The sequence below is a fragment of the Microcaecilia unicolor genome, chromosome 4 (assembly GCF_901765095.1).
Source record: "Microcaecilia unicolor chromosome 4, aMicUni1.1, whole genome shotgun sequence".
Classification (NCBI taxonomy): Eukaryota; Metazoa; Chordata; class Amphibia; order Gymnophiona; family Siphonopidae; genus Microcaecilia; species Microcaecilia unicolor.
Window position 1 is genome coordinate 272,751,873 of NC_044034.1, and position 576,716 is coordinate 273,328,588.

At 42.2% G+C, this 576,716-nt stretch overlaps 1 protein-coding gene across 1 annotated transcript; it reads right to left on the reverse strand.

Moving 5' to 3' along the window:
- Positions 1-5,354: 5,354 nt before the first annotated feature.
- MYO16 (myosin XVI) lies at positions 5,355-487,249 on the reverse strand. The gene is made up of 34 exons (XM_030202479.1): positions 486,994-487,249; positions 465,270-465,340; positions 459,773-459,916; positions 430,402-430,510; positions 421,244-421,368; positions 413,915-414,040; positions 405,751-405,826; positions 401,974-402,127; positions 391,567-391,717; positions 370,149-370,259; positions 368,311-368,376; positions 361,816-361,943; positions 353,770-353,875; positions 344,841-344,958; positions 324,603-324,750; positions 277,638-277,749; positions 258,673-258,790; positions 250,189-250,260; positions 245,661-245,802; positions 235,841-235,913; positions 224,584-224,736; positions 204,454-204,654; positions 181,144-181,219; positions 172,829-173,004; positions 154,683-154,763; positions 154,251-154,456; positions 124,559-124,661; positions 88,500-88,596; positions 79,740-79,986; positions 70,391-70,698; positions 60,949-62,100; positions 49,910-50,068; positions 25,120-25,211; positions 5,355-5,591 (listed from the first exon to the last, which is right to left on the reverse strand). The coding sequence occupies exons 1-34, from the start codon at positions 487,217-487,219 to the stop codon at positions 5,355-5,357; spliced, it is 5,664 nt and encodes a 1,887-aa protein (XP_030058339.1). The 5' UTR covers positions 487,220-487,249.
- Between the last annotated feature and the right edge of the window lie 89,467 nt (positions 487,250-576,716).

Here is a 576,716-nt window from a genome sequence, read left to right on the forward strand (position 1 = left end):
ACTATGCAACTTAGAATTTACAAGCATTATGTTACAGAATACGCTTAGCAAGTAGCGCACATAAATTCTAATTAATGACAATTAGTGCTGATAATTCCTTGTTAAATCCAATTATCAGCGCTGATTAGGTTGTTAACTCATTAAGGGCCCTGTTTACTTAGCAATGTTATAGGCACGTTAACATTTTTAACACGTGTTAACCATGTGTGTGCGTTAACCATGTGCATGCCTACATTATCCCTATAGGCACCTACATGGTTAGCGCACACGCTAAATGTAGGCACGCTAAAAACACTAGTGCACCTTAGTAAACAGGGCCCTAAGCTATGTGTTTTGTTATAGAATACACTTAAATTTCCATGCGGAAATCTTGACGCGATATATAGAATCCTGGGGTGGGTAAATATGCGTACAACAGGATTCTAATGTGGGCAAATTTATCTCATACCTATTTGTTGAGGTTTGCTACCGGTGCTACTTCCAAAACTACTGCTCTGTATTCTTCTGGCTCTGCAGGGCTCTCAGTAAGTTTGAGCCCTGTGCTGTTCAAACTCCTGTGCTGTTCTAGCAAGACTGCGAGAACAGTGCAGAAATTCAGGAGCTGCATGGCTGAAACTCAAGGAGAGTCATGCTGTACCAGAAGAAAACAGAATAGCTGTTCCAGAACAGTGCCAACAGTAAGCCTCCCGAGAACAAAGAATAAGCAAACTGGGAGGAGAACTGGACTGGAAGGAATGAAAGTGAAGACAGGATGGTAGAAGCTGCTTGGTGCAAGAGGCAGGTGGGGGGTTATAACTGGCTAGGATGGGATTAGAGGAGCATATGGGGGAAACATTTGAGGGAGAGGAAATGAGATGAGAGAACATTGGCGTAGAGAGTATGTTGCTACAGGCAATTGGGAAAAGTATGAGGGAGTGGGAGCTAGCATAAGAAGCAAACTTTGTTTTAATTGTACTAGTCACTCCAGACCAGCTTTGTCATTGGAGATAATCCCTCACCCTCCGCAGAGCGCTGGACTCTTTGTCCTACAATGGTCCTAGTTCTAAGATTACAGAATTCCCATACTCCCCCTTTTTAAACAAAGTAGCCCAAGTTTGAAAAATAATGAAGATCATTGGTTCACCCTGAAATAGCTTAAAAAAACATTCCCATACTGAAACAATATGGTACTTTGAAAACAAACTATGAAAACAAATACCAGCATTGATTTACCACCTGTATTGGTGGAGAGAACAGCACCATTGCTAGATATGTACAAACATTTTCCCCCCAAAATCTTTGCAAACTAGTTACATGAACCTGCAGTAATGATTATTGGTTTACTGAAATCACACTGTAACTTTTAAAAAATATAGTGCCAAGTTCAACCCCTTGAATTGGCAAATCTGCATCAGCAAACTGTACCTGATTTAAGATGTTTGAACTGGGCAGACTTCATGTGGATCCATCTAAATTAGACCAGATACGCACTGAATTTAGTCAAATTTTCTCTGGATCCACTGAGGAAACTTTGATACAACTTCCCTAACAAATATAGGGATGCAGACAAAAATAATCTCTTGATTTAAAACTTGGGCTCTTAAGTCACTCCTTGGAACGCTCCTAGATAGCCAAGGGCACTGTTTACTAAGATGCACTAGTGTTTTTAGAGTGTGCTAAAATTACCATGCGCTAAATGCTCGAGACACCCATTTATTCCTATGGGTGTTTCTAGGTTAGCACATGCAAAGTTTTATAGTGCAGCTTAGTAAACAGGGCCCTGAGTTTTCAGGATATCCACAAAGTATATGCATGAGATATATTTGCATGCACTACCTTCATTCTATGCAAATCTATCTCATGCATATTCATTGACTATTACTATAACTGAGCTCCCATTGATTCTGTTGCAGAATTTATATTATATTATACCCTTTTATAATAATTCAACTTTATTATATCCAAATTCAAATACAACATATGCCCATTGGATGTGTAGAAGTAAAGAGTGAAAGCCAATGGCCATATGTTGTATTTGAATTTGGATATAATAAAGTTGAATTATTATAAAAGCGGGTTACAGATATTTTGTAGGTACATATTGCGTATTCATTGTGGATATCATGAAAACCTGGCTTGCTAGGCGTGTCCCAAAGACTGGGTTGAGAACCCTTCATTTAAAATAAGGCTGAAATTCACCTGGACTGAATTTGACCTTGATCATAAAATTTCTGCACATCTTTACTGATTGCATAAAGTTATAAAATTCCAGTAATAAACAGGTTAATAGTTTTGTTTGCAGTGTCAATAAAACACAAATCTCTACATAGAAATATGCATTATATATTTATATATATGGATAGATATTTAATATAATAATCCATTCATAATGATACAATAAACATAAAATTATTGACTATAAAACAAATGTACATAGAATTTATTTTCCTTTTCTAGAGCTTGTCATAATGTTTGCTGACTTGCGGGGCCTTTTATTAAATTACTAGTAAAAAAGGCCCATTTCTGAAGGAAACGGGCCCTAGGCAGGCAATTTCTCCCCCCCCCCCCTTCATGCTACAGCCCCTCGACCCTCCGTGCCAGCGAAAACCGCCCCCCGCCGTTGTTGTGGACTACCTGTGCTGACGGGGGACCCAAACCCCCGACAGCCGAAGTGCTGTTGTGCCCTTCGCGTTGCTTCCTCAATCATCTTCTTTGGAAGTTTCTCTGCGTGCGTCTGACGTCAGACGCACGTAGAGGAACTTCCACAGAAGATGATTGAGGAAGCAATGCGAAGGGCACAACAGCACTTCGGCTGTCGGGGGTTTGGGTCCCCCGTCAGCACAGGTAGTCCACAACGGCGGCGGGGGCGGCTTTCGGCGGGCCGGGGAGGTCGAGGGGGTCATAGCGCAGGGGGTGACAGATGATTCCGAGGCAGGGGAGGAGTAGGGAAGCACGCTGTGCGTGTTTCCCTACTCCTCCCCTTGCCTTGGAATCAGCTGTCATGACGTCAGTGCGTGTCTGCCTAGCAGATCACCTCCAGGAACCACGGTCCCAAGCACAGAACGTTGGAGGTGAGAATTATTACATAGGATGCTAAACAGTTAGGTGGAGATTCCATATATGGTGCCTAGATTTGCATGCCGAAATCCAGATGCATTCTAAAACTATGCGCATAACTTAATTCGCTCAACAAGCCAATCAGAATTTTTAAAAGCACTTAACAAGCAAAAATGAGCACTAATTGACAATAATTGCAAGTTAGGTGCACAGCTTGGTAAGTGTATTCTATAATGAACTGCACCTAAATGGTGAAGCGTGCAGTTCAAAATAAATGTGCGCAGTTGAAAAGAGGCGTGTTTATGGGTGTTTTATGGGCATTCCAAAATTTACATGCATAGTTATAGAATATGGCACAGTCTACCTAAATCTATGCGTTGGGATTTACGCCAGGTTTTCATTGGTGTAAATAGGCGCATGCAGATTTAGGTGCGATGATATCGACTAAGCGTATTCTATATACTGTGCATAAATCTTATAGAATACACATAGACAAAACTGAGTTCCATGCAGATTTTTAGGCGCCGTATATTGAATCTGGTGGTTAACGTGTGAATTAAAGCAAGTTAACTGCTTACTCATAAGTGCAGCAACTGTTATCTTGTGTGCACTAATTCATGTGTTAGGGGGAGGGAACTAGGTGGGTCGTAGGAGGAGAATGGGTGCTGTACTATTGTACTTACCGCATGGGTCATTTTTTTAGCTGTTGACATTAGAGACTTCCTGATATCCTCCTTGAGCTGTCCTCACTTTTTTGTCCATTGCTTACCGCATGCTAAACATCACTCTCACAGTTAGTGCAGGTTCACTTATGTGCCTCTTCAACAGGAGGTGCTAACCCCTGGATTCCATAAAAGGTGTCTACATTTCGGTATGATCCTGAGAAACACATGCAGCTAAATTGGGTAACCGGTCAATTAACAGCAATAATTGGGTATTAACAATTATTGATGTCAATTGGCACTAATTTGGAACTGCACCCGCATCTTGCCTCAGACTATTCTATAACATTGCATGCCCAAATCCCATACCCCCAAATTCTATATATGTGGCCTTAAGTTCTGCTTGCTAATTTGGCTGCATGGCCAAATTATGTGCACAACTTAACTGATTAACAAGCCAATCAGTGCTGGTAATTGGTACTTAGCAACCAAGTAGCAGCAGTAATTGGCTTTAATTAGAATTAATGCACACAATTTTCTAGGTGTATTCTATAAATCGGTATGCATAAATTCTCATGTGCAAAGTCAAAAAGGGGGCATGGCTATGGGTATGGAATGGGTAGGCTGTGAGCATTTCAAAAAGCTATGCGCACTATTATGGAATGCACCCAATCTGCGCCTAACTTAGCCACAGGTATTTAAGCCTGGTTTTAGGTGATCTAAATGGGTGTGCCTAAATTTTAGTCACAAGAACGGCATGTGAGCATATTCTATAAACTACTAACTTTATGCATAGTTTATAGAATCACACTAACCACACAAATAGGTGTGGTTTTACGGCACCAATTTTTAAGGCATCACATATAGAATTTCCCTCATAGTGTGTAACCCAAAAGGGAATGTGGCAATGAGAGACGTGCACAGTGTTACTGAATTAGGGGGATCCATCTCCAACCTGAACATTGGGACTTACACCAGGGTTCAGTTAGTGCAACCCTTTGCATCCAAAGTTGGGTGTGGAAATCTGAGCTAAACATGATTCTACTAAGGGCAAGCATCCTTTATAGAATTGTGCTTAGCACAGATTTTTTTATAGCACCCAAATTTTGGCGCCATTTACTGAATTCGTTCCTAAGTGCGTTTGCACTAACCGCTACCAGATTTACATGCGCAAGAGCAGTATTCAGTGTGGTAATTGCAGAGGACCTGCTGGGCATGCTCAGAACAATTACGGCAGTCTTTGCACTTGGTGCATTTTAATATTTGCTGTTAAGGCATGTGAACTGCAAATACTTAGCACACCTTAGAAAAAGACCCCCTTAATCTTTCTTCACAGGCACTCACCCAACAGGAATTCATTTTTGACAGGAAAAATGTGTGCTTACTGTGCAGAGTTTGTCTCTGTTTCAAAATAAGCTTGGGAAAAACAGAGAGCAGGTACACATGCATACATGCAAAACAATTACAATGTATCTGTTTTCTGTGCTCCTTCAATTAATCAATTCTGTGGTCACAGAGACCTTCACGGCAACTTTGATTTAACAGTCCTCCATTCTTCTTCCCAAAGAGTTTTTGCACAAAAAAAAAAAAAAATCTTTGTGTCTTTCTGGAAGGCATAAATTGCTGACCCCAAAAACCAATGAATGCTGTTGTAGATCACATTGTAGTGTTCCATATGCTTGAAGAAAGTCTGGTGTCGCAAGAGACATCCTCTGCTTTCTTCAGCAAGGTTGGCTTTTTATACAGAGGAGGGGGAGAGGCCATGTTCCTCGCTTCTGTTTGGTGTGCAGTGTTCTGCACGTCTCCCCGCTCCTCACAAAGTTTTCGTCTCCAGTCCAGCAGTTCCTTCAGAGCAGCGCTTTCATTCTCCGAGAGTCGTAAATGATGTATAACCTGTTTATAGAAAATGTTAGAAACATGTTATTATTTTGACTTTTGTAACTACATTCAGGGCTTCCTCTTATTTGTAGGTATGACTGAAAAATCTTTCTGTTCAGTACTATTTCTCGTGCTAACTCACCACCACATCTCATATACTTTTGCAGACATGCCAGAATGGATTTAAAGTATATCCTTGCATTCTGGAAAAACCCCAGAAAGAGAGGTGGCAAGTCTGGTGGCAAAATTATTCATAAATACAAGCTAACAATAACATTCATTTCATCATTCTATGTAGATCCAACAATACAAGTTGACCAGAGCAGCATTAACAGTTAATGCATGTTAACTATTAGCCTATGTTAATTCTCTTATTAAACACCTAGCGTAGAAATTCCTATTAGGAGATGTAGAATGGGTATGGAACATACAGGTTGTTACTGTACGTTAACTGTTAATATGGCTGATGATACAGAGCAGTTGATTATACTCAGAGATACAACTAACTGTATTTTGCATTATCAGCCATGCCATTAATGTGCATTGTGATAATTTCTCTGCATCAAAAGGGTAATTTTATAACAGTGCACATTGTTTAAGAGGCTATGTAGGTTTTATAAAGACACGTGGAAGGGCATTTTCGATATGAAGTCTGTCTGACTTTGGATGTTTTGCTCAAAACGTCCAGAAACTAAGTGGTGAATATAGCGATTTTTGAAACAGCAAAATGTCTATCTTTTTTTCCCCTGAAAATAGTCACTTGCTAGATGTTTTTGTGCTCTGTGTGTTTTTTTGACAAAAAAAAAAATGTCCAAGTGAAAAATGCACAAAATGAAGCCATTCGGATGTAGGAGAAGCCAGCATTCATAGTAGACTGGCCACACAGACATCCCAGCAGAGAAGTAGGGCACCCTAGGGGGCGCTGCAGTGGACTTCAAATAAAAGGTCCCAGGTACACATCTCACCATTACCATCTCATATTGTATAGTGAGCCCTCCAAAACCCACCAAAAACCTACTGTACCCAACTGTACTCCACCATAACTGCCCTTATGACTGTAGGTGTCACCTATATGTGGGTACAGTAGGTTTTTGGTGTGCTTGGGAGGGCTAAGCCTTTTTACCACAAGTGTAACAGCTAGAGTGGGATATGAGCCTGGATCCCTTTCTCTACAGTGCATTGCACTGACCACTAGACTACTCCAGGGACCTGATTGATGCTCTAATAGGCCTGGCCATAACATCCAAAGCTGTCACAGAAGCTGGTATGTACTGTTTCTGTTACATCTTTGGGAGTGGGAGGTGTTAGGGGGTCAGTGACTACTGTGGGAGTACGGGGGGCATTTCTTTATTCTTCCAGTTGTCATGTGGTCATTTAGGGCACTTTTTTGTGGCTTAGTCGTTATTAAAACAGTTCTAGCTCAAAATGTCTTTGTTTTAGTCCTGGACATTTTGGTTTTGTTCCATTATGGCAGACAAATAGCCTATTCCCGCCCCCAACACACCCCCTTGTGATTTGGAAGAACTGCATAGTTAAACGTCTGCAACATAGGTTTTGAAAATAGCGATTTGAACATTTTGGTGAGCAAAATATCCAAATATGCCAATTTTTAAACATTTTTATCTTTTGAAAATGAGCCCCAGAGACTCCGACATGTCATGATATAACACAAATGTAAATGGCAAAAATCAGGCCAGGACACTTAAACCTGCTCTTGATCATGTGTAAATCTGCATACCTGTATTGTGCCAAGTACGTGCATAGATCAGTTCATTTTCTTTCTTATAATTAACATAAACACAAGTACAATCAAATCTTTCTGAAAGAAAACATTCTAGTCCACATCATGGGATCAGGAAAGAAGAATGCATAAAACAATACAAATAAAGAAAAACATCAAATAAAGAAACCAAGACTAGTCACTACAACCTGAAAAGCAAATGAGCATTTTTTTTCTCATAATAACTTACTTAGGGGTCCTTTTACTAAGGTGCACTGAAAAAATGGCTTCTGGCAGTGTAGGCACGGGTTTTGGGTGCGTGCAGAATCATTTTTCAGTGCACCTGTAAAAGTTTTTGCCTACGTGGCAAAATCAAAATTGCGCATCTATTTTGGGCCTGCGATCTTACCACCAGCCATTGATCTCGCGGTAAAGACTCACACGGTAACTGGGTGAGCGTCCGTTATTCACGGCTGAAAATAACAATGATTTTGCAGACATTGGACGTGCGCCAAAAATAAAATTACTGCAAGAGCCATGTGGTAGCCATGCGGTAACTCCATTTTGGCACATGTTGGGCTCATATAGAGCCTTACGTGGCTTAGTAAAAGGGCCCCTTAGCTTCCCTAATATCAGTGTTTCCAAGTGCTCAGGTTCAAAGAAGACATATTTAAAGTACTTAAACACTTGGACGGAAATTTCAGATTAGTTCATTTTGTTATCTACACATATACTTGTGAACTCCACCTATGCTCTGCTCATCTCCTCTCCTGTATACACGTACCAGCAATGAATATGACATCATCATGGCACATACTTTCACACTGGTGTTAATCAATTGTTTTACGAGCAAAAATGGTCTATATAACTGCAGGTCTGCCTTTTCCAAAGTGTTGGGAGTGCCCCCTACAGTTAACTCAGATGCTTTGCACTTAACATGCTTGCGATGTTAGCATATGATAAGTTGATAAAATCTTAATGCACCTTAGTAAATAAGCACTTTAATATTTCTAAGAAAGCAGAACACATTAAAGAAAGGTCCAAAACAGCGCCAGACTAGTAGATATACAAACATTTCAAATATAATGCATTTTGGAAGTAAATTTCTTTTGTGGGGTTGCGGCAGGGGCAGAGAGAGGCAGGGAGGTGGTTCAAAATGTCCCCCCCCCACACACACTTTGGGCTCAGACCCTCTCCCAAAATCGAGGTCTGGCTATTTGTCTGATGATAACCATATAGTTTCATGTGCTCATATGTGTAATTGAATCCAGTTTTTAGTAACTGACACTAGAAATGTCATTCATCTGAGCAGAATTGTATTTGTCATTATAGCTAGGCAGTTACCAACAGATTCTGGGTTTGCAGTGTTACTGGAACAATTGCACCTTGGCATGTTCTTGAAGTCTTATTATGTATCGTTGCTCTTATTTAACCCTATGTATTATTTTTATTCCCTACACAAAAGGCACCATATGTTTCAAAATAACTCATGTGTAATCTAATTATCGAACAGTGCAATTTGATAATTACCAAGGTATAAAATAAACAGAATGGAAATAACTCTGCAGAGAGTCATATTAGACATTAAAAGCAGGTGTGTGAAGATATATGTCATGTGCTTACGTTCCTGAGGCACAGGAGTATGGCTTGTCATAGACAGAAAGCACTGCATTTATTGTGTCTATAAATAATATGAGAAATTTTAATTATAGCTAACTAATAGTTTTATAGGCAACAAAAATAATTTTTATAAAGTTTGCCCAGACAATTAACTTTTAATAGTCAGAGTTGCCTGGCATGTAGTTTACAAGTAAAGCCATAGCAATAAAACACAATAGAAGTGATTTTTCTTACTCAGTTCCAAAGTCAGCATAGCTTTCCAACATGCAAGCCTGGTGTAACCAGTAGGCAGATTAGACAATTGCCTAGGATGACAACTTTTAGTGAGCGGCAAAGAACAGCTGCAATCAAAGCAAAACAATAGGTCCTGATACCACACTTATTCAAAATACTGGAAGACTTGGCATCCAAATGGCAGATGACGTTTAATGTGAACAAGAGCAAAGTGATGCATGTGGGAAAGAGGAACCCGAACTATAGTTACGTGATGCAAGGTTCCACATCAGGAGTCACTGACCAGGAAAGGGATCTAGGTGTCATTGTTGATACGTTGAAACCCTCTGCTCAGGTATTATTAGGAAAGGCATGGAAAACAAAAATGAGGACATTATAATGCCTTTGTATTGCTGCATGGTGAAAAACGCACCCGAATACTGTGTGCAATTCTAGTCATCACAGTTCAAAAAAGATATGGTGGAATTAGAAAAGGTACAGAGAAGGGTGACAAAAATGATAAAGGAGATGAGAAGAATTCCTTCTTAGGAAAGGCTAAAGTAGCTAGGGCTCTTCAGCTTGGAGACAAGACAGCTGAGGGGAAATATGTTAGAGGTCTATAAAATAATGAGTGAGGTGGAACGGGTAGATGTGAATCCCTTGTTTATTCTTTCCAAAAATACTAACACTAGGGGGCATGCAATGAAGCTATTAAGTAGTATATTTAAAACAAATCAGAGAAAATATTTCTTCACTCAATGTTTAATTAAACTCTGGAATTGGTTGTCAGAGAATGTGGTAAAAGCAGTTAGCTTAGTGGGGTTTAAAAAAGGTTTGGATAGTTTCCTAAAAGAAAAATCCATAAGCCATTATTAAGATGAATTTGGGGAAAATCCACTGCTTATTTCTAGGACAAACAGTATAAAATGTATTGTACTGTTTTGGGATCTTGCCAGGTACTTGTAATCTGGATTGGTCACTGTTGGAAACAGGATGCTGGACCTGATGGACCTTCGATCTGTCCTAGTATATGATAAATCTGGTCGATCTTCCAGCAAGAAACATGTCTGTATCCTCACGAAAGTACCTCAACCTGCACTACCCTAGCTGTAAAGGTCTCAAGTACAAAACTTATTATGGATCCAATTTCTCCTTCCTGGGCAGCTGTCTATGGAACGTTCTCCCTAGACCTATCCGAGCAATCCATGACCACCTATCATTCAGAAAAGCACTAAAAACCCATCTATTCAAACAAGCCTACCCAAAAGACCCAGATTAATCTCATGAACCCATCTACCTTACATATACTGAAGAGAAAACGACATTGACCCAGAATCTATCTCCCACCTTACCCTCCTCTCTCTATCACCTGTCTCTACCTACCTACCCATCCATTTACTACCTACCCATCCATCCTTCTATTATGTTATACTTAATTTCCTACTTTACATAACAAAATTCTGTGTTACCTATTACTATGTAAGCCGCATTGAGCCTGCTTTTAGTGGGAAAGTGCGGGATACAAATATAATAAATAAATAATAAATAGTATGGCGACTCTTATGTATTTATGTACCAGTGCATCCCTTTACCTGCAGGAAAGATGGGCAGTTTTCAAATAGACCATTTTTCTTGGCAAATGTCTTTTGAAAATTGCCCTCATGATCCATATACTATATAATTGAAGCATAGTTTAAGTTTACTGTTTAAAAGTTGATGTCCAATTAAGCATTTTTACAAGTTAAGAACATAACATAATAACATAAGAATAGCCATACTGGGTCAGACCAATGGTCCATCTAGCCCAGTATCCAGCTTCCAACATTGGTCAATCCAGGTCACAAGTACCTGGCAAAAACCCATTTAGTAGCAACATTCTATGCTACCAATCATGGGGCAAGCAGTGGCTTCCCCCCATGTCCATCTCACTAACAGACTATGGACTTTTCCTCCTGAACTTGCCCAAACTTTTTTTTTTAAACCCAGGTATGCTAATCACTGTTACCACATCCTCTGGCTTAACTATTCTTTGAGTGAAAAAATATTTCCTCTTATTTGTTTTAAAAGTATTTCTACATAATTTCATTCAGTGTCCCCTGGTATTTGTACCTTTTGAAAAATATTGCCCCATTGTATTCATACCATGTAGATTTTGTACATCTTTGCATCAAATATTTGACTAACCATGTCACAATTCATGTGATAATACTGATTGGGGCCCTTTTACTAAGCAGCATAAGCATCTACGTGCACCCAATGCATGCCAAAATGGAGTTATTGCACAGCTACTGCGTGGCCCTTGCGGTAATTTCATTTTTGGCACGCGTCCACTACGTGCGCCCAAAAAATATTTTTTATTTTCTGGGATGCGTCTGCTACACGTGCCAAGTGGCATTTGGTGCGCGTAGGTCATTACCGCCCGGTTACCGCATGAGACTTTACCGCTAGGTCAATGGCTGGGGGTAAGGTCTCAGACCTAAAATGGACGCGTGGCAATTTTCATTTTGCCACATGTCCATTTTTGGCACGTCCATTTTTGGCAAAAATAAAAAGGGGCTTTTTTACAGGTGTGCTGAAAAATGGATTGGTGTGCGCCCCAAACCCATGCCTACACTACCGCAAGCCATTTTTCAGTGCACCTTTGTAAAAGGACCGCATTGTGTTCTAGCAATTATCAGGCAATCACCTTCTAACTCACATACACTGTTGAAAAATTCTTTACATATAGTGGGTGCTGATTCAGTATTGAGCACAGCAAAGCATTTCGTACAGCTAGCAAACAGGCCATAAGTGAGTATTCCAACTAGATATATTATCCCAGTCTTTAGGATAGATAAGGAAATTGTTAACTATCCAGCTTATTTTCGAAAGAGAAAGACGCCCATATTTCGACCCAAATCGGGAGATGGGTGCCTTTCTCTCATGGGCGCCCAAATCGGTATAATCAAAAGCCGATTTTGGGCGCCTCCAACTGCAATCTGTTGCGGGAATAGACAAAGGTGATGGGGTGTGTCAGAGGCGTGGTGAAGGCGGGACTGGGGCGTGTTTATCGGCTGAGGAGAGAAGTGCGCGCTCAGCCGATAATGGAAAAAGAAGGGCGCCAGAAGCGAGAATTTGAGTCAATTTTTTTGGACTCTTTTTTTTTGCGAACAAGTCCCAAAAAGTGCCCCAACTGCCCAGATGACCACTGGAGGGAATCGGGGATGACCTCCCCTGACTTCCCCAGTGGTCACTAACCCCCTCCCATGAAAAAAAGAGAACTTTAAAAACTTTTTTTCCAGCCTGTATGCCAGCCTCAAATGTCATACCCAGCTCCATCACAGCAGTATGCAGGTCCCTGGAGTAGTTGTTAGTGGGTGCAGTGGACTTCAGGCAGGTGGACCCAGGCCCATCCCCCACTACCTGTTACACTTGTGCTGCTAAATGGGAGCGCTCCAAACCGCCCCCAAAACCCACTGTACCCACATCTAGATGCCCCCCTGCAGCCATAAGTGCTATGGTAATGGTGTAGAGTTGTGGGGAGTGGGTTTTGGGGGGGATTTGGGGGGTCAGCACCCAAGGTAAGGCAGCTATGGACTTGGGAGGTATTTTAAATTTTTTTTAATTGTTACAAGTGCCCCCTAGGGTGCCCGGTTGGTGTCCTGGCATGTGAGGGGGACCAGTGCACTACGAATCTTGGCCCCTCCCACGACCAAATGCCTTGGATTTGTTCGGTTTCCATTATCGCTAAAAACCAGACCACCCAGCTCTGATCCGCACAAATCCGATGCATTTGCCCGGCACAAACCGTATTATCGAAACAAAAGATGGACACCCATCTTTTTCAAAAATACAGTCTGTCCCGCTCCTTCGTGGATCTGTCCTCGGAGATAAACGCCCATTGGAGATGGGCGTTCGCGTTCGATTATGCCCCTCTATGTAAATTAAGTGGTTGATCATTTGTCACAGCATCAATCTTTCTATTGACTATGCACCTAAAAGGAGAAACATACATTAAGGTGTCTTTTACTAAGGTGCTCTAACATTATTAGCATGCAGTACAAATCAGCTGGCGCTAAATGTTGAGATGACCATTATATTCTATGGAGATCTCAGCGTTTAGTGCCAGCTGATTTTTAGCACGAGCTAAAAATGCTAGTTCACCTTAGTCAAAGACCCCCTAAATGACTTTTAAAGAAATCAAATGAACAAGCATCTTTTCCAGGCAAATAAGGTTCCACTATTCTTAACAGCAAATGTATCTGAACAGATTGGAAAGTATAAAAATGTGTGAAACTACAAGTAATATAACTGGACATTTTTTAATGCAATGTGGTTCCATTATAAATACATCTGATGCAAACAACTACTTATTTTTCAGGGGATTTCCAGAAAATAAATCCTTGTCGCTTTATTGTAAATTCAGCACACTACGAACTAATTTAATTTCAAAGCAATATTTGCTATTGGTGTTATTTTAAATTGTATTCACTGGTTATAAGTGTATTTAAACTTTGAGGCCTTATGGAGAAATAAGGCAGATTTCTCTGGTGAAAGCCTGAGGGAGATTTAAGAGGACTGAAGAAGGAAACACTTTCTGGCAATCCTAGCCTGAAGCATTTTAAAAAAATTAAATTAAAACACAAGGCAAGCAATCATAATTAAGTAATGAAGATCACATTTGAGACAAAAGATGAGATATAAAACCCTCAGGTTTATTAGGAATCAAGTTAAACATTCACCATAAATAAAATCAGCATGGTGATTTATGTTCAATAGGGATACCATAATTGGACACTTAAAACCATAGCAGGGATTAAAGGTTATCTATGATAGATGAGTTTACATGTTTCTAAATTCCACATGAATTTCTTTTCTGATACATATATACCTCTGTGGTTCCTCTCTGAGGGCCTCTTTTACTAAGCTGCGTAAGCATCTATGTGCACCTAATGTGCACCAAAATGGACTTACCACCTGACTACCACATGGATCTTGCGGTACTTTCATTTTTGGCGCAAATCTATGCGCATCTGAAAAATATTTTTTATTTTCTGGTGTGCATAGTGTATGTGTGCCAAGTGGCATCTGATATGCGTAGGTCATTACTTCACAGCTTCTTTACTGCTAGGTCTATGGCTGGCAGTAAGGTCTGAGACCCAAAATGAATGCGCAACAATTTTGATTTTGCCGCACGTCCATTTTCAGGGGAAGAAAAAGAGGCCTTTTTTTTACAGGCGCGCTGAAAAATAATTCTGCGCTCACCCATAATCTGTGCGTACACTACCGCAGGCCACTTAGTAAAAGGACCCCTGAATCATGTGATACTTGGTGCATAAATATACATAAGCATTAGATCAAAGGACTCAATAAGATAGCATTCAGTTTAAAAATTGAAGTATATTTTTGGCAATCATTGTCAGCCACTGCTAACTAATGTTTGATACCATGTAACATAATTATGTATGGTGCAAGATGCAAAGCAGCATTGTCAAATCTTCCTAAGACGCAAATTATTTGAAATTGTTAATCCAGTGGTATTTTTTTTATCTGTCTGGGAATTGGATGCATTCAATATATATTGGCATAATTTCTGAACATGATTAATATGTCCGTATACCAAAGCATTACACTTCCTTCATGGTAACTGCCTATGTAGTAAGTATTGGGGCCATTCCCAGCATCTTACTATACAGTTAGAGCACAGATTTAAAAAAAAAAACTGTACCACATGGTAAGTGCAGTTGCATACAGTACGGATGTACTTTACTGTCTGCTATTTAGGAGGGAGTAAGAGCATTGGTAACAGCACACATGGGCCCTTTTACAAAGCTCTGGAACGAGGGGCATAGGATGAAGATGAAAGGGGATAGACTCAGAAGTAACCTGAGGAAATACTTCTTCATGGAAAGGGAGGTGAATTTGTGGAGCGACCTTCTGGTGGAGAAGAAAACAGTATCTGAATTCAAGAGAGTGATAGGGAGAGTAGATGGCATGGATGGACAGGCTGGATAGGCGGAGATGGGGGGGCGGGAGGGGGGTCGAAAGTGGCGGGGGAGAGTCGGCGGTGGCGATGGGTGGGCGGCCTAAAATGTGCCCCCCTCCTCGGGCTCTGGACCCCCCTTCCGCCAAGGTCTAGCCACGCCCATGGCCTTTGCTAGCATAAGTGCATGTTTTTGACGTTCGCTCAGGCCCTCTTTTACCGCAGCGGGTAAAAGGCTTTCTTTTTTTCTCAAAAAGAAATGCCATGTGGTAAGTGAACCACTTGCTGTGGAGTCGTTTTGGAAGGAAACACTTGCGGCCACTCATTGATGCTGCTTTTAATACGTAACCCTTACTCACTTGTTCAGTACCCATGTTTTATCACTCCCACCTTAGTAATTCCCTTATCCCTTATTTGTCTCTTTGTCTGCCCTAATTAGACTGTAAGCTGTGTCAAGCAAGGACTGTCTTTTCATGTCCAGTGTACAGCGCTGCATACATCTAGTGGTGCTATAGAAATGCTAAGTAGTAGTAGTAGTAATAGACTCTATATTCTTTTGTATCAGCTTCTAAGTTAGTCCTATTTATTTTCTGTCATAACATCAGCATTTGCACCAAACCTTTTTTCATCATCTGTGAAAAGATCACAGAATAAAACACATAAGCCCCAAATCCACATTGGCCACAGTTTTATTATTACAACATAACCAGAACTTCATTAATTTACAACTTTTCAAGTAAAGTTCAATGAGTAGCTACACTTTTTTTTCCCAGTGTGACCTTATCCAACCCACAGCAGCTAGTTGGTAATGATCTAGCCTCATCAGAATACACATACAGTATTCAATACATCGATCATAGTGAGACCTGCAGTGACTACGAGTATGCCTCCACTGAAGATGGTGTCACCCAGGAGTGAGCCATTTCATTCTCACTTATTCTTTAATATCCTCCATATAGATTTCCAGCTGCATCTGGGCCCAATATCCCTTTCTCTCGCCACTACCCAAAGCTATGACTGCCCACTCTTACCCACAAGCATCAACTCTCGAAGAAAACATAATAACACTCAAGCACATCCTCCAGTCTACTACAACCAAACTTACCCCCATCAAAAAGGGGAAAAGTGTGAGATGGAATTAAATTTCATCAATCACGCTCTCCAACTTCTCACTCCCTCCCCACCACCTCCCAGACCAAACAATACCCTAAGTCCATGAAATTCCTGACAGAAAATTTAAAACTCATGCTTCCAAGCTTCACCCCCTGGTCTAATAATCCTATACTGCTCATCTCCTTCTCCTGTGCTGCCAGTAATTCCTCCCACTTCTAAAACTTGGGGCTCAGTAGATCAGGGCTGCCGAGAGGGGAGGCAGGAGGGGCAAAATTCCATGGGCCAGGCCTCCCAAGGGGAGGGGCCTAGCCATGGCACTGGCAAGCTTCTTCCTGCCTGCTTCTGTGTCTGTCCTCTCTTGCTCCTGTGTACCGCCCAGAACCCGGATGAGTGCATTAATGCGATATTGCGTTAGTGCAATCACCTGGTTCCCAACTCCTAGCATGGACAGGGGCAGCACAGGAGAGGACAGAGTAAGGGAACAGACAGAAAGGTGAAGTGGTGGTTGCATGAGTGTGGGGGGGCTGGTGGCATGGCACAGTGACAATGGTGGCAGCCCAGGTGGGTCAGATGGTCCAGTCCTGCCCTGGGCCTGGCTGTGTCTCTCAGTGGCCCTGCAGTAGATAATCATGCATGAACAATTTTAAGCTTAGCATGCAAATATATGCGCACATTATAAAATATCTACAGTTGTTTGCATAACATAATTGACAAATTAACTAATTGGCACTAGCAACCAGTTATTGGTGATAATTGGTGTTAATTGGCACCTATTTGTGCAAATTAGCAATTATGCATGTAACTGAACTTAGGCAGTATTCTAAATTCAATGGTGCATAGGGGGGTGTAGATGCAGTGCTTTTTTTGTGCCGGTACACACCGGTACCGGCACCTCCCCCCCCCCCCCCCCACTGCGAATCCTGCACCCTTCTTCTCACTCCCCTACTTACTACTACGTCAGACTCAGCAGCGCGAACGGTGCAGGCAGCAATTTAGAGAGGCTGGCAGTGTTGGAGCATCCCTCTGCGAATCCCACCTACATTGTTTCAACTTCCTGTTTCCGCATAGGTGGGACTCGCAGAGGGAAGCTCCAACGCTGCCAGCCTCTCTCAATCACTGCCTGCACCGTTCACGCTGCTGAGTCCAATGCTGGCAACCTTTCTATTGCTTCGCTGGTAGGCAGTGGAGAAGGAGGATGGGCTGGGAGGAGGATGGGCTGGGGGAAGAAGAATCGCTGGATATCAATGGGAGGGGAGGGCAGGGGAGAGAGGAGAATCGCTGGACATCATGGGAGGGGAGGGCAGGGAAGAGAGAATTGCTGGACTATGGACAACTTCCTTATGTCACAAATGTAATACAATAATGTAACTCCATGCGAATGTAAATTGTAAGCCACTTTGAACCAAAACTTGACATTTCGTCCTTTAGATTGTAAGCTCCTTTGAGCAGGGACTGTCCTTCTTTGTTAAACTGTACAGCGCTGCGTAACCCTAGTAGCGCTATAGAAATGTTAAGTAGTAGTAGTAGTAGTAGTAGTAAAACTTGTTTTTGGATAACAGTGGGATACAAGAATGCATAAATAAATGTAATTGCCAATATAGAATTCAGGTTTAACAAACAGCATTCTGGTACCTAACCTTTGGCTCCTTTAGAGAATTACCCCCTAACTGTGCAAGTGACAGCGCACAGTAGGTACCATGTGGTAACGCTGATGTGCAGTCCACGCCCATTCTCCACCCATAACCCTCCTAGCTCCTGCCCTCTAACACAGCATGCAGTTTGTGTGGGATTTTTAGCTTGCCGGCTATTTTTAGAGCTCAACAGCTGTTACTGCAAGCCTGTGCTAAATCCCACCCTAACTGCTTATTTCACTTAGGGGACCTTTTACTAACACGCGTAAGTGTCTACACGCGCCAAACACGGCCAAAATAGAGTTACTGCCCGACTACTGCATAGCTCTTGCAGTAATTTCATTTTTGGCGCACGTCTGCACTTAGCCACTCTTCCCCAGGAGTTGAGCCCCAGGGTGCAGGTGGCCGGCAGGACTTGCCAGACAGGGCTGGAACAGGATACCAGCAGGATACACACAGGGGCCAGAACACACAGGGAGGCTAGGCAGAATACTAGACTAGGACTCTCAGACAGACAAGGGAATGAACTGTAAGCTGCAAGCAGCCACTGAAACAGGGAACAAACACTGATAGATAAGGGACAGGACTGAAAGCTGCCAGGCAGCCACTGAACAAGAAACACAGACAACCTAAGAACTACAAACAAGAAACAGGACTGGGAAACAAGCAATACAGTAAACAAACAATACAGAACACAAAGCTACACAAAGACTAAACTAGAATCAGGCAAGAATACAGACTATAAACTGGACTAGGCAGAAGTGCAGCAAACACCAACAAACCAGGGCCTTAGGCGATGCAAAGGCAAAGCAGAGAGTTTCCAAATGGCTAATAAGCCCAGCAGCAGCTGAGACTCAGCTACAGCAATCACCAGGCAGCTACGGGTGCTGTGCTGGCTCAAACAAGCCAAGCAAGTCTGGCAGGCCGGAAGATCCGGACTGGACTGGGCTGAAGTCTGGAACGGGAAACAGCACACAGACAATCCAATGCAGCCAGCACACAGAGACAGAGACAGAACTAACTCAGGAAGAACAGACAGGAGCCAGCTCAGAAGCTGACTGCCGGAAATAAGGCGAATCTGAGAGGGGTCACGGCCACAGACGTGACAAGGGGGGACCCATATGTGGGTACAGTGGGTTTCTGGTGGGTTTTTAAGGGCTCACATTTACCACCACAAGTGTAACAGGTGGGGGGGGGGGGGGCCTGGGTCCGCCTGCCTGAAGTGCACTGCAGTACCCACTAAAACTGCTCCAGGGACCTGCATACTACTGTCATGGAGCTGGGTATGACATTTAAGGTTGGCAAAAAATATTTTAAAAGTTTTTTTTAGGGTGGGAGAGGGTTGGTGACCACTGGGGGAGTAAGGGGAGGTCATCCCCGATTCTCTCCGGTGGTCATCTGGTCAGTTCAGGCACCTTTTTGAGGCTTGGTCGTAAGAAAAAATGGACCAAGTAAAGTCGCCCAAGTGCTCGTCAGGGACGCTCTTCTTTTTTCCATTATCATTCAAGGACGCCCAAGTCCCGCCTTCGCTATGCTTCCGACACGCCCCTGTGAACTTTGATCGTCCCCGTGATGGAAAGCAGTTGAGGACTCCCAAAATCAGCTTTCGATTATGCAGATTTGGGCGACCCTGGGAGAAGGACGCCCATCTCCCGATTTGTGTCAAAAGATGGGCGCCCTTCTCTTTCGAAAATAAGCCTGTCTGTGTCTCAGGAACTGATGTGGTCTTCTGCGGCACTGGAGAATCAAAGATCTTGGACACACTGCAGAGGCAAAACACTGAAGTTCCAGGAAGGAGAGAGTCATCCCTCTTCTACCTTAGAGATAAAGGTCAGTCTCAAAGAAATTTTCCTCCAGTCTTCAAGGCTGGGCTCAATGTCACCTGGATATTATTTTCTTCTGGTATAAGGTTATTACAAGAGAAAACGGAGTACAAAAATGTTTCTTCAATATAACACATTTAATATTTATTTTTTTTTACTGTCTTCCCCAAAGGTTACACAGTATAACTTAATCTTGCAGCTATGCTGAACTGCAGCATGAATACATTATTTATACATTCTGTAAATGTATCTTCAGGGAACAATTTGGCAGTCTCTGGTTGCATATGTTTGCAGAGAAATAGTAACTTAAGGTTACTAAACTTGATTCACAGCTCTGAACAGCTTTGGACCTGCTCCTGTATTTCAGTATTTGTTAGCACATACAGTTTATTGTTAAGCTCTCTATCTGGTATTGCTTTTCAGTTATAAAGGCACATGCTTGAATAATGTAAAAAGCAAATCCAAGTTTCGACAATAAGTACAACACACATCTCTTGAATTCCACCTCCATCTTTCTGAACAGCATCTAACGAGACCATACAGGAGGAAATTCTATGTGTCTTTCCTACTGTATTGCTACACTGCTGTGCAGAATTCACTCTGAGCCGGGAAATGACCACACAGAAGCCCAATGATCTATTATTATATAGCTAAGTACAGAAGTAGCTCTGCTGTAAAAATATCGGTACCCATTACAAGTAAGACGTCCTCGTGAATTTATCCTATATAAAGCATTGGTAGTAAAGATAAGTAGCTACTCTTTAGGGAATGCAAAGAGATGGATTTGACAAATCGGTTGCAAGCAATTATACTTTCCTTTCTTGTTGATAATTTTCTCTGTACATTATCATGACTTCTAGAGAAATTCCACTTCAGCTGTAAATGGTTTTATAGTTCCTTTTTTCAAGCAATGGAACTCATTGATTTCTGTGATCTTTATTACTAGTCAGTCTAGAAATCAGGTACCTGTTTATTTAAGCTGTAAGGAAACACAACTTCTATGACCCTGTTTACTAAGCTGCGCTGTAGGCGTACTAGTGTTTTTAGTGCACACAAAAAATTAGTGCGCACTAACGCTGGAGACACCCATATATTCCTATGGGTGTCTCTAGCGTTAGTGTGCACTAAAAACACCAGCACACCTTAGTAAACAGGGCCCCCATCTATAAGTGTGACTGCTGAGCGAAAAGGTACCAAAAGTGTAGTATGTGACTTATTTATACTACAAGACAGAACAATATCAACCGCATAATCCTGCAAAATTTCAGCCTCAGGTATGTACTAATTACGGGGTGTTATGGCACTGTCCATGCATTGCAGCCACACCCCTCTCCGCCTGCACATGCTCAGTTCGGTTTTTGTGTATGCCTGAAAACAGAGCATGTGCAGGAGGGAAGAGGCCAGTGCAGCAGCAACAGCAGCAGCATGTGGATAGTGCCACTGACTGCAGCAACTAGGGGACTGACATCTTCTGGCTGCTGGAGAAACACTTCCTGCTTGTGGGGGCTTGGGGATCCCCGCCAGTTCAGTTATTTTATTTGTTAGGGGTTGATGGTGTAGAGGCAGGGGTGGGGGCTGAAAGTGCAGGGGGAGGGGAAATTGTGTACCCACCCACTTTGGGCCCATGCCCACCCACAATACCATGTCTGGCTACGCCTCTGATCCAAAACATGCGGTAGAAAATATATTCTATTTTTTTACTGTGGGGCACTTATATGGCAGTACTCGGCAGTTGGTGCATGCTGCACACTTACCACCTGGTTAGCATGTGAGACCTTACTGCTAAGTCAATGGGTGGCATTAAGGTCTCACACCAAAAATGGATGCATGTTGGTTTTCATTTTGCAGCACATCCATTTTCCGATACAATAAAAAATATCCCTTTTTTCCAGACGCGCTGAGGAAATGGACCAGCACGCTTCCAAAACACGCACCTACACCAGCACAGGCTACTTTTGGGCGCACCTTAGTAAAAGGGCCCCACGTCTTTAAATATTTTTCAATAAAAGAAGTAATTAACCCCAGAAATCACATACCCCACTTTAGGTACCTGCAGTTTTTAGGAGGTAGAACATGAAAAATATCAAAGTTGTGAATAAAAATTGCATAGTCCCATTCTACTGACTCTATAGTACACAAAACTTTCCAAAATGAAAGTTGCCTCTCCTAGGGGTCCTTTTACTAAGGTGCGCTGAAAAATGGCCTGCAGTAGTGTAGATGCGTGTTTTGGGTGCACGCAGATCCATTTTTCAGCGCGCCTACAAAAAACGCCTTTTTAAAATTTTTGCCGAAAATGAATGTGTGGCAAAATCAAAATTGGTGAGCATCCATTTTGGATCTGAGACCTTACCGCCAGCCATTGACCTAGTGGTAAAGTCGCAAGCGGTAACCAGGCGGTTATGACCTACACATGTCAAATGTCACTTGGCGCGCATAGCGGACGCACGTCAGAAAATAAAAATTATTTTTCAGACAAGCGTTTCAGACATGCGCCAAAAAATGAAATTACCACAAGAGCCATGTGGTAATTTCCAGGTCCCTGGAGCAGTTTTAGTGGGTACTGCAGTGCACTTCAGGCAGGCGGACCCAGGCCCCCCCACCTTTTACACTTGTGGTGGTAAATGTGAGCCCTTAAAACCCCACCAGAAACCCACTGTACCCACATGTGGGTCCCCCCTTGTCACGTCTGTGGCCGTGACCCCTCTCAGACTTGCAGGTGGTAACTCCATTTAGGTGCACGTTGGGCACGCATAGATGCTTACACAGCTTAGTAAAAGGGCCCCCAAACTTTTACAGCCTTTATATCTGTTATTTGTAACCCCATTTTTGGTACCTTTTTGCTTAAAGGTCACAAATAATTTAACATAATTATCATAATTATCATATGAGCCAAGCATGTTTCAGAGGCAGTACCACAATCCTCATTGATCCCAATATTTGTTGTCATTCGCTGTACGCTGTTTCAAGGTAGTCTCCTGCTTTCTCAAAGTGGTTTTCTAAAAAGAAATGGTTTAGAAACCCGCTTTGAGAAAACAGGAGACTACCTTGAAACAGCATACAGCGAAACATGGATCTATGTCGGTGATACCGAGTCTCCATTATGCATGTTCACTGAAGCTGAAAAGCTAAGCATTAAATTGAAAATCGATAATGAGTGTGATAAAACAAAATAAATGATAAATGATATAAAAAAAGAAAAAAAGCTAACAACAAATATTGGGATCAATGAGGATTGCGGTACTGCCTCTGAAACATGCTTGGCTCATATTAGCCATTATAGAGGCAGACACGCTGGTCTGATGATCCTATTAAAGTATGTTTGTCTAACTAGACCATGATGGTTTGAATAAGGATGTATCTAATGTGACGTTGAAGCTGAGTATAATGAGATAGATGATTTAAGCACTCCCTTCACTGTTAAAAAGTAATGTTTGCCTAGTGAATACTTTAGGGGTGTGTAGATTTAGGCACACTGGGGCATATTCTACAACAGTGCATGCAAATTTTGGAACTCCCCTGAAATGCCCATTTCCCCACCCGTAACCATGCCCTTTTTGGCTGCACACATTAGAATTTAGGCACAGTGCACTACAGAATATGCTTAGTACGTTATGTGCATAAATTCTACTTATTGCCAATTAGTGCTCATTAAGACCTGTTATCAATGCTGATTAGCTTGTTAAGCCAATTAAATTATGTGCATTGTTATAGAATATGCTTGGATTTTGGCGCAGAATGTTAGGCATGCTACATAAAACCTGAGGGTACACATGTATTCTTAATTTTGCTATGGAAATAGTTGTATACTTCAAAATTTCCCCGATGTTAATATTTACAACTACTCTAAAACGTACATTTGGAACTAGGGTATGCAGAAGTTATTGAGGGGGGACTGCACTTACCTCTCTGGTGTTCACAACAATCTGAAATAAGAAAAATGATCGGCTTCTTTTGTAAATGCTGACACGTGAGGAGGTAACACATTCGGTTAGTGCCGACAATTACATGCACAAAGCCCAAGCAATGCCACTGGATGTTTTTTTTCTTTTAGTACATTTTGTAAGTCACTTAACCCTCCATTGCCCCACGTACAAAATAAATACCTGCACAGAATATGTAAACAGCTTTGACTGTAACCACAGAAAAGCGATATATCAAATCCCATCCCCTTTCCCTTTACCCGATGTACTTTTCACAAAGGACTCCACTTTCAACAATCCGTTTCTAACATGTGCTGTAAACTGTGGATGAAATGGTTTGGATGTCCTTTTTCTGACATAGACGATCTATACAAAATTGGGTTTTGTGTATTCTTATATATCATTATTTTGGAAATATATAATGACCCCTGGATTCCATATGTAGCACCTAACTAAATTGGGTAATTAGTCAAATAGTTCCAATATTTGGGACCTAATAAGAATTAATTGGTACCAATTTGGATTTGTGCATACATCTTCCTATTCTATAACAATGTGTGCCCAAATCCCATCATACACAACTCAGAAGTGGGCATGATCATGGGAGATACATGGACAGATTAGGGGCATTCCTAACATTTGTACGCAGTGTTATAGAATACTGGAGAAGAGTGCCTAATTGGGCACCGGGAATTATACCTGATTGCAGATGGCATAGGGGTGCTCATCTTTCAGTGCCCATAATAGAACAGTGTTGAGCACTGATTTTTATCGGAGCCAGTTTTTCAGTGTCATATACTGAGGGCCCCTTTTACAAAGTGGCGGTAAGCCCAACACGGGCTTACCGCTTGCTAAAAAGGAACTACCACCGGGCTACCATAGCAGCCCAGCAGTAGTTCCCACCCCTAGCATGCTGTCATATCCGGCACTACAAAAATATTTTTTCATTTTTGTAGTGCCATTGTGTACCCGGCGGTAATCGAGCAGTGCCACGCGCTGCCTGGTTACTGCTGGGTTAACGCAGGAGCCCTTACCGCTGCCTCAATACGTGGCAGTAGGGCCCCCCCCCAAAAAAATGACCATGTGGCAAGGGCTTCACTTGCCACATGGCTATTTCCTGAAAAAAAGAAAGACCTACCTTTTACCCACTGTGGTAAAAGGGGGCCTTGGAGTGTGTCAGAAACAAGCACCAACATCAGCAAAGGCCCCCTTATGCTGCAGCTTGGTAAAAGGGCCCTATATCTGGAACTGACTGTATGATTTTCAATAAAAGAGAGGTAAGAAAACAAGAAGGCCATCGGTCCAAAATATCCACCATGGAACAAAAAACATAGAGCAGACCTCGATGTAGAAAATGCAGTCTTTAATAAGTAATATTGATACTCCCAGGATTCACACTCTCAAATGCCCGACATGGCCATGTCTCGCCTAGAACACAGGCTCCACCAACATAGATCAGTGTGTATCCTCTTGTGTCCGTATGGGTCTGCTCTTTGTCTTTAATTTTCAATAAAAGCATGATACATTCTGGAGGAGTTTACCTGACTGGTTTGATTCTCCCTTTGCCGGTGAGATGATGAATTTGTTGTTGTACAGGATGATAACCTGGAATTTCCATCATCTTCTGGTAATCCTATGCAAAATGATAAAATGAAAGTGTACAAAAAGAAAACATATTCTCACCAAGGACTTGCTTTTCTTTAGAAAATTTGAGCTGCTTCTACTTACAGAAAAGTGGGGTGGTTTGGAGCAGAGCAAGGGAAGGGGAAAAACATGCTTTGGCAGTGAAATTCAGCTGCTAAACATACAAGTGCTCATTGGTAAATATCAGCTTTCATTTTAAATGGATAATGAATCCATTTAAAGTTATGTGTGAATTTTCACCAGTGGCACTTATTATGCATTTTAACTGGCCGAACAGGGATGTGAACACAGTCAAAATATTTTGGTTCATTTTCAGTTCATTTTGGGCTTTCCTCCTGATTTTCAGATTTTGTTTCTTGGTTTATTTAACAAAAATGTTTAACATTAGAAAGTTTTAATGCACTTTAATTGACCTAACATGCTAATTTGTAGGTGAAATCAATTTAGCATACACAATTTCTTTAAGGAACACTGCTCAACTAACAAATGTACAAACCTATTGCTGAAACGATATGCAGCTTTAAATGTATATAATATAGAATACAGTGTAGCTATCTTTTATTAAGCCACAGTAAAATTTGCAGTTACCACAGCTTAACAAAAGACTTCACTGCATGGTAGCTGCAAATGTAATGCAACACCTATTGGGGGCATTCTCAATATTTTGTATTACAGGTTGTGCATTAACATTCACATTAGCGCATGGTACTTTCTCCTGGTTAATGTGGAAGAACTTTAGTGCCTCCTGTTTAGGAGGCCGTAAGTGGTCCCACATTAACTCTACATTAGTCAGTGTTTGGGAAATGCACCGAGTTAACTGCCTAATGCCTTCCATACTCTCTCTGCCCACACCATGCTTCCTGACATCAAAAGCACTGAAAATATAGTTTAGTGCAATGGCTCCCAAACCTGGTCCTGGAGGCACCCCAGGCAGTCAGGTTTTCAGGATATCGACAACAAACATTCATGAGATAGATTTGCATGCAGTGGAGGCAATGTATGCAAATGTCTCTCATGAATATACAGTGGTATAGCTACAGGTGGGCCCAGGTGGGCAGTGGCCCACCCACGTAGAGTTCAGGCCCACCCAACAGTAGCACATGTTTAGCAGTAGCTAGTGGGGATCCCAAGCTCTGCCAGCTGAAAACTTCCCCCTGATGGTAACAAAAACACTGCTCTGCACGATTCTGGCACCTGCGCATGCTCAGTTTTCAGCACATGCCTGCTGCAGACTGCCGAAGTGGAGAGAAGCATTTTCCCACCAGCTGAGAAATTTTTTTGGTGGGAGGGGAAGAACGCTTGGTGCCCACCCACTTCTTGCCTAGGCCCACCCAAAATCTGCTGTCTGGCTACGTCCCTGTTGTAGATATCCTGAAAACCTGACTGGCTGAGGTGTCTCAAGAACCAGGTTTGGGAACCACTGGTTTAGTGCAATTAGCTACTAAGGGGCTGTTTTACTAAGCTGCAGTAAAAGGGGCCCTGTGCTAGCAGCAGTGGCCGTTTTTACCACCAACCAGGGCCTCTTTTACTGCAGTGGGTAAAAAGTTCAGAAAAAGAAACGTCTGTTGTTTTAAGTTTGTACTTGCTGTGCAGCCAGCAATTACCTCTACCCATTGAGGTGGCAGTAAGGGCTCCAGCGCTAACCCGGCAGTAACCAGGCAGCATGCAGCACTATCTGACTACTGCCGGGTAACCCCTATGCTAGAAAATCAGGTCTGATTTTCTGTAGCACTGGGCCGGCTTTCGTTCCAGGTTGCCATGTGGCAACCCTTTATTAAAAGGGCCCCTAAATTACCAAAAAAACCCCCTTTACACAGCTCTGCACTACCAGGTTACCGCACATTACACTGCATGTTACCCCCCAGATTCTATATATGGCATCCAGATTTGGGCGCCCAACACTGCACGTACTTTGACATTTGCAAGCAACTTAATTGGACAATGAGCCAATCAACATCAATAGTTGGAAGCCAAGAACTAATTACGTACATTAATTGGCACCAATTAGAATTTGCGCACGCAACTGGTTGCACTCTAGTCTACAATGCTGGGTGCTCAGCTCCCATAGTACATATCTCAAAAGGGGGCACAGCCATGGGAAGGGTATGAGTGGATCAGGGGTGAACCTACAAGTTGTGTGCACTGTCATGGTATAGTGGGTTAGTGCGCCCAACTTTGACACCAGTATTTACACCAGGTTTCAGCAGGTGTAAGTCTGGTGCCCAAAGTTAGGGTGCAGGAATTGGTGCTAAGCGCTATTCTATAGAGGGAGCACACCCTTTATAGAATAGTGCTTAGCAGCAATCTTTTTCAATGCCCATTTTTGTGTGCCATTTATAGAATCCATCCCTAAGTGCTTACCCCCAAATTCTATACATGGTGCCTTAAGTTGTGCGCACTAATTTGTCCACATGGCCAAATTGTGTGTAAAATGTAACTGATTAATAAGCCAATCAGCGCCAATAATTGTTACTTAACTACCAATTAGCGACACTAATTGGATTTAATCAGAATTTATGTGTACAACCTTATAGACATATTCTATGACATGGTAGGCATAAATTCTAATGCCCACAGCCAAAAAGGGGGCATGGAATGGGCAGATTATGGGTGTTCCAAAAAAAACAACAACTATGCACACTATTATGGAATACACCCAATCTGCGCCTAAGTTAGGTGCAGGTATTTAGACCTGGTTTTAGGGAGCGCCTAAATTTTAGGCACAAGAATGGCACATGTACATATTCTATTAAGTGAGCCTAATTTTAAGTGTAGTTTATAGAATCACACTAACCACGTGGTTTTATGGCGCTGATTTTTAAGGCGCCATATATAGAATTTCTCCTTTAGCACATTATAGTACAGAGGCCCCTATATGAAATAAATACACATACACAAAAATACACCTCATGGTTATTTTTAGGGGTTTATATGCAGAAATGTTTCAGTTCATTTCATTTTGATTCCTTTTCTCCTTTCTTTTTCTTTTTGCTTTTCGTCCCTTCATTCTATTTCAATTACATAATAGCGTGCGCTATTACTGAGTGGCATGTGCTGTTCCTAGTAATGGTGTGTGCTATTAATACTGCACATTATAGACAAGAGTGCATGCCAAAACAAAACAATGCAGATGTGCACATGCCTAATTAATTTTCCTTATCCAAAAAATTGCAAGTAATTATTTTCCCTGACAGGAGAACACCAGCAAAATTATATGACAACCAGCCACAAAGCACAAAACAGAAGTGCAGTTTGAGACACAGTATCTTATCACTGAAATACTTCCTTGAGGAAAAGAATTATGTTCTTTTCTATGCTAACCTTGTTCAGGTGCAGTGGATCTATATTTTATAGTACTATATGTAGACAGATTCTCCAACACTGGGGCCTGTTTACTAAGGTGGAGGGAGGGAGTGGCCTGTGACCTCAAGTTTGGAGAAGGAGGAGGATGGGATGTGACACATCTGGGGCTGGGGAGGGGACTTCAATTACCCCCCCCCCTCCCACTGTACCCACATATATTTGCCCCCTTCACCCATAAGCAGGGCCGCCGAGAGACTAGGCTGGGTTTGGGGCAAGGCTGCCCCGCCTCCTCCGCCCCCCCCCCCCCGCCGCTGCTGCCCCCCGTTGCTCCCCCTGTCACTCCCTCAACCTCTGCCACCCCCCCCATCGCTCCCCCCCACCGCTGCAGTCCCTGGTCTCACCTGCCTGCCTCCACAGCTCTGGGCCCTCTGCACTCAAAGCGGCAGTCGCAGATCGCCTCTCTTCTGGCCTTCCCTCCCTGTGTCCCGCCCTCATCTAATGTAACTTCTGGTTTCCGCAGGGGCGGGACACAGGGAGGGAAGGCCCGAATGGAGGCAATCTGTAACTGCTGCTTCGAATGCAGGGGGCCCGGAGCCCAGGAGGCAGGCAGGCAGGTGAGACCGGGGACTGCAGCACCGGCGGCCCGGGCCCAGTGAATTTTGCCCCCCCTCAAGGCAGCCCTGCCCTTAAGGGCTATTGTAGTTGTGAACAGTTGGGGGAAGTGGGATTTGGGTGGGTTTTCAAGTGCTCAGCAGTAAAGATAAGGGAGCAATAGTTAGATGTGTACCTGGGAGCATTTATATGACATCCGTAGTAGTACCCCCCAAGGATGCCCCATTGCTCTCCTGGGATGTCTGGGAGAACAGTCTGCTAAAAATGCTGGCTCGTCCTACATTTTAATAGCTTGATTTTCTACATTTTTCACTTGTATGCTTTTTTTTGTTTTTAAAGTGGCCTGAAAAAAATAAATGCACAGAGCACAAAACCTTTTTAAAAACAATATTTTTGAAAAACCTATATGTTTTGTGGTTTTTAAAATGGTCACATGTCCTATTTGGATTTGGGTCATTTAACACAAAATGTCCAAAGTCTAACTTAGACGTCATATCGAAAATGCTTCTCCACATATTGTCCATCTTCTACTTTTCAAAATTCATCTCCATTTTGCCTGGAAGAGAAAGCGCACACTTACCTTGTTCAATTTAATAGTTGTAATCCACTGTTTTTGAGATTTGAGTGATTTGCTATTGAAAAATACCATCCTGGAAGCCCAGACCAGATATATTCCATATATTAAAAAAGGAGGAGGAAGGCAAAACAACAGCCAGCATGCCCCCGACCCACCCTAAAATCTGCACCCTCTCTTTTGGGCTGTGCGTATATTTTAGGCACGTAAGTCCCAATTAAATCTAATTAGTGCCTTCTTGCTAACAAGCCAATTATTGGCATTAATTGGCTCATAATTCTATTAAATTGTGCATGGAAATTGGGAACATGCCTACATTTGTTTGTTCAATTTTTGACAACTTTTATAGAATTGGGGGTAAATGTCAATTCTGTAACCACATTTCCACGTAGAACTGCGGTTACAAAATACCAGCTGAAGTCTCCATTGAGGCACCTAACTTTAGGTACAAGCACTTATGCCAGCTCAAAGGCTGGTGCAACTGTGGGTATGTTAAGTAAAGACAGCATGGCTGACATCTGTATTCCCCCCCCCCCCCCCAAAAAAAAAAAAAAAACACTCAATAGGGAGGTTCCCTTTCATAATGAGTTTTCAAGGTTGTTGGGGCAAAGTACCTATGAGCACACAAGCAGCTCGTGAGGTTTCAAATTTGCCCTATAAACAGGTGAATTGAGATTAAGGCAGGCTTCAAAATTTGTATAATTAGTGTAATAAAATGTTAATGATTTAAATAATGTAAATAGGTGCTGTACATAATATGAATGACTAAGTTAAGGGTTAGAGCAGTGGACTGTGAACAGGGAAGCAAGGGCTCAAATCCCACTAACATTCCTTGTGACCTTGACCATGTCAACTCATACCCAATTACCTCAGTTACAAACTTAACTAGCATGCATTAACAGACATTAAATAACACAAGTCCTATTAGTGGTGCAATGGCTATTATAGAATCTGCACTTTGCATGCTGTATCTTGACGCCTAACTGTAGGTGCTCTTTCTTGAATCTGCCCTTTAGCATATTTATTTTATTTATTTATTACATTTGTATCCCACATTTTCCTGCATAGCAGTGGGCTCAATGTGGCTTACTGGTTCTGGAGAGGAGAATACCAACTCTGGGAATATATACAGAGTGGAAAATAGAGTAACAGTAGGTGCAAGGAAGCTGATAAGGTTATGGAAAAGAGAAAACAACTCTGGGACGAATATATAGTAGCATATGGAGAGAAATAATCCCAATGAGGCTGATAAGTCTCCGGGGATGGGACTACAGCTTCTAGTGAGCAATACAGAGTAGGATAAGAGTAGAAGTCCACTTAAATATAACTGGAGTGGTAAAATTCATACAGTTTGAAGTAATAGGATTATGTGGAAGGGGTATTGTTCATTTCTTAGTTCGAGAGATGTGATGCATTGTTCTTGAATTAGTTCGGGTCTGCTGGGTAGGCTTTCCGGAAGAGGTGAGTCTTGAGGTCTTTTCAGAATTTTAGATGGGTATTCACAGTTCTAATGTTTCTAGGTAATGCATTCCAGAACTGGGTGCAAATGTAGGAAAAGCTGGATGCATATGTTGATTTGTATTTTAGTCCTTTACAGTTTGGGTAATGCAGTTTTAGAAATGTTCTTGCTGATTCGATGATGCTTCTAGTTGGTAAGTCGATAAGTTCGGTCATGTAGGATGGGGCCAGACCATGGATTATTTTGTGGACCAGAGTGCAAATTTTGAAGGCTATTCGTTCCTTGATTGGTAGCCAGTGCAGTATTTCACGTAGGGGTTTAGCACTTTCGAATCTTGTCTTTCCGAAAATGAGTCTAGCTGCAGTGTTCTGCATGGTCTGGAGTTTCCTTAAGATCTGTTCTTTTCATCCCGCATATATGGCGTTACAGTAGTCAACATGTGATAGTACCATTGTTTGAATTATGTTAGGGAAAGTTTCCCTTGGGAAGAATTGTTCGATCTGTTTGAGTTTCCACATTGCATAGAACATTTTCTTCATGGTGGCAGAGGCTTGGCTCTCTAGGGTTAGGTTGGTGTCAATAGTAATTCCAAGGATCTTCAGTTTGTCTGATATTGGGAGAGTATGTTCTGGGGTTTTTATGGATGAAGGGAGGTTTGTTTTATGGTGAGAAGAGAGAATAAGGCAGTGAGTTTTTTCCTTGTTGAGTCTGAGTTTGAATGTTGATGCCCAGGCATCCATTAAGCTTAAACTAGTCTTTATTGCAACAGTGATTTCTGTTGGATTAGAGTTGAACGGTAGGTAAAGGGTGACATCATCTGCATACAGAAAAGGATTAAGATTATGCTTGTATAGGGCATGAGTAAAGGGGATCATTATCAGATTATATAATATGGGTGAGAGAGGTGAACCCTGGGGTACTCCGCAATCGGTACTCCATGATGGTGATATGTTTGAGTTTGCTTTTACTTGATAAGATCTCGTGGTTAGGAAACCCTTGATCCATTTGAGCATAGTCCCTCCTATGCCTATTTTGTTGAGTATTCTTAATAGTATATAGTGGTCAACCATATCGAATGCGCTTGATAAGTCGAATTGCAAGAGGAGTATGTTTTTACCTAATGCAATTTCCTTTTTGAACTTGGCTAGGAGAGTTACCAGGACGGTTTCCATACTGTGGAGAGATCTGAAGCCCAACTGTGATTCATGAAGGATTGAGAAATTGTCGATGTATTCAGTAAGTTGTTTAGCTACAATGCTTTCTATCAGTTTGTTTGTAAGTGGGATGGATGCCACAGGTCGGTAGTTGGTGATATCGTTATTTTTCTTTTTGGTGTCTTTTGGTAATGGTGTGAATAGTATATTACCTTTGTCTTTGGTGTGAATAGTATATTACCTTTCCATGCTGGAATAAGAAGTTGAGATGGGAGGTAAGTACAGTGATGAATCGAGCGGGGGGTGGGGGGGTCATTAGATAATTGGGGCAGGTGCCCAATTGACAGTAGGCTGTAGAGATCTTATTGGTTGCTAGTGCTAATGTTTCTTGTGTGATCTGGGTGAAATTTGTCCAAGTTTGTTTGGCTGGGTATTCTTCTTAGTGTGGGTATAGCTCATTAAGGAAGGTATCAAGGTTTGTGTAGCATATGCTAACTCACCTACTAACTGCATTGTATGGGGTAGGAAATAGGCAGGCTAGGGTGCAAAATGGGTGTGGAGTGCACAATTTATGGTACTTTATCAAAGCATTGAGGGGCGTTTTTGATATGACATCTAAGTCAAAAATCCAAGTGGGGAATACAGCCATTTTCAAACAGAAAATGTTTTTGTTTCAAAAATGGTTATTGCTAGATGTTTTTGTACTCTGTGCATTTATCTTTTTGGTCCATTTCAAAAAAAAAAAAAATGTCCAAGTCAAAAACACAAAAAATCAAGCCATTGGAATGTAGGAGGAGCCAGCATTCTTAGCAGACTAGCCACACAGACATCCCAGAAGAGCAATGGGACACCCTAGGGGGCACTGCAGTCGACTTCAAATCATGCTCCCAGGTACACATCTAACTGTTGCTCCGTTATCTTGTCTGCTGAGTCCCCAAAACCCACTACCCCCCAACTGTGCACCACTATAATAGCTCTTATTGGTGAAGGGGGCACCTATATGTGGGTATAGTGGGTTGCTGGTGAGTTTTGGAGGGATCATAGTTTCCACCACAAGTGTAACAGGTAGTGGGAGGTTTGGGTCTGGGTCTATCTGTCTGCACTGCACCCACTACTAGACTACTCCAGGGACCTGCATGTGCTCTAATAGACCTGAGTATTACATCTGAGGCTGGCAAGTAATATTTTTAATCACATTTTTGGTGGGTGGGAAGGAGTTAGTGACCAATGGGGGAGTAAGGGAAGGTCATCCCTGATTCTCTCCAGTGGTCATCTGTTCATTTGGGCACTTTTTGTGGCTTTATTCATTAATAAAATAGGTCTAGACCAAAATGTCCAACTTTTAACCCTGGATGTTTTTCTTTTGTTTCATTATGGCAGAAAAATGTCCAAGTGTTGGGAATCCCCAGATCCTGCCCTTAACATACACCTGGCATGCCCCCTTGTGATATGAATGCATTTAAAATGTCTAAAAACTGGTTTCAAAAATACAGATTTGGACGTTTTTGTGAGAAAAACATCTAAATGCAGATTTATGCCACTTTTTGGACATTTGTTTTCTCTTTTGAAAATGAACCCCATTGTCACTTATACAGTTAGTGTGGGTACATATAAGGGGATATTCTATAAGTGTGAGTCTCCTTTCAGCTGCCCCAAAGCCATGTGGTATGAGCCTATTAATTTGTAGAATTTTGCATAACCCAGCATCAGTGTACCATATTTTTACGAGCCCGTACCTGGGATAACTGTGGGCACCTAAATGTAGCAAGGATGCATTCAACTTCCTTATTCTGTAAGCTGCATGTCTAAGTGGAAGAACCGACCACACCCTCCCATGTTCTACAACTAAGAGCCTCCGAGGACTCATGGTAGGAGCCTTTTCTATAAGAAATACTAGTGTACCCTGGTATTGGTGTGCCAAGCATTTATGCGGCTGCAGTTATACCAGCCATAGAGTGGGCATGAATGGGGGCACCTAGATGAAATAGGGACACATATAACTTACAGTATGACCCCATCTGTCTTCCACCCCTCACATTTATGCACTATTGGGAGAATTCTATATATGGTGCCTAATGGTAGGTGCTACTTTGGTGCTGAACTTTTGGCGCAGAAAAGCATTCTAATGAATGCTAGGTGCTGAAACGGGGCAGAAACGGCAGATCTGTGTGACAACACACTTACGTGCTCATGTATAGAATAGTGCCTAACTGTTTCTGTGAGGATCTGCAACAGGGGCAGGGAAATGTGTGGGTCAGGGGTGTTCCCTTAAGATGTGCACAGTGTTATAGAATAGTGCAGATCTGTGCTCAACTTGTGCACCGGGATTTACACTTGGCTTCAGTTGGTGTAAATCCTTGTGCCCAGAGTTGAACATAGATCCCAGTGCTACATGCTATTCTATAAAGGGCGCTGGCGCTCATCCTGGAACTCCCTTTATAGAATACCGCTCAGCGCTGATTTTTTGGCACTGAATTTTGAGTGCCATTTACTGAATCCAGCCATATGTAAGTTCAATGACCTATTACAGAATAACATTTAGGCGACCTGTTGGCATTTTCACAGGTCAGTGTACACTTAAGCGCAGTGGCGTAGCTACGGGGGGAGGGAACTTCTGGTTCAGGCCACCTTCAAAATTGTGGCAGCCAACACATGGCTGCAGGGGGTGCTCAAGCCCTGCCAGCAGAAGAGTTTCACCGCAGGAGCCAAATTCGTGATGCCTGAGCAGCAGGAAGTTGGCAGGGTGCTCTAGCCACTTATGCTGGCACTTCCGTGCATGCTCAGTTCATGTATTTGAACTGAGCATGCATGGAAGTGCTGGTATCGGAGGCTGAAACAGCATGCCTGTTTCCCAGACTGCACTGCAGGGCTCCAGTGGTGAAACTTCAGCTAGCGGGGCTTGAGCACCCCGCCAAAGGTGTGATCCGGGGGGAGGGGCATGGCAACACAAAAGTGGAGGGTGAGATGAAATGTTAGCCTCCCCCAGTCCAACCCCCCCCCCCCCCCAAATCAGCTTCTGGCTACTCTCATGCTTACACATTTAATTTCTCATATTCTAGACATTTATGCATCCACGTGGCTCATACATGCATGTTGGTAGAGTATAACTTTACTGTACTTCATTCTCAAACTGTTCCTGAAGTGCTCTTTGGTTTACTGTATTTTTATATCACACTCTTGTAATACTTTTCTTGTACTCAAATGAAACTATGTGGAAAACTGCTCTTTTACCAGTTTCACATAGGAGAACATTATTAGTGGGCTTGGAATATTTAAAAAAAAAAAGTGAAAAAAAAAGAGAAAATATCTTACTTTTATAACACTTTTATCAATTTTGGCATGCACATCACAAGAAAACCTTGATCTAAGTCCAGGGTATAGGCGATTCATCTGTTCATTTCCCTTCAAGGCATGCAGATAAGATGTCTTATCAAAAAAAGTAAAGTTTCTGTATACGTTAAAGTTCACAGAAGTACGTCAGCACTGTGACAAGACTGTAACAGGGAGCCACTAGAGTTTGGAAAGATAAATTTAATTGTGGATTATAGTCTAGAAACTTTCCTTTGCATGCATTGTGTAAACAGTATAATGTCACAGCTGCATACGTAGTAGGCCTTTAACGCCATCCAAAACAAACTTTAGATCTTCCAGTTTGCTTTCAAACTATTGCTGTGCTACCTTATTTGCCTGATATACTTTGCAGTATTAACACTCTATATTCCTGCATTTTCCTATTTCATATAATAATGCTCACGGGTAATCATCAAAATGTGTCATGCAGCTTTCAGTGCTTGGTACAGTAACACCACTCATGCTTCTGTTGTAATCGGACAGCCTTCTCTACAGTGGTCAACTGATTTCTATAGGATCTTTTTTTTCAAGCTCTACAATAAAAGGAATGCTGCTGTGACAATTGCTACTTCTTGTGGACTCTACTTCAAGGAAAAGCTGCAGTAATAGGCTATATTAAGACTTTGAAAAGGAAAGCTGTGGTAATGTGTGGGAGCGTTAGAGGCCTGTGCCTTTAAACACGCAGCTAGAGAATTTATTTCCTCTAAAGAGTAATGCTGTAGTAGGTCTTGATTACTAGGCGATTACGTCCCGGCTGCGACTTCTCAGCTCTCTCTGCTCTAGCTCTAATTTTTTCTTATTCAACATAACTGATTTAGTTCCTAGATCTTGGATCAATTAATTGTGGACTAAAAAGTATGAAGATAATTTGCCTAGTTGAATTGATTTTCTTCTTTTTCTTTTGTCTGGAATTCATATTTATGTTGAATTGCATACATGTAAATGTGAATAATTCATAAATAAAAAATTTAAAAAAAAAAAAAAAACACGCAGCTAGATAACAGTTCACAGACAAACAAAAGTATTTCTTAATTGTAAAAGGCAAAAAAAAGAGAGAGAGAGAAAGATAGTAGTTTGGACTTTCTTTGGGTTTTGGAGTTAGGTGTAAGAAGTCTCAGAGACAGACATAACCACATTACCTTTTGCATTGTGTCTACATAAGTACATAAGTAATGCCACACTGGGAAAAGACCAAGGGTCCATCGAGCCCAGCATCCAGTCCACGACAGCGGCCAATCCAGGCCAAGGGCACCTGGCAAGCTTCCCAAACGTACAAACATTCTATACATGTTATTCCTGGAATTGTGGATTTTCCCAAGTCCATTTAGTAGCGGTTTATGGACTTGTCCTTTAGGAAACCGTCCAACCCCTTTTTAAATTCTGCTAAGCTAACCACCTTCACCACTTTCTCCGGCAACGAATTCCAGAGTTTAATTATACGTTGGGTGAGGAAACATTTTCTCCGATTTGTTTTAAATTTACTACACTGTAGTTTCATCGCATGCCCCCTAGTCCTAGTATTTTTGGAAAGCGTGAACAGATGCTTCACATCCACCTGTTCCACTCCACTCATTATTTTATATACCTCTATCATGTCTCCCCTCAGCCTTCTCTTCTCCAAGCTGAATAGCCCTAGCCTCCTTAATCTTTCTTCATAGGGAAGTCGTCCCATCCCCGCTATCATTTTAGTTGCCCTTCGCTGCACCTTTTCCAATTCTACTATATCTTTCTTGAGATGCGGCGACCAGAATTGAACACAATACTCAAGGTGCGGTCGCACCATGGAGCGATACAACGGCATTATAACATCCTCACACCTGTTTTCCATACCTTTCCTAATAATACCCAACATTCTATTCGCTTTCCTAGCCGCAGCAGCACACTGAGCAGAAGGTTTCAGCATATTATCGACGACGACACCCAGATCCCTTTCTTGGTCCGTAACTCCGAATGTGGAACCTTGCATGACGTAGGTATAATTCGGGTTCTTTTTTCCCACATGCATCACCTTGCACTTGCTCACATTAAACGTCATCTGCCATTTAGCCACCCAGTCTCCCAGTCTCGTAAGGTCCTCTTGTAATTTTTCACAATCCTGTCGCGATTTAACAACTTTGAATAACTTTGTGTCATCAGCAAATTTAATTACCTCGCTAGTTACTCCCATCTCTAAATCATTTATAAATATATTAAAAAGCAGCGGTCCTAGCACAGAGCCTGGAGGAACCCCACTAACTACCCTTCTCCATTGTGAATACTACCCATTTAACCCCACTCTCTGTTTCCTATCCTTCAACCAGTTTTTAATCCACAATAGGACATTTCCTCCTATCCCATGACCCTCCAATTTCCTCTGTAGCCTTTCATGAGGTACCTTGTCTACCTCTGCCATGTTGTTTTCTTTCCTGAAAAGACTTGAGTTCAATAAACAATTGGTTCAGAACAACAGCCTTTGGAGTGGACTGACTTACTGAGAGGATAAAGCTACTTGCGACCTCCTGGAGGATTCCAGTCCCGGCCCTGGTCCCAAACAAATGACTTTATGTGCAGGGATTATCCAGATTCCAGATATAATATAGGCAATCACCTACTATATAATAAGAACACCACACTACATCAGTGGCGTAGGAAGGGGGGGGGGGGGCGGGGGGGGCGGTCCGCCCCGGGTGCACCCCGCTGGGGGGTGTCAGCTCCATGCTGGTGCACTGCCCTCTCTGCCCCGGAACAGGTTACTTCCTGTTCCGGGACAGAGAGAGCAGTGAATCAGCGCGGAGCCGACACACCCCAGCAATGTGCAATCGGGGCGGATCGGCCCTCCCGCCCGTCCCTCGCCGCAGGTATGCGCTCCGGGGGGGGGGGGGTGCGCTCCAGTAGGAGGAAGGTGCGCAGTGCTGCACCCGGGGGGGGGGGTGCGCAGCGGCGACCCGCCCCGGGTGTCAGCTCCTCTCGCTACGGCTCTGCACTACATATACAAAATACAAACTTTAGCTTGCTCTACCTTGCAGGTTTCACAGCTGCAAACCTCTCCTTAGGTCCTTTGTAGTCCTCTCCTTAGATCCTTAGCAATTCTCTCTTGAAAGGCACCAACTTAGTTTCCTACCTTGCAGGATACCAGCTGTAAACCTCTTCTTAAATCCTTGCAGTTCTAGAGTCAGTCTTGGAGGTTCTTCCTTTTCCCCCTGAACCTCCCTTTTTTTCACAAGCCCTGGGCTGTTTCCCCTAGATGAACCACGCCCTCTTGGTTGAGCTCCTCAGCTCTAGTCCTCATATGATGGCTAAGTAAGGAGTGTGCTTAAGGTGAATCAAGGTTATTCTGTATGCTTTCTCACATACACTTCCTCTTAGCTCAGCCTTCCCAAGCGGAGTGCTTGCCTCTACTGTACAAGGGCCACCTTTTTCAAAGGAAAAGGATTAACTTCTACCCAGGTACTATTTCCCCACCTGTCATCTGGAGCTTGCTATCTCTCCTCAGCTGAAATACAGTGAACAAATTACTCTGACACATACAGAAAACCCAATCACAGATATATTATAAACAGAGTAGAATTTTGGTAACAAAAATCCAAATTCTCTACACTGGTTGCAAACATCTAAGCTCTGACACTCATTAAAATCTTCCATTGTCTCTTGTAGATGGACTAGAACATCTCTCTCCACTTTTAACTCTGTAGTAAGACCACCTTAGTGGCCTCTTTTGTACCACCTCCAGGAAGCTGGTGTCTTGTTCAGAAAATTTCGCTTTCCACTCGAGAACTCTTGTATCCAGTCCTTTGTAGATCATTCTTTAATTGAATAGCTGTCCAGTTCCATCCCTAAAGGCTTCTGTTTCAAGGACAGAAGCATCTGACTGCTCAGAAGTCTGTATCATCAGTCCTGTTGCACTGATCCATCTCATACCTAAACTCACTATCGTTGAGGCATTAATGACTCAATCTTCATCTGTAATCTGAGAACAGCCATACTAGTAGTTCCCTATAAAAAGCCTCCATCAGTTCAATAAAGCACAACACCACTGTAGCTGAAGCCAAATTTCTGATTTCAAAACCCCCTCTTGGGTATGTTTCACATCCACTGCCATGTATTTCATCAGGGCCAACTCTATAGAGCTACCACAGCTGCATGCTTTTACCCATCAGTGTCTTTCACTATATCCACCAGAACATGAATTTGTTTTTCCCCTTGCTTGTCAGAAAGTCTACTATTTTTGGAGCTTCTTTATTTAGTAACAGAGTGATGTCAGCTAGCCATTTACAGGTTGCAGGTGAGGTCTTACTTCTAAGGGTCCTGATTGCCCTGTCTAGAAGGTAGGTCCATTGCATAATTTATTCAACGCACACCTCAACAATTCCAGTTTCTCCTACTTTGATCTCTCTCTCTCTCACCAGAGTGTAATCCATTTAACAAATTCTGAATCCTCCTGAAACTTGATACTGGAGGGACCAGTTTCTTGTAGCCATCTTGGTATCCTCTATTGGGTGAACCCTTCTGTCCTAGTTGTTTCAACAGGCTAGATTGGATCAAGATCTGGGAGTCTCTGTCCCCCACAAAGATCCAAGTAGGAAGAAGAGCTTATATCTGCTAAGCATCCCCAGGCTGTTAATTATCCTCTATGGTGTTCTCCATCTTGGAACCTTCCAGCTACTCCTGTCCCATTTCGTTGATTTATCTTTTCTGTTTAGTTTAGCCATTCTGATGTCCTGGATCTCCTTAATTGCTATTGCCTTCTGTTCCACAGATGACAATAACAGCCTGTTTAAAGGCTCCTCTTGGCTACTCGAGAAGGCTCGCTGGCAGGTATCACATCGTACAATTTTCCTTGATGAGGGGACAGATAGCGATGATCCTTGAGAGGATCTTAGAGGCTTCAAAAGTGTGTACAGGGCTAATTTATTCTTTAAGTACCCTGGCCCATTTTGTCTGAGGGCCTTGCAAATTAATCACAGAGTTTTAAAATTAGCCCTGTGAGGTTCTGGTAGCCAGTGTAGTTTTTGCAGGAAGGGTGTGATATAGTCATGCCATTTGTACACTTTCATCAAGGACACCTCTGGTAAGTGCAGTGCGTTGGGACTGGGGGTGGGAGGTGAGTTGTAATGCTGATGGAGGTTTGAGAGCTGAGTGCCAAGGTTAATCAAGGGGGACTGTCAGCGGATATCCAAGATCAGAAGGAGCAGCACATGATTCTCATACAACACGATGGGAAAAGTTTTCTCATTTTTATTGAATAAAAATAGCAGTTAATTTGCTTAAGGGGAAAACACTTGTCATCATATTTAACCTTCAAATACCTCTTGTGACTTTGATTGTCCAAATTAAATGTCATCTGTCATTCGTCTTTCCATTTTCTGAAGATATCCATACCTATTCTTAGAAAGATAGTATTCTAAATATTGATGATAACCTTCATTTCCTCACAAAAAAAATGGCTATATTGTTTTTAATTCCATCTTCCTGATGATCTATGGATGGATTACACAGAAGAAAATGTAGCTCAAAGCCTTGTAGTACATCACTGATAATTTTACATTCAGGAATTATACAGCTCTATGCCAAAAGGAACAGGTTGAATGAGTTCAGTATTTTTTTCTTTGCAGTCATACAACTGTGGTTCAATTTGAAGTTAAGAAATTCAATGGAAGTAAATCCAGTGCTGCCTTTTGTCATAGAACTATATGGATAGCCCATCCTCACTGCTCTGAATAGTTTTCATCAAGCTTCTAGAATTTTTTCTTTAGTTAGTTTTGTTCCAAAGGCAAAGACAAGACCTTGAAGGCATACGGTGGCAAGGGGGTTATTTTAAAAGCCTTTTTCATTTCTCTGTGGAAATACTGGCATTTACACATGCATATCATAGCATGTGTACAAACTGATTTCAGAAAGCCACTTTTTTACATATGGAGATCCACACTACATACAGGTTCCAAGGGATGTGGTTTGGGTGCAGTCTGGGAGGGGCCTGGGGAAGAGTACAATTTACATATCCATTCCCCATTTTACAAGGGAAAGACAGGTGCATGGGAAAAAAGTTTCCATGGTAGCTTTTACTCCTGCTCAATGGCACATGTAGTTAAACAAGTTCTCATTTCAGTCAGGGCTTTACATGGGGAATTAAAGGAGTCATTCTCCTTAATCCCATGTAGTTATCTCCAAAATGAAACCAAGTTAAAACTGCAGTCTCACTACTTAATTGGTGGCACTTACATATGTAGTTTTGTAAAATGGTGCAGCTCTTTACTTACCCAAACTTCCACGTGGAAGCTGCCAAGTCTGTGCCATTCAATTTTTTTCAATATGCATATTTATGAAATGGCTGTACCTGCTGTACATACTGGCAAATACACATGCTTTAAATGTGTGTGTGTGTGTGGGGGGGGGGGGGGGGTTGAGGGAGATTGGGGGATTGTCCAATTCTCATTTGTATATGGAGACATTTATCGGTAATTCAAAAAAATTGTTTTTCAATAAAAAAAAGAAGAAGATGAAAAAAAAAAGAAGAAAAGCCACTGCATCGGCAAATTCTTTCCCGGAATTGAACACGTTCTGATCTGGATGTTTCAAGCCTCATCTCTAAGGGGCTCTTTTATAAAGCAAGCAGTAAGCTGAAGTTTAACTTAAATGCCCCCTCCCCAAGGAAGAAATGGAGAGCACTTCACTTTTTACATTGTTTGTATTTCACCAATAGTATCGTAATATTACACAACTGTTGTTTCTGAATCATCAGGTACTTTTCCTTGAGCAAAAAGATTTTGGTTTACCTGAACCTTTGTAACGTGCACACAGGAGAGGAGAAAGATATATTTGACAATGCGCCAGGAGGTCCAACCTCTTGGCACTAATCTCCTATTGTGTTTTACTTGTAAATGTCTGATTAAATGTCAGATGTATCATAAGTATTCTTTGAACCTGCTGAGTTAATATATTTCTTAGATCCTGAAAAACCTGAAGGTTAGCGAGAAGGGGTCAATTAATAAAACACACTCTTTTTTGCCAGGCTTATGAAATATGAAGGGTCTATTATTTCATAATGTTTGTTAAATTCCCTTATTTGCCTTTTGTTATCTGTACTTCAAAATTTCTAATCTTGGATCTACTTTATTGTGGACTAGGAACTAAATGTTATTATAATATGCTTGGATGTAAGACAATGCATCTTTTCATCTAAGAAATGAACTAAGACATATCTTCTCAAGAAACCCAATGACTATTTCATATGCACTAATAGTTATCTTGCCAACCACTGTAAAACACAGCATCATACAACCTTGTAAATGTAATTGAATTAATGCAATCTCTAACAACTGTTAAATGTAAGACACATTGAACTGAAACTCATTTTTTGATAACTGTGGGATACAAGTACAAACAAATAAATAAATAAGACGGAGTGATTTCCCAGTGTATTTTTGGGAGTTTTTTTTATCTTGATGATTCTGATTTAAGGGCAAAAACTAGCGTGCAGTAAGTACAAATATTTTGCGGTATGTGCAGGGGCTGTGGTCAGCATCTGCCCTGCATTTACTGCACCAGCACTGCATTACATGTAATGACAGAGAGCACAGGAGCAACCTCCACCCTGATATTCCCCCCCCCCCTAGCTTGATCACCTCCACCCAGTGTCAAAACCCTTTTCCAATCCAACCACTGCACTCCAAATTACCACTGATATCCCCCTGTTCCGGTCCCCCCTGATGTCACTCTCCTCGTCTGATCTTCTTCAGTGAAAATTCAACCCCCCCTCTGATCCCCTCTTCTCCAGGTAAAAAAACCAGAGCCCCTGAGCACAAGCCCTACATGACACAGAACTTCGCCTTCTCCCCATCTCCTTATCCCCCTCCCCTGGAACCTACCCAGGTATCTGTCTGGTGGACAGTAGCCCCGAACAGGAGAGACCTCACTCCACTCTTGCTCCAGGACTGTGCTTGGTCCGAAATGGCACCAATGATCCCTAGTGTTTATCTTGCAATACTGCTGCTAGGGGGAATCATTTCCTATAAAGGATGTGAGGTGTAGGTGCATCACTTCAGCATTGCTAACTACAGTCATGCTACTGGCCTGCTGATAACAGGGCTGCATTTAACATCACCTCTTGGCATACTATTAGCAGTCATGACAGCTAGAGCATGGTACTGATCCAGATGCTAGCTATCACTACTGTCTATTCCTTCACTCTGTTCCATCATGATCTTGTACTGCGTTTATCCATGTAACCAGCTGGTGTGGGGTTCTTACCACATTGGATGTCAATACAATCCAGTTCTATAAGGCAAATTAAAATAGCAGGCTAACAGACTAAAAACTCAAGTACGTTTCATGGAACAACTACATCCCTGGCCACCATAGGATCTACAGCAACAGAAATCAATGGCTGGTTTGCAGCTACGAAAGAGGTCAGTTATGCAGGTTCAAACAAAATATACTAGAATGGGTTGTACTGCGCAATAGACATTAATGTGGATCCATGCTATTGTATGTTAAAACATCCAGTATGGTAAGAACCCCATGTTTTAACATATAATAGCATGGATCCACACTAATGTCTAATACACAGTAAAACCCATGCTAGTATATTTAGTTTGAACCTGCACAACTGACCTGTTTCTTAGCTGCAAACCAGCCACTGATTTCTGTTGCTCTAGATCCTCTGATGGCCATAGATGTAGTTGTTCTTATGAAACGTACTTCAGGGTTGCCAGATGGGCGGTTTTCCCGCCCAATTGGGCTGTTTTCCGCAACCCGCCGCGGGAAACTTTTGCCCGCGGCGGGTTGCGGTTTTTTTGGGCTTGTTTTTTTTTTCTGTGCGGCTTTTGGGCGGTTTTTTCGGCCGGCGGGGGGTGGGGCTAATGGCGACAGAGGTGGAGTTTGGTGACGTATTGGGCGGGGCGATGACGGTGGGGGCGGGGCTGATGACGGTGGGGGCGGGGTGATGACGGAAGGGGCGGGGTGATGTGGGGGGGGGTGGGGTGTGTGCGGTTTTGGGTGGGTTTTGGGTGGGAATTTTTTTTTTTATATGGCAACACTGACGTACTTGAGTTTTTAGTCTGTCAGCCTGCTATTTTATTTTGCCTTATAGAACTGGATTGTATTGACCCACTCCCAATAATTTATTTTATTACTTTTGTTACATTTGTACCCTGTGCTTTCCCACTCATGGCAGGCTCAATGCGGCTTACATATTGTATACAGGTACTTATTTGTACCTGGGGCAATGGAGGGTTAAGTGACTTGCCCAGAGTCACAAGGAGCTGCCTGTGCCTGAAGTGGGAATCAAACTCAGTTCCTCAGTTCCCCAGGACCAAAGTCCACCACCCTAACCACTAGGCCACTCCTCCACTAGGCAGACTTTAGTGCATTGATATTACCATGTGCTCCTGTATTATTTCTAAATGTTTGTTTTCTATTCATGACACTTATCTGTACAAGTGTCTAGGTTGATCACTGTTCTGTTACAATTTTCAGGAAAAAAAAGGCTAGCTCAACATAGTTTAGTGGAGATACCCCTTAGAAAATTGAAATACCTAATAAAACAAAGACAATGGCAGAGAAGGGCGTTGGGTGTGATCTAAATGAGAGATGTTGTACGCTAATCTATTGTACCTAAGAAAGTGAAGTACAAAGGGGAAATGACAAATATCTTACGAACATATGTACTCCATGACTCACAGACAGGGCAGATCCTAGGTAGTGTGAACTGGAATAACTGTGCAGAATAGATGGACTCATTAGGCTTTTTCTGTTCTTATCTACTATTAACACATATTAATAGGTAAATTTGCAAAACTTTTGTTTTGAACAGTGATTTTCATGCTATACTCTGTCAAGCAATAGCAGATATGTCATTTCAAGTTGATTAATGTATTGGATTCAGGCACTTCACATCCCTTTTTCAAAGGAAGGAGGTAGAAAGAAATGTGATACATAAAAAACATCATCTTACCTTCTGCTGCCTTTTCAAACTGCACGTTTACACCACTTTGCCATTTACTGTGTGTCTGTGTCCACTCTGGCTTCTCCTCGTCTCCCTGGGGTTATACCCTTACCATGGAGGATACAGATTTTGTCTTTTCTCAGATCTACTAAGACTTCCAATGAATTCCACAGCCGTTATTTGCTTTTCTTCTAGACATTCCCTTTTGTTCACCTGGCTTATTCCTTTCAATGCTTTAGATTGGTGACACCAATTGGATGGGGCTCTGGTCCTTCTTTTTTCAAAGATTCACCTCAGGAACTGCCCTCCACTTTAAAGCACAATTGACCTCTTCCTACAATGCAGAGAACCTCAAGCTACAGGCTCCCGAGGTCAACAGCCACTGGGAGTATTGTCTGAGACAGGAGGACTGACAAACTCCCTTGGCATGGATGTAACTTTAAGCTCAGAGAAGAGGACACCACCCGTTCATTTGCAAGCATTGTCCCCAGAGACTGCCATTGCCCTGCCATAGCCATGGAGTTTTGTTTGGGCAGTTGGAGCCAGGGGCGTAGGCAGACACTCAATTTTGGGTGGGCCTGGGCCCAAGATGGGTGGGCAGAAGAACTCCACCCTATCCCACAGTGATTTGGTCTCTCCCTCTCTTGCCTGCATGCCATATGGTCTCGCAAACATCTCCCTCCCTCGCATACCTTTTAAATAGCAGATTTTCACCGGAGCGAGCAGAAACTAATACACATTGCTCATGTTGGCCCCATAGCCTTCCCTCTGATGCAACTTCCTGTTTCTGCATAGGTGGGAATACATCAGAGGGAAGGCTGAGGGGCAAGTGCACAGTATGTATCAGTCGCTGCTCGATGCAGGCAAAGATCTGCTATTTCCAAGGTATGCAGGAGGGACAGTTGTTGGGAGTTTTCAGATGCTGTGGCTTGGGGATCCCTGCCTGCCAAATCATAGGTGTGCTGCTACTGGGTGGGCCTAAGCCCAAAGAGGGTGGGCCTGGGCCCACCTGAGCCCACCCTTGGCTACGCCACTGGTTGGAGCACTCCCAAGGTGGAAAGGTTTGAGTTGATCTCCCTCTGAGTGGGGATCAGTGAATGGCAGTAGGAGAAGCAATGTCAGTACTGTAAAAGTGGAAGAGACCTGTTCCACAGCTTTGAGGATAGTGTTTGCAATAGGAATGGAGCAAAGCCCTACTGAAAACCTAGGGCAGTCTGCCGTACCTTGGGTTGTTTTCCTTGCCCTGTCCAGAGCAATTTACATTGGAATCTAATTGGCAAGCAATCTTACAGTTAGGACAAGCATTAATCCTGCATATAAGTAGTTTGACTGCTAGATTTCAGAAACTGGAAAGTAAGATGGAAACTTGTATTTCTGAGATCAAGGGATTGAAAAAGTCATTTGAAGGCTCTAAATCTGTTTTTAACAGTTCTTTAGACCTGTTAATTTTCATTGATTATGGATAATACATCTCTAAAGCTCAAGACTGAGGCTTTGGAAAATGAGGTAAGATCTTCCAATCTACATTAATCAATCTTCCTCGTTTCCCTTTGAGATCTCTAAGGGAAATTTTTCTTAAATATTTAATTGAAGTTCTAAAGGTGGTGCCCGAAACAGTACTTTTATCTACCTGTTGCTGAGAAAAGATCTAAGGATATCCCACCTAAAAATAATTTACCTGCTATATTTGATATTTTGGATATTTTTAAGACATCAGATTCTGATCAATAGAATCTTTTACTAAGCCCCAACGTGGGTTTACCACTCGCTAAACCAGAAGTACCGCTGGTGCTAGTTCCCACCCCCAGCACACCATTTCCGGTGCTACAAAAATATGTAGCACCGGAAGTGCTGGTGAGGGACGTTATGGTACTGGTGCCGCTTGATAACAGTGATCATAATATGATCAGTTTTGATATCAACCTTGAAGTAACTGTACACAGAAAGTCAAATACGTTAGCGTTTAACTTTAAAAAAGGAGACTATGATAAAATGAGAAGAACGGTAAAAAACAACTTAGGGGGGCAACTGAGAGAGTAAAAACTGTACAACAGGTGTGGACGCTGTTCAAAAATACCATCCTGGAGGCCCAGGCCATACATATTCCGCGAATTAGAAAAGAAAGACGGAAGTCCAAAAGACAGCCGGCCTGGTTGAAAAGTGAGGTGAAGGAAGCTATTAGGGCTAAAAGAAACGCCTTCAGAAAATGGAAGAAGGAACCGTCTGAAAATAACAAGAAGCAGCATAAGGAGTGTCAATGCAAATGCAAGGCGCAGATAAAGAAGGCCAAGAGGGATTACGAAAAAAAGATAGCATTAGAGGCAAAAAACATAGTAAAAAATTTTTCAGTATATTAAAAGCAGGAAGCCGGCAAAAGAATCGGTTGGGCCGCTGGATGACCGAGGGGTAAAAGGGGCGATCAAGGAAGACAAAGACGTAGTGGAGAGACTGAATGAATTCTTTGCTTCGGTCTTCACCGAGGAAGATTTGGGTGGGATACCGGTGTCGGAAATGGTATTTCAAGCGAACGAGTCGGAGAAACTTACTGACTTCATGGTAAACCTGGAGGACCTAATGGGGCAGTTCAGCAAACTGAAGAGTAGCAAATCTCCTGGACCGGATGGTATTCATCCTAGAGTACTGATAGAACTGAAAAATGAGCTTGCGGAGCTACTGCTAGTGATATGCAACTTATCCTTAAAATCGAGCATGGTACCAGAAGATTGAAGGGTGGCCAATGTAACACCGATTTTTAAAAAAGGCTCCAGGGGAGATCCGGGAAATTATAGACCGGTGAGTCTGACGTCAGTGCTGGGGAAAATGGTAGAGGCTATTATTAAAAACAAAATTACAGAGCACATCCGAGGACATGGATTACTGAGACCGAGTCAGCACGGCTTTTGTGTGGGGAAATCTTGCCTGACCAATTTACTTCAATTCTTTGAAGGAGTAAACAAACATGTGGACAAAGGGGAACCGGTTGATATTGTGTATCTGGATTTCCAAAATTTGTATAATTAGTGTAATAAAATGTTAATGATTTAAATAATGTAAATAGGTGCTGTACATAATATGAATGACTAAGTTAAGGGTTAGAGCAGTGGACACACACATCCAAAAATTACCAAGGGACACCTCAATGCGCCGTGTGGTAAGCCATTTTTTGCTGCAGTACACATGTGGTAGTGCTTACCGCAGCTTGGATAAAAGGGCCCTATATATGTCGCCAACATACGTGCACTGAAATTTGCGCACAGATTGAAAATGTGTGTACAAATTAGCAAGCAAGCCTTTAACTAGCATAAATTGATACTAGTTATTGCAGCTAATTAACAGTAATTGAAATGTGCCTGCTTAACTTCCTGTGTGCTATTTTGTAACACCAGGCGCTTAACTCCCATGCTCAAAAGTCAAGACTTAGGCGCTGGCATTTACAACAGATTTTAGCTGGCATAAATACCAGCACTCAACTTTGGGAGTGGGAATCAGCTCTAAGTGCTATTAAACAAATGGTACTCAATTTGGCACTCTGTTTATACAATAGTGCACTGCACTGATTTTTTCCGGTGCCAATTTTTCAGCGCCGTATATAGAATTCCCTCCTAACTGGGCATTAAGAGGCTCTTTCACTAAAGATTAGTGCACAATAATAGACACTAACGTGTACTAAGTGCCACGTGGTCTATAGGTAGAAAATGGAATTTAGCACACACTAATGTTCATTAGTATGTTTTATGCTTTAGTAAAAAAGCCTCCAAGTGCTTAATGCACTTTACTAAAAGATTTCCCTAAATCTACTAAGTACAGTTGACTTCATTTCTAGCTTCTAACCATCCTTTGGTTTCAGGGACTTTAGACTCTCTGACAGCTGTAGATGTGACTACTTAATGGGATACTCGGGTTATTAGTATACCAGTCTATCTTTTGCTTTCTTGAATTGGCATCAGAAAGTTGTTCTCTAGGTTTTTCTTGCTGATTATCTTTATTGATTTCTTCCTGATCTATTGTGGATTTGAAGTGTTTTGATGTGGAGATATAGATAGATAGATAGATAGATAGATAGATAGATAGATAGATAGATAGATAGATAGATAGATAGATAGATAGATAGATAGATAGATATAGGATTCCTTGGTTATTGTTATGTTACAGTTTTCAAATTAAAAAGAAAAAAGAGTTATTTGCTTCACCTGTCTATGGACATGGGAATTCATAAACGAAAGGTGATCCAAAAATTCTTCTAGCTCTGCTTATTTAAAAAACACATAAACATTTTTATTTTTTAAGAGCTCCTGGAATAAGAATAGCTTACCATTTGAAACTGAATTTCCATTTTCAGCTGCCACAGAACTGAAAAGTGAAACACATAGTGGACTTCCTTGATTATTTGCATTTTTATCTTGGTTCTCCAATCCCATGTCTGATATGGTGAGGTCCTCTCTACTAGTCAGGTTCATGTTGGTTTCAATACCTGATAGAAGAAATAAAGAAGAAGGTTAGCTTTAAGGCATTATCCCCCCCCCCCCCCCGATTCTATATAGTGTGACTTAAGTTGCAAGCACAAATCCAGTTGTAGTCAGTATTTGCATGCACAACTTAATTAATCAATTAACAAGCAATTATTGACACTAATTAGCATTAATTAAAAATTATGTGCACAACTGTCTAAGTGTATTCTATAAGATGATGTGCATACATTCTAAGTTGCATAGTTGAAAAGAGGGTGTGGTCTTGGGGGTTGGAATGGGCTGATTGTGGGTGTTTCTAAAATCTATGTGCATTGTTATAGAATACACCCGGTCTGCGCCTAATTTAGGCATCAGCATTTACACCAAGTTTAGCTTGGCGTAACAGCCCGTGACTAAATGTAGTTGCACGAATGGGTTCTTGGCATAGTTTATAAACTGCATGGAAATTTAGGCTTATTCTATAAAGTATGCCTAAATTAAGGCGTATTTGATAGAATACGCTTAGGCGTATTTCAATTCAGTGCCAATTTTTAGGCATGCTGTATAGAATCTAGTCCTATAGGCACAATCTGTAAAAACTGTGGGAGCTTGGAGCTCTGCAGATACAAACTTCAAGGTCGATATTCAAAACAATTTAATGATCCAGAAACAGCTCTGGGATGGTTAAATTGTTTGTTCGTGACTAGTGGATAGTGCCACTGAAAATGCCCGCTTAACACCTAATTCGAAACAAGCTAATTTGGGGGCATTCAGGGGCAGAGTCAGCACTTGGCCAGTTAAGTGCCAATATTCAGCACTTACCCAGCCAAGGTAACCACATAAATAGGACTAAATGCCCAATGCGCGCCAAATTGGAGTTACTGCCCGGTTACCACATGGCCCTTGTGGTAATTTCAATTTTGGCGCACGTCCGCTATGCACGTCTGAAAAATATTTGATATTTTCTGGTGCACAGCAGCTATGCATGTCAAGTGGCATTTGACGTGTGTAGACCATTACCACCCGGTTACCACGTGAGACCTTACCGCTAGGTCAGTGGCTTGCAGTAAGGTCTCAGACCCAAAATGGATGCTCGGCAATTTTCATTTTGCCACACGTCCATTTTTGGCAAAAATAAAAAAAGGCATTTTTTGTAGGTGCGCAAAAAAAATAATTCTGCGTGCATCCAAAACATGTGTCTACACTACCGCTGACCATTTTTCAACACACCTTAGTGAAAGAACCCCTATGTTTTCCCCTGAAAATTCAATGCCAGAGCCCGAGCATGCCCTGAGATTGAATTTACAAGGATAATGCCGGTGGCGGTCAGGAAAACACAGATGCCACTGGATGAATATCAGGCCCTTCAAGTCAGTGGATGGAAACCCTCACTATTAGAGTGCAAAATTCCCTGTCCCATTGACTTTAATGGAAACAAACAAAACGAATCATTCAGAATCTGAACATGATCCGAAAAGGTGAATGATCTGAAAATGAACCAAACCAAACCAAGACATTTTCTCTTGGACATCCCTATCCTCTATCCTTTCCTTCTCTCTGATGTCACCCTTCTCCCCCCTATCGCCTTTCTTTCTTTCTTCCCCTTCCTCTCTTCTCTCTATGGAAATCAGAAATTTTCAGTTGAGCATGGAATCAAGGATGATAATAAGCTTCCCTGCAGGAAATAAACTGAGCCCGGAAGTATCTGGTCTGTTCTTCACTGGGTTGAGCCCCCTCTCTCTGCACTTCAGTATCGGGTCCTTTCTAGTAGTATGTGATCTGCACTGATTACTCTGTTCTGTGGTACCAAGCAGCAGCCGCTACAGCTCAACCTCAGGAGTCTGTCTGTTGGATGAGTGAATCCAGAGGGTTGAGTGATAGTGGAGGGAACCTGTAAGCTCTAGTACCTTTAGTGAATCTGAAGGAGTCCTGAAGATCTGTTTGTGGGAAGAGGGGACATGAGGATCTGACTATGGAGGTGTTATTTGCCTGCAAGTGGAGAAGGATGTCCACAGTTCCATGCTGTGGAAGGAGAGAGCTTGTGTTGCTATGGGTCTGCGTTAAGAAGGAAGAAGCTTGCTGGCTAATGAAACATTCCTGTACTGAGAGGGGTTGAGATGCTCTGCAGCTTCAACTTTGATAATATATCATATTTTTTTTTTTACATTTGTACCCCGCACTTTCCCACTCATGGCAGGCTCAATGCGGCTTACATGGGGCAATGGAGGGTTAAGTGACTTGCCCAGAGTCACAAGGAGCTGCCTGTGCCTGAAGTGGGAATCAAACTCAGTTCCTCAGTTCCCCAGGACCAAAGTCCACCACCCTAACCACTAGGCCACTCCTCCACTCCTATACATCATATTCTCGTCTGGAGTGAACCATGCCTATACCATCTTCTCATCTGGGCCACATTGACTGTGTTTCTGCGAATCTACCCACCAATGATGTCACTTGTCAGCGTCATAGTGTTTATAAGCAAGGGGTGATCACTGGATAAACAAAACCTGCTCCTTAGCTATACCATCTTGGCATCTGGAGCACATTGACTGTGTTTCTGCTTGTCTTGAGAAGTATGCACTCCTTGGAACATTGCTGAAGCCCCTACCTGTGTGTCACCTTGCTTCATCCACCAGTGGCATCTCTGATAAGTGCTTTAATGCTTATAAGCCAGGGGTGAACTCAAGAGGTGCATCGAACCAGAAGTCAGAGTGCCTCCTCCATTGTGCTTGCAAAGGTGCATGACAAAGGAGCACTCCTTTATGAACTCCTTTGTGTGGACTTCGGAGAACAAGGAAAACCCTATGTGTTTTTGGGATTCAAGTTTGTTTTTAGATATGTTAGGTCAAACTATCCCTGTTCTCATTGGACATGGAAGGTATGGGGATTTATCTTCTCCCATTAAGATAGAGAGGCCTCCTCAGATTCAGAAAACTACTTGAATTAATTTAAAAAGAAGGGAATTCACTCTTGTTTTATTAAATGCTCATTTCATTAATAACATATTATTTCTAATTCATGATTGAATTTGTAATTTTTAAGATTGATTTTTTTGTGTGTGTTGGGAAGGGAAAAGGGGATGTGGGATTGATATTTTCATAATGAAGATAATCTGGCCAATATTCAGGTGGTGGCAGACAGTGTTTTTTTTGTCCGCCATTGGCACTAAAACCGGAAATTCAATGTCAGACCCTGTGCAGGTTCAGCATTGAATTTCCGTATTTTTAAAAGCCTGCTAGCGCATGCCCGGTTAGGTCAATATTAAGACTTAACCAGCCATAAGCTAGCGCACTGTTTCCCAAGTCTAGTTCTGGAGTATCCCTTTGACAGTCAGGTTTTCAGGAAACCTGGGTTCGGGTTTCTGCCATTGCATATTCACAGAAACTGAAACTCCCCCCTCCCGCACCCTTCTCACAATAACTCTCCACTAACCGCCTGCCCCCCCCCCCCTGCAGAAAATGGATTGTTCTGCCACTCCCTCGGCAGAGACTTGGCTCCCTGGGCTGTAGGCCCTCCCTGGGACTACCTTAACAAACCCTAGTGGCCTCTTTAGAGGCAGGAATGGAGCCCACTTGTTCCTGCCCACTGTGACTGCTGAATCATATTAAAGTTAAAATACATTTTGCTTAAAATAGCTGGATCCTAACAAAATAACAGTTTTGAAGATTCATATTCATGTACCTCTGCTTCTGACATATTTCTAATCTTAATTTTATTTTGGTAGCTGTTTTTCTTTTATTCTTTCTCTTTACTGGCAGCTGTCACTGCTGGGTCTTTTTAACAATTAACAGGATGTGTGACACCTGAACAATGAGCTCACACTTCACCAGCCAAGGATTCTTAGATCTCACATCTATTCATATATGCCACTCAGATAGCTATCTTTTTTTTTTTTTTTTGAACAGCACTGTCATATCAAAAATCAAACCCCACATGGCTCTGTTTTCTGAGGAAAAGCAGTACAGCAGGAAATGTTTGCATTTTTCTAAATAACATGGATCAAAATATATTTGTTGAAAAGCTTAACTATAGTCAATGACAACCTCTCAAAACTATGAAGCTGCCATACGAGACATAGTCTCCATGAACACCTCTTTCTATGATATCGTATCCTGACCCCTGCAGGGCTAGCCATAAGCAGGGGTAACAGGGATGACTGCACAGGGCCCTGCACTTAACTGAGTCAGCTTTGCAACTGGCAGCTGACCAAAAGTTAAAGCTTCTTTTCCTTTTCTATCTTCATCTCCTTTTCTGTCTCCTTATCTCTCTCTCCCCCTCCCCTTTGGTAATCCTGTTCCTCAGCACTGGTGCTCTATATTTCTTCTCCCACTACACCACAACCCTTACAGCTCCTCCCTCTCAATCTCCCTCAACTTTTGGTATTGCACTTCTGAGAGCAGTCAATAGAAATAGAATAAAATAAAACATAGAAAAGAAAATAAGATGATACCTTTCTTATTGGACTAACTTAATATGTTTTTTTGATTAGCTGTTTTTGATTAGCTTTTGAAGGTAGCCCTTCTTCGTCAGATCAGAAATAAGCAAATTTTGATAAATAACAGCATATATAAGTGAAACATCAAAATTTGCTTATTTCTGATCTGATGAAGAAGGAAAAAGCTAATAAAAAAATGTATTGTTAGTCCAATAAAATGGTATCATCTTATTTTCTTTTCTATGTTTTATTTTATTCTATTTCTATTGACTGCTTTTAGAAGTGGACTAACACGGCTACCACATCTCTCTACGCACTTCTGAGAGAGAGAGAGAGAGAGAGAGATATCTTATTGCTTTTCAGTCTAGGTTATCCCACGTTTGTAAATCACTAAGATTACAATAATAGTAGTCAATGATGAAAGAATTCTGTTTAAACAAATAAATGAATCCATGACATTTCATTAGAATCTGGGCTGGGGGGGGGGGGGGGGTGGAGGAGGACAGAAAACTTGTCTGCACAGGGCTTCAAAATTGCTAAGGCCAGCCCTAGCCCCCTTAACCTTCTTAAAGTAATAAACCTAAATGTGGCCACACCACTGAATACCTTTGAGATGAATATATTTACTCCTGTTTGGGGCAAGAGGAAGAAGAACTGTGACTTGGGTGACCTCTTGCACCACACGACTCTAGTAATTTCAACACAAGTTTTTTTATTCTTCCGTTTTGATTTCATTATTAATATGCTTTCATTTTTATCTATCCTTTCAAAAAAAGTTGAAAGTAGAAAAGTTGTCACTTAATATAATACTTTTTGAGTAAAAAGTAAAAGTATTAGAACTACAGTGAATGCAACCATTGTTAACGTTTTTATCCCAATAACTTTATTGCTCTAAAATTTAATCCACTTGGCGTTTAATAAAACTTGCACTTTCACTTCTGAGTCATTAATCCAGTGTAGCTAAAAAGGTGATCAGCAACTGCACTGGCAGGAAGTGATGTATTCAGCCTGATAAACAGTTCCTTCAAATCAGGCCAGGCTGAAATATCACTGATATCTTCTGACTGGGTCTGCAGGTATTGTTCAAGGGAATCTCTGTCTGAAACACTTGACTTCCATATAGCAAAGAACATTTTATCATCATCATTATCATCATCTGCATTAGAAGTACTGCTGTCTGATTCATCAGTTGCATCTTCATCATCGTCATGCTGTCCAGTTAAAGAGAAGAGTTCACAAAGTTGGAATCATTGCGGTAGTGTTCTAACAATTTTTCATCTGATGGCAAACTGTTTGAATATCTTTGAGAACTGATGCAAGGATGTCATTTATGGGAACCCTTAAGGCTAGAGAAGCAGACTTCACCTCTAGAGACTATCAATCCAGTAGACAGTCAGCCCAACGTAAATTTTCCATGGGATGACCAGCAGTCTGTTGTAGTAGAGACATATGGTTCACCAAGAATTGCAATGAGGTTCAGCTTCATCTTTGCTTGAAAGTGAGCCAGCTCATCACTGTTCGGTTTGGCTGGAGACCAGTAACCAGTTCAACAAACACAGGCAGCTCCACTGTTCTCATAGGCTACATTCACTGAATAACAGAATTAAAAAATGAGATGATCCACTGTGTGCATGATGAGGTCTGCAATGGCAAAACCCTATTCCAGTTTTTGCTGCTTCATTTGGTTTACCAAGGAATTGTCATTTGTGTCTTGCTTCCACTTGTACTTTTTACTTTTAATTGCAAGCATCAGATGTAACTGAGTAAAAGCAATACAACTGGGTGAAATAAATACTTTGGTAAAAGTAAAAGTAACACAATTTTCCTGTACTTCTTTATAAGTAAAAGTGACCTTTACCCAAGAACAGTAATTAGTTACATTTACTTAGTTATTATACAACACTGTCTATCTTACTGAGTCTCATTTGAACTTACGTACCATCCCTGGCAGGGCCAGATTAAAGTGTTGTAACACTGGAACCAACTTTTTACTTTACCAGTCTTTGGGTCAATATTGTGCAGAAAGGAGTAAATTTTCAGTCAGCACAGTCTCCAGCATTTACCTAATCCATATCTTCCACACCACTATGAAAGAGTGTGCATCCCCAAAATTGTTGTGTCAAGGGATTTTTTTTTGTTTAGGTTTTCCCTCTATTCTTTTCATTATGGGAGCAATATCATTAAGAGTATGTATTATTTGTGAAGAGGCACTACTGCCCCTGGTTAGGCCCTGATTCCTTATGTTTTTTTCTCTCATCTGCTGTCCTGTCAATTATTGTAGTTCTACCCCTTTCTCCTTTAAACTGACGTCTTTGTCCTTATCTCTGGTTTTCCTGCTGTCTCTCCTTCCTTTTTTGTTTTAGTGTGTAAGCCACTCTGAAGGGCATCCCATAGGGCGGGTTAGCAAATCTTGAATAAACTTGGAAGAGTGTGCACTTTTCACAAAGTGTGCATTATTTGCAATGAGGGCACACTATTTCCTGAAACTGTGTGCATGTGTGCAATATTCATGCATACACATTGCTTCATGCATGCGTACACTATTGCGAAAAAGTGCACACTCTTCTTGAAAAGTGCACACTCTTTCAAAAGAGTGTGCGCTATTAAAAGCATACACCCCCCCCCCCCCCCCCCCCCAAGGTTTGGTTAGCAGGCCTAAACTAAATGCATGGTGCATTAAATTGATATCAAGCCAATAGTTATTAATTCAGTAATTAATTCAGGTTACACAATAAAATTAGGCTTGTGCTACTAAGTTCAAGAATGAATAGTACAATATAAGGGCCTATTTACTAAGCTCTGTTAGCTGTTAACATGGCATTTACCCCTAATTCTATAAGAGTCACCAAAAATTGTACACACAGATTTGGGCACATGCCCAATTTACACATGCAATTTAATTGGATAACGAACTAATTAGCAACAATAATTGACTTTTGAATAAGTAATTATTGGCACTAATTAGATTTCATTTGCATTTACACATGATCTGAAAAAGGGGGTGTGAAAATGGGAGGGTCAAGGATGTAGCGAGGACATTCCTAAAATTAACGTACATTGCTATAGAATAATGGGGATATGCATTTAATGTAGGCACATGAATTTGTACCACATTTCAGTTGGTGCAAACGTCCATGCCTAAAGTTAGGCACGATTTCCAGGTGTATCTACTATTCTATATAACTTTAAGCGTGGCTTATACAATAGCACTTTTTTCAGCACCGATTATTTTGGCATCATATATAGAATCTAGCCCTTCATGCACACTAGCAGATAATGTTTTGTTAATAGCCACTTGGTATGGAAGTGGGCATGAAGGACTAGATTCTATAAATGGTGCCTGAAAAATCAATGCCAAATATATTTCTGTCTAGGCGTATTCTGTAAATCACACCTAGATTTAGGAATTGTTTACAGAATACACCTAGTGGCCATCAGGGGCATAGCCAGACTTCGGCGGGAGGGGGTCCAGAGCCTGAGGTGAGGGGGCAAATTTTAGCCCCCCCCCCCGGCGCCGCCAACCCCCCCTGCCATTGCTGCCACCACCACCACCAACAACAACTTTGACCCCCCCCCTGCCGACGACCCTCTCGACCCCCCCTCCCGCTGCCAACCCTCCCCCCACCGTCGCCGTCACCTACCTTTGTTGGCGGGGGACCCCAACCCTCGCCAGCCTAGGTCCTCTTCTTCCTTCGTTCTGTTTTTGAGTCTGACATCCAGCAGGATGTCAGACTCAGAAACAGAACGAAGGAAGAAGAGGACCTCGGCTGGCGGGGGTTGGGGTCCCCCGCCAGCAAAGGTAGGCTACAGCAGGTTGACGGCGGGAGGGGAGGTCGAGAGGGTCATCGGCATGGGGTCCAGGGCCAAATCTATGGGGGCCAAGGCCCCCATGGCCCCACGTAGCTACGTCCCTGGTGGCCATGCCTGTGCCTGACTCTAGGGGCGTCCATTTACACCAAGTAAAACTTGCTGTAAATATCGGCACCTAAGTTAGGCATTCTAAAAACCTGCGTGCAGATTTTTGGAATGCCCACAGCCTGCCCATTCCACACACATGGCCACACCCCATTTTGGCAGCACACATTAGAATTAAATGCAGCACTTTACAGAATATGCCTAGCAAGCTGTGTGCGTAAATTCTAATTAATGCAAACTAGTGTCAATAATTGCTTAAGTGGCAATTATCAATGCTGATTGGTTTGTTAAGTAATTCAATTGCATGCTCAAATCCAGAGTATAACTAAATTTGCATGCACAATTTTGGTCATGTTATATAGAATTTGGGGAGAAATAGGTAAGGACCACACTTTACATTTAATGGAGGTAGCTTAACTGTTAACATGATTCCCAATACAAAAACCTCTAACACGAGGGGTCAAATACAAGACATCAGTATTAGAAGCCCACCCAATCCAACAAAATAAACATAGAATAAACAAATAATATACTTCCACTGTGTATCAATAAGATGCACAAATAATATACTATAAATATTATAATTTACATGTGTTATTTAACAATTTAGGCACAAGCATTTCCACCATGCATATACTTTAGTTTTCAAAGTGAATGTATGCACAATGTTTTGCAGATATTTTTCCCAGCTAAAATGATGTACAGAGTTTTGAAAATACAAACTCACATGCGGTGTCACAATATGCAGTCTAGCCCCACTCCTGGGAGCTCTTCCACTTAATATGTTTCCAAGTTTATTTAAAATTTGATCAGTAAAAGCAAGCACATCATGGTACAATGTATATACTTCTAAGCATACGCAGGGAGGGCACTTTTCCAATACCCCATTTCTGCAGTTGGGGGGGGGGGGAGGGAGGCAAACAGGGCAGCTGTCCTGGGCCCCACAGCTCCAGGGGGCCCCGCAGTCCAGGCATCTCTTCCCCTTCTCCCCACCACAGTCCGTCTCTTCCTCCCTTCCCCTCACCTTCCCGGTCTTCTTTAAAAATTTATTTTCTCTGCCCCAAAGCTTTCCCTCTCTGCTGTGATCTGTCCCCCTCTGATGTAATTTCCTGTTTCCACCTGGTGAATCGTAGCAGCTTGTGAGAATGGCTGCTGCGCCAGGGCCCTTCTGAGAAGGGAAATACATTTTTAAAGAAGACTGCATGGTGAGGGGAAGAGAGGGAGACAGATCATGGTAGGGAGAAGGGTAAGAGATGCCCGGACCGCGTAGTAGCAATGCAGGTGGGGAGATTGGGGGAGGGAATGAGAGGGGATCAGGAGCCCCCTCCTTAATTTCAGGCCTGGGCCCACCAGGTCTAAAACCATTCCTGTCTGCAGTCAAAATATTGTTTTATTTGTGAAAACGGCTTTGAAATTTCTTCCCATGGATAATTTTGCAGATGTATGGAAGAAAGTGGGGTGTTTGACCACAGAAATACAAAACCTGGAGAGATGGATCTTGAAAATACTTGTTTATTGATGAATAAAAGGCACACATGAAATGACACTTTGTTTATATTTTTATCTGCATAGAGGGTGGACAATTTTATGTATGCTCATTTCTGTGGGTAATGCATGGCTTTACTAAAGAACTAGCTTTAAAGATTGCCCTTCCTGTATACAAAAATTATTTTTTCTGGACTAAAATATGTATATTCTAATGAAAAGAAATATTAGTAGCAAGCTATACACATGATGTCTCATTGTACAAGGTTAAGCTTTTTCAGAAGTAGGACTTAATTACTAATTTAGATATGAGAAAGGAGTTGCTTGTGTTCCCTTTTCAACATACCTACATGTGTATATGTATGACTACTACTAGCATGCAAATATATAAATATTTCCTTTGATTAAGTAGAACCAGAACCGCTGAGAGACTGAGCCAGGCCCAGGGCAAGGCCGCGCCCTCTCCAGGATCGCCACGGCCCCCCCAGGATCACCACGGCCCTCTTCCCCAAGGATTGCCCCCCCCACCCCTCAATCGCAACTTCTGTTGCCTCCCTCTCCTGCTCCCAGGCCGCCCATCTACCTACCCTCTGCTCCCTTCTGCCTGCTATCCGACCCCCTTCATTTAAATAAAAAAAATCTTTAAAGCAGCAGGCACAGCACCTTCTGTGCTAAAGCAGCAGATCGCCTCGGGCGAGCCTTCCCTCACTGTCCCGCCTTCGCGAAAATAGGAAGTTACATCAGAGGAGGGCGAGACACAGTGAGGGAAGGCCCGCCTGAGGCGATCTGCCGCTTTCACAGAGAAGGTGCTGCGCTGCTGCTTTACAGATTTTTTTTTTAATGCAGGGTGTCAGATGACAGACAGAAGGGAGATGAGGGTAGGCAGGTGGAGAAGGGACTGCGGCACCAGCGGCCTGGGAGCAGGAGAATGCGAGAGACTCCGGCGCCGGGCCCTCCTTGGTGGCCCGGGCCCTGGGAATTTTGCCCGCCCTGCCCCCCCATTTTGGCAGCCCTGAGTAGAACCCCTCCCCACACTCCTCATGGTTACAAAATAAAAATGGCTACCCTTACCTTCAGGTTCCCTTATTCTTCTTCCTGCAGCAGACTTTCGAAGAAGGCTCTGCCCTGAGTTAAACAAGCTAGTTAACTCATCCAAGGGGCTGTTCACGTGCCTTGAGTTGGTGGGGCTGTATGACAGGGTAGTAGCTGAAACGGAGTGTGATTTTTTATAATCTGTTTTTGTAGTCTTCACCAGTGAGGAAGGAGATGGCTTGCCCAAAGAGGTAGATAAACTGGCAGCTCGAACCAAAGATTTCTGAGATACTTTCAACAAATCTGCATTTTTAGATAACAATGTAGCAGGTGTTTCTGGTGTGAAACCAAAGTGTGTTGATGGGCGATACACTGTAGGAGATGGCACCGAAGGCAGAAGTGGTGGAGTGCAAGGGGGAGACACTTTGCTAGAAACAGTAAGTGCAGTCAAACTTGGAGAAGCTGGCCTTTCATGTCCCCCTTTTTGGTTTTTGGAATATTGGGGGCTAACTTCTGTCTGCATAGCATAATTCAGGTTAGTTTCCATGACAGGGATTTTTTTAACTTCCAGTGGTGTTAAAGGTGATTCATCAGAAGCAGGAGAGCAGGTTACTGGGGTTGGAGGAAACACCAAAAGTGGAGGTCTGTGGGGCAGTAGATTTGGAAAAGGGGGTGGAATGTCACAAGCATCTTTACAACTCATATTAACTTGGTTACTTTTATCAAAGTCCTCTCCTAATGCAGGCTTTGCATTCTCAAAAAGTTGAGAAGATCCAGTTACCATAGCTGCTATACCACCACCAGTGATGCTTTCTTCTGATAGAAAATGTTTCATCTCCTCATAAACTGACTCCTCTTGATCTGGACTTTCTGATTCATTGGAACCTGCCTTCCTAGGATGTCCTGTCATTTCAATGTATACTGGTTCCACTTCTTCTTCATCTTGTGACATATAAAGACTTAGCATGTAGTGGTGGGGTCCATCTGCTGAAACTGCTCTTTGTATAACTTTAATGTCTCGAAGAGCTTTTTTAGTTCTTGAATTAGCGTTTTTTGCTCCTCCAGGTTTCAGGACAGATATCTCTTCATAAGAACCAGTAAGCTTTGTCTCAGGACTTCTTTTTGGCTTTGGTGGAGGAATCTTTTTCATTGTGCTGTAGTCATCACTATGCGGTCTTGGTCTGGTAAGAACTAAGCAAAAACATTCTGTGTTACTAGGAGATAAATTAGATTTCATTTTGTCACTTGCATGGCTATAATGTTCTGCCACTTTCAATTAAGTCTTATACAATACTAAACTCTGATTATAAAGATCTAACTGCCAAAGAGAAGGATACAGACAACTAGATATTCTTCAATGAAAACTCCTCCCCTTCTCAGTACTTACATTTAGAACCTATTTTTTGTCAAAAAAAGACCTTACTTCATCATTGGCAAAAACCTTCCCATAAGAAGAGTAGAAACATTCAAAATGCAAAACATAATAACTTATCTCTTGAGAAATGTGTAGCTTTCAAAATGTGTCTGGTAGAAATCTAAAGATGCAGGAATGCCCCCGGCCCAACATTTCATAAAAACTGCTTCAGGGTCCCTGAAGACACAAATATTCCACAACTTTCTGTTGCATTAACCCATGTAAAGTTTATGTAACTAAAGGCATACAGTTAAAGAATTGTCTTTTAAGTCCATGATTTTCACTCCTAGTCCTTGAGGTTCATCAACAGGTCCAGCCATTTCTCTCATGTTTATTTATTAGGGGTATCATGAAAACTTGACCTGTTGGCAGCCCTTGGAATGAATTTTACTACTCAAAGTCATTCTTTCAAACAGTGGCATAGATACGTGGAGCCTGGACCCCCCTGCCGATGACCCGCCCGACCCCCCTGCCGCCGCCAACCCGCCGTCGCCTGCCTTTGCTGCTGGGGGACCCCAACCCCCGCCAGCCGAGGTCCTCTTCTTCTCACATAAGTACATAAGTAATACCATACTGGGAAAAGACCAAGGGTCCATCGAGCCCAGCATCTTGTCCACGACAGCGGCCAATCCAGGCCAAGGGCACCTGGCAAGCTTCCCAAACGTACAAACATTCTATACATGTTATTCCCGGAATTTTGGATTTTTCCAAGTCCGTTTAGTAGCGGTTTATGGACTTGTCCTTTAGGAAACCGTCCAACCCCCTTTTAAACTCTGCTAAGCTAACCGCCTTCACCACATTTTCCGGCAATGAATTCCAGAATTTAATTACACGTTGGGTGAAGAAAAATTTTCTCCGATTTGTTTTAAATTTACTACACTGTAGTTTTATCGCATGCCCCCTAGTTCTAGTATTTTTGGAAAGCGTGAACAGACGCTTCACATCCACCTGTTCCACTCCACTCATTATTTTATATACCTCTATCATGTCTCCCCTCAGCCGTCTCTTCTCCAAGCTGAATAGCCCTAGCCTCCTTAGTCTTTCTTCATAGGGAAGTCGTCCCATCCCCGCTATCATTTTAGTCGCCCTTCGCTGCACCTTTTCCAATTCTACTATATCTTTCTTGAGATGCGGCGACCAGAATTGAACACAATACTCAAGGTGCGGTCGCACCATGGAGCGATACAACGGTATTATAACATCCTCACACCTGTTTTCCATACCTTTCCTAATAATACCCAACATTCTATTCACTTTCCTAGCCGCAGCAGCACACTGAGCAGAAGGTTTCAGTGTGTTATCGACGACGACACCCAGATCCCTTTCTTGGTCCGTAACTCCTAACGTGGAACCTTGCATGACGTAGCTATAATTCGGGTTCTTTTTTCCCACATGCATCACCTTGCAGTTGCTCACATTAAACATCATCTGCCATTTAGCCGCCCAGTCTCCCAGTCTCGTAAGGTCCTCTTGTAATTTTTCACAATCCTGTCGCGAGTTAACGACTTTGAATAACTTTGTGTCATCAGCAAATTTAATTACCTCGCTAGTTACTCCCATCTCTAAATAATTTATAAATATATTAAAAAGCAGCGGTCCTAGCACAGACCCCTGAGGAACCCCACTAACTATCCTTCTCCATTGTGAATACTGCCCATTTAACCCCACTCTCTGTTTCCTATCGTTTAACCAGTGTTTAATCCACAATAGGACATTTCCTCCTATCCCATGACCCTCCAATTTCCTCTGTAGCCTTTCATGAGGTACCTTGTCAAACGCCTTTTGAAAATCCAGATACACAATATCAACTGGCTCCCCTTTGTCCACATGTTTGTTTACTCCTTCAAAGAATTGAAGTAAATTGGTCAGGCAAGATTTCCCCACACAAAAGCCGTGCTGACTCGGTCTCAGTAATCCATGTCCTCGGATGTGCTCTGTAATTTTGTTTTTAATAATAGCCTCTACCATTTTCCCCGGCACCGAAGGCTTTCTTCTGTTTCTGACATCAGAAACAGAAGGAAGCCTTTTGTGGGGTTTGGGGTTCCCAGCCAGCAAAGGTAGGCGACGGCAGGTTGGCGGCAGGAGGGGTGTCGAGAGGGTCGGCGGCAGGGGGGGCAAAGTTGGCAATGGCGGGGGGGGGGGGGGGGGGCCGGCGGCCCCGGGGGGGGGGGGCTAAAATGTGCCCCCTCACCTCGGGCTCTGGACCTCCCTCCCACCGAAGTCTGGCTACGCCCCTGCTTTCAAATGGGGATCAAGTCTGTTGCAAAAAAAGTCATTATCACCTAAAAGCAATGTTTGGTGCCTCGTGTGAAATAAGTTGATGGTCTCAGTTTAATTCCAAATGGACAAATGTCTGCTTCCATATAAAACAACAAAACCTTAAGCAGCATTGCAATGTGGACTAGTTGGCAGAACTGTTGCCAGTCTCAGTAGGGAGAACAAATACTGACCAGGTAAGGAAACTGAATTATTCTCTATCCCTTAGAGCAGTGCTTCTCAACCCAGTCCTTGAGGCACACCTAGTCCCATCAGGCTTTCGGGATATCCACAACGAATACACATGTGATAGATTTACATACCAAGAAGGCAGTGCATGCAAATCTATCTCATGCATATTCATTGTGGATATCCTGAAACCCTGATGGGGCTAGGTGTGTCTCAAATATTGGGAATGAGAAGCACTGACTTAGAGGCAGTCCCCTACAGAACAGTGTTCAAGCACACTAACAGGATAACACTGGGGAGTGTGTACTTGTCATGCCTGTGCTAAATCTTTTGTAGATAAATGGAGAATTTTACTTGTCAAAAAAGTTTGATTAATTTGTTTTATTTCTCCCAATTATTAGGCATTTTTTTCAGTTCATTTTATACATTCATTTTAATAGCTTTTCCAACTGCATTAGAACTTTTTAACACATGCAAACTGACTGTATGCATGGTAATTTGGAGAACAAGATGTTCAGTAAAATGTTAAAAGTGTTTTAACAAATTATGCACTCTAACAAATTCAAATCCCTGCTTGTCTGTATTGGTCAATCTGGCACCATTATAAGTACTAATTTATATAGAAAAAGAACTAAAAAGATATTTTATAAAGTGTACTTATTGCATGCTCAATGGACATGCTGTTCCAAACTCTATGACCTACTCTTTTAAAAGTGCCCTTACATTTCAACATTTCAATACATTTCCTTCATTATTAGTTACTCAGCTCAGTAGATGTCAGCATAGCTCATCCATCAAGGAAACGAGCAACTCCTAGAGATGTCTACAACTACCAAGTGGGATAAGCACAAAGCAAGAAATCTAGGAAAACATTTCTGGTAGTAATGAGACCATCTTAATTATTTTTTAACCAGTTGTCTACCTGAAACCTCCTGCTCAAATTTATACTTTCTTTGAGGCACATGTACCTTCTCTGCCTACATTGTCACAGATGAGCATATTTTATAACATATACATCCATATACCTTGCACCGCAGCCCAGTTTCTACTAACATCTGCTGCAAGGAATGACAATTAAAAGGTAAATCTACTATTGGGCATCTCCATTTAGGTGGCCTAATACTTTGAGTAGTGAGCTTATTCTATTCTACAGAATACTAGTGTAAACCCAGCACTAGAGTGCATAAATGTAAGCATGAACATTTACTATAGGTCTATGGCTTGTGTAAAGGTTCTCACCTAAATGTGTAAGTTGCCCATGTAAATGTTGGTTCTGTCTATGGCCCACCAATGTTCCTCCCTTGTGAATACCCCCTGTTATGCATTATCTATATCTCTATAGCTATATCTAGAAATAATTCTTTCTACCCAGCCATTATCGTTTCCCTCCCTCTTCTTTAACAACAACAAAAAAAGATGATAGAGATGCCCCAGGATCTCCCTCTTATACAGAAAAAGAGGGGACTAGACATATTCTCTCATTCTCACTCTCTCATGTCCAAAAAGGATCCATGTAAATGAAGGAGGATGGAGCCTCCTCGGCCCTGCTGTTATTTAGGAGGGAGGTGAGTGCCAACTGCACTATTTTATTTTTTACTTCAGGCTTGAACTGGGGTCAGCCCAGAAGTTCAGAATGAGTGTCATAATCATCAAGTCAGCTAGTGACCTGTAGCAAGCAAAGGCAGACCTGAAAAAAGACTGTCTATAGCCATCAAGGCCACACTGCTACATATAATTGATTGACTGATGCACAGTTCAAGGAGGTTGCTTGGAGGCAGGAAATTGTTCACAGTGATGTGAAGGCTAACTGTCTTCCTTGGTATCCAGCCTCAGTCTTGGCCTTATTGCTGACTATCTCTGCTCTGGGCTGATTTGTGACCTGCTTGCTGACTCCAGTTCTAGGCCTGGCATTCTGGTTTACTTTCAGCCATTGTTCCAGCTTTTTGACCTGTTTACTGAATCTAGTTCAAAGTCTACAGTCCATTTCACTTCAGAATTGTTACATCTTTGTGACTTACTTGCTGATTCCTGTTCCAGAACTACAGTTCTGATTCTGCTTCACAGCAAGATTCAAGAGTAGTTTCTGCTTCAGCTCTTGCTATTGGTGAATTTCGGATCTAGAGCTCTGTCTGAGTGCAGGGCCTGACTTCTGGATGTTTTTCTGCCTCTACAAAGGACACTTTCCCCTCAATTCTATAAATTGTGCATCCAAATTTGTGTGCGATCCTGAGACCCTCACACAAATAAATTAGTTTATGAGCCATTAACAAATCCATAATTGGCTGCTAACAATCAATTATTGATAGTTGGAACTATCTGTTTTAGAGAGAGCGGTTGAGAACAAATATGTTGGAATTATCATCCTTAATGCTGAGTCTGCTGTGGATTTGTGGAGCAATGCTTCTTTAAATGCACTGGATAAAGCTATATTGTTCAAACATCAAAAATCAGCTCCTTGGTTGAACAGTGATATGACACATAGGAAAAGTTCTGGAGGAAGGACCCTTGTTTGCCTAATCTTAAGAAATATCCCCCCCCCCCCCCCCCCCCCCCGATTCTATATAGCGTGCCTAGAGATTGGTGCCAAAATCGGTGTGGATTCTATAACAATGTAATTTAACAAGTTTAACAAGCTAATGAGCGCTAACAGCTCTTAACAAGCAATGATGAGCACTAATTGACACTGATTGGGCACACAACTCTCTGTAACTATGTGCACCAAACTTCTAATACGTGCAGGCAAAAAGGGGTGTGGTTATAGGCGGTGCCTAGTAATAGAATATGGCCTAGTGCACCTAAATCTATGCACAGAGATTTACGTCATGTTTTCATTGGTGTAAATGGGTGCGTGTAGATTTAGGCACTGAAATATCATCTAAGTGTATTCTATGATTGGCGCCTAGGGGCTGAAAGTGGGCTTTTCTGTGGTAATCAGTTAACACAGCTACATTGCTGTGCGGTAACTGATTAGGGCTTGATTAACAGGTGAGCCCTTTCTGCCTACAAAATAGGTGGCTCTAAGGGCTCATGAGCTAATCTTTAATGGCTACACAGTAACCATGTCAGATTTAAAATTCCCCCGGAGCCGACAAATTGAAGATAAGTAAAAGAATCTCAATTGGAACAATCATTGTTTTTGAAATGTTTTGAAAGTCATACACTGGGAGCTACTCACATGTATTGATAAAAAGAAAGAGGGTGATTACTATAAAAAAGAAAAAATCATAAAAACAAAAACTAATGAAGACCGGTAACGATGGGAGATGGGTTGATGGAATAATTATGGGCTTCATCAACCCTCCTGACTGAAGTCTTCAGAACACAATTACTAATTGAGTTTACACATAAGCATTTAGTGTTTTGGTTGATCTTTTCAAGCTTGTGCTAATAGTTGGGCTTATACTATAGTTCAGTACACAGTAACAGCAGCATTAGCGAGTGGCCATTAATACAAAAATTGACCATTTGACTGCTGTTCAAAACATGGTGTTAGCACACAGGAAAGATACACATAAGGGTATGCTATGGCCACTTTTTAGTGCAGCTTTGTAAAAGGGTCCCTAACTCTCCTGCACCTCAATAACTAACTCTGCCCCAGAGGTCATCCACTTATTGACTGACTTTTAAAGGGTGTAAATAACTCCTAAAATTAGATAGCTTGCCTCTTTGGAAATTCACTTCTATATAAAACTGTTTAGTAAAAGAGTCACAAATAATGACCATTTCTGATAGAACAGTTCAAAGAGATTTTTCCTCTGATCAGTTCAAACAGATTTTTCCTTTGATCAGGAATAATATAATCAAATGACTTACTACATTTATTTGAAGTGGTGAATCAACATGTGGATAAAGGTGAGCTGGTTGATATTGTATATCTGGATTTTCAAAAGGCATTTGACAAAGTATCTAATGAAAGACTCCTGAGGAAATTAGAAAGTCATGGGATAAGAGGCAATGTCCTATTGTGGATTAAAAACTGGTTAAAAGATAGAAAACAGAGAGTAGGGTTAAATGGTCAGTATTATCAATGGAGAAGGGTAGATAGTAGGGATCCCCAGGGGTCTGTGCTGGGACCGCTGTTTTTTTTAAACATATTTATAAATGATCTGGAGAAGATAAAAACTAGTGAGTGACTACATTTGCTGATGATACAAAGTTATTCAAAATTATTAAATTTCAAGAAGATTGTGAAAAATTGCAAGAGGACCTTACAAGACTGGGAGACTGGACATCCATATGGTACATAATGTTTAATATGAACAAGTGCAAAGTGATGCATGTGGGAAAGAGAAATCCAAACTACAGCAATGTGATGCAAGCTTCCACATTAGGAGTCACTGCCCAAGAAAAGGATCTAGGTGTCATTGTTGATGATACATTGAAACCCTCTGCTCAGTGTGCAGTGGCAGCTATGAAAGCAAATGGAATGTCAGGAATTTTTAGGAAAGCAATGGAAAAAATGAAAATGTTATAATGCCTTTGTATCACTCTATGATGCGACCACACCTTGAATACTGTATGCAGTTGGGGTCACTGCATCTCACCACGTATCACTCCATGGTACGACTGCACCTCGAATACTGTGTGCAATTGTTGTCACTGTATCTCAGTCTACAGATTTATTAAATTTAATATACCACATTACATAATACTATATCAAAGCGGTTTACAATAAAATTATTATAAAAGAACACAGAAAAGGAACTACAGTAGTATAGGAAAGCTCACGGCACTCAAGACTCACACTTCAAGAATGGACTATAATAGAGCAGAATTAGAAAAGGTACAGAGAAGGGTGATGAAAATGATAAAGAGGATGGGATGACTTTCCTATGAGGAAAGGCCAAATTGGCTAGGGCTCTTTAGCTTGAAGAAGTGATGACTAAGGTGAGATATGATAGAGATCTATAAAATACTGAGTGGAGTGGAACGGGTTGACGTGAATTGCTTGTTTACTCTTTCCAAAAATTCTAGGACTAGAGGGCATGCAATGAAGCTACTAGATAGTAAATTTAAAATAAACCAGAGAAGATATTTGTTCACTCAGAGTATAAATAAACTCTGGAATTTGTTGCCATATTTAAAAAAGGTTTGGACACTTTCCTAAAAGAAAAGTCCACAAGCTTTCTCCAGTGGAGGAGTAGCCTAGTGGTTAGTGCAGTGGACTTTAATCCTGGGAAACTGAGTTCAATTCCCACTGCAGCTCCTTGTGACTCTGGACAAGTTACTTAACCCTCCATTGTCTCTGGTACAAAATAAGTACCTGAATATATGTAAACCACTTTGAACATAGTTGCAAAAACCTCACAAAAGGTGGTATATAAATCCCATTTCCCCAAAAGGTGGTATATAATTTCCATTTCCCTTTATTAATATGGACTTGGGAAAATCCACTGCTTATTTCTAGAGTAAGCAGCATAAAATCTGTTTTACTGTCTTGGGATTTTGACAAGTACTTGTGACCTGGATTGGCCACTGTTGGAAACAGGATGAAGGGCTTGATGGACATTCAGTGTGTCCCACTATGGCAAGGCTTACTACTTTACAGTTTGAAAAGCATGTAAAGTACTGAAGTCAAATTGCCTATTTTAACCTAGCCAGTGTAATTTTATTTTTCCTGACCTTCATCGGTTGTTTCTTTACATGCTGCTGACAAACAAGCGCTAACAGCCTCATAGGATGCGCTCAGTCGTGTGTTGGGATCCCTTTTTGGTTTAGGAGGAGGCTGTTTCCGTGGTGATGACAGGCAATTACTATCATCCATGCTGAACACCGAATGCATGGAAGGGGATCTGATGGATGATCCAGTCACAGAGTGCACCAAGCCATCCACTGCCATGGGAACGGGCATGGAACTGGAATGCAAGTGCTTAAGCATTCGACAGCCCACAAAACTGTTTTCCGGGATTTTAGCACCCTGCTCTTCAGTTCTGCAAAAACAACAAGAAGAAAAAAAAGATACATTATTCACATATTAACAATAAAGCTGTTCCTGCAAACATAATAGCTGTTCTTTGGTAAACAATTACTAAACATCCCTGCTGTGCTTGGAGGATGTTTGCAGTAATCTAACAAACACATTCAGATAAATCAGCTATCGTGCTCTCTTTTCTTGCTTTCAGATTCAACAGGACACTAGACCTTTCCCACAGAAATGCAACTTGATTCAAGCAGGCCAAACATTTTTAGTGCCAATATTCAAAGCAATTTAACTGGCCAGAAACGGGTCCTGCTGGTTAAATCGTATGTTCAGGGCTCACTGCTAATTTTCAGGAGCACTTAACCAGTTAGTGCCAAAGTGAAAACCGGCTATTTTGGGGGTGTTCCAGGGGCAGATTCAACACTTGGCCAGTTACTGCCGATATCTAGCACTTAACCAGCCAGGTTAACCATACAAATAAGACTACATAAAAGTCATTCCTATCTTTGTGGCCCTTTTACTAAGCAGCGGTAGGGATAAAGCCTGGGTAGCATGCGCCAAATCAGCACTACCGAAGGGGTAGCACGGGTGCCCTGTAGTAGTTTTGAAGTTGGTGTGCACTGTTTCCCTTGGTAGAAAATAATTTTCTATCTTCTACAATGAGAGCATTCCTGGTGAATCGGAAGGGTGGCCATATTGGCATGCGGTGCCTGATTACAGCACAAGTAGCATGTGAACCCTTACCACTAGGTCAATGGGTAGCGGTAAGGGCTCAGGCAGTAAACAGCCACACTCTACTTTTAATTTTAGCACATGGCCATTTACTGCCCCATTAAAAAATGCCTTTTTTCCCAGCCACAGTAAAAAATGACCCAGCGTGTGTTAAAAACACGTGCCCACACTTCCGCAGGCCAATTTTTACTGTGGATTAGTAAAAGGACCCCTTTATGCGGTAGCCCATAGCTAATTAAGGGGCCCTTTTACTAAGGAATGCCAAAAAATGGCCTGTGCTGGTGTAGGCACATGTATTGGATGCAATTTTGAGCCTGAGACTTTAAAATTATTTTTCAGACGTGCATCTAAAATGAAATTACCACAAGAGCCAAGTGGTAGCCGGGTGGTAACCCCATTTTGGTGCACATTGGGCGCATGCAGACGTTTACGCGGCTTAGTAAAAGGGCCCCAGAATGTCCAAAAAACTAGAGAAGATGCGTAGGACAACCACACCAGGCAAACTTACAGAGGTAGATGATAAATAAAAAATTATACATATTTATTTATTAAAAATACCAGATACAATACACTCAAAGGCCAGATAAAATGGACTCAACATAGTCCCGTTTTTCGGCAGATGTATGTCTGCTACAGGAGTCTATACTACAGCTCATGATTACCGCTCAAATAGCATGGGAAAAAGAAGAAGGATACATTGGCTTTGTGTCATATTTCAATCATTTTTTGTGAAACGATGGCCATTGTATACACTGATACTCTGACTCCTGAAGCAGGCATACATCTGCCAAAACACAGGACCGTGTTGAGCCCATTGTATCTGGCCTTTGAGTCTATTTTATCAGATATTTTTAATAAATAATTACAGTGCACTCCATTTAAGTGCACGTCGGATAAGCGCATGCTCTGTTTAACTGCATGCCATACTTCGGTCCCATTTTTGGCGCCATCAATTTCTATGGGGACAAACTTCGGTTTAGCGCATGGTTTAAGACTGCTCCTCTGCAGGAAACACTCCGCATAAAGTGCATGCGCGGAATATGGAAGCTGATTGGTGCGTGACAAAGGGGCGGTAAATTTGAAATCTCGATGGTTATCTGCCACAGAAAGAAGCAAAAGAATATTGTTAGAGTGTACACTGGAGTCGTCGTCGTCGTGCAACTGTAAGACTTTAACACTGGCTGAACGAATAGAAGTTCTTAAAAAATTAGAAAACAAACAAAGTCAAACATCTATTGCTAAAGAATATGGTGTCAATCCCAGTCAAATTTCACGTATCTTGAAGCAGAAAGACCAGCTTCTGGAAGACTGGCAAAACAATACAAATCCACACTGGAAACGAAAATGGGCAGGAAAAGCTGAGGAGGTAGAAGATAATCTTCTTCGGTGGTTTTCTCAAGTCAGGAGCAGACAGTTTCCTGTCAGTGGTCCACTGCTTATGGAGAAAGCTAATCAACTAGCTGAAAGTCTTGGACTAACTGAATTCAAAGCCACTGTTGGATGGTTGGAAAGATGGAAGGAGAGGAGCAACATAAAATTCAAGAAACAGCATGGTGAAAAACTGGACGCTGATGACTTTGGTGCTGAAAATCGGGTTGTTTCAGTTCTTCCTACTATCTTGAACGAGTTTGCACCTCGTGACATTTTCAGGCAACCATTGTGAACTGCTACAAATGGGCAAGCTTTGTTAGGGATGTGGAGAGAAACGAAACAGATGCAGCTGTTGCAAACACGTCAGATGAACAGGCTATTGACATCCCAGCAAGTGTTACTGAAGAGGAGTTTCATCACTACGTAGCTGTTGATTACGATCTACAAACAGCTGACGACAGCACTGATGTCCAGATATGTGCTTAAACGCAGGCAATGGCTGATGATGAAACAGATGATGAAATGAGCAGCGAGGCACATGCTGACGAAATTCAACAACCTCCTGTCACTTTTGCAAGAGCGCTGGAGAGTCTCAACAACATGCGGGCCTATATGGAGGCCACTGGATGTCAGTGATATGACAGTTTTTACCATATGGCAGACGTGGTCTATAGAACTCACAGACACAAGAGTGTACAGAGGACTATGACTGAGTACTTCAAGTAAGCCTAACGTCAGTTAATGGAGACTGTATACTGTACATATAATAAACAGTACTGAACATATGTTTATCAGATGTGAAGCTTCTTTGGGTCACAACGGTTAAGTGCACGCTCCAGTTAACTGCATGTATTTCTTTGGTCCCAGACCCTTGCACTTAAACGGATTGCACTGTATATATAATTTTTATTTATCATCTACCTCTGAAGTTTTGCCTGGTGTGGTTGTCCTACATCCCTTCCCTACTTTTTTGAAAATACAGCCTAACTGTGGGCGCCATATACTGAATTCGGCCCTATAGCTCAATAGTGCAGAATACTGAAGCATAGAACACATTATTGATTCATAGTGCACACTATTTTTTTCAGTGGCACGCACTATGGACGACATGGGATCAAATACAACATTTTGGATTTTTTCCTGTCATTTCAGGTTAAAAATGGCACCAAACAACATGGGAAATGTGATTGGCATTTCCCATATTGTTTTAAATAAGTACACATGATTATTATACGTTGAATCATATAGTTCATTGTGGGTTTGATTCATTCAGGGATCTTTTAACTAAGCTGCGGTAAAAGGGGGGTCTGTGTTAGTATCAGCACGTGTTTTTGATGCATGCTGAGGCCCCCTTTTATCACAGCAGGTAAAAGGCTGTCTTTTTTGGTCAAAAAGAAATGGCCGTGCGGTAAGTGAACCACTTGCCACTTGGCCATTTTGGGGGAGAGCACTTATCACCAACCATTTAGGAGGCAGTAAAGGCTCTTGTGCTAACCCAGTGGTAACTGGGAAGCAAACGGTGCTGCCTAATTACTTCCGGATAAGCACCGGTGCTACACAAATAGAACATGTTTTGTAGCACGAGAAATGGTGTGCGCAGGGGTGGGAACTACCGCTTGGCTCCTGTGGTATCCTGGTGGTAGTTACGGAATAGCAAGCGGTAAGCCTGCGTTGGGCTTACCGACACTTAGTAAAAGGGCCCCTCAATATCTTTTTGGCCTCTGGAGGGTGAATACTTGAAAGAATAAGAACTGTTATAAAAGCAGATCTTTGAGAAATGTTTGGAAAAAACAAATTGGCCCAAAAAAGATAATCAGAGTAGAAGGGAGCAAAGTCATAAGAGGACCATATCCATGATATGTGAATGTTCTACTACATCTGTTTCATTTCTATTATGTTGATATACTGAGTTTCGTACATGAATGTTCTTACATGCTGCCTATTATGGTATATCATTTGTATTCTGCCAACAGTTATTATATTACTGTTAAATGAATGCCTTACTGTGCTATTTTAATATGTATATTTCTGATTCTATATCATGTCATTGCTATTAGTAGGATTTAATTTGCCTGTTTCCAGTTTACCTCATAGATTATATTTTATGTTTATCCTTGGTCAGTTTGCTACACCGCTAAAACAATGCAAGTTGTTGATGTCAAGCTATATTTGTTGTGCATCGCCTTGGGTGACCTCTTCATTAAGGCAGTTAATAAAACCCAATAAATAAAACAAACATAGCAAAGCATAACATAAAATAAAATAAATAACTGGCTGCATTAGGTGCTGCATTAACTACTAGCATATCATAGTTCCCATGTTCAATAGCTAATACAGCCTATTAATAGGCTTCTAAGGGAACTAAGGGCCTCTTTTACTAAGCTGTGCTAGTGATTCCCGCTCGGCAAATGAGAGGAAGCTCATAGGAATTTAATCAGCCCTTAGCTAGCTAAAATTCGTTTTTTATTTTGTAGACCTTTAATGAAAATTTGTGAACTGATATGCAGGTACATTTATTTTTCAAGCAATTTCATAAACCTTTAATTTACAGTATAAATCTTTTTCTATGCCTGGTAAACCATCAGCACAACAGAAGTTCCACTACAGTAGGCATCCAGATGCCAGGCAATAAATGAAATAGTTAAGATGAAAGCTTTGTACTCAGTGGGTAATTTCTTTTTATTGTAGTATTTAATTACATGGAAGGTATTTCTCCAGTATGAAATTGCAGGCACATCAAACTAATTAACCAATGATGTACAGTCGTTTCTACATTAATAAAAGTCTGTTAGAAGAAATAATATATTTATTTGGCGTGTAAACACAGTAAAGTTAGAGGAACTATTTCCAAGGAAATACAATGAGATATGTATCTACTGTTATTTCTATGGAAAAATAAAAGTTAATGAAGGAGTTCATTATAGTGAGTAATAGGCTTCACCCATTACTGCAATTTTCATCTTTTTGCTTGAGCGAGTTTGATTGTAAGATCTGAAATGGGCTGGACAGTGCAGACAGAATAGAATTAACTAAACTTTTTTAAATTTTTATTGAAATAACAATAATACAAGCAAACAAGATTACTCTTAGGAATTTCCCCCCACCCACCCCCCCAAAAAAGAAAAAAAAATCTACATAAGATTACAGAAACCTACCTCTTCAAAAAATTCTATAGCTAATCACAAAGGGAAGTCTCTCTTTCCTGCAGAAAATGGCCGTGTGGCAAGTAAAGCACTTGCCACATGGCCATTTCGGGGGAGCCCTTACCACCACCCATTGAGGTGGTATTGGGGTTCCCACACTAACCCAGCGGAAGCCGGACAGCGTGCAGCACTGCTAGATTACCGTTGGGTACATTCTGGCGCTACAAAAATACAGTGGGGGAAATAAGTATTTGATCCCTTGCTGATTTTGTAAGTTTGCCCACTGACAAAGACATGAGCAGCCCATAATTGAAGGGTAGGTTATTGGTAACAGTGAGAGATAGCACATCACAAATTAAATCCGGAAAATCACATTGTGGAAAGTATATGAATTTATTTGCATTCTGCAGAGGGAAATAAGTATTTAATCCCTCTGGCAAACAAGACCTAATACTTGGTGGCAAAACCCTTGTTGGCAAGCACAGCGGTCAGACGTCTTCTGTAGTTGATGATGAGGTTTGCACACATGTCAGGAGGAATTTTGGTCCACTCCTCTTTGCAGATCATCTCTAAATCATTAAGAGTTCTGGGCTGTCGCTTGGCAACTCGCATCTTCAGCTCCCTCCATAAGTTTTCAATGGGATTAAGGTCTGGTGACTGGCTAGGCCACTCCATGACCCTAATGTGCTTCTTCCTGAGCCACTCCTTTGTTGCCTTGGCTGTATGTTTTGGGTCATTGTCGTGCTGGAAGACCCAGCCACGACCCATTTTTAAGGCCCTGGCGGAGGGAAGGAGGTTGTCACTCAGAATTGTACGGTACATGGCCCCATCCATTCTCCCATTGATGCGGTGAAGTAGTCCTGTGCCCTTAGCAGAGAAACACCCCCAAAACATAACATTTCCACCTCCATGCTTGACAGTGGGGACGGTGTTCTTTGGGTCATAGGCAGCATTTCTCTTCCTCCAAACACGGCGAGTTGAGTTCATGCCAAAGAGCTCAATTTTTGTCTCATCTGACCACAGCACCTTCTCCCAATCACTCTCGGCATCATCCAGGTGTTCACTGGCAAACTTCAGACGGGCCGTCACATGTGCCTTCCGGAGCAGGGGGACCTTGCGGGCACTGCAGGATTGCAATCCGTTATGTCGTAATGTGTTACCAATGGTTTTCGTGGTGACAGTGGTCCCAGCTGCCTTGAGATCATTGACAAGTTCCCCCCTTGTAGTTGTAGGCTGATTTCTAACCTTCCTCATGATCAAGGATACCCCACGAGGTGAGATTTTGCGTGGAGCCCCAGATCTTTGTCGATTGACAGTCATTTTGTACTTCTTCCATTTTCTTACTATGGCACCAACAGTTGTCTCCTTCTCGCCCAGCGTCTTACTGATGGTTTTGTAGCCCATTCCAGCCTTGTGCAGGTGTATGATCTTGTCCCTGACATCCTTAGACAGCTCCTTGCTCTTGGCCATTTTGTAGAGGTTAGAGTCTGACTGATTCACTGAGTCTGTGGACAGGTGTCTTTCATACAGGTGACCATTGCCGACAGCTGTCTGTCATGCAGGTAACGAGTTGATTTGGAGCATCTACCTGGTCTGTAGGGGCCAGATCTCTTACTGGTTGGTGGGGGATCAAATACTTATTTCCCTCTGCAGAATGCAAATAAATTCATATACTTTCCACAATGTGATTTTCCGGATTTAATTTGTGATGTGCTATCTCTCACTGTTACCAATAACCTACCCTTCAATTATGGGCTGCTCATGTCTTTGTCAGTGGGCAAACTTACAAAATCAGCAAGGGATCAAATACTTATTTCCCCCACTGTAGATATATTTTTGTAGTGCAGGATATGTCGGCACATTAGGGTTGAGAAGTACCATTGGGCTGCTGTGGTAGCCCAGCGGTACTTCCTGTTTAGTGAGTGGTAAGCCCGCATTGGGCTTAACAACGTTTAGTAAAAGGGGCCCTAAATGAATAAATATCACCAGAACTCTACAGTTGAACACAAAAGCTACCACTACTTTTCCACTTTAAATCTATCTCTTCAAAAACCCTATGAATAACCACACGAACTATAGGTGCCCTCTCAACATTGCACAACACTATTCTAACTCTACCAAAACGTAAAATGTAAGCCACTTTGAACTGAAACTTGTTGTTTGGCTTTTTTTTTCTTGGTCCCCTATTTATTGAATAATATTTCTCCTTACATTTGGGAGGAACTTTTTTTGAAAAGGTTTAAGGCTGAACTTAAGGCCTATTTTTTCGAGCAGGTATGTGATGGTGAGCCCTATGGGTTTGATGTATGAGCACTTCTTCTGACTGAACAAGTCAGCTACTCTTTCTTGGAATGTGCTTTCTTTGTGTGTTTGTTCTGTCCTATTTTAATTTGGAATTCCTTATTTCCCCTTTCTTTGAGAATTGTAACCTATTTTTTGAGAATTGATTTCTGATTAGTAGAAGCACTATATAAAGTTTAAATAAACATAATAGATAAAGGGGAGAGGTACTGATGTACTTCCAAAAGGACAATCTGATCATTTGAGATGTATTAATTTCCACTAGATCCAAAACCCTGTGACAAGGGATTGGCAAGAATCAGATTAATGCAAGGGTGTTATTACTTGGAAAAAAAGAGGAAGTAAGGATATCTTTTTACAGGCTATCACATCTGGAGTCCCCTAATTCTGGAGTCTCCTCTTCCAAAGGGTTATAGCTGGAATAAAGTCAGACAAGAGAAAGGCAACCGTGTGTAAAACCTGACCCATAAACTCTATGAAACTACAAAAACAATAGGAGTCCAAACACACTAGAGCCCAGATATTACACCAAGAGACAGAGTTATTGAATGCTAGAAAAGAGTGGAGAGTGTGGAATAATTTTTTTTGTTACATTTGTACCCCGTGCTTTCCCACTCATGGCAGGCTCAATGTGGCTTACATGGGGCAATGGAGGGTTAAGTGACTTGCCCAGAGTCACAAGGAGCTGCCTGTATCTGAAGTGGGAATCAAACTCAGTTCCTCAGGACCAAAGTCCACCACCCTAACCACTAGGCCACTCCTCCATTTATACTGGTTCCAATCTGGACCCAAGTACTACATCTGGGGAGAATAACCTCCATGAAGGTGTGCCCCCAGTCGGCCAAGCAACACATCATAGCTCTGTGAGAACCACTCCAGACTTGCAAGTGTTACACTTGAATCAATAGAGAATATTGCAGATTACGCTTGAGTTTTTGTTTTAATTAAGGTAATCAATAGAAATAAAAGAAAAGAAAACATGAAAAAGAAAATAAGATGATACCTTTTTTTATTGGACAGAACTTAATGCATTTCTTGATTAGCTTTCAAAGGTTGCCCTTCTTCGTCAGATCGGAAATCTGATCTGACGAAGAAGGGCAACCTTCGAAAGCTAATCAAGAAATGTATTAAATTATGTCCAATAAAAAAAAGTATCATCTTATTTTATTTTTCATGTTTTCTTTTTGTTTTATTTCTATTGATTACCTTTGAAAGTGGACTAACATGGCTACCACACCTCTCTACTGTTTTAATTAAAAAATCATACATTTGTAAGAGAGTTAAACAATTTTGAACAACAAAGTATTGAACCAATGTATACCGCAATGGAATTAATTCTTAATCTAGAAATATAATACTCAGTTTATACACATATAATTCTTATCTTAAAAGAACTCTTTACATAGCATATATGAAAGATCAATGAAAGGCAAAAGAAAGGAAAAGCACATAAGAAATGCAAGCATTTTCTCAGGTCTCTACTCACAGATGCTGCAGTTCATACCTTTTTTGGATTTCTTCCTGTTCTTTCCTCGTTTCTGGTTTGTCCTTGTAATGAGATGTGTTCATTTCATTGCGGAGTCGGTCATTTTCTCGGGCAATGTCAGAGGCATTCTGGATGACCAGTGCGTCATAAGCCTGTAAACCCTTATCCTCTGCGTTCTTCAGAAAGCCTTTTATGGAGGTAACCTCTTGCTGTTTGACATTCATTTTATGCATCAAATGCTGGCGGGCTAGGAATCCTCTTATAACTGCCGTAGTGCAACAGAATTATGGGCCGATAACAAAGAAGCAGAGAAAAAGTATAGTTATAAACTGATAATGAAAAACTAAAAATTAGCAAGCATTCAAGCTTGTAAAGAGAACAAATAGCACCCAGAAAGAGAAAAACAAATGTAAGGAAGTGAGTGATGATTACTGGTGTAGAGACCTTGGAATTTCTCTCTTAGGAAATCCCAGAGCAAACTCAGGTGGATCTACTAAAGTAATATATTTATATTTTACTATCACATCACTAATTAAGTTGCTTGTCCAAGATTATCTGCAAATTTTCAGCAGCATTAAATCGGATATCGCTGCTGAAAATTAACAGCGCCCAATTGAAAACCAACAATTTGGGGGGTGTTTCGGGGAGCAGACTCAGCAGTTGGCCAGTTAAGTGTTCATATTCAACCTTTACCTGGCCAGAGTAACCACATAAAGGGGATCGCACAAATCACAGTCCTATCTTTATGTGCTAAACCATAGCCACTTAAGTTCTGAATATCGGCTTAACAAGCTATACATTAGCCAGGTCCACATAAGCCAGAAATTCAATGCCGAAGCCTGCGCGTGGCCCAGCATTGAATATCTGGGAATAACGCCAACAGCATTCAGCCAAATGCTCACCGCTTCCAGCTGAATATTGACCCCCCCCCCCCTTTAGTGTATAGTTCAAATACTTGTCTTTGATTTTTTTTTTTTTGCTTTCCTAGATATGTTAGCTGCATCTAAGGTGTAATTTAATAGCCCACAGGTCCTAGCCATCTAAAACCATTAAATTATAGGAGATAGGGACACCTGGCTACCCTACTCAGGACCAGGGGCGTATCTGCTTGGGGCCTCAGGGGCCTGGGCCCCCGCAGATTTCGCCCTGGACCCCCCTACCGCTGCCAACCCTCCCCCTCCGTTGCTGTCGCCTACCTTTGCTGGCGGGGGACCCCAACCCCCGCCAGCCGAGGTCCGCGTCCTCCTGCCACTGCCGGCTGCCTGTAAAAGAATTCCGTCAGCTGGCGGGGGACCCCCAACCCCCGCCAGCCAAGCCGAGGTCCTTTCATTTCTTCCACTAAAGCTGGCGCCGAAAGTTTCTTCTGAGTCTGACGTTGCTGCACGTTGTACGTGCAGGACGTCAGACTCAGAAACAGCAGTGGTGGGGCGGTCTATGGGCAAAGTCAGGGAGGAGCCAGGAGTTATGTGAGTGCCAGTGGTGCACACGCCAAAGGCTACTGAACGTGCTTACCAAGAGAATGAAATTGTTGGTTTGTTTTTATTTATATCCCATTTATTTTGCGCTATTTTGTTTAGAAGTCGGCGATGTTGTTTGACATGCATTCAGGCTTATTTTCGAAAGGGATCACCGGCGATTTTCCGACACAAATCAGGTGATCGCCGGTGATCTCTCAATCCCGGCCAAATTGGTATTATCGAAAGCCGATTTTGGTCGGCCCCAATTGCTTTTTCGTTGCAGCACTGGCCAACCTTCAAGGGGACGTGTTGGTAGGGTAGCGAAGGCGGGAAGGGGGGGTTACGAGATGGCCGGCTTCACCTTATTATGGAAAAAAAAAGGCCGGCTCGAACGAGCACTTCGCCGGCTGCACTTGGTCCATGTATTTTTAGGACCAAGTCCCAAAAAAGAGCCCCAACTGATCAGATGACCACCAGAGGGAAGCAGTGATCACCTCCCCTTACTCCCCCAGTGGTCACCAAACCCCTCCCACAAAAAAAAAAACAATTGAAACATTTTTTGCCAGCCTGTATGCCAGCCTCAAATGTCATACCCAGCTCCTTGACAGCAGTATGCAGGTCCCTGGAGCAGTTTTTAGTGAGTGCACTGCACTTCAGACAGGTGGACCCAGGCCCACCCCCACCCCCACCTGTTACACTTGTGGTGGTTAATGTTGAGCCCTAAAAAAAAACCCAAACCCACTGTACCGCATATAGGTGCCCCCCTTCACCCCTTAGGTCTATGGCAATGGTGTAGACTTGTGGGCAGTGGATTTTGGAGGGGATTTGGGGGGCTCAGCACACAAGGGAAGAGTGCTATGCACCTGGAAGCTAATTTTTTTTTTTAAAGATTTTTTAAGTGCCCCCTAGGGTGCCCGGTTGGTGTCCTGGCATGTCAGGGGGGCCAGTGCACTACAAATGCTGGCTCCTCCCAGCATTTCACCGGGTTTGAGATGGCCGGGTCCGGTTTCCATTATGGCTGAAAATCGGAGCCGGCCATCTCATCTAAACCCGGCAATCCTATTCTAAACCCGGTAAGTGATTTGGCCGGCACCAAGCATATTTCGAAAATACGCTTGGCTCTGCCTGCTTACGGCGCCGGCCCCGAAGATGGCTGGCCATCAATTTCACCAGCGCCATTCAATTACGCCCCTCATTATCACGTAGAGAGGGTTATTGCCAGCGTTCTTTCACTGAACACACAGTTTTGCACATACTATCATTTGTTTTTTTATTATTTAGCTTCCAACAATTATTTTATAGTTTTCTATAATAGTTTTTACATACAACTTCACTGATGCACTGTCACATACGGTTCATAGTTCATCAATTTAAAAGTGCAATATCTACATTATCCTTTTATTCCATGATAGAACATTGTGTACTACACATTGAGGGGCATAATCGATCGCGAACACCCATCTCCATGGGCGTCTATCTCCGAGGACGGGTACGTGAAGGGGTGGGACAGACCGTATTTTCGAAAAAAAATGGGTGTCCATCTTTTTTTTCGATAATACGGTTTGTGCTGGGCAAATGCATCAGATTTGGGCAGATTTGAGCTGGGCAGTTTCATTTTTCAGCGATAATGGAAACTGAAGGCGCCCAGCTCAAAAATGAACAAATCCAAGGCATTTGGTCGTGGGAGGGGCCAGGATTCGTAGTGCACTGGTCCCCCTCACATGGCAGGACACCAACCTGGCACCCTAGGGGGCACTTGTAACAATTAAAAAAAATATTAAAATACCTCCCAAGTCTACAGCTCCCTTCTCTTGGGTGCTGGACCCCCCAAATCCCCGCCAAAACCCACTGCCCACAACTCTACACCATTATCATAGCACTTATGTGGGTACAGTGGGTTTTGGGGGCGGTTTGGAGGGCTCCCATTTACCAGCACAAGTGTAACAGGTAGGGGGAGATGGGCCTGGATCCAGCTGGCTGAAGTCCACTGCATCCACTAACAACTGCTCTAGGGACCTGCATACTGCTGTGATGGAACTGGGTATGACATTTGAGGCTGGCATACAGGCTGGAAAAAAAAGGTTTTAAAGTTGTTTTTTTTGGGTGGGAGGGGGTTAGTGACCACTGGGGGAGTCAGGGGAGGTCATTCCCAATTCACTCCGGTGGTCATCTAGGCAGTTGGGGCACTTTTTGGGGACTTGTTCATGAGAAAAAAGGGTCCAGAAAAAGTGATCCAAATTCTTGCTTCTGGCGCTCTTCTTTTTTCGATTATCGGCCGAGTGCGCCCATTTCTCCTCGGCTGATAAACACGCCCCAGTCCCACCTTCACCACGCCTCCGACACCCCCCCGTCAACTTTGTCCGTTCCCGTGACAGATTGCAGTTGGAGATGCCCAAAACCGGCTTTCGATTATACCGATTTGGGCGCCCATGAGAGAAAGACGCCCATCTCCCGATTTGGGTCGAAATATGGGCGTCTTTCTCTTTTGAAAATAAGCTGGATTGTGTCCATTACAACCTAACATACAAGATTGCACTTTAGTTTTTCAAAGTTTGCTAGGTGATGATATATTTTTAAATGTCCAATTTTATCTCTTTTTTTTTTTAGAAGCCACACAGCTATACCCCTCTTGGTTAAGCTATTAGCCACAACACAAGAGGTACATATATTTTGAATACATATTTAATCAAGTTAATGATAAGTTGTCAATTAATGTTTGTATATAATTATTACATCTTTACAATTTTTCTAATATATTTTATGTCATAAATTTGTAAACACATGCCTTATTTAATATTTATTCTTTTAATCAATAATGTAATTTTTATAATTATCATTCATCCATCATCAGTTATTTCATTTTTATCTCATTTTCATCTGCTTGTTTCATTTATTTATATCAATGTTACAATTATTTCAAACTTATGTATGTTTACAATACAAAATTCTTTTTATGTATGTCACTATTGTTTATTCAATTCATTTAATTTGTTATTTATCTTGCTTTTGTATGTAGATTCAATAGACCCCCTGATGCAGGCCTATGTGCCAAAACACGGCTGTGTCGGGTCGTTTTTTTAGCTGTTGATATTAAAGACTTCCTGAGATCCTTTTTGCACAGTCCTCACTTTCTTACCCAGTGCCAGTGGTATTCCAGGCCAGTGCCCACATAACTAAGCGACCAAATAGGTCTACATAAAAAGGTTGTGCTAACTTTGATCACTTAGCTATGTGGGTGGTGGCTCTGAATATCAGCCAACACCTGCAGAATCTCTGGTGGGAGCCTAAATATTCCTGTTCTCTCCTCCCTCCCCCTAGAAGAAGAGTGTACCCTTCATGGTACTACTGCTAGGGGGGAGTCAGCCTTCCATATAAGGACAATTTGCTCTTAGAAGAAGACTGACCCCTAGTTATAGTACCATAAAATTACCTCTAGAGGTTGCATGGAGCCAGTATGGGTAGGAGTGATTGGGGTTTGCTCCTGCCTGGTCTACCCCCCTAGACCATTAGGACACTAAGGTAAGCTAAGATGGTCTATAGGGGTGTGGTAGGATAGGGGGCTTCATAAGGGAGGAGGCACATAGGGGGTCAAGAAGGGGACTTCTTTTGAGCAAGTTTTAGAGGAAGCCAGGCTCTTGTTGGAGGTTCAATAGGGGGGATATGATCTTGTTAGGAGGGGGTATATTCTTATAAGTGGTCCTCAGGAAAGACCTAATGCTTTTGGGGGAGGGGTTAGGAGGGGAAACAAAATCAGTAGAGGGTAGGGGAATGGTCTGATCGATCCCCACAAATGGGTCCTGGCTGATATTCAGCTCTGACAAACTAATGTTACCTGGATACTAGCTGTCCTAAAGTTAGCTGAATAATTTTATTCAGATAATTTTATCCCATTATTTACAAGTGTACTTTTAGATGGGGATGACCATCTCTAAGGGCACCCATCTTTAAGGACATCCCGGTGAAGGGGCGGGGAAATCTGTATTATCGAAACAAGATGGGTGTCCATCTTTTGTTTTGATTATACGATCAGGGATGTCCAAAGCTCAACATTTAGGTTGTCCTTAGAGATGGTCGCCCCGGTTTTCAGCGATAATGGAAACTGAGGACGCCCATCTCAGAAACGACCAAATACAAGCCATTTGGAGGCATATTTTCAAAGCACTTTGGGAGGCTAAGTTCCATAGGTTTCTATGGAACTTTGGGAGGCTAAGTGCTTTGAAAATGAGCCTGTTGGTCATGGGAGGAGCCAGCATTCGTAGTGCACTGGTCCCCCTCACATGCCAGGATACCAACAGGGCACCCTAGGGGTACTGCAGTGGACTTCACAAATTGCTGCCAGGTTCATATCTCCCTTACCTTGGGTGCTGAGTCCCCCAACCCCCCCAAAAAACCCACTCCCCACAACTGTACAACACTACCATAGCCCTAAGGGGTGAAGGGGGGCACCTGCATGTGGGTACAGTGGGTTTTGGGTGGGTTTTGAAGGGCTCCCATTTACTACCACAAGTGTAACAGGTGGGGGGGATGGGCCTGGGTCCACCTGCCTGAAGTGCACTGCACCCATTAAAACTGCTCCATGGAGCTGCATACTGCTGTCAGGGAGCTGGGTATGACATTTGAGGATGGCATACAGGCTGGCAAAAAATATTTTTAAAGTTTTTTTTAAGGGTGGGAGGAGATTAGTGACCACTAGGGGAGTAAGGGAGTAAGCAAATTAGGCGCAGAGTTGTGAAGTACGTGTTATTTAAGGGCCCTTTTACTAAACTGCACTAAGAACTGAGCATAGCAATTCCTTACGCAAGACTTTCCCTATGCGCTAAGCCCATTTTTAGTGAGGCCGCCAAGAAGGGCTTTTTTCCATTTGATGAATGTTAGCATTAGTGCGGCCATTGAAAAAAAATTACCCAGGGAGCACTTACCACCTTCTATTTAGAAGGTACTAATGGTTCCTACGTTATGGATACACTAACCAGTAAGCGTGGTGGTATGAGTGCACTAGCTAATTAGCACATCCATGCCCTTCTCTGTCCCTGAGATGTTCTCTCATCCCCCCCCCCAAAATAATTGCCATATAATTAGTATGTGCAGATGGCAAATATAGGGGCCCTTTTACTGTGCGGTGGTAAGCCCAACTTGGGCTTATGGCACGCACCATTTTCCAAGCTACAGAAAATAGCTAGATATTTTCCAGCACGGCATAAACCCAGCAGTAATCGGGTAGCACCAAGAACTACCTGGTTACCGTCAGGTTAGCACAGGAGTTCTTAACACCACCTCAGTGGGTGGCGTTAAGTGCTCCCCCTCATGGCCACACAGTAACTGAAATCTTACCACATGGCCATGCCATCTTTTGGCCTTTTTACCCGCTGTGGTAAACAGGGCTGCAGCACATGGCAAAAAAGGGGCCCCGCCTCTAGTGCAGGGCCCTTTTTACCGCAGCTTAGTAAAAGAACCACCCTAGTGCGGAATGCTTTAGCACATCTTGCATAAGGTCGTTTCTGCAGCATTTGGCGTGTGTTAGCACCTAATATAACTTAATAAAAGTCCCCCGTAATCAAACATACATGTCATGAATAGTGTACACACAGACATTAATATGGTCTTCAGAGAAGATGTGTGAGAGAATTTGTAGGCTGCTGGTGGTCAGTTTAAACTCTTCTTTTGTTATATTATATCATGCCTTCTATTCTGCTACTACCTCCACAGTTCAGGATGGAATACAAGAAGCTGAACCACTATGTCCAGGAATTATACCACAAAATAGATGAAAAAACCCAACTATATTATGATACAATAGGACACTTTTACAAAGCTGCGTTAAGCCCAACGCGGGCTTACCGCTCGCTAAAAAGGAAGTACCGCCGGGCTTCTACATTCGATTATGCCCCTCTAAGTGTGCCTTCAAATCTTTCAGACCAGGAAATGGAGTGAGACCTGGTGCAGTTACAAATCGGAAGCATTTGGAAAACAAAACAATTCCTTGCTGCATTAAGGTAATCCTAGAAGATTGCCATTTATTAACAATTTAGAAGTTGGTTAATAGGGTTGCCAACTGGTTTCATATTATAATAGGTTAATCTGGTTTTGGCTTTATTCCTATACTTGAATGGACTTGTAATTCTGATTTATTATCGGTTTCCCTAAGTAAAGCAGAACAACTTTTATATATCAGAACTTTCCAAAACTAACCAGGGAACCCTACAACCCAGTGGCGTACCTACTTTGGCTGCCACCCAGGGCGGAACACCCCCTTGTCTCCAGGTGCATTCCCCCTGCCCTTCATCCTCTGAACAAGCGGTGCCCCTTGCTGCCTGCACCCAGGGCAGACCGCTCCTACCGCTCCACCCTTGGTACACCAGATTTATGTCCTAGATACATGATTTATATGCACTGTTGACTCAGTATGTACGAATATGTCTGATGTGTATTCATTGAAGAAATCCTGAAAACCTAAGTAGGGGTAGGGTTATTAGCACAGGTCTAGGAAGCATTGCCATTCATGCAACAGAGTAAAACTAGAGCAGAATTATCTTGTTGTTTAGGACATGAAGGGAATTATTATTAAGCTATGTTAGCTGTTAATGTGACAGTTAATGTGCACTGTTAGTTAATATGGCACCTTTGCAGTTAAAATGTGATCATTTCCATGTTAATGGCTAACACAGAGCATGGTAGAGAGTGGTCAGAGACTGGGTTGGGCCTATACCTTACAGCCAATGCAGAGGTATTTATCAATGCTTTATTAATACAGCAGAGAATGTAGTACAGTTAATATCATGTGAATCAGTGTGTCCCTTTGGCCTTATGATCCCTTCCCAAATGTTCAATGCCCTGGACTTTCAATTTCCCTCCTGCGTCCCCTGCTTGCTTATTGGAACGCCCCCTCCAATTTCGATTCCTCCCTCCAGACACAGTTTTCCCCCAGTAGCCACAGTCTGCCCCCCTCCAAACAGCCAAGGCCCGCCCCCTGACATGAAAGCCCAATCCTCTACAACCAAAGCCATCCCTAACATAAAACCCTATCCCACCTCAGACCCCTACCTTCCTCCACCCCTGACTTCCAAGAAGCTACTGCACGGACGGCAGCGTTCTCTATTGCGGCTTGGGTCAGCACTTGCCTCCTAAATGGTGCCTCTTTCCCCTAGTGGTAGTATTGTGGTACTGCCTTAATGCACCTTAGTAACTACCCCTAAATGAAACTAATACAATAATAAAGAATAAATAAATATATGTTAAAAGTTTCTAATAGTTGAAAGCAAAATGTTCTAGTATCAAAGCTCCATAAATTCAATTTTAGAGATATTTTTTCTGTACTTGTTACCTTTTTGGCAGGTTAGAATTTTCCTTTGCAGCTGAAGGCACATGATGTTGAGATGGTCAGCCTGTCCATACTTCAGAAACACTTTTCGAACTCCCATCTGAAAAACACAGAACAGACAAAAGAGATCGAAATTGTAGTGGAGTATATGAGCAAGGCAATAGGAATGGATGTTCATTAGTATTTAATTATTTTTAAAATCTATAGACCACCTACAATCTAAGCAGTTTCCAAATCAACCTACACAAAATTAAATCAGCAAAGCACAACAGTACAAATACCACACAAATTAAAAATGTAACAGTGCTACTTCATCCATCCCTTCTGAGCATTCCCAACAAGACTTCCATTATGACAAAAAAGCTTCCACAAAAAAACTTTGTCTTCAGTAGTTTCTTAAATTGCAGCACACCGGCACATAAACGTAACCGACCTGAAAGTGCATTCCACATCTGAACTCCTGCTATAGAAAAAGTTGAAACACGATTGTAGGGGACTAATCAGAATAATGCATTTTTGCAACAAGATCCAAACAAAGTCATATGTATTCGGGAGGCAAGTCTATATATGGGTGCATGCAGTTAAATACATGTTGAGTGGATAAGTGCTGCCATAATTGGCAGTTAAGTGCCATACAGGTCCTTACTAAGCAGCGGTAAAAAAGTGGCTTGTGGTAGTTTGGATGCATAAAATTGGCATGTGCTGGTCAACTTTTTACCATGGTTGGGAAAAAGGGCTTTTTAAAAAATGGGGGAATAAATGACCATACACTAAAATTAAAAGTAGCTTGTGGCTATTTACTGCCTGAGCACTTACCACCACCCATTAACCTAGAGGTAAGGGCTCATGCGCTACTCGTATGGTAATCAGGCAGTGCAAGCCAATCTGGATGCTCTGCTGATTACCACTGGGAACGCCATACATGGTAGATAATAGAAAAATATTTTCTACCATGGGAAACAGCATGCACCAACTTTGAAACTACTTCAGGATGCCTGTGGTACCCCCTGCTGTAGGTTCGATTAGCCCTACCGCTGCTTAGCAATAGGGTCCCATAATGCACTACATTCTATGGTACAAAGAAACATGTAAGTGCTATGGTGCATAACTGCAAGCGGCTGTTCATATGGGCAGAGAATGGCAAGCCATGGGCGTGATGCCAAGCAATTTGTACACACTTAGGCATGACCACTTACAAAAGCCATTAATCTGGCATAAGTGACTGCACCTAACGTTTGGCACACTAACGTGGGTTAACACTATTATTCTATAATGTATTAGGTATTGTGGCACCTAATTTTACTGGGACAGACCGAAGGTCCATCAAGCCCAGCATCCTGTTTACAACAGTGGGCAATCCAGGTCACAAGTACCTGGCTAGATCCCAAAACAGTACAATACATTCTATGCTGCTTATTCTAGAAATAAGAAGTGGATTTTCCCCAAGTCCAATTTAATAATGGTCTATGGCCTTTTCCTTTAGGAAGCCATCCAAACCTTTTTTAAACCCCGCTAAGTTAACCAATTTTACTACATTCTCTGGCAACAAATTCCAGTGTTTAATTACACATTGAGTGAAAAAATATTTTCTACGATTCGTTTTAAATGTACTACTTTCTTATTTCATTGTGTGCCCTCTAGTCCTAGTATTTTTGGAAAGAGTAAACAAGATTTTAAGGATTTTATGTTTTTATTGTATGTAAATTGTTTGTTACTAATTATGTGTTTCTTATGTAACCCACCCAGAACTGTGGATGGAGCAGGATATAAATCTCTTAATAAATAAATAAATGGGGAAGCAGTGAGGGTAGAGAGTAGGAGAGAAAGGATCCACAAAGGGGGAGCAGAGAGCTGCTAAACTCTCATGTGAGTAGTGAAAGAGACAGAAAAACAGAGAGGAAAAGAGATGCTGGACCTGTGGGGAAGTGGACAAAAGTCAGAGAGCAAGAGAGAGAGAGAGAGAGAGAGAGAGAGAGAGAGAGAGAGAGAGAAAGAGAGAGAGAGAGAGAGAGAGAAAGGAAGGAAGGGAAGGAGGCATGTTGGCCCTGGGATGCTGGGTACAGGAGGAAAGGAATTAAGAAGCTGGACATGGGAGGGACAAGGACATAGAGAAGAGATGCTGAGCACGTAAGGAGGTACAAGAAGACAAAAAGCATTGCTAGATACAGAAAGAGAATAGGTACAGAAACACAGACTCTAGATAGGATGGATAAGGAATGCAGAAAGAAGATAGATTTTTGAAATAGAGAGATGAAATATTAAAAGAAAAGAAGACCCCAGAAAGAAAGTTAAGAAAAAAAAACAGAAAAGCAGAAGAGAGACACTGGGACCAAAGCAATGCTCAAACAACAGGTATAAAAATATGGGGTTTTTTTCTAGGCCGGCAGTGCACTACCACTGCTTTGTAAAAGGGCCCGTAAAAATGACAAAAACAAAGCAAAACAAAAACATGAGAAAAAGAGCTGGGAAGATGCAAAGAAAAAAATGCAAACATAATAGAAGATGAAAACAAGAGAAGTAAAAATAAGAGAGGTCAGAACAATCTAGAAATAGAAGGAGCACAGGAAAAAAAGTTAACCCAAAGTGAAAGAAACATGAAACAAAATATTGAATAAAATTGTGGCAAATAAAATAAAGAAATTAAAAAAAGGAAAGATAAAAGATTTAAAAAGGTATTAGGGAATAAAGAGATGAAGAAAAACATAAAGTAATACAGTGGCAGGAAAACATTTGTATTTAAAGTTGCTAGCAGGCTCATCATAGTAACAATCATTAAATTAAACAAACAAAAGGCAGGATTTGCATGAGAAGTACATTCATTTTTAGGCTCCTACGTGTCTCAAGTGAATATAATATGGAAATGAAAATGAATTGCTTTGCAGGAAAACAAATCAAGCGTGGATATCAACGTGAGATCCCATCATTCAAATCAATCAAACTCATGTAAGTGTGTCAAATAATTATTAAACCATAGTTTCCTGATTAAAACAATCTGACATTCTGTTGTGTGTATTTGAAAACAATATAACAGAGAGGTCAATATTCAGCAGGACTTATCTGGGTAGGAATGTCTGCTACCCAGGTAAGTCTCACTCACTGGATCCATACCTGGATTTTCAATGGCATTATCCAGATAGTCGATAATTGTATAAAAGATGCACACCATCCCTCAGATTCTATATAGGTGGTCTCTAGGGCACATGTGCATGTAAATTAATTAGTTAACAAGATATTAACAATCAATAATTGGGGTTAATTGGCAACAATTTGCATTTGTGCTCACATCTGCCCTTGTTGTTATTCAATAACATCTGCACCAAACTTTTCTAGCATGGAATTCAAAAGGGCATGGCCATGGGAGGGGGATGGGCAGATCAAGGGGTATTCATAGAAGTTAGGTGCAATGCTATAGACTAATGTGATTTGTGCACCCAATTCCCAAAAATTAGGTGCCAGTATTTATGGTTTCTATATATCAAAACATGCTACTTGAGCTAAAAGCTGAATTACGTGTGGGAGATAATCAGCCTAGAAGATGTTACAGCTGATTTGAAGGAAACCTACAAGGATGTTTTCGCTGTTACCAGAGGAAGGTGGAAGTTCTATGTGGACTGTGCTCATTAAGGATTGATTGACTTGACTACTATCCAGCTTATAATCGAAAGAGAAAAACACCTATATTTCGACCCAAATCGGGAGATGGGCGTTTTTCTCGCAAAGGCGCCCAAATCAGTATAATCGAAAGCCGATTTTGGGCGTTTCCAACTGCACTCCGTCACGGAAACGAATAAAGTTGATGGGGCGTGTCGGAGGCGTGTCGGAGGCGGGACTGGGGTGTGGTTATCAGCCGAGGAGAGATGGGCGTCTGTAACTGATAATCGAAAAAAAAAAAAAGGCGTTTTTACCGCAATTTTGGGTCACTTTTTTTGGACCCTTTTTTTTCATGAACAAGTCCCAAAAAAGTGCCCCAACTGCCCTGATGACCACTGGAGGGAATCGGGGATGAGGTCCCCGGATTCCCCCAGTGGTCACTAACCCCCTCCCACCCAAAAAAAAAAACACTTTAAAAACTTTTTTCCCAGCCTGTATGCCAGCCTCAAATGCCGTACCCACCTCCATGACAGCAGAATGTGTTCGATCCTCTCACAGCCTTTCCCTGGGTCAGATGTGGCTCTCGGGTGCACTACAGGGTCACATCAGCATTGCATTGTGGTAGGTGTAGGGTATTGGGCTCCGTGATCTCATTAGCTTGTGTTACAGTCTCACGATGTTGGTAGTTGGTAGGCTCTTCTCCCATGGTGCTTTTCCCCCTGCCTACTGGGTCAGAGTGTGCCCTGTTGTATTTCCTGTTGTAGTCCATGCGGTAGTGACCATTTTTGTAAGCTAGTTTTAGTTCCCTTTCCTGTGTTAGCCACGTTAGACAACTTAGTTCTTACTTTGAATGGGGCTGAAAGAGGGCATTGTACAGCATTCTGCCAGCTCTGACCTACTGCTAATCTCAGTATCAGGGAGACTCATTGCCAGTGGGGCACAACCTCTGTTCTGCAGTTAACTGTGAGTAAATGTGCTTATTCCAATAAAGGACGTTTTCAGAGAGATTAGTCTTCAGATGTCAACTGGTGTGCCAATGTTATACAGCAGCAACAAGTCTTAGAGGCCTGCGTGTATGCAGGTCCCTGGAGCTCTTTTAGTGGGTACCGCAGTGCACTTCAGCCAGATGGACCCAGGCCCATCCCCCCCACCCATAACACTTGTGGTGGTAAATGAGAGGCCTCCAAAACCCACTGTACCCACATGTAGGTGCCCCCTTCACCCCTAAGAGCTATGGTAGTGTTGTACATTTGTGGGTAGTGGGCTTTGGGGGAGTGGGGTTGGGAGCTCAGCACCCGTGGTAAGGGAGCTATGCATGTGGGAGCTTTTACTGAAGTCCACCGCACTGACCTAGGGTGCCCAGTTGGTGTCCTGGCATATCAGGGGGGCCAGAGTACTACCAATCCTGGCCCTTCCCACGACCAAATGGCGCGGATTAGGACGTTATTGAGCTCTGCGTTTTTAGTTTCCATTATCGCTAAAAAAATCAAACGCCCAGCTCAAAAACGTCCATTTTTTCGAAAATACGGTTTGGCCCGCCCCTTCACGGACCTGTTCTCGGAGATAAACGCCCATGGAGATAGGCGTTTGTGTTCGATTATGCCCCTCCACATACGCTAAGTGCCTATTTTTTTTTTTTTATAAAATTCTTTGATTTTTGAAGATTGTGTGAATAACACCTAGAGGTGCATTATTAGTAGATATATCATATAGATTAGCACATTCATTAAAACATTAGTTTTTGAAATTTAGAGCATATTGGTAATATTTTGATGTGCATGAGGTTTTTATAGGAGTTAGTGTTAAGACTGACTTATTTGGTTCTGAGATTTGTGAATATTTATTAATAGATAGATGTTAAGTTAAAACTTGGGTGTTAAGCTTTTGAAAAATTTTTTTGATATATATAAAAATACATAAGAGAGAAGACCTATGATTGAGAAACCCATCCACCCTTAATGGTGCTTTTTTAAGTACCTTGCTTGGGTAAGTTTATTATCTCTGAGGACATCTCTCTATATAAAATTGGAGTTATTAAAGTAAAGGTATCACCCAGAACCGTAATAGATCAGTCTTTCTACTATAGCAGCTCCAGTAGTATGCTTTGATATATAGCTAATTAGAGTTTGCATACTTACTAATATTAGAGTTTGGGATATTTTGATTTAGTATTTATGGTTTCAGTAGGCATAAATGCTGGTGCCCAAAGTTAGACGCAAAACCTGTGCTAAGCTGGTATTACTTAGACGCTTAGTACAGAGGGTCTTTTATACAAGTACTAGTTTAGAGTGGATATTTCCAGTGCTTATCTTTCAGCACCATTTCCTGAATCTGGCCCCATATGTGCACACAAATACAGCATTCAGCAAAAAGTGCATATGCATTGGGTGGTCCTGGAAACCACATGTGCTTCCTATCAGACCCCTATCAGACTTCACCCATTACAAATTCATGCTATCCTCCTTCCAGTCCTCTCTATTCCTTGCCAAACAGGAATATTATTCCCAATTAACCAATTCTCTTGGCTCCAACCCTCGTCGCCTCTTTGCCACCCTCAACTCCCTACTTAAAGTACCCTCTGCTCCCACCCCTCCCTCACTCTCTCCTCAATCACTAGCTGACCACTTCCGCGATAAAGTGCAGAAGATCAACCTTGAATTCACTTCCAAGCCTTCTCCTCCCTGTGACTTCTTAACCCACTCCCTCAACCAACCTAACCCGGCCTCTTTTTCCTCCTTCCCTGAGATCACCGAAGAGGAAACTGCTCGCCTTCTTTCTTCCTCCAAGTGCACCACCTGTTCCTCGGATCCCATTCCCACCAATCTGCTTACCAACATCTCTCCTACAGTTATCCCCTCAATCTGTCACATCCTCAACCTCTCTCTCTCCACTGCTACTGTCCCTGACACCTTCAAGCACGCAGTAGTCACACCACTTCTCAAAAAACCATCACTTGACCCCACCTGTCCCTCCAACTACCGCCCCATCTCTCTTCTACCCTTCCTCTCCAAATTACTTGAACGTGCTGTCCACAGCCATTGCTTTGACTTCCTCTCCTCTCAGGCTGTCCTCGACCCGCTTCAATCTGGCTTTCGCCCACTACACTCGACAGAAACAGCACTCTCTAAAGTCTGCAATGACCTGTTCCTCGCCAAATCTAAAGGCCATTACTCCATCCTCATCCTCCTCGACCTATCTGCCGCCTTTGACACCGTCAATCATAATTTACTTCTTGACACACTGTCCTCATTTGGGTTCCAGGGCTCCGTCCTCTCCTGGTTCTCCTCGTATCTTTCCCAACGCACCTTCAGAGTATCTTCTAATGGCTCCTCTTCCACCCCCATCCCGCTCTCTGTTGGGGTTCCCCAAGGATCTGTCCTTGGACCGCTTCTCTTCTCGATATACACCTCTTCCCTTGGCTCGTTGATCTCATGTCATGGTTTCCAGTACCATCTCTATGCCGATGACACCCAGCTTTACCTCTCCACTCCCGACATCACAGTTGAAACCCAGGCCAAAGTTTCAGCCTGCCTTTCCGACATCGCTGCCTGGATGTCCAACCGGCATCTGAAACTGAACATGGCAAAGACTGAGCTCCTTATCTTTCCACCCAAACCCTCTTCTCCTCTTCCCCCCACTTTCCGTCTCTGTTGACAACACCCTCATCCTCCCCGTCTCTTCAGCACGCAATCTCGGAGTCATCTTCGATTCCTCCCTCTCCTTCTCTGCCCATATCCAACAGACAGCTAAGACCTGTCGCTTCTTCCTCTATAATATTAGCAAAATTCGCCCTTTCTCTCTGAACAGACCACCCGCACCCTCGTCCACTCGCTCGTTACCTCTCGTCTTGACTATTGCAACCTTCTCCTCGCTGGCCTCCCGCTTAGCCACCTATCCCCCCTTCAATCTGTCCAAAATTCCGCCGCACGTCTTATCTACCGCGTGAACCGATACTCTCATATCACCCCCTCCTCAAGTCGCTTCACTGGCTCCCAATCCACTACCGTATACAGTTCAAGCTTCTTCTATTGACCTTCAAGTGCACTCAATCTGCTGCCCCCCATTACCTCTCTACCCTCCTCTCCCCGTATGTTCCCACCCGTAACCTCCGCTCTCAGGACAAATCACTCCTATCTGTACCCTTCTCCACCACCGCTAACTCCAGACTCCGCCCCTTCTGCCTCGCAGCACCTTATGCCTGGAACAGACTTCCTGAGCCCATACGCCATGCGCCCTCCCTGCCCATCTTCAAGTCCTTACTCAAGGCCCATCTCTTCTCCCTTGCTTTTGGCGCCTAACCACCTTCCCCATTCCTGTTACCTACACTGACTACGTAGTCTGTTACCGTTAGATTGTAAGCTCTCTTGAGCAGGGTAGTAGTAGTAGCAAAAGCGATGCGCATGTGAATTTTGGCAAAAAAGATATGCTCATATGTACAATTGCTATTAATAGAACCTAGAAGGGAAAGAAGATGTTTCTTTCAACTTGGAACATTGGTGTTTTGCTGCTGGTTAGTGTCTCAGTGCTGCTTGATGTGTCAGTCCCAGACTATCCACCCATCTGACCTCATTTGACTCTCTACTGTTCCTTACCATTCACTCCTATCTCCTATACACCTTTCCTACCACATAAACTACCTGTACCCCTCCCCCTCAGCCTTCCTACCTGCACCCTCCAAAGTACTCTTTCTCCAGCAATCTATGTGGTATTGGCTGTGTGTGTGTTTGTGTGTGTGTTTGTTTGTGTGTCTGAGAGAGAAAGAAAGAGAGAGTATGTATGTATGTATGTATGTATGTATGTATGTGAGAGAGGGTAAATGAGTATGTGCATGTGTGTGTGAGTGTGTTTGTGTGTGTTGTGTTCCCTTGGGTGCCTCTGCTACTGTCTCTCTGAGGGCACTGGGTTGTGTTCCTGCATCTCTGATTGACTGTATAAGAAGCTGACTAAGGTTAGGCAGCAATTCTTAGATTCTATAATATGGCACCTAGTTTGTGTGCCAAAATTTGGGTGCATTTCCAAGATGCATGCGCAAATTAATTGGCTAATGGGCCAATTAATGTCACTTGGGTGCTAACAACAAATTAATTGGTACCCATTAAAATTTGTGCACACATCTGGCTGTGCACTATTCTATATGGTACATAACTCTAATAGAATGTAACTCAAAAGGAGACATGGCCATGGGAGGGGCATGGGAATGCCAGGGGCATTCCACAAATTTAGGTATGTTCTTACAGAATACTGCCTCAGTGCGTCTAACTTGGACACCAGCATTTACACCAGGTTTCAGCAAGTGTATGTCTGGTACCAAAAGTTGGGTGTGGGAATCAGTATTAAGCATAATTCTATAAAGGGTATGTGACCTTTATAGACTCACGTGTAGTTGTAATGAAATATATATATATATATATATATATATATATATATATATATATATAATTCTTCACCAATTACCTATAAGGTAATACGATAAGGATATGTAAGAAAAAGGGGAATTAAATATTATATTTGTTAAATTACATTAACCTGCACTGCAAGGCTTAAGGACATGCAGAGCCGTAGCGAGGGGAGCTGACACCTGGGGTGGGTCGCCGCTGCGCACCCCCCCCCCCCCGGGTGCAGCACGACACACCCTCCTCCCGCTGGAGCGCACCCCCCCAGAGCGCATACCTCCCCCCCCGGAGCGCATACCTGCGGCGAGGGACGGGCGGGAGGGCCGATCCGCCCCGACTGCAGGTTGCTGGGGTGTGTTGGCTCCGCGCTGGTTCACTGCTCTCACTGTCCCGGAACAGGAAGTAACCTGTTCCGGGGCAGAAAGGGCAGTGCACCAGCACGGAGCTGACACCCCCCAGCGGCGTGCACCCAAGGCGGACTGCCCCCCACACCCCCCCTTCCTAAGCCACTGAGGACATGTGCTATGAAAGGACATGTGCTCTGAACATAAATAGCATACATTTTACTTTTTAAAAAAGTTTATTTACACTACAGGTAATGTAATAATGTTACAAGAGAGAGGTAGTTTTTAAGAATCTTATCACAAGCGGAAATGTGCTTCAAGATATCAAGTCTGAATTATAAATTATGCTGGATATTGTAACTCACTTGGCTAGAAGTTGGTGGCTGGTTGGAGTGAAGAAGGAATCCTTGCTGGAACAGAAGTTTTTTTCTGCAAAGTTGGTTGCTGGAGCCTGGAGAGGAGTCTTGTCAAGATGAGTGTGTTGTCCAGCAGCAGGCAGAGCGAAGAGAGCGACCGGTCAGGAATCCATTGAGCCCAATGTCCAGAGGAAGAGAGAGCCAGCCCAGAGCAGCAATTCCAGCTCCTTTTCTAGTAAAATGGTCTCATCTATTTTTAGTAACTGGCTTTTTATATAGGCTGAGGTCAGGTGGGGTGTGCTTGATCCAATGGAAACTGAGGGATAGCTGAAACCTGGTTTCATCTAGTTTTGAGATGGAGCATGGTAACAGGTCACATGTTCAATGACATCATAAGACTTTCTGCCTGGACATCTGCTGGTCCATTGTCTGAGAGTGATTGAGCATAGATGGGCTTAGTCTTTGTCTGAGAATAGGTGGAGGTATAGACTTTTGTTAGTTGCTGCTGTCTTTGGAGAGGTGTTGATAGCCTTAGGTATCCACCCAGCTAGTTCATGTTCTCAGTAGTTTTCCAGAGGGAAGGGGGGAAGTAAAGTCTTTGCAGCTGCATCTTATATATATATATATATATATATATATATATATATATATATATATATATATATATATATATATATATATATAATTGTATCTGATCCAGCAAAATCAATAATTCTGATAATTAACCTCATATCATGCTACATAGTGACAATTTTTACCAGTGATGATATTTGAGAGCAATGTATAGAATCCCTCTCCCAAGTAGACATGGTGGTATTCTACTCATTTGCATATGTATGTAAAGACACATCTGCATAAATTACAATGATATGGCTAAGCACTATTCTGTAAGTAAACAGATATCACATGGTTTTCAGCTCAATAAGGATAGATCAAATGGGCAACTCTGGTTGGATCAAATGGGCAAGAATATACTTTCAGATTTAACATTCCCTGATATCTCCATATTAAAGGATGGCAGGGGGCATGCGATGAAGCTACAATGTAGTAAATTTAAAACGAATCGGAGAAAATCTTTCTTCACTCAACGTGAAATTAAACTCTGGAATTTGTTGCCAGAGAATGTGGTAAAGGTGGTTAGCTTAGCAGAGCTTAAAAAAGGTTTGGACAGCTTCCTAAAGGAAAAGTCCATAGACCGTTATTAAATGGACTTGGGGAAAATCCACTATTTCTGGGATAAGCAGTATAAAATGTTTTGTACATTTTTGGGATCTTGCCGGTTATTTGTGACCTGGATTGGCCACTGTTGGAAACAGGATGCTGGGCTCAATGAACCTTTGGTCTTTCCCAGTATGGCAATACTTATGTACTTATATTAGGTGTATATTTAGATACTTTATTATCTTTAAAGTCTCTTGTTGATGCAGTTGTAAAATCTTGCTTTGAGATGAAACATTTTTTGATTTTGGTTCAAGCAGTGATCCTCTCTAAATTAAATTATCATGATGATCATGGGGCAAAAGAGATCGGATCACATTATATCTACATTGATCAACTTCCATTGGTTAACCATTGAAGCCCGAATTATTTTTAAGTTTGCATGTTAGGTATATAAGATGTTCAATGGTATACATGCAGAATACTTATTTCCTTTCTTTTCATTTCCATTATCTCCTATTTCATTACGTTCTATAGATTCACGCCTTCTTTATTTTCCATCATTTGTAAAAGTAAGATTTAAGAAATCTCTATCGACATAATTTCCGTATAAGGCAGTTTCAACATGGTGTTCATTCCCACTTGCTATTAGAAAGATTAATTCTTTGCTACTGTTTCGAAAACAATTGAACACTTATCTGTTTAAAATATTTCTGCGTCAGTGATAACAACTTTTTTGGTATCTGTTTCTTTTCATTGTTGTGTAATTGTTAATTCTTGTGTTATTCGCTTTGAATCTTTGACTGGGAGTTGGAAGACAACAAGTACTGTTACCATTACCAGTACCATTCTTCAATAGCATGTTTTTTTGTAGATGAGCATTCACATGGGCATCCTCTTGAATCTAGATGTGAGCATTTACTCCAATTCTATGGTTGGTGTGTCTTTGCACCTAAACATATATGTGAATATATAGCAGGTTAGATAGTATTCTGTAAAGAACTCAGGCTCCCACTTTCCTTTAGAAAATAGACACCAAATAGGCAGCTATATGTGAGGTATCCTTTTATAAAATCGTCCCTCACATGACCAAGAATGGAAATGGATAAATGATTGAATTTATTAGGCAATGCTACTCTGAGGAGCGGTTAGGGAGTTTTGGATACAGCAGTTATTCACTTTGACAGGATTCTGCAAAACCTTTCATTTACTATTTTGTCAGATTATGTCCCTTGTTCTTTTCCATTGTTGACTCATTAGCCCCACCTCCCTGTGATGTCACTGACAATGAGGTGAAGAAGCAGAGTATATTTTGTAAGTAATTTAGTTAGTGCGGACAGTGGTTGTAGAGTGGGTAGATATGCAAAGGAAAGGATTAGGTCAAGGAGGAGGCCAAGTAGTTTCACTTCACAATCAAGGGTTTGACAGCTGACTGCAGGGATTTAGGCCTACTGAGCAATGAATGTATGTAAATGCAAGGTAAGTTTGGAATAAAGTGCCTGCTGTTTATATTATGATAGTTGAAAAGTCTTACAAAGGGCTGTGTTTACTAAGCCACGCTATAGACTTGTTAGCGTTTTTAGCACATTCTAAAAATTAGTGTGCACTAATGCTAGAGTCACCCTTAAGAATATATGGGTGTCTCTAGCGTTAGCGCGTGCTAATTTTTAGTAAACAGAGCCCTAAATAGTTACCTGGAAACCCTAAATAGTTAATAAAAAACTTTCTCTGAAAGAAAGAAATTCAAGGACCAAAGGGATCTGTAGTGGTGGTGACTGGTCAGGTATTCTCAAGCATTTCCAGACCTCTCTATGAAATATTCCATTGGCAATACTGGAGAGAGTCTCTCATTTGTGTGGTTGATTAATCCTACTTGTCTTCAGATATACAAATATAGCGGTTAAAATGTGTTGTTTTTTTATCAACACACTGCATCATTTTAGATAGAACATATCTAATTCTGGTAGTATTTTAGAAAAGGGTCTACTTTCATAGATACGTTTCTAGAATACATGCAAGAATGCAAGTGAATGCACCAGTTGCATGCAGCAGGAGCAACCATTTTACATATGTTAACGTTTAAAACATCAAGACATGCAATTTGGCAACATACATTTCTAAGGGAGATAGTTATCAACATGGGTTACCATTAAGACCTGTTATTCTACTGTTAACCAGTAACAAGGTTTCACTGTATGACATCTGTGGTAAAATAGCACATTAGTGGTAAAATAACACATTTTAGTGGTAGCCCACATTGATAACAATGCACTTAAGTGTTGGCATTAACATGGGTAAGTTGGCTTTCAGAACCTTAAAGTTAAGTGCAAACACACAGACATGCAAGGCTGCTGAGAGGGGGGGGCGGGGTGGGGGCAAAATTCTCCGATCCCGGGCATCCTAGGGGAGCCTGGTTCTGGGGTCAGGCCGCCAGTGCTGCAGTCCCCAGTCTCACCTGCCTGCCTCCACGGCTCTGGGCCCCCTTCATTCAAAGTGGCAGTCGCAGATCGCGTCTGTTCTGGTCTTCCCTCCTTGTGCCCCGCCCTCACAGAAACCGGAAGTTACATCAGACGAGGGCGGGACACAGGGAGGGAAGGCCAGAAGAGACGCGATCTGCAACTGTCGCTTTGAATGAAGGGGGCCCAGAGCCGTGGAGGCAGGCAGGTGAGACTGCGGACTGAAGCAGCGGGGGGAGCGACGGGGGCGGCAGTGGTGGCGGCAGTGGGGGGGGGGGCGGAGGCGGGGCGGCAGCGGTGGGGGGGGGCGGAGGTGGGGTGGCTTTGCACCGGGCCTGGCCTAGTCTCTCGGCGGCCCTGCAGACATGTATGTTTGCTATTTTGGAAACTGACACATGTAAATGCTCACAATAAACTACAGAGGATACACTCAATCGGCACTATCAATTTAAAAAAAAGGGGGGGCAACTCCCCTCCCCCAATCCCTCCTGTAAAGCACTGTTCGAAGTGATCACTTTCACAAAACCTATAGGTACACAGGAGGAACTGTAAATCTTGGCATTGATCTCAGTGATCACAGACATGCATTCCATTTCTGAAATGAAGAATACACGTCTTTTTTGGTTCCACTCAGTCCTTTGCAAACCTGCTCTCTTGCCTTAAGTATGTAGTTCAGATTTATACTCGTAAATTCTGGCTTTCTAAGATTGGGTTTTCCACATTTATTTGGGGTATACTTTTCAATGCTGATTATTTACATGTGTAAATTATGACTAGAGCTTCTACAGTAAGGGTCATAGTTGTTTCAAGTATGAAATAATTGGAGAATCCAATGTTATTGTTATTCTAATTCCTGTAAAGGCAAACCAAATGCGAATTACAGTCATGACTATTTTGTACTCAACCAGCTTCACATACATCTGCCTCAAGATATGGAACACTTTACCGGAAGCTCTCAAATGACTGGACAACTACTTAGCATTCCAAAAACACATGAAAGCCCACTTCTTCAAACAATCCTTCTCTGAAGACCTCCCTATAAACAAATCAACCAACACACAATGGCACCAGATCTCAAACAGGAACTGTACCAGACAAGTGCCAACACATAACAACTCTGAAATTTGCATAACCAAAGTAACTGGTAAGCCATACTGAACTGATTTCCTATTGGAAAATGTGGGGTATAAATGCAGAAATAGATAAATAAAATTATGAAATCATCATGAATTTAAATATTACATTTAATTGTAATCAGTTTTAAGCTTTAAAACTTTAGATACATCATTAATCATTTGCAAGACTTCAATCCTACCTAGCTTTTTTCTTCTCCTCTCTCCATATTTTTAAAGGTATAGCATGTGGAATTCATATGACTTATTACATTGTGGAACTATCAACATAAAGTGTAGGTGGGATGTAGGCAGTATTAGTTTATTCTCAGTAGGCGTCAGGGGGATTCTGTGAAATAGTTCTGCATTTACAAATGGCAATTTGTTGGTGTGCTGGCAGCAAAAATAGCTTCCCACAGAAGACAGAAGTTATGCATTTTCACTTTTTATTAATCCTGCTAGTTCCAAGGGTGTTTATCGTATCTAAGAGTAAACTTATCTGGGGGGGGGGGGGGGGGGGGGTAACTTCGAAAGGTTTATGCAGGGCAGGGCATAGGCACATAAAAGGTGCCTATTTAATAAGGGTTATACATAGGAAGCTGTTTTAAAAATGACATAAATATTTATTAGGATGAGGAGTTCATAAGTATACATGGATAAGCTGATACGTAGATTTTCACCCTAGCTATGCTTTCAAGTCTAAATGCCGAATATGTGGCACAACTTTATTCTCTTGATTCTATTTATGGTGCGAAAATTTCTGCGTGCACAATTGCGCATTATCATGAGATGCATGGGTAACTAAATTGGCTAATGAGCCAATTAGTGCCAATAATTGGGCATGCAAAATCATTTATTGGTGTTAATTGTCAACAATTTGGATTTGTGCATGCATCTCGCTAAGAGCTATTCTATAAAGTTCCACACATAAATTTTATAGCACGCAACTCAAATGAGGTGGCCATGGAGGGTCATGGGAGGGTCAAGGGCATTCGCTAAAGATGTGTGCAGTATTACTATATACCAGGGACCTGTGCCTAAATTATGCACCAGGATTGAGATACTGTTTAAGCAATACCTCAAAGAAGTCCTAGTTATATCAGAGTCTGACAAAATATTGCTATATTCTTATTATTATTTACCAAAAAATGTTCAAGTTTCACAGAGAGATGGCGAGAGCCAGATAAATTGGCCCCATTAGAATCTTTTGATTTAATTAAGTTTTTAGAAACATCTCAGGGTCAATTTTTTGAATGAGGCACCCTTCTGGTTTCTTTTGTGAGTGAAATGGATAAGATTGAAGTAATGCAGTCTTTTTTTTAAGGACTATTTATTTTGTGGTAGAAAGATACAGATATTTCCTGATGTGGCATGAGCTACACAATGACGGAGGAAGTCCTCTTTGAGTTTAAAGTCTCGTGTACTTGCAGTAGGGGCAACATTTTTTTGAAGTTCCCCCCCAAGTGCATTTGAAGTTATCTGATTCAATCTATATATTTTTTGAATCTGATCAGTTAGAGTTTTTTGTTAGGAAAAAATGTTGAATAATTTTCTTTTATATTGTCAGTTAGACTTGGCTTTGTATTTGAAAGGGTCTTACTTAATTTAGGTGCTAATGAGTGTGAAGATGGTTTAATCTTTGCAGATTCCCTTTTAGATATTTTTCCTTAAATGCATATCTCTACCCTTCCCCTGATGTGGACTTGATTTTTTTTTTTCTTGTTTACATTTACTGGATGTAAACTATTGCTATTTGAAAAATAAAAATAAATAAATAAACACTTATGCAGTCAGCATCTGATGCAAGAATCTGTAAACAATACACAGGCCCACTGCCCAGTTCCTGAACTTCTCAGTGACACACTATCTACTGATGCTTAGGTTTGATAAGAGGATCACTGCCCATTGATGCCAAATGTTACAGAATGAGATGAAGCCTTCTTCTAGGGGAGGACATGTCATGCTTGTACACTTGAAGGTCATCACAGCCATTTTTTTCACCATAAGTACATAAGTAATGCCACACTGAGAAAAGACCAAGGGTCCATCGAGCCCAGCATCCGTCTAACCCCTGGAAACTACCAGACCACTCTGGTGATAAGCTAGTCTGCCATCTCACTCTGCATTGCTATGTGCTTTATTTGGGAGAACCAATCAATAGTTTACCATTCGATTATCATTGTTGAACATCCTACATTTGAGCCTTCCCTATTCCCGTCCTAAACACGCTCCCTTGCTATTTGGACAAACTGCAGTCTAGAAAGTCCACATTCTGCCTTTCAAAAATTGAGGTTTGGATGTTTGGCTGATGGACTTTTTGGGGGCATTTTGGGATGTCCATCTGCTTTGAAAATAAGCGATATAGTGTATTTTATCTTTGAAATAGGCTTTGTCCCTATAGTGCATGTCTGAATTCAGTCATGGTAATGTGACTGCATTGGCTAAGTTTGAGAATAATTCTCCATTTGGGAATTGAAAAATCTAATGCATACCTGCTCAGGCTGCACATAAGCACACATTTTCAAAAGAAACAACTGCAATGAAGAGACAAAAATGTAATGGATTATATGATTCCATGAGCATTTTTACAATTTGTGTTGGCTGCTGATTTATGGAGAAATTAAAGCTCTGCTGGACCAATAAAATGCAGGCCATCAGGTCTTAATTTATTACTCTAATAAGAGCAGATAGTCCTGGAAATACTCCCTTTTCTAGAAGGTGCAATGGGCAAAGAATTTTCAGAAAACTCACCTAAGCTTTTATCAAAGCAACTTGTCTTTAGCTTTGCAGAATCTGTGAAATCTGCAGCAAATACTAAGGAGATTAGTAAAGGTATTTCATGCACTTATCCAACTGAAATATGCTCGCTGAATATGAAAGCTATAAAGCTTTGATTGTGGAACTACCACGTAAGGATCTGGCTCAGATTTTGTATCGAAAGTGTTTCCTTAGAACAGGAAGAATACATGCTGCAATTCCTGGATAGCAAGTTGGCCCTTTCAGATGCTCTGGTCTTGGTAAAACATGCCCATCTCCCACAAAATGTTAATAAAATTACTATCTTACAAACAAAAGAATAGTATGTCATGTAACAAAGCATTACAGTAGGATGTTGAAACATGGTGCAAATGTATATGCCTAAATTAGGTGCATAGTCCAGTTATTCTATAACAACGCGTGTAAATTTTAGGAATGTCCCTGTTACGCCCATGACCTACCCATTTCTGCACCCATTTTCAGATTGCATATAAAGTTTAGGCGCAGATCTCATGCCTAAACTTATGCACATAAATGCCAATCAAATCTAATTAGTGTCAATAATTGCTTGTTAAAAAGCCAATTATTGGCACTAATTAGCTCGTTATTCAATTAAAGTGTGTGCAATTTTTGACAAGTTTTATAGAATTAGGTGGATAACAGCTAACTGGCTATATCGTGCAATATGGCTGGATATCTGTGAATATTCAAGTGCTGGCTGGCCATGTTTAGCGGGCTAATCGGACTGCATAAATAACAGTCCTATCTTTGCCCACTATTAACTTAACCGGCCAATGCTGAATATTCACATAGCCGGTTAAGATAGAGCCAGCAAAAAACGACCCTCAGATATCAATGCCAGTCACCGGAAACAGCCCAGCATTGAATATCCGGGTTTAGCGCCAGCAGCAGAAGCTAACCATGTTCCCAGCTGAATATTGGGAGGTCTGTTTGATTTTATTTTTTTAACCTTGTTTGTCTTCTTCTGTTAGATGAATGTGTACTATCCTATTGGATTTTTTGGTGTTCTATTTTCCTGTTTTATGTTATATGTTTTTAGTACATTGTAACCATGCATTGGATTTTGCAGTATATCACGTCTTTTTAAACATTGAATATTTCAGAGCACTTTAGTGAACCAGATCCTTAATTCAGTTAAAGCTAGAAAATTAACTATATCATGAGGATTAGTAGTTTATACCATGAGGTGCTGAAGAAGGCTCCATCTCATGTTTTCAATCATCTTCCCAACAAGACAAATAAAAGTCTCAAGGCCCAAGCCCTCATTTGGATCCACCAAAGGTCTTAACCCTTACCACTTGGGTGTACTTGTACTTTTCCACCCCTTCAAGATCAGAAAAGGAACAGAAGGAAAGTGGCTTCATTGCTCATAGCATTTGAACAATCCTTTCTAGAGTACTGGCTTGAAATGTGAATTGTGCATATATGAAGTTCAAAGTCAGGAAAGCCTGGGGAGTGACAAAGCTGCAGAAGTAAAGTAGGTTGCTTACCTCCTATGCTGCTTCCTTGCTCCTAGCAGTCATGGAGAAAGGGGAAGGACCATGGTGGATGCTTGTGAGGAGGGGGGTCAAGTGCTGAGGAATGGATATTTCAATGTGACCCCCCAACCCCTCCACAAACAACAGAAACACATACAATTATGTGGAACAACGGTACCCTCCCCCTGACAAACCCCCAACACCAAAATGGCAGCACTGATTGCTCATGCAACTCACATACTCCCCAACAAAACAATAACTAAGCCACACTCAAAATCCACCTTCTGCTACAGAGGGGAAGAGGGGTTCCTCAGACCTGAGAGGGGGGAGGGAATCCTGAGACCAGAGGAGGGGGTGCTAAGGCCTAGCACACTTGGAGCTGAGAAATACTATGAAGGGGAGGCTTCCTCCACCCAAGCCCCAAGCATGCAACCAGGAGAACCAGGAGAGCCCAGGCCTGTGGACGGAGGAAGGACCAGAGCCCAGCAGCGCTTGCTGAGGAGCCAGCTCACCCTGACTGTAAGTCCTGGCCATAACATTCCTAAGCTGGGTGAAGAACAGGGGGCAAGAAGGCAGGGCCCGGGTTCCAGAGCAGGGTTCTCTGCATCCAGTATCAGAGGAGAGGTGGTGGAAGAGAATAGCGGAGAGTCTGAAGAGGACGTTAGTGAGGAAGAAGAGGAGGAGAAGGAATCCAGGCCTAGGGCCTGGCAGAAGAAAGAGGCCCAGCATATGACTCCTGAAGAGGTAATTAGATCAGTGAAGAAAATGAATCGAGTAGAAGGTGAAATAGAGGTACTGAGGAAGCGGCTGAAGCTAGCAAAAACTATGTGTAACCTGGCTTCCACTGGCCCACGAGACAAGTATGTTAAGGGAGTTGAAGCACTCCAGAAGCGGCTTACAGCAAAACAAAGGCAGCTGCAAAAACTAAAGAACTGCAGAGATAATCCCCTTCGTGAGGTTTTCCTGAACAGGGAACGCATGCAGCAGACCCAGACGCAGTCCCAGATCCAGCAGGAAGCAGAACCCAGAGACACACAGGACTCCGTGGTTCCAGACACCCCAGAGGCTATGCTGGAAGGGACAGCAGGGGAAGAGAAACAGCAGCAGCCAGAAGGAGGGAAAGACAAGACTGACACAAATAATTCCCAGTTATCACCAGTATTTTATTTCCTACAGGATTCCCAAGAGCTAGGTGCTCCATCCACTTACCAGCCTTGTAGAACAGAGGCTCCTAGTCCAGTTGTGGCAGGTACTGTGGATAAGGAGGGGCTCCAGCACTGCATGCAGCAAGAGAGCCTGGCAAGTTTGGAACACAAAAGAGCTATGAAACTGAAAAAAATTCAAAAACGTCCCTTATACTTAGAGAGCTGGCAGGGCATAGCCGAACCCACAGAGAAGAGCTCAGGTTTGCTGGGAGAGACAGAGAAGAAAGACAGCCTGGAGAATCAGAACAGTTTGAATGCTGAGGAGAATCAGAACAGTTTGAATGCTGAGGTAGGAGAAGAATCACTACACACTGAGCAAGTACAGAAGTTACCAGGAACAACGGGAGGGAAAGTAGAGCAAAAACAAGGGGTTTTGCAGATGGAGACAGAGACTAAAGAGGATGGGAAAGTACAGGAATGGAGTAGTGGAGTACTACAAGAGATGGAAGAAGCTGAGAGCAAATATGGTGGACAGAGGGCGGGAACATCGTGGGAACACCACAGTCACTCATGGACAGAATTGATAGGGCAGACCTCTGAGCAGGGCTGTCCAAGAGCTGCCATCCAATCTCAATCAGAAGTGCTGATGACATCATGGGGGAAGCTCAGTGACAGGCAGGGGCTCCCAATAGATTCTGCCACTCAGAAACAAGAAGAAAGAGCAGAAGGGAGCTTCTCAGAAACTCATGCCCATCAAAGCAGGAGTCCCAGAAAGGAGAGAGAGAATTGTGGAGAGTGTCAGCTGCACCAGGAGGCGGAGCCAAGACCCAGATCGAGTGAGACAGGGCATGGAGGAGAGTGTCAGCTGCACCAGGAGGTGGAGCCAAGACCCAGACTGAGTAAGACATTGCCAGATACAGAGAGAGTACATGAAGGAGAGTGTCAGTTGCACCAGGGGGCGGAGCCAAGTCCCAGACCCAGTAAGACAGAGCATGGAGGAGAGTGTCAGCTGCACCAGGAGGCAGAGCCAAGACCCAGACTGAGTAAGACAGTGCCAGATACAGAGAGAGTACATGAAGGAGAGTGTCAGCTGCACCAGGAGGCGGAGCCAAGACTCAGACTGAGTATGACAGTGTCAGAAACAGAGAAAGTGCATGGAGGAGAGTGTCAGCTACAAGAGGAGACAGATCCCAGACCTGGTCTGAGTGGGACAGTTGCAGAGCAAGGGAACGAGTGCTGGTTGGGAACAGCAGCAACTGGCAAAGGACTGGAAGTAGAATATTGCAGAGGGGGAAGAGACAGAAACAGCACAAGTGAACTGAACATAGTGGGGTTAGTGGACATGGGAGAGGAGGGAGGGGAAGAGAGGGGGAGGGGAGGAAGGCAGGAAGGGAGTGGGGAAGGGGGGAGCATACTGGTATCAGCCCCTTTATCCTTTGCAGCAGTAGTACGGGGAGGAGGGGCAGAGACAGGGAAGGAGGAGAGGAGGCAGGAGTCAGACATGGAGACAAGGGGAAATCCATTTTCTGGTCCGTTGCGGGGTCCCGGGAGCGGTGTTACCCCAAAACGTCGAAATGTTGTCCAGCTGCGTTGGGTGGGCACAGGGGTAGCACCACCTAGAGAGGTTGTTTTAAGAATGGTATTCTCCCTTGGCTTTATCCCTGAAGATTTGTATGCATGCATACACCCTGTGGGAATCCCTGAATATGATATTAGTTTCTTAACAGGGCGAGGTTTGGACCTGTTTTGGGAAAAGTACACAGAGGTGCAGCATCAGGGTAGATGGGTGGATTTTAAGGCTGTCCCCATCAGTAGACAGGACGCAGTCCAGATTACCATTTTGGTACGTAATGAATCTCTTATGGCTGCAGACCTGTCATACTGGTTGGGACGGTATGCCGAAATTAGGACCCCATTAAGCAAAATACCAGACCAGAGTCGTGTGTGGGCGGGGGGGTGGAGTGCCCTTGTAAAATTAAAACAGGCAGGCTATGTCACCCAACATATACCTTCAGCCGCATACATTGGAAGGGATCGAATTCAATGCTTTTATGCAGGACAACCCAGACAGTGCTACAGGTGCGGATCTTTCCGTCACTTAAGCATGTCATGTACAGTGTTAAAGTGCTCGCGATGTGGTAGTACAGATCATGACACCAGCGACTGCACTACCATACGCTGTAACCTGTGTGGAGGCTTGGGGCACCCTTTTAGCAAGTGCCCACAAGCATCGCACAATCAGGTAGAGGAAGAGAGGAGGGGGGAGGAAGGGGCACAAGCAGAAACTACAAGGATACAAGGACAGAAGCGGGAAGCATTAAAGGGATTAATGGATAAATCAAATACCACTATTCATACAGAGGCAGGCACTAAGGGAAAGGGAAAGGGGGAGAAAAGGGCATCAGGTTTGGATCACATTCAAAGAAGGGGTATTTGTGAAAGGATGGAAGAAGGAGGTGGGGAGAAGGGGGGAGAAGAAGGGGAAGCATGGACCCTGGTAGGGAAACATGGAGGGAAGGGGGGTCGGAGGAAGGAGGGGAGGGGGCTAGCCCGAGCGGGGAGAACAGATATTCTGGAGAAGAGCCAGAGTAATCGATATGCAGTGTTTCAGGTTTCAGGTGAAGGAGAGGGTGATCTTGAGATGAATCCACCCCAAAGGGAGGTTTTGGAGGAGAAGAGGAGGGAGGGGAGGGGAGCAAGGAATGAATCATCTGAAAGACTTAACAGAGAGGAGCCAGCAGTGTTACCCCCCAGTCTAACATCACATCCTACTAGTTTAACGAAGGGCCTCATGCAGGAAATAGAGGAGGGTAAGGAAGGGATGAAAGGGGAAAGGGCTGGTCCAGAGGAAACCAAGAAAAAAAAGGGTAGAAAGAAAGCCGGGGAAGATGACTCAGAGTGGGAGGATTTGGAATTAGAAGAAATTATAGAGGATCCTGAAGAAATGATGGGGGCAGGAATATCTGTGAAGAGGGATTGCGGTGAAGAGATGAGGAGGGGTAAGAAATTTAAGAAATAAACCATGGCTGCCTTGTCCTTAATCTTTGCAACTCTGAATGTAGCCAGCATAAAGGCAGAGAGAACTAGATTTGTCGCCTTTAGCGATTTGACCCAGTGCAAGGTAGACTGCATCCTGTTGCAGGAGACTCATTTGGATTCTTTGCAGCTCCTGCACCGGGCCAAGAGAGATTGGAAAGGGGGGCCCTCATTCTGGTCTCTGGCCAAAGAAAGATGCGCAGGGGTGGCTATTCTTTTTGCCACCCGAGAAGTGGAGATTACGAGGGAAATAGAGGTGGAGATAGGGAGGTGTGTTGTCTTAGACGTTTTCATTAGAGGGGTAGCAGTGCGAATCATTAACTTTTATGGGCCCCAGATTAGTTGGGAACGCAAGCAGCTGTTGCTCCGGGTGAAACCGTATTTATATACAAGCAAATTGGTGGTATTTGGAGGAGACTTTAATATGGTCTTACAGCAAGCAGATAGAAAGGGGTCCAGGCGTCAGGTGGGTTATGACAGCCTCCAGCTGGCAGCAATTGTAAAACAGGCAAGACTGGAGGTGGCGGGAGGGAAGGGGTTCACTTTTAGAAGGGGAGACACGGAGAGCCGTATTGACTGGCTCTTTGTAGGCGGGTTGGCTAAGTTTCAGGGGCAGCCGAATAGATGGACGGAATATTCAGATCATGCCTTAGTTTCCACAGTCTTAACAATATGCGAAGGGGCGCAGAAAGGCCCAGGATTTTGGAAACTGAGTGCAAAGTTATTAGAAGTAGAGGAAAACAGACAAATATTTGAGGGTTTTTTAGCAGACCAAGAAACACTATGGGAGGTGATGGATGATAAGGGAGCCTGGTGGGACATGGTAAAGGGGCGAGTCAAGGCCCTTTTCCGGTCCCTAGCCAGGAAGCAGAGTCTGGGGTTACAGGCACAGTGCTGTCGTCTTCGTAAGCAATTGGACCACGCGGTCTCCAACCATCTAGAGAAGGGAGAGATAGAAGCTTTGCAGGCCCAGTTGAGGCTGTTGCAATATGATCGATACGCTGCTTTGCTTCTGGAAAGGGAATATGGGCATCGGTATTCCCCGGATCCTTTCCAGAATTGCAAGGTAGCAGTAGGACACAAGGTCATTTATGCTATGAGAGATGAAGCAGGGCAGCGATTGACGAACCAACGTTCAATCGAGGCCAGGGTCATTCGGTTTTACACCCAATTGTGGGGGAAAGAGAGCTTGGTTTCTAACTTCATGCTATCATACGTGCAGAGTGCCCCAGGCTTGGAAAAGGTTTCGGAGGGGGAGATGGAACAACTGCTTAGGCCCATTACCACAGGAGAGGTAGATGATGCTATTGATACGCTATCAGCACGTACAACTCCGGGTCCCGATGGGCTGACCCCAGAGTTCTACAAAAAATTCCGTGTGGTCCTGATTCCAGTGTTAGCTGCAATTTTTAATAATTGTTTGCAGAACGGGCGTTTGGCCCCTTCACAGCAGTGTTCTATTTTGGTTCTCCTCGCAAAGAAGGGAAATCTGGAACTTATCGAGAACTGGAGACCCATAAGTCTTCTGAATGTAGATAGGAAAATAATGGCCAGGATTATTTACAACCGCCTGGCTGGGGCAGTGGGTGGTCTCTTGTCCTCAGCACAGTTTTGCTCGGTGAAGGGGAAAGGGGCAGTGGAAGCAGTTTGTACCATCCGTGAAATAGTGGAAAGGAGTCAAGGTGGGACAAAGGGAAAGTATTTGCTGACCCTTGATCAGTCTAAGGCTTTTGACAGGGTGTCCCAGGAGTACCTATGGCTAGTGCTTCGGTGCTATGGGATACCCGACCAGTTTATAGGGTGGATCCAGACTTTGTATCGCAATGCAAGGAGTAGCACTCTAATAAATGGTTGGGTGGGCAAGAGCTTTGCAGTGAGGTCAGGGGTACGGCAGGGGTGTCCCCTCAGCCCCTTGCTGTACGTCCTTTCCTTAGATCCTTTCCTCAGAAGGTTGAGTGGAGGGTTTAGCGGTCAACTAGAGGGCATCTCTTTGGGTTCACACACATGGCGATGTGTCGCCTACGCAGATGATGTCACAGTAGTAATCAGTAGCAAGGAGGAAGCCGAGCGAGTTCAGACCTGGATGGCAGAATACACACAGGCTGCGGGGGCCCAGATAAACCAGGATAAGAGCTCCGCAATTTGGGTAGGACAGGGCAGACCAGCTTTCAAACTTCCCAGTCAGTACCCAGTAGCAAGGGATGAAGTACGGATCCTGGGTCTCTGGGTAGGCAGACAGGACTATGATATGATCAACTGGGAGAAGGGGCTGGGGAGAGTCGAGGAAAGGGTGGCCCAGTGGAAATCATATAAGTTGCGGTTTGTGGAAAAACTGCATGTCATTAAGACCTATCTGATACCCCTTCTCCTGTTCATATCCAAGGTCTGTTTACTGCCTATATCGTTACATGCCAGAGTATACAGCTTGTTTTTCCAACAGCTATGGGGGAACAGGATGAATATTATCCGGAGGGAGGTGACCTATTTGCCCAAAAGGGAGGGGGGGTTGGGAATGGTCAACCCTGTGGTACATTTTAGTTGTTTCTTTTTCCAACAAAATCTGGGAGGGGTCTTGCGGGAAGGGAGGCCGGCTTGGGCAGACTGCATGGCCTCCTGGCTTCAGCGGTACTTGAGGGATTGGGTGAGGGGAGGTCAGGCAATGCCCCTGCGAGGGAAGGCGGGATACTTGCCACAGTACATCTCACCTCTGTTGAGATTGGTGAAGAGATGGGGTATCACAGTACAGGAAATCCAGAAGGAGGACAGGAGGCAGCTACAACACCGCATTATTCAGACACACTTTTCAACACGTCTAGCCTTGAGGGACTGCCCAGGTCCACTACAGGAGGAAGGTCTGGCTTTCCTCAATTCATCACGCCTCCCCCGGAAGATTGCGGACATGGCCTGGCTGACTTTCCACAGCCGGCTTTATGTTCGAGCTAACATGAAAAATAGAAACAGCAATGATCGTAAGTGCCCGAGGGGGGAGTGCGTGACGGAGGATGAAACAATGGACCACTTCCTCCTCAAGTGCCCGTTCAATCAACAAGTCTGTCAGGCAGTAGCCCGCCAATTAGGGATTCCTTTCTTCCACCAGCTATCTTATGCAGAATGGGCCTATGGAGGGTTTCCAAAAGGAAAGGGGTGGTGTAGGGAGACACTGTATATCATCGCTGCAGCCCTTTGTTACTTCCTGTGGCAGGCACGCTGCCAAGCTTCATTATATCGGAAGTGGCTGTCTGTACAGGAGGTGGCAGGGGATGTGGTACATTTTGTCCAGCAGCTGGCAGTGAGGGAGAAGGAGCATTGTTCTGGACTACAGTGGGCAAGGCATTGGAGGGGTTTTTCGTTTCAGCCTCCCTGAGTGGGAGGGTTTGTTGAGGGGCGGGGGTATTGGCCAGTAAGGTTTTATTTATGTATTAGTTAGCGGGTTTTATTGCTTGTTTTATCGCTTGTTTGTATGCTTGGTTTGTCTTGTTGCAAGTTTCAATAAAGACAATATGACACACACACACACAGTCAGTGTCTTTCTGTCTCTCACTCTCATACAGTCACACTATGTCTCACACTGTAACACATTCACTCTCTATCTGTCACACAGTCACTCTCACACACTCTCGATTTCACACACACTCTCGGTCTCACACACTCGGCACCCAGACTCACTCTCTCTCTGTCACACACACACACTTGCACATTCACTCTCTCTCTCTCTCTCTCTCTCTCTCACACACACACACACACACACACACACACAGTCACTCTCACACACTCTCTCTCAAACATACACACTCCGAGGAAAACCTTGCTAGCGCCCGTTTCATTTGTGTCAGAAACGGGCCTTATTTACTAGTGAAATAAATAAAAGGACCTGTCCTGTTTTTGAAGGCTCTTGGTACTTTTTGAGTTGAAGAGAGCCATTTTCTTTGTTAGTAACCATAAGGGAGCAAACAGAGTCCTCGGTTGAGAGGTCAAGAAGGCACTGAGTTCTAGCCTACTTTATAACAACACATAGATGCTCATGATCTCCTGGAAGATGTTAAAATATGATGCTTTGAGACAGAAGGTTTGCCTCCAGGGAGAGTTATTTTAATGCAGGGATGGAACCTCTTCAATGGGGTGGGGTTTCTAGATCCCTTATTTAAAATACTGTGTTACACCTGGACTATCTGGGTACTACTAAGGGGTGTTCCATTGGGTTGACAAAGTGGGTGGAGTTCTGCCTTGGGTGTTTTTTTCCCTTGTATTATTGGCAGTGATGTAGCCAGAAGGGAATTTATGGGTGAGCCACTAGGTGAAATCAATGGACCTGATGCATTTCTTCCTTGCCCCCTGCTCCCTCCCCTCCCCTCCCCCACCACCACCATCAAACTTAAAAATGACTACTTTTACTGTCAGGGATCCCCAAGCAGTACCAGACATCCACAGCTCAATGAACCCTGGACCGTCAGAACACAGTTGTAATGAGTAGCAGGGCTCCCATTGACTGACCTTTCATGTGTATGAACCAAGGATGTCTTCAGCTGTTGAGGCTTGGGGATCCCGGATCCAGCTACACCAATGATGTGCACTCTTGCTGGATGGGCCTGAGGTGGAAGTGGATGTACCAAATCCCTCCCAGGTAACCCATGGCTATACTCCTGAGAAGTGGGAGCTTGCTTGTGAGTTATCTTTGTCATGAACTGGGGAATTTTGATGCACTGCTAATGCTAAGTGCTTTAAGCGTATTCTCAGAAGCACCAGTTCACACATTGGCAAGCTGATAGATACCAGGGGAAAACTTAAATACATTTCTGGAGCTTATTAACTTTCCTCGAATAATATGGCTGATATCACTGTGCATATTATAGAGATGCTTTGCATATATTGGCATGCGATTCAGCTCATTATTTCTACCACATATTAAATCTGAGTTTTGGGCATCAAAAACTGTGCTAACATAGAACATAGACTAATGTGCATTAGAGCCAATTAAAATGAATTAATTAGCCAATCATGAGCATTGACACATTAACACAGCTTATTACATACATTCTAAAATATGCATTCAATTGCCATCTTTAATATGACACAGTTGAAAGTCCTTTCAATTGGATTGAGTCTTAACAATTTTTGTGGTAATTGCCTAACCTTCAGCTGATTCAATACATGGCATTTTATAATTTATATTAGGATATAGCTATGTTATGCAAGGTACCACTTTAGGAGTTACGGACCGAGAAAAGGATCTGGGAGTCATTGTAGATAGGACGTTGAAATCTTCAGCTCAATGTGCTGCGACGGCTAAGAAGATGAACAGAATGTTGAGTATTTTTAGAAAAGGGATGGAAAACAAGCATGAGGATGTTATAATGCCGTTATAACGCTCCATGGTGCGACCACACCTGGAGTATTGTGTTCAGTTCTGGTTGCCTCATCTCAAAAAAGATATAAAGGAATTGGAGAAGGTGCAAAGAAGGGCGACAAAAATGATAAAAGAGATGGGACGACTACCCTATGAGGAGAGTTAAGACGGCTAGGACTCTTTAGCCTGGAGAAAAGGCGGCTGAGGGGTGATATGATAGAGGTTTACAAGATAATGAGTGGGGTAGAGCGGACAGATGTGAAGCGTTTGTTTACAGTTTCTAATAATAATAGAACCAGGGGACACAAGATGAAATTAGAATGTGGTAGGTTTAAAACAAATCGGAGAAAGCTTTTCTTTACTCAGCATGTAGTTAGACTCTGGAAATCATTGCCAGAGAAGGTAGTGATGGCAGCTTGCCCTGAGTTTAAAGGGGGTCTGGATAGATTCTTGAAGGAAAAGTCCATTGATCGTTATTAAATTTTGGGGTTTTGTCAGGTTCTTGGGGCCTGGATTGGTCGCTGTTGGAGACAGAGTGCTGGGCTTGATGGACCTTTGGTCTTTTCCCAGCGTGACGGTGCTTATGTGCTCTAGAATTGTGATTAGTAGTGTATTTACTAACCCAATGAAATACAGAGCACACATGTCAAAATCTCCCATGTTAAGAGATCCAAAGTGATTACCACGGGGAAGCTATCTTCCCACTTTCTTCACATATAAAATAGGGTCTTCAGCTATGCACTCATCTGCCATCCCTTTGAAAGAATCATAGCCCTCAAGGACACCCCCTGACTACCCCGAAAAGAATTACCTCCTTCCTGAAACTATAAATACTCTCTGAGATACCCCTCTTACTTCTCAACTTAAATATACCTTCTAGTCTTCCTCAAAGTACCCATCTGATTGGTATAGCCCCTGAAATCTTTACAGGCAAAAGGTAAGCCAGTGACTAGTTTTAGTTCGTAGTGTATTAAGCAATCTGAGGAAAAAGTAGCTTGTCAGGGAATCCCTCATAAAGAATTAAAGGGGATGGTAAGTATTGTACTAATATTGATCATATTTCTGTTACATGGTTGTTCTGCAGTGCTGTTAAATGTGTATATTTTTTATATCATTTTATGGTAGTCCTATTAGTTTTTGATTTGCTGTTTTCAAGTTTACCTCATTCAGGGCCCTGTTTACTAAGCAGCAAATGCCAATGATTAGCATTCACTAAACGCTATCAGGCTTATTTTTGAAAGAGAATGGCGCCCATCTTTCAACACAAATCGGGAGATGGGCGTCCTTCTCCCAGGATCGCCCAAATTGGCATAATCGAAAGCCGATTTTGGGCGTCCTCAGCTGCTTTCCATCGCGGGGATGACCAAAGTTCATGGGGGCGTGTTGGAAGCATAGCGAAGGCGGGACTGGGGTGTGTTTAACACATGGGCGTCCTCGGCTGATAATGGAAAAAAAAGGGTGTCCCTGACGAAAAAGGACCAAGTAAAGTCGGCCAAGTGCCCTAAATGACCAGATGACCACAGGAGGGAATTGGGGATGACCTCCCCTTACTCACCCAGTGGTCACTAGCCCCCTCCCACCCTAAAAAAATTAAAATATTTTTCCAGCCACTATGCCAGCCTCAAATATCATGCCCAGCTCCATGACAGTAGTATGCAGGTCCCTGGAGCAGTTTTAGTGGGTACTGCAGTGCACTTCAGGCAGGTGGACCCAGGCCCATCCCCTCTACCTGTTAAACTTTTGGTGGTAAATGTGAGCCCTCCAAAACCCACCACAAACCCACTGTACCCACATCTAGGTGCCCCCTTCATCCCTAAGGGATATGGTAGTGGTGTACAGTTGTGGGGAGTGGGTTTTGGGGGTCTCAGCACACAAGGTAAGGGAGCTATGCACCTGGGAGCTTTTTCTGAAGTCCACTGCAGTCCCCCTATGGTGCCTGGTTGGTGTCCTGGGATGTCAAGGGGACCAGTGCACTATGAATGCTGGTTCCTCCCACAACCAAATGGCTTGGATTTGGTCGTTTCTTAGATGGGCGTCCTCGGTTTCCATTATTGCTGAAAATCAGGGACAACCATCTCTAGGGACGACCATCTCTAAGGTCTACCTAAATGTTGAGATTTGAGCATCCCCGACCGTATTATCAAAACGAAAGATGGACGCCCATCTTGTTTCGATAATTTGGGTTTCCCCGCCCCTTCGTGGGGACATCCTGCGAGGATGCCCTCAGGAAAACTTGGGTGCCCCGTTCAATTATGCCCCTCCACGTCAACCATAGGATCATATAGGTGACTCTAGCGTTTAGTGCGAGCTAAAAACACTAGCACAGCTTAGTAAACAGGGCCCTTATTGTATTTATATTTATATTTGGTCATTTTTACTATTGTTATGCTGTTAACAAAAATTGTATAAAGGATAAGCCTCAACACGCCGTGTTTCGGCTAATATGTGTTTTAATCATGTTAAAAATCATTGCTGAAGGTTCAAATGCTGATGTGCTTCTCAATGTTTGTGGTATTTTGATTTACAACTAATAGAAGCTCATTAATAAATTTGTGTGACATGACCACTGGATTATATGACTCCTGACACAGGCATATTTGCTGAAACACGGCCGTGTCGAGTCTTATTCTTTATGCCACCTCCATCTGTAGTTGAGTTATCATAGCAGCAGAAAAAAAAGTAAAAAATTGACCATGGACTCCAGAAATGGAAAGGACCACCTTGCTGCTTTAGAGAAGATTTATTGATTAAAAAGACTCAACGCAGCACTGTGTTTCGGCCTGAGGCCTGCTTCGGGAGTCTAAAAAAATAAATACAGTGCAGTCCGCTTAAGTGCAAGGGTCTGGGACCAAAGAAATACATGCAGTTAACCGGAGCGTGCACTTAACCGTTGTGACCCAAAGAAGCTTGACATCTGATAAACATATGTACAGTACTGTTTATTATATGTACAGTATACAGTCTCCGTTAACTGACATTATACAGTCTCCGTTAACTGACGTTAGGCTTACTTGAAGTAATCAGTCACAGTCCTCTGTACACTCTTGTGTCTGTGAGTTCCATAGACTACGTCTGCCAGACGGTAAAAACTGTCATAGCACCAATATCCAGTGGCCTCCAGATAGGCCTGCACGGTGTTGAGACTCCCCAGTGCTCTTGCAAAAGTGACAGGAGGTTGTTGAATTTCATCAGCATGTGGCTCGCTGCTCATTTCATCATCTGTTTCATCATCAGCCGTTGCCTGTGTGTAGGCGCATATCTCGACATCAGTGCTGTCGTCAGCTGTTTGTAGATCGTAATCAACAGCTACGTAGTGATGAAACTCCTGTTCAGTAACACCGGCTAGTTGTGTATGTATATATAAATATATAAATCAGGTCAGATTTTTCCTGCTGGTCAAGGCCCTCCTCTGGATCCATTGCCAACTATATTTCTCCTTGGTATTCAAAAGTTAGGACAAACGGAAACTTCCATTTGTACTTAATACCCTTGTCTCTTTGCAATTGAGTTAAAAGGTGAAGAGATCTACGTTTCTGAAACATCGGCTGTGAGAAATACATATATATTTGTATATGGTTACACTGGCTTTCTATAAAGAAAAATAGGCACCTACTTTCCCTTTTTAATTTATTTATTTGGGGGGATTTATTAACTGCCTTTATGAAGAGATTCACCCAAGGCGTGTACAGCAGGTACAATTTAACATAAAACTTACAATTTTGTTAACAGCATAACAATGGTAAAAATGACCAAATATAAATATAAATACAATAAGGACCTTGTATACTAAGCTGAGCTAGTGTTTTGAGCACACGCTAAACGCTATAGTCGCCAATATGTTTTTATGGGTGACTAGTGTTTAGCTCGTGCTAATCATTAGAGTGCACTGCTTAGTAAACAGGGCCCTAAATGAGGTATTTTCTTGTTGGAACTATGAAAGGACATTTAAAATATAAGGTTCTTTTTTGTTGCCATCTTTTTGTTTTTTTCCTCACTACTCTACCTCTTTGGAGATTCTGTGAGACTCGTATCCCTTTTTTGTGGTCTTCATTTCATTTCTAAGGTTTGGAGGAGTAGGACAACAATTGGGATAGAAATGGGACCTAGAAATGGGTTACTTTAATAGAGATATCTAGATGTGCTTTATATCAAGAATTTAGATATAACTATTAAGTTTATCTTATGGAATGCGCAGGGTCTGAATCAAGCAATAAATAGGAAAATGATTTTGACTCATCTCTATAAATCACATCCCTCAATTGCTTGTCTGTAGGAAACACATCTCACTGCCACTGAACATGAGAAATTACAGAATGGATGGGTCAGTAAGGTTTTATATTCCTATATTAAGAAATCTAGAAGAGGTACAGCTATCTTGATTTTCATGTCCCTTGGTGATAAATAGCACTCTCACAGAGATGTAGGATGTTTTTAAATTGTAACCGATCCTTTATATAATTCTTCTATTACAGTGGAAAGCTTATATGCTCCTCAAGAAGAAACCCCCTCCTTTTGTCTTTTTTTTTTTTTTTTTTAGAATATAGAAATTGAAAACAAAAGGTATAGCCTATATGTGAGGGGACTTCAATTGCACGCTATTTGAGCTAGATAGAATGGGAGGGAAAATGTTATGAGACTTGTTTTTTTCTAATATTAGCGAAACAAGTGAGAGAACTTGGCATTTGTGATGTATGACGTAGACTGCATAATAAAAGAATTACACTTTTTTTCTCTAGTTCATAAATCATATTCCAGGATATACTATTGGTTTTTGTCACAGGAGGCTATGGGTATTGTAATGGATGGTTAAATTATAAATATTGTAATTTCTGATCATGCCGTAGTCAGCTTAGAACTATGTAATATGGAGGCGACTAGATAGGCCATGAATAGGCAACTTCTTGCCCACCCCGAGTTTGAGGAAGGAATATATCACTTTTAACCATTTCCCAGAGATTTCTAGCAGGAAAAGCTGTGTTTAGGGGTCACATTTCCTCATTTATCTTACATTTTAAATGTGTAAAATTGCAAAAGATAAGAGGTTTACAAATGGGGTCCTTTTACAAAGCCGCAGTAAAAAGTGGCCTGCGGTAGTGTGGGTGCATCTTTTGGGTGCGCACTGGGCCACTTTTTATTGTGGCTGTGGAAAAGGCCATTTTTTAATGGCCTGGAAAATGGGAGTGTGCAAAAATTAAAACTAGCGCATGTGTATTTACGGCCTAAGCCCTTACCACCAGCCACTGACTTAGTGGTAAGGGCTCAAACGCTACCAGCGTGGTAACCATATAGCACGCACCAATGTGGTCACAGTGTCAATTACCACCGGGAATGCTCCCGTGGCAGAAAATAGAAAAATATTTCCTACCATGGGATTCAGCGAGTGCCAAACTCAGAATTACCACTGGGCGCACGCACTACCCCGGTGATAGTGCCAATTTGATATATGCTACCCGTATGTTAGCCTTCCTGCAGCTTTTTAAAAGGGCCCCAAGTGTTCTTGAGACCCATTTCAAAGCTATACCATCGGATAAATTATTACAGTTAACCGAATTAAAAGGGGACCTGAATATGTTGGAGAATATTTGCATAGCGTACCAGATGTCTTTAACTAGAAATCAGGTAAGATGCTGAACTGGAAGCTCAAATGGCAGAAACTTAAATACAATCTAGTTGATATTCAAAATGATTTAAGTAGGCAGGAGAGGCTCCTTCCTCCTTAAATTACACAATGCAAGCCAGCCACCAATATTCATCAACACTTAACTGGGCAGTGCCACTGAATATTGGCTCTGATCAGCCTTTTTTGAAGTGGTCCAGAGAGGGGTTTTCCAAGACTACAGCTGGGGGGATGCTGACAGCTATATGGGTGCCGGCAATATTCAGTGCTGGTGCCCACATGGAGGAGTGGCCTAGTGGTTAGAGTGGTGGACTTTGGTCCTGGGGAACTGGGTTTGAGTCTCACTGCAGGCACAGGCAGCTCCTTGTGACTCTGGGCAAGTCACTTAACCCTCCATTGCCCCAGGTACAAATAAGTACCTGTATATAATATGTAAGCCACATTGAACCTGCTATGAGTGGTAAAGCGCGGGGTACAAATGCAATTAAAAAAAACCCCTTTGTTTACTAAGCCGCACAGCAATGAGACACAACCCATTCAAGTAAATGGGCTGTGTCGGCATTAGTGCATGGCATTCGCTAGTGCAGCTTTGTAAACAGGGGGGTCAGTGACCACATAGGACTGCATAAATAGCAGTCTTAACTATGGCCATTTATTTAGCTATGCAGGCACCAACACTACACATCAGATGGCACCCATATAACTGGCCTAAAGTGTGCTAATATCCCCTCCCTTCCTTCTCCCCCTTGGAGAACAACCCCCTTTTTCTAATCCCTTCTCCCTCCCTCCACCCCCCTGGAAGATCCAGAGCCCCCTTTTGATCCCCCCGAACATCCAGAACCATCCCCCTAGGATCTCTGCAAGCCTACCTGCCCAATTTCTGGTGGTCTAGTGGGAAAGACAGCAGTAATGCCCACTTGCTCCTGCCCATTGTGGCTGCACCTACAAAACCGCTGTCCACTTGCTCCTGCCCATCGCGGGCCACCTCTGCCACCTCTGTGGCAGACTCGTGATACTTTGGTAGTACTGCGAGGCTGCAGCTAGAACTCATGGCAGCCTGCTTAACTTACAGAGTAGGTATTTGCAAGGTGGTGTATACAGAAGTGGAGCAAGGGTCGTAAATAGGCAGGGCTCCCACTTACACACTTTAAGTAGTGTGTGTCCCTGCCACATTTAGCTGCCCCAATTACGCCAGCTCTTTGGGTGCCTAAATGTTAGGTGCACTGATACCAGGTTACACTTGTATTCTGCAATAGACCCTAGGAACCAATGCATGAGACTTACAGCTGAAGCTAGAGGAGATGATAGGGAAGCTTAGGTAGATATCCTATGGCAAGTATAGTGTGTATCCTTGATTAGGAAACACATGCTGATCCAATGGGCTCTTCCAGGGGCTTGTCTTCCCTTCTGCTGCCCAGAGGATAACTATTCACTGGCTTGTAACTCATAAGTTTAGTGCCTGTGGTTTCAGCTGGATGTCTTTAGCCTCTACTCCAAATGCTCATGGTTTTGATCCCCAGTGGACTTCATGCGTTCTATGCAAACTTAAGTGCTGTTTTTCTGGTCTCTATAAAATGTAATCAGTGCCAGAAAAAGCAAATGGATTTTTATTTTATTTAGTTTGTTCAGAGGTGTAGGAATATAAAGTGGCTTCAATTGTTGCATTTAAGCATTCATCTTGAAAAAAGAATACACATGGTTAAGGTTTGGTTCAGATATGATATTATTATGAATTAATTGTGAAGTCACAAGTCATAATGCTGCCAGTCAACATAGCATTGTGAAGTTTGCTGAGTAAGCTTGGGAAGCACTTATGTAAGGTGGTTGTATGACTACTTTTAGGGGTTCACTTTGCTTTTTACCCCTATTAGTTTTTTTACCCCTGACGCAGCCTGAGGGCGAAACGTGGCCACGTCGGTCCCACCAGAGTTTGCTCTCATCATACAGACAATTTGCATTGACTATAGAGGAGAAGAAAATTAGCTGATGGCGGAACAATGACCCTTAATTACCTAAAGTGTGCATGCAGGAAACATCTCCAGTCTTCAATCATCAGGTTTTAAAGACCCCTGAGGCAGGCCTTTGGGCCGAAACATGGCCGTGTCGGGTCATTTTTAATGTGAATTACGTCATTTTTTATGTGAATAAACAAATTAATTGGTATCCTCATTCATTCTCCTCACTTTTTGGTTTTATATCTCACGGTTCCGTGAGGATTTTACCTCCTTTTCGTTTTATCTTTGAAGTCACAAACCTGCCATCCTTGTAGTTTACAGTACTGAAGAACAAGGCGACACTTCTCCTCAGCAGTCAGCTTTTTTCTCTCTCCTATTACTGTATCAGTCAGATCTTTGTATCTGCAAAATTAAAAATAACACATGATATCACACAGTCACATTAAATTAAGACTGACTTGGGAATAGAGTTTGGTACACTTTCAGGCTTATTTTCGAAAGAGAAAGACGCCCATATTTTGACCCAAATCAGGAGATGGGCACCTTTCTCTCTTGGGCACCCAAATTGGTATAATCAAAAGCCGATTTTGGGCGCCTCCAATTGCAATCTGTCGCGGGAACGGACAAAGTTGACGGGGGCATGTCAGAGGCGTGGTGAAGGCGGGACTGGGGCGTGTTTATCGGCTGAGGAGAGACGGGCGCGTTCGGCCGATAATGGAAAAAAGAAGGGCAGCAGAAGCGAGAATTTGGGCCACTTTTTTTGGACCCTTTTTTTTCACGAACAAGTCCCCCAAAAGTGCCCCAACTGCCCAGATGACCACCGGAGGGAATCAGGGATGACCTCCCCTGACTTCCCCAGTGGTCACTAACCCCCTCCCACCAAAAAAAAAGAACTTTAAAAACTTTTTTTTCCAGCCTGTATGTGCCAGCCTCAAATGTCATACCCAGCTCCATCACAGCAGTATACAGGTCCTTGGAGCAGTTGTTAGTGGGTGCAGTGGACTTCAGGCAGGTGGACCCAGGCCCATCCCCCCCACCTGTTACACTTGTGCTGGTAAATGGGAGCTCTCCAAACCACCCCCAAAACCCACTGTACCCACATCTAGGTGCCCACCTTCACCCATAAGTGCTATGGTAATGGTGTAGAGTTCTGGGGAGTGGGTTTTGGGGGGGGGGGATTTGGGGGGCTCAGCACCCAAGGTAAGGGAGCTATGGACTTGGGATGCATTTTCAATTTTTTTTAATTGTTACAAGTGCCCCTTAGGGTGCCCGGTTGGTGTCCTGGCATGTGAGGGGGACCAGTGCACTACGAATCCTGGCCCCTTCCATGACCAAATGCCTTGGAGTTGCTCGTTTTTGAGCTAGGCACCTTCGGTTTCCATTATTGCTGAAAACCGATACCGCCCAGCTCAAATCCGCCCAAATCCGATGCATTTGCCCGGCACCAACTGTATTATCGAAACAAAAGATGGACGCCCATCTTTCTTGAAAATACAGTCTGTCCCGCCCCTTCGCAGACCTGTCCTCCGAGATAGATGCCCATGGAGATGGGCGTTCGCGTTCGATTATGCCCTTCTTTGTAGTTTCTGACTTCATAAAATATGCAAAAATCTCAATCTTCTATCCCTTCTTCCATCTATTGACATCTCAACTTCACGCTCACCCACTAACCCTCAACTTCAAAGACAGATTACTACAGAAATACCATACTCTAGTACTATTTTTATTGGCATTCAATGAAAAGTTGTCAATATTTTAAAGTCTAGAAGAGTAATTTTAAAACATTCCTAAGTGTAAAGGTTTACTTCAAATCCTGCAAATGGATAGAGATCCATTTCTAGTACTGTTTATTTCTAACAATACTGCTGTGAGAAAATAAAGACACAAATGGTCATGTGATAAATAGGACCGGTTACAACAGAATTTCACAGCCACTGTGCACAAAATGTATTCTCAAAGATAAATTTTCTGGGATCAGTCTGAATTACTTTACCGGTGACCCTCTGAATACATTTACGATCTGTAATCGTTAAATTCTGACAATCCATGTGTAGTGCCTGATTGGCAAAGAATGAGACTATCGCTAATGTATGTCTTTCCTAACCAACTTAATGTAACTCTATGCAAGTTTTAAAAAAGTTTTATATATTGAAAAACAGTTTTTTAAAAGGTATTTAAGCATCTACCCCTCTAATGAGTCTGTACACACATCACATGCAATCATTTAAAAATGTTTTTTTTCTTTATAAAAATTTGAGAAAGCAATTTCTAAATATCAGCAGGTAGTTTAAAACTCCAGAGGTACTTTTATCCATGGTCTAGCTGTTATTTTTTTCAACAGATTTACAGGTTAAAGTCTCTACCTCTCTTTCCTATCCTGAACTCTTAGTGGGCAAACTTTCAGCATCTAGGACTCTTCATATTCTCCTTTTTTATTGTCCTCCATCACTTTCTATGGATAGCTCAGATCGCTGTCTTCTGTCAATTTCAGTGGCAACAGTTTTGTTTCCTAATTTATTGATCTTGGATGACTTAGCATTCATGTTGATATCCCTCATCACCATTGTGGTACACAGTTCTTAACATTTTATAGTGAATTCAATCTTCAACAGTGGGTGAACTTTCCCACTCATCAGGTAAGTCACACTCTTGACTTAGTCCTTTCCCCTCTCGTCTCGACCATTTTCCTCTCTGCTTTCTCAGCAACTCCTCTCCCTTGGACAGATAATTTTGTAGTCTATTTTCAAATTAACATCTCTTGTCCTATTGGCTTCTCACTCATTCGGGTTTCTGAACCAGATAATTTCATCATATTGCCATACTCTCTCACCTGTGATCTATTTGTTCTCCCATCAGATTTGATGGAAAAATCTTTAGATGATCATGCAACATCCTGGCAGACATCTTTGTCTCATTTTTTTACTCTCTTGCTCCACTTAAATTTATCACTTTATTGACTTTTTTTCGTAGGCCTTGGTATCACACGGACTTGGTTCATTGACGCATCAGGCACCTTTAGAGGAAAACAGTCTGCATTGGATTTACTAGCATGTTGTTTATGGCACAGAGAGTTTATCACCTTAAAAAGCCAAAGCATCTTACTTTGCTCATAGATTGTCTAACGCTACCACTCCTTCCAAAGAATTATATGCCATCTACCATTCTCTTACATTTCCATCTTCTCAGCCTGGAAGTATGGTGCGCCCTTCAGCTGATGACTTGGATCTCATTTCAGTTTGAAAATTAACATTTTGCAGAACAAGTTTGTGACTTCTAGCTCTACAGTTGATCAGGCTTCGTCCTTATGGTCTTCCTTTCAATTACAATCAGTCTCTTCTCTTTCAAATGTTTTGACACACATGAAACCATTTACTTGTACACCTGATCCTCTACCTTCTTCTTGGTTGTGTTTAGCTCATCTCATACTGCTTCCTTCTATCCTTTGTTTGGTGAATCACAGTTTGTCTTTGGGTCAAGTACCCTCCTTGTGGTGTATCCTATCCTCAAGAAACCTTCACTTGATTCTTCTAATCTTGCTCCTTATTGCCCTATTTCTAATTTATGTTTTATCTCCAACGTGGAAAAAGTTGTTTTTGATCAGCTTTTAGTTTTTGCAGAAAACATGTCAGCATTTCATCCATGAAAATCTGGTTACAGACCTCACTGTAGCACAGAGACTGTGTTAACTAGTATCTTGAGCAAAATCCATTTCAGTCTCAACAAACGTAAAAGTGCATTGGCCATTTCACTGGATTTATCCACAGTGTTTGATCTAGTAGACCATGATCTTTTATTATCACATCTTTCTGCTCTTGGTTTGGTTTGTCCAGTACTATTTTATATTGGTTTTCCTCTTTCTTTCTGGATGTTCTTTCAAGGTTCATTTGTCTTCTACACTCTCTTCCCCTTCTGATTTGTGACTACTTTATTGTGGGGTGTCCGGTGTCTCAAGAATCTATTCTTTCTCCCCTGTTCTTCAATCTGATTCTTAATCCATTAGCAACAATAATCCAAGAATTTGTGATGTCAGTCTATATCCATGCAAATGACATTTTGCTTATTAATTATACTGACCCAGGTGCTCCTTCTCTGAAGGTTCTTCAGTCCTGTCTAGCTTCTGTAGCCAGTTGGCTGTCTTCTCACTATCTCATTTTAAATGTGGAAAAAAACTGTTGCTTGTTGGTATACCAATCGTTAGTTATTTCTTCCCAACCACTTTTTCTTCTGGGTTCTTCTATCTCCTTAGTTGACTCCTTTCATTATCTCAGTGTCACAAACTGGGAAGGCGGCACTTAAGCACTCTCCTTCCATACCACACCAAACATGACATATATCGATGTTTTACAAGTTGTTTGAGAAAGAGTGGAATTTATTATGGCCGCAGCATTGTACAACTTAATAAATGTAAACACATTACAGTAATAATCAATTTCATTCAAGTATACATTTTACAGTAATAAACAATTACCTTTATGCATCAAATTTTTATCTATAGCATTTAGGGCAAGTGGCCTAGCCTTTTGAGTCACACAGCTCACTTTACTTCTGCCTCAGTCACAAATGCACATTTTCCAGTCTGCCTGGGGCATATACTGCTGACATGCCCAGGGGCCAAAATAGTAACATAGTAACATAGTAGATGACGGCATAAAAAGACCTGCACGGTCCATCCAGTCTGCCCAACAAGACAACTCATATGTGCTACTTTTTGTGTATACCCCACTTTGATTTGTACCTGTGCTCTTCAGGGCACAGACCGTATAAGTCTGCCCAGCACTATCCCTGCCTCCCAACCACCAGCCCTGCCTCCCACCACCGGCTCTGGCACAGACCGTATAAGTCTGCCCAGCACTATCCCTGCCTCCCACCACTGGCTCTGGCACAGACCGTATAAGTCTGCCCAGCACTATCCCCGCCTCCCAACCACCAGTCCTGCCTCCCAATCTCGACTAAGCTCCTGAGGATCCATTCCTTCTGCACAGGAGTCCTTTATGCTTATCCCACTCATGTTTGAATTCTGTTACTGTTTTCATTTCCAACCACCGCAAAAAAGGTCCAAAAATTTCCACAAAAATCCAACACAGAAAAGAAACAGGTGGAAAAAAACAACTTCAAGAGATCAATCCAAGGCAAGAGGTGAGATGCTCCAGAAAAACTTTATTAAGGACCCAACACGGTCCGTGTTTCGGTTTTTAAAAAAACCTTCATCAGGGGTCAATCAGTAGTTGTCCAACACAGAAAAGAAACAGGTGGAAAAAACAACTTCAAGAGATCAATCCAAGGCAAGAGGTGAGATGCTCCAGAAAAACTTTATTAAGGACCCAACACGGTCCGTGTTTCGGTTTTTAAAAAAACCTTCATCAGGGGTCAATCAGTAGTTGTCCATTGTTTTCATTTCCACCACCTCCCGCGGGAGGGCATTCGAAGCATCCACTACTCTCTCCGTGAAAAAATACTTCCTGACATTTTTCTTGAGTCTGCCCCCCTTCAATCTCATTTCATGTCCTCTAGTTCTACTGCCTTCCCCTCTCCAGAAAAGGTTCGTTTGCGGATTAATACCTTTCAAATATTTGAAAGTCTGTATCATATCACCCCTGTTTCTCCTTTCCTCCAGGGTATACATGTTCAGGTCAACAAGTCTCTCCTCATACGTCTTGTAACGCAAATCCCATACAATTCTCGTAGCTTTTCTTTGCACCGCTTCAATTCTTTTTACATTCTTAGCAAGATACGGCCTCCAAAATTGAACACAATACTCCAGGTGGGTCCTCACCAACGACTTATACAGGGGCATCAACACCCCCTTTCTTCTGCTGGTCACACCTCTCTCTATACAGCCTAACAACCTTCTAGCTATGGCCACCGCCTTGTCAGACTGTTTCATCGCCTTCAAATCCTCAGATACTATCACCTCAAGATCCCTCTCCCCGTCCGTACCTATCAGACACTCCCCGCCTAACACATACATCTCCCGTGGATTTCTATTCCCTAAGTGCATCACTTTGCATTTCTTCGCATTGAATTTTAATTGCCAAACCTTAGACCATTCTTCTAGCTTCCTCAGATCCTTTTTCATGTTTTCCACTCCCTCCCGGGTGTCCACTCTGTTACAGATTTTAGTATCATCCGCAAATAGGCAAACTTTACCTTCTATCTCTTCGGCAATGACACTCACAAATATATTGAACAGAATCGGCCCCAGCACCGATCCCTGAGGCACTCCACTACTCACAGCTTTTGATCAGGAGATTGCTGTACAAGCATCATCACCTTCTCAACCACTGACTCTCTTTCTTGAAGCCTTCAGCCCCCCCATTCCGTCCAAGTCTGAGGAAGGCCCGGTGAATCAGCTGTTACTCAGGCACTGGCCCCTCTCCTGGTCTTAGTCATCATCCCAGCCACTGCTAGTATAGGCCCACAACCACTTGACATTTGACCTTAATTTGGTCTGCAACATACTGCTGTGTACTCTATGAGGTTAGGACCTACCACCATAGATTGAGACAACGACACCTCGCTTGCCTTGGTCTTCTCACCAACTAGGTCCTAGCTGCAGCCATTTCCAACTCTGACATTTGTGTTTGTACCATAAAAACACCTCCCCCCCCCAGGTAGGCATCGGTGACTCTCACCCTGTATCCATAGATGCAATGTGTGAATATGCTTGCTTGACTATCCATGCCTTTCTGGACACCCATGAGTGGTAGGGTGTAGCGTGACCCTTTTTGCTCCCAGGATTTATGCCCAATTTCCAATCATGGAAAATGATTCAGGACGGCTTGTGAAGCTGCCTGCTAGGTAACTGTTGCGCACACCGCTTCCTTGTGTCTCTTGCCTTACATGTCTAACTGGCAAATGTGTCTCTTGTATTGCATATCTGGTTGCCAATCATGGTAACGCCACTAGCTAGTAGACTATTCTGCTCTCCGTCCTTGAAGACTTTCATGGCTTTTCTACTTCTTCCTTCTCTACAGAGTAGGCCTTCACCAATTTCTCAGCCTGCTTCTAGCTAGGATGCCCAGGAGTTAGAATTTGTAATTTACATTACATTACGTTATTATAATTCTCATAACCCGCACATCAGGTTCTGTGTAGGTTACAAACTAAGAAGGCAGTGAGAAAACCAGGAAATTAAAATACATCAGCATCAGATAATAACATTTAAAAACTACCAGGAAAGTACAATATCAGGCTCATTTTTGAAAGAGAAGGATGCCCATCTTTCGACACAAATCGGAAGATGGGTGTCCTTCCCTCAGGGTCGCCCAAATCAGTGTAATCGAAAGCCGATTTTGGGCGTCCCCAACTGCTTTCCATCATGAGGGTGACCAAAGTTCACGGGGGCGTGTCGGAGGCGTAGCAAAGGCGGGACCTGGGCATGTGTAACACATGGACGTCCTCGACCCATAATGGATAAAAGAAGGGCATCCCTGACGAGCACTTGGATGACTTTACCTGGTCCTGTTTTTTTTTACGACCAAGGCACAAAAAGGTGCCTGAACTGACCAGATGACCACCGGAGAGAATCGGGGATGACCTCCCCTTACTCCCCTAGTGGTCACTAACCCCTTTGCACCCTAAAAAACACCTTTAAAAATATTTTTGCCAGCCTCTACGCCAGCCTCAAATGTCATACCCAGCTCCATCACAGCAGTATGCAGATCCCTTGAGCAGTTTTAGTGGGTACAGTGCACTTCAGGCAGGTGGACCCAGGTCCATCCCCCACTACCTGTTACACTTGTGATGGTAAATGGGAGCCCTCCAAAATCCACCACAAACCCACTGTACCCACATCTAGGTGCTCCCCTCACCTGTAAGGGCTATGGTAGTGGTGTACAGTTGTGGGTAGTGGGTTTGGGGGGAGGGGATTGGGGGGGGGGGCTCAGCACCCAAGGTAAGGGAGCTATGCACCTGGGAGCAATTTATGAAGTCCACTGCAGTGCCCCCTAGGGTGCCCGGTTGGTGTCCTGGCATGTCAGGGGACCAGTGCACTACGAATGCTGGCTCCTCCCATAACCAAAGGGCTTGCATTTGGTTGTTTCTGAGATGGGCGTCCTTAGTTTCCATTATCGCTGAAAATCAGAAATGACCAAGTCTAGGGATGACCATCTCTAAGGACGACCTAAATTTCAGGATTTGGGCGTCCCCGACCGTATTATTGAAACAAAAGATGGACGTCCATCTTGTTTCAATAATATGGGTTTTCCCGCCCCTCCACCGGGATGTTTTGCGAGGACGTCCTCAGCAAAACTTGGGTGTCCCTTTCAATTATGCCCCTCCACGTGTCTCTTGTATTGCATACCTGGTAGCCAAACATGGTTATGCCACTAAATAGCAGATGATTCTGCATGTATACTACATGCTTATTAATTGTATACTTTCACGGCTATACTACTTCCTGCATCTCATCTCAGCCTTCTTCTATTTAGAATGCCCAAGAGTTAGAATTTGGAAAATAACGTTATATTACGTTATTATAATTCTTATAGCCAGCGCATCCCTAACCAGGTTCTGTGCGGGTTACAAACCAAGGAGGCATGGACAAATACCAGGGAAACAAAATGCATCAGCATCAGATAAGAAAATTTAGAAACTACCAGGAAAATACAATAATATCTGCATGCACAACAAAGCTTAAGCACGGATCATTTAACAGAGAGATTTATCCCTAGGTTAACACAATTAGCTTTGGCTTTCTGTTTCAACAGCATAGTATGCCGTGTGCTCTGTGAGAGCTGCTAGGCAGGTGGACTACTGTAATCTAATTTATTTAGCATGCACCAAAAATTTGTTGAAGAAACTACAAATCATACAAAATACGTTTGTAATGTTAATTTTCTCTTAAAACTACTAGTATTAATATCAAAAATTGTATTGGTTATCTATGGAGAGGAGAATTATTTTTTTAATTTCTATCAGGCTTATTTTCGAAAGAGAAGGGCGCCCATCTTTTGACACAAATCGGGAGATTTTTATTTATTTTGTACCCTGCGCTTTCCCACTCATGGCAGGCTCAATGTGGCAGGCAATGGAGGGTTAAGTGACTTGCCTAGAGTCACAAGAAGCTGCCTGTGCCAGGAATTGAACTCAGCTCCCCAGGACCAAAGTCCATCACCCTAACCACTAGGCCACTCCTCCACTCATCCTTCTTCCAGGGCTGCCCAAATTGGCATAATCGAAAGCCCAACTGCTTTCCATTGCGAAGACGAAAAGTTCCCGGGGGGGGGGGGGGGTGTCGGAAGCATAGCGAAGGCGGGACTAGGGCGTGCTTAACACATGGGCATCCTCGGCCGATAATGGAAAAAAGAAGGGTGTCCCTGACGAGCACTTGGCCAACTTTACTTGGTCCTTTTTTTCTTCCGACCAAGCCTCAAAAATGTGCCCGAACTGACCAGATGACCACCGGAGGGAATCGGGGATCACCTCCCCTTACTCCCCCAGTGGTCACTAACCCCCTCCCACCCTAAAAAAATATATATTTTCCAGCCTCTATGCCAGCCTCAAATGTCATACCCAGCTCCATGACAGCAGTATGCAGGTCCCTGGAGCAGTTTTAATGGGTGCAGTACATTTCAGGCAGGCGGATCCAGGCCCACCCCCCCTACCTGTTACATGTGGTGGTAAATGGGAGTCCTCCAAAACCCACCACAAACCCACTGTACCCACATGTAGGTGCCCCCCTTCACCTGTACGGGCTATGGTAGTGTTGTACAGTTGTGGTAAGTGGGTTTTGGGGGGCTCAACACCCAAGGTAAGGGAGCTATGCACCTGGGAGCAATTTATGAGGTCCACTGTATGCCCCTAGGGTGCCCGAATGGTGTCCTGGCATGTCAGGGGGACCAGTGCACTACGAATGCTGGCTCCTCCCACGACCAAAGGGCTTGCATTTGGTCGTTTCTGAGATGGGCGTCCTCGGTTTCCATTATCGCCGAAAACTGGGGACGACCATCTCTAATAAGTACGACCATCTCTAAGGTCGACCTAAATGTTGAGATTTGGGCGTCCCGACCATATTATCAAACTGAAAGATGGATGCCCATCTTGTTTCGATAATACAGGTTTCCCCGCCCCTTCGCCGGGACGTCCTACGAGGACATCCTCAGGAAAACTTGGGCACCCCATTCGATTATGCCCCTCCACGTATCCTCCATAAAGCTTTACATGGTATTTTACCACCATATATGTATATTCTCTCTTGCTTTGTTAAATCCACTATGGATCGTAGAAGTTACAATAATTCTATTTTTTCCCTCCCAATGCCTAAAGGAAAAACTTCATTAATATTATTCCACAATTCTCTTGACTACCAAGCAGCCAAAATCTGGAAATATTTACCAAAGGATTTACACTATTATATCTTTCACAAATCTGTGAAAACTTTTTTTTAATTAATGTTTGTTTATAATTATTATAATTATATTATTAGTAGTAGTATTATAATTCCTGGAGGTTTTCCAGTTGATTATTATTATTGTGATCTGCTTATTGGTGTAAGCGGAATATAAATTTTAATGTTATGTTATGGTATCTTATGCTAATTTAGCACTGTAAGTAATCAGTGGTTGTGAGTAGTCTGGACTATTGCAATGTTATTTATAAGTGTCTGGCTAATTTTACTTAGTAGGACCCAGTGGCATAGCTAGGTGGGGGCCTGGGCCCCCAAACTTTCTTCTGGGCCCATGGTTTTGCTGGTGGGCGTCCCCAACCCTTGCCAGCTGAAGCCTTCATCCAGTGGCGGTCTCCGGCGCCACCGTGTTGCCTTCCATGCTCTCACTTCCCCTCACATCCGGCACGCTCCTTTTAGTGAAACTGTGCTCAATTTCACTAAAAGGAGCATGCAGGACATGAGGGGAGGAGAAAGCAGGGCAGGCAATATGGCAGCACCGGAGACTGGCGCTGGACTAAGGCTTCAGCTGGCGGGGGTTGGGGACCACCACCAGCCAAGGTATTTGCTGTGGTGAGGCGGCAGAGAGCAACAGGGAGCGGCGGGGAGCAGAGAGGAGTGGCAGGGCAGTGGCGGAGGGGGGATGTGAGGTGGCGGGGCAGCGGCAGAGTGGCACACCAAAATGTGCCCCTCCCACCTCGGGCACTGGCCCTCTCCCACCGTGAGAACTGGCTATGCCCCTGGTAGGACTTGCAATTAGTACACAATGGGGCTCATTTTTGACACAGAAAAACATCCAAAAAATGGTACAAAGTGGCAGATGGATGTTTTCTTGTGCAAAACTGTCCAAATTGCTATTTTTGAAACTTGATATGAAAACATTTTTCTATGCAGCTTGTCTAAATCTCAAGGGTGTGTTTTGGAAATGTGTTTTGGCAGGACTAGGGCGACCTTATCATTTGGACATTTTTCTGTGATCATGAAACATTGTAAAAATATCCATGGCTAAAAATAGAACATTTTTAACTAGACCTGTTTCAATAATGACTAAGTGCCAAAAAGGTAACCAAACTGATTAGATGACCACTGGAAGGATAAAGACATGACCCCCCCCCTTTAATCTCCCAGTGGTCACTGACCCCTCCTCCTACCCCTCTAAGAGGTGAAAGTGACAGTACATACCAGGCTTTATGACAGCTGCAGATATAATGGCCATTCCTCTTAGAGCAGCAAGTAGGTCCCTGGAGTAGCTTAGTGGTCGATGCAGTGAACTGTAGAGAATGGAACCCAGGTCCATATTCCTCTCTAACTGATACACTTGTGGTGGAAAGTGTGAGTGTCCCAAAAACCACAACATACCTACTGAACCCACATATAGGTGATACCTTCATGTATAAGGACTACTGTAAAGGTGTACAGTTGGGTACAGTATATTGTTTTGCTATTCCTGGAGGGCTCACCGTACAATGTAAAAGGGTTATGATGTGATGTGTACCTGGGATCTTTTATGTGAAGTTCACTGCAGTGCCTTCTAGTCTGCCCTACTGCTCTGCTGACATGTCTCTTGCTGGCCCCAGGCATCCCATTGGCTTGTTTTTGTTTGAAAATGGCCCTTAAAAAACCCCGCACATAGCACAAAAATGTCTAAAATAGGGTGATTTTAGAACAAAAAAGATAGACTAGAAAATGACTAGGTTTGGCACTGGATTTGGACGTCATATCGAAAATGCCCCTCAATACTACTACGTTTATTAATTGGATCAAAGCAGAATGACTACATTACCTAATCTTGAAATTCTGCACTGTCTGCTTGTGGATGTCTGTTCTAAGTTTAAGATTTTATGTTTGGGTATAAAATCATTTATAGAGATGGGTTGGGTTACCTTGCAACTTGCCTTACAGGTATTAGTCCAACAAAATGACTACTCTTTTCACAAAAAGAACTTCTATAATTAATTGTTGGAACTATCAGAGGTCCACCTGTCTATTACCCAACAAGCTGCTTTTTTGGTACATGGGGCCTCCTCTACAGAATGATTGGCACAAGAACTATTTTGAGCGAATCCTTTGGACCACCCAGCCTCAGACATGAGTGGTGTAATAAGTAAATTGTATTATCATAGTAAACTGAAATTTTGTTTCCTATTGTATTCATCATTGTAACTACACTGATATTTAGCTATAAACAGTATAAGTGATATACATCATGTTGTGCCTGGATCTTTATAAAAGTGTGATCTAGTTTGTTGATTTATATGTAAAAAAAAAAAAGGAAAACAAAAATAAAGATAAAGATACATACATCTAAGAAATCAATTAGTTTTGGGGCAGGAAGAAGGCAGGTCCAAGCTAAGAGGAGATTAGTCTTATAATTACTGCCTTGTATTGGAACATGGGGCCTACCTTTAGAGGGTAGTAACAGATGCCACTGTGGAGATTACTATTTGCCACAATACGAAATTTTTGAATAGGATGTGATAACATATTCTACAGTTTCTGCAAGGGTTAAGCTTTAGGCTTCTGTATAGTGTCTTCAGCGTGAAACACACTATATAGAACTACTACTACTATTTAGCATTTCTATAGCGCTACAAGGCGTACGCAGCGCTGCACAAACATAGAAGAAAGACAGTCCCTGCTCAAAGAGCTTATAATCTAATAGACAAAAAATAAATAAAGTAAGCAAATCAAATCAATTAATGTGAACGGGAAGGAAGAGAGGAGGGTAGGTGGAGGCGAGTGGTTACAAGTGGTTACGAGTCAAAAGCAATGCTAAAGAGGTGGGCTTTCAGTCTAGATTTAAAGGTGGCCAAGGATGGGGCAAGACGTAGGGGCTCAGGAAGTTTATTCCAGGCGTAGGGTGCAGCGAGACAGAAGGCGCGAAGTCTGGAGTTGGCAGTAGTGGAGAAGGGAACAGATAAGAAGGATTTATCCATGGAGCGGAGTGCACGGGAAGGGGTGTAGGGAAGGACGAGTGTGGAGAGATACTGGGGAGCAGCAGAGTGAGTACATTTATAGGTTAGTAGAAGAAGTTTGAACAGGATGCGAAAACGGATAGGGAGCCAGTGAAGGGACTTGAGGAGAGGGGTAGTATGAGTAAAGCGACCCTGGCGGAAGATGAGACGGGCAGCAGAGTTTTGAACCGACTGGAGGGGGGAGAGGTGACTAAGTGGGAGGCCAGCAAGAAGCAGATTGCAGTAGTCTAAACGAGAGGTGACAAGGGTGTGGATGAGGGTTTTGGTAGAGTGCTCGGAAAGAAAGGGGCGGATTTTACGGATGTATAGAAGCCTGTATTGTGTGTTTGGAGTAGGGGTTTCATTTTTTTTAAAAAGATTTTTGGATCTTAACTTTTGATTTGATTTTACTCTGTTTTATAAGATGATGCTTTGCTATTATTGTATTAAAATTATTGCAGAGTACAGGAGTGGCCTTGTGGTTGGAGCATCATGCTGGCAAACAGGAAAGCCAAATTCAAATCCCACAATTGCTCCTTGAGTTCCTGGGCAGGTCACTTAGGGGATTTTTTACTAAGTGGTGGTAAGCACTATCGGGTGTTTACCTCATACTAAAAGGCACTACTGAGGGATGCTCTCAGGAGTCCCGCGGTAGTTCTGAGATTGGCGTGTGTCAATTCCATGCTAAAAATATTAAATATTTTTTACTGCAGTGGGTGTGTTTGGGGGCAGAGAGTAGGCGTGCCCTGTGCTATCCGGCGAATCATCACACGTTGTCAATTAGTGGGGGAACCCTTACTGGCTAGTAAATAGGTGACAGTAAGGGCTCTCTCGCAAATGGCCATGCGCTAATTGGGAAATTAGCATGTGGCCAGGAATGGAAAAATAGAAATTGCAGCCATTTTACTGCCATGCTAAAAGTGGCCTTAGCACATGGGAAACCCATGCGCTAAAAATAGCGCAGGCCACTTTTTAGTGCGGCTTCACAAAAAGGCCTCTTAACCTTCCATTGTCTCAAGTGCGAAATTAGATTTTAAGCACTCTGGAGACAGAAAAATACCTGAATGTAACTTGCCTTGAGCTACTACTGAAAAAGGTATGAGCTAAATCCAAATTACTGTATAAATTCCTTTGTAGAACTCATAGTTTGAAAAAAATATGACACAATATTTGAATTAAATTAAAATATACAACCATTATACTCCTCAACTTAATTGTTCTTTTCTCTTATTCTCTGATATCATTGCTGTTCTCTTTTTATTTTCCCTCTCTCTCTCCCTCTTGTGTCATTCTCATTACTTTTTCTTGTCACCTTCAGTTTTATCTTTCCCTCCATTCTTCCTTCCTTCAGTAGTGGATACTTTAATATTACTTTATCTTCCCTTTCTCTTTTTGCCACTTCTCTAGCTTTCTTCCTGCTCTTTCTCTGTTATTTCTATAATGTTTCCTTCCTTCTCATTTTCCTTAATTCCCTGGACTTCTTTTCTTTCCAAATGTAGGACTATCTTTTTCTATCCTTCCTTTTCTATCCTGGTTTTGCCTCCCTATTCCCTCGTCTTTCCTTTCTCTCTCTGGTCCCTATCACAGTTGCCCCCTCTTCTCGCCGCACAATACCTGATTGTTTTTCTATCCTTCACTCCCAGTATTCTATGTTATACTCTCCCCAATATGGCCTCTCTTTCCAGATCCTTACCCTCCCATCTAGCAAGAGAATAAGCACCCAAGTCAGCTTATTCTGCTGCACAGGGTCAGTCCTTCAGTATAAATGGCAAGATTTATAGAAGATCCATTTGGCTCATAGCATGAGACTGGCCTATGCAGTAGATGAGACCAGCATGATATTAAGTGCCACTCCTCCTATGAGCTCGGAATGGAGGGGCAGTATAGCCCTGGCTTTACTGAGAATCATGGGTGCAAGGTGGACAGGCTATATCAAGGATTGTTGAGAGAAATCCTGTATATCTGGGACCACTGGAATTATGGATGAACTGTGATGAAGGAGGTCAAGGAGTCTACACATAAAGCTCACACTACAGGGCCCATAGTGATTTCCCTACTCTGCAGAAGTCATTTTCCAACTAAATGTTTCCAGTCTTGGTTCTAGCTTGTTAAATTCCTGTATGCAAATCAACATTTTGTCAGCTTAAACCTGAATGCCAGAAATATGGTGTTCTGTCCTATTAAAGTACTTAGGTAGGAGTCTCTTGAATTAACACAATATAAAAATAATCAGGATATATTTAAATTATGTTAGCAATTCAGTTATGAATCACTTCAGATTAGTCATGTTGAGCATATTTAGAGACTGTGAATAAAAACAGTACTATCCATAATAAGTTGTACTTGTACAATATTTAGAACAAACAGACAATTTATCTGCAAATCATTGAACTGAACTTTCTAGACTTACCTTCATTGTAATACTTAGGCAACTTACAGACAGAAGTGACAAACTATCAGCTAACAAGAATGAATGCTTTCTGTCCCCTTGTCATCCCTATTTCCTTCCTGTTATAGAATCCAATTTCTTAAACTCCAATACAAAAAGACGTTTCTTTGGCGGGAGATATGACTTGTTTATATTAAACAACTTGAAAAGGCTGTACAACTCTGCTGGCACTCACACAGAATTTCCATCATTGAGCCCTACATGTGTATGCTTACATTAGGAGATAATTATTAATGAATTATAGAGGACAATAACAATGCCAATATATTAAATGGTCAATATTAGGCAGGAGTGGTCAGCATTTTATAAAAGCCAGTTGGAAACAGCAACAAAAACCAAGAATCAGAGGAGGTGCAGTGGACCTATATGGGAACAAAAGGAACAAGCAAAGCCTCAAACTGGAGGAAGCAAGATTTATTGATGGACCCAACAATGCCCGTGTTTCGGCTAATTGCCTGCGTCAGGGGTCAAGTTATGTTAGCTTCCTTAAGAACTCAATAAGGAGATATGAACATAAAAGAACAAGTTTGTAGTTTTTTATTTGGATGTCTTCTGAGTTCTTAAGAAAGCTAATATGACATGACTTTTCATGCAGGCAATTAGCTGAAACATGAGTCGTGTCGGGTCCATCAATAAACCTTGCTTCCTCCAGTTTAAGACTGTGCTTGATCCTTTTGTTCTCATCTGGGCCCACTTCACTTCAACTCCTCTGCTAAAAAAAACCCAGTTGCCATGGCTAAATTAAATCATGATATGCACTGCTGATATCCAGATGGTGGTGAAGGAATTTAGATTAGACATTCAAAAAAGTGGCATCACTCAGGGCATTATAGATGTAAGTAGTACCATTTAAGTGCATGCAGGCAAAACATTTTTGTTTCATATCATTTTCCATGTTGTTTCCAAGAATGTTTGATTTTTCTTTTTAATTTTTAAAACTTTTTTTGTCATGAGAGCAATGCCATTAAGCGATCCTTTTGCTAAGGTGTGTAGGTGCCTACGCAAGTCCAATGTGCATCAAATTGGCACTGCCGCCCAGCTACCACATGCCCCAAGTGGTAATTCCATTTTTGGTATACGCCAAAAACACACAGTAAAGAATATTTTCTATTTACTGCGTGGTACTTACCCAGCAGTAATCGGCAGTTGACACGCATTGAATGCTTACTGCGCAGTTTGTGTGTGAGACCTTACCGCTAAGCCAATGGGTGGTGGTAAGGCCTCAGGCCAAAAATGGACGTGCTGGTTTTAATTTTGCCGCACATCCATTTTCCGGCACAAAAAAAATGCCTTTTTTCCAGGCGCGCTGAGGAAATGGATCAGCGTGTGACACGCGCCTACACCAGCACAGGCCACATTTAGGCATGCCTTAGTAAAAGGGCCCCTAAGTGTGCATTCTTTCAAAAGAGAGCACGGTATTCATGGAGTTTACACTATTCAGAAGAGTGCACACTCCGCACACTTCTCACAAATGTGTAACGGTTCATATATGCCCACACTATCAAGACAGTGCTTATTCTTCCCGAATAGTGCACACTCTTTGCGAATAGTGCGTGATCTTTTTAAGTGTGCACTAGTGATGGCACATGAAAAAAGCACAAAACATCATGTTTTTATCTCCTCATTTTCATTTGCCAATGACATGAAACAACATGGGATATGTTGCTGATATTTCCTATAAGAAAGAAAGTAGGGTAGGGCAATGGCAAATCCAAAAGGGAGGTCCAAAACAAGAAGTTTATTGATTAAGAACCACAATTGAACAGACCTGACATGTTTTGGCGAAGGTTACCTGCCTCAGGGGTCACAGAATCTAATGAAGTGCTGTCAAATTGTTCAGTGCTGAGCTATCAGAACAGCTCTGTGTATAATTCCAAAAGTTACCCACCACCAGTGGCGTAGCCAAGGGTGGGCCCGGGTGGGCCCAGGCCCATCCACTTTGGGCTTAGGCCCACCCAGTAGCAACATACCTATGATGTGGCTGGCAGGGATCCCCAAGCCCCACTAGCCGAAAACTCCCAGCAACTGTCCTGCTTGCATACCTTTTAAGTAGCAGATCTTAGCCTGCAGTGAGCAGCGACTGATACATACTGCTTGCACTGGCCCCACAGCCTTCCCTCTGATGTATTCCCACCAGGTTGCATCAGAGGGAAGGCTGTGGGGCCAACATGAGCAGTGTGTATTAGCTGCTGCTTGCTGCAGGAGAAAATCTGCTATTTACAAGGTATATAGGTGAGGGGGATATTTGAGAGACCATATGGCATGCAGGTGAGCAAGGGAGAGACCAAATCACTTGTTGGACAAGGCAGAGTGCTTCTGCCCACCCATCTTGGGCCCAGGCCCTCCCAAAATTGGGTGTCTGGCTACGCCCCTGCCCACCAGGAAGAAAAAGCTACCTTACTGAAGGTACCAACGTTTCAAAATGCAATTAATAGCACAGCACTGAACAAGCATTTCATAAGATTCTGTGACCCCTGAGGTAGGTGATCTTCGCTGAAACATGGCTCTATGTCAGGTCTGTTGAATTGTGGTGCTTTGTCAATAAACCTTTTGTTTTCTTGTGTGAGACATTATTTAAAAAACCATTTATCCCCCAAACTTTTAAGTGCTTGCAGCTGATATGTCTAACGTGCCCAATAAAAACGTGCATCTCATGATTTTCCAATCTCCACAGTCCACACTTGCAATTGCATTCAAAAGAAGGCCGCTAGCAGGAATCTCAACTTCAGAAATGCTGAGATAGAGCTCCTAGTGAAGGAGATAGTGGCACATCATGCCAATCTGTTTGCTCCCAAAGGGCAAACTATCTGTGCTTTCACCAAGAAGAATGAATGGGTGGCAACAGCCCATAAGTTTAATGTGGTCCACCACACAAATTGAGATACAGAGGACATCAAAAGAAAATGAAGACAGTCGAAGAGGTTTCTCAAGCACAAGACTGGAGCCAACCCGCCAGATGTGGACTCCGTGAACCTTATCCCTATGGAGCACATGGTGTACAGACCCTTCCAAGGAGAGCATCCATGGCCTGGAAACCCAAGACATCTCTGCACAGGCTAGGGAATCAGGTAACGTTTGGGGAATAAAAATGTGCTGACTGGTCTCTCTATTTGACCCTCCCTCCATCAAGCTTGGACAGTGTGGGGGTCTGATAGGAAAGACGAAACACACAGTGGATCCAAAAAAGTCCTCTCACAATGAGTGTCTTCCTGAACAAGGTCTTTATTAATAATAGCAGAATCGACCCGACACGTGACGTGTTTCGGCCGTAAGGCCTGCGTCAGGGGTCTAGTAATATCTGTAGAAAAAAGTACCTTGTAGATCAGATGAACAAAATATATAGCACTAAAGCTGCTGACAACGATATCGTGCATAAGACAACGCTGTGCTGCTTTGTAATACGCGATGTATAGCAAAACGATAGGAAACCCATCTGTACTAGAGGTTCTCAGAGAGGTAGGGGTGGGGGTGAGGGAAAGAAGGCATACCTGACTACAGGCATAAACACTGGTCGTCAGGGGCCATGACCTAACAAATCAGCATGGGGTGGTGGTTAGTGCCTAGATCTGGAAGCACTCAGATCACTGGTTTGAGTCTTGCAGTGTCTCTCATTTTTATGGCCTCCCCCTCAGTCCGTCACCAACCAGTGGCTATTCCTGCTTTCAAGGCATCTGTGGCCCTCTCACTGTGCACTCCAGACCATTCCCACTATCTTTTCTTCTTTTCCCAGCTATGTGGCTGTCTGGCATCATGGTTTCTGAGGTCCACAGTGCATCATACTCCTTGGCTCCTGCAGTGTGGAATGTTGAGACATGCTTCATATGGTGGCATGACAGTGGCAGTCATCATCACCTGTGGTATACGAGTGCATATGGAGTGATAGGTTTGGGAAGGCTGTAACAGCCTGACAGGTTAGCTAGTGCAACAGACACATTTATTCTACTTTCCCTATGTAGGTGAGATTCTGAGTCATAGGCAGAGGGGCTAAGAGCAGACAACACACATTGCAGGTGCCTCAGGTAGAGGAGGGGAGTCAGTGGCAGCAGGGGAGTCACAGGAGAGCACTATGCCAACAGATGAGCCCGCTGAAGACACCAGCCAGGATTTGCTTGCAGGGGAGGAAGAGGAGGACTAATTACTAGTTGACCCCCCCCACCCCCACCCAGATATGCCAGATTCCCTATAGAAGTTGAGAAGCCAGAAAATGAGCCACAGCTGGCACAAAGGGGACTCTCCTGCCACAGGCAGCAGATTGTGTGGGTGGCCAACAAACTCCTGGCAGTTAGCTGACAACCAATGCCAGAAGCTACAGCTGCTACGTGAGTGGGTTCAGGTTCGGCAGCAGAGGCTCCAAGCCCAAGAGGACTGCTTGCAGCAGCAGAGCAGGGATAAGGTTCACGGAGTTCACATCTGGCGGGTTGGCTCCAGTCTTGTGCTTGAGAAACCTCTTCAGCTGTCTTCATTTTCTTTTGATGTCCTCTGTATCTCAATATATGACTGCAGTTTCTGAGGATCTGCAAGATCTACAGCATTATACAGAGGCCTTATCCAGCACATTGCCCACCCAGCAAGTGCCTGATCCTACCATGGGAAACAGTAAGGCAAGCATTCCAGCAGCACCACCCTCCACCACCCAGCCTAGCTTTACAGCAACCTCCTCAGCTCCAGCCAAGCACCTGGCATCCAAGAGAGCGTGGATGGGACTTACAGGACCCTAGGCCAGTGGGTCTACCTGGAAGCTAGGTCCCTCTGAAGCAGTACACACTGCCTTGCTGGGTGCTGGGCCCAGGAGCAACTCAGTCACATGGCCAACTAGGTGGCCTGATTTCCATGGGGCAGCAGAAGCAACTGCATCTCCTGATTTCTCTGGGGTTTTGGTGGGGGGAGGGATTGAGATACAGAACAAGGGACAGGTATGGCTGGGGGGCTGGCAAGTGTGGGCAAGGACTTGAGGAGATAAGACACAGAGGAGGCAAGGCAGGAAATATGAGGATCAAAAGGTTCAGACAGGGGCAAACAAAGATAGCAGACCACTCAGCAACTCTGAACTCTTTTTTTCACAAACCAACAATTCTATCTCTCCACTCTCCAACTCATCAAAATCACAAATGGGTCCAAAGACAAGTTTGGTCTTGAGCTAGTCACTTTTAAAGCAGGTCTAATTCACAACATTTTTTTTTTTGAAAATCATTTTGCTATCTGTTATCACAAAAAAAAAAAAGTACATCATGTAACACCACTCATCTCACACCAACGGCCCCTTCCCAAAATGCACATTCTCAAAATGCTTTTCTCTGGGTGAATATTGGGGGGGGGGGGGGGGGGGGGGAGGGGGTTGAATATATGAGTTAAACATTTTTGTGTGAGAAACACATCCATCTGCCCCTTGTGCCATTTTCCCATGTTTTCTTTTGAAAATGAGCCCCTTATTGTCAGATTTGATATTCCACATCAAATTTAAAAACAAAAGCCTGAACTTTTTAGTGTTTAGAAAACCTTAATGCCAAATTATAGCACCAACATAAGACAGCTAAATTCTACTCTTGGTAGAAAAGAAAGACAATAAGAGAGATGTTTGTCTTAATCTTTCCAGTGTTCAGCCATGCACCTTATGTAATTAAGCAAGGCTTCCCTTTTCTCAGACAGAATTGTGGCAGAATAATAAACAGAGCACTACATTATAGGTCAGCTCTTGGGATTAGTCAATACAGCTATGCAAATTGAATTGAATTTACAGCATCTGCTGAGAGTTTACATTACAACGCTTCTGCTGCCTCTCACAGTGAACGAGTATCGCCATTTCATTTTCATTATGTAACATGAAAACACTAATATTTACTTTGCAAATAGGAAAACAGAAAGCAATAAATCAAAACTATCTCAGCATAAACAGCACACCAGAATCTCTCTCACACATGAGTCTGAAGTATACCAGCACCATCTATAGCCTGCTGAAAGTCACAAAAAAAATAAAATAAGTCTAGATTTATAATGAATTAGAGTCTCTTTCTAAGATATTTTTGCCCTTTGAAGTATTAGAGATGAGATGGAAACACTTACAGAATGAAGATACTCATGAATGTCCCAGGACATTGAAAATATTTAGAGATCCCTGGTCCAATATACCCATAATGGACAATTTAGGGAAAGGGAAATGATATACTGCCTTTCTGAGGTTTTTGCAACTACATTCAAAGCAGTTTACATATATTCAGGTACTTATTTTGTACCAGGAGCAATGGAGAGTTAAGGGGCTTGCCCTGAGTCACAAGGCGCTGCAGTGGGAATTGAACTCAGTTCCCTAGGATCAAAGTCCACTGCATTAACCACTAGGCTACTCCTCCACTCGTTTCCCCCTTAGGTACAGTGAATCATACCTGGGGTCTTGAAGTAGACAAGATGAGCTCCTTTCCATCATTGTCTTTCAATAAGCTTATAATTCCTTGATACGTTGAGGTTAATATTCAGAAGCTATGGTCAGCATTCTTTTTAAATGCCAGCCACGGTATCTAAATAAGGCATGGATATTCAAGGCCTCTATCTAGAAAGAGAGCGGTGCTGAATATCCAGGGAGCATGGTGAATTCCACTGCTATCCGAATAGCGAGCGGCAAAATTCAAACCTCTATCTGGAGAGCTGTGCAGATAAAGAGAGAACAGCATGTTTTTTGGTTCTAACTTTATCTGGGTAGTTATCTGGACTTTCAGCTTTCTCCTAGCCCCACTCATGCACTGCCTAATTTTATGTGCATAAATCCTACATATGCATAACTTCATCTGAGATGGTTGTAGACATTCCCAGGGACAGGGTTTGGGTGTGATTTGGACTATTCGGTATGCACATATTTTATTAAATATAAACAAGAAAACAGATTTTCTTATATAATTACAATCAATTAAAAAAATGTATATAATTTTATGAAATTGTGGTCATAAAAGTAGAGATGGCTACTGGAAAAAACAATCACATCTCATTTAAATACTGCACCTAACTATTGATGATACCTGCAAGCATGAAAGCTATAGAGGTGCTGTACAGCCAGGTACAATAGGTTTTTCCCTTTTCCTGGAGGGCTCAACATTTAAAATAAAAGAGTTGAAGGGGGAAATGAACCTGGGTGCCCTGGTTTACAGTCCACTGCACTGACCACTATACTGCTCCTCTGCTCTGCAAAGATGTCTGTGTGGCCATTTTTGGAAAAAATGCTGCTAGACAGACATCCTTGTCCCTGGTTTTTTGGTGTCCATTATTTGAACATGTCAGTTGTAAAATGGCTGTTCATTTTGGATGGTCACTTATTTTCAAATAGGAAACCCTGATGTATTATGAGCAGGATGTCCTAATTCTGATTTGGATGTCCTTCTGAAAATGCCTCTCCACCTTACTATGTAGATGTCCATGATCACACATGGATTTAAGTGGCACTGTTTTCTGTCGGTACTGTCTCAGAAATTATTCAAGCAACAAGGGCTCCACTTGAAATCCTAATGCATGACCATATATACTGCACTGCAGAGGAATTTAAGATATCTTTTACCATCTATTGAACTGATATTGATTATGGGATGATAGTAATAACCAGGGACGGGCTGACCATTCAGGCAACCGGGCAGTGCCCGAGGGCCCAGAGGCTCTAGGGGGCCCAGAGGTTCTGCCCGGTTGCCTACTGCCGCACACTACAGCCCCTATGGGGCCCTGGTGGTCTAGTGGCTGCTGCCGCTATTCTCCCTGGTTGGTCCGCTGTGTTTACAAAATGGTTGCCGAGACTACCGTGGGAAGTCTCAGTAGCCATTTTGTAAACAAGGCACCGCACCAGGCAGAGTAGAGGCAGTGGTTGGGCAGGAACGAGGGGATTTATTTTCTGCCCCTGATGAAGCCACAGCCACTAGACCACCAGGGCCCTTCAAGGTAGAGGAGGGGGACAATGGCAACATGGTGGGAGGGAGACAGCACAGCGGGGCTGGGGGGCACTGGTGGCTGTGGCAGCAGGAGGGCAGCAGCAGCATGGCGGGGGCAGCAGAAGCATGGCGGGAAGGGGGCCCACAGTAGTTTCAGTGCCCAGGGGCTCAGAGTACTCTCAGTCTACCCCTAGTAAGAACAGAGGATATGATCTAACTGGTCTGTTTCACTACTTGAGACTTTGGGCCCTAATTACTAAAGTGTACTAAGCAGCTAGCTTGAGAATTAGCACATTAACTGTTATCACAAGCTTATGCTAATAGTTAGCACAGAACCTTGACAGTAGTCACTAATTTCCATGCTAACTGCCAAACATGAAATGGGGCAAGGAATGGGTGGGGACTGGCCATTACAATTTGGCCAAAATTCTATATATGGCAACTAAAAATCGACACTGATACAAATTTTACACTATAAATGGTGCTCAGAGTTGGGTGTCATTTACAGAACTGCATTTGGTGCCAGGATATGTGTCCAATTTTAGGCGTGAGGATTTATACCAAGAAAAACCTGATGCAAAGTCTCATGTCTAAATTACGCAGATCTCCTTATTCTATAAAACTGCGCGTAAATTCCAGAAACACCCCCGATCTGCTCATGCCCCTCCGGTGGCCGCATCTCTATTTTGGATCCACATGTAAATGTGCAAGTAAATTTTAATTGATGCCAGTTAGCTTATTGATAAAGTGATAATTGATAAAGTGCCCAAGTATCAGTGCAAATTAGCTTATCATTTAATTAAATTGCAAGTGGAAATTGGGTTCATGCCCAAATTTCCGCACGCAATTTTTAGTGACTGGTAAGAAGATTGAGGAATTTATTGAAACCACAAAATTTGAATGGTAGTATAGAGTTTAATTACTCCATGTTTTGACTATGCAAATGTACTGTTACTGAAGCTTCAGAGGACTCCGATTAAAGCCTTGAAAACAGCGCAGAATTCAGTGGCCAGGATTTTGACTGATATTGCTAGGTTTCAGCATATTACGCCAGTATTAAAAAGCTTGCACTGGCTGCTTATTGAGTATAGGGTTCAATTGAAAGTTGCTTGTTTAATTTTTAAGATCTTAACACGACAAGTATCAGAGATATTAGCAACGAGGCTCTGTATATATAAGCCGAATCGAGCGTTGAGATCAATAACTCAGAAATTACTGGACATTCCATCTCATCATGTTATACGTTCTGATGAGTAAAGAAATTTTTTTTATATTGCAGGTCCAGCTTATTGGAATAAGTTGCCATTGAGAATAAGAAATATTATGGATTTCAAGGAATTAACAAAAAAAAGTGCTTAAGACATTGTTATTAATGCAGGCACACAGGTGGGGTGATGGATAATGATTTAACATCTGTATCAGGATTTTGATTTTTGAGATGATTTGTGTTATTATTTATATGTCTAGTTTGTTTTTAAAAGTATGCATGTGATTATGTAATCCGCTGAGAACTATGGATCAAGCGGAATAAAAGGGCACACTCAAAGACCATCTTTCCAAATCGGAGACAAATCAGTAATACACTCTCTCTTTATTCCCTAAACACTCAGTGTAGATAACAGCAACTGAATACTAACAGAATCAAAAGACCCTGATATATTAAGGGACACCAAACACTGGGCCCTGTTTACTAAGCCATGTTGTAGGCAGGCAAATGTCTTAAACACCCAGTGGGGGTCTGTATCATTAGTACATGCTAAAACGTTAGTGAACCTACAGCACGGCTTAGTATACAAGTCCCAGAAACACATATTCTGATCAAAGCCCTTCCTTAACAGAAGCGATTCGACCTCATGGGTAGTGCTATTTTGCCGTGCGCTATCCATGCGGTAGCCTTACTGTGGCTTAGTAAAAGGGCCCCGTAATGCAGTAATCAATAGCCAGTTAAGTGCTGAATATAAAATTTAATCAGTTATGCATTAGCCAGCTCTGCAAACCTATAAATTCAGTGCCGGTTCCCCAACATAACCCAGCATTGACTTTCCAGGTTTAATGCCAGCAGCAGTAATTAAACTGCCGGCAAATGAATATTGGGCCCAAAATATCTATTTTAGTAATGCATGTATATATTTTTTTAATTAAGAGAGAAAATTTAAAAGGCACTTCCACAAGTAAATCAGTGTTTTATGTACACAAATCGTCTTTCATAAAATTGGCAAGAGTATTCATGCATAAACTTAGATGCATACAGTTTTATTTTTTGCCACTCAGCCAAACTGACATGGAACAAAGCTTTTCCAGTAAACCCTCTAATTATTTCTCTTTATGGCTTTATTTATTGCTCAAAAGAATAAAGACACTATGAAGGTATTTTACTACTCTGCCTTGCAATGGTGACTATCTTCCCCCCCTGTTTACTAAGCCACACTAGCGGCTGCTGTGTGGCAATGCCGACATAACCAATTTAAAATGCATGGGCTGTGTCCACATTAGCACATGGCAGCTGCTAGTGCATCTTAGTAAACTAGGGGGGGGGGGGGGGTTATTATTGATTAGCATATGTTATCTGCAGCAGACCCGATAGGAACAAAACATCCTGTGGCAGATAATTTGCATAAAACGTTGGCAAAAGATCCCTTATATTGATAAAGTCTGGATTTTGTCCATGCCTGAAGTGTGGCAGATATATCCAAATTTTGATATGCATACAAAATGCTTCTTATGTCTAGGTCCTAAGCAAAACCAAAATGACTGTAAGCATTGTGTTCAAATGTCGCCATGAGCAAAATTCCTCTGTTAGCATTTTGAAGCCAAGGAAAGGTTCCTTCTAGAAAAATCTCTCAAGAACTCTCCTGCACAGAAGCCATTTACTCCTGGACAAGAATCTTCCATGGAGATACCATAAACCTCTAGACACAATAACCTTAAGAGTTCAGTGTCCCAAAAGGGAGATCCCCTTGGGGTTTCCAGACTCGCAGTGTAGCCGGTTTTAGAGTGTCTGCAGAAATCTGAACAGAGGCTGTTTGCATTAACTCTAGCCAAAATGCTCCTGAAGCAAAAGCAATCCAGTTTAGATATGGCAACCAAACTCAAAAGAACTTAAGAATAGCCATACCAGGTCAGACCAATGGTCCAGCAGTGGCCAATCTAGATCATAAGTACCTGGTAGAATCCCAAATAGTACTTTCTTTCCCAGGGAAATCACTGGTTACTACAGCTTAAAATATACATGTTGTGAGGAAAGAAGCATACCCAGAGATTCAAAATCCATTTAGGAAGATTCATTCATTATACCTATTTAACCCCTGTTTATACCCACATGGGTCCTGATTAAGGCTTTGAAAACATACTCAACTCATATTTTATGAGCTGTCATTTATTACTTTTGTATGAATCTTAATAGAGCATGATAAAGTGCATCAAGTCACCCGAATGCATAACTTTATTAACAAAGGACTGGTCCACACCAGGATTGCAATTTAAGGCTAACCTTGACTTCTAAATAGTATGAACTTGACAGCTTTATCTCCCACCTATTTAACTACATCATACCCTGGTGCCATTTGTCATTTTGGCAGATGCTCTGCTCCAGACAATGTTAGAATGGAGACTGAGTTAGTTTTTACCTCCTGAATAGGAAGCTTCTTCAAGGTCAAAGAAATAAGGTGAGAAGTGATGGTGGAGCATGAAGGGGCTGGATATTACACAAAAAGAAACTTACATGTTCAAAAGAAACATATAAAAAATAAGCATTTGCTTAGCAAAGTATAAGTCAAAAAATAATTATATTAACATATCACTTTTTTTATATGTAAGTACATTTGTTAGAATTTTTCCATTTTTTGCCAACAAATTCGCTTTCAATGTTTCTGACATACTAGAAACTTCTGATACCACTATGGCCTCTCCAACTACTTTGATAGTGTTTTTGCTTAAAAATCTGACAGAGATTGGCTGTTGTGGATTTTCTTTAAACGTTGTGAGGAACTGTTCTTTAAATCTGAAAATTAGAATGTGTTCTGTCATAACAAAAGATACTCTGAGATAACAGAGAAGATTTATTTTGTCAAGACCAGGAGTGGTACAATTGGGTGCTCTTTTCTTTCTAAAATGTCCAAGTAAATGTATAGTGAAATATAGAACTCTTAAGCAGGGGCGTAGCCAGACACCAGATTTTGGGTGGGCCTAGGCAAGAATTGGGTGGGCACCAAGTGTTCTCCCCCCCCCCCCCCCCAAATAAAATCTCAGCTGGTGGAAAAATGCTTATTTCCACCTTGGCAGCAGGAATGCACTGAAAACTGAGCATGCGCAGGTACCGGTGTTGAGGAGAGTAGCGTTTTTATTACCATCAGGGGGAAATCTTCAGCTGGCGGAGCTTGGGATTCCCACCAGTACCACTAAACATGTGCTACTGTTAGGTGGGCCTGAGCCATAAATGGGTGGGCCCTGGCCCACCCAAGCCCACCTGTGGCTACGCCACTGCTCTTAAGTATTTTTTGGTCCAGCCCAGCTAACTTCCTTTTTGAGTGCTAGGAAATTGAAGGCTCCAGTAGGCCCTACTTTCTTTTAAAGCAAGTTAAGATGTACATAGTATATTTAAATTTGTGTCCCTCCCCCCCCCCCCCACCACATACACACATGCTGCATGCTTTCTTCTGTTTCTGCTGTATCCTATTAGTTTAAGTAAGCGTTTTGCTAATTATTTGGACTTAGTTCTTTTCCTATATATTGAACTTTAGTGATGCAACATAATTAGTGTGCTTGAAATTTGTCCTCTTGAGTTGTTTTATAGCATTGTACCACTTTTATTTTACAACTGGGATTTATGCATACACTGGAAAAATACTATTTCCTCTACTACTTTCTCACCTCTTTCTTTGCTTGTCAGACCTTCTACTCAGTTTTGTGCCTTTTCTGTGCTGTTGACTTTTGTATGAAACAGGTATACATATTTGATTCAACTGGGAAAAGTACCCAGCATCACTGTTTAAATAATGGGACTTATAATATATTAAAAAAATAAATATTAAAATGTCCATTCTAGACATATTTTTCAAGTTTGAGGCCAGTATTTTGAGTTAATCTGATTTATTATAAAACTATATTGAAAGTATTCTGACTAAGTCTAAAAACTCATATCAGTGTTTCTTTAAAACACTGGGTCCTGGCAGCATATGTTATTAGCGTGGTTTATATGATGAGGAAAGCCAGAATGAATATGCATGAGGTAGATTTGTATATACCTTAGCTCCATAAGCCAGACTGGTTAGGTGTGTCAACAAGACAGAATATGGAACTACTAGATAGATAGATAGATAGATAGATAGATAGATAGATAGATAGATAGATAGATAGATAGATAGATAGATAGATAGATAGATAGATAGATAGATAGATAGATAGATAGATAGATAGATAGATAGGGTGAGGCCAAAAAAAATAACCCCCTAGATTTTTTTTCCTGTTCTTTCAGCAACTGCTTCGAATTTCAACATGATATTTTACAGCTTTACTTGTTGCTACTATCTATGTCTATGTGCCAAGTGGAATGAGATTATCTTTAAACAAGGCAAAGTTACAGACTTTTTAGTGTGACCAACCAGTGATGCTTGCACGTTCAAAAATGTCTGTACTGAAAATCTACCATTGTTTGGAAAAAAAGGGGGGCACCAGCTTACTGTTAATGATGTCACAGTGACATAAACATTTGTCTGAGGAACAGTGTTTGAGGCCTATCACAATCTCAACACAAAGCCACAAGCAATTGCTGAACTCAAGAAAGTACTGTAGATGATTTGGGACAACCTGCCATAGGGACAGATCAACAAGGCTGTTAAGAAATTTCCAAAGTGACTGAAAGTCTGTGTTAAGACAGGGGGTGGACACTTTGTGCAGTCACAGTGACTGTGAAATTCTGACACATCGTTAATTTTATCAATTGAATGACACTGTTTTACTGTGTTTTAGCTCAAACATTTTTAACACGCAAAAATTGCTAGGTAATAATGCCAAAATGTCAGTAGTATCAACATAGCTTAAGATAATTAAATGCTGTTTAATAGTAATAAGTAAGTTTGATGACTAAATAAGTATGTAAAATGTCTCACTGAAATTCAAAGCAATTGCTGAGAAAATGGCAAAAAAACTCTAGGAGATCCTGTGTCTGTCTGTCTATCTATCTATCTATCTATCTATCTATCTATCTATCTATCTATCTATCTATCTATCTATCTATCTATCATGACTGAGAGCATGGCATTGCGCTACCCGATATCAAAAACATTTTTCATGTTCAAGAGGTTTTACCTGGATAAGAAGTCAGTGAAGGAAGGACGTACAGGATAGCCATGCCGTATGATTTTGACCATTTCTAGGACACCAATGTACTGGAGCTGAGCCGACACATAGAAATTATCAAAGGTATCTGGCAACCCAGAGCTATTAGACTTGATGCAGTGAAGAAAATGAGGTGTGCAGTTCTGAAGTTTCCCAATAATGTCTGTGAGTGATTTCTGTGAACAAAAAACCCAGCATATTCTCATAATCTTCATCAGTACTAACCCAAAACACCATTTATTTTGAACAGACACAGATTAAAAGTACTATCCATTTCTCTAATAGAATATGTTTGCATACAGTATACCAAGCATGCTGCAACTTGCCCTAGGAATTTTGTAGAGGGCCACTCTGTGTTCCTTTCTTCTGTTATAAATCTTTGTGTAGAAAAGGCTCACTAACCCTGAGTTGTGTAGCTACAGTGATAGGACCACTGCGTTCCAGTCTTTGAAGAAATGTTGAAGCTCCTTTCTTTTTCAACAGCTGTGGGAAAGAAAAGGGTGAATGACATAAATATATTCTATACCAATCAAGATTAAGGTCTTGTGCCAAGATATTTTTTCACTTTTATGCAAATACAGATGAAAAGTAGCAACATTTCTCTCATTTAAATGTAACTTCCCAAGGATATACATGTATGTATGTGTGTTTATTATTTTGTGCCATTTCCTGTGTAGTTTAAGTGAATTTTTATTTTATTAATTTTTATTTGGACATTTTCCCTCGGATTCTATATAGCACGCCTATAGATCCGTGCCAAAATCTAGGCATATTCTACAACAATGCGCATAACTTAATTGGCGTAACAAGCTAATCAGCATTGATAACAGCACTTAATGAGCAATAATGAGCACTAACTGGCAATAATTAGAATTTAAGTGCACAACTCGCTAAGTGTATTCTGTAATAAACTGCGCCTAAATTCTAATGTGTGCAGTTCAAAAGGGGCATGGCTATGGGCGGGGAAATCGGCATTTCATGGGCTTTCCAAAATTTACTTGTGCAGTTATAGAATATGGCCCAGTACACCTAAATCTATGCACAGGGATTTAGGCCACATTTTAATTGGCCTAAATGGAAGGGCATAATTTTAGGCACTAGGATTTCCAACTAAGGGTCCCTTTTACTAAGCCGCATAGGCACGTACGCATTCCCAATATGCATCAGTTTGGAATTACTAACCGGCAACTGCGTGGCCCGGGTGGTAATTTCATTTTTTACGCGTGTCCACTACGCACACTGGGAAATTATTTTCATTTTCCGGCACGTGGCGCTAACCGGGCAGTAAAAGGCATTGTATGTGCATAGACCATTACCGCCCAGTTAAGTACATAAGTACATAAGTAATGCCATACTGGGAAAAGACCAAGGGTCCATCGAGCCCAGCATCCTGTCCACGACAGCGGCCAATCCAGGCCAAGGGCACCTGGCAAGCTTCCCAAACGTACAAACATTCTATACATGTTATTCCTGGAATTTTGGATTTATCCAAGTCCGTTTAGTAGCGGTTTATGGACTTGTCCTTTAGGAAACCGTCCAACCCCTTTTTAAACTCTGCTAAGCTAACCGCCTTCACCACTTTCTCCGGCAACGAATTCCAGAGTTTAATTACACGTTGGGTGAAGAAAACTTTTCTCCGATTTGTTTTAAATTTACTACACTGTAGTTTCATCGCATGCCCCCTAGTCCTAGTATTTTTGGAAAGCGTGAACAGAAGCTTCACATCCACCTGTTCCACTCCACTCATTATTTTATATACCTCTATCATGTCTCCCCTCAGCCGTCTCTTCTCCAAGCTGTATAGCCCTAGCCTCCTTAGTCTTTCTTCATAGGGAAGTCGTCCCATCCCCGCTATCATTTTAGTCGCCCTTCGCTGCACCTTTTCCAATTCTACTATATCTTTCTTGAGATGCGGCGACCAGAATTGAACACAATACTCAAGGTGCGGTCGCACCATGGAGTGAGACAACGGCATTATAACATCCTCACACCTGTTTTCCATACCTTTCCTAATAATACCCAACATTCTATTCGCTTTCTTAGCTGCAGCAGCACACTGAGCAGAAGGTTTCAGTGTGTTATCGACGACGACACCCAGATCCCTTTCTTGGTCCGTATCTCCTAACGTGGAACCTTGCATGACATAGCTATAATTCGGGTTCTTTTTTCCCACATGCATCACCTTGCACTTGCTCACATTAAACATCATCTGCCATTTAGCCGCCCAGTCTCCCAGTCTCGTAAGGTCCTCTTGTAATTTTTCACAATCCTGTCGTGATTTAACGACTTTGAATAACTTTGTGTCATCAGCAAATTTAATTACCTCGCTAGTTACTCCCATCTCTAAATCATTTATAAATATATTAAAAAGCAGCGGTCCTAGCACGGACCCCTGAGGAACCCCACTAACTACCCTTCTCCATTGTGAATACTGCCCATTTAACCCCACTCTCTGTTTCCTATCCTTCAACCAGTTTTTAATCCACAATAGGACATTTCCTCGTATCCCATGACCCTCCAATTTCCTCTGTAGCCTTTAATGAGGTACCTTGTCAAACGCCTTTTGAAAATCCAGATACACAATATCAACCGACTCCCCTTTGTCCACATGTTTGTTCACTCCTTCAAAGAATTGAAGTAAATTGGTCAGGCAAGATTTCCCCACACAAAAGCCATGCTGACTTGGTCTCAGTAATCCATGTCCTTGGATGTGCTCTGTAATTTTGTTTTTAATAATAGCCTCTACCATTTTCCCAGGCACCGACGTCAGACTCACCGGTCTATAATTTCCCGGATCTCCCCTGGAGCCTTTTTTAAAAATGGGCGTTACATTGGCCACCCTCCAATCTTCCGGTACCATGCTCGATTTTAAGGATAAGTTGCATATCACTAGCAGTAGCTCCGCAAGCTCGTTTTTCAGTTCTATCAGTACTCTAGGATGAATACCATCCGGTCCAGGAGATTTGCTACTCTTCAGTTTGCCGAACTGCCCCATTACGTCCTCCAGGTTTACCGTGAAGTCAGTAAGTTTCTCCGACTCGTCCGCTTGAAATACCATTTCCGACACCGGTAACCCACCCAAATCTTCCTCGGTGAAGACCGAAGCAAAGAATTCATTCAGTCTCTCCGCTACGTCTTTGTCTTCCTTGATCGCCCCTTTTACCCCTCGGTCATCCAGCGGCCCAACCGATTCTTTTGCCGGCTTCCTGCTTTTAATATACCGAAAAAAATTTTTACTATGTTTTTTTGCCTCTAATGCTATCTTTTTTTCATACTCCCTCTTGGCCTTCTTAATCTGCGCCTTGCATTTGCTTTGACACTCCTTATGCTGTTTCTTGTTATTTTCAGACGGTTCCTTCTTCCATTTTCTGAAGGCGTTTCTTTTAGCCCTAATAGCTTCCTTCACCTCACTTTTCAACCAGGCCGGGTGTCTTTTGGACTTCCGTCTTTCTTTTCTAATTTGCGGAATATGTATGGCCTGGGCCTCCAGGATGGTATTTTTGAACAGCGTCCACGCCTGTTGTACAGTTTTTACTCTCTCAGTTGCCCCCCTAAGTTTTTTTTTTACCGTTCTTCTCATTTTATCATAGTCTCCTTTTTTAAAGTTAACACATGAGATCTTACCGCTAAGTGAATGGGTGGTGGTAAGGTCTCAGAACAAAAATGGACGCACACCAATTTTAATTTTTCCGCACATCCATTTTCGGCCAAAGAAATTACATTTTTTACAGATCTGTGTGCATCTAAAACATGTGTCTACGCTAGCGCAGGCCATTTTTTGGTGCACCTTAGTAAAAGGACCCCTAAGCATATTCTATATATCATGCCTAAATCTGGGCAACGGTTACAGAATACATTTAGGCAGGAATCTTTACTGCGTGGATTTTTTAGGCATCATATATAGAATCTGGCCCTTTGTCCTTTTGCTAATAATAGTTCAAGTTCAGTTTATTTGATATACCACAAATATAAAGAAATGCTAAGCAGTTAAAAATAATAGGGGAAAATGTAGGCAATCAAAGACTAAAAATCAATAGAACAAGCAATAAAAACTAACAAACCACAAAAAGGAAAAAGGGGAAGGAAGATACAATCAACAACCAGGAAAAGTGGGGGAGGAAAAAACATAGCGTTAGCAGCACATAACAACCAATAATGAGCACTAATTGTCAATAATTAAAAGTTATGCGCATAACTCACTAACCACCTCATAATCGAAAGTGAAAGACGCCCATATTTCGACCCAAATCGGGAGATGGGCGTCTTTCTCCCGTGGGCGCCCAAATCGGTATAATTGAAAGCCGATTTTGGTCGTCTTCATCTGCAATCTGTCGCGGAAACGGCCAAACTTGACGGGGGCATGTTGGAGGTGTGGTGAAGGCGGCACTGGGGCGAGGTTATTGGCCGAGGAGAGATGGGCGTCCTCGGCTGATAATCAAAAAAAGAAAGGCGTTTTTAGCGCGAATTTGGGTCACTTTTGTTGGACCCTGTTTTCTCACAAACAAGTCCCAAAAAGGTGTCCTAAATGACCAGATGACCACCGGAGGGAATCAGGGTTGACCAGTCCTGACTCGCCAATGGTCACTAACCCCCTCCCACAAAAAAAAAACACTTTACAAAGTTTTATTTCCCAGCCTCTATGCCAGCCTCAAATGCCGTACCCACCTCAATGACAGCAGAATGTGTTCTATCCTGTAACAGCCTTTCCCTGGTTCTGATGTGGCTCTCGGATGAGTGTGATACATTTTCTGTTATGCGCACTGCAGAGTCACATCAGCAATGCATTGTGGTGGGTGTAGGGTAGTGGGCTCCGTGATTCCACTAGCTTGTGTTCAATGCTCACGATGTTGGTAGTTGGTAAGCTCTACTCCCATGGTGCTTTTCCCCCTGCTTACTGGGTCAGAGTGTGCCCTGTTGTGTTTCCGGTAGTCCATGCGGTAGTGGCCATTTTTGTAAGCCAGTTTTAGCTCCCTTTCATGTGTTACCCACGTTACTGAAAGTGGGCATTCTACACCATTCTGCCAGCTCTGACCTACTGCTAATCTCAGTACCAGGGAGACTCGTTGCCAGTGGGGCACAACCTCTGTTCTGCAGTTAACTGTGAGTAAACGTGCTTATTCAAATAAAGGACTTTTTCTGAGAGATTAGTCTTCAGGTGTGAACTGCTGTGCCAAGGTTATACAGCAGCAACAAGTCCTGTCCCTGGAGCACTTTTAGTAGGTACTGCAGTGCACTTCAGGCAGGCAGACCCAGGCCCATCCCCCCCACCTGTAACACTTGTGGTGGTAAATGGGAGGCCTCTAAAACCCACTGTACCCACATGTAGTTGCCCCCTTCACCCCTAAGAGCTATGGTACTGTTGTACAGTTGTCCCTCCCATGACCAAATGGCTTGGATTAGGACGTTTCTGAGCTGGGCGTTTTTAGTCTCCATTATCGCAAAAAAAAAAAAAAAAAACGCACATCTCAGAAAGGACCAAATTTATGGCATTTGGTCCGTACAAAACCCATATTTTCGAAACGAAGGATGGACGCCCATCTTTTTCAAAAATACGGTTCAAACCGCCCCTTCACGTACCCGTTTGCGAACATAGATGCCCATGGAGATGGGCGTTCGCGTTCGATTATGCCCCTCTAAGCGTATGCTGTAATGAACATAGGAATCAAACACAAATGAGAATCAGAAATACAAAGTTTGAAATTTTAGTTAAAAATAAAAAGCAATTTTATACCTTTAACGAAGTTTAGCGATGTCCACATGTATGTAATAATATAAATATCCTATTTTATCTTTGTTATACACTTGGACCAGATTAAGTAAATGTTGCTCAAAAATGGGCAGCAGGCAAGTCAGAGGGAATGCACAACACAAATAGTTATCAGGTAGAAGAGTGTATCAGGCTGCACATGGCCAAACAGGCGGATGCAGAAGTCAAAGGAAGCAACATGATGTATTTTGAATGTTATATGGGGGCCCTTTTACTAAGACATGTAGTTACTGCTCGGTTACCACATGGATCTTGTGGTAATTTCAATTTTGGCATGCATCCACTACACATGTCTGAAAAATATTTTTTATTTTCTGACGCACGGCAGCTATGCGTGTCAAGTGGAATTTGACACGCGTAGACCATTACCGCCCAGTTACCACGTGAGACCTTACTGCTAGGTGAATGGCTTGCGGTAAGGTCTCAGACCCAAAATGGACAAGCAGCAATTTTCATTTTGCTGCACGTCCATTTTTGGCAAAAAAGGCATTTTTTGTAGGTGCACTAAAAAATAATTCTGCGTGCGCCCAAAACACACATCTACACTACCGCAGGCCATTTTCAGCACACCTTAGTAAAAGGACCCCATGATTTATCTCTTACACTATCCTCGGGATTCTATATATCATGCTTTAATTTATTCTATAACAATGTGTGTAATATAATTGTTTAGCTAATCAATGCTATTAATTTGATGTTAAGAAGCAATTATCAGCACTAATTGGCATTAATTAAGATTTACATGCAAAACTTGCTAGATGTATTCTGTAATATGGTACGTGTAAATTTTCTGTCGCATAGTTGAAAAGGGGGTATGGCCATGGGTGGGGCATGGACATTTCAAAAATCTATGCATGTTGTTATAGAATACACCTGCTCTGCACCTAATTTAGGTGTTGGGATTTACATCAAATAAAACATGGCGCAAATGGCGCAAATTTGGTCATGTGGAGAGTTGCTCGGTGTAATTCTATATACTGCTCAGAAATTTAAGCCTATTCTATAAAATGCAGACTATTATAGAGAATATGCCTATGCATATTTTTTTCTGCATGGAATTTTCAGGTGTAACTAAAGGTGGAAACTAAAAAGAATCAGACATCTCTTCCTTAATAGTATGTTTAGAACCTTAGTACAAACATTAGTATTATCACCCATTATTGGTGTTAATTGGCTTTACTTACGTTCACATCTCAGGACCGCACGCAATTTAGTGCATGTAAATTTGAGTGCTATTTATAGAATTGCTCTTCACACTCAAATTTAAAGCAGCACATATGGAAGGGGGTTAAATGTCTTAATGCAGGTCGTGCACTATTGTTGTCATTTAACATGTGGTATCTGCATACAATTAATATGGGAGCACTTACTGCCATGTCCATGACACACCCCCTCAAGAATATTTTTTATAAACAGCTAACACGTAGGTGTAATCCGTTGGGTTGGTCGTGAGCCCTTGGGCCCTGGCCGAGGCCAGCAGGGCGCCGACCCAGGCCAAGGGGAGACCGACCCACCACCGCACACCCCAGCTACACAATACCCCCTGCTACCCCTCCCCCCAGTCCCTCAGGAAGAAGGGAAATAGGCATACAGGCGGGCCTCGCGGCCGAACCGGAACCCACGCAGACAGAGCCACTCGTGCGAGCCTCACGGCTGAACTGGAACCCAATCACACACAGGGAGGGGTGAAAGAACCCAGAGGGCCCCAAGATGCCAGACACGCGCTGAACACCAGCAATAGGGCAGAGGGGGAAACAAAGGACCAGAGCGGGCCACGCCCACGCAGGGACTAGCGCAGGACAGGGGAACTAACACAGCAACCCCCTCCCCACCAGGGTAGGAGCCCCAGGCAGAAGCCAGAGGAACCAAACACAAAGGAAGGCAGAAAGCCTTTGCCTCAAACCCACTGTAGACAGAGGCACACAGAACATAAAGGGTTAAGCTTGTAGAGCCAGCAGAGAGTGCCATAAATCAACAAACACTCAGAGAGAATGCTTCCCCTCCCGAGAGGGAGTGGGGCCCACCCAAACAAACACACTGGCAGAGGCAAGAATACAATACACACAGTACACAAAGGGTTAAACTCACTGAGCCAGCAGGCCAGGACACTGGAAAGAGAAATCCTTAAAACAAACAAACAAAGGAGAACGCTCTCACTCAGCCCAGAGCCCCCCAGGCTGAGCAAAGCCCAGCCCCCACTAAACAAACGAGCAGCTGACCCTGATTACAGAGCTACGCGCACACACACACACACACACACAGCAGCAGCTAACCCAGAGGGAAGGAAAAGAATACTCTAAATCAACACAGATCCCTGTCAGAACCTAGAGCACGTTCTGAGAGAAACCTATCAGGCTTTCCTGTTACCACCAGATAAGTAACGCAAAAGCAGAGAAACTCTTCAGCTGCAGGCTAAAGTACTATCCCCTGACGTCAGCACAACCCCTGGCAGCCAATCAGAAGAGACGTCCCCCCTCCCCCTCAGCCAAACCTGCAGAATCATAACATCAGGTTAGTGTATGTGCAAACAGGGCAAATGACTGCAAAATGCTATAACATGTTCTGAAATGTTTAATTATCTGAATTTTGCTCACATCTTTTTCAGTACTAGCTCAAGCTGAATTACATTCAAGTACACTGGATATTTCTCTGTCTATGGAAGGTTCACAATCTAAGTTTGTACCTGAAGCAATGGATTGTTAAGTGACTTGCCTAGGATCACAAGGAGTAGTAGTGGGATTTGAACCAGCTGCCTCTGCATTTCAAGAGTGGTGCTCTAACCACTCATCTATCCTCCCCTCATGTGCTAACTGTGCATTAAGGGTTTAATAACCTTTAGTAAAAAGACCTCTAAGTGTGCACAAAATAGATTTATATGTGCATCAACCTATGAATTGACAGGTACACAATTAAAGTGCATAACTTAAAAAAAATTTTTAATTGAAATGAATGCCTGAAATGAACAGGAAAAAATGCCTACAAATTGGGCCTTTTTCTTTATACAATATTATTAAAGCCCTGTGTCCTGCACATTGCAAGACCCCCCTAATATTAGAACACACTGTGTAATATGTTATCCTTTTGACTGAGAAGACATATTTGTGGTGTACATCTATGTGCATTAGCATGTGAATCACCCCAAAAGTATGTTATTTGGCCACATGGTTTGCAGTGTGCAGTGGGTACGATATATTTAGCTTCAGTGTCTTGTGTTTGAAGTTGTACAGTGTCATCTCCTATACCTGTTCATCACTGAGCTACAATGTTCTGTTAACAATGCTTACTGAGTATCGATAAATACCTTGGAAGGAAGCCATGGTTGGGCCTCATTTATGATTGTCTATAAGGCACCATTCAGTGGTGAATAGGCTTCATTATCCTTAATTAATGTTATCTTAGCCTTAATTAATGTTTCTAAGAGGACCTTAACTCGCCCATTAACATTTACTGTATGGCTCTTTCATCTTGCACTCACTCTCTCACGAGCAACATTGCACATTAAAAAGGGCAATTCTGTTCACAATCAACATGGTTCTGTAGCTGCTATGAAGTTTCATTTTAATCTATATCTTGCTTAAGATAGCATACACTAATAATACTACACAGCATAACACTGAGCAAATACATGGCTGGCTAGGACTATATATGTAGAATTAAATGTGGAATGCTTTACCCAAATCAGTAAAAACAACTCAGAACTACCTAAATTTTAGAAAATTATTGAAGTCCATCCTGTTCAAGAAGGCTTATTCTCCAGGTTCAACATAATCTGATTAACTCCTGGTTTCAACAAGATTCATGGACACTAATCATCTTATACTAGTAAAAAAGGCCTGTTTCTGACACAATTGAAACGGGCGCTAGCAAGGTTTTCCTCAGAGTGTGTATGTTTGAGAGAGTGTGTGAGAGAGTGACTGTGTGAGAGAGAGTGAATCTGCGAGTGTGTGTATGTGACAGAGAGAGTGAGACTGGGTGCGAGTGTGTCTGTGAGAGAGAGTGTGTGTGCCTGGGACCCCTCCCTCTCACCCAGTTCCAGTGTTCCCCCTTCCTCCATGTTCCAGGGTCGTCGTTTGTCCTCCCTCCCTCTGAGTTCCAGGGTCGTCCCCCCATTTTCTTTTTAGTTTTGTACAGGTGGTGCATTCCCCCCTCCTCCCCTCTTGTCCCCTCTTCCAAGTTCCAGGACCCCCCTCCCTCCCTCCCTCCAAATTTCCAGACCCCCTCCCTCCCCCCTCCGAATTCCAGACCCCCCTCCGAGTTCCAGACCCCTCCCTCTCTCCGAGTTCTAGACCCCAGCTCCCTGCCTCCCTCCCTCCGATTTGCAGACCCCCTCCCTCTCTCAGAGTTCCAGACCACACCGCCCTGCCTCCCTCCCTCCGATCCCGACCCCCCCCCTCCGAATTCCTGACTCCCCCTCAGAGTTCCTGACCCCTGGACCCCCCTGCCATGACCCGCTCAAGCCCCCTTCCTGCTGCCAACCCTCGGGACTTCGGAGCCCATCTGTGAAGAAAGTTACGGACACAGGCAGGCAGACGCATAGAACGTTGGGGGTGAGAATTATATAGGACGCGTCATAATAGGTCTAGTGACATCAGCTAGGGCTTTGGAGCCCATCTGTGAAGAAAGTTACGGACACAGGCAGGCAGACGCATAGAATGTTGGAGGTGAGAATTATTATATAGAATTATCTTTTACATATTGTAGTTTAAATGATGCCTATATGTTTATTATCTTACTTTTACACCGTTTAATTGTACTTTTCTGTACTGTAGCCTTCCCTACAGTTTTGTGTAAGCCACATTGAGCCTGCAACTAGCGGGAAAATGTGAGGTATGAATGTAATAAATAAATAAATACATGTTAATGAGGTATGAATTCGTGAATATCTCAAACCAGCATATTTGTTTTTCATTCTACACTTTAGGTCCCTTTTGCCAAACTGTGGTAAAATGTGGCCTTAGCGCGTGCATATGTAGGTCATTCTCATGTGCTAAGGCCATTTTTTCTACATGGGTAAAATGACTGTGTGCTAATTTTTCTATTAGCGTGTGGCCATTAGCGCATGAGTTCCTTGCTGCCACCTATTTTGTAGGTGGTAAGGGCTCATGTGCTAGTCACTTGCTAATCAGTTAGTGTACAGGATTGTAGCTTCACTATCACAGAACACACCTAGTTTCTGCCCCTGACCCAGTAGCGGCCCTACCATTAGGCTACCTAAGGCAGGGGCCTCAGGCGGAACTCTGCAGGGAGTGGCACTCTCCCCTTCTATCCGCAATCCTTTTCCCCACTTTTACCATATTTCTTTCTTTTCCAAAAGGCAGCAGTGGCAGCGACAGCAATTCCCATAGGCTGCCCTGCCTCTGGCATTGGCCTCTTCTCCCTACTGCGGCCCGCTTCTTGACATAACTTCCTGTTTCCTCAGAGGCAGGACGTGCAGTAGAGCGAAGAGGCCAGTACTGGTGGCATCATGGTAGGGAAGCCAATGGGAATCGCTGCTGCTGCTGCCTTTTGAGAAAGTAAAAAAAAAAAAAAGGTAAACGCAGGAAACTGGGAAGAGGGTTGAGGAGGGAAGGGGGAGATGCCAGGCCGGGTTCAGGCAGAGGTGGCAGATTGCCTTAGGCCGCCCCTGCCCTGATTTGCCCCCAGTTCTAAAAAAACAAATCTACATTTTAGTGCGTGGGAAGTCAAAATTACCACAGGACGCCTGAGTGCGCCCCATGGTAAAGCATTTTAAGCTGCAGCAAGCACGTGTTACTGCTTACCGCAGCTTAGTAAAAGGACTCCTTTATTTATTTCTCTTCAAGAAAGCTTACCCTAATGACCCAACTTAACTTTTTAAGCCCACCCACATGATTCCTGCCCCGACGATTATTGTACCTTTGACCAAGTCTCACAATCTCCTTATGCTCATTCCTCAATCTCTTCCTCTCCATCCTTCCTACTCCTTACCCCTCCCAATCTCTTCTCCTTTTGCTCATCCTATCTTTGTTTACCTCTCCATGCTCAATTTACATATCCTCAAAACCCCACTACTACGTTTACTACAACTTGTAACATTCTCCTTCAAGACTTTGTAATTCTTTTTACTATTTAAGCCGCATTGAACTTGCTTTGTGTGGGAAAGCGCGGGGTACAAATGTAATTAATAATAATAATAATAATATTTAATGTGAGATACTACTATGGTATTATAGACTTTCATGCAGTAAGTGCACGTGAGATGTGCGTGAAGGCAGGGGAGATGTGAACGTATACTTGTGAATATCAAGAAATATTTTTAGACTTCAATCATATAGATGGTGTGGATATTACAGATGAGATCCATCAGTCCAAAGAAAAATATTTGTTTATTTACAAAATGTAGAGTTCACTCCTTAGAGGAGGAAATGGTTGACTTTATGGGAAACTTTAGCCTGTATATTTTCAGGCAAAAGCTTGTTGTATTTGACAGTGTTATGTGATTTTTACTAAGCTGCATGCCTAATGTAGCAAAAAAACGGAGTTTTGTGAGATGCACTCAGGCATCCTGCTGTAGCTTGGAAATCTGTGTGCATAAACCAGGTGATAAATCCATTTTCAAATTTTTTGAAGGAACTGTGTCATGGACAGAAAGTCGGCATTCCAGTGTTAACCAGTTAACGTATCTACATTCCTGCATGCTAACTGGTTAGCACAAGGATACCGCATAAGAGCTTACTGCCTACAGAATGGGTGGCATTAAGTGCTCACGCAGTCATTTTTAAAAATGGCTGTGTGCTAGTGTCAACATTAGTGCATGGCCATTAATACAAAATATGTAAAAAAAAACATTTTTACGGTTGTGGTAAAAATGGCTTTAGTATGTGGAGAAGATTCACATAAAGGCATGCTAACACCCCTTTTTACTGCAGCTTACTAAAAGGACCCTCTAGAAAGAGAATAAGATTTATTGCATCTAGTCCCCCTCCCCCTTTTTTTAACAAAACAATCTCTAAATTGTCTCATTGAAGAATAAAGGGATCTGAATTTTTAACACCTTCAGAAAGTAGTAAATATATTCAAGTGTGAAAGATGATGGAGCCTTACAAAAGACATGTATGTGTAACCCTGGTCTCACCACAAATTCTGGGCACCAGCTAACTCTTCAGGTCAGTGCCACAGACAATAGTTCTGTTATCATGAGATGGGCGTTGGCTGGGACCGGGCTTGATCCCAGTAGACTGAAAGGTTTTAATTCACACTCTTTCTTATTTCTTTAACAGTCTTTGAGCAAATTGACTTCACTCACACTCCAAAGAAACTCTGCAACAGTTAGATATCCAAACTTCATACTTTTCATTAACAAACAGTTCACTTTACTGAAAGAGGTTGTGCCAATCCAAGACTTGTGGTGAAAGTTCTAACTGCTAAATTAATAGTCTCTTGAAAATCTTATTTACATATTTACAGTATCCACCAGTCTTTCAATACCCATCCTTTCTGGCAGAACAATCCAAGGCTCTGACTTCCCATTCCTTACACAGCAAACTGTCCCAATGGCTTTTACCTAGTTGCTAGACCCACATAGGATTGGACCTCCTTGTCCGCCCTACCTCTCCTGAGATGCATTCCTTCAAACTGCTGCCTCTGACACCAAACAGGCTTCTTCATGCTCTTCTCCTGGGGGAGGAGGGGGGAGTGTTAACACTTTCTACCCACCCGGAGCTGTCCTCCAAGTTACTGCTTTATTAAAAGGAACTACTCTTTAGTTCAGCCTTAAATTATTGGGCCTGACCAGGATACCCCCTCTCCTTATGGGTCCTCACAGGGGTGAAGGAAACTAAAGACCATGTGCTCTGTAATTCCATAAATGTTATGACATGCAAACTTCACCCCAACTATGACATCCCTCATAGGCGCCCCATATAAGAGGCTTGGGGAGGCTAAGACTCCCCAGCCCAAACCACTACCTTCCCCTCCCTGTGGCCACTTACTCTTCTTGAAAGGCAATAATAAATCACAACCTTCCCCTCCATATGTTCCACCCGCTCACTCACTCTGCCTGCCAGCCGCAGACTCTTCAACTTCGTATCTGCAAACAATGTGAAACCGTGGGACCATAGCTCTCTAAGCGACAGTCGCAGCAGCTCTTGATCCCGCCCTCCAATACAGGAAGTTATATCATAAGGGGGTGCGTGCAACCTACTGAGCTGCTAGTGTTGCACAGAGAGCTATGGTCCCACGGTTTCTCATTATTTGGAACTATGAAGTTTGAGAGTCAGCAGCCGGCAGGCAGAGTGAGCAAGTGAGGAAACGGGTGGGATGCATGGAGGGGAAGGTATTTCTTGTTGAGTTGTAGTCCGGCAGAGCTGCCGGTGAAGGACTGAATATTGGAGGGGGGGGGGGGGTAATGGTGCTGGTTGATATTGGGAGGGACGGGGGACACAGAGAAAGATGAGGTTTTGCTGGATGGTAGGGTAAGGGGAAATGAAATGAGGAAGTACTTGATAGAGGGTTGGAGGAAAGAGATTGGACGATGGTGGGAGGGGAAAGAGACAGGGGTGATGCTGGATTTTCAGGGGAGGAGAGAGATGAGGCAATATTTTTGGGGCAGATAATTCTCTTGAGTGTATTTAGCTTGCATGTTACAATTATTAACAGAGATATGGGGGGGGGGGAGGGACAAGGGCAGAGGGACATAGTGAAGGGGTCCTTCCTTGCTATGTTCAGAACTGCTGACACAGGTGTTGCCACTGCAAGGATTGAAACTTGCTGTGCCACATTCTATCCCATTCCCACCCTGCCCTAGCCCCTCCCATTCTGCTCTATCCCCTCCCCACCCCACTCCGCCCTAGCCTCCCCAATCTGGAGAGTTCTACAAGCCAGTTCTAGTAATCCCCTGGAGAAATTTACAAACACAGTTTACCAGGGGATTGCATATGCTTTCAGGAAAATAGGTGACTGTGGGCATTTTGTCGGCTAATTCAAGGCTATATCTATAGCAGCTCTTTCGCCTATGTTTTCCAATTAGATTTAATAGGCATCTCAGAGACTCTAAATGATGAGGTAGATATAATAGGTTCTCAGAGACTTGGTGGAAAGAGGAGAATCAATGGGACACTGTGTTAACAGGGTACAAATTGTATTGCAATGATAGAGAGGATCAAATTGGAAAGGGGTTTGTGCTATATGTGAAAGAGGGAATTGAGTCAAATAAAATAAACATTCCACATGAAACAGATTGCACCGTGGAATCATTATGGATAGAAATTCCATGTGTGAAGTGAAGGAGTATTCTTGTATGGCTGTACTACTGTCCACTGGGATAGAACAAACAGACAGATGAAAAAATGTTTACAGATTAGGAAAGCAGGCAAATTGGGCAACACTATAATAATGGGTGATTGTAATTACCCTGAAATTGACTAGATAAATGTTATATCAAGGAGTGCCAGGGAGATGGGTTCCCTGGGAAACAATGAACATAACTTGATCAAGTTTGAGCTACTATCTGGGATGAACCTGCAAAGGAAAGCTACTGCAGCTGCATTTAATTTTTGAAAGGGCAACTATAATAAAATGAGGAATAGGCTGCTAATGTTAGGATACTAAATCAGGCATGGATGTTATTCAAAAACTAGTAAAAAAGGCCCGTTTCCGAAACCAATGAAACGGGCGCTAGCATGTGGTTTTTTTTTTGTGTGTGTGTGTGTATGTATGTGTCACAGAGTTATTTTTGTGTGTGTGTGTGTGTGAGTGTGTGAGGGTGGGGTGTGTGTAAAGGTTGTTGATGTGTGTCTTTTTTTTTTGTTTTGTTTTTTTGCTTGGGGGATTGGGGGATGTGCTGTGCTATGCTGGCAAAGTGGGATGGATTGGTGTGTGGCTTTGAGGGTGTGTGTCTGTTGTATTGTGTGTGTGTGGTTTTGTCTGTCAAGGAGGTTTGTGGAGGGGGGTCTTTCTGTTGGTGAAATGTAAATGTGGTTGTAGGGGGGTCAGCCTTTGCTGAGTGGTGGATTGTTTTTTCCGGGGGGTTTTTTTTGTGTTGTGCTGAGGCAGCAGTGTTGTTTTAGATGGGCGGAAGGTAGAGGAGCACATTCTTGGTCTGTCGGTATTTTTTGGCCGTTTCAGGGCTGCTGTAGGGGAACACTGGAAGAGACATGTGCTGTGGGAAGCAGCACCGTCTTTTTCCGTTGGGCTGGGGTTCTGGGCATCCTGGAGATGGGAGACGGCTTGCCTGAGGACGGGGATGGTTGTTTTAAGTTGGCGGAAGGGAGAGGAGCACGGTCTCGGGCCATCGGGTGGTGATCCGGTATGTTCGGTCCATTTCAGGCCAGCTGCAGGGAAATGCTGGAACATGTGCTGCGGGAAGTTGCGCCTTCTTTTTCCGGGTGCTCGGGGAATCCCTGAGGTGGGAGACGGCTTGCCTGAGGCTGGGGATGGTTGGGCACGGCCGCTTTGGCAAAAGGGGAGGAGGAAGGGGGTGGGGAGTTACCTGTAGCTGCGTGAGAAAACGGGTATTCTTTGTTTTGTATTATTAGTTTGCATTTCTATTGAAGAAAGAGTGGATGCCTTTTGAATGATAGAGGTGGTGCGTCGGTGTGCGGTTGTTTCGTTAGTTTGGCAGCCAGTCTCCAGCGATTCCTAGGCAGGGAAGGAGTAGGGAAACATGCTCCGCGTGTTTCCCTACTCCTCCCCTTTCCTTGGTCGCTGTTTGCTGCTGGCTGGGTCGCGGGTAATCCTTCCAGCTGGGCCGCAGCTTGTCCTGTTTGCCCACGTCCCAGATGGTGACGGGCACGTTGTTTTCTGGCTCCTCTGACTCCATGTCAAGCGATCCCAAATATAGTCTTTGCTATGGGCCCTCTGGCATTCTTCAGTACTGGCATTAGGCATTTAAAAATTTCTCCCCCCCCCCCCCCGGTCTATTTTTGCACATACCCACAGCAGGAATATTCTTCTCTCGTTCCAGCAGTGGTTCTGTGCTCTCTGTGCTGCACAGATAATGAGCCATTCTGCTGGGGAATGCTCCTCCCTTATTGTCACGTAGTTTCCTCTGATTGGTCCGTCTTACGTTGCCTAATGTTGCCTGGGAACGGTGTTGTGATGGTCCTTTGTGTTTCAGAATGTTGAGGGTGTTTTTTCTGATTGGTCCGTCCTGCGAGGGCGGGGCAGAGAGACATGGTCAGTGTTGTGGCTTCACCACCATGAATCCATGAACCCTTCAGGGAGTGACTGAGTGACTTCAGAACGTTGTCTTCAGAACGTTGAGGGTGAGTTTTATTATAGTAGATACCATTTTGGAAGCCCAGTCCAGATGCATTCCACTTATTTGCAAAGCTGGAATGAAGAGAAAACGACAGCCAGCATGGTTAAAAAGTGAAGTAAAAGAGGCTATTAAAGCCAAAAGATTGTCCTTCAAAGAATGGAAAAAGGATCCAAATGAAGAAAATAAGAAGCAACATAAGCACTGGCAAGTCAGATGCAAAGCATTAATAAAGAAGGCTAAAAAAGAATATGAAGAGAAGGCGGGACTGACCCATTGTTGGATAAGTAAAAAGTCAGATAATACAGAAAACACTCAAGCAATGTATAACCAAAGCCATAGAGTTCCCGATTTAATTGTTTTAAAACAAAGATTTTTAATAGAAATAAATGTGAAGATGTCACCGGGGGGGGGGGGGGGGGGGGGGGGGGGGGGGGGAGAGGGGGGTCAGTCAGATATGCCAGATGGTCAGATTAGCAAAGGTCAGATAATCGAGAATGTACTACATATCAAATCCATGACCCTCTATAGACCTGTATTCCCCCTCTGAAATGGGGAATACACATTGTAGTCCCACCTAAAACACACCGTGACAACACCCCCATGACAGATGCACATTTTTCAGTTTTATTGCAAATAAAGTACAATTGGTGTTTATTGGAGAAGCACCAGAAACTCCCCACTTTTCCTAGCACTCTCTCACCTTCCTCCTGCCTGTCTTGGATTTTTCACTCTATTTTTGTGCCTTTCCACAGCGGTGACTCCTCAGCTGTATTTGAATATCCAGCAATGGTATCTGAGCTGTTAAAACACTGGTATGCACTGATTTTGTTGTACTCTCATACAGGGGCGTATCTGCGTGGGGCCACAGGGGCCTGGGCCCCCGCAGATTTCGCTCTGGACCCCCCTACCGCCGTTAACCCTCCCCCGCCTACCGCCAACCCTTTCCCCGCCTACCGCGGTCACCTACCCCCGAGGTCCGCTCCTGCCAGTTTGTTAAAATATTACTTCAGCTGGCGGGGGACCCCAAACCCCGCCAGCCCAGCCAAGGTCTTTAATTTCTTCATCCTCGTGCTGTTCCTGCAATGCATCCTTCCAGTTGGACGGAGTTTGACGTTGCAGCACGTTGTACGTGCAGGACGTCAACATGCTGCGACGTCAAACTCCGTCCAACTGGAAGGATGCATTGCAGGAACAGCACGAGGATGAAGAAGTTAAAGACCTCGGCTGGGCTGGCGGGGGTTGGGGTCCCCCGCCAGCTGAAGTAATATTTTAAAAAACCAGCAGGAGCGGACCTCGGGGGTAGGTGACCGTGGTAGGCGGGGGAGGGTTAACGGCGGTGGGGGAGGGTTAACGGCGGTAGGGGGGGGGGGCGTTATAATGTGCCCCCTCACTTTAGCCCCTGCCCCCCCTACCGCCAAACCTCAGATACGCCCCTGCTCTCATATTACATATAATAAACATAATATAAAATAAACATCTAAGAAAAGAAGCCCTATATATATTTGAGAGGCTGAAGCCTTTTCTTTGATCCTTGAAACCAATGTGCTATACTTAAATTCCTACCTTACTGATCTCCAGGAATTTCTTTGTTTCTCCCTTTGTAGATGCTGTAGATGGTTTCTTGAAGAACAAAGCTGCTCTTGACCCTCTGAGCTTATAAGGAGGAAATGGTGGGACAAGAGACCCTGTTTGGGTCAGTTTGGACTGAAACAACTGATTGATGACAACGTTTTCACTTGCTGGAGAAAAAAAAACATAACACACAGACGGTAAAATACATATCATGTAATTTTCTGTGATTTTGCAGAGTTGGCAATTGAAAGAGAAGCTGCATGCTGCTGCAGATTCTGCTATGCTGATAAGTATTAATTTTCTAACATTTTCATATTGAAAAACAAGTATCAATCTTACATTCTTACAGTACTGAAAAGAAACAGTCTTTTTGAAAACTGAGATAAATCAAATGGATAAGGTCCCTATCTGTCAATTTTCTGTGACATTATCTGGAGAGTACTGATGAAAATTCTTGCAGATAACCCAGGATAGATTGAGGGCAGAGTATTGATGCGCCCCCTAATTCAGCATATAGGGATCTTTTTACTAAGCTGTGGCAAAAACTGGCCTTAGGGTTCCTTTTACTAAGCCGCGTAACATCTACGCGCACCCAATGCATGCCAAAATAGTTACCGCCTGACTACCACATGGATCTTGCAATAATTTAATCTTTGGCATGCTTCCAATATGCGTGTCTGAAAAAATATTTTTTATTTTTGGATGCAGGTAACGGATGTGCGCCAAGTGACATTTGACATGAGTAGGTCATTACCGCACAGATTCTTTACCGCTAGGTCAATGGCTGGTGGTAAGGTCTCAGACCCAAAATGGACGCGTGACAATTTAAATTTTGCCACATGTCCATTTTTGGCAAAAAAAAGAGGCCTTTTTCACATGCGCGCTGAAAAATGGACTGGTGCACACCCAAAACCTGCGCCTTCACTACTGCAAGGCATTTTTCAGTGCGCTTTTGTAAAAGGCCCCCTTAGTGCGCTGTTACTATGTGCTAAGACCATTTTTAACGTAGCTATAAAATGTTGAGAAATTATCAGAAAACCTGCTCAAACGTGAACTTAGGGATGCCTGGAGCCATTTTGAAACACTAATCCAGCAGGATAGGAGCTAATGGGTATTTATTCCCTCCCATTTGTACACTGGAAGCCCCACAGATGGGATAAGATACATGGGGGAGGGGAAGAGGAGGAGGTTGAGGTCAGGCCTTTAGAGTCTATCTAGCCCAGTATCCTGTTTCCAACAGTGGTCAATTCAGGTCACAAGTACCTGGCAGAAACTCAAATAGTAGCAAGATTTGATGCTACCAATCCCAGGGCAAGCAATGGCTTCTCCATATCTGTCTCAATAGCGGACTATGGACTTTTCTTCCAGGAGCTTGTCCAAACCTTTTTTTAAAACCCATATATGTTAACCGCTGTTGCTGTTACCACATCCTCTGGCAACAAATTCCAGAGCTTAACTATTCATTGAGTGAAAAAAAATATTTCATTGAATGTCCCTAGTCTTTATACTTTTGAAAGAGTAAAAAAATCAATTCACTTCTACTTATTCTACCCCACTCAGGCTTTTGTAGACCTCAATCTCAGCCATCTCTTTTTCAAGATGATGAGCCCTAACCTCTTTAGCTTTTCCTCATATGAGAGTAGTTCCATTCTCTTTATCATTTTGGTTGCTCTTCTTTGAACCTTTTCTAATTCCGCTATTTTTTTTTTTGAGATGTACTGACCAGAACTGAACTCAGTACTCAAGGTGAGGTTGCACCATGGAGCGATACAGAGGCACTATAGTATTCTTGGTCTTATTTACTATCCCTTTCCTATTAATTCCTAGCATCCTGTTTCCTTTTTTGGCCACCGCCGCACACTGGGGAGAAGATTTCAGCGTATTGTCTACAACATGTGCTCGAAGGATAAGGCATTTCTCAGTAGATGAAGAGAATGTAATTGGAAATGCCCAACTCCTTGAGGATATGTCCAAAACACAAGTTAGAAGGTAAACTAGTGGGGTGGATGTCACTGACACACACTGGTCAGCAATGTGGTGGCCTCACATGGGAATATATCTGGTGGCTCTCCTTCAGCTCATTTAGATAAAAGTGACACCAAGTTAAAAATTATTGAAGACCACTGCATTAAGGCATACTTAGATTTAAAATATTCTCATAATTAAATCTTTCATGTGTTTTAAGAGGAAATCATATTGCCCAGTCTCATTGCAGAAAGTATAAGTCATAAACAGTTAAAATAAATCTCTTCTCTTTTATATGTGTGCTTTTCTCTCTCTTTTCTGAAAATGTTTCCTTAGGAAGATGTGTCAGGGTGTCTTGACCGAAAGATGTTATCATCTTTCCATGAACAATCATAGTGTATTGTAGTCAAGATACAGTACAGATTGGTAAAATGCTCCAGAAAGACAGAGGCTGCTGTGAAATTAAGTTTCTTGGTATGATTTTCATGACTCCAATGACTCATGGGTTTTCTAATTAAGTGAAAACTGCACATCTTCAAGAGTCCTGACAGAAAGACAGACTAACAGTGTTCTAGATATGGAAGCAAAACCTAAACCAAATGTGTTCACAACAGCTTCTAATTCTTTCTTATTTAATCTAGTATTCTATGTTTATCCACTAGAGCTATATTAACATTTTTGCAGTCATGTATCAAGCTATTGGGTTTTTTTTTTTTTTTAAACCCCCACTGACTCATTTCAGCCTTCAAACTGAATGACTGTTGAAATAAAATGTTTAATTTGAAGAGGTAAAGCAACAATAGTGAAGTGGGTTGCAGATGAAACAACAAGGTCACAAAAGATGGAATAACATTCCGCAATTATACTGTGCATGTTGTACAGAACATAACTTTGTCTACTGGATGTTTTAAATGTGTGACTGATGCAGACATTTGCCAAAATATGGGTTGCATCGAGTCCTTCAATAAAATCTTTTTTTTTTTTTTTTTTTCAATTTTTGGTTCTGTCTTGTTGTTCCATCTGTGACCCACTTCTCTGTTGTTGTTCTATGTTTGGTTTATGTTGCTGTTTCTCTCTGGTTTGTATTAATTTGAGGATGTAAACAACAAATATCATCCAGCTGATATTCAGCCAGTGATGGTCAGCTGACTGTTGCAGGCAGAGTTAGCCCCATATAGTCAAGCCAGGGCATATCAGTGGTATTACCCTCTGGAATTTATATGTGTCCTGAATGAATATCATGTCAAAACACACATTTAAAAAATGCCAGGTCAGGCACCCCCATCCCAACCCCCCACCCTCTAGTATTTAAAATACCTCCCATAATCCCCCTCCCATCCCCCAAAGGAAACAAAGACTGCCCCAGTCTCCTACCCTGTCCCATCCCCAGACCTGCCAATTCTCCTACATTCAGCGAGAGACTCCTGCTTTGGCGGGTTATTTCCCATACTCCCGCCAAAGCGAGAAAGTCTCCCGCTAAGACACACTGCCACTCTTCCCACACTGTCTCCACCACTGCTGTTTCTCCAAATGTCAGCAGCAGCGGCAAAACAACAGAAAAAACAAGTGCGGGGCCGCAGCAGCCTTCAGGCATGTGTTTTTGGCTCTGCAGGTCCTCACCTCCCGGAACGGGAAGTTGACATAAGCGGGGGCAGAGGTCCAGCAAAGCTGACAGCGCATGCCTGAAGGCTGCTGTGGCCCTGTGCTGTTTTCTTGCTGTTTTGCCATTGCCGCTGCTGCTGACATTGGGAGAAGCAGCAGTGGCCAGGAAAAAGATACCAGGTAGAAGTGGAAGGCAGGCAGTGCTAATGGAAAGAGCAGAAGGGGAGAAATGACAGAAGAGTGGGAACGCTGGATGGAAGAGGGGTACAGAAAGTGAGATGAGTGGAAAAATGGGGAGAGAAAGAGGGGACATGGCAGGAGAGGTAGAAGCTACTGGGGAGAAGGATGGGGAGAAAAGGGGAGACTCTGGCTGGACGGATGGAGAGAGAAAGAGGGGAGATGATGGAAGGATGAATGGAGTTAGAAAGACGGAAGATGCTGGATGGAAGGGTAGGGAGAAAGAGGAAAGACACTGGAAGGATGAGGAGAGAGAGGGGACATGCTGAATGGAAAAGGGTGGAGAGAGAAATAGAGAGAGACACACACTGGATGGAAGGATTGGGAGAGAGGGTAGATGTTGGATGGACGGATGAGGAGAGAAAGAGGGAAGACACTGGATGGAAGGGTTGGGAGAGAGAGGGGGGATGCTGGATAGAAGGATACAGAGAGAAAGGGGAAGACACTGGAAGGATGGAGAGAGAGGGGGGGGGACACTGAATGGAAAAGGGTAGAGAGAGACACTGGCTAGAAGGAAGAGGGGGCTTTTTCCTGCCCCAAAGAGGTCACTAGACCACCAGGGCAGTACAGTAAGTAAGGGAAGGGGAGGACAGGACACTCCTAAGCTCGCCAGCCTGCCCGTTTATCCGCAAATCCAGACAAACTCGCCTGGTTGCCCAGCTGTGTGCCCAAAAAGAGGACATGTCCGGATAAAACCGGATGTATGGTAGCCCTACTCAGAACCTAACAAACAGATCCCTATTCAGATACTTGGCCTTGCAGTCACACATGCAGAACAGAGATATAGCCCCTCTTCAAATTCTTCAAAAATTAACCTGAAATCCTAAGAAGTTAGACTCTGAATGCAGCACAATATCTGAAAAACAGAAACACATTTCTATACATTGCAAAATAAGACAGCAAATGTAAATTCTCAAATTGGACATATTCCAAACACTAAAATAAAAATAAAATGATATTTTTCTACCTTTGTTGTCTGGTGGCTTTGCTTTTCTGATCATGTTGGTCCCACTCTCTGATTCTGCTGCTATCTGTTCTCTTAACTTCATTTCCATGGCTTCCTTTCCATTTATTTCTTTACTTTCCTCCTTTCTTCTTCATTTCTTGCCCTACATCCATAGGTAAAAGCTGGGTTCTCCGTGGACTTGACAGGAGGAGGTATAGAGTGGATCCAGCTTTTCCCTATTTTCTCCATCCATGTGTAGTTTTTCTCCTCTTTTCCCTTTCTCTCATCTCCGTCAGTACGCATCTCCTTCCTCTTTTTTCCATCCCTTCCATCCATATGCATCTCCTTCCTCTCTCTTTCCTCTCCTCCATCCATGTCCAGCACATTTCCTCTCCCCTCTCCATCCATGTCCAACATTTCTCCTCTCTCCCCTCCATCCATGTGCATCTCCTTCCTCTGTCTTCTCGCCGCCCACCCATGACCAGAATTTCTCCTTTCTCCCCTCCATATGCAGTTTTTCTTCTCTTTTTCCTTTCTTTCATGTCCATCAGTATGCATCTCCTTCCTCTTTCTTCTCTACCCTCCATCCATATGCATCTCCTTCCTATCTCATCCCTCTCCTTCATCCATGTCCAGCATTTTTCCTCGACTCCCCTCCATCCATGTGCATCTCCTTCCCTCCCCTCCATCCATGTCCAGAATTTCTCCTCTCTCCCCTCCATCCATGTGCATCTCCTCCTCTGTCTTCCCTTCCCTCCATCCATGTCCAGAATTTCTCCTCTCCCCTCCCTCATTTCCATCTACTTCCTATCTTTCCTCTCCTCCATCTATGTCCAGCATTTCTCCTCTCTCCACTGCCTTCCATTCATGTACATAACTTTCCTCTATCTTCCCTCCCCTCCATCCAGCATTTCTCTTCTCTCTCCTCCATCTATGTGGATCTCCTTCCTCTGTCTTCCTTCCCCTTCATCCATGTCCAGCATTTCTCCTCTCCCCTCTCCTCATTTGCATCTACTTCCTGTCTTTCTTCCACTCCATCCATGTCCAGCATTTCTCCTCTCTCTCCTCCATCCATGTGCATTTCCTTCCTCTGTCTTCCCTGCCCTCCATCCATGTCCAGCATTTCTCCTCACTCCTCTCCCCTCCATCCATGTGCATCTTGTCATCTGTCTTCCCACCCCTCCATCAATGTCCAGCATTTCTCCTCTCTCCTCTCCCCTCCACCCATGTGCATCTGCTTCCTCTGTCTTCCCTCCCCTCCATCCATGTCCAGCATTTATCCTCTCTCCCTTCCCCTCCATCCATGTACAACTCTCCTCTCTCCCCTGCCCTCTCCTCCATCCATATCCCGAAGGTGCCCTCAAAAAGAGGACATGTCTGGGGAAACCTAGGCATACAGTAACCCTAACTGCAGGTGCCTAAATGTTAGGCATCCCAATACCAGCATTCAAGCTCTTCTGAATTCAGATATTGTTTTTGTCTCCACCACTTCCACCAGAAAGCAGTTCCATGAATATCCTATCTTATCCTATCCATGAAGAAGTATTTCCTCAGGTTACTTCTGAGTCTATCCCCTTTCACTTTCATCCTATGCTCCTTCATTCCAGAGCTTCCTTTTAATTGAAAGAGACTCGCTTCCTATGCATTTATGCTGCATAGGTATTTAAACATCTCTATCATCTCTCTTGCCTTTATTCCAAAGAATACATATTGAGATCTTTAAGTCTGTCCCCATACGATTTGTGACAAAGTCCATTGACCATTTTATACCTGGTTTCTGTCGGTGTAGATCCTTGTACCCAAAGTTGAGACTCATCCTGTTTATATCTTTTTGAAGATATGGTCTCCAAAACTGTATACAATATTCTAAATAAGATCTCACCAGAGTTTTGTACAGGGGTATCATTACCTCCTTTTTCCTACTGGCCATTCTTCTCCTTTTGCACACAAGCATCCTTCTAGCTTTTGTCGTCACCTTTTCTACCTGTTTGGTCACCTTAAGATCATGACATACGATCACACCCAAGTCCCGCTCCTCTTTTATGCGCAAACGTTCTTCACCCTCTAAACTAGAATCGGCTTATACCACGCATCCTCTGGATGTTTTAATGGAGGCATCCTGTTGTAAAATTGCCCCCTTACTACGCAAATATAGATTTTTTTTCTGTGTAGAAACTATGTGAGAAGATTCTGGGAATGCCTTCTACAGTAAACACACAGACTTTGAAGCTACTGTACGTTAATTTGGGCATGTGGAAGGAACTCACATTTCCACAGACATTACATGGGTAAACATTTAGAATATTAGAATTTACTTGCACGTGTAAATACTAATTTACCTAATTAATATTTACATAGTATTTACTATGTAGTAAACACATAGTGTTAGTGTTTGCCTAAGCACCATTTTTCCAGTACCAGTTTAACTTACATGGTATGTATTTGCAATGGGGGGGGGGGGGGTTCTATAGAGGGACATGGGTAGGTCTCCCGCTTGTGCACATAATTACAGAATACTGTAAGTTACATGCATTCCTGCCACACTTAGGCATGCACACTTATACTATCACTATGGCTGATGTAAAGGTGTGCGGATAGCTAGTTACACTAGTATTCTATAATGGAACTTAGATGCCTAGGTTCTGTCATAGAACAAGCTCCAACTGAGCGAGCACCCTCCAAGTGCCTAATTGGAGCACCACTTTTATATTTACTTAGATTTGGGTCCTCCTGTGACATTAGGCACATCAGACAGTAAGATCTTGCCAAAGCTTTCAGTCAGCAGCAATGTCCTTAGCGTATTCCTATGTAATGCCAACATGGTGTAGATCTTCTCTGAAGGACTGTCGCCAGGTCTTCCTCAGTTTTCCTTTCTTTCGCTTCCTATTAGATGTGTGTCCATCACATTGCAATCTTTCTAATCCTTTGGAAGACATGGCCAGTCAAGCACAACTTACGCTCTACTACAATGACTTGTATTCTACGTGATTGGACTGTTTGTAGTATCTCTTCATGAGTAATATGGTCTCGGTATATGACATGTACATGTAAAATTTCACTTAAACACTGGTGGTACAGTACATTTAATTTTGGGGCTATGTCTTCTATATTTCCCACATTTCACTAGCATATCCTGCAGTGGGTAGGATGATGGTGTTTTACAGACAAATTGTCATTGCTGTTATGGAATTGCCCCCTTACGGCATGACATTTTGCCAAAACTAAAATGAAGAAAGTTCTAGGGGATTCTAAATGATATGCAGAATACGTTTACTCAACCTGTGTTTACTTTTAAAATGTACGGATAGTAGGTTTGTAGGAGTTTTTATTATGAAAAATCAACGTCAAAACTGATTAAAGGACAAATAGATGCTGCCATGAAACAATGTATAGTAGGGCTATATTATTTTCTCTCTTTCAGGAAATGGCCTCATTTAAACCAGATTTTAAGTTCTATGATTTTTAATTATAAAATAATAATAATAATTTATGCATTAGAATTCTGTTGTAAAGTGCAAAGATAAAGTTCATTATTATTTTCCTGTGGTTAACTTACTTTTCATTACAAACAGGAGGTTCTGTGAAAGGGAGTCTTTATTTTTTTCAACTGCTCCAACAATTTCATAATTCACCTGGAATTAAATAAAATAGAAGAATTAATTACATGTAGTTTGATAAAAGTGTATCATTTTTTACTTGCTTTCATCACAACTCAAGCTATGGAATGCAGAAGAATAAAAGAGCTGCTCTTATGAATGGAAATGAAGCAAGCTGTGGGGCCATTGGGAACTTTAACATTAAACTTCCATTTCAGAGCTGATGCTGGGGCCATTTTGAGGCCCTTTTACTAAGCCACGATAAATGTGGCCTGCAGTGGTGCGACCGTGTCTTTTGGGCTAATGCTGGGCCACTTTTTACCGCATCTAGAAAAAAGAGCCTTTTTTTAAGGGGCCAGAAAATGGACATGCGCTACAACTGAAACCAGTGTGCATCTAGTTTTGGCCTGAGACCTTACCACCACCAATTCATCTAGCGGTAAGGTCTCACATGCTACCCGGGCAGTAAGCATGCAGTGTGCGCCAATTGCCATTTACCACTGGGTAGGCGGCCCTGTGGTAGAAAATAGAAAATATTTTCTACCTTGTGTTTTTGGCACACCAAATTTGGAATTACCACCTAGGGCACACGGTAGCTGGGCAGTAATGCTGATTTGGCACATGCTGGATGCGCATAGGCCCTTACGTGCCTTCGCAAAAGTGCTCCTTTTTGAGATGAGAGGTGCTAGAGGGTGGGGCATGGGACTGTAACATTTGGATGAGGGCGTGTTTGTTTGGATTTGAATTTTCAAAGCTGTGCTGCTTGCTGATTGGCATGGAGGACTGGGAGGTCATGGGAAGTAAGGTGAGGTCTAAGAAAGTTCTGGAACATTTACATGAAGGCAGAATTTAATTAGGGGTCTTCTGTTGGTTTGCTACTTACTCAGTTTATTTGTAAATAAATACATATTATGTGTGTGTAGGGCAAATATTTTTGTAGTGTTTAGGACTTTTTTTTAATTTTTAATTTTTGTTTCCAGAAGGCAATGTCATTGCATACTTTTCATGCACAATGTGTGTACTATGTGTGTGAGGGGGGGGGGGAGTAACTCTATAAATTGGACACTAATATTTGTGCTCTGAATCCATTCATAATTGATTAGAATACTAACATATATACATGTGTCTGAAAAGTTAGTGGCAGATGGGGCTCTGGGGAGAATTGTAGGTCTTTATGCAGAGATATTTTTATCTCCTTTAAATACAGTTATGAAGAAGGACACAGAAGTATCACCTGATTTACAATTTATTTTACCCTCTAGGTAATTCAGTTAACAATTATTTATCTCAGGAGTTCTGTCTGATTCAGTATGCATTTGTTGATAGTGTTCTGGAATTGGTTAGTAGGTGTAGTGCTGATGCTTTGATAGCTAAGGTAGATATTGAATCAGCCTTCTGCCTAAGCTGATTCATCCTTCCTCTTTTCATTTATTAGGATTTACTTTTGGAGACCAGATTCACTTTAATTAATGTATGTCAATGTGTTGCTTGGATAATATCATTCATTATTTGGATGATTTTTTATTCGTGAGCCTTACTGACACTGATTCTTGCTTAAGTTTAATGAAGGGTTGGCGAGAGCTTTGGGGATTTCTTTGGCAAGTCATAAGAGGGCTCTGTTTCAGTGTTGACCTTTCTTGGAACTGAGATTGACACATTAGCTATGATGTCATCTCCAAGTAGGGACTGCAAAGTTGGATACATTAGGGCCTTTTACCAAGCTGTTGCAAAAGGGGGCCAGCACTGGCATCAGAGTGTGTTTTACATGCACTGAGGCCTCCTTTTACCGCAGCTGGTAAAAGGGAAGTCTCTCCTTATTGCAGGAAATGGCCATGCAGCAAGTAAAGCACTTTCCGCGTGGCCATTTCGGGGGGGGGGGGCCTTACCGCCACCGATTTCGTTGGCGATAATGGCTCCTGTGTTAACCCGGCGATAACAAGGCAGCGTGCAGCACTGCCTGATTACTGCCGAGTACAATCCAGTGCTACAAAAATAAATAAATTTTTGCAGCGCCAAAAATGACGACGTGTTCGGGGTGGGTAGTACCGCCGGGGTGCTGAATGTGATCAATTATAAAACTAGTTAAACATTTGTTTACTATCTAAATAGTACCTGCGGAATTCAGGACATATAGCTGCTCACAGGTTATCAAATATAACTGTTCATAGGGCTTCAGCAAAGAGATCATTCTCTCTCTTCTCCATGGCTACGAATGGAGAAAAAACCAGTACATCCTAGCTGAATTTGAGCTCATAGGCCAATCAGAGACAAAAACAACAACATGTGACAATTTAGATTTTGCTGTATGTCCATTTTGGGCAAAAAAAAGGCCTTTTTTACAGGCACGCTAAAAAATGGATTGACGTGCACCCAAAACCCACGCCTACACTACCACAGCCAATTTTTCAGCACACCTTTGTAAAAGGACACCTTAGTGTGATTTATTGCAACCAGAATGTGATAAAATCGCTAACATTTCTGATACACATTTCATCATCATATTGAAGTCTTCCAATCACATATAAACTCTAAAATATCAGATCAACCTGTTTGGCTGTTTATTCTAGTCCACAGATAAATAGATGGCTAAATATGACCTCTATATCATACATATGACCTCTTTATACATAGAGGGGCATAACTGAACGGGGCGCCCAAGTTTTCCTGGGTCCATCCTCGCAGGACGACTCCGTGAAGGGGCGGGGAAACCCGTATTATCGAAACAAGATGGGCATCCAACTTTCGTTTCGATAATATGGTCGGGAACGCCCAAATCTCAACATTTAGGTTGACATTAGAGATGGTCGTCCCTGGTTTTCGGCGATAATGGAAACCGAGGACGCCCATCTCAGAAATGACCAAATCCAAGCCAACATTCGTAGTGCACTGGCCCCCCTCACATGCCAGGACACCAACTGGGCACCCTAGTGGACTTCAGAAATTGCTCCCAGGTGCATAGATCCCTTACCTTGTATACTGAGCCCCCCAAACCCCCCATTCCCTATAACTGTACACCACTACCATAGCCCTAAGGGGTGAAGGGGGGCACCTACACGTGGGTACAGTGGGTTTCTGGTGGGTTTTGAAGGGCTCACATTTACCACCACAAGTGTAACAGGTAGGGGGGGATGGGCCTGGGTCCACCTGCCTGAAGTGCACTGCACCCACTAAAATTGCTCTATGGACCTGCATACTGCTGTCATGGAGCTGGGTATGATATTTCAGGCTGGCAAAAAAACAATTAAAAGTTTTTTTTAGGGTGCGAGGGGGTTAGTGACCACTGGGGGAGTAAGGGGAGGTCATCCCCAATTCCCTCCTGTGGTCATCTGGTTATTTCGGGCACCTTTTTGAGGCTTGGTAGCAAGAAGAAATGGACCAAGTAAAGTCATTCACGTGCTTCTTTTTTCCATTATTGGCCGAGGACGCCCATCTCTTAAGCACACCCCAGTCCCGCCTTCGGTACGCTGGCGACACCCCCCCCCCCCCCCCGTGAACTTTGGTCATCCCCACGATGGAAAGCAGTTGAGGGCGCCCAAAATTGGCTTTTGATTATGCCGATTTGGCCGACCCTGAGAGAAGGGCGCCCATCTCCCAATTTGTGTCGGAAGATGGGCGCCCTTCTCTTTCAAAAATAAGCCTGATAGACATCTAAAATGCTGAACTCTCAGTTTGTCACTGGGTGACCTGTTTTCAGTTAATTGATGCTGAATTGTTGCAACTAGATTGACATGGGGGAAGTCAATGCTTGCCCCGGGATTGGTAGCATGGAATGTTGCTATTGTTTGGGATTCTGAATGGATTGTTGCTTCTCTTTGAGATTCTGAATGGAATTTTGCTATTCTTTGGGGTTCTACATGGAATGTTGCTACTAATTGGGTTTCTGTAACCTGGATTGGCCACTGTTGGAAGCAGGATACCGGGCTAGATGGATCATTGGTCTGACCCAGTATGGCTATTCTTATGTTCTTAGATCTTTTTGCTTACTCTGCAATAAAAATGCACCAAATCATTTTGAAAGGAGCACTGACACACTAAGGTCTCTGTGGTGTTTTATTTAATGTGTTACACTCAGGACATAAAGGTGGAGATTACAGAAGCCATTAAGTCTTTGATGAAACAGTGAAATCACTTAAAAGCTTGGCTCTATCCACTTTTTTCTTCTTTCTTCAAGAAGAAGAAACATAAGTGAATATTCATCATATATTCTGTGAAGTGCTCCATTAGAAATAATACAATAGTCAAGGTAGGGTTAATAACACAATCTCTTTTCTTTCTTTAATTTTTTTCAGTTGCTACCCATAAATGAACTTCCACAAAATAGATGGATGTAAAGCTGATAAGCCTTCTAGATGGGAAAGACAATTTCTTTGTCAAGTAACCTCCTGTGGCTGTTCTGTGCTTATATTAGATTGATTTGATTATTATGTTTAGGGATTCGGTGTAAAGAAAAAAGAAAATGAAAGCTTTCTTATTGATTAATCCTCCACTTTTGTCTTTTGATCTAAAGGCTTAGTTTCAGTCAGCCTGGACTTCAAACTGTTTCCCACAAGAGTCCCAGTGATGAAGGAGAGTTGATCATTGAGGAATGGTAATTTTGACGTAAGTAGAGTTGGATCATTGAAAATAAATTGATGTGCACTTAAAGGGCATAAGCCGGCCCTTTGTAATTGATCTGTTGATTTATATTTTTATGTAAAATAGTGGTATAAAAAGTACACTGTGATAAAGCTCTTGCTTTCATGACATAAGTTCTGTGATAATGAACATACTATTGAAACAAGCAATAAGTTGTTCAGATAGAGTGAACGCTATCAATTAACATCATTACCATACTTGTGTTGTTATTACTCAGATTTGGATGTTAATTTTATAAAGCATGCTTCATGTGTAAAGCACACAGGTGCACCCAATGTAATCAAACATAAAAAAGGTGCTCAAAAAACATAGGGCAGTAAATGGTTTGTAAGCTACTCACAAGTGAAAACTTACCGCGTGGCCATTTCATTTTTTCCAATTTTCACCCACTGTGGGGCACTGAATGAAATTACATGGAAATACTTAGAATAAAAGGAAATATTTTTTCACTCAAAGAATAGTTAAGCTCTGGAACTCATTGTCAGATGATGTAGTAACAGTAGTTTTCATATCTGGGTTTAAAAAGGTTTGCACAAGTTCCTGGAGGAAAAGTCCATAGAGGGACATTTTCCATATGATGGCTAAGTTGAACTTTGGATGTTTTGCGTTAAACGTCCAAAATCTGAATAGGAAATATGGCCATTTTTGAAACTGCAAAATGTCTATTTTTTTCCAAAAATACTGTTTGTAACAAGATTTTGTGCTCTTTGCGTTTATATTTTCAGGCTATTTTTGAAAAAAAAAAAAAGGAAACGTGAAAAACAGAGAAAATCAAGTCGTTGCGATGTAGGAGGGGACCAGCATTTTTAGCAGACTGGTCCACCAGATATCCCAGAAGAACAATGGGGAACCCTAGGAGGTACTGCTGTGGACTTCATATAATTTTTCCCAGATATTTATTTATTTGCACATTTATATCCCACTTTTATCCACAGGGATGCGGACTCACCATTGCTCCCTTATCTTGTTTGCTAAACCCCCAAAACCACTACCCCCAACTGTACACCACAACAATAGCCCTTATGAGTGAAGGGGCACCTATATGTAGGTTTCTGGTGAGTTTTGGAGGATTCACAGTTTCCACCACAAGTGTAATAGGTAGGAGGAGGTGTGGGCCTGGATCCAGTCTACAGTGCACTGTACCCACCACTAGACTACTCCAGGGACCTGCATGCTACTCTACTGGACCTAGCTATAACAAAAAATGAACTTAAAAAACATTTTTTGACAGCCTGTATGTGAGCCTCAAATGTCATGCCCAGCTCCCTGACAGCAGTATGCAGGTCCCTTGGAGCAGTTGTTAGTGGGTGCAGTGGACGTCAGGCAGGCGGACCCAGGCCCATCCCACCCTACCTGTTCCACTTGTGCTGGTTAATGTTGAGCCCTCCAAAAAAACCTAAAACCCACTGTACCCACATGTAGGTGCCCCCCTGCACCCCTTAGGGCTATGGTAATGGTGTAGACTTGTGGGCAGTGGGTTTTGGGGGCGATTTTGGGGGGCTCAGCACACAAGGGAAGGGTACTATGCACCTGGGAGCTATTTTAATTTTTTTTTAATTTGTAAAAGTGCCCCCTAGGGTGCCCAGTTGGTGTCCTGGCATGTGAGGGGGACCAGTGCACTACGAATCCTGGCCCCTCCCACAACCCAATGCCTTGGATGTGTTCGTTTTTGAGCTGGGCGCCTTCGGTTTCCATTATCACTGAAAACTGATAACGCCCAGCTCAAAAACGAACAAATCCTAGGCATTTGCCCCGCACAACCCGTATTGTCCCGCCCCTTTGCATGGCTGCCCATGGAGATGGGCACCCATGGAGATGGGCACCCACTTTCGATTATGCCCCTCTTTGAGTTGTTGACTGGTTCTGCTGTACTTCATACTCAAGCACAATTTGTTATTAATTCACTACAACCATCATTTAGTCACAGTAAATTTCAATGCCATAGAAAATTAGGGACTGGTACCACAACACGTAATAAGTTTAACCTTAGATATATTAATTGTGAAAGTTCTGAAACTAACCACTCTTATGCCTCTCTTTCCTGCTATTATATAAATATTTGTTTGGTTGGCAACAGTGGCTTAGCCAAGGGTGGGCCTAAGCCCACCCACTTAGGGTTCAGACCCAACCTAGTAGTACAACACCTATGATGTGGCTGGCAGGGATTTCCAAGCCCCACCAACTGAAAACTCCCAACAATTGTCCCTCCTGCATATATCTTGTAAATAGCAGATCTTCGCCCGCAGCAAGAAGTGACTGATACATACTGCTTGCTTCGGCCCCACAGCCTTCCCTCTGATGTATTCCCAGCTATGCAGAAACAGGAAGTTGCATCAGAGGGAAGGTTGAGGGGGGCAACATAAGCAGTGTGTATTAGTTGCTGCTCACTGACAGTGAAAATCTGCTATTTAAAAGGTATGCGGTGGGGGGGGGGGGGGGGGGGGTGGATGTTTGAGAGACCATATGGCATGCAATTGAGTGTCTGGCTACGCCCCTAGATAGCAATAAAATCTGCTTACTTAAAGACTGGATTAGCAACCATCAACCTGAATGCCTAATTTTAACTGAGACTTTTTTTTTTTTCAGAGGAAGATCCTCGTATTAAAGAAATCTGCCCAGCGGGCTACAAAGTATTATCTTTATCAAGAAGTGGGAAGAAAGGAAGTGGAATAGCTTTGTTATATAAAACCACACTAGAAGTGGCTTTAGCTGATGCATTTACTTCTTCTGATCTTGACATTTTTTCTTGTCAGCTGAAAGGTTCTACACTAACTAATACCTTAGGTTGTATTCTATGCTGTTGCCTTCCTGGTAATTGGACTAAAGCTCGACCTCTCTTCTGCGATTTTGTAGCTAAGAATTCTATCACTAACTCCTACTATTTGCTATTAGGCGATCTTAACCTACATTTAAAATAAGTTAAAGATAAAACAAATTATTGATCTTTACTCATTTCTGTCTTAACTAAATTATTCCAAACCTGTCACTTTAGCAACAAATGAGAAGGGTCATCAGTTGGCCATTATTTCCTTTTCTAATACAATTTTAAATTTATCAAAACATATTAGATTAATAGATATAGATTGGAAGCAATCGTTGTGGTCAGATCATTATCTTGGTACATTCAAAATCCACTGAGCAATCGTGCTACCATAATGCTCTCAGAATATTCATATTTTTATTAATGATTGGACTCAGGTTAGCAGCAACATCTACTATAATAAAACACACCCTCAACGTTCTGAGGACAAAGGTTCTGAACTCAGAGCACAACGATAAAGGGTTCGTAACTTCATGGTGGTGAAGCCATCCCACTATGACATTGTGCCCCGCCCTCGCATTAAACGTCATGACGACAAACAAACCCTTTAACGTTGTCTTGTGACTTCAGAAACTTTTCCCACAGAACGTTAAGGGTGACAACGAACGAATCGCAAACAAGCAGGGGGAGGAGTAGGGAAACACGCGGAGTGTGTTTCCCTACTCCTCCCCCTGGATGTCCAACACCCACCTCCCGCGCCGCCACCCACCCAAAGCCAACCACCAAAAACAACAAAAAACAAGAAGCCCTGCTCCAACATGCTGGAGGGGCAACACCCACCCCCACGCCGCCCCTCCACCAACCCACCCACGAAAAACAAGGCAACAAAATAAGCAAAGCAACACCCACCCCCACCCCTACCCACCCACCGACGCGTAGCTTTGCCGCCGGGGAACCCGAAACCCCACAAGAACAAGTCCTGTCTTCTGACTCCAGCGTGATCTTCAGCATTACTAGCCTCTGCAGGCAGGGCTTCTGTGCGTCTGACGTCCTGCACGTGCAGGATGTCAGACGCACAGAACCCCGCCCTGTACAGGCTAGTAATGCTGAAGATCACGTCGGAGTCAGCACAGCACACAACAGAGGACTTCTGCTGGCGGGAATTCGGGTCCCCTGCCAGCAAAACAACGAGACGGTAGGGTGGGATGGCGGTGGCGGCGGCAGCTGGGGGGTGCTGCATCGCGCGGCGGCGGGTGCCTCGCGCGGAGAACACTCCGACGAAAACCTTGCTAGGGCCCGTTTCATATGTGTCAGAAACGGGCCTTTTTTACTAGTTCTAGATAATATAGTTCCTTTTCGTATGAAAACAAGTTTAGTAAGGCAAAGTGATAAATAGTATACCCCAGAACTAAGGAAATTAAAAAATATATGTAGAAAATGGGAGCATAAATGGCATAAGGAAAACAACTGCCCAATCAAAGGAAAACTGGAGGAAAAGCATTCACCATTATAAATTGGCTTTAAAAGTGGCAAAGAAAAAATTGTACTGTAGCCTAACTGATAAAGATCACTCTAATACAAGGCAGCTATTTCAAGTAATTAACTCCCTTATTAAGGTACTTTTTCAAAATGATGATCTATTACCACCTGCAAATGAATTAGCTGATTATTTTCAAAGTAAGATTAAAAAGTTTCAAGTAGGATTCCCTGATCATCAATCTGAATTATATGATAAAACCATATTGTCCATCACTGAAGGGATCCGAGGTAATAGAATCTGGAGCGATTTTCTCCCTATACATTGGGATGATTTTAACAGTTTGTTCAATCAATATAATGCTTCCTATTGTTTTCTGGATAGCTGCCATCCTTATCTGATGAAAGCATCACCACCTTTCTTTAAATTAGCTTTATATGATTGGATTCAAGAACAATTGTCCCTGGGCATCTTTCCCAAAACTTTATATGAAATAATTATTACACTAATATGGAAAGATTTGAAATTGCCTGCTAATAGTCATACAAATTATAGAGCTGTAACCACAATTCCATTTTTGGCTAAATTGATGGAAGGTCTTGTTACTCGACAACTAACACAGTATCTGGAAAATAATTTGATACTGTCTTCCTTTTAATCGGGACTTCGATCTTTCCGTAGTACAGAATTGGTAGTGGGTTCAATGATAGATAAAGTTAGATGTTTACTGAGTGAGGGGAAGTGTGCCGTATTGTTGCAATTCGATCTTTAGGTGGCATTTGACCTGGTGGACCATGAAATTCTGCTGCAGTTGCGTGAAAATATTGGAATTATTGGAAAAGTGCAGGGCTGATTTAAGACTTCTTTAAACAAAGGCTGGCTTATCTTCTTCTTGGAACAATACTTGTGTAGTCCCACAGGGTTCTCCACTGTCTCCGTTGCTTTTCAATGTTTTTCTATGATCTTTAAGTTTCTTGCTACATAATAATAAATTCTCACATTATATTTACATAGATGATATTTTCAGTCTTTATATCATTTGATTCCATTTTAGTAACTGATCCCATATTAATTCAACAATGCATGGCATTAATAAATAATTGGATGTTTGATCATAAGTTAAAATTGAATACTGATAAAACAAAATTTATATGTTTTGATATGCAGCCAGAGAATATTCCAAATTCAATTATTATTAACCTAGTTACCTTTGAATTTTCTGCAGTTATTAAAATACTAGGGGTGTTTATTGAAAGTGCTCTAACCATGGAAAAACAGATTTCTTCATTAGTGAAGAAATGTTTTTTTTTTCCTGATGAAAAAAATGAGATACGTGTGTACCTATTTTGAACAAGATCAGTTTAGAATTCTGATTCAGTCTCTTCTAACTTCTCAACTGGACTGTTATAATCTGGTATACTTAGGATATAATAGAAGATTGGTAAGGAGACTGCAGACAATACAGAACATGGCAGTTTGACTGATTTCTGGATTGTCCAATTTTGATAGAATTATTTCTAGCTATTTAGCATTACACTGGCTGCCTATTGAGGCCAGAATATATTTCAAGCTGTTGTGTTTTCTTTTTAAACTTGTACATGGCTTGGCACCAGATTACTTATATCCACATTTTATATTTATTTATGCTTTGAGAACAGGATGCACTGGTACTGTAGGTTATTCTTTCCCATCACCAAAAGGGAACAAGAGATGACATCTCTTTGAATTAGGTTTGGCATTTCAAGTGGCAAGATTATGGACTATGATCACATCTATTTTCCAGTCTTCTCAGTCTTATATTGTTTTTAGAAAAAAATTTGAAAACTCTTTTGTTTCAGAAATATGTACCTGAACCTAACTGTTGACATCATTAATTATTCTTCACTCTAGCTAATATGTATCTTTTTTAATTGTTGAATTTATTCTTCTTCCCAGTTAAATGAAACTAGCTTCTTAAAAATTGTAACCTGCTTAGAACTGTGAGGTAATAGCGGGATAGAAAGCTGATTTACCATTACCATTTACCATTCTGTTATGATAAATAGTTTGGTTGGCAACCCCCCCCCCCCCCCCCCCCCACCACACACACACACACAAAAGTAATAGTATATTACATAGGTTACAAAAGTGTTTCCTTTCTTTTAGCAGGCTGCTATATAGTCAGGGCCTCTGGTCTACCATAGTTTCAGAGACACAAATTTTGGACCTTACCATGGAATAGGCTGCTTCTTGAGGGATTAGCATGACAGAATCGGACCAGGATAAAGATGCAATGATGGTGTCAGGCAGTTATAACAAAGGAAGTCCTTCTTCTCTGTTTCCATGCTGGCTTCACCCTGACCCTCTTATTCTGCCTAGAGGCTTGGAGGACAACAGCAGCAATATAACTTCTTTTGTTTAGGGCCTATATTTTTGATGTTTCATTTGGTTGTTATTCACATACTATCCCCAAAGCAGCCCCATGTTCTGTCCAGATGTCTTGTGAAAATTGATCTTTCCACTATAACCTTGCACTCATCCACCTTTTTCCAGTTAACTTTAGCACTTGTTGATTACATGATTTCAATTTGGAATGCACATTTATCAGTGGCCTTGGATGCCATTGCTCCATTGAAATTTGTCAGGGCTTATACTTCTTCACATTGCTCTTGGTATCATAAGGGATTATGTCTTTTCAGGCAACAGGCTAGAAAGGGAGAAAGGATTCGCAGGTATAAACATTAAGACTTTGTAATGAGTGCCACCGTGACTACCATGAGGCTGTGAGAAAAGCTAAGAGGTTTTATTTTAGCTCTTTGATTAATTCATCTGCAAATCACTCAAGCAACTGTTTCACTAATTTCCCGACTTCAGAGTAAAAAAAATCACACGAGCTGGTTCAATTTCCTTGCCATCTGTAGAAGCTTTGGCAATTTTTTTGATAGTAAGATCTCTTTCTTAATGACAACACTACCCTCGAGATCTGGTTCTTATAGTCCTTTTTTAATACATTACTATTTCTTCTGTCACAAAGACTATTTCAAACTCAAGAGCTACTATGTGCTCTTTAGATAACTTCCCTTCAACTTGGATTAAGAATTTACAAAGTCTTGCCACATAATCTTGAAAAATCTGCCACAAGAAAACAGGGTTATAGCTAAAGTCAATTATTCTCATTATATTAAACCTTTTCTCAAAGACACAAGATGAAAAACAGCAGCAGTTAAAAAGCCCCCAAAAAATGGCCATGCAGTAAAAGTACTCTTGCCATGTGGGGGGAGCACTTACCACCACCCATTGAGTTAGCAGTAAGGGCTCCCTCAGTAACCAAGCGATAACCAGGCAGCGTACGGTGATGCCCAATTACCACCGGGTTAGCGCCATGTTATTACATTTAAAAATATTTTCCAGCACACTGGAAATGGCGCATGATCGAGCCGGTACTACTGCCGGCAGCCAAGTTGGGCTGGCGATAGTTCCGGGATAGCATGCCTTTGGCCCGCATTGAGCTTACCGATGCTTTGTAAAAGGGCCCTCCAGTTTCTAATTTTGTCAAACAAGACATCGAAAAAAGTATTAAAAATACAGAAGACACCTAAAGCTAAGAGTAGGGATTTGTACTTTCTGGTGTGCAGGCTATGACACCTACTGCATAAAACCATGTTTATCATTAATTACTGGCATTACTGTCGAGCACTAACAAGATGTGTCATTAAAAGGAAACACTTTTATAAGAGCAGAGTAAATGATCATTTACGAGATGAAGAGTCAGAACAATGACTTCTTAATGCACATAAATAGAAATGTGTTCACAAAATGCACCTAAAATTAGGTTGTAAATTCTATTTCTCGGTTCTAGTGACATTTATAAACCACTTGGGCTTCAGTCGTCTGGTTCATACTGTCACCAGAAGGCCTCAGCAAAATTTACAGCTTTATTATGTGCACTTGGATATATTTTATCCTTACGTAAAACTATCAGTGTGCAAATGGTTATTGGTATAGAATATCTTATCCTGTCGCATATTCCCAAGTCCTGTTACAAACGTCCTTTTCCGTCTGTTTTATGAAAGGTAGAGTAAGTAGGAAAGCAAAATCCTTGTTAATTTTTAATGTGTAAAATATTTGCTGCTGCATTTTTCTGTATCTTTTACTATTTCATTTAATAAACGAGCACCCCGTCCATATATGGAGAAACACATTTATGTAGGAGCATAAGAATAGCCATACTGGGTCAGACCAATGGTCCATCTAGCCAGTATCTTGTTTCCAACAGAGGCCAATCCAGGGCACAACTACCCGGCAGAATCCCAAACAGTAGCAAGATTCCATGCTACCAATACCAGGGCAAGCAGTGGCTTCCCCGTGTCTATCTAAATAAGAACAGATACCCTCTAATTCTATAAACTTGTAGGCCCGGTATTATAAGTAGTGTGCAAAGTTGTGCACCCAAGTTAAAGCATTGTGTTACTTGTGCTTGTAACTTAGAGGTCCTTTTACTAAGGCATATTAACAGATTTAGTGCATTAAAAAAGATCAACATGCACTAAATGCCATGCATCACAAGGGAATAAAATGAGTATACAACATTTAGTGTGCACTAATCATTAGCGTGCACTAAGGGCCCCTTTTACCAAGCTGCTTCCAAAGGGGGCCGGTGCTGGCATCAGTGCGTGTTTTACACATGCACCTATGCACCTTTTTACTGCAGCTGGTAAACGGAAAGTCTCGCTTTCTTAAAGGAAATGGCCTGGCGGCAAGTAAAGCACTTGCCGCATGGCCATTTTGGGGAGAGCTCTTACCGCCACCCATTGAAGTGGCAGAACGGCCCCCACGTTAACCCGGTGGTAACTGGGCAGTGCATGGCACTGCCCGATTACCGCCAGATACACTCCAGTGCTACAAAAAGTAATGCATTTTTGTAGCGCTGGAAATGGCAGCCCGCGGTATTTCCTGTATACAGGTACTTCCTGTATAGCCCACCGCTTAGTAAAAGGAGCCCTCAATCTTTTAGCATTCCTTAGTAAAAGGACCTCTTAATAATTAGCTGCCAATTGGCATTAACAATCAATTATTGGCTATAATTAGTGTTAAATAGAACTAATTGGCATTAATTAGCAGTTACACATGCAACCGCCCTTAGTCAGGATTCTGTAAATTATGCACACAAAATCTATTGCACACAACTGTAAGATAGAGGAGCCACAATGAGGCGTGTTTAGTGCAATTCTAAAATGGCTTTAGGGCAGTCCTAAGTCATTATGGAATACTAGCATAAAGCTACTATGGTGCACTGAAATTAAAGTGCACCCGCTTATGAAATGGCTGGTGTAATGGCATTCCTAAGTGTGCCATGCAACACGCATGACTGATAGTATTCTATAAACTGTATGCATCACTTAGTGACATGCCCAAGGCCTTCCCATGCTCCACACCCATGTATGCTCCCCTTTCAGGTATGCACTACATACGTTATAGAATAACACCTAGCACTTATGGCCTCAATCCTATAAATGGCTCTGAAAAATCGGCGCCAACAAATAATAATAATAACAAAACTTTATTTCTAACCCACTATTGGGGGCATAATCGAACCGGGCGCTCATCTTTAAGGGCGTCCCGGTGAAGGGGCAGGGCATCCCGTATTATCGAAACAAGATGGGCGTCCATCTTTCATTTCGATAATATGGTCGGGGACACCCAAATCTTGACATTTAGGTCGACCTTAGAGATGGCTGACCTCGGTTTTCGCTGATAATGAAAACCGAGGATGGCCATCTCAAAAACGAACAAATCCAAGCCATTGGGTCGTGGGAGGAGCCAGCATTCATAGTGCACTGTTTCCCTCTCAAATGCTAGGACACCAACCTGGCACCCTAGGGGGCGCTGCAGTGGACTTCACAAATTGATCCCAGGTGCATAGCTTCCTTACCTTGGGTGCTGAGCCCCCCCAAACCTCCCCAAAACCCACTACCCACAACTGTACAACACTACCATAGCCCTTAAAGGCAGTGGCGTAGCCAGACCTGAGATTTTGGGTGGGCCCAGAGCTAATATGGGTGGGCACTGTGTGTATAGTAGAGTTTCTTGTGATACAACAAAATAATGCCTTAGAATTCCCTTGATAATGGATTTCTAAGTAGTCTGTCCAACAGCTGCCCTAAATCAACATAACCACATACATATTTAATGGAAAAATTGATATTTTTAAATATGATTACATTATCCCATATCTTAAAATTGACCATGCGTAAATCTACTACAACGGCAAACTTCTCAACACACACGGCAGGATCCTGCAATATAATTACATAGGAGAAATGTATTCAAATTCTGGTGGCACCTCAATAATAACAATACAAAATCCCTTCACTGCCAGGTACTTTGTGAAGTAACACTAAAGGCTGCAAAGAAGCTCCTTAACACCAATTCTGAACATGTTTACCAACAACAGTACTTTTATAAAGGCAGGTGAATATACATAGCAGCAATACACATTCCATTGGAAAATTCAGACATCAGATTCATACCATACAAACCACATGCCAGCAGAATCTCTCACCTCAATCACATGCAGAACACATACCAACCCTCATCAATTACAGAAAAGAGGACCATGGCATCAGCCCTTCTCTGCCCTTCCCTACCCCCCAATCCATCCCCATAGCCCAGCATCAGCCCTACCCTTCCCTTCTATTTTCCCCCCATCCATCCTCATAGCCCAGCATTAGCTCTATCCTTCCCTTTCCCACCATCTAACCCTGCATTTTTTCTAGCAAAATAGGTGCCAGTACTCAAATGCCAGGCCACCCTTCAGGGGTGAGGTGATCACTGAGGGACCCACCCCACACTAGCCAGGCCCCCTGCAACCAGTCACAGAACCTATGACAAGGCAGAATTGGTGTGTAGAGCCTGAGCTCTTTCATTAAAACTTGGGGATCATGGGTCAATTTTAGCAGACAATGAAAAAGGTGCTGGTATTCAGTACTTCTAAGTACTCCCTCAAAAAAAGCCCTGATATATTCCATCATCTTTATAACACCAGGCTTCCCAAGGTAGATTACAACAACAGTTAAAATGAACCCATCAGGAAACAGGATATCCTCATTGAAAGTTGACCATCTTCCTTTAGATTGTAAGCTCTCCAGAGCAGGGACTGTCCTTCCCCTTGTGAAACTTGTACAGCGCTGCGTAACCCTGGCAGCGCTATAGAAATGCTAAGTAGTAGTAGTAGTGTATTGTATACAGTGTATTTATTTATTTTATTTTTTAGTGTACAAAAATGAGCACAAAATACAGAGTTTAAAATTGCAGTTTCTACCAGCTATAATAATTTTAAAGATGTTTTAGTGATATTCAATTGTTGTTTCATGATATTTATACCTATATGGGAAGCTTTCAAATAAATTAAAAAGCTATCCAATAAGTAAAAAAAAACAAAAACTTTTGACCTCTACCTTTTAAGGCACTACCTATCCAATTGAAACAGCTTTAGACTTGTTACATTACAAATGGACAAACAGTAAAGAACGACAACGTGGATCATCTCATAGGTTTGCTTCCTTTGGTTTGAGTGTACTAGAGGAGATCTCAGATGACAACTATGCTGGTGAGTGAAAACAGAGATTAACCAAATTGGCTTCCTTGCTTACCGTGGATTAGATCACTTCAAACCGCTTGGTCCCGACTCCCGAGTCTCCCAACGGTCACGGACGTCCTTTGACTGCCGCGTCCTGCCTACACGGAAACAGCAAGTTGAATCAGAGTAGGCGGAACGTGGCAGGCAGCAGAAGGACCCCTACGCCCGGATGCCGGCATCCTCTCCAAACCACTGCCTGCAGGTACAACGGTAACGGTTCAGGCCACAGGACTGCGGAGGGGGGGAACGAGGTGGAGGGAGGAAGGAGCGGATGCGAGAGGGAAACTGAAAGCGGACAAAAAGTTCAACAGATGGAGCAGCGCGGGAAGGGCAGCAACAATTCTTACCAGAAGCCGAGGGTGCGCTTCTAGCAAGTTCAGCCCAGCAGTCCTGCCTCTTCTAAGGTAAACTTCCGGGCCAGCACAGGAAGCAGTAGCGGCAGACAGAGAGACATGGTCCTGCACCTCTGCCTTGTTTGTTTATTAGCGAGGTGCAACAGGAGGGATCTTCTGCTGCATGGCAGGTGGATAAAAAGGGTCACAAAAGACTGGGTGGGCCTGAGCCAAGATTGGGTGGGCGTGTGCCCACCCAGGCCCACCCGTAGCTATGCCCCTGCTTAAAGGGTAACAGGGGGCACCTAGATGTGGGTACAGTGGGTTTCAGAGGGCTCCCATTTATCATCACAAGTGTAACAGGTTGGGGGGGGGGGGGTGGCCCTGGGTCCGCCTGCCTGAAGTGCACTGCAGTATCCACTAAAAACTGCTCCAGGGACCTGCATACTGCTGTGATGGAGCTGGGTATGACATTTGAGGCTGGCATAGAGGCTGGGAAAAATGTTTTTTAATTTGATTTTTTGGGTGGGAGGGGGTTGGTGACCACTGGGAGAGTAAGGGGAGGTGATCCTCAATTCCCTCCGGTGGTCATCTGGTCAGTTTGGGCACCTTTTCAAGGCTTGGTCGTGAACAAAAAGGGACCAAGTAAAGTCGGCCAAATGCTCGTCAGGGACGCCCTTCTTTTTTCATTATCGGCCGAGGACGCCCATCTCTTAACCACGCCTCCGTCCCGCCTTCAGTACACTACCGACACGCCCCCTTGAACTTTGGTCGTCCCTGCATCGGAAAGCAGTTGAGGATGCCCAAAATTGGCTTTCAATTATGCCGATTTGGGCGCCCTTAGGAGAAGGACACCCATCTCCCGATTTGTGACGGAAGATGGGCACCCTTTTCCTTCGAAAATAAGATGGTATATCTAAAATATTCTAAGCGGGGAACAAAAGTACATACAAAATAAAGTATAACAGTACAAATCAGACAACATAAAATAAAATAAAATAAATCAATCAAAACTAGTACACAATCATTCATTACTAAAAAGCAAAGCAGCAACACTAGTCTCATGATCCATATGCTTCCACAAACATAGAGGGTTTTAATTCTTTCTTGAACTGAGCAATATTCAAGACAAAACAAAGCTCCACAGTTAAAGCATTCCATAATTAGGACCCTTAACATGGACCCTTAACATAAAAAATAGAAGATCTATTATCCTCCAAATGAACCTGTCGAAATGATGGATCTTCAAGCAACTGTCTTTGGGAGGATCTCAAGAGAGCGTAAAGGTTGATAGCATCTTAGAGTTAGGCGCCATTTATAGAATAGCGCTTAGCATTGGGATCCACGCTTAACTTTAGGTGTGAGATTTATACCAACTAAACCCTGGTGTAAATCTTTATGCCTAAATTAGGCACTGATCCCCCTTATTCTATAACACTGCACACAAATTGGAGGAGAGCCCTCAATCTGCCCATGACTCTCCCATTGTTAAGCCCCCTTTTGGGAATCACACCTAAGCCCTCTTTTGGGAATCACACATAAAATTTATGCACAGATCCCGACACTTAAAAATGTGTGGATAAATTTTAATTGAAGAAAATTAGCACCAATAATTGATTATTAGCACCCAATTAACAGTGCTAATGGGCTTGTTGTTCAATTAAATTGTGCGTGGAAATTCGGCAGGCGCCCAAATTTCCACACACACAATGTATAGCATCAGTTATAGAATTAAGGCGTTCATGTAGAGCCTAAGAGAAGCCGGTAGTTAACCAGTTAGCGGTGATATTCAGAAAGTTAACTGGTTAAGGAAGCAGTTAAAGTTACAATAGCAAAAAGGCTGTTTTAACTTTAGCCATGGAGCTAACTGGGCACCAGTCTGAATATTGGCCGATGCCTGGTTAACATCTGAATAGTGGCAAGAGGGGTTTTGTGTGCCACCCCCATCTCAATCCCTCCCCCCCCCCCCCAAAGACAAATAATGCAAGACTACAGACAGGTGGCAGTGGCCGATTTGAGGCCAGACCCATGACAAACAGGATCAAGTGGCAACATTCCTGCCAGTACAACCCCCCAGACCACCAGGGAGATTCCAGGTAGGTCCAGGGGTGGGGGTGCTATGGGGATAGGAAAGTAGTGGCTTGGATCTGGACTATCTTGGTTTGGGGGAGGGGGAGAGGTTGTCAGACCACATAGGAGAAGGGGGAGATCAGAAAGGTCAAGGCACTTTATGCAGGTCCTGGATGAATATCCAGGGCTAATTCTGCCTGTGGCAATCAACGTTTAAAAAACGCTGTCCTCCATGAATAGAATATTGACTGGAGTTGTCTCATGCACTGAAACCCTAATACAAAGTGTGCCTCAGTTCTACATTTGTTTAAAATACTAAGAGTGTGGAATCTACACAAATAAGGTCATTTTATAAAGCATTTCCATGTTTAAAGCATTTACTTACAGAAAAAAAAGTTTTATTAACTTGCACTGGGGCATACATGTATAAAAAGTGAGTGATAGTGCCTATTTTTAAGGAGATTGTACTAAAGATTTCCCAGGGGTATAGATGGCCAAGCTGTGACGGCATGCTCCAGGAGCAGCATTCTTCCTTCCCTCCTCAACCCTTTGCATTATTTGTTTCTTTTCTCTACAAGGTGGCAGTGGCAGCGGCAGCGATTCCCATAGGTTGCCCTGCTTCTGGACCCAGCTTCTAATCCCACTGTGACACACCTCTTAACGTAACTTTCTGTTTCCTCAGAGACAGGACGCAGTAGCGAAGAGGCTGGAGCTGGCGGCACTGAGGCAGTGCAGCCTATGGAAATTGCTGCCATTTCCGCTTTTTGAAAAAAAAAAAGTAAAACACGGGGAAGAGGGTTGAGAAGAAAAGGGGGGGGGATGATTCATTGGGCATGGGGGCAGGGGTGACATCTACCCCTGCCTCGGGTGGCAGATTGCATTGGACTGCCTCTGGAGATATAAGTGCATATTTTATAAAATATGTGAATAGATGCAGTGGACATGCACAGATTTACATCTTTTTCTGAGCAGGTGTACATTTTGCTTGAGGTTTTATGCACTACTGAGGCTGGTTCTGGGTGCCTATTTTATAAAAGCACCTTGGTAGCTAGGCTGCTCTTATAAATTAGGCACAATATCAGTGTCTTTCTGGAACACTGATATAAATCTATTATGTAACTAGTAAAAAAGGCCCGTTTCTGACACAAATGAAACGGGCGCTAGCAAGGTTTTCCTCGGATTGTGTATGTTTGAGAGAGTGTATGTGAGAGTGACTGTGTGTGAGAGAGAGTGTGAGTCTGGGTGCGAGTGTGTATGTGAGAATGAGAATGTGTGCAAGTGCGTATGTGAGACACAGTGTGAGAGAGAGAGTGTGTGTTTCACACAGATACAGTGTGTGCGAGAGAGGGAGTGTGTGTGAGACACAGACTCTCTGTGAGACTATGAGACCAAGAGAGTGTGTGACTGACTGTGTGACACATAGAGAGTGAATGTGATACAGTGTGAGACATAGAGTGTGTGAGAGACAGTGTGTGAGAGTGAGAGAGGGAAAGACATTGACTGTGAGAGAGAGAGAGTGTGTGTGTGACAGAGATACAGTACCTTCCTCCCCCTCTCTGGTGACAGGTCCCCCCTCCCTCCCTTTCTCTGTTGTCAGGCCCCACCCCCTCTCTCTCTGGTGTCCAAGTGGGACGCTGAGCTCGGCTGTGCTTCAAGGAACTGACCAATCCTATTTAATAGAATGCACCTCCAACATTCTGAAGCCGAGAAACCTCGTGTGGTTGGTTACTTTTGCTTGTGACGAACCCGGAAGTACGTGATGTCAATTCAGGAGATGGATACAGAGAGCAGGAATGCCTCAGCCATGCAGTCAGCTTCAGAATGTTGGAGGTGCGTTTTATTATATAGGATTATCCTCCACAGTGCACAGGTGCTATACTGGGCAAATCCAGTCCCCTTCTCTATAATGTTCTTCCTCTTTGCTTTAAAATGATATAAAATAGAGATCCAAGCTGATGTAAGCTGGATGTACTGACCTGAAAGAAATTTTGTCAGAATACTCAGCCTGCCTCTTGTGAAAAGATCTTTGTAAGGGCTACACTGAGTTAAGAGAAATGGTGGGTAAATATATCTTTCCCTTTCTTCTCGCACTCTGAACTGTACTGATTGCAATGTACTTTGCCTGATGCTTTTGTGCCTTGTGTGGCTCTCAGTGCCTGTCCCTGTATTACTGTGGTGAATCATACACACCACCACTGGGCACAGTATCTGCCAGTCCCTTAAGCACAACTATAAAGGCAGAGACAACTCATACTACTGTGTCTGCCTCTTCTCCCTAAGCTTCTCACACTTCAGTTTGTCAAAGAAAAGATTCTAGCTTTCAAGTCTCTCTGTGCTTTGCTGTTCCTATCTTCCTTTCTTCCTCCAAAAACAGATGGCAGATATCCCTGCTCCTCATATAGTGTTTGTTAGTTTACAGAAAAACAACAACAGCAATAAAACCCCACACACTAATTGGCAGATTCAGTTTTGAAGTTAGAAGCATGCACTGTGAACCATTCCCTTACAAACACCTCAGAAACAGAATTTCCAGCATCAGCACTTGCACCTACACTTACAAAAAAACCCACCAACATAGCACAGCCAATGTTCTTCCCCCTTGTCAAAGAATGTAACAGAAAAAGAGCCATATTAGCGTAAATAAATACACAACTACAAGCAACTGATCAAGATGCAACGGGAGCAAGCTGCCCTAGGAATAACCCTGCAAGTGTTAAATTGTCAGCAAGGGTGGAAAAGTGCCCTATAATGACCCCACAGTTACAATTGTGCATACTATCCCCATATCCTATAAAGGCTACCTAAATTTGAGCGCAATCCAGAGAAGTATGTGAAATCTAATTGGTTAACAAACCATTAGCACTCAACAATTGGGTGCTAACAACCAATTACTGATGTTAATTCACACCAATTAGGGTTTATCTGCCTGTGTGCTATTCTATAACAATGGATGCCCAACTTTCATAACATGTAACTCAAAAGGGAGCATGGAAATCGGAGGGGCATGGGTGGGTCAGAGGCATTTCAAACATTTTGGTGCAGTATTATGTAATACAGGGGATTCACATCCAGCTTGCACACCAGAATTTACACCAGGTTTTGGATGAGCACAGGAATCTGTGCTAAGCACCATTCTATAAAGAGCGCCCAGTCCACAGCGCTCTTTATATTAGAGCACTGAGCACAGATTATCCACAGCACCTATTTGTCAGCACCATTTACTGAATCCATCCCTATGTGATAAGTGTGTGCACTGTTTGAGATGAGTGTGCATTACTGAAAAATAGTGCAAGCATATATGCACAATTTTCCAATAGCTTGCACATTTGTGCACTATTTTTCAATACTGCACACTTGTCTAAAAGAGTACACATGCTTATCACTTACTACACACTTTTTTCTGAAGATGACATGGGACAAATCTTTCGATTTCTCCCAGCCATTTTTGAGTTTTAACAACATGGGTTAGGTTGTTGACATTTCCTATGTTGTTCCAAATGACAGTCCATCTCTATAGTTTATGCTAAACCAAAAAACAGCAATTTCATAAAAGCTTGCTATAAAATGTATATTATGCAAAATAAAACCATGGGGACATTTGTTAAATGTATTTAGGGCCTGAAGGCCTTTGAGTGAATTTTCAAAGAAAAACATGTTGTAGACTTTGTTTGAAAATTCAGGTGCTGGCATTGCTGCAAGTACTTCCTTACTCCTTGACCTTCAGATCTGTTTTACAGCAGATGAAAGTGTGCAACAAAAATGTGCAGGGAGGGGGCAAATAATTTTCAACCTCAATTTTATCCATGTAGATGCTTAGTCACCTAAGTAAAATCTCTTCTATACTACCTTCCTGTGTTTGCTGTCAAATCCATATAGGGAAACGTGTTTACTGTAAATTCCAATGAACACTTTAAATAGCTTTGATTGGAAATCAGGTACTGTATTGACCTCCTGATGGGTGACATTCAGAAGAGAATTAGCATTACCACAACACAATGCCAATCAGATGAATGGAAGAATATCGTCATGGGATTTATGCTTTGTCAAGAGAAAAGACAGTATGAATTAAAAATATTTATTTGAATAGTCTGATTATTGTACCAGGCTCTTTTATGGATGAAAGACATCATTAAATATTATTTAGGCTTTTTTCCTCTCTAGGTTTGATCACAGAAAAACTATCAATCGTTGTGCCACAGCTAGGTGATACAGACTCAGAGATGGAATAAAACATTCAACTCTGTGAAGTCAAACAATTTGTTGGTTGTTATTTTTGCTTTTATCAATTAGAAAGAGGCATTTGGGAGTGGTGAGGAAGCTCATAATATCTGTGTTCATTAACCATATGTGACTAATTACTCATTTCTGCCAACTTACCCTGCCTGCGTAATGTATAATTGTGAAGGCTGGCCCTGGATCCTTTGGTGCAACATTTCCATTCCCATCTTTTGTGGAGGAGTACACAGCATTTGTGTTTGAAGTTTCCAGAACAGACTGAAGGCGTTTGGAGAGGTTTTGCTCCATTGAGCGGATTGACTGGCTCTCTTCATTTAGCACGGATAAAAAACCTGACGGTTTCTGAAATGCAAAATAGGATGACTTTATTGTTGTCTTCAGTTTTTAAAGATAGGATCATTCCTAACTTGCATTTTAGTTGGCAAAATTGGCTTTAGCTCTCTTCAGAGATAGCTATTTTTAAATGAAGCAAATGGGAAAACTCCAGTTCTCAGCTTTTCAAATCAACAGAAATACTATCAAGTGAATGCAAATGGACTGTTATCTTTAGGATTATCCAGTTTTCAGTAGTTGACCTCTATGCTTACCTGGCACCTCTGGGAAGTGAATCACACAATCTAGAAGATATTTTCCATTTCAATACTAATATCACTATGAGAGAAATAGGGCTAGACCCTATATATCACACCTAAAAAATCGGCACAGAAATGAAAAAAGTCAAAGCGTATTCAATAAAATGTGCCTTAATTTAGGCGTACTTTATACAGAATAAGCCTAAATTTCCACACCGTGTATAGAATACACTGAGCACCCATCGACATGACAACTTGGTGTAAATGACGATGCCTAAATTATGCATGGACCAGGCGTATTCTATAACGAGCATAAATTTTAGACATGCCAATGACCCACCCATGGCTATGCCCCCTTTTCAACCATGCGACTTAGAGTTTATGTGCATCACATTATAGAATACACTTAGACAGTTGTGCACATAGATTCAAATTAATGCCAATTAGTGTTAATAATTACTTGTTAATTGGCAATTATCAGCACTGATTGACTTGTTAACTAATTAAGTTACGCACACAAGTACAGAATATGACTATATTTGTACATGCAACTTAAGTTGCGCTATTTAGAATCCGGAGAAATCTATCGTGCTCTGTCCTGATATTGTTTCTGTAAACCTCACTGCACTATTTTCTTTCCTATACACTTTTAGAAATACAGTGGTAGGTCAAAAGAGGGTAGGGTCAGCTGGTGTCATTTTAGGAATTTTGGTAACAGTACAGTGGGGGGAACTTGGAATTGCTCCTGCCCGTTTTCGACATAGGGTGAGAAGTCAGTATATGGGAGGCAGCCTAAAGGCATACTTTGAATGGAGGGAGTCAAGGATAGGGTTACTCACTAGAGTAGGGCTTGGCAATGATACACAACTATGCTTATGGAATGAGGTTAACCAAGGAGACTAACTGCCGCAGAAATAGTTTAAATGATGCGTTTTATTCACTCAGAATCATCATTTAAAATATTGCAGTTGGTCTCCTTGGCTGCCTCCACTCCTGTTTCTGCTATTTTGTGATCTTCTTCTTTTTCTGTTGGTCCACAACTATGCTTACCCATATGTCAGGTTGGAGGGCTAGGTAAATGGACTTCATTATTTCAGCAGAAATTGGGATGCTTCCTATATGGGTCTGCATCTTTTTCTTTTTTTTATCATGGTGGGATGAAATCATCACCAAGCAATGTAGACTGGCACTGCTCCCAAGAGGGGTAGCTACTTTTCCTGTAGTAGGGCAGCATCCAAAGAATTTTCAAGCTTAATTCCCTATAGATGGTATAAATGCCCATGTCTGAATGTTAGCACAAATGCATGCAAATGATAGAATTCTATGATATACACACATGATTGTACACTCAACCCACACTCCGCACAAGCACACACCCACCAGCAAAGTAAGCATCATCAAATCATATTTACTTTTCTTGTAGTCGGCAATCTATAAGAGGACACGTGGAGGGGCATAATCGAATGAAAACGTCTATCTCCATGGGCGTTTATCTCCGAGAATGGGTCCGTGAAGGGGCGGACCGTACCGTATTTTCACAAAAAATAGACGTCCATGTTTTATTCGACAATTTGTGAGCTGGGCGTTTTTGTTTTTCAGCGATAATGGAAAATGAAAGCGCCCAGCTCAAAAATGAATAAATCCAAGGCATTTGTTCGTGGGAGGGGCCAGGATTCGTAGTGCACTGGTCCCCCTCACATGCCAGGACACCAACCGGGCACCCTAGGGGGCACTTTAACAAAAAAAAAAAAAAAAAGGTAAAAGAGCTCCCAGGTGCATAGCACCCTTCCCTTGTGTGTTGAGCCCCCCAAATCCCCCTCAAAACCCACTGCCCACAAGTCTACACCATTACTATAGCCCTAAGGGGTGAAGGGGGGCACCTACATGTGGGTACAGTGGGTTGGGGGGGGGAGGCTGGATGACTAAGCATTAAGCAGCACAATTGTAACAGGTAGGGGGGGATGGGTCTGGGTCCACCTGCCTGAAGTCCACTGCACCCCCTAACAACTGCTTCAGGGATCTGCATACTGCTGCCAGGGAAGTGGGTATGACATATGAGGGTGAAAATAAAAAGTTGTGAAACATCATTTTTTGTGGTGGGAGGGGGTTAGTGACCACTGGGGGAGTCAGGGGAGGTCATCCCCGATTCCCTCTGGGGGTAATCTGGTCATTTAGGGCAATTTTGGGGCCTTATTCGTGAAAAAACAGGGTCCAGGAAAAGTGCCCTAAATTCTAGCTACAAACACATACTTTTTTTCCATTATCGGCGAAAGGCGCCCATCTCTGTTCGGGTGATAACCATGCCCCAGTCCCGTCTTCACCACACCTCCGACACGCCCCCGTCAACTTTGTACGCTTCCGCGATGGAGTGCAGTTGAAAACGTCCAAGTTCGGCTTTCGATTATACCGCATTATTTGTTTTTGTGAGATAAACGTCCATCTTCCGATTTAGGTCGGAACTTGGGCGTTTTTCTCGTTCGATTATAAGCAGGTTTACCACCTTAGGAGTAAATTCAATAAATGGCGCCAACAATTTAGGTGCCTGGGGTGATGCACACTGAGTGTTAACTCTATAATGGCAGTTTGCAATTTTATGCCTAAATGGCAAACACTATTATAAAGGACAAAATTACAGAGCATATACATAAGCATGGATTAATGAGACAAGGTCAACATGGATTTAGTCAAGGGAAATCTTGCCTCACCAATCTAAGACATCTCTTTGAAGGGGTGAAGAAGCATGTGGATAAAGATGAGCCAGTCAATATTGTGTATCTGGATTTTCAAAATGCATTTGACAAAGTACCTCATGAAAGACTTCTAAAGAAATTAGAAACTCATAGGAAAAGACTCACCTTGTCTTCTGGTGGTTAGCTTCAGAGGTGGCTCCAGAGGTGCATTTGACAAAGTACCTCATGAAAGACTTCTAAAGAAATTAGAAACTCATAGGAAAAGACTCACCTTGTCTTCTGGTGGTTAGCTCCAGAGGTGGCATTGTTGCCTCTGCTACCACTTCTGTGTTTCAAGCCTCACTCTGGTGTTCAGTATGTTTCAAGCCTCTTTCCTGTAGTCATGACATCCTCAGTGTAGGCCTTCATAAGGAAGGTGAGGGCATTCAATCAGGGCCTTTGCATCGCCAAAGGTCTCTAGGTTTATCGGTGTGAGTGTGTAGCACTTCTGCCTTGTTTCCTAGTTGGTGTGCTTTTGTAGCACTTCTGTCTTCTTTCCTAGCTAGTGTGCCTGTGTGGCACTTCTGCCTTGGTTCTTATCTGTTTGCCTGTGTGCTAGCACTTCTGTCTTGTTTATTGCCTGTTTGATCTGTTGTTTGAATCTGAGTGGCTGTGTGGCACAGCCTTGCTCCTCTGTGTGGCTTCCCTCTACCCTTGTGGTTGTGTGGCCCAGCCTAGTGTTCTGCCTAAGACTTGCCTTGAGTTCTGCCTAGTCTGCCTTGCCTTGTGTTCTGTCTAGTCTGCCTTGCCCTGAGTTTCGCCTTGTCTGCTTCTGCCTGTATGTATGTGCCTTCTCTTTTGCTTTCTGCCATTGTGCTTGGGTTCCAGTTCGGCCTTGCGACCCATATGAGAGGGCTCTGGTATGCATGGTTCTAGTTCGGCCTTGCAGCCTGTTTGAGTCCCTTTCTTCTAGCTTTACTTGGCTCTGCTCTGTTCTTGCCTAGCCAAGCTCAGTTCCTGTGTACCTCATTCCTGCCTGTGTGCTTCTTGCACTTCTAGTCTGTTTCAGTCCTGCCTAATCAAGCTCAGTTCCTGTGTACCCCATTCCTGCCTGTGTGCTTCTTGCACTTCTAGTCTGTTACAGTCCTGCCTGTTTAGTCCAGTCCTGGTTGGAAAGTTCACCTGTTGCTGCCGTTTGTCAGCAGTGGCCCAAGAGCTCATGTTTCCCTGAGTCCGTTACAGTTTGCAAATGCTCCTGGGGCCGTGACAGTTTGCAGAGGCTCCAAGGTCATAACCGTGACATAAGAATGCAAATATAATATTAGGAATTATTAGGAAAGGAATGGAAAACCAAAATGAGAATGTTATAATGACTTTGTTTCACTCTATGGTGCAACTGCACCTTGAATACTGTGTGCAATTCTGGTTATCACATCTCAAAAAAGATATCTCAAATCTGGTCACCGCATCTAAAAAAAGACACACTTTGGATACAGCAACAGGCTATGTTCATATCAGGCTTGAATTGATTTTGCACTTTTCTGCTTACTGACAGGCATGACCCATGACCTACATAGCCAAAACCTCAAACTTCATCTTTGTGTATTTTTGCTGAGAGCTGTAAATTCAAGGTCACACTGTACCAGCAAAGAGTGCTCTTCCCCCTCCCCTTACAGAAATGGTGCCACTTACTCTAGCTCGGAAGAATATGTTTACAGTTTGTGAAGGATGAAATGTTGAGGATTTAGATAACACCGTGATAAGACCCGGGTGTTAGGCAAATTCCTGTACGAAGTGGCGACTGAAAGTCTTCAGTAAAATAGCTTTGGACTTATTTTAAGATGCTGTGTTCTGTAAACATTCAGATAGTATGTTCCATATAATGTAAACAATAACATAAGACAGAATTTAGCTGATGTTACAATACAAGTGGCTGACATTGCAAGTTGTACACTGGTTGGGAGGGGGATTAATGCTCCAGCTACTGTATATAAGTGGCTGTTGTATTCCATCTAGTCAGAGGGCTGAGATGGCCAACAGAGAGTAAGTTTTTGTAGCTGTGGTTTCACTCCCTCTCAATAAGAAATGGCTATTTGTTATTACTTCATTTTCTAATTGCTTTATTGTCTAATTGCTCTGTCTCTAACTAATTACTCTGTCCAATTACTTGACCTAATTCTGTCTAATTATCTAATTCCCTACTTAATTCCCCACCTAACTCCCTAATTCCTTCACCTAATTCCCTAATTACTTTACCTAAAATCCCTAATTACATACGTTCCAAGACTTATGAAGAGAGGCTTGCCGACCTGAACATGTACACCCTGGAGGAAAGGAGGAACAGGGGTGATATGATACAGACGTTCAAATATTTGAAAGGTATTAATCCGCAAACGAATCTTTTCCGGAGATGGGAAGGGGTAGAACGAGAGGACATGAAATGAGATTGAAGGGGGGCAGACTCAGGAAAGATGTCAGGAAGTATTTTTTCACGGAGAGGGTGGTGGACGCTTGGAATGCCCTCCCGCGGGAGGTGGTGGAGATGAAAACGGTAACGGAGTTCAAACATGCGTGGGATATGCATAGAGGAATCCTGTGCAGAAGGAATGGATCCTCAGAAGCTTAGCTGAAATTGGGTGGTGGAGCAGTTGGGGGGAAGAGGGGGGTGGTTGGGAGGCGAGGATAGGGGAGGGCAGACTTATACGGTCTGTACCAGAGCCGGTGATGGGAGGCGGGACTGGTGGTTGGGAGGCGGGTAATACTGCTGGGCAGACTTATATGGTCTGTGCCCTGAAAAGGACAGGTACAAATTCAAGGTAATGTATACACATATGAGTTTGTCTTGGGCAGACTGGATGGACCATGCAGGTCTTTTTCTGCCGTCATCTACTATGTTACTATGTTACTATGTTACTAATCACTTTGCCTAATTGTTTATTGCCTAATTAGATTATTGTCTAATTACTTTATCATCTTATTGCCTTGTTATTATCTGTACTGGAATAAAGACTATCCCTTTGGAAGGAAAATAGCTTCTGTTCTTTCTATCACCCCTTACCTCGGGGGTGGTTGGTCCATCATATCTGGGGTGGGTGTGAGGAGGTAGAAAAACCTTATTTGCCCCATACTTCCAAATTGTATATTTCTTATGGTACGTACATATATCAGAGAAATAATTCCCACATAATCACGGTCCTCACTGATACTAGGCTGTCAGAGACCCTAACAGACTCCACTATAAACAGGCTCCCACAATTCAGGCTAAATAATACACTATTTGTTTATTTACTGTTCAAATTCTTACATAATTCTGCTCAGTATATGTTGAGTTACCAGTCCTGTTTTTTTTTTGTTTTTTTAGTTTTCTGTCCTTCACTTAGTTTAATTTCATTGTTTTGACTGAATAAAAGCAAATTTTTGTCTCCCTGCACTTTACAAGCAAGCAACCTCTCTCTTACCTTGTGATTGAGATGGATCTACAACAACAATAAAAGAAAAAGCCTCAAGTGATCTGCATCTACATCAACTGGATCATCAAACAACATCAGGATTCAGGAACTGCATAATGATGAAACCATAACTGCAATTCTGTGAGTTGAAGTTCATATCTTTAACCTATATTATCTCTGAATTTCTGATATCCTGCTGAAGCACCCCTCAATTAAACTGCTGAATAACCTCACAGAAGTGAATTACAGCCTTTAAATCATTTCTCTAGTGAACAGAACAGATAATGGACTTTAAAATTATTTTACCTTGTTTCAAGATATAAAAGTACAAAATATAACTAGAATAAGCAGTTCTACTGAATGACTACATATCTATCAGAGAATCTCAACTTTACTACTTCAAAGGGATTCAGACCCTCATCAAGCACTACCTGCAAAATTAACGCTCCCCTGTTAATTGCTACAAAAAACTAACTGGCTTTTTGTTACACTGAATAGCTAGAAAGTTCTATAATTTTACCTATTTTAATACAAAATCTGCTGTGGCCTAACAAAGATCTTCATACACCCTAGTAATCTGGACAAGAAGATACAATAGTCTTAAGAAAAGCAATGTTTCTGACTTATATAAGACTGTTTAAGTGCATTTAGAAACAGAGCTAATCAGTAAATTGAAGAAACACTCTGAGATGAATATAAAGATATCTAAATGTATCTATTAAGTTTTGTGGAGATTTAAAACAAGCATTGTGGTAGCTTTTCTTCTAGCTGCATTCCAAGAAGTGCTTAAGATCAAGTACTCTTCTTTGTCTCACAAATACCTGTCCTACTCAGCTCACTTCCCCCTCCCTCTCCATTGCCTGCAGTAATTCCAAACCAGCAACTTGAAAAGGAGAAATGTCTGCATTTGTAACCTTCCTTCAAACAGCAAACTAAGGAAATTGTCATATCTATGAACAATGAGAGTTACACTGTGGCCTGTTGCCCACTATGGAAGAATGGCACCTTGAAAGGGAAATCCTACCTAATAACAGGGAGACAAATACTCTTTTTTCATGGTCTATGTGTCCAGCTCTGATTGACTGCGGAGCCCCTAGATACAATAGACTGGATTCCTGTCACAAGCTTTTTTATGCCTGTTCTGACTCAGTCTTTATAATATACAATTTTAACCATTGTGCATTAGGGAGAAACTGTGGAATAAAGTCAAACTTACTAAATGACTTGGGTAGACCACTGGTGGCTCTTGCAATTAACCCTTAATTACCACCACTCTACCGCAAGTCCCACAACATATCCCATTATGGCCAATATTACATCATGGTTCTTCTACTGCATGATAATACTATGGATAACAGGGTTACAAACTGCCTCAATCTACAAATGGAACAAAATCCCCGTACTTATCACAGCAAGATGACATCTTCCCCCACCACCAACTGGAAAGACCACATTTTAAAACCCAAAACAAAGCAGAGATCAACATCCTAAATAGTACCAAAAAGTACTAAATCGCAATGGCCACATCAAAAAAGACAGAATGCACAGACATTTATAGACTCTTAAGAACACCACATCAACAATGATACATATGTACCCATTCCTATAGGTTACATAAATATGAGATCAGCGGTGAACAAGTCAACCTTAAATAGAGACTGGATTGAAAAGGAGCAATTAGGTATACTATTCATAACAGAAACATGGCTGCAAATGCGAGATGACCCAGTTCTTGACTTATGTCCACCAGGATATAAAATAACATACATCAACAGAACTAAAAAAAAAGGAGGTGGGGTCATCTTAATATATAAATCCTTCTTTAGGGTAGAAACCATAGCTGAACATATATCCCCTGTGATTGAAATCAAGGCATGCAAAATCACAGACTCAACGTTAACTGATCAAGTATGTGCTATACTTTTCTACAGCCTGCCTGGAAGATGGTTCAGCTCCCAAGATGATTTCATGGACTTCATATCGAACATTTGCACAAACTTCTCGAAAGTCCTTCTACTAGGTGATATCAATCTACACCTAGACAAGCAACATGGCGCCAACACCAGGCTTCTAACAAACTTCCTGATCCAAAGAAACTTCAAAATGGCACCAGCCACCTCATCTCATGTAAAAGGTCATCAGTTAGACACACTAGCTTACAGGTTATCTAATAGCAACTATATTCATAACTGGGCAGAGGTGCCATGGCCAGGCTCAAGCCATAACAAACTCACATTCACACTTCAATGGAAAGACAATGTCAAAAACAGAGAACTGAGGACACCACACCCTGTCCTAACCACAGGAAAAGTGGACAACCATAGGTTCTGGTCAACAGTGATGAATGACCAAACAAGCATAATATCCACTAACATTCACTTCATGAGAAACTGGGATGAACTAAATGGAAACAAACTAAACAAAATAGTACCGCTCAAAATGAAAACAAAGAAGCAACAACAACCGCACTCAGAATACTACAGCACATACATGCGCCTAGAAGAGATAAACACACAAAAAATATACGAACTAATGAAAAATGTACTGAACACACAAGCTCTGCTAATGTCAAATGAAAAACCACCAACAGCAGTCGAGCTCACACAATATTTCAAGGAAAAAATAATAAAAATAAGATCAAACCTAAAACAACACTCATAGGTTTCCCACACAAATGTGAAATCAACAAGGATCACATTAAGGCTGACAGAATCTGGTCCTCCTTCAAGATACCAACAACCAGCTCAGTTAAAGTACTACTGACAAAATATGGACACGCCAATTGCCTACTAGATAACTGCCCAAACTACATGATGGAAAACCCACCAGATTGGCTTATCAAATGCTTAACTGAACACACAGAATACTGTTCTCGAAAGGCCATTTCCCCTCTGACAAGGGCAGTAGCCATATTCACTCTAATCCCTAAAGACGCCACCAGAAAGATCAGTGAACTCATTAATTACAGACCAGTGGCATCAATACCACTGCTGACCAAAACAAAGGAGGGACTAGTAGCACAACAGTTAATGGAATACCTAACGCACTACTCGGTCCCTCACAGCTCTCAGTCAGGCTTCAGACCATACTATAGCACTGAAACAGTCATAACCATCTTGATCACAAAATTCAGAAAGCCAAGGCCAGTCAATACTACTACAACAATTTGATATGTCACGCACCTTCGACCTAGTAGATCACACAATACTAATGACCCTGCTTGACAACATAGGAATAACTGGAGCAGTAGCAGCCTGGTTCAATGGTTTTCTAAGAACTAGATCCTATCTTGTCAAGATGTCCAATGAGTTTCAGCCTCCTGGATCTCTGAATGCAGGTCCCTCAGAATTTACTAATTTCACCAATATTATTCAATGTCCTGATGGCTCCAATTGATAAAAAACTGGAAAAAATGGGTTTATATCCATTCATATACTCAAACAATGTCACTATCTACATACCTTTTAACAACAGCATCACAGAGATACTGGATAAGGCCAAAAAAGAATTCAACCTCATGGAAAACTAGGTCACAACTGTCAACTTAAACTGAACCAAGACAAAACCAAACTCCTGGTTCTATCCAACCAGCATAATCCCACCACATTCCAAAACCTTATAACAGATCAAAATCTTAAACAATTGAAACACAAATAAAAATACTAGGAATCATTCTTGACAAACATCTGACCCTTGAAGACCAAGTTGCTGCAATCACATCAAAAAGCTTCAAAATATTATGGAAACTGAGAAGAATCAGAGACTATTTCCCCAGAAAATCATTCTGTCTTATAGTACAGATGCTGATATTGTCCCAACTAGACTACTGTAATGCAGCATACATAGGCTGCAAAGAAAACCTACTAAGATCATTGCAGATCATATAAAACACAGTGGCGAGATTGTGTTCAAAAAGTCAAAATATGATAGAGCAATCCCACTACTCATAATGCTACATTGGCTCCCGATTAAGGCCAGACAATTTTTCAAAACTAGTACAATCATATTCATATTCAAAATATTGTTTGGCATAGACTACATGGTACACATAATCAAACTATCATCAAGAAACGCAAACCCAGGAACCAACTGCCCAACTGCAAAACATACTATACAAGTCCACCTACACAGCAGGATTTAGCTACCTGAGCTCAAAATGGTGGAATTCAATTCCCATGGACAGAACTACTTCCAGTTCAGAAAAAACCTAAAGACCTACCTCTTCAGGAAATTCTATGAATAAAATATGCACAAATCATTCTAGAACAACAATACACAACACAACCTCTAACTGTAATGCATCTTTTCATTTAAGAAAAGAACTAAGACATACCTTCTCAAGTAACTCAATGAGTATTCCATACGCACTAATAGTTATCTTGCCAACCACCGTAAAAGAAAGCATCATATAACCTTGTAAATGTAATTGAATCAATGTAATATCTAACAATTGTTAAATGTAATTCACATTCAACCAAAACTCATTTTTGGATAATTGTGGGATACAAATATGAATAAATAAAAATAAATAAATAAATACAGCAGAATTAGAGAAGATACAGAATAGGGCAATGAGAATGATAAAGGGGATGGGATGACTACCCTATGAGGAAAGGCTAAAGCGGCTAGGGCTCTTCAGATTGGAGAAGAGACAGCTGAGGGGAGATATGATACAGGTCTATACAATACTGAGTGGAGTAGAACGGGTAAAGGTGAATCGCTTGTTTACCCTTTCCAAAAATACTAGGACTAGGGGGCATGCAATGAAGCTACTAAGTAGTAAATTTAAAACAAACCAGACAAAATATTCCTTCAATCGATGTGTAATTAAACTCTGGAACTTGTTGCCAGAGAATGTGGTAAAAGCAGTTAGTTTAGCAGGGTTTAAAAACGGTTTGGATAATTTCCTAAAAGAAAAGTCCATCAGCTATTATTAAGATGAACTTTGGAACATCCACTGCTTATTTCTAGGATAAGCAACATAAAATCTGTTTTACTGTTCTGGGATCTTGCCAGGTACTTGTGACCTCAATTGGCCATATTTGGAAACAGGATACTGGACTTGATGGACCTTTGGTCTGTCCCAGAAATGATGGTGTGCTAGGGATAGGAAGTACTGCTGGGCTGCTGCGGTAGCCCGGTGGTACTTCCTGTAAAGCAAGCAGTAAGCCCGCATTGGGCTTACCGATGCTTACTAAAAGGAGCCCTAAATGACTAAGTTAGGGGTAATCTGGGGACAGAACATGAACAGACCCAGCACTTAACTGGTTAGCGGTGATATTCAATCCACTAACCGGTGAAATGAGTGGATAAAGTTAGAGCAGCTAACAGACTATCCTAACTTTATCAGCCAACTTAACAATGTACCAGTTTGAAAATTGTGCTGTGCCTCTGGGTCACTGCATTAACCAGGCATTCAGAGGTCAATATTCAGTCTGCTGGATGCAGGCCGGCTAAGTGCCATGATTGGCACTGAGCCTGGATATTCAATGCCAGGCTGTTTCTGGTGACTGGCATTGAATATTTGGCTGGTTAAGTTTATAACAGCCAAAGATAGGACTGTTATTTATGTGGTCTGATTTGGTTGCAGCAATGTGCCAAATATTTATGGCTTGCCGGTTATACTGTGTGATATAGCTGGTTACCCGCTAACCGGCTATTAGCCGGCTAAGTGCCATTTAAACAACCAGGAGCCAATCCTGGATGGTTAAATGGCTTTGAATATTGGGGGGGGGGGGGGGGGGGGGTCAATGCCTGAGGTCATACATGCCCTGTCACTGAATATCTAGGGCTATGGGTTGCCTTACAAGCTGCATACAGCTGTCTTAACTCTATCCACTAAGCTAACCGTGTACCAATCTGAATATCATGAGACCAGACAGAGCCTGGCATTGAATATCCAGGGTTATGAGTGGCTTACAAGCCGCTTATCACCACAGACTGAATTTGGACCCCACAGTTGACAAAAAAAATTATTCACAGCAGATTGTGAGGCATGCAGATGAACCTTGTGAGACTAGGGGACAGGGCATTTAAATTTCTATACTTGCTGTTGCCTGGTTTTGCTTTCTAATAATGCTTTACCAATTTACTCAAACATACAGTTGAAATTTACATAACTGATAATAGATTAAATGTTCTTGTCTGTGAGGCTTAGTTTAATGCTGATAGCTTCTCTACAGGCAGCTTGGTCATCATATCTTTTGAATCAAGTTCTATGTCCAAAAATGACACTTACTGTTTAGAGCCAAAATTTTGTCTTATTTTTAGTCAGTGAAATTTCCAATTCTTCAGCCCTGTTTTGCAATATCCTTAGAATGAATTTCTTCATAAAAGTGGTTAATAAAATCCCAATAAATAAATAAATATTGCTATGTATAAATCAGATTACAAAGGTCTGAAAAACAAAAGAATCACCCAAGTAATTGATGATCTTCTCTGAACAGTCACCTGCTCCATTGCCCACTGTAGGAACATGATAAGGACTGGGTTTAAAAGGACAACTAACTGACTCACCTTCTGGATATGATAAATGATGTATTCATTTATATTCTCATAGTTTCTTTTTTCCCAGAGGGCAGAATTTATAACTGAAAAAAATAGTTTCACCTTGAGTGGGTCTGCAAATCTCTTCCATGTTAAATTCTCTGTAATTGTTTCCCTTACCACTTCCAGTTTCTTAGTGACAGACTTTAGATTTCTTAAAGGCTGATGAAAGGTTCAAGTAATCAGTATGTATCATCTCTTCTACAGTTCATTGGGTTTCTTTTCAACCTATCTAGGTGAATAGGTTTTGGCACCAAATTCCACCAGGCTGCTCTGTCTCCCTTGAAATTAGTGATGGTATTCTCCTTCCATTTTAAAGCATCAGGTGTTTGGATGAATTTTGCACATATACCAGGAGCCATGGTGGGAGGCTTCCCCCCAAACCTGCACTGCACTTGTTAAATGGCTCTCCACAAAAATCAGGAATAAATTCTTTGCACTGTGCGGGAGACTCAAACAGTATAGTCCCTTCACTCTCACCACATAGTATATATAAACAATCTTGTTAGCAAACAAATGCTGATATACAAATCCCTCATTAATATATTTTCAAATAATGATTTTTCAATAAATTTGGTGACCTCAGCGGTGCAACATGCTTGTGTCTTCACTCTATTGTAAGGAAAAATCTGCACCCACCTCCTCATCGGTACACCCAGCTAACAAGCTTGAGTTAAATTTAAATTTAAAGTATTTAAATTATTTAGTACTCATCTTTAGAAATTGTCAGATGGCGGACACGATGTCCGACATGCATATTTCACCTCCACAGGTTGTCTTAAGGACAGTCCCCTATAGTCGTCACTAGTGCTAGCTGAGCTTCAATTCATGGGAAACCCCTGCTGTCGCTAGTGGTAGCCCTGCTGTAGTTCCGGATTGGCACACGGCAATTATGTTGCTGCACGCCAACCCTTTAGTAAAAGGGCCCCTTAATGTGAATAAACTCTGGTGATTGGAATTCTTCTTTGTTCTGCTGTTGCTTGGTGTCGGATATCTTGTATCGATCTGCTTCATTTTGCTACCATTCTGGATCTTGCAGATCATCCGCCTTGCTGTTTTGGGGGGCATTTCTCTACTCTATACAGTCCCTAATGACCAAAGATTGGAGAAGGGAAGGGGAAGGGAAATGGGACTTGATATACTGCCTTTCTGGGGTTTTTGCAACAACATTCAAAGCGGTTTACATATATTCAGGTACTTATTTTTGTACCAGGGGCAATGGAGGGTTAGTTAAGTGACTTGCCCAGAGTCACAAGATGCTGCAGTGGGAATCAAACTCAGTTCCCCAGGATCAAGGTCCACTGCACTAACCACTAGGCTACTCCTCTGCTAGTTTTCTAAAATAGGCATCAACACAAAAATGTCATCTGCATATGACATATTAAGGTATAGTCCAGCATTAAGTGATCGGACCAAAGCATCGAAGTCCAAAATGAATTAGATACTATTCTAAAAGTCTCTATGAAAAAGTAGCAATATAATTAAGGACATGGATCTTTTCCTGAGTGAGATCAGTAGTTTCTAATTTTAAATGCAAGGAGTGCAATAATGATAGAAAGTTCATAACTACGATATCTGAGCTGTTGCCAGAAATCTCTAGAGCAGTGGTTCTCAACCTTTTTTCAATCGGGACACACCTGATGGATAAAGCTCGCATTCACATGGGACACACTGCATACATGACCCTCACAGATCTTTGGTCTGATACAGTATGGCAGTTCTTATGAATTAAATGTAAACATGCTCTGCCAAGGTGTGGTCCATCTGTAAAAAGTCAAAAGCTGTTCCGGTTAGATAGGCAGTGACTTAACAGTGGAGGACAAAAGGATTTTTTTAAAACTTATTTGACAGATTTTTAATTTTTTTGAAAGCTTCCCATATGTAGATACAAATATCATGAAATACAATTTATTATCACTATAACAGCTTAAATAATTATTGTAGCTGGTAGAAACAGGACTAATAAAGGCTATGTGTTGTGCTCATTTTTCTACACTGTTCTATACAATACAGTAATACATGGCCAAATTGCAGTGAGGATATCCTGTTTATTGATGTTGTAATCTGCCTTGGGAAGTCTGATGTTAAAAAGATTGGAAGTACAATTTTATTTATTTATTGGGCCACTGGAAATAATTAACTGTCATTCAGCAACAACTGTACTACTGCTGCTTTCCCTTAGCAATCATTATTCCTAAGACAAATCTATATACAAACACACAGCCAGGAGAGAAATACTACCCCCCCCCTTGCAAAAAATGCCTTTTACAACCAAAGAGGCTTGAAGAAGAAATAAATATATACCACAGAAATAGAAAATGATGGCACATTTAGACTGACTCTGGACTTCTGTATGAAGGTAGCTCTGCCCTCATTCAATATCTCTCTTTTAAATAGTAGTAATACACTATATTAAGTGTATTTTATAAACAAAAGGGGCAAGTTCCCACAAACCATCGTTCTCTTTTGATCTAGGCACAAGAAAAAAAAAGATTTTAAATGATCCCAGGTTTCAACCTAATTTATTTATTTATTACATTTGTATCCCACATTTTCCCGCATAGCAGTAGGCTCAATGTGGCTTACTGCTCAATGTGGCTTCTGGAGAGGATAGTACCAACTCCGGGAATATATACAGAGTGGAAAATAGAGTAACAGTAGGTGCAAGGAAGCTGATAAGGTTCCAGAAAAGAGAATACAACTCTGGGACGAGTATATAGTAGCATATAGAGAGAAGTAATCCCAATGAGGCTCCAGGGATGAGACTACAGCTTCTAGTGAGCAATACAGAGTAGGATAAGGGTAGAAATATACTTAATTATAACTGGAGTGGTACAATTCGTACAGTTTGAAGTAATAGGATTATGTGGAAGGGGTATTGTTCATTTCTTAGTTCGATAGATGTGATGCATTGTTCATGAATTAGTTCGGGTCTGCTGGGTAGGCTTTCCGGAAGAGGTAAGTCTTGAGATCTTTTCGGAATTTTAGATGGGTGTTCACAGTTCTAATGTTTCTAGGTAATGCATTCCAGAGCTGTGTGCAAATATAGGAAAAGCTGGATGCATATGTTGATTTGCATTTTAGTCCTTTACAGTTTGGGTATGCAGGTTTAGAAATGTTCTTGATGATTCGATGATGTTTCTAGTTGGTAAGTCGATAAGTTCAGTCATGTAGGTTAGGGCCAGATCATGGATTATTTTGTGGAGCAGAGTGCAAATTTTGAATGCTATTCGTTCCTTGATTGGTAGCCAGTGCAGTATTTCGCGTAGGGGTTTAGCACTTTTGAATCTTGCCTTTCCGAAAATGAGTCTAGCTGCCGTGTTCTGCACGGTCTGGAGTTTCCTTAAGATCTGTTCTTTGCATCCAGCATATACGGTGTTACAGTGGTCAACATGTGATAATACCATTGTTTGAATTATGTTACGGAAAGTTTCCCTTGAGATGAATTGTTTGATCCGTTTCAGTTTCCACATTGCATGGAACATTTTCTTCGTGGTGGCAGAGGCTTGGGTCTACAGGGTTAGGTTGGTGTCAATAGTAATTCCAAGGATCTTCAGTTTGTCCGATATTGGGAGAGTATGTTCTGGGGTTTTTATGGATGAAGGGAGGTTTGTTTTGTGGTAAGAAGAGAGAATAAGGCAATGGGTTTTTTTCCTTGTTGAGTTTGAGTTTGAATGCTGATGCCCAGGCATCCATTAAGCTTAAACTAGTCTTTATTGCAACAGTGATTTCTGTTGGATTAGAGTTGAACGGTATGTAAATGGTGACATCATCTGCATACAGAAAAGGATTAAGATTATGCTTGTATAGGGCATGAGCAAGGGGGATCATCATCAGATTAAATAATATGTGTGAGAGGTGAACCCTGGGGTACTCTGCAATCGGTACTCCATGATGGTGATATATTTGAGTTTGCTTTTACTTGATAAGATCCCGTGGGTAGGAAACCCTTGAACCATTTGAGTATATTCCCTCCTATGCCTATATTGTCAAGCATTCTTAACAGTATATTAAGTGGAGGAGTGGCCTAGTGGTTAGGGTGGTGGACTTTGGTCCTGAGGAACTGAGTTCGATTCCTACTTCAGGCACAGGCAGCTCCTTGTGACTCTGGGTAAGTCACTTAACCCTCCATTGCCTCATGTGAGCCGCATTGAGCCTGCCATTAGTGGGAAAGTGCTGGGTACAAATGTAACAAAAATAAAAAATAGTGGTCAACCATACTGAATGTGCTTGACAAGTTGAATTGTAGAGGGGTATGTTTTTACCTAATGTGATTTCCTTTTTGAGCTTGGCTACGAGAGTTACCAGGACATTTCATGTTTGATGTGGGATATAAATGTCATAAATAAATAAATAGAAACTCTGAATATTGAGCACTTCATTCTCATAACATGATGTCTGTGTTAGTGGTCCTTTACCTGAAGAAAAGAATTTCTGCACGACTATAACAATGCTAGGATGTCCCTATAACCAGCCACTTCAAATGATACACCGATTATGATTTACAACAAATTACTACTCTACCTATGAAAAGTTATTCCATTATTACACTTCCTCTATGTACATTTGTATGCTGCACAAGTGGGCACATTTGAAAATATAAGAGAGATTAAATAACAATGCTACCAACAATAGAGAATGACAACGGATTGTTTTTGAGTGTATGGCAGCTGCATGGAGAAGGGGAAACAGATTGGCTTCAACTTTTCTACTTCAAGCCATCTCCTGTTGTCAATCAAACCTCCTTGCCTAGAGATAATAGCATCATCATCTCCACCCCACCCCCCCATGAGTATAGCATACCTCTCAACTTCCCACTTCATATCCTCCGTCAGATGATCCATTTCCCTCACCGGCCATCCTTTAAGCCCAAGGAGGTTTCTCAATCTAACCTCCTTGTTCAAACCACACTACTCTTCCAGCAGCTCTAGCAGTAACATGCTGCTTGGCCGACCTGGAGCCTTTTCTCTGCCATATCCTGTACCTGCTGATGCAACTTCCTGCTCCTACAAGGGTGGGATCAGGCAAAGAAAAGGCTCTGGGTTGGCCAGGCAGCGTGCTATCACTAGTGCTGCTGGAAAAGTAGTGATGTTTGACCAAATCCAATCTCCTTGAGTTGACAGATGGTGGTGAGGGGGATGAACCTGAGGAAAGATATGAGGTGGGAAGCTGAGAGATGTATGCTGGCTCGTGGGTGAGTGGGGAGGAGGGCGAGATGATGATACTATTAACTCTAGGGAAAGAGGGGAAAATAATCCAGATGTGTGCTGAATCTATTCAACAACCGGCTCGCAAAACTCTGCAAAATTGTGGCTACATAAAAATGTTCAATAAAAAGTTAAATATTAAAAAAAAACCAAAAAAAATGCTAAATCCAAAAGGAAAGTAATCACTACAAGCAGAAGATCATCCTGCTTATAATCGAAAGAGAAAAACGCCTATATTCCGACCTAATTCGGGACATGGACGTCTTTCTCACGCGGGTGCCCAAATCGGTATAATCGAAAGCCGATTTTGGGCGTTTCCAACTGCACTCCGTTGCGGGAACAAATAAAGTTGATGGGGGCATGTCGGAGGCGTGGTGAAGGCGGGACTGAGGCGTGGTTATCGGCTGAGCAGAGATGTGCGTGCTTGGCCGATAATGGAAAAAAGAAAGGCGTTTTTAGAGAGAATTTAGGTCACTTTTGTTGGACCCGTTTTTTTTCACGAACAGGTCCCAAAAAAGTGCCCTAAATGACCACCAGAGGGAACCGGGGATGACCTCCCCTGACTCCCCCAGTGGTCACTAACCCCCTCCCACAAAAAAAAAAACGAACTTTAAACACTTTTTTTCCAACTTGTAAGCCAGCCTCAAATGTCATCCCCAGCTCCATGACAGCAGTATGCAGGTCCCCGAAGTAATTTTAGTTTAGTTGGTGCTGCGCGGGACCCATGCAGAGAGGAAAAATCTGAAGAAAAAAAAAAAAACAAGCAAGTGCAGTCAGGGACGTCTAAATTACCAGGATAGTAAAAAAGGGGAATCAAACCAGCAACCTTCTGATTATATGCTCAGTGCTCTAGCCAGTGCACCACTGCTTAGACATCCTTGCCTTCCCATTAAGTTCCTCCAAGTTTCTGTCAGCCAATCACAGCTGTTTAGCTGACACCAATGTCAGCTAAATGAGCTGTGATTGGCTGACAGAAACTTGGAGGGACTTAATGGAACAGCAAGGATGTCTAAGCAGTGGTGCACTGGCTAGAGCACTGAGCTTGTAATCAGAAAGTTGCTGGTTTGATTCCCCCTTTTACTATCGGTTTAATTTGGACGTCCCTGACTGCACTTGCTTGGTTGGTTTTTTTTTTCTTCCAATTTTTCCTCTCTGCATGGGTCCTGCGCAGCCCCAACTAAACTAAAATTGCTCTGGGGACCTGCATACTGCTGTCATGGAGCTAGGTATGATATTTGAGGCTGGCATAGAGGCATCTCAGGGGGACCAGTGCACTATGAATGCTGGCCCCTCCCACGACCAAATGCCTTGGATTTGGTCGTTTTTGAGCTGGGACGCTTCGGTTTTGATAATCGCTAAAAAACAAAAACGCTCAGCTCAAAAAACGCCCTAATCCAATGTATTTTCGAAAAAAAAGATGGACGTCCATTTTTTTCGAAAATACAGTTCGGCCCGCCCCTTCACAGACCCGTTCTCAGAGATGGACGTTCTTACACAAAGGCATTCGCGTTTGATTATGCCCCTCCATGTCTACTTCTCCTGGGCCCATATGTGTTAAATCCAGTGAGTATTTTTGTCCATGGATCTCAGCCTGCTCTCTTTCTCGATGTCCTCTTACTAACATGATTTATTGCACCACCAAGGTTTCAGCTTTAGCACTTGCTTTTTCTTGGATCTCTCATATCTTCAGAAATACAGTAAAAAAAAGTCTGTCCCAGTATGGCAACACTTATGTTCTTGTCAGAACATGACTCAATATCAATAGAATTTTGTTAGCAATAAGAATGTTGGTGTATTTGTTGAATGATATAAATGTGAACAAAAATACCTGAAAGAAAAAATCCAGGACAGTGGTCTGGTTACTGGGAGAGTATATGGTTTCCATAGTAACACCTTCTTGTATACATTCTTCTTGTTCTTGCAGGAAAAGCACTTCATTGATATACTGATGCAACTTCTCATTGATCATGTTGATGCACAGCTATTATAAAAGAAAAACCACTTCAGATTAATTTACATAAACACTGCAAGAAAACTTGAATGGAAAAACCCCCCACTGATCTTAAGCCTACCAGTTAGTTCCATCTTTTCCAAGAGAGCAAATTCAGTACTAGTTTCACTCCATTCCATACATGTTTTTCTTATTAAACTCAGAAGTACAAGTACACGCATACAATGGAGCAAAATTAGGATTGGAACAACTTCCTTTGGAAAAAAATTGAGCCGGTTGGTAACTCTGACTGACCTGCAAATAGTAAACAATCAATAAATCACATCATAACAGATTTTGGGCCCTGTTTACTAAGCAGCATTACAGGCATGTTAACATTTTTAATGCACGTTAATCATGTATGTGCATTAATCTTGTATGTGCCTACAATATCTCTATAGGCGCCTACATGGCTAGTGAGCGTGTTAAGTGTAGGCATGCTAAAAACACTAACGCACCTTAGTAAACAGGGCCTTTAAAGTTGTTCCAGGCAATATTCCGCCCATAGTGATCAGTGCTTTTTTTAAACACTGGCCGCTGTGGGCTGATTAGACCCAGATAATTAACGCCGGGACATATCCAGCTACCAGCGTTGAATATTTGGGTTATTGGTGGCTTTAGGAAGTTATCCTGGTATATTGATATTTGGTGCTGATTCTCAGATAATTCTCTGGACAGGTTAGGTCTGCTATTTATACAGTCCATATTACCCAGATAACTATCTGAGCACCAGCACCCAATATCAGTGGTACCCAGATAACCCCAGCTCTGTCTTTGCTCCACCCCTAGACTGCTCTGCACTAATTGGAGAAACACTATCAATCACATTATCCTCAAATATCTTATAAGAAGTATCATTTGTGTATCTGTTTTCCTGAAGGAAGCTAGATAAGTGCACAATTATTTTGTTTTTGAACTTTAAATGAAGTGATTGCACTCTTGTTTTGGGGGGACTGCACTGATGGCTAAATGAAAGTTCAATTGTGAGCTTTTTTTTTGTTGCTGATGAAGAATTGACCTGGAGCTCATTGAGGCTTTTTCTTCCCATTATTCATATATTGTGTTTTAGATACACATATGATACTTATACGATATTTGAGGATAATTTTCTAAGTGATTTATAATGTTAATCCTGTCCTCAACCCATTTTGAATAATATAGATATTAATTGGAGAGAGCCATGGTGGCTGTGCAGACATTCTCCAGTTAAATGCTGCTGAGTAACAGCGGTGGACCCAGTCACCAGGAATTAACCAGGTAGGAGTTTCAAATTTATTAAAAACTTTCTATCCCACCTAACAGAGCAAACCATCTAGGTGGTGTACAATCTAAAAATAACAATGAGTAGGAGAAGGAAAATAGGAGATAAATGAATGTCCACAAATTACATGAAACAAAAGGAACCTGGGTAGAACTACAATATTAATAGGAAAGATGGGGCAGAAGGAGAAAATGAGAAGGATGGGGGGAAAACTGTAACCAGGTAAAGTGACGGGATCTGGAAAGAAAAAGTTATGAACATGCATAACAAAATGAAAAAGTTCTGTTTTAAAGAGTGATAGCGAGGTGGTTTGGTGAAAGTGAGATGGGTGTTCCATAGCTTGGGCCCTTGAAAGGCAAACATTGAGTGTCTGCTGTGCTCATGAAAAATTTCTCTGTGTGATGGAATGGAGAAGAGATTAAGTTGTGATAGTCTTAGAGCACGAGTTTGAATATATGGGGTAAGGTATCTCCAAAGGTAAAGAGGTTCAGTGTCGGCAAGAGCTTTGTAAATAAGTAGGAGAATTTTATAAGTAATGTGGTGAGAAATGGGGAGCCAGTGCAAAGATTTGAGATGCAAAGTAATATGGTCAAATTTCTTAAGGTGATAGAGGACTCTTATGGCAGTATTTTGCACTAATTGAAGACGATGTTGATCCTACTGAGTTAACTCATGCTGAATATTGACCCGGTTATGGTTACTGCAAATTTTTTCAAGTGTTTATTCCCTTCTATGTTTTAGGAGCACCCATGAAAGAAAATAGTTTGGTTAGTTTTTCTTTTAAACAAAGATTCAGCGATTTTCATGTATTTTCATCATGTATTTCCTCACATTTGTGGTTTTTGCACACATTCTATGCATGCAAATCAATTGTATGCACGTTAATTTGCAGGTGTAGGCATGCACAAGCAACTAGTGTACTTTTTACTCACTATATAATTAACTCTTCTCTCCCTTACTTTATCTTGGACCTCAGCAGTGTCACTCAAAGGTTAAATACTTCATTGCCCTTAAGCTTTACATACTCATCTCATCACAGGTCCCCTATATTCCTTAATTGTCAATTATTTCTTATTTCCACTAGAATTTTTCATACACAAATAAAACATTTACTTGATATTTCTCCTTATCATGAAGATTTTTAACATCTTTCTCTGTCGGTCAGGGGAACACATTCAACATGTTACGCCCACCAGGCTGCGTCAAGGAAATCCCCTTAAGTTGCCAACTGTACCCTCCTGACTGGATCCCTAAATCACTCCAAGATCACTTTAAACTTTAAGTACCCATACAAACCAAATGTGTGTTCATGAATGCACATCCATATTCTCTATGATATAAACATAAGCTTGCCAGGGTGGTTGTAGCTCTGATCTGCCACTTCTCCTCTCTGCTGCAATTCTAATTTGCAAAACTTTTGCCAGAAGGGAACTCTTTGAATTTTACAATGTACTTCTAGCCTGCCAACACTCTGGCACACTCTGTAGCAATAATAGGGGAGCACAGTGTTTACTGGGGATTTGGTTTCTGCATCTGTGTGAAGCCCTCCAAAGCACAGGTAGTGCGGACAATTTGCCTTACCTGTATCTCGTTGTTTCCACAACCAGGTTACCCCTGATCTGGTTCTTTGTACTACCTTTTAAAAATTTTTTTGGCCTCTTCTCTTTGGACCCCAAAGCCAAGGACCCAGGGCAATTACCCTGATTTTCTTGGTTTTCAATAAGTTATTACACTATACCTCTGTAGACACCTCCATAGTTGCCATCTGCCATTCTCTTCCACTGTCTTCAAGTCACCAATGCCAAACATTGAGCCCCTCAGTATGATTCTGGATGTATTCTTGCAGGAGAGCATCTGTCTCTCATATTCAACCTCTTTTAAAATAACTGAATTGGAATTGGTTTGGAGAAATTCTAGCAGTTCCACAGTCTGTCCTTTGAGTTATAAGTGATTCTGAGGACTGGAAAAGGGTAGATCTGCTTCATAAGAACACAAGAATAGCCATACTGTGTTAGGCCAATGATCCATCTAGCCTAGTATCCTGCTTCCAACAGTGGCCAGTCCAGGTCACAAGTACCTGGTAGAAGGCCAAACAGTAGCAAGATTCCATGCTACCAATCCCAAGGTAAGCAGTGGCTTCCCCAAGTCTATCTACAATCAATGTCTATCTACAATCAATGGTACTAAGCCATCTAGACTATTGTAATACCATCTATGCCGGATGCAAAGAACAAATCATCAAGAAGCTTCAAACCGCTCAAAATACAGCAGCCAGACTCATATTCGGGAAAACGAGATATGAAAGCACCAAACCCCTAAGAGAAAAACTGCACTGGTTACCATTAAAAGAATGCATTGCGTTCAAAGTTTGCACCCTGGTCCACAAAATCGTTCATGGGGAAGCACCGACCTATATGTCAGATCTTATAGACTTGCCTACTAGGAATACAAAAAGATCAGCACGCTCATTCCTCAATCTCCACTATCCCAACTGTAAGGGATTAAAATATAAATCCACATACGCAACCAGTTTCTCCTACATTTGCACACAGCTTTGGAACACACTACCGAAGGCCATAAAAACAACGCAAGACTTAACTATCTTCAGAAGGCTACTGAAAATTGATCTATTCAAGAAAGCATACCATTAACATTCATCCTCAACACTAAATAATAAAACTACACATGATCTAGAAAAATCGAACTCGTATCACCTGACTGACTAACCTCTTTCACTTTAACCCTATGTTGAATATGGCTTCTCTACAGCCAATGATCTAATGTATATTACAATCCTATCTATCACGCAGGAACCAAAACACACTACCATAAGATACCCTTCTTTACCATGTATGTATACACCTTAATGCAATGCCTTTTCTACTCAGTTACTCGGAAATGGCAACCGCCATTACGGCAAATGTAAGCCACATTGAGCCTGCAAATCTGCGGGAAAATGTGGTATACAAATGCTACAAATAAATAAATAAATAAATAAATAAAATAAATTTCAGCTTTGGGGGAGGGGAAAAGGAAACACATTCTAGTGATTTACCTTAGCAGACGGCCCAGGGCAGAAATTCAGGCTTTTTGGAGAGGTAGTTCTAGACCTCTTTCCTGTACATTTGGGCTGCTAGCCTCATTAACTCTTAGGATCCAGTGCTCGAAGCTTACCGAGCTTGCCAAGTTTGATTTAGATTGGTTGTAGCCAGTCTAGCTCACACGTTATTTAGTGTTTAATGCACAATGGGGTTCTGCATCGTTTTTACTGTTTGCGGTAGTAGCCATTGATAATCCTATGGAAATGTAATACAATGAGCTCATTAGTATTAAAATGAACATTAAATGCAATGCACAGATGTATCCGTGCAATGCACAGAAAGAAGTGCCTACCTTTAATGTTCAAAATGTTCTAGCAGGTTTGGAGCTTTAGTTGTATGAGGGTGACTTCTCGGTGGAGCAGTCTGCTTGTATTTTAAAATAGTATTTGCACATGAGCGTTAAATGTGCTATGTGTGTGTATTATTTGTCTGTGTTCTGCATGTAGCAGTAGTGTGAAAAGTTGTTGTGGAACATTTGTTAATAGAATCTGCCTGTGTGTGTGAAATATTCCATGTGCATGTACATGGGTGGTGGACTTTGTTCCTGGGGAACCCAGGAACTGAGTTCGATTCCCACTTCAGGCACAGGCAGCTCCTTGTAATTCTGGGCAAGTCACTTAACCCTCCATTGCCCCATGTAAGCCGCATTGAGCCCACCATGAGTGGGAAAGTGCAGGGTACAAATGTAATAAAAATAAATAAATAAATATGCGAGTGTGTGTGTGTCCCACCCGTAAATGTACTATGTGCATCTATTATATGTGTATGTGTGTCCCGCATGTAACAGCACTGCTGCAGTCATGGAACCCTATGACATGGTTGTCACTTTTTTTCCCTGATCATGTGTACAACATTGACGCTTACCATGAGACAGTTCTATGCATGTGCTAGGAGCTTTGCTTACCGAGCCGCTTGCAGAATTTCTGCACATTTCATTTGAATCTGATTTCCTTTGAGCATCGATCACTAATTCAAAATCCATAAGTTCAACCATGGATATAGATGCATGTGGTATTTAACGGTGACTTTTGAGCCTCAGGCCCTTAAGACAGCTATAACAAAGGGGTGTGGCTGCCAGCCCTTGCAAGGGAGCAGGCTGTATATTAGAAGCCTGCAAACAGAGAGGATAGCCTGGTGTACAAATGCTAGTAGGCCTGTCAGTGGGAGGCTAGAAGCACACTGTTCCTTGGAGTACATAAGTACATAAGTACATAAGTACATAAGTAGTGCCATACTGGGAAAGACCAAAGGTCCATCTAGCCCAGCATCCTGTCACCGACAGTGGCCAATCCAGGTCAAGGGCACCTGGCACGCTCCCCAAACGTAAAAACATTCCAGACAAGCTGCTCATCCTAGAGAAAGGGGGAGACTCTGAAGCCAGTCAGGCCCTTTGGAAGTGTGAAATGAGATCCATACAGAGGGGGAGGCACTTAGAAAATAAAGGGAATTTGGGTAGTTCTGTTGAGAGGTGAGCAAGCTGTCTGATAAAGGGAAGACTGTAAAGAGAAAGTTTAGCCCTGGTGAAGGAAGAACTGACTGCCTCCAGACAAGGAAGATCCCTTTCTAAGTAAGTGAAATTTGGTTAATTCCTTTGAGGGGATGCAAGTACGTTACCCTAAGCAGGGGGAGACAAGAGAAAAGGTCCACACACACTGGGAAAAGAGGGTGTGCATCCAGGAAAGGAAATCAGTGTTTAAAGTGTGAGGGCTCAAGGAAAAGAATGATGTTCTTATTGGGCAAGAGGAATCGGCTAGAACAGGCAGAACCAGAAAGCTAAGGGCTGGGCAAGAAGTTCTAAGTGGCAGAAAGCTTTGGCTCAGGAGTGGTTCTCTATTGCTCAGCAGGAATATCTGGGAATACTGTGAGGCAAGTAAACAAGAGGGACCATAGCCAGAGGGAAGGGAGTGACAGTTTTTGTGTTACAACACCTGGGGAGAGGGAGGTTGTATGAAACTGCTATACCAAGGAGGCCCAGAAAGTAAAGGGCACAGAGGTTTACACATTAGCTTTTGCATCTACAAAGAGCATAGTAGTCCCTGTATTAGAAGCATAGTGAGATAGAAAACCTGTAAGGGAAGGTGCTGTGTTTGAGAAAGCTTTTTGGAATGGAATTGTTTCTCTAGAACAAGCTTGTTAGAAACCTCTGGTTTTGGTTTGTTTTTGATTGTTATGTAAGATAAAAACCGGTATCCTGAACATGAGAAAAGCACTGGAACTCTTTGCTGGAGGATGTGGTAACAGTGATTAGCGTACCTGGGTTTAAAAAAGGTTTCGACAAGTTCCTGGAGGAAAAGTCCATATTCTGCTATTGGGTCAGACATGGAAAAGTCACTGCTTGCCTCGGGATTGGTAACATGGAATGTTGCTACTAAATGGATTGGTCACTGTTGGACGCAGGATACTGGACTAGATGAACCATCGGTCTGCCACAGTATCGCTATTTTTATGTTCTTATGTACATGCATAAATGGCCTTTTACAAAATACTGACCAGTTGTAAAGTAGGCTCTTTGGCATGATGGCACATACTTTGCCAGTAGCTTGTTTATTCAATTGCACAGTTTTGTTCTCCTTAATAAAATATTACTTGAAGCACTAGCAGCTTTTCTATTGTGATCTTAAGGGGTTCCGCACTAGAAAAAGAGGCGTAGCTAGAGGGGGTGCAAGGGGAGCAACTGATCCCTCAAACAGATTTGGATAAAAACAGCACCTACTTCTGCTGCTAGGCCCACTCTCTTCACCAGTCTCTCTTTTCCTCCCATCTCTCATGATCAAACTCTTACACCAGTACTTATCCACAGTGAATATGCATGAAAAAAGATTTGCATATAATGGGGGCAGTGTATGCAAATCAAGTTTATGCATATTCATTGTGGATATCCTGAAAACCTGACTGGCAAGGGGTACTCCAGGCCTGGACTTGGGAACCACTATCTTACACCATTTCAAGTTTGATGGCAGAGCAGCAGCAGTATCAGCTGTAAAAATAAAGTGAAAGCACACAGGACCATTTTCCTGTACATGCCATTGTTGCTGTGCCAGTTCCATATCCTCTGATGCAAAGTTTCTTGGTCAGAGGGAGCGTGACTGGCAGAGCAGCGGTGCATGCACACACACACAGGAAAATCGTCCTGTGCATACTTTTACTTTGTTTTAATGCTAATATGGCACTGCTCTCCCGCCGAACTTGAAAGCTGTAAGATGATGATCGAGAGATGATCGAGAGAGAAAGGGGAAGATGCTGGATGTTAGGGTGAAGAGACAGAGGCAAAGGGGGCCATGCTGAATGAGGGGGAAGGAATAAGAAGGTTCAGAAATGAGAGATAGGGTGATGCTTGATAGGGAGGGGGCAGAGACAGCATGATTCTGGATGGGGTAGCAGAGGGAAAGAGAGAGAGAGAGAGACCGAGTAATGCTAGATGAGAGAGAGAGAGAAAGAGAGAGAGAGAAAGAGAGAGATGCTGGGCGGAGAGGAATAGTGATGATGGATAAGGAAGGAGACAGGCAGGATAATGATGGAAGCGGAGAAGAGAGAGAGATGGGGTGATGCTAGATGGGGACGAAGATTGAGAGATGCTGGATGGGGGAAGAGAAAAAAGGTGATGGTAGATGGGAAGAGAGATAGATTGGGGAGGATGAAAGGGAGACAGAACGATGCTGGGTGGGGACTGGGAAGAGAAACAGATAAGGTGATGCTGTATGGGGGAGAAGAGAGAGAGAGGGGTGATTCTTGATAAGTAGGAAGGAGAGATACTGGATTGGGAAAGAGAAAGAAACTAGAAGATGGTGGATGGGATGAGAGATAGATGGGGTGATGCTGAATTGGGTGGAAGAGAGACAGAACAATGATGGATGGGGGAAGATGGACAGAACAATGATGGATGGGGGAAGATGGACAGACATCATGATGCTGGATGGGGAAGAAAAGAAAGAGATATGGTATCATGTTGAATGGGGAAGGAGAGAGAAAGATGGGGTGATGCTGGATATGGGGAAGAGAGAGAAAGAGACAAGATGATGCTGGTTGGTAGGGGGAGAAAGAGATAAAAACAGTGGAGATGCTGCATGGCAGTCAGGTGGGGGAAAGAGAGATATACTAAGAAGAGATGCTGCAGGAGATACTGCATAGTGGGGAGGGGAGGGGGAGAGAAAGAAACAGAGAGATGTTATATGACAAAGGGAAAGAGCAAAGAGCTAATGGAAGGGGGAATAAGAGAAAGGGGAATGGATGGGCCTGGGTGAGGGAAACATATGGAAAACTGTACACAGATTCAATGAAAAGTAGGGAGCTTAAAGACTGGAAAGTAATATTGAATCAGTGGCATAGCTACGTGGGGCCTGGGCCCCCATAGATTGGGCCCTGGACCCCCCTGCCAATGACCCACTTGACCCCCCTCCCGCCACCAACCTGCCTACCTTTGCTGGCGGGAGACCCCAGCCCCCCCCCCCCCATGCCAGCCGAGGTCCTCCTCGCAAAAGGCTTCCTATTCCTTCTGTTTCTGACATCCTGCACGTTGTATGTGCAGGCCTTCAGACTCACAGAACGAAGCCTTGCAAAAGAGTTAGGAGAATACAGAAGCAAGCAGAAACCAGAGAAACTAAATGGCCAGAAAAGAAAGGTAAAATTATTTTTCTTTTTGTAGTGCAGGATAAATCAGTGTGTTAGCCATGTAAGTCCACTCCAAAGGTTAATTAAAAAAAAAAAGGAAAATTAGGTGATACTTTTTTATTGGACCAACTCAATACATTTTTTTTTACTAGCTTTCAGAGGCTAAAACCACCTTTCTCAGGTCAGGACAGTATATTATAAACATATTATACTACCCTGGCCTGAGAAAAGAGGTTTTGGTCTTTGAAAGGTAATCAAAAATATAGCCATAGGAAGATGCTGGACTGGGGAGCTAGGGCTAGGGCTGAGTGGGAATCCAGTGCTAAGGTTACTCCATATATTTCCAGAACACTGCAAATACAATTCTGTTTAATAATTTTCATTATTGTGGTATATTATTTCGATGTTTTTGGCATATAATTCTCTGGAGTGTATTCAGTGTGTATAATACCATCAGTAATAGAGATACTAGGGGGAAATAGATGGTACATATACACCAGAGACACAGTGAAAGGGTCCTTCACTGCTGTGTTCAAAACTACCTCTATTGTCCCTTTACTGCTGACAAGGGTATTGCCCCACCCTAAGGATTATAACTAGCACATACCTATTTATGGTCTGCGCCCTTACCGCTACCCATTTATTTAGTGGTAAGGGCTCACACTCTACCCACGTGGTACCTATGCAGCATACGCCAATGTGGGTACACTGCCGTTTACCACTGGGATCGCCTCACAGTAGAAAATAGAAAATGTCATACCCAGCTCCATCACAGCACTATGCAGGTCCCTGGAGCAGTTTTTAGTGAGTACTGCAGTGCACTTCAGGCAGGCGGACCGAGGCCCATCTCCCCCTACCTGTTACACTTGTGGTGGTAAATAGGAGCCCTCCAAAACCCACCAGAAACCCACTGTACCCACATGTAGGTGCCCCCCGTTACTCTTTAAGGACTATGGTAGTGTTGACCAGTGTGGGTAGTGGGTTTTGGGGGGCTCAGCACATAAGCGAGCTATGCACCTAGGATCAATATGTGAAGTCCACTGCAGTGCCCCCTAGGTTGCCCGGTTGGTGTCTTGGCATGTGAGGGGGACCAGTGCACTACAAATGCTGGCTCCTCCCACGACCAAATGGTTTGGATTTGGCCGGGTTTGAGATGGCTGCCATTAGTTTCCATTATTGGCGAAAACCAATGGCGGCGATCTCTAAGGGCGGCCCAAATGTTGAGATTTGACCGGCCCCGACCGTATTATCGAAACGAAAGATGGCCGGCCATGTTGTTTCAATAATACAGTCGGGTACGCTGCTTTATGGGGCCGTCATTAGAGATGGATGCCCTTATAGATGGCTGGCCCCATTCAATTATGCCCCTCTATGTCACTCCACTTTTGAAATCAGCCCACTGGCTCCCCCTTTCCCACGCCGTATTGTCTACAAACTTTTACTACTAATCTATAAAATCAATCAATCAGGAGAACCAGCATATCTTTCTTGCATGCTCGTCCCCTATTCAAACTCTAGAACCTTACGATCAGCATCTCATAATCTTCTGGTTGTCTACTATTCTGAGAAAGTTTTCACCAACACACAAGGAAAGCGGTGTTTTCATTCCAAGGCACCGATCACTGGAATAAGTTACCTTTATCCCTTCGACACCACACATCCCTCCAATCCTTTAAGTCAGTACTTAAAACCTTCCTTTTTAGCGATGCTTTTGCTTAGCCCCTGGCTGCAGTCCATAGGTGTGAGTATGCTGGACCAAACAGACCAGTCTATACCTCTTCCCTCTGTATTTTCTCATCTTTTGCCCTTTTAAAATTATAGTTCCTTCCCTCCCCTTCTTTTCTTTCATCTCTAATATTTCACTATTTCTTGCTTTACTATTTAGTCTGTAAGCTGCTCAGACATGCTCTTCATGGGCTGGGTAGCAAACTTTAAATAAACTTGAAACTTAAAAATATAGTAGTACTGAATATGCATGTTTTTAAAAATGCCACAGCCTACATTAAAAAAATGCAATCATCATTGCTATTGAAAGTGACTCGCCTGTTTCTGAATACCTACTTCAGAAAAAAAAGAAAAAGCCCAACGCATGAACAGTTGTTCTTCAAGTAACCAAATAAACTACCTGTTCAAATGCATTCTTCTGAAAGTCCTCAAAGCCAAAGTTGTCCAGTATTCCAATTTCAAGAGTCTGGTCACTACAATTAAAAAGAATATTAATATTAATATTAAGGTTATAGGTGTGCAAATAAATAAAGATAATACTCATGCCTGTTTTTTTCCTTGAAAAAGCTTTTTTTTTTAAATGAACTTTTTTTCACATTGTATGCCAAATTGCTCAACATGATTTGAATCAACAATTGCGATCATTCTTCCAGCAATTTTAAACATTATTCAGATATATAATGGACCCTGATTTCCTACAGATATATCTGACAACTTTGGTGTAAAATTTCAAAAGCATTGAGGTGCTGATGATCAAAAGTAATGCTAAAGGCCATTAATGCCCTACCAGCGGCCGCGTTTACCAGCGCAGCAAACAATTAGTGCAGATAGCAGGCCTTAGTGCAGATAGCATGCAAATGCAGTCAAGCTCATTTAAATTAGGTTATTTTGTATTCATCCTCAATGATCAGAAAAGAGCACCTGAAACAAAGGTGCCTTATCGCTGTAAAATATAACGTCAGGTCCGAGCAGGCATTAGGGTATTGGAAGTTAGGATTCCCCATGATTCTCATGCTTCTCTCATGATTCTTTCTGCAAAATCTACCGGTTTTGATTGCTTTGGAAGCAGAAGAAACCCCATGCCAGCTCTTGAGCACTGGTTGTAAGAAACAGCAGACCCAAACCTGAAGCACACATTGGCATTCCTGTCCTGCGTCTAAATTGGAAAACGGCAATGCTTAAAAAAACAAAAAACCAAAGCACACATTGGCGTCTGTTACTTGCATCTAAATATAAACATGCAGATAAAAAAAAATAAAAACGCTTATATTTAGACTGCAAAAAACAGACGCCAATGTGTGTTTCACGTTCAGGGTTTACCTGGCACATGCACAGAGAAGCTGAGCTTACCGCTGAACTCTTCTGCACATGTGCCAAGCACAGTCCTCCCACTGAATTCCCTAATGCTCAAAGCTATGAGCGTGCCTATATTTACATCTCATTAGCTTTCAGCATTAGGGGTTGCTCTTCTGAGCTGTTTCAGTTCTATTTTTATGGCGCTATCCAGAATAGCGCCGGAGTTTTGATTATCTGCCCCTGACTTAGGGAGATAGATTTCTCCCTTTCAAAATATCCTGTCATTAACCCCTAAATTATATAAATGGCTCTAAATGTTGTGCACACAAATTTAGGTGTGTGCCCAATTTGTGCGTGCAATTTAGCAATACAAATGCTAAATAGTAGTAGTAGTAGTAATTGAATAGCAAGCCAATTACCACAGGTAATTGGGCCCTATGAATTATTAGTGCTAATTGGCATTAATGTAAATTTGTGTGCACATATTTATGCACCGGGATCCATGGGAAAAACTCTATAAAGAGGATACGGCCATGGGAGGGTAATGGGTGGATCAGGAGTCTTCCCGTAAATTATGTGTGCAAATTAGCCAGCCAGTGCTAATTTTACAGTAATATAGTAACATAGATGACGGCAGAAAAAGACCTGCACGGTCCATCCAGTCTGCCCAACAAACTCATATATGCTTGAATTCCGTTACCGTTTTCATCTCCACCACCTCCCGCAGGAAGGCATTCCAAGTATCCACCACTCTCTCTGTGAAAAAATACTTCCTGACATTTTTCTTGAGTCTGCCCCCCTTCAATCTCATTTCATGTCCTCTAGTTCTACTGCCTTTCCATCTCCAGAAAAGATTTGTTTGCGGACTAATACCTTTCAAATATTTGAACATCTGTATCATATCACCCCTGTTTCTCCTTTCCTCCAGGGTATACATGTTCAGGTGAGCAAGTCTCTCCTCATACGTCTTGTAACGCAAATCCCATATCATTCTCGTAGCTTTTCTTTGCACCGCTTCAATTCTTTTTACATCCTTAGCAAGATACGGCCTCCAAAACTGAACACAATACTCCAGGTGGGGCCTCACCAATGACTTATACAGGGGCATCAACACCTCCTTTCTTCTGCTGGTCACACCTCTCTGTATACAACCTAGCAACCTTCTAGCTATGGCCACCACCTTGTCACACTGTTTCGTCACCTTCAGATCCTCCAGTGTTGACTGGCTAAGTTAAATGGCTATTCCTGTGTTCATGGTTACCAAACTGTGGGGAAAATGGCTCTGCGCTAGCGGCAGGGGCCATTTTTCCTGCATGTCAGGGCCCTTTTTACCGAAGCAGGTAAAATCCCTCAGACAAACATGGCCATACAGTAAGAGAACTCTTACCATGTGGTCATGCGGCAGGGAGTCCTTACCGCCACCCACTGAAGTGGCAATAAGGGCTCCCGCGATAACCCGGCGATGCCTGATTACTATTGGGTTACCACTGCGGAAGCCATTTCAGGGGTCCCCCCCCCCCCCGGAAATGGCGCACATTCAGGGCAGAACTACCACCGGTGGCCACATTGGGCCAGCAGTAGCCCCGATTTTAGCATTCAGTAAGCCCTCGTTTGTAAAAGGCCCCACATTAATTATAACTAACTATTCAAGTTAAGGATGAGCAGCCAGAAATTTTTTGATTCATGTTTTTTCCCACGTCATTTTTGGGGATGTTTGTTTCGATCATTTTCATTGGCTATTTTGTTTTTCATCTTAGGAGCAAAGTCATTGAGTGTGCACTCTGTTGAAAGAAGGTGCAATATCTGGAAAGAGGATGCATTCTTTCTGAAACAATGTGTAGTCCTTTCCTGATAACATGTGCATGGGCAGTGTTCATGCAGGAACAGTACATTTTCAAAAGAGTACACACTATTATCAGCAAACGAAAAACACATTTTTGTGATTTTTTGCTAATTTTCGGGTTTTAATGACATGGGATTCCCATGTCATTGCAAATGACAGTCCATCCCTAATTCATGGGAAACATATCTAAGTTCTGACACCATTGCATTCCATAACTATGGAATAACAACTGAGAAGGCTTTCAACCAATAAACTAATTAAACACATTTCTGAATGATCAAGGCACTGAACAAAGGTAGAGATGTCAAAATCCTTTTTGTCTCATAGCAGCTCAACCAGGACCACACATAGAGGTCCTTTTACTAAGGTGTGCTAACAGATTTATTGTACGCTAACAAATTAGTGTGTGATAAGTGCCATGCAGCTTGTAGGTAAACAATGGATTGTGTGGCATTTAACACACCTTAATAAACAGACCCCATAATGGGCTAGATTCTATATATCATGCTGAGATTTCTGCATGGAAATCGAAGTGTATTCTATAAAATACACTTTAATTTAGGAGTACATTAGAGAATATGCCAAGCACTGGTTCACACAACTAAATTAAGTCACGGTCAATTACACCAACTAAAACCAGGTACCTGGCGAGATCCCAAAAAAGTACAAAACATATTATACTGCTTATCCCAGAAATAGTGGATTTTCCCCAAGTCCATTTAATAATGGTCTATGGACTTTTCCTTTAGGAAGCTGTCCAAACCTTTTTAAAACTCCGCTAAGCTAACCACCTTTACCAAATTCTCTGGCAACGAATTCCAGAGTTTAATTACACGTTGCGTGAAGAAACATTTTCTCCAATTCATTTTAAATTTACTACATTGTAGCTTCATCGCATACCCCCTAGTCCTAGTATTTTTGGAAAGCGTAAACAGACGCTTCACATCTACCCGTTCAACTCCACTCATTATTTTATAGACCTCTATCATATCTCCCCTCAGCCGCCTTCAGCTTTAGCTGAAACTACAAACATGGTCAGTATCACTCAATAGGATACCAATCTTCAACAAAACAATAGTGAAAATATAAGAAATCCCACCATAGAAAACGTTTCTATGATGGGATTTCTTATGTTTGCTCTATTATTAAGCTTTGGAGCATAGATGTCATAAGTCATATACCCCCAGATTCTATATAGCGCAAATCTGGCCATATTCTTGATTTTTGCACACAGCTTAATTAGTTAACAAGCCAATCAGTGCTGAAAATTGCCAATTAACAAGAAATTATTGACAATAATTGGCTTTAATTAGAAAATACGCTCGCAATTGTCTGTATTCCGCAATGTGATGTGCATAAATTCTAAGTCCAGATTTGAAAAGGGTGTGTGGCTATGGGCATGGAATGGGAGGGTGATGGGCATTCCTAAAATCTATGCATGTTGTTATAGAATACACCCTATCTGCGCCTAATTTAGGCATCAGCATTTACAACAAGTTTTACTTGGCGTAGCTGCCTATGACTAAATTTAGTCACATGGACAGGCAGTGTGTATATTCTATAAACTGTGCAGAAAGTTTGGCTTATTTTATAAAGAGGGGCATAATCGAACGGTGCCGGCCATCTATATGGCCGGCGCTGCAAATAGCGGTCCCAAACCGTATTATCGAAAAAGATGGCCGGCCATCTTTCATTTAGATAATACGGTTGGAGCCGGCCAAATGTCAGAGATGGCCGGCATCGGTTTTCGCCAATAATGGAAACCGATGCCGGCCATCTCAAACCCGGCCAAATCCAATGCATTTGGTCGTGGGAGGGGCCTGCATTTGTAGTGCACTGGTCCCCCTGACATGCCAGGACACCAACCAGGCACCCTAGGGGGCACTGCAGTGGACTTAAAAAATTGCTCCCAGGTGCATACCTCCCTTACCTTGTGTGCTGAGCCCCCCCAACCCCCCCCCCCAAACCCACTCCCCAGAACTGTACACCATTACCATAGCCCTTATGGGTGAAGAGGGCACCTACATGTGGGTACAGTGGGTTTTGGGGGGGTTTGGAGGGCTCCCATTTACCATCACAAATGTAACAGGTGGGGGTGGGTGGGCCTGGGTCCACCTGCCTGAAGTGTACTGCAACCACAAAAACTGCTCCAGGGACCTGCATACTGCTGTCAGGGAGCTGGGTATGACATTTGAGGCTGGCATAGAGGCTGGCAAAAAAAGTTTTTTTTTTTTGGGTGGGAGGGGGTTGGTGACCACTGGGGGAGTAAGGGGAGGTGATCCACAATTCCCTCCGGTGGTCATCCCGTCAATTGGGGCACTTTTTGAAACTTGGTCCTAAAAATAAATGGACCAAGTGAAGCCGGCGAAATGCTCCTCAGAGCCAGCCTTCTTTTTTCCATTATCGGCTGAAGCCGGCCATATCTTAACAACGCCCCCATCCCGCCTCCGTCCCGCTTTCCATACCCTGCAGAAACGCCCCCTTTAACTTTGGCCTGCTCTGCGACGGAAAGCAGTTGGAGCCGGCCAAAATCGGCTTTCGATTATACCGATTTTGCCAGCTTCAGGAGATGGCCGGCTGGCCATCTCCCGATTTGTGTCAGAAGATGGCCGGCGATCTTCTTCGAAAATATGCAGGAAAGTACACATAAATTTAGGCATACTTTATGGAATACACCTAGGCATATGTTTTTTTTCAAGGTGATATTTTTACATGTGATATATAGAATCTAGCCCGTAAAGCAGACAAAGTGCATATTATAATTGTTATATTTTCTTCATAGAATGCAGAACAAATGTACCAGTTCCCCTGATGAAGCCTTATGGTGAAACGGGAAGCCCGTTGAGATTCAGATAATGGTTTGTAACAATCAATTTATACAAGTGCAATTGAGTGCTGTGGAGGAGTGGCCTAGTGGTTAGGGTGGTGGACTTTGGTCCTGGGGAACTGAGTTTGATTCCCACTTCAGGCACAGGCAGCTCCTTGTGACTCTGGGCAAGTCACTTAACCCTCCATTGCCCCATGTAAGCCGCATTGAGCCTGCCATGAGTGGGAAAGCACAGGGTACAAATGTAACCAAACAAATAATATTGAGTATACTTTATCAAGATTGTATATAAAACAATAATAATAAACAAACATGTATAACTAAATAAGGTTTCATTGGGTAGAGCATGGAGGTTTTTTGTCCGACGATTATAAGAAAGCCTGTTGAGACCATAATTTCTCATTGCAGATATAAGTCCGCAGACTATTTATGAGGTCTTTTCCTCCTTTTTATAAATTTGATTATAACATTCTACAATATTCTATACTATTGTGTTTAGCACATTTTTCAATCAATGAGGTTTTTTTTAGTTACCATATAACTGTATGTATACCATTGTGCTTCTTCTCAGTGCGCACTAGACACCTTGTTGCAATGATAGTAAAAGCTGTACGACCCGATATTCAGTGTTTTTCTGACTGCCACTGGCATTAAACCCAGAAAGTCAATGCCGGACCTTGTCCAAGAACCGGCATTGAATCTCTCGGTTTTCTGAGCTGGCTAATGCGTAGCCGGTATAGTGAGATATTCAGCATTTAACCCTCTGTGGGGCACTGCATAAAGAAAGGACTGCCTTTTATGCAATCCTATTTATGGGGTTAACCTGGCCGGTTAAGTACTAAATATTGGCACTTAACCAGCCAAGTGCTGACTCTGCCCCCCAAATAGCCAGTTATCAGTTTGGTGCTATTCAGTTATTTTCAGCATTGCTAACTGGTTAAGTGCCACCGAAAAAGAGTGGCTAGCTCCGAACAAGCGATTTAACCAGCCAGGAGCTGTTTTTGTCCAGTTAAATAACTTTGAATATCAACCTGGTGAACTTAAAGCCCTAAGCACAGCTTCAGCTTTGTTACTTTAGACCAGTGGTTCCAAAACCTGGTCCTGGAGGCACCCCAACCAGTCAAGTTTTCAGGATACCCACAATGAATATTCATGAGAAACTTGCATGCACTGCCTCCACTGAATGCAGATCTATCTCATGAATATTCATTGTGGATATCCTGAAAACCTGACTGGATGGGGTGCCTCCAGCCAGGACCAGGTTTGGGAACCACTGCTTTAGACTGATGTAATGTATCAGCAGGACAGTTGATATACTGCATCAGTGTCTTTGATTTCATTGTGCACTATGACAGTGTTAGAGAGGCCGAATGGTTAATGAGCTGAAAACCTGGGGTACTATTGTTTCTTTATAAAATTAGGCATGGGCATGCATTTGAAATTGCATTTCTCATGTCATCCCTTGTTGTTTATGGCCTTAAATGACAGGAAAAAACAAAACAAAGGGATATTCAGCTGGCAGCAGTTAGTGTTTTTTTTAACTGTCACTGGTGCTATTCCCAGAAATTCAATGCCAGGCCATGTCCAGGTACCAGCACTGAATATCCGGGTTTATGCAGCCAGCTACCTCATATGAAGTTAAGTGCAACATTCAGCACTTAGGAAGTCTTTTATTAAGCTGTAGTAGCATTTTTAGCTCGCGGTAAAAAGCAGCTGGCAGTAAATGCCGAGACACACATTATCTGCCGGATTCTATATAGCCCACCTAGAGTTCCACACCAAAATCCAAGCACATTCTATAATTTATGTGCATGACTTAATTGACTTAACAAGTTAATCAGTGTTGATAACAGCACTTAACAAGCAATAATGAGTACTAATTGGCAATAATTAGAATTTACGCACAGAAATCCCTAAACGTATTCTGTAAATGTACTGTGCTTAAATTCTAAAGCATGCAGGCAAAAACGGGCATGGCTGTGGGTGGAGAAATGGACGTTTTGTGGACATTCCAAAATTTACATGCGTAGTTGTAGAATATGGCCCACTGCGTGTAAATTTATGTGCACTAGGCAAAATTATGCTACATTTTTGTTGGTGTAAATGGAGGTGCATAGTTTTAGGTGCTGGAATATCATCTAAGCGTATTATATATATCACACCTAAATATGCTTAAGTGGAAATGTTTACCATATGGATTTTTTAGGTGCCATATAAAGAATCTGGCCCTATATTCCTATGGGCATCTCAGCATTTACCGCCAGCTTTCTACTGTAAGCTTAAAATGCCACAGTGGCTTAGTAAAAGACCCCCTTAACTGTCTAAACAACTTAACTACATAAAGATAGGACTGACTTTTATGAGGTCTAATATAACTTCATTCCCGGATTGCCCACAAAATAGTCGGCTTTGAGTTGAGTGTCCATGGTGATACTCAGCAGCACTAACCAGTTTAGTGCTTCTGAATATCAGTGATAGCCATGAAGCCCCCTCGCATACTTTACGTTCACTGCATGATAACAGGTTGGTTCTCCCTCACCTCTCTAATGCTCGATTCGAGTCTACAAGATCAAGTGCCTTTTACTTTGTTTCACCTGAATTATGAAATTCATTACCATAACATCTTCACCTTGACACTACATATACTTCATTTAAAACATCTCTTAAAACATACTTTTTTAACAGTCCTATAGCACATTACCAGGTTGGTTTCTGCAGCGAGGGATGGGGGTTGTAAATGTTTGCCATGAATGTTTTATCTTGGTTTGAATTCTGGCTAGTTTGTCTGCGATAGATAGGTCGTTTCTATCTACTCATTGGCGGTCCTTTCTGATTTTCTGTTTTATTATTATTTTATGCAGCGGGGGATGGGGGGTTGTAAATGTTTGCCATGAATGTTTTATCTTAGTTTGAGTTCTGGCTAGTTTGTCTGCGATAGATAGGTTGTTTCTATCTACTCATGGGCGTTCCTTTCTGATTTTCTGTTTTATTATTATTTTATGTAAATCACTTTCATTTGCATGCAAGGAAAGCAGTATATTGCATTTTAATAAATGATGAAATGATGAGGAAGCAATTTTAACTGGCCAGAAGCCATTTCGTGACGGTTAAATCATTTTGAATATCGACACCAATATCGTTGTTTCTCTCTATGTTGGTAACACTGTAACATTGTTCTTGAAATGGAAACAACAACAATTCCCATAGACAACTTGGGAAATTGAACAATGACAAATTTTGGGTTGCACACATCTACTATAACTAGTGCGTACATGGCCATCCAATCAACATGACCCTGTATAAAATGATTCACCACACATATGCACACAAATTTCATCAACTATGTACATACAATGCAACCCCGTCCCAGACATTTCCTATGGCACATATATGTACACAATTATAAATTACTCAGAGCTGGTGCAACTTTGGGTAGGTTATTTTAGAAGGGCACATAGATACATGTTGTTGTTTTCAAAAGTAGGTGCCATATATGCACCTATTGATTTTGATAGCTTATGTGCTCTCTTATAAATTTCACCTTCCAATATCTACTATGTTAATTCAAATTTTGTTATGGTATAAAACTAAGAGAGACAACCGTTTACTTGAATTTGCAAAACAAGACAATTGGCAACAAGGTGCAGATATGTGTCTGCTAATGGACTACTTAGTAGCCACTGCAGTTTAAACATTTAAAGACTTTCGAGTTCAAGTTTTTAATGACCTACTCTAAGATCATAATTGTAGAGGTGAATATTAACTAAGCTTTGTATTGACTAAATGCCATCTGAACTGCTACATGTTAGAAATCAATGGTTTCTGTAAAATCCAGTCAATATAGATCATCAACCCTAAGAGCTCATCCATGAAACTACATAAAATGCCTATCAAAAATGCCATGCATTGAATGAATAATTTACAGACTACATTATTTCTCAGAAGTAATGCCAATTAACAAAAAGTGAGCCAGTCATATACCACTCGTCTTCAGTAGGTAGCTCACATTCAGACAAATATCAGCCAGGGATTTCCATTGTAGTAGCTTATGTTGTCTGATGTATTAAAAAACAAGTTAGACATCTGAAATCATCAATCAGAACAAGTTTCTGAAATATCCACCTTGCTACTAAGTAATCCGTGATAAAGCAGGTTACTGATAGATGGCAAGCTAATTACAAATAGCTTTCAACATCTTGAAAAAGGCTAACATGTCTACTTCAATAGGAGGCAATATGCAACTGAGATGCCTACCTGCTTTGTTCATCTTGATTTTGGAGGTAGTAGTTGGCATTGTTCACTAAAAAGCTAAACAAACGACAATATAATGACTTTGCCAGAAGATCACGGTAAAATTCTGCAGTTTCAATGGTGTGTCTCCTCATGATCATATCTCCTAAAAAATAAATATCAATTGATATTAGGCTTGACTGGAACATAGAGGACTATATTCTATATATCATGCCTAAAAAATTGGCGCTGAAATGAAATTCGCCTAAGTGTATTCCATAAAGTACTCCTTAATTTAGGCGTACTTTATAGAATAAACTTACATTTTTGCGCAGTTTATAGAATATTAGTCGTGGAAAAATTTAGTTGTGGGCAGTTATGCCAAGTAAAACCTGATGTAAATGCTGATGACTAAGTTAGGCATGGATCGGATGTATTCTATAACAATGAGCATAGATTCTAGAGACGCCCACGACTTGACCATTCCATGCCCACAGTAATGCCCCCTTTCCAACTATGTGACTTAGAATTCATGCACAGCATGCTATAGAATATGCTTAGATAGTTCTGTGCATATATTCTAGTTAATGCCAATTAGTGTCAATACTTGCTTGCTAATTGGCAATTATCAGTGCTGATTGGCTTGCTAACCAATTAGGTTATATGCATTATTATGGAATATGATATCATTTCTGCGTGGAAATAGCCAAGATATATAGAATCTGGGGGATAGAGGGTAATTTTATAACACGTTGCTAGGTGTGAAGGTCACATAAATGCCAATTTATAGTCTATTTTAAAAAGACATAACTGTCTCCCATGCTGATAACTATGCCCCTAACTTTCATAATGTATATTTGTGGGGGGGGGGGGGGGGGTATTTAGGGGTGGAGCATGGGCAAGACATAGGAGGGGCTCCTGCTTACCTACCATGCTTAGGCGCTTGCATACCAACTCTATGGTTGGCCTAAGCGTGAGCACCTAAATAATAGGTACATCAGCGGTACCTGAATGTACTCGATTCAATAGCTTTTGGGTTTGCAGGCGTTATATTAAAAAATTGAATACAATACAACACTATACAATATTGTGCACATTTGGAGTGCCTAAATGGAGACACCCAGTTATAAAACTGCCCCCTTGCTATATAGTTCACCGCAAATCACAACTAAGCAGCTTACAATAAAAATAAATTTACACTTACACTTGAGAATCAATATCAAAAACATTTTGATATAATGATGGCTCTAGCCACTTATCTTACAGTATTTCATTGGAAAAATCATTTGCATTTGAACTTTTGTGAATGGTGGAGTCATCTTTGTACTATTAGAAACTATGAAGAATCTGCAGCTTTTAAATTTTGTCAATTGCCTACTTTCAAGAAGCATGGTGCTCCTTTTGATCATTACATCAAAACATCAGCATCTCCTAGAGATTAAGATTTTTATATTTATAGTTAAATTGTCACATTTATCTGTATGTAATGCATTTGGTTTTTTCCATTTGTTCTTTGTTGTTATATGCTATATTGGTTTAAATTTTCTTGAAAACTCGATATACATGATTTAAAAAAATAAATAAAAAATAACAAAATAAATTAATCATAGTAACAATAGAAATCAAATGGGAAGGGGGGGCAGGGCTAGGTTACAAATCCATTATCTAAAGAAAACTATCAATGCAAATAATAAGGCAACTAACTAAGGGTGTCTTTTACTGAAGTACGTTAGTGCTAAGAAACCAACTGGCGCTAAATGCTGAGACACCCATTATATTCCTACAGGCATCTCGGCATTCAGCACCAGCTGATTTTTAGCAAAAGCTAAAAACACTAGCACACCTTAGTAAAAGACCACCTAATTAAATAAATCTTTATTTTAGATTGTATAGTTATGCAAAATTAGATTAAGACCCAATAGGAAGTGAGGAGGTGAAAATAGAATACAATGACTGTGCAAATGTTACTGCTAAGGCGGTTTGCTAACTGGCAGCCTTTAAGGGAAAATTAAAGGATAATTGAGGAAAAGACCTTCTTAAACAAATACATGTTTAACATATTTGTTTAAGGATTCTGGTCTATGGGGTGAATGCATTCCAATGAGATGGAGCTACTACTGGAAAACAGGCCAAAGGGGCTCAATATGATTTAGAGGGAAATTCATCAAGCGACGTTATGGCCTTAATACTCATTAAGGGAATTAGCGTGCGCTAAATGCTAAAAGCCCTTAGGAATAGAATGAGCTTTTATCATTTAGCACACACTAACTCCCTTAATGCACATTAAGGCCATAACGCCGCTTGATGAATTCCCCTATTTGGGGCCCTTTTACAAAGGCACACCGAAAAACAGCTTTCGGTAGTGTAGGCGCGCCAATCCATTTTTCAGTGCACCTGTAAAAATGTCCCTTTCTTTGCTGAAAGTGGACATGGCAAAATCAAAATTGCCACATGTCCATTTTGGGTCTGAGACCTTACCGCCAGCCATTGACCTAGCGGAAAAGAATCTGGGTGGTAATGACCTACACACATCAGATGCCACTTGGCACATGGCCGTTACGCGTGCCAGAAAATAAAAAATATTTTTCAGACGTGTGTAGTGGATGCCCGCCAAAATTGAAATTACCATAAGGGCTATGAGGTAACCTGGCGGTAACTCCAATTTGGCACACATTCGGGCCTGTGTAGGCGCCTATGCAGCTTACTAAAAGGAACCCTTAATTTGTAAATCAGTGGGAATAACATGAAGATTTTGCTGTGAAGATCGTATACAGAAAAGAATGTATAGGAAAATGTTTTTATATGTAATTTACAGTAGCAACAAACCTCAGCCACCCCGAGTGCTAAACACTGAAAAGGCTTCAGAGAGGAGAGAGAGAGAAGCTTTATGGTTTTCTTTTTTGTGGTTTGAAGGAAAACCTAACACTGAGCTGTGTAGTGTGGAAATTGACTAACATAAAGATTTTCCTCCTGGGAATAAAGTTTATGAACTTCCAGGCACAGGTTCAAGTGACAGACTAAACACCACAGGTAAGACTGGGAATACTATTTAGGCTATGGCACTACTAGGAAGATTCAGGGGAAAATGGACTGTTGGAAAAATGCATTACTGTTGAGGCAATAAAATAGTTAACAGTGTTGAAAGCCATGTCTCCAGCATCTCAGAGGACCATGAGGAGACATACTCAAGATTAAAGAAAGCTTGGATGACTAGGACCGTACTGAGATACCCCAGATGGAAGAGTTCTGCCACAATTTTAGAGGTTTATACATATTCAGTGAATGAAATGAAGGAGAGAGAGAGAGAGAGAGAGAGAGCGCACTCTCTTTATATTAGATAGTTTGTTTCACTGATTTACAAAACATGCTCTATATTTTCAGTAGGATAGAAGAATTATACAAATATTCAAAACGTAATAGAGAGTAACAAACAAAAACTCTTGACTATATAAGTTGTTTTAGACAGCAGAATGTGAAAATATACAAGGATACTGTATGGATGTGCACAGATATATGTAAGAAAGAAACACAGCTGGGCCTTCAAGACTCTGACAAACGAAAGTCCTTTATTCATAAAGACCCGACATGGGCTATATTTCGACATAACAATGCCAGGCTCAGGGGGCAAATAGTTAGAATGCTCTCAAACAATAAAGACAAAAAATCCCTTCCGCAGTTCCACAGACTGATAGATAGTTTGAGAACACTGTAGTGTATCTATCCAGTCAAACCTTTGCTTTCAATGATAATAAACCCCACAGAAATGTTGCTAGTGCATCAGGTAAAACCTCCGTGGTAAAAACTAACTATTGGATCCCTGAGGCAGGCGTTGTTACGCCATAACACGGCCCGTGTTGGGTCATTAAGGATAAAGGACTCTCATTTGTCACAGTCTTGAAGGCCCAGCTGTGCTTCTTTCTTTTGTTGCCTGAGTTTTTGTACTTTTGAAACCTCTCTTTTGTCACACAGATATACATATACAGTCTAAAACTGCCTAGTCCCTGCCTCATTTCTTTTTCCTTTTCACATTTTTTCTAATTTCATTGTACACTGTTTACCTAGGATGGTGTTCAAAAGACCTCAGCAGATGTATTGGATGGCTTCTTTAAAGTATTCCAGGTGACATTTGCTTGTTAGGGACTAATGTGCTATTCTTTCAGACTGCTTATTGCTACAGAGGCAGATAAAGTACTAAGATTCGTAGATACTGTCTGTGACTCTTAGATGCTTATATATTAAATTGTAAAGTTAATTTGCAAAAGATGTCCTCAAGTGAAAAACAAGTGCAAAATGTCCCAAAACACAGAAAAAATGTCAACATTTCAGTATTGTGGGATTTATTTGAGCCACTTTTCAAATTTCACCGTTGCAAACAGTAACCTTTCAATGCTAATGCACAACACACAAAACTATACTAACGCTCTAAATTAATGAGCTGCTGTTATGCAAAAACATTGAATTAATACAGAATTCAGAGAAAACATGTCATATTGATGGACTCAATAAATCCCTTATAACTGTGAGTATAATGTGCTTGTCTAGAACAGCCTACCTTTGAAATATTGAACTTCAGTTGTTAAAGCCAGTGAGAGCTCATCTGGTGAAAGCTGCAGCATCCCTGCCACTGAAATTAAAAATAGGTTTAATAACTAGGAATATTTTCAAATTTCATGATTAAATGAGATTGTAACTATTGCCTTTTCACTACCAATAAGCAGTAAATCACAGCGGGGCCCTTTTACTAAGCCACATAGGTGTCTACGCATGTCTAACGTGCGCCAAATTGGAGTTACCGCCTGGTTACTGCATGTCCCTTGTGGTAATTCCAATTTTCGCGTGCGTTCGCTGCACGCGTCTGAAAAATATTTTTTTATTTTCTGGCGTATGACAGCTACGCGCGTCAAGTGGCATTTGATGTGCGTAGATCATTAACGCCCAGTTACTGCTTGAGACCTTAACGCTAGGTCAATGGCTTGCTGTAAGATTTGAGACCCAAAATGGACGCGTGGCAATTTTCATTTTGCCGCATGACTGTTTTCAGCAAAAAAAAAAGGCTTTTTTTGTAGGTGCACTAAAAAATAATTCTGCATGCACCTAAAACACACGTCTACACTACTGCAGGCCCTTTTTCAGCGCACTTTAATAAAAGGACCCCAGAGAGAAAGCAGATCAGGATTTGAAACAAACTACAAAATCATCTTAAAGGCTGTTTCACTAATGTGATTTAAGCACATAGGGGCTATTTACTAAGCCGCGGTAAAAAAGTGGCATGTGCTCCTGTGGGCATGTGAAATTGGTGCGTGCAGGACCATTTTTTTTTTTTACTGGGGCTGGAAAAAAGGCCTTTTTTAATGGGGCACTAATATGAAAAGTAGCATGCAGCTATTTACTGACTGAGCCCTTAAAAACACCTATTTACTTAGTGGTAAGGGCTCACACGCTACTCCTGTGGTAATCAGGGTACACATGAGAATGTGGCTGTGCTGCCGATTACCACCGGGGATGCCTCCCGCAGTAGAACATAGAAAACTATTTTCTACCATGGGAAACTGCACACGCCTGCTTTGGAACTACCGCAGGACACCCGTGCTACCCCTGCAGTAGGTCCGATTTGGTGTGCGCTACTTACACATTCGCCCTACTGTGGCTTAATAAAAGGGTCCCATAGGACTTAATTCTATAATAGGTGCTGAAAAAAAAGTGCTATCCTATAAATGGCACTTAAAGTTGGGACCGTTTATAGAATAGCGCTTAATGCCAGGAACTGCAACTACTTTTAGGCACGGCAATTTACACCAACGAAACCCTAGTGTGGAACCCTCAAATTCCATAGCAACACACATAAATTACAGGACTGCCCATGATCTGCCCATGATACTCCCATAGCTGTACTCCCTTTTTGGACCTGCATATAAAATTTACATGTGTATCCCATGCCTAAATTTAGGCATATATGTTTTAATTAAAGCCAATTAGTACCAATTGCTTGCTAACATTCCAATTATTTGGTGCTAATTGGCTCATTATTCAATTAAATTGCATGTGCGCCTAAATTTGTGCGTGCAAGTTAAAACACCATTTATAGAATTTCTAAAGAGTGACCTATTTGGAGCCTATTCCATAAAGGAAAGTAGGTACCTACTTTCAATTATAGAATGCTAGTGTAACCAGGTGTATATGTGCACATGTATTCAGGCACAAATATTTATGCCAGCCATAAAACTGGTGAAAATTCTCATGCCTAGGTTCTGGAGACTTGTATGTAACTCATACTATTTTATTATTTCCATGTATAGGACTAGATTCAATAAATCACACCGAAAAATTAGCATAGAATAAATTATGCACTGAGTGGTATTCTATAAGGGGCACCCACACTTTATAGACTAGCGCCTAAGTGCCTAATCTGCACCTAATTTAATTCATTTGTATTTACACCTCCTGAAAGCAGGTGTAAATGCCGGCACCTAAATTAGGCACAGATCAGGCAAATTCTATAAAACTGTGCATAACTCAGGGTGCCTCCCCGAAACACTCCCTAAACACATCCCCCAAAATATGTAGATCCCAATTAAGGCCAATTAACATTTATAACTGTTCATTAGCAGCCATTTACTGACACTAATTGGATCATTAATCAATTAAGTTGCACATGCAAATTGGCAAAGCGCACTGATTTGCACACTTAACTTTTGTCATCATATATAGAATCCCAGAAGTAATAACTACTTCAAACCCTTTATACAATTACAACTTGAATATGTTACCTGAGTCACAATTTTTTTTCTTCTTGGTTTCAACTATAGCATACCTTAAAATCCTCAAAGAATTAATGTAAAGCCTCTTCCCAATGATTTTGTTTTGGATTATCTATTAGGAAATTTTGTTCTCCCCATATCTTGCTTCCCTTTTTTTTTTTTTTTCACAAATCCTTCCATCTAAGTAAGAGGAATTATAGTTTAGGTACTCAAAATGATTGGGAAAAGGACACTTGTGTATCATTAACAGATGAGCAATGGCAAATGTTTTGGCTTCACGGATCAAGATCTTCATTATCTTGAATCACTGTTTTTTCAACATCATTCTTTATGGATTCTATTGAAATTTTTGAGAAGTGGACTTTGATAGGGTCTACAGAACATTGCCCCTCTTCCTTAAGGAAAATTCCTCCAATAGCCAGGGACACCTTAAGAAGAATCCTTTTATAATTAACCAGGGTCACCTCAAGAGCACAGGGAGGAAGTGAGCCATGTGGGGCACAGTTTGAACCAGGGAGTTTAAAGCTAAGGGCCAAGCAGAGGCAAGAAGGCCCCAGGAGAGGAAGAGGAGAAGCCCCAGCGTTGTGAGCGGGCTTAGGTAAATCCTTGTTTCTGTTTGAACTGTGCAAGTTTGGTTGCAGTCTGAAAGGCCAGACTTCATACATAGAGTAAAACTGAAGGCTGTGTTTGGGGCGTGTGCATGTTATACTTGGTTACAAACATTACCACATCATCTTGCTCTGTACTGTGTTCTTTAGGATGTAACAACCACTCTCTATGATTGTAAAAAGCCCATTTTCTTGCCTTGGATACTAAAGTCCTAGGATATCCTCTTTCTTCCCATTTTTGTTGCAAAACAGAAGTTTGATGCAAATATTGTTCATTAGAAGAACAAATTTTCCAATGACGCAAAAATTGCGCAAAAGGAATGTTAGTTTTGCAATGACTCAGATGCATACTCTGGAAATGTAAGGTCCTATTACGATCTGTTGGTTTCACAAATACAGATGTCTCTAATTTATTTTGAACCCTCGTCAATTGCACATCCAAAAACGAGATGTCAAAATAACTACTATGACATTCAAATCTGATGGTCTCATGGCACTCATTCAAATAGGTAACAAAATCTTGTAATTCAGTAAGAGTGCCATCCCACAACATAAAAATATCATCTATGTACCTCCACCAACATCTCATGAAGGCATTCCATCTCGATTTACACACCCACTGACATTCATAGGATTCCATGAATAAATTAGCGATCGTAGGGGAACAGGCAGCCCCCATAGAAACTCCCGTTTTTTGTATGTATTATTTTTTGTTAAAAGTAAAATAATTCTCCGCTAGCATGATCTTAATCAATTTCAATAGAAAATCAGTTGGTACTACAATTACCCCAATATTGACTGGGTAAATGTAACATCGGGGCATGCTAGGGAGGTAAAATTCCTTAATGAAATCAAGGACAGCTTTATGGAACAGCTGGTATAGGAGCCAACAAGAGAAGGAAAAATTCTAGACCTAGTCCTTAGTGGAGCGCATGATCTGGTGAGGGAGGTTATGGTGCTGGGGCCGCTTGATAACAGTGATCATAATATCATCGGATTTGATATTAGCTTTGAAGTAAGTATACATAGGAAATCAAATATGTTAGCATTTAACTTTAAAAAAGGAGACTATGATAAAATGAGAAGGTGAAAAAAAAACTTAGAGGAGCACTTGTGAGAGTCAAAAATTTACATCAGGCGTGGATGCTGTTCAAAAACACCATCCTGGAAGCCCAGGCCAAATATATTCCACATATTAAAAGAGGAGAACAGAAGACCAAACGACAGCTGGGGTGGTTAAAAAGTGAGGTGAAGGAAGCTATTAGAGCTAAAAGAAAATCCTTCAGAAAATGGAAGAAGGAACAGACTGAAAATAATAAGAAACAGCATAAGGAATGTCAAGTCAAATGCAAAGGGCTGATAAGGAAGGCTAAGAGGGACTTTGAAAAAAAGATTGCATTGGAGGCAAAAACATATAGTAAAAATGTTTTAGGTATATTAAAAGCAGGAAGCCGGCAAAAGAATCGGTTGGACCGCTAGATGACCGAGGAGTAAAAGGGGCGATCACGGAAGACAAAGCTGTAGCGGAGAGGTTAAATGAATCAGTGGAGTGGAGGAGTAGCCTAGTGGTAAGTGCAGTGGACTTTGCTTGTGGGGAACTGAGTTCAAATCCCACTGCAGCTCCTTGTGACTCTGGGCAAGTCACTTAACCCTCCATTGCCCCTGGTACTACTACTATTTAGCATTTCTATAGCACTACAAGTACCTGAATATATAAAAACCGCTTTGAATGTAGTTGCAAAAACCTCAGAAAGGCAGTATATCAAGTCCCATTTCCCTTTCCCCTTTCCCTTTCTTTGCTTCGGTCTTCACCGAGGAAGATTTGGGTGGGATACTGGTGCCGGTATTCGAAGCTGACGAGTCGGAGAAACTTAATGAATTCTCTGTAAACCTGGAGGATGTAATGGGGCAGTTCCACAAACTGAACAGTAGCAAATCTCCTGAACTGGATGGTATTCATCCCAGAGTACTGATAGAACTGAAAAATGAGCTTGTGGAGCTATTGTTAGTAATATGTAATTTATCCTTAAAATCGTGCATGGTACCGGAAGATTGGAGGGTGGCCAATGTAACACCGATTTTTAAAAAAGGTTCCAGAGGAGATCTGGGAAATTATAGACTGGTGAGTCTGACATCGGTACCGGGCAAAATGGTAGAGACTATTATTAAGAACAAAATTACAGAGCATATTCAAAAGCATAGATTAATGAGACAAAGTCAACATGGATTTATTGAAGGGAAATCTTGCCTCACCAATCTTCTACATTTCTTTGAAGGGGTGAACAAACATGTGGATAAAGGTGAGCCTGTTGATTTTGTGTATCTGGATTTTCAGAAGGCGGTTGACCAAGTACCTCATGAAAGACTCCAGAGGAAATTGGAGAGTCATGGGATAGAAGGTAGTGTTCTATTGTGGATTAAAAACTGGTTAAAAGATAGAAAACAGAGAGTAGGGTTAAATGATCAGTATTCTCAATGGAGATGGGTAGTTAGTGGGGTTCCCCAAGGGTCTGTGCTGGGACCGCTGCTTTTTAACATATTTATAAATGACCTAGAGATGAGTGTAACTAGTGAGGTAATTAAATTTGCTGATGACACAAAGTTGTTCAAAGTTGTTAAATCACAGGAGGATTGTGAAAAATTACAAGAGAACCTTAAGAGACTGGGCGTCTAAATGGCAGATGATGTTTAATGTGAGCAAGTGCAAAGTGATGCATGTGGGAAAGAGGAACCCAAATTATAGCTACATCATGCAAGGTTCCACGTTAGGAGTCACGGACCAAGAAAGGGATCTAGGTGTCGTCGTTGATGATACGTTGAAACCTGCTCAGTGTGCTGCTGCAGCTAAGAAAGCAAATAGAATGTTAGGTATTATTAGGAAAGGAATGGAAAACAAAAATGAGGATGTTATAATGCCTTTGTATTGCTCCATGGTGTGACCGCACATCGAATATTGTGTTCAATTCTGGTCGCCGCATCTCAAAAAAGATATAGTGGAATTAGAAAAGGTGCAGAGAAGGGCGACGAAAATGATAAAGGGGATGGGACGACTTCCCTATGAGGAAAGGCTAAAGGGGTTAGGGCTCTTCAGCTTGGAGAAAAGGCGGCTGAGGGGCGATATGATAGATGTCTATAAAATAATGAGTGGAATTGAACGGGTAGATGTGAAGCATCTGTTTACGCTTTCCAAAAATACTAGGACTTGGGGGCATGTGATGAAGCTACAATGTAGTAAATTTAAAAAGAATCGGAGAAACTTTTTCTTCACTCAACATGTAATTAAACTCTAGAATTCGTTGCCAGAGAATGTGGTAAAAGCAGTTAGCTTAGCGAGGTTTAAAAAAGGATTGGACGGCTTCCTAAAGGAAAAGTCCATAGAGTGGCCTAGTGGTTAGGGTGGTGGACTTTGGTCCTAGGAAACTGAGTTTGATTCCCAGCACAGGCAGCTCCTTGAGACTTTGGACAAGTCACTTAACCCTCCATTGCCTGCCACATTGAGCCTGCCATGAGTGGGAAAGCGCAGGGTGCAAATGTAACAAAAATAAAATAAATGGACTTGGGGAAAATCCACTATTTTTGGGATAAGCAGTATAAAATGTTTTGTACTCTTTTGGACACTGTTGGAAACAGGATGCTGGGCTTGATGGACCTTTGGTCTTTCCCAGTATGGCAATACTTATGTATTTATGCCTGCCTGAAGACCATTGGGCCACCAGGGATGGTGCTGATTGAGCCCACAGGGATATTGGGGGGGCCCTTGTTGGGGTTGGGGATTTGTTCAGGAGAGTGCAGAGATGTGATTGAGGGTGGGGAGATATGTTCTGGGGTGAAGGAATAAGAAGGTATGTGATTGAAGGGATGATTTGTGGAAAGAAGAGGATGGCACCGACCCTTTTAGGCTCCATCCCAGGAGCATTGGGTTATAACTGTGAGACCCAATAATCTCAGGCTGTTGGAATAATGCTGCTTGTGAGGTGGCTTTCAAGCAATGCTATTTGTTTACCACAGTATTCAGCAGCAACCTGTGGGCCTGTTATATTGCAGGTTGTTGACTCCTGTGGTGTATCAAGATGCAATAAAAGCAATAACTGGATAGATAACCAGATACAGTTACTATTTTATTGCTGCCACCAGTCAGCCCTGATTCCCAGATATTCTGTGCCAACTGATATCTGGATACCAGTACTGAATATCCACTGGGTTTTTTTGTGGGGTTTTTTTTTAATTTACCCATGGTGACTGGAACTTTTAAAAAAAATGCTAACTGACATGGGTTTAATATCATCCCCATAATGATGTAGAGGGTGACCTTCAAAGGAATTTGTAAGGGGAAAAGGCGTGCTACTTGCATGTCTAAAAACTGTCCACCCTTTTTGTAAGTTAAGGTTAATAACTTGCTTCACAACATGTGCTCTTGTATGCATGCTATAGTCGAGGCATACCTGGAAAAGGGTGTGGTGAAGGAAGAAAACTATTTGTGCAGTTTTGAATTTTCAAAGCTGCTGACCCGATATTCAGCCTGCAGCGATAAGTGACTTGTAAGCCGCTTATAACTGCAGGTTGAATTAACCCCGTATATTAAGAACATAAGATTAGCTATACTGGATCTGGCCTTCAACATTGAATATCCAGGTTAGTGTGGCAACCCAGAAGATAACTAGGCACCTTTGGATAAACTTAGAACAGTGTTTTTACTGTCTTTACTTTATCCATACGCTTAGCTGGTTAGCAGACTGAATATTGCTACTAACCAGCTAAGTGGTGGCTTTGTCCAAATTCTAACTCTAGGAATATTATGGACATTCTACATGGTTAGTGTGCATTAATGCTTAGCGCTGTCTAAAAATGCTAACGTGCCTCTAGTGTGGCTTAGTAAACAGGGCCCTTAAAAGTTACACTCACAAATTCTAATTAGTGCCAATTAGTGCTGATAATTGCTTGTTAGTGGCCAATTATCAGCACAGATTGGTTTGATAACCAATTAAGTTGTGCGCACAATTTGGCCACACTGGCTAATTTACACATACAACTTTAGATGCCATATATAGAATCTGGGGGAAAATGGGAAAAACCCTATACTACATCCAGGCCTTTAGAAGTAGATTAAGTATTGTTTCAAACTTAGATAATTCATCATGGAATTTGGCTGCCGCCCTCTCTATTGTCTCTGTGTTCCAAACTTTACACCACCAGCTCTCTTCCGAGGGAGCCTCCTCACGTTTCCAGCGTGATGCAATAACAATGGCTTTGTTGTGGGAGAATATAATGTACTATAACTATTGTGTTGTTGGGAACAAAACATTGTTTTTGCTTCTGTTGTATTTAATACAACATAAAATAAAAAAAATAAAGATTTTAAAAAATGAAGTAGATTAATGAACATTTTCCTCGGATTATAATTTTTTTAATCAATTCAAAAATAAATGACTTCCGAATTGGAGAATGCCATCACGGTACTATGTAAGCCACATTGAGACTGCAAATAGGTGGGAAAATGTGGTGTACAAATGTAACAAATAAATAAATAAATAAAATTGTATATTTTTTCTGCTTTGCTAGCCATATTTGTATAACAGTCCCACACATTCTCGATGCTATGTCTCCATCTATTGGTAAGTCAGAGATATCACCTGACTGCAGACCACACTAGAAGGATCTTATTCCACTGACCTTGTTCCAGAAGCTGCAGGTCTGACACAAATGCTGTCTCAGCGTCTGTTAGAGCTGTAAACCGAATATCTCCAAGATGTACAATTGCTGAGAGAATTACAAACAGGTTTTCCACCTCCTAAATAGATTTTAAACAGTGTTAGAGACAATGTGAATCTTAACTAGGTATAACATAGAATAAACAGAGAGGCTGTAAAAGGTTTCTGTTGGCTAAATATTCAAATGTGTGAATCTTAGCTTAGGGGTTCTTTTACTAAGCTGCAGCAAAAAGTGACCTTAGTGTGCCCTATTATGGGTCTTTCCTGCATACTAAGGCCATTTTTACTGCAGCTGTAAAATAGCTGATTTTAAAATTTTGTTTTGTATTAATGACCATGGGCTAATGTTGCCAGTAGAATGTTACCATTTAAAAACATTACCACGTGCGAACTTACCACCATCCATTTTGTAGGCGGTAAGGGCTCATGCAATAATGTTGCTGCAATTTTTAGCAATGAACACAAAAAGTGAGGACGAATTGAGGAGGAAATCCAAAAAACTTTATTAGTAATAAAATGACAACCAAACACGGCCATGTTTCGGCATCAAAGCCTGCATCAGGGGTCAAAAATATCTTTTTAGGTTGTCACTCAATAAAAAAAACCAGGGAAAATATGGCTTCAGGACTTCCTTAGAACACAAGAGTTGAGAAGTCAACTGTGAAGTGCCTCGACGGCAATACACATAAATGACGTCAGTAGTACAAAGCTGCACTTTTTAGCACAGGAACACCCACTCTCCATCCCCTGACATCCCCCCTCAAAAATATTTTAGCACACAGTTAGGGCTAGATTCTATATATCATGCCTAAAAAATGGGCCCTAAAATGAAATACATCTAGGCCTGCATTTCTGTGTGGTTTATAGTATATGCAGAGCTCCCGTGCGCATGACTAAATTTAGTCATGGGCAGTTACGCCAAGTAAAACTTGGTGTAAATGCTGACACCTAAATTATATGGAATGAGTGTGTTCTACAACCACGCACGTAGATTTTATAAACATCCATGATCTGCCATTCCATACCCATGACCATGTCTAATTTTCAACTATGCAACTTAGAATTTATGTGCATCACGTTATAGAATACTCTTAGACAGTTCTGCGCGTAAAATTGTAATTCATGCTAATTAGTGTCAATAATTGTTTGTTAAGTGGCAATTATCAGTGCTGATTAACTTGTCAACTAATTAAGTTGCACGTTGAAATTCAGAATACAACTGGATTTCTGTGCGCAACTTAAGTCACTCTATATAGAATTTGGGGGTTAGTGCACACATATTTTTCAGTTGCCATAGGAAACCTGAGCATATTCTTTGGTATCTCATTTTAAGCCAAGATAGGCGCATGTCAGCACCCAATGCAACTTAGTAAAAGGACCCACTTAAAAATGTATTACAGAAACATGTAGAATTCTAAGAAAAGTGTAGTCCCAAACACACATACACTTCATTGATTACAAGAACAGTCTTCTCATGTTATCACTTTAGGGTTGAAATCCACATTACTTGATACCCACTGTATCTAACAAATGTTCATGGATTAACCCAGCACATTGGAGTGTTTTCTCCCACCTAGACACCATAAATTATGTCCATCCATAATCTGAGATTAAATTCTTCCATTATTTGTAAATTCAGGCACAGGAGCAGAAAAACTGCAAAGAGTTGTAAACTTATTTTTCTGCTCTTAATGAGTTAAAAATAAACCTTTTTTCCCCTCTAGAATAATAGTGACAAACACTTTTCACCTCGCCTTTAATACCATATGTTCATGACTGAGTGAAAAAGAAAACTGTAATAAGCAGCCTGTAAGTGGCATAACAGTTTTTGATACTTATCTGTTAACACCTTCCTCAGTGTTAAAGGCAATGAGAAGCACATCTCAAGAGTTCCACTGGAAAAGCTGATGAGGTTTTTAAACAGGCATTTCCCAGGGAACATCAAATAAATCCAGAATCATTTAATCAGTTCTTCGCTGATTAAGTCTAAGTTGTGTACACTGCATCAATTGCATGCGAATCGTGACTATTGTAGTGACTCTGTGATGCAGGTTTTAGTTCATGCTTTTCTGTTCTCGAAATTGGATTACTCTAACATTGTTTATGTAGATGTTTCTAACTGTTGGTTGAAACATCTTCAAATGTTGCAGAACACCATAGCTCATTTTTTTGTGCTGCACACGTAAATATGTACAAGCCAAACAGAGAGGGTAACCAGCATACATAGAAATTACAGAGACAAAAAAAGCAACATACAAGGCTAAATACGGGAGTTTCTACCTATATTGCAGCTGTCATTTCTGAGAGACACGCTCGGCTTTAAGATTTTTTCTGTCCAAATTCGGAGGTATTGGATACATATACATTTTACTCTATTTACATTCAAACCCTGACCCCTGAGGCAGGCGTTGCTTAATGCTGAAACACGGCCCGTGCCGGGTCCTTTATTAATAAAATACTCCTGTTGTCTCAGTCTTGAAGGTCCAGTGTTGCTTTTTTTGTCTGTGCACACGTAAATATGACCACATTCATCACTTCTGGTCTGCCTGTGCTGGTTGCCTATTGCGTTTTGATTCCCATATAAGCTGCTCCTCCTAACCTTTAAGGTCTTACGTGCTCTATTTCAATTCACTGATTTCTCCATATATTCCGTCCTGGTTTACATTCCTCTACTATCATCACTTGGTTCTTCCCCCTCTGTCCTTGACACATCTCAAAGCTACATGAGCACATTTTATTTTTCAGCTCCCTATTTCTGGAATAGTCTCCCTGGACCTTTGTCTGATGAGGAGTCCTTCTCTAGATTCAAGGTTTTATTGAAAACACGTTTGTTCCATTTATCATTTGAGGATTTGGTTCTGGGGTCTTGATACTGATCATGGGTACCTATTGCCCTTTCCTGGATTTCTGTTTTCTGTCCTTTCAACTATTGTAGTTCCTTTCTAGTTTTTGTTTTTTTTTTTAAATTTTGTAAACCTCTTTGATCTGCATCATAATTATTAGCGGTATATCAAAAATAAATAACTTAACTTAACTTAATGCATGAATAAATTGAACAGGCTAAAATTAGAACCCAAAGTGGTGAACTGGATTAGGAACTGGTTGGCAGACAAACGCCAGAGGTGGTGGTTAATGGAATTCACTTGGAGGAAGGAAAGGTGAGTAGTGGAGTGCCTCAAGGATCAGTTCTGGGGCCAATTTTGTTCAATATGTTTGTGAGTGTCTTTGCCGAAGGGTTAGAAGGTAAGGTTTGCCTTTTTGCAGATGATACCAAGATTTATAACAGAGTGGACACCTTGGAGGGAGTGAAAAACGTGAAAAAGAATCTGCAAAAGCTAGAAGAATGGTCTAGCGCAGAAGTGTTACACTTAGGGAGTAGAAATCCATGTGAAATATATGTGTTAGGCGGTGAGAATCTGATATGCACAGATAGGGTGAGGAATCTTGGGGTGACAGTATCTGAGGATCTGACGACGACAAAACAGTGTGATAAGGCAGTGGCCATAACCAGAAGGATGCTATTTTGGGGGAACTTAATAAAGTCTCTATGCATTGATGGGAGGATATAAAGGGCCTAACTCATGCATATATGTTAAAAAAAGTTCTTTCTAAATGTCCTACTCCTTCTGAGGCACTTTAATAACATGGTAATCTAGAGGCTTCCCTAACCCTCCCACACCCCATATAGGGCTAAAATATTACAACCCCCACCCCCTTCTTTCTAAGCCCTACCTCTTTAGATCCCTCCCCTTTCACTTCTAAAAATGATTCATTTTCTAGGGAGTTTCCCTTCCCCCAACTTACCCTAGAAGTACCCCAAAGAGAGGGGGACAGAAGTGATTCCCACTCACTCCTAGCCCCTGGCGGCCAACTTTGTTTAATGAAGCTCATACACTGAAAATGTGTAAAGGTTTGCTACAGTACACATTAGGTAGGAGATCATTTGTACACCATAGCTAAATTTTGCAGAAATGAGTACTAACCCCCAAAGATGTTCACAGGTTAGTACAAGAAGCTCTCTCTTTGCTTTAGGAAGTATTGCAATAAACATGACAAAAGCATGTATAAAAATGCATGTGAACAAACATTTAATGCAAAATATTAACTACATATAATTAAAGATTTGCATCAATAGCAACATTAATGTGGATTTTGTTTATTTGTATAATTTAATATGTTCATTTTAAATTTTACCACAAAATTTGTGTTAAATTAAAAATAATTATTCAAGTTAATGCAAGCTTTTGAATATTTATTAATGCCACTTTAAAATGCATTAGTGGTAACACAGGCATTCAACTTACACTTTAGTAAATAAAACCCAGCACTAGTTGAATATAAAGATGACTATGCAAAGTAAAAGTATGTATAAGAATATAGAGGTCCTTTTACTAAGGTGTGCTAATGGATTTAGCACGCGCTAATGATTAGGGTGTGGTGGATGATAAGATGCCCATTATATTCCTATTATCGTCTTATCATTTAGCACACACTAATCATTACTGTGCATTAAATCTGTTAGCTCACCTTAGAAAAAGGACCCGAAAGCTGTTTAGCTGTTCTCACAAAAGTTGTCATGAGGGTAATTGGATTTGTGTCAAAGAAAGGAACATAAAAACCAGGCAGCATACAGAAGGATAGATGAAATAAGGAAAGCAAGAAGGAGAAATGGAAAAGCGGGAAAAGGAGTCAGTGAATTTTTGAATAGCAGAGATCAATTAACATCTACAGCTGGGCCCTTTGCATGCAATGATAATAAGACAGGAGGCAAAAACACATTTTGACATTTTAAAAATAAAGCACACTATTCAAAATCATATCCCTAAATTTTGCAAATCGAAGACAGAACAGTTTTTACTAAGAACAAGAAATACATGAAAATAAAACAGAATGAAATACACCCTCATCCTCTCTACAGGAGACTGAAGTGATGATGAGTGAGGTGAAGTGTGATGATCTCACTCTGCTTTCTTGGCTGCCTGCTTTTTTAGTGGAGTCCCAGTGTTGGTCCTGGGTAACCAGATAGAAAAGAGGACAGCCTCCACTTTCTCACAGTGAAGCATGAAGACACTGCAGTTATTTTTTTTTTCTCTGCACAAGTCTGGAAAATTATGCAACAGGTATGGTGATTCGCTAGGGATTTTCTTTGGAGTACTTCAGTAACGGTAGTTATCTTTCGTTCCTACCAGTTTTTGCCACCAGCATCGACCAATTCTACAACTCCATCCCGAATTGCGGCATATGCCATATTGACAGCAACAAGAGACTCCCAAGGAAGGCCCATTGCCCGAAATATGGCCGTGTTGAGTCTATAGATTGTTCAATAAACTCTTCATCTGAGAGCACTGTCCAGTCCTCCTTTTTGAGTCACCTTCACTGTTTTCCTGTGATTGCAAGCCTTGCAAGGGTCTATGTTCTTCTGTATACACATTGACAGCATGAGAGTCCCATATACTGCCAGAAGGGTAGTGTTGCATAAGCAAAGAACACGGAAATGTTTCGCCATTATATACACCAGCATGAATACCCACAGAGATTTAAACATAAAATGTTTCTAATCTTACCAGATAGCTGTTTTTCAAATTACAGTCAAGTGAAAATGAAATCTCAGAAGTTGATACACTCATACATATCACGCAAACATTATTTGCAAAACCACAGTAAAACAATGAGGAAGCAGTGATAACACATCTTAATTTTCGATCTTTTTGTTTTATAGTAGAAATTAGCATAAATGCCAAAGTTCTTGAATGTATCTTATGCCTACTGTCAATGGCCTGAGGAAACGTTTTAGTGGCCCTGAAATTTGCAGTGATCTGTCACATGATAATGGTTGTCTTTAACTCAATAGAAAAGTTTAAAGATGATTTATTCTGAGCTTATTTAGGGCAGGGAAACTTTTTCAGATATGTGGCTTAGTAAACAGGGCCCTAAATCCGTTTTTGGCAAAAGTCTCTACAATTTACTTAATAGATGAAGCTTAAAGTAATCTGGGGTCTCTAGGAGAATTGAGAATCAAACAAGAAATGTTTCTGCTAATATATGACAAGGATAATTTTCAAAGGGATTTACAGGAGTATACAGATGTGCAGTTTGGGAATTTTTGGAAATTTCCTAGACTTGGTCCTTTTCTTACACTTTTCTCCCTATCTCACTAATAGAAAGAAGCCTGCTTACATTTTAATGGAAGCCAAGCACTATGATTCTCATAGGCCCATACTGGCCTCAATAGATCTAATTTCCTCTTCTAAAAAGCCTTGTGGGCTGCCTCTTGCACTGCTGCTGCTGGAATGGCCAGCACTGGGATCCTTAGGCACACTTGTGTGCCAGGAACATCACTTAAAAGGCCAGCTGCAGGAAGAGCAACAGGGCACCCACCGATGACATCATGTTCCAGGGCTCATATAAGGAAGCTGGGCTTTCCCTCACACTCCCCACTCCCTTTACAATAGGTCCTCCAACCTTGTTCCTTTGTCTCCTGCGTGTTCCTGCTGTCCAACCCCAGCCATATCCTAGCCTTCCCTGTCACAGGCTTGTTCCTATCTGTGTCTTCCATCTTGTTCCTGCCAACATCTGTTATTGTCTTTTGTGGTTCCTGCTTCTTCTTGACCTTGACTTTGTTGGGTTAGTCCCCAAGGGCCCTCTTAAGGGCCATTCATTGGCTATAACTTTGTTGGGCCAGCCTCTAAGGGTCCTTGTAAGGGCCATATCCTGGCTTTGACTCTGTCAGGTCAGCCTCCAAGGGCTCTTCTAAAAGCCATCCTATGGTCTCATCTCTGCCGGGGCAAGAACCTGGAGCCATTCGGGACCTGCCTTGTCTTCAGGCCAGGTGGGTAGTGCAAACTCACTGTGGCCTAAGGACTCACCTACCTCAAGCATGATAATGGTTTCAACATTTTCATGTGAGAAACATGTCCATCTGCCCCTTATGGCATTTTTGCACATTTTTTTTGGATTGGATTTATTATTTTTAAAGCTCACTTATCCAGAGTGGCTTACAAAAGCAAAATACATAAAATCACATAAAAAGGAAATGCAATACAAATTCTTCATAATACACAATCAGAAGAAAAACAATGTCCAGGTCTCTCAAATGGATAATAAAGTAATGTCTGACATAATATGCCAGGTATAACAATTGTGCTTTCAGTTGGCATTTAAATGATTGTACCGGGCATTTATTTTTAAGATGACTAGGCAACTTATTCCATATAGATGGTCCTGTTATTGAAAAGGTTATCTTCTAGTTAGGTCTAAGCGTATTTGATTCAAGGTAGGCATTACAAGATCACAAGACATCAGCGATTGTAGTTGACGAGATGGAACATATTTCTGTACTGCATATTTCAAATACAAAGAAGATTTCTGATACAGAACATTATGTAACAACAAAAATAACTTACATTTTATGCAATAATCAATTGGTAGCCACTTTATTCTTTTAAAAATACTGTTATTTTTTTTCAAACTTTAGTAAATCAAACAACAAACAAACTGCTGAATTTTGTACCATTTGCAGAGATTTAATACCAGTAATAGGTATACCCAAATAGGCTATGTTACAATAATCAATGCCACTCAGAACCATAGATTCAACAACTCAAACTTAGGGCTCTGTTTACTAAGCAGCACTAAGGATGCGTTAGCATTTTTAGTGTACACTAAATGCTAAGTCATCCATAGGAACATATAGGTGACTCTCCAGCTTATAATTGAAAAAGAAAAACGCCTATATTGTGACCCAAATCGGGAGATAGAAGTTTATCTCACAAAAACGAATAAAGCGGTATAATCGAAAGCCGAATTTGGACGTTTTCAACTGCACTCCGTCGCGGATGCGGACAAAGTTGATGGGGGCGTGTCAAAGGTGTGGTGAAGGCGGAACTGGGGCGTGGTTATCGGCCGATCAGAGATAGGCGCCTTTCACCGATAATGGAAAAAAAATATGCGTTTTTTAGCGAGAATTTAGGGCACTTTTCCTGGACCCTGTTTTTCCACAAATAGGGCCCCAAAAAGTGCCCTAAATGACCAGATGACCACTGGAGGGAGTCGGGGATGACCTCCCCTGACTCCCCCAGTGGTCACAAACCCCCTCCCACCACAAAAATATGCCGTTTCACAACTTTTTATGTTCACCCTCAAATGTCATACCTACCTCCCTGGCAGCAGTATGCAGGTCACTGGACCAGTTATTAGGGGGTGCAGTGGACGTCAGGCAGGTAGACCCAGGCCCATCCCCCCCCACCTGTTACACTTGTGCTGGTAAATGGGAGCCCTCCACACCGCCCCCCAAAACTACTGTACCCACATGTAGGTGCCCCCCTTCACCCCTTAGGGCTATAGTAATGGTGTAGACTTGTGGGTGGTGGGTTTTGAGGGGGATTTGGGGGGCTCAACACCCAAGGGAAGGGTGCTATGCACCTGGGAGCTCTTTTACCTTTTTTTTTTTTTTTTGTAAAAGTGCCCCCTAGGGTGCCCGGTTGGTGTCCTGGCATGTGAGGGGGACCAGTGCACTACGACTCCTGGCCCCTCCCACGAACAAATGCCTTGGATTTATTCGTTTTTGAGCTGGGCGCTTTCATTTTCCATTATCGCTGAAAAACAAAAACGCCCAGCTCACAAATTGTCGAATAAAACATGGACGTCTATTTTTTCCCAAAATACGGTTCGGTCCGCCCCTTCACGGACCCGTTCTCGGAGATAAACGCCCATGGAGATAGACGTTTTCGTTCGATTATGCCCCTCTCTAGCATTTAGCGCATGCTAAAAACGCTAGTGTGGCTTAGTAAACAGGACCCTAAATCCGTTTTTGGCAAAAGTCTCTACAATTTACTTAATAGATGAAGCTTAAAGTAATCTGGGATCTAAAGGAGAATTGAGAATCAAACAATAATCCCAAAATGAACTAGAAGCTCAAATGAGTAGGAGACAGCTGCTGAGACACCCCAAAATATGTCTCTTCAAAGACTGTTTTTAGTCAGATTAATTTTCAGAAAGTTTTTACATTACTACATTTGTTTCGTTGCTTCCATTGCTTTCACTTTGATTTTTCTTCCTTTATGTTAGAACTGTTCTGTCACGCTAAGAAATGTGGAAATGGGCATTTTGCCTCTCAGACACATTTTTCAATTGATTATGCAGTAATTTTAGAACTATAAACAAAGGTAAAATGTACTTTACAAACTTTTCTCTGTGAGTACCCTACTGGATTTTCCAAGAGAAAAGTGTATGCATACTTCTGCTTTGAAAATTACTCCCGGAAAACTATGTCAATACATTTACATCTGCTATTTGAGATGTACAAATTATGAGTTTGAATATTTAAATGCATGCATGCTACTGCAAACTCCTCCGCAGTCCTCAAATAATGTGTAAACTTATACAGGCAGGGGAGAATTAATTTGATAAAAGAATGCCTATCATGAAATTCAAAAATGGCACTTGCTTTATGGTTATTTTGACAATATATAGTGACAGTGACCTTGAATACACACTCAATCAAAATATAAACACTAGGATCAACCAAAAAATCTCACAGCCATGTACTCTAAACACCAATCTCATAGAGACTGATTGCATATAAGATACAGATATAAATATATGTCTTAGAGAGACATTAAAAAAATAAGGCAGTGTCTTAACTGATTAAGATATTTTTGATAATTTGCTCAAGGGTACCTTAACATGGCTGAGCATCCCCAGGAGTTCCCTTCTCCACCTTTCCTTTTATTGGTGGGGAGGAGGGAAGAAAGTTTTATGGGGTCCAGTAGAACAGTTAGCCTAAGGACAGCGGATGGTGGAGTTTATTTTGTTACATTTGTACCCTGCACTTTCCCACTCATGGCAGGCTCAATGCGGCTTACACGGGGCAATGGAGGGTTAAGTGACTTGCCCAGAGTCACAAGGAGCTGCCTGTGCTTGAGGTGGGAATTGAACTCAGTTCCCCAGGACCAAGGTCCACCACCCTAACCACTAGGCCACTCCTCCTTAGTTTGATTGCTCCTTGACATGGTTTCTGCACCAAAGAGCCTTGGTGGGAATTAGTGGTGGATTACTGGTTTTGATAGACATTATCTTGGCGTCCAACTGAGCAGAGGTTGACCTTCCCACCCTGGATAGGTGTAAGGTGTGGTGAAAGTTAAGGGATACAAAGGGGGTGGGGTGGTAGTGAAGGGGGTCACAGCCATAATTTTGTTTAGTCATCCTACCTAAGTTAGCCTAAAGATAGTTTGGAATTTTGCAATTTTTTTCATGTTTTATGTATAATATTTTTCAAATACATTGAAGCAAAAACAGCTTGAACTCATGAAATAGCTCATACAATTTAGGAAAAAGAAAATAAATACATATAAGCAGAATTCAAATTGATCTCTATAAGTCCACAATAACAGGGGAAATCAACACCAAAGAGCCCTGATCTTCTAACATAAACTAAATTAGAAATACTGTACCTTACATAAGCAAAACATTGGGCTATCTGAGGCATAGGTAATTACTTCTCAAACAAGTGATTACACAGAAACCAAAACAAACATAGCCTCTGGAGAACCCTTTGCATTCAAAAAGCTTCTTAATTGCTTAGGGTTGTAGAAAATACATCAAACACCATCTTTCTTTATCAAACATTTACAAGGAAATCACAGAAACAGTGTAGCCACTACAGCTTCCAGCTCAGGGTGCATGGGAAGAAACTTTACATTTATTTTGATTAACCTTGGAAACATCTGAGAATACCCAAATCTTCTGTCCCATAAGCAGTTTCTCTGTCTCCAAAGCAAAAGTAACCATCAAATTTGTTCTCTTTTTTGACTTCAGACTGAGAATCTTCTAGTCCTTGAGTAAGATTTCAAGTATCCTCCATTAATTTAGATTGGTCAATGCTCCCTGTCAAGCCAGGAACACACATTTTAACATGAAAATATGAATGCTTTGTAGTTGGTGGACCAATATAGTAACATAGTAGATGACAGCAGATAATGACCTGCATGGTCCATCTAGTCCGTCCAACAAGATACCATATGTAACGAGTTTATGATGCAATACTCCTTAATGGAGTGCATGATCTGGTGCAGGAGGTAATGGTGCTGGGGCCGCTTGACAACAGTGATCATAATATGAGCAGATTTGATATCGGATCTGGAGTAAGTATACACAGGAAATCCAATACGTTAGCATTTAACTTTCAAAAAACAGAATATGATAAAATGAGAAGAATGGTGAAACAAAAACTTAGACGAGCAGCTGTGAAGGTCAAAAAGTTACATCAGGCATGGATGCTGCTCTAAAATACCACCCTGGAAGCCCAGGCCAGTTGTATTCCATGTATTAAAAAAGGAGGAAGGAAGGCCAAGCAACAGCCGGCATGGTTAAAAAGTGAGGTGAAGGAAGCTATTAGAGATAAAGAAAATCCTTCAGAAAATGGAAGAATGATCTGACTGAAAATAATAAGAAACAGCAAGTCAAATGCAAAGTGCTGATAAGGAAGTCAAAGAGGGACTTTGAAAAAAAGTTTGCATTGGAGGCAAAAACACATAGTAAAACTTTTTTAGGTATATTAAAAGCAAGAAGCCGGCAAAAGAATCTAGCTGTACACTATTAGGTAAGCCATTCTAAGAATGTAGAACCTACTCTGTGACCACTTCCTTATTGCCTCTCAATGCTTACAGATTTATATGCCATTTCAGAGCACCTACTGAAGCGGAGGACTATGCTCCTAAAGAAGCTCATAGCGAAACAGAAGCTTGTTGTAGAACGTCCCCAGCCAGATTACCGCTATAAGCTCAGATAAGTACAGCTAATATTTCTGTAAACATCAGACTATGTTTCCCATAAAAGATATAAGGGAGCAGTAAGGGGAGGTTTTTGACTGATGACAAGCTCGCCCGATATCCTCTTCAAGAAGAAATTCGCTTCAATGAGGGATATTGTAGGCATCAACAACGCAAAGTTAATCTAATTGTTAACAGAGAAGGTTGAGCATCTGAAGTCTTTCCTCCTAAACCAATTAGTGAGATGATTAATTGCTTTGTTTAATATTACATTGAGGTTAAGTAGTATATTGGGCCAATATCAACCTCTGTACTATAAGACAGAATGACTGTCTAGGGATAGGTCTCTGATTCTTCTCAGTGTCCACAGTATTTTGAAGTTTTTTGATGTGGTTGCAGAAACTTGGTCTTCAAGGGTCAGATATTTGTCGAGAATGATTCCTAGTATTTTTATTTGTGTTTCGATTGTGTAAGATTGTTCATCTATTATGAGGTTCTGGTAAGTAATGGGATTGTGCTGGCTGGATAAAACCTGGACCGGATGGTATTCATCCCAGAGTACTGATAGAATTGAAAAATAAACTTGCAGAACTGTTGTTAGTAATATGTAATTTATCTTTAAAATCAAGCATGGTACCAGAAGATTGGACGGTGGCTAATGTAATGCTGAATTTTAAAAAGGTTCCAGAGGTGATCCGGGAAATTATAAACCAGTGAGCCTGACGTTCATGCTGGGCAAAATAGTAGAGACTATTATAAAGAACAAAATTACAGAGCATGTTCAAAAACATGGATTAATGAAACAAAGCCAACATGGATTTAGTGAAGGGGTGAACAAACATATGGATAAAGCTGAGCCGGTTGATATTGTGTATCTGGATTTTTAAATGGCATTTGACAAAGTACCTCATGAAAGACTCCAGAGGAAACTGGAGAGTCATGGGATAGGATTTAGTATTCTATTGTGGATTAAGAACTAGTTAAAAGATAGAAAACAGAGATTAGGGTTAAATGGTCAGTATTCTCAGTGGAGAAGGGTAGATAGTGGGGTTCCACAGGGGTCTGTGCTAGGACCACTGTTTTTTAACATTTATAAATAATCTAGAGATGGGAGTAACTAGTGAGGTAATTAAATTTGCTGATGACACAAAGTTATTCAAAGTTGTTAAAATGCAAGAGAATTGTGAAAACCTACAAGAGGACCTTACGAGACTGGGATAATGGGCATCCAAATGGCAGAAGATGTTTAATGAGAGCAAGTACAAAGTGATACATGTGGGAAAAAGGAACCCAAACTATAGTTATGTAATGCAAGGTACACATTAGGAGTCACCAACCAGGAAAGGGATCTAGGTTTCATTGTTGATGGATACGTTGAAACCCTCTGCTCAGTGTGCGGCAGCAGCAAAGAAATCAAATAGAATGTTAGATATTATTAGGAAAGGATTGAAAAACAAAAATAAGGACATTATGATGCCTTTATATTGCTCCATGGTGCAACAACACCTCGAATACTGTGTGCAATTCTTGTCATTGCATCTCAAAAAAGATGTGGAGGGGCATAATCGAACGGGGACGACCATCTCTAAGGGCGCCCATCTCTAAGGATGTCCCGATGAAGGGGCGTGGAAACCTGTATTATCGAAACAAGATGGGCATCCATCTTTTGTTTCGATAATACGGTCGGGGACGCCCAAATCTCAACATTTAGGTCAACCTTAGAGATGGTCATCCCCGGTTTTCGGCTATAATGGAAACCGAGGACGCCCATCTCAAAAATGACCAAATCCAAGTCATTTGGTCATGGGAGGAGCCAGTATTTGTAGTGCAGTAGTCCCCATGACATGCCAGGACACCAACCGGGCACCCCAGGGGACAGTGCAGTGGACTAACTGATGCACTAACTGAATGGAAAAAGGCATGCAGTGGTCACTAACTACCTCCCACCCTGAAAAAAAACAACTTTAAAAACTTTTGTTTTGTTTTTTTTAGAGTATGGGTGAAGGATGTTCTTCGTTATGCCTCTGCAACAGCAGTTGAGGACGTCCTTCGCTATTTATTTATTTAGATTTTGCTCAGATCTTTTTCAGTAGTAGCTCAAGGTGAGTTACATTCAGGTACACTGGATATTTCTATGCCTCCGTCCCTGCAACGGCAGTTGAGGATGTCCTTTGATATGCCTTTGTCCCTGCGACGGCAGTTGAAGACATCCTTCGCTATTGTTGAGGACATCCAAAATGTGGATGTTTGTGAGAAGGCTGTCCATGCCTAGATGTTTTTTGTGAGAAAGATGTCTATGCCTGCTATGCCTCTGACACCCCCTTTATTTATTTGGATTTTGGATCACAAGTAGCAACAGTGGGATTTGAACTGGCCACTTCTGGATTGCAAGACCAGTGTTCTAACCACCAGGGCACTCCTCCACTCCACTCCCTTGAAATTAGGCCAACCCTGTGGGGGGGGGGGGCAGTTGAGGACGTCCAAAATGTTTGAAAGAAGGACGTCCACACCCTCATTATGCCTCCACTGACACACATATAACTCCCCCCCAGGGACCTGCATACTGCCCCCCCCCCCCCACAGGAATGGCCAAATTTCAAGGGAGTGGAGTGGAGGAGTGGCCTGAGCCCTGGTCTTACAATCCAGAGGTGGCCGGTTCAAATCCCACTACTGCTACTTGTGATCCAAAATCCAAATAAATAAAGGGGTGTCACAGGCATAGCAGGCATGGACATCTTTCTCACAGAAACATCTAGTCATGGACAGCCTTCTCACAAACATCCACATTTTGGACATCTTCAAATGCCGTCGCATGAACAGAGGCACATCAAAGGACGTCCTCAACTGCTGTTGCAGGGACGGAGGCATAGAAATATCCAGTGTACTTGAATGTAACTCACCTTGAGCTACTACTGAAAAAGGTGTGAGCAAAATATGAATAAACAGCAAAGGACGTCCTCAACTGCCGTCGTAGGGACAGAGGCATAGCGAAGGAGGTCCTTCACCCATACTCTAAAAAAAAAAAAAGGCAAAAGTTTTTAAAGTTATTTTTTTCAGGGTGGGAGGTGGTTAGTGACCACTGGGGGAGTCAGGGGAAGTCATCCCCAATTCCCTTCGGTGGTCATCTGATCATATAGGGCACAATGTTGTGGCTTGGTCGTAAAAAAAAAGGACCAAGTAAAGTTGGCCAAGTGTTTGTCAGGGATGTACTTCTTTTTTCCATTATCACTTGAGGAAGCCCCTTTGTTAGGCACACCACAGTCCCACCTTCACTACGCCTCCGACACACCCCCGGGAACTTTGGTCATCCCTGCAACAGGAAGCAGTTGGGGACGCCCAAAATCGGCTTTCGATCATGCCGATTTGGGCGACCCTGAGAGAAGGACGCCCATCTCCCGATTTGTGTCGGAAGATGGGCGTCCTTCCCTTTTGAAAATAAACTAGATAGTGGAATTAGAAGAGGTACAGAGAAGGATGATGAAAATGATAAAGGGGATGTGAGGAAAGGCTAAAGAGACTGTACTCTTCAGCTTGGAGAAAAGACAGCTGAGGAGAGATATGTGTATAAAATAATGAGTGGAGTGGAATATGTAGATGTGAATCGCTTGTTCACTCTTTCTAAAAATACCAGGACTAGGGGGCATGCAATGAAACTACAAAGTAGTAAATTTAAAACAAATCATAGAAAATATTTCTTCACTCAGTCACACATTTGTAATTGGTCCATTCAAAATATATATACATCACTGCGCATGTGTGGGCGTTTTGCCGACCTGCACGGGGACTGTTTCCTTCCGAGTGGTCGCTATAAGTGTAGTGTTTTCAATTATTTCAAGATGTTTTATAATAGATTAGCATATAGCGATATGGTTTTGAATAAAGATTTTATTTTCTAGATTTCATTCTCCTGAAGATGCCAGAGGGTGAAACATGTAATTACATGTTGAGAGCGAGGAAAAGAAAATTGCCAAGGCACATATGATTTTAAGAAATGGGCACTTTACCACACAGCAAATGAAAAATAAAAAGAAGCACGTTAAAGAATTTTAAAGATCTGGGACAACACGCAGCTGCACTGAGCGCTCTACCAGATTCGCACTTAGTCACCTCAAGTTAAGTACAACTTTTGCCATTAAGAATGTCATCTATTACAATGAGTCATGAGGTAGGTAGGGAGGGTTGACGGTGCGATGATGCCGGTAGTGGTGGTGATATAGCTGCCTGTCAGCTGCATTCATGTACCCAGTTCTGAGCGCTGTTCATTTCATTTAGAATATAATTTCTTAAATTTATTTTTAATCTTTATTCAGCTCTTTAGCTTTGCAGTATACTATATAGTAAGCATAGTTACTTTCACTATAACAGGTTTCTATTTTCAATAGCATTTGAGTGATATTCGAAGAAACCTTAAATTGTTTATCCCCAGGTTATTCAGCTTAATTAAATTTTAACTACCATACCCTTGACCATTCTTCAAATGTTTGGAAATCCCTTCTCAAGGTTTCTACTCCCTCTAAGGTATCCACTGTATTGTCTACCTTTGAGTCATCCACAAAAGGACAAAATTTTGGTGGTATAGAATCTTCTAAGATTAAGGAAAAATCCAGTACGCATTTCTTAAACAATGCAGCTGGGAGGTTGTAAAGGTTATACCAGAAAGTTTTAAAATGTTAGATTCAGGAATTTTGCAATGCTAATGGGAGGGATGGTTGGCTCTGCTCAGCGCTATTTGTCTGAGTAGTAGCATCTGGTACCAGGATAAGTATGGTAGTTTTGAAAAAACACATCTTTTCAATTTTGCAGATTTAGGCACACCAAAAGGGCTTCTCTAACCACCTCCCTGCAAGAAAAGAGAACTATGCTCCAATGGGGTATATTTACTTTTTTGCCAACTTCTCTATAGTTCATTATCACCTTTCTTTAAATTAATCACCTTATTTTCTAACTCCTCTTACTCTCTTACCTATCTATATATTAACCATCTCTCTTATCTCATGTGCAACTTTCTTTAAATTAGTCACTTTACTTTCTAACTGCTCTTAGTCTCTTACCTATCTATATGTTCCACCTTTGCTTATAGCCTACACTGTCAATTAAAATGTTCTATTATGTATTGTGTTGACATTGTAAGTAGTATGCTATGCCATACTTTGTATTGATATTTGAATATTTTTACTGCTGTAATTGTCTGCTACTCATGTTTGATTTATTCTTACTGTACATCACCTTGAGTGAATTCCTTCAAAAAGGCGATAAATAAATCCTAATAAATAAATAAAAATTTGCAACAGATTTGAAAACCCAGCATTGGCTTCTTGTTTCTAGTAATATCCAACACAAGATTTTACCTCTCATTCATAAGTCTTGTAACACTGGCCTGTCCGCTTATCTCTCATTGATGCTGATCCCTTATTCTCCTGGAAGTGCTCTTTGTCATCTAATACAAACTTGTTATTTGTTCCCTCAGTATCTTCTATATGTCCGGATTCTATCTGCTCGACTGTTTTGCACTGCTTGGCTCCTTGTCTCTGGAATTGGCTTCCAGTAAAGTTGTATTTGCAACCTTCTACTGTCAGGTTTAAAGCTTTTCTCAAATCTTGTTTTTTTTCTCCAGGGTCTATGACTGACCTCTCCTACCTTTGAATTTCACTTCTTATTCTTGAGCCTCTCTTTTGTGTCCCAATATAATAATTGTTGCTTAGATTATTTTTGTTGTTTTATGCATCTCCCACCATCCTGTGTTCTTTTTGTCCTGGGTGTTTGTTATGATGTTGTGCTTTCTGTTCCGATGCATGATACTTATTTTCCGTTTAAGTTTTACCTTGTTGTTATAAACTACCATGATACTCTGTTAATGTTTGAAATAAACATAAATAAATAAATAAACACAATTGCATCTGTGGTAATCTTTACTACAAAGAGTCTTCTAATTCAGGGGAAATCCCATGAGTTAGTATATCAGCATCTTTGGTTCAGCTAAAATACATTTCACCCTATATTCAAAGCAATTTAAATGGCTCGGAGAGGCTCTAGGTCATTTAAGTTGCTTGTTCCACTGCTAACCATGAATATTCAGTGGCTCTTAAGTGGTTAGTGCCTGTTGAATATTCATGGTTATCGCCTGAGCCGCACCGACGAACTTGTAAGCAGAGTTGACACGCGATTAAGTGATGATGTTCAGCCCTTAACCACATAAGATAACAACATAAGTTGGGCTGCATAAATAGCTCTCCTATTTTATTTTTGTTACATTTGTACCCCACACTTTCCCACTCATGGCAGGCTCAATGAGGCTTACATGGGGCAATGGAGGGTTAAGTGACTTGCCCAGAGTCACAAGGAGCTGCCTGTGCCTGAAGAGGGAATTGAACTCAGTTCCTCAAGACCAAAGTCCACCACCCTAACCACTAGGCCACTCCTACTTAACTGCATAAGTTTTAGCGACCGACATATAACAAGATACAGCCATGGAGGACCTAAAAACTCTGACTGCTCCTGGCTGAATATCAGCTATGGGGAAAAAGGGCAAGTTAAGTTGAGAAAGGAACAATGTACAGGGTGATTTCATGTTCAGTACATATGCTTTCTTATTTAAGTATCTATTTATGAACATTTATATTATACCTTTCTGAACCTATCAAAATGGCTCACATAATTACAGAGCAACAGTAAACATTCCAAACACTTTGCACCTGCTCCCATGCTGTTGAAGTGGATGATCACTACTTTCATATCTGTGTACACATCACCTGGATTTTCAAAGGGAAAATGTGGCAGGCCTTCCTTTGAAAATTTATGGAAATACAGTACCAACATGTCTGCAAGCTGCTTGCAGGTTTTCAAACTTGATCTCTATATAATTGACTTGCCCCCAGTTTTATTTACCTTTCAGATATTTTTCTCTGCATACTTTGAAAAAGAATGCAATCACAAATCGTTATACTTCTCTCTCTCTCTCTCTCTCTCTCTCTCTCTCTCTCTCTCTCTCTCCTCTCGCTCAAGAGATCTTATGCACTTGCTTCATTGCTATGTTAATATATGAAAAATAAGCAGAGCTGATTTTCCAGAGCTCTTTCGAAAAGGAGTTACTTAAGGTCTGTTTTTACTTGAATGAAAGGGCGGTTCCAAACATGAAGTACATTCTGTTCACATAACTTACCAGGCTGTTAAATCCCATAGCGCTTAAGGCTTGTTTCAGAGTAGCTAATTTCTCTCTGTTTTGATTGTTTGCTGTTATTGAAGTCTCTTCTGGTACAGTCTGGCTTAGGTACCTGAAGGGAGAAGAAAAGCAAGTAGCCATTAAATGTTGGCATGCGATCAAACTCCTATAGTTAAAAGCCAATTCAGCCAACTTTGGACTTTGAAACTAATGGAAATAATACACAAACACCTAAACATAATGTACTTAAGCATTTACAGGACTCTCAGCAGACACTATACTCATCCTTTGGATAAGGGTACTTGTTCCAAAGCGTATTTACTATTTTGTGTTTATGAGGTGATTGCTTAACCTCTTCAATTTTCACAAAGGGATTAGATCACAGATGTTCCCAGTGATATGTTTTTGTCATTTGGGTAGTGCCTTCAGAGTTAATTTTGTCCTTGTTGTTTGCCAAACATTTAGTTTAGAGCACAGTTTTTGAGTGCTTGAGGCCTGGGGGAGATTTGAAAGTCTTGCTTTTATTGCACAAAACGTTTGTCTCCTAAGTACTGTGCACTAGATTTAACAACCAGCTATTGGAAAAATCGGTTCTGATTTTATGTCAGGTAACTCCAGGTCACGGACTTGGAGCTATTTTCAGCTGCAGCGCTTAGATGCCTCATCTCCATAGCAGCTGGTGTGGAATGCATAAGCTGATGTTGACTCTGACCTAGTATCTTTTTCTTTTTTTGAAAGTTGTAGGCGCTATGGGGCAGCAGTGAGTCTCCCAACCGGAGGAGAAATTACACAATCAGACTTATTTTCGAAAGAGGAGGACGCCCATAAATCGGAATATGGGCGTCCTTCTCATAGGGTTGCCCAAATCAGCATAATCGAAAGCCGATTTTGGGCGTCTCCAACTGCTGTCCTTCACAGGGATGACCAAAGTTCACGGGGGCATGTCGGAAGCGTAGCGAAGGCAGAACTTGGGCATGCCTAACACATGGGCGTCCTCGACCCATAATGGAAAAAAAGGGCGTCCCTGATAAGCATTTGGATGACTTTACCTGGTCCTGTTTTTCTTATGACCAAGGCACAAAAAGGTGCCCGAACTGACCAGATGACCACCAGAGAGAATCGGGGATCACCTCCCCTTCCTCCACCAGTGGTCACTAACCCCCTCCCACCCTCAAAAAACAACTTTAAAAATATGTCGTGCCAGCCTTAAATGTCATACTCAAGTCCATCGCAGCAGTATGCAGGTACCTGGAGCAGTTGGAGTGGGTACAGTGCACTTCAAGCAGACCCAGACCCAGACCCACCCCCACCTGTTACACTTGTGGTGGTAAATGAGAGCCCTCCAAAACCCACTGTGCACACATGTAGGTGCCCCTCTTCACCCGTAAGGGCTATGGTAGTGGTGTACAGTTGTGGGTAGTAGGTTTTGGGGGAGGGGTTGGGGGCTCAGCACACACGGTAAGGGAGCTATGTACCTGGGAGCAATTTATGAAGTCCATTGCAGTGCCCCCTAGGGTGCCCAGTTGCTGTCCTGGCATGTCAGGGGGACCAGTGCACTACGAATGCTGGCTCCTCCCATGACCAAAGGGCTTGCATTTGGTCATTTCTGAGATGGGCGTCCTTAGTTTCCATTATCGCCGAAAATCAGAAATGACCAAGTCTAGGGACGACCATCTCTAGGGATGACCTAAATGTCAAGATTTGGGTGTCTCTGACTGTATTATCGAAACGAAAGATGGACGCCCATCTTGTTTCGATAATATGGGTTTCCCCGCCCCTTCGCAGGGACGTGTTGCGAGGACGTCCTCAGCAAAACTTGGGCGTCCCTTTCTATTTTGCCTCTCCATATCCCCAACACCCACAAGACCCACCCACTGAGGTACCACAATACAAAAAAGATATTACAGTACATTCCTTCTGCCTTGTATTGTATTTTCTGTGTTACTTAGTTGTTTTATAGATAGATAGATAGATAGATATTTGTTGTTACATATATATAAAAAAACAACAACTTAGTAACTTATAGAAAAGTAGAAGAAGAAAATAAAACAAGGCAGAGGAAATGTGCAGTAATATCTTTGTTGTTTATTATGAAAGAAGCAAAGAATAAAACAGGTTAGAAATGCAGTGCTAAGCAAGGCATATGCAATAGAAAAAAGGTCAAAGGAGGAGAAGACTTCACTAACCGACTTCCCAGCTAGAGAAAACTAACTCCTCCCTTTCTGCAGAAATGATGCATATATTTGGCTAAGGGCTGGCTGGAATACATTATCGCATGGCATTTGACATTTACTCTTGACATTTGTGATATTGACATTTGTCCAGGGGTTCAACCGTCATTCTGGACAGTCTCTCAACTGGCTAACTGCAAGCTTCCAACCACATAACCTTTCATTTTTTAAAAATCTCTGTATGCTTTTTCTATCACTGTACTCATGTTATATTTTTGTACTAGCTTTGCACTGTTCCATGAACTAGATATGTCACGTCATGTCTCATATCTCAGAAAAACAGATGAAAAAACAGGTCAACTGTCAGGTGCAGTCCCTTTTAAAAAGGGACCTGTGTGTCAGAAATAAATATATCTTTTCAGCAATTTATTACCAGCAACTTAACCCTGTAATGGCATATAATCCCAGCCTGGTTCTTCTTTGTCCATCTATTTGAGAGGGCACTGGTGGTCACTGATACTCCCCCCCCCCCCAAAAGGAGAATGGCAATGCGCCATTCCTCCAGAAAAAAAGGATATTAGGGGTTCTAGACAAGGGGTGTAGCATAGGGGAAAAGAGAAGGTAAACCACAAGGGGACTAAATACCTGGGAGGAGATCATAGTCAGAGACCATGAAGAATGACCACTGTGCAAAGGGTACGAAACCAGAAAATCACTTGGAATACAAAATTGAGAGCATACAGCAAAAGAAAGGGAATGGTAAAAGAGTAGCAACTACTAAATGGTAGCAAAAATGAGGAGGGAAGCACACAGCCTCAATATACCTAAACATTACCAAACAATATATAGCATAACCATAAGATGAAGAAAACTATACCAGTGCTAATTATCACAGCAGTAAACCTTGCACTACTGAGTGATAGAACTTAAAGTATAAAACTGAGAGTTAATGAGGATATAAGAATCTTCGTGAGTGGAATGAGAGGGAAAAAAGGAGGGAGTAGGAGAGTGAAATACAAAAAGAAGAGGGAAGGAATACAAATCAGAAGGAAAAAGTGGAAATTGGTTCTAGCACATCAGCATCAGTATGGTGTTGGAGAAAGAAATTCTGGGTATTAACAATATTTTTACAACAGGATAGGCAGCAACGCAAAAAATAAAAAATTAAGATGGGTAAACACGGGAACATACCCAAAACAATGAACAACAGTATTTTAAACACACTTCCTAAATTACCAAACCAAGAGAACAAGGATGAAAACCATGAATCCCAAGAGGTGTTTACAGGGAAAGCCTCAGTTTCCATTCTCCTTCTGAAATCAAGTAATTGGTTGATGACCTTACCCCCCCCCCCCCCCCCCCCCCCACCAGAAGCAGCCAGGAATGACTCAAGAACTAATTGGTTTTGTTGAGTCATTAAAGTATTAGCAGCTACTTCTTCAGATATGGCATTTAAACCTTCAGTAGTAGAAATGACAAGTAGTATCAAATCATATCTAATTTTGTGGATCTACTTAGCATTGGCAGCAGACTGAAGACCAGGGGTAAAGAAACAAGCAAAGAAAGTCTCAGTTTCAGAAAAAATGCAACATTTATCAGGAATATCACTCTTAGCAAAATAGTTAGACCGTTTTTGGCAGGGGTGAAATAAAGTTTGGGTCTTGGGAAAAAGGTAGGAAAAACAACATGCTAGAGACATTAGCATAGGGAATGAGAAGCAGTGGCTGCAGAAACAAGACAACAGGTACCTAACCACTTAGTAGTTAGTCAGTCATAAACATTCATATTACATTGCCAGAAAAGATAATAAGTACAAAGGGGGTGGTTATCCATCTACTGTCCAGTACAATTAAAAGAGAACACAGCACAGGATACAGGAACAGTCTTGAAAAAAGGAGTGACAGTGGGGCGAGGATAAGCAGAATACACCAGAGAAGAAAAATGAAGTATTACAGGACAACAGGGGACAGCATTAGTGAAACTAGGCATGCAGCATGTGGAACTATTCCTATAGAAGAAAGAGAGGAAAGGACAGTATGTACCTGGAAACCAGTAGCTCGAGGACAAGACTGGTGGAAGGCAGTACAGCTTCTAGTAGTGACAAGACAGGCAAGCACATGCCACATTAGAATAAGAGGCATGATAAGAAAGAGGAGAGGTAATGTAAAAGTTGGACATCACTGTAGAACTTTACCACTGGGTAGTATGATGCTGGATAGTGACTCTGCTATAACAAGACTTTTCCAAATCTTTCATGAGGACCCCCAAGAAGTTGCTGAATATTGCAACTTAACGTCTTGAAGACTCACTTTTTTACCCTTGCATTTGGATTTTTACCACCTGCATGTTAGTGCTGGGCGCTGGCCTTCGGTTACCTGCTCAGTTGCCACCAGGAGCTGCATTGGGAACTGAACCTTGTTCTCTAGGTTCTCATCCCCCTGCACTATCCATTTAGCTACTCCTTCACTCCACTCCTCTACACCATGGTACCTTTGACATGCATAAGGGGTGCATACCTTTAGGCCCAGGTTTATAGAATTGCCCCAAATGAGAGAGGGGGAGGGTTCCACTATGTGAAAATCTCGATATTGATGAGTTTGGCAGCTTGGACAGGTAGTGCCTGCTTGTGTTTGCATTCTCTGATGAGGCATTCTGTTCAGCTGTAATTATTAACTATTTTCCACTGAATCTCTGACCATCTGGTTAAAAGCTTCAGTGTCAACATTTGTACTGGACCAGTGTGCAAAGCTGATAGTTGACACTCAGAAAAGTGATTACCATGTTGGTAGCTTGTGATAAACAACTTGTTTACAACATTGCTGAAAAATAACATGGCTTTGGATCTGGGTAACATTATCTTAGTAAATATTAGCTCACTGATAAACATGTCAAAGGAAAAAAGCAAAGCACAGATTTGGGGGGGGGGGGGGGAAACCCTTAGCCTGTACACTGGTATAAAATCAGCCGTGAACCATTTGCCCTACTAGACTGCATACAGCTTAATGAATTGCCAAACTCTTAATGCAACCTCTGTGGTTTATATATATATATATATATATACATATATATATATATATATATATATATATATATATATATATATATATATATATATATATATATAAAGGAAAAATCAAAGGGATGTATTTTCAAATTGTAGTCTGAACCTACACAAGTGCAAGGAGAGTTTAGATATCTAGAGTGACTTAATCCACCAAAGAGTATTTTCAAAGCAATTGAAAGTGCTCATTTGGTTTCACAACATGTGTGTTTTTAGTGGCAGTGAAAATAGGTGATCCTGATGGAGGTGGAGAATGGAGGGTTTGTTGTATATTGGTCAGGAGAAAAATATATGTGTGTACATGTGAAGGGTAATTTTATAAAAAGTTGCCTATGAGGCCTCTTCAGCGAGTGGACATGTTTGAGCTCTCTCTGTACTTACCTTCCTATCACTATGCCGAAGCATCCTGGGAAGCCCTCGACTCACCCTGTTTTTTTCCCCAATTGTGTCAGTCTGAGATCACATCATTCATGAGTGCCTCCTAGGGTGAACCAGCTGCTCATGGCAGGGAGAAGAGCTTGAGCTTCAAGAGTGAAATTTCACTTAGGGCGATGGGTCCCAATACTACTCCGCCTCCCAGGTTGTATCCTCAGCCTGGTCTTGCTGGAATTTGCAAGCCATTGTGTCTCCGGTTGAAGTGAGTGAGTCAAAGGTTGTGGTTTCACTTGGTGTGATGTCATCATTGGCAGCATCTTTGGAGGCAGTGCCAGCAGAGGAGATGCTGGAAAGGCAGACAGTGGCTCCGTTGGAGGTTTTACCGCTCCTTAGATCGATATGGCAAGTCCTGGAAGCCCTCTACACCATGTCTTCGAAAGTCCTTCCTACATTGATCCAGAATGTTGGTAGGATACAGCCACTGGAGGTTCTGCAGCGATTGGTAGTAACGTTATGAATTTGGAATCTCAGCTTCAGCAGGTGAAATCCAATCACAGGATAACCTGATAGTATATCATAGGATTGAAAGTTTTGAGAATTATACTAAACCTTTGAATCTGAGATTGTTGAATTTTCCTTGAGGGTAAAGGGGCTATGGCATCTTGATCAGAGGTTTTTAACATCCTGTTTACTAAGCTGCACCATAGGCATGTTAGTGCACGATAATTTTTAGCACACATTAGAAAATGCCAGTGCACCTTAGTAAATAGAGCCCTTAGTTTGGGGTAAGGTTGAAATGAAGCACTCAACATGCTGTTTTTCTTTGTTGTCTTTTATTGTATCTTCTAGAATTTTTTCACTTGTTCTCCCCCCTTTTTGTTTACTGTGGCATTTATGTGGATTTATAAATGCCACAATACACAGAAATATGCATATTGTATAAAATCTACCTAATATAAAGAGAGTTCTCTCTCTCTCGTTATACACTGTATATGTAAATACCTCTAAAACTGTGGCAGGGTGCTTTCATTTGGAGTATATCAGTAGGGTCCTAGTCATTTGAACTTTCTCTAACCTTAAGCAGTTTTCCTCATGGTCCTCTGGGATGAATTCAAATGCTAGAGACATGGCTTTCAACATTGTTAACCATTTTAGGGCCTCAGCAGTAATGCATTTTTCCAACAGTCCATTTTCCTCTGAATCTTCCTAGCAGTACCATAGCCTAAACAATATCCACACCCTTTTGTATATAGTGTTTGTCATTTGAACCTGTGCCTGAAAGTTCATAACTTTTATTCCTAGGAGGAAAATCTTTATGTTAGTCGATTTCCACACTTCACAGCTCAGTGTCAGGTTTTCCTACAAACCACAAACCACAAACAAACAAACAAACAAACAAACAAACAAACATAAAGCTTCTCTCTTTCTCATTCCTCACTGAAGCCTTTTCAGTGTTTAACACTCGGGATGGCTGAGGTTTGTTGCTACTATGAATGACATATAAATCATTTCCCTAAATTTCTGTACACTTTCTGCAGGTGTACCTTTATTCCTCCCTCATCCTCCATTCTCCAGCACGTGCTGTATGATCTTCATAGCAAAATCTTCTTGTTATTCCCACTGACTTACAAGTTAAGAAGGGAATTCACCAAGTGACATTGTTGCCCTGTGCATTAAGGGAATTAGCGCATGCTAAATGATAAAAGCTTATTCTATACCTAAGGGCTTTTAGCATTTAGCAGGAGAATCCATATATGGCACCTAAAAAAATCATCATGGAAATCAATGCCAACTAAGCATGTTCTATAAGCGGCGCCTAGATTAGGACATGGTAAATAAAATATGCTTAGTTGATATATCAGTGCCTAAAACGTATGCGTCTCCATTTACACCAACAAAAATGTGGCATAAATCCAGGTGTGTAGAATTGGGCGCACTGGGCCATATTCTATAAGTACGCACATAAATTTCAGAATGCCCATGAAACGCCCATGTCCCTATTCATAACCATGCCCCTTTTTGCCTTTGATAAATTAGTCAAGCTGGTGCTGGAACGGCGTAAGGGGGAAGTCCTTGATACAGCCTAATGGCGAAACATTCATGTCGGACAGCTTAATGCCTCCAGTCCGCAAATACTAAAGATAAGTACATTGAATACATGGATATAAAAGTAATAAAGCCGATGAAGAAGTTAGTGCTGTATGCATTGCCAAAAATTATTGTTGGACAATATATGCACTACTGAGGCAAGAGTTAACCTGTTTTTGGCAACTGTGGAACAACTTTGATAGTTAATGTGGTGGAAAAAATCTGGGACTGATAAAGTGGATGTGAGTTTCATGTTAGAAGTTAGGCATACTGCATTAAAGAATGCACGTGGGGGCCCTTTTACTAAGACTCGTAAGCGTCTACGCGTGCCCAACATGTGCCAAAATGGAGTTACCACAGGCTACCATGTGTCTCTTGCAATAATTTCATTTTTGCTGCACGTCCGATACACACCGCCAAAGAATTTTTATTTTTATTTTCTGCCGTGCGTATCGGATGCACGCCAAGTGGCATTTGGCACGCGTAGGTCAATATCCCCCAGTTACTGCATGAGACTTTACCGCTAGGTCAATGGCTGGCGGTAAGGTCTCAGACCCAAAACAGACAAGCGGCAATTTTCATTTTGCTGCACGTCCGTTTTTGGCAAAAATTTTAAAAAGGCCTTTTTCACAGGTGCACTGAAAAATGATTCTGCGTGCGCCCAAAACCCATGCCTACACTACCACAGGCCATTTTTCAGCGCACCTTAGTAAAAGGACCCCTTAGTGAGTTGTGCACTTAAATTCTAATTATTGCCAATTAGTTGTTATTATTGCTTGTACACACATAAATCGCAAATTTGTCGGTTCCACCCAAACATCATCCCAGAACACACCTTGTATATCTAGAGTAATTTTTAGGGATGGGCTATCATTTGCAACAACATATCAAATCTCGATGACATATACTATGTGGTTGGATGTCATTACCAAAAAAATACAAGAAGAAAAAATAGGACATTTTGTGTTTTTTCATTTGCCAATAATAATGAACACTCTTTGGAAATAGTGTCCACTATGTGAAATGAGCACACCCTATTTCAGAACATTTGTGCACTCCTTCCCAAGTGTAACATAATAATATAGTAAATGTTGGCAGATGAAGGCCTGCACAGTCCATCCGGTCTGCCCAACAAGGTGGCCAGAATGGAATCCGACGCTCTGCACAGGATTCACTTCTTCATAAATCTGTCTCTTCCTGCCAATTCTGGCGCACAGACTATAGAAATCTGCCTGGCACCAGGCCTACTTCCCAACTACTGGAGTTGCCATTAAAGCCCACCCCAACCTTGATCCTGACCTGTTTCTGCTATTTACGGTACCCAGACCACAGAAGTCTGCCCAGCATTGCTCTTACTTCCCAACCTCTGAAGTTGCCATCAAAGCTCACTCCAGTTTTGATGTCATTTAAGGTCTGCTTTAATTGGATTCCGTCCATTTTCTATATAGTGTTTCTCTGTGTTTATCCCACTCATCTTGAATTCCGGAACCACTACACAATCGTGAAACAGTATGCATGAACAAGCTAGTGCACATGTACAAACGCAGGAAAGAGCATGTGTCTGTTATGATTGGGGTCAGAACCCCTCTCAAACTTACCTCTTTCCTGGGGGTCAGCTTCTTAGCTGGCTTCTGTTTCGTTTGTCTGTTCTTTCTGAGCTGGCAGCTTCCAGCAGCATGGGGCTAATTGTTTCACTTTACTACAGCTGTGTGTGTGGACGGAGTTAGCTCTACCTCTCTTTGGGTGTACTGGCTTCAAGTGCTTCACGGTGTTGCATTGGTGTGGGTTGGGCCTCTATGGGTTTCAGTGTGCTCTCTGGGTCAGCGTGCTTTTGCCTAGGTCTAGGGAGTGTGACATCATCAGGGAGGGCCTTGATAAGGAAGTGGTGTTGTTTCCTTCAGAGCCTTTGCAACGGTGGTGTTTGCTTTGGGTAGGGTGGTGCAGTGTGCACTTCTGACTTTGTGTCTAGTTTCCCTGCTTGCTTTTGCTAAGGGCCAGGTTAGTGTTAGTGCAGTGTGCACTGGTGTCTGTGTGTTTAGCTTTCCTGCTTTTCCCTTTGGTTCCCCTGCTTTTACCTCTTGGTTTTGGAAGCATTGCTGTGTGTAGGGCTTTGGAAGCTCTGTTGCTGATAGAAGTACTTCAGGGTTTGGTGTTGTTAGGAACACTGCAGAGTTTGCTGTTAGAAGTACTTCTGGTGTTTGTGCTATTGGGAGCATTGCAGTCTTTGCTGTTGGTGTTTGGTGCTTTAGAAGCACTTTTGGCTTATGTGTTTGCTTCCCTGCTTTTTCCTTGTGGCTCCCCTGTCTTCCCTTTTAGTGCTAGGAGCTCTTCTGGTTGCTTGCCAGAGTAATGCTTAGGAAGCACCTTGTTAGTTTTGTATCTAGCTTGCTAGAGCAGTGCTTAGGTAGCTTGTTAGTTTTGTGTTTAGATTGTTAGTGTAGAGCTCTGCTTGTAGCTTGGTGCTTAGTAGCACCTGTGTTAGCTTTGTGTTTAGTTCCCTGCTCTGTTAGTTTAGGGCTTAGGAGCTCCTGTTTAGTTTAGGGCTTAGGAAGTCCTTTTATCAGTTTACTGTTAGGGACACTCCTGCTGGTTTAGGGCTTGGGAGCACGTAGATCAGTTTAGGTTTAGGAGCACTTCTGTTTCCAGTCCTGGTCCCGGTGTCATCCGGTATCCAGTAAGTCCTGCCGGCTACTCGAACCCAGGAGCTCAACTCCTGGGGGGGCTTAGTAGCTAAGTGCAGGTGAAGCTGTGTGGACCAGTCCGGTGTGCTCCAGTCCAGTGTTCCAGTCCTGTGTCCTCCAGTCTGGGGGATTCCAGTCCAGTGTTCCAGTCCGGGGGGGGGGGGGGGGGGGGGGGTCCAGTCCTGTGGCCTCCAGTCCGGGGAATTCCAGTCCAGTGTTCCAGTCCATGTGTACCGTTTCCCTGGGCAGTGCCTGCAGTCCCTGCCAGTGTGCTTGCCCAGTGTTGGTTGGTGGGCTTTGCCTGCTGCTGTCGCTCCTCAGCAGCAGCCCAAGGGCTCACGTTTGCTCCAGAGCCCGGCCCCGCGGGCTCTGAACCTGAGAACCTGACAGTGTCTTTCTGAAGTAATGTGCCATCTTTCCACATAGCTCCTCGTTCTTTAAACTACACACAGTTATTGTATTCATCACTTACATGCATACCTTAATTGGTGTTTGACTGGTGTCAAGTACCAATAATTTTTTTCTATTTTTATTTATGAGCTTTTGACAGAAATATAACACATTGTTCTACAAAATGCAATAATACAGTTGAAGAGTCCTCTGTCAACTCCCACCCTCCTGCTCTCCTTCCAGAAATTCCCAATTTCCATCCTTGTGACCTTCCTTTATATAGCTACTAGTAAAACAGGCCTGTTTCTGACACAAATGAAACGGGTGCTAGCAAGGTTTTTCTCGGAGTGTGTATGTTTGAGAGAGTGTGTGTGAGAGTGACTGCTGTGAAAGAGAGAGTAAATGTGCGAGTGTGTGTGTGTGTGTGACAGAGAGAGAGTGAGACCGCTGGGTGCAAGTGTGTCTCCTCTGTCCCCTGCCCCCTCCCCTTCAGCCACCCCATGATTCTCCTCTGACACAAATGAAACGGGTGCTAGCAAGGTTTTTCTCGGAGTGTGTATGTTTGAGAGAGTGTGTGTGAGAGTGACTGCTGTGAAAGAGAGAGAGAGTGAATGTGCGAGTGTGTGTGTGACAGAGAGAGAGTGAGACCGCTGGGTGCAAGTGTGTCTCCTCTGTCCCCTGCCCCCTCCCCTCCAGCCACCCCATGATTCTCCTCTGTCCCCTGCTACCCCTCCAGCTACCCAGCGATACTCCTCTGTCCCCTGCCCCCTGTAGCCACCCAGTGATTCTCCTCTCTCCCCTGCCCCTCGCCAGCCACCCAGTGATTCTCCTCACTCCCCTGCCCCCCCTCCAGCCACCCAGTGATTCTCCTCGCTCCCCTGCCCCCCTCCAGCAACCCATCGATTCTCCTCATTCCCCTGTTTACCTCTGTCGAAGCGGCCGCGTCTTTGAAAGCCCTGCCCGTCTGTAGCCTTCCCTTCGACTATGTCCCCTCTGAGTCCCGCCTGCTGACGCCATTTCCTCTTTCCGCAAGGGCAGGACTCTAAGGGAACGAACTCAAAGGGAAGGCTATAGACGTTGAGGTTGTGCCTTGTGCTGCTATGCTGTGGTTGGTCAGTGCTGTTTGTGACGAACCCGGAAGTACGTGACGTCAATTCAGGAGATGGATACAGCGTTAGAGGTAGCACGAACCCTTCAACCTTTCACTGCCATGGAGTCAGCTTCAGAACGTTGGAGGTGCTTTTTATTATATAGGACATCTTCACTGGTCTCCAGTTCGTTCTATGTGCTACTTCAAGAAAATCTCTCATTTCTTTCTAGGTCTTGCCAAGATTTGTAAGCGGCAAAACATTATGAAATTGCATCGTTACATTTCTGTGCACAACTGAAAGTTTGGACATTAAATAAATACAATCCAACTTGATCTTAACTGTGCTCATTGAAGGCATGTCTTTGGTTTTCCATGTTGCTGCCAATGTAATTTTACAGGCTTTAAAAATGCTTATGTCCTTCTGGTTTCAAATCTGCATGGTTTTGGCACAGTGGACTCCAGTGATTTGCTGTACCAATGCACAGGCTGCTGTCCAAAATGGCTGTATTTTAGCACATATCCACCAGATATCTCTAAGTACCAATGATTGGAGTTAACTACCACTAATTGTACATTAGCAGCTATCCACGTAACTGCATCAGGCAAACTATTCCATAAACTTAGCATGTAAGTTCTATAGCAGACATCTGAAAAGGGGGTGTTGATGTGGCCGGGTAATGGGTGACTCATGGACGTTCCAACTAGAATCCTGTCACTTAAATGCACAACTGCTGCATTTAGGCATGAATGTTTACACCTGCCATACAGCAGCCATAAGTGGTCATGTTTAACTGTAGGTGTATGTTGCCAACGTACGCTAGTATTCTAGAATGGCTTACGTGCAAAGAAAATGTATACGACCCCCTCCTCTTATTTTTTCCCTCCCCACTTCTCCTGCTTATGATTTGTATCTCTCCCCTTTACTTTTCACTTGTGTATGCCTGTGTTTTTGTTTAATGTATCATTTTCATGTCATGGTTTGTCTACCATTCCCTCATATTTTAATATTTTTGTAAACCACTTTCAACATACTTGCAGTATATCAAATAAACTGAACCTGAACAAAGGTGCCATTATAGAATACTGTCTCAGTGTGCAAATCTTTAGCATCTAATTTTTAGCATCCTTTGTAGAATTGCCCCATACAGTGCTCTAATTGGTAACAACAAAATGGCCAGAAAACCCCGAATAACATGAGAATACATGTAAACACAGGAAACAACACAAAACAAACATTTTCTGGCTGACCATCCCTAATAAGTTTATAAGAGACACAATATATGCATACACTGCTAGACATATGTGAAAACTCCTTGATAAAATTACTCTCCACTTGTAGTTTTCTTCACAAATAAACCTTGTTTTCTGCATGATAAAAGTCTCTTATAAAATTACCTCACGTACACACATTAAAAAGAAGATGCACAGCTTCAAGTAACCTGCCTGTAGGTGGGTTCATGGCAGGAGCTTTGGTGAATCGTGACTGGATTCACAAGACACATATATATGAGGGTAATATTCAGCCCACAGTAGTAAACGGGTTGTAAGCCGCTCACAGCCACAGGTTCAACTAACCCCCAGATACTCAATGCTGGACATGTGCGACACTAGCTGATATTCAGACCGACACATAAAGTTAGGACTAACTTTTGATGTCCTAACTTTATTCACATACGTGAGCCAGTTTACAGACTAAGGGCCCTGTTTACTAAGGTGCGCTAGCGTTTTTAGCACATGTTAACCATGTAGACACCCATAAGAGTATTATGGGCATCTACACGGTTAGCATACAGTGGGGGAAATAAGTATTTGATCCCTTGCTGATTTTGTAAGTTTGCCCACTGACAAAGACATGAGCAGCCCATAATTGAAGGGTAGGTTATTGGTAACAGTGAGAGATAGCACATCACAAATTAAATCCGGAAAATCACATTTTGGAAAGTATATGAATTTATTTGCATTCTGCAGAGGGAAATAAGTATTTGATCCCTCTGGCAAACAAGACCTAATACTTGGTGGCAAAACCCTTGTTGGCAAGCACAGCGGTCAGACGTCTTCTGTAGTTGATGATGAGGTTTGCACACATGTCAGGAGGAATTTTGGTCCACTCCTCTTTGCAGATCATCTCTAAATCATTAAGAGTTCTGGGCTGTCGCTTGGCAACTCGCAGCTTCAGCTCCCTCCATAAGTTTTCAATGGGATTAAGGTCTGGTGACTGGCTAGGCCACTCCATGACCCTAATGTGCTTCTTCCTGAGCCACTCCTTTGTTGCCTTGGCTGTATGTTTTGGGTCATTGTCATGCTGGAAGACCCAGCCACGACCCATTTTTAAGGCCCTGGCGGAGGGAAGGAGGTTGTCACTCAGAATTGTACGGTACATGGCCCCATCCATTCTCCCATTGATGCGGTGAAGTAGTCCTGTGCCCTTAGCAGAGAAACACCCCCAAAACATAACATTTCCACCTCCATGCTTGACAGTGGGGACGGTGTTCTTTGGGTCATAGGCAGCATTTCTCTTCCTCCAAACACGGCGAGTTGAGTTCATGCCAAAGAGCTCAATTTTTGTCTCATCTGACCACAGCACCTTCTCCCAATCACTCTCGGCATCATCCAGGTGTTCACTGGCAAACTTCAGACGGGCCGTCACATGTGCCTTCCGGAGCAGGGGGACCTTGCGGGCACTGCAGGATTGCAATCCGTTATGTCGTAATGTGTTACCAATGGTTTTCGTGGTGACAGTGGTCCCAGCTGCCTTGAGATCATTGACAAGTTCCCCCCTTGTAGTTGTAGGCTGATTTCTAACCTTCCTCATGATCAAGGATACCCCACGAGGTGAGATTTTGCGTGGAGCCCCAGATCTTTGTCGATTGACAGTCATTTTGTACTTCTTCCATTTTCTTACTATGGCACCAACAGTTGTCTCCTTCTCGCCCAGCGTCTTACTGATGGTTTTGTAGCCCATTCCAGCCTTGTGCAGGTGTATGATCTTGTCCCTGACATCCTTAGACAGCTCCTTGCTCTTGGCCATTTTGTAGAGGTTAGAGTCTGACTGATTCACTGAGTCTGTGGACAGGTGTCTTTCATACAGGTGACCATTGCCGACAGCTGTCTGTCATGCAGGTAACGAGTTGATTTGGAGCATCTACCTGGTCTGTAGGGGCCCGATCTCTTACTGGTTGGTGGGGGATCAAATACTTATTTCCCTCTGCAGAATGCAAATAAATTCATATACTTTCCACAATGTGATTTTCCGGATTTAATTTGTGATGTGCTATCTCTCACTGTTACCAATAACCTACCCTTCAATTATGGGCTGCTCATGTCTTTGTCAGTGGGCAAACTTACAAAATCAGCAAGGATCAAATACTTATTTCCCCCACTGTATGTTAAAATGCTAGCACGCCTCTAGCATGGCTTAGTAAATAGGGACCTTCCCAGTTGGGTGCAGGAGCTGGCACTAAGGGCCAGATTCTATATAAGGTGCCTAAAAAAGCTACGCAGAAAACACTTCCGTCTAAATATATTCTATAAGTAAAGTAGGCACTTACATTCCTTTATAGAAAAGTCTCCTACTAGGCACCCTCCACACATCTAATTGCCCTGTAAAGGCTTCGGAGAACAGCAAAGCTTTCACTTACTTTCTGCACTCTTGCATTATTCATAAATGTGCAAAAACAAATTAATGAGTATAGGAATCTCCAAGGGGAAAGACAAATATGCTTCAAGCCAGCTCAAGTATACTTCTTGCAGCATGCAAAAAGACGGCATGGGCAGAGTATTTCCAGATATCCCCCCCCCCCCCAAAAAAAAAAAAAAAAAAAAAATTATTCACAAGAATCAGGAATTTTGTAGAGACAAGGCATCTGGGTTGTATTCAAAATAGACTTTTCTCCACTGTGTTTAAAATGCATGTGTTGGTAGGGGGGGAGGGAGAGAAGAAATTTCTAGCATACAGCCCAGGACATGGTTCATGCAGTTGCAAATATGTTTGTTTTGCTCCTTATAGAAGATTGAACCCTGGCTACTTGCTGTATGTCATATATGTAACAGTAGACTACAGACAATTCTTTAAACATATATAAAGAAAAAGTACTATTCAAATGAAAGTGAGATTTCAATGATGTAATTCAGCACAACTGCCAAAGCTGGAATGTTTTTTGTTTGCTTTATTTTTTTTGTACTCTCTGCATGTAAGGAGAAAACTGCCAGCCTCCTAAGTGAGTAAAAGTCTGCCATGGAGGCATTCCCAAGGTGTAATTAGGCTGGAGCGAGGGGCGGGGGTGAAGGTGATGAGACAACAACACACACATTTGTTGTGAGCAAAAGTATCCACAGGAAAACTTTGTGTAGATCACCACCGGTACTTTTTGCACCTGCCTGCTCAGTTTTGAAAATTGCTCTAACAGCTGTGCAACATTACTGCCTAATGCATTGTGGCTATGTGAGATCCCATCACATTTTAACTTTACAAGAATATTTTAACCTGCTATGTTGGCTTTGTCAGGACTGGCATAACTAGTGCACGTTTTCTAGCAAAAAAGGTGCTGGTACTCAAATGCCAGGTCATCCTTCACGAGTGTGGTGATCACTAAGGGATTCACTCCACAATACTCAGGCCCTCTGCAATCAACCACAGAATCTATAGGAAGCCAATTGGTGTGCAAAGCTTGGACTCTTTCATTAATATTTGAGGACCATGGATCTATTTTAGTAGGCAACGGAGAAGGTGCCAGTACCCCTGAGTATCCTCTGAAAAAAAGCCCTAGGCATAATGTTTAGCAGGCCAGTCAGTCACTTAGTATGAAACTTTTTGGGAGCAAAACAGAGCACCTCTTTCTGAATGTCCTCATCATTTTACAGTTAGATTATTATAATATCATTTATGCTGACATTCCTCAATATCAAATTAAAATTCTTCAGCTATTGCAGAATACTGCAGCCAGATTTGTTTGTAAGGCCAGGAGATATGATCATATTTCACCTATTCACAAAAACTTACATTGCCTACCCATTCGTTACCGTTTTCAATTCAGAATACTTGTATTGACTCATCATACACGGTATGAGGGTCTTCTGCATTATTTATCCTCTTTGACTACTCTATATGATCATGGTTATTTTCCCTATTCTGTCCATGAACAACGTTTGGTCCTCCCCTCTCCAGCCAGTGCCCACCTAAAGTCCACCCAACAATCAGCTATTTTCTTTGCTGCACCTTTATAGTGGAATGCTCTCCCAGATAGAAACTATCTCTAAAGAAATGTAAGGTTATGCTGAAAACTCACCTATTTACTGTAGCTTTTGGTTAATGATTTCTGGTTGGGTCTTAATGGGCTGGTTTGCAAGCGGCCCCTCCCCCAAACGGACTTCCGCGACAGACTATTGTTTATGCGATCTGTCACATTTAAAAAACGCACCTTGTTCTCTGCTCCCTCATAAGAACATAAGAGTCAGACCACCACTACTACTACTACTACTATTTAGCATTTTTATAGCGCTACAAGGCAGCTGCACAAACATAGAAGAAAGACAGTCCCTGCTCAAAGAGCTTACAATCTAATAGACAAAAATAAAGTAAGCAAATTAAATCAATTAATGTGTTCAGGGAGGAGGAGACCAATGGTCCATCTAGCCCACTATCCTGTTTTCCAAACAGTGGCAAAGCCAGGTCACAAGTACCTGGCAGAAACCCAAATCATGGCAACACTCCATCCCCCCCCCCCCCCCTCCTTCAGCCTGGCTACGCTTCTGACTACATCACTATCTTCTGGTTGTGTGATACAGTTATACTACCAATGGAGTTCTTTCTCTTTCATATTTTGATGATAATTTTTATTATGTACATTGCTCTGACCTGTCTGTCAGAAAGGTTGGTACAGCAAGTTTTATTAAAATAACATAAACAAGCAGTTGCAGTCAAGAAAAACCAATAGGTCCTGACAGCACACTAATTTAAAGAATCAGCATACACTTTAAGCATTTATAGAATCTTCTCCAAAGGATGATGGAGTGATGACTGTTGAGTCTAATTCATGATATACGGGGGATGTCTAGGCATCTGAAAGTTAATTAATAAGGGATGATGCAGCAAAGCCATCATGGGGGGATTCTATATATGGTGCCTAAAAGAACCACATGGAAAACATTTTTGCCTAAGCATATTCTATAAGCGGCGCCTAGATTTAGGTGTGCTATATAGAATACCCTTTGTTGATATCCTCAGCACCTAAAACTACGTATGACTATTTAAACCAATGAAAACATGGCGTAAATCCCAGTGCATAGATTTAGCCACAGAAGGCTATATTCTAGAACTACACACTTACATTTCAGAATGCCCACAAAAGTGCTCATTTCCCCACCCATAACCATGCCTCTTTTTGATTACACACATTAGAAGTTAGGCTCAGTGTGTTACAGAATATGCTTAGTGAGTTGTGCGTGTAAATTCAAATATTATCAATTGGTGCTCATTATTGCTTGTAATGTACTGTTATCAGCACTGATTAGCTTGTTAAGCCAATTAAGTTACATGTGTTGTTATAGAATTTTTCTGGATTTCAGGCGCAGAGGCGTTCTGTATAGAATCTGGGGGCATGCACCTAATCATACAGTTATTGTGGGTGGTGTGTGTGCACGTTATTAAGCACAGAGAGGGGTTGAGATTGCAAGATAACTCATGTGGAAGACATGGACAAACACTATATTAAAATATATGGTAATAAGCTTATCTAAGTGCAATGCATAGTGTATTCCATGCAATGCAGACTTTTTGATATGCTCACAACACGAGCAAATTTTCATCAGGTCCCAGGGCTGCATGAGGGTTTCACAGAGAGGATTTCATGCCAGTTTTGTCTCTTTTCACAGCAGAATTTTTTGGAAACTCCTTAGAGTTTTCAAGTTTTACTGAGATGTGCACTATGGCTAGATTCTGCTTAAAACCCGTTTACGCGGTATTCTATAAGCCACGCCTAAAGTTCAGCACAGTGTAAAGAATAATGCTTAAGTGGACAGGCCATGCAAAAACATGGTGCAAATGCCTGCACCTAAATTTACGTATGGAGCACTGTTATTCTATAATTTACATACATAATTTAAAACCACACCCCTGATTCTGCCCCAAAATGCCATGACCTTCCATTTCTGTGCCCCCTTTTTCAGGCTGCACATAAATTTTAGGTGTGGATCCCAGCCTAATATTACATGCAAATCCATAATTAAATCCAATTAGTGCCAATAATTGTTTGTTTAAAAGCCCTTGGCTCATTATTCTATTAAATTGTGCACACGAATCGGGGCCATGCCTAAATGTCCACGCACAATTTTTGTCAACCTTTAAAGAATCAGGGGGTAAACCTGCAAGAAAAGAGATGCAACAAGTTTCCACAGTAGATTTAGGAAAAATTCCCTGAAAAAATTCTATTACACTCTAATCTGTCTGGTCTGAGTTTGAATTCTTTCCACATGTCTAGTTTGCAGACCCTATTTCAACATATTTAAGCAAACCGTCTGCATTATTTCACTGAAAGCTTTTGGAAGCAGCTGAGAGCAGTAAATATTATTGCATTAAAATGTGTTACTTTGCATGACCTGGTTATAAACCTCTCCCATTTCCAAGCCAATGTAGTAAACTGCACCTGTGGCTCATATAACAAAAACAACTTGTTTTCAGTATATTACTGCTATGTAATGGATTCAAATTAACTTGAAACCATTCACAGTATCTCTCCAGAACCTGGGAAAAGTGCATATGGTGTAATACCTTGCCACCAACAAAGGCCATAAAATGTTTCCTGTTGCCATGTAGTAAGATCTTGTACATCATACAAACAAGGTAAACCTTTGCAAAACAAGAATCCCAAAATAACAGCAGAGGCAGGTGTAGCTAGTAATTAAATATAATAGAGTGGAGGAGTAGCCTAATAGTTAGTACAACAGGCTTTGATCCTAGTGAGTTGGCTTCAATTCCCACTCCAGCTCCTTGTGACCTTGGGCAAGTCACTTTGTGGCCCTTTTACTAAGCCGCATAGGCACCTACGTGCGCCCAACATGCGTAAATTTGTTTTGTTTTTTACGTGCATCCGATATGTGCACTGGAAAATAATTTTTATTTTTCTGCATGTGGCAGAAACCGAGCGGTAATCGGCATTCTACACACATAGACGATTACCGCATGGTTACCGCATGAGACCTTGCCGCTAAGTCAATGGCTGGTGGTAAGGTCTCAGACCCAAAATGAACGTGCGCCAATTTTTGTTTTGCCACATGTCCATTTTCGGCAAAAATTTTAAAAAGGTATTCTTTACAGGCATGCTAAATAATGGATCTTCGCGTGCCTAAAACACGGGCCTACACTAATGTAGCCCATTTTTTGGCGTACCTTAGTAAAAGGACCCCTTAACCCTGCACTGCCTCAGGTACAAAAACTTAGATTGTGAGCCCTCTAGGGACAGAAAACGTACCTACATGTAATGTGTACAGCACTGCATACACTGGTAGCACTATAGAAATGATTAGTAGTAGTAGCAGACAATTACAGCAGTAAACATATTCAAATATTACACTATGGCTTAGCCTGCAGGATCTTTGATTGTTTTGCTTCAAACCGACATGAATCCACTCAGTGACTGAGAACTTATAAGGAGACTGACCTTGAGACAGACTTAGGCGAAATATGGATTCATGTCGGTTTGAAGCATCTCCTATTATGCTTTTATCTGCACCCCGCAATGAGGGATTTAAGAAGATTTTGAGAACAAGTAGAGCTAAGTACTTGTTATATATTAGTTTTGGGGAAACAATGAAAAATGAAAAGTTGAAAAAAATAACTAGGATCGATGACGATTACATGCTCAACCTAGATTATGCTTGGCTCAAATAATATGGCCTAATAGCAGAAGTATGCGTATCCAACAGATCCAACAGTATTCCTATAAAATAGCTCTAAAGTGTTTATTAGCGCAAGGCAATTTACTGCTTCCATTGAAAACAAGGGGTTTTTTTTGCAGCCACGGTAAAAGTGGCCAGAGCGCAAAGGAAACCCACAAGCTAAAACTACCACCAGCTACTTTTTAGTGCTGCTTAATAAAAGAACCCCTAAATGTGAAGAAGTCCTTCTATTCTCATGGGCTACTTCGTATTCAGCATGCGCTAATGGTAGTGCAGCTTTGTAAAAGGAGCCCAATGACTGTGCGCTTACCTCTGAACTCTATAAAAGTTGCTAAAGCGTGTGCAATTTAATTGAATAATGAGCTAATTAGTGCCAATAATTTGCTTGTTAACCAATTATTGGCACTAATTAGATTTAATTGAGATGTACGTGTATGAATTTGGGCATAGAATCCATGCCTAAATTTTATGCATGAGTTCAAAATGAGGGCACAGAAATGGGAGGGTCTTGGGTGAAATGAGGGCATTCCTAATATTTATGCACGTTGTTATTAGAATGAAGGGGATGTGTACCTAATTTAGGTATGTACATTTGTACCACATTTCAGTTGGTGAAAATGGTTGCACCTAAAGTTAGCTGTGATTTCTGGGCATAAGCACTATTTTTATAAACTAGGTTAGCACTTTTATTATTTATGTAGATTTTTGCTCACACCTATTTCAGTAGTAGCTGAAGGTGAGTTACAATCAGGTACTCTGGATATTTCTCTGTCACAGGAGGGCTCACAATCTATGTTTGTACCTGAGGCAATAGAGGGTTCAGTGAGTTGCCCAAGATCACAAGGAGCAACAGTGGGATTTGACCCAGCCACCTCTGGATTACAAGACTGGTGCTCTAACCACTAGGCCACTCCTCCACTCCATTATTAGTGCTGATTATTTGGCACCATATGTGAATTCACCTTTTTAGTGTGCAGATGGCAAAACAAATGCTGAATGCTTTAGAACATCCTGCGTTGGGTCATTTTTCCTGGTTTAGGCATGCATTAGTACCTATCTAAGGGGCCCTTTTACAAAGACACATTAGGCGTTGTGTGTGTGCAGTGCATGCAAACATGAGACTACCACCAGGCTGCCATGCCCCTGGTGGTAATTTCAGATTTGGTGTGCGCCCATACCACCTGCATGGTTTATTTATTTCCTCCCAAGCACACCGTTTCTGGCAGTAATAGGCACTGGGCACGTGATGACCGGTCACCTTGCATGTAGCATGTGAACCCTTACCACTAGATCAATGGATGGCATTAAGGGCTCAGGCCTGTTTAAGTGTGCTGGTTTCAGTTTTACAGCATGCCCTTTTCCCGTCCCATTACCAAAAAAAAAAATCCTTTTTTTTGCAGACGCGGTAAATACTGGCCCAATGCGCTCCCAAAACATGTGCCTACACTTCTGCAGGACATTTACAGTGGCTTAGTAAAGGACCCCTAAAATTCTCAAGTGTATAAATAGGGGCTTATTGGATAAATACTGAAAAAAACACCAGTGCCCCATGTATTTTTTTTACATACTCTTTTGCTGTGCTTATTCAACATTGAAAACTCCATCCAGCATTACAAGTTTTCCATAATCAATAGGCTCCCTTAGCCCCCTTCCTCCTGCTGACTTCTCTGCACAGTTGGTTTCAATGGTGTACATAAGAAATGGTGTTCAGAGAACAGAATGAACAAGGATGGAGAGTTTTCAAGTTGTAGGGGACTGGTGTGAAAGAACAAGTGGAAGGGATGTGGCTAAAGTAAGGGAAACATACTAAAGTTGGAGGCAGGCAGCACTATATTCAAGGATATGCTTTAGTTGCAGTGGGAATGTGGGTGCTGCTGGTTCAGGTGGAAAATTGTTGTTGTTGTTTAAATGACAGGATATTTTTGTTACAGAAAAACATGTTTTGATCCAACTGAAAAGCTACCCAGCACCATAAAAACACACATAAACACCAATTTTTGTACCTTCAAAGACCCTCTAATTAATAGCTTTGCGTTTTCATTTAAAATGTCAACAACATTTCTATGCCACTTTATTTGGCTTTGTAAATGAAGTGAAAGAAAAAATCTAGTTGTGTTTATTTCTTTTATAGTTTGCCCTGCCTCGCACATTAAACCTGTACCCCCTCTCCCACCCTCCCAGGCTTCGCATTTATCCATCTTACCCCCTCAGTCCACCCTTAATCTTACCCTATCCCCGAGGTCTAAATAGGGCAGGAACAGTCTCCAGTTTTTCTGGCCTTGTCATTGTTGTACTCTAAAATTAGTAAAGCACTTGCCGCGTGGCCATTTCAAGGTACAGTGCAGCGCTACAAAAATAAATACATTTTTGTAGTGCCAGAAATGACGGTGTGGTAGGGGTGGGAAGTACCGGCGGGCTGCTGCAGTAGCCAGGCAGTACTTCCGTTATTGTAAGATGTAAGCCTGCGTTGGGCTTACCACTGCTTAGGCAAGTCGCTTAACTCTCCATTGCCTCAGGTACAAACTTAGATTGTGAGCCCTCCTGGGACAGAGAAATATCCAGTGTACCTGAATGTAACTCAACTTGAGTAGGGCCGCCGAGAGAGGGGGCAGGGGGGGCAAAATTCCCTGGGGCCGGGCCTCTAAGGGTGGCCCGGCACCGCAGTGCATTCCATCCGCCCCCCTCCGTCCACCACCGGGCCGGGCCTTCCCTCCCTGTGTCCCGCCCTCGTCTGACATAACTTGCACAAGGGCGGGACACAGGGAGGGAAGGCCCGAAGGAGGTGATCTGCAGACTGCCGCTGCTGCGCTTCTTTCACACGGAGCGAGGTTGAGGTGAGGCGCTATGATTTGAATTCAGGGGGGCCCAGCCTGGTGGTGGATGGAGGGGGGCGGCGATGACAACGATGACCTCTGGAGGGGGGGGAGGGGCTCCGGCCCAGTCTTTCGGCGGCCCTGACCTTGAGCTACTACTAAAAAAGGTGTGAGCAAAATTTAAATAAATAAATAGTAGAAGGAACACATAGATAGATAAGAGAGTAAGAACAGTTAGAAAGTAAGGTGACTAATTTAAAGAAAGTTGCACATGAAGTCAGAGGTAGGAGTGGATAAACAAATGGAAACTGAAATAAACAAGTGGTCTGGCCTTGAAACTGCAAGCCTATTGGAAACCTTATTTAAAAAAAAAATTCTCAAACTGTGAGACTCAAGTACCTCTATTGTGACAGGCTGCATTTTCTTCACAAATAGAAAATGAAAGAAACTCCAGCATATCTACTGCCTCAAATACTGGTGACCCAGCAAACGACCTCTTTGGGTCATGCTGTATGTACAATTTTAAAAACCTGACAAGAAGTGATTGAAAGTTCTATTCTCTCCCAACTTACAGTGTGACCTGATTCCAACATTACCTATAAGCATTATTATTACTTTGTTATAGTAAATTAATACCTGGACTCGTAATGGGGCTTAGAATGTCTGCTACTGAAGATTATTAGAATTCTCTCTTGTGAAGATTATATACCAGTGACCTTCTCTTGCCAGACAGGGGCAACTTGTCCTGATCTATAAAAATTACTAGTGTGCTTAGAATGTTCAGACTTAAAAAAAATATTATACATGGCACATTCAGCAAGTTGTAGAATTGCAGCCTGGATCATCACAGCATTTTGTTTAAAGAAGACTTTAAATCTGCCATGTGAATGGAAGAGAATAATGAACCCTGTCTTGTCAGAGAAGCAGCCCTGCACTTAGTACTGTTTGATATGTAACAGACCCCAGATAAGGAGAAAACAAAGCATTTGCCATTAGTAAAACTAGCTACAATAACAGAAGATGATAATGAACTCTTTCTGGCTTCTTTTCTAGATAGAAAGTTTTATTTTAAATAGCATGTAGCCTTATCTTTTCAATATACCTTATTACATCCTATTTGCTTTATTTCACCTATATATTTATGGCTTCTATTTTTAGGGATCGTGGGCATTTCTAGAATTTACATGTAGTGGTATAGAATTCGGGGGATCCACGCCTAATTTAGGGATCAGGACCTAAACCAGGGCTTAGTGCCAGCTCCTCATGCCCAAAATTGGACACGGAGCCGACACTAAGCGTTATTCTATAAAGGGTACCCAACTTTGAGCATTGTTTATAGAATAACGCTTAGTGTGCATTTTTTTGGTGCCCAAATTTGGGTGCATTTACAGAATTGAATCCCATTTGTCTGCTCAGATTATAGAATACTAGGATTTATGTGCATGGATATTACACATTTATGTGTAAGTGCTAATTGAGCATTTAGCAATATTCTTTAATCTTAGTCTATAAAGCGCATGGTGTACAAATGCAAGAGGGTGTTCGAATTATTCCAGAAATCTTGTAGGTTATCCGGATGCTCTTTGGTAAATCTAAGGCAGACGGCAATGCTCTCTTTAGAGAGTAGTGATTTCTTCCCATGAATACCTATCCCAATCATTTTTTTGTCCTTGACGATTGATGCATAAACCCTCACATCAGTTGCAGTAAAGTTGCTGGAATATCCTGCTCTAAACCCCTAATTCTATAAAAGTTGCTGAAAATTACGCATGCAAATGTGGGCACACACCCAATTTGTGCACACAATTTAATTGAATTACAAGCTAATTAGCACCAATTGGCTTTTTAATAAGCAATTATTGGCACTATTTAGATTTAATTGGGATGCACATGCATAAAGTTAGGTGCAGGGTCCACACCTAAAATTTACATGCAGTCTGAAAAACGGAGTGCAGAAATGAGCGGATCATGGATGTAATGGGGAGTTCTGAAAATTTACGCATGTTATAGAATAACGGGGATCTACACCTAATTTAGGTGCATTCATTTGCACCACGCAAATGGCCATACCTAAAGTTAGGCGCAATTCCCAGGGGTAAGTACTATTCTATAAACCAAGCTGAACTTTAAGCTCAGCTTATAGAATAGTGCTTTTTTCGGCACTATTTTGCCACCATATATAGAATCTAGCCCTTAGTGCTCTATTTTTTTGGCACCAACAATTTGATGCCATTTATTGAATTCTCTCCATTGTTCCTACTTTGTATATTATTGCAGTGGTTCCCAAACTTTATCGGACCACGGCACCCCTAAGCTACACATTTCCTCTCAGGTCCCCCCCCCCCCCCCCCAACAGCATTGAGTCCTACCTTTGCTGGTGGACATGCCCAAGACCTGCCAGCCAAAGAGGTCCACTGTCCGAGCTTCATGCTGCTTGTGCAGTGATCAAATTGGTGGCATGCTTTAGCCACAAATGCCTGCATGCCCATGCATGCCCTCTTTCTCCTTCCACTTTATCTCCAGTGTCTGCCCTCCTTCTCTCCCCACTTTAATCCAGCCTCTGCCCTCCATCTCTCCCCACTTTCATCCAGCCTCTGTCCTCTCTCTCTCCACTTCCATCCAGCCTCTTCCCCTTCACCCAGCTTCTGCTCTCTCTCTCTCTTTCTCCAATACAGCCTAAGCCCCCTCTCTTTCTCTCCCCCCATCCAGTATCTGCCACCTCTCTGTCCCCCTTCCCCCACACACCCCCATCCCTGCCACTACTGCTTTTTTAGACCAACAGCAGCGGCAAAGCAAGCTACAGACACCAAGAGGCAGGATTCTTCATTCATGCAGCTGCCAGCTGTGTCCCAGAACAGGAAGTGACATCCAAGGAGGCAGGACCGTCAGCTGAATGTTTGGAGTGACTGGCCCCGCATTGTTTGCAGCTTGTTGTGCCTCTGCTGCTTCTCATCTAGAGAAGGGGCACTAGCAGTTTAGGTGGTGGCGGGAGGAAGGTGGGGAAAATATGCAGCAGCAGCCCTGAAAGTTCACTGCGGTGCCCCAGGGTGTCGAGGCACATAGTTGGGAACCTCTGTATTATTGTGAATGAAGAAACAGAGTTGTTTGATTTAAACCTTTTTATGGGACAAGAAAAGATTGGTTACAATTAAACAGTTATCATGGTTGGGGCTTGCAATTACTTTATTATACATGGGAGTTCACAAACATTTTCTCATCGTCCTAAAAATTTGTACTGCTGAGGAACTGTGAGATTGAAAAAGGCATAAAAACAGTGAAGGGTCCAAGGAATGCAATGGGAGAAGTAAATGAGTTCTAAGGGCAGTGGTGCTTTTCTGCTGTTTATCCTATAAACACTTTTTTTTTTGCATAGGTAGTGTTTATTATTTGAAGCCTATATACATAAACCATCCAGCTTATTTTCGAAAGAGAAAAATGCCTATAGTGCGACCTAAATCAGGAGATAGACGTTTGTCTCGCAAAGACGCCCAAATCGGTATAATCGAAAGCCAATTTTGGACATTTCCAACTGCACTCCGTCGCAGAAACAATAAAGTTGATGGAGGTGTGTCGGAGGCGGAACTGGGCGTGGTTACCAGCTGAGGAGAGATGGGCGTCTTTAGCTGATAATTGAAAAAAAGGCGATTTTCCCGCGATTTTGGGTCACTTTATTTGGACCCTTTTTTTTCACGAACAAGTCCCAAAAAAGTGCTCCAACTGCCCAGATGACCACTGGAGGGAATCGGGGATGACCTCCCCGGACTCCCCCAGTGGTCACTAACCCCCTCCCACCAAAAAAAAACCCCACTTTACAAACTTTTTTTTCCAGCCTCTATGCCAGCCTCAAATGCCGTACCCACCTCCATGACAACAGAATGTGTTTGATCCTGTCACAGCCTTTCCCTGGGTCAGATGTGGTTCTCGGGTGCAGTACAGGGTCACATCAGCATTGCATTGTGGTGGGTGTAGAGTATTGGGCTCCGTGATTTCATTAGCTTGTGTTACAGTCTCACGATGTTGGTAGTTGGTAGGTTCTTCTCCCATGGTGCTTTTCCCCCTGCCTACTGGGTCAGAGTGTGCCCTGTTGTGTTACCTGTTGTAGTCCATACGGTAGTGGACATTTTTGTAAGCCAGTTTTAGTTCCCTTTCCTGTGTTAGCCACATTAGACAACTTAGTTCTTCCCTTGAATGTGGCTGAAAGAGGGCATTGTACAGCATTCTGCCAGCTCTGACCTACTGCTAATCTCAGTACCAGGGAGACTCGTTGCCAGTGGGGCACAACCTCTGATCTGCAGTTAACTGTGAGTAAAGGCAGTTATTCCAATAAAGGACGTTTTCGGAGAGATTAGTATTCAGGTGTCAACTGGTATGCCAATGTTATATAGCAGCAACCAGTCCTAGAGGCCTGCGTGTATGCAGGTCCCTGGAGTACTTTTAGTGGGTACCGCAGTGCACTTCAGCCAGGTGGCCCCAGGCCCATCCCCCCCACCTGTAACACTTATGCTGGTAAATGGGAGGCCTCCAAAACCCACTGTACCCACATGTAGGTGCCCCCTTCACCCCTAAGAGCTATGGTAGTGTTGTACATTTGTGGGTAGTGGGTTTTGGGGGAGGGGGGTTAGGAGCTCAGCACCCGTGGTAAGGGAGCTATGCATGTGGGAGTTTTTTCTGAAGTCCACTGCACTGACCTAGGGTGCCCAGTTGGTGTCCTGGCATATCAGGGGGGCCAGTGTACTACGAATCGTGGCCCCTCCCACGACCAAATGGCTCGGATTATGATGTTTTGGAGCTGGGCGTTTTTAGTTTCCATTATCGCTAAAAAAAACAAACGCCCAGCTCAAAAACGTCCATTTTTTCGAAAATTCGGTTTGGCCCGCCCCTTCACGGACCCGTTCTCAGAGATAAACGCCCATGGAGATAGGCGTTTCCGTTCGATTATGCCCCTCCATATGGTATAATTCTGAAGTCATAAGGTACAGAGCACGAACACAATACCTTCCAATATATAACACAAGATGAATAATATCCAATTTTGTAAGATTGTGTTTGTATTAATTATTTGTTGATACTGGTACATCTTATTTTCAATGTTTTACCTCTATAAATAGCTTTTTATGGATTTGCATAGTTGACTATTACTATTTTCAGAATTAAAGCTCAACAAATATGCTGTATGTAATATCTTTCCATTGAACTCAATGCATTTATGGTTTAAACAAATGTAGAAGAGGGGATGGAACTCCTCCAATATAAGGACAGGCTAAAGAGGTTAGGGCTCTTCAGCTTGGATAAAAGACGGCTGAAGGGGGATATGATTGAGGTCTACATAATCGTGAGTGATTAGAACAGGTAAAAGTGAATCAATTTGTCACTCTTTCAAAAAGTACAAAGACCAGGGGACACTTAGGGGCTCATTTTCAAAAGAGAAAAATGTCCAAAAAGTGTCATAAAGAACCATTTGGACAGATTTCTTCTTAAAATATCCAAATCGGTATTTTCAAAACCTGTTTTTGCACATATTTATCTATGCATTTTGTCTACAGTGCGCCCAATTACAAGTAGGCATGCCGAGGCTGTTTGAAAGGTGAGACTGGGGTGGGCTTGGGCATGCCTAACACTTGGACGCTTTACAGCCATAATGGAACAAAATGACAACATCTACAGTGAAAACTTCATGTTTTGGTCTAGACCTGTTTTCAGAATGAATGAGGCACAAAAAGGTGCCCTAAATGACCAGATGACCACTGAAAGGAATCAGGGATGACCCCTCTTACTTCCCCAGTGGTCACTGATGCCATCCCACTCCCCAAAAATGTGAATATAAATAGTACTCACCAGCTTCTATGACAGCCTCAGATGTTACAGTCAAGTCCATTGGAGCAGCATGCGGTTCCTGGAGTAGTATAGTGGTGGGTGCAGTGCACTATAAACAGGTAGACCCAGGCCCATAGCTCCCACTACCTGTTACCTTGTGGTGGAAACTGTGAGTCTTCTAAAACTCACCAGAAACCCACTGTACCCACATATTGGTTCCCCCTTCGCCCATAAGGGCTATTGTAGTGTACAGTGGGGGTAGTGGGTTTTCGGTGGGGTTTGGAGGGCTCAGCAGACAAGATAAAGGAGCAACAGTAAGATGTGTACCTAGGAACATTTATATGAAGTCCACAGCAATGACCCTAGGTTCCCCCATTGCTCTCCTGTAATGTCTGGGGGACTAGTCTGCTAAAACTGTTGGTCCCTCCTACATCCCAATGACTTGATTTTGTACGTTTTTCACTTGTTTATTTTTTAGTCAAAAAAAGGCCTGAAAAGATAAACACAGAGCACAAAACTTTGTTACTAATGGTATTTTTGAAAAAAAAAAAAAAAAGATAGACTTGTGGTTTCATAAATAGCAATATTATCTATTTGGATTTGGGATGTTTAGTGCAAAACGTCCAAAGTCTGATTTGGTGTCATATCAAAAATACCCATCTTAATGAACTTACATGGAAATACCTTTAAAACAAATAAGAGGCAATATTTTTTCACTCAAAGAATAATTAAGCTGTGGAACTAATTGCCGGAGGATGTGGTAACAGCAGTTTCAGTATCTGGGTTTAAAACGGTTCCTGGAGGAGATGTCCATAGACTGTGTTTGAGATGGCCATGGGGTAAGCCACTGCTTACCCCAGGTTTGATAGCATGGAATGTTGTTACTAACTGGATTTTTGCCAGGTACTTATGACCTGGATTGGCCACTGTTGGAAGTAGGATACTGGGCTAGATGGTTGTTCGTATGTTCTTGTTAACGAATAAGAATGATGTTACAGTAAAAATGAATAATATAAAAATTATATGCCAAAATTATAAATATAATTATGAATACCATCTGATGTAACGGCTGAGTAAAGCCTCCTATCAGATAATAATTCCAGATCATTCAGGGTTTTTTTTTAATTTTAAATCTAGCCTCCTATGTTGCATTACCTCCTCTACAGGTACATCTTGGAGTGTACATTTATTTTGAAGATAGATCACAGTGCCTATCTCTGTCTTCCGGCATCAATGCCCTTGGTTCACTTTATGTTATACCTATTTGTTTACTAATTAGTTTCTTTAGCTGCACTGAAGTGAAGGTGTGAATTTATAGCTAAAATAAATATGCATTAGTGGTCAGCCAGATTATACCTTTGCCCTAAATTTAATGATACACAACATACTAAGGCATGTTGGATTCAGTTAGCTGTGTCTATCTTGTATTTTACTATGCTTTTTAATTAGACTTTTTTGTGTTTATGTTCCAGTGTGTATTGTTATTTTGTCCACTGCAATTGTGAAACTACTACCAGAGGCTATACTCAGCTGTTACATCGAATGGTGTTCATAGTCATATTTATAGTTTTGACACTTTATTTTTATGTTATTCAATTTTTCTCTTGAGGTTGTTTTTATTCTATTGTTAATGTATATGTTTTGTTTGTGCATTTTAATGTACTTAGATTCCTGATGCAGGCATCTGCTGCAACATGGGCTGTGTTGGGTCCTACAATAAACTTAGCTTCCTCTGATTTTGCCTCTGCCTCATTGTCTCATCTGTGGCCCTCTACACTACTATTGCTCCACATTTCCAAATTTGTGGCCAGGAAAATACTCAAAAGCAGTACGGGTCAAATTATAGAATCACTCCAGCCACAAATTGAATTATGTATGCATCATCCATATATTATGATATTCTAGCCTGAGTTTCACTTTACTGGTTAGGTGACAAGTCCAACCTTATTTAATTTAATTTGGAAATTAAATTCCGCTCTTACTGGGAAAACACTAATTCAAGGTTTTGTTCTGCTCCCTATACATCATTCATCTCTATTTTTGTTTAATATTGTAATTCTTGTCTCTATGACAATATACAAGGAGAAACACATTCTGCAGATTGCCAAAGGCAAAAAGAGAGCAGATATGGCTAAAAGAAGTGAGAGGGATGACATAGAGGGGCATAATCGAACGCGAACGCCCATCTCCATGGGCGTCTATGTCCTAAAACGGGTATGTGAAGAGGCGGGACAGAGCGTATTTTTGAAAAAGATGGGCGTCCATCTTTCATTTTGAAAATAGGGTTTGGACGGCCCAAATGCCATGGATTTAGTCCTTTCCGAGATGGGCGTTTTTTTTTTTTTTAGCTCAGAAACGTCCCAATCCAAGCCATTTGGTCGTGAGATGGACAAATGTACAACACTACCATAGCTCTTAGGGATGAAGGGAGCAACTACATGTGGGTACAGTGGATTTTAGAGGCCTCCCATTTACCACCACAAGTGTTACAGGTGGGGAGGGGATGGGCCTGGGTTTGCCTGCCTGAAGTGTACTGCAGTACCTACTAAAAGTGCTCCAGGGACAGGACTTGTTGCTGCTGTATAACCTTGGCACAGCAGTTCACACCTGAAGACTAATCTTGCTGAAAACGTCCTTTATTTGAATAAGCACCTTTACTCACAGTTAACTGCAGATCAGAGGTTGTGCCCACTGGCAATGAGGTCTCGCTGGTACTGAGATTAGCAGTAGGTCCGAGCTGGCAGAATGGTGTACAATGCCCTCTTTCAGCAACATTCAAGGTAAGAACTAAGTGCTGTAACATGGCTAACACATGAACGGGTATCTAAAAGTGTCTTACACAATGGCCACTACCTCATGGACTACCGGAAAGAAAACAGGGCACACTCTGACCCAGTAAGCAGAGGGAAAAGCACCATGGGAGTAGAGCCTACCAACTACCAACATCGTGAGCATTTAACACAAGCTAGTGGAATCACGGAGCCCACTACCCTACACCCACCACAATGCATTGCTGATGTGACTCTGCAGTGCCCTTAACAGAAAAGGTGTCACACTCACCCGAGACCCACATCAGAACCAGGGAAAGGCTGTCAGAAGATAGAACACATTCTGCTGTCATGGAGGTGGGTACGGCATTTGAGGCTGGCATACAGGCTGGCAAAAAATGTTTGTAAATTGGGTTTTGTTTGGTGGGAGGGGGTTAGTGACCACTGGGGGAGTCAGGGGAGGTGATCCCCGATTCCCTCCGGTGGTCATCTGGTCAGTTGGGCACTTTTTCAGGACTTGGACCTGAAAAAAAGGGTCCAAATAAAGCGGACCAAATTCTCGTCAAAAACGCTCTTCTTGTTTTGATTATCAGCTAAAGACGTCCATCTCTCCTTGGCCAATAACCACGCCCCAGTCCCGCCTTCGCCACACCTCTGACATGCCCCCGTGATCTTTGTTCGTCTCCGTGACGGACTGCAGTTGAAGACGCCCAAAATCGGGTTTCAATTATACTGATTTGGGTGCCCACGGGAAACGGATGCCCATCTCCCGATTTGGGTCGAAATATGGACGTCTTTCTATTTCGAAAATAAGGCGGATAGGCACCAAGTGATTTAATTAATGCTTTTATTACCACAATGACTCAACATAATCATGTTTCAGCATGTGCCTGCATCAGGTGTCCTTGAATACTGTGTAGTAGAATCATAATATAGTGAAACAATTATAATGGTCCTCACTCAATAAATTTGTCTCAATACTAGTGCTACTGTATCAAGGGGCCCTTTTACTAAGGCACACCCAAAAGTGGCCTGTGCTGGTGTAGGCGCATGTGTTGGACGCACGTTGGTCCATTTCCTGAGTGCAGCTTGAAAAAACAGATTTTTTTATTGTGCCAGAAAATGGATGTGCAGCAATATGAAAACCAGCGTGTGTCCATTTTCAGCCCGACTATACATGCTGACCTCACTAACATGTCAAGGTCATACATGATGACTTGTTAGTGAGGTTGGCAGGATGTTCTGGGGCAGATTTAGGGGATTGATCCTTGATACACCCTATGGGCGAAACATTACTTATTTTGGACTTCAAATTCCCCCCAGAACCAACATCTTTTTCAGATTTGCATTTAAACATTTCAAAGTTTTGATAAATTTGAAACTATTGATGTATTATATTTTGACAAAATTAAAGTTTAAATTCAAAAGATTTTTGTGGACCAGTGACGATTTGTAGAAATGTGATAGAGAAAAAGTTTGCAACTCCTTTTTCAATCCCACTACTGAGGTCCTTAAAACTCTAAGTTATTTTACATCTATAAGCCTGGGTTCATTCTCAAACTACATAATTTTATAGCCATTTCTATATTTAAAACATGTCTTACATGTTCAAAACGCTTTATAAAATTTCCCTCACAGAGCCCCTTTTAAGCCAAATATGCACAAACACGTGAGGCACTTTAAATAGTTTCTACAGTGCAGGGCATCACTTTATAGGGATTCAAAGCATAACTTAATGTAAACCAGCCCCAGTTTCTTTAATGAAGGTATGTTATTGCACCATCTGGATTAGGCCAGTTGATAAATACCTGTCAAAATAAAGAAGTTTCCTTCAAAGATGATGCACATTTTGCACTACTTTTAATCCGTAATGAAAAGATAGGCTTTTCAGAATTATTTTATTGTTATAGAGCTTATCACTGATAATCAGAAATTTAACTAAGCTAAACACATAATGAGTCTGGCGCCAGCATAGAAGTTCAAGTATAAACACTACAATTACTGTGGTAGGTTAATACTCCCCTGCAACACCATTTTGGTTTCTTAAGATGTTTCTGCATAATGACTTGGTTATGTCAGAACTTCTTAGTGGTGAAAATAAAGATCAAAATGTTCCAGTACTTATCTTTAGACATAATTTAGGTTGTTTTAATTGTTATGAGTGTTGTATGTTTGTCAGGGGATGGTTACATTTTGATCTTAGGTCTACCACACAATGCACATTCACTAAACCTAGGGTACTATAAGTCTGTGTTCCTTGACTTTCTGTTAACTTACAGCCACTGCCACATTAATCTGATTTCTTATTTATATTTCTGACAAGAAAAGCAAAACAGTAACTAGTGAGGCTTCCACATTCACTCTGAAATTGTGGAACCTGAAACAGTTTACCTATTTATTTAAAACACTCATATCTTGCTTTTAACTAAGTTACAGTAAAAAGGGGCCCTTTTACTAAAGATTAGCATGCGCTAAATGGACTTTTTAGCATTTAGTGTTTGCTAATTCTGTTAGCACCCGCTAATCTTTAGTAAAAGGGCCCCAAAGAGTAGAATTTTCTGGGACTAGATGCCAAAGGCTAGAAAATTCCTGTTCTGACTTTGCCAGTCACACAAAAGTTGAAAATGAGCTAAGTTTCTACTGGACTACAGTTAGCTCAGGCAAGTGATTCCCTCCTAGAAGAAAGCCAGGGACTAGTCAACGCCAGAATGGATCTGATTCACATCTGAGAAATTAATGAGGAAAGAAGAAAATGAACATGTTTACTGTAAGTCTTCAAGCAGCAGGTTATCAGAACCTTCACTGGCTCCCTATCCGCTTCCGCATACGGTTCAAACTTCTCCTTTTGACCTACAAGTGCATCCACTCCGCAGCTCCTCAGTACCTTTCCACTCTCATCTCTCCCTACACTCCTCCCCGTGAACTCCGTTCGCTGGGTAAATGTCTCCTGTCGTCCCCCTTCTCCCACACTGCTAACTCCCGGTTCCGTTCCTTCTATCTCGTTGCTCCCTATGCCTGGAATAGACTCCCTGAGCCAGTACGTCAGGCTCAGTCTCTGGCTGTCTTCAAGTCTAGGTTTAAAGCCCACCTCTTTGCTACTGCTTTTGACTCCTAACCATGACTCTCTTACTCAACACCCTCACTTATCACCCCTACCACTGCAATTTCCCCACCCCTAGCTGTCTGTTCGTCTGTCCAATTTAGATTGTAAGCTCTGTTGAGCAGGGACTGTCTTTTCATGTTCATTTGTACAGCACTGCGTAAGTCTAGTAGCGCTATAGAAATGTTTAATAGTAATAGTAGATTCCCTCCTAGAAGAAAGCCAGGGACTTGTCAACGCCAGAATGGATCTGATTCACATCTGAGAAATTAATGAGGAAAGAAGATAATGAACATGTTTACTGTAAGTCTTCAAGCAGCAGGTTAGCAGAACCTCATTGACTTCCTGAATGCTTTTTGTCATTTGCATGGATTGTTTTTGAAGGATTTTGTTGATGTTTGTAAGACCTAGTTTAATTCATACGTGAGTTTATTTTCTACAATTGAATCTCTAATGGAAGCATAGACCAATTCACAGCAGTAGTGCTAGAAATTTTAAAATTATTCTATAGTAATAATATGAATCATGCTAAGAAATTGACTACAATTAGCAGATTAAGGAGAACTTCCAGTGCTAGATTTGTTATCATTTTTCTTCTCCAAAATCAGAGTCTGCATCTCACATCTCATTTAAAAAAAATGTGAGTTCCCTCAAGCTATATAGAATTTTGTAGTTTAAAAAGTAAGTGATATGAAGGTTGATAAGCAAATTGATACCTTTTTATTGTTCTAACTTAATATATCAGAGGCCCACAGCCAGGGCCGCTGAGAGACTGAACCGGGCCAGGGGCAGGGCCTCCACCCCATTGGATCTCTGCCGCAATTGAAATACCTTGTTGGCTGGCGGGGATCCCGAGGCCTTGCCAACAAAAGATTTCTTCCTCCAGCGCTGCTCATCTGCTGATTGCTTGCCCCTGTGGCTGCTTTTTCTCTCAGGGCATGCTCGGTTTCAAAACTGAGCATGTGCATCCAAGAGGAAAAGCAGCTGCTCAGCTGGGTAGAAGAGCAGCACTGGAGGTGCTCCTCCGGGTCCTCCCCAGCCTCCAAGGGGGGCACGGCCGTGGCGCCAGAGTTTTCTCTCTCGTGTTCCTGTTGGAATGTGATTACTTGGGTCCTGTCAGGAGCAGGAGAGAGAGAGAGAGAGAGAGAGATGCCGGCACTGGGCCCCCTTAGAAGCCAGGTCCCCCCTTAGAGGTCTGGGCCCAGGGAATTTTGCCCTCCCTCGCACCCCCCTCTCAGCTGCCCTGCCTATAGCATTAAGGCGGTGCACAAATAACCTTGGCTGAGCAGCAGCCATATGAGATGTTATGAAGAGGGGGGGAGGGTGGTAGGATGAGGTAAAGGAAGTAAGGCAGTGATAAGTGACAGTAAGAAATATGGTAATAGAGGGCTTTAGGTGGGGAGGAGGGTGATTGGCAGGCAGAGATAAAATTAGCAGGATCAGCGGGAAAGAGGAGATTGGCTGAGTGTGGAAGGGATGAGTTTGAAGAGACGTTAAGGAATTTTTGATGGGTAGTGAGGTTGTTGGGATGGTGGGAAGAGGAGAGGAAGGGTGAGGGACAGTGGTGTGGGAAAAAATTCTTCCCTCTCATCCTGCCCAGTGTTGGTAAATGGTGGGAACATGTTGGGGTTGTAGGGTGATTTCTGGGGTTATTTGGAAGGAGGAAGGGTATGGGCATCTCAGCTGTGGGGTAGTTGAATAGTTGACCAGGTGGCCACAGGGGCAGGGAGGGGTATTGAAAGGGAGAATTACTTCAATTTGCATGTAAGCTTGAGCAAGGGAAAAGCTCGAGGTCGATACCACCTTGAGCCAAGGCGGGACTTGGAGACACCACAAGTCACACTTTCAATATATATGTTATTGAACTTCATATTAGTGGGGATGAGGCTAGGTTGATACAGATTAGCCTTAAGGTTTTTGGAATGGTGGGTTATGGCCACTCTGGTGGGAAATAAAAAATGAATTGATGTTTAAGACTGTTGAAATATTTGATTTGTTTAAAAGAAGAAGTTAATAAAGAAGCAACCAATTTATTCCATATTTGTTCTGTTTGGTGACCATTGCTTACAAAAGAATAGCCCACAGAGTTCATCCCCCTTGAAAAATGCAACCACCCCACCCTCATCCCCAATCCTCCCTTATTTTGTAGTCTGGATTCTGATAGGTTGTATGTCAAGACTATTGCTAGGGCTGCTGAGGCTGCCATTTTGATTCAGTGAGCTGTCAAGAAAGGGCACCTGGGGATGGGGCTTGCCCCCTTCCCCTATCCACCAGGGAGACCTAGGTATGTACTTTAGGTTGCAGGGGTGAGAGGATTGTTGAGTCATTGAAAGGCTATTGGAGGACACATTGAAAGGGGATCTAGGATTGGGTAATCTATGGAGCAGGAGTATTTTTGACTTAGTAATGGCCTAGTCTTTTAAAAGGATAGTAGCCTGACATCTTTGTATTTGGGACTTCATGATATTCCTATCTAAGGTACTGCAGGTTAAGGAATCCCATGTTAGATTAGTGCAATACTATCCTACTCAACCACAGGTTAGTAAAGAGGAGTCTACGTTTGTACAACAGAGAGTTAAGTGACTTACCCAAGGTCACAAAGAATATCAGTGGGAGTTAAACCCTGGCTTCCTGGGTTTCCCACCTACTGCTCTTACCTCTAGGCTACTCCTACCCTGATTGTAAGGTCATTAAGGGAGTGATTTTCCTTTGAGAAAAGTTCACCTACTAATCTGTCCATCTGTATTTCTCTGTAACATTTTATGGTACATCTAAAATATGTGTCTTTATATTTTAGCTTGTTTCACCAATGTAGCGTCCTTCTTCACATCTTTTATAGGGTTCTGTTTTATTAGTTGACATAATTTGAGAAGTTCTTGGGTCTTAGATTCTACCATGTTCATTCTGCTGTTCTTAGTCAGACCCTGAGAAAGTTCCACAACAGATTCTGACACAACTGTAAATTCCTCATGTTCTTTAAACAACAACTTCTGAAGGAAAGAGTTCAACTCATGGAGAATCCCAAAGTACCTCTAAAGTGATGGTTGCCGGTCTAACCAGGGTCTTCAGAACTCCATCCGAAGAGAGATACCTGTTCCCTAACAATGCTCACAAAACTTCCAGAAGCTTGCTGACCCAAGGAAACACTCTTGAGGCCCAGGGGAGCTGGTACTATCCTTGGTGTGGAGATCACAAGTGGCAGGCTTCCCAGCAGCGAGACCAACTTTTCCTTGGGCCGTTGCACTAGCACGTCAACTCCACTTCTGGGTTGGGGAGGTGCAATCCATTGCTCTGGGCTAAATAAAGTCCTTTCAGTTCTACCACCTGATGATGAACCTGGGTGAGCAGAAGATATCAGGGGTTGGGATTCTGTCAAGAGTTTGAAAGCATTCCAAGGTCATCTGGTGAAGTGGTGGTAGCTGCCCCGGCTTAACGGGAGCTGCCTGAGATGCACCCTTCCTTTTCCCCATCTTTGGAGCCGTAACACACAAGACAAATGAAGAGGTGATCTAACAGCATCTGATGATTCAAGCCACTAAGACGCCATCTTAGAAATCCAAACAAGTCAGCAGCATTGATTTCAATTGGTAGAATCAGGACCTAACTGTAAAGCCGTGATTGGCCACAAAGTCTCCCTCGTGAAAATGGGTAACTTTGCAACTCTGCTTAAGCTACTGTGGGCACTCAAATTTAGCTGAGTCCTTTTTTGTTAGTTGTGTTGTTGTTTTTGTTTCAGGTGACTGTCCCCTACCTCAATGCAAGCAGCGTTCTCGGGCTGCGCAGGGTCCCGTTGACAAGCACACTTGACTGGCACAGCCCTGAGCCATGTGTGTGTAGTTTTTCTCTGGCTGCAGGCTCCTTGATTGCTTTGCTTCCATGCACCTGGCTCTGCTCTCTCTCTCTCTCTCTGCCTGGCTTCCAGGCTCCTTGATTGTTTTGCTTCCACCCACCTGGGTCTGCTCTTCCTCTGCCTGGCTTCCCTTGCTTCTCTCCTATTGGTCTTCTAGTTCCTCCTTCCCCTGCTCTTGTCTTATTGCTGTGCCCCTTATCCCTGCTGATGTCAGATTCCAGCACTTTATCAGCTGAGTTCTCCCTAGACTCCTTGCTTCGGCTTCTACTTTGGTAGGTGTTACTTGCTCAGTAGTGTGTTTCTCCTCTACTTTGTTATTCATTATTGACTCTGCCTGTACCTGGATTACTCTTGTGTCTGCTGCCTACCTCCTGACCTTGCCTGTACCTGGATTACTCTCATGTCTGCTGCCTACCTACTGACTCTGCCTGTATCTGGATCACTCTCTTGCCTGCTGCCTGTCTGACCATCACGTTCATCACCCCGCTTCCTGCTTCATCTCATAAGCCCTGCAGGCCTCCCGCACCTAGGGGCTCAACCTCTGGGGAATGGTGGTCAGCGCAGGTGAAACCCGGGGTTGTCCAGCCGCCAGGCAGAACCTGGTCTGAGTACCAGGCTCGTCAGTGCTCTACTTGGTACAAGAACTCACAGGTCTGACAGTAAGCCGAAGCCATGAATTTGCCGGACAAACCCGACTTGGCAAATTTGGCCCAGGTTCTTCAGCGACAACAGGCCCCGTTGAATCATATGTCTGGAGTCCTGCATGACGTTTGTTCCCAGTTGTCTACTCTTCAATCCCAGCGGCAACTTCCTGCTGCACCGTCTGAATCAGTTTTACCCACTCATGGGTTAAGGCTCCCTGAGCCTCCCCGGTTTGATGGTATCCCTTCCGCTTGTCGAGGGTTCCTCAACCAATGTCTTACGTTTTTTGAAATGCAACCCGGATTCTTTTCCTCCGATAAACTCAAGATCACTTATATAATCTCCCTGCTCTCCGGACCAGCCCTGGTTTGGGCCTCTCCTCTCTGGGAGCAGCAGGATCCTCTACTCACTGATCTTGGGGAATTCCTTTGCCACTTTAGGTTAATTTTTGACATGCCTGGACGTCCCTCCTCGGCAGCTGGAGAACTTCTATGGATTCAATAAGGCAATTGCTCTGTAGGGGCATATGCCGTATGCTTTCGAACTCTAGCCTCCGAGGTGAGACGGAACAAGGAGGCCCTCAAGACCATCTTCTGGCAGGGGTTAATGGGCCGAATCAAAGACGAGTTGGCAGGCCGGGAACTTCCGACCACATTGGATGCCCTGATTACTCTCTTCGTCCGTATCAACATTCGGTTTTAAGAGAGGACACAGGAATGTTCTGCTCAGCGTCAATCACAGAGACCATCTCCTCGGGTGTCGCGTTCTTCTTCTCCTAAAGGAGCTACTGGCACCACTTCTGGAATCTGGTTATTGGGCGGCATCGCCTCTCTGAGAAGGAAAGGGCTCACCGTCGGGACAATCAACTCTGCCTCTATCGTGGGTAGGCTGGTCATTTCCTGAGATATTGCCCGAATAAACCGGGAAATGCGTTGACCCAGGGCCTCTGAAGGGGGTGGCCCTGGGTCGATTCTCACCTCTTCCGGATAATCTTGTCTCCATCCCTATTTTCCTGCGCTGGAAGGAACTTTGTATTAGCACCATGGCTTTGATCAATTCAGGGGCCGGAGGGAATTTTATTGACGCCGGTCTCCTAGTCCAGCTTGGAATTCCCTCAATGGAAGAATTTTAGTAAGGATGTATAAATGACAAAGAACTATTGAAAAATGTTTCTCTCACAGACATCTGTAAAGGAATCTTTATGTAGAGATCTGAAGGAAAAGAGTAATGTTATCCGGTTCCTTTAGGGTGAAAGGGTCTCTTCTGGTGAAATACTCTAAACAGATATTTTGACATACCCATACCTTATTCTGAGGCTGGAAAAATCCTGTGACATACTTATGCAAGACATCCTTTTGAACATTTCATCACATAGGTAGACAATTTTTAAAAAAAGGCATACAACACCAACCTTAATTTACCTAGGGCTGCACATTACGCAATTCTTTCTTGCAATCATAGAATCCAGGATTAGCTACATGTTGTTCACTAACCAGTGAACGATTACAAATCCAAAGCTATTATTAAACGATTGATGCATCAAATCTGCCTTCCCTCTCTACCCTACCCCCTTAATTGTTTTGGTTCTTTGTTCAGTGAAGGAAGAGGATGTAAACTGGGATTTTTACTTTCTTACCTCTCTTCAAATATGTGAAGGAATATCATAACAAAGAACACCCATATACTATGGGTCACTTCTATAAGATAAGTGCTAGCTTTTGTATATGCGTTATGTATATGTGCACTTCATAGGCGCCGGCTCTGTGGTGTTGTGGGTGCTTGAGCACCCCCAATATTTTGGGGCCTGACTGGAACGTATCAGAACTCTCCACCAGGACGCAGCCACACACTGACAAAAAGCAGTTCAAAATTCATGGCCAGCCCAGCGTCAGTGTTACAGTTGCTCCTCCCTGAGTTCCTGCTTGGCCCAAAGCTAAAAAATCTTCCCAAAACAACAACAACAAAAATCCCAGCGCAGCGAGAGCACTGTTTGCACAGAAGAGTGAGGCAGAATGATCATGTGATGTCTGCAGCCATGGCAATGCAGCTGATAGAAAAAGGGCAGGACGCGGGAACCCAATCCTGGATGCACTGCTGTCTGCTGCACGAGGAAAACTGGTGTATCACTGTATCTGGGCTGGTTGGTGACACCAGGGCCTAGGAAGCTAAACACACCATGAATGCAGCAGCATCTGGCATCCTAGCCTCCTACCTGCTGGAGGAGCCAGACCAAAGCGTGACCTTCCCCTCCTCCCAGTCAGCAATTGCTCACTTGCCATACCAGGTTTCTGCCTCCTTGAGTTTGGGGTAGGTACAAGAAAAGAAAAGTTGTAATCTTCCTCACCCCTCCACCCACCCACTCCCTTCTTTGCTTACCTGCCTGCCTGCCTGCCTGACTTGCTACTTCTCTGACTGCAAATGAAGAGAAACTGCATGCAGGGCCATAGAGCTGTGTGCACTGCTGCTGCCTCTGTCAGTCTTCCCCAAATAGGAACTTACATCACAGGGGGCTTGATAAGAGCTGACAGCAGCGTTCACATCTCTATAGGTCTACATGCGGTAGCTCTTTATTTGCAGTCAGAGAGGCAGAGCAAGCGGGTAAGCAAAGGAGTGAGCAGGTGGAAGGCGGAGTTGTGAAGCTCACAGGCGGAGTTGCCCATGAGTGAGTGAGTTTCCAATTGGAGAGGAAAAAAGAGAGAGTGATGGGGTGATGTTGGAGGTGGGGAATAGGAGGAAAGAGGCAGGATGATAGGGTGGGGAGAGACAGAGGAATGAAGATGAACAGTGAGGAGAATGGAGAGAGAGAGACAAAGAAATGCTGGATAGTGAGGGATTAGAGACAGGGGGGTGATGCTGAATGACGCATGGAGGAGAGAAGGGCAATGTTGGGGAGAAGAGAGGGGGCAATGCTGGGTGGTGGGGGAGAAAGAGAGGGGGCAATGCTGGATGGTGGGGGTGAGAGAAAGGGGGAAATGCTGAATGGTTGTGGGAGAGAGACAGAGGGGTTGATGTTGGATGAGCATGATGAAGGAATGGGGAAAGAATGAGACAACTGTAGATGAGGGGGCAAGACAGACAGGAGACAAAACCCCGACTGGAATCCATGTGGATTAAACTTCCACGTGAAAAGGGAAAAGTGATGGTGATAGGAGTGTACTATTGTCCGCCTTGCCAAGACGAGCAGACGGACGCGGTAATGACAAGGGAAATTAGGGAAGCAAATAAAAAGGGCAATGTAATATTAATGGGTGACTTCAATTATCCGGATATAGACTGGGTGAATGAAACATCGGTACACGCAAGGGAGATGAAATTTCTTGATGAAATCAAGGACGGCTTCATGGAACAGCTGGTTCAGGAGCCGACGAGAGAAGGGAAAATACTAGACTTAATCATTACTGGGGCTCATGATCTGGTTCGTGGGGTAACGGTGCGAGGGCCGCTTGATAACAGTGATCATAATATGATTGGTTTTGATATTGGCTACGAAGTAAGTGAACTCAGGAAATCAAATACACTAGCGTTTAACTTTAAAAAAGGAGACTACAATAAAATGAGGAGAACGGTGGAAAAAAAAAGACTGAGGGGAGCGGCTGAAAGGGTAAAAAACTTGAATCAGGCGTGGATGCTGTTCAAAAACACCATCCTAGAAGTACAGAACAAATATATTTCGCCTATTAGAAAAAGAGGAAAAAAGACCAAACGTCAGCCGGCGTGGCTAAATGGTAAGGTAAAGGAAGCTATCAGAGCCAAAAAACAATCCTTCAGAAAATGGAGAAGGGAACTGACGGAAGACAATAAGATAAAGCATAAGGAATGTCAAGCCAAATGCAAAAAGGAGATAAGGAGGGCTAAGGAGGACTTTGAAAAAAAGTTAGCGATATAAGCGAAAACACATAGCAAATTTTTTTTTAGGTATATTAAAAGCAGAAAGCCGGCTAAAGAATCAGTAGGGCCGCTGGACGGCGGTGGTGTTAAAGGGGCGATCAGGGAAGACAAAGCTGTAACAGAGAAATTAAATGAATTCTTTGCTTCGGTCTTCACCGAGGAGGATTTGGGAGGGATACCGGTGCCGGAAAAGGTATTTGAAGTGGACGAGTCGGAAAGACTAAATGATTTCTCTATAAACTTGGAGGATGTAATGGGGCAGTTCTGCAAACTAAAAAGTAGTAAATCGCCGGGTCCGGATGGTATTCATCCCAGAATATTAATAGAGCTGAAAAATGAACTTGTGGAGCTGCTGTTAGTAATATGCAATTTATCCCTAAAATCAGGTGTGGTACCGGAAGAGTGGAGGGTGGCCAATGTAACGCCGATTTTTAAAAAGGGTTCCAGAGGAGATCCGGGAAATTATAGACCGGTGAGTCTGACGTCGGTGCCGGGAAAAATGGTGGAGGCTATTATTAAGAATAAAATTACGGAGCACGTACAAAAGCATGGGCTGCTGAGACAAAGTCAGCACGGATTTAGTGAAGGGAAATCTTGCCTCACAAATCTACTGCATTTTTTCGAGGGGGTGAACAAGCATGTGGACAAAGGGGAGCAGGTGGATATTGTATATCTAGATTTTCAGAAGGTGTTTGACAAAGTGCCTCATGAAAGACTCCAAAGGAAACTGGAGAGTCATGGGATCGGAGGCAGTGTATTATTATGGATTAAGAGCTGGTTAAAAGACAGGAAGCAGAGAGTAGGGTTGAATGGTCAGTATTCTCAATGGAGAAGGGTAGTTAGTGGGGTCCCTCAGGGGTCTGTGCTGGGACCGCTGCTTTTTAACATATTTATAAATGACCTTGAGATGGGAGTAACTAGTGAGGTAATTAAATTTGCAGATAACACAAAGTTATCCAGGGTCGTCTCGTCGCGGGAGGAGTGTGAAAGATTACAAGAGGACCTTGTGAGACTGGAGGATTGGGCGTCCAAATGGCAGATGAAGTTCAACGTTGACAAGTGCAAAGTGATGCACGTGGGAAGGAGGAACCCGAATTACGGCTATGTCAGGCAAGGTTCCGCTTTAGGAGTTACGGACCGAGAAAGGGATCTGGGAGTCATCGTGGATAGAACGTTGAACTCTTCCGCTCAATGTGCTGCGACGGCTAAGAAGGCGAACAGAATGTTGAGTATTATTAGAAAAGGGATGGAAAACAAGCATGAGGATGTTATAATGCCATTATATCGCTCCATGGTGCAACCGCACCTGGAGTATTGTGTTCAGTTCTGGTCGCCTCATCTCAAAAAGATATAAAGGAATTGGAGAAGGTGCAGAGAAAGGCGACGAAAATGATAAAAGGGATGGGACGACTATCTTATGAGGAGAGGTTAAGACGGCTAGGACTCTTTAGCCTGGAGAAAAGGCGGCTGAGGGGTGATATGATAGAGGTCTACAAAATAATGAGTGGGGTAGAGCGGACAGATGTGAAGCGTTTGTTTACGCTTTCTAACAATAATAGAACTAGGGGACACAAGATGAAATTAGAATGTGGTAGGTTTAAAACAAATTGGAGAAAGTTTTTCTTTACTCAGCGTGTGGTTAGACTCTGGAACTCATTGCCGGAGAAGTTAGTGATGGCAACTGGCTTTGCTGAGTTTAAAGGGGGTCTGGACAGATTCCTGAAGGAAAAGTCCATTGATCGTTATTAAATTTTGGGTTTTTGCCAGGTTCTTGGGGCCTGGATTGGCCACTGTCGGAGACAGAGTGCTGGGCTTGATGGACCTTTGGTCTTTTCCCAGCGTGGCAGTGCTTATGGACTTATGTACTTATGACAGTGGGGCAATGTTGGATTGGGGTAGAGAGAGACAGAGAAGATATCCTGGATGGCCGGGGGAGGGAGAGAGAGAAAGACAGAGGGGTGATGTTGGATGGAGGGAAAGAAACAGAAAGGAGATGTTGTATGGGCAGCACCAGAGAGAGAGAGAGGAAATGATGCATGGCAGGGGGAGAGGGACAGTAGAACCTTGAATGCAATTTAAGACCTTTTTTTTGTGGCGGCAGGCAGAGAGAGAACATTGGGTTGTGTTTAGCATCCCCAAACATTTTGAAAAGTTGGCTCCTATGGTGCATACTTGCACATAAATGTCAAAACTCCACCTATGTTCTATTCTGTAAATATCTACTTAACTTATATAGGGATCCTTTTGCAAAGGTGCGGGAAAAAGTGGTCTTACTGCATCCTTGTCCCACATGCTAAGGCTCTTTCTACTGCAGCAATAAAACGGCCGATTTCCCGTTATTTAAAATTAATGGTCACGTGCTTATGTTGTCATTAGTGCATGGCTATTAAAACAAATTTGAGCACGAGCACTTACTGACACCTATTTTGTAGACAATAAGGGCTCACACGCTAATCATATGCTAATCAGCACACGGTGCACTAACTGATCAGCACTGGCATGCCCACTCTCCCAACATGCTCCCGCTGCCATAAAAATGAAAATATTACCACATGCTAATCTCAGGTCCTCCTGCGGTAAGCCCTTTTAAGCTACGGTAAGCACATGCTGTAGCTTATCACAGCTTGGTAAAAGGACCCCATAGTGCGTATTTCTGAGGGGGATGCACATATGAGCAGCGCTCAAACTTATTTATGTAATTTACAGAATATGTGCAGCTCTTAGGCACTAACTGTTATGCCAGCTCTACGCTAGTATCCTATAAATCAGGGGTTATCAACCCAGTCCTCAGGACATACCCAGCCAGACTTGTTTTCTGGGTACAATGAAGATGCATGAGATAAATTTGCATGCACTGCATCCATTGTGCACAAATCTATCCATGCAAATTCATTGTGGATATTCTGAAAACAAGACTGGTTTGGTGTGTCCTGAGGAATAGATCAAAAACTCCTGCCACAAAGGACAGTAGGTGCCTATAAAATAGACCCCTACCACATGCCTGTTATAGAATTGCTTTTTATTTATTTGGATTTTGCTCACACCTTTTCAGTAGTAGCTCAAGGTGAGTTACATTCAGATACACTGGGTATTGCCCTGTCTCTGATAGGGTCACAACCTAAGTTTGTACCTAAGGCAACAGAAGGTTAAATGACTTGCCCAAGATCACAAGGAGCAGCAGTGCGAGTTGAACTGGACAGGAGCAATAGTAAGGTTTGAACTGGCCATCTCTGGATGTCAAGACCGGTGTTCTAACCACCAGGCCACTCCTCCACTGCTATTTGTCTAACACTGGGTATCATATCAATTGTACGGAAAACAATGGAGACTGTGACTTCCTACCTGTGTGCAGACAAGTTTCTGAGGTACAGGCTATATTTCTCTTCAGCAGACAGCCCATCCATCATCCAGTAGAAAACATGAAAGTTGCTCTGACGTGGAGGTTGTGAAATAAGGCGGGACTTCTCCAGCATATATGTGTATAACCTGGCTGGTGGAGAAACAACCAAGGAAATTATTACATTCAGTGAACTTCAAGACACTATAAAATGAAACCATTCAAGTGCATTCAGAAACTGCATTCCACCTGCTGCCTCCAAGCTTTCTGATGTCTTACAAAGAAAAGAAATCATGAACAACCTGTTGAAAAAGTCAGGGCAATAACACTTTCTTCATTTCTATAATACTGCTTAATGCAGTGTGACAGTGTCGCAGAAACGGCCAAAGTTGACGCGGGCGTGTCAGAGGCGTGTCTGAGGCAGGACTGGGGCGTGTTTATCGGCCGAGGAGAGATGGGTGTCCACGGCCGATAATCAAAAAAAGAAAGGCGTTTTTAGCGTGAATTTGGGTCACTTTTTTTGGACCCTTTTTTTTCATGAACAAGTCCCAAAAAAGTGCCCTAAATGACCAGATGACCACTGGAGGGAATCGGGGATGACCACCCCTGACTCCCCCAGTGGTCACTAACCCCCTCCCACCCAAAAAAAAAACAACTTTAAAAACTTTTTTTTACAGCCTGTATGCCAGCCTCAAATGTCATACCCAGCTCCATCACAGCAGTATGCAGATCCCTGGAGCAGTTGTTACTGGGTGCAGTGGACTTCAGCCAGGTGGACCCAGGCCCATCCCCCCCTACCTGTTACACTTGTGGTGGTAAATGGGAGCCCTCCAAACCGCCCCCAAAAACCACTGTACCCACATCTAGGTGCCCCCCTTCAGCCACAAGTGCTATGGTAATGGTGTAGAGTTGTGGGGAGTGGGTTTTGGGGGGATTTGGAGGGGCTCAACACTCAAGGGAAGGGCGCTATGGACTTCAGAGGTAGTTAACTTTTTTTTAATTGTTACAAGTGCCCCCTAGGGTGCCCAGTTGGTGTCCTGGCATGTGAGGGGGACCAGTGCACTACGAATCCTGGCCCCTCCCATGACCCAATGCCTTGGATTTGTTCGTTTTTCAGCTGAGCACCTTCAGTTTCCATTAGCGCTGAAAAACGATACCGCCCAGCTCAAATCCGCACAAATCTGATGCATTTGGCTGGCACAAACCGTATTATTGGAAAAAAGATGGACCCCCATTTTTTTCGAAAATACGGTTTGTTCAGCCCCTTCACGTACCCGTTCTCGGAGATAGACGCCCATGGAGATGGCCGTTCGTGTTTGATTATGGCCCTCCACGTTTCCTGCTAGTATTTAGAAAGGTGCCTCTCAACCCTACGCTGGAGATACACCTAGCCAGTCAGTTTTTTAGAATTACCATAATGAATTTGCATGAGATGTATACAATGAGGTGTATTTTCAAAGCACTTAGACTTACAAAGTTTCATAGTAACCTATGGAACTTTGTAAGTCTAAGGGGGCCTTTTACAAAGCTGCGCTAGTGTTTTTAGCTCACGGTAAAAATCAGCTGGCGGTAAACGCTAAGACACTCTAGAGTAGCTCTGGTAGTCATCTCCCCTTGTGTTGTTTACAGAAAGACAGATAGGTCCAGAGTGTCCACTACTAAGGTGTCAATACCTCCTTTCCCTTGGCCTCATGTAGTCTGTGAAACATAACATAATATAACATAAACATAATATAAGATCCTCAAATTCCCAATAGACTCTGGACTAGAAATCTTCAATACTTTTTTCAAAAATATCTTCCATAATTCCTTAGGTGTAACAGACCAAAGAAATGTTCTCTTTTCAACCCCCTAATCTCGTACTTAACAACTCTCTCTCCTCACTACCTCTTACTTACTGGCTGCACTGGAGGCTTTCTCTTGCTCCCATCTCATATCTAACGAACAGGAATTTTCTCATGCACATACAGATATGCATGAGACACTCATATTCCTCTTTCTAGCACGGCCTTTTGCGACTCTATTTTCAGCAATCCTAATGTATCTGGATAGTTATAGTTAGAGTCTTTTTGAGCTACACAATTGTTTTGGACTTTTTATGTCTTTTGAGCTACACAATAAATTTGGACTTTTTAAACATCGTCTAAGACCACATCCTTGTGTCATCTTCGCTGTGTTCTTTGTAGTTATCTAGAACAGCACTGAATATTGACAGTACCCAGAAAACTTCCAGTGACAGCTGGATTTAAAGTCAATTCTGGCCTTGGTGTTTAAATATCGGAGTGAGGAGGGTACTTTTTCCAGCCTGCTCAAGTCATGTCCCCTTGCAATCTGTGTGTCCCAGTCAACTACAAGTCAGTGAAAACTTTTTAGTGACATTTTCTGGATAATGCTGCTGAAAATCCATGACTGGCAATTGAATAACAACCCCTATAGTGCAATTTCTATTTTACAATGGGAATGCATGTGTATTTGATAAAAAAAACATTTGTGCTAGCTTTTACACTTGCTCCAAGGCATGTGTAAGTTCCAAACACCTGACCATTGGGTCCTTGGGTCTCCACCAGGTATTCATGGGGCAATTGTGCTAACTCCTATGGAGTCTAACACTACCTCAAATTTTCAGAAAAAAAGCTATTGCATTGGGCTCCTTAATTGGTTCCTCTTGTACATGCAGCTTTGTAAGCATCAGCAATAGGGGGACATAATAGTAGTGGAGGAGTAGCCTAGTGGTTAGTGCAGTGGGTTCAATTCCCACTGCAACTCCTTGTGACTGTGGGCAAGTCACTTAACCCTCCATTGCCCCAGGTACAAAATAAGTAACTGAATATATGTAAACCGCTTTGAATGTAGTTGCAAAAAACCTCAGAAAGGTGGTATATCAAGTCCCATTTCCCTTTCCCTTACCACAAGCCAAATCAACTCTTCTGATAAATTGGCAGGTTTATTTATTACACTTATTTTATTTAAAAGCATTTGTAGACTGCCAATCACATAAGATCTAAGCAGATAAGAACAAAGCATACAAAATAATTTCATCTAAATAATGCACATGACATTTAAACATAAAGGGATAAAAGCTGCGGTAAAAAGGGCCCTGCGGGGGGGGGGGGGGGGGGGGAGGGGGGATGACAACACCACCCATTGAGGTGGCGGTAAGGGCTACTGTGCTAACCCAGCTGTAACTAGATAGCATACGGCGCTACCCGATTACTAGCAGGTTAACACTTCACTAAAAATACATCTGTATTTTCCCTAGTGCAGGAAATGGAATGCGCTGTGGCTGGAACTACCGCTAGCGCCTGTGTTGGGCCGGCAGTAGCAAAAGATTAGCACGAAAGCCTGTTATGGGTTTACCGCTGCTTTGTAAAAGGGCCCTAAAGTGCAAAAAAACAAAATAATGAACTGCAGTAATAAATATCAAACTACATCAATAAAAGACAAATAGATATAAATTATGACTATCTAGATCATGTCTTAAAAAAATCTGGCAAACAATTCCAGAACTTCAAAACTGCCATGGAAAATACACATGCATGAGTTCCCATCCAGGGAATGAAATGCCAAACCAGACTGACAGATTAACCACAGAGACACAAACAGAAAAAAGAAAATCACCAACCTAACCACTCTAAAAGTTAAAATCAACAACTTAAATGTGCATGCCACTTGAGGGGCAATCAAAGTAGTGAATAAAACAAAGGCAAAATATGTTCATGCATGCTAATTCCTTCAGCCAAGTTCACAACAGAGTTCTGCACGATCTGTAAAGATTTAATCCTAGATACTGAAGCTCCAAATGGACATTTTAATAGTGAAGAAAAGAAAGAAAAGGTGATGCAAAACCACTCTCAGATCAGCATTCACAATGTACAGCCAAAGAACTTGTACCATTTATAATGTTATAAAAAGAACTGCGTATCAATTAATCAATCTGCACAGAAAAGGTCAGAGTAACACAGTAACATAGTAAATGATGGCAAAGAAAGACCAATATGGCCAATTGAGGGGCCCTTTTACCAAGCTGCAGTAAAAAGGGCCCTGTGCCGGCGGCAGGGGCTGTTTTTCCTGTGCACCAGGGTCCTTTTACCAGCAGTGGGTAAAAAAAGCCCCCAGCACACATGGCCATGCAGTGAGAGAACTCTTACCGCATGGCCATGTAACGGGGAGCCCCTTACCACCACCCATTGAGGTGGCGAGAAGGGCTTCCGTGCTAACCCAGCAGTAACTAGGCAGTGTATGGCAATGCCCAATTACCACTGGGTTATCACCGTGCAAGCCATTTCTAGGATTATTCTTTTTTCCCCAGAAATTGTGCACGCTTGGGACGGGACTACTACTGACGACCTCGGGCCAGCGGTAGTCCCAAAAGAGCAAGTGGTAAGCCTGCATTGGGCTTACCACCACTCTGTAAAAGGGCCCCTGAGTTTGCTCAGCAATGTTGTTGGGTTGTACCTGCTGCATGATGCAGGTTACTTTCCCCATGATTTCTTAAAAGTGCAAAAGTCATTTTATAGCTGAAGTAATCTATGCTTGGTTTACATCTTCTTGCCTTTTAGAAATCTGCTGTGTATATCTTACTCCTTTTGGAATTCCTGCCTTTTGAGAGGGCTTCCAAGTATCCACTACCCTTTCCGTGAGAAAAAAAAAATCCTGATGATGTTTTTGACACTATCACTCTGTAGCTCCCTGCCATGTCCTCTAGTTACCAAGCTTCTTCTCAGTAAGAACCTCCAGCTAGTCTATTTTCTCACATATGGAAATCAAACACTTAGCAACTTGAAACACAGTAGTTACATCTTAAAATTTACATGGATTAATTTTGTCTTGGCAAGATTCAGCATATGCCCACCCCTATCTGACCAAGTATATGACTATGGAAGCTATTTCAGCCAATGTTACAGATATGTCCTTGGTGACAGGCAACCAGCATGATATCACCAGTACAGAAAAAAAATTCTTGTAAAGTATCACACATACAACAGGCATAAAGAAAGGTTCAACTGCTCTTCAATCAACTGAGTGCCATGTTGAAACCTCTTCATCTATTAATACCTTTTGCATCCTGTCCTGGAGATCTGATGCAAGCCCTATAACAAATGTCTGCAATCTTTCCAGACAGAATAACTGATTTGAATGCTGCAGTGATGTCCTGATATGAATGTGGCTGGTATTCCCATCAATAGTAGGTGCCTGCAGGCCAAACTGAAATTCATCCAATAATGTATTCTTATCAACAAAACCTTCCAGTTGTAACAGCACAGCTCATTCAACTACCCTTCTTTAGAACAGGACATACCAATGCTCATTTCAGAATAATAGGCATTTTGCCCTCTAATAGAGAGATTAGCCAGATACAAAAGAAAATTTGTAATTTTTTCCCCACCCTTCTTAGCAGGGCACAGTTCAATCAGAAATGGTAGGGAGCAGCCTATCTAGTTGTTCTGAGGATACTGGAGCAAAATCATGCCATTTGGTTTCTTTTAACAGGGGGCAGACTCCACCTCCACACCACCATCATCCAATGAGCAATGTAGTATTTTTTTAATCAAAATATTTATAAAAGGCCTCACAAGAGATAACTGCCAAGGGACTTTTGTGACATGAGTCTGTGTACAATGATGCACCGAGAAAGTAACTCTTAAGGTCTACTGAAATGCTCATTAAGCCACGTTAAATAATGCAGTTCTAGCTCACTGTATGAATAGGGATAGTCTTGTTTTCACTGTTATATTTAAATCTTTTTATTAATAGTAACAGAGCTGATACAGAGTATGCTATGAAAAGAGACCCTTACAAATGATCAATGTCATAACTCCAGTCACTATACAAATTTTTCATTTTATCCCCCCTCCCCTCCTCCCTTCCCCCACCCACCCCTCCCCCCTAATTATGGTTACTTTTTTTTTTAATTTGGAGTGGCCTTTTAGAAAAACATACAAATTGGATATCCAGGTAGGATGTTCCAGTTTCCACTTGCATTTTAGAGCAGGATCTGTTCGAAAATACATGGAGAAATAGATATTTGCAAAAACAATTTAAATGAAAGGATCTCCTTCACTTAGTCACAATAGGTGAATAACCTCACAGTCCAAAGTGAAGTTGAAAAGTTTTTTCACACATCTTGATGGCTAGCAGTACACTTTCTTGAATGGGAACGATGAGAGTATGTGTTTGATTCAGACTGTTTATTTTAGAAAAGTTTGTCTGTGGCCACATAGCAATGACAATTTTTATTTGCAGGCATCAGAGCAGTGAGGTCTCTTGAAAAAGCCCGTGGCAAAATGGGTCCCCGTCAGTACCGACACTAACTTGCTCCTGCACCTGTTACTCTGCGGCGCTGTGTGAAAGGAAATCAAAACTGTATAACAGCGTTTTGAACCCACATAAAGATAAGTGGGCTTTTTTAGTGCCATACAAAAAGAAATACATTTAAAACGTCATTGATAATAAACATAAGTATATGATGGTGATGATTTTCGGAAGATTTTTAGACCAGTGATTACTTTTTTAACAGATGGCTGTAGAAAATATGGTCTTATCTAAGTCTGCAACTTCACTTTGATGAGCTCTTTTCCTCCCTTTTTTGTATATATATATATATATATATATATATATATATATATATATATATATATATATATATATATACAGTGGGGGAAATAAGTATTTGATCCCTTGCTGATTTTGTAAGTTTGCCCACTGACAAAGACATGAGCAGCCCATAATTGAAGGGTAGGTTATTGGTAACAGTGAGAGATAGCACATCACAAATTAAATCCGGAAAATCACATTGTGGAAAGTATATGAATTTATTTGCATTCTGCAGAGGGAAATAAGTATTTAATCCCTCTGGCAAACAAGACCTAATACTTGGTGGCAAAACCCTTGTTGGCAAGCACAGCGGTCAGACGTCTTCTGTAGTTGATGATGAGGTTTGCACACATGTCAGGAGGAATTTTGGTCCACTCCTCTTTGCAAATCATCTCTAAATCATTAAGAGTTCTGGGCTGTCGCTTGGCAACTCGCAGCTTCAGCTCCCTCCATAAGTTTTCAATGGGATTAAGGTCTGGTGACTGGCTAGGCCACTCCATGACCCTAATGTGCTTCTTCCTGAGCCACTCCTTTGTTGCCTTGGCTGTATGTTTTGGGTCATTGTCGTGCTGGAAGACCCAGCCACGACCCATTTTTAAGGCCCTGGCGGAGGGAAGGAGGTTGTCACTCAGAATTGTACGGTACATGGCCCCATCCATTCTCCCATTGATGCGGTGAAGTAGTCCTGTGCCCTTAGCAGAGGAACACCCCCAAAACATAACATTTCCACCTCCGTGCTTGACAGTGGGGACGGTGTTCTTTGGGTCATAGGCAGCATTTCTCTTCCTCCAAACACGGTGAGTTGAGTTCATGCCAAAGAGCTCAATTTTTGTCTCATCTGACCACAGCACCTTCTCCCAATCACTCTCGGCATCATCCAGGTGTTCACTGGCAAACTTCAGACGGGCCGTCACATGTGCCTTCCGGAGCAGGGGGACCTTGCGGGCACTGCAGGATTGCAATCCGTTATGTCGTAATGTGTTACCAATGGTTTTCGTGGTGACAGTGGTCCCAGCTGCCTTGAGATCATTGACAAGTTCCCCCCTTGTAGTTGTAGGCTGATTTCTAACCTTCCTCATGATCAAGGATACCCCACGAGGTGAGATTTTGCGTGGAGCCCCAGATCTTTGTCGATTGACAGTCATTTTGTACTTCTTCCATTTTCTTACTATGGCACCAACAGTTGTCTCCTTCTCGCCCAGCGTCTTACTGATGGTTTTGTAGCCCATTCCAGCCTTGTGCAGGTGTATGATCTTGTCCCTGACATCCTTAGACAGCTCCTTGCTCTTGGCCATTTTGTAGAGGTTAGAGTCTGACTGATTCACTGAGTCTGTGGACAGGTGTCTTTCATACAGGTGACCATTGCCGACAGCTGTCTGTCATGCAGGTAACGAGTTGATTTGGAGCATCTACCTGGTCTGTAGGGGCCAGATCTCTTACTGGTTGGTGGGGGATCAAATACTTATTTCCCTCTGCAGAATGCAAATAAATTCATATACTTTCCACAATGTGATTTTCCGGATTTAATTTGTGATGTGCTATCTCTCACTGTTACCAATAACCTACCCTTCAATTATGGGCTGCTCATGTCTTTGTCAGTGGGCAAACTTACAAAATCAGCAAGGGATCAAATACTTATTTCCCCCACTGTATATATATATATTTAAAAATTGAACTGTGTGGAGTATATATGTGTGAAAACATAGGAGCCAACTTTGCAAAATTATTGGGGGTGCTAAGCCCAGTGGAAATACCCCTCCCTGGACACACACAAGGAATTTTCTCAATATTGGGGTTGCTCAAGCACTCACAGCACCCACAGATCTACGTGTGAAAAAGCTTTTCAAAGATTCACTTCGAAATGGATATTTGAACATCTAAAATATCAATAAGTCAGAACAAGCACCTAAACATTTATGTTAGTCATTTTAGAAACATAGTGGCCCTTTTATTAAGCCACATAAGTGTCTGCGCGCAACCAAAGTGCGCCAAAATGGAGTTACCACCTGGCTACTGCATGCCTCTTGTGGTAATTTTACTTTTGGCACGTATCCGTTACGCGAGTCTGAAAAATAATATTTTCAGATGCGCGTATCGTACGCACGCCAAGTGGCATTTGATGTGCGTAGGTCATTACCGCCTGGTTATCACGTGAGACTTTACTACTAGGCCAATGGCTGGCGGTAAGGTCTCATACCCAAAATGGATGTGCGCCAATTTTTGACGCACCCAAAGCACACGCCTACACTACTGCAGGCCATTTTTCAGCACACCTTATTAAAAGAACCCCACAGATAATTATTTTCCCTAAAGCTGTAACAGAGCCTGTTATCCTTTGCTAATTTCATTTTTTGGGGTGGGGCATTACCCACTGGGGAATTAAGGAGTGCTCCAGTGGAACACTACTCAGTGTGAGCATTTTGCTGAAACTGGTATAGTGGTACATTTCACAGAATATAATGTCTTTATTGTGTAAATCCTGATGTTAAATGGAGAATACACATTTATTTTTTAAACACACCCTAATCCCACCCAAAACACACCCAGAACATGGCCTCTTACTAAATAAACAATTTTTAGTTTTAGACATTTATTTCCCGACATTGTAAAATCAGGAAATAGATTTTTATGTTGTATAAATATCTAAATGCTGATTTGGACAACAGAAGAGAGGGAATCCAGAGGCTGAAAAACCAAGCCCAGAAACAAAAGCACAGAGGGGCCTCCAAGAAAGGGTATGGAACCCAAACTTTAATAGGGGATCTGACACGGGCCGTGTTTCAGCAGAATGCCTGTGTCAGGGGGTCATGGGCATCAGTAGTACCACAAGAAAGAGTTCTTCTGTTCTTTGTTCACAAGTAAACAATGCCATCAAAGACAACAGTAACAGCTGTATTTCTCAATCAAGTCGTCAGAAAAACAAAACTGCATGTCCGTCTCCTAACGTTGCACTGAGTGCAAAGAATGGAGGAACTCCTTCTTGTGGTACTACTGATATTGACAACCCCTGATGCAGGCGTTCTGCTGAAACACGACGACCTGTGTCAGATTCTCTATTAAATTTTCAATCGCACATTCCATCTTGTAGGCCCTACTGTGCTTTTGATACTGTAAATGCTGGTTTATGCATATCAAAAACCTAATGAGTGCTTCTAAAATAAGCACCATAGTAAGAAATGTTTCAAAAGAGCTCAAAGGTGTGCTGCCTTTTTCTACCAAGCATTCTGGGAATGCTGCCAACAGTTAATACAGATTTTCATACTAATACGCTGCATTTGAGATTGCATAAAACAAGTCTAGATGTCTAATTGGAATGTTATTTCTGAAAAAAAATGCTTTAAATGGTTATACTGTATTTTTTATGTATTTACTACATGTTAGAAGGGCTCAGGCAAACAGTAAGACATACACATAATCAAATTAAATCAGAATACAATGACCTTTGCTTGTCAGTCTCATCATTGTTTGTGACTACATTATTCATTGTGACTCAGTGTCACAAGAATATTTTGTTTTGCCAAGAATCAATGTTGTTTAAACTCCCATCTGAAATCCTTTCTACAACTGAAAACACTGCAGAAGGTAATCTGGATTCAATAATGCAAGCCTTTGTGTCAAAAGCACTGGTGCCTGGCACCATACTCAAAAATTGCCAACGGTCTCAGAAACCATGTCAAAAGGAGAACCTGGCACCTCAACTATCTGAACGTCCCATTCATTTATAGAACGTGTCAGGGAATTTCAGGAAGACAAAAAGATGACATGAGCTGAAAAGCAGTGGGTTGTATTGAAAATGACAGACCTGGGTAACTTGCTAATATATGTTACCGTTAACATATATTAATGCTGTTAATATATTATTTTGCTGCAGGTTCCATTTTATGTAAGGGGACCTAGCTACAATAATGATGTTAGCACAAATTAGTAATTCTAGCTGTTAGGCAGTTATAGCCAGTGCCAAAAAATTTGATGGTGTTGAGAACAGGCAGCCTGATATCACCACCAACCAGTTTGCTTGGTCCCTTCCACCATCCTTCAGAGCACCAATAATTTGCTTCCTATGTAGGGTGCTCAGTGTCTGGCAGTCCAGCAGAGGCACAGAATTCCTAGCACAACACTTGGCCCCTCTGAAGTACGGGAGCAGAAGCATGGGAGTCAAAAACAAACCCCCACACTGACAAAGCACTGGCATGAGCTCAGAGGGGATGAAAGAGAACCAAGGAACCTTTATCTGTATAATATCTGCCTGAAGGCCTACATTCTAGCCTGCTGCTAGACAGGCTCAGCAGGTGCGATATATAGAGTTTGAGCTATCAGTAAGTAGAGGGAGGGAAAGAACAGGGAAAAGCAGGATTGTGGGATCAGAAACCAAAGAAACATGGTTGAGAAAAAGGTGAAAAGAGAGGTAGATGAGGGGGAAGGAAGAAAAACAAATGTTGTTGGTGGTAGGTGGGGGAAATAAAGCAGAAATCCTTGAACATGAGAATAGCCATACTGGGTCAGTTCAAATGGTCCATCTAGCCCAGTATCCTACTTCCAACAGTGGCCAATCCAGGTCACAAGTACCTGGCAGAAACCCAATTAGTAACAACATTCCATGCTACCAATCCCGTGGCAAGCAGTGACTTCCTTCATGTCCATCTCAATAACAGGAACTTCCAAATCTTTTTTAAACCCAGCTATGATAATTGCTGCTACTACATCCTCCTGCAGTGAGTTCCAGAGCTTAATTATTCTTTCTGTGAAAAATATTTCCTCCTATTTGTTTTAAATGTATTTCCATGTAATTTCATCGAGTGTCCCCTGGTCTTTGTACTTTTTGAAAGAGTGAAAAATTGATTCACTTGTATATATTCTACACCACTCAAGATTTTATAAATCTCAGTCATATCCCCCCCTGCCATCTCTTTTCAAAGCTGAAGAACCCTAACCTCTTTAGTGTTTCTTCATATGGGAGAAGTTCCATTACCTTTATCATTTTGCTCGTTCTACTTTGAACTTTTTCTAATTCTGTTATATTTTTTTACAGTGACCAGAATTGAACACAAAATTTATTTATTTGTTACATTTGTATCTCACATTTCCCCACCTATTTGCAGGCTCAATGTGGCTTACATAGTACCGTAAAGGCGTTCGCCAATTCTGGTATAAACAGTTACACAGTGATGTTGTGGTAGAATAAGGTTCATGTGGAACAAACACATTAGGGAATCATATAGAGGAAGAGTTACATTATGTCCATTACGTGCTTTGGTTTCGTAGTGTTGCAGGGTTCAGGCATTTAAGTAGGGTCAGTAGGGTATGCCTTTTTGAACAGGTACGTTTTTAATGATTTCCGGAAGTTTAGGTGGTTATACGTTGTTTTCACGGCTTTTGTTAATGTGTTCCATAGTTATGTGCTTATGTAGGAAAAGCTGGATGCATAAGTTGATTTGTATTTGAGTCCTTTGCAGCTTGGGTAATGGAGGTTTAGATATGTTCTTGTTGATCCGGTTGTATTTCTGATTTGTAGGTCGATGAGGTCTGTCATGTATCCCGGGGCCTCACAGTAGATAATTTTATGAACAAGGGTGCAGATTTTGAAAGCAATACTTTCTTTGATTGGGAGCCAGTGCAATTTTTCTCAGAGGGGTTTGGCGCTTTCAAATCGCATTTTTCCAAATATAAGCCTGGCTGCCGTGTTTTGAGTGGTCTGAAGTTTCTTTATGAGTTGTTCTTTGCATCCCGCATAAATTCCATTGCAGTAATCTACATGGCTTAGTACCATTGATTGTATCAGGTGAAGTCACATCATGGAACAATACAGAGACATTATACTATTTTTGGTCTTATTGTGCATCCCTTTCTGAATAATTCCTAGAATCCTGTTTGCTTTTTTGGCCACCACCGCACACTGGGCAGAAGATTTCAGCATATTGCCTACAATGACACCTAGATCTTTTTCTTGAGTGCTGACTCCTAAGGTGGACCCTAGCATCAAGTAACTATGATTTGAATTATTCTTCCCAATGCACATCACTTTACATTTTTCCACATTAAATTTCATCTGCCATTTGAATGCTCAGTCTTTTAATTTCCAAAGGTCTTTGGTCTTTGCAATTTTTCTCAACCCGCACGTTTTGACAAATTTGAATTGTTATGTGTTATCTTCAAATTTAATCACCTCACTCTTTGTTCTGTTTTCCAGATCATTTGTAAATATGTTAAATAGCATTGGTCCCAATACAGATCCCTGAGGCACTCCACTATTCACCCTTCTCCATTGAAAAAAATAGCCATTTAATCCTACCCTCTGTTTTCTGTCCAATAACCAATTCCTAATCCACAGAAGAACTGACTCCTATCCCAAGTATAACCGGCTCCTCTCACTCAGAATCGGGTTCATGCTCAGGAGGGGGACTCCTTGAGTTAATCTTGGGGTTCAGGAGACTGGGCGCACACTACTCACTTCAGAGTCCCTTCAGGAACTACACAGTAACCAGATGAGTCAAGAAAAAAATAACTGAACTGTTTTAACAAATTGGAACTCTCAGCAACAGTCATAGGAATCCTCAGCACACAGCTATGATGGTAATCATTCACGATCATATGCAGTTACAAGAGCAATTAGTCTTGGGTCATGGGTGTTTTGGGAGCGATCAGGGACGTGGTTTTGAGTTATGCACATAATTGTAGAATAACCGTATTCTATGTGTAAATTTAGGTGCGGGCATTTGCACCACATTTTTGTTGGTGTACATTGACTGCACCTAAATTTAAGCGCAACCTCTCTGCTTAAGCATTAATTCCATAAACCTTGCCAAATTTTAGGCACTGCTTATAGAATATCATTTATGCAGGAGGCTTTCGGTGCCGAATTTTAGATGTCATATATAGAATCTAGCTCTATATGGTCTTTGTCTAGCATCATTTTCTATGGGCTCCTTTTACAAAGCGGTGCTAGCAATTAGCGTGCACTGAATGCGAAGAAGTCCTTGGGAATTGAATGGGCTTCTCTGCATTCAGCATGCTGCTAATCAGTAGTTCTGCTTTGAAAAAGGAGCCCTATGTTTCTCTATTTAACACTTTGCATTAACTGCTAGCATGCAGAAATTCCCAGGTTGAATTGCTGAGATTAGTAAATAGGCCCTGATACATATGAAGTTAATGTCACTAACTTTATTTTGCTTCTACCTGCATTTGTGGGTGTGAGTGTGTGTATTTGAGAGAAAAACAAAGTAGCTTCATTGAGGGGGCCTTTTACAAAGTCACGCTAGCATTTTTAGCTCGCAGTGAAAATCTGCTTCATTTCTTTGGAGGAGTGAAAAAAAATGTGGATAAAGTTAAGTTGGTTGATGTGCTGTATCTAGATTTTCAGAAAGCTTTTGATAAAGTTCCTCATGAGAGACTCCTGAAAAAAATAAAGAGCCGTGGGATAGGAGGCACGGTTCTGATGTGGATTAGGAATTAGTTATTGGACAGAAAACAGAGGGTAGGTTTAAATGGTCATTTCTCTTAATGAAGGAGTGGAGTGCCGCAGGGATCTGTATTGGGACTGGTGTTATTTAACATATTTATAAATGATTTGTAAATCGGAATGACGAGTGAGGTGATTCAATCTGGGGATAATTCAAAACTATTCAAGGTTGTTAAAACATGTGCAGACTGTGAAATATTGCAGGAAGACCTTAGAAAATTACAAGACTGGGTATCCAAATGGCAGAAGAAATTTAATGTGGACAAATGCAAGGTGATGCACATTGGACAGAATAATCCGAATCATAGTTACCTGATGCTAGGGTCCACCACCTTCAGGGTCAGCACTCAAGAAAAAGATCTAGGTGTCATTGTGTATAATACGCTGAAATCTTCTGCTCAGTGTGCAGTGGCAGCCAAAAAAGCAAACAGGATGCTAAGAATTATTAGGAAAGGGATGGAGAATAAGACTGAAAATACTATAATGCCTTTATATCCCTCCATGGTGTGTCCACACCTTGAGTACTGCATTCAGTTCTGGTTGCCGCATCTCAAGAAAGACATAGCAGAATTAGAAAAGGTTCAAAGAAGTGCGACTAAAATGATAAAGGGGATGGAACTCCTCTCATATGAGGAAAGGCTAAAGAGGTTAGGGTTTTTCAGCTTGAAAAAGAGAAGGATGATGGGACATACGACTGAGATCTACAAAACCCTGAGTGGTATAGAACTAGTAGAAGTGAATCAATTTTTTACTCTTTCAAAAAGTACAAAGAGTAGGGGACACTCAATTAAGTTATATGGAAATATTTTTAAAACAAATAGGAGGAAATATTTTTTCACTCAGTGAATATTAACCTCTGGAACTCATTGCCAGAGAATATGTTAAAAGTGGTTAGTGTATATGGGTTTAAATAAAGATTTGGGCAAGTTCCTGGAGGAAAGGTCCATAGTCTGCTATTGAGATAGACATGGGGAAGCCACTGCCTATACTAGGGGACATTGGAGGAAGTTATATGGAAATACTTTTAAAACAAATAGGAGGAATTATTTTTTCATTCAACGAATAGTTAAGCTCAGGAACTCTTTGCTGGAGAATGTGCTAACAGCGGTTAGCATATCTGGGTTTAAAAAAGGTTTGGTCAAATTACTGGACGAAAGTCCATACTCTGCTATTGAGACAGACATGGGGAAGCAACTGCTTGCCCTGGGATTTGTAGTATGGAGTGTTGCCAAGATTTGGGTTTCTGCCAGGTACTTGTGACCTGGCTTGGCCACTGTTTGGAAAACAGGATACTGGGCTAGATGGACCATTGGCCTGACCCAGTATGGCTACTCTTATGCTCTTAGGGGTCCTTTTACAAAGGTGCGCTGAAAAATGGCCTGCGGTAGTGTAGGTATGGGTTTTGGGCACACGCAGAATCATTTTTCAGCACACCTGTAAAAAAGGCCTTTTTATTTTTTTGCCAAAAATGGACGTGCGGCAAAATCAAAACTGTCATGTGTCTATTTTGGGTCTGAGACCTTACCGCCAGCCATAGACCTAGCGGTAAAGAATTTGGGAGGTAATGACCTACGCGCATCACATTCCACTTGGCGCATGTCCGCTACGTGTGCCAGAAAAAAAATACTTTTCAGATGCGCACAGCGTATGTGCGACAAAATTGAAATTACCACAAGGGCTACGCAGTAACTGGGTGGTAATTCCAATTTGGCGCGAGTAGGCGCATATGTGGCTTAGTATAAGGGGCCCTTGTGTTCTTATGTTCTAAATCTAAAGTTCCAAGTATGTTTGTGTAAAAAAATATTTTCTATTTTTTTGGTTGAGGGGCATGTCTGGGGGCAAAGAGTGGGTGTGTCTGTGCTAATCAGTTAGCACATCTAAATTATTTATTTATTTATTTATTTTTATTTATTATCTCATTTATACCCCACATTTTCCCAACTGTGTCAGGCCCAATGTGGCTTACATTGCACCGCAAAGGCGGCCGCCAATACAGTAAATTAAGCTAGTACATCATTAAACCTGCATAAGAAATAAAGGAAAGGACGGGGAAGGAAAGAAAGGAACAGGAAACCAGGGGAGAGAGGGAAGGGTGGATGAGTCCAAAATTGTCATCATATTGATGTGAATCAAGAGGTGGAGACACAGGCTGAGTCCTTGGCGTAGGCTTTTCCAAATAACAAAGTCTTAAGAGATTTCCTGAAATTTAGATGATTGTGAATTGTTTTTATAGCTTTTAGTAAGGAGTTCCATAATTGTGAGCTGATGAAGGACAAGGATGAAGCATATGTGGATTTATACTTAAGCCCGTTGCAGGTTGGATAGTGAAGGTTAAGGCATGAACGGGATAGTCTTAATGCATTCCTGAGTGGCAGGCTGATTAGGTTAATCATGTAATCAGGGACTTCTCCATAGATAATTTTGTGTACTAATTACTGTGTTCTAATCTACAAAATGGGTGGCAATAAGTGCTCATTTGGTAATTGTTTTTTATTGACGTTTTTAAGGTAAACAAGAACGACCTCTCAACGGACAATTACAAAAACATAGCAAAAATACAAGCAAACATTCGAACTAAACACTTACACAAGCTTTGTAATAAAAAATCCAGAGTACATCTGACCCATCCCACCCTTAGCCCCCTCCCCTGAATATTATATCAAATCTAAGTATTTCTATAGTTGTTCCTAACAGTGCTCATAAGGACTTTTAGAAACAACTACAAAAAGGACTCTTCTTATTTTTATATAGAGCTGTTAACTTTTTCATAGGTATAACACATGCAGTCTCTGGTGCCATCTATTGATGGATAGAGGAATGTGCGAGCTTCATTCCAAAGCAAATGTCCTTGCTGCATATATTGCAGCTAAGACAACCTGTCCTTAAAACCATCTTTAGTACCTGAAGATTAAAGGGTGGCCATTGTAATGCTAATTTTTTAAAAAGAGATCCAGGGGTGATCCAGGAAATTACAGACTGGTAAGCCTGACATCAGTGCTGGGCAAAATAGTGGAAACAATTATGGAACACATAGATAAACACAGTTGAATGAGACAGAATCAGCATTGATTTGCCACATGTCTATTTTCAGCAAAAATGTTAAAAAAGGCATTTATTCAACCGCAGGCTATTTTTCAGCGCACCTTACTAAACGGACCCCATAGTCCTTTCTAGATAATAAGTTTCCTAGTCAACTAGACCATCAACTCATGTAAATGTAAACCAATAGTCACTTGTAATAGGGACATTTCATTTTGACTTGTACGGTGTCCTTTAATATATAGGTATATTTCTTTCTTTAAGTTTACTTCTCTCAATATTTCTGGGGTCCTTTCTGCTTTGGGGACTAAGGGAAATAGCAGATTAGTATTTAATTTTATTTTTCAGCAATTTGCTAGTATTTTTCTTATTTTGATATATTGGGTCTGATATTCAGTGGACAGAGCTTTTACAGTCTTCTGCAGACATTAAACTCAGATATTCAATGCCGGGCTATTTCCAATGACCAGCACTGAATATCCAGGGCTTTTCTAACCACTAAAAAGTTAGTGGTCAAAGATAGGCCTGCTATTTATGCGCTGAATATCCATGCCTAACCGGCTATGTCATGCGGCTAACAATGAATCCAGAAACAGCCAGACATTGAATATCTGGGTGTGGACTTTAACCACGTCATCTGCCACTGTTTGAAAGTTGGAGGTTTTTTTTTTAAATTTCTGCATAAATAAAAAAAATAGAAATAGAAAATCAGCCCTTTTACTGATGCAGTAAAAAAGGCCTTATTGTGCGAAGGCGTGCTAAAGCCACTTTCTACCACTGCTTAGTGACAGGACCCCTTAGGCTATTCTGCAATTTACACACAGAAATGAGAGACATGGCTATGCCCCACCCATGCTTCACCCACGTGTACACCCCCTCGCATTTACGCACCATTACAGAATAGTGTGCAGATGCCATGAGGGCCACGTAAATGCAGACTTCCAGTTATAGAACTGACATTACAGTGTGTGATTCTATAGAGGTTGCCAAAAGTTAGGCAGCAAGATGCAGCAAGATTCCATTTTAGAATGCTAGCGTAAATCACCATCTACATGCCAATATTTAGACATGCCCCCTTATGCCATTTCAATAGCAGGCATGAATGCACATGCCCAAATGTGCCACTTCAGCATGTAACTTACAGTATTTTGTAAGATACATGAGTAAATCTGGGACCACCAATACCCCGCCCAAGCTCCATACATATATATACCCCAATTGCTTTATGCACTGACTTGTTTGCTTACATTATAGAATACTGTTGAGCACATTGTTAGCATTGTCATGCATAACTATAACAATGACATGTGTAAGCCCTAGTATTTTATAACTTACATGCACAAGTAGCTCTAACTTTTGGTGACATGTTATAGAACGAGGGGGATAATGTATAATTGTCTATAAGTTATCCCATGGATTCTATATAGTGTGCCTAGAAATCTGCTCCAAAATCCAGGCGTATTCTGTAAAATAGTTTAACAAGCTAATTAGTGTTGATAACAGCCCTTAACAAGCAATAATGAGCACTAATTGGCAATAATTAGAATTTACATGTATAACTCATTAAGCATATTCTGTAACACAGTGCGCCTAACTTCTAGCACATGCAGGTAAAAAGGGGCATGGTTATGGGTGGGGAAATGGGCATTCCACGGGCATTCCAAAACTTAGCTATAGAATTTGGCGCATTGTGCGTAAATATATGCACTGGGATTTATGTCACATTTTTGTTGGTGTAAATGGGAGCACATAGTTTTAGGCACTGGGATATCGACTAAGTGCATTCTATATACCGCACCTAAATCTAGGCGCAGTTTATAGAATATGCTTAGTTAGAAATGTTTTCTGCCCAGACTTTTTAGGCGCCGTATATAGAATATCTTCCTATGTTCTTCCCCCACACTCTGCAAAAAATCTGTCTAATGCAGTGGTTCCCAAACCTATTCAGGGCGGGGGGGGGGGGGGGGGAGGATCCCCAGTCAGTCAGGTTTTCAGGATATCCAAAATGAATATTCATGAGAGAGATTTGCATGCAGTGGAGGCAGTGCATGCAGATCTCTCTCATGAATATTAATTGTGGATATCCTGAAAACCTGACAGCCTGGGGTGCCTCCAGGACTAGGTTTGGGAATCACAATCCTAATGGTTAGTGCAGTGGGCTGAGAACCATGGGAAATGGGTTTGGGTCCCACTGCAGCTCTTTGTGACCCAAGTCACTAATCCTCCATTGCTACAGGTACAAAACTTAGATTCTGAGCCCACTAGAGACAGAGGAAGTACCTGCATACAGTAAGATGCACGTGTAAATTTTGTTGCCAATTAGCACCCAATTATTGGTGCTAATTGGTTCATAATTTAATTAAATTGCACACAATTTTGAGCACCATCTAGAGAATCCAGGGGATAGTATGTAAAATCTACTTTGGTTGTACCACAGAAAGGCAGTAGATCAAATGCATTACTCTTCTCCTTACCTATGCATATGTCCACCTGTATCACATTTTTGCAGAATGGCACTTAGGTGGATGTTTTGCATGTATGCAACTATATGCCCACTTGCATGGGCATATCCCATTATTCTAAAGATTTACAAGCCTGTGTGGTGCCTAAATGTAGATAACCTCATTATAGAATTTCTACATATATGTTTTGTACTTTGTCTTGAATATAAACATTTCAGAGATTAATTCAACACATTAGTCTTATGGCCCCTTTTACTAAGCCGCGCTAGAGGCACGTTAGTGCTTTTAGTGCTCGCTAATCATTAGGACGCGCTAACTGTGTAGGCACCCATAGGAATATTATGGGCACCTACACAGTTAGCGCACGCTAATTTTGTGCACGCGCTAAAAACGCTAGCGCACCTTAGTAAACAGGGCCCTTAGTGTGCTAAGACAGAAATTATGTTACTTAATATCCTTTCTGGAAAATACAATTTAAAATAGCTTATTGTTTTGGGTGACCTTTCTATGCAACACAATAACAATGCTATAACAAATCACATTTTCTCAGCACTTAAATGGTTAAACTAGGATAAACTATTAGGTGCCTCTGAGCTAAGAATGTAATATTGTGCTGTCCATTTCCATCTGCTTGTGCTCTTCTGCCCTCTTGTGGTTGATTTGAGGTCTTAAATCTTGGCACTTACGCTTACCTCCAGTTAAAGATTTTTTTCTTTCACAGAACTGCAGCTCAAAGAATTTTATAAAACGACTGGACATATCATTGAGGGTTGTCTTAGCATGCCCAAAAGCTTCCAAAATACAATTTACCTGTAACAAAAAATTTAAAGTTATGTTTACTACAGTAGGGTGGGACGTCTATCAAATGACATCATCATAGAAATGCAAAAGGTTTTAGGGTTGATATTCAAAGCAATTTAACCACCTGCCTGGCTAAATCACTTGCATGGGGCTATCCACTGATATTCAGTGGCACTTAAACAGATAATGTTGATGAATGTCAGCACTAACTGTTAAACCGATAGCCTCTGTTTTTTTTAATTTATTTAATTAATTGTATTTCCAAAATTTCTATTCTGCACTATCTTTGGAATTCTAGATGGATTATAACCAACATACACAATTCATGATATATAACACAAAATATACAAACTATAAAATAAGCATAATCCCCCAGATTCTATATAGCACACTGATATTTCTGTGCAGAAATCGAAGCATATTCCATAACAATACACATAACTTAATTGGTAAACAAGCTAATCAGTGCTTATAATTAGACGTTAACAAGAAATTATCAGCACAAATTGGCAATAGTTAGAATTTCTGTGCACAACTCACTAATCATATTCTGTAACGTCGTGCGCGTAAATTCTAATGCATGCTGCCAAAAAGAGGGCATGGTCATGAGTGTGGAATGGGTGGGCTGTAGGCATTCTGAAAAACTATGTGTAGGGATATGGAATACTTCTGCTCCGTGCATAAGTTAGGTGCCGCTATTTACACCAAGTTTTACTTGGCGTAAGTGAATGTGCCTAGGGTTAGGCGCTGTCTTGGCCACTAGGCATATTCTGTATCCTGCACCTAAATCTAAGTGAAATTTATAGAAGACGCCTAGATTATGTACCAATTTTTCTGGTGCTATATACAGAATCTGGCCCAAAATGGTCAAAACTAGTAATTTATTTATTTTTATTTATTTATTTATGTTAATTTATATACCGTGTCTTATTGCAGCTGCAAAACAGAACGGTTTACATAGGTATAAAACCAATTAGAGTATACAAATAAACAAACATAGGAATTCCATTCATGACAGGAAAGCACAGCAACCAGAATAATTACTATAGTCTAAAGGTTCCTAGTCAGTTCATGGAAATCATTCACTTAAACTGAAGACCTGACCAAACAAAAAGTTTTTAAAGCAACTTTAAATTCCTTCAAGTACTTCAAGGAGCGAATTTTCATTGGTAGATTGTTCCATTTTTTAGGTCCTGCAACATAAAAAATAGATGTCCGATTCTCCTCAAGACGTATTACACAAAAGGAAGGCACATCCAACGGATTAGATGGTGCCAACTGCATAAGTTAACTGAACAAATAGGAACCCATGAAACACAGACCTATCTTTGTCTGGATTCTGCACTTAATCGGATAAGTGATGCCAGCCACCCATTGCTGAATATTCAATGCTGGTGCCTGGAATATCCCAGCATAATGCCAGCAGTGGCCAAAATACGCTGACCGCCACTGGCTGAATATTCACTCCATTATTTTTAATGTTATAGCTCAAGTTCACTTCAATATTTTGGACTTTTAAGTGTGAGAATACAGCATGACTCTGACTGCTTCAAAGCTTCAGACTTATTATTATTCATTTGAATAGTGATTAGAATACTGAACTCTGATTCAAGATGCAGAAAAGATAAGCCCATATTGTTAAAAGGCTGCTAATGAAAAAGCAGATCTTTGAACTTTATAGCATGTGATTGTATTCTGCTGATATATATGGTTGGCTCGCTGTTTCAGAAGTGAGGCCAATAGCATTTGCCCCTTGTGTATAGGAGATGGGATAAATAACTCTGTGTGGGAAAGGAGAGGAGAGGAGGAGAGGTAGGGGTGGTTAAAGGGTTAAGGGCATTGATGGACTTGGAGAAATAAGGGAGTTACAAAAAAAAAAGTGTTAGAGGATTGGTCAGGCTCTGGAGTGTGCTGATTGGCCAAGGGGTTCAGGCAGGAAGGTGCTCTCTATTGTAGATTTAGAACATAGATTATAGCATTCTGAAAGGTATATATGTAATTGGGAGCCATGCCTATTTCCTGCCCATGCTCCACCCCCATATATGGTATTCTGATCTAAACGAAATGGGTAGTTATCCAGGCAGCAGCTGAATATTACTGATATCTGTATAACTTCTCAGCATCACTCTTATTCTGCCTCTTCATAATATGGTTAGCATCAGTGGGCCAAATATAGGGATTTTCAGTCTGATACTCTGCTCATCTGCAGAAAAAAAAAAGGTAGTGCAGCTAGACATTTGCTGGCCGCCAGCGAAGATATTACTCCATTTGTATTTTGGCCTGATGTAAGTTCTTAAGCACCATTGTTGTAGTCAAGCTCAGTGGCGTACTAAGGGGGGGGGGGCGGTGGGGGCAGTCCGCCCCGGGTGCACGCCGCTGGGGGGGTGCCGCGCGTCTGTCGGCAACTCTCATTCTCTGCTCCCTCTGGCCCCGGAACGGGTTATTTCCTGTAACAGGGCAGAGGGAGCAAGGAACGAGCGTTGCTGAGAGATGCACCGGGGGGGGGGGGGGGGGGGGTGTCGTTTTGCTGGGGGGAGCTGCCCCTTTTTCGTCCCCTCTCTCGCCCCTTCCATGCCCTCACCTCCCCCCTGTCATCTCTCCTTCCCCTCCCCTCCCCTCCCCTTACTCTGCTATCCCAATCCCTGGTGGTCTAGAGGTACCTCTTCGGGGCAGGAAAGAGCCCCCTCTTTCCTGCCCGGAGCTGCTAGCTGCCCTGCATCCTCCTGTCCTGTGGTGAGTCCGGCTCTTGGTGTTTCAAAATGGCCACCGAGAGTTGAAGTCTCGCGAGGCTGTTTCAACTCTCGGCGGCCATTTTGAAACGCTGAGAGCCGGACTCACCACAGGACAGGAGGATGCAGGGCAGCTAGCAGCTCCAGGCAGGAAAGAGGGGGCTCTTTCCTGCCCCGAAGAGGTACCTCTAGACCACCAGGGATTGGGATAGCAGAGTAAGGGGAGAGGGGATAGTCGTGTTTCGCCGGGGGGGGGGTCACGTTGCACCCGGGGGGCGCTGCACCCGGGGGGGGTGGCGCATTGGCGATCCACCCCGGGTGTCAGCCCCCCCTAGCAACGCCATTGGTCAAGCTCTCACTTGGGGAAGGGATGTCCATAGACAGATGTTCAAGTAAGTCAGAAACAATGTCTGCTAACCCTCAAAGGTAAATATAACTACAAGCATCTCTCCACCAGAAGAATTTACAATTTAGTCAACTTTATACTATTAATGAAAAAGGAGAAATGTATTTTAAACAGGATAGGCTCTTCAATCCTGCAGCCCGCACCTTGCAGGAAGAGTCATTTTCCAACACACAGTATATGCAGCAGTGTGAGCGAGGGTGTGCACACAAAGCCTCAACAGACACAACCATTCAGAGGGGTGAAAATAAACAAAGTACTTTATTTTCAAAAGAATGTTAAAACCTGTTCCTTTCATAGACTGATAAATTTAAGAATAAAAATCTCTTGGAATGCAATTATTAACTTCTTGCAGGCCCGTCCCTGACAGGGCTCCACACTTTCAGAGTGCATTAACCTTTGTCTTCAAGGTTAGTCAAGGCCAGGACTGGCTCTATCTTGGCCTCGAGGATTAGAATTTCATAATGTTTCAAGGTAAAACTTGTCCTACCTCAGTTAAGTTTCTGCTGCTTACAGATATGCAGTGAAGGCATATGCTGAGTTGCATATGCTCTTGTCTTCTTTGAGTCTCCCTGATCTGAATGTGCTCATAGTTTTTATCTGGCTGCCTGAACTACGTGCTCCCTGCTGTGCCTTCATTGAGCTATGTCCTTTTTATTCTGTACTGCAGCATTTCAGGGGCGTAGCCAGACAGCAGATTTTGGGTGGGCCTAGGCAAGAAATGGGTGGGCACCAAGTGTTCTCCCCCTCCCACTAAAAAAAGATCTCAGCTGGTGGGAAAATGCTTCTCTCCACCTTGGCAGTCTGCAGCAGGCATGTGCTGAAAACTGAGCATGCGCAGTTGCCAGTATCATGGAGAGTAGCATTTTCGTTACCATCAGGGGGAACTCTTCAGCTGGTGCAGCTTGGGATCCCCACCAGCTACCGCTAAACATGTGCTACTGTTGGGTGGTCCTGAGCCCTAAGTGGGTGTGCCCTAGCCCACCCAGGCCCACCTGTGGCTACGCCACAGCAGCATTTAATGTGACTCTGTGAAGGAGCATTTTTGAAAAGGAAACTGTTAACTTCCTGCACACTCCATCACAGTATGATATTCCAGTTGCAGAAAAGAGATACTATTCCTTTACTTTGGCACAACTGCCTTACAACTTAGGAGTACAACTCTGTAGCTGATACACTTTATTCAACAACCTTTCCTTGAGTCTTGCATCCCAAGTGTAGTGAAAAAGCACAAAGAAAAAAGATAAATATCTCTTTAGATTTAGCTTGACTGCTTTTAAACTCTGAAGTCCAACTACGTAGCCAATGACTATTATGCAGCAGACTGAGTCCTTTATACTACACTGATATACATATTGCAGCCAAAAGAAAAAGACAAGAAATGCCTCTGTGTCTTGTACAAAGACATATTTAAATCATTATCTCCGGGATTCTATATACGGCACCTTAATTTCTGCATGGAAATTGAAGCGTATTCTATAACATTACACGTAACTTAATTGGTTAACTAGCTAATCAGCACCATAAATTGGATACTAACAAGAGAGTGTCAGCATTAATTGGCATTATGAATTACGGGCACAACTCGCTAAATGTATTCCGTAATGTGGTGTGCCTAAATTCTAAGTTGCATAGTTGAAAAAGGAGCATGGCCATAGGCAGGGTGTGGGTGTTACTAAAATCTATGCACGTTGTTATAGAGTACCCCCGCTTTGCACCTAATTTAGGCATCGAGATTTACGCCAACTAAAACATGGCTTAAATGGTCGCTCGTTGTTATACTATATATGTGTGGAAATTTAACCATAGTCTATAAAGTTTAGACGTACTTTTCAGAATACAGCTAAGTGTATTTTTTTCTGTGCAGAATTTCCTGGCGCCATATATAGAAACTAGCCAGCTGTTCTTTAATTCTGTATACAGTCTTTCAGGCCTGGCTTGCTCTCTCCTTCATAGGGTTTCCTCTCTTAGGGTACATGGAGAGATAAAAAGGTAGGTAGGGAGGCAAACCTTCACTGTGCCTTCTTAATCTTGCATTATCTTATGAAAAATGTGTATTTATTCCATTACCTTCTCCTATGAATTCATCAGGAGCTAAATCCTGGTAATATTACCATTCCTTTCCCCAGGCTGTACTGATTGAAGTCAGGCACATCATCAATCAGCCTGCTAGCCCCCATTTCCTGGCTCTAAAGTTTAGGTTATATGCTTCTAGGGGAACTCACTATTTCCTCTCTATTCCCTTTCTTTCAGGAAAACAGCAGTCATTTATTTTCTCTGAGTAGGAGATTTCCCTATCTCCAGGGACTGGCTCCTTGTCCTACCCACAGAGCTCTCCTGGTTATGAACTGTAGAGTTCCTCTCAAAATTACCTTTCTCCTGTGACTAGGTAAAGTCCATTATATTGGGCTTATTTGCCTATTTCCTTTCATGAGCGCCATGATTGATATAAGTATAATAAACTAATAGAGCCATCATTTTATCGGTACAACATGTCAGAAATCAAATGAATGAGAAAGTTATTTCAATTTTATCAGTGAAATGATGGCTCTATTAGTTAATTTATTTTTAAAAGTATTGCAAGTATTTATAAAATAACATTTTACCTTGCTTTCTTTGTATAATTATATTTCACATTCTAAATTATATGTTACTCTTGGCATCATTATCCAGTATGTGGTCTTCAAAAGATTGAATTAATTTAACTTCACTTGTCCCTCTGTCAGACAGGTCTTCTCCATATTCTCCTTCCCTAAGACTTCCTTTGAATTCATTTTAATTCTTCTTGGTTTAAATAACGTATACTTTTTTAAATCATCATCTATGAGAGTTTCTCCCATTTCAAGCCACGTGGTCTACCCAAGAGCTTTTTGTGTCATAGCAACTTTGAATTCCCACAGGAATTTCCCAAATTCAAGGGACAGAATTACCAGGCTGCTGATCTCATGCATCATGAGGTCAGCAGCAAGGCAGTGTGGGTCTGTGAGTTAAAAAAATGCTTCCAGGCTTGGCAGGTACAGCGGTGAGGCGGATGGCATGAAGAGAGAGGAGTGGCTGCTTCTGCTACACGCAGAGGCCAGCGGTGGTGGCTTCTTTAGTAGCAAAGAGGGTGGAAGTAGACAGTAGGTATTTGCATTCTACAGTGAACATTTGGCTCTTTGTGTGTCTAAAGATCTTAGTTGTACAGTTCAATTGTATGCATCTATACCTATGAATTAACTGCAACTAATGGATTTGCACACATAAAAAGTTCTAGTGTACATTCAATGAATGCATTAAACACAAATGTGTGAAAGAAACAAAAAACACACCTGAAAATCAGGAATAATTCAGTAAATACAAAAATGAACAATTTTTGGCTATGCATATCTCCAGATGGCACTGGCTCCATGTGCTAGGGATGACGTTCAGATGCTCTCTTGCTCTGCACTGCTACCATCCAACCTATTACTTTTTCTTCAACTAAGTCACCTCTCATTATTTTCTTATATATCACATAAGAACTGCACTATATTAATACTAATCCTGTAACTTAGAATGAGTACTGATGAAACCTTTGATATATAATGCTAGGTCTTGGTGAAAACACAATCTTCTCCCTCCCCTAGGATTAAGCTGGGTTGCCCTCTGATCTCTGAAGTAGTTTTTTTTCCCACAGTCATGCCTACTTTATTTTGTTTGGTTTAGTGATCTTGTTTTTTGTTTGTTTCAAGTCTTCCAAAGATATTTTCTCATGTGAAAGAAAACAAGTGGTTCCCAACTACCTAACTACAGTTTGTGTAGATGGAAAAATGATTGAATTAGCAAAAGTTTAAAATGCCAGCAATTTTTGCCAGTCATTTTCTTGTAAACATCACCATGTATCTAACATACTACTACTACTACTTATCATTTCTATAGCGCTACTAGATGTACGCAGCTCTGTACACTTAAACACGAAGAGACAGTCATACAGGTTAAAAACACACACACACACATGTATATATATATATGGCAGTCCATCCAGTCTGCCTTACAGTCACACATCAAGTCATGATTTATATATATATAAAAATCATGACTTGATGTGTGACTGTAAGGCAGACTGGATGGACTGCCATCATTTACTATGGGTAGCACATGCCAATCCTGAAATTACTGTAAGACGCCTGAGCACGTCCTGCATTACTGCATTTTAACCTGCAGTAAACACACATTAGTGCTTACCGCATCTTAGTAAAATGACCCCTAAAATTGTAGTGTTATATGGAAGGCTATTTGAAATAGTTCTGGTTAGTCATGTGTTAAAAGTTCTATAACAAAGTACATTGGCTTATCAAGCTAGTCAGCATTGATAACAGCATTTAACAAGCAATAATGAGCACTAATTAGAAATAATTAGAATTTACATGCACAGCTCACTAAGGAGTATGTTTACTAAGGTGCGTTAGCATTTTTAACACGCCTGCAAATTTAAGGTGTGTTAAATGTTAATGCACCTATACATTTCTATGGGTGCATTAGTGTTTAACGCACGTACACCATTTACGCACGTTAAAAATGCTAACGTACCCATAGTGCTGCTTCGTAAACCTAGCCCTAAGCATATTCTGTAATGAACTGTGCCTAAATTCTAATGTGCGCAGTTCAAAAGGGGTGTGGTTATGGACTGAGAAATAGGTATTTCATTGGCATTCTAAAATTTATGTGCATAGTTATAGAATATGGCCCAGTGTACATAAATCTACGCACAGGGATTTACTTTACATTTTCATTTATGTACATAGAGACGCGTAGTTTTAGGTGCAAGGATATCAACTAGGCATATTCTATTGTTGTATATCCAAAAATATGTTATCAACAAATTCTGGTCTCTAATTTTGATTGCAGCAGTTTAGAATTCAGGGGCCCTTTTATTAAAGCGTGCTGAAATTTGTTTTTAATGTGTCCTAATGCGGGACTTTCCCACGCACACAATTTAATGCGGCACAATTGAAGAGTTTTTAAAATATTGTTTTTCAAGTAGTGTACTAATGTGTGCGGTACTTGGAAAAAGTTAGGGTCCTCTTTACTAAGGTGAGTAGGTGCCTATGCATGTTGTACGCACGTCAAATTAGAAGTACCACCCGGCCACCGCATGCTACGGGTGGTAATTCTAATCTTTACGCGTGTCCAATACTTGTGCCAGAAAACATTTTTTATTTTCTGGCGCGTGGAGCTAACCGGGCGGTAATCGGCAGTGTACGTATGCTGATGATTACCTCACGGTTAACGCATGAGACCTTACCGCTATGTCAATGGGTGGCGGTAAGATCTCAGACCCAAAATGGATGCACGCCAATTTTTATTTTGCCGCACACCCATTGAAAAATGGACCTGCGTGCATCCACAACATGTGCCTACACTAGTGCAGGCCATTTTTCGGCACGCCTTAGTAAAAGGACCCTTTATTGTGAGAGCCCTCAATGCCTCTTATTTAGGAAGTGGTAAGTGCTCCTGCATTAACTTCATGTTAGCTAGTCAGGACATACTAATGCAAACACGCTAACTGGTTAACGCTTCTACACTCACAAAATGCCTTAGTAAAAGGGTTTCTCAGTTTAGTGCCTGATTGTTCAGAGAATAAGCAGTCTGCTCTTTAATCTATTTCATTTAGGTTTAAATAAATATAAATCATATGGTTGTAAAGCTGTGTTGGAACATACTTACATGTTTTATTTTTGAATAAAATGAAAATGTGCTGGAACCGAATCGGCTTGCCAGGTGCTTCACAATGTGCTTGCTAGCTTCAGTCTTTCCAGAACCACTTTCTCCTCTAGAAAATGAAATGGGTAGAAGTCACAGTTCACATACAAAATGAGGGTACTTTTACAAAGTGGGCACCAACAGTTATGCACCAAATATGTATGTAAATGATTAGAATACCAGTATCTACATGTGTACATGTGAACATATGCATGGAAATGCCAAAAATCTGGCTAACTGATATTCTGTAAATTGAGGTGTATCTTACATAGTGTGTACTTGACAGGTAGGTGCACCCAAGGGTGGAGTCTGGACAGAATGCGGAAAGGACTCACACTTAAGCACACAGCTTATAGAATACTATGGGGCTCATTTTCGAAGCACTTAGACTTACAAAGTTCCATATGTTATTTAATCATAAGCATTTAAACCAACTCTATGGCTAGATTAATTCCAGGCTTTCCTTAATTGTGTCCTTCTACCCCCCACACCAAGTTCTGACTGCGTGCTTTCCTCCTTGCTGTACTTTTTGCCTTCTTCATTTGGTGCTCTCTGTCCCTTCCCTCTCTGGCTGTATTCAAGTCCCACTTAAAACTCTTTCCTTTTTAGGTTCCCTTTTAGTCTTCATCACTGGCTCATCCCAATAACTTCTTTGCCTATTTTAAACATGCTTACTATTAATATTAAAATTTCTTGAAAACTATTTGTCATGTTGGGGGGAGGAGACATTCCAAGTAGGGCGTTTTCGGGGTGGAGGTGCAAGGAGAGTTTTTGATGTTGTGGGCTGGGGGAGGAGAGGGCTGTTTCAGGGGGGAGGGGGATCGGAGGGCTAAAGGAGTAGTTGACAAATTATGTGAATGCTGGCCGATATTCCAAGATTAAGGCCCTTATTTTAGAACCCTATTCACTATTTACATGTGTAAATGCTGGCATCTCCACAAGTATCTTGGACGAATGTGCATATGGTTTAAATGTGCTTTGTGCAGGGCTAGGGAAGGGCCAAAAAATGATGTGCATTCCCCATTTCAGAAGGAGAATGCACATCTGTACTTGCTGAGATCAACATCTCAGCAAGTATAGGATTTATGGGTGCCCATGGACATGTCTACGATATATAAAAATGCTTATTTAGGCCAGTGTTGTTGTTTTTTTTTTACCCCCTGTAATCAGAGGTGCTGCATAATTGTTGGCTTTGTGCTTAGACATGTAGATTTCTGAAAAGGCAGACATACACATTTATCTGTCAAAATGTCTATGTTCTGAAATATCAACAATACTCATGTAAGTGCCAGCACATAGATGTGTATTTTGAGATATTGCCCCCATTGATGTTTTGGATGTTGAAAGTTATAAAATGGCTGCTCCTGCTGCATGTAGCCAGAACATACATGTTCATTCCTGTTTGTATTTTATAAAAGGCTCTACATTGGTGGATCCTTTGGATTAGCCCTAGTATTGATAAAACTCAATTACATTGGGTTAAAAAAAACTATTATCTTCAAATTTTATACAGCATTTCTAAGGAAACTGAAAGAAACATTTGCTCCAATAGCCACAATCATTAGGTGCAAGGTGCATAGTTACAAAAACTTTACACAACACTGAAATCAGGAAATATAAATATACGCTCATCCAAAAAGAAAGCATCACAATAATAAAAACATAACCTCAACACCCAATTGCTATCAAGAACAAAGATGATAATCAAAGTTTGATGGGAGAGAACCACTTGTTGAGAGTGTTCTAAAAAATATTTGCCATGTCCAAACTGTCCACCAATTGTTCAGACTGTTGGTTTCTGCTCCCAAGCTGTCCATCAGATCTAACTAAATAAGTTTGTGATAAAAGAGGATGAATTTGAAAGATCCCCAATAAAATCTTCACATGCATATCAACTGGCAATACTAAAGGTAACTTAGAAAAGCCCACAAATCTCAGATTGTCTCCTTATCTGGTTCTTTAATGTGTCCAATGTGGAGGGGCATAATCGAATGAAAACGTCTATCTCCATGGGTGTTTATCTCCGAGAACGGGTCCGTGAAGGGGTGGACCGAACCGTATTTTCGAAAAAAATAGACGTCCATGTTTTATTCGACAATTTGTGAGCTGGGTGTTTTTGTTTTTCAGCGATAATGGAAAATGAAAGTGCCCAGCTCAAAAACGAATAAATCCAAGGCATTTGTTCGTGGGAGGGGCCAGGATTCGTAGTGCACTGGTCCCCCTCACATGCCAGGACACCAACCGGCCACCCTAGGGGGCACTTTTACAAAAAAAAAAAAAAAAGGTAAAAGAGCTCCCAGGTGCATAGCACCCTTCCCTTGTGTGTTGAGCCCCCCAAATCCCCCTCAAAACTCACTGCCCACAAGTCTACACCATTACTATAGCCCTAAGGGGTGAAGGGGGGCACCTACATGTGGGTACAGTGGGTTTGGGGGGTTGGACGACTAATAAGCATTAAGCAGCACAATTGTAACAGGTAGGGGGGGATGGGCCTGGGTCCACCTGCCTGAAGTCCACTGCACCCCCTAACAACTGCTCCAGGGACCTGCACACTGCTGCCAGGGAGGTGGGTATGACATTTGATGGTGAAAATAAAAAGTTGTGAAACATCATTTTTTGTGGTGGGAGGGGGTTTGTGACCACTGGGGAAGTCAGGGGAGGTCATCCCCGATTCCCTCTGGGGGTAATCTGGTCATTTAGGGCACTTTTTGGGGCCTTATTCGTGAAAAAACAGGGTCCAGGAAAAGTGCTCTAAATTCTAGCTACAAACGCATACTTTTTTCCATTATCGGCGAAAGGCGCCCTTCTCTGTTCGGGTGATAACCATGCCCCAGTCCCGCCTTCACCACGCCTCCGACACGCCCCCATCAACTTTATATGCTTCCGCGATGGAGTGCAGTTGAAAACGTCCAAGTTCGGCTTTCGATTATACCGCGTTATTCGTTTTTGTGAGATAAACGTCCATCTCCCGATTTAGGTCGGAACTTGGGCGTTTTTCTCGTTCGATTATAAGCAGGATAGTTTACCACATTTTTTGGTCATTAATCAGGACCACCTTATAACTCTGAAGAACATCAAGTTGCTACTTTACAAGGTCCAGATATTCTCCATGCCTTCCAAATTCCACACAATGTCCTATAACTTAGTTTTGATGCAATTAAAACTTCTCATTAAACTTGTGCAGATGGTCTCATCAGAATTTTTTTATCCTAGATATAGGCTTTAAAGCTGTACTAGAAGATTCATCTAAAGTAATCACAACAGGTCCCACTGTTTCCTTAATCATACCTCCAGTCCTCAAAATCTCCTCACTTACCCCACCAAGAGCAGGAGCTGGAGCAGGAAAGCAGCTAGTTCCATCCAAAGAAGGGAGCACCTCCAATGATTTTTTTCTTGCTTTTCAGGCTTGGAGCTGAGACACCTTCTGACATAGTTCTAGTCATATAAACATCACTTTCGGGTGTTGTGGGATATCAGGTTTTGTTGCTCAGGACTGAATAAGAAATTAGGCTCTTTTAATAGCACAAGTTCTGCAGCACAATATGCCTCTTTCGGAACACTTGCTTCCAACATGGGCACCACATAGGTGTTTGTTAACCAGCGGGAACACAGACACCGTCCACAGTGGGAATGTCCTTTTGTTTTCTCATTGGGGTTGAATTCATCTGGCAGATCTCACTGAAGTACTCCAGGACCTCACACCATCACATCTACACCCAACACCATCTTGTTCATTGACCCCTGAGGCAGCCTTATTAAGCAAAATGTGGCCACATCAGGTGTTTGTTTTTAATGTGGAGTTTCATTTTATTTTGGACTTTTTTTGTCATATCTGTAAATAAGTGGCTGAAGGGCACTTGGTTGATCTAGCTACAATACACATAATTATTTTTGAAAATTAGCCATGAGACACTGTTAGGTGCTAGTTTAGAGTTTGACCTTCTATTGTCACATACTGTATGTGAACAGTTCCACACTTGCTATGCATTCTGTAATCCCAGAGATTAAGTTTGAAACTTAGATTCTTGGAACTTGAGCCAGCAATCTTCTGGCTTCTACTCTGGGACCCCACATCTGAATTAAAGGAACAGCTCCTCTTGCTATGTTAGTAGCAATGATCTCAATACTTCAGTTAAGTTGTCTTTTCCATGTCTCCTTACTGGAACTTGTCACACTTAGTCATCAAGGAGTAAATAATGTGACAAAAAAGTTTTTAAACATGTAAAACTGTATTATTTCTTGACGTGTATTTCTCTAGTTTGGTTTCCTCTTTAGTTAAACCTGCAGTGATATGGTCAGCTCTTTTTAAAACTTCTTGCTGTGGGCCCTGATTGGCCCAGGAGCTCAATTCATATAGGATGAACTTTGTTTTGACACATTCTTAGCAAGAAAGAAAAGAGAGAAAGATCTCTTTGCTGAGACCCTGTGAACAGTTATATTTGATAACCTGTGAGCAGCTATATGTTCCTCATCTCCCCAGGCACTATTCAGGTAGTGGCTAAATGTTTAGATAGTTTTATAATTGATCCATATTTAGTTATCTGTTACTGTTTGCTGAATTGTACCTTTTCTGTTCATTGTTCTAATTTTTCATGACAATACACATTTTTAGTTTATTGCCTCTAACTAAGAATCCTGGTGGTTTGTGTGTTGGGTCTGTGGGTGCTTTCCAGTGTGTTTTTTCTAGCGAAAAAGGTGCTGGTACTCAATTGTCAGGCCACCCTTCAGGGGTGGGGTGATCACTGAGAGACCCACCCCACAATAGCCAGGCCCCCTGCAACCAGTCACAGAATCTATGACATGGCAGAATTGGTGTGAAGAGCCTGAGATTGTTCATTAAAATGAGGATCATGGGTCAATTTTAACAGACAATGGAAAAGGTGCCGGTACTCAGTACCCCCAAGTACCACCTCAAAAAAAGCCCTGGTGCTTTCTAGGAACTGTGGGACCACTGGAAGTGTGGCCCCAGTAACCTAGGAATCACTGGGGATAATATGAGAGCAGGAAACTTGCCCAGAGGCAGTTTGGACCCAGTTGGTGGGAGGAGGGTGCTAGTGTAGAGGACAAGCGGCAGGTGCAGGTGGACCTGAGCTGTGCTGGGAATAGACCCTCTAAATAGCCATGGGGTAGCCCTAGGCAGGTGGCTAGGTGTTTCATGGCAAATAAACTACACAATGTGATACAAGGTAGCTTTTACCCGGGGAGGGGGGGTTAGGGGGTGTTAATGTAGAAATCTACCATGATGCTAACCACATGGGTACTGTAGGAAGTATACACATGTTACTGAAAGCATAATACATAGAGTTGTTGAGAGTGGGAGTTAACTCACATGGTGCACATGGCCACACACTGAACTAAAATGAATAGTAACAAGGCCATGAAGTATTCCTCTGCAATGCCTGGTTTTGATGTGGTGGCTTTTGCTATGTGCACAACGTGGGAAATTCTTTGCCAGGACCAGGGCATTGTGGAATGGTTGGTTTAATGGATTTCATGCCCCCTTTTTTTGTCATTTGAATGCCTTGGTTTTCTTTTTCTACAGCCAGAACAAGTCTCTGCAACTTTAAAAGATAGACAGGAGGTAGCAGCCATAATATGGGCATGCCCAAACAAAAACAAAAGAGCTGGCAACACATCTGTAGCCATTGTTCTAAGTATAAATACCAGCCTTACAAAAAATTCTTTGCGAGGTTAATATTTTTATATGCACAGAACAGCAGCTGCAGATGTGTGCTTTTTGTTTTCTTCAGTCATGAACACAAAAAACCATACTTATCACTGAACTTTTGAGAGCAGGTGCCCAGCAGGATTTCTCCCAACTAGCCCACAAGATATGGGCACATGAAATTTGCACTTATTTTGATTTCTGCATGGCTCAGTGTTAAGTTCAAGGTAGCAGCTGCATGCTTAGACATCTTTGAGAGACTGTACTGTGCGACTTTCTGCATTGATATCAGTGTTAGCTGTAACAATCATAGCAAAATTCTCAACTTTGTGTGGGGGTGCTTGCCTTCCTTGTCCTATTCCCAATCTGAGAACACCTCAAAGACACCATGGGCCGGGTTCAATAAATGGTGACGTTCAGAACCATGCTAAATGCGAATTTTATAAAGGTTGCCTAGTGCTAAGCAGCCTTTATAGAATAGTGCTAAGGCTTGAATTCTATAAATTGCACCTAAAAAAAAAAAACCGCCACTGAAGAAAAGGTTAGGCGCAGTGTATAGAATAGTGCTTATGTCCTGGGGGGTCACACGTAAATTTAGGTGCATCTATTTGTGCCAACGAAAATGTGGTGCTAATTCCTGAATGGACTTTGATCCTGGGGAACTGAGTTCAATTCCCACTGCAGCTCCTTGTGACTCTGGGCAAGTCACTTAACCCCCCATTGCCCTTGATACAAAATAAGTACCTGAATATATGTAAACCGCTTTGAATGTAGTTGCAAAAACCTCAGAAAGGTGGTATATCAAGTCCCATTTCCCTTTCCCCCACCTAAATTTACATGCAGAACACCCTTATTCTATAATTGTGCATGTAACCCAAAACCGTGCCCATGATCTGTCCTGAACCGACCATGATCTTCCCATTTCTATACCCCCTTGTTGGGACGTTCTTAAAATTTAGGCATGGATCACATTCCTAAATGTCTGTGCGCATATCTTAATTGATTCCAATTAATACCAATAATTGCTTGTTAAAAAGCCAATTATTGGCATTGATTGGCTTGTTATTCAATTACATTGTGCACAAAAATTGGGTGCATGAAATTTTTGATGACTTGTAGTGCAAATTCCCACACCCAACTTTGGGCATGAGGACCTATGCCTGCTGAAGTCTTGAATGAATGCTGGCATGCAACCAATGGCAGGAATGCCCCTGACCCACCCATTCTCCTCCCATGGCCATGCCCCCTTTTGAGTCATGCATGAGACAAGTTGGCAGTGATACAGAATAATGCATAGACCAGAGGTTTTCAATCCAGTCCTTGGGGCACACCCAACTAGTCGGGGTTTCCCGGATACCCTGAAAACCTCAATTGTCTGGGTGTGCACCAAGGATTGGGTTAGAAACCCCTGGCATAAACAGACCCACGATTAAGTCCTAACTAGTGCCAATTAACCTCAATAATTGAATTGTTAATGATTCATTAACTAATTAGATTGTGTACAGATCTGGGATCCGTGCCCAAATTTGGATGGCCTTAATAGAATCTGAGAGCATGAGTAAAACTGCATTTATTGTTCCATAATGTGCAAATTCTTACCTGAACACAAGCTGGGCAATAATTAAAAAGCCCATTTCCTTGTTGTTTTTTTAAAAAAAACATTTTCCTCTGTCTAGGTTGGTATCAGCTGAAATCTATTCAGAATAGTGCCTTAGTTAATCGTTACTTTGTATCTCAAAAATGTGTGTAGTGAATGAGCAAGAAGATGAGGAGTTTGATATATAAAATCTCCTGATATTCTGGAAACCTCCCAAGATAATTTTGTTGAGAGGGCCACCTTCTTAGTGACATTTCCAAATGAAAAGGATACATTGCTTATGTTAAAATCATACTTGAAAAGAAAAGTTTTATGATACCCATTTCAACCCAGTGATGTTTTTATGCATGTATCTTTCTACACTGGATGTTCATACCACACATAACCAGTGCATAAATGTCCATTTCTCCATATATTTTAGAACAGGTTCTACATCGGGAGATCCTGTTATAAAATAATAGCGGAACTTCAGATGTTTCCAATTTGAAAGTCCTTAACATGTGCCACTGCTATTTACATATTCAGGTGAATTACCATTCCTTTAATTGCAAAACTCAGCTTATTAGCATTTTACATAAATACATATAGTCATTTCCGGATGGTTCCATTTTAATGCATGTGACATTCAGGACTATTAGAAACTGATGAATGTATAAGTACAAATCAATAATCTGGCTTCTGAGATCCCTAGAGAAAAATTTTACTAGCAGTACATTTCATAAATCATATAGCAGAGAGAATTCTTTACCTGAGGATAAAGCACTGGGGCCTCCGCTCTCGGAAAAGCATATGATGTGCTCGCTCTGCACAAGCAAAAACATGTGGAGGGAGGGATGCACAGAGCTTTCCAGAGCTGCTGAGATAAAGCTGGCTGACCTAAAACAGAATGGACATTAGTTGAAGTGGCAGAGCAAAGCCACACCAATCCACATCCTGACCTAATGTTTCAACAAGAATACACCGCAAGGATACTTTTATAAACCATTTTTGCCTACAAAATGCTGATTTATGCATGTAAAAGTACTTTCATAAAATTAGGTCATGCCTAAATGTATGCATGGTGTAAGCTGGTGCATAATTATGCAGTAGGCATGTTCAGTGGTGAAGTTTGAGTGGGCACGGTTGTAGTCATGCGTTACACAAATAGTTCATAAAATACATGCAGTTGTGTTCACTTTATATCCTAACATTTACACCAGCTCTGTGCCTTCTATTTAAGTGCTATTTCTTCAGTATCTCATAAAGCCACACTGGGGACTTTTTAATAAGCTGCGGTATAAAGTGACCTTAGATTACCTTATGTGGGTTCTTCCTATGCACTAAGGCCATTTTAACTACAGCAGTAAAACAGCTGATTTTCCATTTTTCCATTAATGACCATGTGCTAATGTCGCCATTAGCAAGCAGCCTTTCAAAAAATGACTGCGCTAGCATTTACCAACACCTATTTTGTAGGCGGTAAGGGTCACACGGTAATCCTGTGTTAATCAGTTAGCATGTGATAATGTAGCTAGGCTAACTGATTAGGACAGAAATGCCAACTCTCCATTCCCAGACATACCTTCTCCACATGCAGTTAGCGAACGCTGATTTCAAACATACTGCAGTCCTATCTTTGCCCACTATTAACTTAACCAGCCAGAACTGAATATTCACATAGCTGGGTAAGTAGTGCCAGCTAAAAAAAAAAACCCTCGGATGATTCACCGGAAATGGCCCAACATTGAATATTTGGGGTCAGCGCCAACCGCGGTACTTATGCGAGCTGTCTCCTCCTGACTGAATATCGGCTCCGGCACCTTTTATTCTGTTCATGGAGGGCTCACATTTCAAAATAAAGGAGTTATGGTGGGAATTGTACCTGTATGCCATTATTTAAAGTCCACTACACTGACCACTTGGCTGCCCCTCTGATCTGCAAGGACATCTGTATGGCCAATCCTTTCAAAATATACACAGGTATCCACCTTGCTCCCTCCCCTCACCCTGTTCTCATTCTTCACTTCCCAACTCTGATACATGCTATGTAATTACTTGCCAGTGATGGACTGTCATGGTTTTGACCGTTCATCACCTTTATGCACTGCAGCTTTATTAGTCACACACAATGAGCTGAGCATAACCCAGGGCTGGATAAAAATCCTGAAGGCCATAGGATGTTGATCTAGGCTTTTTTTTCTCATTCGCTCTCTGATCTTTTTTCCTTTACCAGACCGGGAGCAAATAAATTCCACTCTCAATTAAAGAAAAGACTCCAGTCCAAAGAGTTATGCAAAAATAACCAAACTTTACTGAACTTCTGCAATAGGCAGTTCAATTTTTCCTTGAAGCAAACAGCCAATGTATAATCCACTTAATGTCAGATGCAAATTATAATCCAAAGCAATTTAGGGATATGGTGTATTTTCTCAAAGGCAATTTATAATCCTACAGTATATACATATTTACAGCTCCTCCTGTCCATACCCATCCCTTCTGGGTGAAACAATCTAAAGCTGTGCCTGCAGCACTTGTGCAACAAGCAGATTGTCCTCTTTGGACCAGACCCCCTGGTCTGTCCACTCCTTTCCTCCAAAGACATACCTCTCTGGGCTACCACCTTAGACTCGGAACAGCTCTTCATTGTTCCTGCTCCCAGGCTGGGATCCCCTACTTCCCACCTGGAGCACTCCACCTTCTCATGATTAATGCTAGAATGAGCAGAAACCACCTCTTTGTTCAGCCTTAGTTTCTTGAACCCATCCAGGGCTCCCCCTCTCTTCCAAGGGTCCCGGCAGGGGTACATGCAACCAAAGACCTTGTGCACTCCCCATCACTAACATTTACTAACTCTAATTCCTCGCCTACTGTCACTCAATAACTAGAAACATTTTCCTCTGCAACTTACCCTGGAACCCACCCCCTTGGGCTGGATCTTTTACCACCCACAACTCAGAACCCTCATGATGACACTTAGTAATCCCCATTATAATGGGGGGTTACATACATAAACACCCTAATTCTATATATGGTGCATGCTCAATTTGCACATGCCATTTAATTGATAAGTGAGCTAATTAGCACCACTAAATAGGCAGTAATAATCAATTATTGACACTTATTGACATTAATTTAAATTTGTGCATGCATCGTTAGGATCCAGAATTGGCGCATAAATTTCATACATGTATCCGAAAAGGGCACGCAGCGGTGGGAGGGTCATGGGCGGATCAGGGGTGTTCCTAGAATTTGCATGCAGTGTTACAGAGAAAGGGAAATCCACGCCTAATTTAGGAGTGAGAACTTACACCTAGATTTTGTTGGTGTAAATCTTTGCGCCCAATTTGGGATCCCGGCGCTGTTTCTAGAATAGTGCTTACTGCTAATTTTATTGGCACCTATTTTTCAGTGCCATATATAGAATTTAGTCCAAAATGTAGTTTTCAAGTCTCCTGGTTTAATTTGCATTTATATTTTTATAGTAAATAGGATTACATAAGTACATAAGTATTGCCATACTGGGACAGACCGAAGGTCCATCAAGCCCAGTATCCTGTTTCCAACAGTGTCTAATCCAGGACACAAGTACCTGGCAAGATCTCAAAACAGTACTAACATATTCAGTAGAATAGAGAGAAAGGAAGGCAGGTCATAGACTTCTTAATAATTTATCTTACACCACTCTTTCATCAGTGTCCCATTAACAGGTTAGAGTCCCCTGCGGGCAAATCTAATTAACATGCATTCCAGATGACACATCTAACATACTAAATCATGGCCAAACCACCAGACCTATGGGCTAATTCCTTACTGCTAAAAATGGATACTTCAAAAAATGTATATGAGTATACAAAATATATCCATAGCCTGCTTACATATATGCAGAAAAAGTACCTGTAGGTAAAACTGAACCTTTGTTCTACCTCTAAAAACAGAATTTCAATCAGATTGTAAGGACCTCCAGCCCCCATGTCGCTGTCCTGGGGTGGTGTGGGGGCTTGAGGGGGGGGGCACTAGGCCACCAGGGCCTTGTAGTTGGAGGGGAGCCTGTGTTTGACAGGTCCGGGCACAATCCTCTCGCACTTTTGCTCCATGATCACAGGTAATAGCATGCTTAAATTTGCATGCATCACTGATCATAGGGGTGGTATAGCCCCGCTCTGTTCCAGTGCTATTTTTAGAGCGTTGTTTGGAACAGCGCAGGGCTGCTAAACATCCATCTGCGACAATTTCTTTTGAAGTTGAAATCTATGCTTGGGCCTTGAAGGGAAATCCTTTCCCACTGAAAGAAGCTACTCCTTCAGTGAAAGAAAAAAATAAATATTTTTGAAGGGCCTTGAGTGAGAGCCATCAGATGGACTGTCCTAAGATGAGTTACTCTTATATTATGTTTATGTTTTTTAGAGAACTTGCTATACCACTTCTCATAATTAAATAACAAAGGGGCCCTTTTACTAAGGTTCACTAATGGATTTAGCGCATGCTAACAATTAGCATGCGCTAAATGCCATGCAGCCAATAGGAATATGATAGGCTGCATAGCATTTAGTTCTTGTTAATTGTTAGTGTGAACTAAATCTGTTTAGCACACCCTAGTAAAAGGACACCAAAGTGGTTTAACCAACAAGACTGTATTCACCCAATGTCCTACTTATAACATTGTACCAACTTCTGTCCCACAAATGATGTAAACCACACTGAACTCTAAACAGGGGATATTAGCGGTATATAAGACCTGATTTGAATTGAATTTAAGTTTACAATCAGCTTAAGAAAGAAAAAAAGAAAAAAGAAATAACTCAGATAAAAAAAGAAGGTATTAGATTAAATATAGCCATTGGATCGCCTCACTGATTCCCAGCCTGCACCTAATGCCTAAAAAATGCCAGAGTAAATAGATGGGTTTTCCGGCCCACTCTGAAATTTTTGTAAGAAACTCAGACTGGACTTAGTAAGGTAATGTATTCCAAAGGGTGGGTGCCTGAAAGAAAAGCACACCCTTTGCCATTGAAAGAGATTCACCTCCTGTGCATTTATGCCATGGAGGTATTTAAGGAGGGATGTTATCAACTTGGGTGTTAAGTCGGGTTATTTTACCACAAGTTGGATAATTTTAGCACAGGGTCTCATTTTATGCAATGATCCCCTGAGCTAAAATAACCTGAATTGTGGTAAAATAGCCTGACTTAACAGTAGCCCACATTGATCTCTTCCCACCTAAATGTCTCTCATATCTTCTGCCTTTCTTGCAAAGTGCACATACAGAGATCTTGAAACTGTCCCCATACGCTTTATGATGAAGACTACTAACCATTTTAGTAGCCGCCCTCTGGACTGACTCCATCCCATTTCTATTTTTTGAAGATGCAGTTTCCAGACTTGTACATAGTACTCCAAATGAGATCTGACCAGAGACCTATACAGAAGCATTATCCTTTTTCCTGCCAGCAGTTCCTCTCCCTATATACCCAAGCATCCTTCTAGCTTTTGCTGCCGCATTTTCTACCCACTTGGCTACCTTAAGACCATCAGATATAATCACCCCAAGTTCTGCTATTCTTTCATGCACAAAACTACTTCACCCTTATACTGTATTTTTCCCTTTGATATTCAATCCCTTGTTTTGAATGGTATTCTTTGGATTTTTTAAATTATGTATTTATACTGGTAATTGATTTTTTTTACTTATATTATGGTGCAACTAACCTCTGTTCTATCTTAAGAAGAGTGACTTGAAATTTTAAATAAACTATAGGGTTGATATTCAATGCGATTAAATCAGGCAGGAGAGATTCTTGCCCATTTAAACCATGTTGCGTAGGCTGACCATCGATGTTCAGTGGCATTTAACTGGGCAATACCACTGAGTATTGGCTCTAACTGACATGGCACTGTGTCCAGTTAGTGCTGGAGTGATCCATTGATGGAGCTAGCATAGTTAGCGGTGACATTCAGTCTGCTGGCTTTGGGGGTCTTTCACTAAAGATTAGCGCAAGTTATCTACAGCAGGGCCCATAGGAATAAAATGGATCCTGTGGCAGATAGTTTGTGCTAACCTTTAGTAAAAGATCCTATAAGTTAAGCCCTTATCCCTTAATTCTATAAATGTCATCAAAAATGGCAAATTTGTGCATGCAATTTAATTGAATAACATGCCAATTAGTGCCAATACTTGACTTTTTAACAAGCAATTACTGGCACTGATTAAATTTAATGCCGAAAAAGGGGGCACAGAAATGGGAGGGTCATGGGCAGTTCAGAGCAGATCATGGGTGTGTTTTTTGGTTATACATGCAATTATAGAATAAGGTATTTGTAAATGGACACACCTAAATTTAAGTGCAAACCCCGGGACTTGAATGCTATTCTATAAAACACACCTAACTTTAGGAACTGCTTATAGAATAGCGCTTAGCGGGTAGTTCAGCCATTTATAGAATCTACCCCTTAATGTGTGTTGAGCATGGGGAAATGGGCTACCACAAAACTCATTAAAGCATTTTGTGGAATTCTCCCCTTTTTCACACATTAACTGCATATTAAAAATTAACTATTTTTAAAATATTTTTCGGAGGGTGCATCTCCTAAACAAGAGATGACAAGTTCTTCTGCATTTATTTTTTGAAGGTCCTGTACACTAATAGACAAATTAGCACAGAACTTTCAAAAATAAAAGAAAAAGAAAAACAACCATTGCAAACTGTAGCCTTAAATCTAGCCTAGTATACAGGAAAGTCCTGTGTTAAAATGCACTAAGCCCTGATTCTAGCACTTTTTAGTAGAAAGGTTGCAAAGTTAGGACAGCAAAAAGGTTTTCCTAGCTTCATCAGTTAAGGTACCCTTGCACCACTCTGAATACCGGCCAGTGTCCAGGTAACTTCTAAGTTTCAATACTGACTTGGATATTCAGTGTCAATGCTGACAACCATGGGTTGATTATTGATCCCTATTTTTCTAAGTACGAGCGAAAGTCAATGCGTTCTTTCTAGCAAAAAAGGTGCCGGTACTCAAATGCTAGGCCACCCTTCAGGGGTGGGGTGATCACTGAGGGATCCACCCCACAATAGCCATGTCCCCTACAATCACTCATAGAATCTATGACAAGCCAGAATTGGTGTGTAGAGCCTGAGCTCTTTCATTAAAACTTGTGTTCCATGGGTCAATTTTAGCAGACAATGGAAAAGGTGCCGGTACTCAGTACCCCCAAATACCCCCTCAAAAAAAGTCCTGGCTAAAGTAAATAGATTGAAATGAAAATGCTTACCATAGGTGAATAGATTGGCAGTTCCTTATATGGATTTACAAGCACCAGTATGTTACCAACATACGTCTAGAAAGTAGAAAACAATGAATGAATTGAAATAAACATCATTAAAATTATCTTTATGTTTGTAGAATATTCTTAATAAGCAACACAGAAACCTCAAAATGATGGAAAAATATCACTATTCATTTTAATATTATACTAGTTAACATTCAAATGTCTACCCTTCTGAACAGATAGCTTCAATTGTATAAGTCAATGGTTCCCAAATCTGTCCTGGGGGATCTCCAGCCAGTTAGGCTTTCAGGATATCCATAATTGAATATTAAGGTGTGTATCTTGTTTAAAATGTTGACTGTGGCTTTAGTGGCTTTGGATCATGGGCTGCTCTGACGACTTACAATGCCAGTAGATGCGCGATTCTTCACTTAAGTTGTATCATCACTTCAAGAACTCAATTGTTCTACATGTCTTATGATTCTGTGAAGCTGATTGATCTGCCCTTTTACGACCCCCTGACGGATACATTTTAGCTGAAACACGGCCCATGTTGGGTTTATTTGAGTCAGTTCACCTTTACCAGTAAACTTTTGAACACTCTTAATCAGCTGTTTACCTTGGTTATTCAGAACATTCCCACTTTCACCCTTGCAGTTTTCTCTTGATTTCTTTTGTGGAAGGTGTGTGGATCACTTCTCCTTTGCATCCTGGGAAGTACCAGGTAGGGCCTGTCTACCATATAAGGGAGAAACTAAAACCCCACCCAATAACTCTCAGGATAGGCAGGGTGGGGCACTGCCATTTTGGAGATGGTGGCACCCAGAAGTAGGAACAAGTAGATATTGCTCCTGCCTAGGGTTACCATATGGCTCCAGAAAAAGGAGGACAGATTGAGCCAGTCTGGGTTTTATTTTCATTGCTTTCAATGGAAGCAAAACCTGGACTGAATCAATGTGTCCTCCTTTTTCTGGAGCCATATGGTAACCCTACCTTTGAGGTATGGGGACAGGTAGGTTAGGCTTGGGGTGGGTGAGGGCCTGCTATAGTACCAGGGATTTTTTGTGAATTGTGAAGTGGGGAAGGGGCTGGAGGTTCACTATAACATCAGGACATTTTTATAATGTTTAGAGAACAGGAGGGGTTGGGTATATGAGATCAGGGTGGGTGCTGCTAGACAACTGGGATATGTTTGGTCTGGGCAGGAAGAGGTAGTGTGTTGGGGGTAAGAGGCTGATGTATACTGCAGCATGCTTATGTTTTTTTTTAATGTCAACTTTTCTGTCAGTGCCTGAGACAATCAACAGGAAAGTAGACATTAAGCGCTAAGCTGCAAATTACTACCATGATTTTAATATGACATTTATATGCATGCTACAATTTCTAAAATAGGTTACAAATAAACACCTATTTGACCTCTACACCTAGACAATATGTTATAAGATTACCCTCACACTGCACAATTTGGAAGAAAGGTTCAGACTAAAATGGTTCAGACGGAGGGTTCTATCAACTTTTTTAAGCTGCCCTCTTCTGTTGCATTGTGTTCGAGGGAAAAGGTTATATTTTAGAGACATGCATTTTATTTATTACAACTCAGTGAAATGATTTTATCAAAACTATTTTGTAAATCTATTGTTTGGGTGAATTAAACTCATGATTATATCTGAACTGTGCCTATTGGAAAATTCCTAGTTATAATGTAGTGCTTTTTACATTGTGAAAGAAAAAGCATTTTGTTTGTAGATGTTGCTGTATTTAAGCTAACATTTTCATTTTTTTCCCTTTAGTGTAGAGGTTTTGAAAGCCAATTATCTCTAGAAAGCTTCAAAGTCACTCACATATATTTGATTGTTGTTGAAACGCTTCTGAATTTCATAAAGGAGACTACTATCTGTTAATTCATTCAGAGTAGCAATATCATCATTTGGCGCTGGAGGCATTAACTTAACCTGAAAATATATATACAAAAAAATATTTGAGTAATCTAATTTCATAACTATAAATATGATTTCAATATGAGCTTAAAGCATATGAAATACACTGAAGCAGATTTATAAAATATTAGCAAACCTCATGCATATAGGAAAAATACGTATTTCTAACATACATTTGCTTCCAGTCTAATTAAATCCTTGAAATATTGTGCTTCCCAAAGCTTAATAGTTTATATTGTGGCTAGATCTTAGGGGGGGAAATATGCATGGCTAGATTTGGTTTGGTTGCTCTCTCCCTGTGCCAGGATTAGCTCCAGGACCAACCTCTTTTCGAGTATTTTATTTTTATTTATTTATTTGTTGCATTTGTACCCCACATTTTCCCACATAAGCAGGCACAATGGGGCTTACAGTAAGTCAAGAGTATACAATTCAATATAGAGAAGGCACAGAAACAGAATGTGGCAGGAGGGGAAGGTACATGGGATGACAGGGGCAAAGGACACACCTCATCCACACCCTTGTCACCTCTCGTTTAGACTACTGCAATCTGCTTCTTGCTGGCCTCCCACTTAGTCACCTCTCCCCTCTCCAGTCGGTTCAAAACTCTGCTGCCCATCTCATCTTCTGCCAGGGTCGCTTTACTCATACTACCCCTCTCCTCAAGTCGCTTCACTGGCTCCCTATCCGTATTCGCATCCTGTTCAAGCTCCTTCTACTAACCTATAAATGTACTCACTCTGCTGCTCCCCAGTATCTCTCCACACTCGTCCTTCCCTACACCCCTTCCTGTGCACTCCACTCCATGGATAAATCCTTCTTATCTGTTCCCTTCTCCACTACTGGCAACTCCAGACTTCGCGCCTTCTGTCTCGCTGCACCCTACGCCTGGAATAAACTTCCTGAGCCCCTACGTCTTGCCCCATCCTTGGCCACCTTTAAATCTAGACTGAAAGCCCACCTCTTTAACATTGCTTTTGACTCGTAACCACTTGTAACCACTCGCCTCCACCTACCCTCCTCTCTTCCTTCCCGTTCACATTAATTGATTTGATTTGCTTACTTTATTTATTTTTTTGTCTATTAGATTGTAAGCTCTTTGAGCAGGGGCTGACTTTCTTCTATGTTTGTGCAGCGCTGCGTACGCCTTGTAGCGCTATAGAAATGCTAAATAGTAGTAGTAGTAGTAGGAGTGAAGAGCCAACAAATGGTAGAGGTTAAACAGAGGAGCATCTAAAGAAGGGACGTTTTAAGACATGTTATTTTACTATAAACCTCAGTTATTAGTAACTAGGAGGTTACATTTCAAAGGAGTTTAACCAGGCACTCAGGGGTCCTTTTACTAAGCCATGGTAAAAAGTGGCCTGCAGTAGTGTGAGCACATCTTTTGGGCATGTGCTGGGCCATTTTTGTACTGCATCTAGGAAAAACGGTCTTTTTTTAAGGGGCCAGAAGATGGATGTGCACTAAAATTGAAACCAGCACACATCCATTTTCTGCCTGAGACCTTACTGCCATCCACTGACCTAGTGGTAAGGTCTCACACGCTACCCATGTAGTAAGCATGCAGCACGTGCCAACTGCTGTTTACCACCAGGTAAGCGGCCCGCAGTAGAAAATAGAAAATTATTTTCTACCGTGGGATTCAGCGCGCACCGAATTAGGAATTACCACCTGGTTCACGCGAAAGCCAGGCGGTAGTGCTGATTTGGTGCATCCTGTATGCATGTAGGCCCTTACACAGCTTAGTAAAAGGGTCCCTCAACCAGGTACTGCCACTGAATAAGGTTAAGGACTATCGAGGGGCAGTGTTTGGATGGAGCCGCTACTTAGCTTGTTAGCAATGATATGCAGTCCACTAGATGGCTAAGGAGGGGGGGGGGGGGGAGAGAATTATCAACATGGGCTACTGTTAAGATGGACTATTTTATCACAAATCATGCTCTTTGAGCATACAGTCTCATTTTATGCAATAGGACTCTGCGCTAAAATAGGATGATTTATGGTAAAATAACCCATCCTAACGGTAGCCCACAATTATAACTTGCCCCTTAAAATAGCTGATAAAGTATCTGCCAAATTAATTTACCACTGTTCTGAATATTGGCCAGTTCCTGGTTAACTTCTACGTTGTTGCTTTAACCCAGATATTCAATGCCAAAGTAAAAACTGAATAATTGCTAGTGAACTGAAAACACCTTCAGCAGGACGGGCGTGCCTGAGAAGGAGCCTTTTGCACTGCATTTGATCACTAAGTTAGTGCCATAACCGACTACTTTGTGGGTGTTCTTGGCTAAGATAATCGTATCAATAGGACAACCTAAAACACAGTTCTGTCTTTATGTGGTTCTTCCTAGCTGGTTGAGTGCTGTATAGCACAATTAATGGACTAAGTTTTGGCCACCCACATATGCTCAGATATATAGAAGGGCATTTTCGAAAGAAACGTCTAAGTTTGGATTTGGACATCTTTGTAAAATGCCCAGATCCGGAGGCGAGGAAAACCATATTTTTGAAAAAAGATGGACATCCATCTTTCATTTCGAAAATACCATCAAAGACGTCCAAATCCAAGGACGTCCTTAAATTTGGATGTCCCTAGATTTGGACGTCCTTGGATTTGGATGTCTTTGACTTTCTGCGATTTTCGAAACCAAACACGTCCAAGTCAAAAACATCCAAATGCAAGCCATTTGGACGTGGGAGGAGCCAGCATTTGTAGTGCACTAGTCCCCCTGACATGCCAGGACACCAACCGGGCACCCTAGGGGGCACTGCAGTGGACTTCATAAAATGCTCCCAGGTACGTAGCTCCCTTACCTTGTGTGCTAAGCCCCCAACCCCCCCCCCCCAAACCCACTACCCACAACTGTACACCAGTACCATAGCCCTTACGTGTGAAGAGGGGCACCTATATGGGGGTACAGAGGGTTTGTGGTGGGTTTTGGAGTGCTTGCTGTTTCCTCCACAAATGTAACAAGCAGGGGGAGTATGGGCCTGGGTATGTCTGTCTGAAGTGCACTGCAGTACCAACTAAAACTGCTCCTGGGACCTGCATGTGCTGTCATGGACCCGAGTATGACATCTGAGGCTGGCACAAAATATTTTCAAAGATATTTTTTGAGAGTGAGAGGGGGTTAGTGACCACTGGGGGAGTAACGGGAGATCATCCCCGATTCCCTCCGGTGGTCATCTGGTCATTTTGGGCACCTTTTTGTGCCTTATTCGTAAAAAAACACATCTGGGTGAAAGTTTTACTTTAGGACATCCTTGCTTTTTTCGATTATGGCTCAAAGACATCCAAGTCTTAGGCACACCCAAGTCCCATCTTCACCATGCCTCCGACACGCCCCCTTGAAATTTGGACGTCCTTGCGACGGACTGCAGTTGGAGATGTCCAAAATCGGGTTTCGATTATACTGATTTGAACGTCCCTGGGAGATGGACGCTCATGTTCCGATTTATGTTGAAAGATGGACGTCCATCTCTTTTGAAAATGAGTCTGTTAATGTCAGAGTCCGGATATGATCTGGCATTGAAAATTTGGGCATAAAGCCATTGGATGAATACCTACCACATACATTACTTTTCCAGCTAAATATATAACGATCAATAGTTTGCATTATTTTTTTTAATACCACTGACACAGATATTTCAATGTAGCTCTAGCTTACTCTAAACATTAAGCAGGCACAACCGTTCTTGTTCATTAAGGAAATTAACAGGTGGGAGAGTTATTGACATAGGCTACTGTTAAGACATGCTATTTTACTGTTAATCTCAGTTATTAGTAACTAGGTCTCATTGCATAAAATGGGACCTGTGCTAAAACAGCATGAGTTAGTGGTAAAATAACACATTATAATGGTAGCCCATATTTGAATCTAAATTTGAATCCGCCAAGCCCCTTCGGGAAAAATTGTACTGGCTTCCCATCAAAAAACGAGTTGCCTTCAGGGTCTGCACCTTGATTCACAAGATCATCTATGGCATAGTTCCAGAATACATGCTAGAATTAGTTGACTTACCACCCAGAAACAGATCTAATTCCTCCCGATCTTATTTAAATCTACACTATCCAGATTGCTTTGGCCTCAAATACCTCCAATACTTCATATGCCTCCAACTTTCCTTTTTTGGGTACTCGACTGTGGACTGCCTTACCCAAATTAGTTAAATCAACCCAGAACTATCTAAAGTTTAGAAAATTATTAAAGTCCATCCTATTCAAAAAGGTCTACTCTCCAGATGCAAATTAATCTGATCAATTTCTTTGGTGTCAAATAATCCAGTGACACTTAAACCTATCTTCTTTACTATTCTGTTGTTTAATATAATGTCAATCTTTAATTTACTGTTTGAACTGTTTAAATATACTGTTAATACTGTAGTCCTGATATGCTTTTGTAAGCCACATTGAGCCTACAACCAGTGGGAAAATGTGGGATATAAATGCTTTAAATAAATAAATAAACAAACAACTATATCCCTGTTATGTTTACTCCCAGTCCTCTACGGTACACAACATACATTTACAACAAGGATGAACAATTGTCTGCATAGAAAACCAAGGGGTCCTTTTACTAAGTTGAGTTGAAAAATGACCTGCGCTAATATAGAAGCGTGTTTTGGGCGCACACAGAATTATTTTTCAGTGCACCTACAAAAATGCCTTTTTTATTTTTGCAGAAAATGGACGTGCAGCAAAATGAAAATTGCCGTGCATCCAGTTTGGGTCTAAGACCTTACCGCCAGCCATTGAACGAGCGGTAAAGTCTCACGCGGTAACCGGACGGTAATGACCTACGTGTGTCAAATGCCACTTGGCTAGCATCCTATTTGTACATCCGAAAATAAAAATTATTTTTCGGACGCGCGTATCTAACGTGTGCCAAAAATGAAATTACTACAAAAGCCACGTGGTGGTCAGGCAGTAACTCCATACTGGTCCACGTTGGGTGCGCGTAGACGCTTACAGCGGCTTAGTAAAAGGGCCCCCAATCTTCTAAGTCAAGTACACTCTCATCCACTCACAATGACTCACTGGATGAGAGCAGGAAAAGACTTCAGTGACCGAATCGGTATATAGAAATAATTGCTGAATAGCCTCAGAATTGACAAATCCTTAGTCTAAAAAAACCTCGCCTGATTTAGTTTAAGGTGAGACCCCCCTGTCTTTTTTTGTTTTCTATTCTTTACCTTCCCAATGTTACAGAGATCAATGACTCAATTCATAATCAATGTCCACAGAAATGCATAGTATTTAGTCCAACAGTTTTTCAATGCTGTATAAATGTAGTGCAAACATTTCTCAACACTTACCTTTGAAGCTATTCACATCTGCTCAACAGAGTTGCACATTTCACTGGATGCTTCATCAGGAACTGCTTCAAAAGAATTGCTGTTTGCACTAGAAAACAAGACAGTCTAATGAGTGTGATTAAATCATACCTAGAACAGCAATGACGTCTCTGGGCATGTTGAATAATCTAGTAATATAAAACGAAGAAGCTTCTTTTACCCGATAGAACTGATTCTCTGCTTTACTGGGTTAACACACTTATATAAATAAAAGAAGCTGGCTTAAAAGTCAGCCAATTTGCTGCAATCATTCTACTCGATCCGAATAGGAGAGCTCAGACTAATCAGCGAGATCCAACTAGGTCCTTTATGTAGGCACTTTACAGCCAATCGGAATGTCAGGACTGCAGCCAATCAGGAAGCTGCTACTAGTCCATTCACATGAACACTTTCCAATTGATGCTAATGTTTAACCCTGTAGATTCTAAGGTGTTAAGCATGTATATCCATCTTTGTTCAGTTCTTAATAAAATTTCTCCATGATCCCCTCATTTTCTATTCCCTTCAATATGATCAATGACAAACCTATGCAATTTTAACATGCAATGTGATACTAGAGGTGCGTTCTGATTGTGCCTGTCAATACTGGACCAATGTTCATTCACCTGTATGCGGAAAGGTAACACTTATTACATGGGCAACCGCTTATGTATACTACAAAAGATGTATTACAGTCTTTCTGGTACCTATACACCTTGACATCCACTAGATTGGTGAACTCATCAAGTTCCAAGGTGTAATTGCAGGTTTTACAACTGACACATTTTCTTTGCTTGCCCCTTATCTTGTCAGGGGCTGAAAAAGAATCATGTGGTGTAGACAACCTCAATATCTCTTTCAGGTTCCTATTCCATGAAATTGCCAACTGAAGTTTAACATCCTTAAACATTGGATGGGTCTGTATCATTCTCCAGTGCTGTTTCATAGCTGTTTGATAATTCTGGCTGCATTGCTGCTACCTTTTGTGTAACGTAAAACACAAGCCTTGATATCTATTTTATTAGCACATCTCATTATAGGCTGTAAAAGAAATTCTCATTGATTGTACTTTGCTTTCGTATACACCCATTGTACTGTTTTCTTAGGATAATCACGGTTCTCCACGTTCAACATTAACTCTTTAGACTATCCTTTAAAATTTTTAACATCAGTACATATCTGACAAAAATGCAACAATTGGGAATACAGTAAACTCTCCTTTAGTTGCAATGGATGACTGCTGTCAAATTGTAGAAGTGTATTAGTATCTGTAAATTTCCTGTGTACCAATGTCTGAAAGGCAGACTTCTTGAACAACCCGTATATCCAAAAAAGAAATTTCTATAATAGAGCATTGAAATGTAAATTTGATATGCTCATCTCTATTTTCCAACCACTCTACAAATGATTCAAAGGAGCTGTAATCCATGTCCATAAGATGAACCCATTATCTATATATCTGTACCATCTGATAATTTTATGAAAATCAGGGTATTGCTTCAACCAAATTTGCTCAAAATTGATCATATATAAGCAGGCAACTGAGTGGGCTAATGTAGCACCCGTGGCTACCCCTAGTAATTGATCCAAATACAGAAAAATATTTTCCTTCAAAGCTAATCTAGAGAGTTCAATAAAAAACTGTGTTGGTACTTGATGAGGTCTTGGGTGGGTATCCCAAGCCTGCTCCAACACTTTCAAAGCTTCATCCTGAGGTATCGAATTATATAACGATACCACATCCAAAGTGGCCATCAAACTGGAAAGATTTCTTTAGGAATCTCCTGCAAAATACATGAAAATGGAGCTACTACCGAAAAGGTAGAAGGTGTGAGCAAAATCAATAAAATCAATAAATAAATAACAAATAATAAAATAAATAATATTAAAATAATATAATATAAAATAATAAAATAAATAAATAATAAAAAAATAAATAAATGTATGAGGCACTCTCTTCCGCTAAAGATTTTAGGAAATAGGCCATATATATTGCAGATGGTTCTTGGAGAGAATCTCTAGAGGACATAATAGGGCGCCCAGCAGAATCTTTTAATTTCTTATATATTTTTGGGAGGATAGAAAAAAGTGCAATGGTAGGATGTTTGGGATTCAAAAACTGAAACTCAGCTCTGGTCAAAAATCCTTCATTCACCCCTTTCCCAGTAATTTTTAGAAATAAAATAAAATAAAACATAGAACAGAAAATAAGATGATACCTTTTTTATTGGACTAACTTAATACATTTTTTGATTGGCTTTCGAAGGTAACCCTTCTTCATCAGATCAGAGTTATCTTCAAAAGCTAATCAAAAAATGTATTAAGTTAGTCCAATAAAAAAGGTATTATCTTATTTTCTTTTCTATGCTTTATTTTATTTTTATTGATTACCTTTAAAAGTGGACTACCATGGCTACCACATCACTCTTCCCCAGTAATTTTTTAAGATTTCCAATTTTAACTTCTCCATGGGGTCCTCAGCAAGAGCCCTATAGGTTGTAGAATCTGACAACTGAATAAGAATAGGCTTTCTCCTTCCATTGTTCACTCATCCTGGATCACCAGTTGTTTGAAGGTGGAAATGATTGGATCCAAAGGTCCTGGAGGAGTCCAAGTGGACTTGTTCTTTACAATTGAATGATCATATTCTAGAAGTTTGGATTAAAAAAAACCTTCAAATTTAGGGCCCCGGTGTGGCAATGCCAACAAAGCCTATTCACTTTGAATAGGCTCCGTCAGCTTTGCTGTGCGGGAACCGCTAGCGCGGCTTGATAAAAAAGGTCCTTAAATTCCTAATGAAATCTAATACCTTTTCAGGAATAAATTATAGACTCCATGACAATAACTGCTTCTTAGTAGCTTAAAATGTCTTATCCAATAAATTAATCTCCATTTTTTTTCTGGGACCGGATGTATTGCCGAGATTGTCAGAGTCTATCATTTGTTGGATGTTAAATTTTGATTGGCATATTCATGGAATAGGAACCTGAAAGAGATCTTGAGTCCATCTGTACCACATGATTTTTTTTCAGCCCTGACATAAGGGCAAATATAAAAAATGTGCAATTACACCTTGGAGCTTGATAAGTTCACCAAGACACCAGACAGACTGTAATATATATTTTATAGTATACACAATTGGATGCTCATGTAATACGTTTTGCATGGGAAAAACTACTAGACATTTCCACATATAGACCATCGGAGCAGTATTGGCAGTGCATGCTAAAATCACATAGGTTTGAAGACCTACTATGCTTTCTCATTGATCATATTGAAGGCAACAGAAGGGAAGGAGATTGGGGAAAATCTTTTACTAAGAACTAAACAAAGATGGATATACAAGCTTAACATCTTGGAACCTGCAGGGTTAAACATTAACATTGATTGGAAAGTTTTATTGTCAATGGACTAGTACTAGTAGCAGCTTCCTGATTGACTGCAGTCCCAACATTCCGATTGGCTGTAAAGTGCCTGCATGAAGGAAATAATTGTAGCTCGCTGACCGTCCTGAGCTCTCCTATTAAGACCGGGTAGAATGACTGTTGCTGGTTTACTGACTTTTAAGTCAGCGTCTTTTACTTATGTAAGTGCCATTATGGAACTCAGGGGCTCTTTTACAAAGGCACGTAAGGGCCTAAGCGTGTCCAGCATTTGCCAAATCAGCATTACCGCCCAGCTATTGCATGCCCTAGCTGGTAATTCTGAATTTGCATGTGCCCAAAAACAACGGTAGAAAATATTTTCTATTTTCTACCATGTGATGCTTACCCAGCGGTAAAAAGAAGTGGGCGCCTGGATAGTGCATGAGAACTTATCGCTAACTCAATGGGTACCGGTAAGGTCTCAGGCCGGTAATGCACACATGCTGATTTTTATTTTGCCGCACATCCATTTTCCAGCTCCTTAAAAAAGGCCCTTTTTCTAAGCTGTGGTAAAAACTGACCCAGCACATGCCCAAAAGACATGTTTGCACTGCCGAAGGCCACTTTTTGCCACGGATTTGTAAAAGGGCCCCTTAGTGTTAACCCAGGCAAACAGAAAATGAGCACAGTTGGGTAAAAGAAGCTTCTATTTATACTACTAGATGATTCAACATGCAGAGAGAATACATCATTGCTGTACAAGGTATAATTTAATTAATCACACTTATTAGACTGTCTTGTTTTCTAGAGAGGCTGGTGCTGGCAAGCACTGAAAACCTCTTGGATTAAATATTATGCATTTCTGTGGATATTCTATATGAAGTGAGTCATTGAACTCTATAACAATGGGAATGTAAAAAATAGGAAGAAATAAGAAAAAAAGACAAGGGCCTCACCTTTAAACTAAGGTGCCCTTTTACTAACCCGCATAGGCTGCATGCCTAACGCTTGTAAATTTGGAGTTACTGCCTGGCTACCACATGGCCCTTGTAGTAATTTCATTGTTGACGCATGTCCGCTACGCGCGACAAAAAATAATTTTTATTTTCTGGTGCGCGGCAGAAACCAGGCAGTAATCATCATTCTACACGCGTAGACGATTACCGCACGGTTACCGCATGAGACCTTACCACTAAGTCAATGGCTGGTGGTAAGGTCTCAGACCCCAAATGGACGCGCACCAATTTATATTTTGCCGCACGTCTATTTTTGGCAAAAAGTTTTAAAAGGCCTTTTTTTCAGGCGCTCTGAAAAATGGATCTGCGCGTGCCCAAAACATGCGCCTGAACTAGCGCAGCCCATTTTTCGTCGCACCTTAGTAAAAGGACCCCTAAATTAGGAGATTTTTTTAGACTAAGGATGTGTCTATTCTGAGTTTGTTCAGCAATTATTGCTATAAGCTGATTCAGTCACTGAAGTGTCTTCCTCCTCTCATGTGGTAAGTCAACATTAGTGGATTAGAGTTTATTTTAGAAATTAGAATTTTACATAAGAAGATTGGATTTTAAGCATGGGGTGAAATTCACAAGTCTTTTTTGGGTTCTGGGTGCTGCACAGAAAACCTCTATTTATTAGTAATCTATGGAACTTTGTAAATCTATATGCTTTGAAAATTAGCCTCTATCCATCACCAGAATGACGTAAATTGCCTCCTTAGAAAAAGACTTGAAAATGACACTTTTAAAGAGTGCTGCAATAAGCACCATGGTAACTATTAATACAACCATATTTGGAAAGGGCACTGAACTCTGGAACTCCCTGCCAATAAACATTAGAGCTATAGCTAATAATGAGAGTTTTAGGCCATCTGTGAAAACATATTTATTTTGGAAATTTTTATGCATTTAGTGTTATAGAGATTTACTGATTAAGCAAATATTTTTTTATTGTTTTAAGAGGGAGGCGTGCTTGTCTGAATTTTGAAAAATGTTTGTAAAATTGATTGTGTTGTTATCTGCCTTGAACTATTTTTGGTTAAGCGAAATATAAATGTTAAACTTCAATTAATTTAAAATTTAAAGAGGCTTTTACTAAAGATTAGCACATGTTTTCTTCATAGGTAAAAATGGGTTCTGTGGCAGATAACATACACTTTAGTAAAAGACCCCGTAAATTAATTTACTGAATGTCTTTATAAGGGTATCTTGGTTTTAATGGCATCTGAAGTCCCTACCATTTGTTGTGTGCTGCTTGACCAAAATATCTTATTCATCTGTCTGGTATTTTTAGTACTCTATAACGATGCAGCTGTTACATTTGTTAGGAAAACCATCATAAGGGTAGGTACTTAAAATGTACAACTCTGGAAGAAGTTCTTGATTGATGAGATTCAAAATTAATTGCAAATCCTTGATTTTTACATATAAAAACAAAAGACATGATAGCAGAGTGGCTGGGAAAATAAAGGCTAAAGAGTTGGCGTTCCTGAAATACAGAAAAACACAAGAAGAGAAACACAGGGAGGAATACCAGATGAAACTGAAAGAAGCCAAGAGAGAAATACGTCTGGCGAAAGCGCATGCGGAAGAACAAATGGCTAGAAATGTAAGGAGGGGTGACAAAATTTTCTTCAGGTATATTAGTGAAAGGAGGAAGACTAAAAAGGGAATTGTGAGACTGAAATATGCTGAGAACCGCTATGTAGATAATGATGAAGAAAAAGCAAATTTACTAAATAGATACATTTGTTCTGTTTTCACAGAAGAAAATCCTAGAGCAGGACTGCGATGGACTGGCAAAAGTACATGTGAGAATGGAGTGGATATAGCACTGTTCACAGAAGAGAGTGTGTATGAACAACTTAAAAATCTAAAGGTGGAAAAAGCAGTGGGACCGGACGGGATCCACCCCAGGATATTGAGGGAGCCCAGAGAGGATCTAGCGGATCCTCTTAAAGATTTGTTTAATAAATCCTTGGAGACGGGAGAGGTTCCGAGGGATTGGAGAACGGCGGAGGTGGTCCCTCTTCACAAAAGTGGTGATAGGGAAGAAGTCGGAAACTACAGGCCGGTAAGCCTCACTTTGATTATTGGAAAAGTATTGGAAGCGATGCTGAAGGAAAGGATAGTGAATTTCCTAGAAGCAAATAAGTTGCAAGATCCGAGACAACATGGTTTCACCAAAGGGAAATCATGCCAAACGAATCTCATTGAATTCTTTGACTGGGTGACCGGAGAATTAAATCAAGGACGTACTATGGACGTAATCTACTTAGATTTCAGCAAAGCTTTTGACACGGTTCCCCACAGGAGGCTCTTGAATAAACTAGACAGGCTAAAGATAGGACCCAAAGTGGTGAACTGGATTAGGAACTGGTTAACGGGCAGACACCAGACGATGGTGGTAAATGGAGTTCGCTCAGAGGAGGGAAAGGTGAGTAGTGGAGTGCCTCAGGGATCGGTGCTGGGGCTGATTCTATTCAATATATTTGTGAGTGACATTGCCGAAGGGTTACAAGGTAAGGTTTGCCTTTTTGCGGATGACACCAAGATTTGCAACAGAGTGGACACCCCAGAGGGAGTGGAAAACATGAAAAAAGATCTGCGGAAGCTGGAAGAATGGTCTAACTTTTGGCAATTAAAATTCAATGCAAAGAAATGCAAAGTGATGCATTTAGGGAGTAGAAATCCAAGGGAGACGTATGTGTTAGGCGGGGAGAGTCTGATAGATACGGACGGGGAGAGGGATCTTGGGGTGATAGTATCTGAGGACCTGAAGGCGACGAAACAATGTGACAAAGCAGTGGCCGTAGCTAGAAGATTGCTAAGCTGTATAGGGAGAGGTGTGACCAGCAGAAGAAAAGAGGTTTTAATACCCCTGTATAAGATGTTGGTGAGGCCCCACCTGGAGTATTGTGTTCAGTTTTGGAGGCCGTATCTTGCCAAGGATGTTAAAAAAATGGAAGCAGTGCAAAGAAAAGCTACGAGAATGGTATGGGATTTGCGTTACATGACGTATGAGGAGAGACTTGTTGACCTGAACATGTATACCCTGGAGGAAAGGAGAAACAGGGGTGATATGATACAGACTTTCAAATATTTGAAAGGTATTAATCCGCAAACGAACCTTTTCTGGAGAGGGGAAGACAATAGAACTAGAGGACATGAAATGAGATTGAAGGGGGGCAAACTCAAGAAAAATGTCAGGAAGTATTTCTTCACGGAGAAAGTAGTGGATGCTTGGAATGCCTTCCCGCGGGAGGTGGTGGAAATGAAAACGGTAACATAAAGGAATCCTGTTCAGAAGGAATGGATCCTCAGGAGCTTAGCCAAGATTGGGTGGCAGAGCCGGTGGTGGGAGGCGGGGTTGGTGGTTGGGAGGCGGGGATAGTGCTGGGCAGACTTATACAGTCTGTGCCGGGGCTGGTGGTTGGGAGGCGGGGATAATGCTGGGCAGACTTATACAGTCTGTGCCGGGGCTGGTGGTTGGGAGGCAGGGATAGTGCTGGGCAGACTTATACGGTCTGTGCCCTGAAGAGTACAGGTACAAATCAAGGTAGGGTATACACAAAAAGTAGCACATATGAGTTTATCTTGTTGGGCAGACTGGATGGACCGTGCAGGTCTTTTTCTGCCGTCATCTACTATGTTACTGTGTTACATATAACAATTCCCCCTGCAAATCTCCCTATTTATGATCAGGTTTGCTTAAAGGAATTGTTTTCTTTCATCACTATTGCTAGATTAAGAATAATTTCCTTGGTAGAGGTTTAAAGGCCCAACCATATTGAATTGAGGGTCACACGTTTGGGGCCAAGGTTGCAAAAGAAAATTATAGTATGAAATAATGAGATAAAGATCAGAGATATACCACAGACCTCAAGATAGCTGCTATTAGTCAGCTTGAATTCCCTCTACAGATTTTCAACTTGTATGGATTCATAGAATGGGCAGTATCAAAATCCCGAAGTTAGTTTTTCTTGATCTATTTCCAGATCATTGGTTTTATAAATTTGTGCCCACATTTGATTTATTAACTTGTGATCCCTTCCCTCATAGGTTCTAACCTTGCCTTCTAATGTGCTGATTCATTTTTCAGCTTCACCCATCCTCTCCCATATTTATTTAAATTATTTTTTCATCATGGCAACATAGTAAAAGAAGGCAGATAAAAACACAAACCCCTGGATTCTGTATAGGCCACCCAGATTTGGGCGTGGTTCCCAGATCCGAGTGTAAACTAGTCAATTAAATGCTAACAAGCACTTAATAGGCAGTAATTAGGAGTTACAGGTGGATCTGCCTTATACCATATTCTATAACACGTGTGCCAAACTTTCATAGCATATAACTCTAAAGAGGACATGGCCATGGGAGAGGAATGGGTGGAGTAAGTAACAAAAGAGTTGGTTTAAAAGTACACAAATCTAAACAGCAAAACATGCCGGATGCAAAGAAAATCTTATAAAGAAGCTTCAGACTGCTCAAAATACGGCAGCCAGGCTTGTATTTTGAAGACCGTGATTTGATAGGGCCAAACCCCTTCGTGAAAAATTACATTGGCTACCAATTAGAGAACGTATTACTTTTAAAATTTGTACCCTGGCCCATAAAATTATATACGGTGATACCCCAGGATATATGTCTGACCTCATAGACCTACCAACCAGAAACTCAATCAGATCATCATGCTCTTATTTAAGTCTCCAACACCCTAGTTGCAAAGGACTCAAATACAAATCAGTTCATGGATCCAGCTTCTCATATGTAAGTACACAACTCTGGAATGCACTCCCAAAAACCGTGAAAACTACGTACGACCACCTCAACTACGGAAATCACTAAAGACTTACCTATTCAAAAAGGCATATCCTAAGGACCCAACTTAATTACCTGAATCCAGCAATTCAAAGAAACTCAAATTTGTTATGAACTTAATGAACTTTATATAACTTCCCTCTCTATAAACATAGTAAACATAGTAAATGACGGCAGAAAAAGACCTGCACGGTCCATCCAGTCTGCCCAAGAAGATAAATTCATATGTGCTACTTTTTTATTTGTACTGTCCTCTTCAGTGCACAGACCGTATAAGTCTGGCCAGCCCTATACCCCCGCCTGCCAACCACCAACCCCGCCTCCCAACCACCAGCTCTGGCACAGACCCTATAAGTCTGTCCAGCACTATCCCTGCCTCCCACCACCGGCTCTGGCACAGACCGTATAAGTCTGCCCAGCACTATCCCCGCCGCCCAACCACCAGCTCCGGCACAGACCGTATAAGTCTGCCCAGCACTAGTCCCGCCTCCCAACCACCAGCCCCAGCACAGACCGTATAAGTCTGCCCAGCACTAGCCCCGCCTCCCAACCACCAGCTCTGCCACCCATTCTAGGCTAAGCTCCTGAGGATCCCTTCCTTCTGCACAGGATTTCTTTATGCAGAAGGAAGGGATTCTCAGGAGCTTAGCCTAGAATGTTTCTCTAATGTGTCTGTACATATCTATTTCATTTAAAATAACATCACTCTATATTTGTTTCTTCGCCGGAGGAGGCTTTCGTACCACGGCGCTATGTGAGCCACATTGAGCCTGCAAATAGGTGGGAAAATGTGGGGTACAAATGTAACAAATAAATAAATAAAACACAAAAAGGCCTCCAAGGTTGGAACAATGGTACAATCTTTAATAAGAATAACCCAACATAGGCCATATTTCGGCACACCTGCGCCTGCTTCAGGGGTCAAAAGCCAATGTTCTTAATAAAGAAAGGATATTTCAAAACGTCTTTTGTGAACGTTCTACTGCTGATCATATGAGATGCTTCTAAACTTTACAGCTAATTCAAACTGCTCTGGTCTTGAAATATCCGTTCTTTCTTAAGGACATTGGCTTTTGACCCCTGAAGCAGGCACAGGTTGCGCCGAAACGCAGCCCGTGTCAGGTCATTCTCATTAAAGATTGTACCATTGTTCCAAACTTGGGGGCCCTTTTGTGCTTTGTTTTGCTGAGAGGAATAGGTGGGTCAGGTGTGTTCCCAGAATTTAGGCATGATTTATGCACCTTTCTGCAATTAGTTGGGTGCCAGCATTGATACCAACCTTTGGCAGGCATAAGTGCTCACGCCCAAAAGTTAGGTGCAAAATGCGTACTAAGTTAGTATTCTGTAAAGGTCATTCTGTGTAGAGCACCCTTTACAGAATACTAGCTTAGTGCGGATCATCCCAGTATCTAACTTTAGGTGACATTTATTGAATTGCCCCCCAAATGACCAATCCAATTTTCCAAATAAGGTGTTCATGGTTGTAACTTGTTACTCTGTGCAGGTTATTTCAGGCTTTCTGTTTAGGGTTACAACTGTGGCTCCATACAGGTTACCCCGATGTCTTCCCTTTAAGGTTATGTCACTCTATATTAATTATCCCAAAAGGAGTGAAGCCTGTGAAACTGGGATTACCTTAATCAGTGGGAATTGGTTTAGAGATTCAAGTGTTTGTATTGTTAAATAATTTCTGGTTTTAAAAGAGAAAAAAATGAAATTAGGTGTATTATTTCTACTAATATTGGACAATAAGTATGTTTCCAACGAAATTAATTGACTGTACACCGTTTTGGGTTTGAAGAAGCCAACCAGATGATCAATGTGGAATAATGATTTAGATAAATAATAACTGAGGATAATCAGGTTAATACCATGTTTTCTTTGTTTACTGTTGTTTAATTGATCTCCTTGTCTTGTTTCACTCTCCCTATTTATTTTGTGGTCTAAGAAAGAGAAAGATTATATATAATCCTTGAGATTGTTTTCTTCTAATATTGTATTATTGTACAGTCATCTCTGTATTACTGTTTGCAAGTGACCCTTGTAAAATGAAAAATTATAAATAAATGATTTAAAGATAATTATCCCAATGCAGAAACATTGCTACAGATTACCCTTTGCTTCATGTCCATCTTCTTGCCACTAGGAATCTTTTGTATGTAATACACCATTTTTGAATTCTGATACCACTTTTGTCTCTATTACCTCATCCAGGAGGGCATTCCAGGGATTTTATTTATTTATTTATTTATTTATTTATTTATTTATTTATTTATTGCATTTGTATCCCACATTTTCCCACCTATTTGCAGGCTCAATGTGGCTTACATAGTTTTGTTATGACATTGTCATTTCAGGATATCAGATACAATTATTAGTATGCAGAGATTGAGTAAGGAAGAAAGAAGGAAGTAATTAGGGTTAGGTATAGAAGGTGGACTTTCATAACTGGGTAGTTTGGTGAGGTAGATTGTGAGGCTATAGGTTCTCTTTGTAGGCCTTGTTGAAGAAATATGTCTTCAGAGTTTTGCGAAAGTTAGTTATTTCGTCGATTGTTTTCAGGTCAGCAGGTAGTGCATTCCATAACTGCGTGCTTATGTAAGAGAAGGTAGTGGCATGCATCAGTTTGTATTTTAGTCCTTTACAGTTGGGGAAGTGTAGATTGAGAAATCTGCGGGATGATCTTGTGGCATTTCTGGGAGGTAGGATCTGTCACCCTTTCCAAAAATATATAGATATATTTATATTTCCATATGCCCCTGATCCTATCTCTTGGACAGTCAAACCACTCATGACCCCTAGTTCTAAAGTTTCAGTTCAGCTTTCTTGTGCATTCTGAAGACATTTCAGATTATTTGAAAGTCTGTACCATATCCACTTATCTCTTGTCTCCTCTACAGTATATATATTTAGGTTTTTATCTCATATGTCTTTTTATGTAGATCTTGCACTATTTTAGTTGTCTATCAGGCTCATTTTCGAAAGAGGATATCCATCTTTCGACATAAAACGGAAGATGGACCTCCTTCTCACAGAGACGTCCAAATTGGTATAATCAAAACCTGATTTTGGATGTCTCCCACTGCAGTCCGTCACAATGACATCCAAATTTCAAGGGGGCGTGTCGAAGGCGTAGCAAAAGCAGAACTTGGGCGTGCCTAACACTTGGACGTCTTTGACCCATAATCGAAAAAAGCAATGACGTCCCTGACGAACACTTGGAATTTTCAACCGGACCTGTTTTTTTTTACGAATAAGGCACAAAAAGGTGCCCGAAATGACCAGATGACCACCGGACAGAATCGGTGATGACCTCCCGTTACTCTCCCAGTGGTCACTAACCCCCTCCCACCCTCAAAAAACATCTTTGAAAATATTTCGTGCCAGCCTCAGATGTCATACTCAGGTCCATGACAGTGCATGCAGGTTCCTGGAGCAGTTTTAGTGGGTACTGCAGTGCACTTCAGACAGGCGGACCCAGGCACATACCCCCCCCTACCTGTTACATTTGTGGAGGAAACAGCGAGCTCTCCAAAACCCATCACAAACGCACTGTACCCATAAATAGGTTCCCCCCTTCACCCGTAATGGCTATGGTAGTGGTGTACAGTTGTGGGGAGTGTATTTGGGGGGGGGGGGGGTTGGGGGGATCATCACACAAGGTAAGGGAGCTATGTTCCTGGGAGCAATTTATGAAGTCCACTGCAGTGCCCCCAAGGGTGCCAGGTTGGTGTACTGGCATGTTAGGGGGACCAATGCACTACAAATGCTAGCTCCTCCCACATCCAAATGGCTTGCATTTGGACATTTTTGACATGGACGTCTTTGGTTTTGAAAATCGCCGAAAGAAACGTCCAAATGCAAGAACATCCAAATCTAGGTATGTCCAAATTTAAGGATTTGGATGTCTCTGACGGTATTTTTGAAACAATGGACGTCCATCTTTTTTTGAAAATACGGTTTTCCCCATCCCTGGATTTTGCAGTTTTGCAAAGATGTCTAAATCGCAGCTTGGACATTTCTTTTGAAAATGCCCCTCCACACCTCCCTTTATCCTATTTCTATACTTTTTTAAAATTCAACCTCCAGAATTGAACACGAAAATGAGGCCTCATCAATGTCCTGATCCTCATTTTTTATGCAGATCGCTCTGGTCTAGTCACCACCTTGCCATATTGTTCTGCTACCTTGAGGAAATCAAACACACCAGAATATCTCTCCCCTTCTGTATGCATTGGTTTCTTCCCTCTAAAAATGTATAGCTCATTTTGATTTCTCTACTTCAGAAAAGCAACTCTATAACAGGGCATCTGGTAGAAACCTATTCTATAAAGGAAAGTAGCCACCTACTTTTCTTTCTAAAATTCTAGCCTAACCATGTATATACATGCTTAAATGTTAGGTGTGAACACTTATGCCAGCCTTAATGTCAGAGATAGATGCGTAGCTGGGAGCCCTGTTAAACATCAGCGTTGTATGCAGGGATTCATTGACTTGTCTGTACTGAGATGTTCTGCCTAACCTGTCTCTGATGCTCCAGCTGACAATGGAAACCATTCCCAAAATATTCTGCAGGAATCTTGGTCAGTGGGATCTAGAAATGAAAGCACTATCTGGAATTCTTAAGCTTTGAGCAAATTGTCTCTCTGAGGTCCTTTTAATAAAGCTGTGGTAAAAAGGGCCCTGGCTTAGCGGCAGGGGTCAATTTTGCCATGTACTGTGACCCTTTTTACCGCAGCAGGTAAAAAAGCCTGAAAATAGCCATGACCATGCAGTAAGATTACTCTTACCGCATGGCCATGTGGGGAGCACCATTCAGGTGGTGGTAAGGAATCCCGTGCTAACCTGGCAGTAACCGTGTAGCGTGCAGTGCTGCCCAATTACAGCTGGGTTAGTGCTGTGAAAGAAAATGCCTCCCTATTTTCCCTAGCATGGGAAATGGCACACACTGGGGCTGGCGGCAGTTTCAGATTAGCCTGTTGTAAGCCCGCATTGGGTTTACCACCGTTTTGTAGAAGGGCCCCTCTGTGAGGAGAGATTCTTCTGAAGTCAGCAGACAAGCTATGTAGTTCTTGGATGCCTTCCTTTTCTCTGACCCATGGAATAAACATGATATCTGATTTATCTTGTGAAGTATCTGGATATGCAACTGCTTACTCTGGTCATTGAAAATAGGCAGACACTACTCAAAATTAAACTCTTCACCTCAGTTTGCTTCAGCCAAGCATTGTGCCTTCTGAAAACACCTCTAATAGGCTCTTGACCAAGGTTGGGAAATGACGGTCCTTGAAGGCCACAACCCGGTCATGTTTTCAAGATTTCTACAATTAATGTACATAAGATTGATTTGCATGTACTGCTTCCATTGTATGAAAATAGATCTCATATATATTCATTGTAGAAATCTTGAAAATCTAACTGGATTGTGGCCCTCAAGGATCCTGTTTGCCCACCTCTGCTCTTAGATGATCTGGAGAAATAGATATTTTTCTCATTTCACTGTTGACTTATTGAAAAGAAATCTGCATTATAGTTTATCTAAAACTCCCCATCAGGGGCGTAGCCAGACAACAGATTTTAGGTGGGCCTAGGCAAGAAGTGGGTGGGCACCAAGTGTTCTCCCCCTCCCCCCACCCAAAAAATATCTCAGCTGGTGGGATAACACTTCTTTCCACTTTGGCAATCTGTTGCAAGCATGCGCTAAAAACTGAGAATGTGCATGTGCCAGTATCATGGAGAGTAGCGTTTTGTTACCATCAGGGGGAAGACTTCAGTAGGCAGAGCTTGGGATCCCCACCAGCTACCACTAAACATGTGCTACTATTGGGTGGGCCTGAGCCCTAAGTGGGTGGGCCCTGGCCCACTCAGGCCTACCTGTGGCTACGCCACTGATCTGACATCAGAAAGCTTCTCCAGAAGGGAATTGTTGAAGTGCCATTAGATGGACTTATGTCCAGCCACAAAGTGTAACCTTCCCCTCCCCAAATCAGTAGCTAAGAACACTGCTGATACAGCAAATTTATTTATTATTATTTCAGAATGCTTGATATACCACCAATTGCATGTAAGTGCCACAAGGCGGTTTAAAATTACAATGCTATTTTGATGAAGGGAAAAGTAGGGGCGGAAGAAAGGAAGGAAAGAGTAATTGCCCCAGATGACCAGGGGAAGAAAAACATTATCTATGATTTGAACTAGGTTACTTCTAACTGTGAGTTCAATCCAAGAACCATTTAAAACAAACACAGAATATGCAGAAAATCTAGAGCCAGTTACCAATCCCAGATAGCTGGCTCAAGATATGAAAGATTGTTCATGAATTATTCTTCAGAGAGGGTAAATATATGAGAGGAAAGATTATATGGACACCATAGAATGAATGAATGAATGAAAGAAAGAAAGAAAAAAAATATATATATATATAGAGAGAGATCTTCACACACACATACACTGCATTCAATGACCTCCAATTTTTCACACTTGATCTAGACTTAAAGATCTGAAGCAAGATGGGCTAAAGTCACAGTCTAACTAGTATTAGCATGCTACCATATAGATACCTATGCTGTACAGTCTATGATCTAGATGCAGTATTATTGAGACATCACAGAAAATACTACATGATCTAGAACATTATTTGTGTTATATTGCCAAGGAAAATGCATTACGGAAGAGAATTTGTTGACAGTCTCACAACTCAGATACTTCAACATGAATATTAACTCCTGTACCATAGAAAAATATGTCACCTTGTCACAGAGCAAATAATTTTCCTTGGCCTTCAGAAGCTCATCACAGTACCTGTTCAAGCTTGGCATTGCCATTCACAGTGATATTTTCAGAGGTATTATCTTGAGAATGCTGCTTGCATAAAGTTTTTCCTGAATCTTTGAACATGGTGTCTTTCTCCAGCAAACTATCTTGCTTTGCAATTGGTAAAACCAGGGGACTGCTGCAAGATACAATCAATAAAGCAATTAGATTCTTCTAAATGATTTATTTAAACAAAATGGTGCCATAGCCAGATGTATGAAATTCAAGCAAAATATTGCTAAATGCTAGACAGATGTACTGTTATAAAACAATGGGCCAAATTCTATAAATGGTGCCTTAAAAATTTGCGCCAAAAAATCACATGCTTAGCGTGATTCTATAAACTACGCCTAAAGTTAAGCATAGTTTATACAATATGCTCATGTGCCATTCTTGTAATTAAAATTTAGGTGCACCCATTTAGGCCGCCTACAACCAGGCCTAAATACTTGTGCCTAAGTTAGGCGCAGATTGAGAGTATTCCATAATAGTGTGCATAGATTTTTTAAATGCCCACAACCTGCCCATTGCACACCCACATCCATGCCCCCTTTTCCTCTGCACATTTTAGAATTTACATGCACTGTGTTATAGAATACTAGTAAAAAAGGCCCGTTTCTGACACAAATGAAACGGGCGCTAGCAAGGGTTTCCTCGGCTCCCCTGCAACCACCCATGTCCAGCGATCCCCCTCTCCCCCTGCAGCCACCCATGTCCAGCGGCCCTCCTCTCCCCCTGTGCCCACTGCAGCCACCCATGTCCAGCGAACCTCCTCTCTCCCCTGCCCCCCTCCTGCCACCCATGTCCAGCGACCCTCCTCTCTCCCGTCCCCCTCCAGCCACCCATTTCCAGTGCCCCCCTGCCCCCCTGCAGCCACCCATGTCCAGTGACCCTCCTCTCTCCCCTGTCCCCCCTCCAGCCACCCATGTCCAGCCACCCTCCTCTCTCCCCTGCCTCCCCTCCAGCCACCCATGTCCAGTGACCCTCCTCTGGACATGGATCAGCTATGAGGCATTTATTTCCCCCCAGGTTCTGAAGATGACATCATAATGGCTACGGTGATGTCACCCTGATCTACGGAGCCTAGCATACCAACTTGGAATGAGCCACGGTCCCAGGCAAGTCAGAACATTGGAGGTGAGAATTATTATATAGGATACCTAGAAAGTTGTATGTGAAAATTTTAATTAAAGTCAATTAGTGCTGCTAATTGGTTGTTAAGTAACAATTATCAATACTCATTGGCTTGTTAATCAATTAAGTTGTGCGCATAATTTGGCCATGTGGCCAAATTAGCACGTACAACTTAAGGCGCCATTTATAGAATTTGAGGGAATATAAATAGCATGAGAATTTCAAGCTGTTTTATTAGCTTGGGTGTCCTTTTATTAAAGTGCATTAAACAGTTACTGCAAGTTTAGAAGCACTGTTGCTGTGCTAGCATGGCAGTGTATGCTACTAAGCTAAAGTAAGTGTTATCATATGCTTACTGCAGGACACACTCAGGTGTACTGCACTAATTTCCTAATCAGTACATGCTAACCGTGCGCTAAACTATCCAATTTTTTTTTTGTGGACGGGCCATGTCTGGGGGCTACATTACCACATGCTAAATGTTTAGCACAGGATTAGCACAGGAGCTCTTACCACCTACAAAATATGACCTTTACAATTTCTGTCCGGTACATGTAATCCCTAAACACCCAAGAGTTCAACAAAGGAAAATGATGCCTGTTGGCACAGACACTTAACGGGCTGCTAAGATGGCCTCATTATGCTCGTTTACATGATGTTAATTGGCTACTGTCCCTGAACTGGACCAGCAGCACCCGTGAACTGGAGGAGTGATGCAACAATTAACTTCAGGACTCAAGGGTCCTGAAGTGTCTCTATGCCAAGAAACAGCCTTGCTTGTATAATAGTCTGATACTCTGAGGGCTTTCTACAGCACCTTGAGGACAATTTTCTGCAATTCTGAGTATCTATTTGAAGCTTTGAAAAAAAATTGCTTAAAATAATGAAATTGATTCTCAAGGGTTAAAATGAGGATGTGAACAGGCATGCAAAAATTCCCTTGACTGTGTAGTATACTTTGAGATTAACAGTAGACTGTCTAGTGTTTCAGATGAACCAGGCTGGTAGAGAGGGTGACCTCATGAAGGAAACCTTCCAGGTCTGATTTGCAATGCCTACAGGACCAGAATGGGCTGCTGCAAACCCAGGTCTGTAATCCAGGTAGAGGTGTACTCTTTAAGCAAGCCAATACGAGTGCACACACCAGTGGCGGCCCTGCCATTAGGATCTTATTGTTGTGATTGTTCCCTATTTCCAAAATATGTGTCGGTAAGTGGTCATGTGCTAATAATTTTTAATGGCTGTGCGCTAATGGCAACATTAGCACATGCCCACTATTTAGTATATAGTTGCTGAACAACAATTAATAATACTTAAAGCTCACACTAAAAATATAGGGGTCCATTTACTAAGATGAGTTGAAAATGGCCTGCTGTAGTGTAGGCGTACATAGAATCATTTTTCAGTGCACCTGTAAAAAATGGCTTTTTTTATTTTTGCCAAAAATGGACGTGCAGCAAAATGAAAATTGCCAGGTGTCCATTTTGAGTCTGAGACCTTACCACCAGCAATTGACCTAGCGGTAAAGTCTCACGCGGTAACCGGGTGGTAATGACCTATGCATGTCAAATGCCACTTGGCGCACCCAATACGCACCTCCAAAAATAAAAAAATTATTTTTGGATGCACGTATTGGATGTGCACCAAAATGAAATTACCACAAGAGTCACATGGTAGCTTGGCGGTAACTCCATTTTGGCGCACGTTGGGCATGCATAGATGTTTACGCGGCTTGGTAAAAGGGCCCCATACTGCTGCTAAACTGAATCAACAAGCCTTTCACGTAAGAATGTATCTTCGGTTCATCGGAGGCGGTATTCCACTACTATACAGTGGTGCAGTAGTAATTTCCACCTTATTTTGACATTGGTCCATGGGGTGTATTGACCCATGAGAAGTGTATGTGGATTTTAAGTCCGCTGAAACCATTGTTTAAGATAAGTACATATATGCAGCCCTGATGGGAAAATCCATATAAGGGCATGCTAGAAGTAATTTTCTAACACAGCTTAATAAAAGCACCTCTTAGGGTATAGGAACTGGGTAGGTTATGAGTAGAGAATGGTGTGGACTGCACACTGCAGTTAGGGTGCAGTATTTAATGAGCGCTTTTATTTTTTTATTTATTACATTTGTATCCCACATTTTCCCACCTATTTGTAGGATCAATGTGGCTTACATAGTGCCATAGAGATGTTTGCAGACTCCGGAGTAAACAAATACAATGTGATGTTGTGGTAGGATAAGGTTCAAGAAGCCTTCACTTGAACCTACCTGCCTTCCAACTATCGACCCATCTCCCCCCTCCCCTTACTTTCCAAATTACTTGAACGCACCGTTCATTGCCGCTGCCTTGACTTTCTCTCATCTCAAGCTGTCCTCGACCCATTTCAATCTGGCTTTCGCCCTCTTCATTCAACTGAAACTGAACTTACTAAAGTTTCCAACAGTTTCAGCTGTTCCTGGTCAAATCCAAAGGTCTCTATTCTATCCTCATCCTTCTCAATCTATCCGCTGCTTTTGACACTGTTGACCACAGCCTACTCCTTGATATGCTGTCTTCATTTGGATTCCAGGGCTCTGTTCTTTCCTGGTTCTCCTACCTCTCGCTTTGCACCTTTAGTGTACACTCTGATGGATCCTCTTCCACTTCTATCCCTCTACCAATCAATGTGCCCCAGGGTTCTGTTCTTGGTCCTCTCCTTTTCGCCATCTAAACTTCTTCCCTTGGCTCTCTGATATCATCCCATGACTTTCAATACCATCTCTATGCTGACGACTCCCAAATCTACCTCTCTACCCCCAAAATCTCAACCAGCATCCAGACCAATGTCTCAGCCTGCCTATCTGATATCACTGCCTGGATGTCTCAACGTCATCTGAAACTTAATATGGCCAAAACTGAGCTTCTCAACTTTTCCCCTAAACCTACCTCTCCTCTCCCCCCTTTCTCTATTTCTGTGGATGGCACTATCATTCTCTCTGTCTCATCAGATCGTAAATGTGGGGTCATCTTTGACCCCTCCCTCTCCTTCTCTGCTCACATTCAGCAGATTGCTAAAACCTGTAGTTTCTTTCTCTATAACATCAGCAAAATCCGTCCCTTCATCTCTGAGCACTCTACCAGAACCCTTATCCACACTCTTATCACCTCTCGTCTTGATTATTGTAACCTGTTTCTCACCGGCCTCCCCCTTAGCCATCTCTCTATTCTTCAATCAGTCCAAAACTCTGCTGCACGACTCATTTTCCCCCAAAGTCGCTATGCTCACATTAGCCCGCTCCTTAAATCAATTCACTGGCTCCCTATCTGTTTCCGCATTCAGTTCAAACTTCTCTTGTTGACCTATAAGTGCATTCACTCTGCCGCTCCCCAGTACCTCTCTACTCTTGTCTCTCCCTATGCCCCCTCTCGGGTACTCTGTTCTGTAGATAAGTCTCTCTTGTCTGTCCCCTTCTCCTCTACTGCTAATTCCAGACTCCGTTCCTTTTATCTTGCTGCACCTCACGCCTGGAATAGACTACCCAAGCCTGTAAGTCTAGCCCCGTCTTTGGCCGTTTTCAAGTCCAAACTTAAAGCCCACCTCTTTAACACTGCTTTTGGCTCCTAACCACTACTCACTTGCCCTGTCCTTTTATCCTCACCTCTTTATTCCCTTACCCTTTTGTTCTGTCTGTTTGCCTGTCTTATCTAGATTGTAAGCTCTCTGAGCAGGGACTGTCTTTTTGTGTAAGGTGTACAGTGCTGCGTATGCCTTGTAGCGCTATATAAATGATAAGTAGTAGTAGTAGTAGTAGTAGTAGTAGTTCATGTGGTAGGACCACATAAAGGAGTCATACAATGGGAGAGTTGTGTGATGACCATTACAAACTTTAGTGTTGTTGTGTCACAGAGATCAGGCATTTACGTTGGGTCGGTAGGGTATGCCTTTTTAACCAGGTGGGTCTTAAGTGTTTTTCTGAAGTGTAAGTGGTCGTATGTAGTTTTCAAGTCTTTTGGTAGTGCATTCCACAGTTGTGCGCTGATGTAGAAAAAACTGGATGCATAAGTTGATTTGTATTTAAGTCCTTTGCAGCTTGGGTAGTGGAGATTTAGGTAAGCTCGTGTTGATTCGGATGCATTTCTAGTTGGTAGGTCGATCAGGTCTGTCTTGTATCCCGGTGCTTCAACATAGATGATTTTGTGAACCACAGTGCAGATTTTGAAGGCAATGCGTTCTTTGATTGGGAGTCAGTGTAGTTTCACATGGAGGGGTTTTGCGCTTTCAAATCGTGTTTTTCCGAAGATGAGGCTTGCTGCCGTGTTTTGAGCAGTCTGAAGTTTCTTTAAGGTCTGTTCTTTGCATCACGCATAAATTCCATTGCAGTAGTCTACATTGCTTAGTACCATTGATGGTAACAGGTTGCGAAATGTTTCCCTTGGGAAGAATTGTTTCACGTGTTTGAGTTTCCACATTGACTAGAACATTTTCTTTGTTGTGGATTTTACTTGGGTCTCTAATGTTATGTTACGGTCCAATATAACACCAAGGATTTTCAGGCTGTCTGAGACAGGGAGGGTGTGGTCTGGGGTGTTGATAGTTGTGGGATTGTCTGTGGTGTGTTGGGATGAAAGGATGAGACAGTGAGTTTTTCTTTGTTGAGTTTTAGTTGAAATTCTTGGAGTCACCATTGATCGACACCTTACACTAGAGAACCACGCGAGAAACACAACCAAGAAGATGTTCCACTCAATGTGGAAATTAAAAAGAATAAGACCTTTCTTCCCAAGGAGTGTTTTCCGTAACCTGGTACAATCATTAGTGCTCAGTCATCTAGACTATTGCAATGCACTATATGCCGGCTGCAAAGAACAAATAATCAAGAAACTCCAGACAGCCCAGAACACTGCAGCTAGACTCATATTTGGCAAACCAAAATTTGAAAGTGCAAAGCCCTTACAAGAAAAATTACACTGGCTCCCACTTAAGGAACGCATCACGTTCAAAATATGTTCACTAGTTCACAAAATTATCCATGGAGACGCACCAGCTTACATGTCTGACCTAATAGACCTACCACCTAGGAATGCCAAAAGCTCATCCCGCACATTCCTTGATCTACACTTCCCAAGTTGCAAAGGAATGAAATACAAACTAATGCTTGCGTCAAATTTCACCTACTTGAGCACAACTTGAAATCGATATACAAAATAACGAACTTCCGCATACTACTGAAGACCCATCTCTTTGAAAGAGCATACCAAAAAGATCAACCCAAGTGAATATGCACAATTCGCCTATTTAATCTCAGAACTGTTTCCTAAAATCTGTTTGTATACTACTACTTTGTTTTATCATCATGCTGACCAAGATCATGCAATACTAAATGTTTAGATTACTAACATTCTTCCACTACTCATGATGTATTGTAAGCCACTTTGAGCCTGCAAAGAGGTGGGATAAGGTGGGATACAAATGCAACAAATAATAATAATAACTAAAAAAATGCATTTACCCAGGAGTCCATGGTATTCAAGCCGATCTTGATTTTGTTAACGATTTCTGTCAGTGTAGATCTGTAAGGGATGTATATAGTGACATCATCAGCATAGATGAAAGGGTTAAGGACTTGGTTGGATAAGGTCTTGGATAGTGGGGTCATCATTAGGTTGAAGAGGATCGGCGATAGCGGTGATCCTTGTGGTACTTCGCAGTCTGCTTTCCATGGTGATGATATGTTTGATTTTGACTTTACTTGATATGTTCTTGTGGTTAGGAAACCCTTGATCCAGCTAAGTATGTTGCCAGCAATCCCGAATTTGCCGAATAATCTTATTAATATATTTTGGTTTACCATATCGAATTCACTAGACATGTCGACTTGGAGGAGGAGGATGTTTTTGCCTATTGCTATTTCCTGCTTGAATTTGGCTAGAAGAGCGAGTAGTACTGTTTCTGTGCTGTGTAACGGGTGAAAACCAGACTGTGATTCGTGTAATATTGAGAATTTGTTTTTATAGTCTGTTAGTTATTTGGCTACCATGCTTTCCATCAGTTTGACTGACAATGGGATGGATGCTACTGGTCGGTAGTTGGTGATTTCATTTGCCTTTTTCGTGGTGTCTTTTGGTATCAGGGTGAGTAGAATATTGCCCTTTTCCTCGGGAAAAGACCTTGCTGAAGCATGTAGTTTAGGTGGGATGTGAGATCTGCTATGAAGCGGTCAGGGGCGGATTTCAGTAGGTAGTTGGGGCAGGTATTCTAGTTTACAGTGAATGTTGGTGAACCTCCTGAGCGCCTGTGCTACAATATTGACGGTAAGGAGGACGAAGTTTAGCCAAGTGTGGTCAGCCGGGTGATCTCCAATGTCAGTGTTGCCTTGGGGTTGAGTAGGTTTACAATTTTTTCATTGAAATACTTAGCAAGTTTGTCTGCAGATGGGGTTTCTGTGTTCAATGCAGTGACCAGGTAGGTATCTAGGAGTTTGTTCACGAGCTGATATAGTTTTACTTCTGCAGTAGTACAGGTGCACGTACTGCTTCCTCAAGAGGAGGTTGTAAATGCATCTGTAATAACTGTGAATAGTAATAAAGACCTTTTTGATATGGTAATTGCACAAGACATCTTGGGCCCCCCCCCCCCCCCCCCTACAGTTATCGTGCAGACTTGGAAGTTACTGTGCATAATATTTGCTGTTAAAATCCTATATGTTGCACTTTAGTTAAAGTGCACTTAGATTTATGATTCTAATAACAAACATCTTGCAAACACTCCTTGGGGACAATGTCTCAAAATGAGTAAGGTTTTCATATACCATGACAGTAATGAACCTCAGTCTTAAGCTAGGGTATATGAAGTTTGATCTCAGTCTTTCAAATTTACTGCTAAAGTTCTCCATAATATTTAAATTGTGTCAAAGAAAGTTTCGTTCTGGAGTTCATAGTATCTAGCATGTATAGACAACCTATCCAATTATGCCTGCATTTTTTTTGATCAAGCCTTTGGCACCCAAAATGATGGGAAATATTTCTGTACCTTTCTGACACATTTTTATGGTCCCTGCATTTTTTGGTATTTGAGGATATTCTTTTTACAGAAGGGAGTGGAGGAGTAGCCTAATGGTTAGTGTAATGGGTTAATAACTTGCAGAACTGCATTCAATTCCCACTGCAGATCCCTGTGACCCTAGGCAAGTTACCTAACCCTCCTTTGCCCCAGGGACAAAGCTTGCTTGCTTGTGTGTTTATTTATTTATTTCACAGTTTATATACCACTCTATCTCAAATTCTAGGTTTATAGTCTACTACATACATAATTAAAACACATTGCAACATAAAATCTCTTCTCAAAACTCCTACTGGCCAATAAGAACTGTACCATACATCAATAATTAACTCTCAACAGCCCTCAGCCAACCATCTCCAAATTAAAAGCCTCCTTAAACAGAAATGCCTTTAAATTGCTTTCGGAACTGCACATAGCTTACATAAGAACATAGAACATAAGAGTAGCCATACTTGGTCAGATCAATGGTCCGTCTAGCCTAGTGTCCTGTTTTCCAAACAGTGGCCAAGCCAGGTCACAAGTACCTGGCAGAAACCCAATTAGCAGCAACATTCCATGCTACCAATCCTGGGGCTTTTTTTTACCTTTCTGGAAGCTGATTCCATAACCTGATCCTGTCCACATAAAACATTCTTGCTCTATTTTCTTCCAAGTGTATATGCTTCATATATGGTACATCCAGAAACAATTTATTATTTAAATGAAGAGACCTTTGTGGACAGTGAATTTTTAATAAAGTTGCCAAAATAGGGGGAGCCTCATTATTCACATATTTATGTCATGGCCTCGGGGCCTTTGCAATGCAAACTGTCATGGATTCAGGGAAGTGTGAGCTCTTGGGCTGCTGCCGATGAACGGCAGCAGCAGGTGAACCTTCCAAATGGGACTGGACTAAACAGGCAGAACTGGAACAGACTAGAAGTGCAATCACCACAGGGTACACATGAACTGAGCTAGGCTACGCTACGCAGGAACACACAAGCAGAGCTTGACTAGGTAAGAACAGAGTACATAGGAGCAGAGCCAAGTAAAGCTAGAGGAAAGGCACTCAAACTGGCCGCAAGGTCAAACTGGAACCATTGCATACCAGAGCACTCTCATACAGGCCACAAGGCCAAACTGGAACTCAAGCTCAATGGCAGAAGGCAAAAGAGAAGGCATGTACACACAGGCAGAAGCAGACTAGGCAGAACTCAAGGCAAGGTAGACTAGACAGGACACTAGGCTGGGTCACATGGCCACTCAAAGGGTAGAGGGAAGCCACACAGAGGAGCAAGGCTGTGCTACACAGCCACTCAGATTCAAACAACAGATCAAACAGGCAATAACCAAGACAGAAGTGCTAACCCTAGCACACAGACCCATGGATAGGGGAGTTTCTGGGGGCATTCCTAAATGTTATGTGCGCTGATATCGAATATGGCCAAACTACACCTAACTGTACATGTCTGCATTTACACCTGCTCATAGCAGGTCTAATTGCAGGCACCTATAGTCAGGCGCAGTTTATACTCTTTATATAATTGCACCAAGCACGTTCAATTTTTGGCACTGATTTTTATGTGCTATTTACAGAATATACCCCAATGTGCTTTGAACTTCTTAAAAGTAAGGAGCTAAATCCGAAATCCTTAAATATTTACTGGGAATTCCTGGCTCTACTACTATTACTACTAATAACAATTAATAATTTCTATAGTGACACTAGACGGGTACAATGCTGTACATATTATATGCAGGTATATTTTCTGTTCCTCGAGCGCTCACAATCTCCCCTATTTTCTTCTCAGTCAATCCAGCTAGATAATTTCTAGGCATTTATTAAGTCATGTTGCTGCCAAGGCTTATGTTTCCCCTGAATGGTTAAAAATGATCACATCTGGCTAGGACAGTTAGAGGGTCTTTTACAAAGGTGCAATAGCAATTTTAGCTTGTGCTAATGATCAGCATATGCTAAGAACATTAGTGCACCTTTGTAAATGGACCCCTTAATGACACTTGGATCAAACCAACATAATTGAGCTACTACTGAAAAGATCTGAGCAAAAATCCAAATAAATAAGTATTTGAATTCATAAAATGTTGTTCTATACTCTTAAGTCACCTATGAAAATGCCCCTTATAATCTAAATTAAAGATTGACTTGGGAAAATCAGCCGACTATAATATGGCTGAAAGAGATCCTTCTGGAACATTTCATATAAAAGCCACTTACAGTTTGCTGGATGATATAGGGAGATCGTGAAGAATCTCTTCATATGGCTCCTCATGCGATATGACAGAAACAGATAAAGGATCCATCGTTCTTTTCCCCCAGTTCATTTCAGCCATCAGCAGCATTTCTTCAATAAATTCAGAGGCTGCGATATCTAGATATTTTGAAATAGAACATAGTAAACTTGTTGAAGCTTATTTGACTTTGAACCATCTATTTGTTCAGGGAGAACTTCGGATTAAGATAAGACCACAGGCTGTGAAAAGTTTCAGAAATGAGGCTGCACTAGGAAGAAAACATTAGTGCGGTTCTTCGTGAATTCATACAGCATATAGATTAACTAGCATCAAAAAATCATCTAATTCTTCAAGGCCTTGCTGGTTCAATCAAGAACAGCGAAGCACAGTTATATTTCACTCAATTACCATACAAGGCACAGAAAAATCACCATATTAAATGGTGCATGAAAACAAATCAGAGTAATGAGATGAAAAGGTGAATTTGATTGTAAAATAGAACATAAAAGTTGTTTCTAGCCTTTATTTCAGGAAAAAAAAAAACAGTATACACTTGAAATTAGATATTGATTTGTGTGGCGTTCTAAAATAAAAGAAATTGGGTTGCAACAAGAACCAGCATGTGCACATGGACATTCTGAGCTATATCCCACCTCATTCAATCAAAAATGAGAGTTTTCACAATTCAATGAAATTTTGATTACACTGTCACACCTTTCTTTTTCAACTAGTCTTTCTCAGTTTTTCAGCATAGTTTTAATATGTCTTTGCTTGAACCAAACCCCTTTTATTTCATTGAGCTACAATGTTCTTCCCATTTTATTTTATGCTTTTCCAATTAGATATATTAACATAACATAACAATGGTATTTGTATACTGATAATATCACAAAGTTCTAAGCAGTTCACAAACCCAATATACCAGGACATTCTCCTGTGAATAACAAAAATGAAATATAGTATTAATACAGGAGAAGTACATTAAAAAAGCCAAATAATCTATTTAAGGATAAATTTCCTAAACAATAAAGTCTTCTAAAAACCTGATAAGAATGAGACTGATCAAAACATGCAAATTTCTTTCCAGATCTTAGGACCTTGAAAGTCTAGTAACATCTTATGTAACTTAAAACTTTTCCTGCACTTCACAGAAGAGAAGATGAAAAGGGAATTATTAAGAGATTAGTAAAAAAGGTCCGTTTCTGGAGCAAATGAAACAGGCGCTAGCAAGGTTTTCCTCCCCAACACCTCCCCTTCCTCCCTCCCTACCCACCCATTCGTCGTTCTGAAGCCACTGACGCCATTGCTCCGCACCTCGTGAACGCACCTTCATCACCTTCTTGGTTCTGAAGCCACTGACGCCATTGCTCCGCCCTCGATGCGTGACGCCATTGCTCTGCCCTCGACGTCATCACGTTTGACGCGAGGGCAGGGCCCAGAGACTTGGTGCTTTCGGTGGCTTCACCACCACGAACCCTTCATGAAGGAAGTGACGTCAGTGTCCTCAGAACGTTGAGAGTGAGTTTTATTATATAGGATTGTCTGATTCTGGAAGAAATAGTGAATTGAATGTGAGAGAGCATATATTCTTATATAAAACACATGAAAACTTAAATAAAATCCTAGCTTTTATTGGAAGCCAATGTAGATTTATGTATTATCCCATGATAATATATTTGTTTAAGGGGAAAAAAATCAGGCGTACTGCAGTGTTCTGAGTTATCTAGGGTCTTTTTCAGCATTTGCTGAGTGCCACCCATATAACTAATTGCAATAGTCCAACTTGGACAACAACAGACACTGGACCAACAGTCTAAACTGTTCCACTTCAAAATATTTCCTAATACATCTTAATTTCCACAATAAAAAGAAAGAGCTTTTAATTAGAACATTATTATGAGGTTCAAGGGATAATGTTTAATCCAAATAAACCTCTAGGATCTTAATTACAAGAAAAAGAGTATATTTGATCTGATCCATAAGAATATCACTAATAGAAGGATCATGTCTGTAGTTTAATAGCAAAAACTTAGGGTACTTTTACAAAGCCACACTAGTGTTTTTAGCTCAGGGTAAAAATCAGCTGGCAGTAAACACTGAGATGCCCAAAGGGGATGGGACGACTTCCCTCTGAGGAAAGGCTAAAGCAGCTAGGGCTCTTCAGCTTGGACAAAAGACAGCTGAGGGGAACTATGATAGAGATCTATAGAATAATGAGTGGAACAGGTAGATGTAAATCGCTGGTTTACTCTTTCTAAAAATACTAGGACTAGGGGGCACGCAATGAAGATACAAAGTAGTACATTTAAAAAGAAAAGGGAGAAAATTTGTCTTCACTCAATGTGTAATTAAACTCTGGAATTCATTGCCAGAGAATGTAGTAAAAGCAGTTAGCAGTTCATAGACATTATTAAAATGGACTTGGGGAAAATCCACTGCTTATTTCTAGGCTAAACAGCATAAAATGTATTGTACTTTTCTTGGGATCTTGCCAGGTACTTGGAAACAGAATGCTGGGCTTGATGGACCTTCAGTTTGTCCCAGTATGGCAATACTTATATACTTACGTACTTATGCACTATGCTGCATTTTTTATGAATAGTGGTACATCAAATACAATTTAAACCATAAACCATGAACCATAATTAATTTATGAGATGTCAATTTGAATATAGTGGGTTTTCAATGCATACTAATCTCATTGAGTATATTCATTATGCATATCCTGAATATACAACCAGCTGTAGGGTCCCCAGAATAGATCTGAGAAGTCATGTGGTAAAGCCAGTAGTTCCAGCACTTTGGGGCCCTATTACTAAGCCGCGTAAGCGTCTACACATGCCCAACATGTGCCAAAATGGAGTTACCGCCTGGCTACCGCGTGGCTCTTGCGGTAATTTCATTTTTGGCGTGCATCCAATACGCACATCTGAAAAATAATTTTTATTTTTGGACACGCGTATCAGATGCACACCAAGTGGCATTTGAAGCGCATAGGTCATTAACGGCCAGTTACCATGTGAGACTTTACCACTAGGTCAATGGCTGGCGGTGAGGTCTCAAACCCAAAATGGATGCGCACCAATTTTGATTTTGCCGCACATCCATTTTCGGCAAAAAGGCATTTTTTGCAGGCATACTGAAAAATGGATCTGCGCGCGCCCAAAACACATGTTTTCACTACCACAGGCCATTTTTCAGCGCTTCTTAGTTAAAGGACCCCTTTGGTATTCTAGATAAATGTTGTTACAGTAAGGTACAGGAATTTTAATACAAAAACAAGTCAACATGTTACAGTTTTAATACTATCAGCTTGATAAGAAAAAAATGAAAATATTAGGTTTTATTCTTCACTTTAATACAGGGATCTTGCTTTTATGAATGAGATTTTTATGGGTGTTTTTTGCCACAATTTTCTATCACAATTAAGTACTTATGGTAATTAGAGAGGGGAGGGACACTACTTTTGTTGTGAAGGTAATACATCTTACGCACCCTGAAACAGAAAATGGTTTGGTTTTGATTTGCAAGCGTGAATGTTTCTGCGTTCTAAAAAGCCACTGTTACAATAAACAAGAAAGATGGCTCGGTCCTGTAATCTCAAATGCATCATTAAAAATGAAAGAATACACATTTTTCATGACTTAAGTTCAAATATATGCTGCTACACATTTTTTACTAATATTTACTGCATGCTTACTTACTGAAGTGTTTATAAAATATAAATACGATCACTGTAAGATTAAAAAAAAGAGCATACCTGAGGGTTTTTCTTCATTACAGTTAAGAAGACAGGGATTTGCCTGATGTACCAGAAGTATTTTCACAAGATTTGCCTAGAACACAAGTAGTTAGAAATTCAAGCATAATATTTTCTAAAGTATGTATCTTTTAATACAGTTAGCACTGGATCAGAATACAGCAGTAACCTTTTTGGTAAATTGTTAAGCAATTCTCCTCATAGAGATACAAAAAGGGTGGTCCATATTGGAAAATCTAACCTAAAATAGAATAGGCATACAGAAAAAAAGTGTTACAAAACTCCACTGGCATAGATATTAAAGTCAGAAATGAACAGAATACAAACATCATTATATTAAAATAAAAATTGAAAAACATGTATTGTTGAGAGAATCAAGAAAAAAGTTAGAAACAAAACAAAAATAGGATGACAGACTGCTTTTTATTTTATTTTTATCTTATTACCTTTGCTTACTTGCCTCACCAAAACAGCCTTAAGCAAAGTAAAAACAAAATATGACACACAATAAAAAAACTATTTTCCCCATCTCAACTACAGTATTTCAACAATACGTTAATCCTACCCCCCCCCCCCCCCCCCATGGAAAAACAACCACTCCTTGTTTTGTTTTTTTAATGAAAGCCAAGTAGTTCTCTTCTGCATGGCCTGCCCGATGAATAGGATTCCTTAAATATGGGTCTGCATGCTCAAATGCCTAGTGAGTACTCTGCAATCTCACCTTTCCCAGCAACTGTGAAACCCCTGCTGGGAAGGCTGAAGCTACCTACCCAGAACATAAGTCATCAAATTCTTCAAGTAATCCAGGGCTCCATCATTTAAAGTGTTAAAAACTAAGGAAACTGTTTACTAAAGTGCAGTGCCCTAAAACTAGGGCAGACCCTTACTGCATGTCACTGTGTTACATTGCAGTGCCTATCTGCGCAGGTGGCTGCATTATCTGCCACTGCAAATAAGATGTGCAGGGCCAAGAGAATACCCTGAACATTAGATACCCTCTAGAGCATACCCCCACTCCCCCAAAGATTCAAACTCCACCCCCAAATTGCAATTCCCTCCCTCCCCCCACCCCCATGAAGCCAGTAAACTGGAGAACAAGGCCCTCATCCCCTCTTACTCCTTCTCATCCCCATAGGCCTCCAGGCCCACCTCTTCATTCCTGGTGGTCTAGTGAGGTATGGCTCCTCCCATGCCCTCCTGCCCTGTTGGCCCCTTTAGCCTACCTTTTTCATTCACTGGTGGTCTGGTGGGGTCCATTGGGCAGGAGTGATTCACACTCATTGCTGCCTGTCACGGCTCGTGTCTCAAAATGCCCACAGTGACCTCTAGTGGCAGCCTAATAGTGCTAGCAAGTACCACAAAATTGCTGCTGGGTGTTGTGTTGGCCATTTTGAGAAAGAAACTGTGATGGGCAGAAGTGAGTGGGCATCACTCCTGCCCATAGGACCCCACCAGATCACCAGAAAATGAAAAAGGTAGGCTTAAGGAGCTAACAGGGCAGGAGGGGAGAGAGGGGCCCAAGAACACTAACATATAACATCTACTCCATAGAAAAGTCTGCATTGATGGGAGATAGTATGGCTCAGGGGGCCACAACTCTATTGTTGAGGGTAGGGTTTTGTTAGTGGGGGATTGGACACCATAAGAAGGTCAAGAAAGGAGTCATCCAGGGTGAGCAAGACGTTTTGAATCTGGTACTAGCAAGGGCAGGAGCAACTGGGGATTTCTCTTTTCCTGACTCCAACACAAGAGATTGTGCTCAGAGGACCCTTAGGGAGGGTGGAGATGACCTTTTGGTGATGGGGGGGGATGTCTTCAGAAGGAATTCTTGTATTGGGAAGGTCTGGGTGGGGGTCTCAGATTGGAGGTATCAAGAGGAAGGAATTTGATGGTGGGTCTTCAGGGTGGTGGAGGGTGTTTGAGGGCATTGATAGTTTGGCTGGCCCCTGCAAGAAAGCTACAACCCGATGCTCCTGGCCAGGAAAATTAACACCAGATTTTTGATGGTATTATTAAATTTACATAATAATGAGATTTTGCATGTATTTGCATGTTTTGCCTCTCAGTACTGTGTTTCTCATGGTACTTTAAATTAAGGTGTGTTATGGTAATATCATTAAAAAAAATAGAATTATGGGTCCAATCTGGTGGAACTGCTTGTATGTATCTTTAAGATCGGTTCAGGGCATTGTCCTTTTAAAGAAAGGTCTTAAGACATTTTTATTTGGACAAGCATTCAATCAGTAATGTTTTGTAACTCCTAACTATTTATTTTGGAGGGTTATTGCTTGATATTTCACTAAGGTTGATTTTGATTACTTTTATGTCAGAAATATTGTAAACCGTTCTGTCTTGCAGTTGCAATAAGATACGGTATATAAATTGACGAAAATAAAATAAATATGTTTTATTGTATTGTTTATGTTTTTAACTATGTATGTTATTACTGTAAGCTGTCAAGAACTTTCTAGCTTGTGCTGGGTAGTAAATAAACAAAAATGCATTAAATGGCAATAAAGTTGGGCAAATAATGTGCATTATGGCCATAACACACCAACACTCCTTAATAACTACCCCCCCCCCCCCCCAAATGCAATATAGAAGTACCAATGTTGGAACCTATACATGAACTCAACACATCAACCACAAGACAAGCAGTACACTATGCCAATGGAGAAAGATTTATACAGTAGCTGACTTGCCTTTTCAGAGTGGCATTCCTAAACATAACTTACAGCCAGCAATTATTTCCTAAGAAAAGGCAGATCAGTAAAAAGGGTGTACGCAGAAACATATCAATAAAGCACTCATTCAGAGACAAGATATATAACAGAATAATAGTAATCACCAGCTTAAATGCATGACATTTGAAATTTAAGTTCTGAGGTGAAAAAAAAGCATGCATCAGGGAATATAAAACGCCAGCTGGATAAATTGGTAATTTGTGTGCCATTTGGGAAATCAAGTAAATCATCACATTCTGTTTTTGAAAGGCATGAATCTGAGGCTTGCCATATGCAGCTGTGATAAGATATCTGATCAGTGGGCTTTGCTTGTTGACTGATTATACTTTGCAGTATATTAATGCTGCTCATAAAACATCACAGGGGAGGAAGAAGTTCTGTCTGCCATAGATCACAATTTTTTTTCCCATTTTGCTCACACCTTTTTCAGTAGTAGCTCAAGGTGAGTTACATTCAGGTACTCTGGATATTTCTCTGTCCCAGGAGGGCTCACAATCTTGGTTTGTACCTGAGGCAACGGAGGGTTAAGTGACTTGCCCAAGATCACAAGGAGCAGCAGTGGGATTTGAACCGGCCACCTCTGGATTGCAAGACTGGTGCTCTAACCACTAGACCACTCCTCCAAGAAAGAGATTTTAAATTGTCTGTATGAGATTAGAAATGAAAGTTGTTACGATGGGGGCGGAACCTGGTGAGTAGCCCAAGAGGACTCATAGAGAGAGCTCTCTCCCTGTGGCAAATATTTACCTGATTATTGTATCTTCTTCAAATCTTCTGGATTGCTCAAACATCTTATCAAGCTAGATTGACTCAGTTCTGATGGTAACATCCAAAAATAGCAAACCTGGAAGGGCATAATCGAATGTCGCCGGCAAAATAGATCACCAGCGATCTATTTTGGCGGCGGCGCAACAGCTGGCCGGAACCGTATTATCGAAAAAGATGTCCGGCCATCTTTTTTTTCTATAATACGGTTTAGCCCGGCTGACAGAGTTCGCTGGGTTTGAGATCGCCGGTTTTGTTTTTCAGTGATAATGGAAAAAAATGCTGGCCATCTCAAACCCGGCAAAATCCAAGGCATTTGGTCGTGGGAGGAGCCAGCATTTGTAGTGCACTGGTCCCCCTGACATGCCAGGACACCAACTGGGCACCCTAGGGGCACTTCTAAAAATTTTAAAAATATATACAAATAGCTCCCAGGTGCATAGCTCCCTTACCTTGGGTGCTGAGCCCCCCAAATCCCCCCCAAACCCATTCCCCACAACTCTACACCATTACCATAGCCCTTATGGGTGAAGGGGGACACCTACATGTGGGTACAGTGGGTTTTGGTGGGGGGGGGGGGTTGGAGGGCTCAACACTTAGCACCACAAGTGTAACAGGTAGGGGGGTGGACCTGGGTCTGCCTGCCTGGAGTGCACTGTACCCATTAAAAACTGCTCCAGGGACCTGCATACTGCTGTCAGGGAGCTGGGTATGACATTACAGGCTGGCATAGAGGCTGGCAAAAAAAGTGTTTTATTTTTATTTTTTTTAGTGTGGGAGGGGGTTGGTGACCACTGGTGGAGTATGGGGAGATGATCCCCGATTCCCTCTGGTGGTCATCTTGTCAATTGGGGCACCTTTTTGAGGCTTGGTCGTGAAAATTAAAGGACCAAGTAAACCCGGTGAAATACTGATTAAAGCCGCTTTTGTTTTTTCCATTATCCACAAAAGCTGGCCATATGGTAGCCATACCCATGCCCGCCCATGTCCCGCCTTTGCTTTGCTGCCGACACGCCCCCTTGAACTTTTGCCGGCGCGGCGACGGGAAAGCGGCGATGGTGTCAAAAACACCACTTTCGATTATACCAATTTTGCTGCTTTTGCGAAATCGCCAGCCATCTCCCAATTTATGTCGGAAGATGACCGGCGATCACTTTTGAAAATAAGCCTGCTGGTTAATCTTTTGCGATTTCTTCCAGTGTGAAGAGGTCTAAGCCTGACACGAGCACGCCTGATAAAATAGCGGCAAAATCTGCTGAATTGCAGCTTGAAATATTAATGCAAAAAATGCATTCTTTTAAAGACATCATGATGGAACAAGTAGATTCGACAAAGACGGTTCATTCATTTAGAATCTGAATCAATCAACTCTCAAGTAGCTGATGCTCAACATTGCGTAGACAATCTTGAACATCAAACAAATGACAATTCTATTGAATTGCAAAGACTTGATAAACATGATCAGGAGTCTAAAAAGAGATTTTGTGGACCTCTCAAAACGAAATAGGCGTAATAATATACACATATTATGTCTGCTGGAAAACTCCATAGATACAGACCTCATCTCTTTTCTTATGGAATAAATACAAAAATTATTAGATCTTAAGCTCGAGGCTCCTTTAGAATTTGAATGGGCCCACTGCATTCCCCTGCAGCAAAACATCTGAGGCCAATTGTGGCAAAATAAGACTTCTGCAGGCTTTTTAGATTCTTAATACTGCAAATCAGCATCCTCATCTACTATATCAAGGTTGGCGCATAATAATGATTCCAGATCTTACAAAGAACACTGCTGCCTGCAGAAAGAAATTTCTACAACTATGTCAACCACTATAAGATATTGTAGCTAAATTTGGCATCCTGTATTCTGCTCAGATGCATGTCGCTTACAACAATCGCATGTGCACTTATCTAGAGCCCTCTGAATTGAAATCATTTTTGGATTACATCAAGATGCAGTAACATAACCTTCTACCTCAATCAGCCTATATACCATTGCTTTGGAGCATGTTTCTTAGATCTGTGTTAACAGGAAAGAAATAACCCATGCACACCATATTTAAGCATAGCTGTGGGAGAGATTGCACTTACTTATCACAGCGCTTCCTTACTACTGAGTCCAAGCACACCCCTATTAATGTTTCAGTTGTATTACATTCCAAACCTTGCACTTTGCTTTGGTTTATTTTACAGATGTTTTGGAGGAGTTGGCCTTCTTTTTATTTTTTTTTTAACTCTTTATTTATAATTTTTTCATTTACATCAAACGATATAAAGATTGGCAATATCAGAAAAATAAAATAAAGAAATATACATTTACATCATTGCTTACAGAAAATATTAATTCAAATTTTGACCTCAATAAGTTGAATCAAGATACTAGGAAATATTTATAGCAGAAATCAATAGTAATAAACAAAGTTATTTAAACGGAAGGGTCATAACAGATATCTGCAGCCAACTAAACAGCATTTCTAACTAGGGAGGCAAGTCTCCAGGTAGGTTAACACTCTGCTTGGAATCAATAAATTCTAAGAGCTTCGAGGGAGTAAAGAATATATAATTAACCGATTCAAAGGTAATATAACATTTGCAAGGAAATTTTAGCAAAAAAGAGGCACCCAATTTAAGAACTCTAGTTTTATAAATCAGAAATTCTGGCCTTCTTTTTATTCTCTCATGCATTTTGTGTATACTTTTTTTCTCATTATCATGTAAAATTAAATCTGTATGTATTTCTTGGATACATGTTTAATGTATGACTAGGCTAAGAATTGACTCTACAGCCTTTGCTAGTGTCGGTTTATTTGCAATTGCGCTTTGATCAGCTTTAATTACAACTCTACGTTCTTCTATATGTGCAGAGTTGATAACCAGCTCTATTCTCCAGAGTTTGGTTCTTTGATCCCTGATGTAGGCGCTTGCGCCGAAACATGGACCGTGTTGGGTCCTTCCTTTATCAGCATCAATAAAAGACTGTTGGATTATATCTCCAGTGGTGGATTTGTCTTTGTTCAGCTTCTGCTTTTGCCTGCTTTGCTTTTTCGTCATAGAGGGATCTCCTGCTTTGCTTTCTAACCCAATAGTAACCAGGCAGTGCACGGCGATGCCCAATTACCACTGGGTTACTGTCGCACAAGCCATTTCTGGGGGTTTTCTTTTTCCCCTGGAAATGGTGCACATTGGGCCGCCATTCTGTAAAAGGTTCCCTTGGTAATTAATGAGGAGAAAAAGGACCTTGAAAAGTAAGTCTTACTCAAATACAGTAGTAGGCTAATTCTTCCCTTTCTTCTCATTAATTATTTAGAACATTTTGAGAAGGAAGTGACATATTATATTGAAGATAGTTTTTGGTGGTGTCCACATTTGTGGAAAGCTTTCAACTGGCCCAGTAGTTTATAAATCTTTGTCTTTCCCTTATTAGGTTTTCCCCCAGGTTCTATATAGTGTGACTTGAATTGCATGCGCAAATCGAGTCATATTCTGATTAGCGAATACAACTTAATTATCTTAATAAGCCAATCAGCGCTAGCAATTGCCACTAATTGCATTAATTAGAATTTACATGCACAACTTTTTAAGCGTATTCTGTAAAGTGATGTGCGTAAATTCTAAGATGAAGAATGGAAAAGGGGGAGTGGCCATGGACATGGAATGGGCAGGTCATGGGTGTTTCTATAAACTATGGGCCCTGTTTACTAAGCTGTGCTAGAGACACGTTAGTGCTTTTAGCGTACACTAACAATTAGCGTGCGCTAACTGTGTAGGTGCCCACAATATTCCTATGGGCGCCTACACAGTTAGCATGCACTAATTTTGTGCACGCGCTAAAAATTGCACGTGCCTACACAGTTAGCATGCACTAATTTTGTGCACGCGCTAGCTCACCTTAGTAAACAGGGTCCTATGTGTGCTGTTACAGAATACAGCTGCTCCATGGCTAACTTAGGCATAGGCATTTACACCAAATTGTACTTGGCATAAATGTCCATGACTAAATTTAGTCATGTGGACAGGCGCTAGGTATATTCTATAACCCGCATAGTTTATAGGATACGCCTGTATAAACACCGATGTTTAAGATGCCATATATAGAATCTAGCCCCATATGGGCAATTTTAAAAATTCATTGTCATGCATATGCGGCCACATACATGCATAAGTGGCCTCTTGTAAAATAGCATGTTGATATACTGATTCATACTTTTCCAGAAGGTATGTATAGGGATGGAGTTTGGGCAGAGCATAGGCAGGGTTAGTAAACATGTGCATAGATTACAATACACACTAGTTTATGCATGTACTTAAACACTCTAGGCGTGAACATTTACATCTGTTAGGCAAGTCTGTGCCTGCGCTGTAGGCATAATTTTAGCTGCATACACTACTATTTTACACAGACACATATGTGTCTATATAAAACAGTGCCTATGTAGATGCCCACTTGCTCTCTTAAACTACATTCCACATGTCTTGATGGGCATCCATTCGAAGTTTTCAGTTTTAATGAATCAAACAAAATATTTCCCAACATTCCAATTTGAGGCGGAAAGAATTTTGTTTGTTTTTTGTTTTGTTTGTTTTCCCCTAGACAACACCCATAATAATCTGTTAAAACACAAATTGAAAAGCAATTGAAAAAAAATAATGGCTACCTGCCCATATTTTGCAGCTAAATGAAGAGGTGTCCAATACTGGTTGTCAGCAACATCTGGATCAGCAGAATGATCAAGAAGCAGACATGCTACATCCTTGTAGCCATTTGCGCATGCCATATGCAGCTGTGATCAACAGAGATAAACCATAAGTACTACTTAGCATTTAGCATTTCTAAGTACATGTGCTAGTCCATATAAAACCATTCTACGGGGTCTATTTACTAAGGTGAGTTAAGATTTAGCACCTAATACAAATAACAGCCAATGTTTACTTATGCACTTGATTTACCGCCTCCCCCCTTGTTTTGAACCTAACACGCCCCCCCCCCCCCTGTTTACAAAGCCGCACTAGCATCTGGTGGTGTACTAATGCTGACACAGCCTATTCACTTTGAATGAGCGGTGTCAGCATTACCACGTAGCAGCCGCTAGCGCAGCTTTGTAAACGGGGGGGGGGGGGGGGGTATGTTAATTTCAAAACATATATAGCTGCTGAGAGCATCCCAGGAACTTTGGCTAATGCTGCTGTGCAGGTAACACAAAGAAATGGTCAGTACTGTGCATTAATAGCATTCTTAATAACAGGGAATATAGGAGCCCTTTTACTAAAGGGTGTTAAACCGTAACGCACAAGAAAGCGCATGAGAAAATGCTTATCACAAGGCACTTTAAAGTGTTTTGTGCTCATTTCTCCTTTTCCACATGTTAACTGCATTGTTTTTGGAGGGGGGTGTCACTGGCAGGGGATGGGCATGAGAGTGTTATTCAGCTAACGTGTTCTGATTAGCATGAACTAACTAGATAACACAGACTTAATGCGGGAGCACTGAGGGCCCTGTTTACTAAGGCGCACTAGTGTTTTTAGTTTAGTGCACGCTAAACGCTAGAGACACCCATATATTTCCTATTCATATACACCTACAGCACATCTTAGTAAACAGGGCCCTTAGCGCCTCCTAAATAGGAGGCAGTAATTGCTCTCATGTTAACTTTTTGTGGGATTAGAGCATGGGAAAGGGAAGGGGAAGGGAAATGGGACTTGATATACTGCCTTTCTGAGGTTTTTGCAATTACATTCAAAGCGGTTTACATAGTCCGGTTTACATAGTCCCATAGTCCCATGTAAGATGCGCCAAGCCAAGATTCTAATGCCTTTTAGTAAAAGGGTCCCATAGTTAGCTATAACTCTGAAAGTGCAGCGAATTGCAATGTTGACAGCAAACCCTACACATCCTGTACTCCTTAATATTAATTTCCAGATAGATGGGGCAATTCTTCAACTTTGTGTCTACATTTACGCTCATCAGATTCACCAGAATTATCAGTTACATACATAAACACTCTAGGCATCATTCTATAAGGTCACGCCTAAATTTTATAGCATGTATCTGCAAGGGGGTATATAAGTGGGCAGGGCATGGGCAGGTTATGGAAATGTTTCCAACTTACATGTGTAACTTTAAGTTACACTCTTTCCCCCGGATTCTAAATAGCGCGCCTAGAGATCCCCACTGAAATCCAGGTGTATTCTATAACAGCGCACATAACTTAATTGGCTTAACAAGCTAATCAGCGTTGATAACAGCACTTAACAAGCAATAATAAGCACTAATAGGTAATTAGAATTTTCTGTGCACAACTCACTAAGAGTATTCTGTAATGAACTGCACCTAAATTCTAATGCGTGCAGTTCAAAAGGGGTGTGGCTATAGTTGGGTAAATGGGCATTCTGTGGGCGTTCCAAAATTTACACACATAGTTATAGAATATGGTCCACAAAACGTTTGGTCATTAAATAGCTGATATTTGATGGAGGATCATTGACCAAATTGATGTAGGATGGGAGGGTGGTAAGACAGAGAAATTGCTTAACTATAGGGAACAATACTGGATTTTTTCTTTAAAAGCAATGACCCCTGGGGGTTTAAACCGGGAGGCAGACTGGATGACATTAATTTAGAATCTGTGTTTGATTGGCTGTGTAAGCCCAGCCCCAGAACTTGATTGGTGCTCCCTTGAACAGCTAATACTATGGGAGTATAAATAAAGAAAAAAAAAGCTGTGGCCATTTTAAAACCGTTATGAAGAGAACTTGTGTGGTATGAAGTATTGCTAATGGACTGAAAACATTTAAATGTTTTGCTTTTATTCTTGTTTAAAACTTCTAATAACTCTATTTGTCTTTAGGAGACGAACCTAGATACAGCCCCTGGCGAAACATGAATTCATGTCTCCAATAACAATTTTCTCCTATTACAGATTGTGAAAATAAATGATATGGTAGGGAGCTGGGTGCTTTGCTATTGATATACTGTTACCCCCTCCTTTCTGAAATAATTTGGGTGCTGAAGCTATAGTAGTTCTATAATGGCATCTTGTCAAAATATTCCATTATAGAACTGGCACTCAGCAGGGGGCATCGACACACCCAAATGGAAACGCCAAGTTATAGAACTGTCCCCATGAGTTTAACACAGCAAATTAATGGTTGCTTTGAACCCAGTATTGTCTTATATTCCACAAAATCATTTAGGTGCTCATTTTCAAAGCAAATGGACATTTTAAAATGCCTTTAAAAAAAGCCCATCTGCTATAAACGTCCAAATCCTGATTTTGAAAAGTCAGAATTTAGACATTTCACACTGCAGTTCATCCAATTAGTGTTTTGTGGGTGTGTTTTGGATGGGACTAGGGAGGGCCCAAAAGTAGGTCGTCCAACAGAGATTTTCAAATGGAAAAGGTGCCCATGTCTAAAAGGAATGATGTTTTTATGTAGACCTGTTTCAGTTGCATCCAAGTTACAAAACATTGCTGAAATTCAGCAGCTGACCACTGCAGGGATTACGACATCACCCCAAATTAATTCCCAGTGGTTGTTGTCCCCTTCCCTCTTCCCTGAAAGTGAAACTGGAAAGGAGAACCAGGCTCTGTGTTAGCTACAGGTGTTATGGCCATTTTGATCAAAGCAGAAAACAGGTCTGAGGAGTAGCCTAGCGCAGTGATTCCCAAGCCTGGTGCTGGAGGCAGCCCAGCCAGTCAGGTTTTCAGGATATCCGCAATGAATATTCATGAGAGAGAACTGCATGCAAATCTCTCTCATGAATACCTGACTGGCTGGGGTGCCTCCAGGACCAGGTTTGGTTAGTGCAGTGAACTAGAAACCAAGGGGCCCAGATTCAAGTTCCATTTCAACTCTTTGTTTTATTTTTTTTTATAATTCTGAATCTTGAAGTAACAGAAAAATACCTACTGTAACTAAAAATATAAGACACCTGCAAACCTGAAAGCTACTGAAGTGGTGTACATTCAGATACAATAGGTATTTTTCAGGTCCTGGAGGGATCACATTTAACACCCCACCCCCACCCCCCATTGCACTAACCAGTAGGCTGCTACTCTGCCAGACAGATGTTCATGCCCCTGGTTTTTTATCCTTCAAAAGTTGAACATTTCACTTTGGAAAATAGCTATTCATTTTGGGCATTTTCAGTGCAAAAATGTCCATCTCATAGCCATAATTAGACAGGAAATCCAGGCAGTTTTCTTGTTTGATTATGGCTGGGGGGGGGGGGGGGGGTTCATTAGACTTTTTTTTTTTAATGGCTCGCCACAGTTCTATGCAGATAACATAGTAAGAGGTCCAGATAATCATTGTAGAAAAAAAAAATATTACAATTAAATCTATGTTAAGAATTTCTTAAAAAAAGAAAGTCATCAAATGCTTTTTAAATAGATCATATCTTGTAAGTGTTGTAATTTGGATAGGAAGAGTATTCCATACATGTGCAGCCAGATAAGCAAAACTGGATAAAAGAGCAACCTTAGAACAAATGCCCTTTGGATTTAGGAATTATAACAATTAACAGCTTCTTAGACATGACTGACCTAATTGAAGATGGAAAACCTAATAACCCTAACATATAAAATGGATCATTTCTATGTAATGGCCTCCTTCTACAAAACCGTACTAGCAATTCAGGCATGGCAAATGCAAAAAGGGCTTTGTTGCCATGGCAGGGCAGGGCAAGGGGATGGGACTTGATACACTGCCTTTCTGTGGTTGCAATCCAGGGGCATAGCTAGACTTCGGCGGGAGGGGGGTCCAGAGCCCGAGGTGAGGGGCACATTTTAGCCCACCCCCGGCGCCGCTGACCCCCCCCCCACCATTGCCACCGCTGCTGCCACCACGAACTTTGACCCCCCCCCCGCCGCCGACCTCTCAACCCCACTCCCGCTGCCAACCCTCCCCCGCCATCGCCGTCGCCTACCTTTGCTGATGGGGGACCCCAACCCCCGCCAGCCAAAGCCCTCTTCTTCCTTTGTTCTGTTTCTGAGTCTCACGTCTTGCACGTTGTACGTGCAGGATGTCAGACTCAGAAACAGAATGAAGGAAGAAGAGGATCTCGGCTGGCGGGGGTTGGGGTCCCCCATCAGCAAAGGTAGGCGACGGCGATGGCGGGGGAGGGTTGGCGGCGGGAGTGGGGTTGAGAGGGTCGTCGGCAGGGGGGGTCAAAGTTCGTGGTGGCGGTGGCGGCAATGGCGGGGGGGGGGGGGGGTCGGCGGCGCCGTGGCCCCATGTAGCTATGCCCCTGCTGCAATCAAAGTGGTTTACATATTATATACAGGTTCTTAGTTTGTAACTGGAGAAATGGAGAGTTAAGCAGGGTCACAAGGAGTTACAGTGGGGTTTGAACCAAGTTCCCCAGGATCAAAGTCTACTGCACTAACCACTAGGCTACTCTACTACTCCCGCCACACTGTGCTGGAATCACAAGTGTGGCATTGTAAAAGGAGACCAATATGTTGAAAATCATGGTGCTAAATTTCAATTGAATACAAGTTTCTATAGGAAGCCAATGCAGTGTTCTCAGAATAGGTGCCACTCTCTGTCTTATGGGCCTTCAAAATTAATCGAGCAGCTGTGTTTTGAATTGTCTTCAATAGAAATCGTGAACAGCCTAAATAAACACTATTTCAGTAATCTAGCTTTCCAAGAATGAGGTTCTGCACAGCTATTCTAAAAAGTATTAGGTCTAAGCAATTTCTAATTCTCCTCAATTTTCTCATCATAAAAAAGTCTTTCACTACAGCATTTATTTGCTGTTCTGGGCTTAACAAATTTGTTAATATAACTCCCAATATTTTCAAACTAGGTTCAAATCTAAAATCTGGATTAGTTAACCTAAGAATATTATCATTCCATGAGAAATTTGGTCTTATTTGTATTTAATTTCAAAGAATAGAATTGAGTCTATGCTTCCAGATGTTTAATATAACTTGCTATTATCCTGACAGAAATATCACAACCAGAAGAGAAAATTGGGAGAAATACAGTAAAATCATCTGCACAGATAAAACATTTAAAACCAGCCTGGGTCAGCACAAACCAAGCAAACTACAAAGTATATTAAACAAAGCAGGCAACAATGAGGATCCTTGTGGAACTCTACATTCTGGCTTCTATAATTCTGACTTAGATCCATGAACTTGTACTCTATGGGCCCTGTTTACTAAGGTGCGCTAGGGATTTTAGCGCATGCTGAAAATTAGTGTGTGCTAATTATTAGCGTGCGCTAAAAACACTAGTTCGCCTACAGCGCAGCTTAGTAAACAGGTCCTAAATGATGTACTTGACAAAAAGCCTCTGAACCATTTTAGTACATTTCCTGTAACGCCTAATTCATCAAAAATCTGCAACAATTGTTCATGATCAACTAAGTCAAAGGCACAGGACAAATCAAATTGCAATAAGACTGCCCTGGGCCCTTCACTAAGCAGCATCCTGCCTTCAGCATTAGCGCTGCCAGTACTGTTTCTGTGCTGTAATATTTCTGAAATATGGACTGAGCATAAGAAAAGCCATACTGGGTCAGAACAATGGTCCATCTAGCCCAGTATCCTGCTTCCAGCAGTGGCCAATCCAGGTCACAAGTACCTGGCCAAAACTCAATTCGTAGTACCATTCAATGCTACCAATCCCAGGGCAAGTAGTGGCTTCTTTCATGTCTATCACAATAACAGACTATGGACTTTTCCTCCACGAACTTGTACAAACCTTTTTTAAACCTAGATCCTGGTCTGTAATTTCCTGGATCAGCTCTAGAACACAACCCTTTTTAAAAATTGACGCCGCATTGGCCACCCTCCTGTTTTCAGGTACAATGGACGATTTTAACGACAAGTTACAGACCACTAGCAACAGATCAGCTATTTCATGTTTGAGTTCTTTCAATACCCTGGGGTGTATACCATCTAGTTGAGTTGATTTATCACTCTTCAACTTGTCAATCTAGATCAATACATCTTCCAAGTTCACTGAGATTTCCGTCAGTTCCTCCGTATTGTCACCCCTGAAAACCATTTCCGATATAGGTAGATCTCTTACATCTTCTTCTATAAAACTTCCAATGTATCCAAATATTGTTGCAGCTGTTCATTAACTAACCCCTCCTTAATCTTAACAAAAAGAGGAATTGATACTAGTCGACAGTTGAGTAGATCTTGCAAATTTGGGAATAGGTGTCAATAGGATGTTGCCTTTATAACATAACATTTTATTTTTATAGCCCACAATACCTCACGGTTTGATGCGGGTTATATGCAAAAAAGTGGACAACCCAGGAATACAAAATAACACAGTATATGAAAACTAGCAATCATTTCCTACTAAAATTCAAAAACAATTATATCTTCAATGGATGTCTTAAGTGGCCATAGCTTGATGCCCATTCTATTAAAGAAGAAATATCTTTTCCCAGTTTAGCAGCCTGATAAGACAGTAAAGTATCTATAACTTGTTTCCTTATTTTACCCTTTAAAGAGGGAAAAGAAAACTAACTAACTGATCAGGTATCACATGCTAAAATAGCCAAAACAAAACAGTTTGTCAAATATGAAGGAGCTAAGTCACAAGATACTTTATACATCAAACAGGATAATTTAAAAACCACACAAGCTGCCACTGGCAACCAATGCAGTATTTTGAATTGTCTGTAATTTTCACATTAATGTTTGAGAAAATCACAAGTAAATTATATTATAGTAATCTAAAGAACTATGGAGCCCTTTTACTAAGCTGCAAGAAAAGTGGCCTGCGGCAGTGCAAGTGCATCTTTTGGGCATGCGCCAGGCCAGTTTTTACCGCGTCCTGGAAAAAGGTCCATTTTTGTAAGGGTCCAGAAATGGATGTGTGGCAAAATAAAACCTGCGTGTGTCCATTTTCAGCCTGAGATCTTTAAATAAATAAGACAAAATAGTTGCCCTCTTTCTTGAAAAAGACTAGTTTACTTGAGACATTTTTAAATAAACTGTCCCTAATCAACTCACAAGTGTGACACCATCTTCATTCTTTTGGTTTACACTCCCTCCAGCTTTTAGGAGATGTTTGACATCAGACAGCATGGTCATTGATCTCTGGGTCTTCATCTGACGCAAAGAATTCATATCCACTCCTGTGTAAAAATTAAACAAGAAAATAAAATCAGCCATCTTGTCTCCAGACTTTCGTGGAGGGGCATCTATATGGCCGGCAGCGGTAGAACCGTATTATCGAAAAAGATAGCTGGCTATCTTTTGTTTCGATAATACAGTTGGAGCCGGCCAAATGTCAGCATTTGGGTCAGCTTTAGAGATGGCTGGCGTTGGTTTCCGGCGAAAATGGAAACTAATGCCGGTGATCTCAAACCCGGCCAAATGAAAAGCATTTGGTCGTGGGAGGAACCAGCATTTGTAGTGCACTGGCCCCCCTGACATGCCAGGACACCAACCGGGCACCCTAGGGGGCACTGCAGTGGACTTCAAAAATAGCTCCCAGGTGCATACCTCCCTTACCTTGTGTGCTGAACCCCCCAAATCCCCCCCCCCCCAAACCCATTCCCCACAACTCTACACCACTACCATAGCCCTAAGGGGTGAAGGGGGGCACCTACATGTGGGTACAGTGTGTTTTGGGGGGGTTTGGAGGGCTCAACATTTACCACCACAAGTGTAACAGGTGGGGGGGATGGGCCTGGGTCCATCTGCCTGAAGTGCACCGCACCCACTAAATACTGCTCTAGGGACCTGCATACTGCTGTCAAGGAGCTGTGTATGACATTTGAGACTGGCATAGAGGCTGGCAAAAAAAATTGTTTTTATTTTTTTAGGGTGGGAGGGGGTTGGTGACCGCTGGGGGAGTAAGGGGAGGTGATCCCCGATTCCCCCTGGTGGTCATCTGGTCAATTGGGGCACTATTTTGAGACTTGGTCCTAAAAATAAATGAATCAAGTGAAGCCGGCGAAATGGTCGTCAGAGCCGGCCATCTTTTTTCCATTATCGGGCGAAGCCAGCTATCTCGTAACCACGCTCCCGTCCCGCCTTCTGTACCCTGCCTTGAAGTTTGGCTGGCTCCACGACGGAAAGTAGTTGACGCTGGCCAAAATCGGCTTTCCATTATACTGATTTGGCTGGGTTCAGGAGATCGCCAGCCATCTCCCGATTTGTGTCGGAAGATGGCCGGCGATCTCCTTCGAAAATAAGCTGGATAATGTCCTGAATACTAAGATTATGCTAGGGAAAGGGAAACATCTGCACACATTTACCCCCCTGACTCTATAATCTTAATGCCTAAATGTAAGCACCCTTTCCATGCTAAGGGCCCTGTTTACCAAGCTGCGCTATAGGCCCGCTAACATTTTTAGTGCACGCTAAAAATTTGCACATGCTAGCACTAGAGACACCCATAGGAATATATGGATGTCTCTAGCATTAGCACACACTAATTTTTAGTGTGCGATAAAAACGCTAGCACACCTTTGTAAACAGGGCCCTAAGATTTTAGAATACTAGCACTTACACACATGAATGTAACTTTTATACATGTAAGTCCAGCTGGGCACTAAGCGGTATTTTACAAGCTTAAGATCCCTTTTACTAAAGCTCAGTGTGCACTAACAGACATTAATTGACTGCTTAAATATTTTAAATTTAAATGCTTTACTTTTTGTCTATTAGATTGTAAGCTCTTTGAGCAGGGACTGTCTTTCTTCTGTGTTTGTACAGCGCTGCGTACACTTTGTAGCGCTCTAGAAATGTTAAATAGTAGTAGTAGTAGTTAGCCGGCATTAAGGGCTAGATTCTATATATGGTGCCTGAAAAATCCACGTGGAATAAATTTCTGCCTAAGCATATTCTTTAAGTGGCAGCTATATTTAAGCATGGTATATAGAATATGATTAGTTGATATCCCAGTGCAAAGAGCTACATACATCCATTTACACCAAGAGAAATGTGGCGTAAATAACAGCACGTAGATTTAGGCGAAGAGGGCCTCTATAACAGTGCATGTACATTTTGGAATGCTGATGAAATGCCCACTTTCCCCTCCAATAACCATGCCCCCTGTTGGAGCTACATGTTAGAATTTAGGCGTTGCTACAGAATATGCTTAGCGAGTTATGTAAATTTTAATTATTTCCAATTAGTGTTCATTATTGCTTAAGAGCTGCTAAAAATGCTGACTGGCATGTGGAAACTCAAACAAGTTAAACCTTTCTTCCCAAGGGAAATATTCCACAGCCTGGTACAATCAATGGTTCTAAGTCACCTAGACTACGCAATGCAATCTATGCTGGATGCAAAGAGCAAATCATGAAGAAACTCCAAACTGCCCAAAACACAGGGCCAGACTCATATTTAGAAAAACGAAATATGAAAGTGCCAAACCTCTACAAGAAAAACTACATTGGCTCCCAATCAAAGAGCGTATCACTTACAAAATCTGAACCCTGGTTCATAAAATTATTCACGGCGAGGCTCCAGTCTACATTGCAGATCTTATAGACCTACCAACCAGAAACACAAAAAGATCAGCACATACACACCTAAATCTTCACTACCCTAGCTGCAAAGGATTAAAATATAAATCAACATATGCATCCAGCTTCTCTTATATAAGCAGACAACTATGGAATGCACTCCCAAACGTCAGGAAAACAATGCACAACCTAACAAATTTCCAGAAATCGTTAAAAACCAACCTGTTCTCAAAGGCGTACCAGAACGATCCAACCTAAACACCTATAACCCTGCAACACAATCGAAACTCCTACCAGAACTGGACAAAACTTAATTCTCTCTCCTTGTATGCTTAACATACTCTTGTCACTTATGAACATTACACTCTGTATTTTGCTCACCGTAAATGGCGATTGCCATCACGGTACTGTGTAAGCCACATTGAGCCTGCAAGTAGGTGGGAAAATGTGGGATACAAATGCAACAAATAAATAAATTTATGTGCATTGTTATAGAATATGCTTGGATTTCAGTGCAGAATGCTAAGTGTGACATATAGAATCCCAGGGTAATTGTCAAATGGCCCAGAGGTCTAAAATAGGACACACAGCATTTAGCACACACTAATACCCATTAGCACACCACCCTAAGCTTTAGTAAAAGGACCCCCTAGCATATAACCCTCTAACACACAGGGCCGGTCCTAGGGTTTCTGGTGCCCTCCTGCAGCCTGTCAGCGCCCCTACCCATCCAGGGGTGGGATCACTATGGCTCCGCCCCTACAGTAGTCACACCCCTTTTACTAGCCATGGCATCATTGAAAATATTACACCTGCCTTTCCTTCCCTTCCCTCCTCTCCATCCATCCATCCATGTCCAACAATTCTCTCCCTGCCCTCCCCTCCATCCACCCATGTCCAACAACTCCCCTGCCCTCCATCCATCTATCCATCCATATCCAGCAATTCTCCTCTCCCCTGCTTCCCCCCTCCATCCATCCATATCCAGCAACTCTCCTCTCTATCCCCTGCCCTCCCCTCCATGTCCAGCAATTTCTCCTCTCTCCCTGGGCCCTGTCCTCCCATCCATGTCCATCTTTGTCCATCGATACTCCTCTCTCCCCTTCCCACCATCCATCCATCCATGTCCAGCAATTCTCCTCCCTCCCCTCCATGTCCAGCAATTTCTCCTCTCTCCCTGGGCCCTTCCCTCCCATCCATGTCCATCCTTGTCCATCGATGTTCCTCTCTCCCCTTCCCTCCTTCATCCTGGGCCCTACCCTCCCATCCATGTCCATCGATCAATGCCCTCCCACTCCCATGTCCACCTGCCCGCCCTCTTCTCTGGTTTAAATCTTGTGTTTAAATTTACCTCTGACGTCGCAGCAGCTGCACAGCATCAGTGAAAGCGCTGCTGCTGACGTCTCCCAGCCTTCCCTTCACTTGTTTGTTCCCTCAGTGTCCCGCTTTCTTCTGACGTCATTTCCTTGCGAGGGCAGGACACTGAGAGGGAACGAACGAGCGAAGGGAAAGCTAGAGACGTCGGGCAGCAGCGCTTTCACTGACGCTGCGCAGCTGCTGCGACATCGGAGGTAAATTTAAATACAAGATTTAAATGCCCCAGGGCAGCGCGGGTACTGGAGCAGGAAACCGAAGGCAGGGCTGCTGTCGGGGTCCAGGAGCTGAGGTAAGCGGCGAGAGTAAACATGGCGTGGTGGCGCCCTCCAGAGGTCGGCGCCCTCCTGCCATGCTTACCTCGCTTACTGGGTTGGACCGGCCCTGCTAACACATAACTGCGAGGACATACACATGGGTGGAGCAAGCGTGAGGCATGGACTGGTCCCACTATTACAAGCATAAGTTATAGAATACTATATGTGATCACTCAGATTCTACAAAATGTGCCCAAATATCCACACCTAAATTTGGACGCGATCCAGAGAAGCATGTTATTATTATTATTACATTTGTATCCCACATTATCCCACCTTTTTGCAGGCTCAATGTGGCTTACAGTTCATCGTAGATACTGGAAATAGAAAAGAATGTACATTTGGATTTACAGCAAGTTTTGGGTACATGATGGTGAAATACATAATATTGGGAATAGAAAAGAGTATACATTTGTTTTAGCAGAAGTTTTGGTTACATGATGGTGAAATACATGATAGTGTTAGAGTCAAAGGTATTAGGTACAAGAAGTGTGTGAGAGCAAAAGACATTAAAGAACATTCCTGGATATCTTGAAGAGGTGGAGTTAGCATGTTGTTCTTTATGATATATTTTGTCGAAGAGATAAATCTTCAGGAGTTTGCGGAAAGTGGTCACTTCGTAGACTGATTTCAGGTTACGTGGCAGTGAGTTCCAGAGCTGTGTGCTTGTATAGGAAAAGGTTGATGCATGCATCGATCTGTATTTCAAGCCTTTGCATTTGGGAGGATGAAGATTGAGGAATGTGCAGGAGGATGTTTTTGCATTTCTGGGTGGTAGTTCTATTAGATCCGACATGTAGGCTGGGGCGTCACCATGGATGATTTTATGGACCAAGGTACAGAGTTTGAACATGATGCGTTCTTTGAGTGGTAGCCAGTGTAGTTTTTCGCGGAGGGGTGTTGTGCTTTCGTATTTTGGTTTGCCGAATATAAGTCTGGCTGCTGTGTTCTGGGCTGTCTGGAGTTTTTTGAGTATTTGCTCTTTACAACCGGCGTAAAGTGAGTTACAATAGTCCAGATGACTAAGTACCAGTGATTGTACCAGGTATCGGAAGACATTCCTTGGGAAAAATGGTCTGACTCATTTTAGTTTCCACACTGAATGGAACATTTTTTTTGGTTATGTTTTTTGCATGGTTCTCAAGTGTTAAGTGTCGGTCAATGGTGACTCCAAGGATTTTTAGGGTGTCTGAGACTGGTAGACTTAGATTGGGTGTGTTGATAGTGGTGAATTCCTTCTTGTTGTATTGCGAGGTGAGTACAAGGCATTGGGTTTTTTCGGCATTTAGTTTCAGTCGAAATGCATCTGACCAGGAGTTCAGAATATTTATCAACGTAATTGATAAAGCAACCAATTAACATCAGGATTTATACCAATTTTCAGCTGGTGTAAGTCCTCAAGCCCAAAACTGGGCACGGGAATCACCACTATTGGGCTTATTTTCAAAAGAGAAGGACACCCATCTTTCGACATAAATCGGAAGATGGGCGTCCTTCTCACAGGGTCGATCAAATCAGTATAATCGAAAGCCGATTTTGGACGTCCCCAACTGCTTTCTGTCACAGGGACGGCCAAAGTTCAAGGGGGCGTATTGGAGGCGTAGCGAAGGCGGGACTTGGGCGTGCCTAACACTAGGACATCCTTGACTCATAATCGAAAGAAATAAGGACGTCCCTGACGAACACTTGGACGATTTTACCTGGTCGTGTTTTTCTTATGACCAAGCACAAAAAGGTGCCTGAAATGACCAGATGACCACCGGAGAGAATCGGGGCTGACCTTCCCTTACTCCCCCAGTGGTCACTAACCCCCTCACACCCTCAAAAAACATCTTTAAAAATATTTTATGCCAGCCTTTATGCCAGCCTCAGATGTCATACTCAGGTCCATCACAGCAGTATGCAGGTCCCTGGAGCAGTTTTAGTGGGTGAGTGCACTTCAGACAGGTGGACCCAGGCTCATCCCCCCCCCCCACACCTGTTATGTTTGTGGAGGAATCAGTGAGCCCTCCAAAACCCACCAGAAACCCACTGTACCCACATCTAGGTGCCCCCCTTCACCCATAAGGGCTATGGTAGTGGTGTACAGTTTTGGATAGTGGGTTTTAGAGGGCTCAGCACACAAGGTAAGGGAGCTATGTACCTGGGAGCAATTTATGAAGTCCACTGCAGTGCCCCCTAGGATGCCTGATTGGTGTCCTGGCATGTCAGGGGGACCAGTGCACTACAAATGCTGGCTCCTCCCATGACCAAGTGGCTTGCATTTGGTCATTTCTGAGATGGACGTCCTTGGTTTCCATCATCGCTGAAAATCAGAAACGACCAAGTCTAGGGACGACCATCTCTAAGGATGACCAAATTTCAGGATTTGAGCGTCCCTGACCGTATTATTGAAATGAAAGATGGATGTCCATCTTATTTAGAAAATATGGGTTTCCCCGCCCCTGGATGGGGACGTTTTGCGAGGACGTCCAAATCGAAACAAGGACGTCCCTTGCGATTATGCCCCTTCATGTGGTACTCTATAAAGGGCACTCATCCCGGAGCACAATAGTGCTGAGTGCTAACTTTCCCTGGTGCCTATTTTTCAGCACCACTTACTGAATCTGGCTCATATATGCTAGAGTGCAACAGTTGTGTGCTGACATTTACTCCTGCTTTCTACATGGCATAAGGTATAGTACCTAAATGGCACACAAATACCAAGTCACACTCTATTTTATAACAGGATCTGGGCACTCAAATACTGTTATAAAATTCACACTCAGCGCCCTGCATTTTAGTGCCACTTTATAGAATTATCTCCTATTTACCAGCCCCACATATTTTTTGCCATGATTATTCATCCCTAAATTGATTTCTGCCTATAAAGAACAGATCTAGGGGTCCTTTTACTAAGGTGCACTGAAAAGTGGCCTGCGCTGGTGTAGACGCGTGTATTGGATGCGTGCAGATTCATTTTTCAGCACACCTGCAAAAAAGGTAAAATGAAAATTGGCATGTGTCCATTTTGGCTTGAGACCTTACCACCACCCACTGACTTAGTGGTAAGGTCTCACACGTTAACCGGGCAGTAATTGTTAGCGCGCGTACAATGCTGCTTACCGCCCGGTTATCACCACGTGCTGGAAATTTTCTGCCACACGTAAAAAATGAAATTACCACCCGGGCCATGCAGTAGTTCCGAATTGGCATGCGTTGGGCGTGCATAGGCGCCTACGTGGCTTAGTAAAAGGGCCCTAGAGAACAGATCTTAAAAATCCTTCTCAAAATAGTCCAACATGTCTTCATGTTTTTATACAACTAGGTAAGACTCTTCTTGACAGAAATTATGTATACACACTGTACATTTTGCTAGATGCACTGTTTTGACACCAAACAATTACATACTTCCTACTACATTATTATGACATGGTTTCTGTAGTGTAATGCAAATGAGGTCAGCCAGTAACACTTCTTGTTGATTTCATTATTAGTAACATTACAGAGGGAAGAGTGGAAAACATGAAGATGACTTGGAAAAAAAACTGTTAACAATGGTCAAGATTCTAGAAGGTGCTTCAACTGGAATTATGAATGTGGGTTGCAAAAACTCATTTGCCTTTTAAAAGAACAAGAACTTGCAACAGCCCCACAGAAAAGTGACCTGGCTGGAAGTAATCATCTCAGATGACCTAAAAGGTGCACTTAGGATAATAAAGAGAAAGCTAGCAGTACATTTGTGTATAAGAAGAAATGTACCACCAAATAAAAATGAGGTAATATTGGCCTTATAGACGCCATCAGTGAGCCCCATTATTAACACTGTATTGCAATCAGTAGGACATATAGAGATATGTACCTTGAAAGAATAGACATTTCAAAAGTGAGCTGCCTAAAATTCTACTGGCCCTTCAAGTTAAAGCTTGTTACAGAACTAAAAAGAGTATAAAATAAAGTTTTTAGATGTGAAAAATAGGGGAGATAGGAACTTTCAAATATATGGTAGACTTCAGTAAAGTGCAGAGCAGCACTGTTTTCTCTAGAAAAAGAAACTCAAGAACAAATGATAAATCTGGAAGGAGGCAAAATCCACTGCTTTTTCCTATGATAAGCAACGTGAAATCTATTTTACGTTTTGGGATCCTGCCAGATACTTGTGACTTAGATTGGCCACTGCTAGAAACAGGATACTGGGCTTGATGTATCTTTGGTCTGTCTCAGTATGGAAATGCTTATGTTCTTATATACTTATAGGCAACATAACCTTTAATAAGAAGATTGGCAAAAACTTGGAAGAAGGTGAAGTCTGGACATCTCTTGTTTTTATGACTCAGATGGTGCCTCCTCATCCTTAACAAGAAAACATTCAAAAGAAAAAAAAAAGAGAGGGAAGTTGTGGAAATCCCTTGCTTCAATGGCTTAGATAGAGCCTCCTTAACCTATAACAACAAAACATACTGCCATATAATAGAAACAAGAGAAGAGGGGTTAGGTAGTAAACCATACCATGGTCCCTGTCAGACAAGGATGGTAACTGTCATCTTTGGAGCAGTTTGCATAAACAACTGAAAAGACCCATTTTATTATTATATATTATGAACATATTCTTTAAAAATTGCAATAACATCATTCTCCAAAAATCAGAGCACTCTTGTCTTTCTTGGTAAAAGCAAAAATGCCTAAAGGATTAAGGCAATAGGGTATGAAAAGATGAGCGTGGAAGAAGAATAAGATTACAGAGGAAAGTGAAGGTGCCAGCTTATAGAGCGCAGCTGGGCAGGGTTGACAACAATTGTTATACAGCTTTGATGGCAAGTCTTACTATTTTTATAATTTTAATGAAGTTATTCTGTACGTGTGCATCACTGACAATCATAGCACACATGGCAAAAATTATAACTGTTGACTAAAGGGCTCTTGGTGCATGCTAATGCCTGTTAGTGTGTGCTAAGCTTTAGTAAAACGGTCCCTAAAACATGAAAAGTAAAAGCATGGAACAATAAAATTGAATACCTACTATTTTCGTCTAGATATGCCAATAGAATGTAGTTAGATTCTCTCCCTTCCATGGTGTAGTCAAGGGGAGTGTTTCCATTCACATCCTGCAGAAGTACGTTGGCTCCTGCCTAAGTTAAATAAGAGAAAAATGACATGCATTTTTTCTGTTAACGTCATATATATTTATTGAAGTTTTCATTGTAAAATCGAAGGTAATACATAATACAGAGAATTACAGTAATCCAACAGTGGAAGGCATAGCTTGTGAAATAACCCTGAAACTTTCTTTACTTAAAGATGACCTTATAGCCTGTAGCTGTCATAATTTAAAGAAAAATTTCTTAGAGTGTTTATCTGAGTTTGATATGATAATTTAGAGTCCAGGAAAACACTGAACACTTTTGATTCATTCTCAATTTGTAACAGCCCATTAATTACTTAGTTGGTAGAGACTCAAACTTTCAAAGCATATAACTTTGGTCTTTGATTTATTCAGCTTCAAACAACTTGGGTGAGACCAACTGTCAACCAGAGAGACAATTCAGCTCAAATTTTGTAAAGTTTTCTCAAAGGAGTTTAATTCAGGACATAATAAAGAAAAAGTCATTAGCATATGTCAATATGAATACTCCCAGGCCAGATAAAAATTTGCTCAAAGGCTGAAGAAAAATATTGAACAATAATGGTGAGGGGGGGGGGGGGGGGAAGCCATGTGGCACTCCACAAAAGGATTGTCAAGGCATATATGTTTTTCCTCCTCTCTGTACACAATATGTTCATTTAATTAAAAATTCAGAGAACCATTTTATTATTGTACCACTGAACCCCCAGTTCATTAAAGGCCCTGTTTACTAAGCTGTGCTATAGGTGTGTTAGTGTTTTTAACACGCATTAACCATGTCCATGCGTTAACTATGTAGGTGCCTATAGGGATATTGTAAGTACGTACATGGTTAACGCGCATTAAAAACGGTAATACGCCTATAATGCAGCTTAGAAAACAGGGCCCTAAGTCTGAACAATAATATTGAATGGTTGACAGTATCATAAGCTGCCAAAATTCAAATTGTAAAAAGGCTACCTCTTTACCCCTACTCCAACAACCATGGACCTCTGTGGCTAGAGCCAAAATCTCATTGCTATGCTGTGATCTAAAACCATGCTGAGTATAATACAAACTATCTGACAAAAATGGTAACAATGGCCCCATCCATTGTGGAACAGTACAGTGTCACTGCCTTCCAGCCAGTGCCTGCTTACCCAGACCCCTCCAGCTGAGCCACAATCCATCCATATGCCCATAATCAGACCACCTTCTCAGGGGACAAACACCTCTGATAGCATTGCCTCTGTAGTTCCCTGCTATGACGTTGGTGCTATACCTTAGATATGTTCCCCTGGTAACAACACCTGCCTCCAGCTGTCCCTCTCCCTGCCTTCAGAGAGCCAGCTGCACCACAATGTAAGACATGTAGGATGTGTTGATCTCAACTGCAAACCTTTTACACACACAGGGCACCTTCCAGGTGCTGAACAGCTCACCCCAGAACAGCCTGCCCAGGACCACACTGTCATGGATCATGGTGTCCAGAATCAGCCCTCCCTAGAACAGCCTGCCAGGACCAGCCTGCCCTGGATCTGGATGCCCAGGACCAGCCTGCTCAAGAACAACCCACCCAGGACCAGACCAGCCCACTCCTGGACCACTGTGCCCCAAAGACACCATGGGGAGAAGTCAAAATAGACCTGGCCCTGGGAGGTACCAAATCCCCCCGCCACAACCACTAGAAGCTCAGCAGGGGGGAGAAGAGGCACAAGAACAGCCCCCCCCCCCAGTAGATACACTGGAGAAAGCAGTTGATGGTTCCCCTGAAATGGCTGCCATGCCAGCTGGCCATGAAAATTTTGACAACCTTCTCAGGGCTGTAGAGGAGCTCCATTCTAGAATGTTCAAGACATCTGAATTGATTCTTGAGCAAGCCATAGGTCCATTCTATGACAGTGTGGGTGCTCTTATGCCTCTTGTTATACTCCTCCTCTGCATCATTTTGGGGTTGGACTATGGGAGACATTACCTAGGTTTGCTGCGGGTAGAATCTGTCACTTGTGGGTGGAAGCAAAATCACAGACATGGGTGTGTATTGGTTGGTATGTTGACCCTGTGGAGGTGGGGTAATGGTTGTGGGTTCTGATGTCATCTAGAGGGAAGGATTGTGTTGAAGGTTAGAGGGGAAGGGGGTTTGGGAATCCCTGTACTGCATACCTAGAGCCAGCCGCTGGTGATCTCCCATTGGTCAAATCTGTGATAGATTCCTGAATGCTGCAGGATGTAAGCATTGTGGTTGGAGCCTTGGTAGCAGGCATGCACATCCACAATATTACCCTGGGCATCACACATGGCTTGCATTTTCATGGAATTATATGATTTTCAATTCCTTTAGGTGTCCTTGTGTGCCGGGGTGGGGGGGTCTGAGTGTGACATGTGTGAAGTCGATGATGCCTTTGACCAAGGGTCTATGGTATAGAACAGCCATATTGTTCTGGATTGCCTGGGAGGTAGTGGGCAAGGTAATATAGTGTGAGGTGTGGGTGAGGAAGGCATCAAGGAATTGGGAATGACAGTTGGCGATAGTGGGCTTGGTGAGGCCTACATTGACTGTTAGCACTGACAGGAAGGTGCTGGTAGTGAAAAAGGCAAGAGAGGCAGTCACCTTCAGGTAGACTGGCACAGGAAGCATTAACCAGCTAACACGCTGACATGAAGTGGAGTGGCCTAGTGGTTAGGGTGGTGGACTTTGGTCCTGGGGAACTGAGTTCAATTCCCGGCACAGGCAGCTCCTTGTGACTCTGGGCAAGTCACTTAACCCTCCATTGCCCCATGTAAGCCACATTGAGCCTGCCATGAGTGGGAAAGCACGGGGTACAAATGCAATAAAAATAAAATAAATTACCACATGCTAATTGATTAACATGGACTTAACTCAGGAGCAGTTAGCACCTCTTTAACCAGGAGGCGGTAAGTGCTCCCATGTTAATCTTCTTAAATGGCCATGTGCTAATGCTAACATTAATGCACAGAAAATCTTATCATAGGTATCCAATAATACTTCAATAGGTAGATTTACAGAAAACCAAACATCAAAATCACTTATCTTCTTTAATACTTCATCTTCATGATATATTGGTGACCTCAGCGGTGCTCATTGCTAATACTTAGACATAGCAATGTACCCAGCACCCACCTCTTCATCGGTTCACCTGATTAATTCTATTAAGCTATTTGCTATTTGCCAATTAATACAGTTTTTTTTCAACTTATCTATTTATGTCAAAACTAGGGGCTCTGCTGTCCGACATGCATGTTTCGCTCAAAAGCAAGCTCTCTCAAGGACATTCCCCCCAAGCCTCCATTAGCACCAGCTCTGCTTCTACTATTCGGAACCTAAATATATGTGCAAGGATTTACACTAGGGGGCCCTTTTAGTAAGCTGCTTAAGCGTCTATGTGCACCTAACACGCACCAAAATGGAGTTCCCGCATGTCTGATACTTGCATTCGAAAATATTTTCAGATGTGCATGTTGGACATGCGCCAAGTGGCACTTGATGCGTGTAGGTCATTACCACCCAGTTACCATGTGAGACTTTACCACTAAGTCAATGGCTGGTGGTAAGGTCTCAGACCCAAAATGGACGCATGGCAATTTTCATTTTGACGCACGTCCATTTTCAGAAAAAAAATTTTTAAAGGCATTTTTTACGTGTGTGCTGAAAAATGATTCTGCCCTTTGTAGTAAATGAGACATTTGGTCGTCTGAATATCCAAACATTTCTAACTCAGGTGCTGTCGCCATTTTTCTGCTGAGGTCAGATCTCCACCTGAACAATCTTATTAAACAGACCTAACTAGTAGTGTGGGGAATCTTCTCAACTAATACTCATTATTGTCCCAAACACATATATATTAAGTCCAGTATTATAACATTTCAATTACTGTATGGTTATCAAGCATTATATCTTTATTCGGGGATCTTCAGATTTCCAGATCATTTCCACCATACGGGGAATCTTCCCCAATTCTAATGGTGTTCCTTACATCTTCTTGGATCAATCCGATTTTAAGATTTTACTATTTTTTTTATCAGTCTATATTTTGCTTTAACTCTCTCAATAAATTCAAAGCATTATTTAGCATAACTAAACTTAAATTGATTAGCAGCTAAGCAGCAATTTTTCTTTCAAATCAAACCTCCGCCGACTTGGCCAGGTTTCGTCTATACTTCGTCAGGGAAGAGGTTTGCATTCTGTGTTCACTTCCGTGTCCCAGAAAAAATGATTCTGTGCACCCAAAGCACATGTCTACACTACTGCGGGCCATTTTTCAGCGCGACTCTGTAAATGGACCCCTAGGTTTTTATTGGCATAAATGGGCATACACAGATTTAGGTGCTAAGGTATCAACTAAGTGTATTCAATAAACTGCGCCTAAATCATATAGAATACACTTAAATCTGCACAGAGTTTTTAGGTGCCATATATAGAATACGGCTAGGAGTAATTTTTTTCCACATGGATTTTTCAGGCGCTAAATATAGAATCTAACACTTTGTGTGCTAACAAATCCTAATTGACACAAATACATATTTGATTTAACTGGAAAAGGCAACTAGAAATAGTATCTGTGATGCAAAGAACTCCTATCAGGCTAGAAAATAAGCAGCTATGATGCAATTACTAAAGTATGCTAAGGTAATACCACATATTATTTGCCCCTAAATGAGCATTAAATGGTAATAAATTTGCTTTACATTACTATAACATATTAGTTTAATTTACTGAGGAAAACTTAATAATGTGGGGGAAGTCATGCAAATGCATGCAAAACACCTCATTATTATGTAAATTGAATAATGCAGCTTGCGGTGAATAACACAAGCTAATTATACAAGAAAAATAACACCAGCATAGAGCTAATGTTATTTTGCCTTTCCAGGAGCATCTTAAAGGGGCTGATATTGAAAACTGCTTCACTCCTCAAAGACTTCCACCCTCCTGTAGGCCCCCTGGGTCAAGCTACCATATACCTCAATACTACCACTAGGGTCACAGGTGCCATTTAACCCTGTTGGCAGCAGGGGCAGCAGCAACTGGGAATGGCTCCTGTCCTGGAACCCTCTATACCAGCAGGGACTGAAACAAGTACATCTGGGATGCTAATGGGAGGGTGGGGTTCCGCAAGAGGGCGGTAAAGGGGAGATTCTTCAGGGAGGAGGGAAGCAAAGTTCAGCTCTGGCCCTTTCAAGATCACTCCCTGAGAGCACCAGGCCATGGATTAGAGGACCAATGCTCCCAGGGAAACTGAATAATTCAGCTTGTGAGGTTGATCTAACGTTCAGTTCTGAGCTACTGCAGTTAGTAACTCCAACAGTAAACTAAGGTAAAGGGCCTACTTTTATGGCAGTTTGATTACTACACCCCTAAATTTACAATTTATAAACACCTAAAATAGCAGCCCTAGCTATACTTCATGGAACTATGGAAGCCCAAAAATTTAACGTCTGCTTTGGACCACGCTTACGTTTTTATCAGTCTTGCTGTGGCTCAAAATCAAGGGTTATTTTGAAAATAACCTATAAGAATGTTTTTCAGGGCTACACTATTCTAATAGTTTATTTATTCTCTTTTCTAATTATGTATAGCAATGTATATATAATATAACTTTTCTCAGTTCCAAGAAATTGCTATGAGCTAGTACTGCAAATTCATTTCACGGAAATTATATTTGTGATGAGTTAGTCACACAGGTCAAATTGGTGAAGTCTGCTAGAGCAGAGATAAGTGATATAGCATAGTTTTTGTACTGAAGTCACTCAGCATTCACAAAATGGGTAATACATTTTAATTTACATTTACTTTTCTACAGCACCTTGATGCAAATGGATTGTACTAGTCTTCGTATGAAAATATGTTACTCAGCAACTAATTATGTTTATTCAAACATATGATTTTGTTTTAGTTTCTTTGGGCAGCTAAAATTTAACAGCTATGTTTGCACTGTTTCAATTCCATAAGAAAGTGATGGAAACCATCAATAACTGTTGCCTTGGTAACAATGCAAGACTGTGATTGCTATCTTAGGGGTCTGTGTATTAAGCATTTTTTTATTCATACCAAAATGGGAAAAAAATCCTTTAGCATGTCTTGCCTATTATCCTCCATATTCTATATAGCTCAACTTAAGTTACATGTGCAAATCTGGTCATAATGTGGATTTGCGAACACAACTTAATTAGTTAACAAACCCAATCAGCACCAACAACAATTATTGACACTAATTAGCGCTAATTAGAATTTATGTGCAGAAATGTCTAAGCGTATTCTATAACATGTTGCACATAAATTCTAAATCACAGGTTGAAAAGAGGGTGTGGGCATGGGTGTAGAATGGGTGGTTCATGGGCATTTCTAAATTCTATGCGCATTGTTATAGAATACGCCCAGTTTGCATGTAATTTAGGAATTGACATTTGCACCGAGTTTTACTTGGCGTAACTGTCTGCAACTAAATTTAGTCATGCAGATGGATGCCCGGTGTGTTCTATAAACTGCATGGAAATTTAAGCTTGTAGCAGGACTAATTGCAGCCACGTATATTTAGGCACAGATTAGTGCTAAGCGCGATTCTATAAAGAACACATGCTCTTTATAGAATTGCACTGTGTGTTTTATTTTTGGCACCAATGTTTAGGCACAACTTATAGAATTTACCACTTACTGTGAACTTGCACGTAAATGAGGTGAAAGCAGTGGCGTTCCTAGGGGGGGCGGTGGGTGCGGTCCGCCCCGGGTGCACGCCGCTGGGGGGGTGCCGCACACGCCTGTCCTCTGTTCATTCCATGCTGCTTTTCTGCCACAGAACAGGTTACTTCCTGTTCCGGGACAGAGAAGAAGCATGGAACGAATGGAGGGCAGGCGCGCGTGGCACCCCCCCAGCGGTGTGTACCCGGGGGGGTTCTTTCACGGGGGGTGTCCTTTCACCGGGGGGGTCACGCTGCATCCAGGGTGGGCGCTGCACCCGGGGGGCGGAGCGCATCGGCAATCCACCCCGGGTGTCAGCCCCCCTAGGAACGCCACTGGGTGAAAGGTCACTTATCATGGGGGACTTCATCATCCCAACCTCACTCCTGCTCTACTCATCAGGTCCAGACCTCCAATATCAAAGACTCAAGAATCAAAAATTGACCTGATCCTCTTCCTTCTACTCTGGAATAAATTCTTATAAAATTCTGGGGGTCCTGATCTTCACCACCAGGATGGAGCTGATAGATCTCCTGCTGTTATCCCTACTTGCTTATGAATAGCACTGTCTCGCAGCACCTGATCAATATCAGGAGTATATCTATTGATAAACAGGACACACTATTGAGCAATGTACTCATTATTTTGCAATAGTGCAAACTATTGTACAGTAGTATGCATTATTAACAAACTCATGAACTTACAGGGTTTATTCCTATTATTTGGGGTTAAAAATGACAGGGACAATATTCAGCTGGCAGAGGTAAGTTTTTTTTTTGACACCGCTGGTAGTATCCCCAGCTATTCAATGCCAGACCACGTCTAGACCCTGACATTGAATATATGGTTATAAGTAGCCAGATAACACTTATCCAGTTAGATGTGATATTCAGAACTTAACCAGATAAAGGTAGGACTATTTTTAATACAATTCTATTTATCCGGTTGCTGAATAAATGCCAGATCCGTCCCCAAACCACCCACAAAATACCTGGTCCTGGCTTAGGACCTAATTGGGTATATTCAGTGGCACTATCCAGTTAAGTTTCGCTGAGTATACCCACTTAGTCCTGGACAAGCAATTTGAAAAGCCATGAGCCTCTCCTGGCTATTTAAGTGGCTTGGAATATCAACACGACATGAATCAACATGGGAAATGCTGTTGACATTTTCTATGTAATTTCAAGCAAATGCACATTGCTAATCACTTTGCTAGAAGATTAATAAAGCATAAGGTTGCATCATTTATGGAGTACAAACTCAAGTGAAGAATCCGATCACTACAAACAAATTTCTACTCTAAGTCAAAAAATAGTGATCACTCCTAATACCCTTATCTGTTCTGTAGATCTTTATCGACAATCATTAATTCATTTTTAATGTTTATCATTGATAGGAGGACAAGAGCCTCAGTTGTTGCTGATCCCCAAAGGGCATTCATAGGAATTGCATAATGAAGCATTTTCTGCTCAGCTGTACTCAATCATCGGCTCAAAATACCTCCATAAAAATCATACATATTTATTTCTTTATCATTTTATTTTTCTTTTCCATTGTTGAGTATAAGAGAGGACTGATAGAGACTTATCTTTCAATATTGTCGTAGCGCCGGATATGACTGCACACTGGGGGTGGAAACTATCGCCGGGTTGCTGTGGTAACCCGGTGGTACTTCCTTTTTAGCGAGCGGAAAGTCCACGTTGGGCTTACTGCCACTTTATAAAAGGGGCCCCTTAAATTGCAAGCCCTCAGGGGACAGGAAAATATCTACTGTGCCTGAATGCAACACCTTGAGCTACAACTGAAAAAGGTGTGAGCTATATTCAAAATCTCTTGTGTTCATTAGATATATTAGTTATTTCCCTGTTTCTATCTCTGTGGGGATCATAATTCTTGGTAGGGATATGTATGTTCTCTTAAGGAAAATGTTTCTGTAATGTGAATATATATGAACATTTCTGAGACATATGCCTGGCTGGTTAAATAGCATTTTAGCACCTAACCACTGATTTTCAGAGGGATTATCTCCGCTGAATATTTGCGGTTAGCAGCTAGCAGCTGTCCGGCTTTATCTCATGACAATATAGCCAGTTAGGTGTGGATATTCAGTGCCAAACTAGCTATATTTAGTGGTTAAAACAGTCTGCATAAATAGCAGCCCTATCTTTAACCACTAAGCACTTAACTGGTTAGTGCTGAATATCAACTCAATCGGTTAAGTTGTTGCAGCCAAAAGTGAAACCGGATATTCAATGCCAGTTGCCGGATACAGGCCAGCACTGAATAACCAACCTGAGCGCTGGCAGAGGACAATCACCGTGGAGCCTAATGCTGGTTGAATATCAGGGGGGGGGGGGAAATGCCCTTAATTTTGTTTGGGGGGTGACTGCTAGTGCCACAGCTTCTAGTGCTGCCTGTTACAACTGCTCATCTAATCATACTTTTCCTTCCCTCTTTTCTCTCACCCTCTTCTACCTGCATTTTGTCTCCATCTTTCAAGGAACAGGGCAATGTGTTTATGTTCAGAATAAGTGTATAAAAAAACAAACATTAATGGATATGTGTGGTCAGAGTATCCTTTCTGTATCAGTCAAATGTGTACTGGTGACAACTGTAGAAACTGTAGCCAGGCATTGCTTATCTGAGTTCATTGAGATTATGACCATGGATTCTTAGCATAGTGGGCACCCAAAACCATGGTCAGGCCAGACCTTCACACAGTAGCCCAATATTTCCTTTCCTGTCTACTAACCGATATTCTGACTGAACAGATTTTCTCAATGACAGGGGTCATGGTAAATCCACATTGTTCATGGATGACACCAGGGTGCATTTTAGTGAAAAATCTGACCTCACAAATATCTTATGCATGAAGCACTAATTGTAGAATCGTCGGAAGTCTCAAATAATTTTTGAGTTTTAGCATTCTCCTGATTTCTTTGAAGTGTTTTGTCAGTCATAAGACATATGATTCACCCTAATAGGGTTAGAAATGTGCTTCTGGAAGCACTCCCGAAAGCTTGGAGAAAGACAATCTGTGGAAGCTCAAATGAATCACAACACTATTGGTACAACATAGCTAGGATAACTTAGCCCAAATGACGATCATAGTGCTGCTTTCAAACCCTATCACATTGGGTGACTTCCACAGAATTCCTTCTTACACATTTACAGATCACATTTCTGAGGACTCATAAACTTCCAATCACAGATTCACTGTTAGACAGGAAACCCTAGCCCTCTGACATGCTCATAAAACAAATCAGTGTAATTTATAGAAAGAGCAGGTACTAGCAAGATAGTATTAAAATCTAGCTACAAGGCAGTCCAAGGGGTATGCAAAGGGATGTGGAGACATGTGCAGAGATTCATTGTTGGGCTTAATGTCTATGTTAGTAGAGACTGAAAAGCAGGGCCATGTGCAATGCTGAATTTGCACAGAATTTTCTCACCTCTGCAGAATGCTTAGTATTTTTCACTTGCTGTGCAGAATTTAGTGTAGACATGGCATTAGCTGCTCTACTCACTGTCTCTCCCCTTCCCCCCCCCCCCCCCGAGATTGTGTGTTAAGAGGAGGAGGAGGAAGTGAATATCTATACATCAGGCCGCTTCCTCCTTCTGTTCTGGTTTAGACCCGATTGCTCGTGGGAAACACGGAGGGAGGAGGACCCTCTGTACAGCCTGTGATAGATAAAGATAGAGAGGGGCTTAATTTCTCAGAGAACAGCCTGGAACATAGTTTCACTGTTTCTTTTCCGACTCCAGAGAGGCAGGGGTATTCTGCTCCAGCTTCTCCCATCCAGATAGCCTGCAAGGAGCAGGAGCGGAGGAAATGACCCCAGAGCAGAGTTGAATGTTGTTGCAAAAACCACAGAAAGGCAGTATATCAAGATCCATTTCCATTCCATTCCATTCCATTTCCATCCAACTCCTTAATGTAGTTCTTTTTTAACTTTTGCTGCTGCCCCAGCCTACCCACCCCCTCCCCTCCTCTAGGTGCTTGGATAACTACTACTACTATAAATCATTTCTATAGCGCTACCAGTCGTTCGCAGCGCTTCACAATTGAACATGAAGAAAGAAAAGTCAGTCCCTGCTCAAAATAACTTACAATCTAAATCAGAACAGACAGACAGGACCAATAAGGATAAGGGTAGGACAGACAGAAGGACACATAGGGAAAGGGACTATTGAAGAGAGGAAGACAAGATAAAGGTTACGAGCAAGTGACAAGTTAGGAGTCAAAAGCAGCATCAAACAGGTAGGCCTTTAGCCCAGATTTGAAGGCGGCCAGGGATGGAGCTAGACGTAACTTCTGGATTCACCTATGCTCTCCCTACGCAGAGAAAGGTAGTAACAAAGTAGTTGTACTTTGTTGCAGTACTTCAGAACAATTGGAAGTACTTTTACTTGTAACGAGTTACATTTTTTTTTTGCAATACTTTTTACTTGTAACGAGTTACATTTAAGCTGTACTTTTGTACTTAGTAACAAAGTACAAATTTGGAAAGTAATAAAAAAAAACTACTAAAAAACCCCATCCCTCTGCTTCTCCACCTCCTTAGGCTTTCCAAGCAATGTCAGACGCGGCTTACAGTTGGCAGCAGACTGGGCTCGAACCTTTGGTCCCAGAAACAGCTGAGCTGGGACCAGAAGTTTGGAACCAATCAGACAGAAGCCAGGATCAGACATCACCTGGAAACACTAGTCCCCGCCCTCTATACCTGCTCAGAACAGCTGTTGATTGGCGATTACTTTGCTGTTGTCAGGCTTAGCTACTACTACTTAGCATTTCTATAGCGCTGCCAGGGTTACGCAGCGCTGTACAAGTTTAAACATGGGGAAGGACAGTCCCTGCTCAAGAGAGCTTGCCTGAACTGCTCCTTCACTGCATGCAGGGCCCACTCTCTCTCCCCTCCCATCCAGTGGCGTTCCTAGGGTGGCTGACACCCGGGGCGGATCGCCGATGCGCCCCCCCCCCGGGTGCAGCGCGACCCCACCACCCCCGGCGAAAGTACATCTCCCCCCCGGCGAAAGGACACCCCCCCCCGGGTGCATTTTTACCTGCTAGAGGGGGGTGCCGCGCGCCTGTTGGCTTCGCTCGTTCCATGCGCCCTCTGCCCCGGAACAGGAAGTAACCTGTTCCATAGGAGATGAGCAGGACCCCGGCTCTCTGCAGCACTGCTAGTGCTTTATGTGCCAAGCCTGCCTCCTCTGATATAAGCTTCCAGGACTGGTGCGTTGGATGCATAGACATGTGGAAAATACTTGATTGTGGGGTGTGCAGTAACAATTCTAGGTGCATTGATGTCATAGTGAGTTATTTGAGCCTCTGAAGTAGAGGGGAAGGTGTCTGATGGATTGGCATATGGAGGGCTGCCACTTGGTATGTTGGACCAGGCTACGGACCCAGGGCAGGCTCTGGCTCAGGTCATTATTTCAACAAAGTCAAGTGACTCACGACAGCAGATTTTGGGATGCTGCCCTTTGGCATCTGTAGACCCTGCCCTGTGAAGCAGAGACTGGTGAAGAGCTGTGTATGCATCTTATACAGGGCATGTTGCTATCAATGGCCCTGGAAACACCACTCATTGAGCATATACTAGTTCCAACAGACATTTCCTCAGGTACAAGGGGTGAGGGAGGAAAAGAGCAGGGAAGTAGGGACAGAGGCTTAGAAACATGGATAACTCTATTAGATTCCCTCTCAACCATCTAGTAAATCTGCAGCAATTTGTCCAACTCTGAAATGGAGTGTCAATTCCTGTTTTATACTCAAAATGAGAAGAACGTGCATCACGAGGGAAGACAAAGGGGAAATGGTCATGTCTGGCCCACTTAATTTTCTATTGTTATCACATCAACAATTCATTCCAAGCTAACTCAGTTATTTGCAACTGCTAACCCCCTACTCCCTCCACCCTTCAATTACTAAAGTTGAGTTCAAAATTGTAAACTGTGACAAAGAAACAATAACTAAGTTCAGTATTTGATTGCTAGGGCATCTGAACCAGAGTCATTTTTTTTCTTCAGGACACTTTTATTTGGCTGTCAAATTCTGGCCATCGTTTTAACAGTGCTATGATTTATGGCAAATAATTCAGCAATAACACAGAAGTACAACAGTAATTCATCAGAAAAATACATGTGCATAAATATTGCATGTATAGCAACAGACACACAACAGAGATGAATTATCACAGGGCTGGAACTTGTGAGCACTAGAACCAGTTGCTGAGGTTTCAATTTTAGCTACTAAAGTTCCCAAAATTGATAGAACTAGGTAATAAACTATCAGGCCTCATTAAATACCATATCTAAACTGGGCAATGGCACTAAATATCAGGGTCTTCGATGCATACCAAAAGTTATCCAGGTGCCAGTCAATATTCACTTACTTGGGGGTCCTTTTACTAAGGTGCGTCGAAAAATGGCCTGGCTGGTGTAGACCCGTGTATTGGACGCGCACAGGTCCATTTTTCAGAGCACCTGCAAAAAAGGTCTTTTTGGGGCTGAAAATGGACATGCGGCAAAATAAAAATTGGTGCGCGGCCATTTTGGACCTGATACTTTGCCACACTGTCAATTGACCTAGCGGTAAGGTCTCACACAATAACCAGGCGGTAATGGTCTACGTGTGTACAAGGCCAATTATCGCCTGGCTAGCACCATGCACCGGAAAACTTCTGGTGTGCTTAGTGGATACACATAAAAAATGAAAATACCCCCGGGCCACACAGAAGCAGGGTGGTAGTTCAAAACTGACATGCATAGGACATGTGTAGATGCCTACGTGGCTTAGTAAAAGGGCCCCTTGATTAGCACTGTGAAGGAGAGGACCTGGGGGTAGATAAGATGGAAGTGGAAGAGGAAGAAGGGAGGCGGCTCACGAGCCGACATAGGCAGAACAGAGCCTTGCCTCCATTCCATCCCCAGAGAGCGAGAGAAGTAGTAATGCCCCCTAGAAAAGGGTGAAGGGAAAAAGACTACATTACCCAGCATCCCCCAAGAGAGAGCAGAGAAAGGTTCGTGACCCCTGTAAAATGGAGGAGAGGAAGAGACTACATTTCCCAGCAACCTCGGGGCAAAGCCTGGTACAGAGATTACCTTCCCCAGCAGGAACAGGGGGAGAACTCTAACAAGGAAAGGGTGGTGCCCCTGCAGGGTAATCAAGGGAAAGAGGAACAGCTGCAAAGTGGGTGGGAAGGGGAGCCCATGGAGTATCAAGAAGCTGGGCAGAGAGAAAGAGAGGAGAGCGAGGAAGAGCCTATGGACCTCTCAGCCTGGGCTCACTCCTTAGGTAACAAAATAAGGGACCAGGTAACTTCATGGTATGGTAACTGGGCTAAGAGAGGAAAGAGGAAAGGTCATGTGGGAGAAGGGGTCAGTGCTTAGAGAGAGTGACCCAGATGGGTGGGGCCTTTTCATTTTCCAGAGCTCGGGCTGTGAATGAACTTTGAGTTTAAAGAGTTCTGGTTGAAGAGGGATGAGAGATTTTCTCGGAGTGGGCTGAGCCCAGCAGGAAGAAGGTGGAGTGTGAACTGTGGCTAAAAAGCCTAAAAGAAGCTGAAGGGGTTTGAGCTGTGTGCTGAAGCCTCAAGAACTGTGTTTGTTTGTTTTTCTGGAACTGCTTGCAGTGTTTTGCCCCCTCCCAAGGGAGAGGGGGGGAGAAAGAAGATCCAGGGCTATAAAACTGTCTAAAAGGAGCCCAGCTGGGTGCTGGAACCCTGGGAGTTAAAAGTTGTTTTTTTTTTTCTTGCTGTGTTTGTACCCCTGAGAGGAGCAACAGAGGGAATTGTGAGGTTTTTTTGTTGATTCAAGTATTGTGTCTTTTTGCACTGCTGGACTATTGGATCCCAAGCAAAATAAAGAACTTGTTAGTTTTGCTTTGAAGTTGATTTCTTTGAGCCCTGCCCTGCGGACTGCAGTGAACCAGGAGGTTGGGCAGCAAGGGTGAAGGGGAGATCCCGAGGACCCTCAGGTGGAGGGAAGGATCTTTTACAAGTGGTGGCAGTGGTGAGATCCACAGCGGACGTCCACGCAGAAGGCAGACGGACCCAAGGCGAGCTGAAGCCCGTCAAGGGGGCCAACGCTGAGAGCAGCGCAGACTCATCTCTGCTTCCGGTAAGCGCATACGGGAGCAGGGGTGGAGTGGAGGTGAGCGGGAAGTGGCCGCGGGGCCCAGGTGTTAAGCTATTGCACTTGGAGAGTTTTTTTGTTGTGCCCTCTTTGTAGGTGATGGCAGCAGCACCCATGATGGATCCTAAGGAGATTTTTGCCTGGATGACCCTGCAATTCCAAAAGCAGCATTAATTGGCGGAAAAGATGATCGGGGAGGCCCTAGCGGCTATTCGAGCCCAGCAGCAGCCGGTAATGGACTTGTTCCAGGAGTTCCTGCAGAGGGAGGCATACGCCCAGAGAGCCGTGAGTGGGTCAAGAGACCGGGACTTGATTGTTGATGGGACAAGCATGGTAGGACCTTATCACATGAACTGGCTCACCTGGGGTAAACTGACAGAAAAGGACAATGTCGATGACTTTTTGTGTGCTTTTGAGAGAGTGGCGGTAGCTGCTAAATGGCCCCAAGAACAATGGGCCATTCGTTTAGCCCCCTCTCTATCAGGGGAGGCACTAGCTGCTTTCCGTGGACTATCGCCCACAGATGCTGGGGATTACCGTAGGGTGAGAGAGGCCATCAGGGATAGGTATGGGCTTAGTGCTCAGGCCTATCGGAGGCAATTTAGAGCCCTAGCTTGGGGGAAAGGGGAGTCTCCCAAGGGCCTAGCCACGAAATTGATGGACCTAGCGAAGAAGTGGCTAGAGCCGAAGGGACGTATGGTGGGAGATATCCTACAGGAAATAGTGTTAGAACAATTCCTGCAAGCCTTACCCGAGGAAGTAAGGGTATTGGTGGTACGGAGGGGGTGTCGTACCCTGAAGGAAGCTGTGGGGAGCCTAGAATGCGGTATGGAAGCCCAGGAGTGGGGTAAGGTGGGGAAAGACCAAAAGGGAGGGGAAGCAAGTGGTAGCTTTCCTGAGGGGCTGGGCCTGTCATCCTCAATTCCAGAGAGGTGTCTGAGGAGCCTCGGACTCCTCTCTCCCCGTTTTAAGGGCCAAACTCAGGGAAGGGTCACGAAGGGGGCCTGGTTGTCTCAAAAGCGCCTCTGCTACCAGTGTGGAGGGAGGGGGCATTTCCAAAATAGGTGTCCTGGTCGAGCGGGGTGGATCTCCCGGGTCTCTCCCAGTGCCCAATATAGTTATACCCAGGAGGTAGGGGTGGAGGGCATCACGGTAAAGGCCCTGTTGGACTCCGGGGCAGATCAGTCTATGATGTCAAGAGCCCTGTGGGAAAAGATAAGGGGGACCAGAGTGCCTGATAGGGGGGCTTATGACGGGCAGGTTGTGATCCAATGTATCCATGGAGCCAGCACCCCGAATAGGTTGCACCAGGTGAGCATTATGGGTCCCACGGGGAAGATAAAGCTTGCCATAGCGGTTTTGCCCAGATTGCCCCAAGAATTGATTTTGGGCAGGGATTGGCCGCCGTTCGCAGAATGTATAAAGAGTAAGAAGGTTATGGTGGCCACCCAAGTGCCGGCACGAGAGCGCCAGGCATCTGAGCCCAATTTAGATCAAATTTTCCCTTTTCAAGGTGAGGGGCTGGGGGAGCCCGGGAGGATTTGTAAGGCGAGGGCAGACAATAGGGCGGAGGAAGACCTGAGTCCCCAGATAGATGAGAGTTTTCAGCCAGGGGTACCGGAGAAGTGCCACTTTGCCAAAAGGAGAGTGAAATACCCGGGGTATACTGTAGGACAAGGCGAAGTCAGGCTGCTGATTGACAAGGTCCAGAGTGTCCAGGAGTTTCCCCGGCCTAGCACTAAGAAGCAGCTAAGGGGGTTCCTGGGGCTCATAGGGTATTACAGACGGTTTATCCCCCATTTCTCTACCCTATCAGCACCCCTTACTGACATGCTGAAGGGCAAGAAGCCCAATCAATTGAAGTGGGAGGATGAAGGGGCCCGGGCGATAGAAACACTCAGGAGGGCCCTGTGTCAGGAACCCGTGTTAAAAGCGGTTGATTTGGGGAAAAGCTTTATCCTGCAGACAGATGCTTCCGGGGTAGGGCTGGGAGCGGTATTGTCCCAGGATCATGAGGGGGAAGAGCATCCAGTGTTGTACCTGAGTAGAAAGCTCTTCCCACATGAAATTCACTACTCCACAATTGAAAAAGAGTGTTTAGCCATTAGGTGGGCAGTCCAGACCTGTCAGGTATACTTGGAGGGAAGAGAGTTTAAGTTGGTCACCGATCATGCGCCTTTAAAATGGCTTAGTCAAATGAAGAACAATAACTCTCGCCTCATGCAGTGGTACCTGGCTCTGCAGCCGTTCCGCTATTCGGTAGAGCATCAACCGGGCAATGCCCTGAGCGATGTCGATGCTTTATCCCGAATGGGAGAGGAGGATACAACCCCTAGGGTTCAGGAGAGGGGCAGTCTCTTAAGGGGTGGGGTATGTGAAGGAGAGGACCTGGGGGTAGATAAGATGGAAGTGGAAGAGGAAGAAGGGAGGCGGCTCACGAGCCGACATAGGCAGAACAGAGCCTTGCCTCCATTCCATCCCCAGAGAGCGAGAGAAGTAGTAATGCCCCCTAGAAAAGGGTGGAGGGAAAAAGACTACATTACCCAGCATCCCCCAAGAGAGAGCAGAGAAAGGTTCGTGACCCCTGTAAAATGGAGGAGAGGAAGAGACTACATTTCCCAGCAACCTCGGGGCAAAGCCTGGTACAGAGATTACCTTCCCCAGCAGGAACAGGGGGAGAACTCTAACAAGGAAAGGGTGGTGCCCCTGCAGGGTAATCAAGGGAAAGAGGAACAGCTGCAAAGTGGGTGGGAAGGGGAGCCCATGGAGTATCAAGAAGCTGGGCAGAGAGAAAGAGAGGAGAGCGAGGAAGAGCCTATGGACCTCTCAGCCTGGGCTCACTCCTTAGGTAACAAAATAAGGGACCAGGTAACTTCATGGAATGGTAACTGGGCTAAGAGAGGAAAGAGGAAAGGTCATGTGGGAGAAGGGGTCAGTGCTTAGAGAGAGTGACCCAGATGGGGGGGGGGGGGAGCCTTTTCATTTTTCAGAGCTCGGGCTGTGAATGAACTTTGAGTTTAAAGAGTTCTGGTTGAAGAGGGATGAGAGATTTTCTCGGAGTGGGCTGAGCCCAGCAGGAAGAAGGTGGAGTGTGAACTGTGGCTAAAAAGCCTAAAAGAAGCTGAAGGGGTTTGAGCTGTGTGCTGAAGCCTCAAGAACTGTGTTTGTTTGTTTTTCTGGAACTGCTTGCAGTGTTTTGCCCCCTCCCAAGGGAGAGGTGGGGGGGAGAAAGAAGACCCAGGGCTATAAAACTGTCTAAAAGGAGCCCAGCTGGGTGCTGGAACCCTGGGAGTTAAAAGTTTTTTTTTTTTTTCTTGCTGTGTTTGTACCCCTGAGAGGAGCAACATGGGGAATTGTGAGGTTTTTTTGTTGAGTCAAGTATTGTGTCTTTTTGCACTGCTGTACTGTTGGGATCCCAAGCAAAATAAAGAACTTGTTAGTTTTGCTTTGAAGTTGATTTCTTTGAGCCCTGCGGACTGCAGTGAACCAGGAGGTTGGGCAGCAAGGGTGAAGGGGAGATCCCGAGGACCCTCAGGTGGTGGGAAGGATCTTTTACAGCACACAGAAAATCACTGCTAACTGGTGGGCCAATGCTCAGAACCAAACTCAGGCACTAGACACAGTCAGCACTGGACTAGTGCCTGCATTAATGAGTGCAGAATGCTCAAAGGCTCTAGTGCAGGAGAAAAAAAGTGTGCACCAAAGATTAATGCAAATATCATGCTAATGCAGTCAAATAGATGTTAAATGAGGTCATTTCCTATTCCCTCCCAATGCTCAGAGAACAGCGCGCAAAACAAAGCTGCCTTACCATTGAAAAAATAACGCCAGCAAGGAACAGGCATTAGAGAGGATTTCTTATGATTCTTTCTTTAAAATCTGATGGTTTTTATATGATTTGAAAGCAGAAGATAGCTCATGCAAGCCCCTAAGCGCTGGTAGTGAGAGGCGAACGTGTGCAAGTCAGATCAAATCCGAAAGTGAAAAACACACATTGGCACCTTTTTCCTGCATTTATATATAAGCCTTCCAAGTTTAAAAAAATTGAAAAACTTATATTTAAAGGTACATAAAACAAGTGCTAATGTGTGCTTCACTTTCGGGTTTGCCTGGTCCGTACGCAGAAGAGCTGAGCTCACCACAAAACTCTTCTGCACGTGTGCCAATCACATTTTCCCCTTTGCTTTCACTTTTACAGTGTGTATATAATTTGAGTACCATTTCTTTTGAGCATTGGTGAGCTAGTTTTCTGCACCATTGGCTTACCACAAGAGTTCTAAGCATCGACCATAAGTAAGTCTGGTCTCCACTCAAGGATCACTACAGTACAAATTGGATATTGCCACAATGGTCTGTACTGATATTCAAAGGCAATATCCCCCAGATTCATATAGGTCGTCCACAATTTGAATGCTCGGGGCTATCATTAACCACACCCTCTCCAAAAGACATTACATGATGTGATACCTACAAGTGAGCCTTCTCCAGAGTAGCCCCTACACTCTGGAATGCACTGCCTGAAAGGCTCCGCTTAACACAAGACTATCTCTACTTCAGGAAGCAGGTGAAATATTGGCTCTTCAACCAGGCCTTTAATGGAAGAAGTATCTAACTTGTTAGTCTCACACACACACAAGAAGTGACATGGGCTGCACATACTGTAGCAGGACATGTTTATCCACTCCTACACTAGCTGAAATAATATTAAACCATCTCTGACCTCATGTGCAACTTTCTTTAAATTAATCACCTTACTTTCTAACTCTTATTACTCTCTTACCTATCTATATATTCCATCTTTGCTTTACCCTTCACTATCAATTAACACGCTCTATTACGTATTGTGTTGACATTGTAAGTAGTATACATAGCCTTACTTTTATTGTTATTTGACTATTTTACTGCTGTAATTGCCTATAGCTCATTTTTGATCTATTCTTACTGTACACCGCTTTGAGTGAATTCCTTCAAAATTTGGATTTGTGCATGCATGTGCCCTATTTACTATTCTATAACATCCACGCCTAAATTTCATAGCGCACAACTCAAAACGGACTTAGCTATAGGAGGGGCAGGGAAGATCGAGGGCATTCCCAGAAGTTAAGCGCAATGTTATAGAATACAACTGCTGTAAATTGGGTGCCCTGCATTTACACCAGGTTTGGGCAGGCATACATGCCGGCATCAAAAGTTAGGTGCAAAATCTGCGCTAAGCTAGTATTCAAACAAAAAAAGCAACACTGGGCTTTCAAGACTGGGACAACAGGAGTTCTTTATTGACAGGTGACCCGACACAGGCTGTGTTTTGGCGTTAAACAATGCCTGCCTCAGGGGTCCACAAAGCAGTGGCTTCCACCCTTTCGGGTTCTCGAGCAGCAAAACCAAAAGCAACGACTCGTCTGCACTACCGGTTACAATTGCTTAACTTGTTCAGTGACAACACAGGTCAGCACACGCAAGTTCGCCGGAGAAAAGTTCCAGCAGTGGCAAAACATTGTTTCTATACTTTCTATGTATGCTATATTACCCTCTTTATTTGTTCTAAGCTAGTATTGAAAAGGGTGTGTGCTACACGGAGTGCCCTTTATAGAATACTAATTTAATGTGGATCTTTCCAGCACTTATCTTTGGGCTTTAAAAACGTATCTATTCTAGCTTTTTAATACGATTCTAGAATGTTGTTTTATTCATTTTCTGTAATTCTACGGGGTTGTCCAGTTCTCTTTTTATTGTCAACTGCATGGAGCTCTAATGGGACTTTGCGAGGCATAAGTACCTACTGTATTGTATGTATGAATCCAGTCCTATCTGCTTAAGTGCTGTTGAATTTTGGTAGCAGAGCTAGCCAGCAGGATTTAACCAGGTAGAAGCCCTTCCTCTGTTTTTTCTTAACTCCCAAACCAGGTTTTCACGTTTTCCCTCAAACATCCATTCCTTAATTATTTTTAAATGTGTACAAGCAAAATCCTTAAGAGACAAAGAGGTGTATTTTTCCAATGTGGGCTACCGTTAACTGAGTTGAAGCCTTCGCACTTGCTGCTTCTCTTCATAAATATCTGACTTTTGCTGAAAGAACCCTTCTGTGTTCCAGCAATTCTTGAGAGGTTTAATTATATTTTCTCCTTTTTAACTGCGTTGAATTCTTTTGGCAGAACAGAGGTAGCCTGCAGCAAACATTAACATTAGCTAGTTCTACACGACACATTAGATACAGCCCAGGAAGTCAGGCAGCCTAAAGGCAAACTAATTACTAATATCAGACATTCAGAAATGTTCTGGGGTGTGGAAATCTGCTAGCAAATCCTCTCTTTAATGGAGTGCGGTATTGATAAATATATTGAGTGTGGCACATATTAATACCCTGTTTGATTACTGTAATTCCTTTGCCAAAATTATAGTTCACATTTCCTTTGGGTCTATTGCATTGCAGTGGAAAATACATAAAACAGACTAGGTAGGCCTTACAGTCAGTTGCCATCATATTCTTTGTTTATGTTGATTTCATACACATGCTTTAGCAATTTACGGAATGCTTACTTTACCATCACTGTGCTCTGATTCAGGTAACAGAGCAGTGGAGGAGTAGCCTGGTGGTTGGAGAGCACTTGGTTAACAGCTAGGGTAAGCTCAGTTCAAATCCTGAGCTGCTCCCTTGTGATCTCACGCAAGTCACTGAAGCACCTTTTTATTAAGCAGAGGTAGGGCTAATGCGCGGGTAGCGTGCGTCAAATCTGCACTACCACAGGGGCAGCGCAGGCGCACTAAAGTAGTTTCAAAGTGGGTGCATGCTGTTTCCCGGGGTAGAAAATAATTTTCTATATTCTACCACAGGGGGCACTCCAACATGGCCACATTGGTGTGCACTGCCTGATTACCTCACGAGTAGCGTGTGAGCCCTTACTGTTAGGTCAATGGATGGCAGTAAGGGTTAGGCAATAAATACTACTATTTAACATTTCTAAAGCGCTACTAGGGTTATGCAGCACTGTACAATTTAACATAGAAGGACAGTCCCTGCTCAAAGAGCTTACAATCTAAAGGACATATGTACAGTCAGTCAAGTAGAGGTAGTCAAATTGGGGCAGTCTAGATAGATTACCTGAAAGGTATAAAGGTTAGGTGCCGAAAGCAACATAGAAGAGGTGGGTTTTGAGTAGGGATTTGAAGATGGGTAGGGAGGGGCCTTGGCATATGGGCTCAGGAAGTTTATTCCAGGCATAGGGTGAGGCGAGACAGAACAGAAGGAGCCTGGAGTTGGCGGTGGTGGAGAAGGGTACTGATATATATAACGTAAGTGGAGATGAGGGTAGAGAGGTAATGAGGGGCTGCAGACTGAGTGCATTTGTAGGTAAGTAGGAGAAGCTTGAACTGTATGCGGTATCTGATTGGAAGCCAGTGAAGTGACTTGAGGAGAGGGGTGATATGAGTATATCGGTTCAGTCGGAATATAAGACGTGCAGCCGAGTTCTGAATGGATTGAAGGGGGGATAGATGGTTGAGTGGGAGGCCAGTGAGGAGTAGGTTGCAGTAGTCAAGGTGAGAGGTAATGAGAGCGTGGATGAGAGTTCGGGTGGTGTGCTTTTAATTTTATTGCACGGCCATTTACTGCCCCATTATGCCTTTTTTCCAGACGCAGTAAAAAATAATCCAGCCTACACTAGCACAGGCCACTTTCTACAGGATGGGTGTTGGTAGGTGAGAGGAGGGTAATAAACATAGAAATAAACAGAGAAATACAGCTTTATGGTTTATAATGGGTTAGAAAACCAAGATCCTTATTAAGTCCTGTTTGCTGGGTGTAAAAATATTCAATCATTCTTATTTCAAAGGTCTTACGTTCCTGTATTGTTTTAAAATTACCTTTCAGTATTCTTACTGTGAAATCACTGGTGCAGTGTTCTGGTCTTGTGAAGTGTTGGCCCACAGGGGTGGGGGTTTGACTGGCACTGGCTATTTTCATGTGATGTCTGTGCAGATTGAATCTTGTCTTAAGCATCTGGCCTGTTTCTCCAATATAGCATCCTTCGTTACATTTTTTACACTGAATGATATATACCACATTGGAAGATGAGCATGTAAAAAAAAGCTTATTTCCGATCTGACAAAGAAGGGCAACCTTCGAAAGCTAATCAAGAAATGTATTAAGTTATGTCCAATAAAAAAGGTGTCATCTTATTTTCTTTTCCATGTTTTATTTTGTTTGATTTCTATTGATAACCTTTAAGAGTGGACTAACACGGCTACCACACCTCTCTACTTATTGAAAAAGCAAAATCCAAATAAATAATAGTTAATGAAGGTAAAATTAGCAAGTGAGGGGTCATGTCTTCTTGCACAAGGGTCTGAAATATCAGTCTTTGGGAGTCACAAATAGGTCTGATTTACAGGCTATAAACAATGACTATTATTCAGTGTATATGCACTACCTCGTTACATAATTCAGTTATTGTGAAAATCATATTGATTTATGTCCCTCAAGGACCCGAGTTTGAAATGTTCAGTTAAGATGCTAGAAAAAAGGTCTGTGATCCAAAAGACCTGATTTAAGCTCCTGCTTCTGCCATCAACACGTGCTGTGGCCTTGATATGTGTTGTGGCCTTGGGGAAGGTCAATTTGTTTTCTACTAGGCAGGTACATGCTTAGATTATTAGCTGCTTGGGGAAGAGATGTCATGCATTGTAAGACACTATGGTCTAGGGATCAAGTCCATAAAATATCCTATTCTATACTATTTAAAGCCAGTGTAAATTTGCTCTTTCTTCACTGAGCAAGAAAAGGGAACTTGGCTCTCAAAAGCCACTGACAAATATATTGAATCAGTCCAGTAAAAAAAAGTACCACTGGCGTTGGTTTGACTCTTAATTTCTTCATATTCAATTGGATTCACATGGCCACAGCTATACTTTATATAATAATAATAATAAAATTAAGACCAGATTAAACAATACATGCTGAAGAAAGAAGTAAAACAGTGGCAAGCTGTAGAATTTATCACATAGGGGACCTTTTACTAAAATGCATTAGGAAATGGGCTTAACACATTTTAATGCAGGACTTTCTTGCACACTTATCCCATTTCTAATGCGGCAGTATTTAAGGAATTCCTTGATCATTTTTTTTTAGATTGTGTGCTAATTTTCACATTAGTGTGTTACCTGATAAAAGTTAATGTGAGAGTACATACCACCTCCTATTTAGGAGGCTCCTGTGTCAATCTTTATTATCCAGTTAGTGCACACTAATGTGAAAACATTAACTGGATAACACTTTCACACCCTTTACCCACCCATGAAACACCCCCTCCTGAAAAAAAATTTAAAATAATGCACAATTAACCCCCCCCCCCCCCCTTTTACAAAGCTATGCTAGTGGCTGCTGGTCCAGTAATGTCGAGACAGCTCATTCAAAGTGATTGGGCTGTGTTGGCATTGCTGCACAGCTTTGTAAAAGTGTGTGTGTGTGTGGGAGGGGGGATTAGAGCATGCTGACAGGTAAATTACCGCAAAATGCTTTAACGTGTTTTCCAGTAAGCTTTTTTCCCCACATTTTGCACATATTAGCATTTAACACAGTTTAGTAAAAGGGCCTCATAATTAATACAGTCTTCAAGCTTTAGAGAGCAGTCCTTCCTTATTTACAGAAGGTTAAAGAGACACCAATTTCCATTTTGGGAATAATTTTCTAAAATAAGGGCAACATACGTACCTATGAGCATTCCTTGCCAAGGCGTCCTGTTTTTTAAGTTAGGGGTCCTTTTGATAAAGTGTATAAGCATTTTACTTGGGAATAAATGCATGCTAACGATGTGAACCTGCGCTGCCAATGTGGTAGTTTTGCACTTAGCATGCACTATTTCCTGCATTATTTGCAGAGAATGGAATGGGATGGGGAATGGGCATGGATTGCACCTTGCAGGTAATGTATGGTACTCTGCATTGTTACCACAGCAGAAGAGGTGAACCACCACTAGGATAATTTTATAAGAGGTATTTTACATGCTTACACTAGCACAGTGTTTTTCAATCAGTGTACCGCAGGGCCGTGGCTGCTCCCCAAGTGTGCCACAATGAGCTGCTGCATAGGACTGGAGTTTACGGGAATCCCCTGCAGGTCTGTTGGGTTTCCATGGGAGTGTATGAGCCTCTATGACCAACTACCTACATAGAGTCCTCCAAGATATCCAAGTACCGCCTGCTCCCTTCAATAATTCAACACAGGCACACTTGCTCTCTGCCTGGGCTGATGTAACAATTGGGAAGAATACATACTTTGTAAATTGGTCTCTGCCACAGTCTAATGTAGTTCAGTAGCATAATTAAATAAAATAACTACTTCTGAAAGTTGCAGGTATGGTGGGTATGAAGGAGATTACTTGTGGGGATGGGTGGGGATAGAATGGATCTTAGCGGGAATGGGCAAGTATGGGTTAAATTCCAGTGGTGTGCCTTGACAATTGTTTGCACTTTCTAAGTGTGCCATGAGATGAAAAAGGTTGAATATCACTGTACTAGCATATATGTTTATGTAGACATTCTTGTGCCCTGCTTGAGAGTGCTTGCAGTGACATCTTGAGGCTCTATTAGAATAATTTGCTTAACCATGACATTAAGTGTTAGAAGAAGGAGCTTCCCCAGTGACTGGTATTATAAGGAGGGGAAGAGATTTGTTTTGGAGGGAACTGGCTAGGGGTATAAAACCCCATGCTCAGTTAAAATCTTTGTCTTGTCTCCCTGCCTCCATGGCCGATGATCTGTATTTGAGGGGAAGCTATAGATCCCAAAATCCCTAGCCACTTGAGTCCCAGCAAGTGTAGGAGATATTAGATACCTGACTACACTAGTCAGGACAATCATTAAGAAGAAACCTAGGAACATTTATAGTGGCAGCTGGCACTTATGCTCTGTGCAGTGACATGGACAATGGGAACAGGGAACCTGCTGCACCCACATTGGGACTAAGAGGTTAAGGGGTCCTTTGACTAAGGTGTGCTGAAAATGGCCTGTGGTAGTGTAGGTGCATATTTTGTGCGCACACAGATCCATTTTTCAGTGCACCTGCAAAAAAATGCCTTTTCAAAATTTTTGTTGAAAACTGACGTACGGCAAAATCAAAATTGGCACACATCCATTTTGGGTCTGAGACCTTACTGCCAGCCATTGACCTAGCAGTAAAGTCTCATGCGGTAACCAGGCAGTAATGACCTACGCGCGACAAATGCCACGTGGCACGCATCTGATACGCGTGTCCAAAACTAAAAATTATTTTTCGGACGCGCATATAGGACACATACCAAAAATGAAATTATCGCAAGAGCTATGCGATAGCCAGGCGGTAACTCCATTTTGGCACATGTTGGGCATGCGTAGACACTTACGTGGCATAGTAAAAGGGCCCCTAAGAAGCAACTATGCTGGGACTAGGGGGTTAAAGAGTAGCTATATTTCCAGCAAGGCAACTGGGACCCTGAGATGATCCAGAAGCTGAAGAAACAAGGACCACTTACAGAAACAAGTCTCCTGGGTTAGAGGTACCATCACATATCCCACCAGGATCGGACCACCTAAGCATTGCTTTGGAGCCTCTGAATCCCTGAGTCTCTCAGTATCTTTAACAACCAAGACTATATGTGACAAATTTCTTTTGAACATACTTATACTGTCTTCTGTATTGTTATTAAGGATATATAAAGAGATAAGAAGACTTTGTAAATACTGTTTGCTGGCCGCCTCACTGTGAGGTAGGGTTACCATATGGCTCCAGAAAAAGGAGGACAGATTGAGCCACAGACTGTTATTGTTCTGATTTTTTGCCAGAACAGAGTAAGTAAATTCATTGGCTCAGAACAGCAATGCTGGAGTGGTCTGACTTCTTGACTATATGGAGGGTGCAAAGAATAAATGAAAGTAGGAGAGGACCAATACAATCCCAGGTCAAGGGTAAAAGGCAACTTTATTTGTCAGATTTGACACAGATCTTCTAGACTCCTTTTAAAAACGAAGCTTGGAACTCAGTTCTAGCTTTTTCAAAATGAGGCTCGACATTCTTTTACAAAATGAGAATTGGCATTCACTTCTAGCTGTGTAAACGATTAGCTTGTGCTTTAAAACAGATGACAGATGCCTTGTCTGTTTTTTTCAGTATAGCTGTTCCTTGTGACTACATTTTCTCTCTCTCTCTCTATATATATATATATATATAGAGAGAGAGAGAGAAAGAGAGAGAGAGAGAGAGAGAGAGATACACACACACATTTTTTCGTTCATCCTTTGGAGACTAGCATAGTTGCTCACATTCTTAGTATAGTTGATCTTATCTCAGCTACATTTTACTAAGAAGTATAGATTTAGCTTGTTTTTTTTATTCTCATAATCATTCATTTATTTATTTATTTCTTCCAAACTTAATGTGCTGCTTTATTTGTCTAGCAGGACAAAACAGTTTACAATCTAATAAAAACAGTGAAAAAAGAAAAGAACTACAATTTAAGGACCCTTTTACAACGCGGCGCTAGTGGCTGTCACACGGCAATGCCGACACAGTCCATTCAAAGTGAATTGGCTGTGTCGGCATTACCGCACCGACAACTGCTAGCATGGCATTGTAAAAGGGGGCCTAAAATAGGAAACAAACATAACCATTCAAACAGAAAACTAACAGCTATAATGTACCCCTCAGGTAAGTGATGCCAATACACGCCAATCTCTGCTCACCGGTTCACAACATATGCCTGCTCAAAAAGCCAGGTCTTCAAAAAAGACTTATTTTCAGCACTTGCTCATGTTTTTTGTTTTCAGTTTTTGTTTGTACAAGTTATTTCTTAGATATTTGGTGTCATTGTCCTTGTTGCAATATTTAGATTTGTATATGATGCTTTAATCCTCTGGATACATTGAGCTCTTTGACATTTCATGGATTTATATTACATTTTTTTTTCATTTTATAGTCTGTTTTGCTGACATTATTCATTTTTATCTTTTTTTTCAGTAGCAAACAGTATTTTACTCTGTTGGTATTTACATTACCAAGGACACTGGTATCTTATGTTGTTTAATTCTCACGTGCTGTATTATATATTAGCACACCAGCAGCTGCTAGCACAGCTTTATAAACAGGGTGGTTGGCCTTATGTGAAGTTTTTATTTCATTGATCTTTATTTTAAAGATTTGAATACTTGTGATTATTCATGTTTTCAGATGCATGTCTTCACACACCTAGCTTTCACCTCAATTTTTATTGATGAATGACAAAGGCCCCTGTTTACAAACCATTCTAGCGGCTGGCAGTTCAGTACTGCCAACACAGCCCATTCGCTTTCAATGGGCTGTGTTGGCATTGTTGTGTGGCTTTGTAAACAGGAGGGATAGTATATTGTATTCACCTCACCTTAATGCTGACTTCCACAGGTTGAATATTAACCCCACCATTTTTAAGCACATAATATAGGGAACTAGGAAGTAAACAATGACATTTTTGTACCCCCTTTTGTAGTCCAGAGTTCAGGAAAATATGGATCAGAAATTAAATCAATTTGACTAATCTTTATTCACATATACTATACCGCTACAGCTGAGAACAGAAGCAGTATACAGGCTAGATATTCTCCCTAATGCTATATATAAAAGCTAAGAATTGTGTGTGCAAATTTGGGCACGTGCCCAATTTACACACACAATTTAATCAAACAATGAGCCAATTAGCACTGATAATTGGGCCCTAACATTCAATTGTTGGTGCTAATTGGAATTCATTTGGATTTATAAAGACAAAGTTAGATACTGGGATCCACGTGTAAATTTTATGCACAAGTCCAAAAAGGGGACGTGGCCATGGGAGGATCATGGGCAGATCAGGGGCATTCCCACAATTTACGTGCATTGTTATAGAATAAGGGGGTTCTGCGCCTAATTTAGACATGAGGATTTACACCAGGGTTCAGTTGGCATAAATGCTTGCACCTAAAAGTAGTCGCGGATCCTGGCGCAAAGCGCTATTCTATAAACATAGTAATGTAGTAACATAGTAGATGACAGCAGAAAAAGACCTGCACGGTCCATCCAGTCTGCCCAACAAGATAAACTCAAATGTGCTACTTTTTGTGTATACCTTACCTTGATTTGTATCTGCCATTTTCAGGGCACAGACTATAGAGGTTTTGCCCAGCACTAGCCCCGCCTCCCAACCACCAGCCCCGCCTCTCCCCACTGGCTCCGCCACCCAATCTCGGCTAAAAATGGCACCCAAGTTTGAACGACATTTATAGAATAGCGCTAAGCGCTATTTTTTCGGTGCCAATCTTTCAATGCCATTTATAGAATTTAGTCCGTTATGTCTAGTGAAGAAGCATCCAAGTCAATGGACTAGTAAGTTGTTTGAAACAGTTATGAGCTATGAAAATTCATATAAAATCCAGCAATAATTGTCAAGCACATAATTGCTTAATGGTTTCACTTACTAGCAATAGCAGGAGGACAATGTCATGACTATCACAAGCACAGGCAACATGCATTGGTGTCCAAAACTCTTCATCCTGGTGATTTATATTCACTCCCCTGTCTATCAGGATTTCAGCAGCAAAGGCATTATCATATCGGGCACACTGGAAGACAAGAGAGTCAAAGTAAAGAACTCTAAAGAAGCAAAACAACATATTTATAATATAAATCAATATTGTTTATGTATTTCCATACTGAGGCCACTATACTAAAGGGAGAATCATTTTACAAATAATACTTTGTTTTCAATAACTGCAAAGAGTACACATTATTTGTTGGGATGAAAAGCAGAAACCTTTCTTTTGTTTTTTCTCCTTCTTTTATATTTGGTATTCCATTTCATTTTATTTTCTCTAATTTCTTTTCCATTGGGTTTGATATAAATTTAAGTTGCACCTAATTTAGGGGTTATTTAGAGGGTGGCCCAGCAGTGTGATGAGGGCAGGAGCAAACCAACCCCACTCCTGCTCCTAGTGGCTGCATCTACAAAATGTCTGCTGTGATCTCTCTTGGTAGCCTCAACCGCAAGGCTGCTGGTACTTATCTTAAAGAGGTAGCCGCTAGAGGCAGGAGCAATTGGGGTTTGATCCTGCCCTCATCAAACTGCTGGATCATCTGAAAATTTATGTAGGCCCATACGTGGGGGGATCCTAGCCTGATTGGGGGGTTGGGGGAGGGGTCAACCTTGTCAGTTGGTTGGGAGAGGGGTGTAGACCTTACTAGGAAATAGGAGGTGGGTCTGGGCCTCACTGGTGGGGGGTGGGTGTCACGCTTCTTGCCTGTCACGAACAGTGAGCCCTTGGACCACTACCGGTAGCCGGCAGTGGCAGGAGAACCCCCCAACCAGGCAGCAAGGCACAGACCAGACTGGAGCAGCTGGACAGGAGTAACAGCAGAGGCAACCAAGCAAGAACAGGCAGAGCAGGGACCCCAGTCTTCACCTGCGCTTAGCCACTTTTCCCCAGGAGTTGAGCCCCTGGATGCAGGCGGCCGGCAGGGCTTACCAAGACAGGGCAGGGGCTGGACTGGAACAGAAGCACCGGCAGAGAACAGGAGGAAAGTCCATGAATCAAACAAGGTCTTGGGCAGGCAGCAGCAGAAAAATAAGCCAGTAAACAGACAAGGTCTAGCTGACACGAAGAGTAGCAAAGTAGCACTGCAACAAAACTCTCACAGTCTAAGACTACACTGAGGACCTCTGTTGCAAGGCAAACTAGCAAGCTTCCAGGTGGCTAATAAAGGCAAACAACAAGGGAGTTCACCAGGTAAGGATGCTGCTTGGTTCCAAAAATCCAAAGCCGGTCTGGAAGGCTGGAAAACCTGGACCGGCATGACTTCTGGAACATGGGAAACGGCAAGTAGTTAGTCCACAGCAGCCACCAGGTCTCGCCAGCAGGGGGCGAGATGAATGAGAGCCGGAAACATGGGCAAAATCGTAATAGTGGGGGATTAGGACAGGAGTATTAGGAGGTGGGGAGGGGAGAATCAGAGGAGCAGCAGATACCTTTTTATGTGATGCGGGTGTTGTCCAACAGCTACTAGGCAAATTCAAGACTGTTTAAAATTTTTGTGCTAAAGGGTCATTTATGAGTTTGCTAACACTTAACACTGCTAACCCCTATTTACAATAGAGCCCTTTGCATAAAACAGACTTTGTGGCAAATAAATGTTTCATTTCTATGTTTCTATTACCATTAATGGTATATGATCTAAACTGAACTATTTATTTGTGTATTATTAAATTTGGATATCAAAGATGGATATTAACAGTGTATTAAAAAGAGACTCTTAAGAGTAAATTCTATATGTGACTCGCTGAGCAAAAAAGTACCAAAAGGGGGGTATCTGACTTATTTATACCACAAGACAGAGGGATATCAGCTGCATAATCCTGCAAAATTTCAGTCTCAGGTATAGACTTATTATGTCTTTTAAAAATGAGAAACGTTTATCAATTAAAAAAAGTAATTAATCCCAGAAATCATATACCCTTGTAGATTTTAGGCTGTAGAACATGAAAAACATCAAAGCTGTGAAAAAAAGTTGCATAGTCCCGCCCTACAGACCCTATACTACACAAAACAAGTTGCCCAAATTTACCCCTCCAAAGTTTAATAGCCTTTTTTTCTGTTATTTGTAACCCCACTGTTGGTACCTTTTCACTCAGTGGGTCATATATAGGTTGCTAAAAATTAGTTACCGAAAAAATGAGCACTTTGCTAATTTTCTATAATGCAGATTTGCACACCAAATCTATCATAGAATACTAGCCAAGTCCGCAAAAACGTGCCACAATTTAGGAGCAACTATTTATGCCATGTCTATGGCTGGTGTAAATGGTGGCACCTAAATGTGGCATTTGGGCACATAAATGCAACTGTTCCATAAAGTATGTGCAAGAATAGTTGAAATTCCCCGACACACCCATGTTCCTCTTGCATTAATGCCCCCCTTTGCATTTGCATGCGAGAGAAGTAAGGCATGCTGTTTATAGAATGGAAGCATCAAATGTACAACTCCACGCAACTGAAAAACTAGTCTGGTGTACTGACCTCAGAAGTGCTATATCTGGTACTATTCTTTTACCGTGACAAATTACACACCACAATCGTCATCGGTCAGCACCACCTCCCTATACCTTTAAATAAATTTTAAAGTTATTTGTTCTTATATTAAGAAGACATTTTGTACTCATCTGAACTATTGACGTTTTTCTGCAGTGTCAGCTTAGGGGAAGTTAACATCCAACATGACACATGTTTTGCTTATTGCTTCCTCAAGGATATCCCTTTATTATAGCCCACGCTGATCCTGCTGACTGAATCTAATGTGACCAAGATGGTGGCTGCATTTTCCAATTTATATTTATACTAACAGCGTAAAATGTGGCTGTCATCTTGGTCACATTAGATTCAGTCAGCAGGATGAGATTGGGCTATAATAAGGGGATATCCTTGAGGAAGCAATAAGCAAAACATGTGTCATGTCAGATGTTAACTTCCCCTAAGCCGACACTGCAGAAAAATGTCAATAGTTGAGATGAGTACAAAGTTTTCTTAATATAAGAACAAATAACTTTAAAAATGTATTTAAAGGTATAGGGAGGTGGTGGTTACCAATGACAATTGTGGTGTGGCAATTTGACATGGTAGAAGAATAGTATCAGACGTGGCACTTCTGAGGTCAGTACACCAGAACCTTTAAAGTTTTTCGGTTGTGTGAAGTTGTACATTTGAAGCGATAATTGATGATCCATTGCACTAAGAAAATATAAGAACATAGCCACAGCATAGCTGGTTTATAGAATGGTGGCCTGTCTGTTTCGTGCACAATGGCAAAGTAGTGTCAATTAGTGCTTGTTAATGACAATTATTGGTATTTATCATCAATTATTTGCCAATCTAGTGCCAATGAGTTAATTATATTATGCATGTAACTGCCCCCTATTCTATAACTGCATTCCGAATTGCGTGCCTAACTTTGGCTGCCATTTACTCAATTTTCAGCATAGCTCATATTTTCAACAGTCCTCCCTATTTGAGCTTGATTTACTAAATTAAAGAATTCAGACTAAATAAATATATCATGTATTAAATTTTGCACTTAGGAGTCCTTTTATTAAATTGTGTTAACCTGCGCCTAACGCAGCATAATAGCCTAATGTATACACACTAACCACGTGCTAAATTTTTTTTTTTTGGGGGGGGGCATTTTTTTTAGATGGCTTGTCAGGGGCAGAGAGTGGACATTTCTGCTCTAACCAGTTAGTGCATCTACATTACCATACACTATCTAATTAGTGCACAAATAATGCGGGAGCTCTTATTACCTCCAAAATAGATGGCGGTAAGTGCTCACATGGTAATTTTTTAAATGGTCATAAATGAAATAAATAGAAAATAACTGTTTTTTTATGGCCATGGTAAAAATGGCATTAGCACACAGGAAAGACCCGCATATGGGCACACTAAGGCCAATTCTTGCCACAGCTTATTAAAAGGACCCCTTAATGTGCATTAAGTGCAAAAACCACACTTTAGCAAGCAGTTCCTTGAGTTTCTAAACTATAAATACATCCCATCTTACAGTTTTGGTTTTTATTTGCCCATAGTAGCTATTACTACTGCACAATGCCTCCCTTAATAAACTATGGAATTGCCACCTTTAATTGAATATTCACAGCTGGATTCCAGCATAATACTGGTAAGAAATGACTTTGAAATGAGTCTGTAAAGTATTTAGTATTCTATCGTTTGTTTATTTATTAGGATTTATTTTCTACTTTTTTTCTATTATAAATACACTCAAGGGGCATATAGCAAGTGTAACTAGACAAAGAGGGGCATAATCGAACGGGGCGCCCAAGTTTTCCTGAGGGCGTCCTCGCAGGACGTCCCCGTATTATCGAAACAAGATGGGCGGCCATCTTTCATTTCGATAATATGGTCGGGGACGCCCAAATCTCCACATTTAGGTCAACCTTAGAGATGGTCATCCCTAGAGTTGGTTGTCCCCGATTTTCAGCGATAATGGAAACCGAGGACGCCCATCTCAGAAACGACCAAATCCAAGCCATTTGGTCATGGGAGGAGCCAGCATTCGTAGTGCACTGGTCCCCCTCACATGCCAGGACACCAACCGGGCACCCTAGGGGGCACTGCAGTGGACTTCAGAAAAAACTCCTAGGTGAATAGCTCCCTTCCTTTGTGTGCTGAGCCCCCCAAAACCCACTCCTCACAACTGTACACCACTACCATAGCCCTTAGGGATGAAGGGGGGCACCTAGATGTGGGTACAGTGGGTTTGTTGTGGGTTTTGGAGGGCTCACATTTACCACCACAAGTTTAACAAGCAGGGGGGGATGGGCCTGGGTCTATCTGCATGAAGTGCACTGCAGTACCCACTAAAACTGCTCCAGGGACCTAAATACTGCTGTCATGGAGCTGGGTATGATATTTGAGGCTGGCATAGAGGCTGGAAAAATATTTTACATTTTTTTTTAGGGTGGGAGTGAGTTAGTGACCACTGGGGGGAGTAGGGGAGAGGTCATCCCCGATTCCCTCCGGTGGTCATCTGGTCATTTAGGGCACATTTTTGTGGCTTGGTCATAAAAAAAAAGGACCAAGTAAAGTCGGCCAAGTGTTCGTCAGGGACGCACTTCTTTTTTCCATTATCGGCCGAGGACGCCCATGAGTTAAGCACGCCCCAGTCCTGCCTTCGCTATGCTTCCAACATGCCCCATGAACTTTGGTCATCTCCGCGACAGAAAGCAGTTGAGGACATCCAAAATCAGCTTTCGATTATGCCAATTTGGGCAACCCTGGGAGAGGGACGCCCATCTCCCGATTTGTGTCAAAAGATGGGCGCCCTTCTCTTTTGAAAATGAGTCCAAAAGGCACCAAACAATTACAGTGACATATTATTTACAGTCAGAAAAAGTACATTAAATTCTCTCACCAGATGAAGCAAAGATCCTCCTGAGGAAGTGAGAATATTGGGGTCAGCACCATCCTTTAGCAGCCGTAATACTGAAAAATTGAAAAAATAAACAAGATAATGTACATGGCTATTTCCCCTTGATGTCTGAGTTTTCCATTATTTTTTTTCATTAATTAGTTTAATAATTATGCTAATCTCCAAGGAAAAAAATACCGTAAGCAAGCCACATCTCACATAATTCAGTGCCTATGTAGGATCTTTGACATTGATGGTTATTTGAGATGAAAATTGAGAAATGGAATTAGGAAAGAAACATTAGAGAATCATAGCTATTATGATTTTTTTTATTTTAGAAGTATTCAGATGTCTGTAAACAGTGATTTTTCCAACTCTTGTTAGCATTCTAAAGCATTATAAATATCTGACAAAAATGCTGCACTCCTTACATAATACAAAGCTACTGTTCTGATTCACTCCCCCCCCCCCCCGACCACTCCCCCCTCCTCGGAATTAAAAAAAAAACGATTTCTACATAGTGATTTTTATATCATTGATATTTACTGACTGTTTAGTGTACAGTCCTGCATATGTCTAATACAGCTATAGAAAAGATAAGCAGTAGTAGAAATAGTAATACTCTAAAACCACTATATGGAAATATTTGGCTATATTTTCATGGAGAAATGAGATCTTACCAGCTAATTTTCTTTCCTTTAGTCCCACAGGATCATCCAGACTTGTGGGTTATGCTCATCTGCCAACAGGTGGAGATAGAGAGCAGAACTGAGCTCGTGGAGGGGCATAATCGAACGGCGCCGGCCATCTATATGGCCTGCCCTGTAAAGCAGCGCCCCAACCGTATTATCAAAATAAGATAGCCAGCTATCCTTCGTTTCGATAATACGATTGGAGCCGGCCAAATCTCAGCATTTGAGCCGGCTTTAAAGATGGCCGGCATTGGTTTCTGGCGATAATGGAAACTAATGCCGGCGATCTCAAACCTGGCCAAATCCAAGGCTATTGGTCATGACAGGAGCCAGCATTTGTAGGGCGCTGGTCCCCCTCACATGCCAGGACAGCAACTGGGCACCCTAAGGGGCACTGCAGTGGACTTCAAAAATTGCTCCCAGGTGCATAGCTCCCTTACCTTGGGTGCTGAGCCTCCAAATCCCCCCAAAACCCACTCTTCACAACTCTACACCACTATCATAGCCCTAAGGGGTGAAGGGGGCACCTACATGTGGGTACAGTGGGTTGGGGGGGGTTGGAGGGCTCCCATTTACCACCACAAGTGTAACAGGTAGGGGGGATGGGCCTGGGTCCACCTGCCTGAAGTGCATTGTACCCACTAAAAACTGCTCCAGGGACCTGCATACTGCTGTCAGGGAGCTGGGTATGACATTTCAGGCTGGCATAGAGGCTGGCAAAAAATGTTTAAAAATTTTTTTGGGGTGGGAGGTGATCCCCGATTTCCTCCAGTGGTCATCTGCTCAATTGGGGCACTTTTTTGAGGCTTGGTCCTAAAAATAAATGGACCAAGTGAAGCCGGCGAAGTGCTCGTTAGAGCCGGCCTTCTTTTTTCCATTATTGGCCGAAGCCGGCCATCTCGTAACCACGTCCCTGTCTCGCCTTCCGTACCCTTCCAAAACGCCCCCTTTAACTTTGGTCGGCCCTGCGACGGAAAGCAGTTGGAGTCGGCCAAAATCGGCTTTCGATTATACCGATTTGGCCAGGTTTAGGAGATGGCAGGCCATCTCCCGATTTGTGTCGGAAGATGGCCGGCCATCTCCTTCAAAAATAAGCAGGATAGTGTACTGTGCATCCAGTCTACTTAATATCTTGATAGCCAAGCAGTAGAATTACCTTGAAGAAAAAAACTCCTGCCTCCTCAATAATGATATAAATGCAATCATTGAAACAAAACTAACAAACTGCATCAACCTGTACCCACGAACCAAAGAAACCAGAGACTATATACACTTACAGATAAGGGTGGGTTCTGGACTGATCCTTTGGGACTAAAGAAAAGACATTTAGCAGGTTTCAGGTTTATTAAAAACTAGTAAAAAAAAGCCCCGTTTCTGATTCAAATGAAACGGGGGCTAGCAAGGTTTTCTTCAGAGTGTGCATGTGGGAGTGTGTGTGTCCCTGCCCTCTGCCCTTTCTCCCTTCCCCTGTGCTGTCTGTCCCCTCTGCTCTCTGTCCCCTCCCCCCTCTGAGTCCTTCAGTGTTAAGTTTCTTGCTGTTTGTTTGTGTTACAGAGTGAGGGCATCTGCCCTCTCTCCCCTCCCCCCCTCCTCCGAGTCCTTCACTGTTACAGAGAGCGCGATTGATTTCGTGCTGTGCTGTGTTTTCCTTCACTGTTTGTGTTACAGAGAGAGCGAGGGTGGGGCAGACACTCATGGGGAAACCGGATATCTCTACCGCTTCACACTTCCGGCTGGAGGCTTCATTTAGAACGTTGGTGGTGCCTTTTATATATAGAGATTTGAGAAGAGATTATTTTAAAGGGATTTTCATAATTATCTGGAGTAGGAGACCAATGACTAACTTTGTCAATGGAAGTACATCCAGGGTAGTTGTTATTGTCCCCAAGACCTGAACATAATCCCAAACTCTGAGTTACAGAAGGGAGAGAAGATTGAGGATCTAGTCCAGAATATTTGATTGGTGATATGAGGGGAGAAAAATCTTCCCTTCTTTCATGTCAAACTTGACTCCCAGATAATCCAGTGACTGGGTCATAACTACTGACTCTTGTCATAATTTACTATCCACCCAAAGTGAGCAAAGGAGAGACACTACTCTTGAAAAGACTTGCAGACTTTCCTGATGGGAAGAGGCTTGAATCAACCAGTTGCCCAGTGTGAGGGCATTTATAGAACACTGCCCCTCACCCTTAAGAATAGCCCCTTAAATAGCCTGAGCCACCTTAAGATCACTGGTCCTGACCCAGAAGGATGTGAGCCTGGAGAGGTGGAGTCAGAACTAGGAAGCATAAAAAGCAGGGCCAGGCTGAGGTTAAGGAGGCCCAGGAAAGGACAGTCTCAGCATATGCCATAACAGTTTATATAATGATCATGTCCTTGTTCTTGGAGCTTTAGAAAGGCCAACTGGCATGGCTGTGAATTGGTAAAGTTCCTCCAGCACTGCAAAACAGAGAAACCTTCTGTGAGGAGGTCAAATTGGAATTTGGAAGTACACATCTTTGAGATCTAGAAGGTCAGGAATTCTCCAGGTGGAATTGAAGCTATCACTGAGCATAAGGTTTCCATACTGAAGTGTTGATGTTGACTTTTTTGAGATCTAATACTGGATAGAATGAGCCTCCCTTTTTGGGAACCACAAAATAAATGGAATATCTTCCAGTGCCTCATTCCTTATGGTGAAGGGGCATAACAGCTCCCAACTGGAGGAGAGGCTGCAAAGTGGATCATACTGCTTGACTAAAACCAAGCATGCATGTGGGCTGGGGGAGAGGGAGCAGGTCAGGCAGTGTGGTGGCTCAGTGTGGTTGATCCCCTCTAGCTTAGTATGTGGGGTTGCAACAGAGACGGAGAGCAGCAGGGAGGTAGTGCAAAATGTTGTGCCCTCCCACTATGGGCTCCGGCTCCCCCAAATCCTGATGTCTGGCTTCACGTCTGATGTAGATGGCTCAGATACTAAATAGAAGAGACAGTGCGATAGGCATGGTTTGGGCAGGTCAAAAATCGATACAGGTATTTCCCATTTTATAAAGGGAACAGACCTATAAAACAATTTCCCCACTGACACTTGAATCTGGTCTGAAGCAATAGCAGTGTTTACTAAAGTGCTTGTTTTGGTCAGGGTTTTGGATGAGGGATTGAGAGAGTCAATGCTGTTAGAGGCCTGTTTGCAAAGCTGCAGCTAGTGTATGCTTTCCCAGGACATGGACCTGCACTAAAAGCTACCATATGTGACAACCAGCCAGTCAGGCAACAATAATAGTTGTTTAATGCGGGAAGAGTAGATCACAGGTGTGACAAAAACAGAGTAAAGGCATAGCTGGCTGTGGCATCTAGCACTTGGGTTGGTGCCATGCACTAGATGTCACAACTGCTGATAACAACCCTGTGGGAAAAAAAGGCTTACCGCGTTAACTTTGTTCAGATAACACACGCTAATGTGAACATTAGCACGACTTGAACATGATGAATAGAAAAATGCCTTTAATAACTGCCACATTAGAAATGGGCTTAGTGCACAGAGAAAGTCCTGCATTAAAATGCAGTAACCCTATTTCCTAATGCAGTTTATTAAAAGGGCCCCCACAGCATGCTAAATACGACAACCTGGAACTATTATGCAATCCTTAATTTTTACCCTCGGAATTAACTTAGGAAAAATGACCTCCTAAAGGTTATCTATAAACATGATTTAATGCCAGAGCACATTCCATCAGATATTTTTCATTATTTTTTTTAAAGGGAATGTTACATTGAATTTTCTCTATTAGAGTAGCAAGCTAATGAAATCTTAGAGCTTACCCCTAAATTAATAATGAAATTGTATGTTCAGTTGAATTAACCTCAGGATTCATTGAAGTGCTAATTCTGTGTCTTCTCTACCAGCTATTTTATTAGGTTTTATGTAAAATTATAGTCTGCAAAAATTCAGACTCATGCTCTGCGATCCCAAAGAAAGAAAGCAGCATTAGAACTAAGATCTTTTCCTATGTTTCTTCATTGTGAATACTGGTGACAATTTCTAAACTGTCCATAATACCGGTGCACTTTGCACTAATTTTCAGTGTGAAAGTATGTGCGTGACTTCAATGTCATACCTTTGACATTTACAGTGTGTTCTGCCTCTATATGCATTGAGGCAGGCTAATTGTTGTTTAGGTACTGTTCTAGACAAAATATAATGTAACTTAAACAGCCAGCATAAACCATCCCCAAGCAGAAGCTTCACCAGTAGACTCTCAGTTTTTAATCAAATCTTCTTTATTGTAGTAAGAATAAACAAAGAAAATTCAACTTATGTACAATTCAGTTGCTTGTAAAAGAATTGTGGATTTCTACCCATAGAGTATGTATCTAGCCACATCAGAGGCAAGGAGGTGGCCAATACCTCAGCCCAGCTGAGAGGGAAAGCTGTAACACTCAGGGCAAATAAGGGAGAGAGCTCCGAGAAAATAAATGAGGAATGACTTGGGGTAAGATGACTTTGGGAGATGTCTTGAGAAGATGGCTTGGGTGATGGTGAAAAATCTTGATGCAATTTCAGTAGATTAAGGATGGATCAGCCTGTAGAACAGCTGCTGATCACAAAGGCATGTTAGAAAGACTGGGATCTCTCACACAGCCCACAGGGGCAGAGAGGGAGGGCTGGCCCTAGCTCAGAGCTAACAGCCACTAGGGAAAGCTCACAAGGAGTCAATCACAGGAAACTGCAAACTATAGGAAAAGCAGTCCTAATACACAGCGGTATCTATTACACAAACAATGCAATTAGATACAAATAATACTCATATTAAATATACATCACAATATACCCTGCCTCCATGAATATGGGGGCAGAACAGTTTATGTGAATATGTTAATCATTGTTCATAACAGATTACAGTGCCCGTATCTTTAAAATGGATAAGATACTAATTCCTGTAATCCCCTGTGATAGGCTCTTACAGAGCACACGACCCAGATCCATCTGTCTTGTGGTACTCATTCTATTTGTTTGCCTGATTCTCTAAGCATGCTGGGTAGTAGCCTCCTCCCCTTCTCTCTCCATCTTTTAGGCTGTCTTCAGCATGGTCCTTCTATGATCTAGCTATTAATTTGTGTCTGTTGCATGAGCCCTACAAGCCCTTGTAACTCCATCAAGTTTTTCAGCAGTGTAAAAGTATATACATCTCTCTCAGCATGTTGATGAAATTGCTCCCAGCTTCTCTCTTACATAGAGAAAGAGATGATGGAGAACAGACTCCTAGTTTGCAAGGCAAAAACTCTTGTCCAGCACATTTGAACTGTAAATTACGTTTCTTTACTCAATTACTGCGTTATATAAGATTTTGGTTCATGAGTCTTATCCTAATGATGTTCTACATTCTGGTTTAATCCGCATGTTAATCATCCTGGCGAAAGAGCAGAACACAGTGGGTTCAGAGTACCCACAGACATTTACAACTGCTTTTTGTTCAGGCACTTTCTTATGGCAAATAAAGGGCCCCTTTTACCAAGCTGCGGCAAAAGAGGGCCTGTGCTGGTGTCAGCGCATGTTTTTGACGTGCGCTGAGGCCTCCATTTACCACAGCGGTAATTGCTAGGTCTTACTTTTCTACAGGAAATGGCCAAGCAGCAAGTTACTGCCACCCTTTGAGGTGGCGGTAAGGGATCCTGTTCTAACCCGGCGGTAACCGGGCAGTGCTGATTACCGTTGCGCTACAAAAATATATATATTTTGAATATTGTAAAACGGGCCCAAAGTATGGGGATTTTAAAATAGGTCCACCTCTTCCACCTCACTTCCTCCCTGGGCAGGGCTAGTCATTTAAATGTGGCTCAGAGTACCTGAGGGATTATCCTTAAGAGTGTATTCTGTAAAGTGGTGCATATAAATTCTAATGTGGGGATCTCAAAAGGGGTGTGGCCAGGAGAGGGGCATGGGCGGATCATGGACATTCCTAAACCTTATGTGCACTCTTATTGAAAATGCCCAATCCACGCCTAAGTTAAGTTTTAGTTGGCGTAAATGGTTGTGCCTAAATTTTAGTTGCAGGAACAGGCACTATGCGTATTCTATAAACCACACCTAACTTAGGTGAGGGTTATAGAATAGAGCTAAGCATGAGGGGTTTTTTGCACTGATTTTTTTTTTTGCACCATAGAATTCACCCCTTTATGTGGATAAATTGATACTTCCCCATGTAAATAGATTTGTATATTGCCCTCGGTAGAGCTATTTTTTTAAGTGAACACATATATGAGAAGTTCAAAAATGTCACATCCGTCGCTCCCTCTGGCTGCTCCTCCGCTGGAAGCAGGAGCCGGTGTCCATCGCGGTGAGGGCCGGCCTTCTTGAGGCCGCGGCGATAGCCGCCCAGTCTGGGGCCGAGGCCGTGGGCCGGCAATCGCGGCTATGGGGTCCGTACTCACGCCAGTGGGGAGAATGGCGCTGAGACGCGATGGCCGGCGTCTCCTTCACTTTCGGGCGCGGGAACCCGAAGCTCCGCCTCAAAGGAGTTGGATTGGGAGGCCGGTGCTGTAGTCCCGCCTGGGAGGTCGGAAAGAGCCAATCAGAATGATGCTGTCAGTAACCGGGTTCTGATTGGCCGGCCATGTCGGCTGGGGCTGGGCGGTTGAATGCTGACAGTATTTAAGGAGCAGGCCTGAGATAGGACATTGCTTCAGGTTCTGTTTCCCGAGGCCAGTCTCCGTGTGTTCCAGTTTTCAGTTCGTTTTCCTTGTTCTCCTGGTTTTGACCTTTGCATTGTTTTTGGACAACTCTGCTAGCCGCCTACCTTGACCTATTGCCTGTTTTGACTACGCTGTGAGCTGCCTGCCCTGACCTGTTGCCTGTTTCGGACTCCTCTGTTTTCCTCCTGCCCTCCTGGCTCCTGGTTCCAGTATTGGGTCAGTTCGTCAACCCCGCGGTTCCGGAAGTCCCGTTGGCCGCCTGCAGCTGGGGGCTCAACCCTCGGTGAACGGCAGTCGCCGCGGGTGAAGACTTGGGGTTGCACGGCTGTCCTCTGAGGTCCTTCTCTTCAGATAAGACAAAAAAGGCACCTATTTGAAGCCTATTTTATATATAATACATATATAATATGAGTACCCATATTCTTTTTGAAAATAAGCTTCCAGATCCAGCTCCAATAGCACAAAAATGCCCAAACTATGCATTTACACCTACTCCAGAGTAGGTGTATGCATTCTATGTGTGCACTTATAGAATTTATAAAATACCCTTGTCCATCACAACTCTCTGCCTAGTCCACCCAAACTATACTTCCAGGAATGCGTAGATACAGCCCATATATAACTATATGTCATCTTCACTGCTAGACATTGTACCAGACATCCTGAAGTGGTAGCCATGATGGGCAGGAGCAAGAGGACGTTGCTCCCGCCCCTTTCTCCACTAGACCACCAGGCATCAAAAAGATAGGCCTGAGGGAGGAAGCCGTGTTTGGTGGTGTGGTGTTCTTTCAGGAAGGGGGATATCCTATTTGCTTTGTGGGGGGGGGGGGGGGGGGGGGGGGGGGGGGGGGGGAAGAAGGGAGAGAGAAACCAAAACTGGAAGGTGGAAGAGTTGGATGTGGCCAAATACACTTACGTGGGTCCAGGAAAATATGCAACAGGGACCCACATAACAATCATATGTGGGTAGCTGGGGGAATATCAACCAAGACCTGAATATGTTCTTACAGCAATGACATATCTGGTCTTACCCACATATTCAGTGCCAGTGGCCGGACATGGCATGCCAATGAATACCCAGGGCTAATTTAGCTAACCACAGTAAGTGCTTGAAGGTTGACTGTCGCCAGCTGAATATCGACCAGTTAGATTGGAAGCCCTCTGGCCCTTGAACTACAACTGAACAAAGTATTACTACTTATCATTTCTATATCGCTATTAGACGTTCACAGCGCTGTAGAAGAGACAGTCCCTGCTCGACAGAGCTTACAATCTAATTAGGACAAAGTGTGAGCTAAACCAAAATAAATAAAGAGTTCTTTTGCAACAGCTCTACAGTGGTATCTCTTAAAGCTTATATTTATGTACTGTTATAAGCAGTACCAATGAAACAAAGCAATTTGTTCTCATAATGTACAATTTCTTTAAACTCCACCATCTCATCCATAAATACAGCTTTTTTTTATCATTAAGACCCTATTTGCAGGCAGTAAAGATTCCTTTGCAAGGCAAAGCAAACAAAAGGAAATAAACATAATTGAAATGGCATGCTACTGCTGATCTTTGGAAGACTTCATATTGCCAGGTAGTTGCTAATGTGCTTGAAGGGAATATCATACAACATTTGCTTCTTAATGCTTGTTAAACAGAGAAATCATGTATTATTTTACCATACCACATATTAGTTTGTCACCATTGGCTACATAATTATGAGATGTACTGCATGCAAATGAATGCAAAGCACATTATTATTATGTAAATTGATGTGTAGTTTGTTTAAAAATAGCACTATCTTTGAGCTGGCATTATTTTTCCTGCCTAGGAGCATCAGGCTATGAACATGGGACACAATGATCTCAGGGGCCATCTTAAAGGGGGCAAATAAAAGTGCTCTGGGGATCCCCCTCCCCTCATACCAGGCTCTATGACAGCATCAGATGTTATGGCCAGTCCTATTACAGCAGCAAACAGGTCCCTGGAATAGCCTAGTGGTTGGTGCAGTGCACTGTAGAGAAGGGGACCCAGGCCTGTATCCCACTCTAACTGTTACACTTGTGGTAGAAAGTGTAAGCCATCCAAAACCCACCACAGACCTACTGTACCCACACAAAGGTGACACCTGCAGCCATAAGGGCTATTGTTGTGGTGTACAGTTGGATACAGTAGGTTTGCTGGGTTTTGGAGGGTTTCTCATACAATATAAGGGGGTAACGGTGAGATGTGTACCTGGGAGCTTTTATGTGACATCCACTGCAGTGCCCCCTAGGGTGCCCCACTGCTCTGCTGGGATGTCTGGTGGCCATAAGAGTGTTGGCTCTTCCTACATCCCAATGGCTTGATTTTGTGTGTTTTTCACTTGGATGCTTTTTTTTTTTTTTTCAAAAATGGTTCAAAAAGATGTATTGAGCACAACAACATCTAGCAAATGGTCATTTCAAAACAAAAAATAGATATTTCTGTTTTGAAAATGGCCATGTTTGCTACTGGATTTTTTGATATTTTCCACAAAATGTCTGCTGTTTTATCTTGTCTTATATTTTTTGACTATAAGTTCTAACATTTAGAAATAGATTGTGTGATTTAGGGCCCCTTTTACAAAGTTGCAGTAAGCCTAATGCAGGCTTACCGCTCTCCAGACAGGAAGTACCACTGGGCTACCACAGCAGCCCAGCGGTACTTCCCACCCCCAGGCGCCATTATATCCAGAGTTACAAAAATATATTTATTTTTGTAGCAGTGGTGTGTACCCGGCAGTAATCAGGCTGCCCAGTTACTGCCAGGTTAGCATGGCAGCCCTTACCACCATCTCACTGGGTGGCTGTAAGGGCTCCCCCAAAATGGCCGCTGAAAAGAAAGACCTACCCTTTTACCCACAGCTTAGTAAAGGGGCCCTTTAGGTTTTGGTCTATATATGCTTTTAGATTGTTGGTGTTACCCCTGACACAGCCTTTGGGCAAAATGAGGCCATGTCAGGTTGTTTATTTTAATAAACTAACTGCTATATGACCATCATCTGGGATCTGTTTCTGTTTTTTGGACTGTGATCTTCTACGGATCCATGACTTCTCTTATATTTGGGTTGGGCCCACTTTTATGCAATGGCTCCTTTGGCTAACAATGCCCATTAATGATATTAGCACATGTTAACTTTGTAAATGACCTGTCTATTTAAAAATGAATGAAAAGCATATTCAGCTCTCTAATGCTTTTGAATATTTTATTTCCAAAAGTTGAAGCTATGTTCTACACATACAATATCATGCATTTAAATTTTCTTCTCTAAGCCATTTTACTAAAATGCATTAGGTGCTAACATGTGCCAAAATGTTTTTGGGGAAGGGGCATGTCAGAGGCAGAGTGTGGGTGTTCCTGTGCTAGCCAATTAGCACACCTACTTTATCGTGTGCTAACTGGTTAGTGCACTGATAACACAGGAGCCAATACTGCCTACAAAATAGGTGGTGGTAAGAGCTGCCATAGTAGTTTTTTAAAATGACCTCTCACTAATGGCAATATTAGTGCACAGCCATTACCAAAAAAGATAGAAAATCGGGGGGGTTACAGCTGCGGTAAAAATGGCCTTAACACATGGGACAGACTCATGTAAGGGTGAACTAAAGGCTATTTCTTACTGCAGCTTAGTACAAGGTCCGCTAAATGTGCTGTACCACAAGAGCGGCTATCCATACTTAAACTCATTATTTAAATTACATTTCATCTTATATTTATGATTTTTCATATCCACCTAACCCCTGTTCTTTACTTAAAGGCCTTCTGGATCCTGGTAGTGTTAGAAAAGATGTTTTTTGTCGTAGAGTTCAAACACACCATACTAAGGCCCCCTTTTACTAAGGCATGCTCACGTTTTTAGCGTGCGCTAAAATTGTGGGCACGCTAAATGTTAGAGATGCCCATAGGAATGCACTGGCGTCTCTAACGTTTAGCACGCGCTATGAACATGAGCGCACCTTAGTAAAGGGGGGCCTAAATAAGGTTAATAGATATGCTGAAACTATAGGCTTGACAAAATAGCATTGGGTTGAAAAGTGTAGTCGCCTTCTGTTGCTTTGAAATAACCTATTTGTCAGTGGAAAAGATCATGCTGTTTGACCTTAGTTCTTCATCTTCACAGCTGTAGGTCTTACAATGTCACTAATAGCTTATCTGAATGTCAGCTGTTTTGTTTTACATTGTATTTAGTTACATTCTTGCATATTCCTATTTAAATATGCTTTGATCCGCTGAAGTCTCAATAGTGAATGAAATATTAAATGTTATAAGCAATAAAAGTTTCAAATGTTGCTTATTATAAACTGGGTTAATACTTAACTATATACATATATTTGTACTTAAACAGAGCATTAAAGAACATGCTAGAAAAAAATGCATTTATTCTGATTCACAGTAGTAAAGCAGACTGTAATAGGCATTCACACCTTCGCCTTCTCTATTCCAATCACCATCTGCTCCTTTCTTTCATTTACAATAAATGATGAAACTTAACACATTAAGCCAGTGGGGGGGGGGGGGGGGGGGGGGTTGTCCTCAGCTTTTACAACCACAGAATAGCAGCAATTCAGAAATTTCACTCCCTTCTAAATCATTTCTAAGCAACACTAGATGGTGTTTTCCTAGTCTCACACATTATGCAGTCAAGTCCAGTTCCAAACTAAACATAGCTACACCTGCAGTGTGACAAGATAGCTAAATATCCATGTGATAACTCATATTCCCTTTGTATCCTAACCTCAGCATTTACATGGTGATGTCACCTATGTTTATCAAACTTGCTCCATCCTATCAAACTAGGAGACAACCAGAAACATAGCCAGGTTTTGACAACAGGGGGAGCAGACCTTTTGTGAAATAGGCACCGCTGCTAATCTGAAAGATCAAGCTGCGTAAACACTATTTCATTCAAAATCATTTGGGGGAGCAACTGCTCCCCTTGATCTCCCCCCTTACCTACTCCCGTTGAGTCAACTCTATGCAATATCAGTAATTATCACTACTGCTGCAATGGAACTCCACTCCAGAGTTCCTCACCCATCATTATATTAAACCAAAACCCTCCTACCCCAACAGAACCACAAATTTCTACAGGACAGGAGGGCGGACTTGCAAACTCGTGCAGATCACCCCTTGATCAGTCAGAACAGACTATCTCAGCCAGTAAGATCCAATCCCATTTCTTCCCACTTTCACCTCCTACACTTAATCCTTCCCTCCCTGCCTCACGAATGAGTAGGCTCAGGGATCAGGGAGGAGCACAGGGAGGAGTGGCCTAGTGGTTAGGGCAGTGGATTTTGGTCCTGGGGAACTGAGTTCAATTCCCACTTCAGGCACAGGCAGCTCCTTGTGACTCTGGGCAAATCACTTAACCCTCCATTGCCCCAGGTACAAATAAGTACCTGTATACAATATGTAAGCCGCATTGAGCCTGCCATGAGTGGGAAAGCACAGGGTACAAATGTAAAAAAAAAAAAAATCAGCCATATTATGGGTCCCGAGCCTACTCACACACTGGCTTTGGGGACCATTTACTTTATCTACTGTTTATTTATTAAGGTGTCAATTTACTAGATCAAAAGGGGGTAGTGAAGGAGTAGGGTGTACATCTGACATTTACAAAGGCTGACCTTCAACAGATAATTCACAACAGTTAATCACCTTCAAGGCTGTGATTGATGCCTTTCCATGTTCTCGGCCATGCCATTAATGTGCATTACTGTGCAGCAACATGCATTAATATCAAGGTTTGCTCTCCTCACAAGCCAGGAATGCCCTCCTACCATTACCACAGAGATTTTGCAGCTATTGTACATTTACTTTTGCAGTTAACATGTGTAAATTGCAAATTCACAATGTAGTTTGGTAAATGGACCCTTAAGTTCTTCCCTACTCAAATTATTCTATAGAGACTTCAAAGAATATTTGTCAAATAAATGCATATGTTTGAGGAAAGGATTCAGGCATCTAATACTAATTTAGTACTCAGAACACCAGGCAGTGTTTTTTAAAATATAGATTTCCGCTGGCTAAATTAGACTCGAATATTATTATTTATTTATTGCATTTGTATCCCACATTATCCCACCTCTTTGCAGGCTCAATGTGGCTTACAATTCATCATGGATACTGGAAATAGAAGTGAATATACATTTGGTTTACAGAGGGTTTTGTGATACATGGTGGTGAAATACATGATGGTGTTGAAGCAGAAAGACATTATAAGACAGTTCTGGAAGTTTTAAAGATTATACAGTTACACATGTTGATCTTTGTGATATATCTTGTCGAAGAGATAGGTTTTCAATAGTTTGCAGAAATTGGTCAATTCATAGACCGTTTTCAGGTTACGTGGCAGCGCGTTCCAGAGCTGCGTGCTCGTATAGGAAAAGGTAGATGCATGCATTGATTTGTATTTCAGACCCTTGCACTTGGGAGGATGAAGATTAAGGAATGTGCGAGTCCAGGCACCAGAACTGAATATCTGGTCAACAGTGGTACCTGAAAGTTATATCAGTATAGTTAACTGGGCAGAGTTAGGGCTAATGTTTTAAGATCTCACTAACTCACCTGTAGGACATGTCTTCTTTCAATAAATCAGCATGGCTGTGAACATTCTAATCTACAGTGAAGGTATTGGTTTTATTCAATGTTTGTGTATAAAATGATGGCTAAGTGTATAGGTATCAGAAAAGGCACCACCAAAACTTTCCTTCATTCTCTCTGCCATAAAGTGTTTAGCTTTTTACCTCTCATTGAGTAGAGCAGTGTCGCACCCCCCCCCCAAAAAAAAAAAAAGTCTTGGAGAGCTCCCGTTAGCTAGTCTGTCTCAACTATATATAAATAGACTGATGCATATATTAATTCTAAATTCTGGTGTATTCCAGGACCAGCTTGAGAAAGACTGAATAGAAGAGTGGCCTAGTGGTTAGAACCCAAGCTGGGAACCAAAGAAGATGGGACTAATCGATACATATACTTGCTTGCATTGTCTATGCTCTGCCCAAGCTCAAGCTCCACCCATGTGCATACTCTATATGAAAGTATGCACCACACTGTTCATGCACGTACTTTTACACTGATCGGTTTTTGGTTGTTGTTTTTTTTTTAATTAGGACATTCTCATATATTCTTGATGTTTAAAACTAGATAGTACCTTACAAAATGACCCTCAACAAGAGTGATGGCATTCTTTTTGAAGGTACTGGATATTAGCTGTTCCTGCTGTACAAGTTGCCAAATAGATGTGTGTTTCCTGTGGCTTTGTATGTACTTTACAAAAGGCTCTGCATTCAGTTAACCTTTTGTAAAATATGCTGCAACCTGAACATTCCAACTTGGACTTCTCTTTTGTGACTTAGACAACCTATACATTCCTTAATCCTTGATGAAAGCTGTAAGCTTACATTTTACTACTGCTTAAAAAGTAGGAAATAGTGAATGAGTTTTAATTCCAAACAAATGCTACAATGAAAAGGTAATGTTTATGAATATTTAAAAGATGGATACTGAAGATTTGAGTATGAGTACGCTACTTCAGCACTTACAAAGATGGCCGCATGTTCCTGAAATTCTCCACAGTATCAGGAAAGAATTCCAAACAGCTTAACTTTGCTTTGCTGACCTCTGGGACATATCCATATAGGCTATTCATTAATCTTAATCTTTTCTTGTCTTTTGCAAATTACATACAAACAAATTAAAATACATTTTCTGACAGAGTTTTAAAAATTGTAAATAAAATAATTATATAAGTAACTTAGAGCTAAATCATTGAAAGCCCCTTTTACTAAGCCGCATAGGCTCCTACACGCGCCCAACGTGCGCCAAATTGGAGTTACCGCCCGGTTACCATGTGGCCCTTGCAGTAATTTCAATTTTGGCACGCATCCACTATGCGCGTCTGAAAAATATGTTTTATTTTCTGGCGCATGTAGCGGACACATGCCAAGTGGCATCTGGCATGCATAGGTCATTACTACCCAAATTCTTTACCGCTAGGTCTATGGCTGGCAGTAAGGTCTCAGACCCAACATGGATACGTGCCAATTTTGATTTTGCCGCATGTCCATTTTTGTAAAAAAAAAAAAAGAAGGCCTTTTTTACAGGTGCGCTGAAAAATGATTCTGTGCACGCCCAAAACCCACGCCTACACTACTGCAGGCAATTTTTCAGTGCACCTTTGTAAAAGGACCCCATAATACCTTATAAAGAAAAACATAAGAACCTGAACAATATCCTAGCTTCAACAGAAAGCCACTGGAGTTTCAAATAAAATTGTGATATTCACTCATGTTTCTTCAAAGAAAAAATTAATTACAAAGAAGTGTTCTGTATAGTCTGAAGCTTCCATAACTGTTGTTCTGTACAACCCTAAAATATAATGTTATAGTAATCCAATTGAATGAGCAATAAAGCTTGAACAAGCAGTCAAAACTGATCTAGCTCAAAAAAATTATGACTCTGATGCAGCTTTCTCAAGACCAGAGAAGTTTTTTTTCATTAGACAATTAACATGGGATACTAAAGAAAGTGTCTGATCCAAATAAAAACCTGAGATATTTATCTAAAAAAGCATTTGAATGGATTAGAGGGTTTCTTCAGCATAGGTAATACTGTGTCAGGAAGAAAAATACTTTTCCAGTCCCTCAGGGTTTCCCATTATCGCCAATTTTGTTCAATATTTTTATGAGTACATTCAGATGTTTACTAAAATCATCCAAATATTCCTTCTTTTCTTATGCTGATGATATTTTTATTCTAGTTCCATTATATTCTAATACTGAAATGTCTAATACCTTAATATCAGAATGCATAGAACAGGTGCAAATCTGGGAAACAGTAATTTGCTAAAACTTAATGCTAATAAAACTGTTATAAAGAAAAAAATTACACAACATATTCAAAAGCATAGATTAATGAGACAAAGCCAACATGGATTTAGTGAAGGGAAATCTTGCCTCACCAATGTATTATTTTTTTTCGAAGGGATGAACAAACATTTGGATAAAAGTGAGCCAGTCGATATTGTGTATCTGGATTTTCAAAAGGCATTCGAAAAAGTACCTCATGAAAGACTCCAGAAGAAATTGGAAGGTCATGGGATAGAAAGTAGTGTTCTATTGTGGATTAAAAACTGATTAAAAGATAGAAAACAGAGTAGGGTTAAATGGTCAGTATTATCAATGGAAAAGGGTAGATAGTGAGATTCCCCAGAGGTCTGTGATGGGACTGCTGCTTTTTAACATATTTATAAAAGATCTAGAGATGGGAGTAACTAGTGAAGTAATTAAATATGCTGACAACACAAAGTTTTTCAAAGTTGTTAAATCGCAAGAGAATTGTGAAAAATTACAAGAAGACCTTACGAGATTGGGAGACTGGGCATCCAAATGGCAGATGACGTTTAATGTAAGGAAGTGCAAAGTGATGCATGTGGGAAAGAGGAACGTGAACTATAGCTACATAATGCAAGTTTCTAACACTAGGAGTCACTGACCAGGAAAGGGAACTAGAGGTGTCATTGTTGATGATACGTTGAAACCCTCTGCTCAGTGTGCAATGGTGGTGGCTAAGAAAGTAAATAGAATAATAGGTATTATTAGGAAAGGAAAACAAAAATGAGGATGTTATAATGTCTTTGTATCTCTCCATGGTGCAACCGCACCTTGAATATTGTCAGCAATTCTGGTCACCATATCTCAAAAAAGATATAGTGGAATTAAAAAAGGTACAGAGAAGGGTAATGAAAGTGATAAAGGTGATGGGACGACTTCCCTATGAGGAAAGGCAAAAGCATCTATGGCTGTTCAGCTTGTAGAAAAGATGACTGAGGGACTGAGGGGAGATATGATTGAGGTCTATAAAATAATGAATGGAGTGGAACGGGTAGATGTGAATCGATTGTTTATTCTTTCCAAAAATACTAGGACTAGGGGGAACACAATGAAGCTACAAAGTAGTAAATTTAAAATGAATCAGAAAAAAAACTTCTTCACTCAGTGTGTAATTAAACTCTGGAATTCATTGCCAGAGAATGTAGTAAAAGCAATTAGCTTAGCGGGGTTTAAAGAAGGTTTGGATAGCTTCCTAAAAGAAAAGTCCATAAGCCATTATTAAATTGGCCTTGGGGAAAATACACTGCTTATTTCTAGGATAAGCAGCATAAAATGTATTATACTGTTCTGAGATCTTGCCAGGTACTTGTAACCTGGATTGGCCACTGCTGGAAACAGAATGCTGGGCTTGATGTACCTTCGGTCTATCTCAGTATGGAAATACTTATAATTTTCGTTCAGAAGTTCCTAGGTAGTTAAGATTAAAAACAGGAGAAAAAATTGATTATGTCACATTGGTTAAAAGTACTAGGGGCCATCTTGGGTTCTCAATTAACAATGTAGAATCAGGCTAACAATCTCAGTAAAAAAAATGTTTATGTTTCATCAACTAAAATCCATAATATCTCTTTTTTTCCCAGAACACATTAGGCAGTGTTGATGTCATAGGTGGATTATTTTAATGTTTTATATGCGGGTACTACTCATAAGGTCTAAAATAGAATTCAACTTTGGCAGAATACGGCAGATAGGATGATCTTTGGTTGCAGGATATTTGATTACAAGCAAAAAAAGCCCATTTTGCGAAAATGAAAGGGGCCCTAGGAAGGCTATCACCTAAGCGATTTCTCCTCTCTCCCCTGCCCTCCCCTCCATGTCCAGCAATTTTCCCCTCCCCTCCCATCCATGTTGAGCAATTCTCTTATGCAGTTCCCTCCCCTCCCATCCATGCCCAGTGACCCTCGTCTATGCCATTTCTCCTCTCTCCCCTGCCCTCCCCTCCATGTCCAGCGAGTCTCACCTCCCCTCCAAGTCCAGCAATTCTCCTCTGCCCCCCTCCCCTCCCATCCCATCCATGTCCAGCGATTCTCCTTTACCCCTTCCCATCCCATCCATGTCCACTGTTATCTAAGCGATTTCTCCTCTCTCCCCTGCCCTCCTCTCCATGTCCAACATTCTCCTCTCCCATTCCATCCATATCCAGTGATTATCCTCTGCCCTCCCCTCCCATCCCATCCATGTCCAGTGACTCATCTCAGCCCCCACCCGCCCCCTTTTAAGCACCCAAGTTCGAGTTCAACCCCAGCCCTCACCTGCCCGCCCTTGTCTCCCACAACAGCCCTCTTTTCCTTCCTGCTGCCCTGCCTTTAAAACTTTCCTTTTACCTCAGGTTGCAACGGCGGCAGGCTCGTCTCGTGTCGCCTCCAGCCTTCCCTTCCCTCTCACTTTCCCACCCTCCTCTGCCATCATTTCGCCTTTCCGCGAGGGCGGAACACTGAGAGGGAAGGGAATGCTGGGGAGCTCATTTGCATATGGTTATGAGCCCACACAGCCAGGCATCCAGGGTCGCAGATGCACAAATTATTATATAGAGACATGTGACTCTGCTGCTGAAGAATTTGCACAGGTTAACAATTGAAGCTTGCACTGAATTCAAGGTAGAATGTTTGGTTTTCAAAATAATTAATGGTTGCTTTCCTCAAGATCTTATTCAATTGATTGTTTTTCCTATTATTTGTTCTGCTTCTCATTTCAAATTTGTATTAAGATTAGGTAGTCCTTCTATACCACAAGTTTATTACAAACGTATTCATGATAAGCCTCTTAACCCTCCATTGCCTCAGATATCAACTTAGATTGTAACAGGGAAATACCCAGTGTACCTACATGTAACTCAACTTGAGCTACTACTGAAAAGGTGTGAGCAAAATCCAAATAAATAAATAAATACATTTACCAATCTAGTAAAACATGGAATTCTATTCCAATCCAAACACGTACACATTCCAATTACATGTTATTTAGAAAAGCGTTAAAAACTTACTTATTTGATAAGTATATGGAGGATTAGCGCTATATGTTTGATATTGAACTAGCTACTATTCCTCTGTTCCTTTCTTTTTTTTTCTGAATGTAACCCGCTTTGATTCCAAGATGACATAGGTGGGATATAAAAAACAGTGATAAAATAGAATAGAATAAATTAAAATAGCTGAGGATAGCTTATGCTCCATTTGATTTACTATAATCATTGATAGGGCATGATCTGGTTTATTGTCAAAAAAGAAACTTTGTTTTTTCAGAATTAAGTTTTAACTTGTGTTCCATCATTCACTTTTCTACTAACCTCATGCCCTCATGAATACATGAGTGTACTAAATTTGAAAGAGACTGAAAAGGGATCAAAATAGAAATATCATCTGCATAACTATACGTCAAAAATCCCTGCTTCTCACATTCAAAGCCCAGCGAATGTAAAAACACATTAAACCAAAAGGAAAAAAAGGGTAGGAATAAACAATACGATAAGTCAGGATAAAAGGAAAAAATTCTTTATTCATATATATACCATCATTTGCATGAAGACAGCACATAAAAAGAGACCAGCGGGCAGCACATTGAAATGGACTCAACACAGTCCGTGTTTTGGCCTATGCCTTCTTCAGGTACCCAATATAAAATAACCAAAGTAGTGCCGAAAAGAAGCAAAACAACACCAGAGTCTGTGGTCAAACCTCTCAGCTGTTAGCTCTTGACTGAAAAGAGTTATCTGAAAGTTGGGGCTGCGGCATTTTCTTACAACGAGCGTTATGTGAAATCATATGAACTTCAATAGCCTTAGGCATTCCTTCCTCATAATTTATTAACATTCTAGGTCTAAATGCTAAATTAGAGGCTACTTTTGTTTGTCAGGTGTTAGAAGAGAAGGATAGTCATAATATAGATTATGGTTGAAGCAAAAGCCCCAGCCATTTATCAAATGAAAAAAATATCAACAACAGTTGCACCCAATCCATTTTAGCAATAAATTAATAAAACATATCTTTCCTAGCAATTCATTAACAGCCAATAGACAGGAAGAGTTGATAACACCAAACTATGGTTTCAAAATAACACTCCACATTATGCCTTTCCATAGCATGTTAGAACCAACCTCAAGGCTCCCCTACCTGTATACCTAAATCTCTGGCATCTTTAAGGGGTTACCTGAGCTCATGAAGCAGAATAGGAGCTATATTTAATCTAGAAGAACCTTACAAGGTATGGGAAACTGGATCTCAGACTATTAGGAAGACTGAAAGTTCAGAGACAATAAGGCAGTTAGGGGCCCTTTTACTAAGGTGCGCCGAAAAATGGCCCGTGCTGGTGTAGGCATGTGTATTGGACGCTTACAGGTCCATTTTTCAGTGTGCCTGCAAAAAAAGGGGTTTTTTGCCCAAAAATGGACATGCGGCAAAATAAAAATCAGCACACACCAATTTTGGGCCTGAGAAACCTTACTGCCACCCACTGACTTAGCGGTAAGGTCTCACCCATTAACCAGGCGGTAAATGTCAGCGCACATACACTGCCAATTACCGCCCGGTTAGCGCCACGTGGTAGAAAATAGAAATTACTTTCTGCCACGCATTTGGGACGCATGTCAAAATTAGAATTACTGCCCGAGGCACGCGGTATCCGGGCGGTAGTTCTAACTTGGCATGCATTGTATGCACATAGGCGCCTATGTGCCTCAGTAAAAGGACACCTTAGGAAAAGACTTTGAAAACAAGTGGATTTTTAATTAATAACATAGCCATTGACAGAGGGAAAATAAATATAAAGCTGACAATGACAGAGGGTTTGTTCCCTCGTACTTTCCTCTTGCTCTTTTGGGATCCATATCAAGTACAATATGCCCCAACTTGACCCATGAGTATTGTTTTAGAGAAGTCAGACTACAAATTTGGAGTGGAGGAGTGGCCTAGTGGTTAGGGTGGTGGACTCTGGTCCTGGGGAACTGAGGAACTGAGTTTGATTTCCACTTCAGGCACAGGCAGCTCCCTGTGACACTGGGCAAGTCACTTAACCCTCCATTACCCCAGGTACAAATAAGTACCTGTATATAATATGTAAGCTGCATTGAGCCTGCCATGAGTGGGAAAGCACAGGGTACAAATGTAATAAAAAAAATTACAAATAATAGAAGGCTTCATTTGTTTGCATCTATTTTTCTACCCCAGTTCGATTCTTTCTCACTTTTTCCCATGTAGACCAGCCTTGAACTGAATCCATTAACAGAGCTTTTCCTGATGATTCCATCTAAGAGCTGGTATGTCTTGTTTTCAAAGGAGCCGTGAGCTGGTTCCCATTAAAAGAAAGGTATTGCTTGAAAAATATATTATTCCAGGAAGGAAAACAATATAAAGGTCTTTAAAAATATTGCTACAGTGATAGCAATTATGCCTTACTTTGCCCACTTCACTATCACATTGCAAATGCACCCCGCAATCACAGAATTCCTGGCACAGTACCTACCTTCTTTGTCATTATGATTTATTACCGCATCCTGTATCATATCAGAAAGATGAAAGCGAACACTGTGATTCTTTCCACGTTTCTGATGTTTCTTGTAACTGTCCTGCTTCTGAAATGCCTTTTCCCGTTCATAGTATGCCTTTATTTGATCACAACGCATACGCCTCACCAGTCTCTGACGCTGGCCCAGAGGGAGAGATTCCAGCAGACACTGGTCAATTTCCATGTCATGTGATCGAAAAACATTACAAAGTTGGAAACAGCCTGAAAGAAATCAAGAGAGAGAGAGAAATAAATAAAGATCTGTGTTATAAAACCTCTTAAATGTTTCATGAATCTGCAGTGCCTTGTACGATATTCTGCTGTCTAAAATATACAATGTAAAATGTGTTAATATAGGAGTTAGCTTTACTATGTTACAGAACATACTCTTTCGGCATGAAAGAACAATTACAGAATTGGGGGTGGGGGGGGGGACAGTTATCAATTTGGATTAACTTTAAGATGGGTTATTTTACCACATCATACTGTTTTAGCACAGGGTCCCATTTTATTCAATGAGACCCTGTACTAAAACAGCATGGCTTGTGATATAATAACCCATTTTAACAGTAGCCTGCAATAATAACTTTCCCCCCAAAACATGTTATTTTACTGTAAACCCCAGTTACTAGTAACTACATCTCATTGAGGGGCATAATCGAACGTTGCTGGCGATCTATTTTGGCGGCGGCGCAACAGCTGGCCGGAACCGTATTTTCGAAAAAAATGGCCGGCCATCTTTTTTTTCGATAATACGGTATAGCCCAGCCAAATGCCACAGTTCGCCGGGTTTGAGTTTGCCGGTTTTGTTTTTCAGCGATAATGGAAAAAACTGCCGGCCATCTCAAACCTGGCGAAATCCAAGGCATTTGGTCATGGGAGGAGCCAGCATTTGTAGTGCACTGGTCCCCATGACATGCCAGGACAGCAACCGGGAACCCTAGAGGGGAATTCTAAAAATGTTTAAAAAATACACATATAGCTCCCAGGTGCATAGCTCCCTTACCTTGGGTGCTGAGCCCCCCAAATCCCCCTCAAACCCACTCCCCACAACTCTACACCATTACCATAGCCCTTATGGGTGAAGGGGGCACCTACATGTGGGTACAGTGGGTTTGGGGGGGGGTGGAGGGCTCAACACTTAGCACCACAAGTGTAACAGGTAGGGGGGGATGGACCTGGGTCTGCCTGCCTGAAGTGCACTGCACCCATTAAAAACTGCTCCAGGGACTTGCATACTGCTGTCAGGGAGCTGGGTATGACATTTGAGGCTGGCATACAGGCTGGTAAAAAAAGGTTTTTATTTTTATTTTTTTAGTGTGGGAGGGGGCTGGTGACCACTGGGGGAGTATGGGGAGGTCATCCCCCATTCCCTACGGTGGTCATCTGGTCAGTTGGGGCACCTTTTTGAGGCTTGGTCATGAAAATAAAAGGACTAAGTACACCCGGCGAAATACTGATGAACGTCGCTTTTTTTTCCATTATCCATGAAAGCCGGCCATCTGGTAGCCACGCCCATGTCCCGCCTTCACTACGCTGCCAACACGCCCCCTTGAACTTTCGCCGGCACGGCGACAGGAAAGCAGCGATGGTGTCAAAAACTCTGCTTTCGATTCCGCAGCATTCCGATTTTGCCGCTTTTGAGAGATTGCCGGCCATTTCCCGATTTATGTCGGAAGATCGCCGGCGATCACTTTCGAAAATAAGCCTGATTGCGTAAAATGGGACTTATGCTAAAATAGCATGACTTAGCAATAAAATGCCATGGGGATAATAATTAGACCATAGGAGTTAGCCCAGCTAACTCCAGTGGACTACTGTGATGCCTGATATTCAATACCAGGCCGTTTCTGGTGACCGGCATTGAATATCCAATTTTATTTTTAGCCAGTTTCATCATAACGGCTAAGTACATATTCAGATTAAGCCGATTATCTTGTTAAACCGGCCAAAGATATCCCATGTTTTCAAGCGACCATATTTAGCTGCTAAACTTGGGATGAAAAGCGACAGATAGCCGGTTATGTTGTCTGAGGTTATCCGCTAGCCACTAACTGGCAATATTCAGCGGGGGATAGCCGGCTATCCCCCGCTGAATATTGCGGATAGCTGGTTATGCCAGGATTGGCCTCTGTCATGGACAGGATGCTAGGCTCGATGGTCCCTTGGTCTTTTCCCAGTGTGGCATTACTTATGTACTTATGGGGCATTTAACAATCCAGGTGCCGAACCTGGCTGGTTAAATGCTTTTGAATATGGGGGAGGGGTGGCATGTTTTCACAGTACCCCATGTTTATAAGCACTTCAGATATGTGTCCATCAGTTTTGCATAGTGTAATGATGCAGTTTTTGCCTTTCTTCTTTCTTTTTTTTTAATATTATTTATTCAAAGTTTTAAAATATAAGGCTCAATGAAATTCAAAGAAAATAGAAAATATAAATCAATCATTAATGGGGTAAGTTATCAATGTGGGCTGCTAGTACGGGACCCTGTGCTAAAATAACTCATCTTAATGGTATTGTTTATTAGGATTTATTTTATTAGGGTTTATTTATTTATTAGGATTTATTTACCGTCGTTTTGAAGGAATTCACTCAAAGCGGTGTACAGTAAGAATAGATCAAACATGAGCAATAGACAATTACAGCAGTAAAAATATTCAAAAACAATACAAAAAAAGCATGGTATACTATTTACAATGTCAGCATAATACGTAATAGAACATTATAGGTGATAGCGAAGGGTAAAGCAAATATGTAACATATAGAAGAAAGTAAGGAAGAGTTAGAAAGTAAGGTGATTGATTTAATGAAAGTTGCACATGAGGTCAGAGAAATGGTTAAATGTTATCTCAGCTAGAGTAGAAGTGGATAAACATGTCCTGCTGCAGTATATGCAGCCTGAGTACTCCTTGTGTGTATGAGTGAGACTGATGAGTTAGTTACTTCTTCCAGTAAAGGCCTGGTTGAAGAGCCAAGCTTTCACCTGCTTCCTGAAGTACAGATAGTCTTGTGTTAAGCACAGCCTTTCAGACGTGCATTCAAGAGTGTGGGGGCTACTATGAAGAAGGCTCGCTTAAGGGTATCACATCATGTAATGACTTGTGGAGAGGGTGTGGTAGCCAACATTGGTAATTTTCCCCATATGGGATTCATGCTTAAAAGAGAAAAACATCTAAAATGTGGCATAAGTCTACATTTGGACGTTTTTCTCACAAAAAGTCCAAACTGGTATTTTCAAAACCAATTTTTAGATGTTTTTCTATGAAGTCTGTCAGAAGTGCATTCAAATCACAAGGCGGCATGCCAGGGGTGTGTTAAGGGTAGGGTCTGGGTGTTCCTATCACTTAAATGTTTTTCTGCCATAATGGAACAAAACAAAAACAGCCAGGGCTATACATTGGATGTTTTGGTCTAGACCTGTGTTATTAACAAATAAGCCACAAAAAAAGTGCCCTAAATAGCCAGATGACCACTGTAGAAATAAAAGTGACCCCTTCCGACCCCGCAAAGATGTAAATGAAACAGTATATAACAGCATCTTTGAAAGCTTCAGATGTTATGGCCAGTCCTATAAGAGCAGCAAGCAGTTTCTTGGAGAAGCCTGCTGGAAAGAAAGACTTCCATTTTACCCGCTGTGGTAAAAGGGGGCCTTGGCGCACGTGAAAAACATGTGCTAATGCCAGCGCAGGACCCCTTTTGCCGGAGCTTGGTAAAAGGGACCCTTAGATTGTGAGCCCTCTAGGAACAGAGCAAGTACCTGCATATAACGGATACAGTACTGCGTACATCTAGTAGTGCTATAGAAATGATTAGTAGTAGTAGTAGTTAAAACATGAAGAAGGGGATTTTCAATATCACATTCAGGGGTCCTTTTATTAAGGTGCACTGAAAAATGGCCTGCGGTAGTGTAGACATGTGTTTTACGCACGCACAGAATTATTTTTTGGCCGAAAACGAATGTGCAGCAAAATGAAAACTGCCACACGTCCATTTTGGGTCTGATACCTTACCACAAGCCATTGACCTAGCGGTAAGGTCTCATGCAGTAACTGGGCAGTAATGGTCTACGCGTGTCAAACGCCACTTGACATGCATAGCTGCCACATGGTAACCGGGTGGTGACTCCAATTTGGCGTGCATTCGGCACACATAGGTGCTTAAGTGGTTAGAAAAAGGACCCCTCAAATGGCAAAATAAATGTCATTTGACGAGGAAATAGTGCAGTAATCAAAAATATTTTGAAATAAATCCATTTGAGTACTTAATACATGCACGCTTCCTATCATATCTTGATTATTGTAACTCAGTGTATTTGGGCTGTTCTAAGGGGTTGTTGAAGATACTTCAGACCGTGCAAAACATGGCTATATGGTTAATTTTTGGATTAACCAAATACGATAGTGTTTCATCATTCTATGTCAAGCTTCATTGGTTAAAGTATTTCATGGCCTGGTTCCTAATTATTTTTTCTTTCATTTTTGCTGTGTTGTTGCCTCTGGAGCCAGAGATTTGGTAATGTTAATTTTTTCACCTTTCCTTCTCTTAAGGGTAAAAGGTGATTAATACCTTTTGAAAAATCTCTAGCATTTCAAGCTGCCAGACTTTGGAAGGATTTTGTTGGAATTTTTTCACCTTCTCAGTCCTACCTTTTGTTTAGAAGGAAGGATAAGACATTTTTATTTAAGAAATTTGTATTGCAGGATTGATTTGTAATTCTTTTTCTTATATAATTTGGTTTATGATATTCCCAGAGGATTGTTCTGGTCACTTAGTTTTTGTGACCCACTTAGAACTGAAAGGTAGGAGCAGGATACAAGTCAGAATGTTATGTTAAAAAATGCAAGTCCATAATGAAAGAAAGAAAGAAACTTTTTCTGATATTCAAAAATACAGATTAAAAAAACATTTAGAAAGAGGATGCACTGCAAACAGATGCTCAGAGATAAACGTATCTGCCAATCAGAAATACACTACGCAAAATGTGCAATGGAGGCTCTGGTTCCCACATCGAGAAAATGTCCACGTCAACAACACGGCAATCCCTCCATCTGCGAAATGTGCATATATACCTCTGCACGTAGAAGAATGTTCCTCAGTGTGCAAAGTCATGTCTCTGTGTAGGGTGCCAAATTTCAGTGAGTCAGAGACAGAGCTCCTGGTCCTCCTATGCAAGAAAGTTTTAAGCACCACCATCACCTCCCCCTTCCCCCCACAACATCTACATGAGGGCATGGAGATCCATCAGAGGCACCCTAGCAAGTTGAGGGTGAAGCAGTGCCCCCCAGGATCACAGCATCATTCATGTGCAAGCACCATACATAGGCAGGGTCACATATAGTCAGTTACCTTTGTTGTTGTAATGCATGTTATTGATTTTTTTTATAAGAAAGAATAACAAAACATTGCTGACATCAGAATGTACAGAATATCCAATGACAAGTAATTATGGAGCCCCCTCCCCTCCACTAACCATTCAGTGCTAAAGTGAGGGGCTGCACATATCTTTCTCCTCCCCCCTCCCCCCCCACCAGCATGCTGCCCCACACCTACATACTACTACTACTACTACTACTACTTAACATTTCTAGAGCGCTACTAGGGTTACGCAGCGCTGTACAATTTAACAAAGAGAGACAGTCCCTGCTCAAAGAGCTTACAATCTAATAGACAAGTGAACGGACATACTGATGGGGACGTTGACAGCAGCTCATTAAAGTATACTGAGCCACCCAAAGGCATATCTGCTTTACCCCACTCTCCCAGTAACAGTGTACTTGCTCCACAGAAAGGCCACTATGCCATCCTCTGTCCCCATGGTCACCTCAGCTCACACAACACCAGCTCCTGTGTACTAAAAACTCACCCCCACAATCTGGCTGTAGCCATCTGTCACAGGCTATTGGAGGAGCATTGCACAACATGTGTTAAAAAAAATATGAATTTATGTGATGCCAAGTAGGCCCATCACCTGACCCCTGTCTCCACCAACTTGTGTTTTGCAGACTCTTTGGGATTCACCGGGACTTTGAGTCACTCCAGCACTGGTACAGGTGCATACACAGAGAAAATCCTACTCCAATCCAGTGAATGAGGGAGTGCCTCAGGGCCCGATGTAAATATCACAGGCATAGTACTCACAACCTCAATATCTACTAGAAAGTGTTGCAGTCAACCTTTAACCTATGAGATGACATGGAAAGAAATGGGGGGGGGGGAGGGGGCAATGAGCACCCTATAGCGACCTGTACAAAAGTGCCTTTTTGTCACAAACCTATCTGGGACATTGCAGCCACTATAGCAGGGGAAATAAAACACCAAACCCAAACACCCATAGTGGGAATCAAACCCATATCCCCTGCAGTCAAGTCACATAGCTTTAACCCCTAAAACAAACACATATCTGACAAAGGAGTGCTCAAGTAAGACAGTACACTGACCACAGAGGGTTATTTCAGCATCAGTGGCCCTATAAATGGATGTGAGACAGCCCTCAAGGCCTAAGCTGGGGGCCCCTGAAATCTCCACTTTATAGTGGGTTCCCAACCCACCCTTATGGAAACTCTCACCTATGTATACACTTCTCCTCCTCCTCCCAGGCACACCCAAAAGTATGGGTATGAGTCATGGGAAGATTTGCAGCCACTGCCATTAGTGAGGGCCCTAAATCAGCTAGCATGAGTACCTCAAAGATAGATGCTCCCAAACCTAGTTTTCCCACCTTGATGTCTGCAAACTGCCTTTTTTTTTTTTTTGTTACATTTGTACCCTGCGCTTTCCCACTCATGGCAGGCTCCATGCGGCAGGCAATGGAGGGTTAAGTGACTTGCCCAGAGTCACAAGGAGCTGCCTGTGCCGGGAATCAAACTCAGTTCCTCAGTTCCCCAGGACCAAAGTCCACCAACCTAACCACGGGGCCACTCCTCCACTCTTTCTCCTGGGGGTCCCAGCAGAGGTGGCCAGAAGGATAGGTGGCTAGGCAGGGTCCCCTACCATCTCCTAGTCAGCTGTAGGACACATAGGCATGGGGATACAAACATACCACATCCCTGGAAAAAACAGTAACAATGGCTTCATCCTTGCAACAAAAGTGCCTGCTCAACCAGGGCCAGGACCCATCCTGCATGCCCTTAGCCAGAAAATCCTCTCAGGAGACAAACAGCTCTGATATCATTGTCTCCGGGGTTCCCTGTTATGTCATCTCTTTGGGGCCACAACTCAGACATGTCCCCCAGGTAACAACAACTGCTCTCAGTTGTCCCTGTCCCTGCCTCCCGATAGCCAGATACACCACTATGCAAGCCATCAAGGATGTGTGGATCTCAACTGCATGCCTTAAGACCAGCTCGCACCTGAGACAGCATTGGAAGAAGTGGTCATGGAACTTGAGCCCTGGGAGGTCATGACATACATCCCATAACAGGCCCAAACCCCGCAACATCTGGAGGCTGAAGACAGGGAGGACCCCTGGTGGGACATGGCCCCACTGGAGGAGAAAGAAGAAGTGGTGGAACAGCCCTCCCCGGCAGCTATGCTGGAGGGCTGTTCTAAAATGCTTACCATGCCTGCTGCCCCCCCCCCCCCAAAAAAAAAGACACCCTAGTCCAGCTCCTGCTGCAAGTCTCAACCATGCACAGAAACTTACAGCAGGAGCTGGTGACCCAACATCAGATACAGGGCTAGATTTTGGCAGAGCTCAGGATGCTTCATATGGAGCAGTGGCAGCCTCAATAAGGCCAGTGGACCAGCACCAGTTTAAACAGTTTACAGTGCTTTATTGTTACAAATAAGAATTGACACAGTCCTGCATTTTGGTGCCACATGCACCTGCCTCAGGAGTCTAGACATTTCACCTGAGTTGATAACAAAAGGATGGCAATCATAAAGTCCAAGACAGGAAAACAATTACAACATTATCAGTGTCAAATGGTAACCAGCAAAGCAATGATGCTGCAAATGAGCACACTCGCTAAAAAGACAGCGACCTGCAACATGCCACATTTAAGAAAAATCCTTTAGCAGTTGGGAGTTCATTCATTTTATTCCTTCATACTTTTACTGACACAATTTCTATGAAACTTATATTGCAATTTAATATAAGTTGTCAGAGGATGCCATGGGGGACCTTTTCAAATCAAACTTGTTAGTATTATCCTGTGCATAAAATGGAACTAGCAAAAACACAATGTGGGAAATAACAATATTTTGCATGCAAAAACAAATGTGATACTATGAAAACTAACAATGATCTATGGACATTTTAATATAAGCACCTATAAATCAATATCCTTTTAATTTACAATAAGCCAGGCCTTTTCTTTTCAGTACATAGCTGCAGAATATTGTATTACAATCAAACTGTTCCAGCCCAATTGTAACAAAGATGAATATGAGAAAAGAATGGGTAAATGATAAACGACGTAAGAAGAAGTATTGATATTGCCGGCTCGGAGTTAGTCTTTGACAGCTAATGAATTCTAACCATGTGACTAATGTGTTTTGCCTTTTCAAAGTGCAAATTGGTATTGCTCATGGTGTTATCCTGCATCCATATTCTGCACTATAAGTTTGCTGGTAGGTGCAAGAGACCATTTAAAGGTCATTTGTCATTGTTTCTATAGCTCAACATTGCTCACCAGTTGCCTAAGAAGCCTGTTATATTGAAACCAGTTAATGGCTATACCTAAACTGTGAAGCAATGCATTCAGAGTTTTCATTAGATACTTCTTGGCAAATCACAATTTAATAACCATCAATATATTCCCCTCCCATCTTTCAAATAAATCATGTCCTATTATGTTACAAGAAAAACAATACTGGTTCAGTAGGAAAGCGCATGCACTTTGTAGAAACTGTGCTCTCTTATATGGGAGCAGAGTGTATTAGGGTGTTAATCAAATTGGGACAGAGATGTCCGTACATAACATAGGCACATGTATAACCTCCAGGGAGATTCCTCTCCTGCAGAGCAGGGGATGGGAGAAACTCCTGGGGATCACTATGGTGATAAGAGCTAGCAAAGCTGCCTAATGTGGGCAGAGATGGAGCAAACCCAGCCTGAAGACATGGGGTGAAAGGAGAAAAAAAGCAACTGAGCACTATTGGAATGGGGTCTTTGGTTGCCCAGCCCCCGCTGAGACTCTGGGCACCAAGGGTGAATCCCAGACCTGGGTAGGTGAATCTCTGCAACAGAAGATCAGTTTTACCTCTCTTAAGCAGCAGAGTCAGAAAGAGTCAAAGTTCCCTGAGCGGGAAGCTGAACATGTGAGAAAGGAGTGCCTGTAGGAAGAAGACACCTCAGGCAAGGGGGAGAGTGAGTGCCGAGGAGCCCCACTCTCAGCATGGATTCATTTAGCCTTAAACAGGTCCACTGGTTTAAGATGGGATGGGATGGACTTATATGAAGCCTAACTGGATGTAGCTTTTCTTACCTATGAACTGTAAATACTAATCCCGTTCGATAATTGTTTAATTGTTACCTGGACTTTTTTTTTCAGTTGAATCAGTATAGAGTCTGAAGTCCATCTGCTGTGACTGCTTGATTGGTTTTCCTAAGTGTAGGTTCTTGAGAGAACAAGGTGGGATACCCTTCAGCCTACCGGAGATTTCTCCAGCCCGGGCCTGTTCCCAAAGAGACTTAGGGGGTCTTTTACTAAAACTTAGCTCAAGTTATCTGCAGCAGGGCCCATAGGAATAAAATTGGCCCTGCTGCAGATAACTCAAGCTAAGCTTTAGTAAAAGACTCCCTTAATTTTTTTTGAGAGCCCAAGCCTGGTCTCTGATACCAAGTGCTTAGTCGGGAGTTCAAACATGCATCTCACTAGGGTAATGGTTACACGTGCATCTGCTTTAATGCTCACTCAATGCCCAATAATACACATGGCTATTTATTTACCTTAGTGGACCAACTGGCCACAGCTTTATTGAACAATTGACAATTCCCAACTACACTGTTACAATTTTTGCAAATAACTCAGAGCAACCTTTGCCATCACTAGCCCTTTTCCTTAGCAGCTAGTCGGTGATAACCTATCTGCCCCACTTTACCCATATATGTACCAATGCTTAACCCATTTGAAATCCAATGAGACCTATAGTGCCATCAAGGCCTCACCTCCACTTGTGGCTGTATTGCACATAAGAAGATCATCTGCCCAATATTCATGTTAAATTCATCACATCCTATTTTTATAGCGAAGGCCACCTGGGATTCCCTATGCTTCTGCAGCTGCCCCCGAATGCAACAGTTTCAGACTGAACACTGAACAACCCTGTCTCTCTACCCCCTGCCCCCCATTAAACCCCCTGCTAGGGAGGGAGGGAGGGATGGGAATTAATTTTTCAGCCCTACTCCTTCCCAAATCTTTTTACTCAACCGCCACCCTCTCGCTGAACAATTCCATATAACACCACCTGCCAAAATTGCTGTCAACAATTCTTCCCTCTTCATCCCTGCCCACTCTATATTTTAGAGTGGGCGGGGATCTCTAGAACCTATGCTGTCAATTTTTAAGCAGTTGGTCCTAAAAGATTTAAGCACCATGGAAAAGGTAAGACATAGGTTCCAGAGTAATCTTTCTAAATCAGAAAAAGAAGCATTGCTTCAATTGAGAAAGAATACTCAAATAGTGATTCAGAGAGCTGATAAGGGAGGGGCTGTAACTATTCAGAACTGCCAGTTGTACAATGAAGAAGTTTTAAGACAGTTGACAAATGTGGATGACTACCAAGAACTAACTGAAGATCCTACTCCGGTCCTGAAACAAACCATTTTGGGTCTGTCTAGAGAAGCTTTTGCTGAAAGTCTAATTACATAGAAGGAATTTAGCTTCCTCACTGGGAATTCAAAAAAGATCCCCGATGTTCTACACGTTCTCTAAGGTGCATAAAACTCTCACACAACCCCCCAGGACATCCAATTGTTTCCAGCAGGAGTTCTCTTTTAGAACCCTTATCAATTTACATTTTAGTCAGTCATATATGAAAGATTCCACACATTTCCTAAACAGGCTATACCAATCGTCGGGACCAGTGGAAAGCTGCCTTCTTGTGACACTAGATGTAACCTCTCTCTATACCTCGATTATTCAAGATGAAGCGCTGGCAGTTATTAAGAAATCACTACAGCAGAAGGGGATAGAGGGTTCCCTTGTCTCCATTGTCGCAAAATTGGCTTTGGTGATGAAGAAAAACGTTTTCCAGTATGGTACTAGGATGTTCCAACAAGTTTCGGGAGTTGCGATGGGAGCAACTAAGTCTCCCTCAATAGCAAATCTTTTCATGACTGACTTTGAAGATCATCATGTATATCCGAGCCTTTTTGGGGAGAAAATTGAATTTTGGGTTTGCTTTATAGACGACATCTTCTTGTTAAGGAACAATGATGTTGAGGCTCTATCACGATTGGTAACGTACCTGAATAATTGCCACCCAAGGAATAAATTTACAGCTCACTATGACAAGAAAGAGATCACGTGTTTGGATTTAATAATACAGAAAGACACGGGCTGTTTCAGGACAACTGTACATCGTAAGCAAACTGATAAGAACACCTTTCTCAAATATAACAGTTGCCACCCTAAGAAACTACAAAACAGTCTCCCATTTTCACAATTCCTGAGATATAGAAGAATATGCTCTGAAGAGAGGGATTTTCGGATTCAAGCAAATGCACTGCATAAATGCTTGGTAGAGAAAGGTTACCTGGAAGGGGTAGTTAGGACAGCGTATAAAAGAGCTACGTACAACAGTATAGAACTACTGTTACAACCCAGTTCGAGGCCTGAAGAAGATAAGTACATAAGTAATGCCATACTGGGAAAAGACCAAGGGTCCATCGAGCCCAGCATCCTGTCCATGACAGTGGCCAATCTAGGCCAAGGGCACCTGGCAAGCTTCCCAAACGTACAAACATTCTATACATGTTATTCCTGGAATTGTGGATTTTTCCCAAGTCCATTTAGTAGCGGTTTATGGACTTGTCCTTTAGGAAACTGTCCAACCCCTTTTTAAACTCTGCTAAGCTAACCGCCTTCACCACTTTCTCCGGCAACAAATTCCAGAGTTTAATTATACGTTGGGTGAAGAAACATTTTCTCTGAATTTGTTTTAAATTTACTACACTGTAGTTTCATCACATGTCCCCTAGTCCTAGTATTTTTGGAAAGCGTGAACAGACGCTTCACATCCACCTGTTCCACTCCACTCATTATTTTATATACCTCTATCATGTCTCCCCTCAGCCATCTCTTCTCCAAGCTGAACAGCCCTAGCCTCCTTAATCTTTCTTCATAGGGAAGTCGTCCCATCCCCGCTATCATTTTAGTCGCCCTTCGCTGCACCTTTTCCAATTCTACTATATCTTTCTTGAGATGCGGCGACCAGAATTGAACACAATAATCAAGGTGCGGTCGCACCATGGAGCGATACAATGGCATTATAACATCCTCACACCTGTTTTCCATACCTTTCCTAATAATACTCAACATTCTATTCGCTTTCCTAGCTGCAGCAGCACACTGAGCAGAAGGTTTCAGTGTATTATCGACGACGACACCCAGATCCCTTTCTTGGTCCGTAACTCCTAACGTGGAACCTTGCATGACGTAGCTATAATTCAGGTTCTTTTTTCCCACATGCATCACCTTGCACTTGCTCACATTAAACGTCATCTGCCATTTAGCCGCCCAGTCTCCCAGTCTCGTAAGGTCCTCTTGTAATTTTTCACAATCCGGTCGCGATTTAACAACTTTGAATAACTTTGTGTCATCAGCAAATGTAATTACCTCGTTAGTTACTCCCATCTCTAAATCATTTATAAATATATTAAAAAGCAGCAGTCCTATCACAGACCCCTGAGGAACCCCACTAACTATCCTTCTACATTGTGAATACTGCCTATTTAACCCCACTCTCTGTTTCCTATCCTTCAACCAGTTTTTAATCCACAATAGGACATTTCCTCCTATCCCATGACCCTCCAATTTCCTCTGTAGCCTTTCATGAGGTACCTTGTCAAACGCCTTTTGAAAATCCAGATACACAATATCAACCGGTTCCCCTTTGTCCACATGTTTGTTTACTCCTTCAAAGAATTGAAGTAAATTGGTCAGGCAAGATTTCCCCACACAAAAGCCATGCTGACATGGTCTCAGTAATCCATGTCCTCGGATGTGCTCTGTAATTTTGTTTTTAATAATAGCCTCTACCATTTTCCCCAGCACTGACGTCAGACTCACCGGTCTATAATTTCCCGGATCTCCCCTGGAGCCTTTTAAAAAAATTGGCGTTACATTGGCCACCCTCCAATCTTCCGGTACCATGCTCGATTTTACAGATGTGCGTACATGTGTATTGAAATACACCCAGCAATCTTGAAAGGTAGCCCAGATTTTAAGGGATCACTGGCAAGTAGTTCAAACGCACCCTATCTTTTCCCAATCTAGAATACGTTTGCGTATAGTAGAGGGAATAATCTAAAAGAATTAATCTGCCCATCAATCCTTCCAGAGGAACACTCTATTCTACCTATATACAATGGGCACAAGAGATGCAATGAACGTACTATGTGCGATCTAATGGTAGAACAACAGTTTTTAGGCACCCCAGCACTGAGAAAGAATTCAAACTGAAAATTAATACCACATGCAAATCAGACTATGTGATTTATTGCATCATTTGTCCCTGTAAAAAGATCTACATAGGGCAAACAACACGGACTCTATATACCAGAATGGTAGAACACAAGAGTGCAATAAAACCATGAAGAGCACCTCCCCCTTAGCCCTCCATTGTAACAACCATAAGCATGATTTTAGATCCCTCCACTGCCTTGTGTTACAGCAGATTACAGCCTCAGGGCTGAGAGGGCTAGATAGATGGCACATTCTTCTACAAAAAGAGCAGAGATGGATCTTTAAACTAGATGCCTTTATCCCATCTGTGCTCAACTCTAAAATTGAGTGAATCCATTTCCTATGAAAGAGGACAGACAACAGCTAGTTACTGCCTTTTACAGGATATACAGTCCCCATCCCTAGAAGAATGGTGATTGGTTGAGACAATGGCAGTGTGTGACGACACCAAATCTTTAAAAGAGCCGCCATTTTCTGGGTAGGGTGTCTCTGATGCTGCCGTCGGCATAGTTGAACGGATGTCAGCACACGAATTAAAGAAAGAATAAAGAAAATTGGATGGGTATGACAAGCCTTATTCCTGTGTTTTTCCTCCCATTGCAGATCCCTTTGGCCCATGATCCTGAAGCAGAAGCAGAAATTCGAAACGCTGGCCACCGTAGATCACGGTCGGGACCCAGGGAAACACACAGAGACCTACCAATTGAAGCTAAGTCTATTATTAATCCTAGTTCTTTACTAAGATAGCAATAAGCTAAGAAATAAGCTACACGGAGGTTTTTGCCAATGATGAGGTAGTCCTGCTCCTTGAAGACAATTTTAAAAGTCTAGGAGCTTCTCGAGGCGTTTCCTCCAGTAACAACCTGTGTGTTCATTGTTTCTTAAGAGAACCCCTTATATTGATCGCAACCATTATTCACTCTATATTTTAACCATCAACTCTACTTTCCCAGCCTGCCTTACCCATACAACCCCCCACCGCACCAATTGTCACTAAACTTCCATAAATACTATGCTCATTCCTCCCTCCCACCCCTTTTTCAACCTGATTAATATTTCAATATATTTTATTGAGCCTAAATAAATTAATACCTTGATTTTCCCACACACACAAACTTTCACTTATAGATGTATCTCTCAAGCCGCATGGCCAATGTTATCTGGTCCTCAGCTAAATCCATATTAGGCTCATTAATGCCCCTTAAAAATAAGTCAAAAGTAAGGGCCTAAGCCATGCTAGCAATTCCTATAGACTTTCCTTCATTTGCCACTCAGGAATCACTAGTGCAGCTTAGTAAAAGAGGCCCTAAGTCCATTTGACACACGTTAACCTATGAATTAGTGTGCATTAAGCCAACTAGTGCACATTAAACAGGTTTAATGCATACTAAAAAAATTTTAAGGAATATGTGAAAAGAATTGAAATATTTCTGAAAATCAGGAGCAACATTTGAATGAACCGAAAGCAAATGTAACATTTTTTTACCTCTGCAGATTCTTACACCATGTGGTTTCTACACCAGTCAGTGGCTGCAGTATTTATAGTAGCTCAGTGGCTTCATAGCAAAACTATTCTAGCCAGATGTACAAAGTAATTTTCCCACAGGCACAATATAGGAAGAACACTAAAACATTAGGGGCCATGTTTACAAAGGCGTGTTAGCATTTTTAACGCATTCTAAAACTTAGTGCATGCTAACTGTGTAGATGCTCATAATATTCCTATGGGCATCTACATGGTTAACGCATGCTAAAAATGCTAGTGTGCCTTTGTAAACAGAGCCCTTAGTCCACATATATGAAAATAATTTCTCTTTTTCTTACAAAAACTACAAATCCATAAAATAATATATTCCACTAATGGCAACATTCAAAGCATAAGAACTGCATTTTAGAAACAAAACTTAATCCAGGTCTAATGTCCTGCAGTTACTGAATTCATTGCAGATGAGGATCCCTTAAAGGAAAATAATCCTAAAATCCTGCTGAATATTTTTCTCTGTCTATAGGACTGGAATTCTGAACTTTTACTGTCTAAATTCCTCCTTGTAAAGCCTGCAATGTGCTGGTCTTCAAACACCCTTTGATGTGATCAGACTGGTAAACAGGAGCTACAATCAATTTTCATTCTGCTTCTAGCCAAAGTAGTTACTTACTGTCCATTATTTGCCTATTCTTTAGGTTTCTTAACAGGCTATCACTGATTTTAGTGATGCCCATGCCATGATTTCAGGGGAAAATATCAATCTAGATATAGAAAATATCCATGCACATCTATGGATTTATCAAGTATAGATAAATAGATAGATGTAGATATAGGGGCTCTTTTACTAAGCCACGGTAGACTCTACGCTTGTGCAGTGCGTGCCAAATGAAACTAGCACCAGGCTAGCGTGCCTTCCTGGAGGTAATTTCAGATTTGGCGTGTGCTCATAACGCGTGGATGAATTATTTATTTATTTTCTCCTACGTACGCCGGTTCCAGTGGTAATCGGCACTTGGCGTGCGTTGACTGGTCACCGTGCATGTAGCATCTGAGCCTTTAGTGCTAGATCAATGGGTGGCATTAGGGGGTCAGGCCGGTTTTGGGCGTGTGCTGGTTTCATTTTTACCACAGGTCATTTTCCCGTCCCATTAAAAAAAAAAAAGCCATTTTTTGTTGATGCGGTAAAAACTGGCCTGGTGCGCACCCAATACATGAGCATACACTACCGCAGGACACTTTTTAGCACGGCTTAGTAAAAAGACCTCATAGAGACCTAGATATATGTATGAGGAAAAGCTATAGAGGTTAGGGCTCTTCAGGTTGGAAAAGAGACAGCTGATGTGGAATATGATTGAGATGTACAAAATCCTGAGTGGAGTGGATTGGGTAGAGGTGAATCGTTTTTTCTGTCATTCAAGAAGTACAAAGACCAGGGGACACTCAATGAAACTGAGGGAGAAGTTGGGGAGGAGCCAGCAGCTATGTGGGTGCCAGCAATGTTCAATGCTGGCACCCACATAGTTAACTGGGCACAGTTACCTATCTGGCCACCGTCACAAGATTCTTAACGTCCAACTCATTGCAAAGATGTTCACCACACTGAATTAATGTGCAAACAACAGAATTTATTGCACAAATATAATTATCTTGTAAAACCTTATCATGGGTTTAAAAGCTTAGAGAGTCTTTTAATAAGCTGTGGTGGCATTTTTAGATCACAGTAGAAATCAGCTTGCGGTAAATGCCGAGATGCCTATTATATTTCTATAATAGTCTCGGTGTTTACCGCTAGCTGATTTCTATCATGAGCTAAAAACGCACTACCTCGGTTTAGTAAAAGACCCCTTAAAATCTGGAATACATATTTTTAAAACAATATTAAAAACTGCCTATTGGATCCAATTAAATGCAATTCTAAATAATTTAAAACAGCAAAATGGTGAAATATCAGGTTACAGTTATGTAGTTCTCTCAACTCAGGTAAGTATAGTTCAATTTACCTAGACTGAAAAATTATTTTAAATCTAGTGTTTAAAACTAGCTAGTCAAAACAATTTTTCTTCCCCACAGAATTTCCAGTAACTCTCAGTATTAGGTTAGTACAACTCTTTTTATTTTAAGCTATAACTGGAAATTACTTTAGTGCTTTAAAATGTATTTCTCATTCTTTCTCAGAACCTTTTCAAGATTACTCAGCACATTTCTGACTGGCAAGTATAAGTAAGTGTCACGAAATGCCTAGCCACCTGCCTGGGGTTACCCCACGGTCACTTAGAGCACAGATCAGGTCCGCCTGCACCTGCACTTGTGTTCTATACTAACACCCTCCTATTTGCTTTTCTTAGCTGCCGCTGCACACTGAGCAGAGGGTTTCAATGTATCATCACCAACGACACCTAGATCCCTTTCCTGATCGGTGACTCCTAATGTGGAACCCTGCATTACGTAGCTATAATACAGGTTCCTCTTTCACACATGTATCACTTTGCACTTGCTCACATTACATCATCTGTCATTTAGATGCCCAGTCTCCCAGTCTCGTAAGGTCCACTTTGTAATTTTTCACAATCCTCTCGCAATTTAACAACTTTGAATAACTTTGTGTTGTCAGCAAATTTAATTACCTCACTAGTTACTTCAATCTCTAGATCATGTATAAATATATTAAAAAGCAGCGGTCCCAGCACAGACCCCTGGGGAATCTCACTATCTACCCTTTTCCATTGATAATGCTGACCATTTAACCCTTCTCTGTTTTCTATCTTTTAATCAGTTTTTAATGCACAATAGAACACTACCCTCTATCCCATGACTTTCCAACTTCTTCTGGTGTCTTTCATGAGGTATTTGTCGAATGCCTTTTGAAAATCCAGATACACAGTATCGACCGGCTCACTTTTATCCACATATTTGTTCACCCCTTCGAAGAAAAATAATAGATTGGTGAGGCAAGATTTCCCTTCACGAAATCCATGAAGACTTTGTCTCATTAAGCCATGCTTTTGAATATGCTGTGTAATTTTGTTTTTTATAATAGTCTCTACCATTTTGCCATTTTAAAAAATAGGTGTTACATTGGCCACCCTCCAATCTTCTGGAACCATGCTTGATTTTAAAGATAAATCTTTTCCATGTTTTATTTTGTTTTATTTCTATTGATTACCTTTAAAAGTGGACTAACATGGCTACCACACCTCCTACTCAAAGATAAATTACATATTACTAACAATACTTCCGCAAGTTCATGTTGCAATTCTATCAGTATGTGGGGATGAACACCATCTGGTCCAGGAGATTTGCTACTCTTCAATTTGTCAAATTGCGCCATTACATCCTCCAGGTTTATAGACATTTCATTCAGTTTCTCTGACTCGTCAGCTTTGAATACCATTTCTGGCACCAGTATCTCTCCTAAATCTTCCTTGGTGAAGACCAAAGCAAATAATTAATTTAATCTCTCCGCTATGGCTTTGTCTTCCAAGTGTCCCCTTTTCTGGATAGGAAGTGAGATAGGAGAGGTGGAGCTGAAAGGACAGGAACCCGGAACTATAAAAAGGCAGAGACAGAGTGGGGTTAAGGGAGGCCCAGGGATGTAAGAAGTGATCTCTAGCATACACCTTCACTATGGGGTTACCATATGTCCGGTTTTACCCGGACATGTCCTCTTTTTGGTAGGAAATATCTGTTCTGTAGTCTGTACATCCCCCATATGTATGATCGTAAATTTTTCTCCCAAATAGTTGCCACAGTAGTTCAGGAATATCAACCGATCACAGGGGAGGACTTTAATATCATTGTAGACCCACTTGTTGACTGTAAATCACTGAAACCCCCATTGGTGGAGCATGCAGCAGAAGGTAGTAAATTTTTTAACGATAAAACTAGACCTGGTGGATACATGGAGAACCCTGCACCCAGCTGAAACTGAGTTCAGCTATTTTTTGAATGTGCATCAGGTCTATGCAAGAATAGATTATATTTTGATTCCTGTGAACCATTTTTCAGATCTGCACCATGCAAACCTTCAGCCTTTAATGATGTCAGATCACACCATGGTGGGGGTTGTCCTTCGACAACTTGAGCAGTAGCATGATAGAACTTAGTTTAACCCTTTACTTTATACCAAAACCCTAAGTCTGCAGTTTTCCTTTAGAAGTCATGGCAGCATTACATGGCCTTGAACGATGTAGAGTCTGTTAGTGTGATAACACTTTGGAAAATAGCCAGAACAGTTTTAAGGAGTGAATCATTTATTGTGTTTCTCATCAATGAAAATCCCAGGATCAGGAGCTATTGAGATTGATAGATCAGTTGAGAGCCTTGCAGCACAGACACCAGGTCTGCTTATCTAGAGTAGACAGGACGGAATATATGCAGGTCAGAGCCCAAATTGATTAACTGCTGGATCACCAAGCTACTGCTAGTATCTTGCTATTTAACTATAGGTTGCACAGATGGGGAAATAAATTGTGTAAATTGCTCGAAAATTTGGTTCACCCTAATAAATATAAATAGGTAGTTACATGACTCATTGTAAGCTGGCAGAGGATTGTGGATTCCCACCTCATAATGTAGTCATTACTGTAAACACAAATAGAGAGGGTAATACAGCATACACAGAAAGTATACAAGACAAAAAAAAAAGCAACACTGGGCCTTCAAGACTGGAACAATAAAGGGTCATCAATAAAGAACCTTTATTGTTCCAGTCTTGAAGGCTCAGTGTTGCTTTTTTTGTCTTGTGTCATTACTGTAAACAAATATATTCCCGGGCATCTGTGAATGAAGTAGCACAGGAGACATTCTTTCAGGTTCTGGATTGACCTTCATTGACTGAGGCTGAGAGGATTTATCTTGATGCTCCAATCACAGATGGTGAAATTAGAGCAGTTGTTAAAACCCTTAAATTAGCAAAAGCACCAGGGCCAGACAGGTACAGATGAGAATTTTACAAGCTATTGGAAGATTTGATAGCCCCAGTGTTGCAAAGAATGTATAGGTATGGGTTGATTGGGTAGAGGTCATGTTTTATTTTTTTGAAAAGCCAGGGAAAGACTTGGAATGTGTGGACTCATATTGTTTCTCTCTCTCTCTCTCTCTCTCTCTCTCTCTCTCTCTCTCTCTCTTATTAACCAAAATCTAAAGCTGCAGACTAAAATTTTAGCAATGAGATTGAATAAGGTCCTACCCCACTTGGTCCATGCAGATCATACAGGGTTTGTATCTGGCAGATACTCTTCCATGAATACTACATGAGCAAGCTTAGCTCTATGTGTTCATTGCATGGGGAAGGCAGCTTTGCTTAACCTTTGATAGAGTCCATTGGAGTTATATGCACTGGTTCTTGGAGAGATAAGGGATGGGGACCACCTTTCATACTTGTATTAGACTATCATATGCCCAGCCACAGGCAAAGTTAATTGTAAAAAGACCCAGATGGAAGTCTTTCAATTGCAGAAAATCTTTCCCCTCTTGTTTGTTTTAGCCTTAGAACTGCTAGCAGATTCATCTGTATAGTAAGGGAATTCATTTGGGGGATCATGAGCAATGCATCCATCTGTTTGCAGATGATATGTTGCTCTTTTCAGGAAATTTAGAATCAGGTCTGGGAAAAATTATGGCTTTAATTGTGTTATTTGGAAGCTTCGTGGGTTTAAAAATAAACAATGATAAGTCTTAACTTCTAGGAGGTAGGGGTATTTGGGAGGGAAATGACTTTCTTCCCATACATACAGCCACGGGTAGTCTGAAATACTTGGGTATTAAAGCTGCACCAAATATTAGGACACTGTTAGCTTAATGTGAGAGATAAGCTGGAAAGTATTAAAACAACTATGCAAAAAATGGAAAGATCTACCTCTTTCTTTAATGGGTAAGATGCACACTTTTTAAAATGGTGATGTTACCCAAACTCTTATACCCCTTATGGATGGTACACTTCTGGATGCTCTAGAGAGAGGAAAGGTTGTATAAAAGAATTTTGCAGATATTTTTGAGTAAAGGTAGGAATCCCAGGCTTAATTATGTAAAACTGATGTTAGACAAGGGAAAGGGGGCTATAGTGGCCCCAGACATTCAATTGTATAATGTGGAGGACCTGCTACGATGGATTAGGAACAGAATCGGTACTCCACGGGGGTGCTTAGAAAAGTGATCTCAGGGTATTGGGACTGTATGACCTTATTGCATCTACCACAAAGAGGCAGTATGAATAGTGCACAAGGGTTTTTATGATCCTTCCGTAAGGCATGGGACTGGTAGCATAAACTTTGGCAGTTGTACTCTCAGGTGTCCACTTTTCTGGCTCTCAGGGGTAATCCCATCCCAGCAGGTGTAAGGGATTTAGGATTTCAGATCTGGATGCAGCAAAGGTGCAAAGCTCTGGGACATACTGTAGCATTATTGGAGGATATGTTCCCGATGTTTGAGAGTATCAAACATAAGTGGCAAATACCTAATATGCATCTTATTCATTACTTGCAAATTCAATGTTTGAAAAAGAAGGCCAAGGCAAGTATGAAATGGAATGAAATGTATGAGGACTTTCAGTCCTTATCAGCTAAATTTAACAGGCTGCTAGGCTGCTTATCTGGTACAAAGATGGCCTTACAGCCCACAAGACTGTCCACATAGCAGCTTTAGCAAGGGTGTAGACTTCACTGGGTACTGATATAAATGAAGATAATTTTTGTAGATACCAGGGAAAGGATATAAGTTGATCCCCTCAATGACATTACAAGAAATTATTCTGAAGGTCTCCCATAGAATACATATCATGAGGAAGAAAGTGTTCCAGATGAAGCTCTGGGATACTGACCATTGCCTTAAATGTAAAAGAGAGCAGGGAATGTAGTTACACTCCTTTCTAGAATGCACTGCTTTGGGGACTCTTTGGAGTTTTGTTTTAGAGATCATAGGGGACGTGATAGGTAGGCATCTTCCCTGTACTTACAGATTGCTTATGCTGGGAGACTGGGAACCAGAGGAGAAAGTTGAAGCAGGAAGACTTGTATCCACATATAATGGGGATTACTAAAGAGAATGAGAGAACTCTCCACAGTTAATGAGAGGAGGGTTCTGAGGTTGTGGGTGGTAAAGGATCCAGCCCAAGGGGGTGGGTTCCTGGTTAAGTTTCAGAGGGAATTGTTTCTGGTTGTTGAATGACAGTTGGGGAGGAGATAGAAGCTAATAAATAATGTTGTTGGGGTTTGCACATGGTCTTTGGTTGCCTCTACCCCTGCCGGGACCCCTGAGAAGAGGCAGGCAACCTGGATGGGTTCTAGAAACTAAGGCTGTCCAAAGAGGGAGGTTTCTGCCAGTAAAGCATTAACAGTGTGAAATCCTCCATTATATGGGGATTACTAGAGTTTGATGTCAGCTCTCTGAAGTCACTGGAGGGAGTGCTGGGATGTCCCTAAGTGGGAGGAAGGTCCAGTCCAAGGGAAGTGGTGTTGAAATAAGTTGCAGAAAGAAAGTGGGTTTAAGAGTTGATTTTTTTTAATTTTGTTACCTTTGTATCCCACATCTTTCCACCTATTTGCAGGCTCAATGTGGCTTACATAGTACCGTAATGGCGTTCGCCAGTTCCGGTATGAACAAATACAAGGTGTTATTGTGGTAGAATAAGGTTCATATATGGCTGATGTATTTGGGAACTTAGGGAGGAAGAGGGAGGTTGGGGTGTGTCCATTACGATCTTTGGTTTTGTTGTGTTGCAGGTACTCTGGCTTTTATGTTGGGTCGGTGGGATATGCCTTCTTGAACAGGTTTGTTTTTAGTTCTTTCCGGAAGTTTAGATGGTCGTATGTTGATAAGGGAGGTGGAGCTAAAGGTGGTAAAGGCTCCTGTTTGGGGGGAGAATTGGTCTTTGGTTGCCTGTACCCCCACCGGGACCCTTGAAGGAGAGGGGGATCCCAAAGTGGCTAAATAAACTCAGGCTGATTAAGGAGTGGCTGCTGCCCCATCAAATGGCAACTGTAAAGGTGTCAGAGCTGAGGGTGGGTAAGGAGAACCCAGCCCGAAGCAGAAACTTGGACAGGGGAAGCTCCAAGGCCAGGGTGCTACTCCAGAAGTGCATTGTTGAAAGTAGAACAGCCTGAAGGGTCTGTGCCTGAGGGAAGTAGATTGGAATGAGAGGAGTATATTAACAGCATTGAATTATTACCAGCCCCTGGGATGGGTAAATGGACAGAAGTATTTGTAAATGTGTAAATATGGTCATTTCAGTGCATGGAGGAGGGTTAACAGTGGAGTGCTGCAAGGATCAGTACTGGGACCAGTGCTATTTAACATATTTATAAATTATATGGAAATTGGAACAACGAGTGAGGTGATTAAATTTACAGATGACACAAAACTATTCAAGGTTGTTTTCTGTCGAATAACCAATTCCTAATCCACACCAGAACATTGCTTCCTATCTCGTGACTCTTTAATTTTCTCGGGAGTCTCTCATGAGGAACTTTATCAAAAGCTTTCTGAAAATCTAGATACACTGCATCAATTGGCTGCCATTATCTGCATGTTTATTCACGCCTTCAAAGAAAAGAAGCAAATTAGTGAGATCATGATGAATCTGTCCCATTAAACCATGGGTATCTATGTGTTCCATACTTTTATTCTTTATAATAGTTTCCACTATTTTGCCCAGCACTGACTTCAAGCTTACCGGTCTGTAATTTCCACGATCAACTCTGGAACCCTTTTTAAAAATCTTCAGGTTCTATGGATGATTTTAATGACAGGTTACATATTACTAACAACAGATCAGCAATTTCATGCTTCAGTTCTTTGAATACCCTTGGATGTATGCCATCCGGTCCAGGTGATTTACTACTCTTTAATGTGTTGATTTGGCTCAGTACATCCTCCAGGTTCACCAAGATTTCTTTCAGTTCTTCCGCATCGTCACCCTTGAAAACCGTTTCTGGTACAGGAAGATCTGTTATATCTTCTTCCGTATAGACCGAACCAAAGAATTCATTCATTTTCTCCGTTATGGCATTGTCCTCCATGAGTGCCCCCTTTGCTCCTTCATGATGAAACAGTCCAACGGATTCCCTCGCAGGCCTTCCTACTTCTTATGTACTTGAAAAAGTTGTTACTATGAGTTTTAGCCTGTGTGGCAAGTTTCTCTTCATATTGTCTTTTAGCCTTCTTTATTAATGCTTTGCATCTAACTTGCCAGTGCTTATATTGCTTCTTATTTTCTTCATTTGGGTTCCTTTTCCATTTTTTGAATAACATTCTTTGGCTGCAATAGTCTCTTTCACTTCACCTTTTAACCATGCTGGCTTTTTCTCGTCTTTCCACTTTTTAAATACGTGGAATGCTTCTGGTCTGGGTTTCCAAGATGGTATTTTTGAATAACGTCCATGTGTGATTTAGTGTCCTAACCTTTGCAGCCAATCCTTTTAGCTTATTTGTAACCACTTTTCTCATTTTATTATAGTCACCCGTTCAAAAATTAAATGCAGCTACACTAGATTTCCTATGTGGGTTCATCCCAGGTAATAGTTCAAACTTGGTTGTGTTATGATCACTGTTTTCCAAGGGACCCAACACTATTACCTCTCACACTATTCCCTGCATGCCACCAAGGACCAGGTCCAAAATTGGTCCCCCTCTTGTCAGTTCCTGGACCAGTTGCTCCAAGAAGCAGTCATTTATTACATCTAGAAATTTGTATCTCCCTGGCACTCCTGATGTAGCATATATCCAGTCAGTAATGGGGTAATTGAAATCACCCATTATTATAGTGTTGCCGAATTTGCCAGTTTTCCTAATTTCTATAAACATTTCTTTATCTGTCTGGACAGTAGCAGAGCCCTACAAGAGGCTTCACAAATGTAATTTCTCTCTACAATGATTCTATGCTGCTATCTGTTTCATGTGGAATGTTTATTTTATTTGACACAATTCTCTCTAACATATAGCGCAACCCCCTCCCCCTTCCAATTTGATCATTTCTATCATTGTGATACAATTTGTACCCTGTTAACACAGTGTCCTATTGATTGTCCTCTTTCCACCAAGTTTCTGAGATGCTTATATTATCTACCTCATCATTTAGTACTATATACTCTAACTCTCCCATCGTATTTTGAAGGCTTCTAGCTTTTGTATACAGGCACTTCAACTTGTGTTTTTTCCTTGGATCTACAAGCTGCTTAGAAGTTGACATGGATAACGTGCATCCTTTATCCTGCTCTCTCATTAAGCACACCTGGCTTACTTTCAGCATTGTTGAAACCTCTCTACTGGGATTCCCTAAATGTCCTGTTTCAATAGTATCCTTCAAGGATACTCCACACCAAATCATGCGCTCCTGGGCAACTGTCAGCTTCCAACCCCCCCCCCCCCCCTCCCAATTCTAGTTTAAAAGCTGCCCTATCTCCTTTTTGAAAGTTAGCGCCAGCAGCCTGGTTCCATCCTGGTTAAGGTAGAGACCAACCTTTTGGAACAGTCTCCCCATTTCCCAGAACGTTGCCCAGTTCCTGACAAATCTAAATCCCTCATCCCTGCACCATCATCTCAACCACGCATTGATACTTCGGAGCTCTGCCTGCCTTTTGGGTCCTGCACGTGGAACAGGAAGCATTTCTGAAAATCCTACCCTGGAAAATCTGGACTTCAGCTTTCTACCTAAGATCCTAAGTTTGGCTTCCAGAACCTCTCTCCTGCTACCCTGGAGAATTTGGACTTCAGTTTTCTACCTAAGAGCCTAAACTTGGCTTCCAGTACTTCTCTCCCACATTTTCTTATGTCACTGGTACTGACATGTACCAAGATAGCTGGCTCCTCCCCAGCACTATCTAAGAATAATGGGCATTGTGCTTTAACATAACAAATAATAAAAGAAGCTATGTGAAATCAGAGATCAAGTGTTTATGTCAGTAGTAATTATCACAGTAGTGCCCCAGATTATTTGTATTCTAATTTAAATCACTATTTGGCCGAATACGAATAATGTATTTGGGCATTATTAGGGGCTGAGCCAAATTGAATATGAATATTCAATACAACCCTACTGCTGAGTTTATAAATAAACTTATTAAAAAAACAAATAATGCATGCTCTTTGCACACAGTGTGCACTATGTGGAAAGTGTGCTTCTCCACCCCCCCTTTTACAATGCCACGTTAGTGGCTGTCGGTGTGGTAATGCCGACACAGCCCATTCACTTGAATGGGCTGTGTCAGCATTGCTGTGCGCCGGCCGCTAGTGCAGCTTTGTAAAAGGGGGGGAGGGGGAAGAAGCATTCTTTCCACAGTAAGTACAGCTGAAGACAGCATGGATGTACTTACTAGGGATGCCAAAGATATACCCCATGTTGTTAAAACCTGACTATAAGCAGAAAAACCCCCACAAAATTTTGCGTTCATTTACCGATGTATATACTTTCAAATGATCACACATGCACAAACCAGTGTGCGTGTTATCAGGAAAAGAGTTCACATTCTTTTGGAAAGACTGTGCCTTTTTTTTTTTTAATAGGATGCACTCCTTTGAAAGAGTGCACTCTATATAACTTTGCTGCCTTGACCAAAAAATGGCCAAATAAAAAAGATCTGGAAATGACAAGGGAGGCCACACTAAGGGGTCCTTTGACCAAAGGGTTGCCACATGGCAACCCAGAACTACCACCAGTACGAATGCGGCCAACTGACAATATTTTTGGAATTTTACCACAGTGCTAACCTGGTGGTATAGCTAGCGCTGCATGCTGCCTGGTTACTGCCGGGTTACCGTGGGAGCCCTTACCGCCACCTCAGTGGGTGGCAGTAAGTGCGCCACGCCACATGTCCATAAGGTAAGAGTAATCTTACCACATGACCAATTTTAAAGGGAGGGGGGCTTCTTACCCACTGCAGTAAAAAGGGACCTAGAGTGTAGGAAAAACAGACCCTGGCATTACCACAGAGCACTTTTTACTGCAGCTTGGTAAAAGGACCCCTTAATAAACATGTTCTGGCTGCCATCCCTAGAACTTTCCACCTCAAGTGGATCCGTGTCATCAGCACACTGTATAGAATTATCCTGAAAGTGACTTGCCCAGCGTCACAAGGAATACCAGTGGCAGAAGGATTTGAAATGCAGCATAGCTAGCTCTTAGCCCACTGCTCCAACCAAAAGGCCACTATTCCATCATGAATGAAAATCTAACCGGAAATCACACACACCCCCTTCCAAAATCATGCAAAGAATTCATATTTTCTAGCCTTCCTTGATAAATTTGCATATGATTATGGCTACTAACTAATAGCATGGAAGCTTTCAAATGGTTCAATGTCAATCAATGTCAAGGAGGCTTTAAAAATGTTTGACAGCATGCACTGTATTTTCCTGAGATGAAAACTGATCTAAACTAAATTGGTGTCTTTGCCCAGAAAAAAATACAAAAAGGGACCGAGTTTGCGTAACCATTTATTTGTCTTTCTCATGCTATGAAAGAGAGAGAGAGAGAGAGATAGAGAGAGAGAGAGAGAGAGAGAGAGAGACTAATGAACCAGGCCTTGAGTGTTGGGGGTAACAAGGGCATATGTAAAGTGTGAACTATTGGTAATAGGGTGCTCTATTATTTTTGGCATACCTTGAATTGAATAGTTCAAAAATTATGAGAGAGGGAGACAGAAGGTAGTAAGTAAGGTACAGATATAGGCAGGAAGACAGACATTATGATTTTTCAAGGTATTTTCTTTCATGAGGAAACTTAGCTAAACATGTTCAGGGAACACTTTTAGGACATTTATCAGTTATTAACAGCAAGATGAATGACTGAGCTACTGGAGGTTCCAAGTGTTGTTCTGCAACTAAGATAAGTATTTCTGAATAACCAGAACTAATATAATAATTACAATTTCCTAGGCTGCTGAAATGCTGGGAGAAATGTCTGCCATGACCTTCCCCCAACAAATTCAGAGCCACATTACTATGCATTTCTACACAAATAATAATACATTGCAGACAAAATGAATGAATAAAAAGTAGTTGCCAGATAGAAATGCAACCCGAAATAAAAGCTGGCATGAATGTCCTTCCTTAGGGAAGAATCACCATGTTTAACATAAATGCTTGTGGGAGCCCTTCAAAACTGCAGTATGCACAGCTCAAGGCTAAAAGTTTATTTTTAAAGACTGTGCAAAGGAGTGATATGGGGGGGGGGGGGGGGTGATCTTGTACACTGAGGTATAGTGCTCCAAAAGGAGGAACACTAGACATATTCCCAACAAAATAATCAAGAGTATTTGGTGGTGCATTCTTTCTGGGCTATGAATATCCTATAATAATAATGCAAGCATTTCACACCCGCTGCCTATTTAAATGCCGACAACATTCTATTGTAAATACAATTTTTTTTTTCTGAAAACAATGCATAAATCAGGTTGTTATTCTGGGGGGAAAATGTCCTAAAATTAATTATTCTCTGAAAGCACAACAGAAATGAGAGAAGCTATATGCAGTTAGTGCTTGTTACCAGACATTAATATGCAGCGTAGCAATTCCTTGCCATCACTCTGAACTTGGCACCTTTACACTTCACCATGCAGTGTCTCCCTTGATCCTATATGCAAAACAGCTAAGCACGTTCCAAAATAAAGCTCAAAGCAAAATAAATAATGTTGTTACTTACAACATTTGATGAAATGGTAATGTGACATTCTTTTTTTTTTTTTAATCTCGGACTACAGTCTTGCTACAGGTACCGGCATTCTCTTCTTTTCCAACTGCCCGTGCCCAAGAAATGTATTATTTAGTGTCCTTCCTTAAGGTATCCAGTTCACTTCAAAATGCATTATTCAATGGAGCTTCTATTCAAAAGCTTTCCCGGCTTTTCAACTCATCGTCGTCCGGCTGCTAGAGTTAAGATAAGCCTCTGTGTATCTTGATCCATAGCTGCTGCACATAATATTGGAGCATTTTCTTTTTTTTTTTTTGACTGGCACTGCTCCTACCCTCACATGCCCGGGAACAGTAGCGTTTAATTGGTTTGCAGCCACACTCTTCCAGCACTGAGGTGTGCTGCTGCTGTTGCTGCTGCACTGCGGCTCTCTCGCAGTCTTGGCACTTAATGGATTTCCAACTGCTTTCAAATGGCAGCAAAGTAAGCTTAACGAGGGATCTTAAATCCTCTTTGTGCACTTGCCCGAGGGACCCTAATGTGACCAGATTCTTAGCTACTGTTAAAATAGATTATTTTTAGTTGCCACCAGTTGCTGTGTGATAATATAGCAACTGCTAAAAATAGCCACATATTTTTTTTTTACTTTTGATTTTATAATATCTAATGGGAAACATAAATTAAACGCCTGCTGTTCAAGTTCATCATTTGTATTTAATTAAGAAAGCGATTTTACATTCTGTAAAATTATGGCCCCTAGATACTGACCCTTTAGCACGTGACTGCCGTTCTGGTCTGGCATTCAAGGCATTCATAAGTAGGGACCCATGTTTGTTTTCATTCTCCACTTGAAAAAGGAATCAGACTGGTATTTAGAAGCTGAAAATTGCAGATCAGTTTAGACTTGGAACAAAAAACATTCTGATCATTTCTCAGGTACTGAATATTTAACAAATTGTTATTTTTAATTGCTCTATATTTAACAGGAGATCATTATAAACAGGTTATAATGAAGAAAATAAGGGACCCTTTTATCAAATTGTGGTAAAAAGTGGACTTAGATGTCCTTATGTGAGTCATTCCCATGTGCTAAGGCCATTTTTATTGCTGGGGTAAAATGGTCAATTCTTCTTATTAATGGCCATGCACACGTTTTCCCATTAGTGTGTGGCCATTAGCGTGCAAGCCCCCACCACCTATTTTGTAGGTGATATGGACTCTTGTGCTATGACTGCGCTAATTGGTTAACGTGCAACAATGCCCATACACTAATTGGTTAGTACATGGCAATGCCTGTGTACTCAGAACATGCCCACTCTCTGCTCCCAGACCTGCCCCACACTAAAAAATACATTTTATTTTTTAACACCTGGGTAGTGCGCACACGTCCCCAAATTACTGTGGCGCACCTCAGCGTGTCCCACGGTATGCACGCACTAGTGCTTACAGCAGCTTTGTAAAAGGGTCCCCACGTAAATAAGAGAAGTCATCAATGCAGGCTACTGTTAAGAGGTGTTATTTTACTGTTAACCCCAGTTAGTAGTAACTTGGGGGGGGGGGGTACCTTTTACTTAGATGAATTAGGTGCTAATGCATGCCTAATGCTGCAAAAATGGCTTAATGCAGGATGCGCTAAAGGCAGGACCGGTCTTAGCAATTGCGAGGCCCTGTGCAGACCAGTTCAGTGGGGACCCCATGCCCCCTCGCCCTCATCCCCTGCCCCCTGCCTGTGCCCCACCTGCCCGCCACCATAAGCCATAATTTATCAGAGTTTAAAAGGAGGTTTAGAGCTTTGAGATTCCCACCTCACCCCGTACCTTGATGTGTATCCACCACGTTCAATAGAGAGTGGCAGACAGAGGCAGTGATTTTCATATCCCATCAGCTGCTAAGCCTAGAGCCTCCTCACTGTTGCATCCTGTCTTTGCAGAAGCAGGAAGTGACATCAAAAGGTGGCAGGACACAATAGTGAGGAGGCTCTGGGTTTGGCAGCTGACAGGATATGAAAGTAGCTGCTGCTGCCTGATGCTCTCTACTGAAATGTGGATGTACATTAAGGTACGGAGCAGGGAGATGTTCCGAGACATGAGGACAGATGTCCCAGAGATGTGGGGCCCCTAGGAACGCGGGGCCCTATGCAACCACCCCTGTCACCCCTACCTAAGACCGACCCTGACTAAAGGTAGAGTTTTTCCATCTACATTTGCTAAATATGAAGAGGTAACTAATCAGCATGTACACATTAGCGCATTAACACAGGGTTAATGCAGGAACCCTTAGGAGGCAGAAAGGGCTCCTGTATTAATTTTTTTTAAATGGCCATGCACTAATGAGCTTAGCACATGGGAATGACCCATGTAAGGGTACAATAAGCCCATTTACTTGCACGGCTTAGTAAAAGGGTTCCTAGGTCTCATTGTATAAAAAGGGACCTGTGCTAAAATAGCACGAGTTAGTGGCAAAAATAACACATTTTGATGGTAGCCATATCTATAACTACACTCCTAAATTAATAAATTAGGTTCCAAATAGAGAAAATCACTAATACTAAGTACAACTGTATGCAATTCTATCTATAACTCCTATTGTAGTAACATAATAACATAGTAGATGACGGCAGAAAAAGACCTGGACGGTCCATCCAGTCTGCCCAAGAAGATAAATTCATGTGCTACTTTTTTATTTGTACTGTCCTCTTCAGGGCACAGACCGTATAAGTCTGGCCAGCCCTATCCCCGCCTCCCAACCACCAACCCTGCCTCCCACCACCAGCTCTGGCACAGACCGTATAAGTCTGCCCAGCACTATCCCCGCCTCCCAACTACCAGTCCAGCCTCCCACCACCAGCTCTGGTACAGACCGTATAAGTCTGCCCAGCACTATCCCTGCCTCCCACCACCGGCTCTGGCACAGACCGTATAAGTCTGTCCAGCACTATCCCCGCCGCCCAACCACCAGCCCCGGCACAGACCGCATAAGTGTGCTCAGCACTAGCTCCGCCTCCCAATCACCAGCTGTGCCACCCATTCTAGGCTAAGCTCCTGAGGATCCCTTTCTTCTGCACAGGATTCCTTTATGTTTATCCCACGCATGTTTGAATTCCGTTACCGTTTTCATCTCCACCACCTCCCACGGGAGGGCATTCCAAGCATCCACCACCCTCTCCGTGAAAAAATACTTCCTGACATTCTTCTTAAGTCTGCCCCCCTTCAATCTCATTTCATGCCCTCTCGTTCTACCGCCTTCCCATCTCCGGAAAAGGTTTGTTTGCGGATTAATACCTTTCAAATATTTGAACGTCTGTATCATATCACCCCTGTTTCTCCTTTCCTCCAGGGTATACATGTTCAGGTCAGCAAGTCTCTCCTGATACGTCTTGTAGCGTAAATCCCATACCATCCTCGTAGCTTTTCTTTGCACTGCTTCAATTCTTTTTACATCCTTAGCAAGATACGGCCTCCAAAACTGAACACAATACTCCAGGTGGGGCCTCACCAACGACTTGTACAGGGGCATCAACACCTCTTTTCTTCTGCTGGTCACACCTCTCTCTATACAGCCTAGTAACCTTCTAGCTACGGCCACCGCCTTGTCACACTGTTTCATCGCTTTCCGATTCTCAGATATTATCACCCCAAGATCCCTCTCCCCATCCGTATCTAGCAGACTCTCACCGCCTAACACATACGCCTCTCTTGGATTTCTACTCCCTAAGTGCATCACTTTACATTTCTTCGCATTGAATTTTAACTGCCAAACCTTAGACCATTCTTCTAGCTTTTTCAGATCCTTTTTCATGTTTTCCACTCCCTCCGGGGTGTCCACTGTGTTACAAATCTTAGTATCATCCGCAAATAGGCAAACTTTACCTTCTAACCCTTCGGCAATGTCACTCATAAATATATTGAACAGAATCGGCCCCAGCACCGATCCCTGAGGCACTCCACTACTCACCTTTCCCTCCTCCTATTGTAGTGCATCCCTGCAGTAGAGACTGAAATGTAGAATAGTATAGCTGAAATTCTGACTAATCATTTCAAATTTAAATTATCCCAGATTAGCTGAAAACGGTGCCCCCCTACACTTACGTACACTACACATGTAGATATTCAGACAGTAGAAGAAGAAATTAGCACACTCCATATGCAGGAATTATTGTCAGAAAAGCAAACACTGGGGTCATATTAGGTGAAAAAATATTCCTCATTAACCACTCCTCTAAATAAAAAGATGGTCAAAGCATATAAGAAGAAGACGAATCACCATAGATGTTCTTTCTCTATCCTCCATTCTGCCCATACTGTAGACATTTCTATCAATATTTATTCTCCTAAACATAATGTATGCACACCTTCAGTTCATCTCTGGGCGCTCTCAAGCCTGAATATATTTGATTCTGCCAGAAAAAAAGTTTAGATTCAGTCAGAAATGGATAAAGCCAGCGACCTCAATGGCATGGGTTCACAAGGAAAACCAAACACAGAGAAGGCGATGAATTCACACTATACAATTGATCGAGATGTCAATACGTTCTTTATTACTTGGCAACTAATAAAGCATTTGACATCTCAATCAATTATATAGTGTGAATTCATTGCCTTCACTGTGTTTGGTTTTCTTCATCTCAGTGGAGGAGAGTTCTCTGTTTTGGCATGGGTTCGCAAGGAGAAGATCCTACCAAATTCTGGGCTTCTTTTAGAAAGCCGCACTACCGATTCCAGGTGTGGCAAATGAGAGAAAGCCCATTCAATTTTTATGGGCTTTCTCTCATTTGCCACATGGGAATCCCTAGTGTGGCTTTCTAAAAGAAGCCCTCTATGACTTGATAAAACCTGGATTAGAGAACAATGGCCATCTCCTATCTGGATTTCAATGTTAAGTAAAGGTATTAAAAGACAATTGGACACAATGGGGGAGATTCTATATATGGCACCTAAAAAATCGGCACGGAAATCAATGCCAACTAAGCATATTCTATAAGCAGCACCTAGATTTAGGCGTGGTATATAGAATACGCTTAGTCGATAGCCCACTGCCTAAAACTAAGTGCTTCCATTTGCACCCACAAAAACATGGTGTAAATCCTAGCATGTGGATTTAGGTGCACTGGGCCATATTAAATTACAGAGCATATTCAAAAGCATGGATTAATGAGACAAAGTCAACATGGATTTAGTGAAGGGAAATCTTGCCTCACCAATCTACTACATTTCTTTGAAGGGGTGAACAAACATGTGGATAAAGGGGAGCCGGTTGATATTGTGTATCTGGATTTTCAAAAGGCGTTTGACAAAGTACCTCATGAAAGATTCCAGAGGAAATTAGAGAGTCATGGGATAGGAGGTAGTGTTCTATTGTGGATTAAAAACTGGTTAAAAGATAGAAAACAGAGAGTAGGGTTAAATGGTCAGTATTCTCAATGGAGAAGGGTAGTTAGTGGGGTTCCCCAGGGCTCTGTGCTTGGACTGCTGCTTTTTAACATATTTATAAATGACCTAGAGATGGGAGTAACTAGTGAGGAAATTAAATTTGCTGATGACACAAAGTTATTGAAAGTCGTTAAATCGCGGAAGGATTGTGAAAAATTACAAGAGGACCTTACAAGATTGGGCGTCTAAATGGCAGATGACGTTTAATGTGAGCAAGTGCAAAGTGATGCATGTGGGAAAGAGGAACCCAAATTAAAACTACGTCATGCAAGGTTCCACGTTAGGAGTCACGGACCAAGAAAGGGATCTAGGTGTCGTCGTTGATGATACATTGAAACCTTCTGCTCAGTGTGCTGCTGTGGCTAAGAAAGCAAATAGAATGTTAGGTATTATTAGGAAAGGAATGGAAAACAAAAATGAGGATGTTATAATGCCTTTGTATCGCTCCATGGTGCGACTGCACCTCGAATATTGTGTTCAATTCTGGTCGCCACATCTCAAAAAAGATATAGTGGAATTAGAAAAGGTGCAGAGAAGGGCGACAAAAATGATAAAGGGGATGGGATGACTTCCCTATGAGGAAAGGCTAAAGTGGCTAGGGCTCTTCAGCTTGGAGAAAAGGCGGCTGAGGGGAGATATGATAGAGGTCTATAAAATAATGAGTGGAGTTGAACGGGTAGATGTGAAGTGTCTGTTCATGCTTTCAAAAATACTAGGACTAGGGGGCATGCGATGAAGCTACAATGTAGTAAATTTAAAATGAATCTGAGAAAACTTTTCTTCACTCAACATGTAATTAAACTCTGAAATTCATTGCCAGATAATGTGGTAAAGACGGTTATCTTAGCAGAGTTTTAAAAAGGTTTGGACGGCTTCCTAAAGGAAAAGTCCATAGACTGTTATTAAATGGATTTGGGGAAAATCCACTGTTTCTGAGATAAGCAGTATAAAATGTTTTGTACATATTTGGGATCTTGCCGGGTATTTGTGACCTGGATTGGCCACTGTTGGAAACAGGATGCTGGGCTCGATGGACCTTTGGTCTTTCCCAGTATGGCAATACTTATGTACTTATGATGACACCTAAATCCTTTCCCTGGGTGGTGATTTCTACTATGGAACCTTGCACTATGTAGCTGTAATTTGGGTTCCTCTTTCCCACATATATCACTTTGCACTTGCTCACATTAAACAGCAGCTGCCAGTTGGATGCCCAGTCTCCCAGTCTCATAATTTTCCACAATTCTTGCAATTTTTCACAATTCTCTTGTGATTTAACAACTTTGTAAACTTTGTGTCATCAGCAAATTTAATTACCTCACTAGTTATTCCCATTTATAATCATTTATAAATATTTTAAAAAGCAGCAGTCCCAGCATAGACCCCTGGGGAACTCCATTATCTACTCTTCTCCATTGAGAATACTGACCATTAAACCCTACTCTCACTTTTTTATCTTTTAATCAATTTTTAATCCACAATAGGACATAACTTTCCATCCCATGACTTTCTAACTTCCTCAGGAGTCTTTCATGAGGTACTTTGTCAAATGTCGTTTGAAAATCCAGATGCAGAATACCAACCAGCTCACCTTTATCCACATGTTTATTCACCCTTTCAAAGAAATGTAGTAGATTGATGAAGATTTACCTTGACTAAATCCAGGTTGGCTTTGCCTTATTAGTCCATGCTTATGAATATGCTCTGTAATTTTGTTCTTCATAATAGCCCCTACCATTTTGCTCAGCACTGACATCAGACTCACCAGTCTATTTCCTGGATCACCTCTGGAACCCTTTTCTTAATTGGCATTACATTGGCCACCCTCCATTCATTGGTACCATGCTTGATTTTAAAGATAAATTGCATCTTACTAACAATAGCTCTGCAAGTTCATTTTTCAATTCCATTAGTACTCTGGGATGCATACTATCCAGTCCAGGTGATTTGCTACTCTCTAATTTGTCAAAATTGCATCATTACATCTTCCAAGTTTACAGAGATTTGCTTCAATTTCTCGGACTTATCAGCACTGAATACCATTTCTGGCTCTGGTATCTCTCCCACATCTTCCTCGGTAGAAACTGAAGTAAAAAACTCACGGCCTTGTCTTTCCTGGGTGCCCCCTTTTACCCCTTGATCATGTAATAGACTAACTGATTCTTTTACCAGCTTCTTGCTTCTACTATACCTAAACAAGTTTTTACTATGTGTTTTTGCCTCCAATGCAATCTTCCTTTTCAGTCTGTCTTTGCCTTCCTTATCAGTGCTTTGCATATGGCACAAAATCTTTTAAATTGAACCATATAAATATACCTCACCACTTCTTCATTAATTCAAAAACGTACAAATCTAATTTAAGAAGGCATTATAGAACCCATTATTCATTCATTCTGCTTTCACATAGTGAAATCGTCTTGTTCCTTGCGGTGCAGTGACAATATCTATCTTAAACACAATACATTTGTGCAGAAATACAATCTGGCAAACCGTTGTAAATTCACTACTTGAACTACGTATCCATGGGCAAAGTCTCTGACCCCAGTCCAACGTCAACACAGGATCACTCCATTCGATCATCAATAAGGGGTCAATAATGCAACAACCTCCAGGAAATACGCATGTATCCAGTTTACCCAGCGCTTGTCTCAGCATAATTTACTCCATCATAAATCACTGTTTATTCCAACAAGCCAAGACGGCAAATTTCATTTGTGTTCTTCATCTCACTGAAATCACTTAAAAGCTTCACTGCTTCTCAAGCTTTTAAGTGATTTCAGTGAGATGAAGAACACAAATGAAAGTGATCCTGTATTGAAGTTGGACTGGGGTCAGAGACTTTGCCCATGGATATGTGGTTCAAGTAGTGAATTTACAATGGCTTGCCAGATTGTATTTGTGCACAAATGTATTGTGTTTAAGATAGGTATTGTCACTGCGCCGCAAGGAACAAGACGGTTTCATTATGTGAAAGCAGAATGTATGAATAATGGGTTGAATTAATGAAGAAGTGGTGAGGTATATTTATTTGGTTCAATTTAGGTGAGTATATTCATCTCCCCTAGGGTACAGTTTAATTTTACACATTTTTTAGTCATGCAGGGAGCAATGGAAAAAAAAAAAAGAAAGGAGGCTTCCAAAATTTAGGAAAGTTATGAACTTGGAAAACTATCAGTACAAAGATATTAAAGGGTTAATATGCAAAGAGATTGAACATGTCAAGAGAAGCTCCTGGCCGGTTAAATCTCCTGTGTGGAGCTATCCGCTGATATTCCATGGCACTTAACCAGTTAGTGGTGCTGAATGTCAGCACTAACCACTAAAGCTATAGTTGAAAATTTTGTGGTCAGTCCAGGGGTGGAGCCAACACTTATGCAATTAAGTGCCGATATTCTCCACTTAATCACCTAAGTTAATAGGTCAAATCTGACCACATAAAGCACAGTCCTATCTTTATTTGGTTCTGTTTAGGCAGTTAAGTGGTGAATATTACACTTAGGGCCCCTTTTACTAAGCTGCCCATAGGAACAAAACAGGCCCTGCTGCAGATAACTTGAGCTAAGTTTTAGTAAAAGACCCCCTGAGTGTTATTTCTTTAGTTTGGCACAAACAGGAAGCAAGAAGCAGTATATATTTGAAATCTTGTTGACTGGGCTCTGATTGTGTGCTATTTGCACTATTTTGTTCCACTGCTCAATATTTTTAAGAGAATAAACATAATTGTTTGCTCACCCTGCTTGTCTGGACTGATAAAGAATCCTGGTGGTTTGTGTGTTGGGTCTGTGAGTGCTTTCTGGGAACTGTGGGACCACTTGGAGTCCTAGAAATCACTGGGGATAATTGAAGGGTGGGAGACTCACTCAGAGGCAGTTGTGGCCCAGTTGGTGGGAGGAGGGTGCTAGTGTAGAGCACAAGCAGCAGGTGCAGGCTGACCTGAGCTGTGCTGGGGATAGACCCTCTAACTGGCCGCTGGATAACCCCAAGTGGGTGGCTAGACATTTCATGACAGACCTCTTTCCTGGTTGAGGGGCACTTGGGTCTGTCCCATCATAACATACAAATGACAGCAGATAAAGACCTGTATGTTCCATCTATTCTGCCTATTAGGTAGCTAGAACTGTACCTACTGTTCTGTGCATTTTACAGCTCTCCATGCTTTTTTTTTTTATTTTAACTGTGAGTCATTTAAGTTTTGGTTTGATTCCATCCTCTTGCTATGTTTCCCCATGCCTTTTTGAATTCTATCACTGTTTTTGATACACCTCTCCTAGATGCCTTCAGTGCCTATCCATTTAGAGGTCTTGTACAGGTAAGTACAAAATTAAAAATGGTGCCCAATAACCTCACAAATTTAGTCCTAGAGCATTAATGGGGCAGTGATGCATGCAAGATTATTCAGTGGTGAATGGCCACCATCTGTAGGCAGATTCAGATATTTTCAAATAGATCCTATAAAGCTGAAAATATTGTGTAATATGAACAGTTCTATATTATTAATGAGATACACATTTTCTTATGAAATCACAGTCAAAAATGCAAAAAGAAAAATAATTTGCAGATTTGAAACCATATCCTACTTTACTACTGTAAAAAGCAAAGTGTTGTCTAGTGGACCCCTGACCCTCCTGAATATAGCCCTTGTGTCTAGTGACATCCCTGACCCCTCCCCCCAGGATAACCTAGTTATTCCTCCCAACCTCGCACCATAAGCATTGCTCTGGTGGGAAGAAAAGAACTTAAATATCTTGCAAGACTCCATCCCCCACTGCAAGCAGAAGAGGCAGAAAGTTACAGAAAAGAGAGAACCTATTTTCCAAACAGATCCCCTAACCTCTTTCCCTAGTGAGGTGGCAGGCAAGCAACCCTGACACCTGTGCAAGCAGTTCACCATGCAAAAGATAGAGAGGTGTTTGGTATCAGTGATCAGGAGCAAGAGGCATAGTGCATCTGGAAATGATTGCTGTAGATGACCAGCCCCTGCAAAAGTTGACAATATTGTGTTTAAGATGTTGTTTCATCTCTTAGCATCCAATTCCCAAGTACCATTCAGTAGCATGTATTTTATCAATCACATCTGGAGTAATCAGAATATTACATGTCTACCGCTATCCCTAAATAAGACAGGGGCAGGCTCTAGGAATAGATGGAGTGCACCAGCAGCAGGGTGCACTTGAGCTGTGCTGCATACCCAAGTGATAACTTTGATAGCCATATTATTGTCCATAGCATAGTGGAAAAGGGGCAAAAATTGAGGATTGGCAGCTAGGCCAATGAGAGAAAACTGTGCTTCCTTAGGCCTGGGAACCAAAGCAAGTGGCATCTTTGAAATGCTTCAGGGCATCTGTGATCTGAGCTAGGTTTATTAATTTAATTTAATAATGGTATTTATAGCCTACCCTTTTAATCAATGACAGTAGAGAGCAGGTAAAATTTAAAAAAAAAAACACCACTTAATCCTATAAATGTCAACAGTAAAATGACTCATAATAATTAACAAACACGTACTGTACAATACAAGACAGTACAATCTCACAATAAAATAATTAAATAGCAAGAACTCTTCAAACTACCTTCATAACTGAGCAGTTGCAGAACTTTGGATAAACTAAGTGTTCAATAACTGTCAAAAAGCACACATTTCAAATCATGTGACAGACTGTTCCAGATCTCCAGAACTGCCAAAGAAAAACACTGAAATTTCAGTCTCACAAAATAATCCCTGTGACTAGGAACTTTAAAATTACATTTGTTCCATAATCTCAAAGTTCTGTTTGGATGATAGGTTGTGTCACTATTGCTTAGATATGTTTAGTCCAATTCCATAAAATGCAGAAAACCACATAAGCTGAAACTGAATCTTATATTTCAATGGCAACCAATGTATAACAGAAAGAAAGGTGTGACTATCTTGCCACCTACAATTCCTAGTAAGCTTATCAGCACTCTGAAACTTCTTGGATAATTTTTTCAGCATCCCCAGGTATATCGCATTGCAGTAGTCTATATGAATCAACTCAGTCACTTGGACCATCACACAAAACTCCTGGGGTTGTAAATATAAACCCCAGGGCAGTCCACCTCCATCTCATCTCCATCCTGTGGGCACATAATAACAGATATCTCTCTCATCCTCTCTTCACCGCCACACTCACAGCTCCTGCAGGCAGGGACACATAAGCTGGGCGTGGACCAGGGCCGTAATATTACAGTCAGCTAAGGGGGTACTCCTTCTCTGGGCACTCACTCCTGAAGTAAAGCCAGAAGTTTTGTTTTTGCAAAAAATAGTAACTTGCTTTACTAACAGGAATGCAAATACGGTTCATAACAGTCAACTTGGTCTTAACACTTTAGGAATTCTTCAGATGTATCAGCACAGCTTTAACCTAGTCTCCAATGATATCAGGTTGCTTTTCTACATTCATATTTCAGTCTATCCAAACAGTGATTACCTTTCCTCCAAACAAAATACAAAGGATGTTGTACAGGGTAACGTTCTCCTCTTGATAAACTTTAGCCCACACACACAGATAAGCACAGAACCTTTTGTCTCACATTTCTCTTCACTGCAATTGAAACAGGATACTTAATATTGTCTTCAGAGTCAGCTTTCCATTCTCACATTGAATCTAAGGATTAGATACATGATAATTTCTGCACTAAATCCCCCTTGCGGTATTTTCTCTGGCTTGGGTATAGCAGTGTTGAGGGTCCCGCTTTGTCCCCTCTTGATTTAAGATCCTTTGACCTGAGCTACCACTGCATGGAGGGTACTGCAGGGTTCCAGGTCAAATGAACCATCCAATTCCAATGTTATTTGCTGAATTCTGTTTTCTGACCCATCCTAAACAGGATTTCTCCTCGGTACCACTGGTCATCTGGCGGGGGTGGGCTACTAAAGACCCCAAACTCCCTTCATTCAGGACTTTTATCAACTTTCTGGCCCAAACTTCATGAGCTGGCCCTTACATGATTTTACCATGGGGCTGTCAATTACAACTCACTAACCTCAGTGACTGCCCTGAAAATTGTAGGCATTTCCAGAGGAGTCAGATAAATAAGAATATAATTTAGCTTTAACCATGTTCTCTTAGACACAGTTATGCCTTTAAATTGAGCTTAGGGTACAAAAATGATGCTGATACTCTACATCTGAGTACTTACAGGAAAGTATTATTGTCATACAGCATCAAACCTTGCAATTCCTTGAGCAATAGCTCAGTGTTTACCCATAGATACTCAGTTTTTGCTGTATTCAATCCTTTATCAAAGCTGCTGGAAAAGGGGCCCTGTGGTAGTGGCAGGGGCCATTTTTCCTGCAATCCAGTGCCCTTTATACCGCAGTGGATAAAAAGCCCCCCCCCCCCCCCAAAAAAAAATGGCCATACAACAAGGAGCACTTACCACCACCCATTGAGGTGGTGGTAAGGGCTCTCGCAGTAACCCAGTGGTTACTGCTGGGTTACCACCACGCTAGAAAAAAATTAAAAAAATCTTTGGAGTGCCGGAAATGGTGCATGGTTGACCTGAAACTACCACCAGCGGCTGTGTTGGGTCAGCAGTAGTTCAGATTTAGCATACAGTAAGCTCACCACTTTGTAAAAGACCCCCTCAGTTTCATATGATCAGTAGTCAACCAAAGGTGCAAACTCTGAAGACAATTCTGTTTCATCTCAGCAACAGACATATATTGAACCTTGCATTCAATAAATGGCACCCATATTTGAGCACTCAAAATTGCACATGGTCCTGAGATCCATGCACAAATAAATTAGTCAATGAGCCATTAACAATCAGTAATTGGCTGTTAACAATTATTGACAATTGGCAATAATTTGGATTTGTCTCCCATTTCCCTTTATTGCAATTGAAACAGGGTACTTTACATTGTCTTCAGAGTCAGCTTTCCATTCTCAGATTGAAGTCTAAGGATTAGATACATGATAATCTCTGCACTAAATCCCCCTTGAGGTATTTTCTCTGGCTTAGGTACAGCAGTGCTCAGGGTCCTGTTTTTTCCCCTCTCGATTTAAGATCCTTTGACCTGAGCCACCACTGCGTGGAGGGTACTGCAGGGTTCCTGGTCAAATGAACCATTCAAATCCAATGTTATTTGCTGAATTCTGTTCTCTGACCCATCCTAAACAGGATTCCCCCTTCCTACCATTGGTGATCTGGCAGGAGTAAGCTACTAAAGACCCCAAACTCCCTTCATTCAGGTTTTTATTAACTCTCTGGCCCAACCTTCATGGGCTGGTCCTTACATGAATTTACCATGGTCTGTCAATTTCAACTGAATAACCCTCAGTGACCGCCCTGAAAATTTTAGGCATTTTCAGGAACGTCACATAAAAAAGAAGATAATTTAGGTAGAACTTCAAGCATAAAGCATGCCTAGACACAGCTATGCCTTTAAATTGAGATTTGGTTCAAAATGATGCTGATGCTCTACATCTGAGTACTTATAGTAGTATTATTGTCGTACAGCATCAAACCGCAATTCCTTGAGCAATAACTCGGTGCTTACCAATAGAAATGCAGTTTTTGCTGCATTCAGGGGTCCTTTTACTAAGCTACAGGAAAAAGGGCTCTTCAGTAGTGGCGGGGACCATTTTTACTGCACGCCAGTGACCTTTTTACCGCAATGGGTAAAAATACCCCCTCCACAAAATGGCCATGCAGTGGGGAGCACTTACCACCACCCATTGAGGTGGCGGTAAGGGCTCTCACAGTAATCCAGCAGTAACCGGGCAGAGCGAGGCGATCCCTGATTACCTCTGGGTTACCACCGTGCTAGAAAAGAAAATCTGTGGAGTGCCAGAATTGCCATACGTTCGACTCGGAACTACCACCAGCAGCTGCATTGGGTCGGCAGTAGTTCAGATTTAGCGTGCAGTAAGCCTGCCACTTTGTAAAAGACCCCCTCAGTTTTATACGATTAGTTGTCAACCAAAGGTACAAGCTCTGAAGACAATTCTTCTGTTTCATCTAAGCAACAGACACACATTGAACCCTACACTCTATAAATGGTCCCCATATTTGAGCGCTCAAAATTGCACACGATCCTGAAATCCACACATAAATAAATTAGTCAATGAGCCATTATCAATCAGTAATTGGCTGTTAGCAATTATTGCCAATCGGCACTAATTTGGATTTGCATAAGTAAAATCCACTGCTTATTTCTAGAATAAGCAGCATAAAATGTATTCTACTGTTTTTGGATCTTGTCAGGTACTTGTGACCTGGATTGGCCACTTTTGGAAACAGGATACTGGGCTTGATGGACCTTCGGTCTGACCCAGTATGGCAATACTTATGTACTTATGACAACTGGCACTAATTTGGATTTGTCTCACATTTCTCTTCATTGCAGTTGAAACAGGATACTTGACATTGCCCTCAGAGTCAGCTTTCCATTCTCAGATTGAAGTCTAAGGAATAGATACATGATCATCTCTGCACTAAATCCCCCTTATGGTATTTTCTCTGGCTTGGGTACAGCAGTGGTGAAGGCCCCGCTATGTTCCCACTTGATTTAAGATCCTTTGACCTGAGCCACCACTGCGTGGAGGGTACTGCAGGGTTCCTGATCAAATGAGCCATCCAAATCCAATGTTATTTGCTGAATTCTGTTCTCTGACCCATCCTAAACGATTCCCCTTTGGTACCACTAGTCATCTGGCGGGGGTGGGCTACTAAAGAACCCAAACTCCCTGGATCTGGCTGAGTGTGGTTCTATAAAGATCCATGCTCAAATCCTCCCACGAGCAACCCAGAAGAGGGCATGGCTGTGGGAGGGGCATGGGTGAATTAGGGCATTCCACAGACTTGTATGCAGTGTTATAAAATTTGGCCCAATTTGCACACCAGGATTTACACCAGGTTTTAATTGGTGTAAGTCCTCATGCCCACACTTGGGTGCTGGAATACGTGCTAAAGTGCTATTCTATAAACAGCGTTCAGCTTGGAGTGCCTTTTATACAATAGTGCTGAATGCAGATTATTCCTGGCGCCTATTTTTCAGCGTGATTTACTGAATCCAGCCCTAAATTGGACAAAGAATTGCACATCATTTGCATACAAGCAAGGGACAAAGCCACAAGCTCTAATACAACTTACAAGAGGTCTAATATGAAAAGTAATGGGTACAATTTTGGTATTTAGGACCAGATTCAATATATAGCGACTAAACAATTCGCACAGAAAAAATGTGCTTAATGCTGTTCTAGAAACCTTGCCTAAAGTTAGAATACATGTGGCGCCCATCCCCATGATTAAAATTTAGGCGCAACCATTTACACCAACTAAAACCTGGTATAAATGCCCATGCCTAATTTAGACGTGGATTGAGCATATTCTATAACAATGCATGTAATTTTTTTTTGGCATATACTGTTTTTATTGAAACATTAAGAAAAATGAACAGACATATTATTAGAAATCCCAACCCCAACCCTCTACATAAGGGAAAGGGAAATGGGACTTGATATATTGCCTTTCTGTGGTTTTTGCAACTACATTCAAAGTGGTTTACATAGTATATACAGGTACTTGTTTGCACATGGGGCAACAGAGGGTTAAGTGACTTGGAGCTGAATTGACCCAGTTCCCCAGGATCAAAGCCTGCTGCACTAACTACTAGGCTACTCCTCTACTCAACTACTACTAGTGCTGACACACTGCAACTCTTCAGCACATGGCTAACAAAACCAGAGACAGAGAAACCTTTCATCCCTATACCCCCCATCCCCACCATAAGACCCCACTCCACCCAACTCCTCCCCCCCCCCCAACTCAGGTAGAAGATAAAGAATGTTTTATATAGAATTCAAGTGGCTGAAGAGAAAATTCAAGCAAAGGGTTAGAAATTACCTAAAGCAAAGTCCTCACAAAGAGCATGACAACTGAGCAGTCCAGATAATGTAGGCCACCAACAATGCATGTAATTCTGAGGAATGCCCACGACCAACCCATGCCCCCTTTTAAGATCCACATATTAGAATTTATATGCACCACTTTACAGAATATGCTTAGAAAGTTGCACACGTAACTTCTAATTAGTGCCAATAATTGCTTGTTAGTGGGCAATTATTGGCACTGATTGGATAGTTAAACAGTTAAGTTGCGTGTGTAAATTGGCCACACGACCAATTTGGATGTGCAACTTTAGTCATCATGCATAGAATCCAGAGTTTAATGACATCTGATGTCAGACTGGCTCCTGCTCTAACCTCGCCAGGATCAAATAGGTGGAATTTCACCTGGTACTAGCATCCTGAATGAACTGGTACACTGGTACCCTGCTTCTTCCACGGGCAGAGCCGAAGTGGAGACCAAAGCAACTATCTGGATATCTTAGGACGGCAAAAAGACTGTCTTAAGTATATCCAGGTAAGTTATTTGGTTAGTGGCTGAATACAGAGATAGTGGCACTCACCACAGTACCAGGATATTCAGCAAGTCACTATTTGAGTACAGTCACTGAATATCTGAATACTTATGCCCTTGGTGGCTGACATTTAATAAAGCTATTGATCACCAATAGCTCAGTATCATGTCTTTAATTTCTAAAAATTTACAGATAGAAGAGTTACATGGTGGCCAGGCAGTGACTGACATGTAACTCCATTTCAATATCAGCTCATTTATTTTTAGTGGCTATTAAGCTTTTATTGTTCCTGCTGGAGTGCAAGGTATCACGCAGCAATTTCAAACTGAAGTATTATAATAAAATGAATACACAGAACTTGTACAATAATCTTGTACAGTAAACATGCTTTAAAAAAATATATGTCTTATTTTTAGGATTTCTGGTGTAGCAAAAACAGCACTGGCTATATTGCTAATAAAATACCCTATGAACACATTTGACCATCATAATTAAAAAAAAATGAGAAGGCACATTGATTTGTGGACTATGAAAAGAAAGGGCTACCTGAGGGAGAAACAGAAATCAAAGTACCCCATCATTCACAAAAGCATTTCTCCAAGTCTGTGTCCGTGGGTAAAGACCTTGATGAATGAGGCCTCAAGAGGTCCAATCAGCAGGATCATAGGAATAAACAATTTGCTAGTCACAAAGAAGAGTTCCTTTAGCTTAACTGAAATTATGTTATAAGGGTAAATGGCTAAAGTATTTTGATAGGCACAGCAAAGGAAAGGGAACCAAGCACAGAATGATGCCAAACAAAAAAAGTACAATGGGCATCCAAGAGTGGAGTTGCAGCTAACCTGGCACTTTTGAAGCATTTTGATAGCCACATATTGAATTTAGGGGCAGGTTTACCACAGTGTGCGAAACAGGTGAAGGGCAAGTCCAGAATTGGGTGCCTATATTTACACACCCCTCACATGCCCAGCAGGAGGCTTAATCATTACTCTGTAATGGCACACGCAAGTGCTCTGGTGCATAAATGCAAGGGGTGTACACATGGGTGGAGCATGTGCAGGACATGGGCGGGGCTTCCACTTATGCACCTACCTGACAGAATAAGTAAATTACACATTTCTTTGGGTATGGGTCATGCATTTGATATACTGCCTGCTGTATTTATGCAACAACAGTTACACCAGGTCTACTGCTGGCATAATTATAGGTATGTAATGTAAGACAAGCTGATACTAGGTTATACTAGTGTTCATAATAGATTCTGGATGGCCAGATGCTTCTGTATAATAGGCTCTCACTGCACAGCCCTTGCATGCCTAAAAGGAAGCACTTAACTAGAGAATTGTCCCCTTAGTGTGGGATTTAGCACATAGTAACATAATAAGTGACGGCAGATAAAGATCTGAATGGTCCATCCGATCTGCCCAACAGTCACATACATTCTCAATTCAAGATTAAATCAACAATGAATGTGATATTATTTACTTGCAATCACCGCAACCAGGAAAAACCTCTATGTATACAGTGCAAGAACAAAAGAGTAGAGGCTGGCCGAAGGACAATCCAACACACATATACTATAATATACAAACTCTCTGAAGCAGTGCTGTTTGGTCAGCATTGTCTTCTGAACTGATTGCCTTGTGGCTTCCTTGGTTTCCCAGTGGTGTATTTTTAACACTATTGCAACCCCTGAGGCAGGCGTTCTTTGATGCCGAAACATGGACTGTGCCGAGTCCTTTGTGTCCTAGCAGCGAATAATGCATGTTCTAAAGCACCATCTTCTATGTTGGATTGTCCTTTACTCTTTTGTTCTTCTATTATTTACTTGATCATGGTCTTGATTTGTTGTTTCTGTGATATAGACTGTAGAATTCTGCCTGGCTCTGTCCTTTTGTTCCAACTACTGAAGTTGCTGTCAAAGCCCACTCCACCCTATCCGAATCCTTCTTGTAATTTGCAGGACACAGACCATAAAAGTCTACTCAGCATTGTCCTCATGTTCCAAATTACTGGAGTTTCTGTTGGTGCTCTCTACAGCCCATCCTAAACCAGATTGCTATATGCGGGACTCAGACTGTACAAGCCAGCCCAGCACCAGCCTTGGTTGATACAGCCAGAGTTGCTATCTAAGCACCATTTGACATGCAAACATATATGCAAACCTTTATGTGGAGGAGTAGCCTAGTGGTTAGTACAGTGGACTTTGATCCTGGGGAACTGAGTTCAATTCCCACTGCAGCTCCTTGTCACTTAACTCTCCATTGCCCCTGGTACAAAATAAGTACCTGAATATATGTAAACCACTTTGAATGTAGTTGCAAAAACCTCAGAAAGGCAGTATATCAAGTCCCATTTCTCTTTCCCCCTTTAAAGTTTTGGTTTTATACCATTCATTTTCTAATTAGAGATTCTCTGGTTCATCTCATGCCATTTTGAATTCCGCCACAGTTTTATTCTCCACCACCTCCCTCGGCAGGGCATTCTAGACATCAACCACCCTCTCCATGAAAAATAATTTTCTGACATTACTTCTAAGTCTACCACCCCACAACCTCAATTATGTCCTCTAGTTTTAACATTTTCCCTTCACATGCTAACCATTAATGCAGGCCCTCAGTAACTGCTATGCCACTTCACACTAAAAATAGCCAGTGGCTAAAAATCCTGTGCTAACTGTTTAACTGGTATGGGGCAAGTGGATGCTTCTACCTGTTGCCACCCAGGTTGAAAAGCTCTGACCCCAAGTGATACTTTTGTGGTGCTACTGCTAGTTGTCAAGCTGAAAATAAAGGTGAAATACCAAGATTTGGCAACTTGCAAGAGTATTGCTAAAGGTCAGGCCTGCCATTTTCAACCTAGAAGGCAATGCAGTAAAAGCAATCAGGAAATGATTCTGTGCTGTCACTACACAATCAGGCAGGGCCAGCATTAGGGGGTGGCAAACAGGGCAATTGCCCTAGACCCCCATACTACAAGAGGTTCCTAAGCATGCCTCATGTGGAAGGAGGCATAGGCTGAAGGCCAGTTTTGGGGCCCCCTCCACAGTTTCTGCCCTGGGCCCCTGAATGCCTAACTATTAACATGGTAGCTAACGTTTGGGAATGCCCATGAGCCGACCAGGCCCCTCTCATGACCATACCCCTTTTTGGGTTGCACATGGGAAATGTTAGGCACCACGTTTCAGAACAGCACACAGAGGAGATTTGCATGCAACTCCAATTAAGTGCTTGTTAATACCAACTAAGAGCCTAATTGGTGCTTGTTATCACCCATTAATCAATTGAGTTGCTCATGGATCAGAGATCTGCATGAAAATTCCAGTGCCCAAATTAGGGTGACCTATATAGGATCCTGGAGATTATATAATGAGTGGAATGGATCAGGTGGATGTGAAGCGACTGTTCACGCTGTCCAAAAATACTAGGACTAGAGGGCATGAGTTGAAGCTACAGTGTGGTAAATTTAAAACGAATCGGAGAAAATTTTTGTTCACCCAACGTGTAATTAGACTCTGGAATTCGTTGCCGGAGAACGTGGTACGGGCGGGTTAGCTTGACGGAGTTTAAAAAGGGGTTAGATAGATTCCTAAAGGACAAGTCCATAGACCGCTATTAAATGGACTTGGAAAAATTCCGCATTTTTAGGTATAACTTGTCTGGAATGTTTTTACGTTTGGGGAGCGTGCCAGGTGCCCTTGACCTGGATTGGCCACTGTCGGTGACAGGATGCTGGGCTAGATGGACCTTTGGTCTTTCCCAGTATGGCACTACTTATGTACTTATGTACTTATGTACTAAGGCACACACTTTCCATTCACATACTTTTTATGCTCATGTGCAATTGGGCCCTTTTCCGTGTTTAAAACAAAGTTCAAATACAGGTAAATCTTTAGAAAATTGTCAATTGAAAGCAGAGTCATCCCAAGGGCTGTGTGAGAAGTGCAGCTGCACAGGGCACATGGGAAACAGTGTCATAAAATTATTCCCCATCCACTGTCTCCCCTGTGGATGCACAGTGGGAGGAGTGGAGGACTAAAACTCAGGTACAAAAACTTAGATTGTGAGCCCTCTAGGGACAGAGAAAGTACCTGCATACAGGGCCAGATTCTATACAAGGCGCCAACAAAATCCGGGCTCCTTTTACTAAACGGCAGTAAACCCAACACAGGCTTACTACTTGCTATACAGGAAGTACCGCTGGGCTACTGTAGCAGCCCAGCGATACTTCCCACCCCTAGCACATCGTCATTTCTGTCTCTGCAAATAAAAATTTATTTATTTTTGTAGCGCCATAGTGTACCTGGTAGTAATTGGACAGTGCCGTGTGCTGCCTGTTTACCACCGGGTTAGCATGGGAGCCCTTACCCTCACCTCAATGGGTGGGGATAAGGGCTCCCCCCCAAAATGGCCACGCGGCAAGTGCTTTACTTACTGCATGGACATTTCCTGTAGGAAAGCAAGACTTCCCTTTTATGAGCTGCAGTAAAAGGGGGCCTTGACGTGCATGAAAAACACACACTGATGTCAGTGCAGGCCCCCTTTTGCTGCAGCTTGGTAAAAGGGGCTATAAGTGTGGTAAACATTTCTGGCTACTGCCCAGATGCACTAAACGTTTTTCATCGTTAAATGAACCCCTAAGGAAGAATTTCCTATCCTTTCCATGCACTAAAGCCTATTTTTCGATGACAGTAGCAGCTAACGAAAACTGAATGCAGATGAGCAATTCTACAAATCCCATTGAAATGAGATGCACTAACCTTTTCCGATTCGTTTAACGCAGGAAAACACCGTGAAATCTAACGAGAGTCTGTACCTCTTGTTAGGGCTGTCTGTCTGCTAGAAGTTTACAAAATCCATTAAAAAAAAAATAACTGGGGGGGGGGGGAAACGCGTCAGGGACGTCCTTTATTGACACCCCAGGTCGCCGCTGCTCCCCTCTCCCTCAGCACCAAAAAAGTAAAAAAAAAAAAAAGGATCAGGAGGGGGGGGGAAAGGGCGCTCGTCATGAGCATCCTTTATGGACGCCTTGTTCCCCCCCCCCCCCCGCTGCTCTCCGCTTCCCCCCCCCCCCCCCCCGCACGAAAAATCTACAATTTTAGCAGCCCCGGGCCGGCCCTCCTCCCTTCCTGTGTATTCTCCCACACTAGCTCCATCTCCTGCCATGCTCCGGTCCCGTGCCCCGCCCCCACCGCCCCCCTTTGGTCGTGGCTGCTGCTCCCCCCTCCAATGACCCCCTCCTTTGCCTTACCAGCCCGTGTAGCGCCTGTCACCTCTGCTGCACGAGCAAGAACAGCTGATCGGCGATTCAGAAGGCCTCCTCAGACGTCAGGTGGGCTCAGGAAGAAAGAAGGGACATCTGAGGAGGCCTTCTGAATCGCCGATCAGCTGTTCTTGCCCGTGCAGCAGAGGTGAGAGGCGCTGCACGGGCCGGTAAGGCAAAGGGGGGGTCGTTGGAGGGGGGAGCGGCAGCAACGACCAAAGGGGGGGCGGCAGGGGCGGGGCACGGGACCAGAGCATGGCAGGAGGCGGAGCTAGTGTGGGAGAATACACAGGAAGGGAGGAGGGCCGGCCCGGGGCTGGGGCTGCTAAAATTGGAGTTTTTTCATGCGGGGGGGGGGGGGGGGGAAGCGGGGAGCAGCGGGGGGGGGGGGGGCAAGGCGTCCATACAGGACGCTCATGACGAGCGCCTTTGCCCCCTCCCGAAACACACGTGTTTGTGGGGTTTTTTTTTTGTTTTGACAGCTGGGCCTTTGTGGCATGCGCAGAGCAGCCAGCATAACGCTTGGCTGCTCTGCTAATGCTTTAGGCGCTGATTAACGATGGGTTTAACGATGCTGTGATACATCCTACTTTGCAATACCACTCTGAACATTTCTGGAGTGTTTTTGTAGTGCATTCCTCGTTTTTAAAAAATCGTTAAGCACTTTTACGTTTCATACTTTTTAACGTTTGGTTGATGCATCTGGCCCTAAGTGTACCTAGATTTAGGTGCAGTATATAGAATATGCTTAGTTGATATCCCAGTGCCTAAAACTATGCACCGCCATTTACACCAGTGAAAATGTGGTGTAAATCCTTGCACGTACATTTACATGCACAGGGCCATATTCTATAGCTATGCATGCAAACTTTTGAACACCCATTTCCCTGCCCATAACCACGCCCATTTTGAATTGCACGCTTTAGAATTTAGGCTCAGTTCATTACAGAATACACTTAGTGAGTTGTGCGTGTAAATTTAATTATAGCCAATTAATGCTCATTAATGCTTGTTAGGTGCTGTTATCAACTCTGATTAGACTGTTAAACCAATTAAGTTACACAAATTGTTATGGCATATGCTTAGATTTCAGTGCAGAACACTACTGGGCTCATTTTCGAAAGAGAAGGACGTCCATCATTCGACTTAAATCGGAGGATGGACGTTCTTCTCCCAGAGATGTCCAAATCGGTATAATCGAAACCTGATTTTGGACATCTCCAACTGCAGACCTTTGCAAGGACGTCCAAATTTCAAGGGGGAGTGTCGGAGGCATGGCGAAGGTGAGACTTGGGCGTGCCTAATGGACATCTTTGACCCATAATCGAAAAAAGCAAGGCTGTCCCTGACGAACACTTGGACGTTTTCACCCGGACATGTTTTTATTACAAATAAGGCACAAAAAGTTACCCGAAATGATCAGATGACCACTGGAGGGAATCGGATATGACCTCCCGTTACTCTCCCAGTGGTCACTAACCCCCTCCCTCCCTCAAAAAACATCTTTAAAAATATGTCGTGCCAGCCTCAATGCCAGCCTCAGATGTCATACTCAGGTACATGACAGTGCATGAAGGACCCAGGAGCAGTTTTAGTGGGTACTGCAGTGCACTTTAGACAGGCGGAGCCAGGACCATACCCTCCTACCTGTTACATTTATGGAGGAAACAGCGAGCTCTCCAAAACCCACCACAAACCCACTGTACCCATATATAGGTGCCCCTTCATCCGTAAGGGCTATGGTAGTGGTGTACAGTTGTGGGTAGTGGGTTTGGGGGGGGGGGGCTTGTTGGGCTCAGCACACAAGGTAAGGGAGCTATGTTTCTGGGAGCATTTTATGAAGTCCACTGCAGTCCCCCCCTAGGGTGCCGATTGGTGTCCTGGCATGTCATGGGGACCAGTGCACTACAAATGCTGGCTCCTCCCACCTCCAAATGGCTTGCATTTGGACGTTTTTGACATGGACATCTTTGGTTTCAAAAATCGCCAACAGTCAGAAACATCCATGTCTAGGGACGCCCAAATCTAGGGGCATCCAAATTTAAGGATTTGGACGTCTCTGACGGTATTTTCGAAACGAAAGATGGACGTCCATCTTTTTTCAAAAATACGGTTTTCCCCGCCCCTGGATTTCGATGTTTTGCAAAGACGTCCAAATCGCAACTTGGACGTTTCTTTCGAAAATGCCTCTCCACATGTGTTATATAGAATCCGGCAGATAATCCTGCTTATAATCGAAAGTGAAAAACGCCTATATTGCGACCCAAATCGGGAGATAGACGTTTATCTCTCAAAAACGACTAAATGGGTATAATCGAAACAAAACTTTCAGTTCATCCGTCTCACTCGTACGCTCAGCTACAGATGCCCAAACAAGGGGCGTATCGGGGGCGTGTTAGGGGCGGTGTTACGAGGTGGTCGTGTACAATGTATAATGGATAGCGAAATGGGTCTGGTTGGGCAGGAACATGGGCGTCATTGGTTAGACCCGAAATAAAAGCGACCAGAGCAAGGGGGAAATCGTCTTTAGACCCATTAGTGATTGTGTGGAGTTGGAGAGTGGCGAGATCGTTGTTGGGAGAGCTGAATTGTTGGTTGCAGAGAAAGCTGAGTGTGTTGAGTACCTGTAACGTTCGTCTGTCTGCCCTAGTCAGGGTCGTGCCGATGCGGTAAGCAGGGTAAGTGCTGCAGGGGCGCGCTATCCTCTGGGGGGCGCCGCCGCTGCGTGCTTACCCTGCCCTCCCGCTCCCATGTAGGAACTGCCCGCCCTCTTCTCCCCCCCCCCCCCCCCCAAGATCCCGTTCCTTTTTTTTTTCCTTGACGTCAGAAGAAGGTGGGGCAGTGAGCAGCGAACAAGGGAAGGCTAGAGACGTCGGGACTGGGAGCGCCGCCTCCTTCACTGACGCTGCGCTGCCGGAGGAAGGTAAATTTAAAAGAAAAAAAAAGGAACGGGATCTTGGGGGGGAGAAGAGGGCGGGCAGTTCCTACATGGGAGCGGGAGGGCAGGGGAGAGAGGAGAATCGCTGCCTTGGAGCCAGGCAGGTGCGGGGGGGGGGGGGGGGTGCCAACTGGTAGTCTGCAGGGGGGCGCCAGAGACCCTTGGCACGGCCCTGGCCCTAGTCGGCACGTTGTCACCCTCACCTGCGTCTTTTGTGTCTTACCTTTTGACCTTTCCCTACTCCTCCTCCTTGCTCTATCGGTCCCTTCCCCTTCCCTTCCCCCTATCCCTCTCCATTCACTGTTCCCACGTGTATATTGTATTGCCTGACTTCCCTTTGTCTCTGTGTTCCCTGTACTGTTTGGCGAGTGAGTGACCAGAGGGTGTGAATGGAGTGAGATTCTGAGAGCTGCTGTTGTTTCAGTACTACTAATAATACTTGCACTGGTGGGGAAATGGATGCACTAAATTCACTGGTGGCTTCCAAGTTAGAGGAAGAGGCCACACACCGCAGGAGGTATTCATGGCCCCGAGTGTTCAGGCCCCGCACCACCTTCCTAGACCTCACTGACCAGCAATGTCTAACAAGGTTCCGGTTTGATAGGGCGACCATTCAGCAGCTTTGTGACCAGCTGAAACCCCTCCTTCAGCCCCAGACCTGTAGGAATAACCTCATCCCTGTCCACCTCAAAATCACTGCCTCTCTGTCCTGGCCACTGGGAGTTTTCAATCTGTATTAGCTGCTAACACAGGTCTCACCCAGGCTTCTATTTCACACTGTCTCACCCAGTTCCTGGATGCTTTTCTAACTCACACCTCTCACTACATCACTTTCCCCACCCCCACCCCCACCCCCCAGGCCCTGCACAACAACATGGCTGCCTTATATGCTGTTGCTAGATTCCCCTCGGTCATAGGTGTGATTGATTGCACACATGTCGCACTCAGACCCCTCCCCCGGCCACACGAAGCCACCTACAGAAACAGGAAGGCATTTCATTCTATGAACATGCAAGTTGTGTGTGATGCCCAGGGGGAGATATTAGACGTATGTGCCAGGTACCCGGGTTCCACCCATGATGCCTACATCCTACAGCACTCGGGCATCTTCTGCAGGTTTGAGCGAGGGGAGTTCCCTGGTGGATGGCTACTAGGTAAGTGCAACATGGATGTACCCATACTATACCTCCTCCACTGGGCAACCCTCCATCCTGGCTTCCTCCAGCTCACTCCACAACCCACTATCCTAATCCCCCCCCCCCCCCCCCCCCCCGTACCGGCTCCAAGCAATACACACTCATCTATCTCATTCTGCTTTTCTCCAAAGGTGACCGAGGCTACCCGCAGAAGACGTGGCTCATGACCCCCGTGGTGCACCCACAACCAGGGGCAGAAGAAACCTACAACAGGAGACATCGGATCATTGAGTGGACCTTTGGCTTTTTGAAAAACCGTTTCCGCTGTCTGGACCGGTCTGGAGGGGAGCTCCTCTACAGCCCCCAAAAGGTGGCCAAGATCTTTGTGGCGTGCTGCATGTTGCACAATTTGGCCCAGCGCAGAGGACAGGCCCTCCCAGAGGAGGCCCCAGATAGCAGGAAGAGGAGCCCCCTCCACCCCCAGCCCACAGAGCAGAGCTCACTGCTTACCAGCTTGGCGTCAAAGCCAAACAAAGACTCATTGAAACAGGTTTTGTGTGAAAATAAGTGCACATTTATTTCTATTAATCACATAACTATTAACATCACACCCACCACCACCACCACCCACCAACCCTCACCCTCCAGCATGTCCCATCACTTTCCCCGTCCCCTCTTTCCCCTCCCACGGACTTCCTTTGCAGCTGGTGCTGCAGGGGAAGTCTGTTCAGAGTCCTCTGATGGGCTGCTCCCATTGTCCTCCTCTGTATCCACGCAGCAGCCTGCGGCTTCGGCTGCCCTGTGGAAATCCGGCCACCTTGTTGGCTATGGCCTGGGCACAGGACCCAGAAGGGGAGCTGGTGTGGTGGGTGCTGCACTAGTGGCTGCGGAGGCGGACGATCTCAACGCCCACCTCTTAGCCTGTGGTTGCTGCCCACTGAAGGAAGTGGATGGCAGGTCTTGCGGCAGCAGCATGGCTGGAGTAGGTGCTGTGACCTGAGGGTACAGGCCTTCGATGCTCTGCTCCAGCCATTGGAGTTGCTGGAGCACCTCCTGGTGGCCTTGGCGCTGCGCCTGGAGCAGTTCCTGGTGGGCTTGGCGCTGTGCCTGGAGCAGTTCCTGGTGGGCTTGGCGCTGCGCCTGCAGTGCTTCCGGCTGCAGCCGTAATTTCTGCTGCCGGTACTCCTCCAAGTGCATATTGTGCCACAGCAATTCAGTGGCCAACCAAAGTAGTTGCCTCCTTTGGCTGGATGGCCTCTGGCGAGGAGCTGGCCCCCTATCTGCATCCTCCTCATCAGCAAAGTCAACCGGTGGTGGAGGTACAGCCTCTGCCAGTGGTGCTGGTGGAGGTTGGGCCTCTACTGCTGGTTCTGCTGCTGCAGGTTGTGGAGGTACAGCCTCTACTGCTGCAGGTGGTGGAGGTAGAGGCTGGACTACTGCTGCAGGCGGTGGAGGTTGAGGCTGTCCTGCTGGTGTAGTCCTTTGTTGGGACTGAAGGCCACTAGGGCCAGCCTCCTCAGTCATCACCTGTATAGCACAAGGGTGAGGAAGTGTGTTGGTGAAAATAACCCACTTTTGTCTTTCAGCATTCATATACATTGCCCCACACTTGATGACCCAGCAAAGAGATGGTGAGGAGGAATGGGATTGACACCGATGTGAAACAGAACCCCACAGGCAGCTGGGTAGAGGTGGTGGATGGACAGCCAAGAGAAGGACACCGCTCACAACTTTGTGGACAAGCTGTTTGTTGTATATTTGTTAAAGTGGAGGACATTTGAGCATGTCTTCTGTTACTACTGACTTGGTAGACTGCCTAGAACTGCTTTATGACCCCGATTACAGGCTCCTTAAGTTTCATGCATGTGGCCCACACTGACTAGAGCACAGAGCTGACAGAAGGAAATATGCACAGTTTGGTTATAGGAAAATAATAGGAGGGAGTAGGGAAGGAAGGGCCCCAAAGTTGTGCCACAGTAGTAACCTACACACACCCATAGGAGCCAAGTGTAAAGTATTATTGGAGGTGTTAAGCCCAGTGCAAATAACCCCTCCCTGGACACCTACATGATATTTCTTCAATATTGGGGGTGCTCAAACACCCACAGCACCCACAGAGTGTGTTCCTATGACACACATTAATACTACCACTACTCAAATAGAGCTTACAATGTAATTAAGATGCACACACAGGACAAGTAAGAGGGAAGCCAATGACTACGGTAGGGATAGAGAGTAAGGGTACGGAGCAAGTGAGTAGGGGTTAGGAGGTCTGGACAGCATCATAAAGGTGGCCTTTTATTGTACATGTGAAGACAGCCAGAGACACACCCTGGTGAAACTCCTCCCCTCCCCACCTCCCGCCTCCTGCCCCCCACTCCTCACCTCCCTCCTCCTGGCCCCAACTTGTATAACACAGTGTAGTGCAGCACAACAGATACCCTAGCTTCATAATGGTCGACCTACCTGAGCCCTCAGGCTGTGCTGAGGTGTCAAGGGACCCGATCCCGTGGATGCCCTCCTGGGGTAGGAGGGCGTGAACCATGAGCTCCATGGGGGTGAGGTTGGCGGTGTCATGTGCTACGGGATTGGCCCCAGCCTTCCTCCTCACATCCCACCTCAGCTTGCGCCACTTGCGCTTGCAGTCCTCCACGTCCCTTGCACAATGGAAGACTGCATTCAGCCGGTCACGTACCGCCTCCCATTCCCGCTGCTTGGTGGTTGCAGCCAGCCTCTGTCTTGTGGGAGCAAACAGATTGGCGTGCTGTTGCTCGATCTCCTGGACCAGGAGCTCCACCTCTGCATCACTAAAATTACCCATCTGGGTTAGGGGCTGGCGTGGTGGCATTGTACCAATGAGTTTCGAAAATACGGAGAGGGGCGTCTAAATAGTCGCCAGGAATGCCCATGTTGCAACGGGATAGGTGTGTCTGATATGGGCGCTTTAATTTCGATTATACACAAAATTCCTAAATGTGTCCAGCTGAGGTAGCGATTTGGGGCGCGTGATTTCGATTATAGGTAGATAAGTATCGGCGTCCCCACCTGCCTTCCCTTTCTTGATTGCCATTTAAACCGGCATTTCCTGTGCTGGGGCTTTTGCGGTTGTTATTAACATTAGTTTACAGTGTTTTACCCTCACTTATAATAATGTTTGTGTTTGGCAATGTATGCTTGGGTACACCTGTGTATTTTTGGGGGGGGGGAGGTTGTGATTTGTGGTGGCCCTCAGCCAACACGGCTTCCGTTTCCAGTCTTCCACATCCCGTGAGCCTCCCTTACTGTCTCCCATTCTCTCTGCCTGGTAGTAGCAGGCAGTCTGTGGGAGCGAAGAGATTGGTAGAATGGCACCAAAGCAAGCACCCATCGGTAAGAGTCATTTTACTGAGGCAGAAATTGAGCTAATGGTCCAGGAGATAGAAGCCGCACTACACAATCTTGCAACACACGTTCGAGGTAAGCTCATACTTCTCAGCCACCTCTTCTCTTCCTGCTCATAATCAAGGAGTGTCCATTCACTGTATGTAGTCTGCAGTCAACTCTTAGCTCTCTTTTCATCAGGTTCCTGTGCACTGGTTGGAGGCCATCAGCACTGTACTATGTGGTTTTGGCAGGTCCTCAATGGTGTGGGCCAGCTGTTGGAGCTGCTGTATTGGTTCCCAGTAGGTTCCATCTTCCTTGTTTATGTGGTGAACCCCAGTCCCCATTTATGAAGTGGCCACCCATTCTCAAGTTCGATAGGAGGGGGAATAATATATGCAATGAATGTCTTTACCACATTATTGAACACCGTCCTACAATCGTCCATAGTTATGGAACAACAACATTTCTAACATGTGGTAGGCTGCAAACTAGGTTCAAGGTGGCCACAGGTACTGCCTACTGAGCCCTTAAGACATGTTGAGGGAGAGGGTTTGTGGTTACAGGTCCAAACCCAAATTACCTGCAGGTGGCTACAGCCTGGTGGCTGCAGTGGCCTAGTGGTTAGAGCACCAGCCTTGTAATCCCAAAGTTGCCAGTTCAATTCCCACTGCTGCTTCTTGTGATCTAGGGAAAATCACTTAACTCTCCATTGCCTCAGGTATAAACTTAGAGTCATCCTGGGACAGAGAAAGACCCAGAATACCTCAATGTAACTCACCTTGAGCTACTACTGAAAAAAGTGTGAGCAAACACCATATTTATTTGTGCCCTTCTGTAACTCTTGTATTATATTGCAACTGTGATCACTATATACCATTACTGATGCATTGAATGTGAAAAGATGAGCCAGTGTTTGTAGCTCCTTTGTGCCCCCCCCCCCCACCCCCACCAATGTGGTTTGGTTGTGGGTAAGGATGTCTGGAGATCAGAGAGCAAACATCCTCTATGTGCTACCTAGAGTTATGTGCAAGTTTCTACTTGGCAAATCACAAGTGCTAGACAACACATCTATTATTTATGCCACTCAGGGCTAGATGCACTAAACCTTAAGGACCCTCTAACAACCCTTTAAGGAAGGAAATTCCTAACCCTTGCATGCATTAAAGGCCTTTTTCCTACGAAGCAAGCAGCTAACGAAAACGGAATGCAAAGGAGAAACTACCATTGAAATGTGGACAATTCAGAATGCACTAACCATACCAATGATTGCAACAAATCATTTACCGTCAGAAATTTTACGTGTGCTCAGACCTGTCATTAAGGCCCCCTGCACCATAAAAATCCAAGCCAGCATGTTTAAAAAGAAAAGTGAGATACAAACACAAACAGGTGGTGGCTCTCCGCTTTCCCCTGAATCATTACAAAACAAAACATACTGCTTCTCCCTGCAGCTTAAAAATCCTGTCTCTCCCCTTCTACTACTTCTACTTAGCATTTCTATAGCTCCAACAGCTTTGAAAATTAACACCCTAAAGCCAATTTTCCCAGTACTGTAAACAAACTGCAAAGAGGTCTTTTGTTTCAAAAGGGGATTTACAGTGTCGGTTGTTCTTTTTAGAGTAAACTTCAACTGCACTCTTCTGCTAGATCAGACAGCTAAAAGGCTTGCAGGTCGGGATCCCCCCCTCGCACGCCCCAGTCTGACATAAGCAACCTACGTAGGTTTAATATGTTTGTGGCTGCTCTGCGCATGCTTAAGGAGCAAATTAAGGACGGGGATAACCTACGCTTAATACATTGTACTTTTCAATACCGCACCGAACATTTCTGAGCTGTTTTTTTTGTGCATTCTTCGTTGTTTCAAATTTGTTAAGCACTTTTACGATTTAGATTTTTTAACATTTGGTTGATGCATCTAGCCCTCTGTGCTGTGGGGCTGTATGGTAAGGGGGAGGGAGAGAGGCTGGATGGCCATTTGTGTTCCTCAACAGTAATAGACATCCAGCCTCTCCGGCCCATCCCCCTGCACATACGGCCATGCAGGTTGGAATGAACAGGTGGGCTTCTGTATGGGCAACATTATCACAGACATGTATCAACTTTCTCATTCACACTTCACATTTCATGCAATGCATATTGCTGCCTCCTCTCACATCAACACCCCCATTTGGTTATATGTAATGCACAAGGTAGAGACACACACACCCTGTTAGATGAAATAGCAAAAATATATTTCTGTACAAACCCCAACATATTACCCCACCCCACTCCCACCCCTACAAATCCCCCCCCATGAAACAAATTCCCACAACCCCTACATATCCCCCCAAATCCACCCAATCCTCCACAACAAATTCCCACAACCCCTACATATCCCCCACCCCCAAATCCACCCAACCCCCCCCCAACAAATCCCCACAACCCCTACATATCCCCCACCCCCACCCCCAAATCCAACAATTCCCCCACCCACCCAAGTATGTCAAGGGTGGCCACGCCCTCTTACCAACACCCTCTGTAGCAGGGTAATGAGCAGCAACAGCAGCACCCTCAGGGGGCCGTGGAGCTGCTCATTACCCTGCCTTATGGCTCTGATCTCCTGCAGCACCTGGTTCTGCCCAACTACCAGCTGCTGCAGGAGGCACAGGGCTGGAGCTGGGCCAAGGGCTGGAGCTGGCCCAGGGGATGGAGTTGGGCCAGAGGCTGGAGATGGCCCAGGGAATGGAGCTGGGCTAGGGGATGGAGTTGGCCTAGGGGATGGAGCTGGCCCAGGGGATGGAGATGGCTCAGGGGATGGAGCTGCAGGTGGGGAGGGGTCCTCCATAAAGTCCTCAGCGATGATGAGGACCCCCTCCTCCTCGTCCTCCTCCTCCTCGTGGACCTCCTCGGCTGCCTCCTTCTCCTCCTCCTGGTGGCCCTCCTCGGCTGGCTTCTCCTCCTCCTCCTCCAGGTGGCCCTCCTCGGCTGGCTCCTCCTCCTCCAAGTGGCCCTCCTCATCTGCCTCCTGCTGGTGCTGGAGCCCTGTGTATGTAAAAGGAGTGTGGTTGAGATCAGCACATGCAACATGGCTTGCATAGTGCAGTAACTAGGTGGCCTGAGGCGGGGAATGGGGAAAGGTGTGGTGAGGCGTGGCCTATACCCACGGAGGACTAAGATGCATCAGATGACATGACAGGGAACCCTGGAAGGTGCTCTGACACAGAACACACAGGACATGTTGACAGACCACACTCATTGCTGACCAGCATGTTTGCATTCTGATATGTGACAACGGTTTGCTGACCTGTTTTTGTTGTTGGGGGGGGGGGGGGGGGTGGGCGGTGGGTAGGGTGTTTAGCACGTAACTTTTATATGAGGCCATGACATCCACTAAAAGTAGGGCCTCAGGCAGGTCTACCAGGAAACACTATCCACCCACCACAGAAAGGGGGATAGTAAAGTGAGGCATGTCATCTCATTCATCTCGGGGGGAGGGTCGTTGGAAGTTACAGCCACACTCATGGGAGGGCACCTGCAACCTGAGTCCTTGATCTGGGACAGATATGTTTTTACTTACTAGTTGGCTATTAGCCACATGGAAAGTGATATTGTACAGTACATTTGCATTATTCAATAAATACATTTACAAATGAGTACAGGTGTCCTGTTTTGAAGACTTACGTCAAGCCCTCAGGTGCCATCTCACTGCCCTGATGATATATGGGCGCTCACGGCGTACGCACCTGAACCTCCTCCTCAGGGACTCAAGGTCCCTGTGAATCCCGAACCGTCTGTAAGATATAGGTTTGTACAGCAGGAGTCAGGGGGTGGTCCTTCTTGCCTTCTGCACACACATTCATTTGTATATCAAATAGCAGAGAGGGTCAACACTGTTGGGGGGGGGGGGGGCATTCCATTGGTACAGATGAATCATAGGAGCCACCTTTTTTAAGTTATTGGGGGTGCTAACCCCAGTGGAGATAACCCCTCCCTGGACACATACAAGGAATTTATTCAATATTGGGGGTGCTCAAGCACCCACAGCAGCCACAGAGTCGGCTCCTATGCAGATGATGCCATAGAGGTGGCCATGAGGCCAGAAAGTACCGTTTGTATGCATTATAATTTATGCTTGTTAAACTACTAATATGTCTTATCATTACCATGTTATCAAGATCCTTCTGTATGCTATACATTTATTTTGTTAAATGTTTCCACTATTCATGATGTATTGTAAGCCACATTGAGCCTGCAAAGAGGTGGGAAAATGTGGGATACAAATGCAATAAATAAGTAAATAATGAAATAAATTATTGTAGGGATGTGGGAATGGTTGTCCTTTCAAGTACATACATTTTATTACTGATTGTGCATATACCCATATTACTCATTATCCTTGCATGCACACTCCAGTTACTGCTTACATTGATGACGGAGCGGTTATATGTGTAGGTACAGGAGGGGGACCGGAAGGGGGGGGGGGCAGCCCAAACACTTACCTTTCAAGCCTCCCCCTTATGCGAGACCAGGCTCTCATTGCCTGGATTCTGGGGGGCAGGTGGTGGTGATGAATGAAGAGCCTGTGCCGGTGCCTAAGGTACAGCCACACCAGCAGCAGGCTCTCAGCCTCACTGAAATTTGGCTCACGTTGCAGGTGCTCCATATTTTGCAGTGAGAATAGGTATTGGAAAACAAGCGCCTTACATGGACGCCCTTGCGTGACGGACGTCATTTCGTGCACAGCTCCATATATGGATTACCATCCCATATATGGCCCTATCAGCACGTGGACGCCGTCGTAATCATAGATGTCCCTGACGTGCATGAATGGTTGTTATGCGTGCGGGCCCTTGATGTGTTATGGTATAAGCCAATTGTCAGAATTATCAATCTAAGAATGCAGCTTTTAAGAGATGTATTGAAGTTGCATTTCAATGCCTTCTTTCCCCTTTTCCTTGGGAATTTCTGGTGGCAGGGCTAGTCAATTACAAACACTTAACAAAGACAAAAGAGAGATATATAGCTTCCTCTGCCCTCCCACCTAACAAAAGCTTGACTAAGGTGGGTACCTGAGTACCCCATTGAAAACAAAGAACTCAGAGGAAAAGCATAAACAAAACATTTGCCTGTCATCAGAGGTATACCTGCCCCCTCCCATCTATCAGACAAATGGACACCAGGACATCTGCAGAAAGGAGAGACTTATGTGACCATGTGAACAGACTACAATAACCACAATGCCTTGCAAAATATCCAGGACATGCACACACCATGCTTCTCTGCTAACATTATAAAAGGCCTGGAAACAGCCCAGCTCGCTCTCTTGGAACCTACCTCCTCTTGGGACCTGCTGCTCTCTTTGGGGTCTGCTGATGCCTTGCTCCTGATCATGTGCTCATCAATCAGCTGGACCACAGCATGCTTGTAACAAGGACTGTAAGTTAACCTACCTGCTACTTTGTTCTATTTTACGCACAAATTCTCTGTTCTAAGATCCTTTTAAAAACCTACCTCTCGTGTGCAATTGTATATTAAATCAACCTTTTTGAAGCTAAAAATACGGTCTCTTTGTGTTCTGAGTATATGGTATCTTTTACATATACTTAATTTATTTAATTTATTGCAATTATCACCTTTGGTGATTGGTGGAGAAATTAATATCCTAAAACTTATAAATACAGCGCCTGCTCTTAAATTATAAACAGTAGCGAGTGCTCTACAGCTCTTTCCCCCAAGTAAATCATATCTTGTAACAGATGCGTGCGGAACTTGCCTTACATAGATCAGTATGAAGCATGTGAACCTTTTCACATATACACAATATGCATATAGCTGCATGTTCAGTAGGTATAGTGCATGCAGTTCCGGACATCCAGATAGGGCACATATGAGGAATATTCGGTGGAGCAGCATGATCTTCCTGTATTTTACGCGTATGAACGTTCCTCATATTTCCCGTACCTGGATGTCCAGAACAGCATGCACTGTACTTGCGGTATAACTATGTACATTGTTTTACTACTTTCTGATTTGGTCGTTTTCACCTGCGATAATCAAATGTGTAAGGGCGCCCTGTTTACTAACCTTTATGCGCCCCTCATTTGGTCGTTTGCAACAGGGATAATCGATTGTCGAAAAACATCCATACTATTTTTCGATTATACCTGCCTGATTTTGGACGTTTTCGTAAGGGCGTCCTAATTCGTACTTGGACGATCTTTCGATTATTCCCCTCCACGTGTACATTGCTGCATACATTTAGTATTGCTACAGAATAGATTATTATTAGTAGTAGACTAGGAAGGCATGTCATACAGGACGTGATTCTGCTTGGGATGCTCCTGCTTGAAAGAACATTAAACTCTGTTTGGTGATTTTGTTTCATTCAGTAGAACAGCCTAATGGTACATATATATTTATATTTTGAAATGTAGTATTCTAACAACTCCAGAGAAATTGGAAACGTATTAAATCACTAGTTTGTTCTTTTCCAACATCTTGACTTAGGTGATTTTTGAAGTTATGCATTAACAAAGAAAAAGTGTGCTGGTCAAGCTGTCAGCTCTGCTTTATGCCTGCAGACATTTTGTTCTACTTCTAATAATCTGCGGACATCACAGGAACATTTTAAATATGAGCAGTGCTCCATTTGCCTTATCACCTTGCAATATATGCAGTTCATTCATTTGAACTCTATTTTTTTTTATTTGTTTTACACCCTGCAAATTTTGGGACTTAAGAGAAGTCTATGGGACCCTACATCAAGCAAATAGAGGGGAATTTATCATGTGGTACAAATTAGCATGGACCTAAGCTAATGGATACTACATGTTAAAATCAGCTAGCATGATAAAACATGGGTAGAGGCATTTTCTGGGCATCATGGGGCAGTGTGGAGGAGTTTTCTGCTGTGATGGCTAGTGCAGCTGCACTTAATTCCACCTCAAGAGGTGTCATTAAATACAGCTGTGCTAAAAGCAGTCTGATAGCTTGGGTGGCTCAAACATTCTATATAGCAGGAAGCTGCTGCAGCAGTCATTTCTCCCTTCCACACTACCCTCAATGCCCCTGCACTAACCACCCCCCTTTAAGCCCCCCTCCAATTTGATCTGCTTTGTAGGATGCATCCTACCTGATATGATCTCACCTTTAAGCCCCCCTCCCCTGATGTGATTCTCCCTATAAGAAGCTCTACACCTGAACCAATTCCCCTCAAGTCCTCCACATGATCTGAACCCCACCTAAAGAAGCCCATTCTACCTGAACTCACATTGTCACAGAAACCCCACTCCCTGCACAAAACCCCTCATAACAACCTGACCCCCACCTAAGTGCCCTCAGATTTACTACGAACAAGGACAGATATCGGGGGAGTAGTGTAGCCAACAGGACACTTCCAAAGCCTTGAAGGAGACAAAGAATTTTCACACGCAAGGTTTATTCATATAAAAGACTCAACACGGCACCATGTTTTGGCCAAAGTGCCTTTTTCAGGAGTCTAAAAACAAATAAACATACATTAATATTTTCAAAAAATGCATTAAAACAAGACACCTAGAAACTTAAATCACTATAAAAACTAATAAAAGTACACACATATAAAATGATAAAAATTATAGAAATGTTTCATTTAAAATAAATACAAGAAGACTGGCAAAATATTACACAAAGCCCCTCATACCAACCTGACCCTCACCCAAGCACTCCCAGACTTACTTGATCTAGAGGTGCAGGGCAGGAGTGGTTCTCCTCTGCTCCCACCCTGTCTGGCACTAGGTGAAAAATACCAAATGTTTACATCTGCCTTTAAGCAAGCATGAATGTTAGCAGTTTCACGGGGCACCACAAAATTAGTGACAAAATTATAGCGCCAAGTAGTATTCTATAAGAGCACTTACACAGCTAATGGGGGTCTTTTACTTAGGTGCACTGGCGTTTTTAGCGTGCATTAAAAATAGCCACCTGCTAAACGCTAAAGACGCCCATAGGAATACATTGTCGTCTTTAGCATTTAGCGCACGCCTACTTTTAGCCCGTGCTAAAAACGCCAGTGCCGTTATAGAATATGGAAACAAGGTGCCACTTATGTGTGAATATGTAGCCATGATCACTTATGCCATGTCAACAGCTATGTGGCACTACGTCATGTCCCCTACCTCAACATAAGCAGCGTCATGGGGCTGCGCAGGGTCCCGTTGACATGCACACTTGACTGGCACAGCCCTGAACCATGTGTGTGTGGTTTTTCTCTGGCTGCAGGCTCCTTGATTGCTTTGCTTCCATGTACCTGGCTCTGCTCTCTCTCTGCCTGGCTTCCAGGCTCCTTTATTGCTTTGCTTCCACCCACCTGGGTCTGCTCTTCCTCTGCTTGGCTTCCCTTGCTTCTCTCCTATTGGTCTTCTTGTTCCTCCTTCCCCTGCTCTTGTCCTATGGCTGTGCCCATTCTCCCTGCTGATGTCAGATGCCAGCACTTTATCAGCTGAGCTCTCCCTAGACTCCTTGCTTTGGCTTCAACTTTGGTAGGTGTTACTTGCTCAGTAGTGTGCTTCTCCTCTACTTTGTTCTTTGTTACTGACTCTGCCTGTACCTGGATTACTCTTTTGTGTCTGCTGCCTGCCTACTGACTCTGTCTGTACCTGGATTACTCTCGTGTCTGCTACCTGCCTACTGACCTTGCCTGTACCTGGATTACTCTCATGTCTGCTGCCTGCCTACTGACTCTGCCTGTATCTGGATTACTCTTGTGTCTGCTGCCTGCCTACTGACTCTGCCTGTACCTGGATTACTCTCGTGTCTGCTGCCTGCCTACTGACTCTGCCTGTATCTGGATTACTCTCTTGACCTGCTGCCTGCCTACTGACTCTGCCTGTACCTGGCTCACTCTCTTGCCTGCTGCCTGTCTGGCCATCACGTTCATCACCCCGCTTCCTGCTCCATTTCGTAAGCCCTGCAGGCCGCCCGCACCTATGGGCTCAACCTCTGGGGAACGGCGGTCAGCATAGGTGAAACCCGGGGTGGTCTGGCCGCCAAGCAGAACCTGGTCTGAGTACTGGGCTCAGCAGCGTTCTACTTGGCAGAAGAACTCACAGGTCTGACACTACGTTTGTGCATAACTTATGGTATTCTATAAATTACATATATTTATGATAGAGCTGCCCACTGCCCACCCATGCTCTGCCCATGTGAATGCCCCCCTTTCATATATGTGCTAAAGTGAATATATTCTATGTTCCCCAGGGGTCTGTGTTGGGACTGCTGCTTTTTAACATATTTATAAATAATCTAGAGATGGAAATAACTAGTGAGACAATTAAGGGCCCCTTTTTACTAAGGTGTGCTAGTGTTTTTAGTGCATGCTAAAAATTAGCAAACACTAATGCTAGAGACACTCATATATTCCTATAGGTGTCTCTAGCATAAGTGTATGCTAAAAATGCTAGTGCATCTATAGCAAGGCTTAGAAATCAGGGCCCTAAATTTTCTGATAACACAAAGTTATTCAAAGTTCGATCACAAGAGGATTGTGAAAAATTGCAAGAGGACCTTGCAAGACTGGGGCATCCAAAAGGCAGATGATGTGTAATGTGAGCAAGTACAAAGTAATGTATGTGGGGAAGAGGAACCAAAATGATAGCTACATGATGCAAGGAGTCACCACCCAGGAAATGGATCTAGGCATCATCGTTGATGATACGTTGAAACCCTCTGCTCAGTGTGCAGCGGCAGCTAAGAAAGCAAATAGAATGTTAGGTATCAGGAAAGGAATGGAAAACAAAAATAAGAATGTGATAATGCTTTTGTATCGCTTCATGGTGTGACTGCATTTTGAATACTGTGTGTAATTCTGGTCACTGCATCTCAAAAAAGATATAGCAGAATTAGAAAAGGTACAGAGAAGAGCGATGAAAATGATAAATGGGATAGGACAACTTCCCTATGAGGAAAGGCTAAAGTGGCTAGGGCTCTTCAGTTTGGAGAAGTGACGGCTAAGGGGAGATTTGACAGAGGTCTATAAAACAGGGGCGTAGCCAGACACCCAATTTTGGGTGGGCCTGGGCCCAAGATGGGTGGGCAGAAGTACTCCACAAGTGATTTGGTCTCTCCCTCTCTCACCTGCATGCCATATGGTCCCTCAAACATCACCCTCTCCACTGCATACCTTTTAAATAGCAGATTTTCACCGACAGCGAGCAGCAACTAATACACACTGCTCATGTTGGCCCCACAGCATGTATCAGTCGCTGCTCACTGCAGCCAAAGATCTGCTATTTACAAAGTATGCAGGAGGGACAGTTGGGAGTTTTCGGATGGTGGGGATTGGGGAATCCCTGCCAGCCACATCATAGATGTGCTGATACTGGCCCACCCGAGCCCACCCTTGGCTACGCCACTGCTATAAAATACTGAGTGGAGTGCAATGGGTAGACTTGAATTGCTTGTTTACTCTTTCCAAAAATACTAGGACTAGGGGGCATGTAATGAAGCTATTAAGCAGTAAAATTAAAATAAAATGGAGAAAATATTTCTTCACTCAATATATAAACTCTGGAATTCATTGCCACAGAATGTGGTAGAAGCAGTCAGCTTAACAGGGTTTTAAAAAGGTTTAGATAATTTTGTAAAAGGAAAGTTCATAAGACATTATTATGAAGGACTTCATAATAAGGACTTGGGAAAATTCACTATTTTTTTCTAGGATAAGCAGCATAAAATCTGTTTTACTGTTCTGGGATCTTGCCACTGGATACTGGGCTTGATGGACTTTTGGTCAGTCTCAGTATAGCAATGCTTATGTTCTTATGTTATAGAAAAGTAGCAAACAAATATGTAGGTGCCATTTAATGACTCCTTTGACCCATTTATGTGCCACTATTCTGTAACACTTAACTGATGTTGCACAAATGATACTCTAAAAATATCTATACAAATGTTTCAGCAAGACACAGTGTGATAAGTAAGAGGGTGTCCTATACGGTGTAGGCCACTAGAGGGTGCTAGAAGAAGATGGAGGTCGCTAGGACCGGGGAGAGCCCTGGGAGGTCCACAGGTGCAGGTGGTTATGGGCTGGGTCCTGTGTAGCTAATTAATCACTTTATACCCCACCTGAGTTGAGAAAGGAAGGGAGGTGAGCTAGCAGCAGCAGAAGAAGAGAGAGCCCCTGAAAGATATTGGCTAACCTTATGGACTTGGGGTGGACTGGGTGTCCAAAGGGAGATCAGCAGGCTGAAAGTCCTGGGGTAAGAAGTCCCTAAAGCATTAGTGTTTGACTGTGTGTCCTCAGTACTTATAGGAACTGTGTGTTCAGTGGAGGGACTGTGTGTCCAAAGAAGAAAAGACGGTGTGTCTAGAACTGTGGGTTCAAAGGGGGGGACTGTGTGTCCAAAGTACTGAGAGAAGCAGGCTGCAAAGCCTGGGGTTGAGAGTCCCCAAAGTATTGGTGTAGTACTGAGCCCATGTATCTGTGTGGGGAGGCTCAGTGTGAAGATCTATGAAGGTATAAAGTATTAAGCTAGAAGACGTGTGCCCAGGGGCTGGAATAAAGAGTTGCCTGAGAAATATGCAGTTGGTGAGACCTGTTTAAATTGCTTAGTGGGAACCAGGTCACCCTGAGCGAGAAGGGGTAGCACACTAATTTGCATATGATCTGCATATTGAGAACCAGGTCACCCTGAGTGAGAAGGGGGATATCACAACAGATGAAAATCTATTCATCTCATCCCCTGGACACGTTTTTGAAAATTAACCCATATTGATTTCATTTCCAAAATCTACAAAACAGGCAAGACAATTTTACCTGGTAAAATTTAACTGGATTTTCAGCTACACATAACCGGCTAGGGGTTTCTTTTACAAAGCCACACTAGTGATTCCTACACGGTAAATGAGAGAAAGCCACACAGGAATAGCTAATTTATACATCCAAAATGATCCGTCTAAGGGGAATGTTTAGTAAGTTTGCTAAGCGTGGACCCACGCTAGGGGCTACTTTGTGTTAAAACCAACCAGTGTGGTAAAAATCCTGTGCTAGCTGCTTAGTGCAGGTAGAGGAGGGATCTGGGTGGGTCACAGGGGGATATAGGGCATGGCCAGGTTCTACTTGGCGTAATTCCTCATGACTAAATGTAGTCACGCGGACCACCATCGGCGTATTCTATAATCCGTGTGGAAATTTTATAGAATATGCTTAGGCAAAAATGATTTCTGCGTGGATTTTCCATTTATGTAGAATTTAGCCCTATATGTAGAATTAGGGGGGTATGTACATTTATGCAAATTTATCACAAAATTTCTGCAACACTGTAAAAATTGGTTTGCTGTATTTTCTTACATTTGCCACATGATACTGTGAGTAAAAAAAAATCACTGTTTATTGGTGTTTTTCTGCTATAGGTACTTGTCATGAAACACCTAGCAACCCACCTGGGGCTACCCCATGGCTACTTAAATGGTCTATCCCCAGCACAGCTCAGGTCCACCTGCACCTGCCACTTCTGCTCTACACTAGCACCATCCTCCCACTGACTGGGTCCCAACCACCTCTGGGCAAGTCTCCTGCTCTCAAGGTATTACCCAGTGATTTCTAGGTTACTGGGTCCAATCTCCCAGTGGCCCCACAGTTCCTAGAAAGCACTCACTGACCAAACACACAAACCACCAGGATTCTTAGTCAGTCCAGACAAGCAGAGGCAATAAACTAAAAATGTTTGTCATGAAAAATTAGAACAATAAACAGAAAAGATGCAATCAGAAAACCAATAACAGGTAACTGAAACAAGGATCAATTATGACACTGTCTAAACTTTTGTTTACTGTCTAAATAGTACCTGGGGAGTTCAGGACATATAGCTGCTCACAGATTATCAAATATGACTGTCCACAGGGCTTCAGCAAAGAGATTTTTCTCTCTCTTCTCCCTGCCTAGGACTGGGGCAAAAACCAGTACATCCTAGATGAATTTGAGCTCCTAGGCCAATCAGATCCCAGAGCAACAAGTTTTCAAAAGTACACTGCATCTTACTACTTCTCTGTGTTAAACTAAAGAAGGAACAGTCATTTCTTTGTAACAGCTTTAAACATAAACATGGACCACCTGCTGGCCAAACTAGAGAAAAACACTTCACAAAATAATACAGTTTACAGGCTTAAAACCCAGTGTTTTGTCACAGTACTATTGCTGTGCAACTTTCCTGTTGTATTAATTCAGAGTCACCAGCATTGAAAAGACACACAGATTGAGTGGAAGACAGAAACAGAGAACAATGTAGGCAGAAAAAGCCCATATGGCCTATCCAATCTACCCATCCATGCCATCTACTCTCCCTATCACTCCCTTAGAGATCCTATGTACTTGTCCCAAGCTATCTTGAATTCAGATACTGTTTTCATCTCCACAACCTGCACCAGGAAGTCATTCCACAAATTCACCTTTCTGTGAAGAAGTATCTCCTCAGGTTACTTCTGAATATATCCTCTTTCACCTTCATTCTATGCCCCTAGTTCAAGAGTTTCCTTTCAACTGAAAGACTAGCCTCTGTGTATTTATGCCGCACAGGTATTAAAATATCTCTGTTCTACCTCCACCTTTCTTCCAAAGTATACTATTGAGATCTTTAAATCTGTCCTCATATGCTTTATGACAAAGACCACTGACAATTTTAGTAGTTGCCCTCTGGACCGACTCCATTCTGTTTATATCTTTTTGTAGGTGCAGTCTCCAGAATTGTACACCAATATTCTAAATGAGTTCTCACCAGAATCTTATACAGGGGCATCATTATCTCCTTTTTCCTACTGGCCATTCCTCTCCCTACGCACCCAAGTATCTTTCTTGTTTTTGCTGTCACCTTTTCTACCTGTTTGGCCACTTAGGATTATCACATATGATCATACCCAAGTTCCGCTCCTCTTTCATACATGAACACTCTTCACCCCTAAATTATACCATTCCCTCAGGATTTTTGCTGCCCAAATGAATGACCCAACATTATTTAGCATGAAATCTTAGCTGCCAAATTACTGACCATTCCTTTAACTTCACTACATCCTTCCTTATGTTATCCACACCATCAGGGATGTGTACCCTATTGCAAATTTTGGTATCATTTACAGAGAGGCAAACTTTACCAGACAGCCATTCAACAATATTGCTTACAAAAATGTTTAAAAGAACCAGCCCAAGAAGTGAATCTTGAGGCATACAAAGATAAGCTACTACTGAAAAAGGAATGAGCTAAATCCAAATATATAAATTTTACTTCTGAGAAGCACACTCAACATAACACAATGATTACTGAAAGCAAAAGTGTCCATCAGGAAACATGAACTAAGATTAACAGAAATTCAATACACAGTTAGATATAGGCTGGCTATAACAAACTCTCAAGGGGCAGAATAGCTCCTCCTGAAAGGCTGTTGCCCTTTAAATTGAAGGTCACAGGTTCCAGGTTGGCTAATTCTTGGTAGCTATTAACACTAGGTGAAATGGTTGAAATTTAATGACACTGGTAATAAATCATTTAGGTATCTTTCTTTGCTATTTTGGGTTAGAAATGACAAGGTAAATGCTATTCATATTTCCCCTGTCATTTCAAATAAATGCAAGTCCCTAATTGTCACACAAATAAAGATTTGAAAAGTAGAGCAACACAAAAAAAGAAGAATCATGTGAAATAAAAAGTGCTTTGGTAGTTGCTAAGTTCAGTGGTAAACAATTGGTAGTCAGCTCTGAAGAGGCTACATGTAATGTATCAGAAACATTTACAAAAGCTTAAAAAAGAAAGACAAGGCCCTTAATCAGAAAATACAATATTATATCATCAACATATTTTTAATAAGACTTCATGTGCTTGAACAACATCACAAGAGCCTTAGATATAGACAACAGAGAAGAAAGTGTGTTTCCTTGAGGGACCTTAGGGGGTCTTTTACTAAGGTGCCCTGAGATTTTTAGCTTACATGGGCATCTCAACATTTAGCACCAGCTGATATTTAGCAAGAGCTAAAAATGCTAGTGCACCTTAGTAAAAGACCCCCTTAGTTTGCAAAGACATCCAGCATGAGGAGGCATCACCATAGAATACATTCTGAAATATATCCTTTCTCGTGGATTGCCAGCAATCTACAGTAGCACGGCATAACCCATCAAATGGGTTGATAATTATTAACGGATGATGGATCAAGTTTAGCAGTCTTCAGCACTGCTCTTGCATATGCCCACTTCAGCAAGCTGGGCAATACTATTTCAAACAATGAAGCTGGCACCAAGGCAAGGAAAAACTCATCTATAACACTATATAAGGAGCAATAAGAGCTCTCCAGAAAAAGGATTTAATATACATCAAGGTGCTCTCATATTATTAATCACTCATTTGAAAGAGTCCTGGGTTATTGAATAGAACTCGCTCTGTAGAACACGAGGGGTTTCCAAAGTGCCATCTAGTGGAGACTTCAAAACCCACATTCCACATATAAATCCTAAGGGGTATGTTTACTAAGGCGCATTAGCGTTTTTAACTTCCGAAAAAAGCTAAAAACTGTCTTCTTCCCAAAGACTGTTATATAATACTCACAAAACATCCATCCCCTAATGGACTTTAGAAATATCAAATGTAACACAGACTGTAATCACACCCTATAACGCTCTATAGCATTATATCTATCCAATAAGAATGTATTCACCTACTGTCCTACTTATAAAACTGTAACTATTTTCCACTATTGTTGTCAACTGCTCTGAACCCTAAACAGGGAATATTAGCGGTATATAAGACCTAAATTGAATTGAATTGAACTGAATAGTAATTTTGCACTCTCCATGCACACACCACACACTACAAAAAACATTCTTAATTTTTTCATGGTGGAGGTATGTCTTGGGGGGTAGAGAGAGGTTGTTTCTATTCTAATTAGTTAACACATCGGCATTATCACCTACAAAATAGGTGGCAGTAAGAATTCGCATGCTCTCTTTTTTAATAGCCACACACTAATTATGTTAATAGCATTTGTCCATTAATGCCAGAAATTAGAAAATGGCCATTTTCTGGCTGCAGGAACAAATAGCCTTAGCATGCAGGAAAGACCCATGTAAGGGTGTATGCTAAGGCCACTTGTTACTGCATTTTTGTAAATGGTCCACTGTGTGGCAAATGGTGCAGAAACAAACATATTATCACCAGCAGCAAGCTATTTGTAAATGAACTAGCAAATTTTGTTGTCTGGAGCCCATCCCTATAAAGAATATATTGGGGTTCATTTTTGAAACAGAAAAATGTCCAAAAAATGGCACAACGTTGCAGATGGACATTTTTTCGCAAAAACATTCAAATCGCTATTTTCAAAACTAATTTTAAAGATGTTTTTCTATGTAGTTCATCTAAATCTCAAGGGGGCATGTCATGGGCAGAACAAGGGTGGGTTTACATTTAGAAGCTGTTCTTCAATAATTAAACATTGTAAAAATGTCCAGGGCAAAAAAAAATAGGATGTTTTTGGCTAGACCTATTTCAATAATGGGTCTAGCCAAAAAGGTGCTCAAATTGACCAGATGACTACTTGAGGGATAAAGGTATGACCCTTCTTAATCCCCCAGTGGTAATTCACACCCTGCCAGTCCCTAAGAGGTGAAAGTGACAGTACATACCAGGCTCTGTGACAGCTGCAAGTAGGTCCCTAGACTAGCCTAGTGGTTGATGCAGTGGACTATATAGAAAGGGACCCAGACCCATATCCCACTCTAACTGGTACACTTGTGGTAGAAAGTGTGAGCACCCGAAAACCCACAAAATAACTACTGAATCCATATATAGGTGACACCTTAAGGCAAAACGGCTATTGAAGTGGTGATCGTTGTTTACAGTACAATATAAGGGGATTATGATGTGATGTGTATCTGGGACCTTTATGTGAAGTTCTCTGCAGTGCTTCCTAGGTTGCCCTACTGCTCTCCTGGAATGCCTGGCTCTTCCAGCAGCCAGTAGGGCTCTGCTGGCTCCCAAACATCCCAATGGCTTCTCTTTATGCATTTTTCCTTGAACATTTTTTATTTGAAAATGGCCCTTAAAGAAAGATGCACTGAGCACAAAAACATCTAAAATAGAGTGGTTTTCGAACCAAGAAGATAGACGTTTATTTGTAGTTTGAAAATGACCATGTTTGAAACTGGATTTTTGGACTTTTTTGTAAAAAATCCAACATCAGATTTAGATGTCCTATCGAAAATACCTATCATTATTTTTAATATGAAAACAAATCCACAGTGGCGTTCCTAGGGAGGCTGACACCCGGGGCGGATCGCTGATGCGCCCCGCCCCCCCGGTTGCAGCGACCCCCCCCCCCCCGGCGAAAGGACACCCCCTGCGAAAGAACACCCCCACGGGTGAATGCCGCTGGGGGGGGTGCCGAGCGCGCGCCTGTCCTCCGTTCATTCCATGCTTCTTCTCTGCCCCGGAACAGGAACCTGTTCAAGGGGAAGAGAAGAAGCATGGAACGAACGGAGGACAGGCGCGCGCGGCACCCCCCCCCCCCCAGCAGCGTGCACCCGGGGCGGACCGCACCCACCGCCCCCCCCAAGGAACGCCACTGCAAATCCAGCCTTTTCTGTTGTGAAAGTTATATTTGGTGGTACTCTGCTGTTAACACCACCATTAACCTTTTGAAGTCCGTAGTTTCTTATCTCCCACTAGTATGTTTGACAGTCTTAAAAATCCTGATCTTAGGTTTCAAAGGATTGATTTGACACTGATAAAACAGTATCATTTATTTAATCTGATCTAATTGTTATGAAAAGTACAGGTTCTATTTAGGATAGGAGTGCTTGACTGTTTTATTACAAATAATCTTATTTCATGATCAATATACTAAGTATTAAGAAACACAGTGAGCATACATTACTTATTAATTAAAAGGAAAGGTGACACAATGTAGATGGTCTTACCTATAGAATAATGTTGGGACAAATGTTCCGTTACAAATAATTTATCTTCAGCCATTGCAAACAGTTCACAAGCAAACCACTCCTGACATTGTCAATCCAATAAATAAGTGCTCAAATGCATCCCATCTGTCTGTGCTCGAGGAAATGAGGAACATCATGGAATCAATGAAAGGAAGGGCTCCCTCTGATCAGACATACTGCCATTGCTCTAAATTACGTGAGTTTACATGGATTTCCTTAACCCGGCAACATGCATTTCTAAACAGGAGTTTTCTAAGGTCACTCATCTTATCCCCATTTGAGCTCAGTTTCTATGTTGATTTAAATTAGTAGACAAAAAAATTAAAAAGATAAACAATGAACAGATGGCAGAACTAACAATCATTTCCAGCTTCGATACATAAAGACAGGAATCAGTGCAGAGCTATTACTGAGGGCAGTGCATCTGAAGAATGTGTTACCAAGGTTTCAACAGCAAAAATAAAGGACTCCATGACAAATAAGTTAAATGAAATGTTAGTCACAAGGCACATGGCACAATTCAGACACCAAGCATAATAAAAAATTCTAAAATATAGCAGAGCAATTACATATTCTTTGATTATGTTTCCATTATACCTTTCTAAATATAAAAGCAGAGTCTACGGGAAATAGTAATGCCATATTAGCTTAACATGGCCCTTTTACTAAAGCTCACGCATACTAACAGAATTAGCGCTTGCTTAATGCTAAATGCTTCCATTAATGCATGCTAAGCTTTAGCAAAAGGCCCTCTTAGAATGAACAATATATCAAAGTTATTCAGCAAAATTATTTTAGGCTATGCTAAGTTGCATAGAAGCATTTTAGCAGAAGAACAACTTTTATAAATATTCACTCTACATCTAAATGGACGCAAATTACATTAATCTTTGATTGTCTCATCAGGAGAAAATCAAATAAAATTAAATATTTTTTCTAACTCAGAAACATGTAGATATAACTTGAAAAAAATAGTAATTTTGACCATTTCAAATATGCTTGTTTTTGGGATTTTCCATGAAAGCTAATAAATATCTTGCATGCATTCTGTATATTAAAATTTAATAGCAAAGCGAGTTGAAGAAAGTATATAGTATTTGGCAGAAACATGCCTAGAATACTACTCATTTCAAAAGCCCTATATTTAGAATTGAACATAACACACTTTTGATAGAATCTTACATACAAATAGGTACACTTAGGATCATAAGTATTGTAAACAGCAAAAAAGAACCTACCTCCCTACCAGAAATTTTGTCCTGAAATTATGACTCCCAACATATTCCGCTGTACAACTGAATCAATGTCACACTTACTCACTTCACTGTCTCTCTGATGTAGCTCATTCATTGGTTTGATATTGCTATGGCAACTGGGCAGCATGGTGACATGTTAGCGAAGATGAGGGTCTTACGTCCCATTATGTGGTGAGCAGATGCCTGGTATTTATGCAGCATCATAGATCACATTTCTTTAAATATGGATTTCTTCTAGCAACTGCTCTTGTACAACAAGAATCATATCACAGTTGAAAACATGCATTTTATAAGATGTCACATCCATTTGGAAAGAGAGACATACCTTCTACAAACCTGTTTTCTTGCGGTACGGTTATAATTTCCACAAATACAGTAAGAAAGGTTCTAGTGTGATTGCGTGCATTTGCAGATATTCAACAAGACACAGGGTTCAAACCACACTGCAGTTAATTGTTGTTAATATCTGGCAATATAAATGTAGGTTTCTGTGGTGTCCCACCCCTGGAGTTGCTCATTGGTTGGAAGCAGACAGTCTCAACACCTCCATTCTACAGCTTAATATAAGAATTCCCTGACAAAGCTGTTGCTGATGCAGCCAATTAACTGCCAACCACTGCCTCCCCAAACCACATACACTCCCCTAATATTGACCGGTGCACACCACAGATTACATTATAGTTTTCACATAGTAATGCATTTGTATGTATTGCATTTCATTACTATGTAACCTGTGACAACCTAAATATTGTTGTGGTATAACATGAGTATTATTACTTTCGTGCTCACTGTAATTGATAATAATAAATATATTCACAGCACGTAAATCGTATTCACAGTCTTTTTACTTCTTTTAATCTTTTAGACTTCAGATTTCTCCGGTGTGTTTATTATATTTCATAAACTACACCTCACCGCTATGTTTAAATGTAAACCGCGGGAATCCTCATTAGTCTTGAGTGTTCTTAATTTTTACTTCTTTTTTTATATAACTCATTAATACAGCACTTATCTTATTTTCCGGTTTTTTCTACTGGTTACTAATACGCTCTACAGTGCGCTTCTGTTTCGTCATTCCTTCTTCTGGAGCGATAACTTTAGTGTGCCAGTTCGTATATCAGTTAAGTCTATAAGCTGCTCGATTTTTCAGTCATTTTGTATATACAAAATGACTGAAAAATCGAGCAGCTTATAGACTTAACTGATATACGAACTGGCACACTAAAGTTATCGCTCCAGAAGAAGGAATGACGAAACAGAAGCGCACTGTAGAGCGTATTAGTAACCAGTAGAAAAAACCGGAAAATAAGATAAGTGCTGTATTAATGAGTTATATAAAAAAAGAAGTAAAAATTAAGAACACTCAAGACTAATGAGGATTCCCGCGGTTTACATTTAAACATAGCGGTGAGGTGTAGTTTATGAAATATAATAAACACACCGGAGAAATCTGAAGTCTAAAAGATTAAAAGAAGTAAAAAGACTGTGTGAATACGATTTACGTGCTGTGAATATATTTATGTGGTATAACATGTCAAGCTGCACTTAGCCACCTATCCCCTCTTCAATCTGTTCAGAACTCTGCTGCACGTCTTATATTCCGCCAGAACCGAGATACTCATATCACCCCTCTCCTCAGATCACTTCACTGGCTTCCAATCAGATACTGCATTCAGTTCAAGCTTCTCCTTCTTACTTACAAATGCACTCAGTCTGCTGCCCCTCACTACCTCTCTACCCTCATCTCCCCTTACGTTCCAGCCCGAAACCTCCGTTCACAGGACAAATCCCTCCTCTCATTACCCTTCTCCACCACCGCCAACTCCAGGCTCCGCTCATTCTGCCTCGCCTCACCCTATGCTTGGAACAACCTCCCCGAGTCCTTACGCCAAGCCCCCTCCTTGCCCATCTTCAAGTCTTTGCTTAAAGCCCACCTCTTCAATGCTGCATTCGGCACCTAACTCTTACCTTTCAGGAATTCCAGACTGCCCAATTTGACTGCCCCTATCGGTCTGACTGCCCACGCGTCTTTTAGATTGTAAGCTCTTTGAGCAGGGATTGTCCTTTTATGTTAAATTGTACAGCACTGCGTAACCCTAGTAGCGCTTTAGAAATGTTAAGTAGTAGTAGTAGTATTATGATCCCATGGGGCGAATAACATGATTTAAAGCCCTAACGCAGCTTGATAACTTTCTCTTGGGGGTAATTTCTCCAAAAGGGTTATTTTTGTGTATACCATGATAGCAATGAACCTCACTCCTAAGCCAGGGTATATACAGTATGATTTAGTTCTCTCAAATTTACTGCTAACACTGGCCGTGGTACTTGTGCAAAAGGGAGCTTCTGGAGTTCATAAGATGTAAAATATATAGGCAACTTGTCCAGGTGTGCTTGGAAGTTCTTTTCGGTCAAGTCTGTGGCACCCAAAATGATGGGAAATATTTCTGTATCTTTCTGCCACATTTTCTTGGTCTCAGACTGCATTTCTTGGTACTTCAGGATCTTTCCTCTCTCTATGTGATTCACCAAGTAATCACTTAGGACTGACACCTCTATAATCAATGTTATTCTGGTATTTTTCTCTTTTACTATTTTATTTAGATTTCTGGAATCCATCTTTTTTTTTCCCAGTTGGAATGAGGATGTCCCAGGTGATCATAACCTCTTCATTTTCCATAATTCTCTTAGGGTCATGATCCCATTACTCCCTAAGCATGGTATCTTGTGTCTTATCTATCCATAATGGTAAAATAACCTTAGTCAAAGGAAAGGTGGAGAACAAACAATGTCCAAACCAAAAAGATGTGCAGTACAAATATTAAACAATAACTTTATTGAAATGACACAGGACCCGACATAGGCCATGTTTCAGCCTAATGGCCTGCATCAGGGGTCCAAATATACATCGGTACCCATCTATATGACATATGCTGTCTTGGTGCAATCAAAGAAATTGATTTCTGTTTGAAACCTAAACTGCAGTAACCTGACTTCCACAAGCACTTCCTACATTGATGGTGTCTAACCAGCAAAGCTTAAGTGCAAAACTGTGCAATAGAAAATCATTTCAATACATTTGTGGTTTAATATTTATATTGCACACCCTTTGGTATGGACAAAAGAATCTTAGGGCCTTGTTTACTAAGTCGTGCTGTAGGCGCACTAACATTTTAGTGCATGATAAATTTAGCATGTACTAACAATAGAAAAACCCATTATATTCGTATGGGTGTCTCTATTTCTAGCGTGCGCTAATTTTTAGCAAGTTCTAAAAGGTTAATGTGCCTACAGCACAGCTTAGTAAACAGGGTCCAAGTAACATAACAAAAAGTAGTAACAAAGCAGCCCATCTAAATTGCAATTGCCAATCTTTGCAGCCTAATCTCCCCACACCACCTGCCATCTTCTTAAAGACCAATGAGAAATTAAACTGAGTTGAGCCTTTTCTTTTTTTTTTTTTTGGGGGGGGGGGAGGCTGGCAGTAAAGTTGTATTAATCATGGCATATCTATGTGTCACAGCAAGGCTTATCCAGAAGATATATAATCATCTTGATGTTGAAGCTGTTCTATGAAATCTCACAGTTGCCATTATACTATTTTTCCTCACAACATCCACTATGGAGAAACTTGGACCACTTTTATATGACAGATGACTGGAACAAGGAATGGAAGTCAGTGCCTGTGGTAAATTCAACTCGTGTGGCTGAATTGCTCTCTTCAGAATAGCTAGCAACAGTGCAATTGCAAAGAAGTACAGACAATGTCTCATGTTGTTGACTTTAGGGATGGACAGACAGAAAATGTTGATTTCCTTTCTTGTTCCTTTTTTAAATTTCAAAACAAATGTTCTAAATAGTGCATGCTATATGCATATACCCCCATATTCTATATAGGTTGCCCAAATGTGGGTGTCCAGGGAAAATGCATGCATAAATAAGTTAATGATGCATCAACAATCAATAACTGAAGTTAATTAGCAACCATTTGGATTTGTGTGTGCATCTGCCCTAGACTCTAACGTCCACATCTTCATAGTGCGCAACTTAAAAGGTTGTAGCTATAGGAGGAGCATGGGTGGATCAGGGGCATTCCCAGAAGTTATAAACAATGTTATAGACTAACAGGGCCGCCGAGAAACTGGGCCGAGCCCAGGGTAAGGCCGCCCCAGGAGCCCTGCCCCTGCCGCCGCCATTCCCAAGGTCATCGTTGCCGCCCCCCCCCCCTCTGTCCACCACCGGGCTGGGCCCCCCTGAATTCAAATCATAACACCTCACCTCGACCTCGCTCCATGTGAAAGAAGCGCAGCAGTCTACAGATCGCCTCCCTTCAGGCCTTCCCTCCCTGTGTCCCGCCCTCGTCTGACGTAACTTGTGCGAGGGCGAGACACAGGGAGGGAAGGCCCAAAGGGAGGCGATCTGCAGACTGCCGCTGCTGCACTTCTTTCACATGGAGTGAGGTCGAGGTGAGGCGTATGATTTGAATTCAGGGGGGCCCGGCCCGGTAGTGGACGGAGGAGGGCAGGTGGAGGGGACTGCGGCACCAGGCCCCCCTTGGAGGCCCGGGCCTGGGGAATTTTGTCTCCCCCGCCCCCCCTCTCGGCGGCCCTGTAGACTAATGCCATATCCACTCCTAAACTGGGTGCTTGCATTACACCAGGTTGCATTACACCAGGCATAAATCCAGCACCCAACATTCGTGACAAGATCCAAACTATGGGGTACTTTTACCAAGCTGTGGGAAAAAGGGCACTGTGCCGGCGGTGGGGGCTGTTTATCCCTGACCTGCCCATACCCACCCAGGATTATGCCCCCTTTGCAGATCCACACAGAAACACTTAGGTGTTATTCTAGAAATGGGTGTGTAAATGTGTTTTCACGTGGATCTGCCATTTTTGCCCTGTTCTGGTTGCTTTGAAGCCTTAAGAACGCTTTTCCACGCCGAAAATTTGGAAGTAATGCCTAACTGTTTGGCACCATATATAGAATTTTCCTCTATATGCACATAATGCACATTTTACCAGTAGTACACGCATGCATGCGATACTGGGAAAGAGTGTGCACTGTGTGTATGTAGCATATACTCTTTAAGAAAATCACATATTATATGCACATAGTGCACCCTCTTATTAGCGAACAGCATTCATTTCAAATAACAGCCCATCCCTAGTTGACTCCTATCTGTAGACCCAGCTGGACAGTGCTTTGGCAACACTTCATAGAGTCAGTGAAGCTGCTGTTGACTTACTATACACAACACTGTGCAATGTTAATAATAATTATTTGGTTAACTGGCTTACAGTACCTGTTACTGTGATAACAGTTTACTAAAGGGCCCTTGTACTAAGCAGCGGAAAGCCCAAAACAGGCTTAACGCTCACCATCCCAGAACTACCACTGGGCTACTGCAGAAGTCCGTCGGTAGTTCTCATCCCAAGTGCACACCATTTTCCTGTGCTACAAACATTTTTCTATTTTTGTAATTCTGGTGCTTACCCGGTGGTAATCAGGCAGCTCCGTGCACTGCCCGGTTACCACCAGGTTAGTGCAAGAGCTCATACCGCCACCTCAATGGGTGGTGGTAAGAACTCCCCCCCCCCCCAAAAAAAATGGATGTTCGGTAAGTGGTTTACTTACTGCACTTCCATTTCTTTTGGGGGGGGAGGGGGAAGACAGCCTTTTACCCGCTGTGGTAAAAGGGGGCCTCAGAGTGCTTTAAACACACACACTGATTCTAACGCAGGCCCCCTTTTACCACAGTTTAGTAAAACGGCTCCTAAATAAGGGCCTACATTCTTTGAAATAATATGCATTAAGAACATGAGTTACTGTGCACATTGTATAATTTTATAAACTGTATAGGCCCTCTAGAGGTATGCTTAATGTTTTGCATTAAAAGTGCCATCAGTGTGAATGTGTGCATTAATGTGATATATATTACATCTTTAATAACTGATTTGCACAATTGTATTATTATGCTATTATGCACCCAGGCTGCAATCTCTCTACTAATCTGTTAACATCACATTACCATGTGTTAAGTGGTAATGCATGAGTTTAATGCATGTTAATGTTCACATTAATATTAACACTCTTTAGTAAATAGGCCCTATTTCATTATTTTTCATTCTTACCTCACACATAATTGCAATACATACAATTTCTTAATGCTTAAAATCTCTTTACTAATATTTATCTTACATCTTCACATATACAAATTATATACTTATATGATTATGCATTTTTAGACCTGTAAAAGAATCAGAAAATAAAGTATTGTGATACTGTTTGCTCACCGTTCAGGTTTACAAACAGGCTGACAGAGTCCCATAGACAAAGCAGAAACAGCAGGGGATGATCAGAAAAATAGCAAGCATTAGACAGGGACTCAAACAAAGTATTTTTTTTCTATCCAGCTAGTATTTAAGAAATTAAATAATTCAGGAACTTAAGGAAGACTGTCTTGATTCAGTGCAACAAAGCATCATTGAGACCTGGCCAGTGCCTGATAGCCAGAACCATCATAATTTTTCAGTAGAACAAAGGAGCTATGAGCCTCTCTCTCTCTCTCTAAATTGTATGTTTCATTTTCTACTTTCACCTCAGAAACTTACTGTAAATTGTGTGATGTCTTATTGTGATAGCGTAGGGTGGGCTAGCTGCAAGAATACACAGAAATGTGCCACACACAAAGACAGGTTGCAGGTAGAAAGTCAAAATACTTTTATTTATATGCTTGCAAAGAGAATAATCAGCCCTGTTTCCTCATAGGATTGGTACTTCCAGTAAAGTCTCTCAAACACAGTCCCAATTCCAACAGCCTGCCCCTGGCTTGGCTATACTCTTCAATATGCAATAACTTGGCTATACTCTTCAATATGCAATATTGCAGTCTTCTCACTTGTGATCACACAGCCCTGGAATCATAGGTTTAAGACTTCTTATCACACAAGAATGCAAGGGTCTGAGCTAGGGCCACTCCTCTTCTCTGGAACTCTCCTCAGGTATTGCAACCAAGCCAGAACTCCTTGAGAGGATCCTTGCTCTATGCTCCTCCTGGAGACCTCTTCCTTCAGGGCCTCTCTGATCCACTCTGCCCTCAGGGCATTTAACCATCTCCTGGCTTGATTCCCACCCCTCTGACCCAGCCTTGGACATGGCAGGTTAGCACCACCTGCTGTTGGGTGGCTAAACTGCAACCTCAGTGAGGAAGTGTTCTTAGGGACACCTACTGCTATATCACTTTCTCCCTCACATACCTTCCCCCTCAGCTCAACCATACTAGGTTGACCACTTGCAACTTCCTGGGCCACCTTGCCTAGGGCACCAAAGGATATCCAACCTATCCCTGGGCCAAAATAAGACTCCTGCCTGGGACAAGCAATATGTCCATCACTAGCACATAGACAGGGCACAGTAAAGACAGCAGCGATTAGGCCGCTGTTACACCAATGGCCTTGCATCATCCACCATACTTCCTCCACTCTGGAGCTGCATAATCAGGTGACCACCACTCCAGTTGGAGTTGAAGCTGTGCCCATATATCCAGTTGTGAAGGCACCTCCAGGTTGTCCTTTTTCTGAGAACTTCATCTTGGTGTCTTTCAGCTGCTGTACAGTTGCATCCTCATATGCCCACAGCAAGTCACTCAACACATCCACATCTTGGTGACTGATCTCCAAAAGTGGATCTGTGATATGAGGCCTCAGGAAAGAGAGAATCCTTATTGGTTTGGTAATTTCATATACTTTAAGCAGGGAGATTTAAAATGGAGAGAAAATTTTGCTATTGACTAGAAGACTTATTTTTGCATCTGAAACAAATTATGTGTGCTAGATCATAGAATCAAATGTTTGTGCAGTGAAGTCAGCCAATGTTGCTTCAATACATTTTTTTAGATTCAAAATTGGTGCACTTGTTGCAGAAGAAAAAATAGAAGAGTGTTTTAGTTAGATTGAGAACGGAGGTAAAACTATTGTGAAGTTAATCCAAAGCCTGAGATGTACCTTAACTAAGTGATACAGAGATTCAGTGGTGTAAAACAATTTCTATTATTTGCATTTTAAGACACACTCATTGGTCACTCCAAGTCAAATAATCAGTCACATCCTCAAAATGACCAGAGCACCTCTGACCAAAGACCATGGAGCATATAGTCCATGACCAGTGAAGAATTTACCAGTACCAATCTGTTTTTAAATGTAGGATTAAAAAGTGTTTGAGTGGAACAAGGGCTAGAGCAAGGTTGTGCTCCCTTTCTACTAACATGCTAAGGGGTCCTTTTACCAATCAACAGTAAAAGGGTCCCTGTGGTGGCATCTGCATATGGATTTGTCGCATGCTGAGGTCCCCTTTTACCACCACCAGTAAAAGGCTTTTTTTTATTTTAAGGAAGGAAATGGCTGTGCAGTAAGACACTTGCAGCATGGCCATTTCCTGGGGGGGGGGGGGGGGGGGTGCTCTTTCTGTCTCCTAATTAAGAGGCAGTATGGGCTCCGGTGGTAGCCTGGCACTAGAAAATCAAAAAATATTTTCTAGCGTCAGAATTGGTGCGGCAGGAGTCAGAACTACCCAGTGGTAGGGCCAAATCACCACATGCCAAGCCAAAACTATTCATACCGCCCTTTTGTAAAAGGGCCCCTAAATGAGAAAGCCCTTCTAAAGATCTGGCAACAGTTGAATGTCACAGCACTACTAAAACCAAGGAATGATGCTGTTGTAGCTACAGGTCGATATTCCTTGTGTATCTCAGTCTGATAGAGAGACCCATCCTGCACGGAGCAGAACCAACAGTCAAATCATTCTTATCAGTAGACCAATCTAACTTATGTAAAGACCACAGCACTGGAAATCAGATATTGGCTTTAAAAACATTTATCGAAAATGGATTCCAGATAAACCTCAAAACTGACACTGTGTTTCTCAAACTATGTCTGTCTGACAACTTTTCCTGAAACCCTCAGTCATATTTGCCTTTTTTCTCAAAATTCCATCTCTTCTTTTTCCTGTCTCATTTATTCTCTGCCTGTTTTACGGATGGTTTCCTTTATGACAAGGTTCAAAAGATCTGCTATGACTCTTCCTTGTCAAAGTATAATATGATAGTGAAAGGAGGTGAGTATGAAACTGAAAGAAGGCAGTATGAAAAGAGTACTTCATCTAGAGGCATTCTAGAGAACTGGTGCATGAACACAGAAAGTAGATTTGGAGTACAGGCCAAGATTGGGGCCTGGAGGTACACCTTACAGGATGTGGAAGGTTAGAAATCATCTAAGAATGCATTGTGAAGGTGTCTAGAACAGGTAGGCGAAATGTGAGATTATCTAGACAGGTATGTCAAAGCACTAGCACAGGTCAAACCATCATCAAGGTTTATAGCTGTTTATCTATTGATTTAATGTGAATTTTTTGTGATCTTATTTTGCTTGATATGAATACATGTTTGGTTGGTATTCACCAAGGAATTTGGTGGTTTGCAAATGATCAAGGGGTCCTTATACAAAGCTGTGGTAGAAAGTAGCCATTAGCGTGCCCTTATTCAGGTCTTTCTCATGCACCAAAGCCATTTCTACCACAGCTGTAAAATGACCAATATTCCAAATACTTTTCTTCTTTTCTGCTCCATACTCACCCTATTTACACCTAATTCCTCAGCTCTATATTAACCATTTCACCTCTCTTGTGCCTTGGTTTATCAATTTCCACTACAAAAGTTCCTGATCATTTTGCTTCAACATACTATAATTATACCATCCCTCAAAAAACTGCACTGAGCTCTATGTGTCCTGCAAAACAATAATCCTCTCTCTCTCAAGCAGGTCATATCCCAACTATTTGACTGGGCTAGCTACCTCTACCATCTTGAATTTCTTGAATTCTGAGCCATTCTTGATCCTCTCCAATCTGGAATCCATCATCTTCATGCCACCAAGATGTTTTTTTTTTAAGCCAGCAGCCATCACTATTTAATTCTCATCCTCACTGAGCTATCCCAAGTTCAGTTGAAAATGTTCTTACATTCAGGTACATAACATGGAGAGACCTAGGTCAGATGCTCAGTTGTCTTTGAATATTAACTCATTAATGATTATGCTTTAATCTTCAAAATTATCTAAAATGTTTAAACATCAAATTAGGGGCTAGGTTTACTAAGTGGCGCTATGGGTGCATTAACATTTTTAACACGTGTAAGTGGTTTACACGCGTTAAACACTAACGCGCCCATAGAAATGTATAGGTATGTTAGCATTTAACGCACTTTAAATTTACAGGTGCATTAAAAATGCTAATGCACCTTAGTAAACATACCCCTAAGAGCCCTGTTTACTAAGGTGTGTTAGCATTTTTAACGCGCCTACAATTAGCGCACACGTTAACTATGTAGGCACCTATAGGGATATTGTAGGCACGTACAAAGTTAATGCACATACATGGTTAACGTGCATTAAAGATGCTAATGCGCTTATAACACTGCTTAGTAAACAGGGCCCTAACTGACTAAAATGAGTAACCATTCAATATTGTATTGTCTATGGAAAAATAAAGGAAAAATAAATATAGCTCTTTTCAATAACCACAATGTCCACAGGAGGTCAGTTAATGATAAAACAAGGATCCTTGATACATTTTGTTAGTCCAGTCTTTCCCGTTAGATATCCTAATGGCAGTAATGAAAAACAACTCTTCTATAATGCTAAATCCCTCAAGCAACACGGAGATATAAACCTGTATTAACAAGAAATGAGTCCATAAACCTAAAAAAAGCTCACTTAAGATATTAGTGTAGGCAGGAATCATGAATACAAAATAATGCCCAGAAGCATGTTCCTAAATCTATTTATACTAACCATGAATGGCATATAGAAGATATTTAGAAACCTACTGTATCCTAAATAATCACAGTGAAGAATATTTGTGAAGAGAATCCTCCATAATGTCTTGACTAATCTACATCAGTACTAGCCAATATTGAACTCTCTTAATTTAGACACTTTAATCCACACTATCATTATTGAACATTGTACCTTGTCTTACTCCCACTCACATATTCTGTTTACTTACTTATTACTTCTAATTTACCTGTCATTCTTTGTACCTTATTTGCAACAATATTTTATATTCTGTTAATGGTGTCCACCTTTGCGACATAATGTAAGCCACATTGAGCCTGCAAATAGGTGGGAAAATGTGGGATACAAATGCAGCAAATAAATAAATAAATAAATAATCATGGCAATGTCATTTTGAATCCTGATGGAATATATTGACATGCCTTGTTTCTTGGCTCAGACTTTAATGAGTGAGAGGTTTAGGCTAATCTCAAGATGGTTCCTGGTCTTCTTGGCAGTTATATTTTAGTCCGCCTACTAAAATGTTTTACATGCATGTGTTAACATTTTTTAGCATAAGTTTCACCAGCTTATGTACAAAAATGTACTATACAGAAGGACAGGCAATTACTTTTTTTCCCTCTGGTAAAAGGGGGTAATGAATGAGGAAACGTTCCAAATACTGACATGCTGGTATTCGTATTCCCTTTGTGAAAAAATTTGACCTTTCAGTACATTGGCTTGCTACTGTGTTAAAGGTGTGTATGGTTTGCCTATTGCAAATATAAAAGCAGTATAGAGGGCTTGTCACCAAAAATGTATTTTAGTAGAAAGTTGTTTTATTCTTAGACTGGTCAGGTGGCTCAGTAGCCATACAGCTCATGTTCTGGACTGGATTTTGGTTCCCCAGTTAACTGGATTAAGGATGCTGCAGAAGTAGAACTCATAACCCTGTGGGAAGGAAATCCCAGTCATTGCTCAAAAGCGAAACTTACTGGCTAAAACTAGGATTCAAGCATACCAGGCACAAAGGAAATTGTTATCTGTGGCTTCCAGCCTAGAGCCTTTTTATGAAAGTATGTAAAACATCTAGTTGTGAAATTATTGGATCAAGTAGAGTTTATGTACCTGTTTAAGATGGCCCTTAGCCTTAACTACAGAACAGGCCTAGTAATCGTCGACTCATTGTTATTTCTTCCTTTTACTTATTTTGATTTCTTTAGATCCTTTACAGAAAGGTTTATTCATTAGCATGACTTAAAACATTATAGGTTAATATTCAAAAACACTTATCTGTAGAATGATAGCTGTTACACAGATAAGTGCCCTATCCACTGTTTCCTCTAAGCTGAGAAGGATCAGTGTGGAGTGCTGTTTCACTATCGCATTTTCTATCCTGAGAGACA

Coding starts and splice junctions, on each gene's coding strand:
- MYO16 (XM_030202479.1), bottom strand. CDS start 487,219: ATGGAAATTGACCAGTGTCTGCTGGAATCTCTCCCTCTGGGCCAGCGT. Junction 277,750..324,602: donor AGAAACTTGTCTGCACACAG/GTAGGAAGTCAC, acceptor TTCTCCCTTCAG/GTACCTAAGCCAGACTGTAC. Junction 25,212..49,909: donor TGGAAATTCAGTTTCAAATG/GTAAGCTATTCT, acceptor CATTTTGCATAG/GATTACCAGAAGATGATGGA.